General features: G+C 45.2%; 8 protein-coding genes across 12 annotated transcripts; 3 read left to right on the plus strand and 5 right to left on the minus strand.

The window, feature by feature from the left end:
• Positions 1 to 2,705: 2,705 nt before the first annotated feature.
• On the minus strand, positions 2,706 to 21,198 carry SETD7 (SET domain containing 7, histone lysine methyltransferase). Its single transcript, XM_054392366.1, has 8 exons — positions 21,159 to 21,198; positions 15,672 to 15,801; positions 10,014 to 10,215; positions 7,812 to 8,001; positions 5,840 to 5,921; positions 4,596 to 4,713; positions 4,150 to 4,307; positions 2,706 to 2,886 (listed from the first exon to the last, which is right to left on the minus strand). The coding sequence occupies exons 1-8, from the start codon at positions 21,196 to 21,198 to the stop codon at positions 2,706 to 2,708; spliced, it is 1,101 nt and encodes a 366-aa protein (XP_054248341.1).
• Positions 21,199 to 54,596: 33,398 nt separating this feature from the next.
• On the plus strand, positions 54,597 to 70,553 carry MGST2 (microsomal glutathione S-transferase 2). Its single transcript, XM_054392235.1, has 5 exons — positions 54,597 to 54,654; positions 61,460 to 61,559; positions 63,594 to 63,664; positions 66,187 to 66,268; positions 70,421 to 70,553. The coding sequence occupies exons 1-5, from the start codon at positions 54,597 to 54,599 to the stop codon at positions 70,551 to 70,553; spliced, it is 444 nt and encodes a 147-aa protein (XP_054248210.1).
• Positions 70,554 to 78,549: 7,996 nt separating this feature from the next.
• Positions 78,550 to 349,542, minus strand: MAML3 (mastermind like transcriptional coactivator 3). The gene is made up of 5 exons (XM_054392413.1): positions 349,105 to 349,542; positions 178,572 to 180,056; positions 86,083 to 86,319; positions 83,950 to 84,040; positions 78,550 to 79,541 (listed from the first exon to the last, which is right to left on the minus strand). Exons 1-5 carry the CDS (start codon positions 349,540 to 349,542, stop codon positions 78,550 to 78,552), a joined length of 3,243 nt encoding a protein of 1,080 aa, XP_054248388.1.
• A 62,708-nt stretch (positions 349,543 to 412,250) lies between these two features.
• SCOC (short coiled-coil protein) lies at positions 412,251 to 421,868 on the plus strand. 2 transcript variants are annotated; one of them, XM_054392295.1, is made up of 4 exons: positions 412,251 to 412,391; positions 418,827 to 418,904; positions 418,999 to 419,082; positions 419,629 to 421,868. In XM_054392295.1, the coding sequence occupies exons 1-4, from the start codon at positions 412,328 to 412,330 to the stop codon at positions 419,769 to 419,771; spliced, it is 369 nt and encodes a 122-aa protein (XP_054248270.1). In that variant the 5' UTR covers positions 412,251 to 412,327; the 3' UTR covers positions 419,772 to 421,868. The 2 variants fall into 2 exon arrangements, with proteins under 2 accessions (XP_054248270.1, XP_054248271.1); XM_054392296.1 differs by having other exon boundaries at positions 418,830 to 418,904.
• Positions 421,869 to 424,614: 2,746 nt separating this feature from the next.
• On the minus strand, positions 424,615 to 445,772 carry CLGN (calmegin). The gene is given in 16 exon segments (XM_054392268.1): positions 424,615 to 424,695; positions 426,105 to 426,214; positions 427,699 to 427,761; positions 427,823 to 427,845; positions 427,847 to 427,950; positions 428,138 to 428,257; positions 429,758 to 429,973; positions 430,471 to 430,627; positions 431,269 to 431,382; positions 431,815 to 432,004; positions 433,852 to 434,044; positions 435,423 to 435,504; positions 436,010 to 436,151; positions 437,930 to 437,988; positions 443,559 to 443,629; positions 445,602 to 445,772. Coding segments are annotated over 16 exon segments (1,887 nt in total). The 5' UTR covers positions 445,764 to 445,772.
• Positions 445,773 to 450,366: 4,594 nt separating this feature from the next.
• On the minus strand, positions 450,367 to 484,588 carry MGAT4D (MGAT4 family member D). The gene is made up of 15 exons (XM_054392339.1): positions 484,498 to 484,588; positions 473,598 to 473,759; positions 472,204 to 472,344; positions 469,610 to 469,743; positions 467,529 to 467,575; positions 466,213 to 466,326; positions 464,892 to 464,967; positions 459,380 to 459,491; positions 457,945 to 458,079; positions 457,041 to 457,144; positions 455,723 to 455,916; positions 452,585 to 452,663; positions 452,384 to 452,462; positions 450,986 to 451,098; positions 450,367 to 450,393 (listed from the first exon to the last, which is right to left on the minus strand). Exons 1-15 carry the CDS (start codon positions 484,586 to 484,588, stop codon positions 450,367 to 450,369), a joined length of 1,608 nt encoding a protein of 535 aa, XP_054248314.1.
• A 6,909-nt stretch (positions 484,589 to 491,497) lies between these two features.
• On the plus strand, positions 491,498 to 498,741 carry ELMOD2 (ELMO domain containing 2). The gene is made up of 8 exons (XM_054392388.1): positions 491,498 to 491,642; positions 492,425 to 492,453; positions 493,868 to 493,962; positions 495,044 to 495,173; positions 496,149 to 496,282; positions 496,769 to 496,837; positions 498,045 to 498,178; positions 498,571 to 498,741. The coding sequence occupies exons 1-8, from the start codon at positions 491,498 to 491,500 to the stop codon at positions 498,726 to 498,728; spliced, it is 894 nt and encodes a 297-aa protein (XP_054248363.1). The 3' UTR covers positions 498,729 to 498,741.
• Positions 498,742 to 508,032: 9,291 nt separating this feature from the next.
• On the minus strand, positions 508,033 to 560,337 carry TBC1D9 (TBC1 domain family member 9). 4 transcript variants are annotated; one of them, XM_054392416.1, is made up of 21 exons: positions 560,211 to 560,337; positions 543,556 to 543,666; positions 534,825 to 534,943; positions 534,156 to 534,384; positions 532,482 to 532,743; positions 530,865 to 531,072; positions 528,050 to 528,256; positions 527,315 to 527,485; positions 526,239 to 526,389; positions 524,422 to 524,636; positions 522,431 to 522,548; positions 520,963 to 521,248; positions 519,716 to 519,845; positions 516,854 to 516,952; positions 516,655 to 516,723; positions 514,849 to 515,089; positions 511,981 to 512,046; positions 511,005 to 511,091; positions 510,066 to 510,140; positions 509,821 to 509,921; positions 508,033 to 508,873 (listed from the first exon to the last, which is right to left on the minus strand). In XM_054392416.1, the coding sequence occupies exons 1-21, from the start codon at positions 560,335 to 560,337 to the stop codon at positions 508,148 to 508,150; spliced, it is 3,798 nt and encodes a 1,265-aa protein (XP_054248391.1). In that variant the 3' UTR covers positions 508,033 to 508,147. The 4 variants fall into 4 exon arrangements, with proteins under 4 accessions (XP_054248391.1, XP_054248392.1, XP_054248395.1 ...); XM_054392417.1 differs by having other exon boundaries at positions 509,821 to 509,913; positions 510,055 to 510,140; XM_054392420.1 differs by lacking the exon at positions 516,655 to 516,723 and having other exon boundaries at positions 509,821 to 509,913; positions 510,055 to 510,140.
• Positions 560,338 to 576,716: the final 16,379 nt, after the last annotated feature.

The raw sequence follows: 576,716 nt of genomic DNA on the forward strand, positions 1-576,716 counted from the left end.
TACAAGCCTAGGCAAGAGCAAGAGAATCTGCTTGACTGTCACCACATTATTGGCTTTTGAAGACACACAGAGGATACCTCAATGTCTTTTCCCCCCTAGAATTTCCCTATTTTAGGATGTAACCTTCAAGCCTGATGTGCACAGCCCAAACAGCACCCACCTCAAAAAAATCAGGCAATATGAAGACTGACAAAGCAATTCCACACGATGAGGTAAGAGCAGAGGAATTAGAGACTGGCAGGAATGAAGCTAAAGGAGCTCTAGAGATCAAAACATTTTAAGCACAGTTCTCTTGCAGGCACAGAGAGGCCAGCAGTTCAGAGCAGGTTAGCGATGCTATGGAAGGAGTTACCATCCAGTCACAGGAGCATTCAGTCACTTATCTTTCCTCTCCTCTTCCCTGCATTTAAACACAAGCCTCAACTCTGCAAACTTCACATCCTGGCAGAAAAATCCACAAGCTGCACACAAGAGCTTCCTACTGAAGAGGGCTCCTTTCTACAAATGGCTGAAACAGCAATGACCTGAAATTATGACCTGTGGACAGGCATGGGAAAATGAAGACAGGCATATTTCTTTTTGAGGTTCATTTGCTGAAGCCATGCTGCCAACTGGCCTTTGACAACTCTCCCTCACCTATGAGGCTCACTTCCACCTCTGCACACTCACTTGAGTCCCTGAGCTGTCACCTCTGCCAGCCACCTGCCTTGGACGAGATGTGGAGCTGTGGCCTGAGCCTCCAGCATGAGGAGATGGGTGGTGTCAAAGCTCACATTCAGATCACTGCTGAAGGAGTGTCAAAAAGCCCTGAGCCTACCTGCTTCCCCCTCACCTCAGCACATGCACAGGGTAGCTTTTGTGCAAGCTTAAATGCTGAGGTGCTGGAAAAGGTTTGTGATCGGTCACAGGGACTAAATGGAGCCCCGTTAGAGAGGTTGTGGTTACTAATTCCTGACTTTGCACAGGTACCAAAGCAAGGATCCTCAGACTCCACAGAACAGCAACCTCATCCTTCCACTTGCAGGTACCAACCCAACACACTCTCCACGTCTGGCTCCCCAGACAGCCAGACTCCCCTGACCGTTCAAGCAACCAACCAAAAGGTGTTGCAGTAGAAAGGTAGGTCTGATTTCCAAGTCATTTATGTTACATATATACAAACTTCTTTAAACTACAAACATTTAAAGAAAGTGTTGCAAATGCATCTGAGTTTTTCCTAAGCTGCTAAACCCAGAAGAGAGCATCAGAGTCCCAAAAGGGCTTCAGTATCCAGACCGAGACGGTAAATTATTTCTCTCTTATACAGCATTAGGCAAGACCAGTACAGTATCTAAAAAAAAAAAAAAAAAAAAATGCACAATTTCCCTACCCCTGAAAAACCCCAGAACACAGCCCTGCTGATGAATATTCACAAACCCCCACTGCTGGCTGCAACAAAGCTATGGATTGACTGCTGTTTGTAAATACGAGCAGTGAGTGATGCTTTTACATTCATCATTTGTCTTTCAAAAACAATCTTTTCATATATATATATATATATATATAATTGTTTTTTTTTATCTTATTTTGTAATCTCATACTACATTAATTTACTGTGTTTTAAACCAGTACTACTAAAAGACAGCTACAAGGCTATATTCTTTGTCAACTGAACACATACAAAAGGTACAGCTCTCCTTAACCCAAGTCCTACAGCCTGCCCTCAAATTCATTCCACCTCCTTGAAGTTCTCCTTGCTAGAACTTTTTGCCTCAAGAACTGGTCACTCTTTACCAGGTGAACTACACAAACCAACTCATGGACACTACTGCAAGTAACCTGTTTGCCTTCCAGAGCACGTCCTTCTGAAAGTCCTTAAAAAAAAAAAAAAACAAAAAAAACCCAAAACACCAAACAAAGCAAATCCATTTTCTCCTTTCAGAAAAATCTTCATGCAAAGAACAGCTTCATTGGCGTGTCATAACCATCAACTAAATAAAAGAAGCCAGCCATCAAGGCTAGATAAATATTAGGTGTGGACATGTTGCTATGCTATTTAGAGAGCCACAAAGACCAACACACAGCACTCTCACATACACACACAAGCCTTTCCACTAGTTAGAAAGGATTTTTCTCCTGCAAAAGAGGATTTGTAGAAAGAACAACGTTCAGACAAGAGGAAAGGGGAGTTAAAACCCAGCCTCCTAGATGCTAATAAATAAACTGCTCTATTGCAAGGTTCAGATCAAAGGTTTAAAAAGGCAAAATGATGCTACTATTAGAGAATATCAAAATATTACTGTTATCATCACAAGTGGCATATATGCAAAATGCAGTTGCACAATAATGCCTAGGCAGGTAAGAGAGCAACGCTAAGTCTGCCGACTAAAAGTGAACGCTATACCCACTTCAGTTGTCTCGCCTAAGTCTTTTGGCATCCTTGCCTATGGTGCAGAAGCAGAAGCTACCAAAGAATACCACACCTCGTATAGAATAGTAAATAATTTCTCCAGCTAAGACTGGTGCAACGCTAGCTAGTTTTGTTTTTTTAAATCTGCTATGAGTAACACAGTCAAACCTAGTTAGTATGCAAGAAACTTATCTCTTAACACAGAATGCAAAGTTATGAATGAACAATCCCTGGTTGGCCAGTTTGCAGTATAAAGGTAGTGCATAGATCCAAGTTTCTGTTTTCAGTTTGCTGAACCAAGAAGGAGCTCCCCTGTTCACTTTTGCTGGGCGGCCTGGAAAGCTTTCAGTTCCAGCTGGTACCACTCCGGCGCTTCCGGCCCGTTCTGCCCCACGGGGTTGTGGTCGTATCCGTAAGCCACTGTTAATTCTTCATCCTTCTCCACAGCCCTGATGGTGCGAATACACTTGATAGGCCCAAAGCGAGGGTGGACAAACCTAGGCAAAGAGTAAAACACATTTACTAGGCTCAGCTGTCAACTCACAGACCCGGTGTTCACCCCGTCCACAGTCTCAGAAGCCAGGCGCAGCTCAGAGTGGGATCAGGTGAGTAGATTGCTTTGAGTCCACCTTACAAAGGCTGCTTAGTCTTGAGAGGAGAAGGCTGAGAGGGGATTTTATTGATGTCTATAAATATCTGAGGGTGGGTGTCAAGAGGAAGGTGCCAGTCTCTTTTTGGTGGTGTCCAGTGAGAGGACAAGGAACAACAGGTACAAGCTGGAACACAGGAGGTTCTACCTCAACACGAGGAGACACTTTATGGTGAGGGTGACAGAGCACTGGAACAGGCTGCCCAGAAAGGTTGTGGAATTTCCTCCTCTGGAGACTTTCAAAACCTGCCTGGATGCCGTCCTGTGTGACCTGTCCTAAGTGTCCAGGGGGTTGGACTCAATCTCTGGAGATCCCTTCCAACCCTTAATATTCTATGAGTCTATAAATAAAGGCAAAAATATCAATGTAATGAAGCAGCTTTGTGTATCTCTGTTATTTGAAGGTTTTCAACAGCCCTACAACATTTTTTTTATTTGTAATAAATAAATAAAGCAAAATTAATCACTGCTACATGCCTTGGGTTTGCAGTGGTAAACAGAAAAGTACAGATTATGAGAGACTGAGGAACATGGAAAACTGCTTTTCTTCCTTCCCTCAGTGCAAGTCACCTACCAAACAATCCTAACACATTTCTGCACATCTTCTTCCAGGGTCCCACAGGAAAAGGAACTATCTTATTTCATGAAGGAAAACTACTTTTTACATATATATCTGCACAGGCCTGATTGTTTATACACTGGTATGAAAATATTTATACCTTGGAGTCTATGAATGCATCAAAAGTTTGCTAGTGCTCTGCAGCTGGTGCAGAGCAGCAAGATGCTGATGTTTTGAGCTTCAGAAATGACAGCACTTTTGGTGATGTTGGCCAAGCACCTGTAGCTGAGCAAATACAGTGAAGTCCTAGCCAAGCTAGAATTCAGAGAGCTGTGCTTATGCATTTTAGAATCAAGAGGCAGCTCCTAAAGTTCATGATAACACTAACACAGTTGCAAACTTCAAGGTACTCCGCGGTGTAAGTCCCAGGAGACTCAATGTCTCCGTCTGCTACACCTGCATCAGCAGAAGCTCCTCCAGTGCCTGGACCCTTTACTCCCAGCCCCACCCTGTGAGCCCAGACTGCTGGGCTGCAGCTTCCACTCTACTTACGGGTCATAGATGCAGTTAGGAGTGAAAGAATGGTTTGCCTTATGCCCCAGCGAGGCACAGTACTTGGCAGCGTGGTTGTAGGGCTCCGGCACGTCTATGACTGTCTCATCATCCAGGGATATGGTATTTCCATTGAGGGCCCAGTCTCTGCCATCTACCTAGTTTGCAAGGCAAAAAAATTCAGTGTGTGTGTGTATGTGTAGGAATCAATTTTGCCAGCAAGCTGAATGCAAACATTCAAATCTATGCAATTAAAGTTTTTCCTGCAAGTTATTAAAAAAATTAAGTAACACAACCACCACCCTTTTTTTTTTTTTTAACATGCACAGGTGAACATGCACTTTGTTTAAACTAGCATCTTAGAACAGGGTGAATGTAAAATTCTACTCTAAGAAGGTTTCAGCAGGAGCAATGAGAATTCAGAGTGACTTTCCTCTCTCCTTTACCTCCTGGTGTGTAATTCGTACTCCGTTGTAAAAGGACATAACTGTGCTGGCTTCTGCTGCTATTTTGGAAAATAATCCTTCTCCAGCACTGGAAATGAGAGAGACATCAACATACACCCTGCAAGGGGAAAGGGGCATGGAATTAGTGAGTAGCCACAGCTTTCATTTTCAGGAAGTACTATCACAACACTACTGGCATAAGGACTGATACTTCAATGCAGTAATAATAGCAGCAGTAATTCAAACCCTCCAAAAACAACTCCTTCTCCTTCCTCTCTCCCATATGTCCTCTCTGCTTTGTCACATAGGGATTTGGTGTACAGTGAGGGCTGACTTTATCTGTTAGCTTGAATTTTTATTGTTTTCAAGTGCCAGCCTGCTATTGCTCCTCAATGATGCTTTAAGCTCAGGAACACCCTCAACAACATACCAGAACTCAGAGATCTTAAGCTGAGGCTGCTGGTGTGTACATGCACAGATTACTCCTCCAGTGAGCAAGTTTTCAAGGTGAAGCCCTAGATCTTCAAGCACTTGATACAAATGAATGCCAGCATTTTACTAATTGCTTGTTTACATACTTCAGAGTATCAGAAGAGGACTTCAAACAAGACATCTACAGAGCATGGCCTCTTAGAAGTCTAGGTGAAATGTGTAGCTGTGGAATAGCCACAGAAGAGAGGACTATGATAAGGCAATTGCTGAGGAGCATGTTTTGACAGCACAGGGTTGCCCCAGGCAGTATTTCACTTTCCTCTAGCTTGACAATTTACCCTTGCCTTTTTTGCCTCATCTGTAGGGAGGGGAGAAAGCTTTGTCCAAGGCATGCCATCCACTGAGACACACCAAACAAACACAGCACACTGCAAACTGAAGCTAGAAAATAGAGAACAGTGTTGGGTTTTCCTGCTCAGAAAGTTGCAGACATGGGCTGCTAGTGGAGGCCAGGACTTGACTGAATGTGTCTTTGAAATGCTAAGAAATTATCCCAGTTTCATCTTTTAGAAAGCATCTCTGTTCTATCTGTCAGGGTGTAATCCTATCAGGCAAATCAGGAATAACTTCAATTGAGCCAAAGGCTCATGGATGTGCAACAATTAGTTCCATTCCACACACCCTTACAATACACACACCCCCTATCTCCTTTAAAATTTTAACATGAGGAAAGGGTTGCAAAATTGGGCCCTGAATATTTAACAGCAAAGAAACATGGACAGTATCAAAAGAGAGGAGAAAACCAAACCTACCTCTCTGACTCATAAGGATCAGGAAGCAGTGCATTTGTAGAAATGCAAGATGAAGTAGATTTGTCAAAACTGTATACTGGGCCTAAAACAAAACAAAACAAGAAAGGAAATAAGCTAATTAGCAGCACTGAAAGCAAAACAACCTTTAACTTAATCAAGACATTCAAAAATTAAATTTTAATGCCTGCTTCCAGAAAAGGATATTCAGAACTGCACCTGTATAAGGGCTTCAGTGAGCTACTGTTTCTGGATGGTTTTTTTTCCTCTTAATGTACAAGTGTACACTATTATTACCATTATGACTAAAAGAGGATATCTATGTGCTTCAAGCTACCAGCTTTTCAAGGACTTTCAAAACTGACCATCCCAGAGCTTCTGATTAAAATTAAGCAAAGAAAAAGCTAAAATATATTCAATAACATATTAAGTGTTAAAAAAAAAAATAATCTTGGGGCTATTTCAAATCTGAAATGTTTTCTAGTCCAAATCCTGAAGAGGCTTCAGGATGTTTAGTAACCACAAAGTACACTTGCTAGAGTCATTTATTTCCTGCCATTAACAAGGAACTCAGTGGTGCAGCTCTAATTAGATACTTACATCCTTTTGCAATCAGCTGCCAGAGGACTATCTGGGAGACAGGTTAAGATACAGCAGTGCAAAGTTTGATAGAAGGCCATTGGCCCCTGGCGTCTGAGATCTATTCTGGCTGAAGGCAGCTTCCTCCAGAGTGTAACTAACTCCTGTTCACAAAGCACAACTGTACTCTCTCAGAAGACATGTTTTATTTTTTTTGTTATCACAACTGAGCTATTTAAAAAAAAATAGATGTCAGATGCATCTGCTTCTTTCTGCCTGCTCACTGACTTTTGTGTTCTTATTTCACATCAAGTGAGCCAATCTTTGCTGGGAAAGCAGCAAACATGTTAACATAGTCCCTGTTTATCATGACCCTGCCTGCAGCTTAGAATCATAGAACTGTCAGGGTTGGAAGGGACCTCAAGGATCATTCCAGTTCCAACCCCCCTGCCATGAGCAGGGACACCTCACACTACATCAGGTTGCCCAGACCCACATCCAGCCTGGCTGTGAAAACCTCCAGGGATGAGGCTTCCACCACCTCCCTGGGCAACCTCTGCCAGTGTCTCACCACCCTCATGGGGAAGAATTTCTTCCTAACATCCAACCTGAACCTACCCATTTCTAGTTTTGTTCCATTCCCCCTAGTCCTATCATTACCTGACACCCTAAAAAGTCCCTCATCACCTTTTTTCAGCTTAACCCACTCTGCTCCAACACGTCACATACACCTTAGAGCAACAAAACCACAACAGAATGGTAGGAGCCAGACATAACTGCCTTGAAGAAGCAGCACTGCCTATGTGAGTCACAGGCACCACTGTGACCTTAACCATTTCATAGCTCTCCTCTAGCAGCAGGAACAGGCAGACTGAAGGGTGCTGGTGAACCACACTGTTACACAACAACTGAATCCACCGCACTAATTCCAGTCCCCGTGTCCTTTCAGCTCCCTAACAGAGATGCCACAAGGTTCACAGTGCTGACATTCACTTCCACAAACCCAGCTGCCAGAGCTACAACCAACCCATGGCCTCCCTCTCCACTTCTAGCTATGTTTACTAATGAAACAAAGCCTGTCCCTGTGCCAACACTGGCACAATTGGACAGGTTTTCATGCTGGCACAGATGGCCATGCTCTGTGTGTGTGTGCTGAGCAGGTCCTCACCCATGCAAGAAGGGTTATGAAATGCAGCCCAGCAGCACCACCACATGGGTCACTGCCCATCTCTTCCCAGAGCAAAGGGAGCACCCCACAAGCCTTTCTGGCTTCTCTCTAACAGACTCACCATCACATTGCAGCCAGCCTTTACTCTCTAACAGGGAACATCATAGAAATGTTTGCAGCCAAGAGCTGGTAGTAAGAATGCAAGTTTCCCTGTCAAGCTGAACTTACTGCCTGGTACAACTTCAAACTGAGGTTTCCCATCCTCTAGAGATGTCAGAGTTGCCAGTTTGGCTTCTATCATTTCTCCATCTATGAACCTTCCAGAATATGCAGTTTTGCCATCAGGGTACACATAGGCTATCTTCTCCCCAGTCATCTCCCCTTCTTCATTCACTTCTCCCACAAGGCTGCCTCCATCCTGAAAGCACAGGCAAACAAGAAAAGTTATATTTTTATATAGTTACATTTTACTATCTTCAGTAAATGAAAAAAAGATTTTTCCCCAACTTTTTACAGCAGTAAATCTAAAGTACAGTAAGTTCAGCTGTGAGATCATGAAAAGGAGTGAGAAGCTGGGTGAAGTCATTCCAGTCAGGATAAAACTGCTGCAAGAAAAGAATGGGGTTTTCAACATTGTCTGAAATAGGCAAAACCCAAGGGCCTTCCTTCTGTGTGACACAGAAGCTGAGCTCCAACTGGCAAAACAGTTTTCAAATCAAGGCTCCAAGCCACAAGCATGCATTGTCTGATTTTCTTAGTGCAAGGCTATGGTGGAGGCAAGAAACAAAGTTAATACATGGCCTTGTTCACTGATAATTCATGGTACATCAAAATAACTGATGCCTAAGAAAACAACTTGCTTCTCTGTCCCAACATCACCCCATGACATCAGGTGGTACTCAGTGAGAACAACTGTTTGCTGAAAGCCACTGTCAGCAACACCTTTCATTTCTAAAGTTCACACATTTTAGCCCTGGGCTGTGCCATCTGTGATTTGCCTGCAACTCAGGTTAGGTCTGTTTCCAGAACTGCAGAATGAGGTGCAGAGAGCAGCACAGGTCCAACAACTTTCAAGTGTTTAGTTCAAAAAGGACAAGGAAATGTCTTCAAATAATGCCCAGGAGCAAAACCAGCAGGTGTGATGTGGAAGCAGACTGATTTTAGATCAAGATCACTGCACACAGACTCTGTTTCATAGACTGGCACCATTTTGTTCAAGGATGAAAGAGCTTCAAACAGTGTAGTAAGAAACGGTGAACCTTAAGTTTGGGTAAAAAAAAAAATCACTGCACAGAACATCTCACACAGCACCATACATAAACAACTGCTTCCATGGCAAAGGCTGGGGTTGGTTTTTTTTGAAACACCTTGCATCCTTTAGTCTGGCATGGTGACAATGATTAACAAGCTCTACATATCCACATTTCCAGAAGGCCCAGCAAGACTTTATCAGCTGGAAGATTAAACAGGAGACGTACAACCCAAAGGGTCAGTTATGAGTATTTTACACACCAGTGTTGCAAAACTGCTGCTCTGTATTTGGCAGCATACACCAAGTGTTTGTGATTCCAACACATGCTTAATGGCAACAGTGAAAAACAGTAAATAAAATGAACTGCCAACGGTGAGCATTTGAAATGAATCTGCAACTGAAGTGTGTGGCATAGAAATAGATTGGGCTTGGACCGGCAGCTTAATTACATGCAAGATGTTTCCCCCTCCTCAGCTCAAGGGAAAGACTGAAAGGTTCAGCTCTGGAGTGCTGTGTATAAGGCTGGATGGGAATTAAAATGAAAAACCAATATTACATTAACCCCCCACTAAAACCCAGTACAAGCATTACTGTCCTAACTAGCAGGGCTATAACAGCACAGCAAAAATGCATCCAGTTTTCTGGAGGAATAGTTGAGTGGCTCCCAAGAATCAGAAAGAGAAAATTCTGGCTTGCTTAATGAGTAAAGCAGCTGTCCACACTTCAGTCAGAGGCACAGCTCTCACAGCAGTTCACAACAAACTCTGAAGGAATGGACTAGAACTTCCCCCTCCTGGTTAGAGAGGAGCAGCAGGCAGCAAGAGCTTGCACAGCTCCCATGCTCCTCACCTGCACTACAACAAAATCACCACCTCAGCATTCACAAGGAGATGCACTTGAAATGCACTTCCAGGGGGTTGGGCTCTCTAGAAGATTCAAATAGTGGAGGCATCTTACAGCCTTCCTGACTCCTGTCTCCAGGGCAGACGTTCAACACTAAAAAGCTTTAGCTGCACGTTGAGTTATCCGAAATCAGCACGCACGGATCTTCCACCCAGATCTTTGGGTGTTGCTTTCGGGATAGCTGGGTCATGGTGGGTGTTTGTTTCAGCTGGGGAGAGAAGACGGAGGCACAAAGGTGCCATTCTGCAGTGAAGAGGGCAGGTGGTCAGGCTTACCGGGTAATAGATCCAACAAACTCCATGTCGAATGTTGTCCTTATACTGCCCTTTGAATATCAGCCGCCCGTCACTGTCATACTCCTGGGCTGGTCCATTCAGCTCTCCATCCACATAGGTGCCATGAAGGACCACTCCATCCTCATAAGTGTAGATTCCCTGGCCTTGCAGTGCATCATCCACATAGTACCCTTCCAGGGTGCTGGGAAAGAGAAAGGAAACAACAGTGGAAGACTTCTCGCCCTTCTAAGAGGTGAAGACGCAACCCTGCTCCTCTGCTCTTCATTCTACACACCACAGGTACAGAGAGGCTGAGGGAAAACCTTCAAGAAACTCAGGTCTGAGTAGAAGGTGACTGTTACTGCCTGCCTTGCTACGGCTGGGTACCATACAGCCCTCCCACACACAGACACCACCACTGTGACAATCAGAGCTGTCCCTCATTTGCTCAGTGGCCTCTCCCCAGGAGCCCAGGCTGACGCAGGGCACAGCTATGTGCCACTGGACTGAGAAGTTTGATGAAAGGCTTGGGGGCAGCTGCCAGGGCTCCCTTGCTGGGACACCGCTTCCAGCGTCGCTCCTCTGTTCCCTGCCAGCCATCACTATGCCCCGTGGCTGAAACTCTGATGTGTTTGCCAGTTTCACCCAAATTTGAGTGGGACAAAGGGAAGGGGAGTGGGAAGGTAAACCTGACTTCTCTGGAAAGCCAAGATGAAAATCAGAAACCTTTTTCTACGGACCTTCCAAGGCAGAGAACAACCTAAGCTGTCCCTTCACCTGGGTGTGCTGCGTGGGCACAGCATCATTCACCTACATTGATGAGGGTGGTGAGACACCTTGGTTACCCAGGGAGGTGGTGGAAGCCTCATCTCTGGAGGTTTTTAAGGACAAGCTGGATGTGGCTCTGAGCAACCTGATGTAGTGTGAGGTGTCCCTGCCCATGGCAGGGGGTTGGAACTGGATGATCCTTGAGGTCCCTTCCCACCCTAACAATTCTATGATTCTATGAGCCCTTTTCATGGAAAAAAGAGGAAATTAGTACTCAAACAGGCTACTCTGACATCAGGATATTCCACCTCCTACATTTGGATCTTTACTGACATCTCTCTGGTGAGGTGAAATTACCATACAGTAGGATCACAAGAGGGCACAAACTACAACCTGCCACTGGTCCAGTGTTAGCTCCTTAGGGACGCTCTCAGCAACAATCTGTATCTGCTGCAAGCACTGCTATTTTTTTAGGTATTTACATTAAAATGGAACACAGCCTGTCAAACAGAACCAGTGCTGCACCTGGGTTTGAACAACTAAATGTTTCACTTCAGTTTTGTCTTACAAACCCTCTAGAAGGAGCACAGCAGTACCCTGCAACCTGCTTTGCTTCCTTTCTTAAAAAGCAGGCTGCTGAAACTACAACAAATGAGAGTACAACTGCAAAAAAACCCAAAAAGATCTACTGAGTTAATTCTCCCAGGTTAGAACCAGCACATTTAGCTTTTCCCACAGCACATTTAGCTTTTCCCCCAGCTAGCTGCAGCACAGATAGTGCCACTGCAGAATTCTGTTTCTGATGCAGACACATAAGGTATAAGCCCCAACAGCATCTGAGAGCACAAGACTCTATGTAGATCCATAGAATGGTTTGGGTTGGAAGGGACCTCAGAGATCATCTAGTTCCAACCCTCCTGCCATTGGCAGGGACACCTTCCACTAGCCCAAGTTGCTCAAGGCCCCATTCAACCTGACCCAGAACATCTCCAGGGAGGGGGCATCCACAACTTCCCTGGGCAAGCTGTTCCAGCATCTCACCACTCTCAGTGTAAAGAATTTCTTCCTAATCTCCAGTCTAAATCTCCTGTCCTCAAGCTTCAGTCCATTCTACAAACATTTGACAAAACCAGTTTTTCCAGAACTCTGGAAAGGAATTGTTTTCTCTGCATTAACTTCCTAGTTAAAAGCTCCCCTTCTCTGTTTTCACATAACTTTGGCAAGCTGGCTGAGTTTTCCATGGGAAAATACACTACAGCAAAAGCCTCTACAAACCAGATGCAGGACAGGAAGGCTGTGTTACTACTCTTCAGCCAAATTAATTTCTTGATCCAGGTTGCTACAGAGCTGCACAGTCAGTTTTGGCACCACAGCACAGGGAAGGTGCAGAGCAGATGAGGGAACAGCCAGAAATCTGTGCACGCACTTAAGGCTATAAATTACAGCATTTTCTCCTCCAGTTCACAGACCACCAGATTTGAATTTCCTTGTAGTTGGCACCACACAGAGTACACATGTAGGATTACTCTTTAAAAGAAGCAACCACCCCCAGTTTATGTAATGAAACAGACCAAAAAAAAAACCCTTCTTGTTACCTTTAATGCTATTAGCTAACAAGTTGCTAAATTATGACATTAATTCAGCACTGAGGGGAAAAAAAAAAATCCTAAATCTTTCCTTTTATTGCAACTCAATCTTTTCATTTTGTTTCTTTGTATTAAGCTTCAAACAATGTCCAAAAGATCCATTTGTTTTTACTCTCATATCACAGAATCATAGAATTGACAGGGCAGGAAGGGATCATTCAGTTCCAACCTCTCTGCCATGAGCAGGGACACCTCACACTACATCAGGTTGCTCAGAGCCACATCCAGCCTGGCCTTAACCTCCAGGGATGAAGCTTCCACTACTTCCCTGGGCAACCTGTTCCAGGGTCTCACCACCCTCATGGGGAAGAATTTCTTCCTAACATCCAATCTGAATCTACCCACTTCTAGTTTTGCTCCATTCCCCCTAGTCCTATCACTACACCTCCAAGTCTTTCAACTTTGCACAAAAGTTCAGGTTCTCAAACTTCTATACTTTTCAGGGGGTTTTGGAGTTATTTCCACCCCACTCCTCCTTTTTTCTCTTTTTAAGCTCTCGAAGTATGGTGTACCTGCAACTAAGACCTGACCAGCACAAAGAAGAATAAAGAGACTGTGTCCTGCATAAACAAAATCACACTAATACAAGTTTGTACTCCTCCAGTTTGCTTCCCAGATTATCATATTTGTGATAATGCAAAGCTTTACTCAAGTCAAGATTTATCAGGTGTACTCTTTTCCCATTAGCCACAGGCCTAGAGGGGCCCTAGGATATCCACTACCTATGAAATAAACCAACTAAGAGCTGGGTGGGAGTGGAATACTTGCTGCTGCAATATCCTTTTAGGTATTCAGTTCCATGGAGAGGCTCTGATCCCCCACCCTAATTCCTCCCTATATGGGAACATGGAAAACTTGTTCTCAAAACTACTGCCATTCTCTACTGTTCTCTGGGAGAGAAACAAGAGCCTCTAGCTAAGGAGAAGAGCAGCTGCAGCTCAGTGCCAAGCCCAACTCTCGTGCTCGGAGTTATTGCACAAAGTGTTTTGTGAAGTGCACTGCCACCAAGGAAAGCTCGAGTCCAGGATCCAAAACAGGGACTATGCCAGAGGTGAAACTTCTCTCTCTGGAAGAATATGTTGGGTTTTGTTGCATTTTTGAAGGAGGAGTCAAAAACAACTGGTATTTTGTTCCAGCTTTCCACTCCCTTAAATAATCAGCAGGAAGGGGGGCAGCTCTTCCAGTAAAGGGGAAAGTTTTCACTGAGGCAAACAAGGCAGTCAGGCAGACAATCCTGTTTCCCAACACTCAGAAAATGAAAATGCTTACACTGCTGTCAGTCCAGTGTCTGACATGACTCATCTGTTCCCAAACAGCAGACCTACAGCCATTCAGCTCTCAGCCTTTACCAGCAGCCCACCAGGGAAGCCAAGCCGGGAATGCCAAGACCAGCTCACCTACTGCACTGAGGCACACAATACTGAAAGGGGAGAAGAGCTTTCAGACATTCTGGGGATTTGTTTCTCTTCTCCATAAACATTCAGCCTTGCCCATGGCACAGCTAATGGAACAGCACGCCCCACATCCTGGTTCATGCTAGGTCATTCCTCCTGCAACACATCTCATGACACCTGCACCATCCACTTCAGAGAGCAGCTTGCTTGCTAGCTGGGCAGAACTAGGTAAACTGCAACAACTTTAGCAACCAGGGTCACTGCTTGGTTAAGGCTGCTTTGGCTAAATTAAAGCAACCTTAGGGCAGTTGATAAAAATATCCCATTTTCCCAAACCAAATTACAGACTATTTTTGTGTCTTTTCCATTCTGCTAGTTCCTGAAGTCAAACTAGAGCAAATAGCTCCGTTTTTTTTAAAGGTTACAAAATGAAATAAATAATAAAATTAAAAAAAAAAATTAAAAAAGAGAGAGAGGAGCTGGCAACACTGAAGTGGTACAGAAAAGGTTCAGCAGCAGCCTGAGCACTGCCTGTCCCCTGGATTACTTGGAGGAGCAGCCCCACAAACAAAATACTGGGTCAGTTTCTCTGACTGTACAATCAGCAACTGCTCTGCTGAGATCATCCACAAGCACAGAAGCATTATGTACATTTGTCCATAGAGATGTTGGCTGCCAGCTTTAAAACAAAACAAAACCAAGAAAAAAAAGGCTATTTTAGAGAGGTCAGCTGCTGGGCAGGACTGACTTTCAGTCACTCACACAGGATTTAACAAGCCCCACCACCACCAACAGTGGAGATTTTTCTTCATCCAAGCTCAGAGGCCCAGAGCAGTTTCTGCACAACTGAATAAATGTCTCTTTCTCCCCAATAAATAAATAAACCAATCAACCAACCACACAATCCCCAGTATGCAGGAACTGCAAAAGCACAACTGACTCAACTGAGACAGCACAATACCTCTGCTCCTGCTCAGAAGTTTGCTGAGCAGGAGGAGAGCGGAGCCGGCACGACTGCGGCTTTAAGGGCTGCTATTCATAGCGCCGCCGACAGCTGCAAGCCCGTGAAGAATCGTGGCATTTTATACATCTGCTGCTCCTTGGGAGGAAGCTCTGAGCAACTGCAGAGGGAAATGCTGCAGTTGGGGGAAGATGCACAACAAGGTGTTCGTAACGAAGACCCCAGGAAAAAAAAAAATCCCGTGCACAGGCACGGACTAGTCTGGTTTCACTGCCACGGCTCCCAGTGAAAAGAGGGGAAACCATAGGGCATTTTCTGGGGGGAAAAAAAAAAACCAAACATCAGGCCACAGGCAACTTGCAGAGGATTAGGCAGAGTTGGGAACAAAATTATAGCTAACTCAGTCCTTTCACCACTGGACGATTTCCAAGACCAAGCACAGGTGCCTCTGTCAAGGTACTATGTCTGCATATGAGGTCTGACAGGGGGAGCTCCCAGTCCAGCTGTGGTCTCTGTATAGTTCTAGAAGACAAACCAAGAATTTCACCTGCACTCATAGACTTGAACTCAGTAGCTCCAAGTAATTGTCAGCACAACTTCCAATAGCTCTGACCACCCCTCTGTTCTCCTGCTCTCATCAGTTTGTAACTTTACAGTGCTAGAAGAGCTCACACCACTGCATTCTCCCACCAGGAAACACCTTCAGGCATCACGTCACGTACAAAGCCCCCGAGCCTACAGCAGCAGGAGAGAAAAACCTTCCAGACACAGGTTTTTAATGAGAAAGTTTATCAAGAAACTCAGCAGCATACGATCAGTGTGGGTTAGTTTTGTATCACTGGAAGCAAGAGGCAGAATACAGCTGAAAAATGCAAGAGTCAGCGTCTACCTTCCATCAAAAAAGAAGAACTTGCCACGGCCATTCTTTTCTCCATGCACAAAGTTCCCCTCAAATCTGTCTGTGGATGAATAGGTGACGGTACAGAACCCATGTGGCAACCCATCATCATCTAGGTGCCCTGAAATAAAACACAAAGAGGAAAAAAATATAACACATTAAACACTGCACACAATTGCAAACCTGTTCTGATTATGTAGCTGCTGGGAATGCAGTGGCTCCCTAGAACAAAAGAGTAATCCACATCAAAACATTTCTGTCTGGAACAGTGTTTCGGCGCTGCTGAAGTCTGTACTTGCGTAACACACTTTGCTTGAAAGAAAAAACAGAAAGGGTCAAGAGAAAGGAGAACAAGCAAAAAGGTATCTTTCCAAAAGAAACAAGGTTCATACAGTCATACATAAAAAAAAAAAATCTAAAATATGTATTTCCTGGTGAGAAGAGAACAGATTTAGAAAGCAAAGGTTTGGGTTTTTCTCTCAAGCAATACAAGTTTCACAATAATGTGGACGTGTCACCTCATTAGCTATCTACACAGGCATTTCAAGAAATAAAAGCATGTCATGCCTGTAACACTATGCCCTTGCCATATGCCACTCCACACTCTTCTTTCAGACTTGAACTGCTGCTCTCCGATGCCTTTCTGACATGTGCAGATGCCAGCTCCCCATCCCGTCCCCTTCCAAGCCATATCAGCTTTCTCCCTTACAACTGCTGCATCCTGGGGAAGCAGAGGGATGACACCCTTGGAACCTCATCTGCATGGCTCTGTGTTTTACAGAATACAACTGGCCAACTCTGATTAAGTTAAAGCTCCTACTGCATCTCCACCTCCCTCTTCAAAGCCAAAAGGTAGAAGAGTGTTTTTAACAGCTGTTACTGGGCAGCTTACCTGTGGGAACTTGGGAGTCCTCAGCACCCTGCTAGCAGAATGCTGCTCTGACTGCACAATGAAGATGCTCAAGCTCAGCAGGGCTGCTTTCAGCCCAGCCTGGGTGTAGTGAGCTCCCATTGTGACATTTTAGCAGGTATAAATTTTGCATGGAAACTGAGGACTAAATAAGAGCTGTCATATATTTACATCATTCCAGGTTTCTAAATATAAACTGACCTCTGATCCCCTGAGACTCTAGGTGAGGCACACAAAGCCTTAAGAGATGAGAGACAGCTCATGCATCCACCTCTACAGACTCTGGGTCAAGCTTTTCCCCTCACCAAATTTACCCCAAACTGGAAAGCTTATACATATGGAAAAGAAGAAACAACCTCCGGTGTAAGGAGGCACAATTACAGTCCAGGCAACAAGAGGCACAAACATCACCAAACCCCAAGTCCTGTGCCCAGAGAGAGATACCAGGTTGGGCAGAGAGCAGTGGGAAAAGCCAGCCACCCATGTGGTTTCAGGAGTTCATCTGTTCATGCTCTGATTGCAACAGGTCCTTAGGGTTCTGTGGGAACAAGGGTACCCAGAGAGCACACACATGCCCATGTGTTTTTCTCACAGCATCATAACCTACTGCTTCCTTGGAATGCTTCAGGGCCCCTCAGGGACATCACAAACAGGGCATGGTAAGCCTGTGGGGCAGCATCTGCTTAAGTCCTCTCCCATGAGCTGCATGAACTGCCCTAGCCTTTTACACCAGAGTGATTGCCAGAAGAATACTATACAGCACAGGATTGTTTGTGAGGATATATCTCCAAACATTTGTCTACCTCAAAGTAAAATGTCATTTAAAAAAAAAAAAAAGAAGAGAGATAAAAAGACAAAGATAGAGGAAGGAAAAAAAAAGGAGCTAAGTAAATGTTCCTCAAAGTAAGCAAGTAAAGGCTGTGCAGGTCTACTACCCATATCCTGCACTTGCTACTTTGAGTAAGGAAATGCAGATGATGTACAGGATAAAATAATGGTGAGATACCTGAAACTCTTCCAAGAGCCAAGATTCCCTTCTTGACCCTTCCCATGTGTGCTGCCCAAAGTTTCCCTTGCACCTGCTCTGGCACCTGCCTAGCACCCTCTGCAAGCATTGCAAGTCAATAAGTGGGCAGAAAACTCTTCCCTTTAATGTTGGTTCAGAAAAAGCAAGGCTTTTCCCCCCACCCCATTCAGCTGGGATACCTCTTTTTGTAAAAGGGCAAAGTTCTAGCAGTTATGTCAATTTAACTAAAGGATCAGTGAAATTTCTCATGTGAACACCTCTTCTAGAACAAAACCATAAATGTTACCATAGTTGGTTTTAATTAAAGGCTTCAGTTTTGTCAATATGGGAAGAGTACAAAGGTGCAAGTTGGCAAACCCTAAACAAATGCAGTATCAGTTTTCCCCTCACCACAGGAGGCAAACTTTTACAAAACACTTCAATTTATATATATATATACACACACAGAGAGACAGATGGCTTCAGTACATTGTACTGCTAAAAACAACAACACCCAAACTTGCAACTTTGTGACTATTCAGTTTGGTCAAGATTTTGCTGGAATGCAAAGCCCAACACAAAAGCTGCTGTGCTCACACACAGCACACATGGCAGGACCTTTGCACAGTAGGATACAGGCTATCCCAGAGATTTGAAAGGTCAGCTGGAACAACAACAGAAAAAAAAAGGGGTCTTAATCTCAGCCATAATACAAAGAATCCAATTTTTCTAACATTTTCTCCTACTGAAAAAAAAAATATTTCTCACCCCAACAAAATGAGAGACACTCAGTCTCTCTTAGTCAATAGGGGAAAACAAATCAATTTCAAGTTTAATTACATAGATGAAACTTTTCCTATATGGCTGAAGCCTTTAGGCTCTAATCCTGCTCTGGATGAAGTCAATAGAAAATAAATCCTCATGACTTCAGCAGGAGCAAAGCAGAGTGCTCCACTTCCCTTTCTCACCTCTCTTCCCCAGTTGTGAAAATAAACCCCAAAGGTCTAAATATATTTTCTAATTATTGTAAAGCCTGACTTTTCTTACTTCAAGGGTCTCCAAATTCTCTTCTTAAGCTAAGATCATGAACTTCTCAAGGAAAGGACTGACACCAGTAGGAGTTAAGTCATGCCACAGCATGATGATGGGGCCACTTCCTGAAAGCACTGATGGATACAGACCAAAAATAAAAGCCCTTTGCTGTCATCATCATCATCATTACTGTTACTTGACAGAAGACATACAGTGTGCATCCCCAATGAAAGACTCTGCCTGCAAAGATGCCAGATGGATGTTTTGGGAATAACAACAATAAACCAACCCCTCCCCCTTACAAAAAAAAAAAACAAAAAAAAAAAAAAAAAAAAAAAACCAAACCACCAAACCTGCTAATTTCTATCAGCTTTCCAACTCCCTTTGGGTCAGTGCAACACCACCCAGCCATCCTACTCAGGCTCAAACAGCACCCTGCTGCTGTGTCACCCCAAACCCCACGTATTTTCATACACACTACTGAATAATGTAAGCTTTAAAAACTCCTTTCCTTAGCCCACAGAAACACAAAGCAAACCCCCGACACAGCAGACCGCTTTACCTGCGACACAGGGATCAAAGCTACAACTCTCTGCCCAAGACACAATTGGAAGCCATAGATTTGAGGAGCAGTGAGGAAAGGCAGGGGAAAAGACAGCTATTATGGCACGGGGCACACCCCATCCATAGCACCCTGCCTTTGATGAATCTCACTCTCTTTACAACCCTGTTTTACACAACAAAGCTCCTCTCGGGCTCTGTTACCACATACCTAGACAATAAAACCAGACCCTAGCAGCAGCTGTTTAGCTCACCTCTGACTAAGCCGCCGTGCTCAATGCCTTCTTCAGAGAAACGTGCTGCCAGGCCTAATCCTCCTGGCACAAGATGCCAACAGCCCACCGCCGAGCGATGCGAATTACCGGCATCGTCACAGGCAGCTCCCTGCTTCTTGTGCTTAATCCCAACAGCTGAAACCCCGGGAGCTCTGCTCCCACCCTGCGAGGAGCTCTTGGGCAGCAGGTGCTTCCCCGGACAGCTTTGCTGAAGAGCTGCAGGAGGCTCCTAAATGCCCCACGGGATGACAGCATTCTAGTGTGAGGTATCCCTGCCATTGGCAGGGGGGTTGGAACTAGGTGATCTTTGAGGTCCCTTCCAACCCTAACAACTCTATGTTTCTAACACGCTGCTGTTAACTCGCATCGCTTCGTGCCGCGGTTGCCATCGGGAATGCCTTCCAGAGGCTGCGCCCTCTGGTTTAAACTTTCCAAGGGTTAGTTCTCCACTCGCAAGAGGCTAGCAGAAGAGGGGTGTATATTGCTTATGAGATGGGTCTGCCTGCTCCCACACGGGAGCTTTGCTGCCCGTGAAAGCAACCACAGCTCTCTCCTCCAGTTGTTTTCTTTTCCCTTTTCCATTGGCACTAACAGGCTCCGAGAGTGGCTGCCCCTCACCTCCAGAGTATTAACCAAGAATGGGTACACCTGATATCTCAACCACTGCTGAGGGGGCTTGCTAAGCTCCAGGAAGAAGGATTCCTCCTTCACAAGCCTTGCTACCCTGCTCGCTGGCAGGACTGCTCAGTAATTACGTCTAAGCATATTGTTTGAAAGGTTTGTGACCTTTTTTTTGAAGCATTCTGTTTGTATCTTAAGGATATACAGACGTTATCCCTTGAATAAGTCACAAGAAGTAGTTTCAAGGAACAACTTCAGGAGGTTTCATGTGGAAACTTCTAAAAATCCTTATACCTTGCATTACGGTCGGGCTCGATGATCTCAAAGGTATTTTCCAACCCAATTGACTCTGGCTGTGATTCTAAATGACACAGCTTCCCGGACTACGCGGCCCGCAGTCCGGACGGCAGCTCCCGTGCCGGTAAGCGGCTCAGACCAGACGGGGCAGCCCAGCTCCGGTACAGTGCCACGGGCGGGGCGGCGGCTAACCCAAGCACGGAGAGAGGCACCGGCCCGCCGTGGAAACCGCTAAGGGCACCGGCTGCAACGGGCAGAGTGCCACCGCCTGTATCGGGGCACAGCAGCCACGGCAAAAATAATTTCAAAACCATTTTTTTTCTTTTAATTATTATTTTTTTCATACTGATAGCGTCACCAGCAGGCTCAGGGGCCGGAGCCTCACGTTTGGGCTGGCACTGCAGAGCCGGAGCGCTCCGCTGCAGGAGGCAGCCGAGCTACGCCACCGGCAAGAGGCTGCTACCGACTGCCCTAAGCCCGACCCGCCCGGCTCCGCCGCGGCGGCCCCGCACCGGCCCTACCGCCCGGTGCTGGCCCCTGCCCCGGCATCCCCTCTACCCCCGCCACCGGTCACACACCGCCACGTGCGCAGCGGCGGCCCGGCCGTTGCATAAGCCCGCTGATGTCATGCGCTGCCTCCGGCACCGGGCGCCCCTCTCCAGCCAACGCCGCCGGTCTGCGCGCCCCCCTATTCCTCCCGGGCGCCCGTGGGGCCGCCTCGCCCATCGCCCGCCGGTGCCGATGCCTGCCCCACTACCCCTTCCAGGGGCAGGTACCTTCCACGGTCTCCTCCAGCGTCTCCTCGTCGCTGTCCATGGCGGCGGCAGCAGCGGCGGGCGGGGCACAGCCGCGGTATCCCGGGTGGGCGCGCGCGCCGCCCCGCCTCCTACGCCTCGCGGGGAGGGGCCAATGCCGTGGCTCCGCCCCCCGGGCCCGGAGGGGCGGGGCTGGGGCGGGGTAAGGCCGCACGGCGGCAGCGAGGGGCGGCGTGGAGACCCCCAGTCCGCCGCAAAAGGGCGATCCCGGGTGGGTAGCAGCTGCCCGGTCACCTCCGAGCACTGTGGGCAGCGCCGACAGAGACCTACGCTGGGCGAAGCTCACGGTGCAGGAGCGAGCAAATGGTGCTGGACAATGTGCAGTGGACACAAACTGGAACACAGGAGGTTCCACCTAAACATGAGGGGGCAAAAAAAATCTTCCTTTCGAGGATGGCAGAGCGCTGGAACAGGTTTCTTGCCCAGAGAGGTCGTGGTATCTCTGTCTCTGGAGGCATTCCAAACCCACCTGGACGTGTTCCTGTGGGACTTACTCCAGGTGATCCTGCTCTGTCAAGGTGGTTGGACTGGATGATCGTCAGAGGTCCCTTCCGACCCCCACCAGTCTGTGAATGCATGAGGCAGTCCTTACATTGCTGCTAAGAATGTGCCCAACGTGGCACAAAGCAGCATGGGGGTTGGGAAAATCCCAGACCATCCAGTGCAGAGCTCCCAGGGCACTGTGTTTGCTACGGGGCTAGCACAGCACCCACGACCTGCTACTCCAAACCTGCATCTCTATAGCTCACTTCATAAAGCAGAACTCTTTATGGACCCCTAACAAGCACCATGACACCACTTTTCCCTCCTCATGCCAAGAACCACTCTCTGCTGCTCTTGACGTTGAGGGAGTTTTAATGGAGCAGGATAGATGTAGGCTGGACATAAGGAGAAAGCTCTTTACAGTGAGAGTGGTAAAATACTGGAACAGACTGGCCAGGAATGTGGTTGAGGCCACATCCTTGGAGACAGACAGGTTCAGACTGGAAGTGGCCCTGGGCAGCCTGATCTAGTTAGGAGGTGTCCAAGCTCAGTGCGGGGAGTTGGACAAGATGACTTTTGAGGGTCCCTTCCAACCCAATGCAATCTGTGAATCTGTGGATTTAACTGCCACAGCACACAGGCTCTTGGATTTCAGCTCTGCTGGAAGGCTGACAACCCCAAGCAGTGGGTGCAGATTTGTGAGCTTTTACTTAGGGGATGTGAGGAGGGTGCTCCATCACCACACACCTCAGTCTGCTGCAGGAGCTTCACTCTCCACCAGAGCTCAACAATACACAGGAACCACCTTAAAGGAAAGTGAGTGTTTCTAGGTCTTCCAGCCAGCTGCCTTGGGAGCAAAGGAGGTATCTCCTTCATCCTACTGGAGATGACCCAGACAGTCGGAGGCTGGAGCACATGCTCTGTGAGGTGAGACTGAAAGAACAAGGATTATTCAGCCTGGAGAGAAGACAGTTTGTGGGGGGGACCCTGCAGCAGACAATCAGCACTCAAAGCAGTGCTACCAAGAAAACAGGCTCTTCATAGTGGTGGGAGAACAAGAGGCCACAGGCATGGCTGAAAACAAAACAGGTTCAAACATGACATAAGCAGAGGCTTGCTCCCTGTGAGCAGTCAAGCAGGGTAGCAGGCTGCCCAAAGAGGTTGTGCAGTCTCCATCCTTGGGGCTGTTTAAAGACCAGCCAGTTAAAGCAGCCTGATCAGACCTCATAGCTGACCCTGCTGTCAGCAGCATGTTTGAGTTGAGACCTCCTGGGGGTCTCTTCCCACGTGAAGGATTAAGTGTGTTTATGCTGAGTCAGCCTTGTGCTGCCCAGGCAGTCTTGCTGAAGTCTGGGACAACATCACCCCAGGAAAACAGGACAGCTACAGCTTAATGAAACCAAATAATTAGATATGTCTGCTGAAAGAGAGTTTAGAAATCTTTAAACAGGAGAATAATGAGGTTAGTATTTGACCTAATTGACATGAGAACCTATAAAATATTAATCTCAAGAGCTTTGGAGAAGATTTGAGATGTACAGAAGGCTTGCACAGACCAGAAAGGATTGTTTCTGTAGCACAGGTAGTTATTTTAACTATAAGACAGTACTTTCTGCTGCTTAGAAGAGAGGATTTGTGGTTTAAAGCCCACATACCTGAAGCAGTTCCGATCTCAATGCACCAGAAAAGAAACTGAGGCGTGAAAACAAGGTATAGTAAATTTTTTCCCCTTAGATCTGCAGCTTTACTGTGTGCAAGCACAGTAATATTGTGCTTGAACACAACAGGAGTCACTATACTGTTGTCTGTTTTGTTTTGCTGTGACTCTCTGAAGACATAGCATTGGAGTTATCAAAGGTGATGTGCTTAAGCTGTTAACATACCTGGTGAGCAGAGCAGAGATGAAGCTGTGGGGCTGGAGCTGGAACACTTGGTAGGTACCCTTTTCACTAGGAGATAGCAAGTGGTCAGGAATCACAACATAAAGGGAGGGAACAGGCACTGCTGCAACCTACACACAAATAAAAAAGTGGAGCTCAGCAGGACCTTTAAACATGGCAGAAGCTCAGCAGCAGTCACACAGAAAGCATACCTCCTTCCCCTGCCTTTTGCCCCAAATCATAAGGTAAAAATCCTACAAGTCTTTCAGCTATAAGAAATACCTCTCCAGCTGCAAGGTGTACAGAAGCTCTTCTGCTGTTAACTACATCACCACATGCTCTGTCTCCAGAGGGCCTGTGCCCTGCTGTGTGATTGCAGAGCTGCCTTTTGCCCTGCTCCTTCCACACACAGCCTCAGCCTTTTCTTACTCTATTTACTACCCTCCACTACACACAAGGGTAATGCTGGTGAGAGCTTCTGTTCCTCTGTCTCCCTGCTACCCACCTTCCTCACATTTCAACTTCTTTCTGCAGCACAGTGATGCCACTAGGTATGTTATCATTTCTGTAGCAGGACTTGGGCTGAAACTACGGAAGTGTTTGGTAAATATCAAGTACCAGATTGTTGTCAGGAGTTCTTAGCACTACACAGCATCTCACATGTTCAAAGCAATTTCCATTAACTTCAAATACAGCTGTAAGAAGAGCATAGCAACACTGAGATGATGGTATAAGCACACTGGTCTAGCATTTCATGGTGGGTATTGAGAAGTGGGGGGGGAAATTCAATATTAGACCATTACCCACAGCCAGGCTGCTGCAGGAGCCATCTGCTGAGCTATTCCCAAGTGTCTCTTGTGGAGCAGAAAATATGTGGTGATCAGCTGCAAACAGTTTAGTTCAGCCAATGTGCCCACCACAGGAGCAAAGACTCAGTAGGCTGCAGGGGGTCTCATCAGTTCAGCTGCAGACCAGTTCTGGCAGTCTGCAGAGGCACCTCTAGGCTGGTGTTCAGCTTCCTTAATTGTCTAAACACACAAACAGAGGTGTTGGAACTCGCACTATGTTTTCACATCATGCAGCATTGTTCAAGTTTGTTCCAGCTGCCAGGAACTGGTTGCCTCTTTTATTTCCTTCTAAGCAGGGGTCTGATGCTGCCTTGCCCTCCTTAAATGTCAGCTCTGCATTCTATAATCTAATGTTATTATTGTTTATGCAATCCTTTGCTTTACCTATTATTTAATGCCAACCTCTGGGAGGAAAAAACCATAACCCAAAACGCCCTGCACTTACTCTGACTATGGTAAGGCTCCTTTGGAAACAAGCAAAACACACAGGATGATGTGTGAGGTTGGACAGGCAATCTCTGTCCCTTTACTTCCTTTGTGTTTCAGTTTGGAAGAGCAGTAACATTCTCTTTTAAGATAAGTTTGTAAGACTTCTAATTAAAACAACAAAAAGCATGACAGTGCCTCCCAGCTCTGCTCCTAATTAATGTAGGAGCTGGTAGCATGAGGACATTGACACCCATGGGGAGGAAGTGGTGGGGAGAGGGGGAGTGACCCTTCAAAGGGGCCTTGGAGCTGCTTGCTGAGAACCACAAGGATAGAGAGATTTGATCTCTCTAAGGAGATTTTGGAAGGAAGTGGATTTTGCTGATTCTTTTCAAGTCTGCCTTTTTGCTCCTTCCTCTTGCAGCTTCCCATCCCATTCTCTTCTGTTTCTTTTCCCTTCCCTCAGCACTGAGCCCTGCCTGCTCTTGCCCAGCCTGCCCCTGTGCCCTGCTCAGCTGCCCTTTTTGCCTCCTGCAGCCTAAGCAGAGCTCAGGTACAGCCTGCTACCTGGTACCAAATGACTTTTGTCACCTCTAAGTAGGACAAGCTTTATTAAGACAGAAAAGGGAACGATCACTTCCTAAAACTTCTTGAAATGCTAAAATAAGAACTAACTCCTCCAACACTCCAGGCTTTTGCTTGTTTAATCTGCAATGCTGTGTGTTTACAGGACACTCTGTTTTTTCAAGGACAGCACTTGAGGGCCAGATTGAGGCACTGAAGTGATTCCTGAACCATGGACAATGTTCCTCCATACAGAAATGGCTCCCCTAACACATGAAAACTTTTGCCTCTCTGTGACAAAGCAGCAATATCATTTATTAATCCAATTTACAGGCAAACCACTCTCATTTTATTCTTACTGCTGAAGTTGGTGATCATTGCTCCTTTGTCAGGTGAGACAAAGCAGCTGTGGTTGATATACCTGGCCAGGGCTGTAACAGCTTGGGTATCTGCTGCAGGGCTCTAGCATTAGGACTCTGCTCAAGCTGCAATGTCAGCACATGTAGAGGCAGCCATTTGTGTCCCAGTTATGTAGGAGGCTTCCAAAGTCAGAGCTTCTGTGGATGCTCAGGCCCTTGGAGCTGTGTGAGTATGAACACCTTGGGACAATGGCTTTTAATGGATGGCTGGACAAAAGGTTTCTCCAGTGCCTTTGCAGCAGGAAGGTCAGAGCTATCCCAAATAAGGCCACAAAAACTGGGCTTTTAAAACCCCGGGGGGCTGGATAGGTCAGGAAATATCCTACCAAGCCTAGAGAGACCCAGAGCTCCCACTGGGATGAAACCTGGGTTTGTTTTGTCCAGCCCAAGCCAGGCCACGCTGATGTAGGGAAGACTGAATGGTTCAAACTGCAAGCTGTGGCCTCTGCCCTGAGCCTATGGCTTCTACTACCAGTAACATGAATCTTTTCTCTATGATTTCTTGCTGCATGCATCAAATATTAAATTCATCTGAGCTGGCTGCTAAGGGTGTCAGTAGTTTTCTCTTCTGTATTTCTATTCTCTCTGTCCATGGAAGTAGTGAAGGAATAATGTAGATGAATGTCACCAAAGGAAAATATGAGTTACTCTTGAGATTCTTTCCTTTGGTTTCTTTCCAGCAAAAAGTGCCCACATCTTGCTATATCCCAGTCATTTGCCTGCCTGCACCAAACCCCTGAACTCAATATTGGAAACACAGAGAAGTGTTCACATTGAGTGAGGGAGTAAATGGTGAGGGAAGCTACCAGTGCAAAGCTGAGTTTGAACTTTCAATCCATCAAGTCTCATTGTGGCTCATCAGTAGAGGAAGTCTTGTGTAACAGATAAGGTTTCCTTGGTGTGTGAATTTCTTACTGTCCCCTTCCCTAACATTTGAAATTACCTCTCATGCCTGAGAGGTGAATTTGAAGAAGTTGATCATATTTCCCAGTCTTTCAAATAGAGACATTATCTAGAAGCTGTTCTGTTTCCCTAAATCAAATTCCATCCTAATTGAGTGGCTGAAGGGGCTCTGCATCCGCCAGATGATGCACACAAACCACAGCATGTTGTCAGTGATGACATCCAAACTACACTTGGTTAGCCTGGGAAACCTGCAACACTCTTTCACAGACCAGAAGACTTCAGCCCATATGGGAACAAAACAAGGAATAAGGTAGATGGAAGCCAGGAAAAAGCTACAGACACCAACTGGGGAAACCTGGACCCAAAGAGAGGGAAGGGATGTGTCTTTCTGTCTGTCTTCACAGCATCCCTGTACTAAGTTTCCCCATTGGCTTATGCATCTGATTTACACTGTAGCACCTTGTTCCACATCTAGAGAGGCAAAGCAAAAGGCAATAGGAGAGGACATGCACCTGAAGTGTTGGTAACAAGCTTACTCCATTCCAGTTTCCTCATCAGAAAAATAATTAGTGGCTGGCTCCACATAGTGGTTTCTCCTGTAATTCCACTGAGCAGGGGTTTGGGATTTGGTATTTTCTCTCCCAAAATAGCATTGTGTTGCTTTTCCAGACAGGTGCCATTTGCAAGCCTGATCAGTCTTGCAGCCTTTTGCCTCTGCAGAGCCTCTCAACAGCAGGACAGTGAAAGCTGGCAGGAGACCTTTTGGCTACTGCCAGTCCCATTTGTGGCTGAAGCTGATTAGGGATTGAAAGATGGTTGTGTGCCCATGCACATCCCTGACTGTGCCATCAGGTGTCTGCAGGGAGAGGGACAGCATATCAGTGGGGGAGTTTGCCCTCTATTACCTTACAGCTGCACTGAGATCCCTTTAAAAGCAACCCAGCAGAGAGCTAAATGTGTGGAAGTGCCATACCAGCCCAAGTCAGAGTCTGGCAGCTAAGAAATAACCTGCACATCCCATGCCCCTGCCTTGGAGGTCTTATGGCAGACAAGGTTTTGTCACATGGCTATGGCAAAGTACACTGCCAGCCACAACTCTTAACTTTATTTCTCTCTCTGAAGCCTCCTCCTAGGTAGGAAAAACCTCACAAAAGTTTAAAAAAACAAACAAACAAAAAACTCTTTTCTGCTGAAGCTGTCTTATTTTCCTCAGCTCTTTGGCAGTGTTCTGTGACATACAAACTTCAGTCCTAATAGCATGAGTCACTATATCAAGCTGCCCAGGGAGGTGGTGAAGTGTTTAAGAAAAGCCTGGATGAGGCACTTAGTGCCATGGTCTGGTTGATTAGATAAGGTTGGGTGATAGGTTGGACTTGATGATCTTGGAGGTCTCTTCCAACCTGGTTGATTCTGTGATTGTGTAAAGAGAGCATAGCTGCTGACAAGAAGTAGCCACTGCCTGACCTTTTAAGCTGCTCCAATGCCAGAGATACTCCTGTGAAACATCTTTCAGAGGCCAACCAACCTATTTCATCATTCAACTCAGCTTTTTTTTTTTTTTTTTTAAATGAGCCATTTTTAAAGCAGAGGACTAAAAGAAGAAGGAAAAGGGCATGTGCCCTTTTTATTCCCAGCTTCCAGCTTTGCAGGTGACCCTTTTCCTGCACAGCACCTGCCTGCTGCTCAGCCAAAGCCTGAGTTACTGGCAGGGCTGCAGCACAGCACCCTGTGCAGCTTCCTAGAGCTGAATCCCAGAGCTCCAGAAGAACCCTCTGGCAAAGGAAAAAGGCCAAAGGCACTTTCAGATCTTGCTTTGTCTATTTCTTTCTTTCTTTTTTCTGTTTCTCCAAAGCCCTTGCCAATATTTATTTGCCCATCTGAAAGTGAGGATTAATTTTCAGCAGAGAGTTATTTTTAAAGCTATGACATCTGGTAAAAGCATCTCATTGTGGAAGAAGTTGTGGTGAATGGGAGGTGGGCCCTTGCTTTTCACTGATTTTCAACAAGACCAGTCCAGCCAGAAGCTGGTCTGACTTGCTCTCAAAGGAGAAAGAAAGGCAGGGTTCAGTTTCAGCCCTCACACCCAAATTACATCCTTTCAGTTCATTAAAACAGAGACCCCACAAACCAAAACTAATTTCATCTAGATATTGCAAGAGGCATGGCTAGTGTTTAGAATGGTGTTGCCAGAAGCAGCTGAGAAACCTGTATTTAGCCTTTGGTCTACAAATCTACCTTAAATTGGGTAAGAAAGTCTGATCTACATCTAAGCACTGCAGTAAGTGGCTTGGCAAAATGCAGCCATGAAACCACACAGCCCTCAGCTGTGTATGCAGTGTCCATGTTCTGGAGCCCCTATTACAAGAAGGATCTGGAGGTGCTGGGATGTGTCCAGAGAAGGGCCATGAGGATGAGTAGAGGGCTGGAGCTCCTTTCCTATGAGGACAGACTGAGAGAGTTGAGGGTGTTCAGTCTGGAGAAGAGAAGGCTCCAAGGAGACCTTCTTGTGGCCTTCCAATATCTGAAGGGGGCTACAAGAAAGCTGGGGAAGGCTATTTTAGGGTGTCAGGTAGTGACAGCACTAGGGGGGGAAGGAACAAAAATAGAAATAGGTAGATTCAAATTGGATGTTAGGAAGAAATTCTTAACCATGAGGGTGGTGAAACACTGGCAGAGGTTGCCCAGGGAGATGGTGGAAGCCTCATGCCTGGAGGTTTTTGCAGCCAGGCTGGATGTGGCTGTGAGCAACCTGATGTAGTGTGAGGTGTCCCTGCCCATGGCAGGGGGGTTGGAACTGGATGATCCTTGAGGTCCCTTCCAACCCTGGCAATTCTCTGATTCTATGTGAAGAGCTGGATTTGCTGTAGTCACCAAGCAGGTCAGTCATGAGGGATAATGCCTTGTGGTAACTTAAACTCTTCCTGTTGTTGTTGAAAACCTGCCTCAGCAACACACAGCTTAGGTGGCATCCTATGTCAGTACGGACTGTACTGTCCTCCTGTTGCTGAAGCTCCAAGGCAGGCAAGGTCTTTGAGCCAACTACTTCCCACCAACCCATCTTGGACAGTCTTTTCCCTGGCACATTTTTTTCCCCCCTTCACTGTATATAAGCCTTCTTTTGAAATTCTCAGGGCTGTTGTGACTCTGTGCAAACCCACAGACAGTTAATGTTAGATCAGCTGTGCCTTGCAGTGGCAGAAAATTAAAGGCACTGCTGTAGAACAGCTGTGCACACGGCTTGCTTTCAAAGATTGCTGAGAGCCCTTGCTACTTTTCACTCAGTAGTGATGCTTCCAAGTGTGTGCTGCCAATGCAGTAGTGAATGTTTTAGCTCTGACAGAAGGGCTGCATTCAGATCAGTTTGCACAGGGAGCCCTGCAGTTCTGTCAGGAAAGCAATCAAAATAAGCCCTCTGTTCAGAGTGCCCATATTAGCAAGGACATCCAAGCATCCACCTGCAGAGAGACAGTGCTCCAAATAACTCAGAATTTGGGTTAAGTCTCAATTAAAAGTGTAGATGTTGAAGCTCTTGCTTCCTCTGAAATGCCAGGTTGGCAATATCACTGGACCTGAGGGCAGACAAAATGCTCCTTTGATGAAGGCTCTCTCCTTGGCTGCGTGACAGACCCTCTAGGGTGCCTGCTACAAGTCACTTCAGGCAACGCTTTCCATAACTTTTGGCTGTGTCTTGGCTCTACTCATTGTCTGCTCACTGTCACTGGCTTCCACTTGCACAGGAATAAACCACTTCTAGGTACTTCTGAAAAGCCTGCACTTAACCCTCCTTCAAGCCTGACTGGAGCTTGGAGTCTGACATGCTTCTGTAAAGCTGCTCCCCCTCTCTTTCTCTCTCCATACCACACACATGGCACAGATGTGAAGATGTAGGATCCCATCCCCATCCCTGTTTTGAATCAATGTTTGCAAAGCAGCAATGTCCTCTGTGATATAAATCTGAGGCATTATTAGTAGCTTGGAGCATCTTTAGCTGCAGACCTAGCAAAAGAGTGCAGAAAGATGGAGGTGGGTTGATGCACACTTAAGGAGATGCATACTCATGCTGAGTTTTCACCCACTGCCTCTTTTATCTTGGTCAGTCCTGTTCCATTAGTTGCCTGTTACTGAGAGCTAAGCACTGAAATACACCCTGCCATCCAGAAAGCTGAGGGTCAGCCTTGGTAATTCTGCTGGCCAGTGCTTCAGGGGAAACCTGAAGCCACATAACTCATGAAGTTTAATAAGGACAAGTGCAGGGTCCTGCATCTGGGGAGAAATAACAACAGGCACCAGGACAGGTTAGAGGCTGCCCTGCTGGAAAGCAGCTCCACAGAGATAGATCTTGCAGTGCTGGTGGACAGCAAGTTCTCCATGGAACAACAATGTGCCCTTGTGGCCAAGAGAGCCAATGGGATCCTGGGATGCATCAAGAAAGATGTGTCCAGCAGGGCTAGGGAAGTTCTACCTGTCTACTCTGTCCTGCTGAGACCACAGCTGCAATCCTGTGTCCAGTTTTGGGCTCCCCAGTTCAAGAGACAGAGACCTGCTGGAGAGAATCCAATGGAGAGCCACAAGGATGATTTGGGGACTTGAGCATCTCCCCTGGGAAGAGAGACTGAGAGCCCTGGGGCTGTTTAGTCTGGAGAAGACTGAGAGGGGATCTGATCAATGTGTATAAATATCTGAGGGGTGGGTGTCAAGTGGAGGGGGCCAGGCTCTTTTCAGTGGTGCACACTAATAGGACAAGGAACAACAGGTTCAAACTTGAACATAGAAGATTTCACCTCAGCGTGAGGAGAAACCTCTTTAGTGTGAGGGTGACAGAGCCCTGGAACAGGCTGCCTGGGGGGCTGTGGAGTCTCCTTCTCTGGAGACTTTCAAAACCCACCTGGATGCATTCCTGTGCAGACTACCCTAAGTGATCCTGCTCTGGCAGGGGGCTTGGACCTGATGATCTCTTGAGGTCCCTTCCAGCCTCTGATATACTGTGAGACTGTGAACTGAGTCATTCCCCATGGACTTCCTAGAAGGATTATAACCAATGGTAATTGCTTGTAATGAGCAGGCACCCTTCTTTTCCAAAAGATTAACTTCCACTGCATGGGGATGAGGTCATCTGCACAGGTTTATGTTATGCTCCTGCTTATGCCCAGCTCAATTTTAACATGGATCTCCTTTTTTTTTTGAGAAAGAGCTCATAAACTGCCTAGCTGTTGTCTTTATTTCTAAAGCCCCAGTGGCTTTGCTAAACAGATGCATGGCTACAGCAAATGGTTATTTCATGTGTACAATGGAAAGCAACAGGCTTGATAGCCCTCAGAGCAGGGAAAGGACTCTGTTGGCAAGGAAGGAAGTTGTTAGAGGGGACTGGAGGTAAGATTTCTGTGGCCACTGCATGAATATGGAAGGATTGCAAATGCTGACCGTGTGGGAGGGATAAAACAATGCACACCCTAGCTTGTTCTGGTCATCCTTCCTCCTCCCCTCATACACATAAGGATAAAAGTTCTTTGATGCCCACATATTCAGCAGGAGCCTCTGCTGACATAAACCAGGAAGGTTGTGGTAATTTCTGAAGCTCCTCGGGTGCTGAAAGCCAGCAGCCACCACATGCTCACATACTCACTGCCATCCCTTCTGCAGTGTCCCACAGAGCAGAGGCTGGAGCATAGCTCTTGGTGTACTTTTGGCATTCACATCTGGTTTGCTGCAGAGGAAAGGGCAGGAGCTAGAGGCAAAGCCGGGCAGCAGCTAGAGGCAAAGCCGGGCAGCAGCTAGAGGCAAAGCCGGGCAGCAGCTAGAGGCAAAGCCGGGCAGCAGCTAGAGGCAAAGCCGGGCAGGAGCTAGAGGCAAAGCCGGGCAGGAGCTAGAGGCAAAGCCGGGCAGGAGCTAGAGGCAAAGCCGGGCAGCAGCTAGAGGCAAAGCCGGGCAGGAGCTAGAGGCAAAGCCGGGCATGAGCTAGAGGCAAAGCCGGGCAGGAGCTAGAGGCAAAGCCGGGCAGGAGCTAGAGGCAAGCGGGGCAGCAGCTAGAGGCAAAGCCGGGCAGGAGCTAGAGGCAAGCGGGGCAGCAGCTAGAGGCAAAGCCGGGCAGGAGCTAGAGGCAAGCACGGAAGGAGCTAGAGGCAAAGCCGGGCAGGAGCTAGAGGCAAAGCCGGGCAGGAGCTAGAGGCAAGCACGGAAGGAGCTAGAGGCAAAGCCGGGCAGGAGCAAGAGGCAAGCGGGGCACGAGCAAGAGGCAAGCAGGGAAGGAGCTAGAGGCAAAGCCGGGCAGGAGCAAGAGGCAAGCAGGGAAGGAGCTAGAGGCAAAGCCGGGCAGGAGCTAGAGGCAAGCACGGAAGGAGCTAGAGGCAAAGCCGGGCAGGAGCAAGAGGCAAAGCCGGGCAGGAGCAAGAGGCAAGCAGGGAAGGAGCTAGAGGCAAAGCCGGGCAGGAGCAAGAGGCAAGCGGGGCACGAGCAAGAGGCAAGCAGGGAAGGAGCTAGAGGCAAAGCCGGGCAGCAGCTAGAGGCAAGCGGGGAAGGAGCAAAAGGCAAGCGGAGCTGGCTACAGGCACAAAGAGGCTGTAGATGTAATGCATGACTGTTTGGGGTGGCTGGAGGCAGTTACTAATGGCTGCAGATCTGCATGCCCAAGTAGCTTATCAAATTATACTTGGGCCTACATCCCCCCTCAGTAATCAAGGCTCTGCTGGCAGCTCCAATTACAAACTCTCTTTGTCACAGGTTAATAACTAAGCTGTAAGCACTCAGCTTACTGCAGTGCACTGTGGCACCAAAGTCTTGTCCCCTGGCTACCCTCTCGCTTCTGGCTGTTTTGTGCCTTCGTTCACATTCGCTCCTCTGGAAGCAGAGGACAGAAGTTGTGCACCAGCATATACAAGTGGCTGTGGTTATTTCATCAACCTGCTTCCCTAACCCTGCTTGGGGTTTTTCCACCCCAAGAGATTATGCATGGAAGGTGACACAAGGTCTTTCTGCAGCCATGCAGATGCACAAGCACGCACAAGTGTACTTCTCTGCAGTAAGGATCAGGACTAAAGTATTTAAAGGATCAACCTAATAAGCTTTGGAGATTCCCCTAAGTTCTGGCATCTCTAGAACATGCTTGTTTTCCCAGTCCTAGAAAGTGCTGCAGCAATTACAGAGAGAACTTTGTATTCAAAGCAGTGAACACAGACTTCAGTTTGAGCTAAACCTCAGCACTGGCCTAAAACATTTATTAGGAATAAAATACCAGCAGTGTTTTGCAGCTGGATTCGATACTAGCAGTGGTATCTAATTAATTCCCGTCACCAGAGGGCATTGGAGGACAAGCTGATTTTTAGCGAGAACAGGCCCTATCCCTTCAATTAAACCAGTGAATATTAATGAAGCCAGGGGGCCTGAGACCCCATGCAGAGCTGCAGGCTAAGAGGCACCTCCTACCTTGCCCCCCTGCAGCTATGCACATATCTGAGGACAGGCTTGAGCACGGCTCAGGAGCTTGAGTAAATGGTGCTGCAGATTGCCACACAGGCAGGTCACAAGTGTATTGGGATGGCTCTTGAGGTACCAACCACTCATGGACAAAATATGCTAATATTTGGCAGTCAGCCCCCTGGGTCCCCAGGTGCTGTGGGTTACTTGCAGAAGACAAAGAGAAGCAAACCGAGCTCCCAGTGACCTACCTCCTGCAGGGAGCTGAGCAAGGGGCTGGGGGGCAGGTTTGAACTCTCAGTCTGTGTCTCCTCAGCCAAAGCCAGCTGTCTTGGAAGACATCCACAGCACACATGGAGACTGCAAGGCTCTTCTAGAAGACTGCAAGGCTCTTCTAGGAGATTGTGAAGCACTTCTAGGAGACTGCGAGGCTCTTCTAGGACACTGCAAGGCTCCAGCATTTTTCTTCCACTTCCTAGTCTGATTAAGGAAATTCATTGCTATGTTAAACACAGGCTCAGGGGTTTACAGCAGGGGAAAATCTTCTTAGACTGCTCCTCTTGACTGAAGGGTACCTCTTCAGTTTAGCAAGGGAATCAAATCACTCTGAGCTTGGAAACAGCAGGGAAGGTACTGACTGTGTCTGGTGCCAAAATGGCAACTGCATTTCAGTTAGCAGCAAGAGGTACCTCCCACCAGCATCAAACAAGGCTTCCCATGCATTATCAGCACTTTACTTTTATATGGGAGAGAGCAGGCCAAGTGGCCCTGGTCTCTTACCACCATAAAATAGTGGTGCTCATTTATAAACTACAGCTGTGGCAAATTTATGCCCTGTGTCAAACCCCTCCCCAAGGCTATGAGATCATTGACATTAATTAGGGAGTGGATACTGCTGTGTAACAACTCGAAGGCAGAGGCTCTTGTGGTAAGCTCAACACCCTAATAATAATGTTCCAGGTAGTATCAGGACCATATTCTGGTGCCTTGTTTTGCCTTTAGACATGTATTTGTCTTTTAATTCCAGGTTTTGCTTCACTTTTGCAATATGCTAGGAGACTGCAACAGTCAAGTGATAGAGGGAAGGCAATGGGGTTGTATCAAGTCATTTGCTGGCTTCGCAATGTAAATACTACACCAGTTTTTTTTTTTTTTTTTTTAATATATAAACAGTAGAACAGAGTCCAAATTACAAAAAAGAAGGGAGGTTGGACCTGATGATCTCTTGAGGTCTCTTCCAACCCCTAATGTACTGTCTTGGGTACGTTAGATACTCCAGATACGAGTCTGGGGTACAAGTCTGCCTGGGGTTTGTGACAAATATGGAGAGCAGGAAGGAAATTTGCCATTGGCAGACTTTTGACTCTTACTTGCATCATCCTTTCTGTAACACACCTTGACAAACGCCGTGTGGTCACTCTGAAGTGGCCATGGTGCCTATGTCATGGGCAAGGACTGCATTGTTTAGAACACCATAAAGCAAAGGAGAGTAAGGACAGGAGCAGTTTGCACGTGGTATCGATCAGACAAACAAGAACCAGGCTGCTGAAGTCCAAGGAAGTGCTTGGCAACAGGCAGAGATGGGACATGTTGCATTTTCTGTCAATACAAGACATACTGTGGAGTTTCCCACAAGCTCCCCCTTCCTCCTCAGGAAAATAACTAATGGATCTTAGGAGCTGAGGGGGCTTTTTTCTGCCAGAGTGGGGCAAGAGTGAAGGAAATATGATTGCAACACACAGCAGGGAGAAGCACTACACACTCGTGTCAGAGGCCCTGGATCTCAATGGAAGATATTTATAACTCTGCCTCTGAAGAAGATGAAAGTAGTTCTTAGGCTGAGAAAGAGAACAAAAAAAAAAGAAAAAGCTACCTAAAAATAAACGTCCTGAGTCAATGCCACCTATTTCTACATTCCCTGTTTCAGGCCTGGCTAAGTGAACTATATTGAGCTACATTTGGGTTGTTCAAAGAGTAATAAGGCCATTCTGGAACTGGAATGGCTTTTACTCTCAAACTCTGCTAATTTATCAGCAGTTTGCTGTACCCTGTGATGCTGCCTCTCCCCGAGTTGAGAAAGGCAATTCTGCCAGCACAAGGATGTTAGCTGATCCAGACAGTGCCCAGGGTTAGGTGACCAATGAAAGTATCTATTAATTGCACTCCCACATTACTTAGTTTAACTCCTGCAAGCCTCTCTATCAGAGTTACCAAGTTGTGCTTTGAGCTGACACTTGGGTTTTCACCAGAAAGCCCAGAGGGGTTTGCTAGCTGAAGAAGACTGAAAATTACCCCCACTGGGCTAAGCACATTCCAGAACTGCAAAGCTCTCTCCAAGTGACTTTGTAGGGCTTCACAAACTCCTGGTTTGCAAGCTACTGCATCCACTCAGCAGTGGGAGGAGCTGGGAACCCCTCTTAGATCTCTCAGTCTGACTGTGGAGCAGCCTGGGCTTAGAAGGGCTGCAAAGTAAACCAAACACCCCCCCATCAGCAACATGCTCTCCTCCTGGTCACTGCAGAGTCAGGAAAATAGCTGAGGGTGGGTCATTACTGCAGATCACTTTTGTCCTGGAGGTTTAGGTTGGATATTGGGGAAAATTTCTTTATGGCAAGAGTGGTCAGGCATTGGAACAGGTTGCCCAGGGAGGTGGTGGAGTCACCATCCCTGGAGGTGTTCAAGAAACCTGTGGGCATGGCACTTGGGGACATGGTTTAATGACCATGGTGGTGTCAGGCTGACAGTTGGACTCAATGATCTTGGAGGTCTTTTCCAGATAAAACAGTTCTGTGATTCTCTGATTTCAGAGAACCCCCTGCTAAGCAACCAGCCCACCTAGGTAGGCTAAGTGAGCATGATTTGGAGCTTGTTCTCTAGGAACAGCTGGACCATAATTTCATCTTGCTTCTTTACTGGTGCAATCCCACCAGCATGCCAGCTGCCCCCTCCTTGCAGCTAAACCTCTCTGTGGCAGCACCTTACCACTAGACCTTCATTGCTACAATGGTCTTCATTCCAAGGTCTTTATGCTAAAAACCTCTTTCATAAAAGCTGTCCTTAATAAACTGCTGTTGAAAAATGGATTTTGAAATGGATTCAGTCCCCATACAAGAGCTTTTAGACTGAGACCTTAATTTGTCTCTACCCAGCACGAAGGGGTAGATGTAGAGCAGGCTGAGCTCAGAAACCATCTCTGCCAGCAGTTCCAACAGACCACAAATACACAAACAAAAGCAAAGGATACAATCTAAATAGTGTAGTGGCCAACTATCAAAGCAGCCCTGTAGCTACATCCACTCTAAAATCAGCTCAGCTGGTCAGTCAGAGGAGGAACTGAATGGGGAAAAATAATTTCAACCCCATCTTTTTAAACTCTGCTGTCCACTGGAGGTGGCTTTCTGCATCATGGGCCCTGGTGAGGTGGCAATTCCTCTTCTGAGTGAGCTCCTGTGCTGCTCACTGTGCTGATGCTGCACGACTATCACCTGGGGAACAAACCAACCTCTCTGCACACAGGCAGCCTTAGCTCCCAAAGAGGGGAGTTCTTAACAGAGAGGCTTCCACTCAGGAAATGCAAGGGGTTCCTCTGGCTGGGATAGCAGAGGGCACCCACCAGTAGTTCAGGCATGCCCCAGCAGAGGGCAATGGCAGTTGTACAACTGCTTCTGTCACTGCAAAGCATCCCCACGCTGCACAGCAAAGTTGTGCCCCCCCTGGCAGACTTTGCCACAAGGTAGGGAGTCCATCCATGCTCACAAATGGAACAAAACCCATGGAGAGCTGAGTCAAGGCCCTGCAGAAGGTCTGGCAGGGCTTAACTAGCCAGCAGCACAAAGAAAGCTTCCCAGCTCTGTCCTGAGTCACAAAAGCCTATCAAGCAAGGAAAGGTCTGGGCAGGGTTTTCATTGTAAGAGCAGAGAGAGCAGGAGGTTTGCTTTTCTTGCTGGGCTGGGTCAGACAGCACAGATAAGTGAAGATATATTTCTTCCTTGGCACATCTACAAATGCAAACTGGAAAGACTAAGCTGGAAGTGGTTAGTGTGGAGGAGGAAAGGGCAAACAGATAAGGTGGAGACTCGGACAGCAGGAAAAAAAGCTTTCAGCTTTATGGAAATGCTTTTGCTTTGGAATCTTAATGGTAGCCTTAATGTCCTCTTGAAAGGGGCAGAAAGAGCAGAATTTGTTGTGTACCTAGAGATGAGAGCCACAACCTGAGGCAGTTAAGCCAGGCTCCCTGACACTGGATGTTTTGCACTTCTGAGTACAAAACCTTGGACGCCTCAATTTGGGGCTGAAAAAATAGAAATGTCCAGAACCAGCAACCACAACAGGACTGTCTATCACGTGCCCTGAAATGCAGTGACCATTGATTCATTATGCAGAATTGCCACAAAAACATGTAAGGATATCTGTTTCAATCCAGAAAGGATGTGCAGAACCGTTTACAAATCCTTTCATGGCGCTAAACATAAACAACAAGTGAACAGCGACAGGAGCAACTGCAGCTGCAATATTGCTGTCATTTGTTGTGTGTGCATCAGCAGGCACTGGGAGGGGAAATGACTGTCAGAGGAGAGAGAAATATGTTGCCAAGCAACACAAGACCTGGGCCAAGAGACCCCCCTCCCCTGCCCAGGAGCAGACAAAGCTTCCAGGCCTCCCAGCTTTACCGCACAGCCACTCTGGAATTGAAGCTGGCATCCATCAAGGGAGAGCAGAGATGAGTGGAGTGAGTGAGCAGGAGAGGGGTTGAGAGCAGAGCCTCTCATTGGTGAGGAGGGGCTGTGGAGAGCAAGAGGAGCAATGGCAACCTCACTGGGGAGGGATGCAGAATGGAGCTGAAGGGACAGACAGAAGCCAAGCCAGGATGGAGTGACGGACCTGACAGTGTGGCTGATCTGACAGTGCTTGGATCAAACTCCTCTCCAGCATGGAAGGGTTGGACTTGACTGAAGCTGCCCAGGGAGGTGGTAGAAGCCTCATCCCTGGAGGTTTTTAAGGCCAGGCTGGATGTGGGTCTGAGCAACCTGATGTAGTGTGAGGTGTCCCTGCCCATGGCAGGGGGGTTGGAAACTAGATGATCCTTGAGGTCCCTTCCAACCATGACAACTCTATGATTCTATGGCTCTATTTCAATTAGCCAACTGCTTCAGCTGGAGGGATTCATTTCATCCCTACAGAAGGAAGTTTAATTTCATCTTTGTGGAAATAGTCTGCGCTTAGGAAGCAGGAGGTAAAAATAGAGGTGGAGGAGCATGGTAGAAGGAAGATACTCTGCAGGGTTTTTTCCTTTTCAAAGATGCCCAAGTAAATACAGCACTCAAAAGATCAGCTGCTTATATTATTTTTCTCCAGGGAGCAGGCACTAAGGTCCCTGTGTGCTCTGTGACCTGCCAGTCTGGAATTCAAAGGTACTCAGCCAGCTTCTCACTCTGGTTCCTGTCTCTGCCATTAATCTCCTCTGTTAGCACAGCCACATCCTGCAATGCTTCAAGTGAATCTCAGGGAGTTGGGCATCTCACCTGATAGCAATCTGGGAGCAACTGAATGTGTAACTATAGCAGGCACTTTGGAAATCTGTCAGGTTTTCAGTTGTGACAATGACAGGGGCTGCTGGATTCCCCTGGTAGCTGGAGTGAGGCAAGCATCCCTCTGACACCAAGTGCCAATATTTACCAATAGTGTCTCTGAAAGGTTGAAGATGCAGGCAGCAAATGACAGCTGTGACTGTAAGGCAAGCTGAGCTGAAGAGCTGGCCAGGCTGGAGGGGCTGGCTCACCAGATACCTGAGCAAATGCTCAGCTCTGCCTTATCACCTGAGGGCATCAGATAAGGCTGAACACGAGCCTAATTTACCTCCTGCTTCCTAAGCACAGACGATTTCCACAAAGATGAAATTAAACTTCCTCCTGTAGGGATGAAATGAATCCCTCTAGCTGAAGCAGTTTGCTAATTGAAATAGAACCACAGAACTGTCAGGGTTGGAAGGGACCTCAAGGATCATCCAGTTCCAATCCCCCTGCCATGGGAAGGGACACCTCACACACTACATCAGGTTGCTCAGAGCCACATCCAGCCTGGCTGCAAAAACCTCCAGGGGTGAGGCTTCCACCACCTCCCTGGGCAACCTGTGCCAGTGTCTCACCACCCTCATCGTAAAGAATCTCTTCCTGACATCCAATCTGAATCTACCCATTTCTAGTTTTGTTCCATTCCCCCTAGTCCTATCACTACCTGACACCCTAAAATGTCCCTCCCCAGCTTTCTTGTAGCCCCCTTCAGATACTGGAAGCCCACAAGAAGTTCTCCTCAGAGCCTTCTCTTCTCCAGACTGAACAATCCCAACTCTCTCAGTCTGTCCTCATAGGAGAGGAGCTCCAGCCTTCTGATCATCCTTGTGGCCCTTCTCTGGACACATTCCAGCACCTCCAGGTCTTTCCTGTAATAGAGGCTCCAGAACTGGATGCAGTACTGCAGGTGGGGTCTCACCAGAGCAGAGCAGAGGGGGAGAATCACCTCCCTCACCCTGCTGGCTATGCTTCTCTTGCTGCAGCCCAGGATATGATTGGCTTTCTGGGCTGCAAGTGCTCACTGCTGGCTCGTGTTCAGCTTCTCATCCACCAGCACACCCAGGTCCTTTTCTTCAGGGCTGCTCTCAAGCCAGCTCTCTATCCAAGCTTAGCAAGTGAAAAACCAGCAAGTGCTACGTGGTCACAGCCCTGCTGGGTGTTGTGAGGGGAGACAAGAGATGCACAGCCAACGCCTCTGCAGTTCTCCTGCCGAATCTCCACTAACCCCCTGCATTCCAGATATCAGAGCAGCCACGCCGGCCTGCGGATCTGCTTCCAGTTGGTCAATAGTGACAGGAAAATCTTTAAAGCTCCTTTTGATCCAGACATGAGTCGTGCAGGATCTGCATCTCCCAGGCCAGCCCTTGGTTCTCCCAAGACTCCCTGCTGCAAACCGGAGATAGGGAGGCAGCACCGGCGGGACTGCGCGGTGCAGGAAGCACTCTAACGCCTGGAAGCAGCCCTGCCTCCCAGCTCCCAGCACTTATTAATGAGTTGTTACTCGTTGCTGAAATGCTGCCAACCTGCATTAGCCAGGCAGGCAGGCAAGATGATCATGTTGGGCCACAGCACCTTTAGCCTGGGAGCCAGGCACGGAGTGTAAACCACACTGATTTCCACAGGGTGAAGAGTCTGGGAGGGCTGCTTCTAATCTCCAGGCATAATCACAGGAACTGACAAAAGAAACGGGGCTTCGCCTGAGTCTCTCCTCAGACATTATGTGACTGAGAGGCCCACCACATCCCTTCTTCAGGCTGGCAGCTTTTGCAGCACACAGCAAATCTCTCACAGGGAAAGCCAAAGGAAGGAATGGGAAATCATTTCGTGTGCTGCGTTTCCTCTTCTGCTGAATGGCAGAGGCAGGGTTGGCAGAATTCCCTTCTTGTCTTAGGCTGTGCCTCCTCCCTCGAAAGTCACCGCTTGTTCCAGAATCTTTCAGGTTAGGAGAAGGTCTGAGACGTGGGAAGTGAGGAATCTTGAGCCTCTGTGCCCCAGGTGTTCCCTGATCACCACAGGGCAGTGGAGGTGTGCTTGCCTGTGCACCATTTTCCTGATGGGGTTCGGACAACTGCTCCCAAGCCACTGCACTTCTGAGCAGCTCAGAGCTGAGAACAGGTGATGATATGGGGTTGTATGGGGTTGGTTTGTTGATAGGGGAGGGGTGAGGGGAGGGGGTTGGGGGGAGGGAGGGACGGAAGGGAAGGGGAAGGGAAGGGAAGGGGAGGGGGAAGGGAAGGGAAAGGGAAGGGGAAGGGAAGGGAAAGGAAGGGAAGGGGAAGGGAAGGGGAAGGGAGGGAAGGGGAAGGGAAAAGGAAGGGAAAGGGAAGGGGAAAGGGAAGGGAAAAGGAAAGGGAAGAAGGGAAGGGAAGGGACAGGGGAAGGGAAGGGAAGGAAAGGGAAGGGGAAAGGGAAGGGAAGGGAAGGGAAAGGGAAGGGGAAGGGAAGGGAAGGGAAGGGAAAGGGAAGGGAAGGGAAGGGAAGGAAGGGAAGGGAAAGGGAAGGGGAAAGGGAAGGAAGGGAAGGGAAGGGAAGGAAGGGAAGGGAAGGGAAGGGAAAGGGAAGGGAAGGAAGGGAAGGGAAGGGAAGGGAAGGAAGGGAAAGGAAGGGAAGGGAAGGGAAAGGGAAGGAAAGGGAAGGGAAGGGAAGGGAAGGAAGGGAAGGGAAGGGAAGGGGAAAGGAAGGGAAGGGAAGGGAAGGGAAGGGAAAGGGGGAAGGGAAGGGAAGGGAAGGGAAAGGGAAGGGAAGGGAAAGGGAAGGGAAAGGGAAGGGAAGGAAGGGAAGGGAAAGGGAAGGGAAGGGAAGGAAGGGAAGGGAAGGGAAAGGGAAGGGGAAGGGAAGGGAAGGGAAGGGAAAGGAAGGGAAGGGGAAGGAAGGGAAGGGAAGGGAAGGGAGGAAGGGAAGGGAAGGGGAAGGGAAGGGAAGGGAAGGGAAAGGGAAGGGAAAGGGAAGGGGAAGGGAAGGGAAGGGAAGGGGGAAGGAAGGGAAGGGAAAGGGAAGGGGAAGGGAAGGGAAGGGAAGGGAAAGGGAAGGGAAGGGAAGGGAAAGGGAAGGGAAGGGAAGGGGAAGGGAAGGGAAGGGAAGGGAAGGGAAAGGGAGGGAAAAGGTAAGGGAAGGGAAAGGAAGGGAAGGGAAGGGGAAGGGAAAGGAAGGAAGGGAAGGGAAGGGGAAGGGAAAGGGAAGGAAAGGAAGGGAAGGGGAAGGGAAGGAAGGGAAGGGAAGGGGAAGGGAAGGGAAGGGAAGGAAGGGAAGGGAAGGGGAAGGGAAGGGGAAGGGAAGGGAAAGGGAAGGGAAGGGGAAGGAAGGGAAAGGGAAGGGAAGGGAAGGGAAGGGAAGGGAAGGGAAGGGGAAGGGAAGGGAAGGAAGGGAAGGGAAGGGAAGGGAAGGGAAAGGAAGGGAAAGGGAAGGGAAAGGGAAGGAAGGAAGGGAAGGGAAGGGAAGGGGAAAGGGAAGGGAAGGGAAGGGAAAGGGGAAGGAAGGGAAGGGAAGGGAAGGGGAAGGGAAGGGAAGGGAAGGGAAGGGGAAAGGGAAGGGAAAGGGAAGGAAGGGAAGGGAAGGGAAGGAAGGGAAGGGAAGGAAGGGAAGGGAAGGGAAAGGAAGGGAAGGGAAGGGAAGGAAGGGAAGGGAAGGGAAGGAAGGGAAGGGAAGGGGAAAGGAAGGGAAGGGAAGGAGGAAGGGAAGGGAAGGAAGGGAAGGGAAGGGAAGGGGAAGGGAAGGGAAAGGGAAGGAGGAAAGGGAAGGGAAGGGAAGGGGAAGGGAAGAGGAAGGGAAGGAAGGAAAGGGAAGGGAAGGGAAGGGAAGGGAAGGGAAGGGAAGGGAAGGGAAGGGAAGGGAAGGGAAGGGAAGGGAAGGGAAGGGAAGGGAAGGAAGGGAAGGGAAGGAAGGGAAGGGAAGGAAGGGAAGGGAAGGAAGGGAAGGGAAAGGAAGGGAAGGGAAGGGAAAGGGAAGGGAAGGAAGGGAAGGAAGGGAAGGAAGGGAAAGGGAAGGGAAGGAGGAAAGGGAAGGGAAGGGAAGGAGGAAGGGAAGGAAGGGAAGGGAAGGAGGAAAGGGAAGGGAAGGAAGGGGAAGGGAAGGGAAGGGAAAGGGAAGGGAAGGAAGGGAAAGGGAAGGGAAGGGAAGGGAAGGGAAGGGAAGGAAGGGAAGGGGAAGGGAAGGGAAGGGAAGGGAAGGGAAGGGAAAGGAAGGGGAAGGGAAGGGAAGGGAAGGGAAGGGGAAGGGAAGGGAAGGGAAAGGAAGGGAAGGGAAGAGGAAGGGAAGGAAGGGAAGGAGGAAGGGAAGGGAAAGGAAGGGAAGGGGAAGGGAAGGGAAGGGAAGGGAAGGGAGGGAAGGGAAGGGAAGGAGGAAGGGAAGGGGAAGGGAAGGAAGGGAAAGGGAAGGGAAGGGAAGGGAAGGAAGGGAAGGGAAGGGAAGGAGGAAGGGAAAGGGAAGGGAAGGGAAGGGAAGGGGAAGGGAAGGGAAAGGGAAGGAAGGGAAGGGAAGGGAAGGGAAGGGAAGGGAAGGGAAGGGAAGGGAAGGGAAGGAAGGGAAGGGAAGGGAAGGAAGGGAAGGGAAAGGGAAGGAAGGGAAGGGAAGGGAAGGGAAGGGGAAGGGAAGGGAAGGGAAGGGAAGGGAAAGGGAAGGGAAGGGAAGGGAAGGGGAAGGGAAGGGAAGGGAAGGGAAGGGAAAGGAAGGGAAGGAAGGGGAAGGGAAGGGAAGGGAAGGAAGGGGAAGGGAAGGGAAGGGGAAGGAAGGGAAAGGGAAGGGGAAGGGAAGGAAAGGAAGGGAAGGGGAAGGGAAGGGAAGGGAAGGGAAGGGGAAGGGAAGGGAAGGGAAGGGGAAGGAAGGGAAGGGAAGGGAAGGGGAAGGGAAGGGAAGGGAAAGGGAAGGGAAGGGGAAGGGAAGGGAAGGGGAAGGGAAGGGAAGGGAAGGAGGAAGGGAAAGGGGAAGGAAGGGAAGGGAAGGGAAGGGGAAGGGAAGGGAAAGGAAGGAAGGGGAAGGAAGGGAAAGGGAAGGGAAGGGAAGGGAGGAAAGGGAAGGAGGGAAGGGAAGGGAAAGGGAAGGGAGGGAAGGAAGGAAGGGAAAGGGAAGGGAAGGGAAGGGAAGGGAAGGAAGGGAAGGGAAGGGAAGGGAAGGGGAAGGGAAGGAAGGGGAAGGGAAGGGAAGGGAAGGGAAGGAAGGGAAGGGAAGGGAAGGGAAGGGAAGGAAGGGAAGGGGAAGGGAAGGGAAGGGAAGGGAAGGAGGAAGGGGAAGGGAAGGAAGGGAAGGGAAGGGAAGGGGAAGGAAGGGAAGGGAAGGGGAAGGGAAGGGAAGGGGAAGGGAAGGGAAGGAAAGGGAAGGGAAGGGAAGGGAAGGGAAAGGAAGGGAAGGGAAGGGAAGGGAAGGGAAGGGAAGGGAAGGGAAGGAAGGGGAAGGAAGGGAAGGGAAAGGGAAGGGAAGGGAAGGGGAAGGGAAGGGAAGGGAAGGGAAGGAAGGGAAGGGAAGGAGGAAGGGAAGGGAAGGGGAAGGGAAGGGAAGGGAAGGGAAGGAGGAAGGGAGGAAGGGAAGGGAAGGGAAGGGAAAGGGAAGGGAAGGAAGGGAAGGGGAAGGAAGGGAAGGGAAGGGAAGGGGAAGGGAAAGGGAAGGAAGGGGAAGGGAAGGGAAGGGAAGGGAAGGGGAAGGAAGGGAAAGGAAGGGAAGGGAAGGAAGGGAAGGAAAGGGAAGGGGAAGGGAAGGGAAGGGAAGGGAAGGAGGGAAGGGAAGGGAAGGGAAGGGAAGGAGGAAGGAAGGGAAGGAGGGAAGGGAAGGGGAAGGGAAGGGAAAGGGAAGGGAAGGGAAGGGAGGAAGGGAAAGGAAGGGAAGGGAAGGAAGGGGAAGGGAAGGGGAAGGAAGGAAGGGAAGGGAAAGGGAAGGGAAGGAAGGGAAGGGAAGGGAAGGGAAGGGAAGGGAAGGGGAAGGAAAGGGAAGGGAAGGGAAGGGAAGGGAAGGAGGAAGGGAAGGGAAAGGAGGAAGGGAAGGGAAGGGGAAGGGAAGGAAGGGAAGGGGAAGGAAGGGAAGGGAAGGAAGGGAAGGGAAGGGGAAGGAGAAGGGAAGGAAGGGAAGGGAAGGGAAGGAAGAGGAAGGGAAGGGGAAGGGAAGGGAAGGAAGGGAAGGGAAAGGGAAGGAGGAAGGGAAAGGGAGGAAAGGGAAGGGAAGGGAAGGAAGGGAAGGGAAAGGAAGGAAGGGAAGGGAAGGGAAGGGAAAGGAAGGGAAGGGGAAGGGAAGGGAAGGGAAGGGAAGGGAAAGGGAAGGAAGGAAGGGAAGGGAAGGGAAGGAAGGGAAAGGGAAGGGAAGGGAAGGGAAAGGGAAGGGGAAGGGAAGGGAAAGGAAGGGAAGGGGAAAGGGAAGGGAAAGGGAAGGGAAAGGGAAAGGGAAGGAAGGGAAGGGAAAGGAAGGGAAGGGAAGGGGAAGGGAAGGGAAGGGAAGGGAAAGGGAAGGGAAGGGAAGGGAAGGGAAGGGGAGGGAAGGGAAGGGAAGGGAAGGGAAGGGAAGGGAAGGAAGGGAAGGGAAGGGAAGGGAAGGGAAGGGAAAGGGAAGGAAGGGAAGGAAGGGGAAGGAGGAAGGGAAAGGAAGGGAAGGGGAAGGGAAGGGAAAAGGGAAGGGGAAGGGAAGGGAAAGGAAGGGAAGGGGAAAGGGAAGGGAAAGGAAGGGAAGGGGAAGGGAAGGGAAAGGAAGGGGAAGGGAAGGGAAGGGAAGGGAAGGAGGAAGGGAAAGGGAAGGAAGGGAAGGGGAAGGGAAGGGAAGGAAGGGAAGGGAAAGGGAAGGGAAGGGAAGGGGAAGGAAGGGAAAGGAGGAAGGGAAGGGAAGGAAGGAAGGGAAGGGAAGGGAAGGGAAGGAGGGAAGGAAGGGAAAGGGAAGGGAAAGGAAGGGAAGGGGAAGGGAAGGGAAGGAAGGGAAGGGAAGGGAAGGGAAGGAAGGGAAGGGGAAGGAAGGGAAGGAAGGGAAGGGGAAAGGGAAGGGAAGGAAGGGAAGGGGAAGGGAAGGGAAGGGAAGGGAAGGAAAGGGAAGGGAAGGGAAGGAAGGGAAGGAAAGGAAGGGAAAGGGAAGGGAAAGGGAAGGGAAAGGGAAGGAGGGAAAGGGAAGGAAAGGGAAGGGGAAAGGGAAGGGAAGGGGAAGGGAAGGGAAAGGGAAGGGAAAGGGAAGGGAAGGAAAGGAAGGGAAGGGGAAGGGAAGGGAAAGGAAGGGAAGGGAAGGGAAAGGAAAGGGAAGGAAGGGAAGGGAAAGGAAGGGAAGGGAAGGGAAGGGAAGGGAAAGGGAAGGGAAGGGGAAGGGAAGGGAAGGAAGGGAAGGGAAGGGAAGGGAAAGGGAAGGGAAGGGAAGGGAAAGGGAAGGGAAAGGGAAGGAAGGGAAGGGAAGGGGAGGGGAAGGGAAGGGAAAGGGAAGGGAAAGGGAAGGGAGGGAAGGGAAGGGAAAGGGAAGGGAGGAAAGGGAAGGGAAGGGAAGGGGAAAGGAAGGGAAGGAAGGGAAGGGAAGGGAAGGGAAGGAAAGGGAGGGAAAGGAAGGGAAGAGGAAGGGAAAGGAAGGGAAGGGGAAGGGAAGGGGAAGGGAAGGGAAGGGAGGAAAGGGAAGGGAAGGGAGGGGAAAGGGAAGGGAAAGGGAGGGGAAGGGAAGGGAGGAAGGGAAGGGGAAGGGAAGGGAAGGAGGAGGGGAAGGGAAGGGAAGGGAAGGAAGGGGAGGGAAAGGGAAGGAAGAAGGGAAGGAAGGGAAGGGGAAGGGAAGGGAAAGGGAGGGGGAAGGGAAGGGAAGGAAGGGAAGGGAAGGGGAAGGGAGGGAAGGGAAGGGAAAGGAGGAAGGGAAAGGGAAGGGAAGGGAAGGGAAGGGGAAGGAAGGGAGGGAAGGGAAGGGAAGGGGAAGGGAAGGGAAAGGGGAAGGGGGAAGGGAAGGGAAGGAAGGGGAAGGGAAAGGGAGGGGAAGGGAAGGGAAGGGAAGGGAGGGAAGGAAGGGAAGGGGAAGGGAAGGGAAGGGAAGGGAAGGGAAGGGGAGGAGAGGGAAGGGAAGGGAAGGGGAAGGGGAAGGGAAGGGAAGGGGAAGGGAGGGGAAGGGAAGGGAAAGGGGGAGGGAAGGGAAGGGAAGGGGAAAGGGAAGGGAAGGGAAGGGGGGAAGGGAAGGGAAGGGAAGGGAAGGGAAAGGGGAAGGGGAAGGGAAGGGAAGGGAAGGGGAAGGGAAGGGGAAAGGGGAAGGGAGGGAAGGGAAGGGGAAGGGAAGGGGAAGGGGAAGGGAGGGAAGGAAAGGGGGAAGGGAAGGGAAGGGAAGGGGAGGGGAAGGGAAGGAAAGGGAAGGGAAGGGAAGGGGAAGGGAGGGAAGGGAAGGGAAGGAAGGGAAGGGAAAGGGGAAGGGAGGGGAAGGGGAAGGGAAGGAAGGGAAGGGGAAGGGAAGGGAAAGGGAAGGGAAGGGGAGGGGGAAGGGAAGGGAAAGGGAAGGGAAGGGGAGGGGAAGGGAGGGCAAGGGAGGGGAAGGGAAGGGAAGGGAAGGGGACAGGGAAGGGAAGGGGAAGGGCGGGAAGGGAAGGGACAGGGAAGGGAAGGGCAGGGGAAGGGAAGGGAAGGGGAAGGGAAGGGAAAGGGGAAGGGCAGGGAAGGGAACGGGGAAGGGACGGGACAGGGAAGGGAAGGGAAGGGAAGGGCAGGGAAGGGAAGGGCAGGGAAGGGAAGGGGAAGGGCAAGGGGGCAGGGAAGGGAAGGGAAGGGAAGGGAAGGGACAGGGGAGGGGGGAAGGGAAGGGAAGGGAAGGGAAGGGAAGGGAAGGGAAGGGACAGGGGAAGGGCGGGAAGGGAGGGGAAGGGACAGGGAAGGGAAGGGAAGGGGAAGGGGCAGGGAAGGGAAGGGAACGGGAGGGAAAGGGACGGGGGAAGGGAAGGGGAAGGGGAAGGGCGGGAAGGGACGGGGGAAGGGAAGGGAAGGAAGGGCAGGGAAAGGGGCGGGGAAGGGACGGGACGGACGGGCCGGGAAAGGGGAGGGGACAGGGACGTGACAGGCAGGGCCGTGGCACGGGCGGGTACGGCTGGCAGGCCGGGACGGGCACGGTGTCAGGGACAGGGCCGTTCCCTTTACTGTTCCCTTTCTTTCCTTTCCTTCCCTTCCCTTTCCTTTCCTTTCTTTCCTTTCCTTTCCCTTCCCTTTCCTTTCCTTTCTTTTTCCTTTCCTTTCCCCTTCCCTTTCCTTTCCCCTTTTCTTTTTCCTTTCCTTTCCCTTCCTTTCCCTTTCCTTTCCCCTTTTCTTTTTCCTTTCCTTTCCCCTTCCCTTTCCCCTTTTCTTTTTCCTTTCCTTTCCCCTTCCCTTTCCTTTTCCCTTTCCTTTCCCCTTTTCTTTTTCCTTTCCTTTCCCCTTCCCTTTCCTTTCCCCTTTCCTTTCCCCTTTTCTTTTTCCTTTCCTTTCCCCTTCCCTTTCCTTTCCCTTTCCTTTCCCTTTTCTTTTCCTTTCCTTTCCCCTTCCCTTTCCTTTTCCCTTTCCTTTCCCCTTTCCTTTCCTTTCCCCTTCCCTTTCCTTTCCCTTTCCTTTCCCCTTTTCTTTTCCTTTCCTTTCCCCTTCCCTTTCCTTTCCCCTTTTCTTTTTCCTTTCCTTTCCCCTTCCCTTTCCTTTCCCTTTTCTTTTCCTTTCCTTTCCCTTCCCTTTCCTTTCCCTTTTCTTTTCCTTTCCTTTCCCCTTCCCTTTCCTTTCCCCTTTTCTTTTTCCTTTCCTTTCCCCTTCCCTTTCCTTTCCCCTTTTCTCTTTCCTTTCCTTTCCCCTTCCCTTTCCTTTCCCCTTTTCTTTTTCCTTTCCTTTCCCCTTCCCTTTCCTTTCCTTTCCTTTCCCTTTCCTTTCCCCTTCCCTTTCCTTTCCCCTTTTCTTTTTCCTTTCCTTTCCCCTTCCCTTTCCTTTCCCCTTTTCTTTTTCCTTTCCTTTCCCCTTTTCTTTTTCCTTTCCTTTCCCCTTCCCTTTCCTTTTCCCTTTCCTTTCCCCTTTCTTTTTCCTTTCCTTTCCCCTTCCCTTTCCTTTCCCTTTTCCTTTCCCTTTCCTTTCCCCTTCCTTTCCCTTTCCCTTTTCCTTTTCCTTTCCTTTCCCCTTTCCTTTCCCTTTCCTTTCCCCTTTTCCTTTTCCTTTCCTTTCCCCTTCCCTTTCCTTTCCCTTTTCTTTTCCTTTCCTTTCCCCTTCCCTTTCCTTTCCCCTTTTCCTTTTCCTTTCCTTTCCCCTTTCCTTTCCTTTCCCTTTCCTTTCCCCTTCCCTTTCCTTTTCCCTTTCCTTTCCCCTTCCCTTTCCTTTTCCCTTTCCTTTCCCTTCCCTTTCCTTTTCCCTTTCCTTTCCCTTCCCTTTCCTTTTCCTTTCCTTTCCCCTTCCCTTTCCTTTCCCTTTCTTTCCTTCCTTTCCTTTTCCCTTTCCTTTCCCCTTCCCTTTCCTTTTCCCTTTCCTTTCCCCTTCCCTTTCCTTTTCCCTTTCCTTTCCCCTTCCCTTTCCTTTTCCCTTTCCTTTCCCCTTTCCTTTTCCCTTTCCTTTCCCCTTCCCTTTCCTTTTCCCTTTCCTTTCCCCTTCCCTTTCCTTTTCCCTTTCCTTTCCCCTTCCCTTTCCTTTTCCCTTTCCTTTCCCCTTCCCTTTCCTTTCCCCTTTCCTTTCCCCTTTTCTTTTTCCTTTCCTTTCCCCTTTCCTTTCCCCTTTTCTTTTTCCTTTCCTTTCCCCTTTCCTTTTCCCTTTCCTTTCCCCTTTTCCTTTTCCTTTCCTTTCCCCTTCCCTTTCCTTTCCCTTTCCTTTTTCCCTTTCCTTTCCCCTTCCCTTTCCTTTCCCTTTCCTTTTCCTTTCCTTTCCCCTTGTCCTTTTTCCTTTCCTTTCCCCTTCCCTTTCCTTTTCCCTTTCCTTTCCCCTTTTCCTTTTTCCTTTCCTTTCCCCTTCCCTTCCCTTTTCCCTTTCCTTTCCCCTTTTCTTTTTCCTTTCCTTTCCCCTTCCCTTTCCTTTTCCCTTTCCTTTCCCCTTTTCTTTTTCCTTTCCTTTCCCCTTCCCTTTCCTTTTCCCTTTCCTTTCCCCTTTTCTTTTTCCTTTCCTTTCCCCTTCCCTTTCCTTTTCCCTTTCCTTTTTCCTTTCCTTTCCCCTTCCCTTTCCTTTTTCCTTCCCTTTCCTTCATTCTTTTCACATAAAAGCACCAGTTTGACAAAACCCAACCCCACATTGTAATTACAGGCAGGTGCTTCTTGCCATAATCTCCAACTCCTCTTTTTGCTGGTTCTTTGAAAGCCTGCTAAGATTACAGAGAAATATTATGCAATGGTTTATGTTTTATCTACATATGTAAAAAATATGCTCTATCACAGAGCCTGAATTGCATCCCAGAAATGTTCTTGCAATATGCAAAGGGGGGGGGGGGGGAAGGGGAAAGAGGGGGGAGGGAAGTGTACTGATACCTGAAAGCCAGAAGGAAATCCAAGAGGCCTGTGGGCATGTGGGAATTTATGTGCATACAGCAACTCACGTTAACACTGATGGGAGTTTGAGCACATAAATCTTTTGTAGGCTCAGATGAGAACAGCATGAACCAATTCTTTCCTGACTTATATCCAATATTGATGGAGGTGATATAAAGCTGCAGATCAAGGAAGAATCTGAACCTCTGGCTCTGTTTAATTCATTGAAATCTGCTCTACCACCACGACAAAAATAATCTGATCTCACGCCACCAGTGTCCAGAGGATGAGGATGGGAAATGACGATCTGTTTTATCATTTGGTAGCACTGCCACAAAGCAGGGAACTCTGAACAACAGGCTTTAAAATGAGCTGGATAGAAATGGGTTGTTCATCCTTCCTCTGAGGCCCTATGCAAAGTACCACAGTTGGAAGGGACCTCAAGAGATCATCAGGTCCAACCCCCCTGCCAGAGCAGGATCACTTAGGGTAGTCCATGCCGGAACACATCCAGGTGGGTTTTGAATGTGTCCAGAGAAGGAGACTCCACAACCTCCCTGAGCAGCCTGTTCCAGGGCTCTGTCACCCTCACTGTAAAGGAGTTTCTCCTCATGTTGAGGTGAAATCTTCTGTGTTCTAGTCTGAACCCATTGTTCCTTGTCTTATCACTGGGAACCACCAAAAAGAGCCTGGCCCCCTCCACTTGACACCCACCCTTCAGATAGACATTGATGAGATATAGATGAAACAACAGCAGACAGCGGTTACAACTGGTATTTAGGAGGTAGAAGTAGAAGCATTTGAAGGAACAAACATATTTTCTTCCTCTTTCAGCTGTTTCATAGTTCTGGTAAGATTAAAGCCTGAGTATGAGCCAGTGCCACATAGGTCCAGGTTCTCTGTCATATATTGAATAAACTGCAGAGCTCACTACTGTTACTGCTGTAGCTAAAGTGCTTTTGATACATGAGCCAGCCTCACACATTCTAATAGCCTTGTTTTACCCTATGAATGTTCCCAGTGAAATATCTGAGAGTCCAGATATGTTTTCCCTCCCTGCCAGAGGACCCTCTCTGTTCTTCAGAGCCTGTCTTCTAGCAGGTGTTATAAAATGCAAGATGTTGCACTTCCACTTGTGGCTGGACACGAAGAATTTACACCCCAGCAGAGACTGAACACTGCCCTTTACAAAGCCCTTTTCAGCTCTTCCAGAGACAAGAACTGAGCAGCTCTGCCAGTGTAACTCCATTAAAAGAGCTTATTTGATCAATCTGGTTTCACACTTAGGGTCTCACTACCCCAACCATTTGCTCTCTCCTGACAGCAGTTCTGTCACCCTGCTGGGATTTGCCTTCACTGCTGCTGGTCAGTAGGAGCTTCTCTACAGACAGAGGAGCCAGCCTCCTTGGGAGGTCTGCTAGGGATGCACAGGTCAGGAAGAGGCAAGATCACTAATTTGCCTTCAGTCCTGGGGCTGTGCAGATGTCCAGCTCTGACACACAGCTGCTGCATAAACCCAGCAAGTCCTGTCCCTACCCTTCGTTTCCAGTGCTGTACATTAAGGTTAGAGAAACTTCTTTTCCCTGTAGAACACACACACAAAGTATGGTGCAGCAACAAAATACCAACATTTCCAAAAAGGAAAGATCCAAGTCTTCTAAGATACCAGCAGTACCTCTGGCTTCACCTCACATTTCACTGCTCAGAGCCTCTATCCTTGCTTTGGAGACAGCTGCAGAAAACACCTGCGTTGACATCAGCAGAGAGAAGCAAAGCACACATGGAATACCTGCAAGTGAAGGAAATGCAAAATGAAAATGCAATCTTCAGGAGCAAGCTGAAAAATAAGCCGCAGACAAGCTGTCAAAATGTCCTGACATAACTGGAGGAATCTCTTGGTTGGTCCTGGCATCTCTTTAAATATTGGGGCTTATACACATCATAAAACTGGGCATCTGAGGTACCACTGTACTTCTACAGTCATAAATAACCCCAACCTTGTTTGTAGATGGCTCAGCTTCCTATTCCTATCCTGTTCCTAATGCTGGCTGTGGACTACTTATGCCTAAAAGCATAAATCTATAGGCAATTGCAAACTCTCTGCTACCAGTGGAAAGTGAACAGAGTTTTAAGCAAAATCCTATCCTAATGGACATGTAACTCACAAGATTTCTGTGGATTTAAACCTCTGCCCTAAATTGTATCCCTGCCTACTTTGAAATCAATCTTTGCTGCCTTTTGCATGTCTATTCTCATTTGGAAGTTCACATCCTTTGAATAAAGTCAGAAAAAAATCCCCCCAAACCCAGAACTTCAATGTCAGCTGCCCTTAAAATGTTTAGCTCTTGTGGTTTTAACTTCTCAAATGACCAGCTGTGTCAGAGTTTTCCTTCACTTCTCTTTAGCAGCAGGGTGTCAATATTTTAAACACTTCTGAGCCAGCCCCTCCAAACAGAGAGACTGTGTGGGCAGAAGAAACAGCTCACACTACAACAGCAGCAGCAGTTAAAGCACAAGAATCAGCAATTAAAGAGTTACTAAGCACAAGTATATCTATCGCAGTATATTCTGTTCTTCCAAGCTTTAGAAAGAACAATATATTGAATTAATACCCAAGAATTAACCTTTTAAAATTTGGCAAGATAAAAAGAACAGATTCAAATTCTTTTTTTATTTTAGCCTTTGAAATTAGCAAATTTGACTAAAGTAAAAGAAAAAAAAATATATATATCCCACGTTGACACATCAGCTGGAGGCAAAGTGGGAAAGATAATCCTGGAGTCACAACAAACATTACACTGCTTTTGTTCCAGTGGTCTTATGGGATCATAAAAAGCTAATGACATGAAGCTTCCTGTTAGTCAGGGCTAGCTGATGAGAAAATGTTCCTTGAGAGAATCTCTCCCAGTTTTAGGACTAGGCATAAGCTATAGGAAGTGCAGTAAAATCAGGGGAGAAATGTCTGTCTTTCTCAGATGTTTTACCCTTTGAACCACGCTGAACGATTCCTTTCTGCAGTGCTGGCTACTTGTAAAGTGGCTGTCCTGTCACCCACGGGAGTCTCAGCTGCACAAGTTCAGCAAACCTCCTAAATCAAGTGTGGGCTTGGCACAAAGCTCCACTTTCCCCTTGGACCCTCTGCGCCTGCTGCTTTCCAGGGCTGCGCCCAGTGATGGACGCAGACCTCGCCACGCTGGACCCTCGACAAACACACAACAAAACATCTCCACCCCCCAGAGAGACTGCAACTGAAACGTAAGACATGAAAGAACAGCTGAATCCCCGGAGGCTGGTTTTGTTCCCTCTGTGCTTTCACACAGGCAAGAAGCAGGCAGGGCTGGCTGGCAGCGCTTGAGCTTTCCCCGGAATGAAAAACGGCCATCGTTTTTTGCACTCTTCCAAAGCACTGCCGTTTGCTTGCTGAGGCAGGCCTTTGTGGCAGTGCTGCAAAGCAAGGTAATTGTCCCACCTGTTGATTTTCCTTCTTGCCCTCCCCTCCTGCACACCCCCTGCTCACACACGGAAGCTGCCGGGAACATGGCTGGCGGTTCAGTTTTGCTCGCGGCTGTCTCCCTTCTCTCTGCCTTCCAGCAACGTAAGCTCTGGGCAGGGGGTTGTGTGGCTGGGGCTCGGGGAGGTTTCCACTGGTTGTGAAGCACTGAAATTGCCTTTTCTGATCAACTAGCTCTTCTGTAACTTCAGTTTCTGAGAACTCCTAAGATTTCTCTCACGGGATCCTTGTTTCCCCTCTCGGTAGTCTGAGAGGGAGTTGGTTCAGTGGGACAGATTACTTTCCCATGTGGGAGAAACCAACTTGTTCTCAAGTCTCTTTTGCTAGCTGACTTTTTTTGGCATCATACTGTTCTGACAGCTTGTACTGTTATCCCCAAAGCTGTGAAGTTTCCCCCAAAGTCACACTGTGTCTTGGTTTCAATTCTTATTTAGCTATTTCAGCTTGAATACCTCAAAAGTGAAAGTAAATTTGTAATGACAAATACAGCAGTGCTGGACTGAAAGCGCTGTAAAAACTGTTCCTGAAACAGAGAGGTGTGCTGGCAAAAACTGTTCCTGAAACAGAGAGGTGTGCTGGCAAAAACTGTTCCTGAAACAGAGAGGTGTGCTGGCAAAAACTGTTCCTGAAACAGAGAGAGGTGCAGGTAAAAACTGTTCCTGAAACAGAGATAGGTGCAGGTAAAAACTGTTCCTGAAACAGAGAGAGGTGCTGGTAAAAACTGTTCCTGAAACAGAGAGGTGTGCTGGCAAAAACTGTTCCTGAAACAGAGAGGTGTGCTGGCAAAAACTGTTCCTGAAACAGAGATAGGTGCTGGTAAAAACTGTTCCTGAAACAGAGATAGGTGCTGGTAAAAACTGTTCCTGAAACAGAGATAGGTGCTGGTAAAAACTATTCCTGAAACAGAGATAGGTGCTGGTAAAAACTGTTCCTGAAACAGAGAGATGTGCTGGTAAAAACTGTTCCTGAAACAGATAGTAACTGAGTAATGAAATGTATTGAAATGATACGTACTGAAATGAGAGAAGGAAGTAAACCTTCACTGCAGGCAGCAGTAATAGGAGATTGAATAATAGGAGTTCAATAGCAATAATAAGAGTTCAAGAGGGACAGGGATCTACTTGACAGAGTCCAAAGGAAAGCTACCAGGATGATTAAGAGACTGGAGCACTGCCCTGTGAGGGACCTGGGGCTGTTTAGTCTGGAGAAGACCGAGAGGGGATTTAATAAATGTTTATAAATACCTGAGGACTGGGTGTCAAGAGGGAGGGGACAGGCTCTGCTCAATTGCACCCTGTGATAGCACAAGGGGCAATGGATAGAAACTACAGCACAGGAGGTTCCACCTCAACATGAGGAGGAACTTCTTCACTGTGAGGGTTACAGAGCACTGGAAGAGGCTGCCCGGGGGGTTGTGGAGTCTCCTTCTCTGGAGACTTTCAAGCCCTGTCTGGATGTGTTCCTGTGCAACCTGTGCTGGATTCTGTGGCAGGGGGATTGGACTCAATGCTCTTTGGAGGTCCCTTCCAACCCCTGTCTCCTGTGATCCATATTATATCCTCACCATTACATTTCTTTAAGATCTAAGTGGATTTTTTTATTCTTTTCTCCCCATACCTTTGAGAATCAAGGACTAGGGGAAGCAGTAGGCAAGTCTGAGATGCTCTTTTTCCTAAGCAGCAGCCTACACCTGCAGAAGCATTTGTCATTATTTTCTTTGAAATATGTTGATTCATATATTTGTGTTCATGCCAGGAACCAAGATACATTTTGAAGGCATTTGTGCTATACTACTGTGAGATTAAGAGCAAGTTAAATATAATTACTCTGCCTTTTTCCTTTTTTTTTTTTCTTTTTTTTTTACTATAGTACTGCAAACTTATCTGTGTGGCTCAACTGTTCATTTGTTCTCAAAGCCTCCCCTACTGAAATAGCAGGGGGGGAGGGAAAAAAGCTTGAGAATGTGACCCTTTCAGGTTAAAAAAAGCTCAACACAACAGAAGGCAAATAAAAAGCATCTAAAATTCACATTCTCTTTTTCTGTCATCATCAGAGCAGCTACAGCACAGCCTTGAAACCTTCACAGAACATTCCTGTCTGGTGGCAATATTTACCATCCACTTCTGTGAAAGTTCAACTTGCCTGCCCTGATTTGTAACTTTAAAGTGTGAAGGATGCAAAACAAACAAACAAACCAGCATTAGCCAGAAAAGTACTGCAGTTTGAAAGCTCAAGGAACTGCACAGAAACTGAAACTGGAAAGGAAGGGGGGGAAATTGATGTGTTCTTCATAGAGTCATAGAATGGTCAGGCTTGGAAGGGACCTCAAGGATCATTCAGTTCCAACACCCCTGCCATGGGCAGGGACACCTCACACTACATCAGGTTGCTCACAGCCACATCCAGCCTGGCTGCAAAAACCTCCAGGGATGAGGCTTCCACCACCTCCCTGGGCAACCTCTGCCAGTGTCTCACCAGCCTCATGGGGAAGAATTTCTTCCTAACATCCAATCTGAATCTACCCATTTCTAGTTTAGTTGCATTCCCCCTAGTCCTATCAATACCTGACCCCCTAAAAAGTCCCTCATCACCTTTCTTCAGCTTAACCCCCTAAATATTTCCTTTTATTGCAACTCAATTTTTTCGTTTTGTTTCTTTGTATTAAGCTTCAAACAATGTCCAAAAGATCCATTTCTTTTTACTCTCATATCATAGAATTGATAGGGCAGGAAGGGGTCGTTTAGTTCCAACCTTTCTGTCGTGAGCAGGGACACCTCACACTACATCAGGTTGCTCAGAGCCACATCCAGCCTGGCCTTAACCTCCAGGAATGAGGTTTCCGCTGCTTCCCTGCGCAACCTGTTCCAGTGTCTCACCACCCTCATGATGAAGAAGTTCTTCCTAACATCCAATCTGAATCTACCCACTTCTAGTTTTGCTCCATTCCCCCCTACCTGACATCCCAGAAATGCCCAGCTGACCTGGGGTTTCATTTGCACTGGCAGGCTGACATCAAGCCCAAAGACAAACCCGGGTAAGACTCCGACCTGCTGATCTGATTTCAAGCATCGCAGCGTGTTTTGCTTTCTAGCGGGGGTAAACCACCACGGATTAATTTGATGGCAGCTCAGATGAATGTTGTGAAACCACAACCATTAGCATGCGTAACAACCAGTTCAGGTAAAGGGAGTGGAAGCCCAGCCCCTGAACAAAACCCACACTACGCTGGGGGCTCCCTTTGCTCTTCTGTTTATTCTGCCCAGCCTCTCCCTCTCGCGTTAAGAGGGTGATAATGGGCAATGAGAACTCCCCGAAGCAGTGCTGCAAGTCAGGTTTCACTCAGCAATCAGCAGAGGTGCAAGAGGTAGTGTCTCAGAGCCGTGGGCTGTTCGAAGAATCAGGTCAGCAGAAGATTAAGCTGTGCGAGAAATGCTCCAGGGTGGAAAGAGCGAGCAGCAGCAACGCAGGAACTGGCTTCCAGTCATGAATCCGGTTTTAAGCAGCTAAAGTTTGCTTGGGAGAGTTGTGTTTTGTAGACTGATGGGAAAAAGAAAGGAATCTAGTGAAAGGACAGAACGAATCGCAGTCACTGGTACAGGAGAGAACAGGGAGGACAGGAATCCCACTGATCCTCTAGCCCCTTCTGAAATGACTCTTAGTAAGTCTAAGGAGGCAGCAAGACCTTATCACAAAGCATTTGATTGTTGTGCACTTAACATGGACATTCACAGGCAAAGTCATCCACTGTGTCATACACAGGTGTTGGCTTCCCTACAGGCTTTTTAGCACATACAAAACATTGGAGAGCGATGTTCCTTGACAGCCTGCTCTGCCCCCATATTTTCAGAGTAGGGATAATAACTCAGTCATCAGAAATGCCACCTGAAGTTGATAGCAAAAGGGAAAAACCAAGCAAACAAAGGCAACCTCACAGCCACCTCAGTCATGCAATTTAGCCTGCTGGAGCTGAACAACTTGATGCTAGGGGAAGAAAATGCTATGGAAGTCTTTACTTACTCCTGCTGCAATGCTTCCTGGAGTCCTCATGACAGCACCTCAAGCAGGTGGGCCAGAAGAACTCTCCCATTGCTTCATTATTTGCTTTAGCCCTTGTTAAACCATAATCACAAACCTGGAATCTGGAGGTACAACAAAAAAACCTCAACAATTATTCCTCCCCTGAGCTCTTTTCAAGTTGGCACCTGTCTTGTTCTGCACACTGGGTTCACATTTTCTTTGAAGGTGACAGACGTGACTCTAGTTCTGCCATCATGAAGTGCCACAGCTTGACTTTCATTGCCACATAAAAGCCCACTTGCCCCTAAGTGCAGCAAAGCTGCCTTCAATCACAGTGGCAGCCACTAAAGAACTGGATTTAATGATGGTCAGCTGTGCTGTCATACCATCACAGCCTGTTTCTCTGGGGCACCAAAGTCTCTCTGCCCCCCAGACTCCAGCTTTGCTCACCAAGCAGTACCACATTCAGCTGAGGCCAGGGTTATACCACAGCCTTAATGATCTGCTTTGGTTAATTGGACTGAACAAACAAAGAATATTTGACCTCTACAGTGCCTTCTTCTTTCCCTCATTAAGTTTATTTTGATCAGCATTTTGTTGAAGGCTTTTGTTTCTTTGTTTGCTTGTTTTGTTTCTTTTTAGCTGATTTGGATGCCATAGTTCCCCAGTAGTAAAAAACCAAACCAATCCAAACCAAACCCCTTCAGGTCCCAGACTGGTTATAAGCATTGAACAGTGCAGTGTGGCTAGAAAATGAGGAATGCATTGCTGGCTGAACCCTCCAGAGCACAAACCACCATGGCTCACCTACCACTGTGGCTGGTGGACAAGGCAGGATTTGCCAGCATGTAGCTTTTGTCATAAGAAAGAGACCATTTGGAGGGTGACAGAAGTTTAAAAGCAACTTTTCAGTTAAGTTTTCTGGGGAAATATTTCTCAGAGGCAATTCTTCTGCTTCCATCAGTTTCAATCTCCCCGAAGCCTGCTCTGTAAAGCCTCCCTGTTACCATTCTTCCCTTCTGAAAGGCCTGTGAGGTGGCAAATAGATGACTCACCAGGCATAACTTGAGATGCATGGGTGGGAGTGGAGGAGGTCTTGCTGGTTGCAAATACAATGCAAGGTCTTGTAAACCTGCCTTACAGAGAGACAGCTGAGAGGCTCTGATTAGTCTCTGGAGAGAAAGGTTAAGAGGTCACTTGAATACAGCCCATAATTACTTACATGGGGAGAAGACAGATGGGAAAATGCCTTTTTTTTTTTTTAAGGCTGTGGCCACAATGCTGTGAGAAAAGGGAAGCACAGGGCAGCACCAGTATCACCTCTAGCTGTGTTTTAATGTCACTGCTCCCAGAAGGCAGGACAGAAGGCTTGCCCTTGGACAGGTCTTTGTAGTGAACTCAGGTGGGGGCCTGGTTTCTGGATCCAGGTAAGCTTTAGGTACAAGGTAGAGAGGGAGCTTCTCATACAGGATGGCTGCAACACATCCAAGAAAATAACTGCAGGCACCCAGAGAGTTTTGAAGTCAAAGAGGGTGATGCCCAATAGCTGTGCAGCATGCAGCACTGTGTTGCCTTTAGTCCTTGTGAGCCTCTGTTCAGCTTTAAAGAGGAGACTTCTGCAATGAGGACATCAGTAAGATGAGGTATACATATACACATCAGAAGTGGTCCTACATATACAGCTCAGAAGGGCAGAGAGAGTGTTTGGGTTGGATTTTGTTTGTAAGTACCTGATCTTTAGTCACTGTGCACTAAGTAATCTATTTTCTGGGGTTTTTTTTGGTTGTTTTTTTTTTTTCTGGCACTGCATCACTTCTATAAAATGCTTTTGACAAGACAAGTAATATCAGCTCCAATCAGTGGAGGTGGACAGAGTAGGTCCTCCAACAGATAGCTCTCAGAGCTCTCCAGTAGATGAAGTGGAGGGCAGGAAATAGGCTACAGCCTCCCCAGTTGCAGCTCTCTGCTTTTTCTGACATACTCAGTTTGGAGAGTCCAAGAGGGTACCAACAGATGGAGAACTGAAGGGAGGTGGTAGCCAGGTGGGGGTTGGTCTCTTCTCCCAGGCAACCAGTGACAGAACAAGAGGACACAGTCTCAAGCTGTGCCAGGGGAGGTTTAGCCTGGATGTTAAGGAGGAAATTCTTCACAGAAGGAGAGATTTGTCATTGGAATGTGCTGCCCAGAGAGGTGGTGGAGTCACCATCCCTGGAAGTGTTTAAAATCAAACTGGATGAGGCACTCAGTGCCATGGTTTAGTTGATTAGATGGTGTTGGGTGATAGGTTGGACTTGATGATCTTGTTGAAGGTCTTTTCCAACCTGGTGAATTCTGTGATCAGGTGCTGTAGAGGTAAATAACTCTTAAAAAAAAAAAAAAAAAAGTGGCTACCAGATTTTTGTCTCTGAAGTTTTGAACACTGCCCAGTGCTTCACCAGATCTTGGTGTCACTAAAGTAAACTGACCACATGCTCTTCAAACAGGCAGGGAAGTGACCTCTATCAGTGCAGTTTGGTTACTGAGGTACTGCTAGGGCACTGCATTGTGACCAGACAGCTCTTAGGCTGTGCAGCTACAGGATTCAGGTGAAGCAGAAGGATAGCTAAGTCATAGCTTGTGTAGCAAAGGCAACACAAGAGGAATTAATATATTTCTGAAGCAGCAATTTCCCCCTTCCTCATGGGTGCCACTCTTGAAGATAAGATCCAAATGTTTGTAGGAAAAAAAAACAAACCAAACCAAAAGAGTTTAGTGCTGCTGAACAAAATGAGAGAGCTGAAGAACAATGATCTCTGCTGAACAAATGCATGTGTTAGGGGTGCAGTTGAACTGAGGAACTGTGTAATTCATGAGCCTTTATTTTTGCCTGCAGTTCATTTTGCTTGGCTGGTGGGGAATTCAAGAAGGAAGCACAAGGTCATGCCCCCAGCTGTCACTGGAGCTCCAGAATTTGACAGAACATTTCGTGCACAGTAAGTCTGGAAGTCGTCAAGGTGGTGGCAGCAAATAACAATTCAGTCCAGAAGAGAAGCAAAAATATTATCTTAAAACATTACCTTCTCTTTGCATATTTTGCTTAGGAAAAAAAAAAAAGGGGGGGAGGGGGAAAGAAAAAAAAAAAACCCTAATGAGCAGATCACTTTTCCAATGATTCAGCTATGATTTTAATGATAACGGGGTAAATTCAGCTTATTTGAAACAGTCACTGCTCAAATTCTGACCAAACTAGGCAATCAGATCACCCAAACCTAAGGAGAGGTTGAGAACCCATTGATTGTCCCTGAGAGAATTCAGATGTTCTGGATCTGGCAAGCAGTGCTTGGACTGTGGCTGACACCAAATGGGTGGATGGCAAGAGGACAGCAAAACTCTTCAGTGTGGGCAGCAGTGAAGAGCCTGGCTAAGAAGCTAGAGTTTTCCTAAAGGGCTGCAGCTAGGGACTCTATGCAAAAGCATCTATTTAAAAGTATTTAAGCCTAAGGAGGGCAGATTGAGACTGGGTATTGGGAGGACATTCTTCACAGTGAGGGTGGTGAGACACTGGAACAGCTTGCCCAGGGAAGCTGTCGATGCTTCCTCCCTGGAGGTGTTCCAGGGCAGGATGGATGAGGCCTTGAGCAACCTGGGCTGGTGGGGGGTGTCTCTTGGGGGTGGGAACTAGGTCACCTTTAAGGTCTCTTCCAACCCAAACCATTCTATGAATCTATGAATGTTCATTTCAGACAATCCCATTTGCTGTAACTGTCGCTGTAGTGGGAACAGTAACGAGACCTGGAATACATCAGACAAGATATTAGATAACAGAATCATGGAATTGTCAGGGTTGGAAGGAACCTCAAGGATCATCCAGTTCCAACCCCCCTGCCATGGGCAGGGACACCTCACACTACAGCAGGTGGCCCAGACCCACATCCAGCCTGACTGCAAAAACCTCCAGGGATGAGGCTTCCACCACCTCCCTGGGCAACCTGTGCCAGTGTCTCACCACCCTCATGGGGAAAAATTTCTTCCTAACATCCAATCTGAATCTACCCACTTCTAATTTTGTTCCATTCCCCCCAGTCCTATCACTCCCTGACACCCTAAAAAGTCCCTCCTCAGCTTTCTTGTAGCCCCCTTCAGATACTGGAAGGCCACAAGAAGGTCACCTCAGAGCCTTCTCTTCTCCAGACTGAACAGCCCCAACTCTCTCAGTCTGTCCTCATAGGAGAGTAGCTCCAGCCCTCTGCTCATCCTCGTGGCCCTTCTCTGGACACATTCCAGCACCTCCAGGTCTTTGCTGTAACAGGGGCTCCAGAACTGGACACAGTGCTCCAGGTGGGGTCTCAGCAGAGCAGGGTAGAGGGGGGAGAATCACCTCCCTCACCCTGCTGGCTATGCTTCTCTTGCTGCAGCCCAGGATATGATTGGAATATGTAGGTACAGAAGGTTGTCTGATTTGTTCAAAAGAAAATCATTCAAAACAACCAAGAAAAAGCATTCCAACAAAATATTGGTGGGAAGACTGATCAAGGTGTTGCAGTCCTCAGCATCAGAAGCTCTATGGTGTGCTGTCTGTGCCTTGATAGCACTTCACAGAGGCAGCTGGCCTCAGCAGAGCAATCCAAGCAGCCTGTGCACAGCTCTCTGCTTCCTCTTGCAGTCCCAGGAATGCTGACCCACAAAACTTGCCTACCCAGTGTGGAGATAATTGGTTTACATCATCATAGCAAAATTCCTTCCTGCCTCTGCTGCACAGGCACTCAGGATAGGATTATTTGTCCTGTTCATTTCCATGCAGTTGGGGATCCAGATCCTTACCCAAGTTTAAACACCAGGAAAATATTTTCAATAGTTTGTACTCTAGATTACAAAGAAGAGGCTTCTGAGGAGTGCCTAGTGATTGGGCTCACACTGGATTCAACTTCAGTGGCAACAAAATGAGGCCAAAGCTGATTCTCCTTGACAATCCCACATGTAGCTCTTTTTCCTAGCCACACCAATCTTCTTTCCAATTTATTCTGCAGACAAAACTGTGTGGAGTTTTACCCAGTATTCCTGACTCTCCTCTGGACTGCAGGGTGGTTCTGTAATCAAGGTAAACATTTTTTTTGTTTTTATCTTCACTGAGAAGTTTTGCATAGCTTTTAGAAACCACTTACATTTGAGCAGGAGGTCAATGGCTATGGACATCTTTTTCCTTTCTTTTAATTGGGTTACCTTATCACTGGCTTCCTAGAAGAATGCACAGTGACACTAAACCCCCCACTTAGGGCACCTCACACAGCCCCACCAGCTTTCACTTCTCTCTGCAAACCAAGGGGCCACTATATAGCACATTTATCCTATAGTCAGGGGATTTTTCAGGGTGAATCATCCAGAAAAGCAGCTCCCAGATCCTTCCCACCAACAATTACTTGGACATGATGTGTAATTCTCACAGGACACCAAGCACAGCTATGATCCCTTGGAAGGAGGCAGCCTGAAAAGACTCAGGTCAGAGCCTTCATCCCTGTGGCTGGCCCCATGGCTGCTGGGGACAGAGTTCAGGCCAATAAATCTGGGGTTTTACAACACCTGGCTATGATTTGTTTGTTCTGGGACACAGCACTGAAGCTCAGTCATTAACAGCAGCATCTCCAGCCATAGATACTGTGCTTCAGCTACGCAGCAGGGACTCAGGAAAACCCCTTCTGATTTCTCAGGAGGGCATTTCTTTGGCCAGATGCTCTGAACTCAGACCCCACAGGGCTCTCATACCTCTCACTCTGGTGGGCTTTCAAGGGTCAGCCCATGATGTCTCCTAACAGTGACAGGGTGGACTCTTGTAGAGCTAAAATTTGTGACAAAGCCTAATTTTTACATTGTGCTTCATTAGCCCTTCCCCAGCTGATGTTTTAGAAGCACAAAGTCTGTGGGCTGGGGAATGGATAAGCAGCTCATGCCCCCTGCACCTCTCCTTCCTGAACAGTCAGCTTCCTTCTCTCCTTTCTGCATTTGCTCCAAAGCAGTCACTTTGCTTGGGGGCTCTCTCACACAGCCAGAGTCCCATCTCCACTGCAAATCCAAAGCAGCCCCACTGAAGTCAACAAACTGGATATGCAGTGTTAGATGTGCTCGTGGACAGGCACTTGAATTAAGGAAGGTCACAGCTGCTACCCAGCACCACAGATGTGTGCTGTCATGTGTGAGAGAAGAAGAACTATGTTCACCTCCCCCTCAGGTCGTTTTTCAGCTGATGTCTCCCAGAGGTATGTTTACAGGAGTTAATCCAGGGCACAGCAAGAGCTGTCCTCTGGAGCACTGCCTAGCCCTGGTTAATGCACTGCCCTCCAGCCCCTGCTCCATCTATCACAGGGAGGTGGCTTTATGCTCTTCCCTGGGGGAGGTCAGAAAGCTAACTTCACTCCAGCATTCCCTCCTGTCCTTGGATAAAAGCTGCTATATAAATGCAAAGCAGGTTGTTAACAACATCAGTAAGATCCTCTTGCCAAAACAAACCCTCCCCTTTCCCTTGAACTGCCATAACAACATGAACTGATGGTGCTGGGTCAAGCCACTGTGCCCCAGCCACTACCCTGTCTCTGGGATAACCACCACACTGGGGAGACTTCAGATTTCTGTCAGTTCCTGAGATTTCGTTTTCAGGGAGGCTGGAGAGCAGCCAGGCAGAGAGGGACCTGGGGGTACTGGTTGACAGAAGGCTGAACAGGAGCCAGCAGTGTGCCCAGGTGGCCAAGAGAGCCAATGGCATCCTGGCCTGCATCAGGCATAGTGTGACCAGCAGGAGCAGGGAAGTCATTCTGCCCTGTGCTCAGCACTGGTTAGGCCACACCTTGAGTACTTTGTCCAGTTCTGGGCCCCTCAATTTAAGAAGGACATTGAGACACTTGAACGTGTCCAGAGAAGGGCAACAAGGCTGGGGAGGGGTCTGGAGCACAGCCCTGTGAGGAGAGGCTGAGGGAGCTGGGACTGTTTAGCCTGGAGAAGAGGAGGCTCAGGGGAGACCTCATTGCTGTCTACAACTACCTGAAGGGAGGTTGTAGCCAGGAGAGGTTTGGTCTCTTCTCCCAGGCAACCAGCACCAGAACAAGAGGACACAGTCTCAAGCTGTGCCAGGGCAAGTTTAGGCTGGAGGTGAGGAGAAAGTTCTTCACAGAAAGAGTAATTTGCCATTGGAATGTGCTGCCCAGGGAGGTGGTGGAGTCACCATCCCTGGAGGTGTTCAAAAAAAGCTTGGATGTGGCACTTGGAGCCATGGGTTAGTTGTCAGGAGGTGTTAGGTATTAGGTAATAGGTTGGACTTGATGATCTCTGAGGTCTTTCCCAACCTGGTTGATTCTGTGATTCTGTGAATGCTTTTAGATATTTTTTTTAGACAGTTCTATGCTCACCCCTACTGTAAAGCCCTCTCAAGAGCCTCCTGCAGTGAGTGTTAAAGAATACAGAGAACTCTTTTGAGTGGTTTTTTCCCAAGGTAACTTTCCAGGGCGTGGATAGCTATGAGAATCCCCCAGAGTTCTACAACTAGAAAATGTACTAAAGCAGTTAACTGTCAACACTCCTCATTTTTTTAGTTTTCTGACTTTGTTTTTCCCCTTACCAATCTTTTCTTCTCAGAAGTAGCTTCCTTGCTGGGTGTGCTGTACGTGTTTACCCGCTACAAGTACTTCCATGGTTATGTCCAGTCTGTGAGTGGAAGGTAAGGAGTTACCTGCTGCAGGCAGGCTAAAAGCTCTGGGCTGTGGTCTGCAGCTGTGCAGAGAGCCAAAGCCTGGCAGTCACAAAAGTGACTGTAATTGAATGCAGCATGTGCAAAGCACCAGCATGAGGCCTGCAGCAGGAGCCCTCAAGGAAGAGAGGGCTGGCTGTCACAGGACTGGGATGTGCCATAGGACAGAAAAGGTTTGGTGCTCACCTCGTGGGTGCCTGCTTTGTCCTGAGCATACTGGCAGCCAGACTGAGAGAGGGCTGAAAGCAGAAGCAGAGGTTTGCAGCTGGGGACTGCTGCAGGGTGGGAGACTGCTCCGGCAAGGCTTTCAGCCTGCCTGCTATTTCCATCTTTCCTCAGTCTGTCACAAGAAGACCTTTAGTCCAGCCATACAAGCTGCACTGAAGGAAGCAAGCATGTCTGGCCTTGTAGGCTGATGAACTCTCACCAAACTGATAAGAGAACACAGCTTCAGATAAGCATCCATGGATGAATGTTAAGGGCACAGCATCTCCTAACATGAGTTCTGCTTCAGCAAGCATGCCCACTGCCAAAGCACCCCTCACTATAAACAGTTTATTTCTTGGTACACTGAAGCCCCTGCACTATTTCTGTCCTCTGACCTAAGGCTCCTCTTCCAGCACATCTGTCAGTCAGAAAGAGAAAGCAGCACAATATATGCTTGCCATAAAATGAAAAGATTTGTGATGTCTTTTTCTAGAGGAAGACACCAAACAGTCAGATTATTTGTAGTGAATGATCCTGCAGCAGCAAAAGACTCTCCTACAGGGCTGTTTCCAAAGGTGTTACCATTCTCCTTCCCTACACTCTCCACTAGTCCTTTACCCTCTTTGGCAGAGCTGTTGCTTAAGAGAAGGGGAAGGTGATGTTTTCCACACCCAATATATGGAGATAATTTTCTGTCTCCCAGTAGGAAATGCAATAATTCAAATGATGCAGTGAACACCAGCCAGAAGGCTACCAACTGTTCAGGAAATTTGAGGAGGAAAACTGTGTAGATAAATGACAAGCAGAGCATAATGGACTTTTCTTCAGTCAACAGACTAAAAAGTCTTTTGTTCAAGGAATCTTCCCCATGCTTTATTTCAATACTCTTAGAACAGTAGGTTCAGCCTCTCAAGGCATCCTAAGAGCAGTGGCTGGCCTCACTGGTGAGAGCTTTACACTCTGCTGGTTTCTCTGCATCTAAGAGAGGTGCTGTCAGTCAGCCTGGCAACCCTAGAAGCCAGCTTTGCTCACCAGGCCTGCCCCTGCAGCTCTGCCTGCTGCCAGCCTCCAGCAGCAGGGTACCACAAGGTCAGGCATGCAGAACCCAGCCCCAAAACATAGCCCAAGCCTCCAGCAGCAGGGTAGCACAAGGTCAGGCATGCAATACCCAGCCCCAAAACATACCCCAAGCCTCCAGCAGCAGGGTAGCACAAGTCAGGCATGCAATACCCAGCCCCAAAACATACCCCAAGCCTCCAGCAGCAGGGTAGCACAAGTCAGGCATGCAGAACCCAGCCCCAAAACATACCCCAAGCCTCCAGCAGCAGGGTAGCACAAGGTCAGGCATGCAGAACCCAGCCCCAAAACATACCCCAAGCCTCCAGCAGCAGGGTAGCACAAGGTCAGGCATGCAATACCCAGCCCCAAAACATACCCCAAGCCTCCAGCAGCAGGGTAGCACAAGGTCAGGCATGCAATACCCAGCCCCAAAACATACCCCAAGCCTCCAGCAGCAGGGTAGCACAAGTCAGGCATGCAGAACCCAGCCCCAAAACATACCCCAAGCCTCCAGCAGCAGGGTAGCACAAGTCAGGCATGCAGAACCCAGCCCCAAAACATACCCCAAGCCTCCAGCAGCAGGGTAGCACAAGTCAGACATGCAGAACCCAGCCCCAAAACATACCCCAAGCCTCCAGCAGCAGGGTAGCACAAGGTCAGGCATGCAGAACCCAGCCCCAAAACATAGCCCAAGCCTCCAGCAGCAGGGTAGCACAAGGTCAGGCATGCAGAACCCAGCCCCAAAACATACCCCAAGCCTCCAGCAGCAGGGTAGCACAAGTCAGGCATGCAATACCCAGCCCCAAAACATACCCCAAGCCTCCAGCAGCAGGGTAGCACAAGTCAGGCATGCAATACCCAGCCCCAAAACATAGCCCAAGCCTCCAGCAGCAGGGTAGCACAAGTCAGGCATGCAATACCCAGCCCCAAAACATCCCCAAGCCTCCAGCAGCAGGGTAGCACAAGTCAGGCATGCAATACCCAGCCCCAAAACATAGCCCAAGCCTCCAGCAGCAGGGTAGCACAAGGTCAGGCATGCAGAACCCAGCCCCAAAACATAGCCCAAGCCTCCAGCAGCAGGGTAGCACAAGTCAGACATGCAGAACCCAGCCCCAAAACATACCCCAAGCCTCCAGCAGCAGGGTAGCACAAGGTCAGGCATGCAGAACCCAGCCCCAAAACATACCCCAAGCCTCCAGCAGCAGGGTAGCACAAGGTCAGGCATGCAGAACCCAGCCCCAAAACATAGCCCAAGCCTCCAGCAGCAGGGTAGCACAAGTCAGACATGCAGAACCCAGCCCCAAAACATACCCCAAGCCTCCAGCAGCAGGGTAGCACAAGGTCAGGCATGCAGAACCCAGCCCCAAAACATAGCCCAAGCCTCCAGCAGCAGGGTAGCACAAGTCAGGCATGCAGAACCCAGCCCCAAAACATAGCCCAAGCCTCCAGCAGCCCCTGCAGAGAGCAGGTAGTTACTCTTCCCCCTGGTTCTCAGCTGTAATCACTGACTCCAACCCTGCTAGTTGTGAAGACAAACCTGGTGTGTGTGCTGCAAGAGCTGGGTACAACCTGTATTCCTGCACATAACTGCATGGACTGCAGGTCACATTTGCCATGGTTGGATTTGTGAAGGACACAACAGGAACCTGCACCTTCTGCTCAGTGTCTGTGCTGCAGAAGCCTTTACAAGTGAGCTGTATATCCTTTGACCTTCCCTCCAGCTGACTCTGACAGATCCTTATAGGGCTAAGCTAAAGACTTTTAAAAAGCTCTCTTGACACTCAGGAACTCTCATGCTTCACTACTTCCAAATCAGCCTCTTGGCATGCCATGCCCAGAAAAGGTTTCTTGTATCAGGTCGTTAGGCACCAGTGAGATTCTTGGGCTCTCCACACCCCCAGCAGTGCCTGAGCACCAAACCTCTTCAGCTTCCAGGAGCATGGGGACAGCCTGCCATGAATCCAAGGCTAACATGCTCCTCAGACCTCTTCAAATGCTAATGTGGAGGGATTCTCCAGGAAGACCTTCCCTTGCTTGCTTTGCTGGCAGAGGCCAGCCCAGCAACCACTCTCAAAATGTGGAGCAGAGTCTCCACCAAGGTAGCTGAGAACAGCCCCAGGAGAACATGCATGGAGGGCAGATGCCTGCTCCCATGGGCCCAAACAGCAAGCTCTGTGTTCCAGAGCTGAAGGGCTCTCCCAGCCTCTTCTTTCCATTTTGTAGAATGAAGTATCTGACCTCCCATCCCAAGTGTCCTAAGTGCTGATACTTTAGGATCAACACCACTCCTTTCCAGTTCAAAAATCCATCTCCAAGCCCAGGTGATAACCAGGAGCAGACCTCCCAGCTCAGTGAGGAGTACTTTACCAAGAGATGTGGATGTCAGAGACGTGCACACCTCTGCCTCAGCCCTGGAGGCTTCTCTCCCACACTCCCACACCTAGAGTTGGAGTGAGGTGCTCAAGCTTGTCCACGGCCTTACCTAGAATCATAGAATCAGTCAGGGTTGGAAGGGACCACAAGAATCATCTACTTCCAACCCCCCTGCCATGGGCAGGGACACCTCACGCTACCTGCAGGTCTTCATGTCATGGGGTGAGGTAGCTTCATCCTGAAGCAAGTTCCTAACTTCCACATGAATACTTAGAAACACTGGGGGAGAGTTTTCCCATAGAGAGGATATTAGGAATCTCTCTTCTCCCTAGCAAAAGTCAGGTGGAGGAATGGTTTGTAACCAGCACACCCCAAGGCAGCATGGCAGCAGTGATCCTTCCTGCTTCTACACACCCCTTGGACAAGCCTTTCCCTGCAAACACACCATAACAATATTTTTTTTTTCCTGTTTTCCACATGTAGGGTAACAGCTTTTTATCTGAACTTGATCATTCTGGTCTGCTTGTTAACCCTGGGCGTAGCTGGACTTGTTAACAGCTTTCTGCATGAATACCTGGATGTCAGCCTTGGGAAGAAACTACATAAACTGATCTGAAGACTGCTTTTTTTTTAAAATCCCAGATAAATAAATAATGGGGATGTTTTCCCTGAACAGCAACAAGATGAGAAGCTGCATGTGGATAAAGCCTCAGAGCTGGTTCCTAGCAGCCAGTTGCAATGTAAAAGGCATGCTTTTCCTGAGCTGTTTACACTTCCTCCCCCTTGAAAGAAAGAGGCAGTAAGACAGAATGTTGTGTCACATCTGCACCTGCCATTAAATGCTCTCTCCTCCTCCCCTGCAGCATTGTGAGCCCTGAACAAACTACACCCAACTAAACCCTTTAGTTCCCTCAGGAATTCATCTGCAGCTGGCACTGCAAGTGTCAGCCCATCTTAGCTGACCTCCTTCAGCCTTGCCAACAGCTCTGCTGTCTTGCTTTGCTCCCCTTCAGCTCCCCCAGCAGTGCTGCACAAACGCAGAGCCACGCTGCCCTCTGTGCTGCTGCGGGGTCCTGCCTGCCAGGTGCACCCAGTCCTACTGCAGGAGCACACGTGGGAATGCTGCTGGCCTCAGGAGCACTGGAACAGGCTGCCAGGGAGGTTGTGGAGTCTCCTTCTCTGGAGGCTTTCAACACCTATCTGGATGTGTTCCTGTGTGACCTGTGCTGGATTCTCTGGTCCTGCTCTGGCAGGGGGTTGGACTTGATGACCTTCAGAGGTCCCTTCCAACCTTTAACATGCTGTGATCACAGTCTCACAGTGTGCCAGAGATTGGAAGGGACCTCAAGAGATCATCAGGTCCAACCTCCCTGCCAAAGCAGGATCACTTAGGGTAGTCTGCACAGGAATGCATCCAGGTGGGTTTGGAAAGTCTCTAGAGAAGGAGACTACACAGCCCCCCTGGGCAGCCTGTTCTGGGGCTCTGTCACCCTCGCTGTAAAGAAGTTTCTCCTCATGTTGAGGTGAAATCTTCTATGTTCAACTTTGCACCCATTGTTCCTTGTCTTGTCACTGTGCACCACCAAAAAGAGCCTGGCCCCCTCCTCCTGACGCCCACCCCTCACATACTTGTCGACATTGATCAGATCCCCTCTCAGTCTTCTCTTCTCCAGACTAAACAGCCCCAAATCTTGTGATTTAAAGCTGCACCTGACCTTACATTTCTGTGAAGGCCCTTTTGATTTTCCAATCATGTTTGCAGCTCAGCACATGCCCAAACACTCTTCTCAGAGGAGCAGAGCCCTCCCATAGGCAGATCCCAGTCATCGCACAACGCCTCCGGGGGAGAGCCTGTGCCCATAGCACAGCACTTGTGAGAGGTAGAGCCCAGACAAAAAGCAGACACAGATGCTCACCTAACAATTGGGTCTACTGCATTGTCTCCCACCCAGGCACAGATGGCTGGGGTGTGAGAAAGACCAGCAGGAGCAGGGAAGTCATCCTGCCCTACACTCAACACTGCTTAGACCACACCTTGAGTACTTACTGTGTCCAGTTCTGGGCTCCTCAGTTTAAGAAGGACATTGAGATACTTGAATGTGTCCAGAGAAGGGCAATGAGGCTGGGGAGGGGTCAGGAGCACAGCCCTGTAAGGAGAGGCTGAGGGAGCTGGGGGTGTTTAGCCTGGAGAAGAGGAGGCTCAGGGGAGACCTCATTGCCGTCTACAACTACCTGAGAGGTGGCTGCAGCCAGGTGGGGGTTGGTCTCTTCTCCCAGGCAACAGAACAAAAGGACACAGTCTCAAGCTGTGCCAGGGCAAGTTTAGGCTTGATCTTAGAAAGAAGTTCTTCCCAGAAAGAGAGATTGGCCATTGGGATGGGCTGCCCAGGGAGGTGGTGGGGCTGACATCCTTGGAGGTGTTTAAGACAAGACTGAAGGAGGCACTTAGTGCCATGGTCTGGTTGATTAGTTAGGGTTGGGTGATCAGTTGGACTTGAGGTCTCTTCCAACCTGGTTGATTCTGTGATGGGGTTACTCTACAGAAGGCCAGAGAAGCAAGGCCATGCCTATTTTGGAAGCTCCCAATAATTCAAATTATTTAGGGCAATGCTGAAGAGGCTTCTGCTAGAGCCAGCAGGCAGAAATTTTCCTTGCCATGCCTCTGAGGATGTGACCTGGCCAAAAATACTGCATGGTTCTAGTGGTGTTAAGTCAGGTCTCTATAAGGAACATGCCTATGGTCTTTCTAAGAGTGTACTGAGGTTGATAACCTGAGCACAAAGAAACTGAGTGTTAGACCAGCTTGGTAATGACCTTTCATATGAAAATGGAGGACACTTGTGCAAAAGTTAGCTAAAAAGGCACAACTTAGTGTCTGCAGGTGGCAAAGGCTGAAATGGCATTTGAAAGAATGAAAGGAAACAAGTGCAAGACATGAGCCCAGTAAGGGCTGCCAAGCAGAAAAGGATAGTGCAGGTGAACAGGCTGGATCTGACACAGCTGTGAAAGGGCAACTCTCTGGGCAGAAAGTACAACAGGGCCAGATTTGACAGCCACAGAAATCACTGGGAATTCCCCACTATCTTTCCTTCCATGGGCTGAAAGACAGAAAATCCACCTCCCCACCTAGCAGTGATGCCTTTGGACAGCCATGGGCAGCAGGAAGTGCTGCTGCCAGAACCAAAACCCAGACAAAAGCCCAAACTGTGCAACAGCCTTGAAATGCACATTAGAGGAGGCCCAAAGATTGCTAATTGTGTCCAAATAAGTCTTTCCCTCTGAAATGATTCCATTGCAAGCTGATCTGTTGTTGTGGTCTGGAGTATTTACTGAGAGCCTCTCAGACCTCCTATTCTGTTAGATTCCATTCCACAGAAAGAAGTGAACTGCTGTCACACAGGGACAGTTTCACGTGCCAAAGAATGCAGGTGTGAAGCTGCAAAGCATCCTCCAGCAGCACAAAGCCAGAGCTCTAGAGGATAAACACAAACCTAACACCTCAGAAGCTGCAGTAGCTAAGTAGAGGGCAGGAGAAGGCCTGGAGCTGAGTATGCCACTTGTCTTCTGAGTCACTGCTTTTGCCCAGGAAGCCAGGACAGAATGGCTGTGATCAAAAAGTGTTAAGGACTGACTCATCTGTCATTAAAAACAAACAACAGAGGGGTGCTGTCAGTATTTAAACTCCAGTGAGAAAGAACCACACCATTTCCTGCCTGCTGATCAAGGAGTCAGCACCAGGGGCCACCTGCAGCACACACTGAGGTGTCACAAATGGCCACCTCTTGGTCACCATCAGCAATGATGGTGGCACCTGCTGCATCTTCAAAGCCAGTCACAGAATCACAGAATCAACCAGGTTGGAAGAGACCTCAACTGATCACCCAACCCTAACTAATCAACCAGGCCATGGCACTAAGTGCCTCATCCAGGCTTTTCTTAAACACCTCCAGGGATGCTGACTCCACCACCTCCCTGGGCAGCCCATCCCAATGGCCAATCTCTCTTTCTGGGCAGAACTTCTTTCTAAGATCAAGCCTAAACTTCCCCCTGCACAGCTTGAGACTGTGTCCTCTTGTTCTGGTGCTGGCTGCCTGGGAGAAGAGACCAACCCCCACCTGGCTGCAGCCACCTCTCAGGTAGTTGCAGATAGCAATGAGGTCTCCTCTGAGCCTCCTCTCCTCCAGGCTAAACACCCCCAGCTCCCTCAGGCTCTTCTCATGAGGCTTGTGCACACCTTGAGCTCACACTGCTAAGCCATGACTTTCCCCCCTTTTAGTAGAAAACTCTTTTCATAAGCCAGTTGCTTTTTGCTGTTGTTTCATGGTTCCCAGGGCTCTGGGCCATGCTGGGATGTTTGTCTGGTCTATCTCACACCCCAGCCATGAGACAATGCAGTAGATCAAGATGATCAAGTCCAACCCATCACCCATCCCTAACAAATCAACTAAACCAGTCAGTACCTAGGGGCCCCCTTGCTGAACACATCTTTTCTGAGCAAGCCCTCAGCCAGGCCATGCTGAGCACTAACTCTGGCAAGCAGCTGCTCTGATCTGGGCCAATCTCCCCATTACCCACATTTAGAATGGTAAAGCACTGACATTAAGGAGAGAAGCTGAACCTCACCTCAAAAGCTGCAGGTGGAGCCAAGTCACATTGACATCTCTGACAGCAAAGCTGTGCAAAAAGAGGTCCAGTGTCTGACCCTCGAGGACTCTCCAGCAGGCTGGAAACAAGCAGGAATTCCTCTTGAGCCCTGAAGGCTGCAGGCATGTTTATCTGGAACAGGGCAGGGAAGTTCAGCAAGTCCACAGGCACTTTACAAAAGGCTTCTGGCCACACAATTCTTATGCTGTAGGGAACTCTTCTGAGCAAGTGTCTTCACTCTTCCTCCAGTCTTCCCATCTCTTCCTTCCAACTTCTACATCCAACTCCACATCTTCCCACCCCACTTTGCCTCCCCAGATCCCAGCCACAGGCTCCTACATCCTGGGCTCTCCATCTTGTGTGTCCCCCCCCGGAAAGCACTTCCCTGCTTTTGCTCCCTACACAGAATAAATGCAACTGTTTGGAGCTGCTCCTTCTAATGGGCCCAATTATGGACCAACTGCCTGAGCAGAGACTTCACCCCACAGCATGTGCAGTTTTGAGAGCTCTCCTTGCTCTGAGGTAGGGGCACCATGACCCAGAGCAAGGCAGATACCTGATGAAGCACTGCAGCTCTGCAGGGTGTTGTGAGGCAGCCACACAGAAACCCCAGAGCCAAACCCAGCTTTGCTTGAAGCCAGCTTCCCTCCTTGCCCTGGAAAATCACCCACCCAGGTGCAGGATGGGGGAGAGAGATGATCCTATAAACCAGCCTGGTATAGGACTCAGATTAACCATCTTTTATTTTTGGTTGGTTTGTTTTTCTTTTTTTTTTTTTCTTCTTTTTGTTTGTTTTGTTTTTCTTTAAAAGTGGTGTGTTAACATCAGGTCTTTTTCTACATTTTTTTTTTCCCAGGGCTCTGTACAGGTGTTAAAAGGAAATAAGCAATGCTTAATGTACAAAGTAAAAACAGGGGAAAAAAACCCAAACAAACTAGAAAAATCTGAATAAAATGGAGCAAAATTGCTGTCAGGGATACAGTACAAATTAGTAGTTAGACATCATCTGAAGTGCAATACCCACTGCAGTAAGGATGAGTTAAGGAATGAAATAAAAATACTCTATTTTAAGCAAACAGTATATATATATATATATATATATTTTTATATGTATATATTTTACAGAGAGTAGACCCAGTGATATCTGTGGAATTGTAAAAACATATTTACAAATAACTTTTTTTAATTATTATTATTATTATTAATTTTTAACATGACATATACATCAGCACCATAGTAAGAAAGGAAAAAAAAAAAAAAAAAGAAAAGAAACAGAAGGGGAAAAAAAAACCCAAAACAACCAAACAAAACAACCCCAAATTTGGTAAAATCTACCTCTCTAGTACTTGGTCCCAGTAAGGAGTATTTGGAGGAAGCTTTGCAAAGACAACAGAGACTCAGCCTTCATCACCATTTATTCACCAAAGCCTGTACCTCCCTGGTGCACTTGGATCTGCACTTGGCTGCCACGTGCTGGGTGTGTTCCTCAAGCCAGCTGTGCACTGAGAGGTGACCCTTGGGCACTAGGACAAAGGGATGCTGTGATGTCCCCAGTGCTGTGCAAGCCTGCAGCTTCCCCAGCCCTCCCGGGGCATCTCTGTTGCACAAGGCAGGTATGTGCCAGCCCAGCCCCTGGCACCCGCATGCTGATGCAGACACACAGCATGATGCCCTCCACCCCTCAGGGTGCCATTTCTCTCTCTCTTTGCCCACCCCTTCCGTTCAGGCTAGTCCCACTCAGAGCCACTCACCCGCAGGATGAACTGAGAACTTTGGCTGGTGCTCCCTTTCACTGAGCTGGGGCCCAACCCAGCTCCTGGTGAAGCAGCTGCCAGGCAAACACCCATCCATCATCTTCAGCAGGAGCTGGAAGGGGCCCTTGAGCTGTATTTGAGACAGGGGGTAGCTAAGAGGTGGAACTAAAGCAGTTTTAAGAACTGTAGCAGTCAGGGCAGGCTGGGTTGACAGCTCACACCCATGTTAAAAACGCAGCTTCTCCTGCCTGCATCACAGCATTTCTAATAACCTTCACCTCCTCTAGGTAAGCCCTGTGAGGGGCTCCTGCACAAAAGAGAACCATAACGGGGTGCTGAGATGGTTCCAGACCCATTTGGCTCCCACTCCTTGTTGTGACGCCCAGCTGTGCTCCACGGGGAAAGGCAGGACGTGGAAACACGAAGTGCTGAGCACCTCAGCTCCTCTGGGTTTCAGCAGCTGAGAACCTGGCATCTTCAGGCTCTAGGAGAGCAGTGCACATGGAGGTAATTGGCAGCTTGTATTGGTAGTTGTACACTGGTTGGTACTGGTGGTTGTACCCTGGAGACCCTTCCAGTTCAGAGCATGTCTTATGGCCAGCATTAAGCCAGAGGCTCCCAGGATTTTTGGGTTGTGGATCATGTTAACATTTTTTTTATGCACCACTGCATGGCCTGAGAAGCAGCTCTCAGCTCAAAACACTCCAGAAGGTGGTGGGTTTTGGAGGGCAGCTTGCCTCAGACTGCAGCTCCTTTAGAGACTGGAATACTGTGCTTCCTTTAGAGGAACATTAGCTACTTTAGAGGCTCAGTACTGTGCAGGACCTGTCAGCACCACAGTGCTGCTCAGCACTGCCCCACGCAGTGGAGATTGTGATGTGTTGCCATTACCTACGAGCTGCTTTGGGCAGGCCCCACGTTTCTCACAGCTGCATCAATTATTTGACCCATTCAGGAATGATCTTTACCACAGTCCTCCACTGGTTCTCGTTCTTCCAACAGTGAATTTCAGCCCAGCCAACCAGAAGGGATTAGACCAAACCTCTCTTTAAAACTGAAGGGCAGGTTGCATATCACATCAGCTCGAGAGCCCAGACATCCCAGGGCAGTGCTACCTGCCACACTTGCACTTTTCCAGAGGAGAGGAGAAACCCAACCTGCTTGCCAGACCCTCCCTGTACATTTTCTCCTGCCTGTTCTCTCCCTGCTGCCTGCCCCTTTGCAGCAGCTGTTGCTCACCTGCATGGAAGTGCAGCCACTTTCACCTCGCTTTCCACTGAACGACTGGAAGGGAAGGAATTGAACTGAAAACATACTGGGAGGAAGAGGAGGGACCTGCCTAGGACCTGTGCTGATGTCTCTTGGTACCTCTTAGCCCTCCAGCACCTTAGGTAGGAATTGTTCTGCCCCCCAGGCAGCTAACACAGCCAAAGTGCTCAGCCAGGGAAGCACTGTTGCATGTCCCAAGAGGACTACCTAGCTCACTCAGTCAACCCATCCACTTCAGCTGTTTCCAGCAGCAGTCCCATAATCAAGCTCTCTTCTCTGCAGTGCCAAAAGCATGGTCTCCTACATTTTGATTGGATTCTTGTCACTCTGCAGTGAAACTGGTGACCTCCCTCTGACTGGTTAGGCTTGTCACATGTGTGCTGCACGTTCCCTTGTGACAGCCCAGAGCCAGCCCTGCGGGCCTGGCTGTGGCTCACCCAGATCTGCTCACCCCCAGGGTTCAGCTTGTTTCCGACCAGGGCCTGTGACAATCCCCCACAGACATCTTTAGGCTTTGCTCCTGGCTGTTTGCATCGGCTCCCCTGAAAGCTGCAGTGTTTACAGTTACCTCAGGTGGGAGACAGCAGGACCACCGCCTACCACTGTGCCACGAAGCCTCATTTCAGTGGGGGAAGATCACATTTTCCCCACCAGAGGCATCACCTGGCTCTTCCAGTTTCCCCATCCAGCCCCCACTCCACACACAGAGCAGGGTGCTGCCAGGCAACAGAGGTTGCTTGGTGGAAGTCTTGGGATGCTGACGTTTTCATCGTCCCCTGGATCTTCTGAGCTCAGTTTGCACGATTCAAAACAAAAGAGAACAAAATAACCCCAAACCAACTCAGACAAAAACCCAAGGACCCAAGGACATCCATCTTGCTTGCTTTTTTTTTTTTTTTTTCCCCCCAAACATAACAACCACAGCTCCAGACTATACAAACCCATTCACTGGGGGTTCCCAAACAACTCATCAAGTTCTTGTATCCACTCATCCCCTGGTCCGCTCTTAATGATGGAGTCCACGAGGTCTGCACCCTCTGCTAAGCCAGAGAATGCCCCCCCTGCTCCTTCATTACTGTAGTTGTAGGCTATGTCCTGAGTGGGATTCCTCTCATAGGCCTGGCCTTGGCTGCTCTGAGCAAAGTTACCACCTGGCATTTGCTGCGTTGGAGGCTGACCAAAGCCAGACATGGTGGGGACCCCTTGGCTTATTGCAGGCATCACCATCGGCCTGGCCTGGCTGGCTCCTTGCTGTCCAGGCAGTGGTTGCAGCAACTGTCTGCCCATTGCTGGGTTGAGGGCTCTTACTGTTCCACTGGAGTCCACAACTGTCTGATTCAGCCCCTGTGGGAAATGCTGCTTGGACAGCCGTGGCTGCCCAGTCTGCATGGGGTATGTTGTGCCGTTGTTGAAGGGCCCCATTTCACCGCTAGTCCTCCCAGGTATACCTTGTAAACCTCGCTGCTGCCAGTTTTGTGTTCCTTGAGGGACAGTCCCCATCAGGTTTTGAAGTCGTGGTGCTTGTGGCCTTGGTAAGACCTGGCCCACAGGTCCTTTCATCTGCTGCTGATGCTGTGTCAGGGCAGAGCTGACCAGCATGTTCTGCCCAAAGCTGCCCACCATACCCACCGCTTGTCCAGAGGCGGGCTGCCTCGTTCCCTGGCCTGCGTTATGTGCCATGTTCATGCCACTTTGGTTTGGGTGCTGCAACATTTGGCTCATCCCTGTGCTCATACTGTACATTCCTGGCTGGCTGGAAGAGGCATTGCTGTAAGGAGCCATGCCCATGTCTGACTGGCCCGCGGTGGTGGGCAGCGTGCTCGGGCTCTGCGAAGGACCCATTGCCATCATGCTGGCGTTCTGGGCCATCAGGCGAGATGTCCTCATGCTCTGCAGTGCTGCTTGGTTTCTCACAGCTGCTATATCCTGGGGAGAACCTACAAGGAAGAGAGAGGAAGGTAAGCTGCAACCCTGCGAATCTTCATTAATGTCTTAGCAGAAGAGGGAAGCATAGAATCATAGAATTGTCAGGGTTGGAAGGGACCTCAAGGATCATCCAGTTCCAACCCCCCTGCCATGGGCAGGGACACCTCACACTACATCAGAGTTCCTCAGAGCCACATCCAGCCTGGCCTTAAAAACCTCCAGGCATGGGGCTTCCACCACCTCCCTGCGCAACCTGCTCCAGTGTTTCACCACCCTCATGGGGAAGAATTTCTTCCTAACATCCAATCTGAATCTACCCATTTCTAGTTTTGTTCCATTCCCCCCAGTCCTGTCACTACCTGACACCCTAAAAAGTACTTCCCCAGCTTTCTGGTAGCCCCCTTCAGATACTGGAAGGCCACAAGAAGGTCTCCTCAGAGCCTTCTCTTCTCCTGACTGAACAGCCTCAACTCTTTCAGTCTGTTCTTATAGGAGAGTAGCTCCAGCCCTCTGCTCATCCTCATGGCCCTTCTCTGGACATGTTCCAGCACCTCCAGATCTTTGCTGTAATAGGGGCTCCAGAACTGGAAGCAGTGCTCCAGGTGGGGTGTCACCAGAGTGGAGTAGAGGGAGAGAATCTGCATCACAGGATCTCAGATTCCTGTGCTTTCTGGGTTGAGTGAATCATTGTTTCATGTGAAGTTTAGCAGAGATCTAAAAGGTTACCCATCCTTGGGAGATGTGTTTGTTGCCTAATAGTTGCATTTCAGAGCAAGGTTCTCCTCTTCACTGTGGTTGCAGCCTCTGTCCTGACCTGCCAAGTCCCCTCCCCTTGAAGGTGAGAGTCAACACAGCTCAAGTGCTACCCTAAGCAGGAACCACTGCCCACATTATGCATTCAGTTTGTGAAGCAGGACACTTGCTCAGCAGAGAATGCCATCGATGCAGACAAGCAGCCTCATTTCCCTAAAGACCTAAAATGAGGCTGGGAAGGTCAAAAGGCCAATGATTTACTAAGTAATTCTCAATTATGACAATTTTGGGATGTGTACCCAAAGGGATTTGTGGCTTCAGATTCTTGAAGAATTGAGACAGCATGTTTGCATGAGTGATGCATGATCACAGCCATGGTTGCTTCCCTGGATAATAACCTACTCAGAAGCCTAAGCCAGACATCCAGATGAGCTGCAGGGCTACAACAGGCCTTTGCCTACTTCACTAGGACCAGAGATTAAATTTCTAAGTGACCTGGCAGTCAAAGTTCCCCCCTTCAGAAGCAAATGGGAGTCCTTTTTGTGTGTGTGGTTTTTTCCACCAGGACCAGAGACAACATGAATCCTCCTGCATGAAAAAAAGTTAGTCCCTACCATGCCAAAGCTGCGTATGCACTGTGATTCAGTAGCCCTTATGTTCTTCAAGTAAGCCTAAGTCAGCTCCTAAGCAAGCAAGTGAGAAAGCTTCCACTGGTCTCCTTCAGTGGCAGCAAAGCAGCTGAGCTTCAGCTTACCATTTGAAGCCCTCTTTAAAATATCTCCATTGTCTTTCAAAAGTAAGCCTTGAAAATGGAAATGTCAGGCTTAGAAGGCCAATCAATTTTTTAACAGCTCAGGAGGCATAAATGAATGGATTTTCTATATCACTGTTACTGATTAAGTCTATGGAAAGAAGAAAAATTGTTTTTTGTGGACAGTCAGAGCAGGGAGAGTGTATTAGTGAATCAATATTCTAAGCACATTTTATTCCACCTTAGGCCAGTGATGGGAAACCAGAAAATCCTAACCTTGTTAAATTCCACACCGTGGCAGATAACTGAACCATGCTTGTGTCTGCCTTTCCTGGTGGAGGGGGGAGCTATTGATTTCTGAGAAGCCAATATGCTCCTGTGTTTACTATCTTTATTTAAAAACAATTATCAGAGCTCTGATTGTGTCATGGGTTCACTGTGGTCTGAGTCACTACCGTACTGCAACTCTGCAGGTGAAGCTCTGAGAGTATGAGGCACACAATTAACCCTGGCTCCAATGCTAGTGAATAGAAGATGTAAATATAAGACTTCAGATATAAGGAGAGGCTGAGAGCTCTGGGGCTTTGTAGTCTGGAGAAGAGAAGACTGAGAGGGGATTTCATAAATGTTTATAAGTAACTGAGGGCTGGGGATCAAGAGGGAGGGGACAGGCTCTGCTCACCTGCACCCTGGCATAGGACAAGGGGCAATGGATATAAACTCCAGCACAGGAGGTTCCACCTCAACATGAGGAGGAACTTCCTCACTGTGAGAGTCACAGAGCACTGGAACAGGCTGCCCAGAGAGGTTGTGGAGTCTCCTCTGGAGTCTTTCAAGCCCTGTCTGGATGTGTTCCTGTGTGACCTGTGCTGGATTCTATGGTCCTGCTCTGGCAGGGGGGTTGGACTCAATGATCTGTGGAGGTCCCTTCCAACCCCTAGCATCCTGTGATCCTGTGTCTATAAGTTGGTCACTAAGAGGCACAACGAAATCTGCATGTCCTTAAATCAGCCTCTACCTGTTCTCCCTCAGTGGCAGGCAACACACCTGAACATCCCAGAAGAACAGGGAATACTGGGCCCTGCTATTGGCACTGGCTTGCTTTCAATGAGAAATAGGTTTGAATAAAAGAAGTGTTTTGCACATAACACAGAGGCTGGCTACATCTCCTTTTTGCTACAGCAGGATTAACTTCTGGAGAATGCTTTTAGCTGCAACAGACAGATAAATGAAACATTTTGTAGCATGAAGAGAGACCATCTGGACCTCACTTGACAAGGGCAGATGTAGTGGCAGCTTTCACTTCATCCATGCCATCAAACATTTTCTTAATGATTGTCATTGGGTCCCCTGGATTTTTCTTAACTTAGGTCACCTCCTCCTTCCTGAATCCTTTTTACAGTGACTCCAGCAAGTGCTTAAGATACAGAGAAGGTTAAAAACTTAATTAATGCATCTTTAGCTATTTTTCCTTAAATCAGAAAATGGCATTTGGAAAACCTCCAAACGAGTCACTACCATAAAGTGTTACTTTTGTTAACTACCATACATGCCATAAGAGGCAGGAGATCAGGCAAGGAGTAGGTAAAGGAGAGATGCAACAGATTTTGGGCCACCTTCTGGTCTTATTTACACATAACCTACTGCACTGGATTGCATTTTTGTGACTAAACAGAAAAAAAAAAAAAAGCAGTGAAATGTTTACACTTAAATTAGTTCATTTATGAAAATGAATTCCTTGCTCTGTCAAGCTAAGCCTAAACTCTCTCCTCTGCTGCTTTTAAATACTACACAGTAATGCAGGAAGACTTTACACATGCATCTCAATGTATGGCACTGCACACACATTTTGATTTTGCAAATGAATTACTGAGGGTGGAGGGGGGGAAAAATCATTTCATACAGAATTTATGCTGCCAAAGATAAAAAATGAGAAGGTGATTAGAAGGAGCCACGCTGATCTAAACCAGCAGACCAGGCTGCCTGCTCACTTCCTGGGTGTGAGAACTGCAACAGCCTCGCCTCCGCTTGTTTTCTGTTGCAGCTACATGGCACTGTCGTGAATATGCAATGCCAGTGCATGTTCATTTCATGTCTGTGTAGAAACCATGGTTAGTGCAGACATGCAGCTGATGCTTTGCAGCTCAGCAGCTCGGAATTAAGTTCTTTTCCTACGCCAAAGGGATTGCATTTGCAGTCTTCAGCTACCTGCGAGCGTACTGAAATGATACCTGCTGGTTTTGAGATCATCAAAAAAAAAAAAAAATCTCCATATGCATCTTGGCTGCCTCACTGTTTCCCACACCTGGCATCTATCAGTCACTCCTCCAGGTAAGAATGACCTCTCTGCAATTCTCTGCTCATCAAACAAGGCAAAGAGGAGAAAGAATAAGGGGGAATAACCAAGGTACAGGAGAGGCACAAGATGAAAAACCTCAGAGTAACAAAAGTGGAGGCAAACAAGATGGCAGAAACACAGAATTCACCAGGTTGGAAAAGACCTTCAAGATCACCAAGTCTAACCTATCACCCAACACCATCTAATCAACTAAAGCATGGCACTGAGTGCCTCATCCAGTCTGATTTTAAACACTTCCAGGGACGGTGACTCTACCACCTCCCTGGGAAATCCATAAGATAAATCCATAGAACCCAGATGTCAAAGAGGCAAAACAAACGTCAAACAAAAAACTGCAGCTCCTGCTGAGGGGAGCAGAAAAGAAATTAGAAGTTTAGCTAAATACACAAACCTGGCCATTTCCCTTGAGAAAAACATGTGGCATGTGCAAGTGTGCAACAGCCTCTCTTCTGGCAGGCTGCTTAAACGCTGCTCTTCACAAAACACATCAACTTCCACCTGCCCTCAGCAGGGACAGGCATTGACTCCAATAGAGGAAAAAGCATTTGACTTTTACCTTGGAACTGATTGACCTGTTGCACGGGATACGGGCTCCGCTGCTGCTGCTGCAGGTGCTGCCGAGGCAAATGTGACTGCTGCTGCAACTGCTGGAAACAAATGAGGGAAGCAGGAGAGAAAAAGATGATCAGTTAATTAGGGAGCTGAGAAAGGGGCTGGTGGCAGCAGCACTGCAGCAGAGCTGCAGTGTTTCTTATCTAACAAGCTGTTCTGGAGAGACAAGCGGAGTCTTTTGAAGAGTTCTCCTGACAGCACTTGGGCTGCTCAGCACATGGACTCCTTTTGGTTCAAAAAGGAATAAACAGAGCCTAACATCAACTCTCCTCTCTTACAGCCACTTCATCTTGACCTCTACAATGCAAACTTAACTGTCTTTGGGCTGAGAGGGAAGGATATGAAATGGCTTTGCTCACCTAGGTCTAAGGGCAACTGCATGCTCACTCCCTTTCCTTCCCCAGCCCTGCCAAGGTCTAGAGATTTCTGTTCCCTGTAAAAGACTCTCCCCCACTTCTCCACTCCAAACAGGAGTACTGCATCCTGACCTGGGCCCTGAATCATTCCTGTGCCAGAACAGAAACAGCTACAAAGGTGCATTTCCTCTTGTGATTCAGTGAATGGTATTTAGGGAGCAGGTGCCTGCTAAACACCTCCCTCCCTTGACCCAGCCCACTCTGCTCCTCTGTGGTAATTCCCTAGGAATAAACAGAACCAAGGGCTGATTACAGAATCAGAGAGTGTGTTTGCCAGAGCTTTCAAAGCCTAGGGTATCTTGACTAAACACTTACTAAAAGGACAGGTCTCGGTGCTTCATCTGCAGCTGTACAAACACTGTGTCCAAGACCAAGGATGTGTGAGGAAGGTAAAAGAATGGCAAGGATGGGGAAGAAGCAAGTGCTAATCCCTGTGTTCAGAAGTATGTGTTATGAACTAGCATAGAACCTTGTTAGGCACAAACCTCCCAAAAGGTTTGTGAGGAATGTGACTTTGTCACTTTCTGCTCAGGCCAACACACCTGGCAGCCTCAGCCTGTAGTTTCAACACTTGGAGGCTTGCCTTCAGCAGCCAAGTCAGGGACTGCCTCCTGGGTTTATGCATTTGAATTGGCCTAATCCACAATGGGGGAACGTTACTGTACCCTCACTCTTCTGCACTTGTTCACCCCTGAACCAATTCATGCCTCTTTATCCTGAATATTTCTAGGAGCATCCTCCCTGTTCCTTGGGGGTGAGTTTTACCATTTCCCAGAAGAGCCAAGTGAAGGGAAGAAGGCTGTCAGTATTTCTGTGGCCATACAACATGCACCACTTCTAACTCCAATTAAAGTATGCCCCAGATCTTAAACTGTGTTTCCCCAGCAAGAGAGGTGAAGCCAAGCTTAAAGCAATTCCTGACCTATCAGAACATTATCTAGGAAACATGAGAGGACTGCAAGTTAAACTGTGGTAGGAGCTTATAGGAACTGAACAGTGTGACTTTCTGATGGGTTGCTTTCAAATTGCAGTCAAGTTAAATGTGCACAAGACATCACCAATCAGGCAGGGTCATTTGCAATATGAATATACTGCAAAGCCCAAGAGCTCCAGAAGCCAGGAGCTCCAGTGCAGCAATTCCACACTGCCACTGTGAAAGGTGGTTTGCCTGTGGCTCCTCCCTTGATGCTGCCTCTCCTTTGTGCTGACTTAATTGCTCAGACCAGTATGTGATAAGACAGATTAAAGAATTGATCTGGGTAAATATTTTTTTTTCTCTGCTAGGTTACTGCTAACCCAGATCTATTCCTTGTCCCAGATCACTGTGTGGCTATACATAGCTTTTACCAGGGCAAGACCATAGTCAGAGGGAGGGGAGAGCACCAGCAACTGTAGCTGGGTCTGCTTCTGCCAGAGCAAAGGCACTGTAAGATGCCAGGTTAAGAATCAGCTTTCCCAGTGGAAGCTGGGCAATATCTGCCAAGCTAATAGTAAGGCAGAGGCAGATGCCTCTTCTTTGATAACCATTGCTGAAGTACCATGACAGGAGCCAGAGAGACAATTACCAAACACAGAAAGCAGAGCTGGTGTTGCCCAGTCTCTAGTGCTCCTGCTCTCGTGCTTGCATGCACTGAAGTGCCTGAGACAAAGGGATACTGTACCTGCTCTGCCAGGATCTGCTGCTGCCTCTGCTCTCTTAGAAACTGTTGTTTCTGCTGCTCTATCACATGGAGCTGGGCTCTCTGCTCAATCAGCATCTGCTTCATGATGGCTGCCTGAGGTTGGTTTCCCAGGAAGGGACCCCCAGAGCTTGTGCCTGTGACCACGCTGCTGGAGCCCGGTGGGACAGAAGGCTGCATAGGCCCTGTGGTCCGAGACAATCCCACCTGATGCTGCTCCTGTGCAGAGAGAGAGAGAGAGAGAGAGAGAGAGAGAAGGCCTCATTAATCCCATGGGCAGGGGAAATTCTGGCTCATTAACAACAAGTGCTGAGTCTTTGAGTGAAGACTGGAGCTTGAAGAAAGTAAGAGTCTTTGGAAAGATGCTTGTGACCAAGCCACAGGCTGTTCCCTGCAGGGAGCAGGTGGCTGGTTCCTCCATTCTCCTGGAGTTCAAAGCCACCACAGATAAAACAAGAGCACTTTACAATTCATTAATAATCAAGCAATAAAGTTGTGTGCGAGGTTTAGTTTCATTCCGGATACAGAACTTCAAGGTCATGTTTTCTCAACCTTTTTCTCCCTCATCATGAAGACAAGAAATGTATTTTCTCTCCACTTCCCTTTCTCCATAATGTCAGTTTCACAGTCCCTTAGACTGAGAAGCAAGGTTTTAGGTGCACATGACAAAGAGCAGGAACTGGCAGCATTAATTTCCCATGTATTGCACCAGAATCTCAGCATTTTACCACATAACGTGTTTAAGATTTCCATCCCACAGCAAAGGACCAAGAGTTCCTTCTCCTACAACCACCCTGCTTCCTCTTTATGTTTCAGTCTTCATTTAGCCACTTATTCTATCGTCAAATGACACACACCTGGATGGAAAGGGGAGTAAGGAAAAGGAAAGGAGATCTGTGGGTTGGAATGGGAACAGGTTTAATAAAACAATAATTAACTCCCCTAATATTAACACTAATAAAAAGTACACAAGGCTGTACTCAGCCCATGCTGTGGCTGTGGGCTGCACATTCCCAGCAGTGAGTGCTGGATGTGAGGCACTGGGAGCACCACAGCTCCAGTGCAAAGGTGACAGCCACAGCAAACAGGGGAACTGGCTTCAGAGCAGAACGATGTGTGAGACCCTCCGAGGATGGGAGCCGTCAGGAGAAGAAACCATCCCAGGGAAACTTTCCAGTTTATGGTGAGAGTGACATTTATGGGATGGAACACTTGGGCCAGCTGCCCTGGGTTTCTTCCTCTTGGCTTTAGGACCTGGCTGACTCAGAACTGCTGAGGACTTTGATCACTACAGAGACCCACACGCCATGGCTGGCCACCAACAGTAACAAAGTGCCTTAGGAGCTGTTCTTACTGAACCCGCGGCTTTCCTCCACGCAAAGCTGGTTCTGTAGCTATACCTCGCGAACCCAGGGCATTTTCTAACGCAGACGGCTGCCGTGCAGCTCTGAAGCTTTTAGCCGCACACCTCTTCCCTCCACCGGCCCTGCGTTTACAACACCCACCCCCGTCCAGCCGCCGCGCCCGGCGGGGCTGCAGACACCGGTGCCGCCGGTAGGTGTCGCTGCCCGCCCGCGGCCCGGCGGGACCGGGAGAGAGAGCGGCGGCACCGGCTCCTGCCCGGCAGTACGGAGCGAGAGGAGCGGGACCGACCCCAGCCCAGCGTAAACCGAAGCGGGGGACCGGGGAAGGGGCGGTAGGGATCACTTTTTATCCAGCGCTGGGAAAGCCACCCGCACATCCCGACTGGCGGTGGTGGTACCGGGGCTCTTCAGCTCTGCTGGGCTAAAGCCTGGAGCGTCTGAGCTGGAAAGCAAACGAGTCCACAGGGGTCTTCTGGGCTACAGTCCCCCACTCATAGGTGCTCATGAGACCTCTCTTATGGGTGTCATCCCAGGTAACCCAGACCATCTCTTTTTTTGGGGTCCAGTTGCTACATCTGCTCCTGGGTAGCTCCAGCTTCCTCAGAGGCAGAGACTGCTTGGTAGGAGCAGCTCATTAGAACCTTTTTTAGCTGTCCTACGAAAATGAGGATTCATTCCGAAACACTCACTTGCTGGAAAGGACCTCTGTCACTTAGAACACAATCGACCAGGCTGGAAAAGCCCTCAGAGATCATCAAGTCCGACCTATTACCCTACTACCTAACACCTCCTGACAACTAAACCATGGCTCCAAGGGCCACATCCCACATCCAATCTTTTTTTGAACACCTCCAGGGATGGTGACTCCACCACCTCCCTGAGCAGCACATTCCAATGGTCAATTACTCTTTCTGTGAAGAACTTTCTCCTCACCATCCTCCATGCAACTGAGGTGAGGGTTAGATTCCTCTTTGTTGACAGTTCAATTAGTGTGTGATTGGGAATATATAAAGAAGTAACTCTATGGCACCCACCCCAAGTCGGTAAATGAAAGGGTTAAAATCTATGCCAGAGTGCAGCTCAGGAAATTAGGATCAGCCTTTCTGCATGAAGGTCAGCTTTTCAAGGACCCTTCCGAGGAAATAACAAGAAAACACCATTTGTCCACATCTCTACTTTGCACAGATATTCCCTGAAGGGCTCTCTGCTGAAAGGCAGCTCTCTGGTATTTAGGTTCCTTCTCTTATTTTAACATCTGCCCTGGTTTGAAAGTTCCCTCCCTGCTCCTCTTTCCATTTCTCCCCCAGTCTTGTCTCATGTTGCACTTGACAACCCAGTCAAGCACCATGAGTGAGGGCAGCTGCTGGGCTTCCCCAAGCTGGGTCAGGAAAATGCACCCACTAAGGATCCCTGATTCCCTCAGCTGCTCTTGCATCCAGCCCCTTCACCCAGCCCTGCTGCTGAGCTCCTGTTTCCTTTGCTCTGGGGAACACACAGAGCCATCAGCTGTCTCCAGCAGAGTTGATGGTAAAGGCTTTTTCCTACCACCCCCTGGCCCTCCCCCGACTTCTGATGAAGTCATCAAGCTACAGATTGCATAACTGATGCACAGAACTATCTTGTGTTATACTGGGAGATGGGCCAACTGCTTCCATTTATAGACAAAAGCAATGCCAGGCTGCCAAATCATGGAGCCTCTGCTGCAGCCACTACAAGGAAAAAGAAAAGGGGGAGGAAAAACCCAGGAGCCAAAGGGCATGCTGTGAAGTGACATCACTCGGAGCTTCCTCTGCCCGAGCCTCGGCACACAGCTGCCTTGGGGGCTGCGGCCCAATGCCTCACCAAATGGCTTCACAACAGTCTTGGTACAGAGCTGCTGCTGCCATGGCACAGCTGAGGGACGTGCTTGTGCCCCAGTAAGGCTGCAGCTGGCACTCTGTTCTGTGCTGTGCTGCCTCACGAGTGAGTTCAGAGTGTACACAGGAGCCCTGCCAGCTGACACGAGCCCTGCGCGCTCTGCGGCAGCAGGGGAAATGCAAAGAGTAGCGCAAAGGTTTTTGCTCCCAGTGTTGTGCCTTTAGTTGTTTAGAGGTACCAGAACCTAGCTACTCACAGTAAAAACTTCCTGCTTCCAGTTTTAATGCCAGGTTTAAAGCCAGGCCTCCTTCATCAAGCCAGAACACCGTGCTCCCACCTGGAATATTTCTTCTTCTTTTCCACTTTTTTTGGCCAAAGCTCTTCCCAGCCCATGATGAAAGGCCCTGCTGACATCACCAGGAGCAGCCCTGGGTTGTGAGTCCCCAAAACAGGAGCACAGGCCAGGCAAAAGGGCTCTGCAAGCAGGAAAATGTTCCCTAGCACCTAGCAGAGCTCTTAACCAAGACCATCTTTGCAGCCTGGCAGTGCTGCTATCAATCTCTGTGCATCTCTTGCCCAGTCCTGGCACCAGCTTGGGGCCAACATGGGCTGGCAGGTTTCTTCAGCTACCCAGCCATAGGTGTGCACACCCTTCCTCCTCCCACTGTTCTCTCTGGAGGACCAGCATGGAGATGAAACCTGGAAGTGGGCTGAGCAGTACATGAACATGACTATGAACTGTTGGTGAAAGAAGCAATGCTGGGCTCTGCGGGGCTGCCTCTCACAAACCATGCCTGCTCCAGGCCCAGACACAGTCTCACCAGAAAAGCCTAGCACCCAGTTAAGAAACTTAGGTGAAGTGCAGCACTCACACAGTTACAGAGCTTCAAAATCAAACTAATCCAAGCTTCACTGACAATGTTCTTTGCTCTTGCACTGTCCTGCAGCTCTCTCATCCTCCTATTGCACCCTGAGCCTTCTTTCTCTTCATTCCCTGCTGTCCTTTTCTCCCCCTTACACCTCTGCAGTTCCCTTCCTCCACCAAAGGGCACTGCTGCCTCTCCAGACACCCTCATCAACACCCCAGCTACCCAGCCCCTGGCTGCAGATCCCATCAGCAGCTGACAACACTGATACCCAGCAGCCCATGCCACAGCCTGACTCACCCTGGGACTCAGGCTGCCACTGCTCTTCAGAAATCCCCCGAGGATCTGCACCAGCAAGGGGACAACCCAGCTCCTTCCCCCAGGGCCCTGTGCTCCTGTGCATGTGGGCACAATGACAGAGGAGTGCCCTGAATGGGTGTAGGCATACAGTCCCTGAAAAGATGTCCTGGAATGGGAAACACACTGTGTTGTCACTCAGCCTGTCTCTCATAGAATCATAGAATTGTTAGGGTTGGAAGGGACCTCAAGGATCATCCAGTTCCAATCCCCCTGCCATGGGCAGGGACACCTCACACTGCATCAGGTTGCCCAGACCCACATCCAGCCTGGCTGCGAAAACCTCCAGGGATGAGGCTTCTATCACCTCCCTGGGCAACCTGTTCCAGTGTCTCACCACCCTCATGGGGAAGAATTTCTTCCTAACATCCAATCTGAATCTACCCATTTCTAGTTTTGTTCCATTCCCCCCAGTCCTGACACCCTAAAAAGTCCCTCCCCAGCTTTCTTGTAGCCCCCTTCAGATATTGGAAGGCCACAAGAAGGTCTCCTCAGAGCCTTCTCCTCTCCAGACTGAACAATCCCAATTCTCTCAGTCTGTCTCCATAGGAGAGGAGCTCCAGCCCTCTGATCATCCTTGTGGCCCTTCTCTGGACACACTCCAGCACCTTCAGATCCTTCCTATAATAGAGGCTCCAGAACTGGATGCAGTACTGCAGGTGGGGTCTCACCAGAGCAGAGCAGAGGGGGAGAATCACCTCCCTCACCCTGCTGGCTATGCTTCTCTTGATGCAGCCCAGGCTCTGGTTGGCTATCTGGGCTGCAAGTGCTCACTGCTGGCTCATGTTGAGCTTTTCATCCACCAGCACCCCCAAGTCCTTTTCTCCAGGGCTGCTCAACCTATATTGGTGCTTAGGATTGCCCCAACCCAGCCTATTACAGCTGGGAAGAGGGCACAGTGTGACTTTGGATTGCTCACTCTGGCTGTTTTCAACAACACTCAAAGCCACTGTGTGCTATTGGCAGGCTGCAAGCAGCTTTCTCCTGGTAACAGTGGCTACTCCAGCCAGGACCAGGGAAGCTGTAGATCTGCTCTGAGGTCCTCACTCAGGGGCAGGTGAAGCTGAGAGGCCAGTATAACAAGGAGGGTGACAGTGCTAAGGCTTCTCCCCCTCACAGAGCAAGTTCAAACACACACTGGCCCTCACCAAGCCTCCCAGGGACCCTGTTGGGACCTCTCCTGTCCCTGCATTCTTAGCCACTTGTTTTTTTTAAAACAGCCCAGGGACAGAATGGAGTACTCAGTCCTCAGGAGAAAAAACAGGTACTGAAAGAGCCAAGCTGCCCTTCACAGAGCCACCATTTCCAAATGATCACCATAACACATCTGGGCAGGTTTATGTAGCTGCAAAGCACTCAGTAAGATGAATTTTTGCAGGGATCTGGCTGCTTAGTTAACACCTACACGGGAGCTGCCCTCAGTTGACAATCTGATCCTTAGTTAAGCAACAGGAGCATAAATCCTGTGTCCTTGCAGTGTATTTCCAGGGATCTCCTGGAGTGAGAGGATCCTTCACGGGAGTTCAGGGATGATGTATATGTACAGCTATGCACAGTGAACAGAAGAGACTTTCAAAAGAGAACAAAGGGGACTGGAAAAGGTATTTGCTTCTTTCTCAAATCTTAGATGCCTCTGTCTCAAATCTCAGAGCCTCTTCCTGATCAAGCAGTGATTTATTCCTTCTGCATGTCGTTCATCTCCCAGCTACAGCTAAAAGCAATCACACAATTTTCTTCCAGAACAAGCAGAACCACCACCAGCTGATGCCCCAGGAGCTGGGCAGCTGGGTGTGGGTAAGCACAGGCAGGGACCAGCCAAGCCTGCTCACCAGCCCTCCCTGCACAGCCTGACAATCAGAGCCCTTGGATGTGGTGAGCTGACTCTGCTCCTGCTGAAGGCCATCAGGGCAGAGCAGGACCACAGGGACAAGGTGGATGTTCCAGGCAATTGCTGGCAGAATTCAACAGAGGGTGAATGTTCCACACTTGGGAAGAAAGTGTTTCCCAAAGAGCTGAGGGGAATGGAGACTTGAAAGCAGGTCTTAGTGTGCAAGATGGACAATGGGACGTGAGCTCACTGTGCTGTTCTGAGGTATGTGCACTAAGGCAACCCCTGAGTATACAAAGAGTGGAAGAGCAAACAGAAGCCAGGAGGTGGCTTATCCTGCATACTGCATTAGAACAGCACTAGGAAAGTGTATATAATCAGACCTCTACATTTTAGAGGCAGGGCAGGAAAAGAAGACACAAAAATGATATGAGGCAGAAAGTGTCTGCCAGCAAGTGACTTAAAGAGCTCAATCCATTTAGCTTACCACAAAGAAAAATGAAAGGTGTTTTGACCGTGGTGTATAAAAATACCTTCATGGGAGAAGAAATCCTTTAAAGAGTTCTTTCATCCAGTGAAGAAGGCAAACCAGAGACATGGGCTGGAAGCTGGAGACAGATTCAAATCAGAAAGAAGAATGAAGTTTTTGCGCTGTGATTTCATTACCCATCAGACATGGCAGATCTCCACGTTTTGATGTCTTCAAGGCTGACAGCCTTTGGGATAAACACAGGGTGGTGGTGTGACTGAATGGCCTGTGATGGATGAGCTAGCACAGCCCTTCTGCCCTCACCTCTGAGCTGCTGCTCCCTGGCACCCACTGGCACCAGGCTGGTGCTAGGCTGGCAGGCACTACTCCTACGAGGGGCTCGTAGGTACTCTGTGTGTGCACATAGGGTAAAAAAGAGGGTCTCCAACCTACCACTGAGATGAAAAACATGACTCCATGTCCATCTCCCATGTCACAGTAACACATCTTCTCTTCCCAGTGTTTTCAGAGCAGCCTGAAAGCACGTTCCCATACTCCCCCAGAAATATTGCTGTTAAATTCCTTGTAATGTTGTTACTTATTGTCCTCTGGCAGCGATCTTAATCCCTCTCTCTAAATCAGGCTGCCCAGAGCAAAGCCACCTTTCTCAGAATGGTACCACCTGAGAGACTAAGGGAATTACAAATCCATTCATTTCAGGCTCCTTTTCTTTTTCCCTTGAAAGAGCCAGCATGCAGGAGGAAGGGACAGAATGTGCCACTTTCCAGCTCCGCGGCGTGGATGGCTTCACCTATTTCCTCTGTCATCCAGCCTCAGGGAGGGGCTGCAAACCTCTCCCCAGGCCCCTGGTTGCCATGGTCTTTCATGCAATATCTGAGCCAACAAGATCCCTCTGACGTTTGACACCAGACCTCTGCATGCAGCCAATTTGTTTTCCTTTCACCTCCCTCCACCTGCATCTCTCCTGCCCCTGTTTTCAATACAGTTTATTCTTTCCACGGAACAAACAGGATCTGTCAGCCCATTGCTTCTGTGTGGTTGTGTTTGTTCATTAGAGGGACTAATTTCTTCATTTCTGGTGACAAAGTAGGTAACAAAGGGTTCTAAAATGAGCAGCTCTTTTCCTAACGCCATTTAACAGCTAAAGACCATCAGAAATTAGTCTCGAGGACTGGGAGGCAGAAGGGGTTGTTGTTTTACTGGGTGGCACCAGAAGCCCTGCCACCCCACATGCTCCCTTCTGCCTCAGCACAGTGGTTTGACTCCACAAATCCTGAGCAGAGCTGGTGGGATTCAGAATTCCACCAGAATGCTGTCAAACTTTAACCAGCATAACTAAACCCAGGCTCGCTGTCTCTTTTACAAAGAACAACTCTGGTGTTTTCTCCCCTCCCCACAAACAAAACCTTTGCAGGTGAAATCACTCCTGCTTTTCAGTCTCAGAACCATAGAATTGTCAGGGTTGGAAGGAACCTCAAGGATCATCCAGTTCCAACCCCCCTGCCATGGGGAGGGACGCCTCACACTACATCAGGTTGTTCAGAGCCACATCCAGCCTGGCCTTCAAAATCTCCAGGAATGAGGCTTCTACCTGGGCAACCTGATCCAGTGTCTCCTAGTGAAGAATTTCTTCCTAACATCCAATCTGAATCTACCCACTTCTAGTTTTATTCCATTCCCCCTAGTCCTATCACTACCTGACACTCTAAAAGGTCCCTCACCAGCTTCCTTGTAGCCCCCTTCAGATATTGGAAGGCCACCATAAGGTTTCCTCAGAGTCTTCTCTTCATCCTCACTTCTCTTTATGCTCAGTTTCAGCAGCTAGTTCCCAGGTAGGGAGCTTAATGATATAATGCCTGGGGAAGAACTGTTCCTTTAGCTCAAATAACTAGTTTCCCTGTGATTGCAATTTTTAATTGGTCATTATTTTTAGGGGGGGGGGGAAGCATCAGCCCAAATTAAATCTGAAATAGCCTCTTTACATGCATCTCAAAAAGAAAAAAAAAGAGAGAGAGACAAATAAAGATACAAATATAAAAAAAAAACCACTTGTGAGGTGTAAAATTAAGATGAGCTCTTCTTATTTAACGAGTCACAGCCTCCTGCAAGGCTGTGGTTATAACCTACCACCTACTCAGTCACTGTAATGGAAAGTGAACCTTGAGGTGCTGGCTAAGTCCCCACAGAGATGCCACATACATGCTGTGCATGGCAGGGACCAGTGCCTGTGCTACCAGCCAGCCCAGAGGAGCTGGGACCTGAGTTCTTGTGACTGGCAGGTCTGTGAGGCAGCCAGAGCAGCTTCTGATGCTCCTACCCAGCCCTGCAATGGGAATGAATCCTCTTGCCCTGCAAATCTCACCTGCTCTTGAGCAGTCTGCATCAGTGAGGAGTAGTCAAGTGAAACCATATTTCACCTGATTTTCACAGGATGATAGAAAGGCACTGGGATGGAAGGGACTTTAAAGGTCATCTAGTCCAAACTCCCTGCAGGGGGCAGGGACATCTACGACTAGATCAGCTTGCTCAGAGCCCCATCAAGCCTGACCTTGAATGTCACGGGGGATGGAGCCTCTACCACCGTCCTGGGCCACCTGTTCCAGTGTTCCACCACCCTCATAGTAAAGAGCTTCTTGCTAAGGTGCACATTTTCTTGCAGGAGTGAACTGGTGGTGTTAATCGAGGCACTCCTTTGACCTGCAGGGGAAGGCTGCTCAGCCAAGTTTCTGGGAGGCGAGCCTGGGTGTGGTTTTACAGCACATCGGTTACTCAGAGGTTACTCCCACCCCACAGGAGCACAGAGCATCCCTCCTTTCCCTGAAGAGCAGCTGCCTGGCATTAGTGGTGCAGGGCAAGGTGTGAGGTGACTGCCAGTGTGCCACAAAGCCAGCCCCTAGCTGGCTGCTTGGCACCACCTCTGGAGCCCTGCTCCCCAGTGCCTGCCCACAACCACTGCCCCTGTTTCTAAGCTGCAGGGCTGGCAGCAGGGAGAAAGGAGGGTGAGGGTTTGAAGAAACACCCAAGTGCCCAACCTCATATTTGCTGTCTATTGCAAAGGCTGTCATTACTCCTCTCAAAAGTCTGCTGTGTGCCATCGCAGCACTCACCGCCTGCCCTACCACTCTGGAAGCATGCAGCAGCCTTCCTGGAGCAACAGGCAGGAGGAGAGACTTTAAAAGCCAGCCCACACAAGAGCTTTTCCACACCCTGTCCTCACTGCCTTCTACCACAGGCATGGCTTGAGGACTTCCAAAGGCACAAATCAGGCTGCTCCAGAAGAGCTGTGACTGCCCTTGCCAGGTGCCAGCTTGGCCCTGTCAAATTTCCCAGGGCTTCAGAAGCTGGTCAGGGAGCAAAGTGGAGCAAGAACTGAGTACACAGAGGTGGCTGGACCCCAAAGCTGGTGCCTGTTAGAAATTCTCCTGCTAAAGGTTTTAGCTTTAATCAATGTCCCATTCGAGCCCATCCTGGCGCAGGAGAGAGGAAGTGCAAGGCTAATCACAGCTAGAGAGCCCCAGGGAAGGGGGGGGAGGAGAAGAAAAATGGAAGATGAAAGCAGGCAAATGGTTTAAACAAACAGTCACACAGGGCCAATGAAAAGGGGGAACAGAGGGAAAATGACACAATAAAAATAAATGCTATAAGAGAAAGGAAAGCTTCCAGCACAGAGAGAGGAAAAAACATGAGGCCTGGCAAAAGCAGAAGCAGGAGGAAAAGATGCTGTAATGGAGCTCTCTAGCAGCAAACACTAAGCCATGACCAGGCAGCCCCTTCCCTTCTGATGGCCCGAGCCTGTACCACATTATCACCTTGTACCCCATGGAGTTCACTGGCTGTTGAGGTATTTCACACAGCCTGGCTCTAGCTCATGCCTGGCAGAAGCTGCCTGAAGTCTCCTGCAGCCGATTGCAGGGATTTGTTTTTTGCTCCAGGTGAAATTTTGTTAAATTCCCCCTTAGTTGCTTTGTTTGAGCATAAACAAAAGGTATTTTTTTCCACACTTAAGGGCATTTTTCAGATCCTTTTCCTCTGTGCTGTGATAAATGAAATCCCTTTCATTTTTAGAAATTCAAACTTGGCACTTGTGTGGCTCCTCAGCAAGCAGCCTGTAATTTGCCAAGCCTGAAAGAATCCTGGCTGGGAAATAAACACAGTGGGCCATATGCTCTCCTTCCCATATGCACAAGGCACCTTACCTCAAAAATTGGGAAGAGGCTGCAATCACCCTGCGGTGCTGCTTCTGCCAAGGTAAAAGACCCCCAAAACAACAACAAAACCAAACCAAAACACCCCCAAAAACCCACAGAAAAACTTTGAGCAAAGGTTTGGGGCTGTCACAAAGTAGCCCTCTTTCTGCATGCCTCCTGGGACTACCCTGGCACTGCCACTGACTTGGCTTCTGGTCTGGCAGAAGTGTGGTGAGGGGTCAGGGAGCGCATATGCCACGTCCCTGGTGCTCACAGTAAAGCTGCAGTATCTTTATTGGTATTGCCTGGCACTGCTTGCTTTGCAAGGGAACAATCTGCAGAGCACAACTGTTCCTCTCATACCACTCTTGCCTAGCTCGTTCACACCGTGCCCTGGTGGGAGGAAGATCACACACCAGAAGGACAGGGGTGAAGTGAAGACTTCTCTCTGCTCCAAGCTCCTCAGAAACACAGAGGGAGAGTGTGCCACATACACACAGTGCCTCCAGTCTCTGGGGTGCCCTGGCAGACCAGCAGTGTGACTGATGGGAACACCAAAGCAGGCGCATTGGTGTCTTGGAATGGTCCAGCAGTACAAATCCATGCAGAAATTCCATGACCTTCCCCTGCCTGACGCCTGCTTCCAAGAGCTGGCATGACTCCCTTGTCTTTGGTTGCAGGTGCTGGCCCATGCAGCCTCTCTGCAGGTGGTATTTCAGTCTGAATTCAAGAGCCAAACGTTTCCAAAAGGTAGCCAGCAAGCCCAAGGGAAGTGGTCTTCCTCTGCAGCTGCCCAGGAAGGCCACATTAGCTTTGATGTGGTTTCCAGTAACTAGCTGCTGCTAAGCTGAGGTGGCTGGGGTGGCAACACCAGGTCTGTAATTTCACAAGCCAGTTCTTTTTTATGTCCTTGAACCCATGCTACCCAGATCACCTAGCTCCAGTACTTGAAACTCGATTTTTCTTCCACCTTGGACAAGGTCTTTATGCTTCCATTAGCCTCCGGCCTTTGTTTTGCCATCCAGTCTTGTCAGCCCCAGTGAAAACTGGGACAAGGGAGCCTGATTTGGGCTTGCTTAGCTTGCCACCAACTCTGACATGCTCCTCACTGCATGGTCCCTCCCTTCTCTCTGAGGTTTCCTTTCTATGGCTAAGGAGAACTCCACTACCGAGCTAATTTCTTTTGCAAGGCCTAACTCAGCTCAGCTTTTGGCAGTACTGACTTTAATCCTAGGCTTCCAGGTCTCTAAGGTATGGCTTCCTTTGCTGATCAAGTCCTTATTCACACCACCTGAGGCTTTCTGGATATCCTTGATATCTCTTCTGAGACAACTGCTTATCTCCCAAGCTTTAAGCTTCCTTTCTGAATGCTTTTTTTGCCTCCTCCTATCCTGCCATCTTCCTAATGCACATTCATGTTCACCAGCTTAACTGGCTCTCACAGCTCCAATCCCTGCTGTCTTTTTGCAGCCTTTGACTCACTCCTCCAGCCCTGCCTTCTTCCACCTTCACTGGAGACAGGTCTCTGCACAGGATTGTGTTGATCTCTCCCGTGAGAGATTTAATAAAGCAAGACACAGTCTCCCTCCCTCTTCCCCTGATTACTTTCCTTCATGTCTTGCCTGGCTCTCCCCTCCTGGCTACAGAGGTGGTAGCTTCACCAGTGGTCCCCAGCACTTCTGCTTGTTCTGGTGACCTCACTGCACTTCGGTTTCTCATCAGTCTTGCCCTCATCCATCTCCTTCCTCTTTATATCTCACTTTCCTCTTGCTCCTTCCCCTCACAGCACAAGCATGCTTTATCTTCCTGCTTTTTAAAGGAAAAAAAAACCCCACAATAAATCCAAACCACCCCTGACTCCAAGTGTCTCTCCAGCTCTCACCCCATCTCTCTTCTCACTGTCATCTCTAAGCTTATCAAGTGTGCAGCCTATGACTGAGACTGAATTTAGTCTCCATCTCTAACACAGATTCTCTTCCAAACAGGCTTTCACTTCTCACCTGCCACAGCAAGCAGTACCACAGAGCCTCTAACATCCTTTGTCTGGCTGCAGCTCTGCACTACCACATCAGGCTTGCTGCCACAGCCTGTCAGCTCCTTCCAACCACACTGCACTGGAAATCCAGTCCTCCTTTCCCAGTGCTCCTGCTTCACTCCAACACCTTCAGCTGCTTGCTCAGTGTTACTCAGACTAGTTCATCACTAATCACCCTCCCACATGGCACCACTCTGTGGGGCTGTGTGCTCATCCCTCCTCTCCCTCATACTCCTGTCTCTGAGCAAGCTCACTCTCTATACACATTCAAGGACCTTCTCTGCACCAGCAACTCTCAGACCTACCTCTGTCCCCAGCCAGTCCCCGTCTGCTCCAACTAAATTCATGTGCTGCCTTTGGGATCATCTCGTGGATAACTGTCAGCTCGAGCTCAAAGCAGGCTCTTGTCCTACTGCCTCGGTCTCCTCTCCTTCCTGTTTCTTTGCTCCCCGTGGAAAACACCATCACTTTCCTGTCACTCAGCCCACAGCCTGGTTGTCATCCTTGCCTCAAACCTCCCTGCAGAGTCCCACCGCCAGGCTCTCATCACCTCACACCCTGACGGCTGCAATCTTACCCTGCTTGCAGACAGCCAGAGCGCTGCTGCCCAGGTCATTTTCTTTGCCTGTCATCTTGACTGTGCCATCTCTCCCTTTGCAGCCCTCCCCTGGCTTCCTCTTCTTTTGGATTTCAGCCCTCTCCTTTGCTCTCAAATCCAGCTGCAGCATACGCCACCTCACACATCATCTCTTGTTCACTGCTGAGACTTTCCATCAGCCCATCGTGACCTGCTCTTTTCCATGTTACACTTCAGCTAGCAGTTCCTTCACGCTTTCCCTCCTGCTGGATTTCATTTCTGTGAGCAGATTTCCAAAATCATACAAATCTGACCCTGAACTCTGCCCCCAGTAGAGTTACATTGGTAGAAATTCCTGGCTCTGTGATGTCCAGCAGTCTCTTCTGTTTCCTTGTACTCCCTGGTGTGTTAGTCTCTCTGTGTTATCTCTTATCTCACACTTGGGTTGGAAGTATTTGGGGGGGAGGAAATCTATTTACATCCTCCATCTGCAGGGGACAGAGCATGATGGAACTCCTAAACTGTGACTACGACTCAGAGGCACTACCCACCACGGCACAACAAGTTACAAACACAACTTCAATCTGCCCACAGCTGAATATGCTATTTTATATTCTCTGGATGCAACAGCACCAAGATTTCAATGTGCCCTTGCTCCACTTCTTCTGTTACAGCAGGCAGCAGCAGGATGAGACACCGTGTGCTGAGCCAGTCAGGAAATGCTAAGTTACAGTTCCCACGGCAATTGTAACTCAGCCTCACATGGTGAGGCACAAAGGTTATCACCAGGGACAATGACAGGGGGTGCTGAACACATGCAGAGTGACCAAATTACTGTGGTGGCAGACAAGCAGGTCTTTGAACTCCTATGCAGCCAAAATCTCAGACGTTTACCGGGCTCTTAGCGTTTAATTCCAGAAAGGGGAAGTCAAACACCCCGTAAATAAAAGTCAAAATGCTGTTGAATAGCAAGCAACTGGTCCCAGCAGTAGCTTGTAGCCCTCCTTGCAGAAACACAGCTAATGGCAACAAGAAATATTTCCCTTGCTTTATGAGCTCTGGTAGCTGTCAACTGAGAGAGGGATCTGCCGATCAGAGAAATCTGGGAAGACATCAGCATGTCAGAACAAGTGAAAAGACTTGACACAGAGGGCACATTTTTGTTGAGCAATTTGCATTAGCACTTCTGGACAAATTCTACATTTCACATGCAATTCACAACCCAACAGCAGCACTGCTAATTGGTGCAGTTGCCACTCAACTGCAGTGTCTTGTTTGAGCTATCACTGATGTGAATGAAGACTACAGACTTCTCTGGAAAAAGGAAAAAAAAAAAAACCAGCAATTATTTTGCAGGCTTTGAGTTGGGTTCTCCCTGCCCCCCCCCCTTTCATCCTTATAATTTCATTTCATTACTCTGCCCTGGTGAGGCCACATCTGGAGTATTGTGTCCAGTTCTGGGCCCCTCAGTTCAAGAAGGACCTCAGGGAACTGCTTGAAAGAGTCCAGTGCAGAGCCACAAAAATGATGCAGGGAGTGGAACATCTTCCTTATGAGGAGAGACTGAAGGAGCTGGGGCTCTTTAGAAGAGGAGACTTAGGGGTGACCTCATTAATGTTTATAAATATGTGAAGGGTGAGGAGGATGGAGTCAGGCTCTGTTCATGGATGCCCAATGACAGGACAAGGGGCAATGAGTGGAAGTTGGGGCATAGGAAGTTCCATGGAAACAGGAGAAAGAATTATTTCACTGTGAGGGTGACAGAACACCAGAACAGGCTGCCCAGGGGGGTTGTGGACTCTCCTTCTCTGGAGATACTCAAGACCCACCTGGAAGAGTTCCTGTGTGACCTGGTATAGGTGATCCTGCTCTGGCAGGGGGGTTGGACTGGATGATCTCTCGAGGTCCCTTCCAGCCTCTAACACTCTGTGATTCTGTGATTATCTTAATAACTTTTAAAAGAATCTGAGAGAGAAAAATGCAAAGCTCAGAAAAGTCCTATTGAAGCTATTCAGGGGAAAAAACAAACAATACATGTCCTGTTTGCAAAGAGTGATGCCCTTCATTAATACAACCATTAGCCCTACCATCATCCTGAATCTGACCATGTCCAGGGTGCTGAGGCACAGCCATGTGTTGACCTGAGCAAATAACCCCCAGGTGGCAGAGGGCTGGTGACTGAAAAATCCCAGCCACCAAACCAGGGCTGTGCTGGTGGGATGACAGAATCCCTCTGCTTCCTCTCAGGTGGCGTTAGAAGGTATTTAAGTGAAAGCAGGGCAGATCTCTCATCCATCACTCTTTGTAGAGCCCAGCCTCTGGAGCAAAGGGAAGAGCTTCCACACCGCAGCTTTCTATTGCCGCGGCTCGGAGTGCTGCGGCAGCTGCGGTGTGCCTGAAGGAAGGTTTGCCTGACTCCTTTTCATAATTTGGACAGCTATTTTTAGGCCACGTTTCCTTTAGGCCCCTACAGTGCAAAATCCAAAGGAGCTAATGGGATTGGCAGGTGCATAGATTATTGGTGACCTCCTCTAGCCCAGCGTTCACGTTTCCTTACTGCATTTGGTATTTTTTTTTTTTTTCCCCATAATGAGCAGTGAAAAAGGGAACAACCTACAATTAAAGATCCTCCTAGCCAGCCTGGGTACCTTTTACATTCAAATGCTCAATCAATGGCTAAAGATGGAACAGCACAAAAAAACCCCCCTATATAGATGAACCTAGAGCTAAATAAATCTAAATCTGCAGAACTTCATTTTTAATGGAGCATTTGTGGCAGGTTTAGGCTATGCCTTTAAAAACTTTCACAGATCTTGAACAGAAAGGAGTAAAATGTAAATAAATCACTACTGGGTGTAAAAAGGAAAATAAAAATAATTCTAAACAATCCCATTGGAGAGATATCTACCATGAGATTTGTTTCCCAAAACAATCTCTCTCTCTTCTCCCTTCCTCAGGCTGGGAGATGCTAACTGGCTTCTGCTTGACCTTGGCTGCATTGGTTTGACTGGAATTAACTTCTCTGCTTCTGTCTCTTGTCCCTTGTCTACAGGGGTGGAGAAGCTGTTGCAGTTCCCCTGGTCTTTAACCAGGGGGGTCCTTGTGCTGTTTATTAATTATAAATACCTGTAAATATCATCTATTTTGTACATATTCATTGCATTCCGTTGTAGAGTGTAGTTTTGCTTGTAAATACAGCTTTCATTTGCTGCCAGCTAAGCTGATCTGACAAATTTATTGTTGGGGGAATTTTCAACCCACCACAGTATTTTGGGTGCATCTCTACAGACAAATACATACCTGTAATGTACTTTCATTCTGACCCTGATCTTTCTGCAGCTGCAAGAATCCTGTCTCCTTGCTTGCTTCCCTTGCTATCTCCCTAGCTCCATCCTACTAAGGGTCCAGCCTCACTGTTGTAGGAGTCCCTAGCAGAAGCCACATCTTATCTGTGCTCCCAGCTGTGCTCTGCTTGGAAAGAACATGTCAAACTACAGCTAAGCCAGTGTCACTCCCAATCCTGATCATGAGTGGGCTTAAATCCTGGATTTGGGTGTTATTTCATTTTCTGCAGCAAAGCCCAAACCAGACTGTTGGGCAAACTCCTGTAATACATCCTCGTGGTGTAAATAACTCAGCTTGGGCTTTCTTCTGCCACACCCTGGGTTATAGGCACAGCCACCACATTTCAGAGACAAATCTTAATTTGCAGGCCAAATTACTCTGAGTACAATTGCACAGCCTTCTTACAAATTGGTGCCACATACGTGTGTCCCCACTCCCTAGGCTGATTCTGTGGTGTTCAGGGCTGGCTAGGAGCTGTGTGCCTTGTCCTGAATGTGGGACACCCAGCACTGCTTCTGCAGGGCTGCTCCAGAGAGCACTTCACCTACTGGGGCTTTCTGAGCATCCCTCCAGTATTCACCTGGGGAGGCGTGAAAACAGAAATCTCCAGGGATATGGGATGCCTCCTTCTTTCCAGCTACCTTATCCTCTGTCTGTATTAAAAAAAAAAACAACAACAACAACCAAAAACCACAAGAGAGAGCTGATACCTCCAACCTTTCACAAAGAGGAACAAATGGTGCCTCTGTGAAACCACAGGCTGTACTTTCCAACAGTGGTGCAGGGCTCCAATTTACCAACACATGGCATGGCCATCAGCTGGGACTACAAAACCTGCAGAAGATATCCATGGAACTCTTAATATCCTATTTCTGACATATGGAGGGACTGGAGAGTTTGCAGCTTCCCACCTGCTTAAGTATAATTCACTACAAAACATCAAACAGAGGCATCCAGCCCTTTGTAGACATATCATTACCTTATGTGTTCATGTAAGGCACATCTGTAGCACATTGGCAGTACACCTAGTTAATGTGTGGGAGACTCCTAGGTTCAAAGCCTCCAGTGCTTCTTTTGTTCTCTAATGAATCCTTCTTTTGTTTAGCTCCCCCTCCCCTAAGGTTGCAGCTGTAACTCTCTCATTAGCATCTTATAAAAAAATCTTATCCTCCAAAACTACCTACAGCCCTGCAAGAAGCTGGGAACATACTAGGAAGCACCTAAATGAATCACAATTCTTACTTAAGACAGGTTTAACAGGTCTGGGTCACTGTTTTCAGCAGCTCTCTTGCTTAGTTGGCAAAGTCAGTAATCAAATATTCTCATAAAACCAGGTGAAGTGAGGTTCTTGTGCTGCATTCCAGCTGGCAAGCAAGCTCCGTGATGTTTCAAATAAAAGATCCATCCATGGCTACAAGGAGTGTCCCAAGTTTTGTGACTCTCTGCAGACCCACAGCTGCTTTTCACTGCCCCCAAAATGCAGGCATCTTCATGGCAGCCCACCAAAAAAAAAAAAAAAAAAAAAGCTCAGCTGCATCTTTTCTGTGTGGAAATATTTTTGTTGAATTTTCACTGGACTTCAACCTAGTGACCCCAAATCTGATTTTCTAGACATTATGCATGAAAAAGAGGCAAGTAAAACAGAGAGATCATCTGCAAAACAGACTGGTAGCTGTGGTGTCCACCAGATTCATTATCCCTCCCAGCACTGGCACCTTCCTGGGCTTCACCAAAAGGGATTTAGCTACCACTGAGTAGGAGATGCTGCTAAAGAAATGTTATCACAGATAGACATAGAGAGAAAGACTTTACTCATGGTTCTGACAGCCATTTGTCTGTGAGGGAAATGTGGAAGGGAGGTAGAAAAACACCAAGCTGATGCTCACTGAGTTACTGCGCATTCAGTGGGCTGGCTCCAGTTCCAAAGTTGCCAAAGCTCTCCCCTAAGGGCACCTAGGGACTGTTAGAGGTCAGGCTGTGATCTGGGGAATTTCCCCTCTGTGAGAAGCCCAGGAGTAAGGCAGTAAGGCCACATCACTGGCAGAGAGCAGCAGGACTGCCAAGGACTGTGCTGCTTCACTCCTCATCGACATCTCCAGCAACTTCAGTGCTCACACTTCCATGCACCGTTCCCTGAGCAACTCTGCCCCCAACAGAACACTTCAGCTTCTTAACAAGGTTTGTGATCCTTAGCCAGGATGGTGACATGTGCCTAGCTTTGCCTGACAACTCCAAATTGTAACAGCATCACCAGATTGCAGCACACAATTTGTCACTGCAACAAAAACTAATAAATCAGCTCCTTAAACAAGCACAGCACATTAGCAATGTGTATTGTTGTCCTGTGCTCATCAATTAGCATTATTATCTTTATTTAACAGTAAGTGGCATGTTTTCTTTGCTGGCTTCCTTCCAAAAATCATCTGTTACTCTTTGCTGAGGTGCTACTGTATGTTCTCACTGCTCATGATGAGACATTTCTCTCTTAAAATACATAAACACGCCATCACCTGAGGAATGGTACAGTGACAATGCCCAGGAAAAAGACAACCACAAGTCAAATCCAACCCTCCCCTCAGGCTTGGCTGATTACACCTGAAGGCTGTGTGGTCATTCAGCCAGACCTGGACAGACTGAGAGCTGGGCAAAGAGGAACCTAATGATGTTCAACAAGGATAAGTGCAGAGTCCTGCATCTGGGAAAGAATAATAAAACTACATCAGTATACGTTAGGAGGTGATCTGCTGGGGAGCAGCCCTGTGGAGAAGGATCTGGGTATCCTGGTGGACAACAAGTTCTGCATGGGTCAGCAATGTGGCCTTGGGGCCAAGAAGGCCAAAGGAATCCTGGGGTGCATTAAGAGGAGTGTGTCCAGCAGATCAAGGGAGGTTCTCCTTCCCCTCTACTCTGCCCTGGTGAGACCTCACCTGGAATACTACATCCAGTTTTGGGCTCCCCAGTTCAAGAGGGACAGGGATCTACTCAAGAGAGTCCAACAGAGAGCTACCAGGATGATGAAGGGACTGCGACATGTGCCCTATGAGGAGAGGCTGAGAGCTCAGGGGCTTTTTAGTCTGCAGAAGACTGAGAGGGGATTTAATAAATGTTTATAAATATCTGAGGACTGGGGGTCAAGAGGGAGGGGACAAGCTCGTCTCAGTTGCACCTTGTGATAGGACAAGGGGCAATGGATAGAAACTACAGCACAGGAGAGTCCACCTCAACACGGGGAGGAATTTCTTCACTGTGAGGGTCACAGAGCACTGGAACAGGATGCCCAGGGAGGTTGTGGAGTCTCCTTCTCTGGAGACTTTCAAGTCCCATCTGGATGTGTTCCTATGTGACCTGTGCTGGATTCTATGGTCCTGCCCCTGGCAGGAGGGTTGGACTTGATGATCTTTGGAGATCCTTTCCAACCCCTAACATCCTGTGATCATCTCACTGACTTTTCAGAAATAATCTTGCAGCAAACTTCTACTCCTTTGCCTAGCCACTAAAGCCAGCAAAGATACAAGCCAAGGTGGAGCCCTAGGCCTTCAAAAGCTCCTGGGGGAAGTGTTAGAGGGAACTCCTGTGGTGTGGTGGTGAAGAATGCCCCTGCCCCACTCCTCCTCACAGCAGAGTGGGAATCTCTGGCCCGTAGCTCCCTGCAGTGGCTCTAAGTGCAGCAACAGCCTTAGTCAAAGTTCATCTGGTACCAAGCTCCCTTCTGAAAACCAAGCAGCACTCTGCTCACACCGATCAGCAGCTGATGGCAGCTGCAGATGAGGAAGACCTGCTGCACCTCCAGCAGGTGCTGGGCACTGTCACAGCTGCCAGCAGGAGGAAATGGCCAAGCATTTACAACAGCGAAACCAAGGTCTATACAACCTGAAAGAATAATCAGCCTGCTCCCTTCCCCTCAGAACATCTTCTTACAAGCTAAAAATACATCCTACATCCCATGAAGAGGAGTGCATTGACTGCTAAAAGCCACAACACAACAAAGTTCAGGAAATTCCTGTCCCCAGGCTTGTACTCGGAAGGATCACTCCAAGTGTGTAACACCAGTCTGGCACCGCAGCAAGGAACAGAAACAAGCCAGGGCTGTGTTCTCATTTATGGATTTTCTGCTTTAAATTTCATTTTCTGTTCTTTGTCAAAGGCTGTGGCTGTGCCAACTCGTGCAAGTGAAAAGCTACAACATTTTTCTGAAGCCAGAGTCGGGATGAAATCCTTCATCTCCCCCAGGCTTGGTAGTCAGAGCTGAGTGCAGCGCTGCAATTTGGGTCATGCAGTCTTTCCTACAGGAATACAAACAAGATTAGCACAGAAAGAGGTCCAAAGATTATTTAAATGCCAAAACAAACTTAATTGCCTAATTAATTGAGCGAGGCTCCACCTCCTCCAGAATAAACTTGACCGGTTCAGCACTGGAAAAAACTCATGTTGACACTGCCCCTGTTTGTTTGGCAGCCTGTCAGCCCAAGAGGGTATATTTAGCTTTAGCACACTTGCAGGATTGCATCTTGCAGCTCAACAGGAAATCTCTGGAGTCAAAGCTAAAGATACCGCTGCGCACTCAGAAACTTACAGCCAGCTGTAAAAGCGGAGCTGTGGTGGTCAGAGTGCTCAACAGCCTTCTTTTAAATGAGCAAGGAGGCTGAATTAAACACTTCACTGTACTGAAGTTCGTGGCAGGCAGGGTGCACCCACTGGGCTAAAAATAGCCCTCCAGGAGGCTCTTTCTCTTGTGGGCTAACACCGACACATGGCATTCCCATTCCTCAGCTTGTGCTCACGAGTAGGTGGGAAGGGGAGAGATCTGAGCAGGGAGAGCTGGGGACTGCATGCAGGTGAAGGGTTGCTGTAGGAGCACTGAGAGCTCCTCCTCCTCTAGAAGCTTTCAGAAATTCTAACAGCCGCTGAACCCGTTTCAAAAAGAGATAAATCATAAAAGAGAACACCCACACAACCAACACAGGTTTTCTTTTCCATTGAAAAGCATCTAGACAGGAGCTGTGGCACCAGTTCCAAGGCAAGGGAACACAGAGAGAATCCTTTTCTTATTGTCTTGCCTGCCCTTAATATTTTTAAGTGCCATTTTGCCTGATGCTGTCATGACTCCTGCACTGGCCATGGCAAGCAGGGGCACCTCAGCTGCAGCTGCCTCAGTCTCTGTGAAACATGTTATTCAAGGAAAGAATCATAGAATTGTTGGGCTTGGAAGGGACCTCAAGGATCATCCAGTTCCAACCCCCCTGCCATGGGCAGGGACACCTCACACTACAGCAGGTTGCTCACAGCCACATCCAGCCTGGCTGCAAAAACCTCCAGGGATGAGGCTTCCACCACCTCCCTGGGCAACCTGGCAGCCTCAAGGTGAAGAACTTCTTCCTAACACCCAATCTGCATCTACCCATTTCTATTTTTGTTCCATTCCCCCTAGTCCTATCAATGTCCTGGGTATGGAAACTCACACCTCTAGGGTCTCCCTCAGGAAGCCAGAGGTGACATCCTTGTGGATGCCCCACAGCATCAGCACAGCAGGCAAGGACCTGTGGCACTGTGAGACGACGCCAGACCTGTGCCCAAACTAGTCATGCTGCCTTGCCTGGTTACCCAGCAGGTGTAAAAAAAGCACCCACCACCACAGAAGCCCAGGGAAGACAAGGCTTTAGAGCAAATTGTGACCCACAAGGAGCTGTCCTGCAGCCTCTCATTTGTGTGACCTGACTGCGTGAGCTTCCTATGGCACCTTGTACAGCACTGGCCTGGGTCACCCAGTGAAGCTCTGAAGGATCAGGCCCTTCCACTTCACCACAGGACCCAGGACCATTCTCTGCTGAGGTGATGAAAAGGCAGGCTGTAAAAACAGCTCTTGTTTTCTGCTAATGAGTGCTGATCTGATCTGCCTGATGGTTTTCTCTGGAGTGATGGCCAGCTGACTGCTTGCATTTCATCTCAGCTTTGGGAATGCTTTGTAAGGTCCAAGTAATCCCAGTAAGCCAGAGCACACCTCTCTCTGCTCAGAGACAGGACAGCTATAGCTGTTGATGAAGCAGAATCAAAAAGGAGTGAGTGTAAACAAGCTGTCCCTCTTTGAAGAGCTCCTCAGGATACAAACTCTTCTGTCAATAGCTCTGTAAGGAAGCCTTAGGGTCTTGCATGCCACTGATACCAAACCACCACCCCACCACCCCCGACTTGGTTCATCTAAAAAAGATTAATTTGTTGTCTTCCAAGCAAGAAGCCACTGCTGCCACCCTGCCTACAGCTGACTGGTCTCACAAGAACAGACTCCTTTGCCTCCACACAGGTCACTGACTGGTGGAGAGAGGGTAGGTAGGTAGCCTGAGGAAGTGTGCAGCATTTGGTTTTATCAGACTTGCACAGGAGGAGGCTAGCTGTAAGGCTGGGGTTTGACAGCCTGGTGCATTTGCAACCCAGACTTTGGACAAATCACTCCCCTGGCTCATACCTCAGCATCCCCACTTTTGCAGCCAGCATGACAGTTCTGCTTTCACCAGACTGTCCTGACACCAGCAAGACAGCCAGGATCCAGGGAGCTACGCTGCCAGCATGCTCTATGCCTCAGGGACCACATTTTCTCCAAAAAAAGAGTCCAGAACTGTACATTTTGTCTGCAAGGCCCTGAACAAACCAACAGGCAAAAAAATCTTACTCAGAACATAAAGAAATTTACCTGTTCTATTCATCTCAACTCCTGCTTCCCATGAAAATGGTACATAAAGGAGCAGACTGAAGGAGAGCAGGCTTCTTGGCTACAGCCAGGGGATTTGCTGTGGCCCAGCCAGCACAAGCTTTTGTGGATCCTGAGACGAGCCTCTCCTTACTTCCAGAGCTGGGTGAGATGGAGCTGCAGAGCCCCACACATCTGTCATGGCTGTTGGGAGGTGACAGCTGTGCACTCCCCTCAGCAACGCTGCTGCTTCTTTGTCAGGTGTAATTTGGGTGCTATACACCATCAGGCACATGTCTGGCCCCACATCGTGGGTGCCTCTGTGGTGGCAGAGCAAGGCTGGGTGGCTGTCAGAGCATTTAAGGGATGATGCTCAGACTGGGGCTGAGGCTGCTTTTAGCTGCTCCCATGGCAGCAGTGCTTGCTCCTGGGCTGTGCCAGTGTGTTTCACTACCAGCTGCATCCACCAAAGGAAGCAAAGTTCCTATGAAGACAGACTGAGAGAGTTAGGGCTATTCAGTCTGAAGATGAGAAGGCTCCCAGGAGACCTTATTGTGGCCTTCCAGTATCTGAAGGGGGCTACAAAAAAGCTGGGATTTTTTAGGGTGCCAGGGAGTGATAGGACTGGGAAGAATGGAACAAAAATGGAAATGGGTAGATTCAGATTGAATGTTAGGAAGAAATTCTTCCCCATGAGGGTGGTGAGACACTGGAACAGGTTGCCCAGGGAGGTGGTGGAAGCCTCATCCCTGGAGGGTTTTGAAGGCCAGGCTGGATGTGGGTCTGGGCAACCTGCTGTAGTGTGAGGTGTCCCTGCCCATGGCATGGGGGTTGGAACTGGATGATCCTTGAGGTCCCTTCCAAGCCTAACAATTCTATGATTCTATGATTGAGTGGTGAGCAGGTGACCCCTCAGCAGGGAGGAACCCTGCACACTTCCCATGAGCAGCAGAACTTGAGAGTGCAGAGCCCTCCCACAGCGGGGCACTGGCCCGGCAGCCTCAGGGCACTGCAGGCTACAAGGCTGCTCAGCTGCCTGCCCTCCTGGGGCCACTCTTCAGGCTGGTGACAGCTCTGCAGAGCCACAAGCCACACTCCCAGGAACTTGCTGCGCCAAGTCACGACCTGATTGGCAGATGATGGGAGTCAAGCCACAGTCCCCTGAGTACGCACCAGATGCTTAGCCTGCAAAAGTGCTGCTTTGCTTAAGCTGTCTACATGTTCTATTATGTGATGTACTTTGAGCTAAAAAGGCTCTCCTTGGATAATCCTGGCGTTTGAGAGCTTTACTGCCAGGAGAGCTCTCTAAGGGCACTGTTTAGAGAAGTGTCAGGTACAAAGGAGAGGCTCACAGGAGGCAGAGATGGAGAAGATCACCTAGCCCAGCTCTCAGCCTGTACAGGGCTGCTCCCATGAGGACCTTTTAGTCCAGCCTGCAGGAATTACTGTAACGAGAGAACCTCACAGCACATCAATGCTCCTTAACGAACAAGGGGAAGCCTGGGAAGAGGAGGTGATCAAGAACTTTCTGATATATGCCCCTTAGCAGACAGGTCCTTCTAGGGACGGCCTGGAGACTGTTCTTGTTAAAAGCCAATTGGATGAGTGGCAATAAAACAACAAAAAAAGATACATGTGTCACTTTTCACCAGCTTCCCCCTGGCTCAGTTCAGACAATTACAGCTTAACTACCAGGGTTAGGCTGAAGGCTTGCAGTGCCAGAATTTAAGGTGGGGGGTGTGTGTGTGTGTACAGCTTCTTCAGGTAATGAAATATCATTTCTGAGAAGGGAAAGCATTCTCCATCAGCCTTTTCTTTCACCTCTGAAAGAATTAAGCCAAAGTAATTACAAAGGAAATATGTTCTGGGTGTTTATCACAGCAGCCTTTACCTGTGGTCTTTTCCTATGGATGCTGTAAGAGAAACCTACTCAGCAGCTCTCTGGGGTAAAACCATTTTGCTATTTGACAAAAGGGGAATGGTGCCTTTCCTTCAAGCCTCCTCCTGATGAGCTCAGAAGTTTCCCAGCAAGTTTCCAGCAGAGCCATCACCATGTCACCCACAAGCCTGCTGGCTCCATGCCTATGGACCACACATGTCCATGGGCACAGGCTGAACTGGCAGTGTTGCCACCCTTGAAATCACATCCCTGCATCTGCAGTGAGGTGCTGCTTTGCCATCCTGCCCAGATGTGCTCCCTGGAAGCTGCCACTTGGCACAAAGAGAGGAGAACTGTGAGCTAACCTTTAACCATAAGTGTCTACTCAAAGGCACGAGATGCCTCTGAGTTTGATTCAGCTCTGAAGTGCTGTTCAGATGTGGCAAACACCACTCACCAGGAAGGTGAAAGATAGGAGAGAAAGTGGTCTGAAAGCTTCTGCAGCCTGGGAGTGAAATGCCCTTCTCACAATATTGCAAGAAAGTAATCAGGCTTCTAACCTGTAATGTACTAACCAACACCAAGCTGTAGGCACCACTCAAGATAATGGCACTGGGGTGTCACTGCTTCTGCAAGAAACTCTTGAAAGGACAGGATGCTCCTGGTTCTGGAGTGCTGCAAACCTCAGTGCTGCACCTCTCTCCTTCCAAAACTGGGAGCTGGTCTCTCCTTCCTCCCCCAGACAGTTCAGGAGATAAAACAATACATCTGCAGCTGGTTCTGCTCCAGACTTAAAACTTTACGTCTCTGAAGTACAGAAATTTGCTTTAAAAATATGAGAGCTGAGGTGAGACATTCAATCACCTGACTCCAAGTCAGTCTTGGGACAAAAATGAATGGCTAAAATCCCAAGGTGTGACAACATTATTCCTCTGCTCCTACATGGCCAGGTTCAGCAAAGGATAAACAGAAGAGACAACATACTCCCTGGAGAAGACTGAAAAGGCAGAAACTTAAAGCCAAGTGCTGCAGAAAGTTATTCAATTTCTACTGTTGCCAACATAAGACATTAGGATGGCATTTGGATATGTTTAGAAAGAAGAGAGAAGTTTTGCTGTTTAATACCATTTCTTCAGGCTTTTTTTCCCCCCCTCCAATGTTTAAGTAATTATCTGGAGCACTAAAAATCAAGAAATCCAAGATGCAGCCTTTTGTTTGCCCAGAATCCCCTATCAGATCCTGAGCAGTTCCATACAATGGGGATAGCATTTCCAGCATGCTGAGACACATGTGCAAAGCCACATTACTTCCTCCACATACATTTCATCACGGTCAAAGCAAGATTTGTTCTTGGATGCCTGCACAAAGACCATGCCAAAAGCAATGGACATGCACGTACACTTTCAAAACCCAGGCTCTGGCTTCCTGAAGGGAAAGTTTTTGTTGTTGTTTGATTTTCAGCAAAGGCCTCTTTCCAAGGGCACAGGGAACCACCCTTCTGCAAAACAACAAATTACAAGTGTTTCCCTCAACCACACAGGGCTCTGTGGAAAATTAAGAGGATTCACTTGGGAAAGCAGGGAGGGACTGCACCAAGCTCTGGGAGGAAGGGTTTATTTCTTTTTCTCATGTTTCTTATTGTTTCCTGACCTGCCTCCCCTCTAGGCCATGGCACACAGAGCAGAGCTTTAGCTTTAATCGTTGTCCATATGCATCTCTGCTTGTGAGGTTCACTTGGCCACTTCATTTCATCAAGCACACCCCACACTTCTCCAGGCTGCTGTGGGACCTGAGGGGATGTGTCTTTAAGCAGTAACCCTCCATGCAGAAGTGGTGCTTATGAGGAATTTTACTGCTGTGTCCATCCAAGGCAAAGAAAAGGAAGGAGCAGCTGGCTGAAGCAAGAGGGAAGGACAAATTTATACCTTCTGGGACAGCAAAGCCACAGTAATCTTCTGTTTCCAAGTCTTCTACAAGATGCTTCTTTATGCTGACTACTTTCCACCCACTCTCAACAGCTCCCTGTTTTAAGGCATGGCCCATCCTTGCCCTCTCCTGCTTTCCAAAATTAGCCTGCAGCAGTGCAGAAAGCACTCCAGGATTCCCAGCTGCAACACGTTCCTCTTTCTTTCCTTTTTACAGAAACATCTGTTTTCAGGGACCTACCATGCAGGCATGCACATGGCCCTCTCCTTCACACCAGCTCTGCACTGGCATCTCATCCACTGACTCCATGAAATGTGTACTGTACAAACCAGTCTGGCCAAAAGTTGGCTATTTTAGACACCAGAGATCTCAAGCAGAGTGACAGGGGCAAATGACCAAACAACACAGAACCACTACCCTCACCAAGAACTCTTGACTTTCACCACAGATGCCTCTCAGCAGATCTCTACTCATGCCATTTGGGTACAGTGTGAAAATTGCTGAAATAAGTTTCCTGTGCTCAGCACTTTTAAATCTTCTACACCAACAACTAACCTCTCTTTCAGTAGAAAATGTGGTTTCCCAGAAGGGGTCATTGCAGAACTTGGGGTGCTGGGACAGCTAGGACAGCTCAAAGCCCTGCTGCAGTCCTGAAGCCATCTCTGACCTGCCCATTTGGAAATAAAAGTCTCACTCATCATTCATGTTTGCAGACATCCTTAATCACTGGGTAGAGTGTCAAGGCCTTTAAATAAGCACACTTGTCAGAGCACTGTGGCCAGGTTGAGGTTACTGAAAGGTTCAGCAGCCAGGGAAACAAGCACCACCATTTATCTACAGATCCACATCTCTCCACTGGGTTGATTTTATTTTTGGCCACAGTAGGATCTTCCATCTATACAGCCTTTGAAAGATGAATCTCTAAGTTTAGTTTGGGGGAGAGCCTTCAGAATAATTTGTTACCAAATGTCATGCTCTCGAGCTGATTTCAACTACTGCTCCTTCACTGTGCTAAAATAATGTAGAATAAATAATGGTGGCAGCTGCAGAGAGACATCCAAACCCAATCCATACTACAGAAGGAAACAAGTCATCCCTATTCCTCTCCTTTTCCTTTAATTTCTTCTCCTATTTTTTACCCTGAAGTCTGCTGTCATTACTGCTCACTTCATCTTTTCCTTCCTCTACTTCTTCCTACCAAGGAGTGTGAATGTCTCCAGGAGGGGCAGAGGACTGCACAACATCACACCCCACTTACTTTAGGTAGTGACTGTTACTGGAAGAGATGATTAAATCCTAAAAGCTAGCCAAGAAGGTGGTGTCCCTACCAGCCTCTGCTCTTATTTTTTCTATAGATCTTATGCCTTCTGGGCCCACGCTGGATAGGGAAGATAAATGTCTACTCAGATAAATGTTAGTCAGCATACCTACCCCACTGGACATCAGTTTAGTTTATTATTCTTCCCTCAATCACCTCAGACTCTGCTGAACTGGAAAGCACAAGTAAAACAGTGCCTGAAGGATGAACACACACAGGGTGCCATCGGATTCCTCCTCCCATGAGCACTGGGTCTGCTCTCCCAAAGTGCCTGGGCTGCTGACAAGTCTCTTTTCCTTGGCTAGTTACACAGGAAACCACCAAGGTTGCACTGTGGTCTCTTCTGGCTGACTTATCCCTCACACCACGGTAGGACCAAATGTCTCCTACCAAGTTAATAAAAACCGCTGTGTACATGCATGTTGGAGCTCTGAGAGAGAACTGCAGCCTGTGGAGGCAAGACAAAATACTTAACAGGGCTGAAAACACTGCTGGAAGAGCAAAGTAAATAGGAGGAAAGAGGGACCTGTCTGTGATCAGAGGCTGCTCCAGCCCTGAAAAACAGCCATCTATCTGCTGGACCCCTCTCCAAATCTGACTTAAAAAGCGAGGTTTAAGTCAACAGCTCAGCAGGGGGTTTTAGTGCCTAAAAAGCTAAGTCTGTGACTTTCACAGAAGATGCAGGAACACTCCTGTGGGATCTGTATGCCAGGCTGATTACCAGATCTCTCTTCCCTAGGACAGCCATGTTAAGGAGTGCTACAAAGCTCACCTCTTGGAGGCAAATGGATGATTCACTCCGACCACCTCTGACCACTAAATGAACTCCACTGGTGGCACTACAAAGGCAATGCACAGTCTTGCTGGCTGGGAAAACAGTGGCAGGATTTCTAACCCATGGCCTCACAAAGTCCTTTCACAGATGGGCAGAACTTGAACACGCACACACACACACACTTACTTGTGCTTAAATACTGCGACTGGGTAAAAACTTTCTTATGAGGCTTCTTTTCCCTGGAAAATTACCATTCAGACTGCATAACATTCATCACAACAGGTTCCTGTTTTCAGAGGAAAAAACTAGTAAGTTTTGCCAAATACTGGAGGGGGTGAAAAAAGGTGCTTAAAACCCAGAACACTTCAGACAGCTCTTCCAATTTTCAGCAAAAGGCTTTCACATTTTTCAAGAAGAGTTACTAGTCTTTACAGAAGAGACACACACACACAAATATCTACCTTCTATCCAGCAGTACTCAGTGCCAGGTTTTGACCAGCTTCTGAGCAGAGCCAGCTGGACAGCTTGGCTGATGGCTCAGCAGTTAACTTCTCAGATCACTGTATACAAAACCAATCAAACAAAGCATCCCTGCGCAAACCAAGCGCTACGTGCTGACCGCTTCTAGAGGCTACAACTTCTTGGCAGCAGCTGATTCATTTTGTGACAGAAGTGCATCTGTTCTGTAACAATTTATGAATGCTGTAAGTTGACTTAGCTATTGTAGTGCTTAACATATAAGTGTACTTTCATTTCATTAAAGGCTATCAAAAAGAAAAAGCCAACCAGGAAGGAAATGAGTAGTCCTGATAAGCCATCCGTTGGTAATCATGGGTCTGCTGAGAGACAAAACTTGCACTACTAGCACTGAAGATCCTGCCTCTAGCCAGCTAACAAATGGGTTGGAAAGGTATCACACAAATCAGGTGAGAAGAAGGAGAAAAAACTGAGGCAGCTCAGAAAGACACAACACAAAAGAGAAATGGACTTGCTGGGGAAGGGAGGCTGGGAAGGACATCTGCTGAGATGTGCTGAAAAGTCTACCTAAGGCAGTATCTGCAGTGCACCACTGATTTAAAATACATTTTCTCCATCGGGCTTTCTCTTTGCCACTGGCCATGTGGTCCTACAAGCAAGAACCACATTTGTCCAAACTCAGTCCAGTCCCATTGACAAGATAGTGCATAAGCTACGGCCCAGTGTAGGAGTAGGAAGGTGTCAGACATGAGTCTTGGGAAATATAAAAGCTTGTTGCTCAAGCCTTGCAAGACAGACTTGGGAGAGTCCAAGAAAGGAGCAGAGGACTTACTAGGTAGCAGAGGACTTACTAGGTGTGTCTCTGTGCCAAGTCTCACTTAAGATTCAGAAATTTCCAAGAGCTGAGTTTCATGACCACCTTCTACTTAATAAACCTACAAAATTAGTCAAAGCACGTGGATGAAGGGAGACACTGGCCACCTCCTGAGGCACACAAGGGAACCAGAATCCAACTTTTACCATTGCGAGTAGCTTTCTTTGCACGTTAGGAAGACTCACAGGGGAGGTTCCTTCACAATGCACTATTTGTGAAGTGAATGTTTTACAGTGACAGTGTCTGGAATCGAGTCATGGTGCTGATAACTTCTCTTGTTATCCAAGCAGCACAGACACAATGAGCACACGTGAGGCTGCCCTTTGCTCCCCTACAAGCGCTTTTATCTATAGACACCCAGGCGTGCGCAAAAACAAAGCGACAGAAGCGACCCTGAACGGGTGTGTGCTAACCACCGAGCTGGGGGACTCGTCCAAGAGCAGCACGTTTATCAGATTCAGATTCCTGAGAGGAAAATGCTGTAGCTGTTTGGGGGGAGAGGGAGAGGGAGAGGGAGAGGGAGAGGGAGAGGGAGAGGGAGAGGGAGAGGGAGAGGGAGAGGGAGAGGGAGAGGGAGAGGGAGAGGGAGAGGGAGAGGGAGAGGGAGAGGGAGAGGGAGAGGGAGAGGGAGAGGGAGAGGGAGAGGGAGAGGGAGAGGGAGAGGGGAAGAGGGGGAAGAGGGGGAAGAGGGGGAAGAGGGGGAAGAGGGGGAAGAGGGGGAAGAGGGGGAAGAGGGAAAGGAAAATAGTAATATTCTTCTGCAGTAGAGATTACAGACAGTCCCTCAGAGCAGACAGTGAGAGACCTGGCAGTTCTGTCTGGCTGTGTAGCTCAGTGTGACTAACACAACCAAATGTCAACACATGCTCCCTAAACCCTGGGCTGGACTAATCTAGCAGTAAGTGTCCCCGGTGATGGGGAGTTTCTTCAATCAAAGCTCCAAGCAGCAACTTGAAGGATGTGCCGCTGCGAGCGGCATGGAGCGGAGCAGCGCAGGGCGAGCTGATAAACAGCCGCGTGGTGCTGAGCAGATCTCCCCACCCTCTGCTCTCAGGACGGTGTCGCATTCAAGGTTCACAGCCCGGGAAGATGCTGCAGAGCCTAAGCCTGCGCTGGCTGCCTCCTGCCTGCAGCAAAAGGCTGTAAAAATCACTTTGCCTCCTCATTTGCAGTCAGGCTCTGCTTTCCGCTGCCAAACACCTACATCCCTGCCTCCTGCCTTTCCAGGGCGGGACGGCCGAATTGACAGGCGTCTCTGCAAGTGGCACAGAGGGGAGCAGCTCTCAGCTGCCACTAGCTACAATTGCCAGGGAGTGTTTGTCAGGGTGGCTGGTGGCAGACTTCTGTACAACTGGACGTGAATGGGGCTTCTGTGCGCCTTTCATGCCATTGTGTACAACTGGAGCGCAGGACAATAAGAATGGAAACATTTTGCCTGTGGTTGACATCTAACTGCCTCCTGGAGGATACAGTCTCCACCAGACAGATGGCTAATTTCTTTACCCTAACCTCCTCCTCCAGCACTCCAGTGTTAGTATGATGTTCTGCCCCTGGAGTGAAGCCCTAATTGCTGTCAAACGTTCAGAGACAAAAGTGGTGTCTACATATCATTCATGTGAGTGTTGTTACCAGGGTGTGAATTAAACAGCAGAAGCCACTCGTCAATTGACTCCAACGTGAGCCGCTTTGCTCAGACGCCAGCTCTCGTTTTAAGGGATCAAGGTTGGCAATTTTTATTTCAGCACAGGCGAGGCCCACATGCACCAGAAAACGCAGCACCTTTCCCTGAAGGACCCTCAGCCGCACTGCCTCCATGAGGCTTACAAAGGACTCAGGGTGCTCTTTCCCCCAGTCATTCAGAAATCCTCCCACGGAAGAGAAATGTTCGTTTCCCTTTGTCCTTGCCAGCTAAAGCCAAGTGGCTGTTCAGCACGAAACAGGCACTGAGCACAAAGCCAAGACACAGAGTTCCTCATTTGTCTCATTCATGCATCAGACGTATTTTGGGAGTGAGGAACTACTTCTTGCTTCCCAGGGACGTGGCTGCCATTGAACAGCCAGGTAATACTAATGGCCAGCCGGTGACAGCCAGCTAGTGGTAGGCTGATTGGATGCACATTCATCTTCAAATTATGTTGTGTGACAGCACAGGCTGCTGAACACCGCTTTAACATGCAGAGTAACTCCTCAGGAGGCTCTTCATTATGCATTCAGGGGGCTATTTTCAGACTAAACAGCATGTCAGTGGCTGTGTTTATCCCTTTCTACCTGGGCAGAGGAAACAGTTCAATGTCCCTCCGGGGAATTAATAGATATTACAACCCACACGTCGATTCTCCTCAACAGACAAGAAATAGCCAGGCATATTACATGTTTCCAGAAAATATTGAAGTCCTGACAATGAGGGATGGCAAGGGGGGGAAAAAAAAAACGCCACCAAACAAAAAAAACAACAAACATGGTTGAGCAGAGATCTTCAGTTAAAAGGAAGCCAAATTCCCTGGGATCAACATGAACCGCTGCCCACTCCCACTGCGCAGGCAGGCGTGCAGGCAGGACACACACGCAGACACAGAGCCTCACACAGACACAGAGCCTCTCACACAGACAGACACAGAGCCTCTCACACAGCTGCTTCTGACAACACACAGAGCAGGGCATGCTTCTCCTGTGCCCACAACGGTGTCTGGAGCCATGGCACACGGATGCCCTGCAGCCCAGTCAGCTGCCCCAGAGGAACACGTCAGGATGCTGCTGGCCGCTCCCAGCCTAAGCAGGCAGCATCTGCAATTGAGGCTCAGGGGGCCCTTCTCTCTCTTTCTGTCTCTTTCCCAGCATGATTTACCTCCACCTGCTGCAAATACTTCATCTCACGCCCTTTAACAAATTCTGCTGGTGGCTTCCTGGGAACGGATTCATGCCCATGCCTGTGACTCCACAGCAGTGACTGAAGAATGTATAAATGTGTATTCTGCCTCTGCTTTTTCTTGCCTTAGCCCACACAGCTTTGACAAAAAATGGCACCTGCAAGGAGCTGCTCTCTCCAAGCCTTGGGTAACACCTGGGGCTTTTCCTAAACCTAGTAAGACCAGCAAAAAGCAATCCAAACATGATGAGAACACCTGTGTTTTTCTTGCCAACAGAGTAGCAGTGGAGGAACCTGGCTGGAGACAGTGATGGTGAGGGCCATTAGTGCCAGAGAGAAGGGTGGGAGGTGGGCAGTGAGGCCTTGTGGCAAGAGAGCACTACTGGGCACAGGGCTCTTCTGTTGAGAGCTCATGTTCCAGCACAGACCTGGAACTGCAGAGAGGTGCCTGAGCCCTGAAGACAACACCCCAGGTCTCAGCCCACCTGAGTCCCACAATGTCAGGCTCCTAGCAGGGCCTGAAGCCAAGATGCCAACTCCGCCATTTACTTACTACCTACTACAAGTGGTTGTGCTACAGTACTGAGTCTTATCAAGTTTGCCACAGTCTGGGTTCAGAGCAGAGTGTGACCCAGACAGACTCCCTGCTACTTAAACTCCTCCAATTCAGCACAGAGGCACAACCAACACTTCTGGAAGTCCCTGAGCCACATACTGCTGAAACCTCAGAGAGTCTCTCTCTCAGGGGAAAGCTCCACAACCCTCTAACTACTCTCATGCTGTCCCTGAGGCATCAGCTCACACCCACTGTCCCAGATAGGACACCAGGTCCCTAGACTCAGGCTCATTGCTGTCATGTCCTTAATCATGGAATCAATCAGGGTTGGAAGGGACCACAAGGATCATCTAGTTCCTATCCCCCCTGCCATAGGCAGGGACACCTCACACTAGATCAGGCTGGCCAGAGCCTCAACCAGCCTGGCCTTAAATAACTCCAGGGGTGGGGCCTCAACCACCTCCCTGGGCAACCCATTCCATTGTCCCCAACCCATTTCCAGCATGACAAATTGGAGGGTGGCAAGGGAGGAAGTTACAGGTGTTCAGTGAGGGACATGGGAGATCACAAGGTCAGCAGCCCACCCCTCCATTGCTAAAACCCAAACCCAATTTGAAACAAAAGGCTCTTTATTAAAATTGACATTTCTATGGTGCCTGCCCAGCTGATTAGAAGTAACAGCTGTGAAGCCAGCAGTGAGGAGGCCTGATAGCCCAGAAGCTGCAGAAGCACTTTATATCCTGCTTCATTACTGATTTAACAGCCACAGGAAAAGATTCAGAGCCAAGTTTCTGCAGCCTGTAAGAGCTGTCTTGCTCTGTGCAACCACCTGCAGTGCCAGCTGCCTGCCCAAGGGGACCTTTGTCACTGCTGTCATGGGCTGGGGCAGACATACACCTCAGAATCACAGAATGTTAGGGGCTGGAAGGGACCTCGAGAGATCATCCAGTCCAACCCCCTGCCAGAGCAGGATCACCTATACCAGGTCACACAGGAACTCTTCCAGGTGGGTCTTGAATATCTCCAGAGAAGGAGAGTCCACAACCCCCCTGGGCAGCCTGTTCCCGCGTTCCATCACCCTCACAGTGAAATAATTCTTCCTCCTGTTCCCATGGAACTTCCTATGCCTCAGCTTCCACCATTGCCTGTTGTCCTGTCATTGGGCATCCACCAACAGAGCCTGACTTCATCCTCCTGGCACTCACCCTTCACATATTTATAAACATTAAAAGAGGTCACCTCTCAGTCTTCTCTTCTTCAAGCTAAAGAGCCCCAGCTCCCCTCAGTCTCTCCTTGTAAGGAAGATGTTCCACTCCCCTAATCATTTTTGTAGCTCTGCACTGGACTCTCTCAAGCAGTTCCCTGAGGTCCTTCTTGAACTGAGGGGCCCAGAACTGGACACAATACTCCAGATGTGGCCTCACCAGGGCAGAGTAGAAAGGGAGGAGAACCTCTCTGGACCTACTGACCACAGCCCTTCTAATACAACCCAGGATACCATTGGCCTTCTTGGCCACAAGAGCACATTGCTGGCTTATGGTCAACCTTTCACTCACTAGGACTCCCAGGTCCTTTTCCCCTTCACTGCTCTCAGGACATGGTTGAGTGGTTTGGGGTTAATGGTTGACCTGGAAGATCATAAAGGTCTTTTCCAACCAAAACTCATGGGGTCTGTGGGCAGCTGCAGAAGGTGGAGGCAAGCAGAAATATTTTGTGTTTTCCTTCCTGAGAAGCTGCCAAGGAAGTATGGTCTTCATCCTTGATGGACTCAAAGTAGGAGTCACAGACATGGAACTGAAACTTCATGAAGGGGTAACTCAGCTGTTTTGCATTGCACTTGCCACACACTGCTTGCCCACATCTTCTGTAGTGGTGCTGTCTCACAGAATGGTAGGGGTTGGAAGAGACCTCCAGAGATCATCGAGTCCAAAGCAAGATCACCTAGAGCAAGCTGCACAGGAACACATCCAGGCAGGTTTTGAAAGTCTCCAGAGAAGGAGACTCCACAACCTCTCTGGGCAGCCTGTCCCAGTGCTTTGTCATCCTCACAGTAAAGCAGTTTCTCCTCATGTTGAGGTGGAACCTCCTGTGTTCTAGCTTGCACCCACTGTTCCTTGTCTTATTACTGGGTTTCACTGAAAAGAGCCTGCCATCTTCATCTTGACAGCTACACCTCAGATATTTACAGACATGGAGAAGATCACCTCTCAGCCTCCTCCAAACAGACTCACGTCTCTCAGTCTTTCCTCACAGGAGTGGTGTTCAAGTCCCTTAATCATCCTTGTGGTTCTCCATTGGACTCTCTCCAGCAGATCCCTGTCTCTCTTGAACTGGGGAGCCCAAACCTGGACACAGTAGCCCAGGTATGGTCTCACCAGGGCAGAGTAGAGTGGGAGGAGAACCTCCCTAGACCTACTGGACACGCTTTTCTTATTGCGCCCCAGGATGCCATTGGCCCTTTTGGCCACAAGGGCACATTGCTGTCCCATGAATAACTTGCTGTCCCACAAGGACTCCAAGGTCTTCCTCCATGGAGCTGCTTTCCAGCAGGATGACTCCCAGTCTATACTGGTACCTGCTGTTATTCCTCCCCAGATGTAGGACTCTGCACTCATCCTTACTGAACTTCCTGAGGTTCTCAACCCCCAGCGACTTTGTGTACCACATTTGCTTTATATTCCAGAAGGAAAATTGTTCACCCTTCTGACAGGAATCACTTTTCAAGGCATTGAGGAGCCTCAATATCATGAGGAGCTGATAATCAGTGTTCCAAACAGCAATTCCCCCACCAGCTGAACAAGACACTAGAAGGGCCTGTCAGCTGTTGCGTTGCTCCTCACAGTGATGGTAAAGCACATTCAGGAAGGCTTTCTGTGGCAGAGCAATATTGAATTCATTATACTGCAGGGAAAAACTGGGAGGTTAAACTAAAATGGCAGCAGGTGCATCTAATAAGATTACAAGGTCCCCCCTGGGATGTACTGGGAGAGCAGCCTCACCGTGTGTTTTAAACCAGACTACACTGTTGAAATCAACAGGATTTCAGTTGCAAAAGGCAAGCTAATTGGGAATTCAGTTCATGATTATTCAGGTATAAGGCATAACACAGCCAGAGATGTGCTCAAATAAAACCTGCTTGATCTAAGCTAAGGGAGAACAAAGTGGATGTTCCTCATGAGTACAAACACATGAGACCTGAGGTATGGAGATACAGGTGGAAGTACATCTTACAGAGATTTCTCTACTGGCATTAAAAAGACATTCCAGTGAAAACAGAATGAAATATACTGTGCTAAACCCCCACCTAGATTCTCAGGCTGTTTTAATACCTCAGGCTCAGAGGAGGGGCTGGAAGTGCCAGTAGATCACCCTGACCTAACCAAGCTGTCCTCAGATCCATAGCTTACAGGTGACCTTACACACCGAAGCGAAACAAACCTTAAACTTCATTGTCATCCATCTGTACAAAAATTAGAGGCAAACTGCAATTCTGCCCTGTTGCATCTAAACAGCACCTGTACAGCCACCTTTCAGACGTGCTCATAAGGCAGAACTGACAAGCTGAACAGAGGAGATGCTCCAAAGAACCCACACGACCCTTCAAATAAATCTCTGGATTCCTCTTTGAGCCAATCAATCTGGCGCTCCACGTGTCAGCTGGTAACACACACATCTGTCAGCAGCCAAGTGCTGCAGACACAGGGTAAGCTGTGTTCACAGCTGGAAACTTAGCTCAGCAATTGCTTACATTTCAGGAAAAGCTAACCCTGGATTATGCATTTCACACAGCAGAGGTTAAAACCGAGACTGGGGTTTGGGTTAATGCCAGTACAATGTTTCTGTCTGACCCCGAGCACGTATAAGGTTGCCTTTAGTAACATCTCCTCTCAGTTCCATCTTCTGTGCTGCCCAGGAAAAACAAGGGAGGTCCCCCACTGCAACTGGGACTCACCTGCACAGCTTGTAGATTCCAAAGGAGCCAGCCTTTATTATCAAAAATCCCATCCTGCTCTCTGTGGGCAGCTTCCAGCTCTGGCCTGGGAGCATACACTTGCTCACCTTTATGTGAATCCACATTGACAACTGCTATTAATGTCTACAGAGATATCTACACACCCTAGGAGATACTACCAACCCTTGTGAGTCTTTACCTCCAGGGCTCAGGTTTAGAAAACATCTCAATAAGTTTCAGCTGAAAAGATGGCAGCACCACAGACATTTCAGCTAGTGAGGCAGAAGTAAATGGGTTTCCCAAACAAGCTCCATCTGGGCCATCCAGAAAGGCCAGCCACATCCAGAGCTGACTGGTAACAGACCTCTCAGTGGCTAATGGATATGGAAGTCTATTCTCAACCTGATGAAGACTCAACTTCCCAGGGGGTTTAAGAGATGTGCCCATTTCTCAGCTGGCCTGAAAGATGGGCAAGGAGCTGCTGAAATGTAACTGGCACTGCTTACTTCGGAGAGCAGGGCATGCATCCTGCCCTCTCTGCTGGCATTCAGGCACCTTCCTCCAAATCCAGCTCCTCTGGCTGACCCCTACATGGTCCTAATGCTTCTTCCATTGTCATCTAATAAGAAATGACAACTCACTCCAATCACCTAGTGCAGAAACTTGCCTGAGTACTTTCTACTCCACTGCAGTCCAAATAAAAAGGGTTAAGTAGTACAAACAGCAAATCTCTCCTAACCTGCTCCCTTTAGCTGAAGCAGGTGAGGGGCTGTTCACCAGAGCAGCAAAGCTGGCACACCTGAGGAGAGGAGCAATGAACTCTTCTAATAACTGCAGCACAGTCACTGGCAGCCAGAGCTCCTACCTGCACCCTTCCCCAGTGTGCCAGGATTCAGCTAGACCAAACCCTCTGGATGTGTCGCGTCAGAAAGAGAGCTTAGCTCAAGTTTAGATCTTAGGTAGAGGAAGAGAAGTTGAAATGAGAGAAATGTGCATAGTTCTAATAGTTTGGATTATATTTGCCACAAAAACTACCACCACCTTCTTTGGGAGTTTTTTCTTCCTCAAGCAAGAGCAGCAGCACTTGTAAGCCTGTGAGTCTAGCCCTTGACTACACCTGATTAATCCCTGCTCCTGCTTCCCAAAAGTAACAAAAGCAGAAGAGGAATTATTTCTGGTGCCTCAGAAATGTCACTGCTCACACAAGACTATCCATTACAACTGACATGTGTACAGCATTGCATTAACCCCTTCACTGCCACCCATCTATCACATCTACAACACTGCTGTTATCAATTCATAGCTTGTTGGAATTTCTCTGCCCATGCATTTCCTGTGCTTCCCTCACACAAGTGTCTGTGCAAACTAGGAAATTCTACTGGAAAGTACAGAAACCAGGTTAGTTTAAAATCAAGCAGTTAAGGAAACAACTTTCTTAGCACTTCAAAAGGCCACAATGAAGCAGTTAAGAGAAAGATGACCACACATCTGACTGCAAAATAAAACATGATGCAGATTCTTCTCTACTTTCAAGGGTTTCCAGAGCTGCACTTTCAATGTTTTACTCATTTAGTTCTCTGGGAGATAGCAGGAATACTGACTTCAGCAACCTGGGTCTCACAAGGAAATCAAGTCCAACTTTCTGGACAGCCATCCTATGAAGCAGCATTCCTGCACTCAGCATGTGTAATAAATTAAAAAAGAAGCATCCAGCAGCTGGCCCTGGGCTTGCTGTTTGGCACTGCCAGGAGGGACATAGAATCAGATGGCTCAGAGCCACATCCAGCCTGGCCTTAAAAGCCTCCAGGGATGAGGCTTCTACCACTTCCTCTGGGCAACCTGTGCCAGTGTCTCACCACCCTCATGGGGAAGAATTTCTTCCTAACATCCAATCAGAATCTACCCATTTCTATTTTTGTTCCATTCCCCCCAGTCCTATCACTCTCTGACACCCTAAAACATCCCACCCCAGCTTTCTTGTAGCCCCCTTCAGATACTGGAAGGCCATAGTAAGTTCCCCTCGGAGCCTTCTCTTCTCCAGACTGAATAGCCTCAACTCTCTCAGTCTGGTGCTCTCAATGCCACTGTCCATGTTGCAAACAAAGCTGGGTCCTTTCCTTTCTCCAGGCCAACTTCCTTCCCCCTCCAGCTGGTCCCTCACTCTTCAGGCAAAATCAGAACCACTCTCCTGCTGTCAGTCAGAGCTGGTGAGGGATACCAGTGGCTAGACGACACCCTCTGGCAGCACTCAGTGAGGCTGAGGGGCTGTGTGTGGGAGCAGGGACAACTTGCCTTCACCTTCCTGCGTGGGTGCTGCTCGCCCATGCCAGCCCAGAAGATCAATGAACCACTTTGCAGTGTGGGAGTGCAGCTCTCGAGGTGATGGTCCTCACTGAATGACACAAGGGCTTCGTCACCTCCTCTGGCAAGTGCTTCAGTGCAGGAAAGCATCCCTCCCCTACCATTCCACATGGGAACTGCCATTTTTTACCACCAACTCAGCAGCTTCCTTAGAACTGAGACCTGTCATGAAACAGGGTGTGGATGCAGATATTTGAATTCCATTCTATGGTTCTTAACATCTTCACCTCAAAGGCAAGGTGCTTTTTATCTCTGGTTCATTTTTAAACAGCAGGAAATGTAGCTTAATATGTTCTTCAACATAGAACAGAACAGAACAGAAAGGGGAAAATATAGGCAAGTGGGAGAATGGAATGGAACAGGAAACTGGATGTTGGATCTGCAAAACAGTAAGTGCTTTTCCCACAGAGCTGATTAGCATGAAAAGGTTCAAGAAAGCAAGAAGCATGGTAGAAGAGAGAGGAGGATGACACTGATAACACAGAGGTCTTTATGCTTAGCACTTCATGTTCCTTCTTCACCCTTGGCCTTTTAGGTCTCTCTGTCTCAGTTTTCCTAAAAGGGAAATCACAACTGCCTAACTCCTAATGATTAGGAGGACAGCCCCCCTGTCACAGACCAGCACTGCCACTGACCACAGTGGGGGATCTGGGCCAGGAGGGCTCCCCCAGCTGGGCCCTGCCATGGAGGAAGCACAGCAGAATCCTTGCTCTCCCCTGCAGCAAGCAAACTCCCTCCTCTGCAGTCTGACAGCTCTCAGGCACTGATGGATGAAGCTGGGGCTGTGTCCATCCCACTGCCCTGCCACAGCAGGCGACTTTGCTGCTGGAAAAGCCTCTCTGGCAGGGCTGCAGTCCATTAAGGCAAACTGCAGTCCGTGCCAGTTCACCTTAATGTGCTGGGCTGTGAGCTATGGCAGCTCAGGAGCTGATTCAAAAATGATTAAGCTGCTCCTGCTGCAAAGGGAGCTACTTCAGGACCAGGGGCTGGCAGCAGCTGGATGCAGCAGCCTCCTCCCCTGCTGCACATTAACTCACAAACACCTGCAGGCCAAGCCTTGAGGAGGAAGGAGAGTCACTGAGGGACTCCATGTGTCACAGTCTGCTTCGATGCAGCCCCTGCCAGGGACACACGTGTGTGTGGCATGTACATGTGTACATCTGTGTGCCACAGAATCATGGAATCATAGAACTGTCAGGGTTGGAAGGGACCTCAAGGATCACCCAGTTCCAACCCCCCTGCCATGGGCAGGGACACCTCACACTACATCAGGTTGCTCACAGCCACATCCGGCCTGCCTGCAGAAACTTCCAGGCATGAGGCTTCCACCACCTCCCTGGGCAACCTGTGCCAGTGTCTCACCACCCTCATGGGGAAGAATTTCTTCCTAACATCCAATCTGAATCTACCCATTTCTTGTTTTGTTCTGTTCCCCCCAGTCCTATCACTACCTGCCACCCTAAAAAGTCCCTCCCCAGCTTTCTTGTAGCCCCCCTCAGATACTGGAAGGCCACAATAAGGTTTCCTGGGAGCCTTGTCTTCTCCAGACTGAATACTCCATCTCTTTGTGGCATTGCTGCCACACACCTCATCCCATTCCCACCCACAGACAGGGCTTGAAACACAAGGACTATTTTTTCTTCACTGTTGCAAATGCTTGTGTGTTCACTGCAACTTCATAGAGAAGGGGAGGAGTGCCTGTAGAGCATGGAGTAAGCAATCCAAAGAGGGAAGAAGGATGCCGCTGGCGCTGACTGCCACGGCCAGAGCTCAGCACTTTGGCACCTGGGAGCCAGCAGCAGGAGACTACATGGTGGGCACACACTCTCTTTTCTCTCAGCTCAGAGACTGCTGGAAACAGTGCAAGCAACTTGTCAGTGAGACTCCAGCTGCCATTCAGCCACAGTGGCTGCACTCCTTTGTTTCTCAGTCTTTCTCTTCGGGCTCTGCACAGAGGGAGGCTGAAGTGTGTGCTCAGCAGCTGGGCTCCATGCCCACAAAGAAAGGAGGGAAGGAGATGTCTGAAATACTGGCAGAGCAGCTTGCTTGCAGCAAGGAAAAGAGGCCAAGTCAGCTATGGTGCTGCACTGGAAATGGAAGTGGGATTCCCCAGTGGAGAACAGCAAAATAAGTGGGTGCTGCAGAATGAAATGGTGCAGGTTGCATTTCAACACTAACAAGTATCACTACTGAACAGCCCTTATAGCAGCACATGACTTGCCAGCAAGACAGCAGGCACAGGCTCATGCAGAGCCAGCCTGTGAGATGGTGTGAGCTGGCACGTTGCTGAGTCCCAGAGCAGCAGCTCTCATGCCACAACACAGCTCTGGTACCCAGCTCACACATCCCCCACACATAACCCAGGTTGTAGAGGCTGCTCTGGCCAGGCTCTGAGGGATGGTGGGCTCAGGAGAGAGAAGCCCACCATGGCTGAGCAGGAACACAAGCCAGACCTCCAAGCTCCTGCTCTGGTCCTTCGTGCTCCTGGCCTTTAGCCCCCCTTGTTCATGAGGACTGCACTACATATATTATTCACATATTTATTCTTAGCTGTAGCTATGCCCCCAAAACTACTCAGACCACTGCCGTTCGAGGAACTGTTACGAAGAGATCATTTTGATAGCAGCAGTTACAGACCTGTATTAAGCATGCTAACAACTACACCACCCCACTGCTTCTGCTGTGAGAGTGCAGGGGTGAACTATGAAGTGGCCTCTGCGTTTGGCTTGTGGCTGATGGCTGCTCCTGCTTTGGAGTCCTGTTATTTCATTATCACCATCGTTATGACTGCCCAGGGAAAGAGCAATCGCAGCTCTGCGGCTTCCCGGAGCAGCTGTCCTCCTGCACTGGCTGCAGCCGGCAAGCTGACACCAGACCCCGGCACTCTCTGCTTTTCGTGGCCACTCTACTTCCAACAGGAGCGACCCAAGGAGCATGCCGAGTCATGCAGCAACCCAAGGAGATATTAGCTAATTGAAACTGTGCCGCCAGTGCACTAAATGCTAGTCGCTTAAAATCAATCTCTTGCTTCTTCCTCTCACCTCCATTTCATCTTCTCCACCTCCCCAGCGCCCCTATCCTTCCCTCCCCCTCTCCTCCTTCTCAGCTCCACCCCTTTCCCAAAATCCCCCGTCTGACTCCTAATCCCTCCAGGGCGATCGAGACCAACAACAAAGGGAAGGCGACAGGAAACCCTATTATTTATCCTCTGCAGCACATTCCTCCCTTTGGGCTTGCAGCACCCACCCCTGCTGCAGGTAGGGAGCTGCCCCCCAGGCGCAGCGGCAGATGGTTCTTGCCAGCTGGGGTACCTGGGGTGCTGTGCCACTGGAGTGGGCACCTTCCCCCCCTCCCTGCACCTAAAAGGCACTCGTCTTTCTCTGAGCAATTACCACAAATGATTTATGTGGCCAGTCAAGAGGGCCTGCCAGGGTTCTTATTTCATCTCTGAAAAAAAGGAACTCTGCTGGAATTTTATCAGGGAGCTTGGATTAAAGTGACAGCTGCCTTTTGTTTTGTTTTTTAAAGACCTTCCCTTCGGAGCACAGCGTTCTGCCTGCATCTGAGGGGGCCGGAAATCCAACACCACGCAAAGGGTACAAACCCCTCCTGTAAGAGAACAATCCATTTTCTTCTCTCTGTGTACATCCTAAGTGAGGCCATTTTTAAGGAGCTGACATCCGAGAACGATCCCCACTCCCACCGACTCAAACCAGCGTTTGATTTCACTTCACTGAGGCCACCAAGGCAACAGCTTTTCCTCCCCGGTACGAGTCTGACAGGCTGACAGAGGGAAGGGATGGAGTCTCCATCTCAGCAGAAGCACAGCCACCACACTCGGTTTAAAGCACCGCCAGCCCCACCACGCACCCAGTCCCCGCACACCGTCCCACGGGCAGGCACACCGACGCACTGGGAACGATGCATGCGGGTGCGCTGGGATGCACACATCCTGACAGCCAGCACCGCGCAGGGAGGGTGCGCTGGGATGCACACATCCTGACAGCCAGCACCGCGCAGGGAGGCTGCACTGGGATGCACACATCCTGACAGCCAGCACCGCGCAGGGAGGCTGCACTGGGATGCACACATCCTGACAGCCAGCACCGCGCAGGGAGGCTGCACTGGGATGCACACATCCTGACAGCCAGCACCACGCACTGGGAGGCTGCACTGGGATGCACACATCCTGACAGCCAGCACCGCGCAGGGAGGCTGCACTGGGATGCACACATCCTGACAGCCAGCACCACGCACTGGGAGGCTGCACTGGGATGCACACATCCTGACAGCCAGCACCACGCACTGGGAGGCTGCACTGGGATGCACACATCCTGACAGCCAGCACCGTGCAGGGAGGCTGCACTGGGATGCACACATCCTGACAGCCAGCACCGCGCAGGGAGGCTGCACTGGGATGCACACATCCTGACAGCCAGCACCGCGCAGGGAGGCTGCACTGGGATGCACACATCCTGACAGCCAGCACCGCGCAGGGAGGCTGCACTGGGATGCACACATCCTGACAGCCAGCACCACGCACTGGGAGGCTGCACTGGGATGCACACATCCTGACAGCCAGCACCGTGCAGGGAGGCTGCACTGGGATGCACACATCCTGACAGCCAGCACCGTGCAGGGAGGCTGCACTGGGATGCACACATCCTGACAGCCAGCACCGTGCAGGGAGGCTGCACTGGGATGCACACATCCTGACAGCCAGCACCGTGCAGGGGAGCAGACACCAGCACGTCGGCTGCCTCGGAGGGGCAGGGACTGACATGCTGGGACATAAGGTGCTGGGACACCTTAGCGTGGAGCTAGGCAGGGAGACACACGGCGAGGTGCAAGAGCGAGAGATGCCAACAGGCAGGAGCTACAGACAAAACCACTACTCACACAAACGTGCCGACAAAGGCAGAAGGCAGAGACAGACACACAGACAGAGCTGATTAAAACTCCAGGCTCTGCCAACAGCGAGAGCTTTTCACAAGTATTTAACGAAGTCAGCTGCCTCCTGCCTGCTTTTGCTTCGTGGCTGGGTCTTACACACCCTTCGAACATGTTTGAAAGCATTTGTTCCCTAGATAACACAATTTGGGCATTGTATGTATAAATTTGTGAGGCAAAGTCTAACACGAGGACACAAAGTTATGGAAGGTGCCAGCAGAGATTACAGCATCAAAGCTGAGAGGTCTAGAGTCGTGTGTGTTGCTTTAGAAAAACAATTCTGGGGGCTGATACAAAGCAGCAGCCTTTCTCTGTACTGCAGGGTGGGAGGGGGGGAGGAGAGGAGTATGTTAATCTTGTATTAAAAAGAAAAAAAAAAAAAGGAAGAAAGATTACAAAGTAGAGATGAGCAGTCCAATAACAACAGTAAAGAGGTGACAGAAAGAGGATGCAGGGCGGTATAGTTCACACAAAGGAGAGGCGTGTCTCACTGCAAAGGACTCTGTCAACCTGAAATCCAGGCATTTCCCAGGCACAGGTTTTATCTCTTTCCAACTAATTCACCTACCCAGATGCCTGCTCTAGCTTCTGTGACATTTCCATACTTTCAGATGATGCCCTGCCTGCCCTCGCTTCATGGAGAAGCTAAATGTGCGTTTTGGGGATCAAACCCACACCACCTACACACGTGTGCTGCTGAGCACCCCAACAACTAGATAGGAGGGAAAAAAAAAATTAGTCTTTCCCTCATATTTTCTCCTCTTGATACCTCAAGTTTTGCATCATCAATAGTAACCCTAATTCCGATGGTCAGGCATTGGAATGTGCTGCCCAGGGAGGTGGTTGAGTCACCAAGCCTGGATGTATTTAAAGGTGGTTTGGATGTGGTGCTTGGGGACATGGTCTAGGGGTGAACCTTGTAGAGTAGGATTCTGGGTTGGACTTGGTGATCCTGAAGGTCTTTTCCAACCTGAATGTTTCTGTGATTCTATGATTCTAATTTATATCAGAAGAAAAGATATTTTAAAGCCTGTTGGCATCTCCTTTGAGATGCAAAGCCTTTCAGATACATTTGTTTCTTGCCACTCTGCCCACCCAAACTGCTGCACATCCTCTGGGCAGAGGACACCAGAAGCATGGCTCAGATGGGTAAGGCCAGATTGATCCAAGACCATACTCTCTTTCATGGACCTTTTTAGCTCATCACCTTCTATCAGAGATCACCACAGCTATAGCCACTCACACTGCAATACAAACTGTCTTGCTGTGTCTGGGCACCTGCCTGTTTAGGGATACTCAGGCCAAACTAAATTTGTATTTTCATGCTCATACAGCAAAGCACATGAAAACTCCCACAAATGCTCCTCAGTGCAAAGGAAGTGGCCAAGGATCAGAGATTCTCCACAGGATGAATCACAGCATTCAATGCTGAATCAAAACCACTGCACTTGGCCAAGCACTACACTTCATGTTCCGGTGAGACCCCACCTGGAGCACTGCATCCAGTTCTGGAGCCCCTATTACAAGAAGGATCTGGGCATGCTGGAATGTGCCCAGGGAAGGGCCACAAGGAAGAACAGAGGGCTGGAGCACCTCTCTTATGGAGACAGACTGAAAGAGTTGGGGTTCTTCAGTCTGCAGAAGAGAAGGCTCCCAGGTATTGTGGCCTTCCAGTATCTGAAAGGGGCTTACAAGAAAGCTGGGGAGGGACATTTTAGGGTGGCAGGTAGTGACATAGGACTAGGGGGAATGGAACAAAACTAGAAATGGGTAGATTCAGATTGGATGTTAGGAAGAAATTCTTCCCCATGAGGGTAGTGAGACACTGGAACAGGTTGCCCAGAGAGGTGGTAGAAGCCTCATCCCTGGAGGTTTTTGCAGCCAGGCTGGATGTGGCTGTGAGCAACCTGATGTAGCATGAGGTGTCCCTCCCCATGGCAGGGGGGTTGGAACTAGATGATCCTTGAGGTTCCTTCCAACCCTGAGAATTCTATGATCCTATGTATTGCAAACCAGCCACATTTTCTTACTTGCTTTTTCCTGCTTCCCATCACTACTTTTTCCCTATGTGGGCACATTTATAGAAGCTTAGGAGGTCCCAGCTCCTGAGCCCTGGCTTCACTCTCCCAGCTCTCCTCAGGCAAACCTGGCACTGGAGGAGCCGTAGAGAAAAAGGGCCCAGGAAGCAAGACACACACAGCCTCTCTGCAAAGTGGCAACATGCCTCTGAGTCAAGTCCCTGACTCAGCTGTGGAGGTTTCTCCAGCTTCCCAACAGGGCAGCGGTGAATGGCACAGCTACAGCTGCACCACACACTGGGTGACACACAGAGCCATCCTCTTTGGCTGTTGCTGGGAGGAAATAAAGGCTGACACAGGCAGGGTGTTCTTTACACTTATAGAGGGAAAAGGAAAATGAAATCAGTAAGAAGATGGTGGAAGTGGACTGCTGAAGCTCTGTCCCTCATTGTGTTCTCAGTAAAGAGGTTTGCCACACCAGGTCCTTTAGTCAGCCATGCTGGGAGCACCATTATCCTGGTCAAAGCCAAGCACTCAGCAGTGGAGTCTGGATCTGAGCCCTGCTCTCAGAGCTGTCACAGGAGAAGTCATATCTTACAGCCTGTAATTAAGCACCTGTGGAAAAGTGGTGGATTTTTCCAAGTTCTTAGCATCTTTGACTGATAAAGACATTGCTGCTCCCAGGACTCACAGTCCTGACAAATCAGGCTGCTTACATAGAGACAGCAATGTGGGAGACTGGTGTTTGAAAACATGAGTATCCATCATCTGCTGCACAACAATTGCCACCCAAGAGTGCAGCTGGCAGGCACACTCTGTTCTCTTGAATTTGGGGTGAACACTTTGGCATTTAAAGACCAAGCTACCATGTTCACCACAAATCTCTTACAGATCTCACCAAGACCAGTCACTTCTCTGTGCCTCTGGTAAGATCTCTTGGACAAAGGAGGAGAGCTGGATACTCTCTGCTAAACAAAGAGGGTTATGTTAATTTTATGCTAATTAGGTGCATCCATACAGCCATGCTGTAAAATTACTCCCCTCTGCCCAGGCCTTCTCTCCATGACACAGGAAGGATGACAGGGAGAGGTGACAAGGGGAGTACAGTGAGGATGATGAGTGTAATGCAGGCAGTTCAGCATCACTGAGAGAAAGAACAAACCCCTGTTACCTCCAGTAGCTTTGCTCTGTTTGTGGCTCAGTCCCCTCCCAGTGCAACCCTTTGCAAGGCTGCCAAGCTCTCAGCCCCAGAAATAGCATGTCAGGCAGCAGAAAAACCAGAGGGGCGGGGGAGATGCAGATAAAAATAGAGAGAAACGTTGATTGCATTGTTACTGCTTCAATTAAGCTCCGACACTTCAGCCTGATGAGTCAACAGCAATGACAAGAGGGCACCGAAAACAAGAGCAGAAGCGACGCACAACCAGTGTGCCAGTCCCGTGCCTGTGGAAGGCACCAAATTCCCCAACCACTCATTTTGATAGGGAAAGGAGGAACAGCTCTGACATTGTCCCCTCTGTGCAAGCCTGACAGTGGCAGCAGAAACAACAAAAAGGCAGAGAGTTAACAATGCCCAAGAGCAGGAGCTGCTGCCTCTGTGGCAGCGGCCCTGGGCAGCCTGGCCAGCACAGGAGGGCAGCCAGAGCCGGGCATGAGAGGCCAGCTCGGCTGGTTCAGATGAAGCCATTGTATTCTCCAGGGGCTTAAATCACACTTGTGATGCTTTGTGTGCTTCTTCCCTGGCGGAAGAGACAGGGAAGTAACAGATGGGGATAATTACAGGGACCAAGGCACAGCTCCCTCTCGGCTGCCCCATGCGATGCACATTTTCTCTACAGGAACAGGCTGCCCTGCACGTCTCAGGGGTAGGGGTGGATCCTACCCCTCTCCCTACCCTGCAGCATCAGTGCCCCTGGGAGCTGACAGAGCAGGGATTTTGGTCAAGGCAACATGTGCTGAGTGAGGGGGAGGACCAGCAGTACTACAGGAGGAGAGAAGACCTTATTGTGGCCTTCCAGTATCGGAAGGGGGCTTGCCAGAAAGCTAGGGAGGGACTTTTTAGGGTGGCATGTAGTGATATAGGACTAGGGGGAAATAGAAATAGGTAAATTCAGACTGGATGTTAGGAAGAAGTTCTTCACCATAAGGGTGGTGAGACACTGGAACAGGTTGCCCAGGAAGATAGTAGAAGCCTCATCCCTGGAAGTTTTTGCAGCCAGGCTGGACGTGGCTCTGAGCAACCTGATGTAGTGTGAGGTGTCCCTGCCCATGGAATGGAGGTTGGAACTGGATGATCCTTGAGGTCCCTTCCAACCCTAAGAATTCTATGATTCTATGAGAGGACCCTGTGGCTGGGTGGGAGCAACCACCAGCTGCCCCCACCGGTCCCTCTCCGAGTGGCAGAGGATGGGCATGGGGCTGACGCTGAAAGGTGGAAGATGGGCAAAATCTCACAAATAGTCTTTGGACTAAGAAATTCCTGTTGTGGTTGTCTGTGTCGCCCACTAAAAAAGTTGTCTCAGAAAAAGAAAGGAAGAGAAGCAGTTGGTCACAACTTCAAACAGTCTGTCCCTCAGCCTTGCCACACCACACCCCAGGGAACATTCACCTCTCTCTGTGAAGTGGTTTACAACACTTATAACATCAGCATTTACTGCACTGTCTGCCAGCACGCCTCCTTAGACTGTCCCCATCAAAGGGATACTGAGGAAGTCATGTATGGAACTGCTTATGCCCAGCAGCACTTCCAGAAAGCTCTGCTCTGCAGCTCAGGCTGCCCAGGTTATCCCATCACGTCCTGAGCATAGGCATTCACCCCACCCTTGTCCTGCTGGCATGAAGTAATGGTCTTACACAGAAAGGTTTCCTTAGCCCTGTATCCTGTCTCTGTGACAGTAGCCAGCCACAAATGCTTAGGGAAAGTGTAGAAGGAAGAAGGGTGAATATACAGTGAGCCTTCCCCTGGGATCCCTCCCAGCTTCCAGCAATCAAAGGATTAAGAGCATCCTGTGCTGGAGACTGCGCTGATCTAGCACACTCTCATTCTCCACTGCAAACCTCTCCTTCATGCACTTATCCAGTTCCTTTTACATGCAGTCTTTGCAACAGCATCCAGCAGGGAATTCTGCACATTAAGTAGATGTTGTGCAGAAAACAAAACAAAACATCCTTTTGCTTTAGGCCTGCTGCCCACTCCTGTGCTGCTGGAGCGCTCCAGAGACACCACAGATCTCATGCTCTTTTTAACTTGACAATGGGGAAACCTCATGTTCAGAGCAGTTCTCTTGCCTGCCTCCTGAAGTTCCCCCTGTGGCTCCTCTGCTGAGTGGCTCTTCAAGTGATTCTCACCTGTCTGTAGGTGACTAGCTAGCCATCAATCATAGCAAGGATATTTTTAAGATGATGCTATGCTTAGGTTAAAAAGGTCTCTCTTGAGCTTCGAGGCCCATTAGTTGGTGTGCTCCAGGCTCGCTGTGCCCTCCTGGTGTTTGAGAAAGCAAAGCGCCAAGCAGCACCTCCAACTGCCTTTGGCTTCTTCACCCAGGGCAGAAGGTGCCCAGCCAACGTTAGGCTGACATTTGGCAGGAGACTGGAAAGGGCATGACACAGCCTGTCTACCACCAAACACCCCAAAGGCCATGTACAGCACACCAAACTTTGAGCCAAAATGCTGGCAGTTTAACACCAGACTCAGCTGAGCTGGGCTAGAGGCTAGTGCAGGAGCAGTGAAATGCTAACCTACTGCAAGCCTACTCCACAAGTGCACCTGGGAATTGAACTTCAGCTTCTCACTGGGGCAGCCTCTGAGTGAAAGGAGAATGAAAGGAGAATGAGTACCCCTGGAAGCACGCAATAGCACCTCGGGTGAAAACCCTTCCACCCCACTGCAGTTATCTGCTTCTGAGACATGAATCTGCCAGAGAGGAAAAGGGCTGGCATGGGATTAGAGCAAGCTGCTTTTGAAAGTCCTTAGATCCTGTGTTTGCACATGCACAGGGCCAGATCCAAGGTTCACAGCCTCTCTGGTAGCTATTCATCAAAACATTTGCATTGCCAATTTGGACGACGCTTGTTAAAAATCCATGTTTAGTTTGCAAGGCTCATGCCAGACTGTCCAAATAACTGACCCACCGAATTAATCTCTTTTCCTAATGTTATCTCCTGATATTTAGGATGACTTCACGCCAGATACCCTGCTAAAGAGAGAGCTGGGCTGGGGGAGGAGTGGAATGGGGACTGCTCAGGGGAAGATCCCAGCCGATATTCATTCCGTTTCACTCCCCTGTGAGTCCCTTTCCATCACACTACTGAGCACAAGACAATTAGTGCAAAGGGCCCATTTTTCCTCCAGGAGTCAAGGTCCCAAAAAGGTACAGCTTCAACATCATTAGCAGTTCATCTTCTTAAACCTCCAGGCAGCCCCTAGGCAGATCCCCTCATGCAAACCCCACACCCCTCCCCCTTTTTTGGTGTCTGCTTATCAAACTAATGAAGCACATCTCCACTGAAAGGTCTTGGGGTAGAAGACAGCAGCTTAACCATGATTCAGTACATGTCCTTTCCCCTCCTCCTCTTTATCAAATAAAGCAAGTAGAATTTCCTACACTTAAATGGAAGGGAGGAGGAAGGAAGGAGGGTAAGGGGAGGGAGACGTTTGTAATTCCCTGCAGAAGGAGATGTCTGTTTACTTTCTTTGACTGAGCACTTGCATATTAAGAAGGCTCAGCTCCTTGGCGGACAGCATTTATCAGTGCCACATTTTCTACTTGATAGGGCAGAGCTGGTGATGCCTGCTCCAGGTAGCCAGAGAATAAAACAACTTCTCGTGACCTTCCCCTTGCCCTTCTCTGAGTCCACCCTGCTCGGGGAGCCAGCAGAAGGTGCAAAGGGAGCTGAAAGGCCAGAGCTGTGTGGCAGGGAAGGATACTTTGCGTGCCACAGCCCTAAAACAAGAACACCACTGCAAAAGCACTGAAAGCACAACAAGGTTCCATTAGCTTTTTCCATTCAGTGATATCCGGAAAGGCAATTTCCAGCTTTAGGTAAAAACACATAAACATCTTTCATCATGTCACTGACCTAAATATAGATGATTACTTCAAGGCAAGTGAAAGAAAAAAAAAAAAAATAAAGAAAGGAAGAAAAAAAAAAAAAAAAAGCCCTATTCTTATACCTTCAAAGCTATGAAGCCCCACAAGCAGACTGCAGCAAAAGAGGAGCAATAGATAACCAGTCAGATGTGAAGAAGGAGACAGAGAAATGCATGTTCTCGAATGATTGTCCTGATGGACCATTATCCTGTGCCCAGCACTCACCCACCCTGCTGACACAGGCCTGCTCTGTGCCTGCCCTTGCTCAGCTGGTTCCTGGGCTGCCTCCTCCTGGCACCCGCACCCTTCGCCCGCTGCCAGCACAGCACAGCAAGCAGGACCTTTGCTTTGGCATAAAGCCTCCAGAGTTCAGATTCACATTAACCCCATCTTAGCCAGGCCACTCCACTGCCCTAAAGGGTCAGGCCATGTTTTTCAAAGCAACATAAAGCTGCCCTCAGACCTAGGGGCACATTCTTAAACATGTCAAAGCTACACAGGAGCCCAACTCATGCCCAGCCTTCAGCACCAACCTAAGAGCACTTCAGCGTTTTTTCTTCTGGGTCACCTTCAAACTGAAGTAAAGTTGCACTCCTCTTGTCAAGGGTAAATGGTTTTGCTCACAGTCCCTGTGCTGGTTCACGGCGGCAGTGCCAGGGACCCTACCACTAACTAACAAGCTAGAGGGTCCCAGCATACAAAGACAAACCTGCCAACCTGGCAGGCAAGCTCTGCCCACTAACGCAGCCCAAATAATATCAGTGACAAGTCATGATAAAACACCTCCTAGCATTCAGAAGCATGACTTCATGACCCTCCCAGGTACATGCTGGGGACAGAATTAGGTACTTCATTGCCTCCTGCCTCAGCTTACCCCTGTACAGAAATGGTGCACCAGCAAAGTATACAGCAAAACTACCACCTTGGGATGGTGTGAACTAAGTCCTAAGGAGTTGCAGGCATCTGTGCATGCTGGTGATAACCTGCTGCTCATTTTAAATCAAGTAACACTGAAATACTATGTGCTATGAGTCAGCTGTTGTCACAGCTTCAACTCCAGTCTTCATTCTGCTGGGTCAGCAGGACCTTTGCATGAGAAAGGACTGTGGGAGCAAGGAAGCTATTGTCTACACAGTGAAAAATTTTCTTGTCAAATAAACTGGATATTCTCTTAAAACCAGTTTAGTAAGGATACCTCATTGCCATAAGCACTTGCTGCTGCATAGTACCTTCCCAAGTGTTGGGCAATTGCCTGCTGCCGAGGAACTGACAAGCTATTTTGAGTTGAGGCTGCCAGAAACTTCCTTCCTTTAGACCCAAACAGAAACTGCTTGCTCCCTAACAGTAGGCCATCCTGCATTTGCAGCACTACACTCAGTTCTTCTGATACAAGGCAAAGGAAAAGCTCAATCGATCTACTGTACCTACTTGGAAATCTTACTGTATTGGAAATACTTTGCGAACCCTGAGTTTGTCTCTTGAGAGGCAGAAACCAGATGAAACCAGCCAAAAATACCCTGCACTATCAACCTTATCACAGACCAACCATACAGACTACAATGTGGACTGGAACCCAAGGATCCTTTTCTTAAACAAGTTAAAAAAGCCTAACAAATAACATATTTTTCTTAACTTGCTCCCATGGGTTGAGTCATTTCCATCAATGCAGGCGAGATCAACATGTAGATTTTGGTGTCAAAAGGAGGAAAGCAACAAGCAAAGGAGGAAAGCAACAAGCAAAGGAGGAAAGCAACAAGCAAAGGAGGAAAGCAACAAGCAAAGGAGGAAAGCAACAAGCAAAGGAGGAAAGCAACAAGCAAAGGAGGAAAGCAACAAGCAAAGGAGGAAAGCAACAAGCAAAGGAGGAAAGCAACAAGCAAAGGAGGAAAGCAACAAGCAAAGGAGGAAAGCAACAAGCAAAGGAGGAAAGCAACAAGCAAAGGAGGAAAGCAACAAGCAAAGGAGGAAAGCAACAAGCAAAGGAGGAAAGCAACAAGCAAAGGAGGAAAGCAACAAGCAAAGGAGGAAAGCAACAAGCAAAGGAGGAAAGCAACAAGCAAAGGAGGAAAGCAACAAGCAAAGGAGGAAAGCAACAAGCAAAGGAGGAAAGCAACAAGCAAAGGAGGAAAGCAACAAGCAAAGGAGGAAAGCAACAAGCAAAGGAGGAAAGCAACAAGCAAAAGAAGTTGGAAGTGGATGACTGAGGTAAGTAGCCCTTAGTGGACATAAGATTTCAGGGAACCAGCACTGACAGCACTTAATGGAAATCTGCCTGCAGACGTCAGTAGCTGTGCTGGAGAGTGGCACTTGCACACTCAAGCCTGTTTGCAGGCCAGTTGGTTTAGTGAGGTCACAGGCTGGGGCTGCACTCTCATGCCTTCCTCTCTTGGCTGTCCATTTGCTACACAGAAATAAGCAGTGACCAAAAATAGCAGCACAACAAAACCCAGTGTGGCCTCAGCAGGCAGCAAGTCATCCATGGGAGCTGCACTAATCTTTCTCAAGGGACTGGTTCAAACGTGGGTTGTGCCACAAGTGAAACTGAAGCCAATGGCTTATTCTGGTCTTGCTTTGTCCAAAACACTCCAGAATTAGTCCTGGCTGGAACTGGCACCCTTCTGAGGGCCTCATGCCAAATGCAGACAAAGGTGTCTCCTGCTGGGCCCCCACAGTTTGTTGGGATCTCAGAGCTGGAGATAAGAGCAAGCGCTGGCAGAATGGAAACATATTTACACTACAAATGATTAAATACACTGCACTGGAAGTGCTGGGAAGTCCTGGGAATCACTGGGCCTCTTCCCATGTGTTGTAAAGAGACTCTCAGCTACCATTTCTCTCTTTCTGATGCTGTTTTCAACCATCATTTCAATTGAGAGATGAAGGTTACAGTGTCGAAACCCCATATTCTTTATCTCACAGAATAACGACTGCTTAAACTGTTAGAAGGAATGAAAAGCCACACTCTCAACTTCCTAACAAAACTTGCTTTACTTTTTTTTCTTTTCCTTGGAAAAGCACAGATATTCTTGCAGTGCAGGCTACTTTTCACATTCCATAATGTGGGCCTTTGACACAGAGGAATCCATGCAGTACCATGCTTTGCTGTCAGAAGACTTCTCCAACAGTGCCAATCCTGTGCACACACCAGGCTGACCTGAATGCAAAGGCTGCTAAAAAGCTCTGCTGCTTTCCATGATGGGTGCTTACAGGGTTGATAGGTTCTGTGCTTCCTGACCTTCAATCCACCATGGGAGATGTTCAGTGCATGTGTCCACACAAGTGACAAGAGCTTTACAAGCATGTGCTAGGGCAGAGAAACTCATGGCGTGAAGGATTTGCTTCTGAGGGCTGGCACCAACTGGATCACTCTTTCTCCCTCATGTTTCACTGTGACTCTTCCTTCTAAGTATAGTGAAGCTGCAGACCAAACCCAAACACCTGGGTCCTTTGACATCTTTAAACAACCACTCTGTGGGCTGAAGAGATGCTCTGAAGACAGCACCAAGCCAACACCCTGTCCACAGCATTAAACACTGCAGAAAATTACTGAGAGTTACAAACCTGTTTTCTGAGGTTTAACATATCCAGCATATTGACACCCTGCTCTCCACTGCCCTGCTGCTTAGCCTCCTGGTCATTTAGCTCAAAGGAAAAAAAAAAAAAATCTTACTCCTCCCTACAGAAGAGCTCTGCTTCTTACCATCATTATTTAACATAGTCTTACCATTTTTAACACTCAGAGGACATACAATTTGAAGGTAAGCTTGCTGGGTCAAAATCAGGGGAACTATTGGGAACCTTGTCATCAAACACTGCCCTAGGGAAGCAATGCAGCTCTTGAGGAAGTTTGTGTGAAAATAAAACCATGAAAGCACACAGTCATACAAACACATGCACAGAGGGACTGCATACACAATTTGACTATGAGTGCCCCCACACACAAACTTGTTTGTGCAACGAAAACACCCAGAGGCACCAAGAACACAGCACATCTTGTCTGTAAATGTCCTCCCTGTTCATGGCCACCATTAGGTTTCTGCCAGTAGTGGCTGATGCCTGGTGGTGGTGTTCTGCTCCTCCATGACCTGGCTGAGCTGTGAGCGGAGCAAAATTCAGCACTGGAGGCCAAGAGCCATCCTGCCCCAGAAGCTACTTTTGGTCTCACCCGTGGTGTGAAGCACTGGCAGGAACCCTCACAGCAGGAGCAGCTAAATCAGCACAGCTGGAAAGCTGCAGGTGGTAAGATGTGCAGGCTTCAGGAGCTACATGGAAGGAATGGAAAACCAGCACGGATATATAGCCTGAAAAAACGTCTCAAGAACGTTAAGGGGGAAAGAAATTCCATGAATTAGAGGGTTATCCATTTCTGTAGCCAACAGAGACAAGCTTGCTGTACAAAATGAAGATCTAGAAGATAGGTGGCTACATTCTGACCCTTTTAAGTTTGGATTGCAGTTCCTAGCTGAGCCAGACAGGCAGCTTTCTGAGAGCACTGCATTTGTTGATAGCTTGTGTGCATTATCACATTGTAATCAGTTCAATAAGCCCATCTCTTATCTAAAATGTAAATACTAATTTGAGGGCTCAGGGAGAACAGCTATTTTATTTTCATAAAAAAAAAAAAAGGAGAAAAAAAAAGAGAGGAGGAGGCTTGGCATCATAACAGTAATTTATGATTTTACTGGTGTATTATCATCGGGTAATAAGAGCAACTTGAAACTGCCAATTATCTCATAAGAGGGGTATCACCTTTTCTATTTTGAATGACTCCATCGATAAATGCAGGTTCTGCTTGCTAACACTCCCTCACATAATCAGTGGCCTTACAGCAGGGGAGAGGAGCGCATGAGAAAGGGAGAAAAACAAACCGGCAAACACACAAACACTTGATGTGAGCTAAGCCCTTGGCTCAGCAACAGAGAGAGGGGAGGGGGCTGGGAGGAATCGCCCGGAGCAGTCGGCAGGTCACACACACAGAGTGTGCAACAGCAAACTCAGTTTACAAAGAGACATCTGTTCCATTACTTCGATGCATTGTGGCTAATTACATCCTGGCCCGTCTGTGAAATGACAGCCACTTATTCTCCAGTGAACCGTAAAATCTGTACATGTTCCATGTGGGCAGTGGGGAGTACCAGGAGTGCTGGGGAGGGGGGATGGAGAGGGGAGAGCTGTGCAGGCGGAGAAGCGCCGGGCGAACACCGCAGCTCGGCTCCCGCTTTGGCGTGGGGTGTCGGGAAGGGACAAGAGAGAAGAAGCTGCTGGGGAAGAGAGGCCCCTAACAAAGCACTGCCATTTTGATGCAAGGCTGCAGCGCCTGCTCCGACCCGAAGCTCCTCACTCCCCATCTCTGCCTTCACAGGGGGAGCCGGGAGGTGCCAGCAGCAGCAATGACACCAGAGCAGCAGCTGTGTGCTTCGCCTGCAGATTCCTACAGTGCTGCTGCCATTGCTCTGGCATCTTCCTTACCTGCTGGTCAGTTTTGTCAGAGGCTTACCTTACCTGCTGCAGTTTTGTCAGAGGCTACTCACCTACACACCAATTTAATTTCAGACTGAGGTGACTTAAAACCAAGGAGTTCTCATCTCCCACCACCTCCCAACAGATTCTTCGAAATCTGAAGGAAGCTGCAAGAAGATCCGTCTTGCCACAACTTTTCTACATCACAAAATGGGCCTTACATTCAAGCATGACTGCCAGCCACTGAGCCAGGTGACACAAGGCCATATTGCCAGACCTAGAGAATATATATAGAGAGAATATATAGAGGCCAGACCTAGAGAATATAAGCCAAGGTACAGCGCTCAGCACTGCACCAGCTAACAAGAGTTAGATTCTGATCCAAGCAGGTCCATCAAGAAAACAGCAAACTTCATTAAAGCTGAGTTAAACATCAAATGAGCCAAAAGCTGCAAGGGATTGAAAGTAACTTTTGTTAGAGGAACAGTGGCTTTGCTTGATGCTAGGGCACAGCTCTCATGGCAGGAGCTCTACCAGCAGCTATCAGCTGGTGAGTTCTGCTGCCATGTCCAGTCACAAGCACTGCTGCACAGATTTCAAAATATCATGGTTTGGTGGCTCTGGAGAACAGAGCACTGGGTTGGTGTAAGTGGCTGGTCAAACTGCTAAGGTGGCAAACAAATAGCTCTGTGGTGAAGACAGTGGCCACAGACTAAAACCAAAGACTGGCTGCTCAATGCCCACTGGCCAGCTCTGTAACTGGAGCCACTGCTTTTGTTCCAAGATTTCTGGTGGAAAGCATCACTTCTCCATGAATGCAATCACAGATCGTGGACTTGGACAGAATCTGCTCGGTGTGATGAGCTGCTCACTTGCAAGATATAAGCCAAAGAGTATGAGAAAGGAGGGTAAGCAGGATTGCTCAGACAGTCTATGAGACAAAGCTGTAGAAACCTGATGAGGTTTAAAACCATCATTGCAACAGCCAAACTAAAGAAACCAAAGATGTTTTGGGATGAGATTTCTTCTTGCACTTAGCTATGGGCTAAAGGGACTGGAACTCTCAACACAGAAAGGACATAGACCTGATGGAGGGGGTCCAGAGGAGAGACACAAGAGTGATCAGGGGGCTGGGACACCTCCTCTACGAGGACAGGCTGAGGGAGCTATAGCTGCTCAGCCTGGAGAAGAAAGGGCTCCAGGGAGACCTAACAACAACCTCCCAGTACCTGAAGGGGGCTACAAGGAGGCTGCAGAGGGACTTCACAAAGGCCTGTAGGGATAGGATGAGGAACAACGGTTTGAAATTAGAAGAGCAGACTTAGACTGGATATTAGGAACAAGTTCTTTACCATGAGGGTAGTGGAACACTGGAACAGGTTGCCCAGGGAGGTAGTTGAGGCCCCATTTCTGGAGATATTCGAGGTCAGGCTTGACAAGGTGCTGAGCACCCTGATCTGGTGGAGGATGTCCCTGCCCACTGCAGAGGGGTTGGACTAGATAACCTTTGGAGGTCCCTTTCACCCCGAACCATTCTATGATTAATCTATCTGAATCCTTGCCTGTACCATATCCTGCAGGTGTTATGGCCATTCAAGATGGTCAGGACTAGAGAGGAAGAAAAATACAATTAATCTACGTTCACCTACATGATTCACAAACAGATGAAGAAAAAGGGAAGCACTGTAGGCAGCTGGTTTGTGTTCAGAGCTTAAACCAAAACCACCTGAGGCTGAAGCATCAGGAAAAGGAGGGAGAGTGATGTTTTTGCTCCAGCTTTACAAGTGGCCTCTGTAGCTGTTGGCAAGCCAGTATGACAGAGAGAAGAGGATCAGGACCTGCCAGGATGGGAGCAAAAGTAACTAGAAAATTGAATGGATTTTTCATTAAGATATTCATTGCTTTCTCCAACTTTAGGCATGCATTCTGTGGTTCTGTTTTAATCAGCCTTTCCTGACAAAAGGCTTCAACACTTCCTAAGCCCAGAATGAGTGTTTACAGCCACCTTGCTTGTAAAATGCAAGTCACAGACTCTCTGGCAGTCACCTTTGCATAAAGCTTGGAATATCTGGGTGTGGGCAAGCAGGGATCCTCCAGCACAGCCTTGCAGAGAGCCTGGTGCTCCGTTTTGGGCATCTCCAGCTGCGGGCCTTCTGCTGGGACATGGGGATGCTGGAAGAGCAGTGTCTCCAGGCCAGTCTCTCTCTCCTGCATGAAGGCTACACCTTAACTGTGTGTGGAAAAGAGGTGTCTTCATAACAAACAGGGTGACTGGCCAGGGTTTGAAGGGTGTCTCTGTGGGTAGAGGCAGAAATCCCTACAGCTTGAATCTCTGCTAGTGGTTGGCAAGACTCAAAGGTAAAGCACAGCTCTTTCAAAGCACCTGCTTTGACTGACAGATATAAAGCACAGGGCTCAGTCTCACTGTGCTTGACAAAACCTGAAAAGCTATTGAAAGGCATCTGGGCAAGTGAACAGTGTCAGTGGAACTCAGAATGGATGATACATCCATTTTACCAATTTCACTGCACAACAGGCAATCGGAGGAGGCAAACCAAGAGGAAGGAGAGGGCTGAGTGAGCTGAATTCAATCTTGCAGTGGTTCCTCTGCTGGAAAAGCTGGCGCTTAGTCCATGGATAAATACAGGATTTCATTTTCCGTGGACATCAGGCTGCCTTTCCTCACCAGCACAAAACTCAGCCTTGCAAAAGAAAAGATTAACAGAAAAAAGCAGCTCACAGTGTGTAACTCTACAAAGAGCTTACAGGAAGGATTTGTAGTAAATTAATATGACCAGAACCTTATAGTTCACAGAGGCTCACCACCTTTTGGTGTAAACTGGGATTTAGTTGGCTAACACGTGAGGTGTAAGATCCAGCAACCTCAATTACGCTCTTCATTCCCTGCCCATGCAGAGGGACCTCCCCCCCACGCTGCCTTAATGATGAACTTAGCCTGAGCCATGTTTTTGTTGCACATATTGACCTGTCACTTCTGATCATGCATCTGGGCCTGACGGTCTGCACAGCGACTTACCCTGCTCCTGTGTCTGAAGCCTAAATGTTTTACAGTAGGTTATCACAAGTTCAACTTAATGAGAATCAAGAAAGCCTTATCAGGTGCAGGCCCAATGCTGATCCTGAATTCGCTCTGATCTGAGAAGATTAAAAGATATTCCCCCTCCTCTATTTTATTTTCCACTTGCCTTTCACATAGTGTATGGGCACCCAAGGTGAGTTTCTCCTCTCTTCTCCAGCAAAAGCTACGACAACTGGAGAAGAGCAAATGGGTGACATCACAGGAGTCAAAAGTGGAAACTGGAGCAATGGGGGAAGGCAGGGTTTTTAATCATCTCATTTAAAATGCTGCTTCCCCCTGAGTTTGTGTGGCTTGAATTCTTGCTCATATCTATTTCAACAAGGAATGAAAAATTTGTAACAAAGGACATCTGTTCTGTAAACGCAAAGCTTCCAGCTCTTCAATAAAGATGAAAAACACGTCTTTGAGACTTTCAGGAGTTTCTCTGGCAGAAAGCAGAGATATCCTTGAGGCCTATATGGCAAAGTGAAACCTGCCTGCTCTCTTTCAGAATCCCTCCCTTCTTCCCCTACTGCTGCCTGATGTGAAAGACTTTTTAAACCATTTTCCACCCCTGCAAAATAAAGGTGACCAGCTCAGGCTTTCAAAGATAACAGCTCCATGCTTCCTCTTAGGTAAATTCTTCAAAGGAGGTATGACTTTGCAAAAGCTGAAAGCATTTGTAGCCAGCAGCTGGAAAGAGCAAAGTGCTTAAATTCCTCCCCTGAGAACTTTGCCTGTTCACAGAGAGATGTCACTCTCAGGAGCCTTCCTGGTTATACCCTCCCAGATTTCCTGAGCTGATGATGCTCATCCCTAAAGTAGGGCAGATGTGTGCACTGATTTTCCTTAGGGGAGACCCAGCAAGCCAACTGCTACTTATTCTCCCATTACCTGGTTACAGTCTTGCTACCAAGGTGATTAGACAGCAGTGCATTAAGAAAGCAGACGAAAAGAAGGAACCAATCATTTTGCCTTAACAGAAGGGACTGGAGGGAGATATTTGTCTCTACATTTGAAAGTTGACAGAAGCAGAATTTGAATCAGTTTGAAAATGTTAGTCCCTCACCTATCAGAGTTATACTGGTAAAGAACTGGTTAGCTTGGGCCTCTAAAAGCTGAGGATAAAAGGGATAGAGAAGAAAAGAAAGCTTTGGGAATATCTACTAATTAACAAGCCAACAGGGGAAGAGTTTTTAGTAAATGAATGCCATACTAACCAGAGAAAACAAAACCTGGAAGAGGCATTAAGAACAAGAGTGCACACATACACACAAAACACACAGGGCTGCTACACGTACAACTGCTTGGACCTCTGCAATCAGATGCCAGGTTTTCTGTGCACACATGCTACCTGTGAGTTCATCTGCAGAGTAACTGCTTTGGAAAATGTAGAGCAAGGCAAGTGACACGTACTTTACAGGCACATGCAAAAGTGACAAGTTCCAGATGCTTCAGAAAAGCTATCCCGGGGAACAAACAAAATGCAGACACAAGCCACAGCAGAAACACCACTTGGCAGGTGAGCCTTCATGTCCTGAGGGGGGAGGAGGGAAGCAGAGGGGCCGTGTTTTGACAGAGGACAAGCATAGGGTGCTTTTCATAAGTACCCATGAAACTAAACTCCAAATCAAGATCACAGGATGCTAGAGGTTGGAAGGGACCTTGGAAGATCATCGAGTCCAACCCCCCTGCCAGAGCAGGACCATAGCACAGGTCACACAGGAACACATGCAGATGGGGCTTGAAAGTCTCCAGAGGAGACTCCACAACCTCTCTGGGCAGCCTGTTCCAGTGCTCTGTGACCCTCACAGTGAAGAAGTTCCTCCTCATGTTCTGGTGGAACCTCCTGTGCTGTAGTTTATATCCATTGCACATTGTCCTATCACAGGATGGAGGTGAGCAGAGCCTGTCCCCTCTCTCTTGACACCCAGCCCTCAGATATTTATAAACATTTATGAAATCCCCTCTCAGTCTTCTCTTCTCCAGACTAAAATGCCCCAGGTGTCTCAGCCTCCCCTCATAAGGCAGTGCTCCTCACTAATCATCCTGGTAGCCCTCTGTTGAATTCTCTCGTCCCTCTTGAACTGGGGAGCCCAAAACCGGATGCAATATTCCAGGTGTGGCCTCAGCAGGGCAGAGCAGAACCTCAGTGAGCACTCAGTGCAAATGTGACACTCAGCTCCGACTTGTGCCTGCAACCACACGGCACTGAGTGATGCCACAGAGACTTATTTGGCCGGCGGCAGGGTAGAGCAAGGCTGTTAAGTGGGGTCTGATGGGAAGAGCTTACCCATTGGCAAGGCCAAGCCTTGTAAAGCAGGTCTCAAGGAATTCAGTGTTTCCTGTTATTCTGAAAAACCCAGCGCGGAGCAAAGGGCCCTGTTTATTTCTGATGTGCACACCGGGAAGCAGGGGCAGAGTTGGGCTCCCAGGATGCCTGAGGAAGCACAGGGAAGAGAAGGAGGGAGCTCCACCTCCCAGTCCTTGGCCGCTGACCTTGGAGCTTAGGCTTCCAGAGCGTAACACTCAATTACTGAAACCATCACTGGCAGAATAAAAAATCATGAGTTGGAGTCCTTCCTTGAGGCTGGTTTAAAGCAGCTGCAAGTGGTGCTTCCTGGAGACGAAGCAAACAGCTCCAGGGCTGCCCCTTGCCTTGCTGGGCAAGCACATCAGTGCCACTACACCAGCCTTCCTGGCTGGTCACAATTGGTGGTGCTTGCTGGCAAGAGACACTACTCATTAGCTGGCACAGAAAGTTAATCACCTGTCCACCATTACAAAAGGGATGGTCCCTTCAGGAGAAAGGTCTGTGGCTGGGACCACTCAAGGGACAATGTCTGTCCTCTAAACAGTGCCCTCCAAATAAATCAACGTCCAAATCCCAGGGCTTCTAAACCTCTACAAGCACAAACACTCTGAAAGTATACACAGTAAAAAAATGATTCAGAATAAAAAGGTCTCCCCCTGAGCCCCAGCCTTCCTATCTTAACCCCTACCTGCCCAGGCTATCCTCCCTGCCTCACAGAGTGTGTTTTGTTGTTCCCATAGTACATTATTTGTTGAAATAAATATGGAAATAAGGCTGAGCAAGACAGCCAAGACAGCCAGACTGAAATAAATTCATCACTCACAGGCTCTCAAGGGAAGAGAACCACACATTTTTTTCTAAATGATTATTTCTGAAGCACTGAAGGAATGGCTATATCACTAATGAGGCCAGTGCTCCATGACTGCTGATTATAAATGACCTAAAAAGAGACAAGGGGATGGTGTATGTGTGCACAGGGGGATGGGCAAAAGGATGACTTGTTCTTCCTTAGGATCTGGAATTGTCTCCCCAGGCTCCTCAAAAGTCTGAGAGCATTTGTGGTTCACCACAAAGGCAGGGCTGGCATATTTACAGCCACAAGAGGAACTTTGGGCTGCAGCGTTGGGCTGTTCTAACAAGTAGGCATGCAATTGCTCTGCTCCCTCGATAGGTCACCATCTATTCACTGCAATAATCATTAAAAAGGAAAATGAGCTCTCTCAGTTGCCCCCAGGTCTAAATTATAGATCCTGCAGGTTGATGCAGCCCTACTCAAGGCAAAAGGAGGCTAAAGCGAGGAGTAAGATTCACTTAAGTCATCCTCACTTGCTAATTCCCATGGAAACAAGCAACTCATGACAAATGACTCCAAAACGCTTGCAAAAAATCTTACTCATATGTTTTGCTGGCTACCTCCCCCCACACCTTCAGCTTGAATGATTACAGATACATTACACATGTAGAAACCCTGGAGCAGGGCTGGTTGTGGAACCAGACAGGACAGCCACATGCAAAGGCAGGCAGGATGTGAGCCAGGAGCAGCAATAGCAGCAGTGTGAATGCAGAGAATAATACAGCAATTTGGCCATAAAAAGCTGCAGCTTTCAGATTCCTAGCAGTATTATTTATAGCACAAGAGACCTAGAAGTGACAGCATCCAGAGGTAAAAGAAAATCTAAGGGACAGCCCCAATACATAACGTGACCTATTACCCAAATCTGAGGGTATTGAGAAGATGAGATTTACTTATTTATTTAATGGCTTGGTTTATACACAGAATTACCCAGGACACCTTGAACAGCAGAGATCTGAAAATGAGCTCCTGCAGAAGCTCAGACAAAGGAGCCCTGACAGATATTAGATGGATTATAGTCATGCACCACTGCCAGAGGTTTCTGAACACTTTCTGAAGACTGTCCCTGTTTGCAGGCAGCAATGTCCTCTTGCAAAAGCTGACAGGGTTTGGGAGATGAAGCTTTGCTTCCATCAAAACCATTCCAATTTGTGTGTGGGCTTACAGTGGAACACGCCCTCAGCACAGAGGCTCAGGCCAGGGCTCCTACCATCACCTACAGACTGTTTCAGCTGCCTGGGGTGGCTCATCACATAAGAATTACTGCAGTCTCAGTGGGGGAGTCCAGAAGATTTCCACCCCCTCATGGGAGATGCCCTTTCCTTGGAGCCTGGGGTCACTCACTGATGCCCTCACAAGCACCCATCTTTACAAAGACTGAGGGCACACCTAGACTTGGCACAGCTGCTAGCCCCAGACTTGGCACAGCTGCTAAACTAGGGGTGGGGGTGGGGCAGAGAAGTTTAACTAAGTTTCCTTCCTTCTCCCGGGTCATTTGTCACAACCCTTTATAGCTAATAACCTCTCTGTAAAATTTATAAGCCAAGTTAGAGAATTACAGAGCAGGGAAATAATTCACTAATAGCCTATATGAGGTGGTTTAGAAATCTTGTAGGAAAGAACTCCAATGTATTACATGCCACAGGTTTCAGAATTAAGTGCTGTAGTTGCCACCCTTTTTAACCCTATCAAGTCCAGCAGGCCTAACTCTACAGAAGACCTACTTGAGCCTAGCCACCATTGCAGCTCTTCACTCGGAAATGTCACTGCTGGGAGCTGGGGCCACTGGCCAGCCACACACAACCCATGCTGGAGCCTGTTTCCTCCTCCTTCCTCAGGCTACAGGCAAGGTTCCCTTCCCTCTCCTCCTCCTGTAAGCACACCTACAGACAAATGGAGTACTTCGTCACAAAAAGTAAACCTGACAGGCACATGCAGAGTGTCCACTGAGTTTCAGTAACCATTGGGTTACTTTCTCCCTCTTGCTTGGAGCAGGGAGCATAGAAGAAATCAGGCCAGAAGCCGCATGGGTATCGCTTCTGAAGTTCTCTAATGAACCCGAGCCCAGGCTGAAGCTTTAAAAGCGCCCAGTGGCGTGTCAACGTAAACAGCTGAAGCTAGTGTCATGTCAAGTGGCAACAAGGCCACTGCTGTTTTTACAAGCACAGTGCACTTAGCAGATAAAAATGAGCATCCTATCAAAGCCTGCCACAAGTCGCCCTTATCGCCGGCGAGGAGGAACAATGGCCCTGCGCGATCGCTGCTCCTCGCTGCTGCTGAGAGCAAGTCCAATTTCTTACCGGCTGTCCATTAGTATGATGAAGAGACTAATAACCACCAGGCACGGGGGTTTTATCTCCTCTTTCTCTCATTGTTGGTCCACTGGCAACTGGCTAATAGCTTTCTGGGGCTCCTTCAAATAAACAGAACTAATTACTGGGCGCAATGACACCATGGCTTACAGAGGACTAATTATGTCGCGGAGGGGGCTCCCGACCATGCACGTCTACTCGAGGAGGGCCACGTCTAACCTGAAGCAAATTTATTCAGCCTTTATGCTATCAGCTGGTACCAAAATAACAGTGAACACACAGCAGATCCAGATTGCAGAACTTGAACAGGAGAAGCTCTCCCAGGAGGCTGAAAACCACCACATGGAGCAGGCATATTACAGAACACGTGCAGCCGCCGCGCCGCTTAGCCTCCTGCATGCCACACGGAGTGCGTGGCACAGACTGAAACTGTTGTGTAAATACAGCTCTGCTTTCCTCCCCTCCCATTTGCTATATGTTGAACAGGCAATCACCACTTGCTATGTGCCTTATGCCCTGACTACACGCCTTGCTGGAGGAATAATGGAAATCCTTGTCCAAAACAAAATAAAAAGCACAGCACTGAACAGATGGGCAGCATAAAAGACAAGATACACTGGGAAACTGTTCTACCAGCAAGAGGAGAAGAAAAGAGAGAAGTGACTCACTGTGTGTCATGTGGTCAGCTGTGGTAGAGGCTGGAAACAAACTCAGGGTTTCCTGACACCCCCCTCCCTTTTTACAAAGGAGATAGCACCAAATTAAAACTGATTTTCTCTTTTTTTTTTTCCCTTCCCTTCAAATAGACTTTGCAGACAGCCATCTGACTGACAAGATGGGATCATACCAAATCATTCAAAGAGGATGGGACCAAATGCCTTTTTGAGCTCCTGCAAATCTAAAAGGACTTTGTTCTTTAAAGCAAGGTGCTGGGTGAGAGAATTTTTTTTTTCCAAGGTGTGCAGCCCCCCTCCTCTTCTCCCCCTGCATGAAAAGCAATTGAAAGCATTTGATTTGCAAGCATTTCTAGACAGCCATGTCATAGAAACAGTAACTCCTTCTCCTCAGAGACAATGCCCTGAAAGGATGCAGCAAGGACATCTCTCCACACACACTCATAATGATCCTTAGCATTAACAAGAGTTACATGCATAAAAAGCAGCATATATCTTGCTTAGCATGTCTGAGTGGCAGATGAACTGATACAAGAGGGCAGAGTATCTTATTTGGAGCTATTAGCTGACTGTCTGGTCAAAATACCTGTGCCAAATGTATGCCCAATTATAAACGTATTCCAACTCTCATTCACATACCAAGACCACCTACACCTCTACAAAGAACAGAGTCCTTCACTCGCTGTTTAAAGCATTGGAGTCAAAGGGTTTCTTAAGAAAATGGTTGATTCTACAAAACAGCATAGAAAATCTCATTTGAGATGTGGGCCACTGTTTTCTGCAATTCTCTGAGGGTCTACCTTCCCTCTCTAAACGAGAGGGTCTTTTTTGTAGAGAGCAGACTGAAGTACAGATTGCAAGCTGACTGCAAAACCACAGCAGAAACAGAAGGCAGCTTTCTCAGAGACCAGGCTGACCTTGAGGAGCAAAGCAATGTTAAGATAAAAGCTCCAGCACTTGGTTTCCCGCTATGATTTTGCAGAGGTGGGTCACTGCAGCTACATCCCTCCCTGCAGAAACAGCCCTAGCAAAGATGACACTCTCAGAGGGCTCCCTTCTTTACAAAGGGAAGCATTAGAAGATGACAAGGTATGCACAGAAAGCTCTGACAGGGAAGTCAAGGAGGGGGGAAAATGGTATGAACAAGACAGAGACTAAAAGTGCACCACGACCCTTGGTCCCTCAGGGTGCCCCTGCAGCACAGTGCTGCCTTTGGAGCAATGGCAGAGCACTGCTGCAGCAGGTCTTGTATTGATTCACTAGGCAGAAGGTGGCCAGGCAAACCTGTTGAGAATCATCTTATGTTAAGCATACGGAGGTCATGTAAGGTCCTCATTAAGGGTATCATTACCCACCACCACCCCCCCGTGCTGCCCAACTTTGGGCTAGTGCCAAGTGGCAACAAAAAAGTCAGAGAATTAGGACAAAGAGTTCACTTCCCTTAAGACTGGTCAACCAACTTGATTAAAGGAAGGAAATACAGATCCATATCCATCCTGAAAAAAAGCTTCTGCTCAGAACCATCTCCTCTTCCTTTATGCCTCTGATTTCCAGCTTGGTTTAAAGGAAGCTCTATGAACCTCCACAGCAAGCACAGACCCATGACCTAGTTACCATTTCCCATGGGAAACCCCAAGGTCTTTTATAGCATTTTTCTTACTCTGGTGCTAGGGAGACAGAAGATCATCACAGAGCAGCCAACCCTGAACGTTTAAACATCAGGAAGCAAATCCCTAAAATCATGTCTCTGGTCTTCATATTTCCTCTTAGTATCATTAAGTTTGGTGGTTTGCTCCATTTGCCCATTGTTGCAGTACCAGGTTCAAGCCTTCCCTTCCTAGATGATGCTTTTTTCTCGAAACACAAGAACTGAGATTCTTGCATAAGCTGGGGTCCTGGGATATGAAGACATCAGATATCAATTCCATGCTAAAATATGAACTGGAATACATGAATTGTGCCCTGTAGATCAAAGCTCACTCATTCACCCTTCTGAGCCTCATGAATAGGCAGAAGCCATATATGGGTTGTGCACTTAGGTCTCTTGAAACCACCCTGCCTGAGCTCCCAAGGCCAGTGGCCACGCAGAGTTAAAACCAGAGTGTGTGAAATTACTAATGCCCCTCTAGCATTATACTCCTGCTCTTAATATTACTGTTAGTAGCAGATAGATGCACACCTCTCCTAGCCTTTCTTGGTAAGGTTACCTGAGTAGCAATTCACCTACACATTGATTTTGAGTTATCTTAAGCAAATGAATGCATTTTTCCCCTCCAAGAATAAAGATACAAGGGGCACAGCAAGACACAGGAATGGAAAACCTCTGCTTTCTGCTATTACAGGCTGAAGCATGTTGTGGGCTGACAGGAGGACTGGCATTTGGTGCCTCCACACTTGCAGGTGCACCTGAGTGGGTGCAGAGATCCACACTCTGGTCACAAGGCAGCACTGAGGATGTTAAAATTGCAGAAGAGCCTCATGCCTGCTGGCAAGCAGTGAGTTCCCTCTGCCTTTAAAACTTGCTATCTTCAAGTTTATCACTCTAACAGGAGTCTGAAGATGGGGAACACACTAACACCTCCCCCTCCAGGAGGAGGAAAACATTTGTTCCAATAGCCTGACTGGGTCAGGTCATCTTCCTGTGTGCAGCTGCAGCAGGGAAACCAAATTCCCCACAGGATGCAGTTCCACATGGGTGATTGACATGTGTGGTAACTACTGACAGGCAGCCTGAAACTTTGGTATTTGTTCCACAAACTTCAGTACTGTGGGATTCAGATCTTGAAGGCTGAGAGTTCTGGGGACAGCATATGATTTACAGGGGGGCTCTCCTCTTCATTTTTTTCCCCCTCTCATCCTTCTCTTTGGGATATCTATTTAAGTATTTCTAATACTTTTCTTTCTTTCTTTTTCTTTTTATTGCGCTCCCCACTCCCCACCCCTAGACTGTATGCAATTGATATAGGAGAAAGTAGAGGTCACAGGAAGAGTAAAGACACATAATCTAATTTTCATTTTATCCATTAATCATGCACAATTTCATCCAGTCATTTAACAAGGTGGAACTCTAAAGCAATCTCTCCACTGATGGGGGAAAATTCACTCTAATTCACTTGCTGCTCCACTCTGCTGTTCAGGCTGCACAGAGCAGCCTCTCCTCCTGACCCAGAAAAACAGAATCCACATGTCCAGGAACATGTACGCTGTGTCCTGGATGTTTTCTCAAAAGCTTTTTACTCAATCTAAAAGCATCCAGCTGAAGATATTGGTGCTTTGTTAGTGGGTGGCTGGTTTTGGGGGGGCTGTAGATCAATGTAAGCTAAATAGGAAGCTCTGTATTGTAGTATTTGGATATGAAGGTGTCAATAACGCCACACATGATCCTAGCTCACAAATAAGCTTAGAAGAAGTTCCCTGTGTCTGTACCCCTCATATGCTGTCTGCTGTTTGCCAGTCTCCCATCTTTCCTAGGGGAAGATGATTCTGGAAATGCAAAAGATGTGTGGCCATCATAGGTAGAGTAGGAAAAGTAATTTTCTTTCTCAGCTGGGATTTGATGAGTACTGCAATATTCACCACTTGGGAGATGATGGCTGGTCCTCAGCTCACTGATGAGTTTTATCTTTGTTTAATTCTTTGCAAGAATTACCTAGTGTGGGGAGGGGAAGAAATCTCTTTATGGTTTAAAAAAGGTCCTTAGCAGCTGTATTGGGAGTGAGGGCTGAGGAGCTCAAGAGGAAACACAGCAAGGCACACTTCTCAGTAATGCTCTACCTACTCGACAAGAGGGGATCTGACTTGCACTCAGGGTGAGGACTGTGGAGAACGTTCAGTCTCCCTCCATTCACTGTGTTACAGTCAGAGGAACAGAGCAAAGGCTTATCATGGGCTGAGAGGCAAGCAGCTCAAGGACATTCCTATCTAGCAGGGAACAAAAGGGCCTTCCAAACCAAAATGATGATATGCCCGAGAAATGTTGTGTCTTTCCCTCCCTCACGGGACACTCAAGGGCATCATTCAGCAGAAAATAACAGTTAGCAGTGGATTCCTTCACCTTTCAAGGTTCCAAAAAAACAGTGAGATGTCTAAAGAAAGAGAAGTGCAGATGCACAAAAGTAGGATAAGATTTGGGTAAATCAAAGACTGCATTGCTGACAAACACTTGACCTATTTCAGAAGGATGCTGAGCAGTTCTGTCCCATGACAGACAACACATTTGCCAAGGTAACATCGCCACTAGGAGCCTTCTTGCTCTGCTCTAATGACCACAAAGTGCTTGTGTGTTCTAGGGACAAACTCTGTGTTCTGCAGCTGGCTGCCCATTTTTCTCTGCAAATGACATCCTCACTTCCAGGAGTATCTGTGATCCTGCTACATTCATTTTCAGCACTCCTAAGTAGAAGTACCATAAAGCTCTTCTTTGACAGGCTGAGGGAGCTGGGGTTGTTCAGCCTGGAGAAGAAAAGGCTCCAGGGAGACCTAATTGCCACCTTCCAGTACCTGAAGAGGGCCTGCAGGAAGGCTGAAGAGAGACTGCTTACAAAGGCCTGGAGAGATAGGACAAGGAGCAATGGCTTGAAATTAGAGAAGAACAGATTAGATTGGATGTTAGGAACAAGTTCTTTACAATGAGGGTGGTTGAGCACTGCAATAGGTTGCCCAGAGAGGTGGTTGAGGCCCCACCCCTAGAGATAATCAAAGTGATGCTCGACAGGGCTCTGGGTGACCTGATCTAGTGGAGGATGTCCCTGCCCACTGCAGCAGGGTTGAACTAGATGACCTTTGGAGGTCCCTTCCAACCCAGGTAATTCTATGATCCTATGACATGTACAAACAATTACAATAACTAAAAGAGCTTTCACAGTGCCACTGTGGAGCAAGCCATTTGTATTACAAACAACTTCACCTGGTGCTGAGCCCAAGCATGTTTCACAAGGCAAAAACCTGATCAGAGACCACAGCTGCAAGGCGAGTGTTATGCAGTTTTCTTGTTCTGAAAGTAGCAGCAGAGAGCTAAAATCTTGGCTGGCTGTCTGGTGGGGGTTTTGTTGGTTGGGGTTTTTTCTGTTTGTTTTGTTTTGTCTTTTTTTTTTGGCTATGTGTGTGTTTAGTAAATTACATATTGCAAGCAACTCCTGGGTGTGCAATCCCACCTCCCTATGCTGACAGGGATGCTCAACAGCATGAAATAATCCTCTCCCACTTACAAAAGAAGTTCCCAGTTTCTGAGTATTAAAACTATTAGGGATCTATCACTTGCAACAAAACACAATGTAGCTACTCTCTTAACAGACTGGATTTTAAATATTCACAGTGGCTCTTTGCCTGCATGTGCAGAAATGACTCTGTGCTCCAGCTTCCAGGGACAGCATCAAAAACAAGAGGGGATTGTAGAAGTGGATTATTTCCTGGTTAAGTATTTTAATGAGTTTCATCTTTTCCCCCATCATGCATTATTCTAAGCAAAAGAACATAACTCTTACTTGCAGGGAGTGGGGGGAAAAAAAAGCAGCAGATGATGTGACAAGAATGCAGATACAGATATGTACAGAGACCAATTAAAAAAACAAACAAAACTATTATTTTTTTAAATAACACCATCATTTGAATGCAAAATGCAGAGAGAAACAACAATAAGTACCCAAGCTTGCTACTGAAGGAAGGAATGAAGCCCAACATTCCTTCAAATAGCTCCCATTAAACAGATAAAGCAATTCAACTTTGGAGTGACTGACACACTTCAACATTGTCCTACTCTTCATTTTTACTTGGATTGAGACACTCTGATGATGAGGTCAAGGTCATTAGGAATGATTTGATATGAAACAGGGGGTGGGGGGTGAAAGGACAAAAATGAACCAGTACAAAGCATGTGCAGATGCTTTGAAGAACAGCAAATCCTTAAAATCCTTGTCTACCTTCTGCAGCTGAGCCAAGAGATTGCCTTCCAAAACAAGCCTGGAAACACTTCTGTTTTAAAATCATTGAATCATAGAATGGTCCAGGGCAGAAGGGACCTCTAAAGCTCATCCAGTCCAACCTCCCTGCAGTCAGCAGGGACATCCCCAGCTAGATCAGGCTGCCCAGGGCTGCATCGAGCCTCACCTTGAATATCTCCAGGGAAGGGGCCTCAAGCACCTCCCTGGGCAACTTGTTCCAGTGTTCCACTACCCTCATAGTAAGAACTTGTTCCTGATACCCAATCTAAACCTGCTCTTCTCTAGTTTGAAGCCATTGCCTCTCATCCTGTCCCTGCAGGCCTTTGTAAACAGTCTCTCCCCATCCTTCTTGCAGACCCCCTTCAGGTACTGGCAGGCTGCTACTAGGTCTCCCTGGAGCCTCCTCATCTCCAGGCTGAACACCCCCAGCTCCCTCAGCCTGTCCTCAGGGCAGAGCTGCTCCAACCCCTTGACCACTTTCGTGGCTCTCCTCTGGACCCTCTCCATCAGGTCCATGTCCTTCCTAAAATCATCTACTGCTTTCAGACCAAGACTTGTGCTTTTCTCCTGTACCCAAATTCTCTCTTTGTGGAAAACCAGAAGCAAATATAAAAAAGAAAAATGCTGAGAATGATCAAAACATCTGAGTGCTGATTATCCAACTTGGATGACATTGGTTGTACCAGAGATCATTTTGCCTTTTTCAAAATCAAGTGAATGCTGCTCTGACATCCAAACCTGCACCCAAATATTGATGGCCCTGCCCTATTAATTTCTGTTTTCCAAGAACTGCTATCCATACCATGTATGGGAAGACATGACCTTCTTCCTTACAGAAAATATCCATAAAGAAGATCTCATTGCTAAGTATATTTAAAACCAGAAGAAAGAGGAGAAAAATCACAAATGATAGGACTGGAATAGGTAGGTTCAGGTGAGACAGAGGCAATTTGCTAGAGAACACAAAAAATGCTTGGTTCTCCTTAGTGTCTGACCACAACTTCTTTTTTTTTTTCCCCAACAAGTGCACAGCATTTAGGTAGCAAGGGATTTGCTCCTTCCATGCCAAGCCATGCCTGTGTACCACTGGAGAGTGAAATAACAACATCAGAATCACAGAATAAACCAGGTTGGTGTACTCCCTTTTCTCCCTGGAAGGAAAATGTGCCTCTGTGTGCTGCTTGCCCACCTGAATCAGCCCCACAAAGCTCCTCAGTGGGGTCATGCTCACACAAGTGCTCTGCTGGCCACAGGATCACCTGTACTGGGACTCAGGAAATTCAGCTCCACTAAAAAGTGTTGGGACACAGGTGGGTCATTAAAGGAGATTAAATTCCTGCCTGTGGAGGTGGCCTCAGGCTTAGTTTGCTGTAGAAGTTACTTTCTCCAGTCCCCATGTGAAAACATCCCTTGGGTAGCATCTGCTGCAAACTTTGCCCTACTCACTTACTGTGCTCTGCTCTCAGCACCAGCACTTATTCCCCAGCTTCACACAGCTTTTAAGCAGCATATGACCATAGAATCATAGCATCATTTTGGTTGGAAAAGTCCTTTAAGATCATGAAGTCCAAGCCTTAATCCAGAACCACCAGGTCACCACTAAGCCACATCCCTCAGCACCACGTCTACACATCTTTAAATACCTCCAGGGATGGTGACCTCACCACTGCCCTGGGCAGCCTGTTCCAAACCTTTGCAACCCTTTCAGTGAGGAAGTTTTTCTTAATATCCAACTTAATCTTCCTCTGGTGAAACTTGAAGTCAGTTCCACTTGTTTTTTTTGAAGAACAGACTAACCCTCACCTCACTACAACCTCCTTTCAGGTAGTTGTAGAGAGCAACAAGGTCTCCCCCCTCAGCTTCCTTTTCTCAAGGATAAAAATTCCCCAGCTACTCTTCATACCCTTGTCCTCTAGGCTCTTCTTTGGACATCCTCCAGCACCTTAATGTCAGTCTTGTAGTCAGGGCCCAAAAAACTGAACCCAGAATTCAAGGTGCAGCCTCACCAGTGCTGAGCACAGAGGTACAATCACTCCCCTGGTCCTGCTGGTCACACTACTTTCAATACAAGTGATATAGGCTGGGCAGCAACTGGCTTGAGAGCAGCCCTGAAGAAAAGGACTTGGGGGTGCTGGTGGATGAGAAGCTCAACATGAGCCAGCAGTGAGCACTTGCAGCCCAGATAGCCAACTAGAGCCTGGGCTGCAGCAAGAGAAGCCCAGGGAGGTTGAGGGAGGTGATTCTCCCCTTCTACTCTGCTCTGGTGAGACCCCACCTGCAGTACTGTGTCCAGTTCTGGTGCCCCTATTACAGGAAAGATCTGGAAGTACTGGAATGTGTCCAGAGAAGGGCCACAAGGATGATCAGAGGGCTGGAGCTCCTCTCCTATGAAGACAAACTCAGAGAGTTGGGGTTGTTCAGTCTGGAGAAGAGAAGGCTCCCAGGAGACCTTCTTGTGGCCTTCCAATGTCTGAAGGGAGCCTACAAGAAAGCTGGGGAGGGACATTTTAGGGTGGCAGGTAGTGATAGGACTGGGGGGAATGGAATAAAAATAGAAATGGGTAGATTGAGACTGAATGTTAGGAAGAGGATGGTGAGACACTGGAACAGGTTGCACAGGGAGGTGGTGGAAGCCTCATCCCTGGAGGGTTTTAAGGCCAGGCTGGATGTGGCTCAGAGCAACCTGATGCAGTGTGAGGTGTCCCTGCCCATGGCAGGGGGGTTGGAACTGGATGATCCTGAGGTCCCTTTCCAACCCTAACAATTCTGATTCTATGACTCTATGCTGTTGGCCTTCTTGGCCACCATTTCTGCAGCAAGAGACATCAACTTTGAATTATGAGAGAGTATGAACCTTCTCCATGAGCCATCTGAGCACTGAAGCTTCACTGAACACACTCTGTTCCCTGGTCAAACTACACCAGTCTGCTTTTCCTGCCCAGGATGAGGTAGGATCTTGCTGTTACCAAGGCTGCAAACCCCAAATGCAACATGACTAAGGATTGAACTGCCCTGTGTGCAGAGCTAACACAAGCTCCACATGCTAATTCTTTGCTAAGCCAAAGCATGGGGCTTTGATTTCCTAACCTCAGGATGTTATCTGGCTCCAGTATAGGATTACCATTAGCTGTGTCCGTCTGTCCTTACAGCAGGGTCACTGTCATGCCATATGCTGCTTGGGCAATCTTGATTCTTTCTAGATTTCTTTTTTTTTTTTTTTCTTTTTTTTTTTAATCACAGTGTTCATCTGAAAGAGCCTGCATTCCCTTGGCTTTCAAAAGCTGCTTTGCATTGCTAATGCATGGGGCTGTAGGCAAAGTTGCATCAGAGAGACAGAGAAAGACAGAGAGAGAGATGCTAAAAACCTGTTAAGATACAAAATGTCTTCAGGGTGCTCTTCTCTTAAATACTAACAAAACCCAGAGAAGATTTACTCAATCTCCATTTACCAAACAAAAGATCCTTTCTAAAATGGCTTTTGCATAACTTCATTAACTTCAGTGAATGTTCCTGGCTTGCACCAGTGTCAACTAGAGAGGGTCCAACCTAGAGAAAGCAGGTCAGGCTCCTGCTACGTGGAAGCCACAGCAGGGTGGGGAGTCACAGCATCAGTACACACCAGGTATCCTGATCATTTGCTACAGCAAGAGAAACCTCCTGCAAAATTCATGGACAATTAATTCTCCCTCTCCCCCCTCTGGTACTGTGGTAAGAGAAAGGGTCATCAGTCTCCAGACTGTCACTCTCTCAGCAGAGCCACAAAAGAAAGAAATCAGGGAATCTGGAGGGAGAATTGAAATGGCTGTTCCAAGATTGATGGCAGCCTTCTGGGACACTAAGAGGATTTTCTACTCGTATAGTACCTATCATCCCAAAGGAACTCAAACACCTTTCTAAATGATATACTGATCTCAAGTGAGGACTACATCCACTGAAAAGCAAGCAGAGAAAACCACTTCCACACAGGTGACAGTGAGGGGCAGCCACAGTGCTGCAAGGAGCACCCACAAGAGACTCAGGTCTCTCTCCTAGGGGTTTAACAAGCCTGGGCTTGACTGTACAACCACAGCCTTGTGACTCCTAGAAGAGAGATGTGATGTCTTCTCTGTTCACAAGGGACTGCTGAAGCAGTCTGTGAGGACTCCTAAGCATCCTCCCCACACCTGGACAAGCAGGTGAAGGCAAGCAGCTCAGCAGAGGCTGCTTGACCCCCATGTAGACAGCACAGCACTAGAACCTGAAGCAGAACAGGACCTGCAGTGCTCTGTAACACTCCTCCCTGTGTTCCCATTTCCCTTTTCAGTCAATCTAATGCTGAGAGAGCTTACTATGCTTAATAGGGAGAGGTGAGCAGAGAGTCTTTTGGGCTGACAAAAGGGAAGGAAAGAAGGGTGAAGGCATGAGTGAAAAGGAAAATGGACAAAGATTGCAGAGGGGCTCAGGGAAGGAGGAGATGACCAAAAGATAGGGAAGCCACCAGACAAGGAAAGAGAGAAGACAGTTATGGCTTGCTTCAGTGAGGAAGAACATCAAGGGAGGTGGCTGAGGGCCCTTCCTCTGGGGAAGTCAGACCATGTACACAAGAAGCAAATGGAAATAGTCCACAGCCATTCAGGTACATAAGCAAAACTGCAGATACATAAGCTGCAAGAGAGATCCAGGCCACGTTCCAGTTGTAGGTGAAGACTTTTTCTACCACTTTCAGAATGAGCAAGTCACAAGAGAATTTGGACTCAAGAGAATGACAACAAAAAAAAAAAAAAAAGAAGAGCCTGTCTCTCACTGGAAACTGTCATGGTTCCCTGCCCCTTTCCCACACCTTCTACTGCTTTCCACTGAAAAAAAGTTCATCATGGGCTGCAGAGAAAAGAGCAGCACCAGCTGCGTCCCTTCCAGGGTATCCAGTGGAATAAAGGTGCTCCTGCAGCCTTGATCAAACCAGTGAGCTAAAAAGTGTCATTGGAGAGCTTGTGCAAACACTGTCCAAGCACATTCAGCTACAACCAGAGGCAAAGATACAGCAAGAAAAATCTGGTGTTGGTCCACCTAGGGTAAATCTCCACCTAGAGGAAATCTTCACCTAGGCATCAGCTGCTTAAAACATATCTTAACAGCCTGTATTCCTCTATTTCCTCATCTTTAATCCACTCTAGGCCATCCAGTTATGGCAGTGATCTTGTCCATGCTGGGATGGAGAGATACAAATGACAGAGGAAGAGACTACAGGTTGACCTCATTGTCAGATAAAATCCATTATGCATGATTAAAACTTAACAAAATGCAATCACATTAAAAATGACTATCATGAAGTGCACCATGATTTACTGACTAAATGAATGAGAAATTTATCTGAATAAAATAGTCCTAGCCCTACTGCATTGGCAATGCATGATAAATTGCTGATTGTGAGGAGATCATTGCTTGCTGTTGGATGACATACATCCATTGATTTTTTTTTTTCTTTTCCTAACAACACTAATTAGCATAATAGCATCTTCACATACATGACAAAGTTTCCTCTCAGCAAGCAAAAATGATTTCAAGCTTTCAGGTCCCAAACTGCAAAGAATAAAGAGGGAAAGAAAGGATTTACAAACTGCCTCCATGTGCTTTATTATGCAGATCAAAGGTCCAACCCTCTGGATCTTAATCCTGAAGAGATGAGGACAACACTCAAGAAAGTGCAGGCACTGTGCAATGAAGCTGTGATCACAGTGGGTTGGTTTTTGCACAGTGGTGATCTAATCTTGTGAGGCCAAAATAAGCCTTTGAGGAAGAAGAATCTAATTCTAAAGAGCTAATGGACACACACACACATATTCCTCCAGTTTCCCTAGGATGCACTGGGGGCAGGCTGCGCAATCCCTTGGGAAGTGCTCCCATTGACTCAGGCTGTATAGGTGAGGAAGCACTCACTAAGCTCAAAAGGCAAAGCACAGCCTATTGATAGGAAAATAAAACTGGTGGAATAGGCAACAAGAACAGAGGAGAGACCACATGATCCTCAATCAATTGAAAATCAATGACAATAACCCTATTTTATTTATTTTTTTTTCCTTTGCAAAATCTGAGAGGCGACAAAAGGCCTCCTTAAAAAGAAAACAGTGCCCTTCCATTCAGCATCCTCTGCAGTACATTGATTTCAGACTTATCCATGAGGATTTTTCAAAATCCATGCTTTTTTTTTTTTTTTTTTTCCAGAGGAGTGTACTTTCCAGGGGCACAATAAAACCTCCTCATGTACTTATATTAACGTCCTGGGGGAGGGAGGGCACACAGAGAGAGGACCTGAGCAGAAGCAGCAGAGGCAGGCAGACAGCTAAGCTGCACTGGTGAAAGCACCCAGGGGAGCACCCAGGCAGCACTGGCCACTCCACAGCTGCTGTTGACTGCAGCAGTCACAGTGCTGGGAGCTCTGCTGAGGTTATAGCCCTGCCATGGCCACTCTGCTGGGCAAAGGGCTGCAGTGGTACCCTTGGTTTTACCCCTCCTGCCCCCCAGTCATTGCCACTGCTGTACTGGTGACTAACTGGAGCTTTTTCCTCTGCTTGGTTAGCACAAAAATCATGTGCTGGCAGTGCACCTGGTGTGCTGGCCAAGCCCTAGCCAAAACAGCCTCCCCTCAAGCTGTGAGTGCATCTGCAGGTGACACCTGTGTCCCTTTCAGCAGGGCTCTTGGAATCCAGCCCACCCTTTATGTAACCAGAGGCAAGGATTATGTTTTTGGTAGCAGTCTGCACTCTTATCTGTGGCCTGGGAAGGACTGAGGGTGTAATCCCCTGTGCTGTCTGCAAACCAGGTGCAGGGACTGGGCAAGTGCAAAGGGAAACTTCACGGTGTGAAATCTTTGTCATCTCCACCTGCAACATAAGACCTTCATCTGTTTCTGGTGCACAAGCCTTTGGTACTCTCCTCACCATGCTCTCTTGTACTGCACAGAGTAAGGTTGGTGGCCACGAGCAGGCACTTGGTGCAGCCATTGGTACCTCTCAGAAACACTGAAATGTTTCTTCTTAATCCTAGACTAGTAAGCTCCATGTGTTCAGATGAGGTTCATGCTGCCTCAGAGTAACCACGTATATTAAATTTTACTACACAAGTGTGTTGTGTAGTTTGTGATATACATAGTGACTATTCCAGAAATACCTTTAAAAGCTGTAAATATTTATGCTCTGTGCAGATGTCTTCACAGAATCAACCAGGTTGGAAGAGAGCTCCAAGATGAAGTCCAGCCAATCACTCAACCCTAACTTATCAACCAGGCCATGGCACTAAGTGCCTCATCCAGGCTTTTCTAAAACACCTTCAGGGATGGTGACTCCACCACCTCCCTGGGCAGCCCATTCCAATGGCCAATCTCTCTTTCTGGGCAGAACTTCTTTCTAAGATCAAGCCTAAACTTCCCCCTGCACAGCTTGAGACTGTGTCCTCTGGTTGCTTGGGAGAAGAGACCAACCCCCACCTGGCTACAACCTCCCTTCAGGTAGTTGTAAAGAGCAATGAGGTCTCCCCTGAGCCTCCTCTTCCCCAGGCTAAACACCCCCAGCTCCCTCAGCCTCTCCTCACAGGGCTGTGCTCCAGACCCCTCCCCAGCTTTGTTGCCCTTCTCTGGACACATTCAAGCAACTCAACATCTTTCTTGAACTGAGGGGCCCAGAACTGGACACAGGTGTGGTCTAACCAGTGCTGAGTAGAGAGGCAGATGCTGAGACCAGTTTCACACAACAATGAAGGACAAGAGAAGGCATCATTAATACAGCTTAAAACTCACCCCCAAAGAAAAATCACTTAGAATTGCTTTTCCATCTGTAAGAATGCAAGGGCTTGTAAGACCTAATTTATTGCCTTCTAGTGCCAGAGACAAATCCTCAAGGTGTGGGAAACCACAGGTCACCACTGGCAATTTAAGAACAGAAAATTCCTACTTTTTTTTTTTTTTTTTTTTTAGTTTTGTTTTAGCCACCTGTGATCAGGACACAGTACAAACAATCCTGACCCAGTGAAACTGCTCCATAGTTTGGGAAGTAAAGTCCTGGTTGAGATGGATTAGTGGGCAGAGTGAAGGTCAAATCACACTGATGGTGCTACCACATTAGTGAGACTATAGCCAAGATCCCCAGGCCTTCATCTGTCCCACAACTGGTTAAAAAAAAATAAATTAGTATGACAACAAATATTTCATACTGTTTCCATCTGCCAGAGGTGTACACAAAAAGCCACAGTGTCTGCACTGATTTCCTGCACACCCTGACAACACCAAACACCAGTCCTGTGCTATTAAATGGGTAAGAAGGGGAGACAAATAAAAGATGGATGAGGGAACCAGAGGATAAACTTGAGCAGGGAGCTTAGAGAAAGAAAAATGACTCATGGAGTAGCAAGGGAGAGAAAAGGAACAGACAAATACCAGTGGACATGTATAGAAAAATACACACCCCACCCCCCAGCTGACTGGACTCAGAGGGAAAGGAGTACACCTGGAAAAATAATTCCCTGGAAAGTGCCTGTTGGGCAGTCTCAGGAACTTTGCTTTCTCTAGGCAATACCATGTACAAAAAAATAATTTTCAATGCAGATTCTTTCAAGGATGTTAACTCTTAAGCCTACAAGGAACATTGTGCCAAAAAAAGGAGAAGTCATCTTCTCAGGCCAGACCTCAAACTGTTTCTAAACTGACCCTTTCAAATTACTTCTCTTGGTATTTTTTTTTAAGGCATTGCCTTTCCCTTAGTGTCTCCAAACAGCATCAGGGAACAAAAGGCAGCTTACAGGCCTACCTCTGTTTCTCAACAATGAGATTTTAGCTAGCAGCAAGGAACCTGGCAGAACAGATTTTACAGAAGGATGCTCACATCAGCAGCCAAAGACTGAGCTGCTGGAGTGAGGAACAGGCTTTAGTATTGCACCTGTGTGAAACAGAAGCGAAAAAGAGACAGAGAAAACATTAAAACATGATTTTGTGACAATGCTGCTGGACTTGAGCTTGCTCTCTTATGAGATACTTGACCCTGTCTAGACAGCTCCCACACTTGCTGTAGAGGAAGAACTACTAACAAGCTCCCACTGGGTTGTAAATGAGGAAGCCACCTGTTTGGAAGATGTGTTGACACAGAATGTGTGCTTTCCTCCCAGTGTGTAAGGTAAGCTTGCAGGCTAATGCATGCAAAACATTCCTCACACAGAGGACAAGGAGCTAAAGAAGAGCAGGATGAGTCAGGAACACTTGCACACATGCACTGCATGGGGGTGAAGAACTGAGGTACAAACAGACTGCCTTGGCTGCCTCAGTCTTAAGCTGGTGAACAACAACATAAAAAGGGCAAGTTTCCCACTGCTCATGAGGAACGAAATCTTTGCTGAGAGAGCAGAAGCCACATTCTTTAGCAAATTAGATGCATCAGCTGGGATTTGGCAGAACCTCCTGAATGCAGGACTTCAAATCTGCACTTAACCACTTACTGGGACAGTCTCTTAAGAGGAATTAAGTGTTCCTACTCTGGGCACATCCACATCACAGACACAAGGAAATCTTTCTGGAGGGAACACACGTCCCGACAGCGCAACGCTGCTGGGTAGCACCGGCCTCAAAGACCCAGAAACGGCTGTGGAAAGCCCCAGAGCAAGGATCCATGGAGATAAAGACAAAAGAGGAATTCAGAGATGCAAGGCACACCTCTCTGTTGAGCTGGAACATCACAGCCAGCTGGGCAGCACAGGCTGCTCAAAGAGCAGTGCTTCACACAGACACAGATTAGGCAGAGAGAGGGAGAGCAGAAGTTGAGCTCCAGGCTCTGAACCGACACCGGGCACCGCATCCTGGTGCTGCCCTGGGATCAGGTGGCCAAGCCCTCCCTTGATGGAGCAGGAGCAGGATGAAAGTCACACTGCTTTAGAGAGGGGATGAAAAAGCTCCTGGTAATATACATCCAAAAAGGTATGTGAGCCACAAAGGAGTATGTACAGGCACATTTACAAAGAGCTGTTGGGTTCCACACATAACTCCACAGAACAGTGACATTATGTGCCAGAACCTCTGAGCACTCCCACTACAAGCCATGAACTGCAGCAAACAAAGATGAGTGGAAATGAGCCACTGAAGATGGGAATATTACTTCCCTTGGGATAAACAAGCAGCCTCTTTCAGTGCCACTGAAGAGCTACTGAGGGAGGAAGTCGTTTAAGGAACATGGGGATTACAGAGCAAGGGATTTTCTCTTCCTGGCAGTGCTCAGCCTCCCATGAGAAGTTTGCATGCTTTAGTTTCTCCACCTGTGTCCTTCTTCCTTCTTCTGGCCATTTCTTGCACCTTGCAGAGTAGCACAGATAGTTGTGGACACCTTCAACTGGGGCAATCCCTGATTTTTTTGGAGCACTTCACAGTGCTACTCAAAATGAAGCTGTCACTGTGGGCAATCTTTAATTAGCTGTAAGCCCTCTGAGGTGGGCACTACCTCGTCTGACATGTGGCTCCCACACCTGGCACAAAAGCTCAGACTGAGCACCACCACAGCAGAAGTGTTAAGATTTTCTTCCCTTCCAATTTCTTTTTGTTTGGTTTTGGGGTTTTTGTTTTGGTTTGGTTTTCTGTCAGCTTGACCTCACAGACTTGCCTGCTTTCAGGAGCAGCTGGAGAGGACTGCCACTTATTCCCCCACCTCCTCTCCTCTCCTGCATGCCAAGGAAGCCATTTTCCCATTACACTGCTAATTCTGGTGATGGGTACAGTGGGACAGGAACCCAGTGGTTTGCCCTGCTGCACAACCTGGCTGGCTACGTGCACCAAAGCTCAGCCTCAGAAACACAGCAGCCCTTCTGGCCTGGCCCTTCCAAAATCCGTTGTCTTTTCCAGGCAGGGAAGAGGAGCTGGTGCTGGAGACAGCAAAGGAGGATGCACACAGCATGGGGTGCAAACATCCCTCCAAGAGAAGGCAGGCCTCATGCTGAATTTCCATGATTTACCCTCCTGTTTACTTGGGTACACAGCTAGGGGCAGGGAAGGACTCATTTATGTTATATGGGGGGAAAAATAGATTGAGGAGGGGAAAAAAAAAGAAGAGCTAGAGGATGGAGCTTGCTTTTAAAATCACCACAAGATTCTTCTAATCATTCAAAACAGGCATTTAAAATGTTTAATCATGAGATACCCTATAACCTTTACCCCTCACAGACTGATTATTTGACAAAGAGTTTTGCCTGCTGCAAGCTCCCCAGCAGACAGCAGAGCAGAGGGAGAATGAAGGGAAAGGAAAGGAGGTCCTTGGCAGAGCAGGATGGGTGATCACCTAAGGCAGAAACTGCAGGAATTGTACTTAACTCAGTTAAACAGCAGAGTCATTCCATCCCTCCTGCAGTAAAGGGAACACAGGGGAAGCTACTGCTTATATTCAAGAGTAATTCTTGTTGCAAGCATATTTCTGGATGTAAAATGAACCCTTTTTTTTTTTTTCAAATACTAATGAGAAAGTTGGCGAGTTTGTTTGGAATTAACTGAAAAGAGAGGGGCAAGATAGACTCTAAATGTGTAAACTCCAGAAAAAGGGGAAGGAAAGTCATGCTCCCAGAGAAATTACACAAGGACAAATTTAAAACTCAAAAACGTTACCTAAGTGCAATCTGGGATCAAATCTGTGTCCTGGCTGGGCCATGCAAGATCTCAGACTGGAGAGAAAGGGATCAGACCAAGTCACACCAAAACCCTGTGAGCTCTGGCAGCCACCTGTGAGGCACTAAAATAAAGATACAAAGTGCACTGCCAAGGATGGAAACTTACCCTTAGTCTTTGGATTAAGTCTTCTCTCAAAATAAAAAGACAGTAAGAGAACACAGCTCATGAGCTGAACCCATTGTTTACATCAAAACACAACAGGCACCATCTGGCAATAAACACTTTTCTGGATCCACACAGAATAAGGGCATCAGGGGTAACTGGGTTTACCCCATAGTTCTTTCACAGTCTATATGCTCATTCTTGAAGGTGAGTGCCCAAAAGCAAGAAGCAAGACAGAGAGGAAAGCTTTTTGTTTTCCAGAGAACTCTTGGCGTAGCACTGTTAAAGGAAGAAAAGGCTATGTGGATCTTTCAGTCACCATCTAGCCCTGAAAGCATTCATCTTTTAACGCTGAATTAGTTACACTGATGCTCAGGGGGCAGCAAATTAGCTTGTGGAAGAGTAGAGTACCAGGGAGAGCATGGTGTGCTCTTCTCAGTTGCACCCTGTGAGAAGACAAGGGGCAATGGATAGTAACTACAACATGGGAGGTTCCACCTCAATATGAGGAGGAACTTCTTCACTGTGAGGGCCACAGAGCACTGGAACAGGCTGCCCAGAGAAGTCTCACAGTATATCAAAGGGTGGAAAGGACCTCAAGAGATCATCAGGTCCAACCCCCCTGCCAGAGCAGGATCACTTGGGGTAGTCTGCACAGGAATGCATCCAGGTAGGTTTTGAAAGTCTCTAGAGAAGGAGACTCCACAACCCCCTGGGCAGCCTGTTCCAGGGAAGTTGTGGAGTCTCCTTCTCTGGAGACTTTCAAGACCCATCTGGATGCATTCCTGTGTGACCTGTGCTAGGTTCTATGGTCCTGCTCTGGTTGGACTCGATGATCTTTGGAGGTCACTTTCAACCTCTGACATCCTATGATCCCATAATGTTCAAGTGGTGCTGTCACCAGCTTAATACAGATCCAGCTATAAAAGTGGGTGGAAAGAACACAGTTTTACACCACCTGTATATTAACATTAAGAGCATCCACCATAGACAAGAAGAGTTAGAGAGGCTCAAGCTCAGTAAGAAATGGATTATGGACAGTACTGCTTACAGCAGGTAGAATGGATCACGAGACTGAGAGACAAAAATTGATGGTGATGACTTGCACTTCAAGGAGAAAATGGCCAAACAAAACAACCCAGGAAAGAGCAGCACTTTATGTAAAAACATGCTGCTGCTGGCTATAGACATTGCAAAATCACAGCACTTCACAACTGCAGTTGTAACTAACGAAAGTCAAGGAGAGCTGGATGGCACAGGTTATATCATCAGACTAACACGAGGACAAACTGCTCTTTACACAGCAATCTAGATCATGTAGGGAGAAAAAGTGTGCTATCACAGTGACTTTAAAACAGGGGATATTTAATACACTTTGTGCAGTCAGGAACACAAATTTTCTGCTTCTGAAAGCGTTGCAGTTTGAAGGGGGAACTTTAGCCTAGTCCCTGACTGCAAATAAAATTATTACCACTGGATACAAAAGAAAAATAGTGATAATGTCTATATAATTCCTTGGCTTGCTAATGGGGATATAGAGAAGAGGCATAAACAATTTTTTCCCTCTTTTCTTTTTCCTGTCTCCTCTTCTTGCAATCTCTCTCTCTTCCATGGCCTTGCCAGGGTAGCTCTGTTTTGACTACTGTGTGAGGTAATGGGAAGGAGGGAGGGAGCAGGGAAGAAGGTAAACAGATCCCCTGGGTCCATCCGGGGGGGGGGGGTTTGAGGAGTTTCTGTGTTGTTAATAAATTGTAAATGCATCTATATTGTACATATATTGTCTATTTTGTACATATTCATTGCATTTCATATTTCTAGATTTTAGTTTGCTTGGAAATAGAGCTCCATTTGCTTCCATCCCAAACTGAGCTAGTCTGAGAGATTTTGTTTTGGGGGCTAGTTCTCCAAATTAGTTGGGGGGTAATTTCAACCTACCACACAAAGTGCTGTAGGACATTTTCTTTTCAGGTGAGAACAATTCACACTATGAGTCTTCAACTGATGAGAAGCAAATGGCACCACAGCATATTTTAACCAATCTTGGTCAAGTGGAAAGCTGCTAAGAACCAAAGATTTTGCCTCCACAACTGTGGTATTTATAAAGAAGAAATCACCTGTTATTCTGACACACTCTCCAGCAAAATGATGGGACAAGTGGTTTCAGTTCTCTACCAGTGATGGCTCAAGAGCATAACCCAAGCATACTGATTCTGCATGGTTTCAGAGAAGCAGGTTTCACCCAAACACACCTATGGTTTTCTTAGGAAGGGACCTCAAAAGCTCATCCAAGTCCAACCCCCCCTGCCAGAGCAGGATCACCTAGAACAGATCACACAGGAATGCATCCAGGTAGGGTTTGAATAGCTTCAGAGAGGGAGACTCCACAACCCCCCTGGGCAGCCTCTTCCAGTGTTCCATCACCCTCACAGTGAAAAGATTTTTCCTCCTGTTTCCATGGAACTTCCTATGCCTCAACTTCTACCCATTGTCCTTTGTCCTGTCACTGGGTATCACCAAGCAGAGCCTGGCTACATCCTCCTGGCACTCACCCTTTAAGTATTTACAAACATAATGAGGTCATCTCTCAGTCTCCTTTTCTCCAAGCTGAAGAGCCTCAGCTCCCTCAGTCTCTCCTTGTAAGGAAGATGTTCCACTCCCTTCATCATTTTTGTGGCTCTGCACTGGACTGACTCTTTCAAGCAGTTCCCTGAGGTCCTTCTTGAACTGAGGGGCCCAGAACTGGACACAATACTCCAGATGCAGCCTCAGCAGGGCAGAGTAGAGGGGGAAGAGAACCTGTCTGGACCTACTAACCACACTCCTTGTGATACACCCCAGAATGGCATTGGCCTTCTTAGCCACAACAGCACAGTGTTTCCATTCCAGGTTGTGTGCCCTAAAATCTGGTAAGCCAGTTGTGTTTCTGTCACACTGTCATGCAGCAAACACAAATCTGTAAGCTTTCTCCTCTGTTTCCAGCTAAGCTTTTAATATGGCCAAATACCAGAACATCTACAATCTTTTTTTTTCCCCTCACTATCCCAAAGATAACCTTCAAACCAGAATGAAACCTCTTTTACAATTCCAAGTGAGAAACACACCTTTTTCACTGGCAAAGGACAAAGCTGATTGTGTTCTGGAAACGTTCTCTGGACACACATCTCCCTTTATCCTTCACATGCAAAACCAGACTGAGCAGATGATGCATCTTGAATTTATCAGATTAAAACAAAAGACAGAGAATGTGAAGATATTCTTCCAGTGTGGTGCCACTTCTCCTCCTCATTCACATCCCTCCAATTTCAAACAACATAACTACTGGTTTCAATAGGAACTATAATTGCAGAATCCTCACAGTCCCATGCAGGCAAAGAGCTGCAGTCTAGTTTTATTTTTTCTTACACCCACGGAGAATTCTGTTTTGTTTCAACCTCTCATTACTCTCCCTCCCTCACTTGGCTCCAAACATCAAATTCTGTCTCAGCCATTCACCATCTATTCCATTGGGCTGCTTTTTTTTCTCTTACCATTAAACATCCTTATTGAACAGCTGGAAATAAGAAAAGGCATAATGATCCTGAAATTTCCCAAAGAAAGTGTTTCCACTTCTCCCAAATTTGAAATTAGATTTTTGGTAGAAAAGCAAAGGAGAAGGGAGGAGAAGGGAGGAGAAGGGAGGAGAAGGGAGGAGAAGGGAGGAGAAGGGAGGAGAAGGGAGGAGAAGGGAGGAGAAGGGAGGAGAAGGGAGGAGAAGGGAGGAGAAGGGAGGAGAAGGGAGGAGAAGGGAGGAGAAGGGAGGAGAAGGGAGGAGAAGGGAGGAGAAGGGAGGAGAAGGGAGGAGAAGGGAGGAGACGGGAGGAGACGGGAGGAGACGGGAGGAGACGGGAGGAGACGGGAGGAGACGGGAGGAGACGGGAGGAGACGGGAGGAGACGGGAGGAGACGGGAGGAGACGGGAGGAGACGGGAGGAGACGGGAGGAGACGGGAAGGGAGTGCCTCTCATAGAACCTTAATTCACATCTCTCAAAAGCTAAATGGAACATTTTAGGTTAAAGAAAGTTCTAATTTTTGAGAGAAGGATGGTTTAGGCTTGCTTGCTTTTATTCTTTAGGACACACTAAAAGCCTAAACAAAGCCCATGTTGCACCTTGGTGTGAAATTAGTTTCTTTTATTTTAATATATGGGAACCGAAATAGCAGAGGACCTCTAGCCCTCAAATATCTAACAGGTTATCAGCCCCAGTGAAAACCTTTACTTGCTGTTTCAGCCTATAGCTGCAGAAAAGCAAGAATGAAAGAATGACCCAGGAAAAGCAGGAGGCTAAAGGGCAACACCTGCCACACACCCACAAACCAACACCTGGGTTTAGGGCAGATCAGGGTAGTTGGGACAAGGCAAATAGCAGGGATTTCCATGTACAAGCCTGACCAAGTGGAGAACAATCAGGACCATGGAACACTATGGTTTAGGTGTGGTAGGTAGTAGGACAGCACCTTGCTGAAGGTAGCTGGGTCAGGATCTGACCATGGTTTTAGCAGTCAGTTCCTCAAAAAGTGGTCTGAATTGCCTTCAAGTCAACCCCAGAAAAACCCTGACTCAAAAATCTAAACGAGTTTCTGCTTTGTGGAAAACCAGACAAATACCCATCCAGTGCTCCTTTGAAAAGAACAAGCTGCAGCATAACCCAGAGGATATCATAGAAGCATAGAATTGTGAGGATTGGAAGGGACCTCAAGGACCATCCAGTTCCAATCCCCCTGCCATGAGCAGGGACACCTCACACTACATCAGGTTGCTCACAGCCACATCCAGCCTGGCTGCAAAAACCTCCAGGGATGAGGCTTCTACCACCTCCCTGGGCAACCTGTGCCAGTGTCTCACCACCCTCATGTTATATAACAAGTATGACTTTGTCTTAAGTTTCTTCTTTATATGACACAGAGATGACTTAATATCTGGGTTTGGTTTTGGAAGGCTGTGCAGTTGTATCTAGTTTTTCCTACATTAAAAAAAAAAAAAAAGAAGGAACTGAGATTAGATATATGAAACCCTGGCTTCCTGTTCCCACTGGAGAAGTGCAGTGAGGTATTAACATGAATTTCTCAGCTTATCAAATGGAGGACATAGCATTAACTTTCTCATAGGCAGTGCATCTTTGCTGTTGGATGGGTCTGAAGAGTTCAACAGATTTAACAAAATCAAAGCAATGAAGCACTGGACAGCATGACCAAACACCTTCTGCCTCTCAGTTATGACCTGGCAGACCTGTAACTCGGATTGCAGCCTGAGTTTTATGTCATTATCATGTCATTTCTTCCCCAAAAGAAGAGGCTTTAGACCACCTAGTTCTAGTTCTAATGCAGAACGAAAATAAAGAGGTGAACAGCTGAGCTGCCACCATACAACCTGCATGAAAACCAGGAGGCAGATGAACATTTCGTTATGGTTTGCAATTAATTTTAGATAATATGTGATGGGCTCTGACCCAGTAAAGCTCCTGCTCCTCCTGTTGGTAGATGCCCAAACTCCACAAGCTGAAGAAGTGACAAATTTTGCTGTATTTCTGCATGCATTAGAGTGTGAGTCATGGTTAAACCACGCTTAGAAGGAAGCACTCCTCGTAGGTGGTGTGGAAACAGCTGGTTTGGTAAAAAGCTGTTACGCTGAAACTATCACCCAACAACTCTATCACTATTATATCACAACCCCTGAAGTGTTTTGGAGGCACACAACTTCTCTGAAGGCATCACCTACTTTGCGAAGGGATTATTAACTTCAGTTCTCTTAAAAACCTTTAAAACAACATCCAGAAAATGTATTCTTGAGCCTTTCCACGACACTAGTGTGCAGATCTTTACAGGAGCATACCCAGGAGGCAACTGGTTATTCATTAATTCCAAACTGTTCCCTAGGACTGGCAGCTGACACTCCAGGGGTTAAGCAATGCCAAGTCACTCAAGCCAACATGGATGCTGGAAAACTCTAGAGATTCACAACAATAAAATACTTTAGGTTGAAAGGCTCAGAAGAAACCATCTCGTTCCACACACGGTTCCAGCAACACTAAAAGCATTTGGTTGTGCTTCCATCTTCCAGAGGAAACCAAACACACTCAGCACCCAGAACGTCCTTCCTTTGTTCCTTGAGCCACAATGCCAAACATGCTGTTTAAAGTTGGTTCAATGCCTGCACCAAAAAGAAGGGGCTAACCACTCTCTCCTTTTGTTACAATGCAAACTACACCATGGAAGCTTAGCCATTTCAGGAGCTGAAACCATGAAGTCTTGCATACGAAAACAAAAGGAAACAAACCATCCAAAAAGGAGTGACTTCCGACCCCCAACTTGCTCCTATCCCTAAGCACTCTTCGGCAGAAGCACAGGGAATGAGCACTAGGTTCAGAGAAACTGTGGCTTAACCACACTTCTAAAGCCTAACATGACATCATTTCAGGCATTTCTTAAAATCACAGAATCAACCAGGTTGGAAGAGATCTCCAAGATCATCAAGTCCAATTGACCACCCAATCCTAACTACTCAACCAGACCATGGCACTAAGTGCCTCATCCAGGCTTTTCTTGAACACCTCCAGAGATGTTGACTCCACTACCTCCCTGGGCAGCCCATTCCAATGGCCAATCTCTCTTTCTGGGAAGAACTTCTTTCTAAGATCAAGCCTAAACTTCTCCCTGCACAGCTTGAGACTCTGTCCTCTCGTTCTGTTCCTGGTTACTGACCAAGTTCCAATACCACATGAAAGGTCCAAGGAGAGTCTGCAATAACTTTCCAGGATAAAAAGAGAGAATCATGGAATTGTCAGGGTTGGAAGGAACCTCAAGGATCATTCAGTTCCAACCCCCCTGCCATGGGCAGGGACACCTCACACTACATCAGGTTGCTCACAGCCACATCCAGCCTGGCTGCAAAAACCTCCAGGCATGAGGCTTCCACCACCTCCCTGGACATCCTGTTCCAGTTGTCTCACCATCCTCAAGGTGAAAAACTTCTTCCTAACATCCAATCTGAATCTACCTATTTCTATTTCTGCTCCACTCCCCCTAGTCCTATCACTACATGACATCCTAAAGAGTCCCTCCTCAGCTTTCCTATAGCCCCCTTCAGATACTGGAAGGCCACAAGAAGGTCTCCTCATAGCCTTCTCTTCTCCAGACTGAACAGCCCCAACTCTCTCAGTCTGTCCTTGTTGGAGAAGTGGTGAAAAACTTCTTCCTAACATCCAATCCGAATCTACCCGTTTCTACTTTTTTTTCCACTGAAGGAAGACCTTGCAAGTTCCAATACCACATGAAAGGTCCAAAGAGAGTCTGCAATGCCATTCCATACTTTCCAGGAGAAAAAGAGAGGAGGAGACCTTGCAAAGAGACACCAAGCCCTTGTCTCAGCCTCCTCTCGGCTGCCCACCCCTCGCGCACCGGGCTTACCTGAGCGAGGGAAGGGATCGGTGCGTACGCCATGGGCTGGTTCATCATCCCCTTCTGCTTCATGAGGAGCATGCGCTTCTGCTCCTCGCTCAGGTGTGCCATCTGAGCCTGCATCTGCGGCTGCTGGGGCGGCTGCTGCTGCTGGATGTAGGGCATCATGGGGTTCTTGCCGGGATTTGCCATCGGCGGCGTCATCCTCTGACTCAGCTCGGCGTTGAAGTGGGTCAGGGGTTTGGTGTTGCCGTAGGAAAGCATGTTGGGCTGTTTGCTCAGGGAGTTTGTGCCCAGGTTATTTGGCTGCTGACTGATCATACTCAGGTGGTTTTGAGGGAGGTAGTTATTCATCGTGGTCTTCTGCGGATTGTTTGCCATAGGAGGCACTATTGGGTTTTGGTTGTTAAAGGCTTGGGGATACATCATTGGACTATTTGGTTTGTCTGCGCTGAAGGGTCCGCCGTACGGACTAGATGGAGGGCCCACCGGTGACCAGCTTGAGGGTTGATTTGGATGCTGCTGCTGCTGCTTCTGCTGCATGAGCTTGGCTCTTTGCTGCTGCTGGGCTGCCATCTGCTTCAGCTGTTCAGCTGGAGACAAGTCAGCGCTCGGCATGCTCACGGGCCCAGGCCCCGACCCCGCCACCGGTGCTGCCGCTGGGTTCATGAGATAGCCATTTCCAGAGCGTGCCTGCGTCTGGCCCGGGGTGTGGGCCTGGCTGGGAGTCTGGGGGGACTGAACCACACAGTTTGCTGGTGAGCCGGCCGGGATGGGGGCTGGTGGGGCGCTGGACGCAGAAGCTATGCTGGAGGCGGTGGAGACGTTTGAAAACGGAGGACCAGAAGAAGATGGCCTCACCTGGGGAGACCCTAGTGGGACATGAGCAAAGGGAGAATGAGATGGATCGCTCTTCACACTTGCACTCTCTTGAGCCTCTGTGGAAGGCCTGGGATACTCTGGCTCCTTCTTCTCCTCGAAGTCTTCGTTGAACAAATCTTGTATATCATCTTCTGGAACGGTGTTTGCCAGTTCATCTATTAGCTCCTGCCACTCTTGATCGTTCAGGTTAATGTCTGAAAAGAGCTTATTCTGATTTGAAAGAGATGTTTCGGAAGTGTCTATGCAGCTAGGGTCATCCAAAGGCTCTTGCTTTAGCTCCTTGTTCTGCAGGATGTTAAAACTATCCTCTAGCTCGTTGCAACCATTAACAGGGAGCTTTATCTCTGAAACTCCACCATTTTTACCCAAGTCTTCTAGACCAGTACTGTGAGTCCCACTGTTCTGCAGGGGCAGGGGAGCTTTCATGTCAAGCTGGTGAAGAGGAGAAACAGCAGGCAAAGGCAAATTATTGGGCAAGCTGTTGATGGCCTCGACATCCTTCCGTATCCTCTTGCTGGTCGGAGAAAAGCTCCCATCACAAACTCCATTCTGCTGTTCTCCATTGAGAGGTGAGCGGGCACCTTCCAACTTCCTTTTGACTGTCTCTTGAAGCTTAAAGGGAAACAAGAAAAGAAAAACCCAAATTAACTAGATGCAGAAACAAACAACAAATGCTGATGAGCCTTGTGATAAATACCCCTCATGAGTATCTGTCACAAGACAACTAATGACAAGACTTAAAAACTAATTAAGAAGTTTCTTGGGTTTCATTCTTGTGCCTTGACCTGAGAAGACAGGCTAAAAGAAACAAAAACCCTAAACAAAACAACCAAAAACACCCCAACCAAACCAAACTAAAGAATAAAAACCACCAACAAACCTGCCCCTGCAGAAGAGAGCAGAGCTGCAAAACAAATCTGCTCTCCAAGCTACCAGAATTTTATGGAGCAAGTTGACTAATTCAATTTTTGGACCTAACTCAGGAAAGAGTCTCAAACGTTGTTAAGACATTATGAGAAGTCTTAAATTGACAGGCTGGAGAGGTGAGCCCAAGCCAGCCTCATAAAGTTCAACAAGACCAAGTGCAGGGTCCTGCATCTGGGTCAGGGCAATCCCAAGCACTGATATAGACTGGGCAGGGACTGGCTTGAGAGCAGCCCTGAAGAAAAGGACTCAGGGAGAAGCTCAATATGAGTCACCCAGCCCAGAAATGACAATGACAGCCCAGAAAGCCAACAGTATCCTGGGCTGCATTAAGAGAAGCATAGCCAGCAGGTTGACGGAGGTGATTCTCCCCCTGTACTCCACTCTGGTGAGACTCCACCTGGAGTACTGTGTCCGGTTCTGGAGCCCCTATTACAGGAAAAATATGGACGTGCTGGAAGGTGTCCAGAGAAGGGCCAAGAGGGCTGGAGCACCAATCCCATGAGGACAAACTGAAAGAGTTGGAGTTGTTCAGTCTGCAAAGGAGAAGGCTCTGAGGAGACCTTATTGTGGCTTCCAGTATCTGAAGGGGGCTACAAGAAAGCTGAAGAGGGACTTTTTATGGTGTTAGGTAGTGATAGGACTAGGGAAATGGAAAAAAAAAAAAAAAAAAAACTAGAAGTGGGTAGATTTAGATTGGATATTAGGAAGTTCTTCACCATAAGTGTGGTGAGACACTGGAACAGGTTGCCCAGGGAGGTGGTGGAAGCCTCATCCCTGAAGGTTTTTACCCAGGCTGGATGTGGCTCTGAGCAACCTGATATAGCGTGAGGTGACCCTGCCCATGGCAGGGGGGTTGGAATTGAATGATCCTTGAGGTCCCTTCCAACCCTGACAATTCTATGATTCTAAATTGGACCCAAAATTTAAACATGCTAAACACACACTAAAATTAACTATTTACTCTGATTTGTTATTGGAAGTTTCTAGAAGCTTCTTGAAGCACACCTGCAATACAACTGATTGACTACTTGATTTGAAATGTGTTGTTGATGCTGAGGTTTGGTTTGGTTTTTTTTGGTGAAAATTCATTAACATGGTTTCATTTCATTAGCCCTCTGTTCATGGCTTCAAAACACAGTGAGAATCAGTTTTAAGTGAGGATAAAAAAAAAAAAACACCACCCTAAAAAAAAGTAGAAGGCATTTTGCATGATGTTAACTCAATCAAAGAAGAAAAAGGAAATAACCTGTGTGCTAGGAGCTCACATGAAAAAAAAACAAGCAACTAACAAATGACAGCAAGACAAACCTCCTAGAAAGCAATGAAATGATAATGTAAGAATGTTATAAAAGAAATAGTGTATTAATATAAGCTTTAATTCAGATTAAAAGAAGCATAGCAAAGCACTGTAACAACCCTACACCAAACATTAAGCCCTCTGCTTATGTACCAGGCTAAAAAAAGCATCCCTCTTTGGGTAAGGCAAAAAACAATAGTGGGGAGGGGAGGAAGCAAAGAGGTCACAGCTCTAGCAAACGCCTTCAGGACACACTTGCATCCTTGATACTAGAACAATAGAAGACAAAATACTGAAAGATTTTATCAATTTTAAATGTATTTTTACTGGTATTAAAGTCCCAGACATGCAGCTCCCACCCCTTCCCTAACCTAGAGGTCCTCAACCTTCTTTCTTCGCACAATCTAGATCCCATTTATTTCTCCCATCCCAGAGGGCTAGCTCTCTTTTCATCCCATGTGTAAGACGGGCAAGCAAATCCATATCTCATCCCCTTTTCAGAGGGAGTGGTGCTGAGAAGGCTGCACCCTTCTCTTGCCCTTCAGGCTTGCATGGCCTCTTCAGCTCACAATGCTAAAGGATGTGGCTGAGGTGATGCACTGCTGCAGTCCCAGCTGAACACCCATGGGACAGTAAGCTATGTGCTGGTCCTCTGCAGAGATGTGATCTTTATAACAAAGCAGAAAGGCAACTCCATGAGTCCTCCTTGATTTGCACTGGAGCAGAAGAGGTTTTTATATGAGGCAAAAGGACTAAGAGGCTGTCACCAGTGGGTCCCTGTTGGCAGACCTGCTAGAGACTTGGCTGCTTGTTCCCCCTGCACAGAAAGTGTCCCACGGGCTGAAATTCCTTCTCTTCTTGGCTTCTGTGGTGCCATGCAGAGACCAGCTGCTCTGTGGCCACAGTCTCTGTCACCCCTGCTCAGCTGGGCTCCTCCCTTGGCAGGAGATGCCTGTGCAGCTCCACAGGAGCTGTCCTTACCCCGAGTCCTTCCCCACCCCTGGTTTCTAGGGGCCAGGGAACAGCAAAGGCCAGTGGTTTCCTCTCCTTGTGCCACAGACCGTGAAGGGGAACCCAGCTGTGGCAAGGCAGGGTCAGGAGGGCTGTAAGCATGTTTTGAGCCTCCTCACTGCCTCCTCTCCCTTCACCTCACCGCAGCAGCTCCTGAGCCTATAAGCTCTGCAGGTGCCCAGGGAAGGGGTCCTGTGCACGATGACAGATGCTGGGAGAAGCCTCTCAATGAAAGCCCAGAACAGTCAGGTGCATCAGCCATGGTCTCTAGGAACACACCAGGCTGCAGAGCAGGAATCCTCACCCCAAAGGCATCACCTTTTCATCTCTCCAGGCCATGGCAGCAGCAAGCAATAGCAAGAGGCCAGGGGTGGTAGTTGTCTCATTTGTTAACAGTGGTGTGGAAGGCAAGTCAAGCACCCAGGACTAGTGTGAAGGACTAAAAGCAGATCCCACAAGTAGGCCTGTGTTGTAGCTCTCACCTCTGCTTCTTCCCTCCCCTAAAACTCTGTGTTAAGCTGAATACCACTGCACAGCACTCCAGCTCCCTGCTGCTTTTTGACTGGTGTCACTGGTGACTGGCAGAAGACCACAGCCAAGCCATTTCACTGATCTATAGTTCAGACCCTGGAAACAAGGGAAGGATGGTAGGGATGTGGTAACTGCACCACTTCACAAGTGCAGCAGCACAGTCACTTCCAAGTTCCCTTTCTTAGGAGCAAGAAGAGAAAAGAGCAGTTTGACCTCAAGCACAGGTGATCAATAACACAGTTGATATAATGGCTTAAACCAGCATATTTAAATGTTGTCCCTAATGAGCTACTCACACAATTTACAGCTGAAATCACCCATTCCAGACATCTCCTAAGCCATCTCACTACAAAGTCACAATCCCTCTTTGCCTTCCAGCTCAGAAAAAAGAGTCACCCAAGTGACAAGCATCAAGAGCAAGTTCAGTGGGCATGCACACACAAGAACAGCATTCAAAGAAACATCCAAAACTATTTGCCAGGTTTGCACTGGCCAAATGCTGCTGTAAAGGAAGGACAATCATACCAAAAGATCCACTGACAGGCTTCTAGTTACAAAGACATTTCATACAAAGAAATAATGAAAAAAAAATTGTCTTCATGTAAATCAAAGATTAGTGAGAGAAATAATCCCCTGGAAAACACAAGAGAACTAACTCCATCCATTTCACAAGAGATTGAAGGTGTCCCTTGCAGAATATCAGTAAGAGTGATCCACTTTCACATTATTTCACATTCTCAAAGCTTCAGGTTTGAGAGATTTGCAAATTTTATGCCAGATATCTTTGTATTGTGGAAAGACTCCTATCTCCTCTCAGATAAAGTATGCTGGGCACCTCTTTTCCATCCTTTGTCTGGTAAAACTACATAGTCTGTCCTCTCCTGATCCATCTGTACTGAAAACCGAAACAGTCCAAGAGGAACAGGGAATTACTGGAGAGAAAGGCCACAAAGATTACATGGGGATTGGAGCATCTCTTTCATAAGGAGAGGCTGAGAGACCTGAGGCTCTTTAGCCTGGAAAACAGTAGACTGAAAGGGGACCTTATAAATGCATATGAATATCTGAAGAATGGAAGTCATGAGGATGGGGCTGAGCTCTTCTCAGATGGGGCCAGTGATAGGACAAGGAGCAGTGGGTGCAAACTAGAACACAGAAGGCTTCACCTGAACTTAAGGAGAACCATCTTTCCTGTAAGGATGCTGGAGCACTGGAACAGGCTGCCCAGAGAAGTTGTGGAGTCTCCTCTGGAAATTTCAAACCCCGCCTGGATGTGTTCCTGTGCAACCCGCTCCGGGTGAACCTGTGTTAGCAGCAGGGTTAGGAGGGACCTCCAGAGATCACTGACTCCAACACAAATGCCAAAGCAGGATCAGGCAGGGCAGGCTGCACAGGAAGGCATCCAGGCAGGTTTTGAAACTCTCCAGAGAAGGAGACTCCACAACCTCTCTGGGCAGCCTGTTCCAGTGCTCCGTCACCCTCACCATAAACAAGCATCTCAAATCACAGGATTTTTGTCTAGGAGAAGAAGACTCTTGATGCATAACATAAAAACAAAAGGAAAACAGTATTATGTTAAAATAAACCAAACCCCTTGCCAGATTAATCAGCCCATAGCTTTGCTCACACAAACCAGCTGGCTGCTGGATCTGCATTTCACAGCAGGCTTCTACCCCACAGCAGAAGAGAGTGAAGCAGGACTTGGTGTTCTTTATATGCCTTTGGAGAAATTCTAGTTGTAGAGCAAGAAGAGGTCAGACTTTGTCAGACTGGCTTTTTAACTGAATCTTTAGTGGGGAATGGATGGCAGGGGACAGAGGCTGTGCACACAGACACACCTGGAGCTGAGGAGCCTCATACAACCCATCTGGATGTGCTCCTGTGTGACCTGTGCTAGATTCCATGGTCCTGCTCTGGCAGGGGGATTGGACTTGATCTTCACAGGTCAATCCAACCCCTACCATCCTGTGATCCCATGAAATTTGGAGCAGAGCTGCTCGGCCATCGCCGTGCCAGACCCAATACATAAACAAGAGAGCATCGATGCTGTCAGCAGGGCTTTCATCTGTGGGGAGAAGCTGCTCTGCTTTGTCCCACCAGCAGCAATTCATTTGTCAAAGGAAATGAGAGCAAGGTGCTGTTGTTATAGCAACAGCTGAGCCACTCACCAGCCCATCCTCCACCACCACGCTGCCTTTGGTGGGTGGCTGCTCCAGCCATCCACAGCGAGTGACCAGGGCTGTGGCTCTGCCTCAGTCTTTTCAGTGCTCTTTCTAAAACATGTGAAACAACACAAGCCACAGCCAACAAACAGACCAGGGAGGAGGGGAAAAGCCAAGAGGCTAAACTGCCTTTTTGCCTGTAGAGACTGAGCATGATTCTAACACAGGTCAGCTTCCACTCGGTGGCCAGATGATCTGTGAGCTCACAGATAAGGAAGCTGGGGTCACTTTCACAGATGCTTTCCTGCATCAGCTACAGAGCAGAGAGGTGGATGATCAGAAAGCTGGAACACCTCTCCTATGAGAACAGACTGGAAGAGTTGGGGCTGTTCAGTCTGGAGAAGAGAAAGCTCCAAGGAGACCTTATTGTGGGGCCTTCCAGTATCTGAAGGGGGCCTACAAGAAAGCTGAGGAGGGACTTTTTAGGGTGGCAGATAGCGATAGGACTAGGAAGAATGGTAAAAAAATAGAAATGGCTAGATTCAGATTGGATGTTAGGAAGAAATTCTTCCCCATGAGGAAGAAGACACTGGTGAGACACTGGCACAGGTTGCCCAGGGAGGTGGTGGAAGCCTCATCCCTAAAGGTTTTTGCAGCCAGGCTGGATGTGGCTGTGAGCAACCTGATGTAGTGTGAGGTGTCAGAACTAGATGACCCTTGAGATCCCTTCCAACCATAACAATTCTATGAATCTATGTTGCTGTTGACTTTCCTCTTGTTAAGGCAGCTGCAGCCAATTCAATACAAGGCAAAAGAAACAACTAGGAGAGGTCTGGGGTGCTCGTTTCCCCAGCTGTGGTGGGACACACACCTTGCCCTGTGCATCTTTGCTCCCTGTGGGAAAGCAGAGAAACCAACCAAATCCCGAAGTCCATCCTCTGCAGAGAGGATGCACATTTACACAAACCAAGGGGCATTATATTCACACTGCTTTTCTGTGGCTCTTGCTGTTAAAAGTAAAAATTGATCTTTTCCATTCCTCACATCCAACCATGGTCTGGCCCACCAACCATCCTTGCTCAAATGGGCTTCTGTTCCCTTCCAAGGCAGCAACTTTGTCTTGGCCCTTCCTGCAGGACTTCTACTTTCCCCTGCCTCAGCCTGATTTAGCACCTCTTTTCCAGGTGTTCCTGACCTTGCTCTACCATTCCTCTTCCCTTCTTCTCCTGAGCTTCTCTGGACAGATTTTGACTGCCTCACCTCTGATAGGGAGCACTCACCATGAGCTTTGCCAAACACCACCCCAATTCAGCCAACTTCCAGCCTGCATGAAAATCCTATCAACAACTTAGCAAGTGTCCCAAGGGTTGCTGTGAAGTGACATTAAGCAGCTGGATATGACAGGACAGCTCTTTTAAGCAAAGATGTAATGGCCATAACCACCTCATCTGAGATCAATCTAGAATAATCAGTATTGTCATTTGCATGCCAGCAATTCAGCTTCAACATCTGAAAGGACTCCTCCTTTCCTGCACATCCTTCCCTGCTGTAATGCTTCTAAGACTGTCATTAAAAAGTCAGCAGTGCCAAAGCATGCCACTGCCTGAGGTACAACCACATCTTGTGACCAGTGTCTGGAGTCCACCAGCTCCACGGTGGCCTCTTAATGACACTTGCCCGAGGTGTCACACAGGGATGGTGGGGAGCGCAGGACAGCTTTTCAAAAGCCAAGCAATAGCTGAAGTCAGCCAAGTAGCCAAGCAAAGCAGAGGTGGGTTTCAGACTGCTGCCTCCAATAAATGAGAGTGTTTCATGCATTAAACCACTCCCCAACTACTTGAACTTCCTCCGAGTGCTGACAGCGCAGCGCCGATGCCTGCTAACTCCCGGGATGGAGCCTGACGTAGCGAATTGATTTTGGATGGCAGTTGCTCACTTGAAGCACACACACGCTGTGCTCCTCCATGCTGGGCCTTCCTGCCCAGCTCTCCTTGGCCAGGGCAGTGTTTCAAAATACGCAGGAAATGCACGTTGTGAAATCTGTTTCAAGCTGGTAAGAAGCTCAATCTGCCAACCTATCCAGCAACCTGTTCAGCTCTGCAGGCTCACCCAGTAACCTCTGCCTCAGGAAGGAGGTCAGACCTCTCTGCCTGTTACCCGAGCTGCTGAGGACTCTTGTCATCGCCCTTGTTCTTACAAACAGCCATCAGAAGCAACAAACCAACCAATGATAAGTAGTAAAAGATGCTCATGGCACCAAGTAACCTGAGGGAGCTGCCAGTAAGGAAAGCGATCGCTTTCCTGGCATGTTAGCTGGGCTGGTCAGACAGGAAGGGTTGCCCTCCCCAGCAGCATGAGCAGGGAGTACCAGTAGAAAGCACTGGCTGGCTGCATGCAAAGCAGGCAGTGCAGGGGAGTCAGGGCCCTCACAGCTGTCAGAATCCCAGCCACCACTGGGTACTGGATCATGCTGGGAGGTCAAGTAGAGGACAGGGAGGAAGGGTAACAAAAAAGGCACAGGATGAGAGCCAAGCGGCGACAGCAGTGGCAAAATCAAACCAGGCAAACACTGTGGCTGCCTGCCCTCAGTCAGCTAGGCAAGGATGCTGATGTGTGCTAAAACATCTCCAGAACAGCAAGAACTGGCATGAACTCCCATCAGAGGGATGAACAAGAGACGGGAAGACGGCACATTTCTGTAGAGACAGAGGGAGAGAGACCTTTACCCATGGCTTGACTCTTCCTGATCACATCTATTTTCCTCACAGCCTGAAGAAGTTTTGTACTTCCATTGCTTAGGTTGTGTGATAAGAGGACTTCCAGCTCTGTGTCTATTAATTTCATCAAAAAAAAAAAAGCACATCTATCTTTACTGATGTTTACACTGCAGTCTTTTAAACTACCCCATTGCATTGCTGCCAGAAAGATTTCCTGCTGTAGAAATGAACACTGTGGAGAATGCCTGGCTAGGGAAGGATGCAGAAGTGAAGAAATCTGCACAAAAATTAGAGGAGAAATATACACCAATTAAAAAAAAAAAAAACAAAAACTGTGCTGCTCAAATTGTATGTCTAGAACTAGCTAGGGGGGAGACTTTCAAGACCCATCTGAATGTGTTCCTGTGCAACCTGTGCCAGGTTCTATGGTCCTGCTCTGGCAGGGGGGTTGGACTTGATGATCTTTGGAGGTCCCTTCCAACCACCCCTAACATCCTGGGATCCTTTGAAAAAGTGTGATCCTTCTGAAGCCTCAGTGCATGGCTCATCTACCAATTCCAGGGTGCTTTGAAAAAAGATTTTTCTCTCCCTCTACACAACTCCAATTTGAACGCAAAGACATTAAGTGGCATGAGTCTGAGGAGATTTGGTATGCAGGATCCCTGGGGGAGTTGTTGAGTAAAACACAGGCAATGGAGGCAATTAATTTTCTCAATACAAAATTACTGGTGAGGTGAACTGGACTTCAGAGCACAAATTATTTCATGGATGAAATGCTGTCCTCATTGTTAAATAGCCTTCCTGCCCATGTTTATGATCTATGTGGCTCCCTCCTCTTCAGGTCCATCCAATTTAATCCTGCTTTAGCCCAACAAGGTAAACCCTGGTGAAGCAGTAACCTCATCACTAGGGGAGTGCCCAGCGTTCCTCTGTTTGTGCAACAGTCTTAATGACGGTGCTAAGAGTCTGAGAGAGCTCAGCTGCCTGGCTGGCTTTGCCTCCTCCTGTCTCTCACACCCCTCAGCTGAGCTACACTCCCCCTGCAACCGTCCTCGCAGGCGGCAGGAGCTACATTTTCACAGCGCATTATGAGGATTTAGTCAGGCAGCCTCTAATTGACTTGTCTGAGAGCTGTGCTGGTAAACCTTCACCCTTTGAAAACATTCCCAATCTGCTTTGTATCTGGACAGGAGAGAAGCTCATGACAAAAAGCAGACACTGCAGATTGTCAAAGCTGGAGCTTCTGAAGAACTCCTGCAAATCGGGGGTAGAAAACAAACGCAGGAACCTCTTGGGCTTCAAACTAAGCAGCAAAGCAACATAGCCAGTGGTGTTGCACATGCATCATGGTTACTCATTCACTACTCAGTTGCCCTGTAAACTCCATATGTGATACTAGAAACGGTCTTCTGGGGAAAATCTTGCCCTGATTCACCCTTGGATGGGCACAAGTCGTAGCAAGCCAGTGAAGTATTCCAGTGGCACCCTTGCCTGTCTGGTGAAGGGGCTTTTGGGACAAGAAAGCATTTTTGTGCTCTGGAAAGCTCTCTGAAACAGCCTCCGCTTTCCTTCATCGTTCAGGTACTGGTAAGATACGAACTCTGTGACTTCACAACCAAGAGACTAAAATCTTGACTAACTGCTGTAAGGGAAAAGCCCTTCCTATGCTTAGAGCAACTTGCAGTTGCATGCCAAGTGCTGCCATGGTGCAATCTATGTGCACAATATAATATTCCAGAATATTGCTGGAGAAACTCCAGAGGAGGAGCTGGAAGAGACAATGGATGGTGCAGGCATGACAGTACTCCCCTGATGACACTATCATCACTACCTGAAACCTGACTGCAACTACCTGAAGGGAGGTGGCAGCCAGGTAGGGGTTGGTCTCTTCTCCCAGGCAACCAGTGACAGAAGAAGAGGACACAGTCTCAAGCTGTGCCAGGAGAGGTTTAGGCTGGATGTGAGGAAGAAATTCTTCACAGAAAGAGAGATTTGCCATTGGAATGGACTGCCCAGGGAGGTGGTGGAGGCACCGTCCCTGGAAGCGTTTAAGATCAGACTGGATGAGGTACTCAGTGCCATGGTTTAGTTGATTAGATGGTGTGGGGTGATAGGTTGGACTTGATCTAAAAGGTCTTTTCCAACCTGGTGAATTCTGTGATTCTATTTCAGTCATCCTCCTGAGGTAACTTCATCACAACTGAAATTTTCTATTTGAAAATAAAGATCAGAACTAACAGACTCCCACAACTAACATAAAAAAAAAAAAAAAGAAAAAAGAAACCCCTTGTGAATCAACAAGAGAACAAGTTACACCATGCTGCATACAAAATGGTGGATTTATCCTAAAGCTTGTCTCCATAACCCTGCCTCCTCTTCCACAGCTGTCCCCTGTGCCTGACTGTGCACATCCTGCAGATGTCTTTGCCAGGACTAACACTTTAGAGGAGTGCAGGTTAAACAATTAACAGTGCAGTAGGCATTGCAAAGGAGACTCAAGTATGGGGGGAAAAGGGGAGGGAAATTAATCTTCTGCATGCTAATGAATGGTCATTTTTTTTTTTTTCAAAGTTCTAATTCTTATTATGCTCCTGAGCCATGTCTTTTGGGGGAAAGAAAAACAAAAAGCCAACCATGGGACAGATGAGTTTGGAAGCAGAATGGTGCTAGGCTACAGACCACCAAAAAAAACCCCAAACCCCAAACAACTAACCACAAATTCTGAAGTAGCAAAGATGTCAGGAACGTGTGAAACAGACCTGGCTTTTTTTTGTTCATACAAACAGTTCCTTGATTAGCACAATCAGCTTGACCCATCCCTAAGAAAGAGCAGCAATGCTGGAGCTGCTTGTTTGCTTTGCTTTTGCATATCTATTTAAAAGAAGGCAGGCAGCAGCAGCTTTGTGAGACTCCTTTACAAAACCCATAGCCTGGTCCTGAGAGATGCTTAAGCCTTCAAGCTGCCATGAAGCTGACTAAGAGTTAGGGTCCATTGATAAATTCACCTCTTCTCACCAAAATTTCTTCAGAGATGAGCACTAAATCTGATGGAACAACTCTTTACATGCCTTTTTGCTTTCAGCTCAGCTTATATCCAGCACTGTAAAAAAAAAAATGCAGGGTCACCAAAGATCTGCAAAGACTCAGGGAGCTGAAGGATTGTGCAGGATGTCCCAGACGTGTTCTGAATTATTCTGAGCACAGTTTGAGAGCTATTTGCCATGGGCTAAAGGCCAGACAGCACTGAATAGCAGTTTTCCCCTAAACATGGCCAAGCAAACCATACAAAATCTACTTCTTTGTTGCCTCAGTACCTTCACCTCAAGCTGACCTTGGGTACCACAAAGGCATGCAACAGCTACTAATGGAAAAGTATCTGTCTGGTCTCCCAGATCCCAGCAATTATCAGAGCCACAGAGTCCCAAGGCTGGGCCTGCTGTGAACTGCAAATGTACTATTTAAGGCTGCTGATGAAGTGTAAAGAAGAAAAAAAAAAAAAGATTTTAGGCAAATCAAGGCTCTAACTCAGCACAGCATGTATAAGTGCATGCTTCACCTTGAGTGCCCCAAGCAACCCCAAGCACAACAAATGGTTTATGCAGCAAACAACACCTGACCTTTGCTCAGGCCTTACCTTCCTTATTTAACCTACAGCTGCTGTTTCCAGTCTAGGATAAACTTCTGCCTCTCCCCCATCACTAGCCTGAGTGCACACACACACAGTGCAGATGATTTGCAGATGTGCACTGGCTTCATGCTCTCCTGAAGGTCCTGAGAAGGTTGCACTTTGTCTGGTGAATCCCTTTGCTCCCTGCACACACCCCTGGAGCACCGAGGAAAGACACTGGCCATGGGAAACCCACCCGGGCAGTTCATACTGTTTGGTCCTGGCTTTCCTGTCCTTCCAGTGAGCAGTGTGGGCCATTTCTCCCAGTGCCTCCAGCATCTTCCTCAGCAGGGTGAAGCCACATTTTCTTGTGACATGATAATGATGCCCAGTGTGGGCACGGGCATGGTACGTGTGTCCAGTGCTGGGGAATGGGCCACAAGGCACCTAAAGAAGATGGGTGCCAGGAGCAAATAGCAGCAGTAACAGTAAAATCATCTGCTTAGAGCCTTCCTTCTGTTGATGTCTGTGACATCAAGAACTAAAAGAGCCCATGCTCAATCCAAAGGAAGCACACTGACAGGCAGGGAAGGGCCCACTTCAGCAGTAACCAACCCTTTGAATGAAAATCCTGTGTACCTCCTCTGCCCTCCTTCTAAAGCTGTGAAGCTTGCAGATACTTTAGCACCAGAGAATCTTAGCATCAAACAGTTTTGGCAAAGCCTTAGGCAGTGTTAGGAGGGAACCACACCTCTTCCTTCTTAAGCTATCTGTCATGAAGGTGCTTGTTTTGACTCAGAGCTTGTCTAAAGCAACAGTGTCCCCAAGAACAGCAGCAGCAGTCTGTCTGCAGGTGAATTCCCCAAACCGTTGCAGGCTTAAACTCACCGGCAGGAAAAGTCTGCCAAAGTCCTAAAGGCACATAAGGCTGTGATGCCTCCATACAAACCAAGATGACCAGGAGAAAGGTGGTCAGTGCTCTGCAGGCTTAAACTCACTGTAGCAATGTCAGGAAAAGTCTGCCAAAATCCTAAAGGCACACTGTGCTGTCTCCATACAAACCAAGATGACCAGGAGAAAGGTGGTCAGTGCTCTGCTGAACAGGTCAAGTTCCCAGTTGGTTGTGGCCATACACCAGAATACCACTGGGCACTCTTATCTCTCTGTGTCTTTTGGAAACAGCCCTCTCCAAGGGAAGGAATTGCAATTCCTTATGCTACATGTGTCTGTATATGTTCAGAGTGCACAACACAGGGAATTTTTATTTTTCCCTTTTTGCTGGCAGAGAGAATTCCCTGCATTTTCCACATGCATGTGCACACATAGCTGCTGCCCATGATACTCACACAAGCTTTCTATGCATACTGAGCATACATTAGCAGCTCATCCAAATTAAATCCAGACTCCGAGTCCTATTCACCACAGAGTTCATTTGTGCCTTTAACAGTTCCAAATAAACACCAAAAAAGGGAAAAAAAAAAAGGCATTTGCTATTGTCAGATGCTGTAGGTAAGATCAATGCACTGAGAGCACTACAGCTCTTTGCTAACCCCCTCAGAGCTATGGAGCACAAGGCATTAGGGTTTGCTGTTAGATAAGCCACAGAAATGCACCATAAGCCAGCTGTGCATTCATATTATGGGCTTCCACTAATCTGATTTTCCTTCTTAAAAGGCTTCTCATTCCCACCTTTTTCTCTTGTTCTAGGAGTGATGTGCCACCTAGTATTAAGACACTTAATTTCTTAGTCTGAAGATAAAGTGCTCTTGGGCTACTACCAGAATCATGGGGATTTTGCTCTCCCAGAAAACCAGAGATGGGTTGAATCTAAAAAAAAAAAAAAAAACCAAAACCAAAACCCAACCCTATTTGTTTGGCAAAAGAACACCCCTGCAAACCATCACTTAGCAATTAAATGGTGTCTGTCATTCAGATGCAAACACACTAAACCTCTGCATTTCACTTAAGAAAACAGAGCAGAAGCTTGCCTAAAGCTGTATATGAAGTCAGCAGCAGGGTTAGAATTGGACTTGAATCTCCTAAATCCTCTGCACAGCCAATGGGAATATAAAACACCTTGTATCTTCTCAGATCAATAGGTGCTTTTGCTTCTTTTCTTATTCAGTAAAAAAAGAAGGGGAGAGAGGGAGCTATGAACAGGACAGAAAGAGGCTGGGAACTCCTGTAGGCACCATAAGAAAGTTGCAGGGAAGAACAAGTCGATTCCTTCCAGTCTTAAGGATGCAATTCATATCCCCTATGTCAGGCTGAGATAGGAATGAGACAAATCATCCTCTAGAAGCATCTTTTTCTTCTCACAGACCTTAAAGGCAGCCTTGGTAACTAGCTCAAAGAGAGGCATCCACAGTCTGGCCTGCATCTGGAGCCTCCCCAAGCCACCAACATTATTTGCCCAGTCACAATTAGGGCACTAATTACACGCCACTGCTATTGACATCTGCCTTGAGTAAAGATTTCTGTCTGCTGGGTCAGGGCCTTCCCTCAGTTTGACTTCCAAAGGCTACAGCTTTGTCCCGCTAAGCTCTTCAGAAAAAAAAAAAAAAAAAGGAAAGAAAAGAAAAAAGAAAGAAAAAAGCTTGAAATCCTCCTATAGTTTGGCCTATAATTATGATATTACATTTGCTCTTGGAAAGAGTCTTAACTTTCTTGTAGTGCCAAGGTTGGGCAGCTTCAGGCTTTTGCTTAGTTACTCCTACCCTTAATCGCTTCTGGAGTATTTAAAAGAGGCAAGGATAAGGGGAGAGGGAGCAGGAGGGGCTGTGAGTTTAAATTCTGGATAAATAGTAGTGTTATAACAATGACAGCCTAAGCAAAATCTGTAGAGAAGTAAAAGTATTTTGAATTAAATGCACAGATAGTGAAATACAGAGAAGCCTTGGAGTAAAAGCAAGCACTTCTTCCTTCTTAAGTTGTAGTAACCTTACCAACCACTTCAACAATGGGCAAGCATGCTTAAGAAATGATGGAAAAAGCCTGTAGGTATGGGCCATATAGGACTGTGTGCAAATCTGCTGTCTGATAAAGCTTCCCCACAGCATGAAAGTTTGTTTTGAAAGGAAATTACATGGGCAGCAGGTTGAGCTTTTTCCTAGGGCTATTTACAATACTCTTTTTCCTTCTCTCTTCTAAGCTTTTCAAAACTGGCAGATGAAAACAAAAGCCTGGCAATTAGCATATTTCAGAATTACATTAAGGGCCCAGCTTGAAAATGCACAGCTGCCCAAGACTGACTTTCTTTTCAATGCCAGGTGGAAGACACGAGGCCAAGAGCCAGCCTTGAATATTGTGGGTCCTGGTGACTGCAGGATTTGCAGGAGATTGTGGTCTCAGTATATCTGGGGACATCACTCATTACTGTTCCCTTTTTTTTTTTTATGGTTTTGTTTTTAGTTTTTCCAAACCCAAAGCTCTCTGGTATTGCCAGACTCCAAATTCAGACCCACAGTAATCATCTCAGAAGCATTTGACACTGCAAACAGATGATTTTCCTGACTCATCAGTAAAGTAGTGCCAGCCTTCTCCTCCCCCTGCTAATGAGAAAAGACTGCAACGCCTGAAACTAGAGCAGATACTTTCCCCCTCAAGTGTTCCCTGTGTCTTTGTACAACAGCATAAACCACCCAAGGGTGCTGCCTCCACGCAGGGCCTGGAAATGTTGCCAGCCAGGGAGCTACTGAGTGCAAGGCTCCCTGAGGAGCTGTGGGGGGAACACAGCAGGGCAGAGCGTCCTTCTTGGGAGCTCCGTCTCTCCATGCAGCCACTGTCTAGCAGAGCTTCAAACCACAAGGATTCAAACTAAACCACAAACCCATCCAGATTTGCCTCTTGGTGGCTGCAGACAGCCTGCATGCTCTGGTGTTCCCAGCTTACGCTCCAATGTCTGTTACTGAAGGCATGCAGGCAGGAGTCCCTGTGGATAAAGCTGCTTTCATGCTGTTGTCCTGTGAGGGGCTAAGAGCTACAGCTGGTTCCTGCCTCTCCTGCTCTCCCATAGCTCTGCCAGACCCTTGGGACTCTCATCTGTGTGGTAGCAATCAACAGAGGAGGTTATGGAAAACATGTGGCAAGGTAGCAATAGTGGCAGCAGCTCTCTGTGATGATGGAAGGCTTCAGGGAGCTGGGGATGAAATGTGCTTGGGGCACAATGGGGAACCTTTGCTTCCCACTTGCACAGTCCTGTCTTTTTTCCTCTCTTGTCAGTTTCCCAGCTGAGATCTCACAGTCCTGCCCATAACTTATGTGGCTGCAGAAGGCAAAGTGGCTCTAGACCATTAACCTTCCTCCTGACAGTTACAAGGCCTCTTCTCACTCCTCCCCTCAGTGCATACTCCTATTCTGCAATCAGCCTCTCCTATCTGACTGCTTTCTTCCCAGCTCTGCTTTGAAAGAGCCATGAGAAAAATCTCACCTCTTCAGTACTTCCCTCAAAAAGTCTGTTGGAGCTCAGCATTCATCTCCTCCACCAATTCTCAAACTTATATAAAAAAAAAAAAAAAGAAAGGAAACGATGCCCAGAGTTGCTCCAGGAATTCCAGCTACTGCAGATGAGAGGAAATCTCATGACTTGCCCTCATCTACAGTACAAGCAACAAGTTTCTGCTGCATGAACAAGAAGAAACTTTCATATGCAGGGGGCTGTAAAAGCAAACTGCTTACAGGTGGGGTCAGCAAATGGTTCTTACACATGAGACAGCTGGAAGAGAGGAAGACATGCCAGGGAAGGCTGACTCTGTGCCTGCTCTGCTTACTGACTTCTGTAGAGAAGACAGTGCTGAGCTAAATACATCTTTGAGATGACCCAGACAGTGCCTGCAGAAGAAAAGCTACTTGGAAGCTTTTTACTAAAATAAAACAAACAGAACCCTACTTAGAAGCTTGTTACTGAAATAAAACCAACAGAACCCTCCCTCTACCAGTTTGGGAATGTTCTAGTTCTGAAACATTTCTTTTATAATAATACATGAGTTTATAAAGCCATAGCTATACAATGCTAAGTGGTACAAACTCATTTCCAGTGATCCAAAGAGAGGATTTAGGTGCAGGAATAACAACATTAAGCACTTGCTTAGCTGCTTTTTGAACATGCACTGAACACCAGCCTGTGGTCACCCTATTAAAAGGTAAACTCTCCTCTTCCCCTGTCATCCCACACCTCCTCCCAACCCCAACATAAGTGACCTACCTATCTGCTTTTGGGTTCCTAAAGACTGTCATTGCAGTTCAGTACCTAAAAGGCAGAACTGTGATAACCACCATCCCATCAAACATGAGGAGGCCTAAGTAAGTGATTTGAGTTGCTAATTTTTCCTAGAGGATCTCAGCATCCTTTACAAGGAGGACTCTTCTTGCTAATATCCAGGGGCATACAACATATATGAAAGACAACATTTCATACACAGGGTGAGTATCACTCTGAAAGGTCATGAAAAGTGAAAGGCACCAGTGGGAGCAGCACAAAGGGAGCCTTGAGGCTGAAATCTTCAGCCTGCTCAGGCCCCTGGTAGGAATGAGAGCACCATGTACAAAATGTAGGCTTTGCCAGAGAACACAGCAGCCATGTCAGAGATCAAGAGTCACAGCACTGACAGAGCCACTTAAAGAACTTTGAATTATCATGGTACTCCCAGATGTATTTCTCTCTGCCTCATATGCATTATGGGATCCTCTTAGAAAATGTAATCTAAATTTAATTGATTTAAACAATCAACTTGTTAAATTCTTGATGATCTAGAAGATCATCCTAGATATGCAAAGAAACTAATCCTAGGTTTGCAAAGCTCCTAGATATGCAAAGAAACTAATTCTCCTCCCCAGCTTTCCTTTCCACAGATGATGCTGTGACTCTAACTCTACATACATTCTGGATATAAAAAGATCACAAAATTAGGTTTTCCTTAACAGGGAAGGCAAAAAGTCAACCTCCCTGACAGAACCTGAACTCCACTCCTCAGAATGATTAGTTTGGCCACTGGAGGGCTCCAATATTGTTCCATAAAAGTGAAAGAAAGTTTGCTGGGATGGATAAACACCTAACAAATAGCCTGGGCAATAAAAGTTCAAACACAATGTGCAGTCTGAACTAAGATCTAGGGGCTTGCAAGCATTTCATTGGAGTCAGAGCTAAGTTAACCATTGCTTTTGGTTTTGCAGCACAAAAGGAGTTGAAGAAGAATGATTTTCTTACTCTCTGGCTACAAAACATCTCCTCAAACACAGCACCTACTAAAATGGATTTTTCTATGCAATAGCAGAATGCCTAGGTCCCTGCAGAAAAGCAAACCCCCCCAGGTTTCACTGGTCCATGTCAGTAAAACACTTCTGCACTGAAGTCCAGTGCTGCAGAGCACCACAGAAGTACACTCTCTGTCCCTCTTATGCCTCCAGTCTACTCAACAAAAAAATTGCCTAGATAAATCATTCAGCTCAGCAACCCGGAGCACTGGGAGCAGACTCTGCTGTGGAAAGTCCTAGACTGTTTGTTCTTTTTTGGATAAACCCTTTTTGGGAGTAGCCTTTTCAGAGGATTTATGTGTTCAGGTATAGAAAGTCAAGGAATAACTGTCCCTAAAACTAATGGGTATTTTCCCAGGAACATGGCAGGCAAGATTTTATCAGAAAAAATGTATGTGGTCCTGCAGAAGCCAGCAAGGGCACCGATGTCAGCTGATAAGCTAATGACTATAGCTTATCAGCTGATAAGCTAATGACTGCAATGCTCCAGAGTTAAGGATAAAACAAAAGGTATCTCAGTATAGAAGCATGAGAAAAAAAGTATTTCTGACAGCAGTCTATCTACAAACTTACAGAAGGCAGACAAACGTGGAAGTACCCCCTGCACTCCCCAATCCATCCGGCTGGGGGTGGAGGGAATTACTCCAGGGCTGCCTGTTGGAAGTTCCACACTGAGCCAAATTTTACAGCTGAGTTAAGCACTCCTGAAAATAAAGGAGGTTTATTAGAAACACTGAAAGATGCTAGTGGCTCCTATGATAAGGCCAAGTGAGCACTGCTCTTGTTTGATGAAGTGCACTGTGCTGGGCTGCTGCACAAATCATTGTGCTTTGCTGGCTCCCTGCCCTGCCTGCACTATTTTTTCCGCTTCTTCGATGTAAAGGAAAAAAAGAAGGGGGGGGGGGGGGGGGGAAGGGGGAGAGGGAAGAGTGAGGGGGGAAAAAAAAAAAAAGGAAGAAGCTTGCTTAAAATATCCCTGCTGCTCTCCTGTAGCCCCTTCCTCCAAGCACATCACACATTAATGCCAATCTGCTGGGAGACAGCAATTTGAACATAATGAGATATTAATGAGCTTTGCACATGTCCCCAGTCGCAAGTTCCCCCTCCCACCCCCCAGCTCATTTCTCACAAACCTACAGAGATGCTTAGCTTGTTTTCCTGACAGTGCATTTGTGCTCCCCCCACCCCCACCCCCCTCCCCATTCCGTCCCCCTCAAGCAAAGCCCTGCTGCACCAGCTCCCCTTAAGCTGCCAGCTCTAAAGAGCACCAAATGGGCTGGCACTGTCTTGTTTCCTGGCCTAATGGATGCTTGTTTAAACACTGGAGCTGTTTGCATTGCTGCGGCTCACTGCATGTTAAACACAGTCCTCTGAAACCCTACGCCAATCCAATAAAGGTATCAGCAGTTCAGCGTGGGGAGGCAATTACTATCAAGTCCCAAGCGTGCCTTCTAAGCTCAAGGAAGGAAAATTTGATCGAACAACTAAAAGCAAAATCTGATTCGGTTCGGCCTCACGTAGAGGACACAAGGTTTAACTGCAGCCAGGCCTGTGGAGGGCAGGAGGAAATCAATGGACGAGCTGGGGAGAGCAACTGCTCCTTGTTAAGAGGGCTTTAAGCTGGCCTGTTAGCAATGCTCTCTCCTGCCTTCACAGCCAACTCCCTCCCCCTTCATCTATCCACCAAGGTGTGCTCTCTTTCTTTCTTTCTTTCCTTTTTTTTTCCATTTCTTTTTTTTTTTTTTTTAATGATATGCTGCCAATTTCTTTTCACCCTTCATCAATTCTTGAAACAATTCCTCTTCTGCTAAAGGTCCTTCCCCTGTACAAAGTCATTGTCACATCAAAGGGGAAGTGTTACATGGGAACAGCTATGACAGAGGGTTGATGGTAACCCCAAAAAAAAAAAAAAAGAAAGATCTGTGCTTCATTGAGAGATGAAAAAAAAAAAAAATCCCAAACCTCAGACAAATGAGAGTCAATATTTCAATGGGCCAGCTTTTTACCTGGCTGAGGGCAGAAAATCAAGGGAAGAAGCAGCTTTATTTCAATTCATTTAATCTATAGAAACAAAGCTGCTTTAAAACGTTCTGCTTCCTTTACTTTTAAGTGAGAGATAAAGAGAGAATGTTTCCATTTTACACTCTTTTTCTTTTTTTCCTCCCTTATTTTAAACAGACTCTATTAAGATGGCCTCACTCTGAGGGCAGGTTTGCAAAAGAAGTATTAAGTTTTCCAAGCACTTGCTGTGGCCACAGTTACCCTCAGGAACCTAGAAAAAGGGGATTTGCCACACCAGACCAAAGCTGCAAGCCAGGAGGGTTGGCTCTGGGCCCCTGGCTCTGTCCCATGCCTCTGGCTGCTGGGGAAGCTAAAACCTGCCTCTCCTCTCAACACTGCAGGGAAGGCTGGGAAATCAGGAGAGACCTCTCTGAGGGAAACTGCCATCCTCAGAGTCGAGGCCCCAGTTCTGGGGGCCAGGTTTGTTCCTTGGAAGGATGTGGCTGGCAGTTTCCAACTAGCACCTGCCCAAGCCCTGAGCTATCCATCATCACCCCACCCAGGGCTGGCATGTTGCTAATGGGCTTAAGGATCAAGCTGTCCCTTCAGAGCAAAGTTCTCACAGGTCAGATATCCAGTGTGATCCTAAGAAGTGCAGGTTGAAAGGCAGAGAGCCCTGTGCCAATTAACTGATCACCCAAAGGACAAATGCCAATGGGCTGCCATCACTCCTGCCCAGAGATGCTGCTGCTCTGAAACAAGGAGGGCAGGGAGAGGAAGCTCTGTCTACTCTTAAAGCTATCTGCAGGGGGGAGACTGCTTCCTTATCTGTTTGGGGGTTTTATATTTTCAGCTTAAGAGAACAACTTGTGAGGAAAAGATGGAGTTAATCCCAGGATCTAGCCTTCCACACTCCAGAGTTACTCTGGGAGCTGCAAACCTGCCTGGCCTCAAGCCACTGGTGGCATCCTGTTGCCTGCACCGAGTTTTGAGTACAGCTAGTTAAAGAGTGACTACCTGAGAGGTGTTTTGAGAAGAATCAGGGGGTTTTGACCAAGAGGGAAGAACAAAAAAAAAAAAAAAAAAACCACAAAAAAAACCCAAAAACAAACCAAAACAAACCTGTTGGGAAACATCTGTTTTGTTTTAGTAAATAAATATTAAAAACCAACAAACCAAACCCACACACACACACAAAAACCCCAAAACCAAAAAAACCCCAACAAACACCACAGTAACTTCCCTATTTTCAAGTTTTATAGCAAAATGCAAACAAACAAACAGCATTTGTTTTTGCTGGCATTCCTCTCCAAGGCTGAGAGGTGGGGGAGGATGAGCTGGAGACATACTGTCTAGGTAAAGGGGGAATCCTTCCACACACTGCGCCCTTCAGATCGGGCTTTGGATCTGGAGATGTAATTTGCACACAAGGATGGCTGCTCTGAAGGCAGGGCAAAGAGCACCATCCTCGTGGGTGGAGCAGTGCAGCAGCCAGAGAGCTAACCAGCACCGAAACAAACAACCAGCAGGCTGTCTTGAAAGCATCAGACCCAGAGATCCCCGAGAGAGTCTTATCACATTACACTCCTTCCCTCTCCTGAAGCTGAGAATGTGTCTTCTGTGAGGGATTGAGAAACCCACTCAGCTCCTCAGCAGTGCAATGATTTCCTGATGAGGCTGGGGAAAGGATGTGGCTCTCAAACCCCTCAGCTTCTGCAGAATCTAGCCTTTAATTTGAACCAAACAGAACAACAACAACAAAATCCAGCCCTTGTGACTGCAGAGATAACTTCCCAAATATGACCCACTGCCATGCTGCATTTCTGAGTCTGCAAACAGGATCCTCCTGTTGTTCCCAAGAAGCTGCAGAGTGGAATCAATAAGACTCATTAATGGTAATCAGTACTCTATGGGCAGCAGCAAAACTGACAAGAACCCTGCCAATTTTGTCCTCCTGCTGTTACTTGAAGAACTCTGATTGACAGGAAAGGTAGATTTCCCACTTGCACTCACTCGTGAGAGGAAGCTGAAGGCAGAATCCTGTGGGAAGGTCCAGCCACAGTATCCCACAAGGAGCATCAGCTCCAGTCAGAGCAGGGCTTTGCGTGCTCACAATCACCTATACATGAGATGAGGCTCCTTTCTTCATGACACACTGCTCATCCCTCAACACCACCACAGGAGGCTTTCCTGCCTCCTGACCCCACCAAGCTGATGAGCTGATCAGGGAGCTACTATTACATGAAACAGAGACCAGACTGTTAGATAACTCAAGGTGTGCTAGATGCTATTTTCACTCTAGAGGATCTGCCACCCATTGTCTTCCCATCTGTTGGTGGCAAACCAATAAGGAAATATTTTGGGACCCAAGGAAGGGAACTCAATAGTTTCGTCTTCTTCAAGGTCTGCCTCCCCCTAGCTCTCTGCCCACTTCAGGGACTTCCACTTCTTGCTTGTTCCCTGCAGACCAGAATCTCCCTGGGCACTAAGGTAGCCCTGGACCCTGCAACATGTGGACCAGCACAAGTCACTGAAGATGAACTCCCATGGAGAGTATCTGAAGGGGGCTACAAGAAAGCTGGGGAGGGACTTTTTAGGGTGTCAGGTAATGATAGGACTAGAGGGAATGGAAAAAAAAATAGAAATGGCTAGATTCAGATTGGATATTCAGAAGAAATTCTTCCCCATGAGGGTGGTGAGACACTGGAACAGGTTGCCCAGGGAGGTGGTGGAAGCCTCATCCCTGGAGGTTTTTGCAGCCAGGCTGGATGTGGCTGTGAGCAACCTGCTGTAGTGTGAGGTGTCCCTGCCCATGGCAGGGAGGTCGGAACTGGCTGATCCTTGAGATCCCTTCCAAACCCTAACAATTCTATGAAATTATTACTAATTTTTAAGATTCTGTTACTTGAAGGCATGTATAGCACGCTTATTTGTTTAAAGCATTCCACAATTTGATTTAAAATAGAGCCCCTGAAGGGACTGATTGGTTTCCATCTTTGAGATCTGACTCAAGGAGATACTTTCAAAAAAACACAGTAAGGTTTAAAGCAGCAAGAATTCCCTCCTTCCCATGCCCTTTGAATAAAATGCACCCTGATAGCATAGCTATGCATTTATGGTTTGAGTGGATCATTCCTGAGAATAAAACAGCCTTTTCCAGAGCCCAGGCCTAAACAATGGAGATTACTTCCCCAATATTGATTAATAGGAAACTAAGTGTAATAAATTGATGTCTGTACATCCAGTGTCTGTAATTTGCTTAGATAAAAACCAAAACAAACAAACAAACAAAAAACCCCTGAATGTTCTTACAATTCACACCTCCAAGGGAAATAAATGGAGGGATTGACAGGACCTACATCTGTCAGGAGAAAAACCTAAGGGAGGATAAAAATCCTCTAAGTGTCTCTCAAGCACAGTATCATCCCATCAGCTGATGCACAGGGTGACACTGAGGTAAAGGAAATGGAGAAAATGCCATTTCCTGCTTCATTTCCTCCAGGGAGGATCTGGAGCAAGGTTTCATCAGATTAGAAATCCAAACAGCCACATGTAGACAAAACGTTTTGTTTGCAGTTCCAGGCCTCCAAGGGAAGTAGCCTGCTGCAAGCAGCAGTAGGTTAGCTCTGCCTCCATGCTGGAGCAGCAAAAAGTAGAAGGCAAGCAAAAGGAACTGGTGGCATGAAGAGTAAGGAGTGGAGTTGTCATCTCCAATCTTGGTTACTAGGCACTCAGTAGGGCAAGTACAGGCTCCACTACAGAGGACAAGGTTACTGGCCCTGGGGGGTGGAATTTCAGGCTGTCAGTTACAGAAACAGGAGAGAAAACCACAACACAAGACAACCACCCAGCTTTTCATCTCCTCACCAGTTCAAATGCAAAGGGTACCGCAAACGACACCCTACAAAGGAGTCAGGGTTTGAGAAGGGCCAAGTGTCAGACCTCTAAACATCAGACCTTTGCACATGGAGGTGCTGTCCTGAAAGGTCAAGCCCCCAGACATGCCCTAGCCCAGACAGTGGCTAAGCACCTGCAAATGTGCTTACCTGGACACTTCCTGGGGTCCAGATGGTCAAGGTAAACGTCTAGCAGGTGTGACTAACATTGCAAGCACCTGTGAGTGTGCAAACCTGGACACTTCCTGGGGTCCAGAGAAACAGGTACCAGGTGTGATTAACTTTGTAACACAGCTGTGAACTGTGTGTGCCCCTGGCCATGTTTGGATATGCCCCATCCTAGAGTTATCAGGGTCCTGTGTTACCAAAGGGCATTAAGTGTCTTGGGACAGTATTTAAACCAGCCCAGAAGTCAGGCAGCTTGCCTTGTGCTCACCCAGACAGCAACAAGAGCAAAATGCTGCCCAAGTAGCAGCCAAAGAATCTGCTCTAGCAGACCAACAACTTCACCCAGGCCTTGCACCTGGACCAAGGCAGAAAGGGGAAAAGCTCCAAGGGAACTGAATCCCCGAAGAGGCTACAGCCCAGCGGCTGGGCACAAGAGAGGTCCTTAGCCCTCTCTGAGCCAAGGACTGCTCAAGTCACAGCCACAGCACCTGGGAAGACACCAGACAGAGGAGCAAGTGGTGAGTCCCTGGCCAGCCTGCCATGGAACCCCATTTGTGGGAAACCCACAGATCACAGCCCCTGTATGTCCAACTTGAATTGCTGTACTGGAAAGGTTAGATCTGTGCTTCAATCATTTAACTGTCTTTAGATGTGGAGTGTAAAGCCCACAACTGAATCATTGAACCTGTGAATACTAATCTTGTAAATAAGTTGGGGTGGTGTTTGAAGATACCACTACCCGAGATAGTAATTATCAAATATATAAATTACAGGTACCCCAAAATTTAAAGACTTTTATGGAAGTGTTTTCCGTTCCTGCCAGTTCACACCAATAGTGACTGCCTTCAAATCAGCCATGGTAACTGGCTTTTACCATCACTAACCACACAAACCTACCAGGTGATGGCAAAACACTCAACTTCTTTGGAACAAAGTGCAGCTGCTATCTAATAAAACAATATTTTTATGTACCCAAACATTAATAAGCTAATAAACCAGGAGTTGCTGACCACATTTGTTTTCAGTTGGCATCTTTAAGAAGCCTGAAGAAGGGAGGCAAATGAGATGCTATTCATTTCAGAAAGCACTGTGTAGAACACCCTGACAGTGACCCAGAGAGCACAATCTGGAAAGCACACACAAGGGTTTGAGGGCACTGACACATAAAAGAGGGCAGTTTGGTGTAAAACAGCTGAAAACCTCCCCAGTGTTGGTGATTTGCTATGCCCCACACTGGAACCTTTTGTGCTGCACCTCAGCCATCCCCATGAGATCCCACAACTCATAGCACAGCATTTAAAGCACACTGAAAACTGTGCTAGATTTAGCTCAAAATGTCCCCCTGAAACCTTTCTGAAGCCAGTTCAGAGCCTGACAAGGCCACCAGGTGCCTCTGGGACAGCTCTGCCAGCACTTTCAAACCAAGACGCCTTCGCTGCTCTAGCACAGTCCTCAGCCTTCTTTCCACAATGGATTTTGGTACTTCCCCAGATAAAATGTGGGTGACAGAGCCAAAGCTTCCCTTGCAGTGAGTCTGAGGATGGCTGGTTTGGGGCATAAAGACTGGATCTGGCCTGCAAGGGCTTTTTTTTTTTCCCCTTGGTGTCCACATCAGCAGGGCAAACAAATTACATTTTTCATCATGATTCTATTGTCTTGAGCAGTGGTTTTGGATTGAAAAGAGGGACAGTTATGCAAAGGATTGTGGCTGATCAGGGCACCAGGCAGGTTTCTACCATCTAATGGAACAACTGCCCACTTTGGCCTGAGTCAACGTGTTATAGCAGCATACAATGCAGAGCTACCATCACAGAATCACCCAGGTTGGAAAAGACCTCAGAGATCATCAAGTCCAACCTATTACCTAATACCTCATACCTCCTGACAACTAAACCATGGCTCCAAGGGCCACATCCCATCTTTTTTTTTTTTTTTTTTTAACACCTCCAGGGACAGTGACTCCACTACCTCCTTGGGCAGCACGTTCCAACAGCACTCCTGTGAAGAACTTTCTCCTCACCTCGAGCCCAAACTTCCCCTGACACAGCTTGAGACTGTGTCCTCTTGTTCTGGTGCTGGTTGCCTGGGAGAAGAGACCAAACCCCACCTGGCTACAGCCTCCCTTCAGGTAGTTGTAGACAGCAATGAGGTCTCCCCTGAGCCTCCTCTTCTCCAGGCTAAACACCCCCAGCTCCCTCAGCCTCTCCTCATAGGGCTGTGCTCCAGACCCCTCCCCAGCCTTGTTGCCCTTCTCTGGACACATTCAAGTATCTCAATGTCCTTCTTAAACTGAGAAGCCCAAAACTGGACATAGTACTCCAGGTGTGGTGTAAGAAGTGCTGAATATAGGAGAAGAATAACTTCCCTGCTCCTGCTGGCCACACTATTCCTGATGCAGGCCAGGATGCCATTGGCCTTCTTGGCCAGCTGGGCACACTGCTGCCTTGTGTTCAGCCAGCTGTCACCCAGTACCCCCAGGTCCCTCTCTGCCTGGCAGCCAAAGTGCAGCACCCAGCACTTGGACTTGTTGAATGCCATCCTGTTGGACTCTGCCCATCTGTTCAGCCTGCCAAGGTCCCTCTGCAGAGCCCTCCTACCCTCCAACAGATCAACACCTGCTCCCAACTTGGTGTCATCTGCAAACTTACTAATGGTATCACAGTATCTCAGAGGTTGGAAGGGACCTCAAGAGATCATCAGGTCCAACCCCCCTGCCAGAGCAGGATCACTTAGGGTAGTCTGCACAGGAATGCATCCAGATGGGTTTTGAAAGTCTCCAGAGAAGGAGACTCCACAACACCCCTGGGGAACCTGTTTCAGTGCTCCACCACCCTCACTGTAAAGAAGTTTCTCATCATGTTGAGGTGGATTCTATCTCCTCACCCAGATCATCAATAAAGATATTTAACAGGATTGGGCCCAACACTGATCCCTGGGGGACACCACTAGTGACTGGCTGCCAGCTGGAAGTGGCACCATCACCTAGTGGCACACGATTTCTTTTTCTCTGTTGCACCTTTAGACCATGGGAGAAATGGTTACTAATGCTGAACATGGTCTCAACAGTGCTGACCTGCCCAGAGAGATGCAGTTTCAGTAACTGGCAACGGTGGGGATCAACACTCAGATGTCAACCTGGAATGTAGATCTCAAAGCCATTTCTCAGAGGCCATGCTGTTCCCAGACAGCTAAGGCTGATGCTCACAGGAAACCTCACCTAGCTGTGATACAGCTACCCCACCCTCTCCAAGTCACTCAGACCCCATGCTGGCCCACAGAACTCCAGCTTACACCTCCTTGGAGCTGCCAGGGTGCTCTTTTCACTCAGGAAACACCATCCCACAGCTCTGCTCCTAACAGCCTCCTCCCTCCATCTCAGTGCACAGTGCAGCATATGGATGTGTGAGAAACTTCACTACACACTTCAGATCTCTGCTCGTTATCCCATTTGCATCTGCTCAGTTGTACTTGCACCTTGCATTTGTTCTGCACAAGGAGGTGCTGTAGAAAGCTTTAAGAAAGGAAAGAAATCCAGACAAGCATAATGCTCCTCTTGGCACTTCTATATTAGTAGCCAGGTTGATAGCTCTGCCTATGGAAGTGACAAGTTCTGCAATGTGTGTACGTGTTGTGTTGTCTGCCATTCTCCTTTGCAGGCAAGCACACAGACTCTAGCAGCAGCAGTGCTGTACAGATTGAATGGAAGAGTATAAATCTGTTCAAGGTCTTCCCTTGAAGCCCTTCCAATAAAAGTTGAGGGATTATTTTTGTGCTGTTTGAACAAGTGATCGCTCAGAACCAGAACTCCCAGAATTGAAATATTCCTGTGCTGAATGTATTTCTAGATTCTGATGTACACTTCACATAAATCCCCTACCTGAGGAACAGCTGCAAATCAAAACCAATACAGACATCACAGGTAGGCCCAGCAAGATTTTGGCAATGAATTTCTACAGCAGTTCCTGCCTATCCCACTCCTCGGTGGCCAGAAAGACCTCAGGAAGTTGGCAGATTTTCCGAGTAACACACAACGGCAAAGACTGGGATCCACCAGGAATGGGCTGTCTTGTGGCAGCCATGACCACAACCCAGCTGTGAATGCCACAAAATTAAAGAAAACTTGAGCTGTACTTTGTGGGTAAGCCCCCCTGCCTCATTTTGATTACTTGGTCTTCCGGGACTTTATCTTCATTCTGGCTTACAAAGCATCCCTGCTGGTGAGCTGACACAAAGAGAGGCAGTAGCAAAGGAGCCTGCCATTGTCTTAGGCAGAAAAGTCTCCTCAGAAGAATTAAACGTTGGGAGGGAAGAAGAAGCCCCACGGAGCAAAACTACACAAAGACTGTGCTGGTGCTTCTAGCTCCAGTTGATGTTTGTTTCTCCAACGTGTCAGAAATAACAGAAACATCACCCAGTGCTGCTTTTAAGAAGGCAGAGAAAGGAGAAGGTCCTTTTCTTCTCTGCACTGTTTAGCCCAGGAGGCCAGCCCCCTGCCCAGCCTGGCTGCCTCCTTGCATGCTGGCTCTTCTGCAGCTGGGGCTCTGCCAAGGAGGCCATGCCCCCACAGATCAGAGGAGTGAATGCCCTGCACTGTTGTGCTTGCATTTGCTGGGCCTTTGGCCAGCTCTTGGTGGCTTACCCTGCCACACATCATATACTCCTGATGCTTACAGGCTGGGCAGCCTGTGTCTGCTCAGTATTTACCTGATCTGATTTGCTCAATCAAATTTGGGGGCTGATAAATATATTCCAGTAACAGGCAGTTCTTGACCTCTCTGCTTCCTGAGGTCCATCCTGGGTGTGTTGTGAAACCAGAGCCTTGCTCTCACAGGGTCTGGGGACAGAAGGCTATGGAAGTGACATCCAGCTGGGACACATCATGATTTTGGTCTCTAATGAAAAGACTTACACCCTAAGCAAGACTGAAGTTTCCAGCACTACCAACTCAGAGGAAGGAGGCAAACCAAACATTGTTCTCTCCAGTGCTTCCCTGCTTCTCCTTTCCACCCACCTACACATCTCCAGGGAGAAAAGGCAGCCTCAAGGTGCCTCTATTCCACTTGGCTATTCCTGCCAGATCAACCTTGGGGTGCCAGAAGAAGCCTTGCAATAAAGAAGAAATACATTGAGGAGACAATGACTAGCATTAATAAAACTCACCTTGATGCTGGGACTAGGAATAAGGAGATTTTTTTTTCTTCAGGAAAAAAATAAAATAGAGAATTCTCACTTAAAACTACCTCTTATAGAGATGCTACAGAAGCTTCAAAGACCAGAGATGGGATGGAGAGAGACCAACAGTAGGTAAAGGTGTTGTGTTTATGAAACCCTCTACCCAGCCTGCCTCAGTAAGCCACTACTGCTCAGCAGCAACCAGTCCAATTCATAGAGGAATTCCCTTCGTGCAAACAGAACTGTGGGTAGCAAAGAAGTTCTCTGCTTTGCTATCTACTTGAAGCCCTGGGCAAGGTATTAGTCAAAACATTTGTTCTATGAAGACAAAGTCAATCACAGTTCGTTCCTTTCCAGAAGCTTTGGTCTTCTGCAGAAGAACTCTCTGCAAAGTCCACAGAAAGACAAGACACTCAGTCTCCTTTTTTTCCCCAACCAAATATTCTGCTAATCCTTATGAGTTTATTATTTTGACCCATAACAACCACCAGATTGTTATGCAATTCTTAATCACAGCATGAATTGTCTGGAGACCAAAGCTCAGATCTCACTGACAGAAAGGGTTTTTCTTTAAACATAATCTAAGATGTTTTAAACATAGCACACCAAAGATGTTCTAGACAAAATACTCATTATACTTGCCCAGATGATGCCACTTGTTCTGGCACGCTGTCAATAAAGTGAAAATAGAATTATAAAGGCCTTGGCTCTGGTTTTACATTGCCTTAGAGTAGATAAGTGCAGAATCAGAACATGAATATTTGGCCCATAATTAATAAGTTCAAGCTCAACAAGTTCTTTTCTTCTCTTCCTTGAGCCAACAGTCCAAAATCCCAGGGAAAAAGCAGGGACAAGTGAGGTTTGACTCTCAGACAGCTCTAATACTCAAGCTAGTCTCTGGAAAGAGAGGGACCCACAGTGTTTCAGAAGAGGAGGGAGCTTTTCATCCTTTATCTCAAATATGGGCACCCTTCTCAGGAGAGGGCTGCCATGACACTGCCAAAGCCCAGAAACACAGCACAAAAGCAAAATGCCACCTCATCATCCTGAATTATTTTGCCCCCTCTCCCTCCCCCATCACTCCCCTAGCCCTCAGGGTTGTTTATTACCGCAGCAGTAATTTTTCTAGTAAGATGCAGGAACATCTTTGAGTGTGGTCCTGCCTAAATTAAAACCGCTTTCAATTATTGTTATTTCCAACCTGAGTCTCTGTCATCGGGGGCTTTACAAACACCACTTGTGTGGATTTCTGCTCCTCAGGTGAGCAGTCTCAACGCAATCCTTGCACCATGCTAAGAGGAGAAATCGGAGCCAGCCCCCCGGGGGTAGCAAAACTGTTTCTCTTAGGTGCGTGGCTTGATATTGTTACCTTATAAAAGCTTTGCAGGAAGGAGACCTTCTACCAGGTGTCAAGCTTCTCCGACTGCCTGATCGATCATCACAGCTCACAAACAGCTGGCCAATTATTTTATTTCCCTTTTAAAAACCAAGAGGGGGAAATAACAGCAAGTTTAACACGTGCCATTACTATTGGCAAAAGCGAAACTGATGATTCTCCCAGCCACGAAGGGTCATATTTGCTTTCTAGGGGAATGGGCTGGCAAATTAAATGTTTTACAGGAAACTTTGCCACTACCTTTCAATAAAAAAAAAAAAAACCAACAACAAAACAACCACCACCAAACAACTGGGTTTTTTCCTCACTTTATGACAGCTTAACAATAATTGAAGAGAAAGGAGAGAGGGGGGGGGAAAGGAAAGAAGGAAGAGGGGGGGGGGAAGGAAAGAAGGAAGAGGGGGGGGAAAGGAAAGAAGGAAGAGGGGGGGGGAAAGGAAAGAAGGAAGAGGGGGGGGGAAAAGGAAAGAAGGAAGAGGGGGGGGAAAAGGAAAGAAGGAAGAGGGGGGGGAAAAGGAAAGAAGGAAGAGGGGGGGGAAAAGGAAAGAAGGAAGAGGGGGGGGAAAAGGAAAGAAGGAAGAGGGGGGGGAAAAGGAAAGAAGGAAGAGGGGGGGGAAAAGGAAAGAAGGAAGAGGGGGGGGAAAAGGAAAGAAGGAAGAGGGGGGGGAAAAGGAAAAAAGGAAGAGGGGGGGGAAAGGAAAGAAGGAAGAGGGGGGGAAAAGGAAAGAAGGAAGAGGGGGGGGAAAAGGAAAGAAGGAAGAGGGGGGGGAAAAGGAAAGAAGGAAGAGGGGGGGGAAAAGGAAAGAAGGAAGAGGGGGGGAAAAGGAAAGAATGAAGAGGGGGGGGAAAAGGAAAGAAGGAAGAGGGGGGGAAAAGGAAAGAAGGAAGAGGGGGGGAAAAGGAAAGAAGGAAGAGGGGGGGAAAAGGAAAGAAGGAAGAGGGGGGGGAAAAGGAAAGAAGGAAGAGGGGGGGGGAAAAGGAAAGAAGGAAGAGGGGGGGGGAAAAGGAAAGAAGGAAGGGGGGGGGGAAAAGGAAAGAAGGAAGAGGGGGGGGAAAAGGAAAGAAGGAAGAGGGGGGGGAAAAGGAAAGAAGGAAGAGGGGGGGGAAAAGGAAAGAAGGAAGAGGGGGGGGAAAAGGAAAGAAGGAAGAGGGGGGGGAAAAGGAAAGAAGGAAGAGGGGGGGGAAAAGGAAAGAAGGAAGAGGGGGGGGAAAAGGAAAGAAGGAAGAGGGGGGGGAAAAGGAAAGAAGGAAGAGGGGGGGGAAAGGAAAGAAGGAAGAGGGGGGGAAAAGGAAAGAAGGAAGAGGGGGGGGAAAAGGAAAGAAGGAAGAGGGGGGGGAAAAGGAAAGAAGGAAGAGGGGGGGGAAAAGGAAAGAAGGAAGAGGGGGGGGAAAAGGAAAGAAGGAAGAGGGGGGGGAAAAGGAAAGAAGGAAGAGGGGGGGGAAAAGGAAAGAAGGAAGAGGGGGGGAAAAGGAAAGAAGGAAGAGGGGGGGGAAAAGGAAAGAAGGAAGAGGGGGGGGAAAAGGAAAGAAGGAAGAGGGGGGGGAAAGGAAAGAAGGAAGAGGGGGGGGAAAGGAAAGAAGGAAGAGGGGGGGGAAAGGAAAGAAGGAAGAGGGGGGGGAAAGGAAAGAAGGAAGAGGGGGGGAAAGGAAAGAAGGAAGAGGGGGGGGAAAAGGAAAGAAGGAAGAGGGGGGGGAAAAGGAAAGAAGGAAGAGGGGGGGGAAAAGGAAAGAAGGAAGAGGGGGGGGAAAAGGAAAGAAGGAAGAGGGGGGGGGAAAAGGAAAGAAGGAAGAGGGGGGGGAAAAGGAAAGAAGGAAGAGGGGGGGGAAAAGGAAAGAAGGAAGAGGGGGGGGAAAAGGAAAGAAGGAAGAGGGGGGGGAAAAGGAAAGAAGGAAGAGGGGGGGGGAAAAGGAAAGAAGGAAGAGGGGGGGGGAAAAGGAAAGAAGGAAGAGGGGGGGGAAAAGGAAAGAAGGAAGGGGGGGGGGAAAAGGAAAGAAGGAAGAGGGGGGGGAAAAGGAAAGAAGGAAGAGGGGGGGGAAAAGGAAAGAAGGAAGAGGGGGGGGAAAAGGAAAGAAGGAAGAGGGGGGGGAAAAGGAAAGAAGGAAGAGGGGGGGGAAAAGGAAAGAAGGAAGAGGGGGGGGGAAAGGAAAGAAGGAAGAGGGGGGGGAAAGGAAAGAAGGAAGAGGGGGGGGGAAAGGAAAGAAGGAAGAGGGGGGGGGGAAAGGAAAGAAGGAAGAGGGGGGGGGAAAGGAAAGAAGGAAGAGGGGGGGGAAAGGAAAGAAGGAAGAGGGGGGGGAAAGGAAAGAAGGAAGAGGGGGGGGAAAAGGAAAGAAGGAAGAGGGGGGGAAAAGGAAAGAAGGAAGAGGGGGGGAAAAGGAAAGAAGGAAGAGGGGGGGAAAAGGAAAGAAGGAAGAGGGGGGGGAAAAGGAAAGAAGGAAGAGGGGGGGAAAAGGAAAGAAGGAAGAGGGGGGGAAAAGGAAAGAAGGAAGAGGGGGGGAAAAGGAAAGAAGGAAGAGGGGGGGAAAAGGAAAGAAGGAAGAGGGGGGGAAAAGGAAAGAAGGAAGAGGGGGGGAAAATGAAAGAAGGAAGAGGGGGGGAAAAGGAAAGAAGGAAAAGGGGGGGAAAAGGAAAGAAGGAAGAGGGGGGAAAAGGAAAGAAGGAAGAGGGGGGAAAAGGAAAGAAGGAAGAGGGGGGAAAGGAAAGAAGGAAGAGGGGGGAAAAGGAAAGAAGGAAGAGGGGGGAAAAGGAAAGAAGGAAGAGGGGGGAAAAGGAAAGAAGGAAGAGGGGGGAAAAGGAAAGAAGGAAGAGGGGGGGAAAAGGAAAGAAGGAAGAGGGGGGAAAAGGAAAGAAGGAAGAGGGGGGGAAAAGGAAAGAAGGAAGAGGGGGGAAAAGGAAAGAAGGAAGAGGGGGGAAAAGGAAAGAAGGAAGAGGGGGGAAAAGGAAAGAAGGAAGAGGGGGGAAAAGGAAAGAAGGAAGAGGGGGGAAAAGGAAAGAAGGAAGAGGGGGGAAAGGAAAGAAGGAAGAGGGGGGAAAAGGAAAGAAGGAAGAGGGGGGAAAAGGAAAGAAGGAAGAGGGGGGGAAAAGGAAAGAAGGAAGAGGGGGGGAAAAGGAAAGAAGGAAGAGGGGGGGAAAAGGAAAGAAGGAAGAGGGGGGAAAAGGAAAGAAGGAAGAGGGGGGGAAAAGGAAAGAAGGAAGAGGGGGGGAAAAGGAAAGAAGGAAGAGGGGGGGGAAAGGAAAGAAGGAAGAGGGGGGGGAAAGGAAAGAAGGAAGGGGGGCAGAAAAGGAAAGAAGGAAAGGGGGGGAAAAGGAAAGAAGGAAGAGGGGGAAAAGGAAACAAAAAAGGAAACAAAGGGACAGCAATCAGCTATGTCTTCCTCCTGCCATTGATTCGTTTCAGCTGGTGAGAGGTTAGGAGCTGGGACCTGCACAACTACTATCAGTGGTTTTGTCAGAGTATCCTTCTCAAGTTTCATCGAACCCATTTCAGCTCCCGCTGCTGTTACAAAAGCCTCACAAAAATAGCAGCAAAACTGCGCTTTTTGAAGCGAGCAGTGCAGAAAAATATCCTTCACAAAAGCAAAGTTTGCAGCATGCTGTAATTAAGCTCACATCCTGACAGCGGGAGCACGAAGTTTGATTCTAAAGATAGCAGAAGCCTCTCCAACGTACAACCCCCTTTTTAATGCGAGATTTACAAAATTAGTCATTATGTGCCAGCACCCTCCTAGGAATTCTTTGAAAAATATTTGGGCTTTTAAGGCAGGGAAGCTTTACAGCAGGGATTGAGGGTAATCTCTAGTGTCATGAACCAAGTAATTTTGGTTTGTTTAGGTAGAGCCTGCGCGGCGCCTGGAGCGGGCACTGCGCTACGCGGGCAGGAAGACGCAGCCTCTGCCAGGGCCGCCAGCTCGAGCAGGCAGCAGCGCAGACAAGGGCAAGCAAATCCCTTGACTTTTCCCCTAATATCAATCTCTTCTCCCAGCTTTCAGCAGCTAGTTCTCCTGGTATTTCACCTTGAGCTGGGCAAAGCAGTAAAGACTCTATCAGCTTTTGGGTTGTTTTCGTTCAGGTCAGACTTAAGGAGAGATTTAAGCTGTCTTGGGCTAGCTGAAACTAAAATGCAGCTTGGCTGGCTGGTGTCAAGGAGACCAAGTTTAAAGTGAGTTTGGAAATCATGTTCTTAACCAGACACTCTCAGAATAGCTCAGGTTCAAACCCTGATCCTAACAGCATCAGCTTAGGGCAAAATAATTGATAATTTCCACGAAGAAACTGTTCTGTAACTCCAGAGAAATGAGATTCTGGCCTGTGTTTTATCTTCGTGTTTCTAGTTCAGCTTCATCTGCATCCTGCATCCCTTATGCAGTGGAAAGGGAAGAGGAAGGAAGCTCCTGCGTCACCCTCACAGCAGTGCATGTGTTGCAGGAGCTTCTTGGGGGTGTGTAAGTGTTCTGGTTCCTGGCAAGACCCTCTGGAGAGGGAACTTGGCTCAGAGGTAGCATGACACCAGGTAGGAAGAGCACCTCCAGCAAGGTGTGCACTACAACTGCTTCAGACAGCTGCAGTGTCTCCAAAGCAGCTGAGTCAACTCCTACCAAAATAGCAACAGGCTCCCAGCAAAACCCATTCTTGACTGAGTGCAGCCTACCCTCTCCCTGCATTCCATAGAGAGCCCAACTGCTGCTAACATGCAGCTCAAAGCTGGGCTCTGGGGCTTGTATCCAGTTCCACTGACAGGTGCAGCACCTGGGCAAGCTCAGTAGAAGCAGAATCCCACTCCTCAGCTCCATGCCTACTGGCTAACCAGGCCACATAGAACCCACAGAAAAGCAGCAGGAACATGGGGAGACCTGGTGACACCACCAAGCGTGCCAACACACGCAAGTACTTACAAGAGAAGCCTTGCTCCCTAGACTACACTGCCCCAGAGGAGCCCAGCACTGTACCTTCTCTTCTGCCCTCTCCTGCCCAGCATTTCATCAGTGTGACAAGCAAGCCAGCTGCAGCACAGTATAATAGTGAGCATGGCAACACCAGACTTCTAGGCCCACTTTGGTCCCGAGGCTCTCCCAGGGATGGCCAAATCATGGGATTCAAAACACAGGATCGTGCACACCTTCCACGCTGCTCTGCCTGGAAGCCTTAGTACTTCTCCTGTTGTGTATAGTGTGATGCACAACAAACCTCTCTCCTCCTGCACGCACCAAAACTCACATGGAAAAGCAAGCAATGTCACAGCCTGTATCAATTCCCTTTGAAAACAAAATTCCAAGCCCTGCATTTTGTAAGAGGCTCCAGACTGTGCCTGGAAGCTGCGAACACGGAACAGTGAGCAAATCCACCATTTACCCAAGGCTGTTTTCCTTGTGGCTTCTTCTTTTTTTTTTTTTTTTCTTTTTTTTCCTGAGCAGCATGCATGCATGCCTTCAGTGTTTACTGTCAGCAATTTCCAGTGTGCTGACACAGCTAAAAGTGACCACAAAGCCAAACGCGAAGCGGGCAGAGAGAAGAGACGAGTCGAAAATGTGAGGTGGTGCAGGCTCAGACTTTGCACTTCTGCAGCAACAACTGCCTAAGTAACCCTGGCTATCCTGGGCAGCAATGTGATTAGCACAACTTGGAGCAGCCTCACCTTTTTCCTTCTCTTTCCTTAGCCAACAGAGCTTTGTTCCCTGCATTGCTATTTTTGTGGCTGACGCATGCAAAGAGCGAAGGAGAGCAGCTTCACACTACAAGTGTTGTATTTCTTCCCCTGCTATTGGCTCCTTCGGGGTGGCTGGGTTGTTTTTCCAGCAGCTTCTTGGACTTCCCTGCAGTTTAAAACTCCAAAAGCAATTTTTTTGTTGTTGTTGTTGTTTGCTTGTATTTGCTTATTCCTGAGCAGCAGTGGAAAGCTGGATGAACAATGCAGTGTCTGAACACATCCTGGGAATGATTAGTAGAAACTCGACAAACATCGCCACAAAGTTTAGGTCTCCAGCTTGCCATGCTTTGAAGGTACAGGAATATAAAACTAATGTAAGCAGATTCTAAGTATCTATATCTGACTTTTAAAAGCCCTCTGTGCAAAAGCAAAACTGTTAATGAACCAGGACAGGCAGAAAAAAGCACCTTTTAACCTGAGATTATGCGATAACAACTTGCTCTCAGTTTGACAAGCCAAACTTGTCAAGCTCTCCTCTCTGGGTTGCCCTTCTGCAGCAGCTGGAACAAGCAGAACAAAGCCATGCAGGTCGTTGTTTCCTGTAAATCCCCAGCTGATGCTGAGCCATTTTACTGGGAAATGGAAAGAACCAAGTGAAGATTTTTCTTACCACTCCCCTGGAAAAAGCCCATCTCTGTGGAAAAGCTTTACTGTAGTAACTTGCAACAATACACATGAAAAGCTGCCCATGTAGCAGAAGTTTCCATTTCTCCTGAAGTTTAGCATTTCTCCTTTTTTTTTTTTTTTTTTTTTTTTTTTTTTTAAACAGAGGAGTGGTGAACTTTGGATGAGCAGAACCCAGGCAGCAAAGACAGGAGACACATGGTAAGACATACAGGTGACATGCTAAAATATCACAAATAACAGGGTGGGGTGGAATCAGATGACCTTTAAGGTCCTTTTCCAACCCAAAGCATTCTGTAATTCTACGATTCTATTAAAAAAAAAAAAAAAAAGTTGATTATACTTCAAAACCTTGCTCTGAATTAAACAAACTTCCTTGATTTTCCTTCTTTGGGTTGTATTTCCAATGCTAATAGGCATATATGCATGAGGACAGAAAGTCCTGGGGTCACTATACCCAAGATTGAAGTACACACCATGTAGGATCCACACAGCAAGCACTGAAAAAGCACTGGCACCTGAACATGCCTTTACAGCACTGCAACCAATTACAGATTTAATCTATAAATAATGGCAATGAATGCTCAAGTGTCAGCATTTTTGCAAGAGAGATCCAGCCCTTTGCAGAAGAAGAGAGAGTGAGGAAGAGGACAAGGGAAGCACATTCCTCTGCACACTGCTGCTTTCACGGAGAGCACTCAATCTCTCCCGAGGTTACTGCCTGGGTTCTGCTCATCCAAAGTTCATCACTCTGTGTGGCTCCCTGTGCAGAGCTGAGTAACACACCCAGCTATGATGAAGCATTTGGTGTCATGGAGCCACTGGATGCCTGTGTCATGATGGTCGGAACTTGCTCAAGCGAGGAAGGAGCACAAGAGTAGAGCTCACACCGCCTGCCTGCCCCATGAGGTTGTTTGTCTAGAATCAATCATTTCCCCTGCCAGGGTCTGATGTCCCAGCCCCCAGGATCAATCCACAGCCATGATTTGATAGTTCTGCTGCACTAACTCCCTGCAAATTCCAGCAGTGACTTCAGAGCTGTGCTAAGAGCAGAGCCATGATCTCTCCTGACTGGAGGCAAGATCTGAGTTTCCCTGGAGCAGCATTCAGCCCAAGCCTTTTCCTGGGCTGTGCACAACCACCACTGTCTGCTTACAAATGCCAGACTGGGAGTGCAACGAGGCAAGTGCAGCCACCCCCACGCAGAGAGGACTCAAGCAGCTGAGCTGTATAAAGCACTGCCCACACCCAGTCCAGTTTTGGGCTGGTTCTCAGCTGCCCTGGTGTCACATCCCTCTGCAGTGGCTGTATAGCTCCTTCCAGCTCTGGATCCGCTCCTGGCCTCCATGCAGCCACCAAGTGCTCAGCCTTGGGTGAAACAATGCAGACTAAACTCCAGCACAGAATAAAGACAAGGGGAGGCCTTTAAAAGATACCCAGGAGCTGATAAAATAGCCAGCAAGAAACTGCTTGGAAAGAGAAAACCCAAGGTTGTTGCATAGGCACTTTCCTCTGAGATCCCCATCACACACAAGATGAATTTCTGGTTTCTCAGGAATTTCTTTACATGTCCAGTTGAAAATACTAACAAGAGTCTTTTTTTGAGTCTGATGCAGATGGAATTCCCAGGACCTGATGGACACTAATTGGCCCTGACCAGCCCCATCTAGGCTCAGGACACCACATCAGCCCCTTGGGACCACCAGACCCTGCCCCAGCAGGACTGGTTTCCAGCTTCCCACGGCCCTGCCCAGCCACCCATAGGGTCCATGTCCCAGCTCAGCCTCGGCCCATGCCCATGGAGATGCCCAGTGCTACCCTGGAGCCCCCTGATGCCCCCAGCCCCAGGAAACCCTTGGCCAATGCAGCATCCTTACACAAAGTGCTGGAGGGTTATAAGCAAGCTTCCATTAATTAGCTGATTAAAGTATGGTTTTTGAGGTCAGTAAGTGTATGAAATGTGTCAAGCTTAGATTTTTTTCCCCCTCCCTCACAGCTGCTTTCAGTCCAAGCTACCAGAAAGACAGCCATAAAAGTAACTGACCCTGTCCATTATCCTTTGTCCGAATCCCAAGAACTGCATATTTGGACCAGCTTCAATGCAAGTACATATCACAGCTGAAAAATCATAATTTTTATTAATGCCCTCTATAATTATGGAAGGTAGGATTATTTATGTAGCAAAACGTGCCCACAAGCCGTAACAAAATACATTGGGAATCTTTGACTTGGATGAAAACTTTTTTTTTTTTTTTTAAGAGGAAGATGAGAAATCATGGCTTTGTGATAAGCTCCCAACACTACTTAACTTCAGTCACTAGTGCAGCAAGGTATCACAGCACATTAGAGGCTGGAAGGGACCTCAAGAGATCATCAGGTCCAACCCCCCTGCCAGAGCAGGATCACTTAGGGTAGTCTGCACAGGAATGCATCCAGGCAGGTTTGGAAAGTCTCCAGAGAAGGAGTATAATGAATATATAGCATAGGTGAATACATAGTATAGGTAAAGTGAACGTAGCTCCCTGAATAGCAGACAGGGATCGGTGAGCTCTTCAGAGTGCTATTTGGATCCTCCAACTTGGCTCCTGCTCCAAACATACCTCTGGAGCAACCTTTGACACCTCTGAGAGTGCAAAAATCTACCTTTCCTTACAGAATCTGGAATTTGCCTCTGCCCCACAGAAGAGGCTGATGATAGCTTCATGGAATCTGAGTTCACCCACCATGAAGATGAGCTTGCAAAGCTCCAGCACAGGAACAGGGACAACCTGACACTTGCTCAACAGACCTCCCAGCATCTGTCAGCACAGGCCAACGTGGCACAACTGAAGCACATCACATACCCTGCAGTCAGGGCGACTTTGTTGTCTAGTCTGTCAAAAGCAGCTCATCACACTAAACCTGAGCTCCTTTCACTAGAGATTGAGGCCTTTTCCTCTGCATGACTGCCAGTGGCAGATGTGAAGACAGCCAGGATCTACCTGGTTTTGACTGATCAGCACAGCTAGAAAGCTCTCAGGTTCTTTACAGCTGCCATTCCCATTTCCATTTCTAAAACTAACAGCACATCAAAATGCCACATCAGCTGCAGTGGTGAGACATTAGCTAACTAACTGTGGGTTGATTTGTTGTTCAGTCTCTTTCACATCCCTTCCCTAAACTGCAGCAGAAACATTCCCCCCAAAGTGAAGCCAGACAGGGCAACACAATTATGATAAGAGTTGTAAAATATAATCATTTGCATATCTGTGACTGACACAGAGGATCATTAATTAGGCATTCTGAGCATAAGTATATATGTATAAATTAGCATCTATTCATCATTTAAACTCTTAATAGTTTGGGTGTTGGGTTTTTCTATATATCTGAATATTAACTGCAGAGGAAAATTACTAAGTTTTCTATGGAAAGGGCATTCAACAAGAAATTTTACTAGCAAAAATAAAATGAGAATTAGAAAAATAAGCCAAACACTGAACAGTGAAGAAACTCACTTCAGTGGCACCTATCAGTGCTCTGCTCCACATCACTTGTTGCAAGCTACCTCTTCTCACCACCAGATGCACACAAAGCCCCCAACAGTTCTCTCTGGTAGGAGCATTTCAGGAGTGCTGTCTTTGAATTTAAAAGGCAGTGTAACAACCTTCAGGATTTCACACATCTGCTCTCCAAGCAATCCCTACACCTCATTAATATTAAAGATGACATAGACTGAGAGCAGAACTTTTAGCTACAAGTCTACCTAGCAGAGCTCCTGAAGACACAGGCTTTGCACTAATTCTTGCTGGGGAAAATAATTAGAAGGGAAAGGAGAGTTCTAGGGTTTTTAAAAAGCTGGGTGCAACCTCTTTGCCAGGAAGAAAAAGACACTTCAATGACTGTACTTTCACAAAGGAAAGAAATCTGGTGATTTTGGAAGTGTGAGATGACAACTTGGAAAATTACCACACCTGACAGCTCTTGAGAAGTAAACAAGACAGGAATGCTGGGAAAATGATAGGCAAGACAAACTAATGAAGCTATAATTGCCAGTAATGATATTAGCAAAGTTTGCTTGGAGCTAGAAAATGCACAAAGGGTAGATGTAAAAATAAAAGAGACAGTGAGGGGGGGTCCTCAGGTGGCATTAAGTGGAAGCAGCTGCTTTGCTATGCTGGTTTACACCCCTTTGAAGCATCTGGGCTGAACTTTTAAGAACACCATCACCTCCAGTCAACCAGTGAAACGGAAACCCAAGAGAAACAGCATCCTCCAAAGGGTGAGTATTTACCTAGTAGAGAACGGAGATGAACTTCATGACACAGAAGTTCTTAATGGGCTACTGATGTAACAGAACTAATAAGAGACAGCAAATGGAATGCACACTGTGGAAGACCAAACTAACCCCTCTGCTTTCTTCTGTATTTTTCCCCTTAAGAAACAGGGAACACTCTTCCCTTTCCATCTAAGTGGTGGCTTTTACGTGCAATGGTTTGGCAGTTGCTGTCCCAGCACCGTCTGCAATGCTGGAGATGGAAAGTCCACAACCACAGTATGTGATTTAGTTCTGTGTGATATCACTGAGAGTAGCACAGCTGTGTGACTGATACCTAAGTTATTTCAGTTGGACAATAAAACTGAGCAGCTGGGAAAGAAAAAAAAAAAAGAAAAGAAAAGAAATTTAAGGAAAATTTGATTTAAAGAGGGGGGGGAAGTGTGAGTTCCTTTGTGATTCAAGTTTCCTGAACTCATCTAAATTTAGATTCAGGGCCAGCAGGCACAAAGAATGTACTTTCACAATCCCTCCTCATTCCTCCCACTCTTTGGCTTCATCAATATGCCAGCCCACTGACCTTGCCCAGCATCTCTGCCTTACCCTATTATTACAATATCAGCTTATCCATATCTTTAAAATATCCATTTATAGAACCCACTACAAGACTGAAAACTCTTTGAAATGTGTACACAGACACATCTAAAAGAAGCAAAACTGGTACCAGAGTGTTTAGCAGCCTGGGCTTCTCCTCTTCGACTTCAATAAAAGGAGGAAGAAAACTCTGGCTTAATTTTCTGCCTTTCTGCAAATGTAAATCTGTCTGTCACACATCATCTCTGCATTTTGGGGTTGTTTTTAGGTCTGATCTAGAGTTGTAGAGCGCTGACAGCTCCCACAAAACACATGCACGAATGACTCCAGCTTTGCCAGAACTAAGCAGGGGGTGGCTACAACTTTCTAGAAGTCCTTCAGAGCAAACAGAAAGAACTTGCAGTTTTCTGCATGCCAGCTTTCGAGCTCATGCCTGCTGAGCATGATCCCTGAAGTTGCAAGGCTCAGGAGGGCAGGGAGAAGATGGATCGCACCTATGCCTTGGGGTCAAGCAAAGCTGCACTGAATGGTATGTGGATGAAGATAAAAGAGGATCATAGAGAAGCACAGGCCTGGAGATATTCAAGGTGAGGCTCGAGAGGGCTCTCTGGGCAACTTGATCTGTTTGAGGATGTCCCTGCTGACTGCAGAGGGGGTTGGACTAGATAACCTTTGGAGGTCCCTTCCAATCCAAACCATTCTATGATTCTCTTGGTGTCAGGGCAAGACTTACAACCACCAAAGCTAAAAGATCAACTCCAGTGACAAAGTCCTTAGTGCCAAGAACATCCATCCACCACTCCAGACTAATGCCTGCCATGCCACAAGCCATAGAAAGCACACAAAGAAAACAAGAAATTCAGATGACAGCTAAAGGAAAACTGAGGAGGCAAACAGGCAGAACTTGGTACAAGTAAGTCTTTCCAAATGTCATGCTTAACATGAGCAGGACAGGGAAGGGTAGTCTATGGGATGCAGTGCTCAAAGCAGCCTCACAAAAGTGCAAGATTTCCATTTCATCTGTTAATGAAAGAGCAAAGGCAAGTCCGGGTCATGGCCTTGTAGATTTTTATCACAAGGACCTGTTCTTCTGTGCCTAAGAAGCTGCTAATGATCTGGTTGAATGGGCGTGAATCCCTGAAGGAAGGATCCTTCAAAGATGGAACAGAAATCTTTGATTGAGGCTTTGAATTAAATAAAGTGGCTTCAGATAGTTTGGGACAAATTCAGCTCTCAAAGCTGAACATAATTCAAGCATTCATCCCAAGCTCTTGTGACATCCACTGGCTATAGAAAGGGACTGATTTCTTGAAAATGACTGCTCTGGCAAGAGGATGAGGGACAAAAGGGGGGGAAAAAAAGCAGCTCTGTCATTTACATAGAAGAAAAAGACCACCTTTGGTGTGCTAGACTGCAGCATTTCTGGGAGGACAATTAGACTGCCTTGCTGCTGCAGCAGAGACAGATGTTCCTCTGGGATGAAGCAGTTGTCCCAGTGGCACACCATAGCCCAAGCCTCACTCACACCTTATGCTGGGGGTGGATTGGGGGGGAATGGTTCTCAGTAGAAAACCCACAGTGCCTGGACTCAGCTGGAGGACATCATGAGGATGATTAGGGGACTTGAGCATCCCCCCTGTGAAGAGAGACTGAGATCCCTGGGGCTGTTTAGTCTTGAGAATAGAAGACTGAGAGGGGATCTCATCAATGTGTATAAATATTTGAGGGGTGGGTGTCAAGTGGAAGGAGCCAGGCTCTTTTCAGTGGTGTGCACTAATCAGACAAGACACAACAGGTTCAAGCTTGACCATAGAAAATTTCACCTCAACACGAGGAGAAACTTCTTTACAGTGAGGGTGACAGAGCACTGGAACAGGCTGCCCAAAGAGGTTGTGGAGTCTCCTTCTCTGGAGACTTTCAAAGCCCACCTGGATGTGTTCCTGTGTGGACTACCCTAAGTGATCCTGCTCTGGCAGGGGAGTTGGACCTGATGATCTCTTGAGATCCCTTCCAACCTCTAATGTAGATACTGTGGTCATCCTGGGGGGGGGGGGGGGGGGGGGGAGAAGAAACAAAAACAAAAGCAGAAAAACAAACACTAAACCAATACAACAACAACAAAAAAGCCAGACTGAAAGAAAAAGGGCACCACTTACAAGGGTTCAGTAGCATTTGAGGAGGAGAATGTTACTCAAAGTCTGAAAAACAGAAACAAAAAAAAGCCTCAAACCCAACCCAGCTATCACTTTGCTTGCTGGCTCCTGCCAAGGGGTACCCTTTGGAGAGCCTCAAAAAGCCCCTCGGAGTTTACCAGAATTCTAGAATTCTGCTCTAGCTAGAGCAACCCCAGTTAGACAACTTGATCTTAATTGAAATATTTGGTGCCTGCTGATATGTTCAAACAAATTCACCAGCTCTTGATTATGCGCTGGCAATTAAAGCCATTAAGTCAGTAGACAGACAGCAGGTTATTTCACTGCTCTTTGACAAAGCCAGCCGTCGTTCTTTTCCCCCTGTCTCTGTGACAGCACTGTAATTAGCAGTAATCAAATACTATTTGTGCTAGGTGGTGTGAGTTTGCTTCCTTAGCTAGCAAGGCACCTCTGCTAATTGCAGAACGCAGACATCTACCTCTGGTTAGACCTTACACGGGATACAAAGAGGAGCAGAAAACAATGCAGCGTGAGGAAGGAAGGAAGGAAGGATGATTGCTGATTTCAGGCTGGAGGGATTTGGTTTTTGAAAGCCAGGTTCAAAAGTAAGAATTCTTTTTTTCATTTTTTTTATTTTTTTACGTTTTCTTACTATTATTTCTGCAAATTATATATTAAAAGTTAAGCTAAATTACAAAAGCCTGATCAAGTGAGGTTGTGAAATACAATAATAATTAAGATTATATTTAGCATTTATGTATTCCCTGGTTGAGAAATGCATGCTACCTCCATTAGCATTAATGGGCGTTATGCATCAAGCAGAGGCTAGAGCCTAATAGTGCATTACATCTTCAAAGTGCTGTACAAACATTAACTAATTAATCCTCATAACCACCCTGCATGGTAGGTAAGTGATACGTGAGACGTGTGTCTGAGCAAGCCCAAGAGCAAGCCAGCACCACTCTGTGCCCTTCAACACAGACCAGAAATTCATCCCATTTATACTGCCACTGAATTTGGATGTGTTTTACAAGAGCAAGAGAGGGACCCATGGTGAGCTAAGTTCACTGAAGCCAGCCAGTCAAGAAGCAAATTACACCTCCCTCTCTCTTCCTTCCTCCCTGGGCTCTGGTGGGCTGTTCACATCTTGATGAGCAGGAAGTATTAATGACCACTGCTTCCCCTTTGGATTTCTACTGGGGAGAGAGAGCTCTTGAATCCTGGGAAGGAGAAAGGAAAAGATCCCTGGGAACTTCATCACTGCACACTTTCTCCTCTGTCAGTACCATCCCCTTTGATATCTTGATCTTCCCCCCTTTCTGCTACTATTCTTCCTGGCAGGTTACTGCCTTCAAAACCTTTTGAGAAAGTCTGCATATCAAAGTTGCAACAGGACCCCAGGAGGAGGAAGTCAGCCCAGGATTTGGGTATTCCAATTACAGCACCGCACCTGAGAGATTTATCTTTACATAGTAATCTAGCAATGAACATGTTTCATCTTTCCCTGATGAAAAGCTACTGCATTCTGAACACCCATTTTGCAACAGGCCATGGGCTGGAATTTCAACAGGATAACTTTATAAGCAGCCAACTATTTAAATACCATGCAGCAGGGGGCCCTGGGCATGTGTGCTCAGAGAGCATTTCACAGCATCAACCAGGTTGGAAAAGACCTCAGAGATCATCAAGTCCAGCCCATCACCTAACACCTCCTGACAAATAAACCATGGCTCCAAGTGCCACATCCAAGCTTTTTTTTTTGAACACTTCCAGGGGTGGTGACTCCATCACCTCCCTGGGCAGCACATTCCAATGGCAGATCACTGTTTCTGTGAAGAGCTTTCTCCTCACCTCGAGCCTAAACTTCCTCCTGCACAGCTTGAGACTGTGTCCTCTTGTTCTGTCACTGGTTGCCTGGGAGAAGAAACCAACCCCTCAACCTGTCTACAATCTCCTTTCAGGTAGTTGTAGAGAGCAGTAAGGTCTCCCCTGAGGCTCCCCTTCTCCAGGCTAAACACCCCCAGCTCCCTCTTATACAGCTTGTGCTCCAGACCTCTTTTAGAAAGACAAGAAGACAACACAGGGGTATATCATGAGAGAAGGGGAGAAACATTAAATCAGAAGGGAGAAGGAAAAAATCAGACCTCAGGTACCTAATGAGAACATTGCCCTGCCCCGTTTCCATCACTGCTCTGCCTTCCAGTGCTCACTTGAGCTCACTATTTGCCACAGGGAAATGGTGAGGCAGCAGGCGCTCTGCAAACTAACACAAAGATACTAAAGGTGTTTCAGGTCTCCCTTAAAGCCTCAGGAACTCAGTGTCAGAGCCGAGGCCACCGAGGACATATGTGACGCCTGGGGCTTTTTAGCCTGGTGAAGACTGAGAGAGCATTTAATAAATGTTTATAAATATCTGAGGGCTGGGGGTCAAGAGGGAGGGGACAGGCTCTGCTCACTTGCACCCTGTGACAGGACAAGGGGTAATGGATAGAAACTACAGCACAGGAGGGTCCACCTCAACATGAGGAGGAACTTCTTCACTGTGAGAGTCACAGAGCACTGGAACAGGCTCCCTAGAGGGGTTGTGGAGTCTGCCCTGCAGCCTTTCAAGACCCATCTGGATGTGTTCCTGTGCTGGATTCTATGGTCTTGCTCTGGCAGGGGGTTGGACTCGATGACCTTCAGAGTTTCCTTCCAACCCCTAACACCCTGTGATCTGTGGTCCTGTGATGTGGTCTCTGACAAGCTGGTCTTCTCCACGGAGAGAGGCCAAGCTCAACCTCTGCCTCTGCACATGTAGCCCCAATCTCCCCAGCAGCCACGGGCACTTCTCCACGGTTGCTACTCGCCTGTGAAGTGATGTGTGCCATTTACAACCCCCAAAGCAGATGGGTGTGCAGGGAGAAGCACAAGCATGAACAGAACCCCACGTTCAAGAGAGAAAGATGCTTTTACAAGAGTGCTTTGCTACCTTCTGGTGTCACACCAAACACAGGAACAGCCGGGAGGAAAGAAGAGAAACTTTCTTTGAAGCACGCTTAGAGTTTTGCATAGAAGTAGCCCCCACGACATAAATTATACTTCATATGCCAAAGCTTCAGCTGGAGGTGATGCTCCAAACTGGCTGACTACTTTAGCATGCAGAGTTCAAGGCTTGAATGGCAACAGGAGCTGTATAGATGGCTCAGCTCAGCTGGTGTGTTTGGTCTTTAAAGACAGAAACACATTTGAAACATTCTGTTTTCATTTGCCACAGGCTGCCTAGAAAGCTTACAGACACATATCCTAAATACATATGTACTTGCTTATATCAAGCCACAGTATCAATGAGTTTTCAACAAGGCTATGTATAAATCCCCTTGGAAAATGAACTTTGAGCTTCCTGGTTAGCATTTCAACAGAATGTATCTTGTTACAGAGAGGAAACAGTACTGACAACTGTGAAGCTCCTGATGCTTGGGGAGGAAAACAGAGCTGAATTCTGCCTAGAACAACTAAAAACTGAATTGAACTTTCTAGGTCCTGCATTCTGTTGGTAAAAACCAGGTTAAGACTTTCAAAACTGGGTGTCACAACTAGGGGCAACCAAGCCCAATAGGGGTTATGGTTCCCCTTCTCTTCATTTAATATGATTCAAAAAGTCTAGTGGTAGCAAATGAAGCCTTTGCCCCCAGTGGGTGCCCCTGCTCTGACCATTTTTATTCTCCCAACATGAGGCAAGCACATGTCTGCAGAGGGGAGCAACGCATTTTTTCTGCATTAGAACTAAGAACCTGGGTATCATTTTTAATCTGTTTTTTTTCCTGAGAAGAATAGTTCTCCCTAAAATCTTGTCTTGGTGAGAAACCGATCCATAAGCATGAGGAACGGAAGGCAGCCTCCTAACTCTGCAAGCCTTCTTGAATACCTGCTGTGAGCTCTGCCCTTCCAGGTCTCACAACTTCTGAGGCAAGTGTGTGCCACCAGCTCCCTCCACCTTGCCCAGCCCATCCCTGACCAAGCACCTGGATCCATCTTCCCTTCCCTGAGCTAATGGAAGCCCTGGAACAACCCCCACATACAACTCCTGCAACACCAACTTCACACTGCCCTGTCTTCCCAAAATGAAGCAAAGGAAATTTCTTTCATGCCTTCCCTAATCCTGTCACTTGATATGGAGAGAGGGAGAGAACAGCACAGAGAAATGAGATTGTGAGAAACTGGTCTCATTTCAAAGGAGCCCTCCCTCTCTGCTAGTAAATATTCAGCGAATGTTGTGACCATTTAATTTCTATCCTCTCTCTCAATAACTATATAATTTCCAGAGATGTTGAGGAAATATTCCCTGATCATCTGGAATTTAGTGTAGACAAATGCAAGGTAATGCACATAAAAAGAGGCAGCTTCCTCATATACTCAGATGGATGTTATCTTAACTCCGACTGCTCTGGAAAATTCCTCAGCATCAGTGTAGGCAGTCGAGTGAAAACACCTGCTCCATACAGAAGGATAAAGAAGTGGCAAAGAAACAAGACAACAGGGTGGGAGAATGTGTTAACACAAGGAAAGGAAAAAAAAAAAAAATCAAATGTAAAGCCATGCATAAAGCCTTCATGAACATTGAAGCTCCAGTACTTGCTATCTCATTTCAAAAAGGATACAGGAGAACAAAATTTATTACAGCCACGGAGAAGTCCTCACCTGAGGAAGGATTTAGAAGTTTATCAACTAATAAGTTCAGAGAGAACTCAGGTTAGGACTGACATAGAATCATAGAATGGTAGGGGTTGGAAGGGACTTGCAGAAGTAGAGTCCAATCCCCCTGCCAAAGAAGGAAACCTCGGGCAGGTCACACAGGAATGCATCCAGATGGGTGACCAGACATGATAAAAGGTATGCCAAAGAACACATGCTTTAGAGAAGGTCCCAGAAATGTGTCTATCTCCCTTTTTCTTTCTTTTTTTTTTTTTTAACAGAAGAAACTGAGGACCCGGTTATTTAATAGGAAATATACCTAAAGGGGCAGCGTGTTTAAAAATAATGCTCCATGCCTTCTTGACACAAAGGTCTCAAAGGTTTAAAAAAAAAATATTCTTAACCACAGAGGTTTATAGTTTTGATATGTAGTTTGTATGTGTTATCAGTCCTCCTGCTTCAGCCAGAAGATAACTGACAACCAGGTAAGGGGGGAAAAAAAAAATCCTCCTTGGAGACCTCACTATATCATCCCTCAGGACTTCCAGAGCACCTCTGCAAGCTGAGCACCCAGCTCCTACTGAAATCCATAGGAGTTATGAGCCCAGATCTCACCAGTGTGAGGAGGCTGACAACCCCCTCATCCCCCTACACAAACCTACATCTTCCAACACCTAAAGCTACGCCTAGGTGGGCCAAGAGGCCTGAGCCTGGGAGGACCAGACCAGCTCTGGACGTGGAAGAGCCCAGCTCTATGGACTGTGATGCTGGCAGGCAGGGTCTGTGGGGTCAGCACCTCCGTTCAGCAGGCTGGCAGGGCAGGAGGGACGAATCTCTGCCCCAAGCCACTGTAAAGCACAGACCTGGCTGGATCCCCTCTGCAAATCCCATGGTTCTGGCCACTGCTGGGGTGGCTGGAGAGCCAGGGGGCCCAGTCCAATGCCAAGGACAACCGCTGCCTGCAGTGTCACACAGCTAGTGATGTGGAGGATGAGTCAACACCAGCCACATCTCCCAGTTCACAAGCAGCACGCCAGGCTTTCAGTGAAAGCTGAGACTAAGTTGCATCAGATATGATCCTGGCTCGAGTTTCAAACAGGCCTCATTCTGCTCTGGCTTTGACTTTTTCACTGATGCAAATGAATTAACTCCAGCTATATGCTAATGCCGCTAAGAATTCAATTCAGAAATTACAGAAGGCTATTTTGGGGATTTCCTTTTATTCCCTGAAAGCCCCCTTAACTCTCCTAGTCTTTCAAAGTAAGCCAAAGCATTCAGATGTTGCTGATACAAACTGCATCATGCGAGAGGCAGACATAAAGAGCAAAACAAGTGCTATAATTTAACATTCAGGCAACTGCTGCAAAGCCCCCTACCTATTGTTGCAAAGGAACAAAAGTTTAGAACTGACTCCTCTTTCCAGAGCAGTAAAGGAACCCCCTGCTGGCTTTTTGTTTTGGTTTTGTTGTGCTGCCCCCGATTTTTTTTTTTTTTTTTTTAAATTACAGTCTCATGGTTTGTGCAGTTACAAGGAGAATGTATAAATGGAGCTGCTTGGCCTAAGGAATTTCTCATAGCACAAAGCAATCCAAAACACTATGACACTTGGTTGGTTGGTTGCTTTTCCTGTTACCAACCGCTTCCCACCACAAATCCTTCCCACCCTTTGCCCAGTTGATCGTTGCCACAGTTCACCAGGTCCTCTCTGCTGCACTTCAGCATTTTCAGGGCTGAGGTGATACAGAATCACAGAATGTTAGGGGGTAGAAGGGACCTTGAGATATCATCCAGTCCAACCCCCCCAGCACAAGAGCACAGAAAGGTCTGACCCCAAGCACCAGCAGAATCTGGGGTTCACAGTGACCATTCTCCAAAAGGCAGGCCTGCTGTGGCCAAGCTAAGTGCACTGCAGGCCTCTGCCCTCCTAGCTTGTGTTTTACAGTCACCCAAGACCCCTCCATTTCAAAAAGGATTCCAGAACACGGCAGTCAAAGCACAAATCTCTGTGGCAAGAAACCAACTCACCCGCCCTGTGGGCAGAAAGGCAACTAGCCCTGCAATGGGGAACCGACTTGGGCTCTCTGCTTTCAGTGCCCAAACACATACAAGGAAGGAAAACTCATCTCCTGTCCCTTTGTGTAACATTTGCCTCATCACCAGCACCCAAGCTGCCTGCAGCACAGCCCTCCCCATGCAGACTGAGGGGGGGTCAGAAGCAACCTTTTAACTGTGGTCCGAAGGGAGGTCTGAAAGGATCTGCGCAGCTTCTCTGCGGAGGGGTGATGCTGCTGACCAGAGCATCCCAAATTTTCTTTGGAACTCAAGGCTGTGCTGCAGAGAGAGAAGCTCCTGCTACTGTGGGCACAGGTGGTGGTGGCACAGAGCATTAGCTCCACTCCTCTAGCTGGACAACATTCTGCCCTGCGTGACTGCGGTCAGCCTTTTTCTCCCCTTTGTGCTGGGAGTGAGAGCAGAGCACAGAGCTCATTGTTCTCAGGGATTTACAAGCTGGAAAATCATGTGTGCCCTCTCTTTCCCTCCCTTCCTCCCTCCCGCCCATCATGTCTCTCTCTCTCTGTCTCACTTGCATGTGCACACCCCGAGCAGCCATCTCCTCCTCCTTTCCGTTCATCCCAGGCGGCTGCACCGAGCTCTGGGAGCACATCTGCACTGCCAGCCACACCTGCTCATTAAGCCAGACTCCAGTGGCACTCACAGCAAAAGAAAGTTACAGTTCAAGGGGTGAGAGGTGAAGAGATGCCTGGGAAAAAAAAAATAGAGAAAGAAAAAAAAAATCTGGCAAAGTCCTGGGATTTAACACCAGCACTACTCTGTAAATCACGGCAGTGCTGCGGGTGTCTCTTGGCCACTCACACCGGCTGAAAGCAATAAACCAAAGCATAAACAAGACCCCTCCCCCATCAAGACAGGAACTGACTGATGCTGGGGCTGTGTGGGGAATTGCATTACTTTAATGCAGAGTTGCAAAATTTTACTCATCCACTCAAGGCACATCATGCCCTGATGGACAAGCAAAAGAAATAGATTTTTCATTAGAAGTGTCCTACTAAAAGGCTGACAAATAAATCTTTCTGCAGTGGTATTACCTTCCCTGGTAGCTTTGGTGCTGTGAAGGCCAGGAATATACAACAGGTATTTAAATGCATTTGTTCATACTCATCTAAAACTGCCTTTTTTGTTTTGCTTTGTTTTGCATGACAGTAAAAGTCCAAGTTTTTTCTCTCACCCATGCTGGTGTAAATCCCAACTAAAATCTACTGATGTTTCCTATCTAGGAAGAACAAGCTTATTCCAAGGACATGTAAGGGGATAGTTATCAGTCAGCCCACTAACATTCCTTGGTACATCCTGATTTTATCTGCTCTTCTGCTGGAAATAAAATGAAAAAAAAAAAAAAAGAAGAAGAAAAAAGGGAACCACTATCAAAGAAAAACAAGAGGCTATACTCTTCTCTTGCTTCTCTGTTTTCTGGGTGCATTTGGAATGCACAGGGATCTTGGTAGTTCAAGAGGAACCTTAAAAGGTGAGTTTACAATTTACAGCAATGAATTTGTCATTTCGAGCAAAATCTGTCCTAATGATGGGACTTCTTTCCTGGTTATGCTGTAGAACATAAATATTTCTGAAAGGTTCCTCAGCTTTCTGTGCCTTCCTGTTTACAGACAGATAAAACTCTTTCAGAGCTGAAGCACAGTAAATTACTGCTTTGGAGACCTGTGACTTGCCTCTCTGCCCCTCATTATGCACATTAATAAGTGTAACTCAGGTGCAGTCAAATTCCAATGGCCTACATGCTTTTAGAATCTGAAATGCAGGTTTTAATTTAACAAAGAAAAATCCAGCTGTTCAGTTCAGGGATTTCTACACTCCTGTCATCCCAGTACCTAGCTGGCTACCTAAACAGAATTAGACACAATAAAAACCTGATTCAGTGATTAGCTACCATCAAAAGATTGATTTATCCAGTGTCTTCAGAGAACATGTGGATGTGCTGGAACATGTGCACAGAAGGGCCACAAGGATGATCAGAGGGCTGGAGCTCTTCTCCTATGAGGACAGACAGAGAAGTTGAGGCTGTTCAGTCTGGAGCAGAGAAGGCTCTGAGGAGACCTTCTTGTGGCCTTCCAGTATCTGAAGGGGGCTACAAGAAAGCTGGGGAGGGACTTTTAGGGTGTCAGGTAATGGTGTCCAGGGAGAGTAGAAAAAAAAACTAGAAATGGGTAGATTCAGATTGGATGTTAAGAAGAAGTTTTTCACCGTGAGGGTGGTGAGACACTGGCACAGGTTGCCCAGGGAGGTGGTAGAAGCCTCATCTCTGGAGGGTTTTAAAGCCAGGCTGGATGTGGCTGTGAGCAACCTGATGATATAGTGTGAGGTGTCCCTGCCCATGGCAGTAGGGTTGGAACTAGATGATCCTTGAGGTCCCTTCCAACCCTAACAATTCTATGATTCTGTGATATTCTCTCCATTGCTAGCGGCACAGAAAAGGCAAAGCAGACAGCAAAGCTATCACCTAAAGACAGCATGTAATAAATTCTCTATAAGCAGATCTGCACACTCACACTGAAGCATCTGCCAGCAGAATTAGCACAGGCACCAGCCAAGGACTATTTTAAAAGTGCAGCTTATGGAGCATTTCCTCAAACCAAGATGCAAACCCCGGAAAAGGACTTCCTGGCTGGCACAGCTACAAGCACGCTCCGGCTCACACAGCATCGCCCAGAGCCAGCACCTCAGCCCCAAGTGACCCTGGCCTGCTTCTCACCAAGGCTGCTGGTTCAGCTGGCCATGAACCTGCAGGTGACCCCCCTGTTAGGCACCCTGCTGCCACCTTCCACCCCAGCACTGCTCAGCTCCAGCCGCTGGGAAGTCCTCCACAACCCAGTTTCATCTGCAGCCAGCTCCCTCAGCCAAGTTTAACCTACTTTCATTGCATGCTTAGGGAGGAAAAAAAAAAAAAAAAAAAGAGGAGCAAAAATAAGACAGGATCATGCTGCCTCCATTTCAAGAACACAGTGTAAGGCACTGAACTTCAGAAAAATTCCCCTGGGATTGTTCAGACTAAGGGGAAAAATACTGTTTCCAGTGAACTGCCTTAACTCGATTGATTATCCCACTTTACTGCCAGTATAGACACATTTGAGCCCCTCTCACACAATACCAGCAGGCCAAGTAAATGTTATGGACTGACACACTGCTGCCAACATGGCTTTATTATGTGGGCCTTGAAGTGGCTCTGTTTTGTCACTAGACTCAAGCAGGAAGCTATTTGTAGGCACATACAGTGTGTTCAATGTCACTATTTATTGCTCATTTACATGGAGAGCACAAACATCCAGCCTCTTACCTGGGTGCTAAGATACAAATCTCAGTGCTGAACTGCATGCATGTTAAAAAACCTCTTCAAAAAACGTCCTTCTCTCTCCTGCCCCATCTTCTCCTGGTTTAACAAGAAGGTGGTGAATGCAAGGATCCAAACACATGCCATGAGACCACACTGGTTTACGTGCCAAGGTGCTCTACACAAAGCTCTGCATCCTTAACTGTAACTACTTTGGACAAAGTCAACCAACATCTTCTCTCCCTTTATTAAACTACTTTTTCTTGGGAAGTCCTTGGTTTATATGATAGACTCAGACACCTGACCACATACTTCAGAAAAAATAAAACATTTTAAAAATAAATCACCTATCAAAAACCCTGAGCTGGCATTAGTGCTGGGAAGGAGAACCTAAGTAAAATACAAATGTAAAAATGCTTTCAAGGCATTTTGACATGGCTGAAGAACACAGGCTGGTGGCAAGCCTCAGTGGTGCAGCCAGCCCAGTGAAGGCAGGCACACAACCCAAGCCACTGGAAGAAGAGGAGGCTCAGGGGACAGGAGAAGCCAGGGCATGCTGGAGGTGCTGAAGAGGGCTGCAGACGAGGGTGCCCTGTGGCCAAGAATATGCAAGGCTGTGGGAAGGCTGTCCAAGGGCCTGCCATCATTGCTACCACTAATGACAGGGCTCTGAGACTTGTCCCCAGCCAGCACTAGCTGCTGCCCTGAGAGAGAAGGAGCTGGTTCAGCAGATAAATGACCACTGAACTGCACCTCCAGCTCTCCTCCCCCCTCCTCCTGCACACAGGGCAATGCTGGCTGCACTGCTCCCTTTTGAGACAGGGTTCACACAGCCACACCATCGTAAGAAATGAAAACCCTCTGCACTTAAAGGTCCTCCCTGCACTGATTTGCTCTGTCCCTCTGATCTCTGCTCTTATGAAGATCACAGCTCCAATATAAAACATATGGTTTTCACCTGTTCCTCAGGATTATTCTGCCAAGGCTGACAGCAAATAAATTAAGAGGTTGAAAGAATGAAGAAAGACCTTTTTATCCTCAGAGCCTTACAGCTAAAGCAAAGGAAGAAAAACTACTTAAGGCTGCCTTCTTCTTCCTCTCTCCCAACATCTACCTTCCTTTCTCTACAGTTCACAAAAGGTGATGTTCACATTCCAGTAACAAAAGGTCACACACATGCCATCATGGCAAGCGTTGGCCCAGGGTCTGATATGGACTTGAGGGATATGCACCCACAACTTGTGGACTTCTGAGGGATGCCCTTGTGTCCTCATGAAAAATTCCAGCCAGCAAGCAAGCCAGCAGTGCTGGATCTGTGCTCACTGCACTGCCCCTGCTGCTGCAAACCCTAAAGCCAAGGCTGTGGCAGGATTATGCAGGGGCAGTTCCACCCAGAGGGAGTTAAGCTGCAATTGGCACTGATGCAGTGGTTCCCAGTAAAGTGCAGTAAGACAGAAGACCTAAAGAACTCTGGAGAAGTTACTCAGAAGTCTCTAAGACTGAGACAACTTCCATCAGGTGTCACGAACCATCCTGCAGGGCTCAATAGCCACATCAAGTCATTGACACTGGGCAAAAACTGAGATGTTGCAGTGGCTTGTGTCACCCAAAGAAGCTGCTAACTTGTATGAAGTTCAGAAAAGCAAGGAAAAAACCTGTAGGCTTCTATAAAAGTGTTCAAGACTTGAGAACATTCTGCATCTCTGTTATATCTTCCTGATAATATATGTATGCTTCTGCCTCTGAAATGCTTCAGAGACTTCACAGAAAGTTGCCTAGTATTGTTTGTTCAAGAAAAGGCTCAACTTTCTGCAGAAAACAGAAATGACTCATTAAAGTACTTCTGAAGTGGAGAACCTAATTGCTGATGGAAAGTTTGCTAAGACAACTGCGCTGCCTCTCGAGCATAAACACCCACAGGTCCTTACAGCCACACACTAGACCTGTTTCTCAGGTGAGGCTTACCTGGATGCTCCACCTGTGCTCTCCACTTTCTTGCCCATGTCAGCAGTAATGTTCATGTAGTTGCACAACAGACTGCACCAGAGGGCTCCCTGATTCCAGCTTCCTGTGCCCCCCCCCGAGAGAGTTTTCAGCTGCACTGTTCCTCAGGCAGCTCTTGTGAACACCACTACCAGCAGATGATACCTGAAGGGGGCTAGAAGGATGGGGAGAGTCTGTTTTGCAAGGGCCTGCAGGGACAGGATGAGGATCAATGGCTTTAAGCTGAAGAAGAGCAGATTTAGGTTGGATGTTAGGAACAAGTTCTTACTATGAGGGTAGTGGAACACTGGAACAGGTTTGCCCAGGACGGTGCTTGAGGCCCCTTCCCTGGAGATATTCAAGGTGAGGCTCGATGAGTCCTTGGGCAGCATGGTCTGGTTGGGGATGTCCCTGTTGACTGCAGGGAGGGCAGACTGGATGACATTTGAAGGTCCCTTCCAGCCTGGACCATTCTAGGATTCCATGATGGGCAGTGGGAATGTACAGCAAAGAGCAGGGGACATGTAGGAACAGTTTGTCTTATTTCACCAAAGCCTGACACTGGACATGAATGACTGGAACAACCTTGGCCTCAGGGTACTCTTTGCCCCAGTACTTGAAGTATTAACCACCACTCATTTCCAACATAAGCTTCATTTAGAAACCACACTGCTCATCCTCGTGGCCACCCTGAGCTGCGTGCTGTGGTATTATCTGAAGACAAAATGTACAAACTAGCAGCTCAGCTGCATGTCAAATGACAAAACTGGGTTTCTGAAACCTTTGTTGGTGGTGGTGATTTTTTTCCCCTTTTCCCCAGCAGATAGGCAGGAGGCAGCCGCAGAGCCTCCCTGGAGGCACTGAAACGTGTACAAGAGCCTCACCAGCCAGGGCCAGTTTCTTTCTTTGCTGTCTTTCCACAAACAGTCTCACTGGTGTCAGTGGAATTATTTGTTCAACTGCAGGGAACACACTCTGATAACAAATGTGTCCAGTGTCATAAAAAAACCCCAACAAACTGAAAAGCACGACCTGAAGAGCTGGTAGGGAATATTCTCTCTCTCCTCAAAGGCTCTGGCACACAGCAGACACACAGAGACTTGACATGAAGATGCCTGCCTCTGATTTGAGAGGCATTTTCCAAGGCTGACACTACCCCAGTTCCTGTGTGGATAAGGATCGTTCCTGACTGGGGTTCCAGTCCAGGAGCATCTGATGTGTTTCAGGTTCTTTCCTGTTCCAGAAAACAAATTCATCACACAGTTAAACAAGGCCCTGCACAGAGGCAAAAGACTGACTGGATCAGAGCAAAAGAGTTATTGTAGCCTCTCATCTTCAAGAAATGACCTTGGATCAAGGTCAAAAAATATTGGAAACAGAGAGGAAAAAAAAAAAAAAATGCACTGCCAATGCCCCTGTGGTGCCAATTCCATGAATAAAGGACTCCAGTGTTCACTGCTGTCATTTTGGTAGCTGTTGTGAATGCAGAAAACCCCAACTTCTAAATAAAAAGCCCCAAGATGCTATAACAAGGCCTCGAGTCTCCAAACAGTTCCAACTATTAAATACTACCCTAATTTTAAAGGTTGTAATTGGCAACTGGTTATTTAAAATGAATCTTTAAGCACTGCTCTAGCAAAAAGCTGCTTTTCCTGTGAGGGGAAAAAAAAAAATAAAAAAATCAAGAACTCTGTCCAAGTCAAACACTTCTTAAGAGATCTTGCCACCCTCCACTGCAGTGCTGGGGGAAAAAAAAAAAAAAAAAGCATTAGCAGAGATATAGGTTGGATTCCTCCCCCTTTTCTGCTCATTACCATCAGTTTTGAGAACTGATTAGCTGTGGTTGTTATTCATTAGTCTCATCTCTAAAATCTGAATTATAAACACCTCTGTGAGGTCTTATTCTAATCAACCTATTTTGAGTCTTGCAATTAATACCAACACCAGAAAAATAATTGAACAGCTTAGATTTAAAAGACCAGCCTTTCTTCCCACAAAAAAATCTAGGCTTAGATTTGCATGAGAAGGAAGACTAAAATAAGATCTACAACCTCTGCCATCCCCACTGCACATCTCCTTCTCCCATGTACACTGCAGCCAGTTCAGGTGGTTAATACAGGTGACATAATGGGCACACGGTAAATAGGAAGCAGCCATCAGTGATTTTCCTGATGGGGTCAGATGCTGCACAGCTGATAGATCTCAGGAAGAGAAGAACATAGAGGCATGACAGATGAAGTGACTGCCATTGGCTGTGTGCTCCCTCTGCATACTCAGCTATGGACAATAATCAATTACTCGGAGCTGCTAATGATACTGATCAAATGCGCTTAGCACTCGGCAGCTTGAGGGCTGCCATCCTCGCACCTGGCTAACAGACAAGCTCCCCATGGGGCATGATGATGGAAGAGGCTGGTAGCAGCAAAATCCTCAAAGTCAACAAGCAAAGCAACTTCCTTCTTTGCCCCTTCCCTCCTGAAATTCTATGTCAAACCAACCCCCATGATTAGGAGTAAGCCCAGTCTTTCCCGTAAGACAACACAGAGATGCTAAGGCCATCTGGGAAAGGCTGGGGCCAGCAGCTTGCACGGAGGGACCTCACCAGTGAAGAATGACTTGTTAGAGGAAAGGCAAAGTGTATTGTCACCACACATCTCTGCTTCCAGAGGTCTTTGTAACTGGCACCCTGACTTTGCTTCCCATTGCTGACCTATGATCCAGGGGGATTAGGTGTCCTTGTCATTATCATCAATGGAAGAGAAGACTGAGAGGGGATCTGATCAATGTCTCTAAATACCTGAGGGGTGGGTGTCAAGTGGAGAGGGACAAGCTCTTTTCAGTGCACACAAATAAGACAAGAAACAACAGGTTCAAACTTAAACATAGAAGATTTCACCTCAACATGAGGAGAAACTTCTTTGGTGTGAGGGTGACAGAGCCCTGGAACAGGCTGCCTGGGGGGTTGTGGAGTCTCCTTCTCTGGAGATTTTCAAAACTCACCTGGATGTGCAGACTCCCCTAAGTGACTCTGCTTTGGCAAGGGGGTTGGGCTTGATGATCTCTTGAGGTCCCTTCCAGCTCTAGTATACTGTGATCAGCTCAAGATATTGATCTCTTTTCCAGCTTTTACAAGCAATGTTTTACAAACAATCTTTGCCACTGCTTTCAGAGAGCACAAGATGAGGGCAAACATTTCTTAGTTTGTCTCAGGCATCCTGAACCACAACTCCCACTTTTAAGGGCTGGAAGAAGGGTGAACATTTGGGGGTTTGTTTGGTGGTTTTGATTGTTTGCTTGGTTTGTTGTTTAACAACTAAGGCCTCATTCATGCACAAAACAATCTGCTGCTTTAACTGTACATGTTATTTACTCCCTGTTCCTGGTCAGAAAAAGGATTCCTTGCACAGTGATACAAGGTGGTGTTATACACACCTGAGAGTATATCCTTAATTTTAGGGGATAATACCCTTCCTTTATGGGGTTAGGAAAAAAAAGCATCACTCTAAGTGACAGCAACTCAGTTCTTTAACAGGCAAGAAACACAAAGTTAGTCCAGACCTAATGTCCTGACTGGCTCTTTGCTCTCAGCTCCCAGAACTTGGATTCTGGGCATCTGAAACCAATGTTTTATCCCTTGGGAATCACTCTTCCTTTTTCTGTACAGCAGACAGTTCCATAGCAACACTTTGCCCACATGGATCAGTCAGCAAGATGGAACACACTCCAAAACACCTTCACAAGTGCACTGCATTCAATCACCACAAGAAAAATAAATTTTGAAGATATTACCAAGCAGAATTGTCTGAGGAGAACTTGCAACAGTTAGTCCAGCAGATAACTGTACATTCCCTGGCAGCCTTTTCTCTCCATGCAGGAAATGAACTGCAAAAAATGTCTTACGTTTCAAGTAATAATAAACCAGCAAATGAGCATAGTGCAGATCTGTACCAGCAAACTGGTTGTGCAAACCATGTGCCACGATGACTGCTCATCTCTTTCTGAGGTTAACTCCTCAGCAAGCATCAGCCTAGGCCATAAGGCAACGGACACCATCCTTGCCTTGAAGAGCAAAGGGGGAGTTTTGACAAGCAGAATGCAGTAACTGTTTGGATTTTTAGCTAAAATTCGCTCATTGTGTGGAATGAAAAGAAGCTTCCTCACCACAATGCACAGCGAGGATTCATTAAATTGTTAAGAAAGAAGCTTGTCCTAAGAGCCCTGCTTAGTTAGTAATTATTCATTACTGAAAGAGCTAGCTCTAAATACGCCAGCAATGATGGTTAATCCCTTCTTTCCCTCCCTTGTTCCTACAGACAGTGCCACAAGAATCCTTGGCAACTGCTAGGTTTCAAAAGCTCAGTTTTCGGGCTCAGGATGGCACAGGAGGGCAATAGCTTCTCCTCTCTCCAGATGTGCCAGCCTTCCAGTAAATGCTGACAAATGGCTGACAAGTTCATGACATAAAGCAAGGCTGCTGGGGGCAAACACAGCTTGGTCTGCACAAATGACCTTGTGCAGCATCGGGTCCAAGAGCTCCAACAAGGGTCCCTACAACTCAACCTCTTAGATTCTCCCTCCTCATTACTGCCCACAATGATGACAGAGAACTGGGTTTGGTAAGCCCTAAAAACACAGGGCAAACCCCCTCCTGCTTTCTTGGTATCTTCAATAAATGGAAGAGTGCAGCCAGTCTGTTAGCAGACCCCATAGTGCCAGTCAAACGCTGGGGCAGGCTGTCCAGAGAAACTTGGGAATACTGAAAGTGTAATCCTCAGCCAGCTGATGCAGCTGACTGTGCTTGGAGAGCAGGGCTTGGGCTGGGTGATCTCCAGAGCTTCAGCTACATTACCCTTGTTCTGCAATGCCAGTTTTAGGAGAAGGACCTACACAGCTGTAGGGATTTTTTTCTCACCTCCTGCTATTTAGCCCTTGGAGTACAGCAAAACAGAAGAGCACTAGAAGGTGAGGATGGAGGAACAGGCACTCTCATTACTGATATTCAATTAATTATTTCAGTTGGGAATACTGAAGGCAGAAGGGTATCTTTTTTTCTGCTCTATCTGTGCTGCCCAGGTGTGGTTACAGTGGATTCTGCTACATGGCTCGGGCTTACAAGCACTTCCACAACAAACATGAGCTTGTTGCCAGCCTGAAGGATGTCAGGTGCTTTCCACTAGTGTAGAATACACTCCAGCATATGCTGTCAAACACATACAGTCAAGAGAAAAACTAAACAATACAAAACAAAACACCCTCTGCTCGATTAAAACACATTAAAAGGCAGAAAACAGGGAGGCAAATCCTATCCTTCTTGTGAGCAGACATTAAACCAATGAGATTTGTATTCTGCAAGCTGGAATGATTTCCCTGCAAGCCTGCTGGTCACAAACTGCTGAGAGCACACCAGAGAGGTTGCAACTTCAATGCAACTTGTTAATGCCATGCCTTAAATTATTTTTCTTACTCTCTGTTCCACCTAAGGGCTGCTTTGAGGAAGCTACTAGTAACTTGTTGCTGTCCTACATTATACAACTCAACCACCATAAACTAACTCTTTCCTGTAATCCACACAATCTCCTGGCTATTCCACATACCCAGCTACAATATAGTATCAAAACCATCAGTATTTTCTCCACACCATCAGGCAGCAGATACCTAGGTGTGCATCTTAGGTATGCATCTTCAGTGATCAAAGAGATTATCCTTGATGGATTGTTATCTTGAGCAAATAATTCAGAAATAAAATAATTCCTATCATTTGAACTCCTCCAGAATACTTAATTCACCATGTCATTCCAATTCTCCCTTCCCTCGTTCATCTGAATGCTGCTCTCAGACATGTGCCTCTCTTCCCTTTCTCTGGGACTAGAAAACTAGTTTTGCATATTGAATCATTATTTCCTTCCATGGCTGTCTCTGGGTTCCTCTGACAGCTTTATCTTACTGATGAGGACAAATGTTCTTTCAGAAGCTGCTGCCAGACTGCCCCCATCCTCAGATGTCAAAGGATGCAGTCAAAAGAATCTGTCAAAAGTAACTCACATGGTCTGAGGGGGTCTGAAAACCACAACTGATAGTTTTTGAAAATACAATTGGTACGTGGCAGGCTTTGGGTAGGTTCACTTCAGCACTGGCACCCAACCCCTTCTTGCCTCTTCATTCCTCCTGGGTGCCATGGGAATTCTTCATTTGAAAACCAAATGAGACAGAAGCAGTGATATGACTTCAGTATTTCTGGGAATGAGATTGCCTTTTCTCTTCACATTCTGCAGGTACTCAGGTCTAGAGGCTTTTTAATGCATCAAGGAAACAAACTAAAGGATGACAATTTGAATCCTGTAACGAACTGGGGCTTCTATCATGACTTCTTTTGCTGACATTCAGATGGACTCTGGGAGCTGATGCTCATTTGTCAAAGCTAAATACAGGATGTGCTATCTGAGAAGGATTAGCAAAGGCAGCTAGACTGACCCCACAAGTGCATACAGGATCTCTAAGCCAGTGAGGGCACAGGCAGGAGAAAGCCAGCTCTTCTCCCCTACCCTTAACCCACCCCATGGAGAGCCAGTGATTGCCTTCAGGTGATGCCAGGCACAGGGGGCTCCTGTGCCACAGGGCCTCCCCATCTGTGGCAGTACCAATTAATTCACACATTCCCACTGCCACACAAGCAGTGCCAGGAAGCTGTCAGAGCAGCACCTCGGCTTGAGCCTTGCCTTCTCTGGGCTCCCAAATAGGACACAAGGGAGCAGGCTGGCTAACTGCTTCCAGACAGCGATGATGGCATCATGTTTTAACTTCAAAAGGGCTTTTTACAGGAAGGAAGATGGCTCTTCCCAACCCAGGTTACTACAAGTACCTGAGCAGAACAGCACAGCTGGGGAGTAAGCTCCCAAGAAATCAGTTCCTTCACTGCTCACACAGAATCACAGAAACATTCAGGTTGGGAAAGACCCTCAGGATCACCAAGTCCAACCCAGAACCCTGCTCTACAAGGTTCACCCCTAAACCATATCCCCAGGCACCACATCCAAACCACCTTTAAACACATCCAGGGTTGGTGACTCAACCACCTCCCTGGGCAGGACATTCCAATGCCTGACCACTCTTGCTAGGAAAAAAAATGTTTCCTAATGTCCAGACTAAACCTACAATTGTAGCAGTAGTGTTGTTCTCATAGGCTACATGTTATGGTGTTTCCAGGTGAAGACAAGATGAGAAGACTCTTATTGTGAAAGGCAAAAGCATTTATTGCCTAAGCAGCTAAGCAAAGTACGAAGCACAAGCAAAGCAAGAGCTTAAGCATAAACCTAAGCCTACTACTCTGTTACATAGTCAACTTACACACTTTTCTCATACAGAGCTGCCACATCCCAGCTGGCTATCCATTCACTGACATGGGTCCAAGCAAAGCATACCATAGGTCATACTGACAAACAAGCTTCTCAACATATCCAGTCAACTTCTGCCTAGTCTTCCTCTTCAGTTACAAGGTGTTTACATTCTTTCCAACTCAAAGACAAAACACAGCCTTCTCAAAAGTTGTTCAAAGGTTGCTTCCCACATAAACCTACACAGTGGTAGCTTCAGACCACTCCCTCCTGTGCTATCACTAATGACCTGTGAGAAGAGGCCAGCAGCAGCCTCTCCACAACATCCTTTCAGGTAGTTGTAGACAGCAAAGAGGTCTCCCCTCAGCCTCCTCTTTTCCAAACTAAACAGTCCCAGCTCCCTCAGTCATCTTCATCAGATTTATTCTCCAGGCCCTTCACAGCTTCCTTGCCCTCCCCTCCTCTGCACTGCCTCCAGCACCTCCACATCTCTCCTGTACTGAGGTGCCCAAAACTGGACACAATACTCAATAGTGATGCTGCAGACCTGAAGCACACTGACCTTCATGGTTTAGTGTCAGGCTTTCAGACAGGTAGCACAAGGTACTGGTGGCCAAGGAATGCAGTGGTGGGCAGTGTAGGTACTTGTGTGTGCTGCCCAGGTGAGCAGTGTCCACTAAGCCAATTTATCTAAAATGTTTATACCCAGACAAAAGAGTGATGAAGGCACTTGGGGCCAGAGTCCTAGAGATCAGTGTGAGCTGCTCAGCTCTTGCCAGCTAGCAAGCCCTGTGTGTATGCATGCACAGGCACACACCATGCAGCCTCCCTACAACATTTTATCATCTTCACAAGTGAGAAGATCAGGTGGCTACGGCACTTGAGAATTATCCAGTGCCTCCTTCCCAGGGAGGATAAATACAATGCTCATATCAAACCTGAGCCATTGTGAACTGCCTGCTGACTGACAGCAGCACACTGAGCCTGTGTGTTATCCCAAGGCACTGTCTCACCAACCTTTGTTTAAAAAAAGAATTAAACAAAATGAGTCAAAATATCTCCTCTTAGGCTTCCTCTTCCCCCCCTGGCTGAAGTGCACTAGATTATACTAGATCACAGATCCTCTGGGCCTGAGATCCTTCCTTGGACAGTACCCAGCAATAGGTGCTTGAAGACTGCAAGAAGCAAGGCAAATTAATACAGAGGATGCCTTCCCTTGTACAGCCTACCCAGCTTCCTACAGCCAGCCAGGGGCTCAGGAGCCCTTGGACCTGACAAAAATATCCATCACAGCTTGACATGGCCCTCCCAGGAATTTGCCCAGCTTCTCTTTTGATCCAGTTTAGACTTTTGCCCATTATTGAAGCCTCTGGGGAAGTTTCACAGCTCCACTGCCTGCTCTGCTTCTCCTGTTTGCCCTGACTGCCCAGGGTTCCTGTTGTCTCTGCACGCACTTTTTGCACCCATTTGCAGTGTCGGCACAACTCTCACACCTCTTCAGCTCACTCTTACCCAGGCTGAACAGGGCTCAGCTATCTGCAGTATTCCATCAATGGAAATCTTCAGGCAGCAGCATTTGTGTCTCTGAAAGCCCTTGTCTGACATTTTAATTGTGGTTTTGCTGTATATTTGTACAAAGAATAAAAGTGTTCCTGTGAACACTTTGTGACCTCTTGCTTGCAGTGTGCCTGCAGTTTTGGCATAATTTGGTGGCACTGCTGAAGATACTTCCTACTGAAGATATTTCCTACATTTCAAACATATAGCCTTTGCTGAAGCTCATCTCAAATGGAGTAGCATGGTACCTGCAGTGATGTAGCCCCTGCCAGAATACATAGCCAGCTCTCACTCCCAACAAGCAGAAACATCAAAGCAATCAAAAATTGCAATGAAGAAACTTCCATTGTGTAGCCAGCAGTGATTTGAAGCATGTTTTAGATGACACCAGCACTCCTGAACCCCACCTTGCTCTGCTCAGGCTGATCTCTAGTTGCTCCAAAACTCAGGACACCAACAGCTCAGGCACACAGTGGGGCAGTCCTGTGCTGCCTCAATCATAGAATCATAGAATTGTCAGGGTCGGAAGGGACCTCAAGGATCATCCAGTCCCAACCCCCCTGCCATGGGCAGGGACACCTCACACTACATCAGGTTGCTCATAGCCACATCCAGCCTGGCCTCCAAAACCTCCAGGGATGAGGCTTCCACCACCTCCCTGGGCAACCTGTTCCAGTGTCTCACCACCCTCATGGTATAAAACTTCTTCCTGACATCCAATCTGAATCTACCAATTTCTAGTTTTGCTCCATTCCCCCTAGTCCTATCACTACCTGACACCCTAAAAAGTCCCTCCCCAGCCCTCTTGTAGGCCCCCTTCAGATACTGGAAGGTCACAAAAAGGTCTCCTGAGAGCCTTCTCTTCTCCAGACTGAACAGCCCCACACACCTGTGCAGGTAGCCAAAACGCTCAGTTCATGGAGAAGTGTCTGCAGCGTCAGGATTGAGATGGGACCAGCCAAGATCCAAGCCATTTCCAGGCATGGTTCCTCTGAAGTGTTGCCCAAGCCACAGGTCTGACTGGATGCTTCATCCACCTGAGTGCAGTAGGTGTAGCTAAGAGAGTGCAGACAGCACCCAGATGTGCCTGTCTGCATTCCCCAAAGAACCTGCCAGGGAGATCCTGAGCTGCCCTTGCAAATGAGCAATTACTGCTTGCTAGCAGTGATACCTTGAGACCTCTCCGCCTGCAGCAGGTTACTTGGCATGACTGCAGCTCAGGAGGTATCTTTCAAGAGGCTGTTTTGGGATGCAGCCAGATCTTTACAAGGTCCTGTAATCTCAATAATGAAATTGAAGCCGGAATTTAGGACTTGTGAGACTGAAGGAAATGAAAGGTGGCTAAATAATGCTCTCTCCCATGTTTTTTCTTTATGACATCTCTCAATCTGCTAAATAACAATCCCACAACTCTTCATGATTGAGAATGCAAACCATAAAACCAGCTTCTTGAAAAGGCAGCAAGCATAAGGCTGGGAAGCTTAAAGGGATGTGGCTAAAGAGAGAATGTTGTAGAAAAGTTACCTGAATGCTCTTGTCCTTGGGTCTAGTTTCTGCTGTGCTTAGTGGACCTGGCCTGGTGCATTTAACAAGATAGAATCCGTAGGAAAATAAAATTCATTAAAAGAGTGAAAATTTAAATGCTGCCCAAATAGTAAACAGGAAAAAAATAAACAAACAAACCAACCAACCAACATTTTGGTCCTAGGCTGGAGAGAGATCTGGGAAGACACACTGGTTAGGACTTCACTTCCATTAAAAACAGGAAGAAGAAGGAAAAAAAAAAAAAAATTAAGAAGGCCCCTCTGGCCTTATGGGCCTTTGAAAAATCTTCCCTTGAACTACAAGCAAATACATTCAGTGGAGACCACACCTTGAAGTGGTCACCTTTTCATGCATGGGGTTCATATGGAGTGCAGACACCACGACAAGCCAGCTGCAAAGCCCTGAAAACCAAAGGCTCAGAGGAAATCAGAGCGCATCATCTGGAGCCACCTCAGGTTTGCCATCAACCATAGACCAAATGTTAATGCAAAGAGCCACAATTGTTTCTTAATTCCTATATTCCAACTAACAGGAATTTTAACTACCGATGTATAATCCCTCGTGTCCCTCCAATGAAAAGGAGTGAGGAATGAAAACCAAATCGGCAGCAGACCCTTCTGTAGGTAAAAACCAAACCCTGGAAATGGCTGCTGTGCAAACACAAATTATATTCCTAATGTGATCTGGCACTTTGACTTGAGTCCCATAGCTGCAGCTTAATCATCTCTTTGACACAGCTAAATTGCTAGGATACAACAGGACCTGCAGCTAATAACATTGCTTCAAAACCAAACAAACTCCTGTTTTGCTGAAGTGATTATGAGGAACTCCCATATATTTTACATGAACTGCATCTGCCCAACCATCCTGCTCTGAGGTGACACCACAAGTAACTGGCCTTGGCTTCTGTCATTATGGTGAGAGGGGATCAGGCAGTACTTTGCAGTAGATATTCTCACTGCTGCTTTCCAATGCTCTCTCTTGCTTTACACTGACATTTAGCACAGCAGCCATAGAGAGCGGGAAGATTTTGTTCTTACTTGTAACAAGAGAAAGCAAGATGGTGTAGATAGCAAAGAAAAAAAAAAAATCACAGCTGACAGTGAGGACACAGGGCAGATAAAAAGAAGTAGGTTTAACCTCTGTGCGTAGCAAAACAATGTGGTGCCATGGAAAATCTCAGCCTCAAACTTCACAACTCAGTCGTGGAAAATACTGCATCCAAGTGTGGCCAGGCTCAGCAAGCTACCAGCTGGCTGACAACCCCTCTGGCACCACCAGATCTGCACAGTACCCCTTGTTTGAGAGCTCCCTAACCCTTTCCAGCTAGAACTGCTTCTCCTTAGTAAACGCCAAACGCTTCCCTCTTAACTGCAGCCAGCAGATTTTTGGCTGAAGGGGATCAGGAAGCACTCAGACAAGCAGTGCCAGCACAGATTGGTAGGGGCACTCTCATCTCCTGCAAGAGTCAATGAGAGGTGCAGGTTAAGCTCTTTATAACTCATTACAACTCTCTGAAGATCCTACTCCTACCTCGAACTTGCACTTGCTGGCACAGCTCAGAGCACCTTGCATCTGCAGAGGCTGGAGGAAGAACCCACTCTGCCATCACATGGACTGGAAAAATGTTTGGGAAGGGGATCTCTTTCAGAAGGATGACATGAACAAGAAGCCAACCCTCTTCATCTGCACCAGCCAAATTTATGCTGGAGACATCCAGAATCATCTGTGTGACATAGAATCATAGAATCAGTCAGGGTTGGAAGGGACCTCAAGGATCATCCAGTTCCAACCCCCCTGCCATGGGCAGGGACACCTCACACTACAGCAGGTTGCTCACAGCCACATCCAGCCTGGCTGCAAAAACCTCCAGGGGTGAGGCTTCCACCACCTCCCTGGGCAACCTGTTCCAGGCTCTCACCTCCCTCACAGTGAAAAACTTCTTCCTAACATCCAATCTAAATCTACCCATTTCTATTTTTGTTCCATTCCCCCCCCCCCAGTCCTATCACTACACCTGCCACCCTAAGAAGTCCCTCCCCTGCTTTCTTGTAGGCCCCCTTAATACACTGAAAGGCCACAATGAAGGTCTCCTCAGAGCCTTCTCTTCTCCAGACTGAACAGCCCCTATGAAGTTTCCCTCTTCATCTTACTCACTTCTGACTAGTACACAGGTGAAAAGACCTTTTCTAACTACCCACCCTGCAAAATGATGCCAGAAACTGTGGATGAACTCCTGCCACTAATGACATCAAACCAGTCCCATTACTAACTTAGGTGTTGAGTTTTATCAGCTTCTTTCCTTCTTCCTTAAATTATGACCTGTACTAAAAGACTTATTAATGTCAAACTGTCATTTCTGTTGCATCTATTATAGGGACAATTTTTCTTAATTTCAGGGGACAGCTCTTTTCTGTTGGTGGATTTTTTAATTACAAATATATTTCCTTTATTAAAGGGAGTCAATCTGATCCAAGCAAGGTCAGTACAAGCCTGGAATCTCCTCCCCATTTTTAGTGCCTATTCAGACAGGCATCAGACTTCACACGTGCATCAAAAAGAGCTCATTTCAATGCATTTCAGACAACACAGGTACTTCACAATGGGTTTATGGTTGTGTTCTTTTCTTTATTAACCATAGCACGTAAAGTAAAAACACAAAGGCAGTTCTCAAAGAGGAAAAAAAAAAATCCCAGAATGCTCTGTGGGGGGAAAAGAAAATAAATCTAAACAACCATGCTGCTGTTCTCTAATGTGTTACTAAAGACACCACCATCCCTCATCCCTCCAGAAGTGTTCTTAATTAAATAAGAATCTATTAAAAAATACAGTGCCCCTCAGCATAAACTCCCACCCCCACCCTTCTCTTCCAATTTTAAGAATGATCTATCTTGCTTCTCCCTGCCTAGGAGCTCATTAGGAACAGCCCCTTCTGCACATATGCATCACCTCACAGATTTGGAAGGAAACAGACAGAAGAAAGGGAGAGAAAGAAAGGAGGAAGTGGATGGAAATTGTAGGCCTGCAAAACAAGAAAGCAACTGCAGACAAAGAGCACCCAGCACTGGCAAGGGAGCAAGGAAGGCTGAGAGGGGAATGCTGGCACCACGGGATTAAACCAAAAGCCATTGCTTAACTTTGCAGCAGTGTTGCCCTAGCTACATTGAATTATCAACAATAACCAAGGCAAATCAGACAGATCTATCAAAGCCTTGCTCTGGGTGGTAGAGAGTCACCACTAAATGTGTCTTGCACTTCGGAGGGAAGCTCCAGGCACAGCTCCCATCGCAGGCACGGCTGCGAGCTGCCCATTGCTATGTGGAGCCCAAAGGATCATTCCCCCTGCACCCACTTCCAAACAGTACCCAGCTCACCTGCTGTCTGAAAAGTCCAGGCTGGTCAGAGCAAAAAGAACAATGAGCACATTCCTCTCTGAGGGCTACAGAGATGACAAAAGCAGCAACCCAGGAGAGGCTGATTTTTTCCACCCGTTTTTTCTTGAACAGAGTTTTGCTTGAGGAAGTAAAATCCTAACAGTTCCCCTTCAAATCACTTTTCCATCCTGCAAGAACTTTTCCCACCTTGAGCCAGATACCCCAGGGAACAGTATGGCATTTGTTGATGGCAAGCAACTCCAAACAAGAAGTTCCCTTTGACCTTTACTCTATGGCAGGATAAATGATAAAGTAACAAGTATTTCCCTCAACCTCTCTGACACCAGGAAGGACAGGGAGGAGGCAACAGGCACCACAGGAGCCTTGCCATGAGACCAGTTCAAAATGCAGTTGGGTTTTGCCTGCCCTAATGCTAGGGGAAAGGCTGAATTCACACCTAACCTTCAGCCATTGATTAAAATACCTGCAAAGAACAATCTGAATTCCAGGCCTAAAAGAGATTTTTTTTTTTTTTTTTACAGAACTTCCCAGATACATCTGCCCAAAAGGTAGCTTTGCCCTCAAGACAGTCTCTACCTTTCCTGCACTGATCTCTGAACATAAACCTGTCCCTCCTGATCCTTGAGGTGTAAAATTACACGACCCACATGTCTCCAGTGGATTTTTTTGTTTTGTTTTTCTTTTCCTAATAAGTAGTTTCTGCAATGGATTTTAAGCAACCTCACACAGCAGCCTGGCAGTCCCTTCAGTACCACGCTGAGAAGATCCTTCCATCTCTGACCCTTGGAAAGCTGCGCTAGAAGGGACCGTGAAAGGGGATCCAAAATGGAGCCTCACAAATAAGGGTGGCTGCAGAGGGGTTTTGGAGTGTTTTAGTAGGTTTCCTCCTGCACGCATGACGACCCTGTCCTTCACCTAGACTGCAATGGAATTTGCTCCAGCCTCAAGTTTTCATTAAATAAGTACCAGGCATCCCTCTTCAAGACCAGCGCTTTGGGAAGATGATGTGGCGTTCCGTTTGGGGAGACTCCTAGGAATTTCTTCGCTTGTGCATGGAGAAACAAAGGGATGCAGCCTGACAAAATGCCTCACTGATCTGAAGAAAAGAGTATCCAGAAAAGTTTGTCTTCCACCCCCCAAAAAAAAAAAAGTTTGCTATCTGTTCACCTTGGCCTTTCTTCTGAAGTTGCAAAGTCATCCCCTCGCTGAAACTCCATTTTCATCTGATGGCTTTTTTCCACTATGCTCTCCTCTGACAGTTTTGTTCTTTATGATTGCTAAGCTCACATTTGTGAGAAAGGACAGATAGCAAAAGCTATAAACCAGACTGAGGTAACTGCAGTCACACTGAGTAGCAAGCTTGATTGGATTTTTAATAATGCCAACATATTAAGCAGAACTGTGACAAGAACAACAGGCTCCAAGAAGCCAAGGAGGTACCTACAACAGTTTTAATAAATCCTTTGCTGACCTGGGAAGCAGGAGGGTGAGAGAGCACTGATCTCAGCATGTAAAACTGAGGCAGCAGCTTAGAAATTAGACCTGGAATGTCACTGGACTACTGCTGGGAAGCCACATGGAAAGACATAGCCTCACATTTTACAATTCCAGTTGTCAGCTCTCAGTTTCTAATGTCTCTGCCTGAAAAGCATTTGAAAAAACAATAGTAAAAACTATTTACATCTCAGACAATTTTAACAAAGCAACCCCAGATCTGCATTTAGATCTACAGGATCTAAGACTATAGACCCTTAAGTTGTGCCACACACACAGTTATTTCAAAACGGAGATTGCAGACCAGAATTTTGCTTTCAGTCTTTCAGCCTCTGCCAGGCTGCACTCAGACCATGGCACTGCTGGCAGCTATCTGCTTACAAACCATCTGGGCAGATGCTGTGCCTGACTGCCAGGCTCAGCTGGGCATCTAAGGGAAGGGACAGCACTCCAGGTGCTCTCCTCCCTGTTGCCTGGCCCTGACTACCTCCTCCCTGTGTGGACTCCCTGCCCTGGCTTCCTGACACTTGAACAAAGAATATCAATAACATCAAATAATATCTTGCCTTGTGCTTCTGCTTGGTCTCTGCCCATGCTTTCCCCTGGCCCTGGGGAGTGGCCCATCTTTTGATTTCTCCAGTTCTTGATGTTGGCCCATACTGACTGCTTGCTTTTTGTTCTGTTCTGGGCTCAAACGGATCGAAGTGAAGCAAACTTCTTTGTGATTAACTAATGCAACCCTATGCCAAGCAGCTACAGAGCAAGTCTCCTTGCATCAGAAAAAAAATGCAAGATCAGAAAGTCTGTCAGTAAGGCAGAATGTTTTGTTCAGCCCTTAATAATGAGGAAGCAGAAGGAAAAGGATAGAAAAAAAAAATGTCAGTAAGAACTAAGAGTTGTTAAAAGCAAGCAATATGCACAAGTTTGCCAATGCCCACTTCCAGGTCACAGTTAAAATGCCATTTTATTTTATCAGTAGCTTAAAATGAAGGATATACTATTTCCAGTTTAAAAAAAAAAAACAAAAAAAAAACCAGGAAAAAGGCAGGAAAAAAAGGCCTTTAAAGACACATTTCTCTCTAACACGCAGACCTTCTACTGCATTGATGGAATTTTGAGCTGAACAACACTTGGATACAAATTGCATCAGGACCTTCAATGGATTCTCTAAGTGGCAATCTGAGTAAGAGATGTTGTTCATCCTGTCTTTCATGCCCATGAACCTTGTCTTTCATATGAAGAAAGGCATGGAACAGTTATTGGAGTAATTGTGATTCAATTACTGCCCCAGGACAGAACTGCTCCTTCTCAGAAATACATCTGGGTATTTGCATACATTTCAGAATGAAGATAACAGAAAGCATCTTGTCTATGTACAGAATAATCCTGCTTCTAGCCTACCTGGCTTGTTAATGAACAAGCAGTGATACCCTCCCCAGATATCCAAGGTGCAGGAAAGGGCAATACAGTGGCAGCACAGGGGCTACATGTACCCAGCCACCCAGCGAAGGAAAAGGAAGAACACTTAGGCACTAAGCTGAATATTAATGTGCATGATAGTTAGTGGAATCTTTACTATTTAAATTACTTGGGTTTATGTTGCAGTGAAGGCCAACTGGCAGAAATAAAGCATCTCTTCTCTTAGTACTCTCTACTTAAATGGCAGCAGTAAATATTTTTAAAGAGTAGTGTTGTCAAATCTCAAGTACAGGTTCATCCCTCCAGATTGTACATCATACAAGCTTGTTATCTACCATTTCATTATGAGCTTCCATAAATAAACTGGGAGCTACCTCTCTGCACAGCTAGCTATTTCCAGAGTTTGTTTCAGTAAAAACTCCTGCCCTTCTAATCTTCCCACACACCAAACAATTGCTTTATTTCTGCTGAAAGCAAACTACCTCTACATACCTGCCCTCCCTGCCTGCCAGCAATGGTGCAACGACTACAGAGATCCAACTTCCTTGCATTTCACAGCTTTAAAGAAAAGGTAAAAGCCTGTTTCTTACCCAATACAAGAGAAATGTGGCTCTTTCATAACTCACTTTTCCAGATCAACTCCTATTGCCTTTCTTCAAAAGAGAAATAGCAACCACGGTAGATCAAACCCACACATTTCTTAATTTCTTAATCAAAAGTGAAGGAAACCAAAGTGATTTCCAACCAAGCCAGAGAAAGGACAAAGAGCAGCAAGTGCAAAATCAGGCTGCCCCTGATGCACTCAGGCTCTGATTACTCAAGACAATTTCCCTTTCCAAACTCTCCACTCCTGTGAGTCACAACCAGCTTCAGTAGTGCTTTGCTGACAGTCTCCCATATGCTGGTTGTCTCAAAAACGTGCACAGCTTGTCCAGTGAAGTGCTAAACCTCAGCAGTTTGCAACCCCCCACTTTATCTAGCAATTACACTTGCTACCAAAAAAAAAAAAAAAAAAAAAAAGAGCTGCTGCTGTTTGCTGAAACACATTTATAATCATTTCAGCTATTTTTGAGCACACACAAGAACAGAACGCCCCAGCATATACAGTAACTAAAAGTGAGGGACAGCTCTATTTTGTGGTTGTTACATGTGCTGCTGACAAAGGAGCTGCTGGTTGGTAACTAAATATATCTAAGATGGATATTGGCCTTTTTCTTCTGCTTCCTGATTTAACTTTTGGTTCAGAACATGACTGCTTTGGCTTACAGTAAATCACAGCATGCACTTACTAACACAGAGGGAGTCTCCAGCCTTTCCCAGGCGCTCCAGTGGTGATTAGAAACTCCTCCTGTATCATAAACTGCAGGTCTGAACCTGAGGAGTGACACACAGGCTGCAGAAGGGAGGCAGCTGAGGGTGAGAAAGGGAACTGTTGCACAGAGCACAGGTAGATTTATTGTCTATTTAATTAGTTCTTGTGGTTTGCACTGGCAGAAGAGACTTTAACTGAAATTATTACAGGTTTTCAGCAGGCAGACTCCATAAACATGCAACTGTCCAGCAGTGACACAAACTCAAATCACAGTTGCAGACTGACTAGCTTGTGGAGTTTTCCATTAACTGTTGCCTGCTCATGGCACAAGGGTACAGAACTGCAGAGATGCTACCCTGGCAGTGCTGCAGAACAGTTCAGCCCTGTATCCCTCTGCTTCAGCAGCAACAGAGGACAAAAATAGACTCAAGTTTTACAACTTGCAAACCCAGCTCCTCATTCCTTTCCTCCAAACCTCTTCCTACACCTTTAGATCTTTCTAAGATGTTTACCCACCTCCCCCACCCCCAAGACCTTGCCTGCAGCAGAGCAGTGTATGAATTTGCCTGGCAACATGACATAAATATCCAACCAACCAGCAAATAAAGCCTGGCATGCTCTTAGCTACATGTTTCTGTGCACAGCCTTACAACAAATCAGAGCTGTCCACCAGACAAGGAATTAATTCATTTTCTTTAGCTCAATTTGCTACCTACAGTTGGAGGGGAGAGGTGGACGTTTGCCTGCTTTTATTTCACTTGGCTGTATACAAGGTTCAGAGCCCTGCTACAGACATCTCTCTCCCTCGTTGCTCAGAAAATACAAAGCACTGTATCTTCTCTGCTCATTTTAAACCAGCTAGGTAAGTCACTCCCCCAGGATGAGGTGAGGTGAAGTGAGGAAAGCTGGGGTGTGGACGAGCAGAGACACACTGCAAAGCATACAGAAATGAACTGTGTGTGACTGACAGCCTGGGCCCCTGCTGGCGACTGGCACCCAGGCTCTCTTTGCCAAAACCCACCACAAGACCCAAGCCATGCCCAGCACTGAGGAGTGGTGCCAAATGGGATCATCTCAGAAGCAGCACATCACAAAAGGGATTGGTGTGGGGCAGAAAATCTGTAGAACCTCCTTCAAGATTGTGGCTAACAGCAGTCTTGGTGGAGCCCTGAGCTGCCTCAGGAGAGAGGACTAGCTGCCCTGCATGGCTCCTTGTGTCCAGGCTAGTAGCCAGTGGCCTTTCACAGCAGTTCCAGCAGATAAGGGGAGCCAGCACTGCAGGTAAGAGCTGCCAGCTTCGTCCGTCCATTCTCTGGGGACATGCAACACACAAATGGGCATTTCAGAGGTCAGCATCTCCTCTGGACTTCAAGCACTGCACTCAGGATAAGTACATGGCAAGAAATCCCCATCTCATTCCTTTTAACTTATAAACATGGGGAAAATAGATGAGATCTGTATCCTCCATCAGCTCTGAGGAGAGCTGAAGGGAAAAGTGCAGCACTGATAGTTTCACTGTAATTGTTACATTCCATCCTGCTCCACAACACAGTAATTACTTGAGACTAGAAAACAAAACACAGGACCAAGTCAAGTCAGGAAGGAGGTTTCACTCCATCCTTATTTGCCACCAGCTTGCACAAAGGTCTGAGTCACTTGGAGCACACAGGAGTCCATCCCCCTGGTCCTGCCCTTTATAGGTGTGATAAAGAAGCCGAGTACACGATCTACTGTAACAGGAGCAGACAAGGAAGGCTGACGTGTGGTGCCAGGCTTTGACACATCATAGAAGTCTTTTTTACCCTTTGTTTGAAAGAAAGCATTGCTAATGCAAATACTTTTCCATAATAATGCAGTGTGAGAACACTGGTTTGTGTGGGATGGAGGCAAATTTAAATGACATGCCTCGTAAAAAAGAACAACTGGAGATTAGCAGCCGGCGGCTGTTCCACGCATGCTGCTCTGCGGAGGGGCCTGGCTGGAGGCAGAAAGGAACAGAAAGCCTCAGCCCCCAGCCTGCTGTTGTCTCCTCAGCTCACCTGCCAGCTGAACACTTATAGCAAGAGTGCACCTCAAGAGAGTAAGCTCAAGAGAGACAGGGACAGCTCAAAAGCTGGGGTTGCTTAGCCTGGAAAAGAGGAAGCTCAGGGGAGACCTTATTGCTGTCTACCTGAAGGGTGGTTATAACCAGGTGGGGGTTGGTCTCTTCTCCCAGGTAACCAGCAACAGAACAAGAGGACACAGACTCAAGCTGTGCAGGGGGAAGTTTAGGCTTGATCTTAGAAAGAAGTTCTTCCAGAGAGAGAGATTGGCCATTGGAGTGGGCTGCCCAGGGAGGTGGTGGGGTCGACATCCCGGGAGGTGTTTAAGAAAAGCCTGGATGAGGCACTTAGTGCCATGGTCTGGTTGATTAGTTAGGGTTGGGTGATTGGTTGGACTTGATGATCTTGGAGGTCTCTTTCAACCTGGTTGATTCTGTAAAGTATGTCTTGAGACCGGTGCAGACACTACAGACTTGGCAATCCACAGGACAAAGGTAGCTTCCCTCACTACTTATCTGCCACTTGCAGGGGCAGGCCCTTCCATTTGTGGCTGGAACCACCTAACACTTCTGTCTCCATCCCTGGAAAGGTGATGGAATAGCTCATTCTGGAGGTCACCTCTAAGCACAGGGAGGAAAAGGAGATTATCAGGAGTACTCAGCAGGGATTCACAAAGGGGAAAATCTGTGATTCTGTCTGGCTTAGCTGCTCCTGATCCTCACTACAGCATACCCTGCAGTAGGTGTAACACAAAAACCCTTCCAGCCCACAGGCTTTGCCTACCAACTCAGCTGGTATCAAGGCAAATGCTGCATCCTTTGTATTCTCACTTTGAACTGATATCTTCCACCACTGCCACAAGCGGGGCCCAGGCTTCACAGACAAGGAACAAGACATTTATCTTGCTCTTTCAAAGTCCCTGGGGTACTTGACATGGCTTGCTGGCTCATGCAGAAGACAGAACTAAGCCCACTAAGGTATCACCAACATCACTCTCCATCCTGCCCAGAGCAAAGGGCAACGGCAAGCAAAGGCTTTCTTCCCTTGGGCTTCCACTCAGCTACAACCTCACATGCACAGAGCATCACTTCCTTCCTTGATTTTTTGTTTTCCCATGTTAGTTTAACTTCCCAGAGCAAAATTGTCTCAATTCTGATCACTTCTCAAGCTAACTGACAGTACACTGCTTGGGTAAGTCTCTCAGATACTCAAGCTTTGCCTATCTGAAAAAAAAAAAAAAAAAAAAAAAAAGAAGAGCAAGCTTCTTGGCCACATCAAATACCTTCATGCTTTGTCTTTCCCCACAGGAAACAATGGGAGCTGAATCAGACTTCAGAAGGAGTTAGAGAAGAGTCAACAAAGTAGAGGTAGGCAAAAGCAGAGACTCACCCACCACCCCCATGTCTAGAGGCAGAGGAATATAAACAGACAACAATTTTTACAGTAAACCATCTTCCTCTGCCCTCAAAAGCTTCATTTTACACAGCATGGTGGTGTACACAACGTGACTTCTACTACTGGTGAAGGCACAAACCTCAGTCAGCATACCAAGGGACAACTTGGATTCTTATTTTCATAACCAAAGGAAAATAAAACTTTCCTTCCCGTTTTTATTTTACTTTCTAAAACAAAAGCTGACATTCAGAGAGATCCTGGAGCACTTGGGAAAGAGGCTGGTGACACAGAACATTCCTGAGGGACAAAAAGGGGGTTGTATTGTTTATTCTTCTGAGAAAAAGAGAGGGAGAGAGAGCTCATCCCAACTAACCCTGCTCATTCTGCCTTGTTGGTCAGGTATGGAGCAACCCCATGTCAAAGCACCCAGATCACCCCCAGCCTGTCTTCTGAAACCTGCCACACCAGCTAGTTGGTCTGAACAGGCTGGTTTACAGCCCCACTGGAGAAACTCAAGAAATGAATGCTTCAGGCAGCTACCTAACACAGATCATTTTGCCAAGACCCCCACAATTAAAATAATGCTGTGAAACTGGATAAAAAGGAGCCCTGTTTTGTTGATTAGAGCCCAAAGAAACACAGTGCCCAGAGGCAGCCTGCAGAGCCATGCGCTGTGCCCAAGCTCAGGGCTTTGCTTTATCCCTGCCCTCTCCTCTGAACCAAGGCAGAGCTAGGCTGTGCTGAGCACGGGCACCACAAGGCAAACAAGGTGTAACATCTCCCCTGAGGGGCTCAGTGGGAACACACAACAGCTAAAATGAGTGAAATCAAGGAGTTCTAACCCAGACCTCTCTGCAACTATTGCAAACTGTGCTTTAAACTATTCAGATAAAATTGAAATGCTCATTAACACCACAGCAAAGAGAAGCACATGGATTTCATTCTGCTTGTTGTGGTAACCCTCTCACCCTAAGAAAAGGTTCCTTGCTCCAAATACCTCAGGAATATGTTGGTTGAGTTATAGACAGTTTGTATTCTAGCAGGTGCTCACAGAATGGTGGGAAATGAAAAGGAACTCTGGAGATCATCTAAGCCCAACCACCCTGCTAGACCAGGATCACCTAGATCAGGATCAGGTTGCACAGAAACATGCCCGGGTGGGTTTTGAAAGTCTCCAGAGAAAGAGACTCCACAACCTCTCTGGGCAGCCTGCTCCAGTGCTCCAGCACCCTCAAAGCAAATGAGCATCTCCTTAAGGTCAAGTGAAGCCTCCTGTGTTCTAATTTGTACCCATTGCCCCTTGTCCATTGAAAGAACCCAGCCCCATTCTCATGATCTCACTAGCATTTTAATATTCATCAGCATTACCTCAGTTACTCCTGAAAGGATATATCTCTACAGGTTTTATGTATAGGGTTGATCTTTTTCCCCAGAGATAAGCAGAAGTTGCACATTTAAAGCATATGCATGAAACAGTACTTTTGAAGTGGCAACAGTGACAGTAGCAGCAGTGCTGGCAGCAGGTTAGCATTTGGCTAATTGAGCCATTCAGGTTAATGAGCTCCACAATTGTGAGGATCCACTGGAAAAAAAAATTCTTTAACATTGTAAGCACACTGAGAGCTTGCTCATGCAGGTTTCGAGAAGAATCTTAATTGTATCAGAGAGCAATGAGAAGGACGCAAATCAGGGACTGAGAAGAGCCTCTCCCACACCCCCACACTCCCCCAAAGAAAGCAGGACTCTCCCAGACACCACCTATTTGAGATGTCAAACTGGAACACCAAAACAAGACCCTTACTGATAGCAAATCTTGCAGACTCTCCAGCTCCTTCCTTCCAGAGGAATAATTAACAATGCTGGCAAGCACATTATCATCAACTTCAGCGTTCACACCCCCACTGCAAGGAACAAAGGCAGTTCACAGCCCTCCCTGAGCTCCTGCTGCAGACTGGGTGCTGCTTCTGACAAGTTGCTCTGTGCCAGTTTAGATTCCCTTTGCATTTGGAAGGTGATGCTCAAAGCCCCCAGCTAGAGAACACTTCTGACACCATGCTGGAGAGCACAGCAAACAGCTCCCTGAAAACCTGCAAGCCAGCCCAGGTCACCTCCTGATGACACTCTTCTTTTAGCTCCATTTATGCAGAACACATCATTTATAGGAATCATACATGGTGTCCTTTACCCCAAAGGATCCTGAAGTGCTGCTAGACTGAGGCCAGATCCTGCACATTTTTTAGCAGGCACTCTCTCCCCAGTGAGTCCTGCAAGCAGACAGATGCCTGCAAAAACAGGTCCTAAACACTTACAGGAAGGGTTGTTTGTTTGTTTGTTTGTTTTTCCCCACCTCTGATACACAACCAGGAGCTGACACAGGTCCTGGGAGGAGCAGCTGAGGGAGCTAGGACTGTTCAAGTTGGAGAAGAACAAGCTGAGGGGAGACCTCATCACTCTCTACAACTACCTGAAAGGAGATTATAGCAAAACGGAGTCTGGCCTCTTCTCCCGGGTTACAAGTGATGGGATGAGAGGAAATAGCCTCAAGTTGCAGCAGGGGAGGTTTTGATTGGATATTAGGAAACATTTCTTCACCAAAAAGGTCATCTGACACTGGAACAGGCTGCCCAGGGAAGCAGTGGAGTCACCATCCCTGGAAGACATTTGGATGAGGAGCTTAGGGACATGGTCTAACAGCTGTGCATAAGGAGATGTTAGCTTATGGTTGGACTCTTAAGGTCTCTTCCAGGCAGGCAATTCCATGATTCCTACATAAGCAACGTTTCAGCACTGGGCAAAACTTGAGTGCTGGTGACTGTGAGGTGTCTGATACCTACACTGCACTAGACAGAGGTGACTGGAGGATGAGGAGGGGTCAGGAGCACAGCCCTATGGGGAGAGGCTGAGGGAGCTGGGGAGCTCGGGGAGACCTCATTGCTGTCTGCAACTACCTGAAGGGAGGTTGCAGCCAGGTGGGGTTTGGTCTCTTCTCCCAGGCAACCAGCACCAGAACAAGAAGACACAGTCTCAAGCTGCACCAGGGGAAGGTTTAGACTGGATGTGAGGAAGAAATTCTTCCCAGGAAGGGAGATTAGCCATTGGAATGAGCTGCCCGGGGAGGTGCTGGAGTCACCATCCCTGGAAGTGCATGAGGATATCAGACTGCATGAGGCACTCAGTGCCATGATTTAGTTGATTAGATGGTGTTAGGTGATAGGTTGGACTTGATGATCTCAAAGGTCTTTTCCAACCTGGTGAATTCTGTGATTCTGTGACTAACTGCATGCAGCCTGTGTTAGCTGACCAACTGGAGCCTGCTCATCACTTCATTTGTTAGCAAGCTCTACAACTTGAAAATCTAGTGAGAATCTGAGGTGGTTTGGAGGCTTATTTCATCCTACAAGCAACAAGGAGAGTTTTCACCTCACGTCTGGTGGCTGTCCAGTTTTCATTTGGATACAACAGCATCGATACAATCCTCTCCAGGCTGTTTTGAGAGTAATGAAACACGCTGAGCAAGCTGTGTCCTACACTTCTGTCAAGGCTGCAGATGGTGTGAAGTGGTGATGCAGCTGAGAAAGGATCTGCAAGTGGAGGTTCTGGTATTTCTCATCTACAGTCCTCAGGTTATTACGCTTGCTTTACTTGATAAACTCCTACTGGTCTGAGAGCTACCCTAACACATGTTGCACACCTCAAACTTCTACTCCATGAAGGAGGTAGAGGCAAAATTTCTGTACAAGGCCTTGGTGGATGAGACTTGCTCATTTTTTTCTCTCACTGGTCTGCCCCCTGGCCAGGACAAAGTCTCTGGTTGTGAGGCTGGTGCTAGTTTCTTTGGGGATAGTTGGGCATGGAAGAGGGGAAAGCTGCTTTGTGTTTTTAACAGATTCTATCAAGCAAGCCTGGATTTGTAATGGAAAGGTAAGATACACACAGCCCCATGAGAAGTATTTGCTGTAACAAGCATGAAAAAATCCCCCAGCCAAGGTGCTTCACTGCAGACACTAAGTTCCTGTGTCTGTTAATTTATGCTGCAAAGTTCTCTCTCAAACAGCTGTCACAAACTCTACAAGTGTGACAACAGAAGCTGACATTTCTAGGAGGCAAGCAATGTCAAAGAGCAGCAACCTCATCTGGGAGGTAACGAAACAAAGAAGATTATCCTGCACTGGGAAAATTAGATGGCACATACAGAGACAACTGCACTGTAAAAATAAGCCAGACAAGCTTCCAACCAAAGCAAAGGAGACCATCCCCTTACCTCTTCTCCCCATTCCAAACAGCTCTGGTTGCCAGCCTCCAGAACGAAGCATGGCACCAGAGGTTCTCACTTTACCTGGTCATTAGCACACAGAGCCCCCTTCTCCCTGGCTTACACAAAGCCAGACCTCAAGAGTTTGGGAATCTCGTGTTTCTGCCTCTTTTCAGAACAAAACAGTCCCTCTCACAGAGAGCAGATCTGGTTTTCACCCGACCTTTGTCAGCTAAGGATGCTGCACTCCATTTGGACACGAGCAGTAACAATGGATACAGCCTGCCCTGTGTACTCAGTGTTAAGTATCAACAAGGTCTGTGCCACCTCAGCCACCACCACCTCTCACCAGGTGCTCCCTCCACTGTGGCACTGCACACTTGTCTCCGTGTGAAGCATCTGATCACCAGTCCTTGGTGTGCTGTGGAGATGCTTTACAGGCAAAGAACAGGGGATGCAGAGGGGCTGCACGTTTGCCATCACAGACAGCAGGTCAACAGCATGAAATGGGAACACATCACTGGATCTTAGGAAGAAATTCTTCACCTCAAGGGTGGCAAAACTCTGGAATGGATTGTCCAGAGAGGTTGTGGATGCCCCCTCTCCCTGGAGATGTTCAAGGCCAGGTTGGATGGGGCCTTGAGTAACCTGGGCTAGTTGAGAAGCATCCCTGCCCAGGGCAGGGAGGGTGGATTAGATGATCCCTAAGGTCTCTTCCAGCTTAAGCCATTCTAAGATATGATACAAGCACAGAGAGTGAATCCCTGGAACAGGGAAAAAAGGACAAAGGGGTTTGCATGATGCTTAGAACTGAGCAATAAAATAAAGGGGTGGGGAATAAAATAAATCCATGTCTGTAGAAAACTCATCTGTCAGTCACAGAAAGCTTATTTCCACCTTCAAGAAATACAGAAGATTTCACCTTTAGTGCAACTTCTGGGTTTCTCTCACAAATAAATAACTACTTCTCAGCAGCCAACAAAACAATGGGCCTCAGCCTCTAGTCTGTAGGGATTCATCTTTCCAGTTTCTTGGACACAGTGGAAATGTAAATTTTGTTATCTGCTGCTGTGGAGAGGGAAAGCCAGCAAAAGTTTATTGCAGCACATTCTCGGGATTCTAAACATACTGTATCACACACACTCTGTAATGAGTTTTATTTGAACTGCTTTTGGAGATTGCTTTAGTGGACACTGAAATTGAATAACCAGCTCAGCTATGAGGACAGGCTGAGGGAGCTGGGGTTGTTCAGCCTGGAGAAGAAGAGGCTCCAGGGAGACCTAATAGCATCCTGCCAGTACCTGAAGGGAGCCTACAAGAAGGATGGAAAGAGACTGTTTACAAAGGCCTGCAGTGACAGAACGAGGGGCAATGGCTTCAAACTAACTAGAGAAGGGCAGGTTTAGATGGGGTATCAGGAAGAAGTTCTTTACCATGAGGGTGGTGGAACAGGTTGCCCAGGGAGGTGCTTGAGGCCCCTTCCCTGGAGATATTCGAGGTGAGACTTGATGAGGCCCTGGGCAGCCTGATCTAGCTGGGGATATCCCTGCTGACTGCAGGGAGGTCAGACTGGATAAGCCTCAGAGGTCCCTTCTGCCCTGGACCATTCTGTGATTCTCACCCATGAGTACTTCGACAGGGGCATGCAAAGGCACCATGGTTACAAACCAGCAAGTCACAGAGCAGCACTACTGTGGCTTCCTCCCCAACAACACTACAATATCCTTATGGGCAGACATCTCTCCCTGGAATTTACATTCTCACTGCTCTGTTTTATCCTCCATTCCCATGCACAACCTCTCACTGATAATTTTGGTCTGGGGAACTGATGCATTAGGAAAACTCTTCAGCTTGCTCCGAAGCAATGAGAGAAGAGGAGATTCTGCACAGCTTGAGGAAAGTCAGGCATAGTCTCCACATTTACCCTGTCTCATTACTTGGATCTCAAATGCTGACCTGTCTCCCAGATTTATTTGTTCCATCCCCCATAAATGAACTATCTACCCATTAAGAAAATCTACAGTGACCTCTCCTTCCACCACCTCGTTTTTGGCTTTGCTTTCAGAAGGCCATTCAAGTTCCATCACACTTTCAGTGATGTCAATGGAAATTGTCTTTTGTCATTTACCTCAGTGAAAGCAAAAAGAGGTTGCATTAAAGGCCTGATCCTAGCTTGCCAATATACAGTTACTAAGCAATAAGGCTGAAGGTGAAACCAATCCAAAAAAGACATCACAGAGAACACCACAAATCCTATTGACTAAGTTTTTCTTAGCGATTCTGTAATTAAGAATAATAAATATTTTACAACTTCATTTTTTCCCTCCTAAGACCCTGCTACACCTGAAAAACTACTTCTGCTGACTGCCCTGAGCATGCCTTGTTCTCTGTTGTTAGTCCATGTTCAATATTTCACTAACACACCTCAAAGCCAGTGCTTGACATTGGCAGGTCCTCCAAGGGGTTACTAGCATTGCAGTTCAAAACAGAGCATCTAAGCAACTCCCAATATTTGCAAACAATCCCCCACCAATGACAAGCAGGAGCAAGAGTCACATCAACAAATGCTTTCAACATCAGAAATGAAAATTCACTGCTGTTATGCTGCTTGTACTTTGTCCCTACTTCTGAAGATTTTTCATCCTCCTTGCAGATGGAACAGGGGAAGCCACTGCTACCAACAGCACACTGCCACAAGTAGATTCCACCTGCAGCTATTTTACTACCAACAGAAGATGACAACTGCTGGTTTCCAGCTTGCTCAGCTTTGCTCTGCCCTTCAGTTTAGTATTTGGGTGCTTTTTACATTCATTCAGTCAAAAGAAAACAAAACAATCACACAACCACCACACAGCCCCTAGCCTGCCCATGCATAAGAAACAAAATGAAAGATCAGTATCAGGTTGGAAGAGGCCTCAAGGATCACCTTGCCTAAAGATGCCGAGGGAGATACTCTTTGTAGGATACAGACCACTAAGTGGCAACACACTCCTCCATCAGGATTTGACAAGAGCAAGAGAAGTTCTGTTTGGACAGAAGTCCCTAGAAATTCTTCAGGAATGTTTATGCAGTATTGATACTAGAGGTTAAAGCTCTTTGACTGCTGGCTACCACCTGACAGATGTTAAAAATAGCAGGAAGTTGGAAGCCAAGACCTTCCTTGATAGATCTTAGAGCATATAAAAAAAACCCCAACAAACATCAGCCACCCCCAAACCACACACTAACAAAATCTTCAGATGTTACAGGCCCAGACAGCCCTCCAGGCAATGCTGCAGACAGCCTGCAAAACAGTCCTTTCCAGCAGCTCCCCAGCCTGGATCATGCCTCCTGCCTTCAGCTGGTCTCATACACTCTTTAGTACATAGAGCTGGCAGGCCTGCATTTATCAACTCTCACTTTGCAAGTGCAAAACCTTGAGAACTTGAGCTTTCTGGAGAGATCTGAGTGCAGAACTTCTACATGGGAAGTCATCTGTTGGGTGAGGTTTGTTTGCAGGGGGAGTAAGGCGCTGCTGCACCTACAGCTTCTCGCTCATCTTTCTTCCCTGGACTTTGTTAGTACTTAAAATGACACCACTTCGCCTTTCATTCCTCACCTCTTGCACCATTTTTGTCACTACTCTCTTCACCATTTGATCCTGCTCTAGTAGGGAGCTGGAGTAAATGATTTTCAGAGGTCCCTTCCAACCCCTACCGTTCTGTGATCGAGATTCGCTACACTGCTTTTACTAACCCATGACACACACTGCGTTGCCTTCCTCAAGCCTCCTTCTTCCCCGGGAGTCTCACTTTTGTTTTTTCACCCTTCCTGCCAGCTGACCAACCAGTGAGGAGCCCCTCATCCAGCTGCACTTCCACCCACTCACCCACCCAGCAGGCAGCACACGTCCACACACGTCCTCCCCAGCCTGCGACAACTCCGTTTTGTTCGGTGCATCTGCTCCGCTTAGCCTCTACAAGCTCACAACACCCACCCAGCACCAAGCCACTGTGTTCCCAGGGCACATAACAGTGTGGCAGAGCATGGCCTGGCAATGCCCTTGGTCAGCAGCTAACTAACCAGGAGGAAAACAAAAATAAACAAAAAAAAATAAAAGGCTTCAGAAGCAAAAGTATGTAGGAAAGGGAAAAACTAGAAGAGGAAGAGAAGTGTTCATTATTACATTAGCAAACCTAAACTATTTATAAGCACTACATCTATCTATCTATCACTTCAATTACATGTTTCTAAATGAGGCTGAAGCAAGATATCCATAATTATTAGTGAAATGCCATTTTTACATTAGGCCAACAGTTGTGAGAGTTCCTCATAAAATGGAATAAGCAAACCACCAATTTATTATTTGCTGTAAATTACAGATAAATCAATCTAAACACCTCTTGCACAATAGATTTGCTTTTTAACCCAGAATTCCTGCTTCCTTTGAACAGCATGAGCTGCACAAAGCATCCATTTCCCTTTTATCTCCCCTTTTAGGGAGCTTTTTCCTCCCCCATCCTGTTTAGTCTAATGATGCTCAGAAGGAGAAGGGACATGAGAAAAGCTTGTTTAACTTGATCAGACTGTGTTATTCTTTACTCCTCTCCCCCCTTTCATTTGTCCTTTTGTGAAGCTCTTTCTTCCACCCCCTTAATGCTATCTGCTCACTCTCTGCTTTTCTGTCACATTGCCCTTTGCCTCCTTAGCTGTGAGATACTCTGGAGGTGATGTTTGCAGCCCAGGGATGTGCTTCCTTATTTAGGAAAAGGGCAAGAACAGAGGCTGGGCAGCCCCTGCACCTCACCAGCCCCAGAGCTGCACCTGGCCATGCCATGTATTTGCAGGTTCACCCCAAGTCAGTGTGTACTATGATTTGAGGACCATCCAAAATGGTCACATCCATATGGCCACCAAAAAAAAAAAAAAAAAAAAAAATCACAGAAACATTCAGGTTGGAAAAGACCCTCAGGATCACCAAGTCCAACCATTAACCCTGCTCTGCAAGGTTCACCCCTAAACCATATCCCCAAGCACCACATCCAAACCACCTTTAAACACATCCAGGGTTGGTGACTCAACCACTTCCCTGGGCAGCACATTCCAATGCCTGACCACTCTTGCTGGGAAAATGTCAGTGCTGGAGAACCTCTCCTAGAAGAAAGGCTGAAAGAGTCAGGAGGGTTGCTCAGCCTGGAGAACAGAAAGCTCTTATTGTAGCCTTTCAATATTTAAAGAAGGGCTATAAGAAAGATGGGGACAATCTTTTAAGTAGGGCCTGTAGGACAAAGGGTGATTGTATTAAACTAAAAGAAGGGAGATTTAAACTAGATAAAAGGATTTTTTTTTTTTTTTTTTTACAGTGAAGGAGGTGAAACAACTGGCCCAGGTTGCCCAGAGAGGTGGTAGATGCCCCATCCCTGGAAACGTTCCAAGTCATGTTGGACAGGACTAGGAGCAATCTGATCTAGTTGAAGATGTCTCTGCTCACCACAAGGAGGTTGAACTACATGACTTTTAAAGGTCCCTTCCAACCCAAACCATTCCATGATTCATATTGTACTCTTGTGCCCTACCTGTTCTCCAGTCAGCACATCCTTCATGCCCAGGTGTTGCTACCCTGCTCGTTCTGTCCCTCCCTTGCTGGTAAGACCAGCTTTTTTTCCAGGCTTCCTTTTCTATCTCATCACTACTAGAAACTTCTGTGCTTTTAAAAGGTCAAGCTGCATACAAAGTAGAATCTATTCTAGGACAAACTTTATTTATTTTCAAATTAAACTGTTACATCAACAGAAGCTGTTTGAAACGGTTGCACAGAAGCTTCCCCCCTTCCTCCCTCCCCAACAATTCTTGCTATCAAACACTTCTCTTCCATCACTCTCTGCACAAAGAGCAGCAACAAATCCCTATATCAGATGATTACTTTTTACCAAAAACTGTATTAAAACTAATTATAGAAGTTGATGAAATTTTAATCAGTCAAAATAAAGACTAAAATTCTGTATCTGAGTGACAACAGCTCTGCAATTCACTTGTCATTTCATAGACAGCACTGGCTGCAGTCAGAGAAGCTCAGAAAAATGTCTAACTACCCCGTGGTTAAGGCTACTGCAAGCTTTCACCACTGCCCACAGTGGTTACTGGTTACCACCAGTAACCTAGCAGCCTACAGCCCACTGCCTTACCCAGCCTTTGTGCTGGAGGTGCACTATCTGAAGACAAAACCCCCAAAGCCTTCAACCCAGATCCTCTCTCAGCTTACCACAGCCCTCTTGAAAGTCACAAGGCAGCAGCTCAAAGCACCCAGCCCCAGAGACTTCTAAATAAGCTCAGAGGAAATGTGCTGTCCCTCTCACAGCTGCTTCCCTTAGCCCCACCAGAGCCCTTCACAGTATGCTCAACCCCACACAGCACCAGCGAGCTTTGTCCTAGCCACCACCCAACCCTTTTGTCCTGCTTCAATGGATTAGGCACAGCAAAGTAGCAAAGAGAGAGGAGTCCCACACTGGTGGCATCCTCCTGCTCAGCTAGCCAGATGACTGGCAGGAGCCTGCTGCTCAAACACCCCTCTGGGGGAGGATGGGGGGATTTGAGGTGCAGTTAGCAACTACCAAACATCGTTTCCTTCTCAGCATCGCAGGATCCCAGGATGTTAGGGGTTGGAAGGGATCTTTGAAGATCATCAAGCCCAACCCCCCTGCCAGAGCAGGACCAGTGAATCCAGCACAGGCTGCACAGGAACACATCCAGATTCTCTTAGAGAATTAACCACTTCCTGATCCTGGGGTTCCTCTAGAATGTGGCTGTAGAAAATGTGCTGATGGCATGAGAAGGCAGCAGGAGCAAGTGTTCAGAAGGAAGAGCTCTGCTACTAGCAGTGCAGATTTGTACTGGAAAGAGTGAAACAGTGACTGCAGCCAAAAGCCCAAGGAGCTTGCCTTGGAGTTCACAACACACTAAGTTTATACTGAAGAACAGGACACCAAGCCTGACTGCAAATGTGAAGGGAAGATAATCTAATTTTTACCTAAATATTCTGAAAGAGAATTATTTTCAAGCCACTTTCAGTGCTGGTATGTTCTGGCTCTCAGCATACCTCCTTCTGCTGGGTCTTTTTTCACCTGACTTGACCAAGTAATTAAAGATGGTACCTGCCTGTTACGAGATTACTTGAAGATGTGAGCTGCACATCTCAAGGACAGACATTTTCATGTTATTCCAGGAAGGTTCAGTACATGGCATAGGTGATGAGAGCACAGAGCCTTATCCTATAGCATTGGCAGGTCCTGTATTTAATCACATCTAACACCAAGCCAACAACAAACTTGTTTTAAAATCCAAACTTGATGCAGTACAAGCTGGAAACAGCAAAAAAGGGTCTGAATGTCCCCAAGAGGACATCATCTGTTCCACTAATAGCAATTTTTAACCATTTATGACAGAAAATACATATAATGAACAGTCACAAGGTGCACACACAGAGTGGAAATTATTATATTCACATTAGGGCAAGCAGAGAGCATGTGGCAAGAAGGGACCCAGGTGCAGCAATCCCCCTCTGAATTCAGCCTCAGTAGCTGTCAGGCAGCAGCTCTTCATGCCTGGCAGGTGAGACATTTGCTGGGACACTGCAGGAGCAGCCTGGAGCCACTCCACAAGCCAGAGCTCCAGCTTCACACTGGGGCTGGAGAGACATGAAGGGAGCAGCACTCTGACATTTGGGCACCTGGCACTCTTAAGATTGATGTCATGAACCCTTGATTAATTCTTCACATGCAGCAGTGTTCTCTCAACATTGAAGGGCTACACATGCTAGAACCAAGGCAGGCAGGACAGGAACTTAAGAGTGAAACTTGGGCATTAATATTCCAAATACAGCAAAAGGTGGGATGGCTCAAGGCTGAGCAATGAGCAGCAGATGTTCACATGGAATAAAAGCCCCACTTTGGCTGGCTAACATGTGGAAAACAGCACTTTATTAACAGGTAAAAGAAGCAAATGGATACTTCTTTACTGACTGTAATTTCAGCCTTGGCCCAAACTATCCTCTCCCTTACCCAAGAGCGCAATCATTGCATCTTGGGTTGCATCTCTTAATAAAATATAGCTTTTAAGAGACAGATCATTTCTTTACCTTTAGGGAATGCCTGGGTAGTCTTTTCATTAAAATGCTAATAGAACAATAAAGTTTAACACTGAATTTCCCCCATTCGAGTTTGAAAGCAAATGCTTTGGTCTAATTCCAATCAGAACACTGTCTATTTTTTCATTAAAGTTTTATTCTGATGTATTTATTATTGAGGAGCCTATGAGGAGCTGCATTATATTCCAGAATGAACTGAAATGAACTTTGAAGCAGGAAACAAAGCCTGTCTATGCAAGGGAACGAACTGCATAAGGAATTAAGACATGGGGCTTACTGCATTTCTAAGTGGTTTGTCACTGTATTAGAGCAGCATTTTGTTGTTCTTGGGGCTACCAACTGCACTTACCCCTCTGGTCCACTTTATTTGGTGTATTCATTAAACAACAAAGCGTCAACACTTGGCACACAGGTTCGTGATGTTTCCTAGCCCGGCTCTCGATTAATCTCCATACTAATGCAAGAGGACACATTCTGCAATCCAAACAAGCCCTGTGTCACGTTGAGTTACATGTTCCCTGGCTTTCCCCACTGTGTGGGAGGCTGCAGACTCTCTACAAAGCTACTGCTACCCAAAAAAACCCAAACCAAAACAAAAAAAAAAAAAACAACAACAGGGCTAGAGTGCTTTCAGTGTCCTTGTCAGTCAATAACAACCAAGGATGAAAGAAATGCTTAGGCTTAAAAGTTGTCCTTCTCAAAATAGCTGTGGATCAGCAGTGCTCAGTGCTTTTAACTCCACTGTTGCAACAGCCCAAAGATGTTAATCTGAGGGCCAGCCATGCAGAGCCAGAGCACACAGAATCATAGAATTGTCAGGTCTGGAAAGGACCTCAAGGATCAGCCAGTTCCAACCCCCCTGCCATGGGCAGGGACACCTCACACTGCATCAGGTTGCTCAGAGCCACATCCAGCCTGGCTGCAAAAACCTCCAGGGGTGAGGCTTCTACCACCTCCCTGGGCAACCTGTGCCCACCACAGGTCTCACCACCTGTGTCTCACCACCCTCATGGGGAAAAACTTCTTCCTGACATCCAGTCTGAATCTACCCACTTCTAGTTTTGTTCCATTCCCCCCAGTCCTATCACTACCTGCACCCTAAAACATCCCTCCCCAGCTTTCTTGTAGGCCCTCTTCAGATACTGGAAGGCCACAAGAAGGTCTCCTCGGAGCCTTCTCCTCTCCAGACTGAACAACCCCAACTCTCTCAGTCTCTCCTCATAGGAGAGGAGCTCCAGCCTTCTGATCATCCTTGTGGCCCTTCTCTGGACACATTCCAGCACCTCCAGGTCTTTCCTGTAATAGAGGCTCCAGAACTGGATGCAGTACTGCAGGTGGGGTCTCACCAGAGCAGAGCAGAGGGGGAGAATCACCTCCCTCACCCTGCTGGCTATGCTTCTCTTGCTGCAGCCCAGGATATGATTGGCTTTCCAGGCTGCAAGTGCACACTGCTGGCTCATGTTGAGCTTCTCATGACAAGATTTAAAGAAGATTCAATGCTCCAACGTGATTTCCCCCAGCTCCACTCAGCCTTCCTGGAGTGCTCCTTAAGAGAGAGGGGTTAGACACTCTCAATAACTAAACACTTAAGAGAAACCACAATCCATGCACTTGTGTGCACACAGCCACGTGATACTCTCATGGTAACCCTCTCTGCTCCTCTGCCTTTTCTCCCATTCTGTCCATTCAGATTACAGACTTAGTTCAAAAGCAGGTTCAACCTAACCCATGATACTCACTATTAAACTGCTGTTAAACCAGCACAGTGGGAGAGAGCCTCTCTACCTGCTACCTCTGCCATCCCCACACTATGAAGAAGGGAAAAAAAAAAATCAGGGGGAAAAAAAAAGGCAATCCAGCATTCACATGCTTTTCATTCTGTATGTGAAAAAGAATCCTCATCCTCCTGTGTCACCTGCCCTTATTTGAGAAATTTCTTTTCTTCTGGTTCTCATTATAGTTTTAATGAAGCAAGGAAAGCTTATTTAAAATCATTCTGCTACAAATGAGCTGACTTTCTTTAAAAAAAAAAAAAAAAAAGGTAAAAAAAAGTAATGCATTACTGAAGGTGAGTTCCCCAAGTTTCCCAGCCAACTCTCTGTGTTCTTACAGAATCCATGGAGAGCAGGGTGCCAGAGAGGCAGATTTGTGCTTCCAGGAGACACCTGAACAGCAGAGATCCTGAGAGGACTACTTAGCTTCTACTGAGCTGGATGAAGAGGAAGGCAGCTCTCCATGAGAGCTGCAGGGCTGGGTGAACAGTGCTGAGGATGGAGAGAACAGTATGAGGAGAGCAGTCTGACACAGCTGCTCCTCCCAGAACTGTGGGAGCAACCTCACACCGAGGCATTGGCATCTTCTGTCTTGCTGATGGATTCCTATCACTCCTCATGTCCTCTTCAGACTTATTCATCAAAATTCCTCACAAAGTGGCCAAAATTCATGATGCACAGATGATGCATCCCTCCTTTCTTGTACCAGGTCAAGATACTGTCAGCAACACCAGGAGTCCCAGCCAAAGTGCTGTGCTGCTCCCAGCATGGCTCAGTCCACAGCAGGCTGGTGGCAGGGCCAGGCTGTGGGGGTTCATGGGATGGCAGCAGCACTGGTGGTGTGCCACAGACTCTGGGTGCCGAGGAGCACAAGCCAGACATGCTCCAGAACTCACTCTAGCTTCCTGGGCAGAGAGAAAAGGAATTTTAGCTCTGCCACCAAAGCTGGAAAAATAGCAAATGTTCCCCAAGTTCTGGGAACTAGGTCTGGGAGAGAACTGTACAACATGCTCTCCCTTTCTCCAGAAAACTGCCTTTTAATTTCAAGAAAAGATTTCAAAATTAAAGCACTAACTACAAAGAAAAAAAAACCCTAACCCTTTCCATCTCAATTACTGCACAAACATTCCTTCAAAACTGCTAGAGCTACATGAAAGGAAAATAAGCACAAGAAGAATTTGAATAATGCCTGTGTCTAAGGGTTACTATCTAAATAGCACATACCCCAGCACTTATGAATCACAAGGCTCATTCAAGGCAATAAATCTCTCCAGAATATTGTCTTTTAACACTACATGATGCCTCCATTTGTTTTTTAACCCTCCACACCCACTTAAGGTCATGTAATGTCAAAGCACTAACACCCCAACCCAGGATCAGTAGAGGGGTTGCCTGCCTTACAGAAGTTTCAGGCTCTGCTCAATTGCACCCTGTGACAGGACAAGGGGCAAGGGATATCAACTACAGCATAGGAGGTTCCACCTCAACATGAGGAGGAACTTCTTCACTGGGAGGGTCACAGAGCACTGGAACAGGCTGCCCAGAGGGGTTGTGGAGTTTCCTTCTCTGGAGACTTTCAAGCCCCATCTGGATGTGTTCCTGTGCAACCTGTGCTAGGTTTTATGGTCCTGCTCTGGCAGAGGGGTTGGACTTGATCTTCAAAGGTCCCTTCCAACCCCTGCCATCCTGTGACCTTCTGAATGGTGCTCTTACCCAAAAAAAAAAAAAAAAAAAAAAAAAAAAGAACCAACCCTAAAGCCATTTAATAGTTTAACAAAATCCCAGCTGGCACTGACTAGACATAATCTTATAAGGGTCTTTTGTCTCTGCCTGAACTCTTTGGGTATATAGCACTCTTTGCTGTGATAATTGGTTTGGCTGTCCATTCCACCCATCAGGTGATAGAAAACTATCAATCAGACTAAATGCAATGCAAGAGAAGTCTCTTTAGCCAATTAGTTGGTAATGAGAACATTAGCCACAGTATCTTCTGCAGAGGGCACCTTAGCAATTCCAGCCTAGCCCACAAAGATGACAGTTCTATCTGTGTGATTAATGGCCAGCCTATGACACTATAGGAATTCTACACAGTTGTGTAAAATCAGAGAGGAATGAGCCACTTTATGCTGTTAAATATTTTAAGAGCCACAGATGATTTTATATTACATTCTAATACATACACTTATTTTGTGTCTTGAAATTAACTCTCCTTCACCAAGAAGAGTTTTTAAAGCCTTTGGAGTTCTCCAGACAAGAGGAATTGTATAAATTCAAGGAACTGGGAGCAGCAGTTACAGAATGAAAGATTCATCTTTGTGCACTGTGGCTCTGAACACCAGGAGGGCAAAACTAAGTCTGTCCACTTTCACCTTAAGCACGTTCTCCTGATTGTAGAAAGGGGCTTAGCTTCCCATCTGGCACGTCAGAAACAACCACCTGTGTAACACACAAGGCAAGGGGAAGTCAATATTTGCTTTTCCAAAGAAGATTTTTTTGGGACAGAGAGTACCTTCCGTGTGAACGCGCGTGCAGAGCCACACTCAAACGTGCTCTGATCTCGATGGGGCCACACCCCAAAGTCCTCCACATCAGCCATAAGGCCACGGGAACTGTGCACCCTCAGCTGGACTGTGGCACCAGTGAGGAAGGAGGACCACCACACCCCAGCCTGTACAACCAGCCACAGGCACTGCTGGCCTCTGAGCTGCCTTTAAAACACCAGGAGGACGCTGCCGAACGCCAGCATCCTGAGCTGATAACACTCCGTGATCTGATGCCAAGTTTCAAACCTCACATCTCTCTTACTGGATTGCTCAACAGCTGATCTGTGCTTCAGAAAAGAAAAAGGAAAAAAAAAAAAAAAAACACCCCACCCAACACTACACCAGCACCTGGACTGACTGAATTAAACCAGTGGGGAAAAAAAAATTTCACTCAACTGGCATGCTGCAAGGCTATATTCCAGATCAGCCTAATTGGAGTTAATTACCAAACCAGCTTCAACAATTTGCATTTCCTGTTGTGCCAGGAGGGTGCTTGTAAGAGTAGTCAACAATGGGGCAGCTATTGATACATCAATTTATTTACACTGCAGACTTGACTAACATGAACAAAGCCTGGGAGAGCTATGTCAGGGCAGAAAAAGAGGGGAGAGGCAGAAGAGGTTAGTGAGCGGTGTAGTTATGGGAAGTGACAGGCAATCAATAAACTCCAGGTTCAGAGGGTAAATTGAACTGACAAAAGTCAGCCTTAACTTGCACACCCAAATTTCATTTGTATAAATCCTCTGTGGAGAAGGAAGGAGTCCACGTAACCACTAGGGTGATCTGAACCTATTTCTCCCTTCTCTAACTACTCTTCAAAACTGTTATTTCTTCCTTAGCTCTTCCTCTTATTGAAGCTTTTGTTAAGCTCGAAACACCGGGCAAATTTCAGATGGAATGTATTAAAAGGTGCTTAGATACCATGGTGATAGGCACATTGGGAACACCACACAACACAACAGCTGAGACAGACAAATGGGTTTGCACAAGGTGGATTTTGTACAAGAGAATTAAAACAAATCTGCAAAACTGGAGGGGGGGGTGTGGGGGGTGTGAAGAGAACCAAACAGTCTTCAGGGGAATTCTACAAAGGCAGCAAAACATAACAGGCCTCTTGTGCAAATTCACACCTCTGGAGAACAAGCCAAAGCAATCAGAAATATTCTCATGCACCACGCTATGGAGATCTCAACTCAATGCCAGCAAAAATAACCTTTCAGAAGCATCTAGGCTTTCCTTTGCAAGCCCTGCATATACAGCGATGGTTGTTACCCTGAGGCAGGGGAACAGAGAGGATGCTGGAGGCACAGCAGTGACCAAGCTTCACCCAGAAGAGCAATAGGTGCCAGATGCCTGCTCTGCACCAGCTTATCCAGCACCAGGACTGCCAAGGCAGCAAGCAATGGCCAGGAGCAGCCAGAGGAGCCTAGTGCTGGTGGCCTTGATGCCAAGCCACATGAAGGAATGAGACAATTAGAATCCCTTCATGGAACAAGGCTCCCCCAGCCTTGGCTGCAGGCTCTGCTACCTATTACACCCTTCACAACTTGTAAAGGCTTTGCAAGGGGAGGGGAGAAAAACACTTCTGAAAGGGGAGTCTGCAATGCAAATTTTTACCCCAAGTTATTTTGTTTGTTTTCTTGAAAGCTGAGGATCAGAACTATTTTTCACCAAGTATGCAGCCACGCTTTTATGCAAGTTATTTTTGAGGTAAGGACAGTGAATCTGAGAATATTGCAAAGGGAGTTGTTCCAAACTGGAAATTAAAAGCGCATTGACAATTGTGGATTGACAATGTGTCATCTGTTAATTAAAGGTAAGTGACAGCTGTAACATTGCATTTCATTGTACAATGCAAAAATCATCCACTGTGGCAAGCTCTTCCAAGTTTTATCACTCTTTTACAGTAGTCAGCAGGGTTAAAGAGGCAAGCACAGTATTAGTTCTGCAAAGCACTAAACAAATTTGCCAGGTACTTACTAACAGACTGTTTCTGTTGGCTTGGAAAGGCCAGTGTCATGTCCCTGCTCCATGGCACAGCAGCAGCTGTGACATGTCGAAGCAAAAGATGTAAGTGATTCACGTGGTACCTGACTGCAAGCACAGAGACTTGTGGTTTAAAGGAGAGCCCAGTGAAGCACTGCTGACCCTGTGTGAAACCACTGCATCAATGGATTCACTCCAAGTTCAGGCTTCTCTCCCTCAACAGACAGGAGAATGAGTCTTTGCCCCCCACATCCTTGCCTTGGCACTGACTTCCTCACCAAACACCACCCTGCCTTTGGCTTCCCACCACAGGCAGAGATGCTGAAGTAGAGACCCTCCAGCACCTCTCCACTCCAGCACCTCTCCCCTTCACTCCAATTTCCATGTTTTATTACATTGCCTACAAGCTGTAGAATCATAGAATCAAGAAAGCTGGAAGAGACCTCAAGGATCATCGAGTCCAACCTGTCACCCTACACCTCATGACTATCTAAACCATGGCACCAAGTGCCACGTCCAATCCCCTCTTGAACACCTCCAGGGATGGTGACTCCACCACCTCCCTGGGCAGCACATTCCAATGGCCAACCACTCTCTCTGTGAAGAACTTTCTCCTCACCTCCAGCCTAAACCTCCCCTGGCGCAGCTTGAGACTGTGTCCTCTTGTTCTGATGCTGGTTGCCTGGGAGAAGAGACCAAACCCCTCCTGGCTACAACCTCCCTTCAGGTAGTTGTAGACAGCAATGAGGTCTCCCCTGAGCCTCCTCTTCTCCAGGCTAAACAGTCCCAGCTCCCTCAGCCTCTCCTCATAGGGCTTGTGCTCAAGGCCTCTCACCAGCCTCGTTGCCCTTCTCTGGACATGCTCCAGCAATTCAACATCTTTCCTAAACTGAGGGGCCCAGAACTGGACACAGCACTCAAGGTGTGGCCTAACCAGTGCTGTGTACAGGGGTACAATGACCTCCCTGCTCCTGCTGGCCACACTGTCCCTGATGCAGGCCAGGATGCCATTGGCTCTCTTGGCCACCTGGGCACACTGCTGGCTCATGTTCAGCTGCTGTCAACCAGTACCCCCAGGTCCCTTTCCACCTGGCTGCTCTCCAGCCACTCTGTCCCCAGCCTGTAGCTCTGCATGGGGTTGTTGTGGTCAAAGTGCAGCCCCTGGCACTTGGACTTGTTGAATGCCATCCTGTTGGACTCTGTAGGTTACATTGTGCACTGGGACATACTGTGGACTTCACTGTTTGCTCATCCCCTGTCAGTGACAGCTGAAGGGAAGAGAGGTCTGTGCAGACCCTTTTAGATTATCAGGAAGCCCTTCACTGCTACTGCTCAGAGCCATCAGTAAGCTGCCTGTTAACAACCATGATATGGCTTAAGTGAGTCAGTTGTCATTCATAGGTAAAATCTTTCTTAAATATATAATAAATCTCATTAATGATATATTTGAGTTTTACAGCCTCACTCTGATCACCAGGTCCAACCAGCAGTTCTGAAGGGCGATTCACCCCACCCAGCCACTGTCCTTCCACAGATATCCTTTATCTCCCCACCACTTGTCTTGAGACACTGGGAAAACGTTGGTGACTGTGGCACCTAGACAAGAACTGCTGAAGATGCTCCTCTCATTTCCACTTAAGAAGGTTATGTAGGGCAGCCTGATCTGGTTGAGGATGCCCCTGCTTACTGCAGAGGGGGGGTTAGACTAGATGACCTTTGGAGGTCCCTTCCAACTCAGACCATTCTATGATTCTATGTCTTTTTCTTCCCAAACTAGCTGCAGTCATCCACACTACTGCTTGGAGGCAAGGCAGGTGCCATGTTCCCCAGGTAGAGCTGCACTCAGGACAAACACAGCTACTTTACACTGCTACTTTGTCACTGCCACCGATGGTTTACAGATAAACTTTACTTGCTTCTTCACTCTGCCTCGAAAGCTTTGATCAAGATGCAAGCATATTTAAACAGGGAGAACTTCAAATACAAGAAAAATAACCTACAAGAAGGCTTCCCAGCAGGTTAACACGGAACATTAAGCTCTCCGAGCACAGCTTTTAGCTTATCACTCGAATTGCAAAAATCCTGTGCTCCTTTTGTGAGAAGTGAGCCACAATCTATTTCTTTTTACAAAACATGACAAGGGGGTCAATTCCTGCAGCTACTGACCCTGTGGCTGATTGCTCATTGGGACTGCAACAATCACATCAGCGCCTGCAGTGTGCTGAGCAGCCTCCCCTTCCTCAAATACTTATGAAGGAGAGCAGGGAAACAATAGGTGTGAGGTGATCAATATGTCCTAATGAGCAAGGGGAAGGCTGAAGCCTGGTTTCTCTGATCGAGGGAAAGAGGAGACTCACAATATATTCTAGTAGCAGTGATTAGTAGAAGATTAACAGCTCTGAAGACCACAGCAAAATAACTTCACAGCATTAACTCGTTTCCTAATCACAGCTTGGGGCTCTCTGCACAAGGAAAAACATTTTTGCCTGTGTGTGCCTACAAAGGAGCATCATATTCTCTTTCTTTCCCCAGGTATTACTGTGTTTATCTCCAGAACATGAATGGCTATTATGAATTATCTCCACCATCCTCTGCTCTCCCTCTCCCCTCCCCACTTCCCTCGTGTAACAGGGGTGGGAGGAGAGCAAAGAAAAGACAGCACCGTTGGATTCCCTTTCTTCAGCTTTTACCAGCCTTCAGAGGTCAGGTTGCTATTGGCTCTGCTCTGTGTGTGAGCTGGAGCTGTTCACTTAGCAACAGAGAGCAGAAGCAGCTGACAGAACTCCAGCTACGTGTGTGTGTGCGCCTGTGTGAGAGAGGAGGCGAGAGAAAGAATGCTGTAGAGGATGTACTGCTGTACTGGGCTGCTGCATGCAGAGGGTCCCCACCACAGAAGGGCTCTGCACCTCCAGGGATGGCAGCAACAGGTGCTGGTGCTCTGCAGCCCACCGGTTCCCACCCCCAGAAAGCAGCTGGACTGCTCAACATGTTGCATTTTAAATGCAGGAGCTTAATTAGAGCCTACTACCAGCAACAACAGACATCCTCAATAAAGCCTGTGTTTAATGCAAGTCATAAAGAGCATCTTCTGTGCCCAAAACAACGAGGAGATAACATGTGATGTGGTAGAAAAAGAAAGATGAGAAAGGAATGAAGGTTACACAGAAAGGACAAATGAGCTGTTTACTGTCATCTACCTTTTCTCCCACCGTTTAAGGCAAAAAAAACCATTAATCAAAACTTAATGAACTTCAGAAAGATGCTGTCTGTAGTGTTATCCAACCTCCAGAAGGATGAGCTTGTATCCCAGCTACTTCTAAGCAACAGATTCTTACTGAGAAGGAAAAGAAACAGCAGAGGAAGGTGTAGACAAGAGGGGAAAAAAAAAAAAAACACAAACCACACCCCACAATATTTCTCAGCTCTTAGATCCTTTTATGAAACACAAGAGACTTGTGCTGAGAGATTACTGAGTCGAGAGATTATTTCAAGCTGCCATTCAGAGTGACATAAGAGATTTCATGCAGATCATTCCACACAGAACATACAGCCTGCAATCCTCCTATGCAACTGGCATCAGATACTTCCCTTCCCACCACTCTGGAAGAGCTCAGCACACAGCAGGGGAAGCACCATTTTCTTATACGTAAGGAATGTCTCCCTCCTCCCCACCCCACCCCCAAGTAAATTCATTATCACAGAAACATTCAGGTTGGAAAAGACCCTCAAGATCCCCCAAGTCCAACTGATAACCCTACTCTACGAAGTTCACCCCTACACCATATTCCCAAGCAGTGCATCCAAATGTCCTTGAAACACATCCAGGGCTGGTGACTCAACCACCTCCCTGGGCAGCACATTCCAATGCCTGATTATGGAGCTGACCATATTCTTTTCCCCCCCCAGGTGCTCTACATTTCTGTTCAACTTTAAATGCAGATTCCTTGGCACATGGATCCCTGCTAGTCCAACTCTGAACACCTCACATCTCAAATCAAACCCACTGTGCACCCTGCCAAAGGCCGACTGGCATGTGGTAGCTGAACAACTACTTCAGCTCTTCAAAAGCTCTAAACAGATGGGGTCAAAAGAACCAACCAGGACCCTCTTTGCTGTTTAGAATGGGGGGCTTAAAAGCAACCAAGTGTGTTGTTTTATCCTTTTCACCTCTTTTGTGTGACTATTCTATTACGCTTTCCTTATATTCAACAATACAATGGATATGTAATGAAGGAAAGGAAATGGTACTTCCCTAGATTCAGTGTATCCAAAATGTATATGGAATGGTGAAAGAGGAATATATATTTTTCAAGAAACAGAACCACAATGTGGGTTAAAGGCCTAGTTCTACTAATACTTCCTGCCTGGAAGGGTTTCACCTTGCCAATAAAACCTACAGCCTATGGGAACTGGGCAAAGGTGGAAAACATTGGCTAGTGAGAGTAGCCCATTGGTACTATGAGAAGAAGGGGTTTAAAACAACAAGGGGGGGGGAAAGAAAGAGAGAGAGAGGAGGGGAAAGAAAGAAAGAAAGAAAGAAAGAGGGGGGGAAAGAAAGAAAGAGAGAGAGAGGGGGGAAAAGAAAGAGAGAGAGAGGGGGGAAAAGAAAGAGAGAGAGAAAGAGGGGGGGAAAGAAAGAAAGAAAGAAGAGAGGGGGGGAAAAGAAAGAGAGAGAGAGGGGGGGAAAGAAAGAGAGAGAGAGGGGGGAAAGAAAGAGAGAGAGAGGGGGGAAAAGAAAGAGAGAGAGAGGGGGGAAAGAAAGAGAGAGAGAGGGGGGAAAGAAAGAAAGAAAGAAAGAAAGAGAGGGGGGAAAGAAAGAAAGAAAGAAAGAAGAGGGGGGGAAAGAAAGAAAGAAAGAAGAGGGGGGGAAAGAAAGAAAGAAAGAAAGAGGGGGGGAAAGAAAGAAAGAAAGAAAGAGGGGGGGAAAGAAAGAAAGAAAGAAAGAGGGGGGGAAAGAAAGAAAGAAAGAAAGAGGGGGGGAAAGAAAGAAAGAAAGAAAGAGGGGGGGAAAGAAAGAAAGAAAGAGGGGGGGAAAGAAAGAAAGAAAGAAAGAGGGGGGGAAAGAAAGAAAGAAAGAAAGAGGGGGGGAAAGAAAGAAAGAAAGAGGGGGGAAAGAAAGAAAGAAAGAGGGGGGAAAGAAAGAAAGAAAGAGGGGGGAAAGAAAGAAAGAAAGAGGGGGGAAAGAAAGAAAGAAAGAGGGGGGGAAGAAAGAAAGAAAGAGGGGGGAAAGAAAGAAAGAAAGAGGGGGGAAAGAAAGAAAGAAAGAGGGGGGAAAGGAGGAAAAGGGAAAAGTAACCAAGAAAGAAAAAAAATTAAAAAGAAAGATATTAAAAATAAATGCAATTGAGAAGTGGAAATTGCAGCTACACTGAAGTTTTGTGCCACACAGTTACAAAAGATGGGTAAAGGAGAAAGTCTTAGAGCTGGTCTCCAGTGAACATGAGTGTCTATGAACATTACCTGACACGTTTTCCTGAATGCCCACCTCAGTGATCATGAGGTACAGGCACTAAAGAGAATGTCTTCTTTGGGCCCCCCAAAGAGAGCTCTCAATGTAGGGCCTGACTGCTGTTCTCCACACCACAGAGTGGCAAATGTGGTGGGGCTGCAGCATTTCCTTCCTGCACCTCAGAAATGCAACTGAGCAGCAAAACAGTCAATTTTCAGGATACTCTGGCTAAAAAAGGAAGAAGCTGTCCCTGAGGTCGAGCCCCTGTTGGTGCTCACCAGGCTCAGGGTTCTTCTCACCCTGCTCTTCACTCCATAATGGTCTGAGCCATGCAACAAAGCTGTGTGGGAGGAAGCTGCTACCCTGCTGCACAACCCATTCCTGCACTGAGCAACCTCTGCAACCACAATCCAGTGTTTCATTTCTGTCAGTCTGGCCCAAAAGCAGAGTCAAGGACTGACTACAACCAGCAAAGCTCTGCCAGCCTCAGTCCTCATGGGCTTGGCTCTGCAAGCCTCACCCTACTCTGGCATCAGGGCAAGCAGGGACCCAGCTGACCCACTGGGTCACCTTGGCTCTCATCCATGGCTGTTCCACTTAGCTCCTTTGGCTTTACAGCATTCCCAGTGGGATTCACCAGCTGCTTGGGTTTTCTGTTTTCTTTGAAAATCTCTTCCTCTCTTCTTTCAATTCAGATATATTTTTGCTCACTACTTCTGCTTTATAGGAAAGTTTTCCTCATTCCTGCTATTCTTTCGATTTTCACTGCACCTTATTCTTGTGCTAATGATGGGTTCAACCTTTATTAGTTTTTGAATCATTGCTAATAGATACAAATAAATTAAAGGCACTATAGAAAGAGGTGTGAACATCTGTCCTGAAGATGCAAACATCATTGATCCTCTCACTTTGCTTCCTGTTGTTCCTAAAATTGATGCATTTGTTTACATTAGATCCATCTTTTTAACTGCTCTTTAAGATTCAAAGAGCCTAACAGAAGTGAGGTCCTGGCATAGTCACCCTTCCTGTGCCTCACTCCAACTCTTGACCAAATTCAGTGGGAATGTGAATGCTCCCTTGTTGAACATTGCTTAATTCATCTGGTTTTTGTAATTTGAAGGACAGAAAAAAACTAATCACCCTCACCACTAATACCAAAGGCATAATGTAAAAGTCAGTCCCATGGAGGCTAACCCTGGACACAGATGAAATACAGAAAAACATACAATACATTGTAAGTAGTCTGGATATTAACCAGAAGATGCTCTAAGGCATCTCAAATTTGTGTTCTGTTGGATCTGCCATCACACAGATTTGATCACCTGAATCCAAAAGGGATGCCAGAGGCATATTCCATTTTCTCAGAATCTTCAGGGACTTCAGTTCTGCAACACCCCCTACAACTGAGGCTGCAGCCTGCCATCATCTCACCAAACACAATTGCCAAAGGGGTTTTCCTGGCTTGCCCTCTGCAGAATTGCTCTGGGAATGCACAAATGTGTGGAACTGAGGACAAAGCTGCCAGGCTCTAGGGAAAGGAGCAGGGATTTGAGGACTGCAAAGAATCTGTCTGGGAGTTAGGACTTTTTCAAAGGTGCCTTTTGACAGGTTTTGCAAGGAGGTTACTTGAGGCATTTGAAGTCACAGTTGTCTTCCCCTAATGCCTAAAGAACTGCCTGAAAATCTAAACTTAGGTATTAGACAGCTTTGAGGATTCCCAATGGGATACATTGATAACTTTAAACGAAGTCATGGTCATTGTTATAATCTCTCCAATGTGAAATCTGCTTGCCATATCAATGCAGTGAGCTGAGATAAAAGCCCAGAGCCAATGCTACATTTAGGCTTCTGACATCCCATTTTCATCTGTCTGCACATAGTGCTTTGAGTGGAGAAGAAAACAAGCAGGGCTGTGACACTGGAGCTCCAAGCTTAGTGGCACTGGGACCCTCTGCCTGTCAATACGTCTGAGGCCTTTTCCTCATCCCTCTGCAGCAGCAAAGAGTTGGACGTCACTGCTTCTGCCAGAGAGCCACTGCCCAGCTCACGTGTAGCACTGAGGTCCCAGGAGCTGGGAGCCAACAGCAACAGCCCTGCAGAAGACAAGGACTCCCTTCTGCTGAAACTATCATCTATTTGTTGCTGAGCTCTGAACTCAGGAAGAGCTGGGAGCCAAAAGTAGTAACCTGCCTTGGCAGACACCATCTCCCGAGGCAGCCTCCCTCACAGTGCCTGCAGGAGTCACCGTGCTGAACGTATTTCAGACGGAGTGGGTCATTCACCCCCACTGGCCTCTAGCCTCCTCCTCATCCCCTGACAGCACTCCAGTCTTCAAAAGATAAGGTGGGTGGCCTAGTAGAACAGGGTGAATCACTGCATGCTGAGGTAATCATCTGCTTTCCATCTCCACTTGCTTTTCCCAGCACTGAGCCTTGTGCCCACAGGCCAAGCGATGCCAGAAGGACCAGACTGCAATGTTCATCTATCTTCCTCTCTGTGTGAGGAGTGGTTTCATTTGTGAGCAGCACAGAATCATAGAATTGTTAGGGTTTGGAAGGGACCTCAAGGATCATCCAGTTCCAACGCCCCTGACATGGGGACAGGGACACCTCACACTACATCAGGTTGCTCAGAGCCACATCCAGCCTGGCTACAAAACCTCCAGGGATGAGGCTTCCACCACCTCCCTGGGCAGCCTGTTCCAGTGTCTCACCACGACTCAAATCCTTCCTGTATTCCAACAACCCTGATCACACCACGATGATCCGGCTGAACAACCTCCAGGTTTTACCCCTTTTGAACTGACTGAAGTCACACAGCTGTGCCCAGAGGAGCACCAAGCCCAGAGGAGAAGCAGTGCCCATGTGCTGGACCTTGGGTCACCTAACATAGCCAGGCTGGTTGCAAGCAACAGCGCACCACAGGAAGCTGCAGAGATACCAACCATACCCCACAGTGCCTGCACGGGCTCAGGGTAGCCCCAGAATTTCCACATCACACACAAACGGTTTAAAAGCTGACACTTGGAGGATTGAGTTGTATGCCCAGATCTGAACTGACATGATCTGAGGAAGAGCTGTGTCTGCTAACAGCCCATCTTTTAATTTGTACTTTAAGTTACCAGAATAAGCAAGGGGGGAGGGAATCATTAAGTGATTTTTTTTTTTTATTTCTTTTAAGCAACCCAAACATCCCATTTCCTATATGCTTCAGCAACTCACTGTAAGAGACAAATAGTCTTCTCTTTGGAGTTAAAGATTCTTATTTGGTAAGGGAGAGTAGGGAATTTGCCTTAAAAACAATATACATGTCTTTAAGAGGAAAAAAAAGTCCTCTTCCTTTTGTCTAGTTTGGTTTTCTGATAAAAATGAAGCACACTAGAGAAAACGCTTGTTCTTTACCAAAAAAAAAATAATTCTACAACAAACTTACACCTTCCAGCACATGGAAGGAAGTATGCTCAGAACAAGAGAAAGCCTACAGGATAAAATCAATTTAGAAATGGCCTGGATTTCTCTCTCAAAACCCAGCTATCTTCTGTCCTTCCTGAGTGGCTGTGGAAGAACAGCTCAGGCCAACAGGACACCACAAAAAAAGCAACAACCAAAGTATGTGTCACGTCCTCACCCTCTTTCACAGAATCACAAAACTGTCAGGGCTGGAAGGCACCTCAAAGATCATCTAGTTCCAACCTCCTTGTCATGGGCAGGGACACCTCACACTACATCAGGTTGCTCATAGCCACATCCAGCCTGGCTGCAAAAACCTCCAGGGAGGGGGTTTCCACCACTCCCTGGGCAACCTGTGCCAGTGTCTCACCACCCTCATGGGGAAGAACTACCTGACACCTAATCTAGATCTCCCCTCCTCTAGATGGGATCTATTTCCCCTTGCCCTATCACTTACCCAACATCCTACAAAGTCCCTCACCAGATTTCCTGGAGGCCCTCTTCAGATATTATCCTGCTTTGGCAGGGGGGTTGGACCTGATGATCTCTTGAGGTCCCTTCCAACCTCTAAACTGTGATATTGGAAGGCCACAATGAGGTCTCCTCTTTGCATATGGTTCAGTTGTGGTTGTGTTTTGGAAGGGTTTTTGGAGGGTTGCAGTGGGGGTATCATTCTTCACCCAACCCCTAGTCCTGTTCATGCCTATACATGACAGCTAGCTTTAAGCTCCCACCTTTCCATGCCACTCATTTTAGCACAACTGGGCTTGTAAACTAAACGGGAAGGCTTATGTAAACATTTTCTTAGTGTAAATAATCCGGAATTCCTAACAGCCAAAGGAATTCCCCACTGCTTCTAAAAACTGAGCTTTACTTATATTGTATATAGAGTCTCTTTAAGCAACAGCTTGCTTTTAAAATGTCCATCCTGGGTTTGATAACAGAAATCAAGCCAATACACACAGGAGGATGGTGCTGTGCCATCAGGCAGACAGCTGGTAAGGAAAACACCAGGATGTGATCTTGCTAAGTGGCACACCCTATACAAAATCGCTGAGGACTTCTCAATAAACATCACCTGGCACTAAACCACTGGCTTTTTGCTTTTGTAATGGACTTTCTGGCTTCTTCATGGGGGGGCCTTTCCTCTGCCTCATTTTATCAGGGACACTTCAGTGGGGTTACATCCCTCCTTCCCAGGGTGGATCACCACAGTCCGAAGTACTTTGCTGTTTGGCCAACTCTCACAGCACATTTACAGCACGTCTGGGGCAGAGGATCTGGAGGAATGCTCCCTGTTCTCCTAGAGGTGACAACTGAGGCAGCTGACAGCTCTGTTAAATCAGACAACAAAGTGCACATTCCCATCCCTGGAAGTTTTTAAGGCCAGGCTGGATGTGGCTCTGAGCAACCTGCTGTAGTGTGAGGTGTCCCTGCCCATGGCAGGGGGGTTGGAACTGGATGATCCTTGAGGTCCCTTCCAACCCTGACAATTCTGTGAAACAGCAGCACTGCCACGAAAAGCTCAATTAGTCAACTCCTGCCCTTAAACTTATTCTGATTACATCATTAATTACCTCTTTAAAAAAAATTACCAAATCCTAATGAAAAGACATTTAGAAGCAGTTGTGAACCATTTTGTAGAACTGCTGCTTTCTGTCACTCGCATCACTGGCAACAGAACACCAGCTGAGAATCTCACTGCTGGTGTCAAGTGGTTCCACCAAAAAACAGACTTTTTTTTTCAAAGCCTCAGTGGAGTGATGGCTCTTATCATGGAAAGAGAATTTCACAAGGCAGAAGAATAATGGCAAAATGCTCTGTGACTGGCAGAGCGAAATCCAGTCCCACAGACAGTCAGGAAGGCAGCAGCAGTAGGTGGTTATCAAGAGAGTTTCATCAGACAGTCGAAGGCCATGCAAAGCTTTATAAATCAGTATGAGGAGTTTACAACTGACACACCACTGAACAGAGAAACACTAAAGACTTCTGTTCTGAAAAGCTGATTTTTGGCATCAGCCTTCCTGCAGCTTTTAAGATGTTGCTTACAAGAGTTAAAGAGTGGAAGCGGACAGAATCGAATAACCCAGTCTCAGAAAGCATGAATTAAAATCTGTCTCCATGACTGAGGGAAATTATCTGCTGCTGATAATATTCTTCAGATAATAAAAGTCAGGATGTGAAACAGCCTAAGTACTGCAGGGGAACCAAAACAATAAATCAGAGAGCTAGACAAGTGTGATGTCCTCTACTACCTGAAAGACAGTTATGCCTACCTGAGGCTGAACCTCACTGCCAAGGTCCTATCCCCTGGTGAGAAACCAAGGGGGAAGATCTGACTACAGATGCAGGTACCCCAGGCAGCCTTGCCTGGGATTCTGACACCCAAAGTGGCAGCATGCAGGTGAGAGGAATGCCCCTGAAGTCAGTTCCACATGGAGCAAAACAATACCTGCAAACAACTGCTAAAATATTTATAAGGAGACAAACATCCTCCTGCAAGCCCCAAATGTGATTCCAGTGACAACTACAACAAGTCAGTAGTTGACCTTTTAAAGTTTGGAAAGGCAAGCATTGACAAGGGCACCCAAAGAGCATTCACAATTACACATTTCACTAGTCTAACATCACTGAGCAGTCATTGAAACTGGAAAATCTAACTGATAGATGGCAAAACATGCAAGAATATTCTACACCACAAAAAAAATTTGAACGGAACTTTAATCACCTTGACCCCCAACTACCTGACAATTCCATAGTCACTGAAGAAGAAAACTTCCTCTCCACCATTTACTGTCAAATGGAGGTAGCAGAGGTACAAACAAGAAATCCACAGACACAAGGATGCAGGAACTAGAGATGGGCTCAAAGACCTCATTTATATATCACGAGCTGAAAACTATCCTAGGAATGAAGGGGGGAGGACTTCATTTTCCAGCAAAGACAAAGAAACAAGAGGAACAACCATCTGAGACAGCACTCATATCCTTTTAGCTGTACAGGCAAAAACTTGTTAATAAACCCCAAAGAGAAATTCACAGAATATTTTTTAACCTATAATTCAAAAGCTACTCCTCTACTCCAAACAATATGCCAGGTTTCTCATGCCCTGTGCAATTTTTTTTTTTCTAGGCAAAAGAGAGAGACAGAAGAAAAAGCTGAGAGACAGACAGTTCTCATTTTAATAACCTGATTCTTGGAAAGACTGACCCTCCAGAGAAGATAATTAGCAGCCAGGCCAGTAATTCTCTTTAGCCCCACAAGTGCAGCTGTTAACCCTTTCTGTGAAGCAAAGATAAAACACTGAGAGAAAGAATAACTATAACTGCAGTGTGGATCTTGTGTGTGAGATTCCAACAGCTTTGGAATGCCTTTGGTCATTCTGCATCAAGCAGATGATGTAGTGTAAGGGTTTAAGATGTCATCCATATGCAAGGAAATCCAAATGAAGAAAATAATGCAGTAATTAAGGGGGAGAGGGGGAGTAACATTTAAAAAAAAAAAAAAGAAAAGATAGAAGAAAGCTTGTAAAAAGTTGGAAAGAAGGAATTTAAAGAGGTTCCCTGTAAATTAAACCCAGTTTGGAAGCAAATCACACCAGAGAGCCACCTTAATGTGCTAATCACATTGATGCCAAGAAACAGAGATGTCACAGTAGCAAATCTATGAGCAAACCAGGAGAAGTCTGAAAGAAAACCTGAAATGAGACTGAGAGGGCCATAAATGGCCAAAATTAAAAGAGGATTTATGGTGTCACAAGAAGCAGTAATGCGTTCGAGAGAATTACTGTGAACTGACTGCCAGATGGAACAATTTAAAGAACAGAGAAGTGTTACTGTTGTACCTAAGAAGCAGAGATTTATGGGCAACCCAGACATCAGCTGGACTATGTTTTGGCCATTATAAATCACTATCTCTTCAGCATTTAAAAAGCATTCTAGATTTCACAGTGATCTGAAACGCTCTTAGGGCCAGAGGGAGCCACACTGATTTACATTTCTGGGGATAACAGCATAGGATGCTGACGAAGTGAGAGCACTTTATGCCAGCACAGGGCATGCTCCAGTGACTTTAGAGGGGCTCTGTTTGGTCTAGGCTGCCTGGGGGGCTCCTTTCCTTCTCCTCCTTTCCTATTTAGTTTGCAGGTTTGGACCTTAGGACTTCCCTAAACACTAAGCAGCTCAGTGTCCAGCAGCAAGCCATAGAGACTGACTGCTTACTGGGAAAAGAAAGTCAGACTCTTTTTCATATTCAGACTGATCCCCACACTCCCTTCTTGGGTCAGTCCTCATCAGGGTCCAAATTTTGTCCACTGAAATAAGAGCTTCTAGCAAGAAAAATAATTCTCATTAGACCTGAACGAAACAACTCATAAAACACACCAAGAAAAAGTAGCATCCACAGGATGAGATCTGCTCTTACCCAGTTCAACCCCAAGAACGGACGAGACGTGCTCCAGCGCTCACAGGGTATCCCCACCACCACTCCAAACATATCCAACACTGAGACTTTCCACCAGGAACAAACCTACTGACCCCCTGTAAGTTACTCAGGCACTACCAACATTTCAGTCCTGCCTTTGCTGACCTGTTCCTGCGTTATGCAGCAGCCCTCACTGATGACTGGACGGTGGCACCGTTTGTTACCAAGAGGTTACTTCAGACCCTGGCACTCGGTTACTTTGGCCAGTGACAATAATCTGAACCCACTCCACCCAGGGAGTTTTGTGGTTCACTAACAAACCTTTTTCTCTGATCCCCTTTAAGAGCTACATGCCCCTTCTAGCACTGCTTTGCTACCAAAGAGCTTCTTGCCTGAATTGCTGGATCAGATCCAGAAAAAAAAATGCATGGTAACTGAAAGCCATTACCATCTGGTGACTGTTCAGCATCCTCTATGGATGCTAGCTTGTGTCCAGCACTGGGTGAACAGGTGTCCACATAATACCAACCATCACAGTTGTCACTAGTGTGTAATCCCATTTGCAGACTTGACACTCGTGTGGAATACTGAACGCCAGGCATCCCTCAGCTGATCCTCCCTACCCCCCAGCATGCTTGTGAGGAAACTTCCCTACTGCCCTCCTCTGCCTCACGCCACTGAGGGGCTGCTGGTGAATCCTGTGCTGAATTTCATTTGCTAACATTCCCATTCTTGTTGGTCTGAAAAGAACAAGCAAACAGCAGTTACACAAAGAAATGCCCTTGGAAATCCAGCGTTGTGCAAACACACAGGGACTAAGACCTCTCTCTTCACACTTCAGAAAAACACATTTACTACCCACAAACTGGGACTCTCTCATGTAAGCAGTAGTGAAATCAGGCAGTAGAAAAAGCATTTGCTATCTGTAACTCCAGAGAAAAAGAAACCACCAACTCCTTCCCTGGGTTCAGTGAGTACCTGTGAAAAAGAATCATTTTCTTGGAAAACAGCTGACCCAAAACATAAAGTCTTCTCACTAACCTCAAAAATATCTATATCTGAGGCTGGCAGACAGATGTCAAATCAGTTAAAATACACCCAAAAAAACCTCCCCACAACCTAAAAGAAAAAAAAGGCACACACAATAAGGCAGGCTGTGGATTTCACTATGAGTTCACAGAAGTAGTCAGGTTTATGAGCATAACAAATTACCAGGACTCTGATGAGCTGCAGTAATTGTTTGTGCATTCCCAGATCATAGCAAATGCAAAGTAAAGGCTCATTAACTTACAACTTCCCCACCGAGGTATAAACTAACACACTGTACCTGGTATTTTCTCACCCATAGCCATTTCACTCTTCAGCTGAGGCCAGGAAGCCTGGGGAACCATGAATTTCCCCCTCAGGCACAGGACCCCTGAGCTTAGTGCTAATAACTAACCTCATGTTCACAGACTAAAGTGTCCTTCAAGTGGAAAATCCCTTACTGGTAGCCACCACTATGATAGCAGCCAGCACAGCTCTGTGCCAATCAACTTTGTTATGATCACTAGAATCTCCCTGTTCTGCCTAACAGAAGTACTCTGAACCTGTGACAGCCAGGTTGGGGCAGTCTGGAACAGAGACTGAGTTAACACTGGGGTGGGGTGAGGAGGAGGGGGAACATCCTTCAACAATTTGAGGTGAAGGTCCAGTTTCTAGCAGCTTTAGTTTGTTCCCATGTCCGTGCAGAAAAAGAGCAACAAAGAAACTACATTGCAAAACCTCTTTAGAACCAGCCAAATGAACTACAGGTAGTACAGTCTCCTGTGGACTTACATCATTAACCTGCTCCACAATTAGCAAATTAGGAACATCCCTGGCAAGCTGCCGAAGAGCCTCCTCTGAGCAAAGGGTGGACATCTCAGATTCATGTTCTTTTTGGCAACTGATCCATACTATCTAAATATTTGTCAGCTAACCATGCCAATAACTCCCTTGCTCAAGGCTAGCTGCTTTCCTTGTTCTAGAAACCTGACCATGTCCAGAGCAGCAAGGTACTCTATACCAATAATCAAAGCAAAGCTTTCTAATTAATAATAAAAAAAAAAAGGGGGGGGGGGGAAGGCACTACCAGGCTTGCTGAAAAAATAAAATATGGTTATTTTCTAAACACCAAGAGGCAACCAGCCTCAGAAACGCTTTGGCAAGGCCTAGAAAGTGAGATTCCTAAAGTGAATCTGGGATGACCACGCTTAGTAATTGCAGATTTTACCACAGAATGCACATTAAATACTCTTTGTGTGCAGATGGGGCTCTGCCTTGCTGTTGCTCCAGCCTTGTGAAAGAATTATTCCCTTTATATTATGAAAGTTAAATTACACCAACACCCAGCTAGAGAATCTGGATCATTTTGTCTTGTGCCCCTCTACATGTGTCTGTATGCACACATGCCCATGAACACTCCCATTACACTGAGCAAGAACACCAACAGAACAAGGAGAGGTTTGTCATCTTGAATCCAAGTCCTGTTCCATCTAACCTTGCAGCTTAAATATAAGTTTGAACCTGAATCTCTCACACGTATAAGCTTATTTATAGCTACAGCAATAGGGAGGCTGCTGAGAAAAGTAGAACAGCTTTGGAAAAAGTGGGTGGTGATAATGCAAACCAGAATCTGCTTTTCAGCTTCACTGGTATCTCTGGTCTATGAAAACTGTGAACTTGAATCTCCTTTCCCTGCCCAATGTAATTCTTTGAATCATCTAATGTAGCCCCACCTTCAGGATTTCTCATCTGCCCTATCCCTATGCACTTCAGGAGTTTGGTCACATTCTGGCCATCAGAAACTTGCAGGAGGAGGAATGTAAATGTACCCCTTCACACTTTGTGTTCTCATACAAGCAAAAGAGCAACACAAAGCAGGCAGTGCTGGGCATGAGGGTAAGCTAAATTCAAAGTTACCTTGCCCCACACTGAGTGAAGATCTCTGAACTTCACTACCACTGCTGGAAGTACTGGGACATCACCTCAGAGCTGAGGGTGCCTTGCAAAACACAGGGCTGCCCAGCCTCTCACTGTTTAAATATGTCTGGCACAACTTTTGCTCTCATTTCACAACTCAGAGGAAGGGAAGGGAACAAGTTCACTGTTGGGAAAGTTGGTCACTTGAAATATTTGTGACTCAAAGTTTTCTACTCACTGAGAGAGAAGGAACTGCTTGAAGACAGGCCATAGGCTGCGGGGCTGTACCCAGGAGCACTATGGTGTGTGTGGATCACAGAATCACAGAAACTTTCAGGTTGGAAAAGACCCTCAGGATCATCAAATCCAACTGATAACTCAACTCTACAAGGCTCACCCCTAAACCATATCCCCAAGCACCACATCCAAATGACCTTTAAACACATCCAGGCTTGGTGACTCAATCATCTCCCTGGGCAGCACATTCCAATCCCTGACCACTCTTTCAATGAAAAAATTTTTCCTAATGTACCAGCACAGCAGCATCACAGCACAGGACACAGTCTGTCTCCAATAAAGATACACTTGACTGAAATTGTGTCAAGCTTGATGGCAAAGGCACTGTGGTCTGTGGCTTATTCAGCTCCATCTTCATGCCTTTTATTCTTTTTTTTTTTTCCTCAAGCCTTTCATCTTTACTGGTCTTTGAGGAAAATTCCTTTGTTCTCCATCATAAGGTTTAGCAAACAGCAATCCAAGATGTTTGCTATACACAGTTGCAGAGTATCTAATGGCTGGTAACCCATCATAGATTGTGGTTTCATGTGTCTATCCTGGGTACTTTGCATATTGTATCATATTTCTACATGTAACTGCACAGACCATTTAGAGGCTCTTTTCCTGTTATTCCTCCCAGCTCACAGCAACTGCACAAAAAAAATTAATCTGCATCTGCCTCCTCACAACAAAGATGATGGGAAATGGGAAACAGTGGAGGGTCCAGGCCTCAGCTTGCTAAATGTTGCAGGTAAAACTGCATTTCACTGCAGTCACCACAAAGCCTGCCACCTCCTTCAGAATTTCACCTGTGTGCATGCTGTCCTGGCTTTATACAGGCACTTACATCATACCAGCCATGCCAGTTTTAACTGCAGCTTTAAAAATACTGCAAGCTGACTTCAACCCTTAACACTGCATTGGAAGGGCTCAGGGAACGTTAGGAACAGAGAACAGACCTCCTGCGCCTGCCCTGTGTAGGCAGAGGCTTTGTAAAGGCAGTGACTTTGTAAAGGTAGATTATACTTGGGTAGGCTGTGCAAACTGTTCAGCTGCTCAGACACTTTGCTGACCTCTTGTTTAAGTTAACTGCAGACTTAGAGGGAGATTTGTACACCACCACTGCTCCTAACATCTTCAGTTTATAATCAAGCCACTTGTTCACGGCTCACCCAAATTGGTCAGGCATGGAATGTTTTCTGTGGGTAAGGCAGATAAAACAGTTGTATTCACTCCTGTTCCCTGACCTTAGCTGGGCTGTTGGGATTTTGCATGTGGAGTCAGGCAGAGAGAGTGCTTGAAGAATGGGGTTAAAACTAAGTCAGCCTTTCTGTTCTGTTCTCAATGATTTTCGATCGATTCTAACCTCTGCTATTGTCAGCTCAGCACTGATCCACTGTGAAGTTTGCTTTCCCTGCCTCTTACATTCCAGCCACCACCAAGGACTTTTGTAGCGCTAGAACCATCACCTGACAATTTTGTTCAGGCAAAAGAGTCTCAACATTGCTGCACCACCAACACAGCAATGCTAATAGGGGTAAAAATCTTGGCTGAGTCATTTAAAATGAATAGTTATGACTTGCTGGATGTACCAGGAAAAGATCTGCTGAAACAGAGGGAGTCAGCCAGGTGGTTTCACCTTGGGAGCTGCCGTATTCCAGTCTGGAAAGCGTGCACGTTGGACTGAGGATCTGGTGTACTCATCTTCTGTGGGGCTTTGCGCACAGAAGAAGATCCTTAGAGGTGGCACAACAAAAGTTGGCTTCCAGCACAGCAAATGTGGGAGGAGGTGTTCCCCCATCCTCTGGAAGAAGTGGGAGGCCACACAGAAGCACGCCGTGGGGCTGGTGCAGCACGCAGACCACCAGCTGAAATGTTTCATCCCCAGTGGCAGACTGGCAGCATGACATATCATGTTATCATGACTGTGGTGATAAAAATATATCTGGGGGGATATATGAGTTATGTCCTACTGTCTGAAATCTCAGCAGGCCCAGTAACTAAGCAACCTCTAAACCTTTGCATTCCTCATTAGAGTAATGCAAGCCCATTAACTTCACTTGGACTGATAAGGGTCAGAATTTAACCCAATCTTACCAAGCAGGCTTTTTATCCAGTGCTGCTAAAAGTCACACGTGATTATCCCACAGGGTGCCAACAGCTAAGTGAACACTCAGAAGAACCAAACATTAAAAGAGACCCTGCTTTTCATGCCTCCCATCTATATCAGAACTGACATAGCTGGATCTTTACCTAGTATGTTAAAAAATAAGCCAAGAAATGCCCATTTTCACTCACACCTCTGCCATTCCCCTGTAGAATAGCCCTGTGTCCTTCACCTATCACAGGATCACAAGATGTTAGGGGTTGGAAAGGACCTCTGAAGGTCATTAAGTCCCACCTCCCTATCAGGGGCAGGACGACAGAATCTAGCACAGGTCACACAGGAACAAATCCAGATGGGTCTTGGAAGTCTCCAGAGAAGGAGACTCCACAACCCCTCTGGGGAACCTGTTCCAGTGCTCTGTGACCCTCACAGTGAAGAAGTTTCTCCTCATGTCGAGGTGGAACCTCCTGTGCTGTAGCTTATGCTCATTACTCCTTGTCCTATCACAGGGTGCAACTGAGCAGAGCCTGTCCCCTCCCTCTTGACACCCAGCCCTCAGATATTTATAAACATTTATCAAATCCCCCCTCAGTTTCCTCCAGACTGAACAGCCCCAGGTCTCTCAGCCTCTCCTCAGAGGGCAGTGCTCCAGTCCCCTAACCATCCTGGTAGCTCTCTGTTGGACTTTCTCCAGCAAATCCCTGTCCCTCTTGAAGCCATGTCACCCTTTCTCTTCCCCTCTCCTCCCTATGCCACTGGTGCTGTCTGCATGCCTCCCTCCAACCCACTAAACACCAAAAATGGGATCAGTTCAAACAAAGCAAAAGATGAAGTGAAATGGAAGCTGCAAAATGCCTGCCAAGCATCACCAGGTGTATCACTAATTCACTCCATACCTTGCCTGCAGTTTTTCCATCTCAGCCCCATTCAACAAAGCATCCTTAATAGGGTACAATCCAAACAAGTACTTCAATGCCTACCTTAATGCTGTCATTAATATAGATGGTTTAAATATTTCTCTGAATGAAATCCTTTAACTGTAAGCTGGTCAGGACAGAAAGAATGCTTTAGTTTGGGCTGACACAGAAGTGAAAATCAGATAGAGGAATGCTCTTCACGGCTGCATGGTACCTTGCTGACAGCACATATTCTTTAAAAAAAAAAGTTTTGGGGTTTTGTTTTGTTTTTTTTTTGCTTCCTCTCAACTTTGTGCTTTAGATGGTAAAGAAGGAGCAGGCAGCAGAAAACACAAATCTCTTCAGACAGGCCACTAAGCATATGCTCAGAGAAAATCCATGGAGCTGCCATTGCTGGAACAGAATTACAATCACTCAATGTCAGAGTCTTCACTTGTACAACAGGGAAAGTGCTGCTCAATCCATCTCAAAATACATTAATATGATTTGTTGCTTGACCAGTGCTTTGAGATAAAGAGCTCTCTTCACTGCAATACAAAAGTTCCAATACTATTTTTCCCCCGAGTCTGAGTGCTGTTCGTGGCCTCCTGCTGTGGATGGACCACCTCCTCCTGACAACAGCCCAGTGCAACTTCCACCCATGTCTGTGAGCAGCACTCCTACAGACAGCCAAGGGGCCACCACAACGCAAAAAGCAACCACAGATGACCCTGCAGTGCTACCAAGCATCACTGCCCTTCAGTGTGCTCAAGTCAGCTTTCTTTTGAGTTTGGAACTGCTTTTTCCCCTCCCTTTCCTTTCGATCATTTAATTAAACCTTTGGTAAAATAACAACAAACCAACCAAACACACCCCTCAGCCTCCCATCTACTCTTTCCAGGGCAGCAAGTACAGCCCAGGCTCCCTTCCCAGCTGTGAGCTGAGTGAACTGTGGTTCATGAATGCAGCAAGACCACGGAGAGTACGTGCAGGTTGGACACAGAGGACCAGGGCCCGTGGCAGCATGGTTTGTGTCACTGGAATGACGCACAGCCCTGCCAGCTTCCCCCCACCCTCCCCAAGCCTTATGTAGGAGGCGTAATTATGTAATAAAATTCCTGTTTCTGCAGCATTCACCCTGTACCAACACAGAAATGCTGGCTTTATTATTCCTCCCAGCTGGTAGGCACTGAATTACTAGTGTTTTAACCCTCCTTGCACTAAACCCTCACTTTGATTTCTGACTGGCAACAGCGGGAGCAACAGCCACTGATCATTTCTATTCTCTCCACTTTGTGAGGTTGATTCTTGGCCTTTGAGATCATTTTTATCAGCTCATAAAACACCTGCTTGTTACGGATCCAATCTATTTCCTGGGGAAACTTGCAGTCAGCTTGGTTGAGTTGCTTCCAGAACTGGTATGCCTCAGCCTGAGGACAGAACTGCTTGACCTGGTTTTACACTGTGACTGCTCCTGGGAGGGATGGCACGCACGCTGCAGAAGGGCAAAGGTACAGCTGAGCAGTACCTTCTGCTGCTCTGCTGAGAACAAGACCTCTATAAAGGCAAGACCCTGGCTATGTGATTGATCCTGAAAGGGGAACTTCCTTTGACATCTTGGTTTCATTCCCTGATAGAGCAGGGGCCAGTGCACTTGCACGACATCTTCCCTTGCAGCGAGGTGCCTGGTTGCTAGGCAGTCTGTGTGTCTGAAGAGCAGGGCATGGGTTTGCTATCAGAACCCTGCTTGCTGTTAATTCAGGGGTGCAGGCATTTTTAAAGAGCTGTAAAGCAAAACATGGACTGAAACTGAGGCATAGGAAGTTCCATGGAAACAGGAAGAATTATTTCACTGTGAGGGTGATCAGACACTAATAGGGGCTGCCCAAGGTGGGTGTGGAGTCTCCCTCTCTGGAGATATTCAAGACCTGCCTGGATGAGTTCCTGTGTGATCCTGCTCTGGCAGGGGAGTTGGACTGGACAATCTCTTGAAGTCCCTTCCAGCCCCTAGCATTCTGTGAAACTGACTGAGACTGAAAGTAGTGGCCAAGAGACATTAATGATCTCTTTTTGACCAAATGGAGCAGCCTTTAGAGCAGAGGGAGCATCCACACCCAGACAGCAACATGGTGATAACCCAGAAAGAGAAGGCCTCTTAAAGCCCCTGATTTATGCTCTTTCAGCCAAAACATTAAAGACTCTTTACAGTGAAGGTTATTGAGCCAGATCCTGCCAAGCTGATGTCTGAATGGGCAAGCATTTACAGTTAATTGCCAAATAACCCCTCTCGAGGTACTGGAAAGCAATCAGGTAGGTGGGAACATGCATGTACTGGAGTGGCCTCAAGTAAGAGATCATCTTGATGTTTCCTTCTAGCACTTAGCACCAGAGACCAAAGCACAGCCCAGGACAGCTGGGCAAGGAGGTGCAAAGGTGCTCACGTGGCTTCTCTCCCCATGCCACAGAGCAGAGCCTGTTCCAGCCCTGATAATGCTGTGCTGGAGCTCCAGTTCTTCCATGCCTGAAAGAGTGAATGGCCACCTGATCTGCAGTCCACCTGACTTCTAACTCTACTTCTAACTTTCTTCACAGCACAGCAACTCTCAGAACCTTCCCCTGCACCTTTCCTCATTGCAGGGATTCTACCAGGTCAGGTAGCAAGACACGACAGGATTTGGTCCCTCAATGAGGTACTTGCTAGAAAGCAAATTAGCCACCAGCAGGAGCACACAAAGGAGCAGAACCTGAGTTCTACAGGCTTCAGAGCAGAATTACACACAAGTGCACAGCACTGGGACATATCATTTCCACAACTCCAATTCATGGCAGCTTTCTCACTAGAGAACATGGCTGTCTCCACTTCAACAGTCCTCATTCATCAGCCCTGACTGACCTTCATTCACCATCTCCCCAAGCAAGTATTTCTTGCTCCCTGTCTGTGGCTGACTTGAAACACCCAGCAGCCTGATTCTGGGACACAGACACCTCTCCAACCATTTATTCCCATGGAGCTGTGAGCAGGATACATCATCTTCCCAATAATCTGCACTGAGCAAGGCTTGCTGAGTCACTATCTTCATTTTCCTGCAGGCATCAATTGTCACAGCCCACCATGAGCACAGTGCAAGCAGTTCCACAGCAGCACAGACCAAAAGAATAACCTCAACATGAAGGGAGGAGGAATGCTTTATCATCATGGCCTGAATGCCTGAAAGCCAAGAGAAGACAAACTTTTCCAATTCCACCCCCCTGCACTCTGACTAATCTGGTCACCCTTACTGCTCCACCAGCTCTTCTCCAGGAAGACTAATAGGGAAGATGATCCCCTGGTGGTTACAGGCATCTGGGGGAAATTCGTGCTGCTAGTGAATGGAGCTGTCATCTGCTTATCCTGGACCAAGTGTCATAAATACACTTTTGCTATCATCAGCTGCCTCAGTTAATAAAATTCCCCATAGCATGGAACTCCAAAGAGATTCTCCCTTCTTAAATTAAGTTAGAGAGGGTGGTAAACCTTCAGCTCACCTCTCCCTTGACGCTGTGTGACCGTTTGTTCTTGTTATGTAAAAATGTTTATTTGAGAGAGGAGGGAAAGAAAACATTTTTAAAAGTTAGGAAGACAAATTCTGCCCTTTCTCATTCCACAGCTTCCCCTGCACACACACACAAATCAGAGGTGGTTGGGGTTATTTTGTGAGGCACGCCATGAGAGACAATAATGTGAGACCAGTGAACACACAGCAGCAAAGATTTTCTGACCTTTGCCTATGAACAGCTTGGGAGGGATGGGGGGCAGCTCAAGAAGGTTTTTCCTCTTATGAAGCTTCAGGCAGCCACAGGAATGTATCTCTAGGAACAGGCTGGCTGCTAAACTGGCTAGAACAAGTTCAGAGCAGTGTTGCAGCTTGTTCTGACGCCATGGCAGAGGGGGTGAGGGAGAGCGAGGTTCAGCTGCAGAGGTGAGCAGCTGCTGGGGGCTGCCACTCAGCCACAGCACGGGGCAGAGGCTGGGGGGGCTGCTGCAGGAAGTTGGGGGGCAGCCCCAGAGAGAAGAGCAGGCTTCTGCGCTGGAGCTGCTGCACCTTGAATCACTGCACTGGAGCCGGGTTTGCTGCCAAGGCTTGGCTGCGGTCACGAAGAAGCTTGGGTAGGGCTGGGATCAGGCTGAGGCATGAAGCTGTGTCCCTCAATAAGCAGGTCTGGGATAGCAACATTTCCACTTTCTAATGATAAGTCTTCTGAACTTTGTATAACAGGAAGATCGGTGTGTGGGTGTATTTATGTCGAAATTAACTTCAGTTTAATCACATACAGCAAACAGTTGGTTTTCTGTCTACTTTAACAGTCTGCTTCCTCCAACAAGAGGACTTGCCTGAACTTGACTGTTAATTCAGGTAGGATGTGAAACTGAAGTACAAGGGTTGATCCTGAAGAACTGCAACTGTGGGTATCCCCCTGTGGAACAAGAATATCTTGATCTACTTTGGTTTAGTGTAGCTAAACTGGATGACAGTGTAAGTCACACTTCTGAGAAGTCCCTAAAACCATCAGTTCCTTGCATGAATAAATTCTTATTACCAGATGTAATTTCTATTATGTACCATTAATGAAGGAGGACTTTTTTTTTTTTTTTTTTTTTGAAGTGGTAAAGGGACAAAAAAGGCGATTTGACTGTTTTAACAATTCACTGTAGAAGTCCAGATTTACTTTGCTGGGCCTTTTTGTGTGTATGGCAGAGGTTGTTTGCAGCTGAAGAACTGCCCACACTTGCAAGTGCAGTTTGATGTGCTTAAAAGGGTACAGTTGGTGCTGAGTTTGGTCAGGGCTGAGATCACTGTGCAAGGACAGCAGCTGACATCCACGGCTCTGCTCTGGGGTGTCTAACCTCAGCACCTGCTGGCCAGGCCAAAGAGTGCCATTACTTGACCAGCTTCCACAGAGGTAACATTATTATAAACCAGAAACTGCAGGGTGAATCAAATCCAGCAGTTCTCAGATGGATCCCAGTGGAACAGTTTTTCCTCTCAGCAGTGCTGGAGAAACCCAGGAGCATCCCTGCACCACAGGCTCCTGCAGATATGGACTTACACTGGTACTAACAGCTTTCACCTTGGTCCAGATGTTTAAAACACCCTCCAGGGAGATAAATTTATATTCATAGAATCATAGAATCAGTCAGGGTTGGAAGGGACCACAAGGATCATCCAGTTCCAATCCCCGTGCCATGGGCAGGGACACCTCACACTGGATCAGGCTGGCCAGAGCCTCATCCAGCCTGGCCTTAAACACCTCCAGGGATGGGGCCTCAAGCACCTCCCTGGGCAACCCATTCCAGGGTCTCACCACTCTCATAGTGAAGAGCTTCTTCCTTACATCCAGCCTGAATCTACCCACCTCCAGCTTTGTTCCATTCCCCCTAGTCCTGTCACTACCTGATAGCCTAAAAAGTCCTTCCCCAGGTTTCTTATAGACCCTTCAGATACTGAAAGGCCACAAATAAAATCACCTCAGAGCCTTTTCCTCTCCAGACTGAACAGCCCCAACTCTCTCACAGTCTCTCCTCACAAGAGAGGTGTTCCAGCCCTTTGTATTCATACTACAGATCCCATTGACAATACAACCTGATGCACCAAGAACCCCAATGACATGGCCAAAACTATAAAAGCCACTCAAGGGAAAGTAAGGAATATTGAGTCTATTACAGGAGGCAAGAGAAGTTATCTGAACTCTCTATGCTGTCATTTCCATACCAAAAAAAGCCAGACCCCACCACCATAATATATTATTTTAGTTCTTCCTCACCTAGAAACAAAACCTGGTCATTCAAATTTCTTTTTTTCCTTTCAATTTACAAATGTTAAAGATCTGATCAAATAGTGTATATTGTAGCTGTAAGCAATGCTTAGCTTTTTCATTAAACAGGACTATGAGCAAAGTTGTTGCATTGTTAGTATATTTGTGTGCAAGCACGTTTCTCCTGCAACGGTGGAGCTGCAGGAAAGAAGAAAGGAAGATGTGCAGCTAGCACAAATGTAATTGGCACAAAACGATGGGAAGGGAAGACAAATGAAACTGCTTTAGAAAGGCTGCTGGCAAAGGTGTTCTAATTCAGACAGAGATTCCCCCTCCCCCCCATGCTTCCCCTTCCAGATTAGATTGCAATTTTCCCTCTCAGTAAGTTTAGAAAGCCTGGACCAAGTTCTTCCTCAGTGTAATTCCACTTGGATTGATTGCATCAGGATGAATTTAGCCCTAGTATGTCAAGATGATGCTTCATGTCTCTCAGGTAAATCTGAATATAAAATATCAAACTGAAGAATGAGATAGAGAAGAGCTAAGTAACTTCAAAAAACAGTGCATCTCATCTTTCTGGCTGTAATCAGGCCAAACTCCAGCACAAGTTGTACCTAATCAGAGGTGGGAGTTTTCTACCCTTTCTTCCCACACTGCAAGTTTCTTTGTTGTTGTTTTTTTTTTTCTTTCACGTTTTCTATTTCTACAAGTAACATTGATAACCACTATAATGAAAATACATTAGAAATTTTAAAAAATAAATCTATGAATCTTTTCCAGAATGCTGTCTGTGGCTTTTTTCTGGCTGTTTGTGAACTGCCAGCTTCTCTGTTGTACTACAGTCAGCTCCTCCTGTAACTGCGGACTCACTGCAGAGAGCAGGCAGCTGTAGCTCAGTGACACTGTGGTTACAAAACACTCACTGGCAGGCAGGTTTGGGCAAGTGCTGTCTCCAAAACAACTTTTAGTACTTATTACCTCTTTTTTTTTTTAATATAGTTCACAAGATTTCATGGCAACTAGGTCTTCTTAAAGACCATAACTGGTCTCTCTTCTCCTTCTGTCTGATTTATTTTCCATGCTCTGGCTTCACCTTTTCTCTAATAACCACTTCCATAGCTGGAGTTTACTATGTTACCAGAACTGCAAAAAACAAACAAACAAAAATTCAAAAAGGCTTTAAGCCACTACAACAGAGTTCTTTCCAGTTGTGTGAGGATATCCTACTGACAGCCATATGTTTAACAACAGCAACAAAAAAAAACCCAACAACCCCAAAACGATCAGACAAAAGCAAAACAACAAAACACAAAACCACTCATTAAAAGAAAATATTTACAGACTTCAAAAGAACTGCTCAACTGAGAATCAAAAGGTGCCCCCCCACCACTTTTAACCTTGTTTTCTTAAATTATAGATGATGTACAGCTAGATAATGAACTTGAAAGATCTAAAAATAGCCATTAAGTGTAAAGAACAATAATGAAATAAAAAGCACTTCTGAAAACTTTTTTCCCCCCAAGTCCCTGAAGTTTCTCATCAGTGTTATGCAATATTTTCCCCTTCCAAATTGACACAACCTACAAAAATCAGACCTGAAAAAGTGGTCTCTGTAAGAATCAAGATGAAAACTGAGACCACAGGAGGTGTGACAGCACCACAGAGAGCACAACACAGAAAGGGACTGGGCTAATGATTGCCCACTGCTACGATCCAAACAGCTGGCTCCTCACTCTGAGGCTGCATTTGGTTGTCTGGGCTGAAGTGGATAAAGCCACAGGCACAGACAGGCTTCTGCTGGTGCTGCTACAGACAGTGGTAGCAGGGAGGAACCAGCTCCACTCCAGTGTATGTGGTCTGGGAAAGGAAAGCCAAAGAGAGGCAGAGAAGAGGAGGGGGGTTAAGTCCATAACGCTTCTGCTTGGTAGAAGTACACACCAAGTTGTGACAGAGCAGATTTCATCACTGATCTAGTCAACAGGCCCTGTGTATTTGCCATTCCACCTAGGCAGAAGCCTAAAATACAGCAAGTGCATTCTGTAGCCCTAGAGACAGGGCTTGTGCCCTTCCCACCTTAATAAACAGGGCATAGCATCATCAAAGGCCCTTCTGGAATGGGGCTGAAGTTGTTTCAACTCTGGCTCCTTCTGGCAGATTTACATTTCCCCACACTAACCTTCACCTAGTTTATTGCCAGGTGCCTTTCTGCAAAACAGGAAGTTTTGCTTTGAAGGCCCACTCTAAGAAACCTAGAGGGGCAGTAAAGTTAAAGCAGAAGCCATGGCAACAAAGGGATAAACTGAAGTGTCTGCTCCCACAGGGAAAAAAAAAATAAAAAGAAAAGAAATAGCCTGAGAGTAGCTGTCCAATGAGGTTTGCTGTGTGAGCATAAGGAACAGGCTGGGAAGCTGCAGAACATAAAGAATTCCTGCTGTGTTTCCCCCAGTGTGTCTCCTTTATATTCAAGAGTCCTCACTAAAACAGTTTCTGAATGCATTAGCTTCTCACATCTGGAGACGTGGGTTCACTTGTGCACTGGCCTACACAGCTCCATTCCTTCCCCCCAAAAAAACCCCACGTATCCAGAGGCCAGCAGGCAGCCAGAGGAAGCCCACAACACCAGGCAGGGAAAACAATGCACCTGAAACTTCCAACCTGACAGAACCTTGCTACAGGCTCTCAGCATCTCTCCTGTTTTCTTGTGAGCTGCACACGAGCTGTAAAAAAAAATAATCTTCTGGTTTCTGGAACAAGCCTTTTGCATGTGAGAACACACAGCCTTAGAGATGCACAGATGAGGACTGAGGAGATTTCAAGTCACACTTGGGATGTGAAACCCCCTACCAGCTCATAGCTACTCAAAGAGCAGCTCCCACGTTCCTTTGCCATCTCCTGCCTCTCACTCACTCCTACCAGCCACAGCTCAAAGTTTACTCTGTCTTGCACTGATTGTTGTCAGATCTGCAAATGAGCCATTTGAACTAGTTCAAGGGTAGAAAGCTGGGGGAGCAGGCAGAGGAGTTACAAAGACTTTTTTCCAGAGGTTTAGGGAGTTTAGAGTAAAAAAAAAAAAAAAAAAAATAAACAACCAACGAACAACAACTAAAGTCTCCTGAGTTGGCCTAACAATTAACAAAAAATATGAGGAAATAAAGAAAAGAAGCTGGAAATGGTGGGAAAGAAACTCATACACAAAAAAAAATTTTTTTTTTTTGTTTAACCAGGTGTTTCAGCAAGCCATCCCCAAGTCTTTCAGAGGTCTGAAACCAACAGAAACAAGCTGCTTGCTGTGCAACTACAGAAAACTGGGAGTTTGGGGAACTCCCAACAAAACAAACAGTTTTGGGAGCAGACCAAAACTAGGAACAGGCTCAACCAGGGATTTAAACAAGTTCATAGACTGTAGATCATTCAATTGTTTCTAAACAAGAAGGCCTCTGGGTTGAGAAAAATCCATTGACCACTGATGATCAGAAACTGTAAGGATATAAGAAGGATCTCTGCCTCCTGGGACCTGCTGATGACCACTACCAAAAATCAGAAGGACAAATACAGCTTAGCACAAAAGCATCTCAGAAGAGGCTGATTGTAATGAGTTGTGTGTCCCCCCCAGAAAGGGCCAGCAGACCTGCATCAGCTAGCTGAAGCTGTTCCCAGAACAAGGCTCTTCTCCAAGCATGGAACAAAGCTAGACATAACTGCAGCTGATTTTTACCATGCAAAGGTGATTGAACCTCTTGAAAAGGCTTTCACACAACTGTGCCACAAATGCTTGAACATCATCAAATATTTATGATATGCCTGGTTTTGTTTTATCTTTGGGCACCACCATCAAAGCCCCTGCACTTCAGTGGATGTTTCTGCACAGAGGGTTCAAGCCAGAATAAGCTCTTTGGAAACTCCTCTTGGAAGGTTTCCCAGCTCCTCTATACAGCCTTGATTGACAAAGCCAATGTTGTATCTCTTTTAAGGGTTGGTAATCAGGCTGCTTAACCCCTCTTCCAGATCATGTAACCTCTCCCAGTACTGTTGTCATGCAGTGCAGTAGTATGACCCCCAAGGTGCTCTGCTCTTCACATTTTCCCAGCCTTTTCCCTGGTCAGAATAAAACAGTTTCTAAACCCATAGTATGGCTCACTCTGTGATTACCAGCTTTGCCTAACAGCCTCTTCTGAGAAACCAACAAAAACCTTCTAGGAGTGTAAATAAGTTTCAGGGCATCCAACGTTTCTCCCATTACTCACTATTTTAACTTTTCCACAGAATGCTAATATATTAGATGAAGTTTCCACTCACAGAAAGCTATCCTGGTTGGTGCCTGAGGTACTTTATAATGGCATCTGTAATGGCTTTCTCAACAATTTTCTTAGGTACTTAAATGAGGGTCATGAGTTTATAATTCCCTGGATCACCCTTATCATCTTTCCCACCTCCATGTGAAGAACACTGGCAATCTTCCAGATTCTCCTTATTATAGCTGTAAGGATAAATTAAATCACATTTATTTGGGGGTTGTTTTTTTCCTGAGAGGCAATTCAGCTAATACTGAAATAAATTAACTACTGACTTCATAGATTACCACAGTCTAAATACTAAAAATATTAATGCTCTCCACATTTACATACAGATGTCAGCCAATCTCAAGGTGCTTCAGAAACAAAACCAGCATCTTTTTATCTCCAATTTCAAGGAGAATGAAGCAGAGACTGAGGCATTATGGGGTAAAGCTACAAGCAGAGTCCAAGTCTCATACTTGTATCACTGAATTATGTGCTTTAATAGAGGGGTCTTAAAAACAATGAAACTATCTCTACTCCTGCCAGCTCCTCACCTTTACCAAAACTAATGCTAAGCTCAAGAGGTATCCCTCTTGTATGGAAGACCAATGTAAAGAGTATTTTACACTCTAATTTTCTCCTCTTAATTGTCCCTCGAGCCTCCAGAACTATTCAGGCTCATCAACTCTCCAGTGGATTTCTAATATAATTCTGGAAGAAATTACTTTAAAAAAAAAAAAATGCCCTTTTAACTTCCTTTCATCCATCTTGGTGTCTCACTTTTCTACAGAAGCATACAGTTAACTCTACTTGCATGACTGATGGTGAGTTTATTTCCCCCATCAACAAGCTCTTTTTCCAGCCTGCATAGTTGTTCTGCCAATTCAAGCAGATTTTTAAGCTTTCTCTCTCTTTGCTCCTTTGTCTCCCATGTCCCTATAAAGATAGATACCATCATACTTTGCATCACTTTCACCCATATAAACATCTAACCACATTCAGTAGTACCAAGCTGAAGGATGCAGATACTCCACGGAACTGATGCTGCAGGATAAGCAATTAGGGTCTCAAATTTATCTTTTTTTTTCTTGGCCCAGACCTCAAAATGGGCTAAACCTGAGCTGCTCAGTGCAGCCAAAAACCAAAAGAGAAGCTGGTCTTCCTCTTAAGCCAGTGGATTACTTCTTTCAGGCTCTTTTCAGTCAGTTTCCTCAGTCTTATATTCTGATATTCTTTCATTTATCCCTTTCCTGAAAAAGTCCTTCTTGACACTAGACACCAACATTAGTAACTCCAGGGTTTATAGCATCTTTTCTCTAGAAGGGTCCCAAAAGAGCTTTGGAAACTCTACAGAGTCACTGAAGTGATTCATCCATGGACAGGAGGAGGACGTACAGCTGTTGATCAGCACATGGGAACACAGTGCACAATAGGCTGGGACTTGCAAATTGGCAACAGAATGAGAAGTTAGGTGAACCAAATATAGTTATTGTACCTGGAATTGGGTTGGACATGACTGTTAACTCCCTCTTTCTAGGAAAAGTGTCATGGGAGAGCTGCTACTTGCAAGATTTTTTTCAGATTCTTGAGTAAATATTTAAACCAAAACACACAAGATGAATTCACAGAATCCAGGTTGGAAGGGATCCCAAGGAGCGTTTGATCCAACTTTTCTAGGTTATAGTAGAGTTGAAATGAAATGCCCCAGCACCCTGTCAAGGTGAGTCTTAAATCTCCCCAGTGTAGGGAAATCCACTGCTTCCCTCGAGAGGCAATTCCAGTGCCTCATTGTTCTCATGGTGAAATATTTTCTCCTGGAGTACAATTGGGATTTTCTCTGTAGTAACTTACAGCTCTCACCCCTTATCTTGCCAGCTCTTGCTCCCATGCTGGAGTATCAGGGGGAACAGAAAGAGAGGCTCTCCTTCATGAAAGCTCCCATGGTACAGCAACAGGAAGACCCAGCTCTACAACTCACTTTGTGTTTCTCTTCCTCCTCAGAGTTTTCAAGTGGTGATATAGAAAAAAACATCCCAAAAAATGGATTCCAATGGGCCCCTACTATGCAGAAGTGCAGACCTTCCAGTAGTGCTGTGGTCCTCTGGCCAATGGAAGGGATCCCCAGGCACACACTCACTCATGAGCAGGGGGTTTACCCAGGGCAGCTGCTCAAGTTACCCACTACAGGAATGGCTGTGCATCCTGACTTGTAATAATAACCACCCCAATTTTAGGTGGGCAGACACCAGACCCAGTACACCCAAACCATCAGGGCTGTAACCCAGATTCAAAAGCTATGGTGAGCAGCTCATACAGCAGAACTGCAGCAAACAGCCCCAGGTGATATCTTGGCTGGGGACCCTACTGCAAGTCATTTCTACTCATGTGTCAGACCACCAGGCTGTGTAAATAACCTTGAAGGTGCTTCAAGCTACAGATCAGCCCAAGATCAGGAACATGCAAGAGCAGTTTTATTCTGTCCCATCCCATACCTGTTTTAAAAGCAGGCATTCCACATAAGCTATTCTTTTCCTTTTTTACTTCATCATGAAGGCAACACTGAAACACCTGCACATGGACTCAGAGCATTTAAGCTGTAGGCACCTGACTGCTAAGCTTTGTAAGACTGTCATGTTTATCAGTAAAATTATCACTTTTCCCTCTCTACCCTACAATTAGTCATATTAGTGCCTCCCACCAAACAGTGACCTGCCCAGCCTAGCAATTTAAAGATGAGATGAGACAGCATTTCCCAGCACAGTGCAACCACATCCCCTTCTGAAGGGAGCTACTGGAAGACATAAAATCAGCCATTGAAACGAGCCAGCCATATTTACTTCTTGAATGAAATCTGGTGGAAAAATTCAAGAGAAAGGCTTTGCCTCTTGAACACTTCAGAAAACTACAGCCAGCCCCTTTCCCAAAGGTCACTGTTGAGAGTCCTGACAGATTCCTTACCCACTCCTACAAGCTCTGGCCCATACCATTTACAACCTGTTTACATTAGTAGGCAGATGGAGCCATTATTGCCCTTCTGGCTGATTCTGCTGGCTCCTTTAAACTCTTCTTGAGATGCTGCACTTGCTATCACTGCTTTGATCCAGAGACTGACAGCACACTACTTACTGCTGGAGCTTTTACTGGCTGTCCTGGAATTTTTATCCCTGCCATTTCTCTACTTTATAGTCCTTCACATTGAAACACCCCTGCAAGGGAGCTCCTGGAATCTTTTATGCAATGTGTTGCTTTTCTGTGGGTAAAACCCACCTGCATTTTCTATACAGCTTCTTATGTGCCAGTTATTACAATATTCATTGCCCACAGTGTCTCAGACAGTCCAGCCTGTTCTGTGATAGCAGCAGAGTCTTGGACTCTCCTCTACTCAGTCTTTAAAACACAGTAAAAAAAAAGGAAGTTTTGGCTGTCATTTATGATCATCATTTTCAGTCATTTATGCTGCAAGGCAGGATGGAAACACAGTGAGGGAGCCCAGTCAGAGTCCTCCACACTATAACTAGTGTTGAACCTCAAGATGCAAAAAATTATTTCCAAATTAAAGATAAATTATGCATACATTGAAAAACAAACTGCTCAGTAAATAAACATGTGTATCCAGTTATTTCTGCCAGAGTTTTTCTTCAGATGTGAAGGAAATCTCTCACTCCCTTCACTGGTCAGTGTGGAAGGCACATTTTTAATTTGCAAGCATTAAGATCAACAGCTTTCAGGAATAGGTTAACTCATTTCTATCTTGCAGCTAATACTACACCTACATTGCATTATTTCTCTCTTACCTTTAAAAAAAAAAAAAAAAGGCAAAAAAAAGAGGCAGCTAGTCAGTCTTAGGAGCCGACATGACAAATGACACATTTCAATAGGATTTAACAATAAACAGCCAGCTCAACAAAGAGCAGCCTCCCCCCACCTCCCCACTAAACCAGAATCAGACAAGAAGCTAAGTGAGACATGTTAACAGAGCAGCACTCCAATTAACGTGTTACAGCTCCTTTAAAGCAGAGACCAAAGGGGCTGCTGCTCAGGATGCTGGAGGATGCCGAGCAGTAATTGTCACTTAGGCACTTCCCTCCCAGCCTGGGTTATCTCTCGCCAATTACCGCTGCCATTTGCATTTCAATGTGGCCAGCGGCAGCCGGGGCACAGCCACCGGCACCACCGAGGGCTGCAAAGCCAACCGGTTCTTCAGGCAGGCTGATGCCTCACCATGGAATGTGGATACAAGACCTCCTGGCAGCAGGTTTTGCTCCAAGGTGGGCTCAGGGAGAAGGCAAAGTCACTGCTGCCATGCTCCCAGTTGGTGGCATGGCAGAGGATCAGAAGTACTCAGTGAGACCCAAGATCCCACAAGCAGCCCCGAAGGGTGGTTGCAGGAGGAGTTCACATGTGGAAGAGACACACCAGGTTCAAACCTGCAAGTCTTGTTTCTGGAGCATCTATTATGTTTGGGTTTGCAATTTCTAACTCAAAATTCATGCCTGCTGCAAAGTTGCAGGACAGGCAGGATGGGACTGCTTCACTGCTATCACTCTCCAAGACTTGTCCAAGCACTGGCTGGGCATTAAAGCCCATGGTGCTGGGTGCTGCATGGAAGCAGAAGAGCAGCAGCTTACATCATACACTCTACATGTAACAATGACACAGGAGGTACACAGGTCACAGTCAGATAGTTGGTTTTGCCACCGTGAAAGCTCTCTCTCAGAGGTTGGAGCTAAGAGATCCTCTCTTGAAAACGTAACAAGTGAGAAACACAGCCTGCAGCATGGGTCCAGTGGATGTAGGAGACAATCTAGGGAATACAAGGAGGGCAAAGCTGGGAAGGTCCTTGGTCATAAAAGCAGTAAATGAGTGCCTGCAAAGGGAACACCCAGTGAGGTTATTCAAACGACATGAGTCACAGTCAGAGAAACAGGACACAGACACATCCCTGCTGCCGCATTCTGTGTAAAAAAAAGGCAAAGGCAGGGAAAAGGATGTCACAGCAATTTAGCAGTGACATGATGAGATGCTCATCAAGAGCTTGTTGAGATGTCCAGAAACAAAACTAGTATCTTCATCAAGATGAAAGTGTATCAGCTCAGTTGTCTTAGAGAGGAAACCGCAGGCTGTGGATTAGAAATTTTTTTGCTGCACATGTGATTGCTCTGATATGATATACAGAAGGAGATAAAGGATACTCTTACAGAAAACTTGAGTGGAATGAAGAGGTTTCTCTAAAGCTCAAATTAAAAAAAAAAAAAAAAATTCAGAGAGAGGAAGAACAAGGAGTAGACAGAGTTAGGGGAATGGAAAGTGTACTTGAGTGGCTTGAGGTACTGAATCGGTCAAGGAGGAACAAGAACGGACAAGGGCTCTCAGCTTCCTGGCTGGAGAATGGGCATGAGACACATGGCTTGTGTGCCATTACTTGACTGCACAGAGCTGGGAGTGGATGTGAGAGGGGCTGGGATAAGACTGGTGAGGTTGGAAAACCAGAAGACAACTGCTGACTGCATCTTCAGTGGAGGAGATGAAAACACAACAGTTGCAGCTATTCACCTGTTGCTTTGCTTCCTAGATAGTGCAGCTTACTATCAGGCAAGTTCATCAATACTTAATGGATACCCTCCCTCAAAGGTTGAAGCCTGCCTATTTGCAAAGTATCACAACAGCAATTTACCACCCAGTTTTAGAGGGGTTTCAGCTCTTTAAACAATCCATGCACTTAATAGTATTTGGAGCTCAGGGATCAGTCTTCCCAGCTGACAGAAAAGTCAGCGCTGCCTCCATTTGTCAGCCTGCTCTGTGACATCTCATCACCACAGGAGGTGCAGCACATACCCCTGAGGAGAGAGAAGAACCACTCCAGCTAGATCTAATTCAGTGTGGCCTCTGTAACTAAAAAGGATTTCTTCTGATTTCTGCAGTCAAAAAGAATCAGATGTACAGCACCATCACTTTATTTGCTGACAAGATGCATTTCCATGGGCTTTCCCATGAGTCAGAGAATTAAACAAAAAAAAGAAAACATACCATGGGCAACTCACTGTCCACCCACTGCACAAATGGAGCGGGATACAAATAGCCAGCAAGTGCAGAACAAATGCTACCTCCCTACTTGAGAGCGTTAAGGAAAGGCTGTTTGTCACTGATGAGCTGCAATCACAGGGCTATAAACTATCCATAGTGTATCTGAGCAGCATTCTGCTCCATGCTAACCACAGAAAATCAGAGATTAAAAAAAAAAAAAAATCAAACCAAAAACAAAAATACACTGCCTGTCTTTTCTTAACTAGCTATCAGAAGAGCAAGGGAAGAGTAAGATTTGCTGTGACACCTAGATTGTGGCTCCCAATTAAGCAAAGCATGTGTGTGTAAAGCTCACATACGCAGAGCTTACGTTCCCCTGCCATCAAGACCTCTCTCTTTGGAGAAAAAGGAAAGGATGTTTGAATAAATAAGCCAAAGCAGCTTCTAAAAAATAAGTAGCCAGAGTGTGAACTATGGTTAATTGAAGGCCAACACAAAAGTAATTTGCCCTTTCTTTTGTTTCTTTTTAAGTGTTTTTTAAATGCCTTTTTTCTTGGCTGACTCTACATTTCAAACCCTCTGTATTAATAAGCTGATCAGTTACTGGCTCCCTATCTGCTGAACTGAGCCAACAAACTGCTCTTTTCTCTCTTGTCTCCAAGCCAAAAGAAACTTTTATGGGGAATAAGTTCTCCCCCTCCCCCTGGCACTGAGTCACAACACAATGGTGATTTGGAAACCTTGCATTTATCACCAGGAACAAAACTGCTAAGCCAGACAGCAAATAAGGGTTTGAAATGGGGTCTTTGGAACAAAACCTCCCACCACCACAGGCTGCACAACTCCTGACTCAGGCATTCTGCCTCTGAACACCACAGCTGCAGATAGTGCTGTCCTTCAGTCTCACTTCACATGGGTTTGGCTGACCCTGTGTTCTCCCACAATTACATATTATTCAAGTATGACTCTTTTTTTTCTTTTTTTTTTTCCTTCCCCTTTCCCCCCACCCCCCTGCTCCAAAATGTAATGCAGCCTTTTGTTTCTTGATTTACCAATCTGGCTCTGCCAAACTCCAAATCTGCATTTGCAAAGCATGCACTTTCCCTGTGCATTTTTTAAAAGAGGAGCAGTGGTCTGATCCAGGCATCAGATCTCTTCAGTGCAAAAGAAGTTCCACAGAGGGAATTTCTGCAGACAGGCTGATTGACAGCTGGGGAAGAAGAGTCTGCTGGAATCACCTGGGATGAATTCACTGACTGCCACTGCTTCTCAAAGTGACACCACAAGACAGTCTGGACAGCAGCTGACGACCATGGCTGGCTCCACATGGCTCTGCCCAAATGCTCCACTTCAAGCTCACCCTGTTGGCCCTACCTCTAGCAATGGGTCCAGCCAGCTCTCAGACACCTAAAACACCTTGGCCACAGGGGGCTCAGCTCTCCATCACCAGAGCAGCTGAATTAATGCACATTTCTGGGTAGCCTCTTATGGAGCTTTGACTAAAACCTGCTGCTGCTCTCCTTTCAGTGTCCCTACCATACAAACAGATGCATGGGCTCCCATCCTACTTCAGACATGACTGCTCCCTTAAGAGCACACAGTATCTACCTTGCATGTGCTATGGATGAAACACTTTGCACAAGCAGTGTTCTGGGAAGATGTTAGCTCTTCTACAAATCAGCCTGAGTCATTGTTTCAGTATCCATCACCACCATCTTCAGAGGCACAATCCCCCTTCACACTGAATTATGCTATCTAAACAGCAGACAGCCAGAACAACAGACAAAACAATAGCTTGACTGGTTATGACAGCTGTATGCTGGGTCCTCCCAACTGAGATGGACTATGGCCTTGGCTGAGGCGTAGCAATTATTTGAATGTTCAGCTATAAAAAGCAAGAAAAATTCCACTGAAATCCTGGGCCACTTTGAAGTAGAATGCACAATACAACCAGTTTCCTTTCTGCCTGCCCCACATCCCCAAACAAATACAGTGAGTCAGACAGTATGAAAAATCCAGCTCTCAGATGAACAGTGCATACATTCTTCTACAAGTCCATAGGAAGAAAAGCACAGGCAGAACCAAACCAAAACACAAAAGCACATATTTCTTTAACCCATACAGGACAAAACTGCTCTTTTGGGACTGTGATCAGTAGCAGAGCTCCTTCTCCTGTATGTTGTGAACGTACACATTTCAGTTCCCCTCCCACTGGTCAGTTAATTTAATTAACAGCAATCATTAATTACTATAGCAGGCCTAAGTAACCTAACTATAATTTAAATCTTGACAGTAACCAATCAGCCAGATTTCCAGAGGCAGACAGCATTCTCCCATCTTAGAACTGAAGTTCGGGTGCTTGGCACCTACTGGGTTATATTTCAATTTCAGACTTGGCCTGGCTTCCAGGATTACACACACACTCATCATTATTTTGTGGCTCATCAGCTTCTTTTGCTTGAAGTCCCCACCACAGCCATTTTCTAGTCTTCTACATCTATGGTTCATTTCTACCCTTTCAAGATCTACAGTTGAAACCCTCACAGCTTATCTTCAATGCTCAAGCTGTAACTAATACAGCCTGATAACATGATTGATGTAGGACTCTAGCCTGAGCCAGGTGTTGTGTTTAGCCAAACTATCTGGACCAAAGCCCACCAGATAGCATGTTACAAACATGTTAGAGAGATGATCTGGGTGTTCAGTGCTATTAAATGCTTCAACTGATGAATAATATTTCACAACATGGCACTGACAAGAACCAGGCCACCCTTGGAGCAGCCAGCAACTCAGTATGTAGGTACCTGTGATGGTTTGAAACTGTCTTTTTAATTTTTCCTTGCAAAGTTCAGAACAGGGAAAGTGAAAGAGTGTAAATAAGTCACTATTGGGTGTAAGAAAGCAAAATAACGATTGTTCTAAACACTTCCATTGGATAGATAGAAATGTTTAAGAACTATTACCCAAAACAAAGTAGGCACTCTGCACATTCTGCGTTCGGCAGTGGGGGCAGTTGCTGGGCTGTCTGGCTGCTGTTTCTTCTTCTCTTCTGGCTGAAGATCACACGTACTGACCTTGGCAGCTAAGTTAACAACTTTCTGCTTAACTAACTCTGCTTCTCTGTCCAGGGGGGTCTGAGGGGAAGCTCCTGGGAGAGAGAGGCCCCTCTGGGAGGGTCCCCTTGGGGGGAAGCAAAGGGAGATCGGTTGTGCTTTTTCTGTTGATTGTATATATTTGTGAATGTTGTGAATTTTGTATATTTGTACATATTCATTGCATTTCATCATAGATTTTAGACTCTGCTTGTAAATACAGCCTTCATTTGCTTCCAGACTGGGCTAGCCTGGTTATTGTTGGGGGGGGGGGGGGAGGGGAATTTCAGCTCACACCAACACAGTACCATGAGTTCCACTGCAGTGAAGAGCCAGTTTAAATACTGATCTATGCAATTAAACCCTTCTTTCACACATTCTTCCAGTTCTGCAGAAATAGAATCAGATGAAGGTGCAAGACATTGATGCTCATGGAGCACACAAAGGGTATACAGAGACAAAAGCGTCACTGAACACAAGTCTGTGCTACCTGCTTCAACTCCCTCCCAGCCAATGTGTTCGGTTCAAGCAGTATCTATAGCAGATGAAACTTCTCGTCGATCCCAATAGATAATGCATGCTCATAGATGAAAAAGAGATGCCTTAATAACTCCAAATCCCATAGGTAAAGAAGCACTACACTGTACACCTTATTAAAAGAAAATTAAGGATAAAGCAGCCAAACCCAGGGAAAGGCTCACTGTAATTTTTCGTCTGTCTGTACAACATTGGGCTACAGAATCTGTGAAGCAGCAAGTGCACCAAGGACACTTTTTAAAAGCTTCTCTCTTTTTTTTTTTTTTTTTTTTTTGTTTCCCCTAAATTCAGCAGAGACTGCTGCTACTTTTCATCATTTCATTCCCTGTTTCAAGGGGACACAGGAGAATTATTATTTCCTAGCAAACCAAAGTCCGTAAGAATTTCCAAATCCACCATATATGGTACACCAACTTGCCTTTATTACAAACAATCCCAGCACTGATATTCTACTATAAAATGCTTCTTTCAGTAATTTTCAAACCTGGGTGCCTGAAGTCAGGCTTCCAGAAGTTCCCAGAAGTGTACTTAAGCACTTAGAAAGTATTTGCCTGGAAAAAGTGTCCTGCACTGCTGGAGCAGGGAGAGGCAATGAAGTGCAGCATTCTTTTCTTCTGCTTTTTTCTTCAGTCCAGCCTCACTACCCCCATCCCAACTGCATTGTAAAGGGCTTGTATTAAGGTATGGGCTTTTTATTTTTTCACTGCATCACAGATCACCTTCACCCTTCTCAAGCACTCCCTTCTCTAGGAAGCTGCTTCTCTTCACATTCAAGGCTCTTCACAGCCTACCTCTTCCTCCCAAACCCCATTTAGACTTCCACCTCTTATCAGCCTATGGTAGACCCTCCTCCACTTGTTGAACTATCAAACAAATCTCTTCAAGCTCTTTCATGTTCCCTCCCTCATGCCTGTCAGAATTTCTCCATACACTTCCATAATTCCTCAAATTCCCCCAATGCTGGGATGGACAATGTAGTGAGACCACTGTTCAGTACCCTGTCCCTATCACTTTGTTTTCTGCCTGCTCTTTGCCTGTTGTCCCCTTTAATACCTGGAACACAAATGTCTTCTTGTACAGCACTTAGGGGAGCATTGGACTTTGGCTAAGCTCTTGATACTCTGGTAATACAATGAAGTTAAAAGCAGCAGTAACAGGGAAACTGCAGAAAGGTTTAACAGATTTGACCACTTACTCCACTAACCCCTGGGAGCACATACTAGTGCCATTACCTGGGCTGGCCTTCATCAGAAACAGTTGCACAAAAGCTTCAGAAATCATCACTGCCGTGATCATCACCTCTAGCACTTGGGCAGTGGCCTTTTTAACTTTCTTCCATTATTATATAGAAGGAAAAAAAAAAAAAATCTTCTGGTGCCAGAATTCTTTACTCTGCTCCCTGAAGACACGTGTGTGTGTTAGGAAGAAATTCTTCACCTTGAGGCTGGTAAGACACTGGAACAGGTTGCCCAGGGAGGTGGTAGAAGCCTCATCCCTGGAGGTTTTGAAGGCCAGGCTGGATGTGGCTCTGAGCAACCTGATCTAGTGTGAGGTGTCCCTGCCCATGGCAGGGGGGTTGGAACTGGATGATCCTTGAGGTCCCTTCCAAGCCTGACAATTCTATGATTCTTCAGAGCAAGGGTATTTTCCAAACAGACAGGAAGAGTTGCTCTCCCTAGTAGATGATAATCCAAAAGGAAACGGAAGACCCATCCAGCTGGCATGACAGTGATAGCCTACAGAAGCCCAAGCTTTGGTATGAGCTTCTGAAAAGAAGTGAAACTCTCACAGCCACAGAACATCTCAGGAACACAAGCCCTATGAAGAGAAGCTGAGGGAGCTGGGGTTGTTTAGCCTGGAGAAGAGGAGGCTCAGGGGTGACCTCATTGCTGTCTACAACTACCTGAAGGGAGGTTGTAGCCAGGTGGGGGTTGGTCTCTTCTCCCAGGCAACCAGCAACAGAATGAGAGGACACAGTCTCAAGTTGTGCCAGGGGAGGTATAGGCTGGATATTAGGAGGAAGTTCTTCAGAGTGATTGCCCATTGGAATGAGCTGCCCAGGGAGGTGGTGGAGTCACCATCCCTGAAGATGTTCAAGAGAAGCCTGGATGAGGCACTTAGTGCCATGGCCTAGTTGATTGGACAGGGCTGGGTGATAGGTTGGCCTGGCTGATCTTGGAGGTCTCTTCCAACCTGGTCGATTCTATGATTCTATAATCTGTTGGTCCTGGGCATGGGCTCCCATCTTCCTTGCAGTTTTTAGTCAGGATAAACCAAGCTAGCCTATACCTCAACTATACCTTCTTGCTAACATGGCTTTCCTCCTGCTGGATCAGGGCACTTGCTGACCAGTAGGATCATGCACGCATAATAAAAGCACATGTTCTGATCCCCTTTGTTTTGTGGCACAGCTGCACTCAAACCCACAGTGTTGTCAGTGTTGGCATCACTGGCAGAACAAAGGAGACAAAGGCTGACACAGGAGAAGGAGACTTTGTTGGGCTCCTGAAGCAGCAATGTTCAAAATATTAGAGAATAAATACATAAATAATACTTTAAGAAAGGCTGCACATGGACCAGGAGTGATTTCTTTTAAAAGGAAGAAGCTCTGCCCATTTGGCATCTGTGAAACTGAGGGCTCATCATTCATAAACCCCAAGGTTTCCTTAGAGCTTTGTGTGAGTAAGCATGGATTGGGTGGATGGAGACAGATCCAGTGGCTCATCTGCTGTGGCACTACAGCCCTAGCAGTGCCTGTGTTGCCTTATCTCTTTGTAAACAAGCTAAACCAGGCCGGGCTAAGTGCAGAGGAAAGTACACCAGCCGCGAGTGGATTTAAGGCTCTTGGCACCAGCCAGAGTCACTGGGTTTAAGGGGCACGTGTCTCAGTGCCACAGCTCAGGCTAAGCATCTGCAAATGGATGTGGCAGGCACACTATGCTCAGAGTTTAGTGCAGAGAACTGTTGTGTGCTCCACCACAGCAATGCACTCTGTGATCTCAGAGGCGAAAAATGCATCTTGAGAATCGAATCTCTGATCTTCTCCACCCTCTATCCCCAACTCAAGAGTGCCCAGAATGTCCTGCATGTAGGCTCACCTCCAAACATTCCCTCATCTGCACTTCTTTCCAGGACTATCTACCATGCAAGAGGCATTTTCAGGAAGACAAAAGGCTGGATCTCCATCCCAAGGACCTCACAAATTAAGGATACACAGAGGACCCATGTGCCACTTCAGTCTCTGCCTCTGCACAACACCAGAGCCACAACTTACCTCCACCCCCCCAGTTAAAAGAAGTACATTGCCGGTTTTCTTTGGGTGTTAGTACAGCAAGAGACATCAGCAGCTGCACTGAACCCCTGCGAGTGATTTTGCAAATGCCATTGTTCTTAGACATAGGATTTCACTACCGAAAGCCTGCCCACTGAGAACGGTGTTTGGGTGGGAGGGGGTGGAGGAGGACAGGAAGGAGAGGGAGGGAGGAAAGGGGAGGGAGGCTTTAAACAGAGGGGGAGGGAAAGGAACCCTCAGAGATCCAAAATAAATGATTGTCGATTCACAGGGAGGCAGGAAATACAGCTCACACCCAAACAGAGACACTCCTCCATGGCAGAGCAGCATCCTGACGGTTGTTGGCTTTGTTGTTCCAGCAGGAAACCCCCCGCCCCGCTCCACCCCCCCTCCGCAACCCGGGAACGTCCCAGGCAGCCGCCGGGATCCGTCCTTGCTGCTTCCCCCGCAGGGGCCATCGGCTCGAAGCTGCTGAAGAAATGCAGCAGCTTTCAACTCACTCCACAAATACCAGCCGGACAGTGAACAAGATATTACCCAAAAAAAACCCCACCAAACCAAACAAAAAACCCAAAGCGTTTCCTGTGGGTTAACAGAGAAAACAGTACAGCACAAACCTTACACAGCAGCCTATGGCTTCTGCATTCATACTAAAACAAGATGTACTGCTGTAACTGCTACAGCCACAGCTCCTTTGTGCTGGGATTGAAGTGGCTTCTAATTAATTGGTTTGGTCTAGCATTGTATCAAAAGACCCGAGGATGGAATAATAGCATTTTTGTTTAGTTCTCTTTTTTTGAACTTCAAATATGATTAGACTGGGGTTGTTTTTTGTTGTTGTTGTTTATTTGGTTGGGATTTTTTTTGAGAGCTAGGAGTCCCGTGTTTTAGAAAAGCTAGGGTGTGAAAACACTGCTCACTTTCAAAACAGAAAGCACTGGGTTGGCAACCTAATAAAATAGCTCCTAAAAGGCATGGGTTCCTACCAAAGCAATAGCTGCAGTCACTACTCTGTGCTGACCACAGGAGACAGAACCAGAGAGATGTGTCCAGCTGCAAGAACCTGCCAACTCAATCAGGATCCATACCAGTTTGAAATATGTAATCTGTATTGTCCACTGCCCTCCTCCCCTCTGCCTGTGCACAGATGGTCAGAACCTTACAACTAACCCTCAGCAATGGATAATGAGGTAATAACTCTGCCCAGCCTACAGCCTCTGTGGTTGCTTCCAAATTAACATCCAAACTGCATTATCAGATTCACAACACCAGAAACAAGAGTCTGCTTCACCAGCCAGACCGTCTTGTTAGTCAGGAAATGGTTACAGCCAGCCACATTGCTGCACCTATTTCTGCTCTTTAAAGTTGTGTACTGCTACTGTAAACATATACATCAGACCATCTCTGTGTTCCAGCTTCAACAGAAAAAGAACAACAACAAAAAAAAACACTGGAAAAGAAAAATCAACAAAAACAACCCCCTCCTACCCAGACTTTTCCTGAATACTAATGCTAAAACTATTACAAATGCTAATCTGGTACCAACAACCTATGATTAAAAAAACAATGAGGCACCTCAAGCACATGAATTAAGACATCATCTTAAAACAGGCTCTTTTCATCTTAAGATAGAAAACCCCTTCGATATACACAACACATCTGGACCTTTTTTGCTCTCAATCTCAAAACTATATTAAAGATGCAAGTCTTCATGGAAGATAACCCACTGCATTTTGGGTCTGAATGAAAGCTGAAGACACCATAAGTACTTTTGAAGAGAGCCACGGATGAAGCCAACATCTCCATTTTTCTATCCATAAACACAAGCGGAAAACAATGCCATGGATTACTGGGATGCCTACTGAGTTCAAGTGCCATCAGCTAACATTCAGCATTGAAAGAACATCACTGCTTTACATGTGCTTTCAGCCTGTAAAGCCCTTAAAAGCAGAGGTGAGGATGCACTTGCAGAACACTTCCCAGGCAAGGACCTCAAAGTTTTAGTAACTCTAATTCATCTTTTTGAGTTCTTCAGTTATCTCTGTTTGGAAGTATAGGAAGTCAAAGCTCAAAGGGCTGTGGTTTTATTCCCCCTGCTGCACTGCACACCAGCAGCAAAGCTTGAGGCACAAACTTTAGCACTCAATTCTTTTTTTTTGTACATTCAAAACATCAGACACTACTCCTTTGATATCATCTCAAATCTTTTTATTCCAACCTTGTATTTGTGCACAAAGTTTAACTGAGCTAATGTCTTGCATCAACAGAGTGAAAATGTAGGCAAAACTCCCCAAATTCTTGCAAACATACTGGCCATTAGAGAGAGGTACCAACAGATTACTTACCCAGAGCCAACTGTTGAACTCCCTCCCTTTCCCACCCCATCCTTCACTTCTTAAAACACTGATGTGTAGAACAGAGGTCAAGACATAACCTTGGTCAAGTGCATGGCAAAGAATCAGGCATCCAAAAATGAAAGAACCCAGAAGGTCCTCCACTGTTGCCCAGGTCAGAGCTTCCATTTATACAATGTCTCTTTCCAGATCTGGCCTTCATTTTTACAATTTCATTATAAGTATTAGATAAATCCCTACATCCCTTGATAAATTCCTAAGTCACTATTGGATTCTGGTTACAATCTCCAAAGGGACCTTTGGTGAAAAGTAAAAGCTCCTTCTACTATCAATAACAATATTTGTATCACCTAAAAATCCAGAGGTAGATCAAACCAGAACACACTATGCTGGTTCTGGAGTGTGGAGAAGCTAAAAACTAGGTCAGAAAGCACTAATCCAGGAAGTTGAGAAAGAATTTCATTTGTTTTTCCATTTGAAGATTGTAGCCACAACAAACTGGCCAAACTCTTCAACTGATAAAACATTTACATTGTGTGGCTGATGTTGGCCAATTCACAGTTCCATGCAACTAACAAATCCAAGCAATTTCAGCCTCACTGCTGACTGCTAGGCTTACCCTAAACCCTGTTCTTAGTTGTGCTTCATTTTCAGTGCTTTTCTGTCTATGATCTTGCAAAAGGCACCGTGATTCCAAAGGTGATGATACAAATCCAACCAGCCAAGTGCAAGATTAGAAGCACTCTTTCAAATGCCTGCCTTACTTTCAGCTCTATTTTCCCCTAGCAGTTTCAGCCTTCAATATTCACAGTATTAGAGAGGCTTGGGTTGTTTCCCCCCCCCCCCTCCTTCATAAATGCTTCCTATGCCTGCCTCTGCATTTGAAATAGTGAGATCTACCTTGCTGAGGCAGGAGGAGTAGATGAGAGTGAGGCTTGTCAAGTGTTGGCTGCCCCTGTGAGATGAAGGGACTTTCACTGTGTTACCAGTTACTGACTAGCAGTCCAACAGAGCAAATGAAATGTAGGATATCAAGTTGGAAACCAAACTATTCTGTGTGCACTCTGAGGCAACATTGATTTTTCCATGTACAGTTTAGCAAAAAAAAAAAAAAAAAAAAAAAAAAGAGTACAGGGGACATTCATTTCTGCTTTGGACAGACCACTGTTGGCATGTCCAAAATAATAAATAGCTTATTTCAACAAGCAATGGAAAGAGGAAGGTAAATCTTCCATAGGATCTCCCATAACTAGACAAAGTGCTATTTCTACTTCAGGTAAGTGCAAGCTATCATAGCCAGAATCACCCCAAAACTACCCAATTAAGTTCTCATGGGCAAAGCAAACCAGGAATCAAATACTTTACATTTGACTGGATTAAAAGTTGGGAACTTGTGCAATTCTGTGATTTTTTTTTTTTTTTTTTTACCATCACTTTCATCTCCATTAGCAAATGAAGGTAGGTCAATAGCCAGTACAAAGCAGTGATACTTAGCAGAATTACACAGATTCACTAATATTAGTTTCAGTGACTACTGTAAACCTCAGCAGCCTGAAAGGTGCTGTCAGCTGGAAAGAGAAGGGGATAAGAGGCAGAACCTCCTTGGAACTTTGTGGAATACAGACTACAAACCCATTAGGAAAGATGACTCCTCTGAAAAAGAAGTGACTTCGTAGCCAAGTCTAGCAGATATTTTCTATAAGGCACTGACTTAAAGATCCTGATTCAGAGTTTTAAGTTTTGATATCCCTTTAGGATCTCTACACCTGGTCAGCTTTCTATTAGCAATTACATCCTGAGACACAGTAGTGAATTTATCCTATTTTCCTTAGTTAATACTGAGGTGATAAGAGTTTGCTCTAGTTGTCAGCTAGAAGTATTTGCCTGCCTTCCCATTTCTTTTCCATCTCAGCCTAACACCATCATCACCTTGACTTTGAGAAAGCAGCAAAGGCATAATAAAAACATGTATTTGTATATATATTCCCCCCCCCTTTAAAACTGTTTTTGCTCATATGAAGGCATAAATGCTCTAAAGAACCATCCCCAAGCCATCTAGAGCTTTCACAAAAAGCTGCTTTTATAGCTGTCTAGCTCTCTTCCACCTGATCCTATAAACACTGCTGGCAATTTTTCCCCCATGCCTCTAACATATTTTCACTTAGCACCAGTTTGATGTATAAGATCTGACAGCCAGGCAGTTATAGGCCACCTGCATCACTGTCGCCATGACAACAGTGAAAGACAATCCATGATCCCATGCCCTGGTCACACGTTTCAATACAGCTTATCTGTCCAAAGCCACTGAGTCTAATGGAAGAGAGTAATTACAATCTTCCACTCATTGTCAAAATTCACACCATATAATGCTCTTCAAAATTATTTTATTCCTTTCACATGGCTGCTTAAAAAAACAAAACAAAACAAAAAAACACCAAAGGAAAAAAAGAAAAAAAAAAGGAAACAAACCTCAAGTGGGTTTGGGAGGGAGAGAAAGAGAGAAAAGCAAGGTTGTGACTGATACAAAAACACATCAGTGTGAGCATACTGTCTCTTTTCAGTGTTAAAGGACTAATCAGGAGCAGAGGAATGTACCACCAACCACTAAGAGGGATAAATGACAATTTCTCTTCTATTTGTAGAGCATCACTTGAGATCCTTTCAGCTTTGTGCTGAAGGTGAAGAGCGGATATCAGCCACCCTCTTTTCCCCTCCCCTTCCTGGAAAACTTCTTGCTAGCAAAACGAGCAAGCACCATGCTGCACTGTGTGGCAGCAACAGCTTCACTGAGCAGCACGGCTCTTCAGATGATCGTGCCACTATAAACAAGGAGAGACCCCTGTGTCCCAACCAGCTGCCTAGCAGCTCCTCCTCTCCATTTCACCCTCTTTCACAAGCTTCCAGCCTACCCCTTCATTTTTCCTTTCTAAAGCAGAGGTGCAGGGAACAGCCAAAGAATGATCTCCTTTCTGACACCGTCCCTAAAGGAGCACTGTGTTCCCTCCATTTCCCACAGAAAATGCCAAAGCCTCATTCCTTTGTCTATGGCCACAGCCGTAATTAGGATAGACTGATTGAGCATGTTGCCCCAGCACAGGAGGTCAGGGGAAAATTAAGACTCAGCTTGCATCTGTAAAACAGGGACACGACTTCCCTGCCTTGCAGGCAACTGAGAGGATAGCCACACCAAAGAGCAGGATACAGCAGTGACAAAGACCAGCAGCACCTACTTTGAACTACAGCAAATGCTGAGCAGCAAGTCCCCTTGGACCCTCATCCTGCGGTAGACAAGTCCAATGCTTTCTGGCACAGCATTTAGTACTGGAAGATCAGGTTACAGCTATAATCAATGATAGAAGGTTCAATTTCTTCTTGGTATTCCCTGTCCCAACCCTTCCTTCCCCTCCAAGCACCTTAAAGCAAGGCAGTCAGGACATCAAAGCTCCAATTCACTGGGCACGGAATCTCTCTTGAATTAGCAAAATATGATAAATACCCAGACAAAAAAGATACAGCAGTAATTGATTAGAATGTTTCACCCACCCATGTCCAAACCACACCAGCAAATAAAACTGTCAGCTGACTGCCCATTTTAGAGACATATTTTTAGTTGGATGCTTTAGGCCACAGTGGCAGCAGCAGGAGCTGAATGCTTCATTCACAGCACATCCCTGGCGTTTGCCATCCTCCCTTACCATGGATCAGCTGACACACACAGTGTCTCGACTGTATGCTTGGGCCCCAGTGTCCTAACTCTCAGCTCCCAAACCACAAAGTAAATAAAAGGTCAGCCTTTTTTTTTTTTTTTTTTTTTTTTTTGTACTTACAGGAACACAAATAGGTCTGAGGACCACCCCCCAGCCCTAGTGTAGTTCAAGCACACATCTGAACGCTTGCATCACCCTCCAGCACTCGTGGCAAAATTAAAGAGAAGCAATGCAGTGATTTAGTGAGGATCTTTTGAACACCTTAGCCAAATAAAACGTTGCAACCAGTGAAGGAAAAGGTATCTTTAAGATTCTGTAGAGCTGCACCTCCCTCCCAAGGTAGGCTATAAGCTCAGTGCCTGCACACACAACGCTGCCCACCACAGAAATGCAGCCATCTCCATGGCCGAGCACCACTGACAGCCAAGGCTGCCTCCAGAAGCTGGTTTTAGAGGGGCATGATCTGGCATTGGGCTCAGCCTAAGCAGCAGGTCCCACAGAGCATGAGTTGTGGAATCCCTACTGATAAGTAGGCAAAGCTCCTCTTTCAGCTGGCGCTTTCAAGACTGAAGGAGAAATTTTTCGGCTGGCATAGGTCAGGCCCCTCAGCAGACCTGAGTGGATTTCCACCAGGAAGCACCTGGCCCAGGGCCTCTCTTTACTGAGTGCCCCCTGCCCCTCCTTCTGGCACTGGTTCAGCACCATCTCAAAGGGAAGGGTGCCACCTACAGCACTGCGAACAACGCTTCCTCCAGCACCATGGCTTTCCTTGGATGTCTCCCAGTGAAGAATTAATCAGGTCCAGCCACCTTAAATGGAAGCTTGGCGAGTCTTCCATGAGAGAGGCAGACAACACCCTCAAACTGGGGTGGTTTATTTTTGCCCTGGGAATGCAGAGGTGCAGTCTCTCAGATAAGACTCCTCACCTTTATTTCCTTGTTGTCTTACTGTCGCAGTGCCGTTCCTCTTCTACTGCACTTGTATGTCAAAACCCCTGTGCTGTCTTAAAAACATAGAAGCTACCTTAGGGCATCAAACATGCTTTACTTCAGAAATTCTTCAAAGAAGATTTGGTCCCTGCCCCTCATATTTATGTCCTTAATTCCTTTTTTTCTCTGCCTTCCATGAGAAGGATCAATTCAAACAACGTTTCCACTCTTGTATGAGCCACATCTTATGGAGTTCCTGCCTGTGCAACATCTGACCCCTGAAAAGGTGTTAGAAGCGAGGTGCCACTTCCTGTTTTCAGCCTTACTAAGCCACTATTAATTCATGCAGGAGATGCATAGCTAATAGGTAGCTTCTGAAAACCAATTCTCGCTCTCACGGAAGCATGCCAGCTCTATCCATCAATGCTAATCTCAGACAAATATCCCTGTGCAGGATACGTGACACACGCTGTCCAGAAGGAAGACAAAGAACTTGAATTAGTCTGACAGAACCCACCTGCCATCCTTGATGAAATGAGGGCTAAATGAATCAGAATCCACAGCCAAAAAAAAAAAAAAAAAAATCTAAAAAGCATAACCCAATAAACCAGAACAACACTCCAGCTAAATGTGAGGATTAGGTTCTCCTCTTTCCTTCAAGCTCTGCTTTTTTTTTTTTTTTGTTATGCAAGAATGTTTCTAATTATTACAAATTTGCAATGAAAAGCAAGCTCTGGTCACGGTGTTGAGACTCTACAAAGTCAGAACACAGGAAGAAAAAAAAAACAGAATTAATCACTGTTTAATAGCTCTAAAGGACAGAGCGTTTCATTTATAATTGCCTGAGTGTTCTCCCTGCTCGAGGTGACTTTAGGAATGACCATTGAGCCAAGGGCCACAACAGCATGCTCCACTGGAGCTTGATGTGGTCACAAAGCATCTTGTCTAGCAAATTCTGGATACCAGGAGGGGAAATCTGCTGCTGATGCACCGGGCAGAGCTTCTCCATGTTTAGAGGCCTATGCTCAGGGACCGGCTGGAGAGCCATAGACCATCAGCACACAGGATCTTTGCTAGCAGTGTGTGAAACTGGTCTGGAGTGAATAAATCACACCTGAAACAGGCTAGGTAAAGGTCACAAATCTACCTTTGCACTAATGCAGCCGTTCTGGCTGTGCGTCTGCTGCAGTTCAGCTACCAGGAAGAACAGCAGCACGGAAAGCTCCTTCTCCAGCTTCCCTGTCTTCCACATACCCACTGTCCAAAGTGGGCTTCTACATGGTGATGTGCCTTTTGCTCCCCCAAGCCTTGCTCACACCTACAGCTGCTGCAAACATCTGACTCCTTATGGTGTGACACGGGATGGGGGAGCAGGACAGCAGGACACCTGGTGTGTGCTGGGATCTCATGCATGCACAGATCACCGAAGGCTTCACACTGCAGTTTATTGGCAACAAGCCAGTTGGAAAGGACCAGATGGAGAAGCAAGTCTGGTGGCCTGACAGCAGAAACTCAGGGCAGAAAAACAAATGCTCAATACCAGAACTCTGCTGTTCTACTCCTCTCACACTCCCAGGCATGCAGTCTGTTAATACTCTTACTCCTGTGGCTAAGAGCCATCACAGACTTTAAACCTACATGGAAGCCAGTGTGACCCAGAGCCTTCAGAAGAGCAAAACCCTACCACTGAACATGACACAGGACAGAAGAATTTTGATAAGGTCTCACCTATCTGGATTTTTATATATCTATGGCTGTGAATAAAACAAGGACTACTGGAAGCCAAAATGTCATGAGCATAGCAGGCAGGAGAAAAAAAAACAAAACAAAACAAAAAGCACTCAGAAGCGAGGGGAAACGTGAGAGAAACACCAAAGACAGTGACCAGAGAGTCACCTGCTCCACATCTACACACACAGCTGTCTTCAGCAGGCAGTTCAAAGCAGCTGAAGCTGCAGGCCAGTGCTCTAGCAGGCAGCACACTGAAGAGGAGAGGTACAATACTTGGTATTTGCTTTGCCAAATGAGGTGTTTCCAGACAGACACCGCAGATATGGATGTATCTGCAAGCATTTGCATACAGCAACTGCTTCTTAGTGAGCCACCAAGCTCACAAACAAGTCATATGTTCAGCTGGACATTCATGTTCAACTGGACATGTCAGTTAGACACCTCCAGCTTCACTGTCACCACGAGTGTTAATAAGTCTCCAGTGCATTTTCATTCTGGGATTTATTTATCCTCTCAGGACTAGTTTATTCAGATTTGGAGATTTGGGTTTGTACAGGTGCAGGATTCTGTCCTCATAACACCTGTCTGCTAGGCTTTACATCAACCCAAAGATATGCTGAACTTCTGTTGTCTAAAAAGATCCTAACCAGGTTTAAACTCTTAACCTGCAGGTTGCTGTGCGCTCACCTGAAGTCCAGGGGTTGTGTGGCCTTGCAGTATGTAGAACAGACACCTTACAGCAGCTGGGATTAATCCCACCAATACTTTCCTAAGTCTCTTTCACAAGGAGCATGTGCTGTTCACAGCACTGACCTCCTGCTTGAAAAAAAAGGGACTTGGCTACTTCAAGAACTGTTGTAATATGGCTCAATTTAGTAGATAAGAACTTAGAGGAGTGAGATTCCCTTTCACTACTTTTTTCTCCAGTGTGTAAGGAGGATGGGTTTACCAATAGTATGAAGGAAGAGAAGCAAAAGTTAATAAAAGTGTTTTCATTAAACAGCTGTACTTGTACACAGTCTGGTGAGCATCCAAGCCACATAACTTTGAATCAGTGTTCAGTCTTTCCTCAGGAATAAACACAAGAAATCCCCTAACAGATCTTTACCTTCCTGAAAGGCAAGCCAGAGCATTCCTTCCCTGGCAGTATTTCCCTATCTTCCTGCAGCAGACATCAGACTAATCCTAAAGAATATATGCAGCAGAGAAGGATTAATGAAAAACATTTACTTTTCTACGATATAACAACAGATTTGCCAGACGAAAACAGAAGCTATGGCACGATCAAAAATTCTCAGCCGTGTGTGTGTCAACAAGTAAACTAATAGCAGTTGTAAAGAAAGCCACAAATCACAACCAACTGCATCTTCTAAAGTGAAGCCTGACTAAAGGGAAACACCTACAACATGAACCTGGATGCCTTTGCTAATGAGTAATGGGAGGTATTAAATTACAGGCTGCCACTGACACCTCCCCGGAAAGAAACCCCCAACTCTTAGAGGAGGTAAAGACAAAGACTTACACAACAAACTACCCCACCATGGAGAAACCAACAGAACATTCCCCACTGCTCAGCAATACTTCAAGACTCATCCAGAAATATGTGCTCTATTTTTATTCTTAGCGAGCCACAATTTGTAAAGCCATGACCATAAATTTTCATAAATAAATCTGTTTAATTTCTCATTCCACCCTGTCCTAATGAACAGTCAGACGCTATTGACATCAGAGCTGTTACCACTTTCTTCTCCTTCTCCTCTCATAAGAGACTGCCCTCTCAGTGGCTTTTCATATTCCTCATTAACATTTATTATATTAAACCCTAAACTCACCTACAGGCTGAGAGTACTGGGTCCAATCTCTGTTTGTCATGCACTGAGCTATCTGTACAGTCTGTTCCAGGCCCTTGCTGGATCAGGTCCTCAGACCAGATTATTTGGGAGTTACTGTGCCTACCAGTAATGTTACATCCAAACTGCAGGAAAAATGTTTTCTAGCAGAAACTGCAATCATTTCTCACCAAGGAAGGGGGTGGGGAGGAAGGGAGGTTGTTCTTTTTCCAGTACTCTCTCAGTTAGAGCAATTAAGGAAAAATAATTAAGATTAGAATATAGATTACTTATGCCAGGATAACTGGGGGGGTAGAAGGGGAGAGGTGTAGAAATTCAGTCTGAATTTCACAGATCTTTGAACCAATTGTGAATGCCAGTCACATTTGGGCTGAGCATTCCAGATATCATTAAATACAGAATTAAATCCATCGGCATTTATTTATTAACAACTGTGATGCATGGCAGACCACTTCTACTCTTGTGCTACTCCATTAGGCATCCATTGTTATCCCTACAGAATAACCAATGAAGACTCATTTTTCAAAACTTCATTGCAGAAAGAAGTTTTGTGCTGTGTGGCTCTGCAAAGAAATGGCTTGGATGTATCTGTCTCTGGATATATCTGTACCTGATCTAGTGTGAGGTGTCCCTGCCTGTGGCAGGGGGGTTGGAACTGGATGATCCTTGAGGTCCCTTCCAACCCTAACAATTCTATGATTCTAAGTCTCCATTCTGACACAAACGTGTCAGGGAGTGAGGGAAAGAGAGGGAAAAATGGAAAAGACACAAATGTTTCTACATTCATCCCTTGCATGTCATCCTTTTCCCATTTTTTCCCACAGGCCAATTTTAGAAAGTCTATTTTTAGTCTATCAGAATTTGATCTTTTTCCATGGTCAGAAAGGAAAGGTTGGTCACAGCTGAGATTTGCTAATGTTTTTCTAATCACTGAATCTGGAGGGTGGGGGGGAAGTATGCACATATATTTTCACAGTATATCAAAGGGTAGAAGGGACCTCAAGAGATCATCAGGTCCAACCCCCCTGCCAGAGCAGGATCACTTAGGGTAGTCTGCACAGGAATGCATCCAGGTGGGTTTTGAAAGTCTCCAGAGAAGGAAACTCCACAGTCCCCTTGAGCAGCCTGTTCCAGGGCTCTGACACCCTCACTGTAAAGAAGTTCCTCCTTATGTTGAGGTGAAATCTTCTATGTTCAAGTTTGCACCCATTGTTCCTTGTCTTGTCACTGTGCACCACCAAAAAGAGCCTGGCCCCCTCCTCCTGACGCCCACCCCTCACATACTTGTTGACATTGATCAGATCCCCTCTCAGTCTTCTTCTCTCAAGACTAAACAGCCCCAGGGATCTCAGTCTCTCTTCATAGGGGAGATGCTAACTCCAAAGAGCAGAAGAAAAAATAATTCACCCTCACATATGGATCAGCAAATTAAAAATTCTGATGATATTCCAGCAGTTTCCAGCTAAGCACTTTCCAATATGGTCCACCAGGTTACAGAGTTAGCAAACTACACTTAAAACTACTCCCAAGATACAGAGGTCGTTTTTCTCTGCAGAAAAGCAGCAGCATTTACTACTGCATTTGCCAGCAGCTCTCTATGGGCTGCTGAACTGACAACAGCATCAGTTACATTTTCAGTAGGCAAACACAGATTCACATTAGCATTTCTGGCAAACCTGCATCTCATGCTCTGTATTATTCTATAATCTTTAACTGTTCATTTCAGCAGCTGCTAGTAAACACTACCTCAAAGGGTGCTTCTTGCCTCTGAGCATCTCCATCCACTGCCATGAAGCATATTTCTCAGTCAAACCCACAGGGAGCAATGCTGCTTAGTCACTCTGATCAATGCTGCATCCCAGGTGTGCAAGGTACTTCCCATAGTCACAGACTCCTTGTTCCAGGAGCTACTGGGAAAGGTTAAAACCCCAGAACTTCCCCTTTGTTTTCTACTGCAGCAAGATCTGTAAAATCAGGCAAGTAAAGCATCTGCCAAATAATCTTTCTTTTAATCCACACATATACCCATTTCCTCAAGGAATTTTGCCATCAGCCACCCTTGTACTTCCCCACTCACAGGCTTCTAAGGATAAAGAGCCATCAGAATCAGGTCTCCCACAAATCCAACACAGATAAAGCTCACTGGTGATGGAAACATGTCTCAATCTGCACTGATTTTATAGCCACCTATACAACTAAGTGTTTATAAATATGTAAAGGGTGTTGGAAGTCAGAGGCAGGCTCTTCTCAGTGATGTCCAATGATAGGACAAGGGGCAATTGGGTGCAAGCTGGAGCAGAGGAGGTTCCATGTAAACATAAGGTAAAACTTATTTACTGTCAGGGTGACAGAGCCCTGGAACAGGCTGCCCACAGGTCATGGAGTCTCCTTCTCTGCAGACATTCAAAACCTGCCTGGATGCATTCCTGTGTGACCTACTCCAGGTGATCCTGCTCTGGCAGGAGGGTTGGACTCCATCTTTCAGTGTCCCTTCCAAACCCTAACATTCTGTGATGGAGACAGAAAGATGCATTCCAACCAGGCTATCAGACACTCAATAACAGCTGAACAATATAACCTGGAAGCTTGAACTTGCCTCTACTTTCACTTCAAAATTTCCTGATCACATTTGATTTTTTTTTTTTTCCTTTTAAGAACATTGAAACTAGCCATTGAACAGTCCAGGCACTGAAGCTAGGACTCTGGAGATGATACCAGCATTTCACAACTAATTAACACTAAATATCGTGGAATTAAATTCAAGAGCAGTGCCTTGGATTTCAGCACAAGTATTCCTTTTGTCACAATATCTGCACATTAGCTATTCAACATGGGAGGGAAACACCTTTCAGAATCCTCCACCAAAGCAACTTTGCATTTCTAACACCTACTAGGATAGTAAACCACCAGTTTACAAATCAACACAATTCTGCAAAAGCAACTGTTGTGTTTTACTTGAATGTTGAGTCTGTCTTCATTGTTTTGGACACCGAAAACAAAAAACAACTCCAAAATTGCAAGTAAGAAACCTTCCCATTATGAACTCTCTCAAACCACAGTTAACTTAGGTAAATAAAAGCAATCAATTTGCCCCAGCTCACAGAACTGTGCCTTCATTAGGGCTATTTGCTCTGAAGACCACAGCATGCACCTTCATCTGGCAGCTGAGCATGGACAAAGCTCACCTGATCTGGAGAACAGAGTGGGAAAAGCACCATTTTTTTTCTGGAATGAAAAAGGGACAGAGAAATCCAGAGCTTGCTGTCCTTAGCCAAGAAAATACTCTCATTGAGGTCTCACTGAGTATTAACCCAGTAAAAATTGAAAGAACACAGTTAAAAACTTCAAAGACATGAACTGTATATAACCAAGTTTGCTTACAATACAAAATATTTACTGGTTGTGAACACCTGTGGAAATTCCACACTTGTGCTGCATTATTACCTAAATGATACTGTTCAGCTACTCAACCTCTCCCTTATACATGGTTTGTGTTTAAAAAAAAAAAAAAAAATCACAAAGGAAGACATTTGAGCTGAGAGCAGAGCAAAGGAAGTGCAGATAAGGTAGAGAGAAGCTGTGTAAATTACTTAAAACAGGAGGGTGGAATAAACAATGCTAAACAGAAGAGGGTCTAAAGCCCCAGCCTGCTTCCACTTAAGTTTGAAGATAGAATGGCTGATATAAATCAAAGTGATGCAAATTGCTGATTTTAATTAGGATTTAAATTATCAGACAGGGAAGGCTGAGCAGAATAAATCAGTTTTGAGACCTTTCTGTTTTGTTTTTTTTTTTTTTTCTAGGGAAGGGTCAATTCTTACTGGTTGGTAACTGTTAAAACATGTTACTTGGCAACTCCATATGCCTTTAGCATTAAATCTGATATTGTGTCTTGCAAGAAATACAGCCTTGGTACATCATATAGGCTTTCCACTATCCTGCAGTGACAGGACAAGGAGCAATGGCTTTAAGCTAAAGAAGAGCAGATTTAGATTGGATGCTGGGAACAAGTTCTTTATTATGAGGGTGGTGGAGCACTGGACAGGTTGCCCAGGGAGGTGGTTGAGGTCCCTTCCCTGGAGATATTCAAGGTGAGGCTCAACGAGGCCCTGGGCAGCCTTTCCCACAGATCAGCCCATGCCAAAACAGGAAAAAAAAAAAAAAAAACACCAAATGCAGAAACACTGTATTAAGTTTGCCTTAAAGCTCCTGTCAAACCTTTCATCCCACTGCACACAGCAAGCGAGACAAGACTGCACAAAGTGCATTGAACAAACCACTGCAGAAAACTATTAGATGAAAAAAAAAAAAAGAAATGAAATCAGAACATGCCAGATGGACTATAGAAGGGACACACTTTCTGTACAGCATCTTTTTCAAAGCATTTGCTCCTCTACCACAAAACACTTCCCTGCACAGTTGCATTTTAGGCCCAGAAGGAAATACTAGTGCTTTGGCCATTACTTTGATTTAATAAATGGCATTTTAGCACCTGGAGCAGATCTCAGCTGGTTGGTCACCAGCATGGTCAACAGCATGTTTTATTTTACAAAATTTTATTTATTTTTATATGTATGTATATTTTTCTTTAAAGGAGACATTTCAAACATTTACCCCCAGTTAAAAAAAAAGTTAGGCATCACCAACCATCTCAGAAAGGCCTCTACAGAATCATGCAGAAGTGAGGCAATTTGAATTAAAATCATCACATTCTTAGCAGCTTCACAGGACTCCCCACAAGCTGGAAGGGAACCAAGAGGACCTCTTCTTGGCTATTCTGTTTCCTTCAGCTTGCAGAGAAGTTTGTGCTCTTTCTCCTTTGACTCAGTGGGTAAAGACTAAATAAATATCCAAGCTAAAGAACAAAACAAAAAGTAATATAAAAACTTTCCTTCAAACTACAATCGCTTCCTTTTACACAAAACTCATCTCTTGCTTGTGAGCTGCTGACCAGCACATCCAGCAAGGAATAACGACGACTGCCCATCTCCTCCTGTCTCCTAAGCCTCCTCTCAGCCCTGCCAGAGCCTGCCCAGCTGGCTATTTTTATGTCCAGGATGGCATGTGAGCTCAGGGCTTATTGCCAAGGTTTTCCCCTGCGCACAGCAGTAATGCCAAGGATTGGTTTGTTTTATTTTATAATTGTGGGAATGGGCTCCAGGTGTTACACACCTACAACATCTTACACCGTGAGAGATTTAAGCAGTTTCTTTATTTTCCTGAAGTTACACTTGAAGAATAGACTTAATTTCAGTGTTTATAAATCTGAATTCTTTAGTTCATTCTTTAAAGTACCTAATGAATTGCTCTTAGGAATGTATTGAACTAGTGAGTGCTTTTAATAGTAAACATGGAAGAAAATGGCTTTTTATTTTTATGCTTTCATTTATCCTCCAGGGGGGAAAAAAAAATTAAATAAAAAAGGGGGGGGAAAAACCCCAAAACACAAAAGCCTGAAACCACCAGTGAGTGAATTAACCTAGAGCTCAGCACATGCTGATGTGCAGTGAGATTCTGCCCTTCCACATGATTCTTCTCCAGCTCGACCTGCAAACTGGGTTGCTTGGATGGATCTGAAAGGAAACTGGGCACAAGCTAGCAGTGCAGCTTTCTGATTCCTTTTTACCTCATGCTGCTGGGGGCAGGAGGGGCAGATCAATGCCCTTTCCCCAGTGCTTCCTCATTTGCTAGACTAACACAGCCAGGTGTTACTGCTTAAACCCCACAGAGCTGGCCTCACCTTGAGGACAGGCAGTCAAACGAAAACACCTGCTCGTTTTGCCCACTGGAGTCTCCACACCATGACAGGCTGCCCAGAATTAGCCCTCCCAAGCCAGCAGCTCTTTGCTACTAAAATTTTGAGACATATTTCTTCAGTTGTGTGTGTCCCGTCCCCCCCCCAAAAAAAAACCCAAAACAACAACAAAACAAAAAACACACAAACAAAAAAAACCACAAAACTCCCCACCAAACAACAACAAGCCCTGTAGCCTTCACTACTCTCTGGGTCAGAATATATTTCTCCCAACACTGCACCAAATAAAAATAGCTTCACATACCGCCAGTGGGAAAGAGCTTGCCACTTCCCACGCATTCTGCTCAACGAGAGGACTAGATGTCAATCCAGTTTTCACAAAAGCAATGGTCTACCTCCCAGAAGTTTCAGCCAGAAAGAACAGAGTCAACATTAAACAAATGTTTAACTATAGCCTAGTTCTGAAAATCCGTCACCCCTAATGTGAGCTACTATTGAGACAAACCCACGTGCCAGTAAAAAGGGGAGTCCAAAATGAAGCAGCCAGCAAAACCCTGTTGTAGAAACAGAGAGAGTTGTGTTGAGGGCTTTCCCCCCGCCACACACACCACTTCCTTTGGAGGAATTAAACTAACTTTGCAGTGCCAGGATGAAAGCCCTTTGCAGGAAAAAAAAATGATTTTAGAGGAAATGAAGACGTTTTCCAATCACATAATTTTCTTCAAGTGTCAGAACCCTTCCAATTCTTCAAGCTTCCACCTTACAAACGGAAATTAAAAGCATAGTCCCAGTTGTCAAAACACACATTTACCATAAATAAATCCATTAGTCGCTCTGAGGTTCTCTCTCTAGGAGTTATTCTGTATTCTGAGCAATTTTGGTGTGAGGCTACTGCACTGAGGACTACCTGTATGTTTCTATCCTTACTTAAAACACTACAGCAGCATCCTCTACTACAAAGAATGGTAGCATTAGAGCAATGTGGTGCACTTATTATTAAAACTTTTTAAATTATTATTACAAATTTATTATTAAAAATAGTGAAAATATGGTGTGGGGTTTTTTTTGCTAGTAAAAACTGAAACCAGCAGTGGACATCATCTTATGCTGAACAAAACCAACCAGGTGGTGAATGCACAGAAATCTATACACACATGAAATGTACACACAGGAATTAGAAATGCAATATTTAGGTGGGGGTTTCACCTTCAGTTGTACCACCCAGACAAATACCATACACACACAAACACTTAGAATTCTCAAGATTTGGGTCTCTTCCCCTTGAAGAGCAACCACAGGCCCTTGCCACTGGCAGTGAAAGAAGCATTCAGGTTTGCACTTAAAAATCCTGTGTCCTCTTTCTTCCAGCAAGAGCCCAGCCCATACACCTCAACAATCATTTGAATCTCATCTCTCCTGAACTTGCAATAATAGCTTGCATTTGACATGTGGCTGTATTAGTTTTTAATAGCCTGCAGTTTGTGGATCCTTAGCTTTCAGAGAGGCAGCAGGGGCTTCCCAGCAGAGGTGCAGATGACTTTTGGAGATTCCCCATACACAAAGTGCTTTTCTTGACTGCCATTCACCGAGTATTGCAGACTCTATGAGAAATTACAGCTCAGGGTTTCTGAATTCTAGAGTTTGGAAACAAAAACTATGCATAGGGAGTATTGGGAAACAGAGCCATGAAGTGTTGACATCTGACAGAAAGAAAGTCATCAATAAAACCATCTTTGTAAACAGCTCAAATATAACAAATGAAGCTGCTTGGGGGTTTTGTGTGTGTGTGCAGCTTGCCAAAACTCAATTTATTACCAGAATTAGCACAGTTCTTTATGCAAGTATTGGGTTCTGCCTGCCAGTAGTAACTTCCTAGGTACCCCCCCAAATTTGCTCTAAACAATACCACAAAGCTCCCACTTCTGTCTCTGTGGATATCTTTTACTTTGCTTCCTCTCTTACATGCTCTGTATCAAGGATGAACTAAATGAAGTCAAATGACCCCTTCAATACCACATTATGCAAACAATGTCCTCAAAAGGTAACAATGAAGAAGAAATTGATTTGTACTGATATTTAGAGTACAACAAAAGGAGCAGAAGCACTACATAAAAACACACCTGTCAATAAGAAGAGAGGAAAAACAAGCACACTATTACTTCATATTACCAAAATTCATGAGACTTTCTACATAGCTCTAGGAGAAAGAGGGAAAAAATGAGATGAAGACCTTTGGCTAAACTCTTATTTGAGATTATTCATAGGGGAGGTGCTCAATAGAGACTGAGAAACCTGGGGTTGGCTTAGTCTTGAGAAGATATCTAACGGGTGAGTGTCAAGTGGAGGGGGCCAAGCATTTGAAATAAGACAAGAAACAATAGGTACAAGCTTGAACATAGAAAATTTCACCTCAATGTGAAGAGAAACTTCTCTACAGTGAGAGTGCTGGAGCCTGGGAACAGGCTGCCCAGAGAGGTTGTGGAGTCCTCCCTCCCTGGACACATTCAAAACCTGTCTGGACACATTCCTTTGTGGACTACCCTGGGTGATCCTGCTTTGGCAGGGGGGTTGGACCTGATAATCTCTGGAGGTCCCTTCCAACCTCTGATGTACTGTGACACTGTGATTTGAGATGACCAGCACAGTTTGCCCTTTCCATTACCTTTATGGCTAAGCTAGCCAGGCCAAATCTGTTCTGATAAACTCTTTATGTGGCTTCACAAACATATGTTCACCATGTGTTCACTATCCACAACAGATAAAGTCCCAGGCTTGGGAAGTAAATAGTTTTGAAACCAGAAGCAATGTCTTCTCAAGAAGCCACTAGCGAAACGTCGACATATGGAACACGCAGCATTAGAAGTACCAATGCTGCTAACACTCTTGTTTACCTGCTGTGCTAGCAAGTGAGCTAATGCTGAAACACAACATCTGAGGAAGGAGGACAAACAAACACACCCCCCCAATGAACCTCCCATCACTAACTTCTTTACAAATTAACTCAAGCACCTACACTAATCAGAATTCAAAGGACCATTTCATGAAAAATCCATTCAGAGCGTTACAATTTGCATAATCTTTACTAATTCTCATATTACAAAGCAAGGGTGGCAGAAGTTGCTCCATCTGCGATTTTTTTTTTCCCCCTGGACTATTTGAATAAAAATTATTATCATATTCCTTTAGATAGAAGGAAAATAAAAACATGCAAGTGTCAACCTTGGACACAGCAGCTCACTTAAGTATTATCTCAAGTCCTGTATGTAAGTCAAGGCATCACAGTCCATCAATGCTGATACTTTTCACCATTCTTTTACCTAGCTTATTATTCTCCATGGAACTAAAATGAGCACAAACACATCTGAGTAGCCTGGGGTTGGGAAAAAAGTGCAATTACCATACTGCCAAATTATATTTTTCCTTGTTTTATCAGAGAGACATAAACAAAGTTTATCAGTTTTCAGAAGAAAAAAAGTTAGCAGAGGAAATATGAATACAAGCACTTTCTGTTCCTCACAGCAAAAGCAGAGGTCACCTACCTGATAATAGTCCACACTGTGGCCAGCATGATGTCTTCTTTGCAGTAGTTTGGGGTCAAAAGATACTATCCTCAGCCTTCTTCACGCTCTGGATCATCATCACTTCATCCTAACAAGTAACCACTTCAGTATTCCCAAAGCCGCTTCCGTCTGGTGTTCCACAAACTGTTTAAGTCTTTCACTCCCAAAGTCACTACAGCAATGCACAACTACCAGGCCTTCAGCTGGCCAAAGAACTGGAGAAGAACAAGGGCACAGTCACAGGGGACAGGCAGAGCTTATTTCATAGCCTTGCTGACATGGAACCTTCTGCCTTCCCTTTATTCCCTCTTCCTCAGCACCATACTAGGCAGTCTCACCTTCCACCAAAAAATAAACACCATTTTTCTCCTAGACAGGTAATTTTCCCACTAGTTTAGGACTACAGATGGGCTCAGCAGGCCAGCACTAGCACAGGTACACAACTGCAGCAGGTAGGGAAGAGGAGGAGACCACCCCATTTAATGGCAGCAAGCTGTTAACTTGCTTCAGCTGCCTCATCTAACTAACCCTAAGGCAGTAACAGGTGAAGAGACCATTAAAAGGTTAACTAGGGAGGTTTTCCAGAGACTGCAATGTTTTCAGTCCCTGCAGTTCTGGCATTGTATGCAGCATGCTATGAGAACCCAGAGATTTCATGTGGGTAAACTACTTAAAAGAGAGGTGAACACAGTGTGTTCTTACCACTGGCTTTAAGTAGCATGCCATTTTAGAGGAAAAAAAGAAAAAGACAAGCTTGCTATTCCTGAGGGATTCATTACTTTTTCAGGATACCTGTGTCCTGGTTGCAGCTGGGATAGAGTTAATTTTCTTTCTAGCAGCTGGTACAGTGCTATGCTTTGAATGTAGTAGGAGACTAAATGTTGCTAACACACTGATGGTTTAGTCATTGCTAAGTAGTGTGGATACCAAGTCAAGGACTTCTCATGTCCTGGCAGCACGGAGGAGCACATGTAGCTGGGAGAGTTGACCATCCAAAGGGATGTACCATACTAGAGGATGCCATGCCCAGTATATAAACCAGGGGGAATTAGTCAGGAGGGACTGGCTGGGCATGGGTCAGTGGGTAATCAGAAACATCACTGTGCATCACTTGTCTTTTCCTAGGTTTTTAGCTCTCTCTTTGTTATCTTCCTTTTCATTACTGCTATTATTATATTTGGGGGTTATTTCAGTTATTAAAACTGTTCTTATCTCAACCTACAAGTTTTACTTGTTTGCATTTCTCTTCCCCAGTCCACCAAGGTGGGGGAAGAGGAGAGAGTGGCTGCCTGGTGCTTAGTTGCTGGCTGGGGTTAAACCACAACAACTTGGTATTTTGACACAAAATATAAAACACAAAATACTGTGTTTCTTGTATTCAAATATCCATAGCAACTATAAAGATGGTCTGTGCCAACTTCCCAGAACCCCTCTCTGTCTGTAACTAGACTGCTATACACTTTGTCACAGTAATAGGTGAGGAAGAGGTGAAGATTTTAATACCACTAGTCAAAATCAGTTTTGGTTTTGCTATTCTACATTCAGAAATCTCCATTATCCCTACCTGCTGCTGGCATTTCCCTCAACAAAAACATTACTGAGAAGGGCAGTAAACCCTAGCATGAGAATAAAGTTTTTTTTTGTTGTTTGGTTTGCTGTAAAAGAAACAGGAGAGAGAAAATAAATGGATTTTTGGGGGGGTTGTTTTGCATGAAGTAGAATACACATTAAAAAAATGGGTTAGAAAAAGCAGCCTTAGGGTGGAAAAAATGTACAACCCAATTCTCTCAGGTGAATTTTTGAAACTGCAGCAATCCAGCCCTTCAGTAATCTTTCAGTCTACAAACCAGCCAGCACAAATTAGAGGGGGGGGGGGGGGGGGCAGGGAAAGAGAGAGAAAGAGAGCACTGCAACCTCAGCATGGTATCTCCTCTTTTACTGGAATGCAAAAACTGCAAGCTCAGCCCAGAAATATGCTGTAATAGAAGAACCTACAGATTATTTTGAACCATTACTTCATATCCATCCATGGATTACATGCCAGAATGCTCCAGCCAATTTGGACCTCAAACAACATAGCCACCGTTCAGTTACAGAAGCCTACAGTCTTCTGTATGAGTCAACTGAAGTCTTCAAAGCTACATTACCTGCTGCAATGACAACTAATAATATGCATAATAAATAGAGATACTGCTTGCCAAAAACATCATTAAAAATCGTTTCTTTAATGTCAGCAGCAGTTCTCCCTGTGCTGCCTCAGTTATGCACTGGAATGCAATCCAGAGAAATCAGAACAACAGCTACTAGCTTCAGAGGCAAAAATGAACAGCAGCAAAAAAAAAAAATCACAGCTGAAATGCAACAAGCTTTTTAGCAGTCTAAAGACAACTACTTCTAGCTGAGGCAGTCCTGTTTTAAATTCATTTTCTCAAACCACAATATTCTGTATAAGCAGAAGTGGTAGGAAATGCTACAATTTCTCTTCTGGCTAAGTGCTGGTCTATCCTCCTTAATGTAAGGAAATATCTTAAACGATTAACAAAAAAAAAAAAAAAAAGCTTTAGTACTTTCCAGAACTCTTCCAGCATCTCATCTGCCATAACCACGTCCTCTCCTCCTTTAGATTAAACACAGTGAAGTGCCAAAACATCACAGTGGATTAGGTATGACCCAGATGAAAGAGAAAGAGGCTGAAAATATAGACAAAAGAGTGCACATCAGTGATTGTTAAACTTCTCTGAGTAGTACATCTCTGCTCACCACTAAAACTGATCACTGATCATAAATCCTTTCCCTTTGTCTTGTCATGCAATTTAAAAACCAGTATGTATGTAGGTGTAGTGGTTTATATAAACACACACACACAGAGGAGCATTGGCTTCGTGTTGTGATAACGCCCAGGGTCAGGGTAAGGTTAAGGACCGGTTCTCTGCTCTTTACCTAGGTACACAAATCTGAAGGCTTTCTGAACAAGCCTGAGATTTTTCACAAGCAGCACAAAGATGATGCAAAAAAAGCTACACCTTCTTCACTGCAGCACTTCACAGCTGTTCCTCTGAATCTAAAGACCAGAGGAAAATGAAGTTGAATTGTTTTACTAAACCTGAAATGCTCCTGCATGGCACATAGTTAAAACATGGCAGGGTGGAGACTGAAGTGTGAAGAAGGGAGGAGGGGGAAGAGGCACATTCTAAGAGCTCCACCTTCAATTAGTTGAAATGCAAATCCACCACCAAGCTTAAGTTGTTAAGAACATTATAGAGCAGAATCACAGAATGTTAGGGGCTGGAAGGGACCTCGAAAGATCATCCAGTCCAACCCCCCTCCCAGAGCAAGATCACCTATACCAGGTCACCGGCATCCAGGCAGGTTTTGAGTATCTCCAGAGAGGGAGACTCCACAACCCCCCTGGGCAGCCTGTTCCACTATACATATATGGAAGCCTTCCAGAAAGTGGCCTCGATAAAAAACAAATATGGAAAAGAACATCCTTGAGCTGTTGGTCTGTTTATTAGTTTGGTTATTCTGAAAGTCATAAATTCAAACTGCTTTTCTACTCCATGTATGCTGTGGCTGTGCAGGACTGACAGCAGGCAAACAGCAATAGATCACCTCTGCTACCAACAGCACTGCAGCATTAGGCTGAGCAGTTACCCTAACGTACAGAAAATGCAAAGTTCCTATGGGTGGATTCACTTCTCTCTCCTCTCAGGTCAATTAAAGATTAAAGAATTCTTATCTCCTTGCCAATTTTAACTGCATGTGGCTGCCAAACAAAATCAATAAGAGGGAAGTCTTGAAAGAAAGCAGCTCAACCCCTTCCTGCAAGCACATTTCAGCAGCTGCTATCTTATTAACTACTGCAAGTTTAAAAAGACATTTTCTCTTAATCCCTAAGAACCCAGAGTTTAAGTATTCAAAAAGCAAAGAGGAGCAGTCTGTGATGACTTTTGAGCTACAGATATTGCGAAACCGAAGTGTGTGAGGGGGAAGCAAAGGAGTAATCAAAGTTATATGATTTTGTGATTCACCATCTTGGACAAACTAAGAAAATAAATACCTCAAGTTTCTAAAACTCCCAAATTCCCACTGAATGTACAAGTACATTGCTTATCTGAACTGCCTGAGAGATCCCAGACTGGAAAAACTGATTACAGGGTCATAACTTCAGTCAGAGGCTGCACCTCACATTTCAATTCTCAAAACAATACACTTGAAGGATTCCAGTCAGCAGTTCCTGACTGTCAGACCTGTCCTTAAACCTCTGCTAATCCAAGCACATCTCTCACATGAATTATACATATTGGAGTAATATACAACCAAATGTCATATACATGCAAGGATTTAGGTAAAAACGAACTGACTCCTCTGCTACTTACAGCCTTTCCTGTTTCAGCCTCTGCAGCCAGGAACAGAACCATGTGCACAGGCACCAGGTGTTACTTAGCTCAGGTAAAGTGCGTGCTGCCAGGTGAGCATGTTTTAACTAATAGGTCCCAGGTGTTTATCCTGGGATAAGGGTGAAATTTCACAAGAGGATTAAGCTGCCCATGGGAGGGACAGTCAAACAAGTCATAGATCAGATCCAGCTGAAAACTAACCCAGAAGGAAAGGAAGAAACGTGTCTGTCCTCTCTCCCTCCCTGCTGGGTGAAGTGGCTGACAGTGGAGGTACACGAGCAAGGGTTAGCATCAGCATTACCAAAGGGCAGCAGCAAGAAAACGTGGGCATTGACAACGTGAAAGATGAGATTTCCTCAGTGGTGGCAGCTCAGGTTTACACTAGCTTCAGCCACATCTGAAGCCTTAAGCTTCAGGTCAAGTTGCTGTAAATTCCAGTTAATCTAAGTGCAACCAATTGTCCTAACACAATCAGACATTAATGGCTTTGGCTCTGCATTGGCAAAAGGAATTTTGGACATGTTCAAGCCAAAGTTGTTCTTTCTGACCTTGACAATGCCTAGAACTGCACTGCAAGACTTTCAACACGTGCTGTGTGGTCAGTCTGGTGCTTAGATTTCACCATGACCTGCTACATGTCAAAACACAACTTGCTCTACTCCAGCTATGGCTCATAAGAACCCAACTCACTATCTTTTAAAGGGACACACTTTCTATCAGAGAATATAAAGGTCATCAGAGGCAAGCAGTGCTTCAAGTGAAGAGTCTCTCCATTCCTTTCAGTTTGCTAAACTGAAACCTATTCTGCTGACTAGCTGCAAAAGGAGGTCATCACAAAAACTCCTTGTCCTAGAGGACAGTAATCACACAGGAGCAGCAAGCGTGAGTTGGTTTGAAAAGGAGAAGAAAAATGGGAGAGGCTGTGGAATAAGAAAGACACAGATCCACCCTTATAGGAAGAGCAAAATAAAAAGGGTTGCATGATGACTCCTCCTATGATGCATATGAAAGAGAAGGAGCACTGCCGGCCTGGGATTTAATTCTGGTATCATCCTAGTTTCACATTTACTACTGACTTTACCCCAGCGTGAGCAAGATCAGACATAGCTTATTAACTGAAGAGATGCTTAATCCTACTTAGTCATCAGGCATGAGTAAGGGCTACAGTATTTGACCTCTTGTGGAAAATAAAAAGAAACATCTGAAAAATCATCTTTGCTGTAGTGTAACTGAGGAACTCCTGAGCACCTGCCGAGTAAGCAATACTGCACCAGAAGGAAGGCAAGAAATGTGCACAGGATCATGAACATACACACAGGTTATGTATTCAATACCTCAGGTGTAAGCCTTACAAAACTGCTCACAAGACTGACAGCATTCTTCAGCACTCCATCTCATTAACAGCATTAACCATGAATCACTAAGACAAATCAAGAAGTTACACTTTTCGCTCTAGATAATTTTTTTTTTCCTTTCCCAACAAAAAGGAGAGACCGGAGTGAGGGAACTACTTTTCTGTGGTGGAATATCTGCCAACAAGGAAGAGATGTAACCAGCTTTCTGTAATTCTGCACATGTCATCCTGGCCCTACACAAAGTGAGCTGAAAGGATTGGCCTGCCCATTTCCCTTCCCTCAGGTAGAAGGGCTGTGTGACCATCAACTTCCATGAGGCAGAAACTTAGCCCAGGATGGGTAAAAAGCAGTACTGGAAAATGCTGTATTTGCCAGCATGTGTTTTCTCTAACTTTAAACTAATTCTGCACTGGCACAGCATGCTTTGGCGGGGGAACAGAAAAGATGATCTAATAGGTCATTTGACTTCCGTCACTGATTTCTGTGATCTAAACAACATTTTATGTTTATGGTGTTTAAAACTCAATTTCCTAAGGCTCAGTTTTAGGGTTGGAAATGGTCAAGTATGGCAGGAGTTAGCATCAAACCCATGATGCTAACTAAGAAAAGTTCTGAAGAGCTTTTAGAAAAGGGAAAAGTAGCTCCAGCCCCTTTATACTTCACAGTAGAGTTCAGATGAAAAGAAATGTGCATCAAAAGGTCACTGTGGTAATTAAAGGTGTATCACCGGAAAAAAAAACAGACAAAAACTCACAGTAAAAACAGGGGTGTCAGGGGTAAAAAACAGAGATGATATAACTTGCAATTTTATTATAGGTTTGGCTATTTATTGTATACTTGGCTGTTTATTACAAACTGAACATACATTATTTAGCATTTACTTCAGATATTTTCTGTGTGTACACATAAAAGACACCGTATCTCTGAGCCACACACAATAACATGGATGCAGAGCCAGAAGACTTTTGAGCTGCAAGGAGGAAGCAAGAAGGCAGATTAGCTCACAAAGAACCAAAGAACTGAAATAATGTGTTGATATTTCCTGGAACCAGTCCGAAGATCAGCAGCAGAGTTTTGGATGGGCTGCAAATTTTCCCAATGCTTCCTTTGAAAGGCAAGCTGGTACAGCATTCTAATAATCCAGCTCAAAGGCATGGAAAACAACTTTGCCAGGTTGAACTGGAGGGGGGAAGAAAAAGGTCCTGACAATTTTAATTTTCACACCAGCCCCAGTCAATGCCTGTATGGAAGCAAACTTGTTCTGAAACCTGCTGTTCCCCTCTAGTAGAAGAGAGTGGAATAGCTATAAACCCAGATATTTCAAAACTGAGCAAGGGCAAACTTGGTCAGCAACAAGACGCAAATTAAGAGTAGATCAGCAATTAATGAAACACAGCCAAGCCTTTGCTCCTACATCCCTTCTTTGAAAAAAAGGCTCCCATTGATAACTGCTTGTCAGTTGACACAGAGTCCTAAACAGTGGAAACTGCATAATCCCTTTCATGAACTCATGGAGTGAGGGTGTAAACTGTGGGGGTGGTGACAAGGAGCATTGTACAGACTGCAGAGTTCCTACTCCATCAAATGAAGAAAATTAGCCTGCCTGTCTTTAAATCATCTCCTGAAGATGTTTTGGTTTTTTTTTTTCAGCCAGCTTGCTGAAGGACACCTCAACACATGTCAGCACCAGCTTCTAGGAGGGTTTGTGGGTGACTGCTGCACCAACCCAGCACACATCTCCCCACCCCTCCCAGTGTCTCTCAGTTTGGAGAGGGACACACACACTGATAATACTTTCTTTTGATCTGCCTTGATAACAAAGAAAATTGAAACAGCATTTCTGTATATCCTCATTGTATTTGCTGTCATTTAATCCCGACTACTTCATTTCCAAATTGTGTGCTTTAATAATCTGAGGGAAGGATTTAATAAATGATCTTAGAAGAGTAAAGCAGAAGCAGATCCATATGACTGTTTGACTGCAAACCTCTCAGCTGGAGTTTACTACAGAATAAAGAAGGGGAGAAAACTCCAACATGCTAAAGTTTAGTGTTTTCTCATGCCAAAAGAAAATGTTAAATTAAAGCTGAACTCTTTTAGGAAATAAAAATCATGATGTACATAAACAGTGAAACTTACCAAAGTGTTGTGACTGCTAGAAATTAAGACTCTCTGTTTTGTTATGTTTGCTTGCTTGTATGGGTTGGGTTTTTTGGTTTTGTTTGGGTTGGTTGTGGGGTTTTTTTTTAGTACTATAAAAGGCATAAATGTCTCAAAAAAAATACTTGTCAGTTGCTTTCAAAGCAGCAAATAACTTCTCAGGTTTTAAGTATTGCTTTCATGCAGCCATGAATATTCCCTAACGCTCTTGACACTGGATAAAAACCACAATTAACACTCTCCAAGTGAAACAAAGCAGATAATGTTTCTAAAGTTTTGGCAACATATGTGTACAGTTTCCTAAAAGAAAGTGTTGATGCAAATAGGTCTTTTAAAGAAAGTATTAGAATGCCTCTTTTTAAAGACAAAAAGTATAGTACACATGAAGTGCATTTAAACAGAATGAAAACTGCAGCACAAAAAATGCAGGCTGATGAATTTCACAGCAAACTGCCCATTAATAAAGACCCCCTCTTAGATCTTCAAGTGTCCCAACATGGAATAAATTAGCAGTGAGAGCTGAAACTGTGTTTCCTCCTTTTGTTACTTGTTTCCCCAACTTTCACATTATAGCATGGCTTGGTGTATCTCTTCTAGACTTTCAAGGTAAGATCAACAAATGAGCAACTGAACAATAAATCCTGGCCTTTAACGCCTTAGGTTTGGGAAGAATGGGACAAACCATCACTAGAAGGGCCTAGAAGCACTGTGGCTGTTCTGCATCTGGATGTATACACAAGGCGCCACGATGCTTCCCTGGAGAGAAGGAATTCTGAGGTCTCCTGATCCTCCAGCTCCTTTCCTGCATCTTCTGGAAATGCCATGAGATGTGAAAAGGGACTTGAGGACAGTTTGGCTCACAACAGATAGTCCCTGCTCATTGAGTTTGATTAGTGACTCAGATCCTGCCCCAGGAGTAGCTGCAAGCTAAGGCAAAACACCGCGTTGGGAGGAGTGTGCATTTAAACCCCTCGGTCCAGCGGAAAGGCGAGAGAAGGAAGAGAAATATGGTTGTGCCTTGCTGGCAACATCACGAAAGCAACGAGATGTCAGTGAGGTTTTGCTGCTTCCTGTTTGCGAAGCATCACCCCCGGCACACGCGCACACAGACACCCCCCGCCGCTTTGTGTGGCTGCCGTTGGCGCTTCCCACCCCGATCTCTGTTCCCGCTCCCCTCTCGGCCTCGCCGGGTCTGGGAGAAAGCAAAGGGGGAGAGGGCAAGGGGAGAGAAGGCAGGAAGACGGCAGCGGCGGTCCGCTCGTCGGCCGCAGGGCGGGAGGCAGGGGACTGCGCTCGGCGCACAGCTTTTGTCTGCCACCGGCGAAGCGATCCCCGCCTCCTCGCCCTCCGTGACGAAGCCGGGGCCGGGGGGCAGACAAAAGCGCCTGGTGGGACGGCGGCGAGGGGCAAGGTGCTGCCCGCGGGAGTTCGCGGCAGCGCGGCCAGGGGAGGACACGCTCGGCGCGTCCCGAGAGAAACACAGTGCATACCGCGGTGGGGGAGGACACACGGCGGGGAAGAGCCACCGCCTCCCCGCCGCTTTGTCACGGAGATCCGACCCCCCCCCCCCCCCGCCCCACACTCCGAGGCGGGGGCCGGTGGCAGCTGCCGCCCCGCAAGACTCTCCCGCACGGCCGCGCCTCCCCGCGCAGCAGGGGAGGGCGAGAGGGAGGGACGTGCGAGGCTTGTAAACCACACGCTGCCATCGCACCTCCCCTCCCTCCTTCCCTCCTCCTCGCCGTTCTCCGCCGCCCATTGTGCGCCGGGCAGACGGCGAAGCCCCGGCTGCCCTGCGCCCGCCCCCGAGCACCGGGTACTCCCGCCCCGGCGCGGCGGGACACGTCAGGACACACACGCCTTCCCCCCGCGGCCGGGTCGCTCCGGCTTGCCGAGACGAAGGCGCCGGCGGCCCCCCCACCAGAAGGCCGGGCAGCCGCGACCTGCTATAAATAAGGCTCAGACAGAGCGCGGGGCCCGGCTCCCCCCCGCACCTCCCTCCGTTTATTATTCATCATCGGTGCAGCCTAGGAGTGGGAAACTCCGCTTCCTACTTGCCGCTGCGCTGCTGCCGGCTCAGCCCCCGCCCCCTTCTCCCCCCTCCGCTCCTCGCTAAGCTTCTTAAAACCCCAGGAAACTTTGGGAAGCGGTTCAGCTCGCGTGGGGAGCCGGGCTGCAGCACGCCGAGACAACCGGGGCCAGAAGCCTGCCCGGCTTCTCACTCATCCCGCCACCCCTAGCCCGCGGGGCCGGCCTCCCCCAGCGGCGGGAGGCATTCCAAACGGCCCCCGCACGGAAAAGCTGTGGCCAAACACGCACACAAACCCCTCCTCTGGCTTTCGGCAGCCCACGGCGCACGCCCGGCACCGCTCTTCCCTCTTCCCCCAGGGCAGCTCTTTCCTTCTGAAAGAGACCGGGGAAAGGGGGGTGGGGGGTGAGGAAAAGTTTGTTCGTTCCCCCCGCCCCTGCCCCTGAGAAGTTGTGCAGCCACGCACACTGCCCCCGGCCACTTCCCCAGCCTGCCCGCGGCCTTGCCACTACAGAAGTTGAGCCGAGCCACGGCTCCCTCCGGAAAACAGCCGGGGGGCGATCTCAGCCTCATCCCGGCCAGAGACTGGGAATGGACAGCGCACCCCACCCCCGGCCCGCATCCCCTTACCATGATCAGCGTGTGGTTCCTCTGTTCCGCCGTGGCAGGCTCGGCATCTTGCTGCTGTTTGCTCTGATGCTGCTGCTTGCTGCCGCCGGTGCCGGTGCCCATTTTCTTGGCCCTCTGCTCCAGGGTCCGCTGGTAGAGGCTCACCGTGTCCCTGCGCTCCAGCTCCAGCTGCTCCGCCTGGGCTTGCTGGTACCTGCTCTCGCAGTTGACATGGTGCCGGCGGCAGCCCTCGATGCGCTGCCTCAGCCGCTCCACCACCGTGCTGTGCTTGGGAATGCCGCCGCTGTTCGCGTTATTGTTACCGGCAGCGGCGGCGGGAGGACCGTGGGGAGTGCTGTTAACCCCGATACCGGCCCCGCCGAGGCTGCTGTTCAGGTTATTGTTGATGCAGATACTGCTGCCATTCGCGGCGGCAGCGGGGGCTGCAAAATCCCCCATCCTCTTCCCCGTGCACACTATTTTGGAAGAACTTTTTTATCCTACCCTTCACACACACACAGTCTCCTGCGGGGTCCTGATGGGATACTTTTTAGAGAACCGGGGGGGTGGGGGGGAGGGGGCACCACCATGTAGCAGGCAAACAGCGATCCCAAGCAAATGTTTCTCTTTCCCTCTAGCCAATCCCTCTCGAGAGGCTCCAAAACATTAAAAAGAAAGAGGAGGAGGGAGGGAAATAAAGAGAGAAGGTGCTAAAAGGTTATCACCGGCAACACAACCAACGAACACCAAGGAAAAAAAAAAAAGGGAGAAGAAAAAAAAGAAAAGAAGCAGCACAACAAACTAAGCAGCAGCGATTCGGGATGCAAACTCCAGGAGCTATCAGACCAGTTCCTTTCCTCCTTTTTCTTTCTTATAATCCATTATTTCAAAATAGATTCCATGAGATTTCCGGCGGTTTTGCCAAAAGCCTTCTCTCCCCATGGATAAAGAGAAACACACGCGTCCCTCCACATGCACACACACACCCCCCGCTCGTACACACACATCCAAGCACACGCCGGGCACACTCACTCGCACTCCCCGGCATCAAAAGACAGGCACAGCCGCTTTCGGATTGTATTTTCCTTCTAGAAAAAAAGTTTTGGTGTTTATGCCGCACCGTGTTCGCAAAGTACTTTGGCTGCTCAGTTGCATTTCAACAGGAACCTAAATAGCAAATCCTCGGGCTGGGGGAAGTAAACACATGAACAATCCGGGACGAGCTGGAAGGCAAAAAAAAAAAAAAAAAAAAAAAAAAAAAAAAAAGAAAGAAAAAGTAGAGCTCTGAAGTCTTTGCACAACGCCGAGCTGCTAGAGCCTAACGCTTTGCTCTGCTCTGCTGGCTGCTGCTCCTCCTGCCACCATCACAATGATCAAACGCTCTCCTCCTCCACCTCCTCCTCCTCCATGCCAGCGGAGTGATACCAGGACAGGAGCGCTCGGCAAACACCGCGGCACCGGCAGCAGCGGCGGCGGCTCCTCCAGGCCGAGAGGCAGACCCGGGGACAAGGTGCAAAACCCGGCACGGACGTCGCCCAGCAGGAGCGGACATGGCGCTTCCCCCCCCACCCCTCCCGCCTCCTCCGGCGCCTGCCGCTGCGCTCCCGCCCGGCAGCGCTGCGGGGCCGCCCGCGGGCACGGCGGAGTAGAGGGGAGGAGGGAAACGGAGCGGGGGCCGACACCTGCCGCCCCCAGGGCTCCCCGTGCCGCCATAGCGGGCCGGCAGCCGGGCCCTCTGGCAGCGGCGGCTGGTGCGCGGCTCCACTGGAGCTCGGCGCTACGGCGGGGCACGGTGAGAGGGGGGGTGGGCACCGCCTGTCCTGGGCCCCGGTGGTCGGGAGGAGTAGGGGCCAGGACCGGCGAAGGGAGCAGGGGGAGGCGGCGCTGGGCGCAGCCCCGGGGGTAGGGGGAGCCCGGGGCCCGCGGCAGAGCGGCGTGTGCCGTGTCCCCTCCGGTGTCAACTGTTGCATAATGAAGGGACGGGCAGCTCGGAGCCCCGCGCCTCCCGGCACCGGCTGAACTTTCTATTTTAGACAGCGGCAGAAACATGACACGTTGGGCAGGAACATTTTTCCAAGCTGAACGGTGGCTGCCTCCATATACAGCGCGGGTGATTAATGGATCAGGAATACCATCCCAGGAAGCCAGCTCTAGAGCAGGCAGAGCTGCTGCACGCACCAATTTAATGGATTGTTATTGTCTAACCAGCACCATGAGCTATGCACTCCCCCCTGGGGTTGTTGGTTGTGGTTTTGTTTTGATTTTTTCTTTTTTTTTTAAATGTACCTGTATAAACCAGGATTAGCTCAGAGACACCCTTGTTCTCCAACGTGCAGAAAATTGGGAACTCATACATTAGTCATGAGATCTGATTTAAACCATCTTCATTTCTGCCGCTGGAGATTAGCATAGGATACTATTTCTAAGCTACTGACAGAGGGAAAGAACTGTCTTTGTCTTCTGTAAGTGCTCAGCAAGAGGAAATTGGGTTAATTTCATTGCTATTGCAAGAATTCCTGACTGTGCCCAGATGGAAAACAACAGTGGACAAATAAAATCAGTAATTAGTACCCTCTCTCTGTTGAGACTAACAAGCATACCTCTGTCCCCCACCTGCTCTCAATCCCCAAAACCCAAAACAAACTAACCCCAAAACAAACCAACACCAAAAAAAACTCCAGCTTTTCTTTAGTATCAATCTGAGAACTTAAGTTACCTTACTATTCTTCATTATCACCTATCACGACTTTATCACAAAACAGGGGGAAAACTCTGCTCAGAAGCAGCCTAAAAGCGAGGGGAAATTCCAAGTCCTGCCTCCTTTACAAGATCCAGTCCCTCTGCTAATTTGAAGCCAAGGGAAAGTGGTGTAAGAACTTCAGTAACTCCCTCTCTGACTCCACAACAATTTGCTTGTACAAAAAATATCTATGAAAAGACTGAGTGTAAGAACTGGGGGGGGGGGGAAGGAGGAGAGGCCTTTCTTCTTTGTTGTTGTTTGGTTTAAATTCTTCTCATAGATTCTTTGCTTTTTTAACTGAGATGGAGAGTGTCAGCAGGCCAGAAGGGGAGACAGCTGGGAATGAGGTGTAACTTTGGAGAAGTACTTTTTGGATTCCTCCGCAGTGCCCCCTGCAGCCTGCTGCCTGCCCGCTCCAAGGACTGACTCACCCTGCACTGGAGCCTGCTAAAAGAAACGTTTTTATACCCACAGAGTCAGAAAGGCCTGTCCAAGCTGAGGTTTTGGAGTTCGTTTTGTTCTTACAGACTGCCTTTTGGTAATTTTACATCAGTTCTCTTCCCACGACCAGGATAAATACTATTTTTCAGGAGGCACACAAACTTACCTTAACTATTGATGTATCACTCTGGCAGCAAACGTATTTTTCAAGTGGATTGTTGTAGAATTAAATTCCAGCCTGTTTAAAATGTAGGAATTTTTCATCTCCCAGCTGCAGACCCTGGTTCTGCTGGGCTGTACTGCCCAGGGGTGATGATTTGAGCAACAAAGTTTTGTAATAACCTGTGCTTAGTGTTAGAATTTGGCAAATAGATCAATCACCAGCTTGGGGGGAGGGGGGGTAAGAAAAAAGAAAATCTGAATACATTCTGAAAACGGTTGATCCTGATCAAAAGATACTTTTTAACTGGCTGAGGTTAAAACAAAGCCGGGCATATCTGTATCCATCTAGTTCCCCACCCATTTGAACAGCAACAGTGGTGATAGTTGCATTCTTCTACAGTAAAACCTCTTATAAGATCAAGCACTGTCCCTTAAAACCAAACAGGAGAACCAGCATTTCACAGACAATGTTATTTTACAACTCTCATCCAGCACCTAAGAGCTAACAAAAAAATTTTCATCCAGCAGAAGAGTTTTGGGTTTTAAAGCCAAGTACTGAATGGCAATTGTAAAACAACATAACAGAGCTGAGATTTCACAGGTTGCTTTTGCATCACTTTTATTTAAAGCTACTGACACAACCAATTAACCAGCTTCTGAAAAACTGAGGCCAGAATGAGCTATTTAGGGAACTATTTAAATTCAGGTTTTGTGAAGGACAACATTTCTGCTAAGCAGCTGAGTCTGAAAAAAAAAAAAAACGGGAAAACCCGCTCAGATTATAGCTTGGGCAAAGCAAGAAACGGAGACATCTCAGCACTGCTCTACTACTGATTATTGTCATTAAAAGAGATGTTTTTCACCACCTTGACCAAACAAATGTGTTCTATGATCAGACACAGGCACATGGTCACTCATGGTAGTGAGCTACATTTATGCCCATGGACTCAGGCACACTCACCTTTTGGTGTATATTAGCCCCCTATCTTTTCTTCCTCCCTACACAACAGCTTTAGAAAATTTTCTTCATAACTGGAATTTCAGAAGAATCAAACCTATCAGAATTCTAAGTGATGTAGGATGAACCTGCTGATGCCAGCAGTTGAACACTAATGCCTACCGATATCAGCTGACAGGACACTAATTACTGGTTACAGGAGCTGATTGCTTGGTACAGGATCTATTCAGTGAGTTCTGAATTTGAAAAATTATAAAGCAGAGGCCTGATCTGTGAAAAGATACACAGTATGAAAATACAGCATACGTTCTCAAGATGATTATCATGACAGAGATCTGTCTAATTAGGAAGAATCTATTTTAATGCTAAGATATGAAAGAGCCCAGCTGGGAGAGGAATTTAGAGGAAGACACAGAAACATGACTGTTAAGCTGACAGCAAGTGCAGCCTAAGCATGTTCCAGTGACAGCTTCTAAAAAAAAAATTCATCTCAGCATTTAATCAATAGTGGTTTCAGAACAAGCACAGCCTTACAGATAATCTAGCTTGTTGTATTAGTGGGAGGAGCTGCAGAAATAACACAGAAAATATGCCTTTGCAGAGCAACATATTGGAACCACTTTCCTTTTGCCAGCTGAGCTGGGGGTTCTCCAGTGGATGGGCAATATGAAAAATCTCACCGTGAGGATAAATGTGAATCCCACTCTGTTAGGAACCAAGCTTTAGTTCCTGGTGCTGCCAGTCAGGTTGGAAAGTTCAGTCGCTGTGGCAGCAAGATTTAAATCATCTTGGGCAACAGCTTAACCTTCAGAGTAGCCACCTGGGTAGAAACCTTTCTGAAAGCTCCTACTATAATTAAATGGTTTATGTCTAAATTGATGGATGACTTGGTGCTGGAAGGCGAACCTAGAGTCAGCCATGAAGTGTGTTCACTGAATACAACTTTGAAAACCAGCTAACAGACACTTTTGGGGTCTGCAAGAAGCAGGAAAAGGGTTTCAGAGGATTTCTATTGAAGGTTCTCCTGGATTCTGTGCTAATTAGATGTACCTCAGCTACTACCACAAGCCATTTAAGTGCATGTTGCCTAACATATCTGTAGTCCAAAAAAAAAAGAAAAAAAAAAAAAAAGGAAGAATGTCATCAGGAGACTAGTTAAAGGAAAGCCATCTAGCTGAGGATTGACTGAAAACTAAAAACCCCACAACCTCCATGAATGTATCTATGAAATCCAACTACTATAGATACAGAATGTATCTATGAAACCCCACAACCTCCATGAATGTATCTATGAAATCCAACTACAGAAATTCTCATGACAGCTGGGGTGGCTGTCAGAACGTCCAGAGCTGTAGGAATTTTTCCAAGGGTGAACTGTGTGTGGAGCAAAGAAAATTGCTTTAAATAGTTAAAGTTATTGAGGCTGCAAAGGAACAGAAGAAGAAAACAGTGAAGGTAGAGAGGGGAAGCAACAAAGAAAATCAGGATGTGAATTGAAATTGCCAAAGTCAAGCTTTAAGGCATTGCAGGAAGTGGAGTGATCACTATGTGTAAAAACAACTCCAAAACACACTTCAAAGCACGCATTCTCAGCCTGTGTATTTTGAGTTGTAGAACCTGGGGAATCCAAGTCAGGATTTTCACAAAATCTTCCCAGTTGTGAACAGTGAAGGCTACAATTAGCAGGGCAGCACATGGGTTGAGACAGACAGACAGACTCCAAGCACTCTGCGGCATTGGGAAGGAATGCAAAAGGTGCTCTCTCCTGTCCTGATTACAGATTGCTTACAACAAGGGCATAAAAGAAAAAGTGATTGCCATGACTTGGCACTGTTACCCAGGCACTACCCTGTCAGATTAGTGTTACTGAAATACATCCTAGTTAGGAAGCAGAATGACGGTAATTAGTCCAAATACACCACAGTATGTCTTTCTGTAATTCTGACAATCTGGTTCTGGAGCTAACAGCTGTAGGAGATGTCCACAGAGAGCTAACAGAGAGCTTGAAGGGGGAAAAGGAAAACCATTGCTCAGGCACAGGTCCCATCTAAGCCTTTGATCTGTCACATTGATCTCAAGAGAATAAGGAGGCTGGAATGGAGGAGCCAGGGGGTGGGAGGAGGAGAGAGAGAGAGAAGAAAGTATGCTAGGAAAAATCCCAGAGAAATGCTTCTGGAGGTTCCTTGCAGCTTAGACTAGAAATACACATGAAGGAACTTACATTCCTTTAGCCATTCTTACACTGAGTAGCCCACTGCTTCTCAGTGAAGCCTGCCCTGTTTCCATCTAGCCTGAATTAACAGGGCAACAAACAAAAAAATCCTCATCAATAACACCAAGTGCCAACTTCGGGGATGTGGAAGCAACTAGGGGATTTTTTTCTTTTCCTCCCCAAGGCAATTGCTGTTTAGATGTCAGCCATTTATCAGAGTTTCAGAGTGAACAAGTTCACTTGGAATTTTCTGAGCCAGAAGAGAGACTGATCCTAGTGAAAACTGTTGTTCGTCCTTCGTCATATGGGAGACTGATCTGCGATCCTTGGCATAACCAAGTTCAAACAAGAATGTTTTTGAAAGGTCTTAACTAACAGGGAAACAGAAATAAGGGGCAATTTTCCACAGTGATAATTTTTTATAAGATACATTTAAGTTCAGTCTCCAAGACAGAGTCTTTTCTGCCCTGTGCCAATGTGCTGCTGACACCACCACTATTTCATTGCAACTGCTGTACTTTACCATCTCCAGACAGACCTGTACAGAGCATCCATTTAAGAGCCTATATGAAAAGTACATTGCTGAGGTTGTGGTCTTGCAGTCAATGAGTGTAAAACCACCAAAAAAATCAAAGCATTTGCGCAATCTTCAACTTGGCTTCCTTGCACAATCCCCAGTGTGATGAAGTCTTCAAGCACAGCCTTACACACTTTTTCCACAGGATGTTTGCTTGCTGCTGTACACAGACTTGTCAGTGCTCACCAGAGAACAGCACTTCGATGCAGCTTTTTCCTTTTGTTCCACGTATCACCTCATGTCTCTATGCTAATTCAAACCCTGCACTCAGATATTCATCTCTCCTCAGGACGGCCACCACCACTGCTCCCAAGTGTTTCACATGTACCAATAAACTGATGTTCACTGTTCACTGCCAAGTGAGAGGACACTGCACTTACTCGTAAGGCTGGAGCTCCTCTCCTATGAAGACAGGCTGAGAGAGTTGGGGTTGTTCAGTCTGGAGAAGAGAAGGCTCAGAGGAGACCTTATTGTGGCCCTCCAGTATCTGAAGTGGCCTACAAGAAAGCTGGGGAGGGAATTTTTAGGGTGTCAGGTAGTGACAGGACCAGAGGGAATGAATCAAAGCTAGAGGAGGAGAGATTTAGATTACACATCAGGAAGAAGTTCTTCACCATAAGGGTGGTGAGAAACTGGAATAGGTTGCCCAGGGAGGTGGTAGAAGCCCCATCCCTTAAAGTTTTTAAGGCCAGGCTGGATGAGGCTCTGGCCAGCCTGATCTAGCGGAGGGTGTCCCTGCCCATGGCAGGGGGGTTGGAACTGGATGATCCTTGAGGTCCCTTCCAACCCTGACAATTCTGTAATTCTGTGATTCTATGTTGGAGACTGGAAACTCAAACAAAGAAATGAAGCTTAACATGTTTTGCTAAAATGCCTCATCTGAGCTGACTTTTTGAAAGGCTCAACTAACTTACAGTGTTTTGTAAGAGCAGCCCACATCAAATTCAGCTGAACCTGTAGGTGTACAGCATTGCTGCTTAGCAGAACTCCCTTCTCAAGGTATCTGGAAAATGAAGAATACAATTAGTGATCATCTGCAAGAAGCAAAGTTTATGTAAACTTCGTAGCACCACTTAAGACAGCTCAAACATTTAATCTCAAAGATATATAGTTCAGTAAACTACAAGCAAAGCCAGAAATCAGACCTTATAGAAAAGGAAAGAAAATATTACAGTCTGGCTTTCAGTAATGTCTGAAAAGAAATCTTTTTGCCCCACTTTTTCTGTAGACACAGCTTTCAAATAGCCTTGGCTGAGAGAAAGTCAAAACAGTCTGGGTTTAGAAAGTACTGCTCACAGAAAGTTTACCTGAAGGCAAGAAATGCTGAAGAGATAAGACATTAAAATGACATGAAAATCCCTAAAATGGCACAGAAAAGATCTCAGTTTGTGCTTCCTCATACTAACTAAAACACAAAGCCCAGTAACTACCAGCCACATTCAAAACCAAGCCTGCATTCAGACTATTTCCAGAGTCACTAAAGTTACTGGACAACATTCATGGGAAGTCTAGGACGCCTCCCCTCTTAGCTCAGGCTTGCAGTTAACCAGTGGTTTACAGCAAGCAACAGCTGATTAGATTCCAGTTAGACAGGAAAAGAAAAATAAATCCTTTTCATAGTATGAATAGTGAGACTTTAAATAGATTACTTATGGAAGCTGCTGAGACTCCATCATTGAAAGTTTTAGGAACAGGTTAAACAAATTTGTCAGTGGGGACACAAATATAATTGATTTTGCTACAGAACAGGGCAGTGGATTAGGTGACTTTTAAGTTTCCCTCTGGTCTTAACTTTTAATAACACTACAAACATTTAGGAAGATTTAAAGTTATAAATATATTTAAGCTGTTAATGCCTTCATTTATTTAATTCTGATCTTGCTGTCTAATGAGAAGGTTACATATGAACTTATGTGTGGTTCAGACCACAGGTCCCTCTAGCACCAGGCTTTAGCTCCTACAGTAAATGGGAGTAGACACTCAGGAAAAATAAGAACAAGGTAAGCACATAGTGCCTGCCAGCCTTCAAGCATTTTGAAGTTAGATTGCATGATTTACCTAGTTAGAAGATTCTACAGCATCTCTTCCAAGGTTTTTTCCAGTCTCTTCTTACATCTCTGTAAACTACTTGATTCAGAAAGTCATTTGGAGAGGAGCACCACAAGTCGGCATAGGTTGTCTGACGAACTGGTTCCTCTGGTTTGTTCTGAATGAAGCTCTTAGTAACTATTTCTGATATCCCTCATGCTTGTATTAGAGACAGAAAGCTGCTTCTCCCCAGACCTCTCAGTTCTTCAGACTCTTACATTCCCCCCTATGTCATGATTTTTTATCCAAAGGAAGATTCTTGCCTATTCAGTGCAGTTCCTTGCATGGTGTAATGGAAGTCACAGTATAGCTCTGGCCATCCTCACCACCTCTGAATACCTTTCAGTTCTAGTATGTCCTATCCAAGGTAAAGGGACCAGAACTGCATGTAGCACTCAGGTATGTAAACCTTGGACTTCTATAGCAGCACATGGACTTGAACAGTAAGCATATTGGTTCTTTCAGTTTTGTTCTTAATCATTCCTAACCTACTATTTATTTTTTTCTTCAACTATTACTAAGCGATATTGTCATGGAACTGTCTATCATAACCCAAAGGTCTTGTTTCTGAACACCTTTGAGCCAGTTTAGATAAATGATCCAAGATGTGAATTTTTCTTTCCCAAGTGTATCACTTCTCAGTTATCTGCACTGACCTGCAGTGAGTCTGCAAGCTGTGCAGTCTCTCTTGTCCTTACTACCTTGCATAAACTCTTTTCCATCAGCAAAGCTTTGTCACCTCACTGGTCATTTCCCTTCTCCAGCTCGTTTAAGAATATGGAACAGTACAGGTCCCAAGGCATTCACCATCTGGAATTTCACTAGTGATCTCCCTCCTGTGCAAGAACTGACCATTTACTTCCATCTAATGATGGTCTGCCCTCTGTTCATATCTTCTAAGTCACATTATCATTCAGTCCAGCACTCTCCTTCTTACGCCAGCATCATTCTTGCATTACTTGGTTTTCCTAAAACACTTGGATAAAAAGTTCTCTCAGAAGTCTTCTGGAAGTCCAAGTTGACTGTATCAGTCAGATGATTATCTGCATATCACTGACCCCTTCAAAGAACTCTTGAGAGCTTTGTTAACTTGCACTTATTCAAGTAGATACTAATTCTCTCTCTTATTACGATATCTACTGATTCACCTGGAACAGATGCCAATTCTTTTTTGGCTACCCTTGGAACCTTCTTAATGACAAACATCATTTGACACCTTCTGATTTTCATGTACTGAAGAATATTGAAGTGATAGATCACATGCTGCTGTTAGTAGATATTTCATCCCTGAGTTCTCTTAGAATTCTTGGGTGAATCCTTCAGATACTGGAGAGTCATCTGTATTCATCAGCCTTTTGTACCCTTCCCTCTTCCAGATACTTCAGTTTCAGGGCCATTCTCTGTCAATTCCCTGAATGCCCCAAAAGGGATTTCCACCTTTCTTCCATAGTGAACAAGAGTGCAAATGGTCAGCTTCTGTCCAGTGATTTTGGATCCCTTGAGAGTTAATTTTAGACTCTTGTCATATTCAGACTCATTGAGAGTGTTTTTTTCCCTCCTGATGCATTGATTCTTTAAGTTAGTTAAGTCACAGACTCATCTTTCATCTCCCTAACAATAATTTTAACAGTATATCTGTCAGCTTTTACGCTACTTTGGATGTGCCTTTAGCTTTTGGAAGGACACCTCTTCTTAACAGCTTCTCTTTGCTGTTTGGCCATGACTGTTTCTCTTCACCTTCTCAGGCAGTGTCCAGTGAACAGAGTGCACTGGGACTGTGCTTCCTCTTTGGTGTCCCTCTGCAGTCTTCATGCCCCTTTTACAGATGTCTTGGGGGCTACTCTGTTTATTCTTGGCACACTTTCTCATGTTGGTCAGTATTCTATATTAGTCTGTACTGATCTAGGGTCTCCACCATTTTCCCAAAGTTCTAGGACATTACACTTTCCACAGTTTAATTTTGAGAGTAGAGTTCCTTGCTTCAGTAGCCCACCAATTTGTCTTGTCAAGGCCTGCAAATAATAGAACATGGGAAGGCAGCACCTTTTCATGACAGGATGGTGGGGCTTTTTGGCATCTACATTTTCTTCCTAGAAAAGGAAACACATGCTGCCTCAGCTAGTATGGCACCAGAAGCTTGGTGGGTTTTTCTTCTCTGAATTAATTGCTCTCATCCATTAATTGTTAATTATCAGTTAAAGCAGGGTCACAGACTTTACTTCCATGGAGAAGAAAAAGCTGAGCTGTACACTACCCAGTGGGTAATATTTATCATCCTTTTCAGTGCTCTCACACACTAGACGTAATTTTATTTAGCAATGCTTTGATGTTAAGTCAAGTTCTGTGTCACAGATCATCTCAAGCTGGAATACCCAGAAGTTACTCCCCTTTAACCCCATCTTCCCAGTTTTGTCCCAAGTGTAGCTATGCATGTTGCCAGCAGCAAAAAGAAAATGCTTTCTTTGATGGGGTTTCTTTGATGCTTGATAGCATGCTGCTTCTCCAGTTCCTATGTCAGTGTCACACCATTCAGTTGTTGTACTGATTACAGGACGTTAGGGCTGGAAGGGACCTCCAAAGATCAAGTCAAGGCACCTATACGGAATCATTAGGCATCTATAGGTGCATGAGGGCACCTCATCATCCATGAAAATTAATAAAGATGACTTTTGGATTGATGAAAGCATCTAACTTTACAGATAGTGAAAAAAACCCAATTGTCAGAGTTAATTATTCTTCACCTGTCCACACCATTTTGCTGCTAAATGAAGAGTCCCTTAGAGTGTATCTTAGCTCTATAGATTTATTTCTTTGTACTTGGTTGGTTGATACAATTTTATACTAGTGACCCTAAAGAACCAAAACCTGGATACGGTTTCTCCGCTTTTCCGTCTTGTGACTCAGGAAGAATACATCCACAGCACATTGCCTGGTACTGTAACTTAGCTGGGATTTCATCTCAAAGAGTAACAACAGAAGTTTGGTGCTCTACCAATATTTAAAATTCCCTTACAGCCATTGCTAATTTCCTGATTCTTAGCTCTGCTGAATCAGCATCACTGAAAGCAATGTCTCCCCTCAATCACTGACAGAAAGCAAGAGCAGAGTCAACAAAGAACAGGATTAGGGTAAACTGACAGTAGCTGTACCAATACCTATACAGTAGTTCTGAAATTATCTAAAATCACTAACCTTTCACTTCTGGAGCATGAGGTTCAATCCTGTGTTTAGCCATGCATGAAAATGAGTTCAGCAATTGTGGTTTAACTCTCACAAGATCATTCACGTAATTTGCTATGTGGATTTTTGCTGTGGAGAAAGATTGAGCATGAATTAGGCAATAATAGTGAGGTTGTGTCAGATTGAAAAATCAAACATCAATATATCTTAATGTCAGAATCACAGAGAGCTAATTCAGGTCTGAAAGCTTGGACCTTTGTGCAACTCTCACATGGGCAGAGCAAAAAATGGAACAGAAGGCAGGTAAGCACAATTCAGCAGTCGTCATGGCACCAGTGGAGCAGTCACTGACACAGCACTGAGCAGCACGGTTGCACACCAATGGACTGCTCCTGAACTCTGCTCCTCAAAATGCCTGGTGTCTTCCTATCCACAGGAGGTGCTCTCAGCACTGCCCACTCCAGTAGAGCAGGCAGCTTTGTCTCAAACACCTCCTAAACTTTGTGAAGGACAACAGCCCTGCTTCACCTCTGTGGTAGTTTCAGGCTGTACCTTTAAAATTTCCCACAGATCTTGAACAGAGAGTGGTAGAATGTAAATAAAGCACTATTGGGTGTGAAAAGGAAAATAATGATAAGTTCTAAACAAATCCCATTAGACAGCTATCTACCATTAGAATTAGTCTGGTAAACAATCGGTCTCTCTTTTGGCTTTCTCACTCTGGGAGATACTAACTTGCTCCTGCTTGACCTTGGCTGTGTTCTTTGTTTTGGCTAAGTACTAAAAAACAATTTTCTGCTCTTTCTCTTGTCCCTTTGTGTCCAGCAGGGAAAGGAGGGGGGCAGGGAGTAGAAAGCTATTGGCAGCTCACCTGTTTTTTGGCCAGGGGAGTTGATGTGCTGTTCATAAATTGTAAACACCCGTAAATATTGTAAATGTTGTCTATTTTGTACACATTCATTGCATTTCATTATAAATTGTAGTTTTGCTTGTAAATACAGCTTCATTTGCTCCCAACTGGACTGGGCTGGCAATTCAGTATTGGGAGGAATGTTCAACCCACCACAACCTCTCACCACGAATTCCAGGGTGTTGCTTGGGATCAAAAAGTTAACAGTCTGGTTTTAGACAGTGAGGAAGACTGTGAGCCCCTCTTTTACACCAAGAAGCACTTCCTGAACAATAATTAAAACCCTGTAACACGTGAAAGAGAAGAAGAAAAAAAAATAGAAAAGGATAAAAGTAAGAGTGACAGAGAAGTGAAGACTGGCAACCCTTCATCTGTCATAATGCTCTTCTCACTTGCTTTAAGTGAGTAACTCTTAGATCCAAACCCAAGGCTCCCATATGAAATGAACCCAGGTGGCAATCACTGAACTACCTCAGTAAGGAGTCTTGAGAGTCAGACTGTACTCACAGCTGCACTCTGATTAACTGTTTCTCCTTATGTATGGGTTTTTTTTTCCTTCAGCAAATGCTAAACTTTGCATAGTTAGAAATCTTTGGATGTGACCATACAATGATGCACTGCCATTGCAAAGTTTAAATTGAACTGAAAAAAGGATGGTATCTTTTCTTGTGACCCAAATCAAGACACATTTAGAGCCTGATTTAGGGGACTCTTTATCACCTACACTTCCAAGAAGGAAAAACGTCCTTACATTTGTTTACACAAGTGCCTCAAAAGGATATGGATTCTGACTGCATTCCTGTAGTATAGATTCTATAAAATGCACCTATACTCATTGCCCTGCCTCAAAAAAAGAGCCAAGGTGCAAAATTGGTTTACTTTAACACAACCAGTAACAGCAGACCAGGAACAGACACTGACCAAGGGATGTCCAAAGCACCCATCACCTCTACAGCACTTCAGATTATACCTAGCATTCCACAGTCATCCTATTACATGGGGAACATAGCAAACAGAACTCTAGCAAATTGACCCATCCTTGTTACAGAATCACAGAAACATTCAGGTTGGAAAAGACCCTCAGGACCACCAAGTCCAACCCAGAACCCTACTCTAAAAGTTCACCCCTAAACCATAACCCCAAGCACCACATCCAAATCACCTTTAAACACATCCAGGGTTGGTGACTCAACCACCTCCCTGGGCAGCACATTCCAATGCCTGACCACTCTTGCTGGGAAAATTTTTTTCCTAATGTCGAGTCTAAACCTACCCAGTGGCAGCTTGAAGCCATTCCCTCTTGTTCTATCACTAATTACCTGAGAGAAGAGGCCAGCAGCAGCCTCTCCACAACATCCTTTCAGGTAGCTGTAGACAGCAATGAGGTCTCCCCTCAGCTTCCTCTTTTCCAAACTAACCATCCCCAGCTCCTTCATCAGATTTATTCTCCAGGCCCTTCACAGCTTCCTTGCCCTCCTCTGCACTGGCTCCAGAGCCTTCACATCTCTCCTGTATTGAGCTGCCCCAAACTGGACACAACACTCAAGGTGTGGCCTCACCACAGCTGAGTACAAGGGGACAATCACCTCCCTACTCCTGCTGGACACAGCATTTCTGATACAAGCCAGGACTCAGCAAGGAAACTGTTTCTATTTCCATCCAGACCCCCTCATGAAATCCTGTCAGCTTCACAGCATAATTCAACCTGTTGTATACCTACTTCAGTGTGCAACTTTCTACCTTGCACAATGGTAATCTGTATTTAAGCCTCTAATAAAGACATTCTGAGCTGGGATATGTTGGAGAAAATTGTTCAGTTGTACAAATTTTTAAATTATTCTTTTCTCTCCACTTGGATGTGCCTTCTGCATCCATGACTGTAGAGTTAGGCTGGTCTCAGCCTATTTTTTCCTCTCTGGGTTCTCTGACAACGTGCTCTGCATTTGGGAAGAGACAGTGCCACTACTACTACTAGTGAAATGCCCTGACATACTCCATGTTGTAAGATGAAGACAGCCTTTTAGCCCACCTCTCATTTCTCAATCCTACTTTAAGAACTGTCATTTAACAACGAAAAATAAACAAAGCAAAAGCATGCCAGCACAACCTAATTTAACCACCCTTTGGCTAAATCCACCAGGCACATTAGAACCTAATCCACCATAGTTTTATTTAAAAATGGGTGGCTGAAAGGTGCTGGAGGATTTATAAAAGGAAAACAGATTGTCTCAGAGGCTGATGCCAAATAACTCATTGCCTGAGTTATCACTCTTCAATCAAAAAGTATATGAAGAAGCTACATAAGTCATTCAGACAGCAATCACCACGGAGTTAGGCTGGCCCCTCATGTCAGTGATGAAACAGCCAAATTCCCTGCCACTGGTGAGTTATTCCTTTTATCACTGGCAGAGCTGCCAAAAGAATCATCAAGGCTACAGGCACGGAAAACACAAGGCCTCTCCAAATTCAATTGATAAAAATACAATGTGTTTTATTGCTTTACTTTAATCTTTATAATTTAAGTTCTGAGGAAAAAAAAAAAAGAAAAGAAAAAAAAAAGTCACATCAGCCATAGTTAGGCAACAAAGTAAAGTCAGCATTTCATTCCTGTGAGGAAGTTTTCTTCCAGGTCATGATCTTGAGGATTCTCTTCCCACACCTCTCTGCCCCCAGTTTCTCTCATAACTAAACATAGCTAGAGGAGAGTACATTTAGATCAGATGTTAGGAAGAAATTCTGCACCATGAGGGTGGTGAGACACTGGAACAGGTTGCCCAGGGAGGTGGTGGAAGCCTCAATCCCTGGAAGTTTTTAAGTCTAGGCTGGATATGGCTCTGAGCAACCTGATCTAGTGTGAGGTGTCCCTGCCCATGGCAGAGGGTTTGGAACTAGATGATCCTTGAGGTCCCTTCCAATCCCGACAATTCTGTGATATTTCAGACCTCACCAAGCTAGTAAAAAATATTGGGTGTTTTATGAGAAATAGCAGTTCAGTCACTTTGGAGGTGGATTTTCTTTCTCTAGTTATAGTAATGACTTACTGTAGGAAGTTGATCATTTTTTTGTTGCACTTTAACATTATTAGAGTGAGTAAAGGTGTTTAGAAATATTTCTCTGCCTGGCCTGCATTGCCTTTAGAAACCCTAAGAAAAGTAAAAAATACATTTATTCTCTTGCATAAGTTTTAAATACTTGTTTCAAAAACCTGGCATATGCTGAAGAAAAGCAACTTTTTGTGGGCCTGATTTCAATTTGAGCAGAAACTCAGTTAATAATGTTGCACACATAAACCCTCTTTTAACAGTCCATAATATTCAACTGAAGACAGGTTTGCTAAAGAACTCTTGTTATTTTTTCTCCCTCTTAAGTCAGTATTACACTCTTGCAGCAGATGTCTTTAATAGACATTGTTGTTTTAAAAAGTATTACATAAAACACACTCAGACCATTTCTGCAGCATGACTTACTCCTCCCATCATTAAGAGCAGAGTTTCTCCCCCATCTTCAAATGATGACATTCATACCTGGTGCAAACAAACAAAATCTCTTCTCCAGCCACTAGAAAGCTCTGTCAGCAACCCTCTCTTTAAAAACTGTCACTGCTTCCACTTACAGTCACCTTCTATTTTCACAGGTTTAAAAGTTGGCCTTAAGAAAAAGTTTCTTTCATAAGCAATTTTTTTCCTGAAGTTGGGAATAACATTCATTTTCTTTTCAAGGGTTTGGGTGCCAAAGAGGTTTTAGAGTGTCAGGTATTTTTCTGAGCTTTCATAACTCAAAAATAATTCACAGATGGACAGATTGCATTGGGTTGGGAAGGACCCTCAAAGGTCATCTTGTCCAACCCCCCTGCAGCAAGCAGGGACACCTCCAACTAGATCAGGCTGCCCAGGGCCACACCAATTCTGATCTTGAAAGTCTCCAGGGACAGGGCCTTGACCACCTCCCTGGGAAATCTGTTCCAATATTTTACCACTCTCATTGTAAAGAACTTCTTATGTCCAACCTAAATCTACCATGCTCCAGATTAAAACCATTACCCCTTGACCTATTGCTACAAGACCTTCCAAACAGTCCTTCCCCAACCTCCCTCCAAGTCCCTTTCAGATATTGAAATGTAGCTCTAAGGTCTCCCTGGAGCCTTCTCTTCTCCAGGCTGAATTCATTCAGCCTGTCTTTACCACAGAGGTGCTCCAGCCCTCTGCTTATCTTGATGGCCCTGCTCTGGACCCGCTCCAGCAGGTTTGTGTTTCTCTTGTGCTGGAGGCCCCAGAGCTGGACACAGTGCTCCAGGTGAGGTCTCACCAGAGCAGAGTGTCTCTCGACCTGCTGGCCATGCTTCCTTTGATGCAGACCAGTTTTCAGTTAATTTCTTGTAACATAGCAGCTAACAGTAGGTACCTTTGCATTTTTGCTGTTGGGGAAATGTTAGTAAGTATAACTATGGTTTGTTTCATGGCAAAAATCCCCACCACAGGTGATGTCTCCATCAAACTGTCCATAGTATGACATGCCTAAGTAGTTGAAGTCACATTTGTGCTCCTGCCATAAAGTAAGCCTTGTTGCTCTGATGTGAGCATACAGTCCTTTATCTCTAACAATTAGGTGACTTATTCACCCAGGTAAACACAGATTTATGAGCTACAGATCTCCCCTCTTTACCTCCATCTGCACAGATAGCCTGTCTATGTATAATTTGGGAGATGTCCAAGTACTCCTGAGCTCCTAAGGCTTGGTCAAATCTTGTTTCATACAGATATCAACCTTCTCCCTCTCCAGCCTGATCTCCATAGAAACCTAATGCATGATCAGATGAGAACAGCAGCAAGTTCTTGATCTGGGTAAGTAGGAGACAGGGTCTAGGACAATATTAAGAAACATCTGAAAACACAGTGGGCTCTGGAGTTAGGATTCTCTGCAGTAATTCTACTGAAAGCAGTGAATATATTCTTAGATATTTTTAATGTACCTATAAAAACATGTATTTTTAAAGTGGATAAATTGAAGTAGATGTTAGTTCATCGGCAGTACATAATACTTTTTCTTCCAGATTTATTGTGTGAGAGAAAGAAACAAACAATGGCATAAGAGGCATTATGGTTAAATCCACCTCCTCATCACAGACCCCTAAATGCTCAACTCATAACTCTCCACTTGTCTTAGCAAGAGACCTCTAAAGCTAAATGCATTAAACACCATGAGGCATGCAATGACTTTGATCTAGAAATACCACTGCTGCATAGTTTTATGCATTTCTTTGATGCTGGAATACCAAAAGAGGCCTGAAAGCACATCCAGAAATGCTTAGTACTTTGCCTTAAAGGTTTGAAGACCTCTTCTCTACCTTTGAAGAGCATCATGGCTCTATCAATCTGAAGCACTGTGTGAACTGCTGATGGAACTGTTTGCTGTGGAACTTAACAGAGATGTTCACTATCCCTTTAGTGTCAGCACCTCTTTTCCAGCAGCAGGCAGTTGGACTAGATAATTGTTGTAGGCCTTTTCCAACTTAAATATTCTATTCTATGAAGTAAACTCAGTCACTTCAGTTCAATCCCACAACCCTTAAACTGTTCCTTTGAATGGCTTTTGAATGTCTCTTCCCCATGCTGAACAATCCCATGGTGGTAGATGATGCTGAATGAAGAAACTTTTAAACAGGAAAGTGCATCTGAGAAGCTTGTCCAAAGCATCTTAGCTTTAATATCCTTTGGTAGTAAAGCTGCCATTATAACCTTGAGTTGTCCCCAAGATTCCAGTCAGCTGTAGCTGCACATATAGCACTACAATAGAGGTAGGGAGAACAGAAATTGTTTGAAAGAACTGCTGATGTGATTAGGCAATACCTGAGTTCATCCAATACTTCATGACAGAAGAATAACTCATCTGGATGGCCCCAAGAACAGTCTTACATCTACACAGTAAAAGAGGGGAAAAATCCAACACACCCAAGTGACAGTTCTGCTGCACCCCCAAATAATCATCCAGTGCAGGAGATAGTGTTGTCCACCTCCACATCTTTTCTCTACCATGTACCTTGGCTGCTTCATCTGCTATAGATACAAATCATGGTTGCTTGGAAGGGTTAAAATTTGGAAGGATGCAACCACAGACCAGGGAGCTGATGACTGACTCTGACACCTAAGAGCTCTGAGTAAGCTGCTGGTTTTCTCACAAGAACGGGACCACTTGCTGCCCCTCTAGATATACACATTTCATAGCACCATGTTCTGCTGTTGTTTAGGATTCACTGGCCACTTCCATTACAAATATTTGGGGGTTTTTCCTGAGATTTATGACCAGAGACTTTGTAACAATGTTCAGTGCCAGACAAAACTTGCCTGATTTGGGGTTTCACTACACAACCAGCACTATAACCACCTTCACAGGAATTCCTGCAGTTCTTTTGGTGAGCTTGAGATAATTACTAAGAGATGTTAGAAAAACACATAGCTTAAGGTCAAGAGTCAGAAAAAAACCCTCTTCAACTCCAAACTGATTTTGCTGTTTAAAAATCAAAACTAAGGAATCCTCTGCAATCAAAGCATAATCATCGAGTGAAGGGCTGAATCCAATGATTGAAACCAAAGAAAGTGTTTGTGTGAACCCCACTGACAATCAAAAAAGCTGCATGTTGCACTGCTCTATTTATAACTCCACAATTTTATATGGTAAGACCAAAAATAGGCATTGCAACATGTCAATTCAATGTAATTTTTCTTTCCAAGAGACATAAATCAGTTTTTTTTTTTTTTTTTTGAGGGGTAGAAAGTAGTAAAATAAATAATAAATAGTTTTCCAGATAGTTGTAGAGGGGATTTTGCTCCTAAAGCTTTAGTCCTTTGTGGCAGGAGTTCCTGGCAAGTGAACATGGCCTTTCCCTCATCTGACTTCATTTAGGATGCACATCTATCAAGGGACTTCCAGAAATATGTAATGATTTAACAAGGCAGCTAGTTCAAGTGGGGGATAATTAGGCTTTTACCCTCCCCTTCACTCTGTGCCACTGCTTTTACTCTCTCCATTTCCATTGTATCCTTAAAAGCAGCCCGTCTACAGCCAAGCCTTGCATGCTCCCCACAGCCAGGACTTCCTCTGAAGCTGCAGTGGATAATCACAACCAGCTGCTAAGGGCTGCCAGAGCAGGGCAAGCTACACCTTCCTGCCCAGATGCTAACCCCTAGGCTTTGCTGTGTGGACACTCCCAAGCAGGATTTCACACTCCTGTAGAAAAAGTTAAGAGAAAGCAACAATTCTCCCCCTTCCCCTGTACCTCAAGGGATACTAAAAGGACTGGGTATTTCAGCTTCCCCCCTCCCTTCTCTCCTTCCCCTAAATCCATTTGTTTAAAGGGGAAAATGCAGGATTTTCTCTTTTTAAAAAGCAGAGTCCTTCCTGTCAGCCAACACAGTTTATGGCAAACTGAAAGACTGTGTAAGACTGAGGGACATCAGGTAGATACAGATGGTGCCAATTGCCAAACACTGCTTTGCAGTTAGGGAGCACTGAGCTCATGGAACACTTTAGGTGCTGATAAACTCCCTCTCTTCGTACCTAAAGAAAGCAATATCAGATGCATTGAACAGTTTGCTTAACGCAACAGAAAACTCTGTGATGGAGCTGGGGACAACAAAACTTGTGTTCCTACCTTTAGATCTTGTTGGGGCGGTGGAATTACAGCATGCAGGTAGCAACACTGTTACACACAGAACTGTATACTCAACCTGTATAGACAGGTAGACACAGCTCCTGTGAAAAGAATCCATGCCCAAACAAAATCACCCTGGATTTTCCCCTCACAGAACGCTGAGCTTCACAGGGTTATGGGAGGGAGCTCTCACAAGGCTTCACAAACAAATTTCTGCAAAAGGAGTAGAATACAAACTGCCTCCTAAATCCATGGCATATACAATCAGAGCTCTCGAGCAGAGCATCGTATTGGCTGCGTCCACATGCGACGGCTAACAACAGTAAAGAAAGGCTCAGAAGGACCCAAGTGATTTAGGAGCACAGCATGCATTATCAGAATGGATTTCACACCCTGGGAATATAACAAGTTGATAATAGAGCTTGGTGTCTCTCTCTCTCTCTGCAGTCAGAACTGCTAATGAAACTGTCACTCCAAAGTCACGATGGCTTTTTATACTGTGTGGGAATCCTGTCAGGTTCACTGCTTGTACTTTCCCCATGGGCGTAAAGATGCCTCAAACCAGCTTTCACACTGTACTTCCCCTTCCCCCCTTTTTCTGCACTAGCACTGCCTGTACAGAACAGAGATTGGCCTTTCTCTGCCTCTTACTGCACCACCAGGGAGGGTTTGCACCCTCCCCACTTCTCAGGCTGTAGCTTTGCAGTATATTTGCTTTGGCACTAAAACAGGCTTAAGAAATTGCCCTCCACTGTTTGCCTTGCCCACTCTGTTTATCTTCATTCATTTCGCTGATCTCATTCCAGCTGATCCCATTAACACTGGCAAAAGAGGGAAGCAAAGGGTGTTAAATTGTGGTAAAAAAAAGGGATGAACGAGCAACAAGCAGATGGATAGAGAAGGTCTAGTGGAAAGTCTCCCTGCCCATCACAGGGGGCTTGGAACTAAATGATCTTTTAGGTCCTTTCCAACATAAACCATTCTATGACTCTATTGCAGTGGTAAACATAAAACCGACTCTGCTGTTGGAGAAGGCACAAGTTAAAAATACTCTCAGAGAGCCTGGTTATTGCTAAATCAACTTTACTCCTTTGAATGCTCTTTCCTATTACACTCATTGCACTTTGCATGATGTCAACCAGAGCGCCTGGAGTAGGATCTCCGAGCCTTAGACAGACTCCGTGTTTCACTTCGAAAAAAGGAAAATGGGAGAGGAAAGAAGAATGGAGGCATGAAAGTTGCACACCACAGCAGAGCAAAAGGATAGGAAGGGGACATAAACATTCTATAGCAATGGGAGAAAAAAGAAAAACAACACAAACCCAAGTGCTTGAGGTATATGAAGCTGTACACACAGAAACACGTTTGGAAGAGAACTGCAGGGTGATGTGCTCTGCCCAACTCAAGAGCCCAGTTCTGAGTGCTGTAACTCATGAAAGGCACAGAGGTAGCAGAGAAGAAAATACACATGTGAACAGTGCTACTTTGGGAACATTTTGCCCTCATTGTGACCTGCTGTCAGCAATGAGAAAGCAAAGTAGAGAAACAGCAAGAGAGGCCATATAGGCACAAACATCCCCAGCTAGAGTGCCTACTTTTTGTTTTGCCTCTCCAATATCTGATAGCCTTCTGAAACATAATTCCTTATTAGCCTTTTTTAAGATTCATCCACATTTCCATTTTTCCACCATCATGGGCAGGCTCACACACCTGAAATAAAACTCTGATCTTGACCATTCACTCTGAACATCTTCTTGAGCAAGAGCAAGCTCAGCTGACCTACTCATTTTGGGTCATTTGCAGCTCCCAGTGCCTTAGCTAAAGGACTTGCTAAAGGAAAATGTTTAGGCTTCTAGCTATGAACAGGCTTCATGTATGAATCTCTCCTACACCTAACATTGTACAGCACTAACAGTTGAGTGTGCAAACTCAGAGGATACTGTCTGTTGGTGCCAGACCAATACTTTTCCAATCTAATCACAGAACCTGCAGATTATCTACACCAAGACCCCTGCTCCAAGCCAGTGGCTCAGAGGTGTGTTCTGCAGGGCAACTTGTGCCAGTGCTTGGTCATCTTCACAGTAAAAAAGCCTTTTTTAATGTTGCAGTGGATTTTTTTGTGTGTTTCAGTTTGAGTCCATTGCCTCCTGTCCTGTCACTGACAACAATTTGGCTTCTTTACATCCTCCCACCAGATGTTTAGATAAAATTCATGGTGTAGGAAAAGGTCTACAAACGCAAACCTTGAACATGAAAGGTCTTCAGTCTTGACACATAAAAATATGCCCTGCTCCCATTTTGTTATCAACATAATTAAAGTTGCAGTTTCCTTATCTAGCTGTTTCAGAGAGGATTGTGTTTATCTGCTTTGTTTGTATTCCCCTGCCTGCTCAGTAATCACTGGGATTGGTAGCAACTAAGTTGTTTTATATTTACAAACACACCAACTCTGCATCAGTTAAAAAACTTCTGAGTGAAACAAGAGTCCAACCTTTCGTGCCTGACTAAAGGCAAGCTGCAAAATCCTGACCAGTCAGCAAACTATCTTTTGAGCACTTGGTGAAAGCAACAAAATCCTTTCATCTTTTTCTTTTTTTTTCCCAAGTGTGATATAAACCAGGGAGTTTCTCTTTTTTTTTTCACAAAGGAACAAAAGGTAAATTTCTATCACAATTTATACACGTACCAGCAAGCCTTTCCAGAGAGTACAAAACACTGTCAACAGTGTTGTCAGTATCTTATTTTAACAAATATGATTTGATCACTAAATCCAGCCTTCATGAAAGAGAAATGCAGTTGCAGGTTTGGGGCCCTCTTACCCTTTCCCCAAGAAAACCTGACAGTTAAAAGCTTGCAAAAGCTGATGAACTTTGAAAACCAAGAGTTTACATATTCCAAACAACCTCTCATCTCCACACTTCCTTCCCTGAAGTGATTTCTGAGGAAAATGTCCCAGTGGTAATCATGGTAAGGATTTCTGCTTGAAAGCATGATTCTGTTGCACGCAAATTCTGCAGAAGTGTTCACCCCACATTCACTGAAAATTTGGTCTCCACTAACCATTTTTCTCTGTTACATTTTGCTCTTAGCAAACTAAAACAACTATTGCAGTTTTGGCACAGCAGAGTAAAAATTTTGTTTTAAAAAAAATTTTTTTTACACTCCTTCTGCATCATGAGAAGTTACTAACTTTCCTTGAAATCAGAATGTATTTGTGTGGTATGGCAGTCAGTTCCTGACTAAATTTGCAGGCCTGGTAATTAGAGATAATCTTTTATTTCTATCTGAACATCTTTGAAAGATAATAACCATAGTGGCCAATGACAGCATTTTTACAGTTTTCTTTCAGAGGAAAACTGCCATTTCAGGCATGGTAATCACGGAAAAAAGTCAGTGTCATAAAAGTCACTCTCAAGAAAATGAACATGAAATGGAAGTGCAATGAATACAACAAAACTCCTTATTAGCGTGTGGGCTGAAACAGAGGTGGTAGAAGAAAGCAAAGACAGGCTAGGCATGGATAGCTGTTCTGATTAAGGGACAAAGCATAAAGAAAGAACACAGCTTGTTAGAGATGTCAGTATCAAAGAGTGACTGGAATTACTTAGAATGGTTCGGGGTAATAAATCTTCAGCAAATGGAATGTACTTAAAGGAGAAATTTAGGTCAAATCTCAGGAAAAGATTTCTAATGGTGAAGTACAGAAGGTTATGGAATACTTGCCTGAAGGAAAAGACACAAGGCATATCCCTGGAGACTTTTAAATCTACACTGGAAAAAAACACTCAAGGATCTGGTACACAATAATCCTACACCAGGAAGGAAAAAGGTTAGATGATCTAACTGGGCTTTTCCACCTCTGCTTTCTGTGATTCAGTGATAATTCCACAGGACAGTTCTAGTTTCAAATACCAAAAAATCCAACATCAACTCTAAGCATCCCCTGGTGAATGCAAATGCTGTAGAATAACTTACCTCCTCACCCCAGCACAGAATGCAAATGCTCTTCAGAAATGGAAACAGATCCCATGATTTAAGTTACTTTTCATGTGAATATGTCTACATTATGAGGAGAATAAAACACTAAAAAATGTGAACACTCATTGTTTGTACTTACAGCAGGGATCAGATATGCTCAACACGAGTACTCATATTGAAATTTCCTAATTTTGAATGGAAATTGTACAGGTACTGTTCAATTGAGGTAGATTCTGTAGGCACTGTTATAATGTTCTCAGCATGAGGAACACTAATAGAATGAGGATCTGTGAACTTTCAAAGGCAGGCCTAACACTTTTTTTACCTTCTGTGGGGTTTTTTTTTCAGCTAATGCTTTAGGAATAAAGAAAAAAAAAAAAAAGACAGATGGTATATTTTACACCAAGTCCTCTGAAAATCTTACTCTTTTCACTTAAAATAACCACTACCTGGTCTTGATCTCAGGTTTGGAAAGAGCTGTAGTTATCTACTCTTCTGAAATCCAGAGACACATGCTGTTCTTCGAAAGCTCTTTCTATCAGACTTGATCACAGGTGAATAGCAAGGACTGAGCCAGAAGTCCGTCTAAACGTCATGGAATAGGACTGGATGAAGATACATTAACAAAACCCACTCACAGAGTGCATTGGCATTATCATTTCAGTTTGTACAAGTGTGCTTTCGAAGATTTCTCCTCAATGCTTCACCCTGGCTGCTTCATGTCATGGAGCAGTTTGAAGCTGGATTACTTTCATATGAAGCTAAAAACTGGAAGATGTGCTCCAGCCATTACCAGTCCACTCTGGACCACAGCTAGAACAAAGCAAAGCATTCTGAAAGGCATATAGCATGATAGTCAGTACCAGCTAGATTCACTGTGCAGATCTGCTCCCACTGAATCATGCTACTTGCTAATGCAGATAGAGCTATGACCTCTCTCTGATAGCCCCCTTCCCAAAAGTGGTGGTCTGACTAGCAAGCCCATCAGGAAATTCATGGAGAACCTGGAACACCACCACATGCTGAAGTCTAACTCTTCAGTGTCTACTGTCAGCAGGGGCAGCTGGAGCTGCACACCCTGCCCACTGCCCAACCACCGCCGAGGAAACCACCAACGCCGTGCCAAAGGGCTGTGGTACCGCCAAGCGCAGACCCCCCATATAAAACCTGAGCACACCCCCGCTCGCCAACAGCTGCATCCAACCTGCAGATGGATCCCGGCACAGTGGCTGAGCGCCCAGCTGCGAGCCCGGTCACCATTCAGTCTGACAAACACACAAACAAGCACCGGCCCATGGCTGGGGGTGCTTCTAAGAGGGAGAGGTGCCCGTAAAGGTGTCTGCATTTCACATCCCCGCTTTGAAAACCTGCGAGCTTGCCCTCGTATCAGTCCACTCCAGTGTACCCACAGCCACGCCCGCGGTACGCTCTGGGTGGAAACTTGAAGCGAGCTTTTGGGAAAGCCACCAGCGCACTACAGGCACGGCTCCCCGGGCAGGAAGCAACGCACTGGGCAAGCTCGGGGTCACAGACCCTGTTTTCTGTGCAGAGCAGGACCAGGTCTGGGAGCTCAAGATCTGGACAATCACCACATAAAGTTTAACTGTAGCTTCAGCCCGCAAGAGTCACTGCGCTAACGCAGCGGTCTGTATGGGAGCTGCAAGACGTTCTCCACTTGCAATGCCTGTCCTCAGACGCAGGAAGCAGAAGCTCTCCCCCTCCGCTCCTAATGGACCCCAGCCCTGCTTCTCGCACTCCAGCGCCGGCCGCAAACAGCCCCACTCGCCCCTTCCTTCCCCCCAACTCAGCGCTGCCCGCTGCCTCCCAGCAGCAGCAGGAGGAGCGCGGCGAGCATCCCCTGCCAGGCCGGAGCTCTCCCGGCAGGAGAGGGACTGCGCCCGAGCCTGCGCGCACACGGCTGGCCGACAGCCGCCGCCCCTCTCCCCGCCTGCTCTCTCTCTTCCCCGGGCTCCCTCAGTAGCGCAGGACCCGAGCAGCGGGGCAAGCGCAGGGCAGCCGGGCTCCGCCTCCCTACCGCCGAAGCCTACGGCAGGTCCCCACCTACGGGCCGGGCCCCGGCAGTGCACGGAGCCTGCCCGGGAAGGCTCCTTCTCCGGAGGAGCTGGTGAGGAGTATGACGGGGAGCGGCGGGAGCGGAGCCCCGGCAGGCAAAGGGGGAGCTGGCAAAGGCAGGGCACTTCTGGTGGCAGCCACTGTAACACAGCGGTGCCCTGAAAGCGGCGTGGCAAGGCGGGAGGTAATACACCATACAACGGGACACGGTTTAATGGCCACAGTGGTCTCACATTGATGGTTAGACTCGATTTAGAGGCCTTTTCCAGCCAGAATAATTCTATGATTCTATATATTGGAAAAGGATTCAAATCATAGAATCCTAGGTTTAAAGGAACCTCAAACATCAGCTGGCCATAGAACCATACAGTCATTAAGGTTGGAAAAGACCTTTGAGATTGAGTCCAACTGTAACCAAACTACCATGACCACTAAACTCCATCCTGAAGCACCACACCTACATGCTTCTTGAACACCAACCTTTCTTGGGAAAAGCACAGTCTAGACAAGGTGGCCCAGCAGAATCCTAGGTGTCCAATGTTGGGACTCCACCACTGATTGTCCTTGTGAACAGTTTTCCTCTTGTGTATCATCAGAATCTCTCCAGGAGTAGCTTGTAGCCATTAGCTTTCATTTAAATAAAACTTCACTAAAAATGTTTTAAAGAGAACAAAATTGGGTAAAAATGCAACACCTGCGTATCACCCACCAGATGCTACAGATTGTCCTTTTCTCTTGTTTGCAGTTACTCCAGACCAGGACAATAGAAGTCAAACATGCAGTGGTGCCAGAGATGACCCCCACAATCACAACATTTGTCACATGAAAGGATACTAAAGGTCTTATCTTACAGGACCTAGCAAAGGAGAGGACAGGGCAGGGCTGCTCTATGCACAGGGATCAACACCACAGAGAACATTCTGCTATGAGAACAAGTGAATGCTGTTGAACTGGACATTTGAGCAAATATTTGAACCACTCTCAGGTGATAAGTGAGGTCCCAGAATGATGGTCCAACACCATAGTGTAGACAAAGATTAACTGACATTTGCAGAATTTATAGAAGTAGTTCCTTCATGTGCTGTCTGCAGTCATAATGGCTCAGAAGGCCCCTGACTTTTACATTCCTGTTACCTCTGTATCTAGCCTAGAAAGGATGAGACAGTCCAATTCTACCAGCAAACCGAATGTCTTTTGGGCACACTCCTCTGATGGAGAGGCACAATGCAAACATCAGAAGGGGAGAGCCCTTGCTCACACACAGGACAAGCGTAAGGTAGGCACACAGAGACCAGGCTGGGTGCAAGTGGTGAGGTAGCCTTTCTGCAGAGAAAGAGGCCTCCAGCACAGCACAGGCAGTATGAATCAGCAGTGTGATTCTGTGGGGGAAAAAAGGCAAATATCAGATGTGGGGTGCAACAGGAAACTGCTCTGTGAGATGAGTGAAGTAATCCTGCTTTGTTCTGTACTATTAAGCCTCAGCCTCAAGTGCAGCACCTTGGTTTTGGCACCACATTCCAAGAGTGATGTCCATAACTGGAGAGAGCAGCAGAGAGCAATGAGAACGATCAGAGGGTTAGAAAACACGACCTGCAATGAAAGATCAAAAGAACTGCAACTGTTTAATCTCCAGGCGGGAAGACTGAGGAGGAGGATGGCTGCTTTGAAAAAAATCAAAGGAAAGAAGTAATTTGTTCTCCATGCCTATCATGAACGAGAAGTAATAGATTTAAACTGCAGCAAACTTTTTTTTTTAGTGATAAGCACAGCAAGATGTTGAAACATACTGCCTGGAGAGGCTGCAGTATATTTGTCACTGGAGAACAAGTTAAACAAACATATTTCAAGACTGACATAAACAGAGTGGAACTCTTAGTGAGGATGAACTTTGTGACTGCCAGCAATCCCTTCATTTTTTCAGCTATTATTTTATGAAAGAAAAAAATGCTCTTCTGCTTCAAATATAATTAGGATTTTAAAAAAAAAAGGGGGGGGGGATACTTTTTTTTTTTTTAACTGGCTTCCTGCAGGAATTGAGAAACAACAGATATTTCTGTATCTCAGCTCCCCAGCAATAAAGTGGAGGTAGTAACACACAATTTATGAGGATCCTGTGAGCCTGTGATGCATTATTGTAGCACTGTGGATGCTGGGAAAGGAGGTGGTATACAAATGTAAAATATTTTCAGATCCTCAGTTTCTTTTTCATACTTGCAGTGCTTTAAAGGCTGTAATTTGTTTCCCTTTCTTCCCAAAGAGTTTATAGGCTAAGTACACTGTGTCTCTATTGGTAACAGAAGAACAGCTCTTCCCAAAGAGGAACAAAATGGAGTTCATGTAGTTTAACAGTACACTGAAGTTGAGAAATGCTTGGAGGTTAAAAACCCCACAAACCCTACCATTACATTTCATACAGGCTTCTTTTATCATGGAAATGTCACCAGAAGAATGCCTAATCTAGACACAGTGATCCTTTTTCCCTCACTTAGGCATGTTGAAAGGTCTCCTGGAAAAAAACCAACCTACCTCCCCAAAACAATTAGTGAACCCATACAGCCAACACTAGCAGTTAATGCTTAGGCTTGTCCAACTAAAGCAGAGCTGAAGTACTTCATTATTAGTTCCCTTACAAAGTGCAACACTAGAACTTCAAGACATTCTTTGTTGTTAATAAGGTTTGCATTTAAAGAAGAACAATTCAGGTAAATGTGGCATCATGTGCAATCCAGAGAGATAACTGCAGTTCAGATCCACCAAAAAAAGTCGATTCCAAATGAAAATCGTTTGTAAAAGCCTTATTCAGACACTTCTTTCTCTAATCATCTTAATTACAAACACTTCCTTTCTGTAGACTTCTGCAACAATAGCCACAATGAACCCTGCCCCTTCCTGCCATGCCAGTGCCCGGCTCTCCTGCCAGCTTGGCAGCCATTCCTTTCCATAATCAACAGACTCACAGAGCCATTCCTCTCTGGTACCAGCATGGGGAAGGCACGAGAGAGAGTGCTGGAGATGGAAATAGGTCTGTGGTGCACATCATGGTAAGGCCTATCAACCACCTCCTTGGCCAAGGAAAGCCTTCCTTTACCCTCAGCAGGAACTTAATCCTCACCTCTGCTGTTTGACCTATCAGACAGCATTTTCAAGCTCAGTTCTGAACTTCAGCTCATCCTTCCTGAGCACACCTATCTATGTGCCCCTTACTGAAGTGACTGGGTTTATTTACACCTACCTTGTTCCTCACCTGTGCATCTACACCTAAGTGTTTAAGAACACAACTCTGGAAAAGTAATTTGAAAAATAATTTCCTTTTAACATACCAGCTGCTGAGATGATTAAGTCACTAATACTTTGTAAGTTCTCCAGCTCTCAAGAGACCTCTTGCATTGGGTATTATTTGCAGAAGTGCAAAAATCTCTAATTCCTATCTAGCTTTAGACAAAACCCATCGCAATCAACTCACTCTCTTAAAAAACCTCAATGATTATTACAAAGACATCACATCAGAACTGCTGCTACATTTCAGTGCTCTTTTTTTACAGTGCTGCTTTTAAACTGATTACTTCTCGTTTATTAAAACTGAAGGCAAGTATGACAAACTACGTTTGAAAGCCTATTTGCATTATCTTAACAACCAGAGCTCTCCACAGGAGCTGGGTTACTTTGCTCTACACCCATGTGCTTGAAGATGCAGGGAGAATTCTTGTGAAGATTTGATCAGCTTATACCACACAGGAAGTCCAGCAAAGTCAGACACTTGGCCCTTGTGCTTATCAAAAGCTTCCTCTGCAAGTTGTATCATACATGACTTTTGCCATTAAAATACAAATAAAATCACCATGATGAGCAGAAGCTGAGGAGAGAGAGATGAGCAAACATATTGTTAACAAGGCTGCTCAATATGTTATGCTACAGATTATTTGCAACCCATATTTTCTGCATCTAAGATTTCAAGTGGTAGCACTATCTCTGCCCTCTCTCATCCATACCTGAGGAAGTGCTTCAACCTGCTTCAAAAACTTTTCAGCAGGAGTATTTGTGACAGCCAGTTCTTCTTGACTTCTGTCAACTTACTGTTCAAGAATATTCTTCTGGTGTGCAAAGCCACTCACATTGACAATTCTGCACTGCTCACAGAGACTGTGACACTTTCTGGCTAGCCGACACCACATAACAGTACAAATTCACTGATAAAGCAAAGTTTAAGTTCTACCACAACTTGTATGTAGTATTCAATCAAAGTCCTCACATCACAAACTGGAGTTGGAGAATTGTTTCTTTGATTGACTACAGAGAGGTCAAGAGTAAGGCAAGAACAACTGCAGCTGGGGAATAGAGTCAGTCTGAAAACTGGAGCAGGAAAAGAAACAGAAATGAATTATCCTGACAAGTAGTGTAGGAGTGTGAATCAAGGAAGGAAGTTAAAGATGAGCAAGGAACTGATTCACGAAGGTAACTGCAGGAGATGAGCAACAGTGGACCTGCAAAGCAGAGGACAGAGTTGAGTTTAGGCATGGTGAGATGTGAGACTTTCTATGAGAGTTAGTCGGATGTACTAAAACCAAAAACCAATGGGAAGGACCAAAATTGTGCAAAATGTCTAAAGAAAGAAGATGGCATCCAAGGACAGCAGGTATTAGGAAGTGGGCATGGAGTGAGTGAAGGTTTAATCACTGCAAAAAAGGCCAGAGAGGTGAGGAAGAAGATGGGAACTAGCACTGATTGGTCAAGGACTGGAAGAGGGAGCCTGAAGGGATTACATAAGACAGACAAACTGAGCAGGTGAAGAGAAGCAGCACAGAAAAAGAGCAGAGAAGAAAAGGAGGGCTAGGAGAAGGGCAGGCTGGAGAAGACAGGGCATAAAGGGTCATAATTGTCCCTTTGACAGAACAAACAGGCAAAACATTTTAACTCCCCAAGCAGCAATCTCAGTAAGTCTTTACTGTGAAAGGAGCATGTGGCTGTATCACAAATAAGCACTTCCATAACCCTGCTGGGTAGGTTAAACAGCCATGGAAATGTGGCAGAGGGTTCAGTGCCAGACCGTGAGGCTGGGCACACATTTAGGTCATGCTACACCAGGACTGGCACCCTTACACCACTGTCAGTGTTAACTGTAGCTTCCAGGTTACAGACTTGGACTTTGATGCACAGATTTATTTCCATTTCACACTGTCCATGCTAGACACCAAGACAGATCAATAGGGAAAAAACCCTCCAAAACAGCAGACCCCAGAGATATTCCAACTCTCTGCCAGAATGGAAAACACAAAAAGGAGAACATAAGTAGGTCAGTTATAAGGTGTTATGACACTCCTTAATTTTCAGCACTTGATGTTGCAGCCATAATAGTGTTATTCCAAAATAGCTGTGTGTGGCTAGAGTATGGACAGATACATGCACACAATTATTGTCATAGATGAGCATCATTGAGTATGCTCAGTGCAGTGATTTTAAACAGGATTTTGAAGCATTAAATGAATTTATTTAATTAGTGTCCTTACATCTTTATATTTTTATGATGAAAAAGTATTTTTATTTTGAAGAACTTTATTAATGCTAACTATTTACTAAATATTCATCATTCTCAAAGCTGAAAATTATTCCAAAGTAACTGATTGTCTTATTTGTCAGCTACACATATTAGAGCAACAAGAGCCTCCTCAAAACAGGTTCTTAATCCTCATTAAGTTGAAGAGCTGTCAATAAATACCATGAGAAAGACAAAGCTACTGATAACAGAGTATGTAACAGAGGTTCAAATCCTTTTGTCCCAAACTTCGTCACAAGAGAAGATTCCATCCAATTAGTGAAAGAAGATGATGTCTGGAAGCATGAGGATGTAATGAGACAAGCACACTTGAACACAGAGCCCACATTTTAAGTGAGATTGTGGGATTTCAGCCAAGATACACCTGGATCAATCCTGATTCAACTGAATCTTATGAAAAGCAACTGAAGGAGCTGGGACTGTTTAGTTTGAAGAAGAGGAGGCTGAGGGGAGACCTCACTGCTGTCTACAACTATCTGAAAGAACATTGTGGAGAGGTTGGTGCTGGTCTCTTCTCACAGGTAATCAGTGATAGAACAAGAGGGAATGGCCTCAAGCTGCAACTGAGTAGGTTTAGACTGGACATTAGGGAATTTTTTTCATGGAAAGAGTGGTCAGGCATTGGAATGCTGAGGGAGGTGGTTGAGTCACCAACCCTGGATGTGTTTAAAGGTGGTTTGGATGTGGTGCCTGGGGATATGGTTTAGGGGTGAACCTTGTAGAGTAGGGTTCTGAGTTGGACTTGGTGGTCCTGAGGGTCTTTTCCAACCTGAATGTTTCGGTGAATCTGTGAATTCCTCTTTTAGAAATGCTGTCTGTGCTCACGATGCTACAAACATTCAGCTCCAACAAAGTTAAAGAGAACTGCTGGCAGCTACAGGACATCTACTGAACTATCAGAAGCTGTTGTTCTCATAGAGCAAGGTATCATCATTAACACTGTCTTTTCATCTCCTTGCTGTAATTCCAACGGTAGTATAAACGATACTATTTATAGCATGCTATGAATAGCTTCTTTTCCAAGTGTGGACACAGGCTTTCTGATGAAATACATTAGAAGAATGACAAGGAAGCTAACAAAAAGTCCATACAGCAAAGCATACCAGAAGTCCATGCTGTATCTCCAACAGCAACCAGCAGAGTATGCTCAGGAAGACTAACACTACATACTTGCCATGTCCGTAAACTGTTTGTAGCTCAGGGACTTCCTTCAGCCAAAATTAGAGGCTTAGCAGGTTTCGGTCTCTTGTGCTTTGAAAATGCATCCTGTCACTTCTATGTGAACACCAGCCTTCCTGTCATGCTTTCTGAAGAACAGAGCATGATAATGCAAAAGAAATTGTGCACAGTTTCATGCCAAGTTTCAAGATTAGCGGTGATGCAGAACAGATGAACTTTTGAGGCAGGATTAGATAAGCTGCTTAATTAAGTGAGTTTGGATTCCTTAGGAAAGCTACTGGGGTTGTTTAAAACAGAGTCAAGAATTCTGCAGTAGTGGAAGCAGACATGCAGAGTATCAAGTCAATGCTAGAATTAGAATGAAAGATGAAGAAGAATTTCTCTCCTATCGTAACAGGAAAATCCATCCAGAATTAGTAAATTATGATTAAATTCAGAAAATGACAGAAAGGTCAATAACTTTGGATAGAAAGCAGATTAAAAAAAAAAAAATGCAATATCAGCTCTCTCACTTGGGTGGAAGCTAAAGGCATGCAATGTAAATAGCAGTGCTGTAATCCCTGCTGCCCACTCCAAGACAAATTACTGGGTTTAGACAAGACAAAGACATTTTCAGGTTGCATGATTCTCTAATGTCTGTGCAAAACCAGAAAGGAGAACCTACAGTTCCTTTTTAATACTTCAGGGCTCTTGCCTACATTATGTAGTAGCACAGACTGATAGGGACATGCTTGGAAAATGAAAGATTCGGCACCAAGCAGCTGACAGCTACCTTCTATGCATTTCAGAGCAATTTCACCTTGGAGTAGCTGTGTTGGGAGCTTTTTGGAAAGCATTATATTCAAGGAGTCAATGATCTTGGGCCAGCCGTATCTCCTCTTTTGGACTTTGTCCTTCAGGCTTGAGAAGCCTGTATGTTAGCATGAGTAGCCTCAGCAGTGATGGGATGCCCCATGCCAGCCTGTGCTCCGTGCTGGTGGGTGTTATAACAGAGATCACGTTTCAGCCTGCCAGGAGAAGAGGGATGATTCTGCTTGGTCCACACTATACAAGGCACCATGGCATGGACGAGATGAGGAACCTCTTGACAGACAGAATCAAGCAATGTGTCATGAGAAAAATCCATCCAGGGTCCTTCCAGATGCAAAGATTCTGGGTTCCCAGCATCTGAAAGGACATGAGATTTACTCACTCTCTATATTCTTCTTTTCATTCAGCTTACTAAACCAGCTGTTTTATTAAGCCACTTACTTCTTACTGAGATCAAGAAAGGATCCTGCACCATCTCTGTCTCTCCTTGGCCTGTGGTACTAGTGCCCAACTGATTTAATTCTGTCCAAGAAGAAGGCAGTTAGCACTCAGAGCAATCCATGATTTGAACAAAAATCACAGCAAGAGGGGGTGATCATTCGTTCATGACCTGACCCACACAAATGTGAATGCAATACTAAGTCAAGACTAGCAAGCAGACCATCAGTGGTTTATGCACAAGTGCCATGGACTAAGTTCTGAGGAAGAAATGGAAACCAGGATAGAGAAGAGGAATGAAAGGGAAAAGGGGCTTAATTTTTTGAAGGACCTATCAAGATTGTTATATAGCTGATGAGAAAACCCTGAAGGGAGATAAATGTCTGATAAATAAGAAGTAGAAAGTGACTTTCTCAGAGAACACCCGGTGTGTGTGGGACAAATTGAAACTCACACCAATATATAATCAGACCTATGTGCAGCTTCCCTGGAAACTTATCTCCTCAACATTCTCCAAGTAACTTTCTCCAGAGAAGTTAGCTCACGAAATTTGTGCTGCTGAAAATTTTGAGCATGAGATACTATTCTCTTGAAGATGAAATAATTCTGGAGGAATCTTATTGTTGCTGAATCCAAATTTTCATTTGGATTTTAGATTAAGTCAAAGGCATTAGAAGTAAAGGATCATAGAATGGTCCAGGCTGGAAGGGACCTCCAAAGGTCATCTAGTCCAACATCCCTGCAATCAGACCAGGCTGCTCAGGACCTCGTTGAGCCTCACCTTGAATATCTCCAGGGAAGGGGCCTCAACCACCACCCTGGGCAACCTGTTCCAGTGTTCCACCACCCATTGTTCTGAGTTAACAGACCTCATGTACACCATCCAGACACCTCAAGCTCTACTGCTGCATGTAAGGTTTGGCCTGATGAGGCAAATGCCACTGGCTCCAAAGAATGAATGCTTTTCAACTGGGAGACACATACAAGTTTTATTATTCAGTTAACTGAGCCCCATGCATAGACTTGGCTGTCTTCAAACAGCAGTGTGCTGCCAGAGCCAGGGCTCTGAACTGTTGGTATTAAAAGTAAAAAGGGCTATCTGTTACTTAATTACATAATCTATGATGTAAGTTTAAAGACTGGACCATATAGGGGAGTTCAACAGCTGCCTGTAGTATAATATATTCAAAGCAGGAGTCACTCTGATTATAGTACTGTTTCTAGTAAATCTCTAAAGTTACTTTCCTGATGTGCCCAGAAGGAATCTTTAGAAAAGAAGTGTGTGGCCACAGGTAGATCTGGAAGCAAGAATGAACAGGGAAGATGATAAAAACAGTGGAATCTTTCAGACCAGATTAAAGCTTTTTTTTTTTTTTTTGGCAAAAACTCCTTGGTAAGCAGCTGTAAGCCATCATGTAAGACAATGAAATTGAAGGCAAAGAAAGACTGATAACTCCAAAAAGATGAAGCTCACTTCAGGTAACTAAATTTATGGACATGTAGTGAGGCAGAACAGCAACGAAAGCCACAGGCTGCAGTGAGTTGTCAGGGGGAGTCTTTGCAAAAAAGTCTTCTGTGATTTAATTCGATAAATAAAATGTGAGAGGTAAGGGAAGAAATTGCACATGAAGGAAATCTAAAATGCCTGAGAGGTAGGAACAGGTATTGAGCTGTTAACAAGAACAACAAAACATTTAGAGGACTGTCAGTAAAATAATTTCCATCCACTCGATCATAACCCAAATGTTTTCTTCCTTAATCTTTTCATAGTCTTGAAAGAAATGTGAGAAAGCTCCAGGTAAGACAGAAGTGGAATAATCAACAATTAGGAAGTTGTTTTCATATACACAGCATTGCTTAATACATGAAGGGTAATAAAACTGTGAAATAGATTTATTTTTTTTTTAAGCTCAAGAAACCCTGGGAAAGGTGATGTAAGAAGAATTTATGAACCTGTTTTTGAAAGGTGATGTCCTATCTGGTTTTGACTTTCCATCTTGATCAAGCAGTTAAGTGGCTGGAAAATGGACAGTGAGCAGGAAATTCTTCATTATATAATAAATAGCTAACATGGGCTTCAGTTCCTTGTGAAGAGTGAATCATCTGGGGAGACCTCCTTTTCACCCAAGAATTTTACAGGTTGCCTTAAAGTAAACTGCTGCAGAGACAGGAAAGAAATCAGAAGGAGCAGCCTGACTTCATTGATTGAATCTTTTAGCAATCATGGGATAAATCCTGAAAACACTCACTCTCCAAGCTTATACCAGGTTGCACTTGTTAAGTGATGGCATTAGTAAAACAAATTCAAGATTACTGCAAATACAGAAAGATAAATCAGAGGAAGCTGGCTGCTTAATCACACTGCTGCCCCTTTATCCTGGGCTAAACCACAATGCAGTGCTTCACAGGGCCACTGCAAGAGCAACATTACAAGGTGAGTATTTGTTTGGCAAGATAGATTTCTCTGCAACAAATACATGCATATGTAAAACTGTGATTCTCTGAATGTATTAGGCACAGAGAGCAGTGGTTCAGAAATTCTAGTCTGCCACTTAATCAGCCCTGTGCTCTAATGAGCTGTCTCTCTTGCCTCTCAAATAACCCACACTTCATTGGTTCTCTCACTTGCTGCTTCTGAAATACAGTCACTGACATCTCCAGCTCAGTGCCTCAGAACTGACATCAGCAATCAGCAACAGGGAAATCTCTCATCCCCTGTGTTGGCTTTTCCACAGTTCTGCACCACCAGGACCATGCTACCACAGGTAACAGCTTCCAGTGTTTCACTTCTCTTACTGCTATTGGACATGCAGAACATGGTTTGCATGCCAAATAATTTCACTGGTGACTGGCTGGGATATTAGACACTCCCCAGATGGGTTCTAAATATCAGTTCTGAGAGTGACTTAGCCCATCGAGGGAAAAAAAAACCAAAACAAAAAAACAACAAACCAACAAACCCCAACAACTAAGCAATTCAGCAACTGACTTAATGAATAATTTACCTAGATATTATCAGAACATTTTCAAGACAAAACTCCAAATTGATTTCCATCTTGTCGAAGTCACTCTAGAGCTTTGGTTTTTAATTCTCTCTGAAGTTTCTAGTTCATCCCTGATGTGGAGCAGCCAGCCTAGACTATTAACATTTTATTCTAATTCATTACTAGGCACTAAAATTGCAAATCATACATTATTCTAGTATCATGGAAGCCTTTAACTGCACTACAGATTAATTCTGGTCTCTGTGTTCCTCCTTCCAGGAGACTAGGATATTTCTACTCCTGACAAGCAAGAAGGAAAACCGACAACCATGCTTTTATCAGCAGCCCCATTTTTCACTGAACAGCCACTTCCCTGCTCTCCTGCATGGAAAGATAACAAACCACCCACAAAACTGTCTGCAGACATCAGCAGCATGGGTTTGCTTATGCCTAGACTTAAGCACAGCAGCAGCAACACAATACTAATTCTTCCAGCCAAGGCCAGCAAATCCTGAGAATCCTGAATCCAAAGTGCTCATCGCAGTGATGCACTTCATCTCCTGCCTACAAACTTTCTTCCACACACCTACTGGTAGGAAAGGTCTGTAGGTATAATCACTGCTGTAAATTTCAGGCAGTGCAAGTCATTTCTCCCTGCAGAGTTTAGATCTTTCCTGTAGCAAGCCAGCAACATCATTTGTGTCCTGTGTCAGCTGGTAAGTTCTGGGAGCAGAGTCCAACATCAAAACTCTGAAACATGGGTGAGTGGAAAGAGCCAGAAACTCCCTTTTCAGTTCTGAAAGATGTTAAATCATGCTGTTGACTCCTGGAATGGTTTCCCTTTTTCATCCAGCCAATGCAGTGGGTTTGAAATATGGGTAAGCTTACAGACAGGCCTTCTGGTACTGGAATGAAGCCCTTTAAAAATCTGCAGACCTGTGAGTTTTGGGGGAGTTAGGCAGTTCTGCAGAATTTCCCTGACCCCTCAACCCCCACCCCAACCAAATCCTCATCTCGCTGGTTATGCCTGTGGTAGTTTCTCTCACAGAATGACTGCAATTTCCTTTGCTTTAATTACACCACCAGTAGCCTTTGGGTTATTCTAAAACATGTGTGTGAGAACTGATTCCTTTTCAGAGGTGTGGGAAGCACTAAGGCATCTTCTACGTATAAAAAGACTCATTCTGAGCCTCTACAAAGCTTTGAAGCATGTCCCAAGCTAAAAACCAAAACCCATTCACATTGCCATGGGCCATATCCTGCTGTGCAAGAATCCATTTCTTCATCTTTTAAAATGATTTCATTTTCAAATGGTCCACAGAGAATCTAATGCTGATAATTTTTCCCAAGTATGTGCAAGACCCAAGAAATGGCCAGCAGTGCAGACAGATAATTCTGACAGATTTCCCCAGTGATCCCCAAAGCTTCTGCCCTCTTTGAAAGTGCTTAATTAGCCAGGCCTTATCCCACACACCCATTTTGTGCAGGACCAATAGAACAGAACTAGTGTCTTTGCTATGCTGGGGAAAAACCATGCCAATTCTCAAGCAGAAGGTCTCAGACCACTCTGTTCCACCTCATTTGAACACAGATCTTAGTGCAGAAATACACCAACCACAACCTTGGCTACCCCCTGATAAGCATTGCTCTATCTTTTCTGAGCTGGTGCTAGCTCTGCTAGGTCACGCTTTGTGAAGTCAACCAGCACAGTTATTTCATAGAATCACAGAATCCTATCTCTTGCAGGGCAGGAATATTCAGCAACTGAACATGATCACGTTGTTGTTGAGCCCCACACAAGCTTCAGCAAGTACAATCCCTTCAGGATTTCTCTTGGAAAATAAATCTTCCGCTGTGAAGTTGTTGTCGTTCTGAGCTTTGAGCTTTCATCTATCAGATCAGGTAAAAGCCTCCCACCCCAGCACTCCCAACATCTCCCATGAGCAACCCTATGTATTTAAGAATTCTCCTTCTCCCTTCCTTTCCTCCATCTTCCAATTATCAACAATTTTTCCTGCTTCACTGCATTTTTTCACCTTATATCACAATTTCACGTTTTAAAGAAGAAATTTCCCTATCTGCACGATTTTCAAAACTGCCATGAATGAGATTAAAACCTGCCTCCATCTTTCCCTGCAACTGTACTTACAGGGGTTACAGCAATACAATTTCATCTCCCTTGGCACCAGCTCCTGTTTCCATTGGTTCCAGTCCGTGGTGAACTTGCCAGCTGCTCTGGTGTGGCATGGCCACTCTGTCACTGACCAAGGACAGCTCAAGCACTACAATCTTCAAGCTGTGATCAGCAAACAACACTTTTTAACTCCCACTCCCCTAAGTATGAGAATCAGAAGTTATAGAGAATTGTTTTGGTTGGAAAGACCTCTAAGATCATCAAGTCCAACCATTGATCCAACATCATCATGGCAATAAAAAACGTCCTGAAGTTCCATGTCTACACATTATTTTAACACCTCCAAGAATGGTGACTTCACCATCTCCCTGGGCAGCCTGTTCCAATGCCTGACCACTCTTTCAGGAAACAAATGTTTCCTAATATCTATTCTAAACCTCCTCTGGTGAAATTTGAGGCCTTTTCTTCTTCTTCTATCCCTTGATGCTAGCGAGAAGAGACCAACACCCAGCTTGCTACAGCCTTTCAGGGACTTGTAGAGAGCAATAAGGTCTCCCCTCAGCTTCCTCTTCTCCAGGCTGCACAATCTCAGTTCCCTCAGCTGCTCCTCATAAGGCTTTTTGTCCAGACCCTTCACCAGCTTTGTTGCCCTTCTCTGGATGTGCTCCAGCATGTTCATGTCCCTCCTGTAATGAGTGACACAGTACTCAAGGTGCAACCTCACCAGTGCTGAGTACAGGAGCACAACCACTGCCCTGGTCCTGCTGGCCACATTATTCCTGATAGAGGCCAGGATGCTGAGCACCCTACTGCCTCATCTTCAGCTGGCTGTCAACCAGCACCCCCCTGATGCTTTCCTGCCAGGCAGTTTCCAGCCACTCTGCCCCAAGCCTGTACTGTTCGTGGGGTTGTTGTGGCTCAAGTGCAGGACCCAGCACTTGGCCTTGTTGAACTTCCTACAACTGTCCTTGGCCCATCAATCCAGCCAATCCAGATCCCTCTGCACACCCTTCCTACCTTCAGGCAGATGAACACTCCCACCCAATTTGCTGTCATCCACAAACCTGCTGAGGCAGCACTCAATCCCCTCATCCTCATCACTGATGAAGATATTAAAGAAGACTGACCCCAGTACTGAGCCCTGGGAAACACTGCTTGTGACTGGCCACCAACTGGACTTAACTCCATTCACCACCACTCTTTGGGCCCAACCATCAGCCAGTTTTTCACCCAGTAAGGTGTCCACCCAGCCAAACCATGAACAGTCAGTTTCTCCAGGGGGATGCTGCAGAAGACCGTGTCAAAGGCTTTACTAAAGTCCAGATAAGCAACATCCACAACCTTTCCCTTATCCACTAAGGGAGTCACCTTGTCCTAGAGAGAGGTCAAGTTTGTCAAGCAGGACCTGAAGGAAGAGGAGAAGAAGGTATACATCTTCAGGCCAGATTCCAGGGGCAGAGCTGACCATATAAATACTTAGAGCATTGTTAAATTGGCTCCAGAGCAGTAAAACATTTCACTCCATGTGCATTTTCATACACAAACACATACTTGTACTTCTCTGCCCTTTGAGAGGTTTCTCTAATATTTAAATACAGCTTCCCTTAATTTAAGGATAAAGATATTGAGGATCCTACTTCTGGCTTTAGAGAGGGTAGCAAACATTTTTTTTTTTCAAGTTTAAAGAACTATGCTGTTTAGTAAATGTAGCTCTTCATATTCCCAAATTACAAGGATAAGTGAAGTTATGTCATGTGAATTATGAAGTGATAATGTCTTTAGTTCTGCCCCCAATCAGAAGTGTAACTGTTTAAGGCTTGTAATAATCATGTTCAAACATATTCAGATTATAATTACTTTTCTTCTGATAATGATAGCCCGTCTGATTGGATGATTACCTATTTGACTTTGATAAGTCTCGAAGGTCAAAGAAGATAATTACAGACATCTGTTTTCTAAGAAAAATAAACTCTTGGAAAATAATATTTAAAGTGACATCTGCAAATAAGCATTTTAGAACCATGCTGCTCGTGTGGAAGTCACAGGCAGGCAAATAAAACGACAAAAGCAAATTATAAAGTTACCAAGTGATCACATTTCATTTGTAAATGTGCAGGTTTTCTTTTGTTCCCTACATAAGCATAAATAACTTGGGTCTGATCAGAATATATTCCAGTTAGATGTGAGGAATAAAAATCACTGAAAGCCAAGTAATGCATGTTCCATACATTTTTAAGCCATAATTTGTTTGAAAAATAAAACTAATTGTTCAATCAAAGGGTAGCAGATTGTGTACCCCACCTGTTGTTATTTCCAAGGGAAGAGGAGGAATATTATTCAGAGAGAAGAAGCCAAAGCATTTCAGTGCCCTAGAACACAGAATGAACTCACTGCTTTGATTTGAGCTGTCATGCTCTCCAGTGGCCAAAGGTGCACTGCTAGAGTCATACCAAGGTTATGGACTACTGGAGCATTAATAACTGGGAAACAAACAAATCTAGAGTAAAAGTCATATGCATTTGTCTCCAAAAGAAAAGGAGGAAGTGAAAGAGCCAGAGGACATAAGATAAATTTTCTAAAAGCAAATGTTCTTCACTCAGATGCTCTTCCTTTGTTTAGTACCCTCTCTACACCAGTTTTTTTTTCAGGCAAGTGAGCATAAAAATACTGTCAAACCAAAATGCTCTGCTCAAACCAACAACTTCTTCATTCCCAGCCTTCACCCATTTCTTCTGCATCAGCACAATCCTGTAGTTTAAAGAGCATTTGTCCTCAGCAGGCTCTCAAACAGACACTGTAACAGATAATTCTGCACTGCTCTACTTGCTCACCTGCTATACAGAACAGATATTTTAATTACTTAAAAACAACAACAACAAAAAAAAAAAAAAGGTAAGCAATAATACTTCAGAACTTTCTGGATGCTCCCCAGTGACAAAGACCTAATTTACGTTGTTCAACAAAAACCAGAAGTCGTGAACAGCTGACAAGAGACACATTATCCTCCTGTTCTTTGTAATACCAAGTCATAATAAGATCAGCTTCAACATAATCACTTTAAATATTCTGTTAGATTGGTACACACAATCATCCACTTAGGTTTGTCTGTAAACTTCCCAGTCTCATGAAACTTCACCTAAATTCTTCTGCTCAGAACGTGGCTAGAGAAAAGAAATCAAGATCCCAAACTAGCCTGCAGAAGTAGGCCAAAAATCAAGTTTCACTCACTGCATCTGGAACAACACTGCTGTAGTTGGGTAGCACGATTGCAAGATTAAGATCTTGTAAAAGACAGAAACATCCACTCTAAAAGATAGCAAACTGAGAAAAGAAGAAAGACTATGGTAGCAGAATGAGGAGGAAAGGGAGTTCTTGGATGGGGAAAACACACTGCTGAGCCTTGTGTCCTATGCAGGAGGGAATGTAGAAGATAATCAGGAAAGTCATAGGTACATCAGATGCAGGATACAGGCAGCTGGCCCTTGTCTTTGGAAAAGCAGCTAGCTGGGTGTATGTTTTGTACTTTGAAATAGATTTCAAAAGCTTGTGGGCCTGAAAATTTACAACCTACCCCCCCACCAAAATAAGCACACAGTTCAATTTAAAGCACCAAGAAAAGGTCATAATCTAAAGATAAGTGAACGAAAAATATGGGCAAGTGGGTGACTTTTTCTGCATTTCTTGAAAATCAAGAAGATGTAAAAACCCTGAGAGTCACACGAGAATGGATGGATCCTTTTCAGGTAAAGTCTGACTCACAGTATTATGGTATAGCACTGGAAATTGCCGTGGACACTTGCCTTTCAAAATCTGTTACCTATGGTCAAGGACATGATATGCTGGGGAAAAACATGCTCAAACTTTTTAATATGTGCTAATCAAAACATAGGTATTCTCTGGAAAATGTAAAGAGCTTTTTAAAGAGAACTAATGCAAGTGAGTATTTGGGAATGAGGAGAAGCAAGCAGATGTTAAATGGTGTGGTAGTTCTAGACTATGCCTTTAAAATTTTTCACAGATCTTGAACAGAAAGTAGTAAAATATAAGTAAATCACTATTGGGTGTAAAAAAAAAGGAAAATAATGATTATTCTAAACAATTCCATTGGAGAGATAGCTACCATAAGTATTTGGTTCCCAAAACAATTTCTCTGTTTTCTTGCTTCAGGCTGGGAGATACTAACTGTGTGCTTCTGCTGGCTTCTGCTTGACCTTGGCTGCTTTGCTTTTATTTTGGCTAAGTCTAATATCTCTGCTTCTCTCTCTGGTCCCTTTTGTACAGGAGGGAAGGGGGAGGCAGAAGTTGTTGCAGCTCCCCTGGTCTTTGACCAGGGAGGTCCTTGTCCTGTTTGTTAACTGTAAATACCTCTAATATTGTAAGCCTGTATATTTTGTATATATGCATTGCATTTCATTGTAGACTGTAGTTTTGCCTTTCATTTGCTTCCACTAAGCTAGTCTGGCAAATTAATGTTGGAGGGGAAGGAATTTTCAACCCACCACAAATGGGAACTGAGATGAGTCGTGGAATAGATTAACCCCAACTAAAGTTGTTATTGCACAGTTCTCCAGAGAAGGACTGTGGTAGTTTCAGGCTGTAGTTTCATTGCATTTCATATTTTAGATTGTAGTTGTGCTTGTAAATGCAGTTTCATTTGCTTTCAACTGAGCTGGTCTGGCGATTTTACGTTGGGGGGCAATTTTCAACCCACCACAAGGACTAGCAGTTGAAACAGATGAGCCAGAGAGGTGAGAGGAGAAAAGATATTCCCAAGTTAGAGAAAAGGAAAGGAGCACAAGATCCCTTAAGGTCCTTGGCCAAACTCAGACTAGACATTTTAATCAGTGATGCAGTCTGAGTTTTTGTTTCCTGATTTCCTAGTCTCTCATTCTCCAGGAAACTCTCCTCTTTTCCTGCTTCCACAGTAGCACAGATGACAAGAAAAGCAGCAAACCCACTTGTCACCATGACTAACATACTAAGTGTTTTAGCTGGCAAAGACCCAACACATATCTACAATGCAGGTGTAGGAAGGTTTGGGATTTCTTTAGGTAAAAGAGGAATAGCTCTCTGGGATGGAGTACCAAATGGCAAATCTGCTGCAGCAACTTCACAAAGGGGAAGCTGTAATTCCAGTACATTTGTAATTGCTATTCCTATTGAAATTTTTATTGAAATATGAGAGTCAGGTATAAAATAACCCCAAGATAAGACCTGAATGTTATTCAAGCCTCTCAAGAGCTGTTTGAACTATGGATGCAATTAATGTGCTATTCCAGAAGCAATGGATTATATTAACCAACCAAACATCATTTCACCTGATGAAAGTTGTTTTTTTTTCCTCATTCTTTCATAAACTACCTAGGCACAGTATAGGATAGAACCACAGATTCTGAGATTATTGAAGATAATTCAGAACAGGATATTCTTCTGCTGTGACACAACTGACAGCAAAGGAAATTTAATTCCTCTAACGACTGAAGACCACCTTGTCTGCCTCCTTGGATTGTGAAATTTTAACCTGACAGTGTTTGAGAGAAAAGAAGTATCAGGTCATCTCTATCCTTGCATGGCAAGTTAGATGATTTTTGAGCATCCTAAAGAGAGACAAAGTTACAAACCTTTGAGCAGGACACCACATTATTACAGCATACATGAATTTTGAAAGCCAAGAAGGATTCTGCAGACAGTGACTGAGTAGTCCCTTCCAGGGCAGAGTCTTTCCTCACCTGAAATCATGTGGGATATGGCTATTCCTGACTGCCATGAACAACAGAAAAATTAACATGATGCAAAAACCTGTCTGTCCCCACAGCAGTAGGAACAAGAGAATCAAACACCATTATTTTAATCCTTTTAGTCAGCCTGGGTGACTCTGATCTCCTTTGAAGACTACCCACCTACATCTGGGGAGCAGTGTTCATGTACAGGGCTCCTCACAAAGGCAGCAGACAGCAAAAAAAAAAAAAAAATAAAATCTAAGTTTCAGAAAGCAGTCCCTGGCACTTAGTTTTCAAGACCTGCACACTTTAGTTCCCTGAGCTAATTTGTTTTAGTAACAGATGCTAGAAGTGATAATAGCCAGAAAAACTGAACATGTCCTAGGATAACTGGAAATTTCTAATCACAGAAACATTCAGGTTGGAAAAGACCCTCAGGATCACCAAGTCCAACTCATAACCCTACTCTACAAGATTCACCCCTAAACCATATCCCCAAGCACCACAATCAAATGACCTTTAAACACACCCAGGGTTGGTGACTCAACCACCTCCCTGGGCAGCCCATTCCAATGCCTGACCACTGTTTCCATGATTTTTTTTTTCCTAATGTCCAGTCGCAGCTTGAGGCCATTCCCTTTTGTTCCATCACTAATAAAAGGACACAGGACTATTATTCTCATTGGCAGGTTCAGTTGCCAAACCATTTCCTGCAAAAAGGATTGCAAGATGCCAGAAATGATGCCACAGAACTTGGAAGTAACAGCAGGTATCTCACTGTTAGGCAAACCTTCTAGCTGAAAGGCTGAAGTGAAGAGACTGACCCAGACAGAAATAACTCACAGCAGAACACTACTGACATTGCTGTTTTCCACTCCTATCTCCTTCATGTCTCACCATGCAGCTCTCTGTGCATTTCCCCTGCCCTAGTACTCTTCAGGAACAGAAGCAGCCACACATTTCTTCAGAACCAGAAGTCTTGCCTCCCTGTGTAACAAGCCTGCCACCTTTTTGCTTGGTTGGTTGTTTTCAAATAGCTGTCACTCTACCCAAAAGGTTCCTAGGTCTCAGCATTGTTCTCTTCTTTACCTAAAACCTCACAAAGTGCAGCTGCAACTTTTCTGCATTAAAGGCTTATTTTCAGCACCCAGCCAAGTACAAGGAATGGCTATCAAAACACTGTCTTGTGTGAAGCAGCCAGCATCCTTCCTTTACATTAACTCTCAGCAAGACTTCATGGGGAGGTATTCCATGAAGGTTCTCTGAGCTACAAGCCAGCTTTCATGTGAACTGGTGCTTTGTTACATAGAAAAGATTGTTTGGGGAACATTTGAGAATGAGTCATTACCACATTCTGCTACCCAGATTCTGCTAGGATTTCATTTTTTAAGCTGTGAAGTATAATACCAAGCCAGAATTATGTAGCTTTTCAATCACAGACATTAATTTATAATAAAGCTTTATTCCAGGGGCTGAACATCAGACGAAGAAAATGTCCAATTATCACCCTCAGAACTTCCAGAGGGCAGCAAATTCTGTGGCCACTTGTTTGCCAGACCCTGTGTGTAGTCTTAACTCTAACGAACAAACTGGTTTACTTATACATGAACTGGGAGGAAACTATGAAGTTGTTGTTTCAGCCACTGGCATCTTCCAGTGAACACTTAAAGACCCAAATGTTGTTATCAAGTAAAGGCAGGAGAATCAAGCCAGACTTGACTAGTAAGTGGTTGCTGTCAGTGCAACACGGGGCTGGTGAAAGGCCATAAATCAGTAAACAGGGCTTGGTTAATAATTTAAGCTAAGTCAGCTGCTCTGCTGGCAGCTGTTTGAGGCAGAGGTGTATTCATTCAGTCCTGCTGGCCCTTATGTTTCAGTTTAGCTTGCTAGAACCATCACTTGTAAGGGTGGACACAATTCTTATACAAAGCTACAGTGCCAAGGCTGCTGCTTTGAGAAGCAGTGAAACAGTGAAGAGAAAGAGCAACTCTGACCTTACTACAGTCAGATTTATGCAGACTCTGCCTGCAGTATGCTGCCATATGAAAGCAGCGCTCAGGAAAAACCTTGTTACAGTTTACTGTTTACCTCTTTCACCTCCCTCTCTTCACCCTTCCTCCCACTCTCAAATGAACAGTTTGATAACTGCTTTAATAAACTCCTGCTTGAGACAGATGACCTCCACTTTCCATTACGAGTTAATTTGTTCAGCACCAGCAGACTACCTGCATCTCTTGTACATTCTTGCTGTACAGCATATCTAAAGCCATGCCTTTTCTTATCCATCCACACAGCTGAAACTCTCATTCTCCTATTGATTACCACAACATCCTTCTCTTTGGCCTTGACAGATGCAATCTTGTCTGTCTTATTTCATTCAAAACACTCCTGCAAAGATGATTTCTCTTAGCTCACCCTTTTGGCCTGGCCCATCTCTTTCCTTCCAGTTTTCAAACAGCAGCTGCTTCTCTACTACAAACTCAGCTCACTCATTTTGATTCCTAAGGCTTCCCAGTTCTCCTCCTCCCTCGTGCCTGACCATGAAGCTCCATTCTGATCACACTGTGATGCAAGCTTGCATGCCTAATCCTTACATTCCTGAGCTCTCTGCCACGTTGCCCCTGGTGACTAGTAGATTCCCTAAGGATAGCTGCAATATACGGGCAATATTGCCCTGTTATCTTTCTCCACAATTCCCTTCAGAAGCCTCTTTCCCTTAAAAAAATGAGTGTTGACAACAGTCAGACTGTCAGTGTGCTGAAAATACTGCCTGGCACATCGCCAACATTATCCCACTGTTTCCCTCCTCTTTTTAGTTTGTCTTAATTGCAGCCTCTTTGGAGCGCTGATCTTTTTGTTCCGTATTTGTGCGGCATCAAACGCAGTGAAATCCTCACCTGCAGCTAGGGATCAGGTACACAACACAAATACAAACAGCAATGAAACTAGAGGGGGTCACAGTTTCTTTGAGGAAATACTGCAGGGCAGAGCTGCCAGCAAACTCGAGGCATGTTTGCAAAGAGGACTACGTTTATGTAAATGGTGCTGGCACGCTTTCTCATTTGTAAAGGACGTTGTAGTATTTCTAGGTAGCATTTCTGGGGGAAGGGGGGGAACAAAAACAAACAAACAAAAAAATCCCCCAAACTCCTCTTTTAAAAATGTATTTTGGCAGGAAAAATGTAACAGCTTAGAGTTAAAACAAAGATAAATAAATTTAAAAATAAAATAAATAAATAAAAAGGGAGAAGCAGTTTGTCAGGGCTGCTGGCACAGTTATAAGCAAGAACCTCAGAAATTACTGCAGGCTAGATTAAACCCAGAGGTAAGTTTTACTCTGCAAGCAAACTCAGCATTACAAACCCTCTTTCCCCCTGCCCTGTGTCTTATGAGTTCAAGTATTTGAGGCAGGCATCTCACCTGTCCATCTGCAGAGCTTTTCCTTATTCTTTGTTCCACATGAATGAGTTTAATACAGCCAGTTACACAACCCAGTCCGGCCCTTCCCAAAAGCACATCTCCTATAATTTTACCCAGGATGTTTCATAATGGATTTAGTACTGACTAGGCCACAGGAAACTCATGGTCAGTTCCTAGTTCTGCTGCCAGAATTCAACCTGAAGATGCATTCTCTAAATCCCTTCCTGTTTAGTGGTGATCACAGGATCAGCTTGTTCTGGGAGGCACCTCTTACAAAATGATGAAATCTGAATAAAGTCAGCAGAGTTTGAGGGATGGGAGATGATCAGTGTTAGCAGTACAGCTGCTCTGCTTTGTGATTTTTAACTATCTAGTTTAGAAGAATATCAAGATAAAAGATACAGATAAAACATCCTAACTTGGTTTTAAACACTCATACTGCATTTGATTCTGGTTGTTCAGACAATTCCATTCAAAAGCCCACTTTGGAGAGAGCTCTACTGTACAAAGAAAATTAATGATTGTCTCTTGATGATACTCAAGATGCTGAATGACTGCCCCTTCTTGCACGTTTCCAACGTTCTTTAAAGTTTATGCAACTTTTTAATACTGCTAATGTTCCCTATTCATTAGTTTTATCTTTTGCTACAGGAAGAAACCAGCCAGCTATTAAGCACAGCCTTTTGCCCACTCTATGATCTTAAAGGTCTCTTCCAACCAAAATGTTCCAGTGGTTCTATGATTCTTTCTATGATTCACATCTTATCTACTAAGATGTATTAGTTCAAGAATCAATTCAAAGTCAACTGAAACATTTCTCAATAAGCTTTGGAAGACCTACAAATAAAATGTCTCCTATCACAAAAATTGTTCCAATGTTCTGTAAATCCACATGAGTTCTTTTCAAAGCCCTTTCTAACTTCAGCATCCTTTTACTGTGTGACTTCTCAAGACCCAGGGTGACTCTTCTCCCCACCTCTCACAGGTCTTACCTTGCCATTGCCTATTCTCACGCAACAGAGAACAAGCAGAAGCCTGCAGCATCCTGCAGCTTGCCTTTCTCTTACTGAGCTCCTGTGCCGAGTTAGAGAGGGCACCTCTCTAACAGTCAGGTTACTGAGCTCTGCTCTAAATAGTCTTAGCAGGTATAATATTAACTTCCATAGAATCATAGAATCACAGAATGGTAGGGATTGGAAGAGACCTCCAGAGTTCAACCCCCCTGCCAAAACAGGATCACCTAGGGCAGGTCACAGGAACTCATCCAGACCAGTCTTGAAAGTCTATAAAAGAGACTCCACAACCTCTCTGGGCAGCCTGTTCCAGTGCTCTGTCAGCTTTACAGTAAAGAAGTTTTTCCTCGTGTTGAGGTGGAACTTCTTGTGTTCCAGTTTGTATCCACTGCTCCTTGTCCTATCACAGGACACTACTGAAAAGAGACTGGCCCCTTCTTCTTGATATCCACCTCTCAGTTATTTATAAACATTAATAAGATCTCCTCTCTTCATTTCCAAAAAAGGAAGAAAACGGCAAGATGTAACCTTTTAATTATTCTGTCCAAAATTACTTAACATGACTCCAAATATCCCTAAAATGATTTCTAAAGGCCAAGTCCTCTTGCCACGACATGTGATACCTTGCTGGTGAATCACCCACTAGTATTAACAGTCAGCAGATAGAGAAGAAACTGCACATCCTCCTGGAACAGGTCACAGGAAAATGATGTTAAAATCATGGCACTGAAGAGATCTGCGTATTATTTATCCCCATTTTTAACAAATGGCCACATGCTTGAGCTACTGGAAAACGATTGCCTCAAGCCTGCACCACAGTAAGAGTCCTACACATAGTGTTCTGGTACAACCAGTGGTGACCTGTGTTGCAGCTGTGGCTTGCCATGAGCATGGCTGTAATGACAATGAGTTGTTGGATGCCAAATGTTTTGCCTCAGCATACCCAGAGACAGAAAGAGGGAGAAAGCAAGTGTGTGTATCTCCACTGATGTCTCTCTTGTGACTAATCCATGCTCTCCACGTGACTCAGTGACATCAGTGCACTACAGTGAGTACATGGTCACAGAAATTCACAGAATTTACACAGAAATTCAGCTTTTTATGTCCAACCATCATTAGGGTAACACCTTCTTAGTTGCTATGCTTATTGCTTAGCCACATGAAGAGCTTGAATTCTGTAATTTCTTCTGTCCCAAGGCCTAACTCTTCAAATCTGTGTGCACAGATGACGATCGCATTGCCTACTCGAGTCTCCTCACAGGAAACTGGTTTAAATTAGAGCTGTGTGCTGTGGATATTAGGTTCACAGCATAAAAGTGCTAAAATTAGGGGTGAACAAGACCAAAAAAAGCAGAACTAGAAATGCTGAGGTCTGACTTCCTCTGTCTGTGTGAATTCATTGGCGAGTTTTATTACCCTGGCACTCCTAGAGCTGAGCAAACTTTCCCTCCAAGGGCAGGAGCTCTTCTACATTTGTCTAGCCCCACTTTCTACTCAAAAATATGTTCTGTAAAAAAAAAAAAAAAAACCCAAACAAAACCCCATCACATAAATTTTAATAACACTTACAACTTTACATGAATATTAGGCATATTTAGCAGAAGGAAATGCAGCCAAACTACCTTTAGACTCTCCAAACCAGCCTGTAGTAACTGATGATAGATGCATTCCTAGTATGCCATAACTATGCTGCAGAATGTGTTAGCTTCTCTCACCTTTGTGAACTGCTCTGCGAGCACATGAAAATACTCATTGCTTCATCCATAATTTAAAATCAATGACACTATATCAGGACAATGACTTAGTAAAATGTATTTCTCCATTAGCTGCTGGTAATTGGAAGCTGACCATGCTCTCTGCTGACCCAAGCAACAACTGTCACAGCAACTTCAATTAAAAAAAAAAAAAAAAAAGAAAAGAAAAAAAGTTGAAAGCCTCTCAGTCAGATCTCCCCTTTCAAACACAGGGAAAGAAATGCTTCCCTTTAAAAAAGAAGAAAACACTGCCCTCCTTTGGATCAGACACCAAGGTTCTGCAGTCTACAATACAGAAGGAGAATCTCTTCTGGAGGAGAAGAGTCTGGTATCCTTTATTCCTCATACCTTATTTTGGTATTCCTTTAGCAAATTCCTCTGTAAGGTCCATCTTGTAAGAGACCTTGCAACCCATGGGCCACACTTAGTTCTAAAATAGTTCCAGCTGTACTGCAGCTTACAGCAAGAAGTGAGAGAGCTTGCTGGCTTGCTTTGGGGACAGACTGAGAAGCAATTCAATAATTTTTACTACAGTTGTAGACATGCCTGAAGAGAAAAGCCAGTGGCACAGCAAGGCAGAATTTGTGCCTGCTATTTCTAGATGTAAATCACTACAGCTTATGTAAGGTCATTAAAAATCAGGGGAGAGATGGAAGCTAGTTAAACTGTAATTAACTGAATTAGAAATCAGAGCAACTATCAGTACTCAATATGTAATAAAAAATATATATATATATAATTGTGGTTTAAGATCTTAGCTAAAAGACAGCACCCTCAAAAGCCACACACCTCATGACACGTTGGCCCTGGAGATGAGAAAATATTCAATTGATTCAATTATTAAATTTTACACTTTATGCAGGAGTCCCTGGAAGCAGCCCCAGCCTGAAGGACACTGAGCACACTTCTAGACGCTTATTTAGGGACACTACAAAGTGGCTTGGCAATGTTTTCCCTACTTCCAGTAGGGAGGATAGTTTGCATACAAAGCAATGGATTTTAGGAAACTTGGAGGTAGCACTCTCAGCTAATCAAACAAAATCACTGTAGAGATCTGGTTTCCATACACATGCAAAGGATACAACACACAGAGCACGAATAATCAGCATTAATGAATGTCAAACTCATCACTGCAGACTGGCTGGTGAATCAGAACACTGCTGGAGTGTGGAACTACCGCTCCAGTGGGAACTAATACAAGGAAAGGGACTCAAGCCTACTGGGAAAGTCAAAGATGAAGGGAACCTTCTGAGACATTGAGTATTAAGGAAAAAAAACATTCCTTTTTCCCCTGGTAATGCAGATAAACCCTCTGACAATTTGATCTGGCTAATGAGAAAAGTACTGCTAAGAGTCACATCCTGAGAGTTGCTTACATGGGGTTTTCTTGTTTGGTTGGGTTTTTTTTTCTGGGTTATGTGTGTGTGTGGTTGTTTTTTTTAAACAACAATCCCTCCTCTGAGTTTGTCAAAGGAAAAACTGAGTACACATCTTAGGATCTGGCTCTTCGTTGCAGTAGCTGGATGTAAAGAACTAATCAGCCTTCCTTACAAAGGATCTGTGGAGCTTAGGAAAGCTGTTTATCCATTAATTCCTTACACAGGCAGACTCAATCTTCACTTTCTGTCTGAAATTGTTCCACTGGATGCCACCTCTGAAGCTTCTGCATTTCACTCTCAGAGGACAACCCTCCTGATATTAGAATTAAAAAGCAGTTCTTCATTTTCCACTCTGAAGGCATCATTTCATGTTAAATTGTTTAGTATCATTTTCCTATGAGGCCAGTTTTCCCACCCATCCCTCTCCCCCAGATCAGGTTCTAGACTCCTGCCTTATATTTATGATCAGGGACTAGGGTACTGTGAACCACAGCACAGAGGTGAGCTACTATCCATCAAATAACAGTAATAATTTCCTCCTGTGGGAAGCAGTTCACTATACTGGGCCTGCCAGAACTCTGCAGGAGTCAGAACTTATGACAGAAGCAGGGTCAAACAAAGAGGGCTGAGAAAGCAAAAAAAAAGTAAAGGTACAGAAAGAGGGGCGGAGAAGGGTTGGGGAGGAAGTGTGATGTTGGGATACTGAGGTGGAAAGGTGCAGCAGAATGAGGTTAGGAGGGGACAAAAAGACAGATGTCACAGCCTTGCTTTAGTCTACAGAAATATTCTTCCCTAAGACACATAAATCTAGAGGTGTTCTGTGATCAATCCTGCAAAACTGCATTCAAGGTTCAAACTCCCCTCAGTGGCTAAAACTGCATCTCCTGAAGTGAAACAGAAGAGACCACAGGATGTGTTGCCTGCCACCACCCCTGACTCTCTACTCCAACAGAGCAGCTTTCAGGTCCATTTTTTTTTGCCCATGCCAGATAATGCCATCACTAGGCTTGCAACACCTGAAAGCAGCGTTTCTGTTTCTTGGCTTTTGGTGAATTCTTTGCTAGCAGACATTCCCATACAGCATATACTGTTCCTGCGGCATGGGCCTTGCAGCTGCTTCTCACTAACCCAGGCATTGTTGCAACTCTTGCAGCTTTCTCCTGGACTGTGCTAACACAACGCTGCATTTCTTCCCCTCTCAATTCCTGGGCTGATACACTTACACAGGTAACATCTTAGCTTTGATGCTCTAGAAAAAAAGAAGGTTTGCTGGGGACTGAACAGTGTTAGAAGCATTAATGCTCATGGCTAAAGAGCACAAAGAATCCCAGTATTTACTATTTTTTGAGGCTGAACCATTTGCAGAGTAGCATTTTTGAATCTCTCTGTTTGGCATCACTGCCACAGCTTCATTCTTTCCTTCTTAAACAGTTTACTTGGCTTGGAAATGGAGCTTGTGCACTACACACTTCCTGTTTTCTCTTTTTCCCTTCTACTTTCAGCTTTCCCAAACCAAAACTAGAAACCTTCACTCCAGTGTGACGGAATTCCCATCCAGGAAAGCTGGCAAAGGAGCCACACAAACACAAATGTAAAAGATACTACCTTGTAACAACCACTTCCACAGTCTCAAACCCCTCCCCAACAACAAAAAAAAACCCACCACCCCACTTGAAACTCCTAAATAAAAGAATCCACCTTGGTAAAACACTCCATGAAGTGAGACAGAGGGGAAAAAAAGTACATGTCCACCATTTAAGTGTTGTGACTCAAGGAATTAAAGGAACAGATTTTTGCCTTAATACTTTCAGATACTTCACATTTGTGTTCAGCTTCTGCCAGGCTTCACAGGTGTTCTTTTAATACTTTTAAACTTCCTTAGCACAAGTCTTGCATTCCAAAAATTAAAAAAAAAAAAAGAAGAAGAAAGAAAAAAAGAAAAAGATTCTTATGTAATTTCAAATAATATTTTCAAAGAAATACTAACTACTGTAAGACTCATGATAATAAAAATCTGGGCACAATTCTATTAAATTTATTAGGGAAAAAAAAGTCCATTTTATAGGAGCAAAAAACGTGCCCAAAGATCTCTTTTTCCTCCAGAAATTGTTGTTGCTTTTTTTTTTAAATATACGTGAGGTCTCTCTCAACTAAGATTTCTCTTCTATTGTATTATTATAAGCATTATTGATCAAGTCCATTAAAAGCATTAGCCACCTTAAATAATTCATCTCTCTAGACTAGCTTTGGCCATGGATGCCATCAGCAATAACCTTCCAGCAGACCTGTACTAAAGAAAAGCCAGCAGAGCTGCAGCTTAAGAAGACAATGTCCAAGAATAAGCAAGACACAAATGACTGAGGAAACATGCCACACCATTACATTCCACTGGGATTTCTCAGAGCTCTAGAAAGCAGGTATGTGACAGCAGGAAACACAAAATCCTCCAATGTGGCAACCACATGCAAACATCGATATTCTTTGTTAAAAATATAGGGCTTTGAAAAGAAAAAAAAAATATATATGGATAGACTGTCTTTGTCATTTGTGATGGTTTGAAACTGTCTTTTTAATTTTTCCTTGCAAAGTTCAGAACAGGGAAAGTGAAAGAATGTAAATAAGTCACTATTGGGTGTAAGAAAGCAAAATAACGATTGTTCTAAACACTTCCATTGGATAGATAGAAATGTTTAAGAACTATTACCCAAAACAAAGTAGGCACTCTGCACATTCTGCGTTCGGCAGTGGGGGCAGTTGCTGGGCTGTCTGGCTGCTGTTTCTTCTTCTCTTCTGGCTGAAGATAACACACTGACCTTGGCAGCTAAGTTAACAACTTTCTGCTTAACTAACTCTGCTTTCTGTCCAAGGGGGGTTCAGGGGGGAAGCTCCTGGGAGAGGGAGGCCTCTTTGGGAAGGGTTCCCTTTGGGGGGAAGCAAAGGGAGATCGGTTGTGCTTTTCTGTTGATTGTATATATTTGTAAGTGTTGTGAATTTTGTATATTTGTACATATTCATTGCATTTCATCATAGATTGTAGATTCTGCTTTGTAAATACAGCTTTCATTTGCTTCCAGACTGGGCTAGCCTGGTTATTGACGGTGGGGGGGGAATTTCAGCTCACACTGACACATCATTGTCAGCCTTTTGGTATCTGACTGCTGAGTGACACCTTGTTCTGCAGAGCACTGCTCTGCCTGCTCAGCAGCTGAAGTGCAGAGGCCTGCTTAGGCACTGTGGTGAGCACTTCAGACAGCGACAGCCCTGGGCAGGCAGCAGCAGAGAAAGTGACCCATGCCAAAACTGTTTTAGCTAATGAATTGTTGGGGTTTGGAATTCTGCCTCGTATTCTGGGCCCAGTCCACTTCACCAGTTACACATTACAGAGCTACAAACAAGCCAAGATACCCTGTGTGAAAGAAAAATCTCTCTTGGTGCACAAAGTACACAGGAACAGCAATGCAGTTCCCTCTCTGCAGGAATCCCAGTCAGAGCGTGTACAGCGAAGCTGATCGAGCCCGAGGCAGGCAGAATTTCAAGCCATGAAAAGATCCCATCTGACTTTTCAAAAAGGGTTTGAAATGAGAAAATAAAATATCTCCCCTATTTTTTTCCCCCCTGTTAAATGCTCAGATTCAGAGAGAAGACACAGGAGAGCTGGTGGGCTGACACACTGTTGGACTGTGTACCAGCATCCACCTTGCCACCGCTGCTCAGGGCTCATGAAAGCCAACTTACTGTGCTCCAGAAACTAGCAGTAGTTCTGAAAAATCTATGCTGCTTCAGCAAGAAAATCTACATTGCTGAAGTACTCAAACTAGCCATGTCAGCACCTGAATTGTCCTGCAGGAAGCGTCTCTGGCTGAATTGATGTTTTTGCAACCCTCTTGCAAAGTAAAAATCTATTAGTATTGTATGAATTTAATTGTAGGGTAATCAACAAACTTTGATTAGATTAAATCTTCCCCATTCATTTACCAGTGACAGTTCTAATGACTGTACAGTTAAAATCTGAAGTGTTTTGCATTTGACTGCACTGCAGAAGAAAAGAAACAGACAGGTTGGGTGGCTACAGACCCGAAGGGCTCTAAGAAGGACCAAGAAGAAGGGAAAGTTCCTATGTTCTGACAGGTCACATCCACTTTAGAAGGATGCTAGTGGCCAGACACTGTCAAAAGCATAAGGACAGATACCCTGGGACAGGGTATAAAGAGGTGGAAGAAACATTTATTATGCCAATAGAGTGATTAAAAAAACCAAGTGTCTCATCAGTTTCTACTAGAGAATCCCAGTGAGCTAACAAATAATTTCCCAGTGTCTTTAATGAACACAATGGAAAATTACTAGAGGTGTGGAAATGGCTTGAGCCAATACTGTTCCTGAATTACTGCCATTGCTAGAATCAGAGCTCAGTGGATTGAAGCAGAAGGGGCTTTCATTCCAAGGGAAAAGCAGATTGATCACTCCAAAATCGAGTGAAGGAAGAGTCCTGTTCTGCTGCACAGTGCACATGCAGAGTCACCTAGTTATGCACGATGAGAAGATGCATCAGATGAACATCTCTCCTAGGAAGAAAGATTGACAGACCTGGGGCTGTTTAGTCTTGAGAGGAAAAGGCTGAGAGGGGATCTTACTCATGTCTACAAATATCTGAGGGGTGGATGTCAAGATGAAGGTGATGGTCTCTTTTTGGTGGTGTCCAGTGACAGGACAAGGATCAATAGGTATAAATTGGAAATCAGGAGGTTCCACCTCAACATGAAGAGAAGCTTCTTCACTGTGAGGGTGAACAGGCTACCCAGAGAGGTTGTGGAGTCTCCTTCTCTGGAGACTCTCAAAACCCACCTGGATGCATTCCTGTGTGACCTGCCCTAGGTGATCCTGCTTTGACAGGGGAATTGGACTCAATGATCTCTGGAGGTCCCTTCCAACCCCTAACATTCTGTGATTCTGTGAAAGACAAAGGAGCAAGAATTGGAAGAGGACACACTATTTGAAATAGATAGGCTCACCCATTGCCCAGTCACTCTCTGGTTTTACAGGAATCATAACAGAAATAAACTTTAAAGAGTATTTAAAGTAGTTTGAAGCAGCAATTGTTATTTTTTTAATTTTTGATGTAGTGGGCAAATGTTCTCCAAGCAGAGACAGCCACATGACAGGAAATCTGAGAGCAGAATGGACAAGTGTGAAGGAAAGTGAGTCTATTTTAAGACAGACATACCAGATGTTATCAACAAGTCACTCATCTTCAGACAGCAAAGGATCAGATCCAAATTAAAAAAAAAAAAAAATTCCTTCAGCAAAGAACAAGACCCACACATTCATCAAAATTCCATGTAATGAGTGGGTGTGAAAGCAAGTGGGCAGTGGTTGTGGATGCTTTCCAGGTAGCTGATTTTGGATGCAGCTTCAGAAGCAGCATTTGCAAATGTCCATTTGCAAGACATGGCCCCAAAGTGTATCTCAAGAGTTGCAAGACTATCTCAGCCACAACGTGGCTTGCAAGTGCCTCAAACTGACAAGTGGTGAGTGAGGAGGGACACTGTGGGGGGAGGGAAGAGAATATACACCTAGGGGACTTGCTGACAAGTATAAATATACCTTGGTTTACCAGTTAAAGCTGCGAACGACACATTTAATGCACTTCTGTCAGCACCTTAGTAAGCTGTTGCTCTGGCAGTAGGTTACTGTCACACAGTGTCAGTCAGGCTAGCTTTGAACATGCTGTGAATTTACTGGTACCATTACTGCTTTATTAGCATGCACTAAACACGTGCCACAGCTCCTTTCTGTCAAAGTTCATTAAAACAGAAAGGCGCTGGCAGCTGCCACTTCCTAACGAGACACAGATTTTGTAAATGCTCTGGATGATAGAAGGCACAAAACTGATACACTGGATGCATTTTTATCATGTTTTCTGTAAGGAAAAAAAAAATAATGCCAAACACTTCGTTGTGTCCTGGCAAACTTACACAAATATGTATTACCCAGCTGTATACTCAGAGCTGGATTTGGCTCTTCACTCAGAGCTTATTAACTGTTTTAATCACATCAAAAGCGGTATCTTTATTTGTTTTAACTGTTTTAACACGTCAAAAGCAGTATTTTGGGGGTTGGTTTTGAATGTGCTGTCTAAAAGCAGAAGAATACAGTAAATCCCAAGGATGCAAACCAGTGTTTTCCTGTTTCAGAATCTTTTAGTGCCTTCCTTAAAATACTGTTTGCTTCCATCATGTACATCCACATTTGCAAAGCTTCTCCTCAGACTGGTCTCATGCTCAACCCACTGTATAACACCAGCAGATGAATGCATTAAGGTTGTACAGTGCAACCAGATGGAAGATCAGCCATTATCCCTACCCAGAGCCCTCTGCCTGCCCCAGCATTCTCTGAAATAAGCAGAAACCTTCTTTTACTTGAGTGTTTTCCTGACTTAAAACAAAATAAACATATTTTCTGGTATTGATACTCAGTATCAGAGCCACGAGCAGGCATCTTCGGACACTTTACACCTTTGGAACAAGGAGTCAGTGAGGTTTTGCTGAGTGGTGCAGACACCAAAAAGTCTCTCAACTGACTAATAACCTCCTGCCTGTGATCTATCTCTTCCCTTCTTCCTTTCCACGTCAGAAAAACATTTGAAACCGAGCCACTGAAAAGTGTTTCCAAAAGGCACTGCAGCTGTGGATTCCCAGAGATAACAAATTAGCAGTGTGACAGGGAACAAGGGAAGCAGGTGAAAAGGGCTGTTGAGGGTTTTGATGGTGTAGCTCAGCTGATACATGCAAGGCTGAACCCTACAAAGAAGCAGTGGCATTGAAGCCTGCCCCAACCACGCTGTGAGCACTGTTAGTATAAATAGGAGTCACAGCATACGCTGTGGTTTAGCTAAAACCTTCCATTCTTCTGTACTTAACTCTGAGCCAACTTCCTTTTCAGGTCACTATTAAATCATTTTAATTAGGAAACAGTTACATTGTACTTACAGTAATAAAAATGAGAGCCTACTAGCAGGCAGGTTTAGCCACCGTGTTCTAAATCTAAGGACCTAAACCCTCCTTTTAATTGTGCACTTGACACGAAGTTGCTTGACCAATCGCAAAATCCTGGGCTTGGAGAACTGCTTCTGTCCCAAAGCTTAAGACATTTTTGGGTATTTATCCACTGTTTTCACAACCATCATATGAAGCCAGTGATGTGCTGATGTGCATGGTGTCAACACCTAGCAAAACCCCTAGCATGGGGCTGCATCAACCCTGAAGTCAAAGAAAAGGCTGGCAAGAGTTGCTGTAGGAGAGGCTGTCCCCATACTTCCTCTACCCTCAACCTTCTCTGACAGTTCATGTCACCTGTTCTAAAAGGCAGTCAGAGAGCCCCTAGGTACTCCACAACCTCTGTCCAACTTAGTAATGAAACTCAGAAAGATGAACTGATATTTTATAACCAAATTAACTTTTACATTAGTGTCCATTACTTCAGTGAAAATAATTCACACATGGAGATAGCTAAACTCATTCTGCTCTGACAGTTAATTCCATTACACAGCTTTCATTGAAGCTGGTCAGAGTTCCTTTGCTGCAGCTCCTTTCTGTTCTTCCTTATACAACAAACAGGATGATGGCAAGAAATGGGTACTTGTACTTTATATTTACATGGCATCTCTTACCCAGAGCCCTTATTTCACTAAGAAAATATCAGGCCGCCAAAGGGAATGTTTCTCACCACAGCACTCACAAAAATCAAACAAGCTACAGCTAAAATTCTGCAGTACCTTTCAAATTATAGAGCACAGGTGCATGTTTAAACATGAGAAAATTTTGGAGCAAGAAAGAAACAAGATCATGCCTGTAAGAGTCCTCTTAGTTAAACCTCATCCCTCTCTGTTGGTAAAAGTGTGTCCATTTCCATGAACAAGCTGTGTAGGTCTCCCACAAACCTAACTAGTCTCCAGGTCTCCATGAAAAACAAAGATTTTCTGTAAATCAGTGCAGCTCCAGAGTCCCCACCTTGGTCTTTGTTTACACACACATGCATACAGCTGGGGATGTGCACCCAAATATCCACACTCTGCTCCCCAGTTCAGAGGTGGAGGCACTGACTGAGGAGACTAAGTAAGCAATATTCCTTCAAAGGGAGCTGTAATGAGCTCTGAAACGTTTGCAGAGCAGCCTGATTTTTGAGCCCTAGAGCCTTAACTCTGTAGGGCTGGAAGAATAACCCCTTGGGCTCCTTGGTGCCACACAGAGTGGAGTGCAGGTGGCACAAAGGCAAGAGCCTGACTCCATATGTGGTGGGGATCCATACATCTCCCAGGAGGCAGCCAAACTCCTCCCTGAATCACATTCTGCTTCACCCTCAGGAGTCTTTCTTACTGGCTCTTATTAAAACACAGCTTTTACTCTGCATCACTGTTACTAATGGCTTTGATCTAGACATGAATAATGACTCACAACATCCATATTCACTAGGCTACTGCAAGAGTCTCTCTAAAACCAGCTAATAATTCACAGGGAAATTGTATCTGCCAGAGGGAGCCCATATGGCCAATATAACAGGACAATATTGACACAGGCAAGAAAAGGTAATTAAACCTTTTAGAGGAGGGCTACCCAGTTCAGACAAGACAAACCCCTTAGTTCCACAGGTGTGTGATTTTACAAAATTCAGAGGCAACAGATTATATAACTGCAGATGTTTGTGGGATCTGCTCTTCTAAACTGAGTTGTGGAAATGCTTCTGCTGTACTTACCATGTCTGAGAACGAGAAAAGATACAGTAAAGAGAGAAGATCAAAATATTTTCTAGCTTTGCTGTTATCAACATGAGAGCTTTAAAGCATGCTGCTGCATCCCTGAAAAGAGGAAAAAAAATAACAAAATCAACCCAACTGATCCAGACTCCTTGTGATACTCAACCTCCTAAACTTACAGCCTGAATACAAATTGAAAGAGTAAAAGACAGGCTGACTCTGAGCATGCAGCCCCCTGCAAATCAAGTGGTTCCACTATTGCCTTTAGTCAAGATCAGGGCCATTTATATTTTCAAATTAATTGCAAGGAAAAATTCTATTCCAGGAGTCCAAAAGTTCTAAACAGGTAAGTAGTTTGAAATGAATTTCTAGCTTTCATCCTCAAGCTATGTTTAATTTTCTTTCAGAAGCAAACCAAGACTACTAAAGTGGGGTTTTCTTTGAACTTGACTTCTCTTCCTTCCTCCCTCCTGCCTGCTATCACAGAAGGCTGCATGCTCACTTATATAACTTGTTCACATTGCCTGGTTAGTTACAACTGTTCAAGTAAGTACAGTTACTCACATCCCTCAGCATCCCAAGATTACTCCACGGCAGGGGGGGTTGGAAATAGATGATCCTTGTAGTCCCTTCCAACCCTGACTGATTCTATGATTCTATGATTACACTCACGCTGCTCTCAAATCTGTCCATTGCATTTGCTTAGACTCTAAGTAACATTTTTTGACCCCTTGAAGTTACTTTCTCTCTTTCCTCTATCAAAGGCCATCCCCCCCCATACACAGCCCTAGAGAAAAATCAAGAACAAGCCCTAGAGAAAAATCAAGAACAGCAAGTTCAAGCAGGCAGCTGGGGCTGAAGGCACAGTTCTTCCCCAGAAGGAGCCTGCAGAGTGTTTGCTCAGCACACATCTGACGGAGCAGTTAGAACTCAGACACCTTCTGGCTTCACAATTTCCGGACAAGAGCTCAAGGTTCAGCTATCCCAGGCAGAGCTCAGCGTGTGGAGCTGCCGACAGGACAGGGTAACACCTGCGCCCCGGCCTCATGAAAGATTCAACCGCAGGAGCCAGGCACACACCGAGAGACGGCTGACAGCTGCCACGCGTAACGCACAGCTCAGAAACTCTGGGAAGAAGGAAGCAAAATGGAGTTACCTTTGGATGAGGAGGATGGAACTTTTACCAACATTTCTTTGGCAGATGATCCAGGTAAGAAGCTACAGTAACCTACTGATACCATACAGACTCTGGGCTGAATAACAGCTCTGGGTGAGCACACCACGCTGCAGATCCTAATTACCAGGGACAAAGTATTTTTAACAAATCCCCTCCAGTAAACTTTGCTAGTAGTGTAGTTGAATAAGCCTTGTGATTAGTTCAGAGTCGAGATCTTGGGGGGTGTGGAGACTACCACACTTTTCACATAATAGCATATGCAAACATACATTTGTCATCTGAGCAGACACAGCCTTTAGACAGAAACAGAGGAAGGTTGACTCTGTAGTTGCTACTATCAAAGAAAACAGAGGTAATGCTGGCCTTTCCTATTCAATATGGAACAATAATTATTTAACACACCCTAGTGAGGGCTCACAAGAAGTGATGTAAATAATTGGTAATGGAAATAGGCTGATCAATGTAAATCTTTTCTATTAAGCATTTAATTGTTTTAAAAGAAACTACAAAAGCAAAGACTGCCTGTTCCTTCCACCCCCCACAACCCACCCCCTCCACCTTTAGCTTATGGAATAGAAATGATTTGGAATAAGAAGTAGGATAGTTCTACATACTGGAAAAAACAAGAGAGTTAATATAAATTGATCATAAATTATTTAGAAAGGTGTGGCCAGAGGATCAACTTGATCCTGTCAGCATGGCTGCCACAGAGCTGTGCTAATCTACACCAGGAATCTGGATTACTTATTAATGAATAATACAAGTATTTCCTCCTCCCTTCCCCCTTTTCTTTTCAAGGCTAAGAATGTTTTGGCACATGCTGTCTTTACCTCCTATATAAAAAAAGAACATGGAGCTGTTCTTATTTTTAGAACATAGTTTTCTAGCTATGAGTGTAGCAGTGCTGAACTGGCTATTTGAATGAGCTTTGTTTATACAGCCTAAAGACATCAAGTTGTGGTCCAGCAAACTGCACAAGCAGATAAATTGACAAAGCTTGGTCCAAGTTATGCAGTAATGGAAGCTTTCCCTGAGAGTAAATTTCACTCTCTGTAGCAAGGTGTAGAACAGGTAGGAAAAGGTATCCTGTGACACTGCTTCATGAAGTGCTGCACAGCTGGTTAACAGGAGAAGAACAGCTGAAGGGTAGCACAGAGTGGCAAAGACTGTCTAGTCTGCAAAGCACCCAGAAGTGGCTGAGTTAGGGATGACTCCACAATACTGGGTGGATTGGCATCTGCCCTATCTCACAGGTGGATGGCTCTGCCATATCGCTTGCTTAGGCTTTCAGAAGATGGCAAGTCACTTTCTTTAGAAGGCAAATACCCACTAGCCTCCTCTGCTGCTCTAACCTCAGCACCCCTGCAGCTTGGGAAAAGTTAACAGACACCAGAAAAGAGGCACAAAGTTAAAAACTCTCTCATTCAAGCACCGACACTGGATGCCCGAGTCAATACAGGCATGCAGGTCTTGCTACTCACCAATGCATGAGAGATGTCACTGCTATAAAAGTAACTACTCAGGAACTGTGCAAATAAAATTCTGCGGCACCTCAGGAACTGAGTGCTTCAAATCTTGACCACAGTAACACACCCAAAGTTACAACTCAAGTTCACAACACAAAGACAACCATAAACAAGGCTTTGTTATGCAAAACCCACTACCTATATGAGAAGGATATTTCCTTTAGGAGTGAAGAAATGGAGACAGTCACTGAAAAGCAGAGAGAGAAATTAAAAGCAACTGAAAATAAGTGACATTTTCAGGCAAGCTTCTAGCTTGAAGGCATAAAGGGAGAATACTGCAAGATTCCTCATGAACATGATAACCCTTGTCCCTTTCTTCTGCCAGAGGGCAGCAGCTGGAGGCTAGAAAGAAAGGCATAAAAAAATTCCTAACCTGTAACAGGAAAAGGCTATCATGTATTTTGGAAGAAACAGTCTTACCTCCCTCAGTTCAAGTGAAGACCAATTACAGCAACTGGAGTACAGAAACTAAACAACAGAATAGGCCTTACAGCTGCAACTGTAAGGTTCGGGAGGATAAAAGAAAAGTTTTACATGGTGAGAGAGAAAAGACTCCTCAGGATGGACAATAGCAAGGAATAAGGAGACTAGACTTGTAGTATGAAGATTATAAGTGAATTCTGCTGAGGATGACCTGGTGTTTTAGAAGCAAGTGTTCCATAACTACATTTTAAGCAGTATCACAGAGATGCCCTGGTTCTAATGACCTCTGGTGTGTTTGTAATTGCATGAGACTTTCCCCTCAGTTCTTAAGATGTGCTGGAAAAGGTACTAAACAGACAAATAGAACAATGTGCTACGTATCTGTAGTCTGAAGTATAATCTGAACACATCTCCAAGTTTCCTTAGTGGAGTGAAAAGCCATTGTGGCAAAGCAACAAGGGTTACTGAGCCTAATTAACTGACTGCAATGCAGGAATATTTAAAGGCTACTGCTCTTTCAAAACGAAGCATTTCTCTATTTGTTAAATACATAGGCATTAAAAATAAATCACTGCCATGTAAATCAAGGTGAACACAAAATAGCAGCAAGAAAGAAACTTCTCAATAAGTATTTTAATATCAAAAGTTTGTGAAATGAAGGAAAGCACTCATCAACAGCATTTGTGAAAATATTGTCACCTTGTGGTAGTTACCCATCACACACCTTTAATGAAAGGAAGATCTTTTCATTTAGAAACCCATAGCACTTGACAAAGTTGCCACACAAAATTATCTACTCAAACACAAACACAGAGGAAACTGCACCAAAATAAAAACAAAGCATAGAACAATTCCCAACAGCTGCAAAAATTCCTGTGCTCTTCTTCTGATCAAGGCTCTCTTAAGCAAATCAAGGCTCTCTTCACTGCAAAGAGCCTAGAAATCCTCTTTACTCTTTCTTCAAATAGGCTTTCCAGAAAGCCAACAGTAATGACCACATTTCTCATGCAAAACTTCTCATTTTAAAAAGCAGATACAACCTCCAAAATGTTTAGGCCTAACTTACAGAAAGGAAAGTCACTTTTTCATCTCCTAGAGTTACCAGTAAAGCTTTACAGAACTTTGCTAAAAGTCCTGCCACAAAATCTAGGGGCAAACCTGTAAGTGATGATGATAAGGAGGATCAAGCTGTTAACAGGCCAACGTGTTGATATTCACTGCCTAAAGCTGCAAAGAGATGAGTTGCTCAGTCTATGTTAAATTGCCTTTTTGTGGAGTCAGAGTAGAAATGAAAACATTTGCACTCATGCTCAATCTTGCACGAGATAATTACGTTAGAAGTCAGGCCTCTCCAGGGGTACAGAGAAAAGAGGACTCTCTAAGGTTTTCTTCTTGCAGACTTTCTAAAGAGACTGCATTTGTTTTTCCCCAATAGTGTGCTCACAGGTTACACCAGCTGATGAGGTGCCAGTCTCACTCAGAACCTAAGGTGCTACCAAAACACGCACGACAAATAAGGTCACAGCCAGTAGTTAGACCAGTGTAAGCCCAACTAGTCCTTTTGTGAGATTTAGGTTGGCTGGGAAAAGTGCAAACTACTCAAATGCTGCATGTTGACAGCAGTTTGCAATTGTAAATTTGCAGAAGGATGTGCACAACGCTACAAAAGACTTTTGAGGGTACTGGGAAAGAGTAACAAGGGTTGCAAAGAAGTCTGGTGTAAAGCAACATTGCTTAATGCTTTTCAGAGTCTGAGACTGAGAAACAAAATGAAGATTTGATGTCAAGGGTCTTGCAGGTTGCTATTGCAAGGAAAAAGAACTCACAGATTCATACAGTGGTTTGGGTTGGAAGGGACCTTAAAGATCATCCAGTTCCAACCCTCCTGCAATTCAGCTGTTCGTATTCCTTTGTATCTTTTTCTTTGGGGCAATAATTAGTTAAAGGTGAAAGCAGTAGAGTTCAAATAGAAAGTCATCTCAGGAACATGGACACCAGCTTCTTCTGTTATGAAAGGGAGAATACATTTCTATTCTAGTGGTGAACAGTGAAGCCTCTGTCATCAGTCAGCTTACGCAGGCGTCTGTAACGTTGCCAAAAGGAAGTGAAAGGCTTGTTGGCGTGCACTGCATGCAGGGGGAAAAAAAACAGGGTGTACACCAGGGCTTGAGAAAGGAAACATCTGTAAACATCAGCAGCAGTGGCTTTGAAACTGACTCCAGAACAACAAATTCTCTCCTGTAGGTCTCTAACTGTAAGACATAGATGCGTTCAGGTAAACTATATCCTATGCTTTATATCCTAGGAAGATTAATGCTATTTTGAGGAAAAAAGGAAGTCTTTCACTAAAATGATAAATTAATTCCTTTTGCCAGCAATATCAGCTAGGTTTAGGAAAGCTTAATTGGAGCTCAGGGTATAAGTAACTATGGATAACTGCGTTTATCAAGTGAAACTTGCTATTCCTATGATTTTAATACAGGTAACAATATTACAGAATCACAGAATAGATCTGTGGTTGGAGAGAGACCTCAAAGATCATCCAGCCCAACCCTTGACACAGCACTGAAGGGTCAACACTAAATCATGTCCTTAAGTGCCAGATCCACATGCTGCTTGAACAGCCCCAGGGATGGTGACTCCCCCACTGCCCTGGGCAGACCATTCCAGCGTTTGAGAACCTTTTCAGTGAAGAAATATTTCCTAATATCCAGCCTGAACATCCCCTGGCACAGCTTGAAACCATTTCCTCTAGTCCTGTTGCTTGTCATCAAGAAGTCAGCCCCCTCCTCACTCCAACCTCCCTTCAGGTAGTTGTAGAGAGTGATGAGGTCTCCCCTCAGCCTCCTCTTCTCCAGACTGAACAACCCCAGCTCCCTCAGCTGCTCCTTGCAGGTTGTGTGCTCCAGGTCCTTCTCCAGCCTCATTGTCCTTCTCTGGACACACTCCAGCCCCTCAATGTCCTTCCTATAGTGAGGGGCTCAGAACTGAACACAATACATGAGGTGTAGCCTCAGCAGTGCTGAGCACAGGGGGATGATCACCTCCCTGTTCCTGCTGGCCACAGTGTTTCCAATCCAAGCCAGGATGCCATTGGCTTTCTTGGCCACCTGGGCTCACTGCTGACTCACATTCATCAACCAGTACCCCCAGGCTCCCTCTCCAAGTTGCAGCTTTCCAACCACACACCCCCAAGTCTGTAACTTACCATGGGGTTGTTGTGACCCAGGTGCAGGACCTGGCACGTGGCCTTGTTGAACTTCATTCAGTTAGCCTTGGCCCATTGGTCCAACCTGTCTAGATCCTGCTGTGAATCTTCCCTACCCTGTGGCAGATGGCCACGGCCACTCAGTTTGGTGTCATCTCCAAACTTACTAAGGGTGCACTCGATACCCTCAGCCAGATCATTAATAAAGAGAGCAAGCCTCAATACTGAATCCTCAGGGCCACCATTAGTGACTGGGCACCAGCCAGGTTGAACTCCATTCACCACCACTCTTTGGGTCCAGCCATCAGCCAGTTTTTCACCCCGTGCAGAGAGCACGTATCCAGAGCGCACTCCCCCGCTGTAACCGAATACCTTAAACAAGATAAGCTGAATTAGTAAGGAAGGAAGGGATTCGCTAAGTGCCAGCCCAGCCCTGCAGCACGTCCCCAGCTGCTACACCCTCCGAACACCTCCCGGTGGCCGTCGCCCGCCCGCTCCTCCAGCCCGCCCTCGCCGCGGCCATTGGCTGAGGGCGGGCCGGCCCGGCGCCCGCGCAGGGAGGCTGTGGGAGCGCGGCGCAGGCGCAGTGGCGAGGCGCAGAGCGGCGGCCGGGCCGGGGCGCGGGGCGCATCCCGCAGGGAGGCAGGTGAGGAGGCGGGACGGGGCGGCCGGGTGTGTGTGTGTGTGGCGGGGGGCAATGCGCCCGGCCGCGGGGCTGGCCCGGGTGTCAGGGGGAGCTTTGCGCCGGCAGGGCCGCAGAGCTGCCGGCGGCTCCCGGAGGGTCCTGCTGGGCAGCCCGCTGCAGTGCTGCTGCTCCCCCGGCAGCGGGACCGGCGCGCTGGCGCTGCTGTTAACCGTTCCTGTTCCGTTCGACAGCCAGGGGTAGGGATGCAGAGGTGAGCGGCGGGGGACGCGCTGTGAGGTGCTGGGGACCCAAAGGAAGCAGGCCTGATGTCCGTGACGGGCTTGGCCGTGATAACGGCGGAGCAATGCGGACAATGCAGGGGCCCTTCTGCTTGTGTATTTCTGTAACAGCCCCTTCCAGAAAGATCGGTGCGGAGAACTGCAACTGAAACGCAGGGGTAATGTTGTGCGGCAGAGACTAACCTGGAGCAGTCGTGGCTGTCAGTCGTGTTTACCTACCCCACGAGGCTCTAGGAAGGATAATTAAATCACGTTTTAAAACGTTCTTCTGACCCAGGCTCCAGTGCTGGCTTTTCAACACCAATTGCAAAAAAAGCACGTAAAAGCCACCTTTGAAGGTAGTTACACCAACAGCTGCCTCAGTCTTCTCTCTCTTTTTTGTTTAAGCAGAACATTATTCAAGAAGAATACTTTCTTCAGAAGTGGAAAGAGCCCAGTCCACAATGATGAATGCCGACATGGATGGTATAAGTTGTTAATTTTCATCCTTGTTTTTTCTACTTGATACGATTTCCAGCTGTTACAGAGGTTGCATTAAAACTCGTATGATTTATTGCAGCGGTTGAGGCTGAGAATCAGGTGGAATTAGAAGAGAAAACACGGCTTATTAATCAAGTTTTGGAACTGCAGCACACACTTGAAGGTTAGCAGTTTGACAAGCCAGATTTTTCACAAGCACACAGTAATAAGCAAAAGAAGAGAACCGTACTGTCCTGCCCCAGAAGTGACATCAAATGTCTAAGTGTCCAGAAGTCCGTCACAGTCTCAAAACTACTTGCTTTTCCCCTCTTTATGCAAGGTGTTTGCTAAACACTCCTACTACACAGCTAGCAGAAGGAGCAATAGGGTTCACGTTCAGGCACATTAGTTCACATGCATCTTTGAGTCAGCTCATCACTGAGTTTTGTCTTCCCATTGTTTAGTTTGAAATAGCTTAATTTAAAACTTCAAGCAAAGGGTAAAGATAACAGACTAGCAGTAAATCTGTTACAAGGTTGTCAAGATATTGTACAAACTAACACAGGAGAAATGGGCTGTAGATAAAACTCGTGAGTAGCACAATGTTTGGTAAGAGAACACTTTATGGCAGTGTTTCCCCACAATAAAAGTATGATGTAGGCACACAGAACATACTCATTATGGTATGCAACCCTGTCTAATAATCTTTCTTACAATATCACCTTCACAGATCTCTCAGCAAGAGTAGATGCTGTTAAGGAAGAAAACTTGAAACTGAAATCAGAAAACCAAGTTCTTGGACAATATATAGAGAATCTGATGTCAGCATCTAGTGTTTTCCAAACAACTGACACAAAAAGCAAAAGGAAGTGATGGGTGACTGACAGATGATGCCATTGTATTGCTGCTGTCTTTTTTTTTTGTTTGTTTAATTGGCATAGGCTACATGAGCTAAAATACTTTTAGTTTGTGGCTTTACTGGATACCTGGATTATAAACTTCAGTGATAAAACAGAATTAAGAACATTATCATGAACAGGAGACGTAAGTTTATGTATTGTTAAGATTAAGCAATGTGCAAATGTAGTGTAGAGACTTACTAAACTTTAATATTTGTTTTTAAAAATCAGCATATCTTGTAAAAAAACGGGTTCAGTTTGCAGGTTAAACAGAAGTTGGCACTCTCTGAGCTCGTAAGAGTAGTGTTCTTGATTAATAACACTTAAAATACTGTGTTGAAACCTCATTTGATAAAAATAGTCAAAGTCTAATAGCATCACCTTTTCCACCTCACATTTAATTACTGTATAGTACTGTCCATAGCTCTGCAAAGCAATTTTAAACAGAATCTTGTAAACCACTTAATTTCTATCAAGTAATAACAGTATGGCATTATTTGCAGGGCTTGTGTACAGAAAAACACTTAAGTTTTTTTGGGAAGGGGGAGGGTAAGGGAAAAGGCACAAGGAAAAGCAGCTTACATCAGGGAAATGCCAAACTGATGCAGTATCAGGGTGTTTGTACTTCACAAGATGTATGCTTCAAACCATTTTCACTTTCCTGTTTCCTCAAGGAATGATCAGGCACAGCATCATGATGCATGAGCTTCAAGTTTTTGAGTTGGGTGATGAAGAGTTAAATAAAAAACCTGAGTAATAAGCTTTACAGAAGCAGGTCAGTAAATGTTCCTCATGCTCATTGTGAACAGTCTGCAGTAAGGAGCTGAGAATAAGCCTTTTGTTTTCCTCCTGAAGTGCCAAACTTGTCTTTGCTTCAGGCCTTACAGCAGCTGTTCTCCTGCCCCAGGGCCTGAGCTTGTGAAGTACCTCGAGGCACTGCACAAAAACCTTCTAAGGCAGTTGCAGTGGAGGAGTGGTGGCTTTTGCCTTTCAAACCCGTGCTGCTCTGAGCAATGCCTGGTGTGCAGGTGCACTGTTCTTCACAGGCTTGGCTGTTTGGTAGCAGGTCTTGCAAAGGAGCTCAGCCCAGATTATGATTTAAGCACTTCCCACGGAGGCAGCAGATCTAGCATAATCAGTATTAAGGGGGAGCAGAAGCTGAAAAGCAAATAGTACTTGGTTGCATCTGTTTCATCTGGCCTTAGAGCAACAGTGCAGAATTATTTATGGATGTTACCTAGAAGTGAGGTTTCTGTCTCTTCAGTAATGAAGCTGTTGAACAAATGGTAACCACTAGTGCAAGGATCTCTCTCAACCTTGCTGTGATGACTTCTATAAAATGAAGTGAAAGGGTGGATGAAATAGTGCAGTAAATTCCTCACAAACCCCAAGTTTCTTGGCAGCTAAGCACTGCTCTGTCTCAAGTGTAAGCTGACATTGGGAGGTTCCTCCCTCCCAAAGAAGTTTCCCATTTCTCCCCATTGAAGAAGACTGCACAATGCTCCCTGCAGCAGCACCAAGGTCAGATGACACTAATAGTTTGATCAAGGGCTGTTTACAAGTCTGAGCTGAGAAAACTGATGACAAAGTTTGACCCACCAAGGCACAAATGCCTGATAGCCTCTGTGCCATGGGGTCCTGTAAACATCCAAAATTATTTCACCCTGTGTGGACTACACTCTCCCATGACTGCCTGTCTGGAACTCTAAACTCACCCAAGAATTGCTAGTAGGTAGAATAGATCACACAGTTAGCCCAGGCTTTGAGCATTAGAAGAACAAACCACACCAAGCACTTGACTTCTAAGACTGCATTGCAGCCATCCTAGCTTTAAAGCCATGTCACTGCACATCTCCATCTGCACTGTAGCATGCGCTTGTTAAGACTTCAGCAATTTCCCAACATCAAGTAATCCTAGACCCATGGGTTTGTATTGTATGACTGGATAGTGATACTTTCTCCATCAGTGTGTATATAGTAGTCATTTCATCTATATCCATTTTACATCCCACTACTGTGGCCTTCATTTAATTTATGAACATTTTAAAGATGTTGTATTTATGACTTTACACTAAATAAAAACTTTGGATTTGTCTCAGTTTGGTTTAACATTTGTAAACCCTAAAACTTCTCCTAACTCTCTGCAAGCAAGGGTTGGATTTGCCTTCATCTTCATTGTTTCTACACAGCTGAGCAAGTATCTACACACAATTAGCAAGTATTAAGATTAAACCTGTGTAACAGGCTTAAAACCATCACAACCTGGGTCAATTAATCCATTTTCAGCAAGATTCCAGTTTGTCACTCACTTGCTATTTTCACCCAAGAATCCTAGATTCAAGTTTACTTTCCTCTTGTGGCTAAAGGAAAACGATTGGTAGACTGCATCCAGTGTTGTCAAAGCTAAAACCTGCACCTCTCCACAGGGGAAAACTTTTAAGATAAATTAGAAGAGATTTTTCCTTTTCCTACAGAGTTAATGAGCTCTACATTAGACAGAAACCAGAATTACTCATCATACCTTCACGAAGGTGGAAGCTAACTGAGGAGTAGCTTCATTTGTACTGAAATCAAAAGGCTTCAGTCCTACTTGGTCTTCCCTGAACATAGGAAATTCTCAGTCTGGGATCTGGCATCCTCAGCGTGACCTTTTCCACTAAGCTATAATGTAGGTGGTAGGAGCACAGGCTGCAAGATCTGATACTCAGGAAGTTCCAAAGATGAGTGACAGTTTTAATAGCAAGGTGTCCTGGGACTGGGTTATTGCTACATAGTTCAGTTCAAAGCACTTCCAAGCAGCCATGACAGCAAGATCCCAAGTATTTTTTCCTGAACTCCCTGCTCAGAAACAAAAGGCCTATGCACAGAACTGCAGGTGGAATCTCAATGCCTGACTTCCTAGATCCAGAGCCTCTGATCCCCAAAGCTCTGATGTTTATCCCCCAATTACTAGTATTTAACTAGACCCTTGTAAGCTGATGGGAAGAAGTTTGTCTTCTACCTGCAGGTGGCAGGTAATCAAAGTCATAACATCAGTATTAAGGTGCAACAGGCCTCACTGTCACTGCAAACAGCACCCCTAAGTAATGGCCTCACAACCATTTTACCCATAATAGCTACTCGAGCTACAAGCAAAGATGGTGAAGGGGCATTAAACAAAACTTAATGGGAATCCTAAATTCAAAACTCTAGAAGGAAGACTAGTACCTCTTGGGGAGTGACCAATCCTTAATGTAAATATATCACGTCAAACAACAACAACAACAAAAGCCCCAACAAACCAAACAAAACCTTCAAACCACACCCAAATGCTGTAACAATTCCAAAGGCTTTTCACAAGGCTCAGACAAGATTCATTCCAGGATACCACACTGGTAACACCTGCTGAAAAGTCACAGGAGCTTCTTACCTGCTGCATGTAGACCCTAAATAGTGAGGGAACTTGCACTTTTAAAAACCCCAACCAAAACCCCAGGCCTTTCTGAGTAGTACACACAAAAAGTTGTATTGTAGTCCCAATGCACTTAACTTTTGAACACTTCAACACAAGCACTTGAAGACAGCTGGTTTGTATTTTTTTCATTAGGGTTAATTAAGTGTTCATTTGTTAAGAGACTTCCATGGAAGCTTTGACTCCATCGGCTGTAAGAATACTTCTTAAGTGAACTAACTCTTGCCAGCACAAGGAATTATGTTCCTTATGAATTAATGTGTTTTCCCTTGGTTTTAATGTTTGACTGCTTTTGCTAGCATTTTACATCCTCTTAATACAGATAGCTGCCAAGCAGGAAGGTTTCTGCAGTTTTATTGTTTTCATATACAGCTGAACTTTAACAAAGATGCTTTTACAATATGCAGTTTATTTAAACTATCAGAATGCCAAGTTACTCACATCTGTAAAAAAAAACTTAATCCATCAAAAATTCTTATCTATATTAATAAATTTCATGTTAAGTAAGAATTATTAAATATTTTTAGGAGGCAATGTACACTTAGCAAATAGTCTATAAACAGGAGGTTATACCACTCTGGATTGGAACATGAAAACTATATAAAAGTTTGAAAAAAAAAAAGCACTGTGTATCACTTCTGCAGATCTGAGATACCTGCATATAAAACAAATCACAGCAGTTACCACTTCTGTGAATATTCTTATTGTAAAATATCTCTTCAAAATAAATTACTGTAACCAATGTCTAAACTGAACAGGAAAACACCCATGGAACAAGATCAACCAAAATAAATAATTTACAATAAAAATTGTTGCTAGCACTAAATTATCATACAAAAAAACCCCCCAACAATTATTGCATTTAGCTCTGCACAGAAAAAAAAACCCAAAAATACCTTACATAGCAATGTGAACTGCTGTAGATGCTACATCTGACCTACCATCCTCTTTCAGCTGCAGAGTGTAAACAGCTAATTTTGTGCTAGAGCTGCAAAAATATTCTAATTTACCCATATTTTCCCCAAAAATATTTAGAGTAAGTTTCTCTCCAGCTAATATTAATTACTAGGAATCTTCAAATCTTAAGAATCTTCTCCTTACAGTCAACTGGCCAGCTTGAAACATCACTTTTATTTGGAATTCAAAGTGTCGCCTAACACCTCACGGATAGTATTTCTACTTAAAAAAGGGAATTGAGGAAGTCTGGGAAGGTTAAAAGAAATTGGGTCATTGGGAGAAGAGGTTAAGTAGCTAAGAGTCCCCTGTTTAGCCTTGAAATCTCAGGAGGCTGCACGCTGTCACCCCTCTGAGATGGCATAGCAGAAGTTACTATTACCCTGACCTACAAATACTAGCTGGAAGTAACTCAGTCCTTCCGTACTCGTCGTTTGCGCACTGATTTCAGTGAGCCATCGCCAGACCCTGTGCTGTCATCAGCTTCCTTCATCTGGAAAACAAACAAACAGACAAAGTGAAATGAAATTTCAGCATTCAAATCGAAACCCAATTTTCATTTAATTGTTGAAACTGGCATTTTATTCTACTCCTTCTCCAGACCCCTCCAATCAGATTATCACTAAATACAACACTTTAAGGACAGGACACTTTTTCCACAATGCTAACCTCCTCTGGTAAGACCTCACCCGCAGTACTTCATCCAAACAGTCCCTCCCCAGCCTTTCTGTAGGTCCCCCTCACATATTGAAATGTAGCTGTAAGGTATCCCTGGAGTCTTCTCTTCTCCAGCATCACCTAATGGGAGCACCTCATTCAGAAGGGAAACAGCTCAAAGAGCATGACACAACCGGAGCGAGGACATGGTGTGCACAACATCTCCCAAGTAGGTCACTCGTGACAGAAACTTCTACACTCTGAAAATAGCCAGAGCAGAGCAAGCCATAACCTCACTGTGACACTGCATAATGGCATCCACACCTTCAGAGCTTGTTATTACTTTTATAGAGTCACATCCATCTCGGTAGCCCTCATCCAATATTCTATTCCTAGGAAAACGCAGAAGGGAAATAATTTCTGACAGGAACAAGAGAAAGCACTGAAGAGAGACTAACTCATGATGAATTTCAGTGATGAAACAATGCAGCCTCATGCAAGGTAGAGTCTCCCAGAGAATTAACACTAAACAACTCCCCTAATCTGGAATGGGATTCATTCAGGGAGTGACAAGCACAAGAAGGCCAAGAGAACTCCAGGGGGTGGATCTAAAGTGTTTCAGGCATACCAGAGTTTCCCAATGCCAGGATAATGAGTGGCTGATGAGCAAACAAAGCACACACAAACTCCATTCTACAATGTTAGTTCTGATACACATGTCAGAGATGATCTGGTGACTGGATTCATCGACACAAAAAAATGAAGCTGCAGGTGTTGAATTCAAAACCAGTATGGTCACTTGGCTTAAAATTTTGATCTTTTTAAAATCTCTGAGTGAAATGTTGCATTTCTCTAGGTCTTACTGAAAGGCTGTTAGAAGCACATAGTCCACCAATTACTATCATCACAATAAAGAGACTGCAGCATCTACATTTTCAAGACTTACATTTCACATATTAAGCTGTTCAAAATTATACTCCTGTAAAAAAGGTTTCATGTTTAGAGGCCTGCATGATCACTTTTATGCTGTACCTGCAATCTAACCATACCACCTCGTCACCAAAATTCCATAGGATGAGACATGTTTCACAGACCTCTAGTGTTTGAGGTGTCTCAGTTGAAACCACATCCCTACCTCATGATTTGTTCTACAGCTCAACAGAAGAAAAACTCATTGTAGGCAGCTGGGCAGAGTTAGAAGTGCAATGCCGGGCAAGAGGAAGGAGAAAATACCCCCAAACTCACCTCATCTTCTGAGCCAGACTTATTTGACTTATAACCTTCTTCTTGACTTCCCTCTGCAACTTCATTTTCTTCATAATCAAAAATATCTTCACCACCTTCACCCTCCTCTTCTGCAGAAGAAATTAATTTTACTTGGGGAACAGAACTGTATTAAAAATACACTATATCCTGACACACTGGTAAGGAAAAGAAGCCAATTCCCATCTGAGAATGAACTCCTTGCTTACAATAACCTATAAAATATCTCTGTGATGCAGAGAGGAATGCTCACTAATTAGTAAAAATTGATCACTGTCAGATTTGATAACCACTGTTAACACCTTCAGCCTCACCTCTTTTCACAAATCAGTAAAAACTCTTCAGAACTTTTCTGACTAAAACGAAGAACTTAAGTTGGATTCCTTTAGGTAAGTCCTTAAATCCAAGATTTATATTAAACAGTTTTGACACTACAGTTAAAAACAGGACAGCTGAGGCATCCCAACCTGACTAAAATCTGACTTAGCCAAGTACAGTGTTGCAGTTATCAGTTATCCACCACAGGAGACACCTACGTGCCAAAGGGAACTCTGCTTTTCAGCAGGGAATTCTCTTGGCATACTGTTTTGGTTGAGGGATAAGCAGCTGTGTGCTTACCACCCCCTTTTTATGCATTATTGCAATGCAGCAACTAATCAGCAAAGCACTGTACTCCCCTCAGCTCACTTGAGGTATGGCCAGCATGCACTGCTAGGATAAAGCTACTCACAAGCACTGTGAGAGCTTTCCACCTGACCTGGTGTCACAGTTACACCTTGGAACTGACAGGGACTGGAAAGCAACAAAAAAACCAACCAACCAACCAACCAACCAAAACCCAAGCAACAGAACAAGAAATAAAAATAATAAAACAACCACCAAAAAACACAACAACAAACAAAAGCCAAACACAAACCCAACCAGATTTCCCTGCAAGAGCAGAGCATACACCAAATCCTGTGATTTCTAGGCTGCTCCTCTGCTCAGCACATAGGATGCCTTTCTGTGGTAACCAGCTCTCTATATTCTGCATATTATGTGAAGGGGGCCAGGCACCCAACTGGTTTCATTTCCATTCTGGCTTTCAATATTAACAAGCTGGCACTCCCATGCCTTTATTTTAGCTACCCATGCTCATTTTAAGAACTAAACCTCAGCAACCACAGCATGGTAATAATTAAAAAACAAACAAACAAACAAAAAAAAAAAACCAAGCAGGGTTTTACAAGTCTCCTCCTTTACTTCAAACTGAGGTCTTGAAGTGGGAATGTCTCAAAAATTAATATCCTCTGCAATACTTTCTATCAAGAGTAAACAAGAAATCATAGCTAAATCTGATAGAAAGGATGCCAGATGGTATTTTTACAACACAAGATGTAACTTTCTTGCTTCTTGGTGACTGAAATCTAGGAAATACTAATTTATTAAAATATTTGAGACTGTAGGAGTACCAAAAGCTTTGCCTACAGTATAGCTGTAAGTTGAGACAAACAATTCATATCAATTAGTGAGACTCTAAAAAATTAGATTTCGCATTTTGAGGTCCTAGCTCAAATTACTTCCCTTTCCCCAGTACCTGAAGAAGGAACCTCCACTCCCATCTTCTTTGTATCCCTTGTTTCCTCCATTTCTTCTCTCTCTGTAAGAAAACACAATCACTATCAAGAGGCAGAAACCTCAAGCTGGCTTGCTCAGTTTACCATCTTCAGCTGTATCTTTGTTTTTCTTCTTCTAATTCTATTTCATTAGCAAACTCACCTCTCTCTTGATTTAGTCCTCCCTTTGTAATTGCCTTGGGTTTTTTGAAGTCAATATCTTCATCTGTTTTCTACAACAAATTAAAAAGCAACTAACATTTCAATTCAAACTAAGAATTCAACACAACATCAGCTATAAGCGAAGAACTATCAATGACACATTAAAAGTGCATCCTGTTGCACAGATGGCTAAAGGTTTTCAAATAACAATAACAATTAAAAATAATTATTAAAAAAATTAAATTAAATGTCTCTAACCTTTGCTGGCCAGCAGAACAACACACCTAGACCAACAGGGAGGGCTAAAGTCAGGATGTAAAGAACCCAGAGCCATGGGTGGTCTTCTGCAGCAGTCACCAGTTGACTAAACATACCAGGCTGTATTAAAAACAACGACAGAAACAAAGAATTTTGCATTTAGAGCTCTCTCAACACTTCAGTGAGTTTGTAAAATGAACTATATGTATTTTGAGTATTATGTTGCCCCAAGAAAACCCTTCTTCTCCTTTGCTTTTTTAATAAAAATATTGGATTTCAATATTAGTGAAGTAACAACTGAACAAATATCAAATAAATAGCAGGTGCTGGAACAAAGCTGGTTCTCCAAACACAGCAGGCTGGCCACTTCTCAATTTTGTGAAGTGACATTTGGAGTCTTGGCAACCTCACACTTTACAGCCTTTCCAGCTACTTTATTTTTTGCCCCACGCTGTGCTAGCTCAGCTGAAAGCTCCCAAAGCACAAAGCAGCTCAGAGCTGTGGCCAGTTCTTCTGAGGAGCAAAGTCTTGCTGCATCTGTACTACCCCTTCTCTCCTTTGCCAGCCAGCTATTCAAGGAGTAAAATATCCTCCCAGCCCAGATCTGATTTACTCAGCAGAGGGAGGTAGGCAAGAGCCCAGTCCAGTGAGGCCTCTGGAAAAGGCTCATCAACAACAGAGGCAGGAAGCTTGAGAGGCACAGTGGAGTGAGGGGACTCAAGGGAGTACTCACTGCAGTTGTGTGTACAGATACAGCTCCAGACAGACAACTAAGCATTTGAGAAAAGGGCAAGGTTGTGTGAGGAGCTGGCTTTGCTCTTGCACGGGCAGATGTGCTGGTGCTATTTGTTCATCCTGTGACAAACAGCAGCTCTCAGGACCTGGCCACATGATCCAAAACCCTATGGTTTCTTTCCTACAACCGCAGGCCTGCTCCTGCCACTCAATGAATGAAAATCTGAGTTAGAAAGAACCTGCAGTCAGTAAAGGCAGACACTAGAGGGACTCCCAGTCCCGTAGGTCAGGACAAGTTCAGCCTACAGCACGGAGAAAAAAAAAAAAAAAGAGATCCAAGAAAAGAAAGTGGCAGCCAGCCAGGTGCAGTAGAGAAGCAAAACGTGGATGCAGACAAACAGAAAAGATGCATCTCTATAAATATATCTGCACTATATTCAGAGCTGCATAATACACACCTAAGCAGCCAAGGACCTAGACCATCCTCATGGGAGGGAAATATCAGAACATATGTAATGGAGAGCCACAAGTGAAGAGACAAAAAGAGGCAAACAAAACAAACAACAACGACAAAAAAAAGACCCACAACAAACCCCCAAACCACAAACAACCAAAAGTTCTTTGAGTGTAAATAACCTCAGCTCCCATTTGCTGCCAAGTGCTGAATTTCCAGTGTGATCATGAACAGCAAAAGACTCATTAACTATAATGAAGCCAAGGTGTTGAAGTAAAATGTTGTACTCCTAATTCCAAGAGGATCTTGATCTAGGAAAGGCAAAAAGGCAAACTATGACCCAAAATGTCAGCATTAACTGACAGAAAATTCTCCCAACAGCACATCTTCCTCACTGCTTTTAGCTACCAAGAACACAGAAAAGTTCATACCTCATTAGCACTTGCTACTAATTTCTTCAAGCCCCAGCCACCTGCTGCCCAACGATCTGCTACTTCTTTTTCTGAGCATATAATGAAGTTATCAAAGTAGATATCAGATGTCATAGACCAGAGTTCTAAACCAATAGCACTGACAGTGGTCATCTTGAAGGGGTGAAGATCTTCAAAATAGTCTGGGTTAGGTATTTTCCGAGGGCTCCAGATTCCCTTTTAAGGAAAAGGGGGAAAAAAAAACAAAACAACAATAATCACATCACCTAGATCTTACTAAAAACACCCTGTGAAACAGTTTTTAAAATAATTTTAACTTCTTGGCTATTTTCAGTGCATTCTTTAAAAAGAAAAGCAGTGGAGTTTAATCGACACAAAACCAGACAGGATTCTGCAGATGGGACTCAATTTTCTGGTTTAAGGCAGACCTCTTAAAACTTATTTTTGCTCCATATGGAAACAGAGGAATAACTGACAGTGCAAATCATTGCAAAAGCAACTTTTAAAATAAATTGGTTTAACACAGGAACACTTCTATTGTTTAGGACACTTACAGAAAAAAAAAAAAAAAACAAACACCTAAATAAACAAACTGCTTAGTGAGGGTACTGAGACTCATTCTACAATAGAAATATATTGTAAAATAGCCTAGGTAAATATAGTCCTTTGCCTTGCCTGTACCTTTTATCAACAACCCACAACACTGATATTACCTGATAGTTAGGATTGTCTATCATAGGTGCCTTCCATTTCCCTTTGTATTTTGGGTTATTCTTCATGGGACGCACCCAAAGCCCACAACCAGGTGCAGTCTTACACTTTGGATTAGGGATCTGAGGAGCTTCCCAGTCCCCATCCATTTCTTCATCCCTATTGAAAAATAAAAAAAAAAAAAACAAAACCATCAACCAACCAACCAAAAAAAAAAACCAACACTGATTGGAGATGGGACTGGTGTGAACAGCAGCAGCAGACACCATACACATTTTGCTCTAACAACTTCAGAATTTTGCCTAGCTCACAGAATTTAACCCAAGTATACAAACATTTTAAATGACTGCTAACCCTCTCCCCCTTTTTTTTTTTTTCCAGTAAAGGCCACATGCTCATTACTATCACAGCAGGGTAGAATGCAATCATGGTTATCCATCTGCAGATAGCTGGAAACACTTTTCCAGAAGATGCTTAGAGATCTCTTTGAGACCCTTAGGTGATAGTTTTGAGCTATCAACTTAATTGTTTCATGGTTTAACACTGTAGCAAGTTCTTTTAAAGAGGTCCTCCCTATTCTGTTTCAGTTGATCTATCTTCAGAAACCAAAAGGCTTTTGTAAAAGCAGCCCCTCAAACCACAATTATTTTACCATCCCTTAACACATTCCAACTTGCTACCTCAATACACAATGAGATTTGGATCCACTCCTGATTCACAACTCCAATTTTCTGCCCAGAATAGATGGACTGATCTGCAAGACATGTTAACAACCTGCACTTATTAAATCAAGTTCTTACCAGTCCTTTGGCTTTTTTGCATTAGGGTCTGGAACATACTCTGGTTCATCATCAAGCCATCCCTCAGGCTTAACAGCATCAAGATCTTCTATTTTGGAAGGCTCATCTTCATCCCTTCAATTACAGACTTAGGTTAGAAAATACAGCAGCCCGACTCTGAGCCAGTATTCTGTTCAGAGGACTGCAACTGGTCTGAAAGGGATGATTTCCAAAGTTACAACAGAATTAGGCACACTGATCATGAGAATTAGACATCCAATTATGTTTGTAAACATCTGCATTATACTAATTATATTCACATTGTTTCAAAGTACTACTTAGTCCAGAAATTACTACCATCAACTGGAAGGTGTCAGTCAGGTCCTCCCATTTAGTTTTTCCCTCCTCTTCCTGAGTTGCCATATGAAGAGTAGCTGTTTAGTGCTTTTTACTAGTGCAACATATCCCAATTATCATTAACAAAACACAAAATACACCCAAGCAAACCTTTCAGCTGCATAAACTGCAGGTAGAAGCTATTGCACAAGTTAAAAATGTTCTCCTTACCAATCATCTGGCTTGACAGCATTTGGATCAGGTATTTTTGGTCTCTCATCCCAATCATCAGGTTTCTTATCACTAGGATCCTCTATTTCTTTGGGAGGGTTCACTGGAGGAACCACATCCTCAAGAAGACTTCCTTTACTGACAACTGATTGGTCGATCAGTATTTCAAATGTATCATCTGGTTGCAGCACTAAATTGAAGAAATTTGTATTAAAATAAATAAGGAAAGCATTCATTTTATAAATATCATTCACCAAAACCTATGCAAGCACAGACTTAGACAAGTAACAGCAGACAAGATCCTCACTAGTTCAGGAGGCAGACTTCTTATTCAGGCACTGGATCTGGACACAAAACATGAGTTACCTCTGTGGGGATGCACGACCAGCATCAGGTCTACAAAAAATGAAGCCCCTAGTAAATTCAACTGCTGAAACACATCCAAGCACAACTACTGCTTTAAAAACAGTGACAATGAATGACAAACCTCTGCCCCAAAAAGCACCTCTGCTACTAAATCACAATTTCACACCACAAGAACTGCATCAGCAACACAGCTGAAGGGTCACCAAAGCAGTATTTTCTTTCAGAGTCAAATCTCTCACAACCACTTCCCTCAAGTGCCAGGCTGCAAAACCACAAAATTCTCTTCAGATGTTTAACAAGTGTGAGTAACTGAGAAGGCAGGGTCACAGAACTGAGCAGTGTCAGACTCAGTAAGAGATGTTGTATCCAGATCCAATTCTGAACCAGTCAGCACACTTGTAAGTGCTTAGCAAGCATATTCCAATGTCCATTCAACACAAAGATTATTAATTCCAAATAAATACTATTCCACTTTTATGGCAGTTTCATAAAGATGAATTATGAAGACCAGAGTAACAGTCTCCTAATGACAGTTTGATAGTAACTAATGAAGCTCTTGCAGCCTAAAAAGTTTTCAATGGTATCAAAATGCCCATAAATGCAAAAACTAACCCCCATATCACTTCAGATACAACACAAAGAATTGATTTTTAAACTTCTGTTATCATATATAGATTCACAGAATGGTTTGGGTTGGAAGGGACCTTGAAGACTGCCTAGTTCCAACCCCTCTGCAATGGGCAGGGACACCTTCCACTAAGACCACATTGCTCAAGGCCTCATCCTACCTGGCCTTGCTACATTCACATAATTCATTAGAATCACATGGCTCCATGGAATCTATTTGAATAGTTACAACAGAATAAATGAAAACTGAGCTTAAGTATCTTTAGTCATCATTTCTACTGAAGAGCTCAAATACAGGAGCAAATGTAATTCTGTATCACAGGAACAGTGATGGTTTCACTCATTCCTGTTATCTAAAAGTGAAAATTTGCCCTGGCACGCTGCAGTAATTGAGTTTAATAACCAGCAAGATTTCCCATGGCACAGCACCTGAACTTGCCTTCCATTACTATTCAGTGGAAGTTTAAAAGTACAGTCAGTGCTGCTGGATTTGCAGAATGCCACAGATTAGCCCATTCTTTGACTACAAAATTAAGCTTTCATCTCTGTTATCCTGTTCATTGGCACAGAAAGAAATATCACATGAATTAAAACCAGGTCATATTAATTCATCCTCAGAGATTGCAGCAGCATTATCTCTTCATGCACCCTGCAGATGAAGGCATGAAGGACAGAAATGTGCAGCCCACTGCAGACAACTCCTTTGAACTGTTCCTAGACAATTATGTACCTTTTAATATGCTTCTTACCAAAAAAATTTTTATTAAAGTAACTACTGAAGGCATTAATCAATTCTTCACACTAGAGGCTGGCCAGGGCTGTTATGTTCCTTCCTGTAATTGAATATTAATTTGAAAGCCACTTTTATGACCTGCAGTTAAGCTCAGTCATTAAATCATTTAAACCCAGCCATAAAAACATTTAAGCACAAATCATTAAGCAATTACTCCTCAGAATTAACTATTACAAACAAAAAAAAAGACAAAGCTTCAGTAGAAACAAGCTTTTCATCCCTCCTTTCCCATTCAAAGGATCAAGCAATACCAAGAGTATACAGATGTGTCTTCTTGTCCAAATAGAACTTTTTTAGGTCTACATCAGGACGTTTTGCGTGTTTTTCATCATACTCTCCAGTTTTAGGGTTCTTATGTCTGAAGATGAAGTGCAGTTTGTAATCTTCTCCACACTTATCTGGTCCAAACATAATAGTATAAGGTGTTCTGTCAAAAAAGTATTCCTGTAGAAGGCAAGAAAGCTGAGCATGTGTTACACTGCACGTTTTAACAAGTCATTTTGGGTGCTTCTTTTCATTGTGTGGGGCAAACAGCACTGTGACCTTTTTAGGAATGGTAACTGAAATCTGATAGAGTAAACCATAGACTTGAACAGTTGCAGGGTGCTCACTGTTCTCAAGGAATGGACTAACCATAGAGATCGCAAATCAAAACACCCAGATAATCTGTATCCTTCTACAAACATTGCACTAGAAGATGGAAGGGAACTAGTGACTGAATTCATAACCATTTTACTTTTCAGTAAGCATACTTTTCAACAAAGATAAACCCCAGGACAGTATTATCCACATTTAATTACAACAACAACAACAAGCATAACAATGAACAACCCTGCAAATATCAGATATAGCTATTCTCCTTCCAAGTATGTTGCATGAAGTTGTTTACAGATGTCAGTAGTTATCAACTATTTGTATGATTTTTGTGCTTGCAACACCCAGTAGCATGCTGCCTTAGATTCTTCAGCAAATTGCCTGAAGGAAGGACCTTCAGGTCAGAAGAAATCAAGGACCTCTTGACTTCTGGAAGTTTTCTTCTTGAAAAATACATTCTGACATAAATGTATTGTTTGAAAGGAGTCTGTATTCTTTAGTTTTTTTGAATGAGAAGAAGAACATTTTTATTTTATGCCCTACAGAAGTGAATTAAGTCCTTTACAACATTCAAGAGTCTCCAGAAAATTGTTAACTCTTACCAGTGACACAATTACCTAACTCTTCTAATAAGCACACACACAGCAGTGAGACATTCTGAAATTCACATTTTGAGATGTGTGAATATAGATCTTGGGAACAGTGATTCTCCATCCCTTTCAGTTTCTAAATGCAAGCCATGGCCCTTTCTCATATGTCAGGTTTGGTCCACACAGTTGGCATTCTAAGGGCTTCTATTACTACAGAAAGCCAGAGTGAACAAATACAGAAGTCCTTTATCCTGGATAAAAGAGATCACTTGTGCAGAACTAAGTATGTTAATCACAGCAAACTCTTCATCCTAACCTTCTGAAATATATACCTTGAGAGATTTGTGTGAATATTGATTTTAAGAGTTCACCTTAAGTTTCATGAAAATAAATGGAAAGTATATGAAGAATAGTGTTATCAAATATTTGACCACTAAAACGTGCACAGCTCCAAAGGTTTTGTGCATACATAATCAATTATATGCATACCATTTTGTCCAATCTTCTGCTTAAACATTTGGGAAGCTTTCAAGCATTTAGGATGCATTCAGAATTAATTTGTTATTGGCATTTCACAAGAACAATCACACATTCCTCAGATGAACAGCCGATAGCAAATGTTAAGGAAGAGGACATACCAGATTCAAATCATCACTGCTGGAGATAAGTTTAATATATGCACCACCACAGTCAATGCCTTCTTGGAAATTCACTTCATATCTGGCCAAAGAGCAAGTTAAAAAACCATAAATTCCAAGTACCAGACAAATACAAAATTAATTTCAAGCTGCAGTTGTAAGTATGAAAACTTTAAGGCTGTGTATTAGTCCCTACTGTCAAAATACGACCAAAAATTTTTAATTGCCACACAAGCCAGAGAGCCACACAGAAGTATTCTCCAAGTGGGAAAACACTGTACTCCAACTACATGTGATTTAAACCTTTTCAAAGTAGATTGAAAACTAATTAGCTTCTTCAAGCTTGTAAAATATTAGGTTTCTCTCCAAAAATACTTCAAAAGACTTTAAGCAGAATTAACTTCTTAACACTTGTACTACAACCTTGATTCTTAAATCATTCATACTTAGAGTTCTGATAGCTCTGGGTACAGCAGACCAATGCTATCAGAAGTCAGCATTTTTCTACAGGGATTCACATGACTTTCTTGTCTTAAGGATTTTAGTAATAATACATCTTAAGTAAAAAAATCTGAGGGATTACTTACTGAACAATCAAAGGCTTATCATCAAAAATAAATGCTTTTGTCAGCATAGATGATATTGCATGATGCTTTGCCACTGATTTTAACACTAATCCTCTGTCTCCAGGCATTGAGTTCTCTTTCAGCTCTTCCACTTCCCATCTTCCTAGAACACACACATACAGAGCCTTTAAACAAAAATGTAAGTTGAAGTACAAAAATCACAAAAAAATTAACAGCAAATAAAGACTAGTTGCCAAAGTAAGGAAGAAATCATCACATTTAATGTCTGTGGATATAAAGCATTGCTTTCCCAGTCCACAGCACTCAAGTACAAAAAAGCTTCCCAGAATATTCATGGTATATCAATCTGCTGTTCACATCTACTGAAGCAGTGACAGAACATTTGAACCAGCACTTTTGCAGGATCAGAAACCACAAAAATTCCAGCCTCCAGAGTTAGATGACAAACTAAAAAACTGTGTCATGCCAAAGACCCATCCAACCCAATGTGCTGGCACAGACAGCAAAGAGGAAAGGAAGCTTGAGGGAAAAGAGTGCAAGTAGATGTAACAAGAAGTGACAAGGTTTTTCTTTGCTCAAGTAGCTGCTTTGATGGAAGCTGGGGGAAAAAAATGAATCAGTTTCAAAACTGTTATAGACAAAAGAAAGAAAATTAATCAAACTCCCAGTTTTGTGTGTAAAACAAAAAAAACCCTGGTTTGTTCTAGCCTGCTAAACTGGAGGGAGGAAAATTCCCTCCCCTTCAATAGCATTCCCTACTGGAAAAACTAAGACCAAACAGTAATGGCAGGGAAATGATAAAAAAAAATAGAAATAAATTGGGAAAGAGCTCAGAAAGACCTTTTCACCACAGACTGCTGCTGTTGAATTGTCTGTCTGAGTTCAAGCAAATGAGACTGCTCTGACATTAGAGATGATTTCTATCCAATTAGAAGCCAAGTGATCAGAGATATGTCAGTTCTTATAAGCCTCTCACCTGCAGGGCTATCTGTACCCCTGCATGGATACCTGTACCTGTGTGGGTATCTCCCCTGCAGCTTCTTTATTTGTACCAGTTATTTCTGGTAACTGCTGAACCTGAAAACATCTGTTCTCTACTGGTTTGTAGACCAAAGCCCTCCAAGTTACATTTCCTTATCCCTTTCTGTTAACATTGATGGATTTTATTGGACTTAAGAGCAGTAGCAAATACTTTTACAGCAGAAACTTTGTTCTCCACACTTTCTCTTGAATTAAACTCAGATTGTAAAAGCATTGCCACAGATGACACATCTGCCAAATAGTTCAAGAGTACATTCAAGCAGGCAATTCTAGCCTAGGAGTTTAAGTCAAGTAAAAATCCCAATGATAAAACCATCAAGGCTTGCCAAATTTGTTTTAGACAAGTCTAAGAATAAACTGTACAAGAGCCACTGGAGAACCTAAGCACAAGAGAACCTGAAACACTTGTTTTAAAATGACAACATTCTTCATGTTAACTTTTCTGGGTTTTTTTTCAGAGGCTAGACTGGGAGACCAACCCATGTACAGCTAAAGACAGACGCAGCAACACGGAACATGCTGCTTTAGACAGGTGTTTAACAACTGAAACTGAAGTGGTAAATCTCTCTGACATGATTTCAGAGAACGTAGTTCTCAAAAGCTCTGTTCATAAACAGAGAATATTGAATATTCAGATGCCAGAGGGTATTCCACTATCATTCATTGCAACAGGTTGTTGGGATGACAAAAAAGATTATCTTCATGCTAAGTAAACCAATGAGCAACGTTTCACACCTCAGTTCCAGGATAACAGTCATTATAAACTAACTTTTGACCTATGCTATCTAGATTTTCAAAGTTCAGTTCAGTGCAAGGGGTAGTTATTGCTCAAAAAACATCAGAAGCTGTCTAATGAAAATGGACACCAAAACCACTTACCATCATATTTGGAGATGTCATCATCTGTGTCTTCTTTCTTGGTTTTAGACAACACCCACCTAAAATAAAAAGTGCATCAGCCATTGAGCTATCTGTGCAAATCTATCATTTAACAAGCACAGGAAAACCTGCTTTCACTTTCTAGGCTGTGAACCTGTGCCAATGATTTTGACAGTCAGCATCATGGAACTTGGTGTCGTTCAAAGAACATGAACAGAAAAATTCAAATAGACTCATCCAATATAGAATTTCAAAGTGCTTCCTAAGAATGCAAACAAATATACAACTACACTTCTAAAGTAATCCAACTGTTCTGAATAAACTTCATTTTTATACACAAGCAGAGTTTGACAGAATGTAAGAACACTGTCTGTGAAATTATATAATGTCAACAAATGCATGGGAAAGTTTCAACTGCAAAATCTTCAGTATAAAGAAAAAAACTCAAAACACTCAAAGAAACCTCAACACTATCTGACAGTAACAATACACACACACAACAGAGGACAAAAGGAAGAGGTAAAAACGTCCAAATGACAAATGTAATCATGCACTGAACAGATTCCAAATGCATTGCACAGAGGGGACCCCAGCAAGGTGTGGTAATTTTAGGCTATTTTCCACAGATCTTGAACAGAAAGTAGTAGAATGTAAATAAAACACTATTGGGTGGTAAAAGGAAAATAATGTGACAGAATTCTAAACAATTCTATTAGTGAGGTAACTGACTGAAGCTAGTAATGTAAACAATCTTTCTTTTCACTTCTTCAGCTCTGGCTGATGCTTCTCCTGGCTTTACTGACCTTGACTGCATTGCTTTTGTTGTGACTGGTATTAATAAAAACTTCTCTGCTCTTTCTCTTGTCCCTTTTTGTGTCCAAGGGGGGTAAAGGAAGGGAGTAAACAAACTCGTGATCTCCTTATTCTCCTATGAACAAGGCAAACTCAGCTAATCAAAGTGAGGTTACCACAAATATATACATGGAAGATGGGGAAAAAAAAAAGGGAGAAAAAAAAAAAGGGAGAAAAAAAAAAGGGAGAAAAAAAAAAGGGAGAAAAAAAAATGGGGGAAAAAAAAAGGGATAAAAAAAAAGGGAGAAAAAAAAAAAGGGAGAAAAAAAAAAGGGAGAAAAAAAAAAGGGAGAAAAAAAAGGGAGAAAAAAAAAAGGGAGAAAAAAAAAAGGGAGAAAAAAAAAAAGGGAGAAAAAAAAAGGGAGAAAAAAAAAGGGAGAAAAAAAAAGGGAGAAAAAAAAAGGGAGAAAAAAAAAGGGAGAAAAAAAAAGGGAGAAAAAAAAAGGGAGAAAAAAAAAGGGAGAAAAAAAAAAGGGAGAAAAAAAAGGAGAAAAAAAAGGGAGAAAAAAAAGGGAGAAAAAAAAGGGAGAAAAAAAAGGGAGAAAAAAAAGGGAGAAAAAAAAGGGAGAAAAAAAAGGGAGAAAAAAAAGGGAGAAAAAAAAAGGGAGAAAAAAAAAGGGAGAAAAAAAAGGGAGAAAAAAAAGGGAGGAAAAAAGGGAGAAAAAAAAGGGAGAAAAAAAAAGGGAGAAAAAAAAAGGGAGAAAAAAAAGGGAGAAAAAAAGGGAGGAAAAAAAAGGGAGAAAAAAAAGGGAGAAAAAAAAGGGAGAAAAAAAAGGGAGAAAAAAAAAGGGAGAAAAAAAAGGGAGAAAAAAAGGGAGAAAAAAAGGGAGAAAAAAAAGGGAGAAAAAAAAGGGAGAAAAAAAAAGGGAGAAAAAAAAGGGAGAAAAAAAGGGAGAAAAAAAAGGGAGAAAAAAAAGGGAGAAAAAAAGGGAGAAAAAAAGGGAGAAAAAAAGGGAGAAAAAAAAGGGAGGAAAAAAAGGGAGGAAAAAAAGGGAGGAAAAAAAGGGAGGAAAAAAAGGGAGGAAAAAAAGGGAGGAAAAAAAGGGAGGAAAAAAAGGGAGGAAAAAAAGGGAGGAAAAAAAGGGAGGAAAAAAAGGGAGGAAAAAAAGGGAGGAAAAAAAGGGAGGAAAAAAAGGGAGGAAAAAAAGGGAGGAAAAAAAGGGAGAAAAAAAGGGAGAAAAAAAAGGGAGAAAAAAAAGGGAGAAAAAAAAGGGAGAAAAAAAAGGGAGAAAAAAAAGGGAGAAAAAAAAGGGAGAAAAAAAAGGGAGAAAAAAAAGGGAGAAAAAAAGGGAGAAAAAAAAGGGAGAAAAAAAAGGGAGAAAAAAAGGGAGAAAAAAAAGGGAGAAAAAAAAGGGAGAAAAAAAGGGAGAAAAAAAAGGGAGAAAAAAAGGGAGAAAAAAAAGGGAGAAAAAAAGGGAGAAAAAAAGGGAGAAAAAAAAGGGAGAAAAAAAAGGGAGAAAAAAAAGGGAGAAAAAAAGGGAGAAAAAAAGGGAGAAAAAAAGGGAGAAAAAAAGGGAGAAAAAAAGGGAGAAAAAAAAGGGAGGAAAAAAAGGGAGGAAAAAAAGGGAGAAAAAAAAGGGAGAAAAAAAAAGGGAAAAAAAAAGGGAGAAAAAAAAGGGAGAAAAAAAAGGGAGAAAAAAAAGGGAGAAAAAAAAGGGAGGAAAAAAAAAGGGAGAAAAAAAAGGGAGAAAAAAAAAGGGAGAAAAAAAAAAGGGAGAAAAAAAAGGGAGAAAAAAAAGGGAGAAAAAAAAGGGAGGAAAAAAAAGGGAGGAAAAAAAAGGGAAAAAAAAGGAGAAAAAAAGGGAGAAAAAAAAGGAGAAAAAAAAAGGGAGAAAAAAAAGGGAGAAAAAAAAGGAGAAAAAAAAGGGAGAAAAAAAAGGGAGAGAAAAAAAAGGGAGGAAAAAAAAGGGAGAAAAAAAAAGGGAGAAAAAAAAAGGGAGAAAAAAAAAGGGAGAAAAAAAAAGGGAGAAAAAAAAGGGAGAAAAAAAAAGGGAGAAAAAAAAAGGGAGAAAAAAAAAGGGAGAAAAAAAAGGGAGAAAAAAAAAAGGGAGAAAAAAAAAGGGAGAAAAAAAAAAGGGAGAAAAAAAAAGGGAGAAAAAAAAAAGGGAGAAAAAAAAAAGGGAGAAAAAAAAAAGGGAGAAAAAAAAAAGGGAGAAAAAAAAAGGGAGAAAAAAAAGGGAGAAAAAAAAGGGAGGAAAAAAAAGGGAGAAAAAAAAAGGGAGAAAAAAAAGGGAGAAAAAAAAAGGGAGAAAAAAAAGGGAGAAAAAAAGGGAGGAAAAAAAGGGAGAAAAAAAAGGGAGAAAAAAAAGGGAGAAAAAAAGGGAGAAAAAAAAAAGGGAGAAAAAAAAAAGGGAGAAAAAAAAAGGGAGAAAAAAAAAGGGAGAAAAAAAAGGGAGAAAAAAAGGGAGAAAAAAAAAAGGGAGAAAAAAAAAGGGAGAAAAAAAAAGGGAGAAAAAAAAGGGAGAAAAAAAAAAGGGAGAAAAAAAAAAGGGAGAAAAAAAAAGGGATAAAAAAAAAAGGGAGAATAAAAAAGGGAGAATAAAAAAGGGAGAATAAAAAAGGGAGAATAAAAAAGGGAGAAAAAAAAAGGGAGAAAAAAAAGGGAGAAAAAAAAAGGGAGAAAAAAAAAGGGAGAAAAAAAAGGGAGAAAAAAAAGGGAGAAAAAAAAAGGGAGAAAAAAAGGGAGAAAAAAAAGGGAGAAAAAAAGGGAGGAAAAAAAGGGAGGAAAAAAAAGGGAGGAAAAAAAAGGGAGGAAAAAAAAGGGAGGAAAAAAAAGGGAGAAAAAAAAGGGAGAAAAAAAAGGGAGAAAAAAAAGGGAGAAAAAAAAGGGAGAAAAAAAAGGGAGGAAAAAAAGGGAGGAAAAAAAGGGAGGAAAAAAAGGGAGGAAAAAAAGGGAGGAAAAAAAGGGAGGAAAAAAAGGGAGGAAAAAAAGGGAGAAAAAAAAGGGAGAAAAAAAAGGGAGAAAAAAAAGGGAGAAAAAAAAGGGAGAAAAAAAAGGGAGAAAAAAAAGGGAGAAAAAAAAGGGAGAAAAAAAAGGGAGAAAAAAAGGGAGAAAAAAAAGGGAGAAAAAAAAGGGAGAAAAAAAAGGGAGAAAAAAAAGGGAGAATAAAAAAGGGAGAAAAAAAAGGGAGAAAAAAAAAGGGAGAAAAAAAAAGGGAGAAAAAAAAAGGGAGAAAAAAAGGGAGAAAAAAAGGGAGAAAAAAAGGGAGAAAAAAAAGGGAGAAAAAAAAGGGAGAATAAAAAAGGGAGAAAAAAAAGGGAGAAAAAAAAGGGAGAAAAAAAAGGGAGAAAAAAAAAGGGAGAAAAAAAAAGGGAGAAAAAAAAGGGAGAAAAAAAGGGAGAAAAAAAAGGGAGAAAAAAAGGGAGGAAAAAAAGGGAGGAAAAAAAAGGGAGGAAAAAAAAGGGAGGAAAAAAAAGGGAGGAAAAAAAAGGGAGGAAAAAAAAGGGAGAAAAAAAAGGGAGAAAAAAAAGGGAGAAAAAAAAGGGAGAAAAAAAAGGGAGAAAAAAAAGGGAGAAAAAAAAGGGAGAAAAAAAAGGGAGGAAAAAAAGGGAGGAAAAAAAGGGAGGAAAAAAAGGGAGGAAAAAAAGGGAGGAAAAAAAGGGAGGAAAAAAAGGGAGGAAAAAAAGGGAGGAAAAAAAGGGAGGAAAAAAAGGGAGGAAAAAAAGGGAGGAAAAAAAGGGAGAAAAAAAAGGGAGAAAAAAAAGGGAGAAAAAAAGGGAGAAAAAAAAGGGAGAAAAAAAAGGGAGAAAAAAAAGGGAGAAAAAAAGGGAGAAAAAAAGGGAGAAAAAAAGGGAGAAAAAAAAGGGAGAAAAAAAGGGAGAAAAAAAAGGGAGAAAAAAAAGGGAGAAAAAAAAGGGAGAAAAAAAAGGGAGAAAAAAAAGGGAGAAAAAAAGGGAGAAAAAAAGGGAGAAAAAAAAGGGAGGAAAAAAAAGGGAGGAAAAAAAAGGGAGGAAAAAAAGGGAGAAAAAAAAGGGAGAAAAAAAAGGGAGAAAAAAAAAGGGAGAAAAAAAGGGAGAAAAAAAAAGGGAGGAAAAAAAAGGGAGAAAAAAAAAGGGAGAAAAAAAAAGGGAGGAAAAAAAAAGGGAGGAAAAAAAAAGGGAGAAAAAAAAAATATGGTAGCAACTGTGTATAGTTCATGACACACAACTTTTCACTGAGCAACACAAGTCACCCACTACCAGTTACACCTTACCCTGCCATGCTGTTGGAGGAAAACTTCTAAGATACAGACAAGACAAACGTTTCTGGCTTAAGAATTGTAGACATATGCCTAAAAAGTTTTCTAAAAGTTTCCTGCTTAGGAACACTTCTTCCTGCTTAGTAACCTCATAAATATCTAATTCTTATAGAGTATAGGAAACAAAACAATAAATTAATTAAAAACCTGCTAATATAAATCTTCCCTAATAGAAGTTTTATCAATAATGCTGAAGAGGCTGCCTTCTTACACATACCTAACTGCATGTGAAGGGGAAGAGTTTGCTACTGCAGTGTAATGGCTACACACTTCATCTTGCAGCTAGTTACCTCAACTGGCTAAATCTTTAGTAAACCCAGACTTTAGCTTCCTTAAACCACAAAAAATAACAACATACTTGAAATGTTAACTGCCCAGCTAATGTTATCATATACTTAGAGTAAGTTCTTCCATTTCTAACCCCAGTAAAAATTACTTTATGGAAAGATATCAACAGAAAAACAAATGCAAAATAAATCTCTCCACTATAAACTAAACTGATGAAAGTAGAAGTTTGTAACTTTAAGGCATAAACTTACCCAGTCAATGCCTCATCAAAGGTTTCTGTAAAATACACTTCCCCAGTTGGCTTTGGAGTCTGGTACACAACCTAAAAAACATGGACAGATACATGCTCTAACATGTGTTAAGAGTTTTTCAGTTGAAATCCACAAGTAGCCCAGACACACCACCAGATTTTAGAATCATAGAATCATAGAATAGAATCATAGAATCAGTCAGGGTTGGAAGGGACCACAAGGATCATCCAGTTCCAACCCCCTGCCATGGACAGGGACACCTCACACTAGATCAGGCTGGCCAGAGCCTCATCCAGCCTGGCCTTAAACACCTCCAGGGATGGGGCCTCAACCACCTCCCTGGGCAACCCATTCCAGGCTCTCACCACTCTCATGGGAAAGAACTTCTTCCTCACATCCAGCCTGAATCTCCCCACTTCCAGCTTTATTCCATTCCCCCCAGTCCTGTCACTCCCTGATACCCTAAAAAGTCCCTCCCCAGCTTTGTTGTAGCCCCCTTCAGATACTGGAAGGTCACAAGAAGGTCACCTCAGAGCCTTTTCTTCTCCAGACTGAACAGCACCAACTCTTTCAGTCTGTCCTCATAGGAGAGGAGCTCCAGCCCTCTGCTCATCCTGGTGGCCCTCCTCTGGACACCTTCCAGCATGTCCATATCCCTCTTGTAATAGGGGCTCCAGAACTGGATGCAGTACTCCAGGTGGGGTCTCAGCAGAGCAGAGCAGAGGGGGAGAATCACCTCCCTGGCCCTGCTGGCCACACTTCTGATTCAGCCCAGGATCTGGTTGGCTTTCTGGGCTGCAAGTGCACACTGACAGCTCCTGTTGAGCTTCTTCTCCACCAGCACCCCCAAGTCCCTCTCCTCAGGGCTGCTTTCCAGCCAGTCCCTGCCCAGCCTGGATTTGTGCTTGGGATTGCCTCGACCCAGCTGCAGGACCCTGCACTTGGTCTTGTTGAACCTCATGAGGTTGGCTTGTGCTCACCTCTCCAGCCTGCCCAGGTCCCTCTGGATGGATCCCTTCCCTCCAGCCTGTCTGCTGCACCACACAGCTTGGTGTCATCAGCAAACCTGCTGAGGGTGCACTCAATGCCTCTGTCCATGTCACCAACAAAGATGTTGAACAAGACTGGTCCCAGGGCTGAGCTCTGAGGGACTCTGCTTGTCCCTGGCTTCCACTGGGACATGGAGCCAGTGACAGCCACTCTTGGGGTGTGGCCATCAAGCCAGTTCTGTATCCATCTCGTGGTCCAGCCATCAAACCCATGTCATCAGTTTGGAGACCAGGAGGTGGTGTGGGACAGTGTGGAAGGCTTTGCTCATTAGCAGCATAAAACAGACATCTTTCCCTGCCCCACCATGCCCCTCTGAGTGCATCCCTCTAACTGAGCCATTCCACATCTATGAAAAGCTGCTTGTTGTGTTCAAAGTACTGTTAGATATTAGCACATATCTAATGTGTAACAAAACTCCAAAAAAAAAAAAAAATCACTGAACTCGCATCAGTTCTCTGCTTCCCTCCTATTTCTATCCAAACTAAGTGGCACACTACAGCTGGTCTAGGCAGCATAAAGTTGAAAAAAATAGTTTGTACTACTACCCACATCTATTATGAAGTGAAACACAACACATGCAGAAAGGTTTGATGGGAATGAAAATGCTGTCAATAGGCAGCTGTGAGTAATGAAAGCAAGAACCTAGTCTTAAGCCAAAATTCCAGTAAGGCCAGGATGCCTTCTGCTTTCTTCTCTGGAAATGGCATGTTAGGACTTAAAACAAAAGGTTCTGTGCCTAGATTGCACCACAGACTTGCAAAACCTTCTTCATGACTATGTACAACGGGCAGGAGACCTGATTTTACACTTTGGCACAGCAGAACCATTAAGCTTGTTCTCCATATCACAGGCACCAACTGAAAAACTCCATTTTTCTGACTGCATGTTGACTTGCTCTTTTTCAAAATGCACTTATCCACCAATTTATCTCCTTGTTATAGCTACACATCTTATAACAAAACAAGTTTTGACTAAAGCCTTCTGTAATCTTACCTCTAAGGAAGATTTCTCCCTGTCAACATCAGCTTCCTCAGGCTGCTTGTCAAAATCCTCTACTTCAACATCGGCATCCAGCATTTCATCATTTTCCATTTCTGCAGCCACTGAGCTAATGATCAGGACACCCAAGCACAGCCAGTCCCACTGGAAGTGCATCCTGGTTACCTGAAGAACTGAAAGTTTTAAATAGTAAATCCCACTGCAAGGATATTATCAATACTAGTGCAATTTTTACCCCAGACTTGATTCATAAGACAAACAAAAAAAAAAAAAACACCCACACATTAAGATAATAATAAAAATCACAAAGTACTGTCACTATAGTGTAAAGTGTTATATCTCAAGCTGAAAACTGAATTTTTGCATAGCTTGGCCCATCTTTACTAAGGGAACACCAGTAACTACAGCACATCTACCCATCAGAACAGACTTTTGAGCCAGCAGTATTGCTGCAAAGCATGCTCTCGGGACCAGCAACTGTGCTGCAACATCAGCATTAGATTGCACTTGAAGTAACTAAAGCCACTGTTTCTGAGACAAATACTAGGGAAGACAACAGGCATAAACTGACAAGACTATTCTGAGTGCATCTTGGACACTTGTTTCCATGACAAGCAATGGTACAAGCTGCCTAGTGTCAGTCCTTCAGGTTTTCCAAGACCCACTGGATAAAGCTCTGAGCAACCTCAACCAGCCTCCAACTGGACCCTACTGTGAACAGCAGGTTTGAGCAGAGACCAGCTGGGGTGCCTTTCTACCTGAATGATTTGCTTTCTACAGATGGTGGCAAATGCAAGTGTGTCAGTGTTTAGATCTCTTTAGCCTATTCTACACACTCCATTTAATGAATGGCATTGTTGTTCCATTTGCTGCACAACTAAAGCTTTATCAGGATCTCTGAGGGAACCTTATAGCTGTCTCCTAACACCTGAAGGGATCCTCCAGGAAGGCTGGAGAGGGACTTTTCATAAGAGTGTCTAGCAATAGAACAAAGGGGAACGGTTTTAAGCTGAGAGAGAGTAGGTTTAGACTGGATCTTAGGAAGTTCTTCAGTACGAGGGTGGTGAAACTCTGGAATGGGTTGCCCAGGGAGACTGTGGATGCCTCCTCCCTGAAGGTGTTCAAGGCCAGGTTAGATGAGGCCTTGATCAACGTGGTCTGGTTGAGAGGCATCCTTGCCCATAGCAGAGGGGTTGGAGTAGCTAGCTCTGAGGCCCCTTCCAACCTAAGCCATGATTCTATGAGTACTAACTTGTTTGGGGACTTTGAAGAGGGTAACGCCTTTTTCATGAAGATCTCAGAGTTCTGAATTCTCAAGCAGAAAGGAACCAAGACTGTATTAAGAGCCTTTCTTAAGAGGTCTCAAGCTCCTGCATTCAGTACCAACACACAGGCTTCTCCTAGGGCCAAACATCATTTCCACCCTGGACAACAGGGTGTGTTTTTCTTCCATTCATAACCATGTGCTGCCTTATCCCATCAACATCAATCTGACCAAAGACAGCATCCAGCTCTATGAAAAGCTCCCAAGAGTTCTTCCACAACTTCACACCCCTTCCCCCCAGCTTCATGTGACAATTACACTTTATCTTCTACTGAAGTGTAAAAGTGTCAGACTGGAACGACAGCCAGGTGTGTAACTGAGCAATTACTGAAGGCACAACACTGTGCCCACTGAATCACAGGAAAGCAGCGGTTGAAAGGCACCTTTGGAGATCATCTAATCCAATCCCCTTGCTAATGCGGGTTCGCCTAGAGCAGGTCACGCAGGAACACATCCAAGGGAGTCTCCAGACAAGGAGACTCCACAAGCCCTCTAGGCAGCCTGCTCCGGCACACTTACAGTAAAGGAGTTTCTCTTTAAGCTCAAGTGGGCAGGAGGTCTCCTAGTTTGTACTCACTTCCCCTAATCCTGTCAGTGGGCACCACTGAGAAGAGCCCAGACAGTTCTTGCAGGTGCCTTTTCAACCCCTTTTGCTGCTACGCTTCACTAAGTAACCGCCCCAGGAAGGGGCTATTTTTCAATTAAGAAGCCTGAGCCCAGCAGCCCCTCGGGCAGGGCCCTAGGCGAGCCCGCCATTCGGAAGGCCGCCAAGGGAGGCAGCACCGACCCCGGCCGCCCCTTCGCACAGCCGCCCGCAGCCGCGGGGGCCCCGCTCCTCCTGCGAGGAGGTTCTTGCCAGGCGGGGGGCCGGGCTCCGCATCCCACCCCCCGCGGCTGCTGCCTCCGTGCCGCGTCCCCGTCGCCGGCTGAGAGAGGCACAGGCGCCACAGCCCAGGTTCGGGCTTCCCGCCCTCCCGCCGTCCGCAGCCAGTAACGGCCGGGGAACGGCGACGAACCTCCCCAGGAGAAGAGCGTGGGGCAGAAGATTCGGTTTCCCCTCCCCGCTACACACAGAGACCCGCCCAGCACCTGAGGGGCGGCGGAGAGCGAACGAGCGCCCCAAGGGACCGACACGCACCTTCCCGCCGCCACAGACAGGCTTGGGAGCCACCACTGCCCCCACCCCAGCTGCCAAACAGTGCGACGCAGGCCACGGCCGCAGAACACTGGACACCCTCTCCCCGCGACGGGCGGATTTACCGGCAGCGAGATCCCCTCCGCGCCCCGCGGTCCCCAGCGCATCCCCGGCCGCGCATGCGCAGCGCCTCACCACCGCTCGCGGAGATACGGCCGCCGAGGAGCAAGTGCAGGCGCTCCGCACAAGCCAATCAAAGCGCGGCAGGCGCGGCCCTGCCCAATACCCGCGCGAACCGCGACCCCAGCGAGCAGCAGCGTGTGTGGGCGGGGACAGCGGATAGACAGCCGCGCCAATCCAGGGCGCCCTCCGTGCGACGTCCGCCAATGGCAGCGCGGAGCGCGTATGCTGGCCTCCGTGCACGTGGTGCCCCAGCCAATCCCGGGTAGCCGCTTCCCAGGCTGCCCTTCGGCGTCGCCTGGGCGACGCCATTCAGCGTCTGTAGCTGGTGAGGTTCTGGTGTCATCATTCCAGCATCTGCATCTGCCTCTGCCTTACCTTACCTTGAGAAAAGGCGGCAGGTTAGGTTTAGAAGAACCTTGGTGTGTGCCCAAGTATGGTTTCTTTCGGTAGATTTTACCATCTTGTCCACAGCCAATGGGACTTAGGTCGCTGTGTGGGGGTAGTGTTGTGCCCCATGCACCTGTGGTTGGGGAGCAGGCCAGAAAAGGACTTTTTCTCCAGCCCCAATTGTTGCAATTTAGCTCAAATTAATCCAAACCCATCATTAGAACCAGAGCCTCAGCATGGTGCTCCAATCTGCAGTAGAGCAATCATGAAATGGAACAGTTAATTGTATTAATCCCTGGCTGATGCATCTGAAGGCCTCACCCTGGTCTGCAGAACATGTCAGGTCCAGATCCACCACTCAAGGGCTGTGTCACTGCAGTATCACCCATTCCTACAAATGCAGGCAGATTTCACTGCCCAAGAAATATTGTTATTGCCTGTGAAACTGTGGGGTGGTGAAGAAGGAAATATCAAAAATGTCCATAGCAGTAGGAAAAAAAGGAACTTCTTTCTTTAAGGCCTCTTTCAGCCACTGCTCAGCCACAGGAATCTGCTTTACATTATTTACAGCACCACAGTACATAATAGTGTGAATTACCCAAACAGTATCAAGTCTTCAAAAACACCCTTCTGAATTGTTTTAACGCGAGAAAATAAACTTCATCTTATTCTAAATAAAAATACTCTTGCACTCAGAACACAACTCTACACGAGTTTTAACCCATTTAATGCAGATCTGTGCTGAAGAGGCCAGTGTAGTTCTCTTTCTGCCTGCTGTTAGGATGCAGAGCACGTGCAGCAGAATGAGGACATGTGCTCAAGTGCTAAGGAAGCACTCCCAAGAGTCCTGTACACTAACAGGCAGATGTCCAAAACATTTCACATGAAACTACTGTGGTTCACCTTTTATTTTCAGATTTATATTGAGATTTTCATACCTCATAACTAGGATTTAAGTATCAGTACATAACAATTATCAAATTAGAAAACCCAACATTTTATTTAAATAGATTTTTTTCTTCCTAGAAAAAACAGAATTTACACATAATACCCTTATTACTTCCTGCAGTTAATTCAATGCACAATTCACTGGTAGGCTTTACAATCCTCTGAGGAATACCTGTGTTTCAGTTTCAGGTTATTCAAAAATGGTGACTTATAGGCACTTCCCATTTTAAAGCTACACTGAGGCTGAAACACACTTCTGTGAAGTCTGAGACCCATTTTCATATTGTAAAGTTGTTCCTGTTTCTCCGGACTCCTCCAAATACTTGTGATGAATATTATTGACAACCTCTCCTTTGCTTCTAACTTTCCTTCCCAAACTGACCAATGGTCTCAGTGGTGTTGAAAACAGTGTCCTTAATATTTTTACAAGCATCCAGATTTTTAGTTCTGGTGAAACTTAACATCCTTTTTATGCTTTAGTCCCTGAGACAGTCTGTAATGCTTGCTTATAATAACGTATGTTGAATGTTGCCAAGCTAAGGTGACATATGACACCTTACTCCAAGAACATAGCATAGACATTACTAACATAATCAAGTTCTTTATAGGTTTTCATAGCCCTTATATAAATATTTAATAGTTATCTCAACTCTGTCTTAATACACAGTATTAAAAATTAAATGGCTTTGTTCTTTTTACCCAGCCGGTCCTTTGGTTGCTGTTAGCTTCATTTTCAAATACTCTGTAACAAGCTACATGTCCAAAATGTATTTTTTTTCTTTTTAGTTTTCAGATGTCTTGATAAGTACCTGGGAAAAAAACAAAATACATAATTTTCTAAAACTCTGCCGAAGCATTGCCCGTGCCATTAGCTTTTCTCTCCTTCTAACCATGGCTACAATTTAAGGCTGTAGTAATTCTCTTCAGTGACTTCTGCTGAATATTTTCTCCTCACACTTGGGAGAAACTTGAAGAATGGAAAAACTGATCACAAATTAATCTGAAAATTTTTGCTTATTATAATCAATATCCAAGATGGTGACTCATATAAGCTAGAAAAGCCCCCCTGTCTCCTTTGGTTGGTTGGTTTATCATGACCCTAATTCTAGAAGCTGTATTTACAGCACTGCAGAATCACAGAATGGTAGGGGGTTGGGAAGGGACCCCTAAAGATCAGCTAGTCCAACCCCCCTGCCACAGCAGCACTGCAGAATCAGCCCATGTGAGCATTCCCATGAAGCAGATTTAACTTCTCCCCTGAATAATTAATATAATTCTCCACTTGTGTCGAGTTTTTCCACACAAAATGCCATTCAAAATTAAACACAAATTATCATCAATACTATGTGGAAGAAAGAACTCAAACTCCTTTAATTAAAATGCTTTAATTGCCGTGCTTACCTCACTAAGTATTGCCCATACAGGAGAATCAGAATGAACTGATAAGCGAATAGCCTCTATTTTCCCTATGGACTGATTGACTCTGCCTGCTGCAATTCCATCTGCAAAAGCTCCTAAACAAAAAAATAAAGCAAGGCCCATACAAATATACATTAGAATGAAACACACTTCCAGGTGAGCTTATGCAGAAGCTTTAAATTATAAAATATCTCTAGGGATATAACATCAGAGAGAAGCTCAAACAGTAACAACCAAAAGATAAAGCTGTAAACCAGAAGAAGGATTCACTCCTTCAGTTACAGCAACTCAGAGCAGGAGAAGAATGAAACAATATAAAGAACTATAGCTACAAATGTTTAAAAAACACATCTAAATATCACAGAATGTTAGGGGTTGGAAGAGACCTTGAAAGATCATCTAGTCCAACCCCCCTGCCAGAGCAGGATCACCTGGAGTAGATCACAGAGGAACACATCCAGGCAGGTGGCCATATGTATATGGCATGCATGGTTGGTGTTAAATCTGAAAGTGCCTGAGAAGTATAATAATTCTTTTAAAAGATATAGTAGAACTCATGGACCAGTTTTGACACATTTATTCACTATTTCAATGCTTTTTTAACTTAAGCTCATTACACAGGCATGAAATCACTGCAGGCAAACAAAACCTCATGTCCCAGGTCTTGACACTCATTTCCTATCAACACATATAACTCTGAGCTGAGAGCGTTTTGGTTTGGATCTCTAATTAGAACAAAACAGCCACAAGGAGGTGGGAGAGAGGTGCAAATCAAAGCAAACAAGCAGCATAGGTGAGGTGGAAGTGGTTCATGAGAAGACGAGCAACTGTAGTAGAAGAGACAGAAGGAAGTAGCAAGCAAAAGCATATTTTCCATAGTCCATTTTTGCTCACACAGTGGTGTTTTAGTTCAGGTGATAGAAAAACCAGGCCTTGGCAAGCATGTGGAGAACCTACAGTTCATTCAAAACAAGTCACATACCACCCTGAGGAAGGGAGAGAGGGAAGCAGGGGCAAAAAGGAGGAAGGTGCATTGCCTCATGATTCATCTTCATTTCACCCTGGAGCACAAGTTAATGCTGTCAGAATCATAAGAAATCCTTGTCTTCAGCTAAAGCTGCAAAATCCAAACCAGATTCAGTCATCCTACTAAGAGCTTGCAGAGACTGCAATTCTTTTTCCTTCTAATGAGATGCCTAAGGCTTCTTCATTGTTAAAACAAAACAGGACAGTTGGTTAAACATCACATACATATGCAGTGGCACAAGGAGTTCCTTCAGCTTGAAATATTGTGTTTATTACAGTTACTGAAATTCCCAAATGCAGAAACATTTCATCCATAAGAACAAAATTTCTGGGTTTGAAATGTCAGTAATTTACCTATTTTTAAATATCCATCTCTAGTTGCTGGGTAGTTAAATTTACTTCCATTGTCAACCAGTTCTTTTCTTAGCATTTCCTGTTTAAAAAAGAAAAAAAAAAAGTCTTCAGAAATCTTTTCTGAGGTGTGACATTTTATGCTGAACATCATTCTTAAAATGAAACAGCTCTGTGTATTTCAGTTGGAAATGAGACACTTACATCAGCAGGCAGCACTTCCACAGTAGTGTTAAACAGCTTATCACCAGGGTGCTCCATATTTCCACTTCTGAAGATGTACCTGATGATACAAGTGGATTATTTCCAGTTACTTTATACTTTAGGGAGGTGATTCTTTCCAGTTTTAAAGGAAAGTTTCAAATATCTCTTCTTCATTTAGTTGTGGGCTACAGAGAACAGAAATAGGTATCAAAACCTTTCAGTGTGTGATCAAACCATACTAGAGGCTCTTCATTTTAAGAAGAGCAAGCATTAAACCCATCTTTGGAATCATGAATGTGAATGCTCCCCCTTTTCAGTGCTCAAGGTCCAAATAAATTAACTTTCCAGGTTTAAATGGTCAAGGAAGATTAGATCTCTGCTGTCTTCCTGTCATCATAAAGCCAAGGCAAGGTGAGCTTCTGCAATGCAATGGCATCAAAAAAATCTCTCTTTCTACTGGACCATAGAACCTCCCTTTTGATCAGTACTGATCAATTCAAGTGCTTCTAAATAATCTCCTTTACTGTCAAAATTAAGAATCCAAGCAAGAACACCAATGACTTTAAAAATATTAATAAATCTCCATTAAGTTTCAAATTTTGGACATCAGACAGGTTTTTAAATTAAAAAAAAAAAAAAAAAAGAATTGAGAAAATGTAAAGCATCAACCTCCCTCCTCTGGTATCAAACAGAATCACAGAATGTTAGGGGTTGGAAGCGACCTCTGGAGATCATCCAGTCCAACCCCCATGCCAAGGCAAGGTCATCTAGAGAAGATCACACAGGAATGCATTCAGGTGGGTTTTGAATGACTCCAGAGATGGAGACTACAACCTCCCTGGGACAGCCTGGTCCAGTGCTCCATCACCCTTAAATTAAAGAAGATCCTCCTCATGGAGGACCTAAGACGACCTCCAAATACTACATTTTCCCATGTTAGCAGTGGCATGGGGCTGGGACCAGCAAGAGGCAATACTATAGGTAAGTTGGCTTCATCCAGTACAGCAACAAAGAAATGCTTTCCAAAAGTTATCCAAGCTTCCCAAAGCATAAAGCAGTTAATTAAGTGCTGATCCCATAGCACCATTTAGTGCAGCTCACTAGAGGGAGATACAGCCTTGCTCTCTCAGAATGCTTTGTTGTTTTTTCTTTTTTTTTTTTTATAAATGAGAAATTTGCAGTCTTTGCAGAAATGGAAATCTCTTCAACTGCAAGCAGTTTGGGGAGGAAGTGTAACAACCAACAGTGAAGCAGTTTTCTCTCTGAATATCATTACAGAGACATGGTAACGATGGGAATTTGTGTCAGAGACACTTTCCTGGAACTCTATTTCTTGCTGGGTTAGCTTGAACTCAGATCTGTTGTCCTGTCTGACAGAGAGAAGAAACTTTGCTGAACCAGGCAGGAGTCTGTCTTTTGGTGCAAACCTCAATTTGCATTGTCCATAGAGGAAGATCTGAAAAAAACCAGTTCTCTATTTTATGCTGCAAGTGTCTCTTCCTTTCAAAGTTTTATTTTTCAAAATAAGAAAAAAACCAAGGAGGGAGATTCAAAAATGAAGTTAGAAGCGTTCAAGCTCTTATTACAGGTAATGGAGAGATAGTCAATGCAGTCAATGAAATTTAGTGACTGATTCAGGCGACCAGAGAGAGATGAACAGCTGTCCAGCTGCCACTGACTCTACTCTATCAAGTAGATCTCTGTCATCTGTAGAAGGAGCTTACACACCTACCTTATGTAGACATCTCTGCTGTAAACATCTATGTTCAAGTCTCTGAATCTTCAACTGAATCTCACCTTTATTAACCATGCTTCAGTATTTCCCCACAAGAGTGATATTTTCTCTCTGCCTTCACCTACACTGGTAAGTGTCTGGTCTGGGACCTTTGACCTGACAACATGGGTGTCAAAATCATAGAATCAGTCAGGGTTGGAAGGGACCACAAGGATCAGCCAGTTCCAAGCCCCCTGCCATGGCCAGGGACACCTCACACTACATCAGGCTGGCCACAGCCTCATCCAGCCTGACCTTAAACACCTCCAGGGATGGGGCCTCAACCACCTCCCTGGGCAACCCATTCCAGGCTCTCACCACTCTCATGGGGAAGAACTTCTTCCTCACGTCCAGCCTGAATCTCCCCACTTCCAGCTTTGTTCCATTCCCCCCAGTCCTGTCACTACCTGATAGCCTAAAAAGTCCCTCCCCAGCTTTCTTGTTGCCCCATTCAGATACTGGAAGGCCACAAGAAAGTCTTCTCAAAGCCTTCTCTTCTCCAGACTGAACAGCCCCAACTCTCTCAGTCTCTCCTCGTAAGAGTGGTGCTCCAGCCCCCGGCTCATCCTCATGGCCCTTCTCTGGACACCTTCCAGCACCTCCAGATCCCTCTTGTAATAGAGGCTCCAGAACTGGACGCAGTGCTCCAGGTGGGGTCTCACCAGAGCGGAGTAGAGAGGGAGAATCACCTCCCTCAACCTGCTGGCCACACTTCTCCTGATGCAGCAGGTGGAAATGAAGGTGCCAGTCTCTTTTCGGTGGTGCCCTGTGACAGGACAAGGAACAAAGGGTACAAGCTGGAACACAGGAGGTTCCAGCTCAACATGAGGAGACACTTTACAGTGAGGGTGACAGCACTGGAACAGGCTTCCCAGAGAGGTTGGGGAGTCTCCTTCTCTGGAGACTTTCAGAACCTGCTTGGATTTATTCCTGTACAGCCTGCTCTAGTTGATCCAGCTCTGGCAGAGGGATTGGACTCAGCCTCTGGAGGTCCTTTCCAACCCCTGACATGGTGTGATTCTGTTGACACCTACAGAAATAAAGCTTTCACTGACTTCATTGATGAAATTCATTAATTAAAAAGCAAATTCCCTAGAGAATTATCAGAAGAGAACATCAAGTATTTAACTGAAGAATTAAACGGGGGAAAAAAAAAACAAACCCACAACCCTTAAGGAGCTCTCTAATTACCAAGGAATTTGTTTCAGGAGAGGATTTCACGGAGGAAAGCAGATAAATAGCAAATCATGGACTTTTTTTCATGGTTTATGTGAACAGTTGAGCACTGGTGATTTTGAAAGGACTCAATCACTTCCAGACTGGATCTGTGTAGGTTTCTATATTCCATATCATGCAGTACTTACTTTTCCACTTTTACTGGATTTAGAAAGGTGAAGTGGATGTAGTCACCTGCCACTGGAGCTGAAGCCCAGAAACAGTCTTTTCCTTTATAAACTTTTTCCAAGGTATATTGCTGGTATATTTTCATGCTTGTATTCACTATTGCAGGTGGATTATTATGTGCTTTATGTAGCACATTTACCCCAAAATCTTTATCCTGTTGGATATAAAGAAAAGTTTTGGTTTTGGTTTGTTTTTTTTTCATTGTATGAGCGAAAATAAAGTGCTCCAATATCTTGAGTTGCCTCAGGAAGCTATTCTAGAAAATAAATGCCAGTGTATCAAAGCATATGCCATCTACTTCTAATAAAATATTAATTTCAGTATCATCACTAAGACTCAAAGTTCCAGTTAGCAAACAGAGCTGTAAGCTCAGAGCTGATTGTAAAGGCCTTTTCCAGCCTAAAAAAAAAAATGTTGTGATCGTTTCTCATTGGCTTAGATCTAAAACTAAACCTCTCCACAGTAGGATATTTCATAGCTGTCCATTATGCCTTCTGCCAGAACACCTGATACTGGTCTCTGCTAAAGCTACACAAGCCTCCAGTCTGATCCAATACAGCAACTCAAACGATCTCCTGTCTCCATTGAGACATTCCTGAAGTCTGCTGCTTCCTTGCTCTTGTCCTTATCAGGTAAGTGGTAGATCCAGTTTGTCCTTCAAATTTCCCCTAAAAATCTATGGCCATCATGATAGCCATGCCCTTGGCCTACCAGTATGCCTGCTTCTTAATAGTGCCTTGTATTGAGGTTGTGAACTACTCACCCAAACCAAACTGTCACTGCTGTCAGCGTTTGTACAGCACAGAACACAGAGATTCAAAGATGGAGTGAGTCAAACCCTTTCTTCCCCAGCTGCCAAAATCCAATGACATTCATAGAATGGCTTGGGTTGGAAGGGACCTGAAAGATCATCTAGTTCCAACCCCTCTGCCATGTGCAGGGACACCTTTCACTAGACCAGGTTGCTCAAAGGCCTCATCCAACATGGCCTTGAACACCCCCACAGAAGGGGCATCCACAACCTCCCTGGGCAACCTGTTCCAGTGGCTCATCACCCTCACTGGAACAAAATCTTGTGCTGGAAGGAGGGTTCCTACACACCATGAAATGCTACTGCAACTGGTACAAGTGTTCAGGCTAGAGATTCAAAGATGCTTGTGCAGCAGCCGTGTGGCCCATCTGCAGTTTAGACACCAGTTTCTTCCTCAGAACTTTAAGCCACTGTTCTTGGACATGGAATTGCCATCTAATGCCAAAGATGCAATTTCTTATCCTTACTTTCAAATTCTGTATCTTCCCAGGCAAGGATGAATGAATCCCCACATGTTGAAAGAGAGAGGGTTTAGCACGGATCCGTAACTTTGCCTTCTCCTTTTCACAGTCTTTCTGGAAAGAAAGTAAAAGACAGAGAAGTTTTATCTAAAACAAGAGAGAGGCAGGCTAAGTTCCAAAGGCAGTTTTGTTATGTAGTTGAGGGTGTGGGTCCATCCTGAAATGAGTAATCTTTAGATCAGCCACCTGATTTCAAAACTACTGTTTCTAGATATAAATTTGTAATTCCATTCATGGTGCTGTGTAGATCTGAAGGCTCAATCACCACTAAGTTAGGGATTTCTGCACTGTATACCATCAATCACACCTCCAAGCAACAAAAATGGACCTTAAAGCTAAAATGCCTTGATTTAACTGCTTCTGGGAAATTTAATTTCAAGTTCTTGGTCTTGATGCATCACTCCAACACTAAAGTTTTGCTTCCTGCAGGGCAGGCATTGGTATGCAAAATTTGGAACAACTGTGACCGTAGAATTGGGTCTGCTTTACTGACTTGCACATTAGAAAGCCAGCAGAAGGTTATGAGAAGTGATAGTCCACAGAGGTTTACATATTCAAAATTTCTTTGGTGCTACAGGGCTGCCTACATGACCAGCTGCAGGTAGATGTGAGCTTGTGCTGTCCATGTTCTGAGCTGATGGAGGCAGAACAGCTCTGGTGTGGAAATCTGCATTTCCGAGTCAGGCCTAACAGCCTTAAACACAGTGCCACCATGGAGTTCTGCAGCAGAGCTTTTCCCACCAAAGTCAGTCAGATAGGAGAGATGTCTAGTCCATTTTTTTCCAACAGAAAGAATTGTGTCACCAAGACTGTCTGGGTATTCATTATTTTCATAAATTCACAGGCATACTTACTGCATCCTTTTCTGGATTGCACACTTTAACCCAGAGAATATGGTCTATAAGCCAGTCTACGGGCTTATCTTTATAGAACATGAGAAAAAACTCCACTATGAGTGGCAAGTCTTCTGATTTGAACAATTTTCCTGCAAGCAAGAAAAGAAATTGCATATTCAGATATTTCTGTTGCTGTGCAAAAATCACCAGCTTCAGGTTTACTCCAGCCTTAAACACATGGACGTAATTCTGATAGTTAGTGACAATTTCATGCAGACTTCAGCTCTGGAGGGTTGCCCAGCCCTCAGCTTGTTGGGATTTTGAAGAGATGCCCATCCCATGCCTGGAGTTGACTAATAAAGCCTGCTGTTATATCCTATTCCAAACACAATCTGCCAGTCACCTCTATCAGTGTGTCAGATGAAACAAAGTCTGAGCAATTCCTCACAACGCAGTACTACACTGGGTTAACTTTAAATTAAGACCTAGATAGGAAAATTCATAGAATGGGCTAGGTTGGAAGGGACCTCAGAGATCATCTGCTCCAACCTCCCCATCATGGGTAGAGACTCCTCTCAACTAGACTCAGCTGTTCAAGGCCTTGTACAGCTTGGTCTTGAACACTCCCAGAGAGAAGGCATCCACAACCTCCCTGGGCAGCCTATTCCAGAGTCTCACTACCCTCTTACTGAAGAACTTCTTCCTAAGATCCAGTCTAAACCTACTCTCCCCTCAGCTTCAAACCACTCCCACTTGTCCTGTCACCAGACACCCTTATGGAAAGTCCCTCTGCAGCCTTCCTGTAGGATCCTTTCAGGTACTAGAAGGCAGCTGTAAGGTCCCCCCCTGGAGTCTTCTCTTCTCTAGCCTGAACAACCCCAGCTCCCTCAGGCTATCCTCATAGCAGAGGTGCTCCAGCCCTTGCTTTTCAAGCACTATCACTGGTCATTTAGTTCTCTTCCTGCTTGTATTAGCAGATTTCTTTTTCTGACTGAACACCTAGAAGGTGTTACCACAATTAAATTGTATTAAACCCAGAAAAAAAAAATAAAGAAACTCAGTACTGAAACTAAGGAAAACCCTTCCTTAAGCTACAGGGTGTTTGATCAGCTCCACAAAGAAGAGGAAGCAGATTTTTTTAAAATAGATTGTTAAGTTCCATTCTTGAAATGAAGTCTACATGCTGCATGGGGCACATAGTGCTCTGAGGTGGAACAGTTTGCTTCTTATGGGAACCCAAGTACTAGGTCCTGTGCTGAGGAGACTGCATTGAAAAGACAGTTTTAAAGAGCACAAAAAGTAAAACACTTTCAGTAGGAGCTTTCTTGAAGAACCAAGGACATTTCAATATGTGAGTCCTTCCCTGCTTTGAAATGTAACTCTGAGTGAGATCTTCTTGACTTAAACAGCTTCAAATCCACCTGACCTTGCTGAGGCCTTAACACTTACCAATAAATCCAAGTTGGGAGAACTCAAGAATCATCCACTCTTGGGACTGTTCAGAAGCAAAGGCTTTTATACTTTGAATGTAATCACGTTTGGCTACAATATCATCTTCCAGCTGGGGAAAAGAGAAAAGCAACCAAAAAAAAAAAAAAAAAGAAGACAAGTGGTGGTTTTATTGCTTGCAAAGGGGGTACTGATGTTGCCACATCTAATTCATAGCTGCATTGTGTTTGACTGGGAGCTGGGGTTGGTCAGCCTGGAGAAGAGAAGCCTCTGGGGAGACCTAACAGTGGTCTTCCAGTACCTGGCTTACAAGAAGGCTGCAGAGGGACTTCTTACAAAGGCCTGTGGTGATTGGATGAGGGACAATGGTTTGAAATTAGAGAAGAACAGATTTAGGTTGGATGTTAGGAACAAGTTCTTTACCATGAGGGTGGTGGAACACTGGAACAGGTTGCCCCATCCTTAGAGATACTCAAGGTCAGGCTCGACAGGGCTCTGGGCAACCTGATCTAGTGGAGGGTGGCCCTGCTCACTGCAGGGGAATGGGACTAGATGACCTTTGGAGGTCCCTTCCAATCCAAACCATTCTATGATGTTATTCCAAACTTGAATAGATTGCTATTTAGCTTCTACATTATATCTGTTTCAGTATCATTCATTATTTATTTGCAGGAGTGACAATAACCATCAGTGCTTCTCACTTCTGAGAAAGGAGGACTCCCTGCTTTAAAGAGATCTCACTCTTTAAAAAGCAAACATGAAGTACAAAGACAGAGCTTAAGGAATAAGAGAGTAAGCAGTTTGTACTGAAGTTGTATAAGCACTGATAGGCAGCAGGAGCAAATAATCTGAAAAGAGAAGCACTGAAAGCAGATGTTTAGTTAAAACCTCTGAAGAGTAGCCTGGGCAGACTCTGTCATATCTAAAATATGACAGAGAGGAAGTGTGGTTGGTTACTGAGACACTAACAGAAAGCACCTTGTTTCAGGAATACCAGTCATGAAAGAAGGAAGGTGCTGTCAGTCACACTGATGGACATTGATACACAGAGCTTTCAAGGGGGTGTAAAGGCTGACACTGAATACAGCAGCAGAGACAGAGAAAAGATACTCAGCAGAGGAGACTGACATCCATTAAGGAAATGGGAAGGGCCTTGGTTGCGTTTTTGTAAGGCTTTCAGAGAAGAATGGGGGCTCTGAAAAGCCAGAAGCTGTTCAAGTTCCTAAAGCTGAGGATAATAAGCCCAAACAAGTTTAGAGGTAATGACACAATGGAAATAAAGAAACTCAAAGTAACTAATTAAGGAGTAATTCAGGGTGGGAATTCAGTATGGGTGTGACAAACACAGGAGGAGGCTCTAAGCCTTCAGGAGAATGGTGTTGGGGTGCAGTGCAATGATACAGTTAATTTGATCCAACTGCTGGACTTCATTGGCTTTCATGCCCATCTGGTGGTGCTGCAATCAGGTTCAGAAAGTGAAAATAGGTGGAAAATTAATGCTATGAGAGAAAAAACCAAACATTTCCTGCTGGTTTTGCATTCTCAGCTGAACCAGTGCAGAGTCAGCAGCAAGAGTGTGAGAGAGAACACCCATAGATTTTAGCTGAATTTGGCCATCACTGCAAGTGTAAGGCTGACAGGGGAGAAGTGCTTTGTCAGCAGTGAACCCAGGAGGAAGTCGAATGACGTTTGAAAGACAAGATTAAAAGATCTGGTTTGACCCTGTCAGCTTTTGCTGATGGTAAGGTAATAAACAATAGATAGACAGAGACAAGCTGATAAAGATGAATGCTTATGAACAGACTCTGAAACCTGGGGATCGAGTTGAGGTGACAGAAGCAAGCAAGAAAAAAATCCACCTCAGAACACCGATTTACAAGGAATCTTACATAAATTTAAATAAGCTAAGAAGATTATCCAGTACCAGGTGGAAAGGGACCTGGGGGTACTGCTTGACAGGTGCCTGAACATGAGCCAGCAGTGTGCCCAGGTGGCCAAGAGAGCCAATGGCATCCTGGCCTGCATCAGGCATAGTGTGACCAGCAGGAGCAGGGAGGTCATTGTACCCCTGTACACAGCACTGGTTAGGCCACACCTTGAGTCCTGTGTCCAGTTCTGGGCCCCTCAGTTTAGGAAAGATGTTGAATTGCTGGAGCATGTCCAGAGAAGGGCAACGAGGCTGGTGAGAGGCCTTGAGCACAAGCCCTATGAGGAGAGGCTGAGGGAGCTGGGACTGTTTAGTCTGGAGAAGGGGAGGCTCAGGGGAGACCTCATTGCTGTCTACAACTACCTGAAGGGAGGTTGTAGCCAGGTGGGGGTTGGGCTCTTCTCCCAGGCAACCAGCACCAGAACAAGAGGACACAGTCTCCAGCTGCACCAGGGGAGGTTTAGGCTGGAGGTGAGGAGAAAGTTCTTCACAGAGAGAGTGGTTGGCCATTGGAATGTGCTGCCCAGGAAGGTGGTGGAGTCACCATCCCTGGAGGTGTTCAAGAGGGGATTGGACGTGGCACTTGGTGCCATGGTTTAGATAGTCATGAGGTGTAGGGTGACAGGTTGGACTTGATCCTTGAGGTCTCTTCCAACCTTCTTGATTCTATTCTACCTAGATGCAATGGCAGAAGAGAATTTGAGTTCAGATAACATTGGGTTGGAAGGAACCCTTGAAGGTCATTGTTGCCCAACAACCCTGCAGAGAGCAGGGACACCTCCAGCAAGATTAGGCTGCCCAGGGCCACATCTTTGATTTTGAACATATCCAGGGCTGGGGCCTCCACCATCTCCCTGGGCAACCTGTTCCAGTATTTCACCCCTCTCACTGTAAAAAACTTCTTCCTTATGTAAAAAACTTCTTCCTTATGTCCAACCTAAATCTGCCCTGCTCCAGTTTCAAACCACTGTCCCTCGTGCTATCACTACAAGTCCTTCCCCAGCCTACCTGTAGATCCTCTTCAGATATTAAAATGTAGTTAAAAGGTCTCCCTGAAGCCTTCTCTTCTCTAGGTTAAACAACCCAAATTCTTTCAGCCTGTCTTTGTAGAAGAGGTGCTCCAGCCCTCTGATCATGTTTGAGGCCCTCCTCTGGACCCCTATCTCAAAGATGCTTTCAAATTTGAAATGTTCCATCACTTCAGTATGAACTCTATGGACACAAAGAACAAAGGCATCTCCTCACTGCTAGGCTGGGATACCAATGCCTGCTTTTATGGCTGTGTTAAGATCCCATTACCTTGTCTCTGACATTATTACAAGTTTTTCAAGGAGTTCTGGTGGATTCCAGGCAGTGAAAGTGGAAACAAGTATTAAGTATTCTTAGTTTTATGTTGATTAAGAAAACTTCACCAAAAAAAAGGTCTGAAAGAAGTACTAGCTGGTTCAGGAACAACAAGAACAAGACAAAAATACCAAAGCAAAAATTAAAAAAGGACAGGCAAAGTAGAAGAGGTGCTTCAAGTAAAAGAGGTGAGATGACTGCTGGGATTTATTGTCTTTCTTCAAAGGTTATAATTTACCAGGAAGCAAGGTTCATCCACAGTGTAACCTCACTAGCTTCAGTGGACTTCACAAAGTTATTTGCTTAAGTCCTGATTCAGCAGTATCTTGGCATGAGTGTTTATGTGTTTATTCAGCAAAAGTCTTGCCTGACTCAGGACATCAACTGTTCTGCACACATCAAGACTAATTACATGTTTATCTTCTTTCAAAATTCAGAAGTTAATATCAGATCACCCAAATGACACTAATCCTGACAAAACAGTAAATAAAATCTAAGCTAGGTCAAGTTTTCCTGAAGTCTACTCCAGGAAATCTGAGAAAAGGGACTTTTAGATTATTTGCTTTCTGTTAATACAAGACTTTCAAATGGAGATTATAACTAACTCTGTGACATCATTTCTTTTCCCCTGTCCTCTACAGAGTACTTTCTGGGCAGTCTGGCATCTGTGCTGCAGAAGCAGCTGCAGGCTGGTCACACAGTGGATATACTGGGTAACAGTATGAGGCAAGCATTCATTTCTTTCAAAGAAAATTCTGAATGCAGACATAGCTACCCACCAGACAACCAGAATCCAGGCTTTGCTCTGAATCACAGAGTTCAGTCCTTATGCAATATCCTAGATCAGAAAACAATTATTCTCAAGTTTCTTTAAAAGTACAAAAAGCTAAATAATTCCCACGCAAATATCAATGCTTGGAAGACTTTATAATAGAAATGGACATGAAGTGTCTGGCAGAGCGCTTAACATTTTCTTTCAAGATGTTTCCCAAGCCCTAATGCTCTAGTGCACTTACTAAACTTGGCTGCTGTTCTTAGAAATACATGAAAGTCACAGGGAAAAACTTCCTTTTCAGTAAACCTCAACTGTTCAATAGACAACACCCTCCTTCCTTGCTCATTTCTCTCCTGAGCATCCATGCCAAATTTGAGAATGGAGCACAGACTCTTCAGCAGCCCAGCTCAAATGCATTTGTATTAGATGCTGTACAAGATGCCTGTTCTTGCAGGCTCCTCTTCAGCTGCTGGGAATCTTGTAGTCTACTTGTATGATACAGACTGAGGCCTATTTGAGCAGGAGAAGACCCAGGGAAGCTAACAACTGAACAAAATGCTGTTCTGAGCTTTTTAAAAAACTGTTGACACCCACAAACTACTTGACTTTATGGATCTGTTCTGGTTTTGCACAGTTATGATAAATTTGGAATCTCTGGTGGTGGTTGTCACAGAATCATAGAATGGCTTAGGCTGGAAGGGACCCTAGAGATCATCCACTCCAGCCTCCCCACCACAGGCCCCTAGGGATGCTTCTCAACTAGGCTCAGCTGCTCAAGGCCTTATCCAATCTGGCCTTGAACACCCCAGGGAGGAGGCATTCACAGCCTCCCTGGGCAGCTTTGTACAAAACCTCACCACCGAAGAACTTCTTCCTAAGATGCAGTCTAAGCCTAAGTCTCTTGCCCCTTGTCCTGTCGCTAGACACCCTTATGGAAAGTCCTTTTCCAGCCTTTATGGAGCACAAATTAGCAGAAACTCAAGCCTGAACGGATGATCTTCTTAAAGTCTTCTGGAGAATTCAGGATCTGTACCAACCTGCACTTTAACCTTGTGTGCAGTATGATTATCCTGGTGTGTCTCCTGCTCTGTAAGGGCTTTTCGTTCATTGTGAACTGGACTATCACCTGGATCTACCATGGCTGTTCTGTCTTGCTGTACCAAGTGAAAACACATTAAACCCTGACTTCCTTAACCTAATCAAATAAGGGCTTCATGCTTCAGTGACCTTGTTATTCTACCCCACAAACGACAGGATGGTACAGATGGACTTCATCAAGTAGTACCTGGCAGCAAGATGTACTTAAGGCACAGAAACACGTGGATGCTTGTGAAAAAAAAACACACAGAAAATTATGCCAGGCTGCTGCTGTTTTTATCAAGGCCTTTGAAAGAAATTAAAATTGTCAAAGCTAATAATAACCAGTACAGATGTATTGCAGCTACTTAATGATAATACGAACATACCTGTAAATAAAATGTTCCCTTAGGTTGGGCATATAGCATTAAAAAGCTATAATCCAAATTCTGTTTAGTTCTCCACCTAAACATAAGAAGTAAATTCTGATAAGCTTTTCAGGGGTATTGCAAGAGTTCTTTCTATAATAAAAGCAGTTTGTATGCTCTGCAAGGGTTTTTTTTTCTACAGTAAAATAGAAAGGTTGAGTGTTCTAAGTCATTGTTAAATGAATAAAAATGCCTCTGTAATCAGTGTAAGCACTTATAAATATTTTGACTTTCCTATAAACATTAACTAAGCAAAAAAACCAAACAAACCAACAAACCTGTCTGCATCAGTGCAGCCTGAAACAAAAATGCCTACAATTATATTAATCTCAAATGACTTAAAGATTCTACTCATGTTATGAACAGCAGAGATCAACCCCAAATAATTAAAGATCAACTGACAAACAGCACAGAAAACAAACTGATGAATTTCATTTTCAGGTTGAAATGTAAACAGATTTTTCTCCACAACGTACAGTCTCTCATTTTACCAGAGGATGAAGCTAATGTTTGATAATCAATGCTGTAAGACTAGAAAGGAATTTATCATTACTTAATTAACAGAAAAGTGTATTTAATTCACATCTAACCATATCTGAAACTTAGGTATAAGTATGTAAATATGTTTTGAAAAATAATAAAGCTTATCTATAACCCAAATATTCATGCATAAACACTCTTGCTCTCAATCTCCATCCCTCTTGGTGCATTGCTGGGGTAGCTTCTGATAAATTAGTTATTGTTGATGGTAAGAAAATTACTTTTCTCCAATAAATCAGTTTTGTTAGGTTGTAGTTTCTGTCTCAGTGAGCAGGGGGCACATAAGCCAATGAAATGACCAGCTAGGATATGTTATTAACAGTAGTATAGAAAATCCCTGATCACCAGAAGTTAGGTCATTAGTTAAACCTACAGTAGTGGTTATTAGTTGGCTAAGAGGCCACATGGGGTTTCCCTTGTTTGTTCACTGAGCCTCTCCCTCCTTTGTCACATAAAATATTTTCCTATTTCCCTTTATGATCAGATCATCTCTTGCCCATCTGGTTTAAAACCAGTTGGATGTCTCAAGACCCAAAGGAGAAGCCTTGTCTCTCTCCCTGAAGCTGGTGTGCAGCAGAGCTTTTCCCAAGATCCCCTTGTGTAATAGGGTAGGGTTTTTTTTTAAGTATACTTGATGTCCATTAGTTCTGAAACACAAAACCATTATCATCTCAGTCTTGGCTTTTGCAGAATTCTCAACTTGTAGTAATAAAAGTTCTTAGGTTTTGTACAGCTGTCTTACCGTACTCTGTCCTCTGAATCCCCAAATGTTTTCTTCAGGTTGGAAAGATCTGGATAGTAAGAAGCAGGAGGAGAAATAACTTCTAGGATCCCAGACTGGACTTCTTTAGGGAAGCTGTGAAAAGAAGTTTAGTGAGACCCCATTTTTAAAAAAAGCCTTTGGAGGGTAACCACAGCAGCAGCTCACCAGAGTTAGGTCTGCTCCTCCAGAAGTGTAATTCACAACTCTAGCAAAGAAAACTAAGTGACACAGACTGTAAATTAGGAAGCAAGAAGGGGTCTTTGACAACCATCAGAAAAGGCTGGATTGTAATTCAAAGTTTCAGAAAACACTGAGAAGTGTGTCTCAAATCCTGCCCCTCATAATTACTCATAATCTTGAGATGCTTGCCAGAATGCAGCAATTCACAACCAGTATGGTTGGACTCAATGATTTTAAGGGTCTTTTCCAATCTAAGTGATTCTATAATTCTGATACAACATTGATACAAAACTTGAGAGCTCTCCTGTAGTCATTTTAAAGAAGGAGAAAGGCTGTTTCACTTCAGATACTGGCCAAAGAGTTCTGAGTAACTAATTCACCAATGAGTACTGCAGCACAAGGCAGATCTCATCTCTTGCTTCTTTCAGCCAGCTGTGCGTTAGGGCCTCTGGCCTTATCTGTTTTGTGACTCTTGGCTACATCTTATCATTGCTTAGAAAGCAATCTACCAGTGGGTGTTTTTCCCAGTTTAATTTAGTAGCTGTCCCTCCCGAGCTGCTATAAGGTTTTTATTGTGCACATGATGCTGTAAAAATCTGTATGAAAGAATTGTAAGAGCAAGCAAAACTGCATTTGGAACCAAGCCTTCAATTTATAGCTCTTACACAAGCAAAGAACACTCATCTCATGTTACCCATATAAGAGTATTTAACATTATAAATACAGTCCCATTGCTGTCCAAAGTCTGTTGCCTTGATGAAAAAGAGGCAAATGAGGAAACAAAGACACCTGAATGCAGAATACATTGCAGGCTGTGAAGTCAGTGGGGACCCAATACAAATATCCTCAGGTACCCTGAACTGCATCATTAATTTCATGGGGAAAAGGCTTAGGTTCAAGTAAATATTTATCTGAGGCTTAAGCTGAGAGTTTGCCTGATGAGTTAAAGCAGATTTATGAAATAGGGAGATAAATTGATAGACTTCTTTCTGTTCTGAAGCAGTTCCAGTTCAGTATGATAGAGCTGTCATTTCTTGTTGAAACACTCTAATTCCTTCCATAAAAGCTCAAAATGTGTTCACTGTCTGCTGGGTGTTTCAGTCCAGTGGACTTACCTGCTTTTAACACTTTCTGCAACACTGTTAACATATTCTGCATTCACCTAAAGAAAAAATGGGGAATTTCATTCCAAGTCACTTATTTTTGTATTAAGAAACATTTTGTAGGGAGCATTTACAAGCAATCACTTTGTTTTTGTTCTGCAGTTCTCTCCAAACAAAATCAGAACATTATAGCAGCATATAGCATATGCAGCATATAACAGTACAGGGTTTTCAAGCCAACTGAACTTTCAATGTAGTTGAAAGCAGAATTGAACTAGCTCCAGCTATGATTTCTAAGTTTTGGGTTTTCACTGCCTCTGCAGGAGTTCAAGCCACTTTCTGCACAAAATTCTGCTCTACAGCTTTCAGCTATGCCAGAAAGTGAAACCATTGTCAGTAAAAAGGGCTGTTTCAGGTTAATCATCCAAAAATCACAGAAGAGACCTCAGGCTACTGTGAAAAGTCAGCTATGCAAAAATTTCTAAAGCTAGTGATACTTCAAATTTTTGTTTAAGAGTTTCTTCCTAATGTAACAAACTTATAGCTTTTAGTCTGGAAATTTTGGGGACATACTTATTCATTGCTGCCGTTTCATAGAAGGAACAGTATCAGTATGCAAAATGCAGCTGTTAACTACATGAAGTTGAGTGCTAACTTTTATGGATGTGATTTCCAAAGCAATCCAATGCCCTTTTCAGAAGTTCAGAGTTTTTTAATACACAAATAATAGTTACCAGCTACATATTAAATTTGTAGTAAGTAAAAACAACGTGAAGTGGTTAAGTAAAGAACTGTGACAAGAAAAAACACACCAACAACTCTGCAATTCACTTTCAGTCCATAAACGACTTAATCCACGATGCAAACACTTAAGTTGATCTTCTGAAATTTTATGGGGGAAAAAGCAGGGTGTGGAATCATGATCAGTAAACACACCTGCCCTCCTTCTCATAATTAAATGTTCTTATCACCCCTCCTATCAGCACAATCAACCTGCTTGGCTGAAAAATGGAAGCTGCAAGAATGTGACCCTGGACACGGGAGAAAGAGGGAGAGACTGATCCTTACAAGGGCAGCTTCATCTTAAATTGGTTGAAAAGGGACTATTGCCACAATCAAAGCCACTGCTTGGTATAAGTCCCATGTTAGGACTGTCCACAGGAAGAAACAGGCACTCAGAAGTTATTCTCTGAAGGCTTGAAATAGTTTATCTGAACAGCAGCTAGGCAAAGCCAGGGCTCTTCATTGGGAAGAGCAACTGTCAAGTTCAGCTCCTGAAAATCATGCTGAAAAGGAACTACAGCCAGTAAAATTTGGCTTATCTACTTATTGTTGTGATCCAAACAGAAAAGTGGAAGTCCTGATGTTTTGTCTGACTGTGTTACAGCTGCAAAGGCTGCTCTAAGTGATGACTTAACTGGGGAAAAAGCAAGCTGTAACTGTGAATCAATGCATGTATGAAACAGTGTTGTTTATGGAAGGATAAAGAATCAGTATGAAGTCTGAATATCTGCAGCCTTCTTACCTGCAAGTAACTATCATTAGCTAACTCCCTTCCTGCAGCTTTTTTCCCCCCAATGAATGAGGAAAAAAAAAAAGTACCTTTAATATTTTACCTTGAGCACTGTTTACTTTCCCAAACATGGAACCCTTCGAGTCTCTGAACAGTTTTCTTTTTCACAAGCAATGCCAATACACATGCAGAAGACAAAGCCCCAGCATGTCAAGGTACTTTGCAAGATACATGACACCAAAACAGCAGAAAACTTTTGTTAGACTAAGTTTACTTTTCTCAGGTTCCATGGAACTTTTCTGTGGAGGATTTACCTTTCATTCTTCTAGTAGAATACTTTCAGAGATAAATAATAGGTTCATATGTTTCTGTTTGAAAATGTAACAGGACTTTTTACCCTTCAACCACCTGAGTACCAGGGTTTGTCCCACAAACGAATACTGAAGCACTAACTCCTCACAATCTCCTCCAGCCCTGAAGAAATCTCTCCCAAAGGCATAGCTGACAGTATTTTCTAGCCTCTCATAAAACTCCAGATTGCCTTTTTATCAGCATGCTGCACCTTAACAGGCAAACTTACCTCTGCTACAAGGATGATTATCAAGCAGTCATTCTGTTGCTCTTCAGAAAGGTCATACAGAAGTGAATGCAGGGTGTTAATCAAGTAATCTTGTTTCTGCCTTTTCACAGTAGGAATACCCATCACCAGTGAGACTGCAAAGAAAGTCCATGAGCCAGGTCATTCTAAGTCAACTACAAGGAAACTGAAATCGCATTTTTATTCTGATTTGATGAGACCATGAGATTTGGTGACAGTCAATAGCCCTACAGTACTGTGACAGCATTTGCTTTACTACCTGTAAGAAGAGATACCTGCAGTTAAGTTCAAGTTAGTGACACCTCTGTCTATGCTACAAAGCACCAGGTCTACATAGAATCATAGAATTGTCAGGGTTGGAAGGGACCTCAAGGATCTTCCAGTTCCAAGCCCCCTGCCATGGGCAGGGACACCTCACACTACATCAGGTTGCTCAGAGCCACATCCAGCCTGGCCTTCAAAACCCTCCAGGGATGAGGCTTCCACCACCTCCCTGGGCAACCTGTGCCAGTGTCTCACCACCCTCGTGGGGAAGAACTTCTTTCTAACATCCCATCTAAACCTATCCATTTCTATTTTTGTTCCATTTCCCCCAGTCCTATCATTACCTGACACCCTAAGAAGTCCCTCCCCAGCTTTCTTGTAGCCCCCTTCAGATACTGGAAGGCCACAAGAAGGTCACCTCAGAGCCTTCTCTTCTCCAGACCTAACAGCCCCAACTCTCTCAGTCTCTCCTCATAGGAGAGGAGCTCCAGCCCTCTGATCATCCTCATGGCCCTTCTCTGGACTCCTTCCAGCACCTCCAGATCCTTCTTGTAACAGGGGCTCCAGAACAGGACACAGTACTCCAGGTGTACCTGAGTACACTGTGTAGACTGCCAGCATTTGAGAACTTGGAGATACCACTGCCTCTGGCAAACACATCGGTATCTGTTACTGACTTCCAAAAGTGGGTAGTGTAAAATAAGTGCTTGCACTTGGTATGAAGCTGGAGATCTGAGTAGTAAGAGTTAAACCAACCCTGCTTTAGTGAGCAGGTTCCCACAGCTCTGTGTATCTCCAAAAGAAGTCCAACTCAAAAAAAAAAAAAAAAATCTTTCTCAGCGGTTTAACTGATATGAATTAATGGCTTTGATGTAATGAGTTACAGGAATAAAGGAACTTGGATGTTACTAAGAAGAAAGGAACTGAAACTATCTCTGGCCAAGACTCAACTAGTAGCAAATTTGTGCTGCCTTGTATCATTAGATTACAAGCAGGACATTTCCTTTTTCATTGGTGTGGGCACTACCTACAGCAGTGACCTACCACAGCTCAGTAAACCTGTGGAATTTTAGTCCTTGCAGATGATTCCTATTCACCAAAACCTTGTGAGGCAGGTAAGGAAGCAGCAGATTTTGAAGGAAAGGAGTAGGAGTCATTAGTGACTTGCCCCAGGATGTGCTAGGGTCAGTTGATAAAAGCCAAAGCTGCAGTGTTCCTTCCCAGCACACAACCTGCTAAAGCATTGGGGGTTTGTTTGGTTTTACATGCTGAAGGTCAACCTGTACTTGTGAAAGTGCACTCTTGCTATTGTGATTTTCATGTGCAGAGAAAGGAAAATTAAACATGGAGCGTTCTTTTATTACCTAATCCTTTATTTCCTTTGTTTGGTTTGGGATTTTGCTTTGTTGTGGGCTTTTTTTTTCTTCTTGATAGTGAATGTATCTGGTTTTCTGAGGGGTTTTTGGCTGTCATTTGGCCTCCAGTCTCTGGCCTTTTGCTAACTGACATTGATCTATGACTGACACTGATCTAGGGGCACTCCACTAAGCAACTACAGCACCAAATCACATTGCTACAACTACACCAAATACCGAGAAAACTGTAGAGAGTTGCCCATTATCATGGGTTTCTTCAGTGAAAAGTGCTGCCAATGCTTCTTTATATATTAAAGCACTCTCAAGAGAAGTCAAAACTTCAAACCCAGCAAAATGGTTGCCTGGTTACTTGTGTGCTTTCAGCTTTTGAATGTTTGTTTTACCTAGCACATGACAGGAAATGAATTAACTTTTATCATTTGTACTACAGTTCACTGGAATTCATTATGATTTGTGCAAGTGTCAGCTGATTTCTCATATGGATGAAAAAGTTACATTGAAGATTTATTAATATCCTTTAAATGATCACATCACCTTTCCATTTGCTTCAAGCCAGCAAACTGAGTGCATTACAAATTCTCTTTGGCCTCCTCATTCATACTAATTTTGTGGGGGAAAACGTCAGCTAATGCATCTTAACCATAGAAATATAAGACTAAACCCCCCAAAATATTGGGTTTCATTTATGACTGTTTTTTGTTGATACTTGAAAAGCTTCATCAGAATACTTTGGGGTAAAGGCTTTAAACTGAGATGGGTGTGGAAAAATGCTTTGCCATCCCCATTAGAATTTATTCTGTGTGACAACATTATAAAGATTAGGGAGAAAACCCACTCCAGCCTGGTGAGTATGTTTCACTGCTAGAGCTTCCCATAAAATGTAAACATACTTAACATAAAATCTACAGAAAACATGAGACAAATTTTCTTTCCTACCTCCAGATCTCTGTTGCCCCAAAATAACATTTGGGAAAATGCCATCCTCATATTTTTGAAGGTGAGGTAGATAGTAGTGCATGTTTGTAAGACGCACAGGGAGTTTTCCAGTGAGGTTTAACTCTTTCCACTTCAGGTCATCTTAAAGAAACAACAAACCCAAACAGACACATACATGAAAAAGGCAGCAGTGAAACCTATTATTGCAGCTGTTTTCCTCAACTGGACAGTAGCAGTTTACCACACACAACTTAACTCAATCAGAACTATTCCTCAGGAGTGATTTTATGTCATATATATTACCTTCCTGTGGTAATAAGCTGAGAAACACTCAGTACAACACCTCCACCCAGGCAGTGGTGCAGAGCTCCCAGCCTGAGTGTCCTGGGAACTCCACCTGCATTTCCCTGTGCCTAAACAGCTGCAGGACTGAGCCATCTTATAACACAACAAGCAGTTTATTTTAAAAGCTGCAGGGGAAAAAAATGGTTTGGATTTTTGTACAGTTGGCAAGAAACTTGCAATTAAAAAAAACACACTGACTAATAACTTTCTTAATTACTTAAATTTAACACAAGGTGGTTTTCAAACATAAGTTCTCAGGTTATACAAAACCCTGTGGCAAAAAGGACAAGCAGATCCAGGCTTTTAGAAACTGAGAAACAAAAAACTGTAGTAGTTAAAAGTAGGCAATATTCATTACTTACTAAAGAAGAAAATAATTACAATTACTAATGTTGAAATAACTCAAGTGTGACCTTATAAAAATAATCTTTTGGGGTTTTCTTTTTTTAAATAAGCCCCATAGAAACAAATTACCATTCACTTACTAATTTATCTTCCTTCATATAAACATTCCTGAATATTCCACCGGTGGCAAAAATTCTTTACAATAAATTTAATAAAAACTTAAACAACTTGGTTCTAAAATCATTCTAAAATCAATTAAAAGCTTGTGCTTAATGCAAGATACCCATGGGGGGCAGAGGTGATCTGCACTGTGTGATTTTCAAGAAGGTATTTGAATGGATTTAAAGAGAGACTCTCTGAAGAACAGCAAATGGACTTTCTAGTATTTAAGAAAATTCTTCAAACAAAACTGAAGATGAGTCCAGGTTTTATTTACCATTTGTCTACACACTTAAATCTTTCTCTCCTGACACAGGCAGCATCTGGGTCTCATACTAGAACTCTCTCTGTCATTCAGTCACTGAATTTTTCTATACTCTACTAGCTACCTACAATGTGTATGTCCTCTGCCCTGAAGAAAAATAAAGATCCTTTAAGTGTGTCTAAAGTAATTCATGCTTCAGTGGGTGCCTCCTCCACACGTGTTATCAGGTGTCAGGGCTTACTCTGAACTGTCAGCACAGAACATTTTTATACATACAAACCTGTCTGATTTATTGTCAACTGCATTCTTTTTGCAAGTATCCATTTAATTCCATCTAGGGCATCACTCAGTTCATGTGATCTCTTTTTATATTCCTTTTCAACATACAAGAGTCTTTGCTGAACTTCCAGAAATTTGCTTTGGTACATGTCAAAGTAATTTCCTGCAATGAGAACATAATTTCTTTTCAAACAGGTGAATTATATGATGGAATAAAGAGAAGGCTTAAGAATAGGAGACATTCTGGAAAAAGAGGTGACCAGAAGAGTATAAATAATAGTAAGAGTGGCTGCTCAAAGTTTAATCTTGGAATGAAGAAGTCTGGAAGTGTGTTAAAAGAAGAATTTAGGGAACAGAGCTGAGATAAAGGCTTGCAATTGAAAACAAAAGCAAGAATATCACATCCATAATAAGGAAAAAGTCAGTGCTAGACTAGAAGCTGGAGAGGAAGGTGCTAGCCAAGAGAGCCAGAAACATTGTTCACTAAGTGGCAAATCTCAATGACCCCTGTCACACCAAGGAGTGTCGTTTTGTAATGACTTATCTTTTGTATAAAACACTCCTGACATTAAAATACAGCTATTAAGGTAGTTCCTCTCCATCTGTGAGTTAAAAAAGTGCCTGAACAATATTAAGAATTATTACTAAATATGGTTATTGGAACTCCTGGATATATTTGATTAGGTAACAACTGAACCTCCACCCTGGATTGAAGGTTACCTTCATAACACATAGTCCACCCTTTGATAAAATACTCAACAATCATACTGATACAAGAAACCCTGACCTCTGACACCTCTCCTGTTCCATAAAGCATGCTCAGATAATGTCAAGGTGATGCTCACAGAAGCTCCATCATGAGCCATCAGGCTACAGTGCTAGAACCCCCAAACAAGCTGAATTGTTGGAACCCCTCAGGAAGATCCCTCTTATAACTACTACCTAGGAATACCCTTTCTTGTTTTATGCTTTTCTTTCACATCTGTGTTCCCAATGCTATACTCCAGCCTCCAGCTTTTTGCTTTACAATGTACACAAATGAAATGGAAACAGAAAGTTTAAGCTGATTTAGGTGACTGACAGACATTAATAATATCATTTTCAAAGCAAGAAAGTGAGCCCAAATAGAGGAATGATGCACATAAATACAGTGAAGATTTATCCTGCAATTCTAAGACAAACTCAGAGGTATGAGGTAAAAGCACAGTAATAGAAGTGCATTTATCTTTAAATTCTAATTGCTTTTACTGGGAGTTAGATAGCATTGAGCACCAGGAAAAAGGGGAGGTTTAAGCTGCAGTAGTTCCGTGTGCTCCTGGGAAAATGCAGACAATGAAGAGCAAGCCCACAACCTTAGGACAATCACACATTATCACAGGATGCAACTTAATGCTTCTGGAAAGGGAATCAAGCATTATGCAATGGAGGTACTTCAGAATTAAACCTTGGAAACTGTTGTTCCACTGACATTTCCAGTGCTGCAATTCTATAAGATTTTGCTAAACCAAACTCAAACTTCCCTCAGTACAACTGAGGATTACAGGAGTATTATAGGAGGATTCAGTAAAGAAATTACAGATGAATAATAACATTGTACTCCCTCTCTTCACAATTCTTTTCAGCTATCCAGTGTCAGAGTGACTCAAAGCTACTGGTGTCACCACCAGGTCACTATTTTGGCAAGCATCCAGTAATTGTAAGATTGTTTGCTTACTTAGAGGTGAACCTACCAAAATATTATCCATGCAAATGAAAGGTCAAGACTCAGCTATCTCTGAGTGTGCCCAAAAAAGCTGGCATTTGGACTCAGCCTTATCTATTTCTTCAAGCCAGAGGAGGGAAATAACATTTTTGAGTGGTTAATAAGCAATTACTAAATAAAAGAGAGCTCCATGGAGACCTTATAGCAGCCTTCCAGTACCTGAAAGGGGGCTACAAGAAAGCTGGGAAGGGATTTTTGACAAGGGCTCATAGTGATAGGATGAGAAGGAATGGATTGAAGCTTGAGGATGGGAGATTTAGACTAGAGATTACAAAGAAACTCTCTATGGTGAGGGTGGTGAGACACTGGAACAGGTTGTCCAGGGAGGCTGAGGATGCCTCCTTGGAGGTGTTCAAAGCCAGGTTGGATGAGACCTTCAGCAACCTGGTCTAGTGGAAGGTGTCCCTGCCCATGGCAGGGGGACTGGAACTAGATGATCTTTCAGGTCCTTTCCACCCCAAAACATTCTATGAATCTATGAATGTCATTTGATTTTGGCAGCTGGGGAAGAAAAGGGTTTGACAAAAGGACTGGAGCACTCACTCATAAGGAAAAACGAATTTGTTATTGTAAAGATATCTAGCTCGAAATAGAACACAAAATGTTCTTAGTGGTATTGGAGGCTATATAAGTGAGCAATATCATCTATCAGCAAACTTTTGGCAAAAAAAATAGCATTTTGAAAAGCAATACTGAACTTTGTGTATGGTGTTGTGCAGTAAGGTTCTGTCACAAGCAGTATTTGTTACTGATAAAATTGTAGCAAGCAAAGAAGATAAAATTAGAAGCATGACGAAACTAAATAAATATTTAAATAGTCATTACGTTTAAATGGGTTTGTGGGGGGGTGTGTGGGAAGTGTTGCTCTAAGTATCTAAGCATCTACACAGAACTAAACAGTTGCTGGCTTGGAGAGAAGCAGGCAGGGCATTTTCACAAACACAGCTCAGGCTGGCAAGGAGGGAGAGGAGAAGGGAGTTTTGGCTGGACCATGACACGCTTCCCAGCAAAAGCTTGGCTGTTTACTACACATTGTCATATATACTTGTGGCTACTGTAATTCTAAGATGGCAATACTTGAATGGTTTTAAATGCAATCTTGTGTTATCTTCTAGCAGATACATCTACATTACTTTCTGTGCTGGAAACTGAAAGCACTTAGAAACGACACCGACCTCTAAAGCAAATACTCTAAAAGCCAACCAATTCTTTCTCGTAGCACCACACACACTTCCCATTACCATAAATGCTTCCAGTTTTATTAATGGTTGATTTCTGGCAGTGTCTGAGAGCTGTGAAACAAGTCCTCACTATCTCCTCCTGGAATTCAAAGAAAAAGGAAATAAAACTGGGAGTCACAGAAAAAAGGGAAGAAAACACCCCATAGCCTAGCAGTGACTTTTGTTCCTATTTCTTGATAGCAAGCTACACTGCATATTGCACCTAAAGACACTTGCTTTCAGAAACTGATATTGAGTTAATGCCCTCTTTAAGAGAAAACTGAGCACACTAACTGCAAGAGATCTTGTCATACTCCACACTTAGAACCACTGCTGTCTGTTCAGGTTAATGAAGCATATTAAACCACCGAGGCATGCTTTGCACTAACAACTATGGCTGTTTGTTATCCTCCTGTAACTGACCTACAATACAGAGACTCTTCTAAGTCTTATTACACACTTTGCAAGCTTGGGTTTTGTTTCCTCAGAGTAGGAAGGGGGAAAAAAAAAATCCCCCCAACAATGCCTCTGCTTAGTTCAGAACAGTCAGTTCTTAGGCAAACAAATTCAATGCAATGCTCAACTCTAAGTATACTTAAGCACCCTTCCAGGTAAGGATGCCTTCCTGGATTTCTGCAGGATGATAGCATCATGACACAGAACTATTTCTATCTCCCAACACGTTAGAGACAGCCAAAAATACTACCATAAAGCCAGAAGCCCCTTCACCTGCACTGGGTACATTCACCCATCATGCTTAATATTCATCAGAACTGAGGCAGCTTTGATTGCAGAGCTTTAAGCACAGGACACAGAGTGTCTTGATGCATACCTTCAGGAGCCTCTGAAGCCAGTGCTGAGGCTGGTTTATTTCACTCAGTTGAAAAGATAAGGGTAAGTGAGCAGGTGAAGAAGCTTCTAGAATTGCTCCCACTCATGTGTCCTGTCCATTCTCTGATGGCAGCTGGGCTGCAGGGGCTATTGCTGTGGTGGATGGCGGAAGCTACAAGTAGGAGGAGAAAGATTTGATTTCATCCACGCAAAATTCTCTGCCTGGTGGCAGAAACCTTGGCCTGGCTGTGGCATAGCAATACAAAGCATGCAGGCTTGATAAGCCAAAGCACAGAGTTTAACAAGCAGCAAGGACTCCCTCCCACCATGGTTTCTGAGTTCTCTGAAAGCATCTAAGCTAGCAGAGGAACCAGGCAGCAGTACTTCCTGCCTGCGTGTCAGCTTGTCTTTGACAGTATCCACATCAAGAGCTCCCAGGCAGTGGAGAGACCTTGCATTAACATAGTGACATCAAAGAAAATGGTGTAGTGGTGGGATTGTGAGCTTTAGGTGAGTGGTTGGACTTGATGTTCCTCAAAGGTCTCTTCTAACCCCAGCAGTTCTATGGTAAAAGCAGCATGCCAGCAATTTAGGGGAGAAGTTGGGGTTCCTCTGTGCCCATACAGAGAATATACTAGGAGAAGAATCAGAGTCATTTTCCAGCACTAAAATGGAGAAACACCTCACAAAGTTAAAGTCAGAATAAAGTTAATCATTGAATTCTAAACAGCATCCTGCTGTACATTAAAGAAACTGTGTCCAGCAGGACTAGGGAGGTTCCCCTTACATCCCAACTCTGCCCTGGTTGAGACCACACCTGAAATACTGTATCCAGCTTTGGGTTCCCAAATTCAAGAGAGACAGGGATCTGCTAAAGAGAGTCTAACGTAGGCTACGAGGATGATCGTGGGACTTGAACATCTCTCCTACAAAGACAGACTGAAAGACCTAGGGATGTTTAGTCTGGGGAAGAGAAGGCTGAGAGGGAATCTCATTAATGTCTATAAATATCTGAGGGGTGGGTGTCAAGAGGAAGGTGATGGTCTCTTTTCAGTGGTGCCCAGTGACAGGACAAGGAACAACAGGTACAAGCTAGAACACAGGAAGTTCTACCTCATCATGAGGAGAAACTTCTTTACAGTGAGGCTGACAGAGCACTGGAACCTCTCCACTGCCCAGAGAGGCTGTGGAGTCTCCTTCTCTGGTGACTTTCAAAACCCACCTGGTTGCATTCCTACGTGGCCTGCCCTAGATGATCCTGCTGACAGGGGGTTGGACTCTGATCACTGGAGGTCCAACCCCTACCATTCTGTGACTGTATGATTTTATAATGACCATGGACTCACTATTGTGCTTGGCAAAGAATACTTTTTACTGAACCATTTCCACGCTGTATATACCTAAAAGAGATGAGCAAACTTGTTTCAAAAAGAATACAATTTAAATGCTAATATTTTCTTAAATGTTGACAAACAATCCTCATTTTAATCCCAAGTCTCCTCCTGTAGCAGACTGCAATGAAAAGTGATCTTGGAACATTCAGTCAGAACGTCACTACATAGGAAAGTCATAATATTAAAATAAGTGGAAAATCTATGTAAACTGAATGGATATTGCATGGTGTTTGCCCATAACTGCTACACTTTAGTTCTACCATAGTAGTGTTAGTAACAAGGCACAGGTTCTTAAGAGCAGTGGAAAATTCTGATTTGAATCTGGCCTTTATCAGGTAAATAAAAAGCACCCATTCACTTCAAGCAAGGGTTATTGCTTCATTCTGCAATATTTTTACTGTTCTGCCTGATGTAACAACACTCACTCATTTATACACAAGTTTAATTAAGTGCCTAGCCACTAACTAAAGTATTTCTGGCTAAAATTGTGTTCTATGAGACTCAGTGTACAACATCAGGAAAGTGTGAAGGTCATATGTTTACACTTGTTTAAGCACAGGTTGTGATGAGACATTGCCCAGCAAACTAAGAGAGGTCTGAAATGTTCCCTATCCCTTCCTCTACAAAAGCCAACAGTAATGAGTCTCATTTTGTACCTGAATCTTTACAGAATTTATGACTCAGTTCCTCTACTTTTGAGGACAAGGCAGCCACTATTCTGCCTGAAGTAACTGCAAGAAGCAGCAGACTCTTAGTTCACTAAATTACATATTAGAAGCCTGTAAAACTACAGAGCTTTTGTAAGTCTTGGATATGAATTCTGATATAAAAGCTAGGATCAGCTTTAAGTACCATCTGAGGTTATTGTGCGTTGGTTTTAACACCTAAATGCAGAACTACGCACAGAAACTGAGTAAGCAATCAGTTGCCTGGAGAAACTCTTCCCTCACTACACTGCATTTTGGCCACATCCTGACTGCACACTGAGGCAAAATCTGGGTGTGCAGGAACACCTCTGCACGCTCTCAGGTCCACTGGAAGGAAGCATACACATGAAGGCAATGAGGGCAGACGTAGCCTGCCAGCCAGCTGGGACAGCTGGGGATAATGGTGGTGAAAGACAGCCAAAATAGGTTCTGCAAAGTTCATAAATCTAGACAGGCTGTATTGGCTGGAATGAGAATGGTGTAATTCAAGACTCCTTATCAAATCTGTCAAATTGCCACAACCTAATTGAAGCTTTGAGCCAGAGCGTGCCAGCTGGGTCTGGAAAGGAAACCTGCAAAGAACTCCACCACAAATGATTGCATCTCCTGGAGAGCTGCGGTTGGGTGCACAGCAGGAGCAGGGGTTAGCCAGCCCAAGCAAAGCAACACATCATAAGCAGAGGATTATTGGAAATAAAAGAAGCATGTAAACAGCTGTTTGGGCAAAAGAAATTTCCTTCCTCAGAAATACCTTTGTAACACTTCGTGCCCCCTCTCCTGGTGAGAAGTTTTGTGAAATGATGCAATATGTTATTTTGATTAAGTATACTTCAGTGAATACAATTGAGTATGAAGAGTTTCTCTTCTTCACTCCAAAGGAATAACTAAAGAATCCAGATTTCACAGTATTTGAACATACACAGATATATATATATATATTTACATGCTTATGTCCTTGTGACATCATATTTTAGCATCATTTTAGCATCACTTTCTCTTAGCTGCCAGACAAAACTTAAGTTTTAATTTACTTGGATAAAGTATTCCACAAATTGAGGTGAAGAGGGCAGCAACATGTAACAAATAACAAAGATTCACAGAATGGGTTGGGTTGGAAGGGACCTGAAACAGCATCTAGTTCCAGCCCCGCCACTGTGGGCAGGGACACATTCCACTAGTCCAGCTTGGTCAAGGTCTCATCCAACCTGGCCTTGAACACATCCAGGGAGGAGCATCCACAACCTCCCTGAGCAACCTGTCCCTATTCTTGTAACCCTTACAAGCAACATGAAGAAATGCTGCTGTGTGAGATGATCTGATTTACCTCATTGTTGTGACTTAAAAACTGTTACTCAACCCAGATGCCAAAGTTTCATTTTATTGAGAAACAGTCCTTCCTCTGAAGAAACTTCATGGAAGTTTGTGATGAGTTCATAATGCACTCTTGCCTTCTCCTTTACTATTTTTCAAGTGGGGGAAAAAAGCAAAATAAATTTGCTACCTACCTAATGTTTTCATATACCTGTCATATTTCTTGTTGACAAGGAAAAGAGTAGCTAAAACTGTGTGAGAAAACCACTACATCCGTTGTAAGATGTATACTACTTTCCATAACTACAAATCTATGTGAGGAGTATTTCTATGAGAGCACGTATTTTTTGATCAAGTGAATTAACAAGTGGACTGTACCTCAGTTTCCTAACAGTAGGAACATCTGCATCATCCTGACAACAGCCTTTCCCTTCCTTAGGTGCAAACTGTTTGCTTCAGACAGGTTTTGCTTGGGGCCTGGGGAGGGACCACAAAGCTCACAGCAAAACCACGCAGGAGGTGGAACAGGTATTGCTACAGCAGTCCACCTAATTACTTACTAATAGCAACCTGTGCTCACAGGCTCCCTAGAGGAAGCCTAAGGAATCACCACCCAAGTTTAGACACTATCAGGTTTTGCTGAAGCTCTGGCAATTACCAATTGTTCCCATAATTACTTTTTTTTTTTTTTTGGTACCCACAAAAACATCAGCCTAACTAAAATGAAAACCTCTGCTTGCATATATGGCAAAAGTGACTGTGGAAATATTTTTGTAAGGACAGTTAAAATGTACATAATATCATCCACAAGAGCTGTTTGGTGGAGTCTGAACTTTCATTTTTCAGTGCATGAGTGATGCAGCAGCATCTTCCCTGCCATGCCAGTTCCAATTACATGTGGTCAAGTCAACATTGACACTGCACCAACCCAACCAGCTCATTATTTACTGCTGTCTCTCACAACAAATACCTCAACTCAACCTCCCAAACTAACTAGCCCCTTAGCATAAGGCTGGCTTAAGCTTTTATTTGCACAGAAATCTGGACAATACCCTATTTTACACTTCGAGCTAATGAGAGCTGAAAGGTTCCCAAAAGTGAAGACAAACTGAACAGTATTTTAAAGGGTTTTTCACAGTATGAAAGCACTTAAGACAACTAGGCTTCAGCTAGGATGCCCTGTCCTTGTACAACAAACAAGATTATTTGCTATCCCAGCATCACTACAATCCAAGAAACAAGAACTAGATGGAAACCAGAGGGAACACTGACTACAGCATATCACAGTAAGCAGCAGCACTCTGTAAAGAGCAAGAGGTGCCTAATGTTTTAATGGGCAAGGTAGTGAAGGAAACTGAAGACCTAATAAATGTATGGAAGAAAGTGAGCCAGAGAACATCTGACAAATGAGTGAAAGAGATGGGAATGGACAAGTTTAAACAGTAAAGAGCATTAAAAAAGAAAAATATTGCAGTTTGAGACGGGAGAGAAGTGGGAAATCCTCTAGTGCTCTAGGCATGTCAGTGGCAAGGCAAGTTCAGCAGTGGGGACAGAAAGAAGAGAGGTTTAACAATACATAAGCAGAGATACCTGTTTTCAGATATAAAGATTAATTTCAAACCACCTTCTTAAATAGGACTCTCTGACAACAACAGAGCATTAGCTGGTTTGCTCCCAATGCTTCTCTCTCAGGAGAATTCTGTGGAAAAAGTAATAACATAGGGCTCTTCCTGGCTTTTTTTTTTTTTTTTTGATAGCTAGAAGGCTTCTGTCTTGTATTCAGGAGCAAAGACTATCTTTACAGTGAAAAAAAAACCTTCATAGAAAGCCATTCACCAGTGCTGTTACCTCCTTTCGTTACTAGTATCAACTCTTATTTACACATTTGTGAGATTTATCAAGCTTAAGAGAGAAGGGGTCTCTGAACACTACATACTTGCATTTCTAAAGGTTAAAAGATTATTATTATTATTATTATTATTATTATTAGCACCTGTTTTCTTAACCATTAGGAAAGTAATACCATCTGAGAGGACTTCGCTACTCTACTGTGGAAGAGGAGACAACCGGGGAAATGGAAAAGTTAAAACTCATCCACATACACACCACAACAGATGTTACCTCTCCTCCTTCCCAGAAACAACCCAAAAAACCCAAGAGCAAGACAGCCCAGCACAGAACAGCCAGAAAGCAAGCAGAACAAAAATGGAATTTCAGCAACAAGGAGTCACAAGATAACATGGTGGTAGGGGTGGTAATTGCAGATGGGACAAACACTATCATCTCTTGGATCTTAGTTTCTTAGACACACCCTGCTTTTACTTCTGTTTCTCCTTCCCCACTCCTAGCAGGACTGCCACTGAGAAAAGTGTCAAAGGTTTTTAAGATAAGTAACCATATGGTGGATGAGAAATGGTATAGGCAGGCAGATCCGCACTTGACTCTATCCAGTATTCCTCTGTGGAACCAAGATCTCTACTGCCACTTCTATCTGTTACAGGCACAGTTAATATAAATAATTAACAGCTATTCTAAGTTCTGTGTTCATCCCAGAAATTACTACGTGGCTTATTGTAAGTCTTCTGCACCTATGAATCCATATAGTTTGTAAAAGTTAATATACGAAGCACTTAAACCACCTCTCTCTCACACACCAAACAGCCACACAAAAACCACTTCTGCAAAACTCAAAGGTACTATTTGCTGATACCTGCTGATTTATTTTTGGAAAAGAGCAATTTTATCTTTCCTACGTAGGCTCAAACAATCTTAGACACGTCTTTCTGCAGATCTATCCAACATGTGCCACCTACATGAAGGATTACAAAGCTATTATGCAATTTTGAGGTTTATAAATAAAAATATAAACACTCAGCTATTTTTTTCTGCACGGAACGTTGCACCTCTGGTACTGGAAGCATGCACGTGGAAAGGCGACTGTATTGGAGGCACCAGTACAACCGTGCAACAGATAATGCGACTCTGTCCTCCCTAAGCAATACTCTTAAAAGACACTTCACATGGGACAGCCACGCTGATCATCTTTAGCCTTGTTCTTACCATCCTATAGCAGGAAGCTCATTAGTAACTTGTATTAACATTTCCTGAAATTTGGGGTCCCTTTCAACAGGACAGCTCTGACGGCTCCAACCCCGCACGCTGTTAATGAGCCTGCAGCTGGGTGCGCACAAGCCCCGGCGCCGGGGAACAGGCGAGATCCGCACTCTCAAACTCGCTCCCGACCGAGCATTCCCCGCCACACCCGGTTCCTTCTCTCCCCAACACGCCCGCTGGCATGAGAGCAGAGCCGGGGGCTCCTGTGGGGCAGCTCCGGGGCAGGCTAAGGTCCCGACGCGGGAGGATGAGTCGCGGAGAGCGGGCACCGGTTCTGCGCCCCAAGCCGGCAGCGCAGCGTTACCGGCGCTTCTTCCGCGGGGACTCGCAGGTCCGGCAGGGGACGGGGCGCCACACTGCCTCCCCTCTTACCACCGCCGCTCCCCGCCGTGACGGCCCCGCTCCCCCGGCCCTTAGGCGGCCGTTCCAGGCAGGCAGACCCCGGCTGCGGGGCACGGCCGTGCCCCCGACGGCCCGGCGAGAGGGAGGTGGCAGGTGCCCGTCCTTCGCGCCCCGGCAGCCCTCGCCTCGTCTGGCTACCGCGGCCGGTGCCCGCTCTCACCCTGGCTCCCCGGCCACGCCGCGTACCACAGCAGGGGGAAGACGGCGCCGAGGCACAGCGCCGTCAGCAGCTGCCCGGCGCGCAGCCGCATCTCCCGACGGGGCGCTCAGCCTTACGCCCGCCGCCTCCTCCGGGCTCTGCCGCCCGGCCACTGCCACGCCCGGGCAAGTGCCGGCCGGGCGTGTCCGCGCCGAGCGAAGCTTGCCCGCCCCCCCGAGGGGCCGAGGCACTGGCAGGACACAGCCCGGGGCCTCGCTCCCCACCGGGGCAGAGCCGCCGTCGGGGCTCCTGTGGGGTGTAACGATGGCACCCGCGAGTTCAGTAACGAGTGCCCATGCCCGTTCCCGTAGCAGAGTCCTCCCAGGACAGTGGCACTCGCCAACCACAGAATGGTGAGAGTTGGAAGGGAACTCTGAAGATCATCTAAGTCTAATCCCCCAGCTAGAGCAGGCTCACCTAGAGTAAATCACACAGGAACACATCCAGGTGGGTTTGAAATGCCTTCAGGGATGAAGACTCCACAATCTCTCTGAGAAGCCTGTTCCAGTGCTCTGCCAACCTCACAGGGAAGATTTTTTCTCCTTATTCAGGTAAAGCCTCCTGTGTTACAGTTTCTGTCCATTGCTACTTGTCTTGTCACTGGACACCACTGAGAAGAGCCTGGCTCCATTCTCCTGACACTTGCCCTTCAGATATCGATAAACACTAATGAGATCCCTCCTCAGTCTCCAGGCTAAACACAACCCCAGGTCCCTCCACCTTTCCTCATAAGGCAGATGCTTCAGTCCCCTCAGCATCTTAGCTCTCTGCTGGACCTTCTCCAGCAGTTCCTAGTCCTTCTTGAACTAGGGAACCTAGAACTGGGCACACTACTCCAGGTAAGGCCTTACCAGTTTGCCAGGAGCCAAACTGAAACCTCTCGACTGCAGCACATAAAGGCTTTATTTTTGCAACCAAAATTGTCCCAGCTCAGCACTTAGGCAAGTACTATTTAGCCCAAGTCATAACATCATTATAGTTAGCAGTATTTTATTCAAAGCAAATGGTGCATTTGCTTGCATATTGCTTATAAATCAGGAAGCCAGGCTATAGTGTACAACTAATACATGCCTTTAGCACACTCAGATAAAGAAACAAAGCTATTCATCAGGTCATCTGCAAAGAAAAAGCAGGGAAAGCAGATGCAAAATCTAACCTGATGATGCTCTGATGGACACTGGCAAAGGTACATCATCATGCCAATCGTGGTACATCACTGGCCAATCATCATGCCCTGCTTTGCACACAGGTACCTTCCTGTCACGGTAGTCACACCTTTCTTCCTCTTTAGGTCCTCAGCAACCTATAAGCAAACAAAACCATCTGTCACTGTTCAGAATACATCTTCTGTAGCACAGTTTATAAAGGGAAGGGCTATCATACTTACCAAGCTTCCCAGAGTCTGATACAGCTTTAATAGAACCACCTTCTGTTTCAGAAGAAAAAAGGTACTCCTTTTCATACCAAATCAACAGGTGGCTTTCGCTTTGACATGTTCTCCGCTTGATTACAAATCTAGCCACCAGTTCCACACAGGATCACAGGATGACCTGTGATAAAAAACCAAACCAAACCAAACCAACCCAGTTTCCCATTCTGTGTTTCAAAGATCTAGAGGCCTGGAGCACTCCTCCTGCAAAGACAGGCTGAGGGAGTTGGGGTTGAGCCTGGAGAAGAGAAGACGTTATTGCAGCCTTCCAGTACTTAAAGAGGATAGCTGGAGAGGGGCTCTTTATAAGTGTTAGTAGTGTTAGAAAAAGGGATAACAGCTTTAAACCAAAAGGGGCTAGATTTAGATTAAATATTAGGAAGAAAATCTTTACTGTGGAAGTGGTGACACACTGGAACAGGTTGCCCAGAGTTGTGGATGCCCCGTCCCTGGAAGTGCTCAAGATCAGGCTGTACAGGGCTTTGAGCAAACTGATCTATTGGAAGGTGTCCTTGCATGTGGTAAGGGGGGTTTGAACTCGATGATTTTTAAGATCCCTTCTAGGCCAAACCATTCCATGATCTAAAGAACAACTTCAGAAATCATACTGGATTTGGTCAGCTGATAAAAGCCTGTTTGCTGTTACCTACTTTCTTCTTATTACCATATATAAATTATTACCTTATATTATTTTATACAATCTGATTTATAAAAATATGCTTTTATTATTAATACAACATCTCTTCCCCCCCTTTTCTCTATTGTTTACTTAACACCTGCATCTCATCTTATACCAAAACCCCAAATCACTTGGAATAGTGTTGCACAAAGCAAACCAAAACCCTACAACACTGGTGCCCAGACCCACACACTGCTGGAGTTCTCCTGTGCCTGCTGCCCTCATGTGCTACTCTTCACACATTTCCAGAAACTTAACAACAAACCTTCATACTGTCCAGGGAACATCTGTGGATGCATTACATGTTATTTATTAAGGCTGACTTCTACAGCAGATGCAGTTACTCAGCCATGATGAATTGTAGTGATCCTTTACTTAATGCTGACTTCTTAGACTATCACACTAAGTTACCTTGAGGTAGTTGCATTAATTGTTCCTCAAAATAAAAATAAAAAATTCAAAATCCCTCATCACTGAAAACATCATGAACATTTTAAGGCCAGTGTCGCCATGCCTTGGGACATATGCTTTCCCAATGTCTCCCTCCTAGGGCTCTCTTCAGACATTATTTCATATGCTTCAGCACTAAGTACACCTGGAATAAGATGTGCAAGGGTTTTGGGAGGAGGTTAAATGTTTCAGACCAGTTTTACATCCCAGTAGCAGACCTTCTGCATTTTTGTCAGACTGTTCACCTTTAAAAACTCTGTAAGGAACATGTTGCTGTGTAACCTCTAATACTTACACTAAGCAAGTTGCTCACTGGATTAGTTCCATCACAGCAGCTTTTCCTCATGCTCCATAACTGAATTTCTTGCTAAGATGATTATCTCATTTTCCATACTGGTTTCACACATCTGTGTGTAAGCAAGAGTGGAGATAAGATTAAAATAAACATTTGACAAAAATATAAGCTCATGAGTGAAACAAGCGCCCGATTATTTTGCATGTGGGTTGCAGCTGTGTCCTTCATCTACAAGGGCAGAAAATCAAAGAATGACTACCAGTAACAACAGGTAATAATCACCACCATGGAAAATTTCCTGTCTGATATTGCTGGCTAAAGTCCCCTTTTATTTGCCCTGCTGTCACCTGTGTTAAACAGTAGGTCATTATCTTTCCTTCCACCAAGGTCTCTGGGAAGGTAATACTGGAAGGCAACTACTGAACACACACAGAAATGAAGCTAGAACTTTCTTTTTTTAAGCTACTGCATTATATTTTGACTATCCTAAGATAATTTATGGATTAACTGAACATAATGATACAGTACCTAAATCCTGCAAGATGCTTTTAACATTTGTGTAAAATCAAAAATGCTCACTGCTGGAACACTCGATTCATCCATAAAGAATTCAATGAAGCTTTAAACTGAGTGTCTTGACTTGCTTGTTATATGTTTAAAATGATGATCCAGTTTGGAACCTAAAGATAAATGAATGCACTTGAAATTACCAAGTTTCATATAATTATTTCCTGCCTTATTTACAGTAGATAAACTGTGTCTTTTTACTCATGTGCTATAAAAAGTGAAAAACCTGTCAAAAATGCATATTTTCATATTTTTTTAATAAATAAGTGCAATTGGTTGCATGTCTTACTTTAAGAAAACGATGTAGAAGAAAAAAATCAGCTGGATTAAAACTTGCACCTTTTAAACTCTCACATTTCAGAAGTGCTTATAGACCTCAAAAATGTTCAATTTTACCTCAACAAGTCTAATTATAACGTAGAGAAGTATGGTGCAATGTATTTACAACACCTGATACTCTACACATCAGACTGAGCAGAGATCATCTACTGTATTTATTGTCATGGTAACCTCATGGGAGGGTCATAAACCAAAACAGGGAGCAGAACAAATCCCAAAAATTGTAGTAGAAGTTTCTTTGTTTCTTAACAATCCATACAGAAAGGAATTTATCTTTAAATTACAGGGGGGAAAATCAACAACCTATTCATATTAATATATTTAACCCATCCAAAGACACAACAGAAACTCCTGAAGACGTAGAAATGTTTAACTTTGGTATAAATGAACAAAAGTCTCACTGGCTACAAGTGCCTCGGTGTTGTTTGCATAGACTCCCACCTTAGGGATGTACCTGCTGGACATTCTTAGTGATTCTGACAGCTCATGCTCATGAGAACTATCTCACAGCCATCATACAAGGGCATAAAGACTGACAGCAAAGACCAACCGCTCTCCCATGTTGTTAACAACTCTGCCTTGCCAACATCCAACTGCAACAACACCCTGCTGCTTCTGAAGTCATGATTCTCCTGACAAGAGTTCAGCCTGATTGTGTTTAAATACCACAACCACAGTGCTCTGCCAAATCTTCAAGTGGGAGATATAGTGCAATGTTTTTTTCCTGGTCTGGATTATTTGCTCACAGTTGCTGGGTGGCAGCTGCAGCTTACCCAGGATCTGCCACACATACACATTTCTTTCTTCCAGTTTATCAGTTCTTACATACTGGATCTTTGATATTTTTCAAGATGTTTTTTGGCTACCTTGGACCAACATACATGTAGGTACTGTGATAGAACCATCATCCCTCCCTGTCATCAAGTAAGAATACTTTTTAATAGAGTTCAGAAATATTCTTTAGTTTATTTTCATCCAGTAGCACTCCAATGTTTTTACAGTCAGATTGTTCACTTAAAAAGGTTACACTGAAAAAATTGACCACCTGCTGCCTCTTACTATGCACCATCTCTCAAAGTTTAAGAGTAGGAATCAGATCTGCAAACAATTGAAGTTCACAGATCAGTGATTACCCTGCATGAAACTCTGCACCCCTACAAGTATAAAAATCCAAAGGGAGGATGCCAAATATATTGGCCAACCCTCTGAAATCCCATGGGCCACAGGCCACCAGACCTGCTGCGTGGCTTCTGATTCTGTGTAAAATGTACTTCAATTTCCTCACATTAAAAAACGTGTCACAACGTGGTCAACCAAGTCTGTCAGCTCCCTTCCAACCCTCCAAATTTTGCATACAATTTAAAGGAACAGATATTCCTTCTGCTGTCCTCACAGGAACCGCTGGTGTTTACTGAAATAACGACTAATTACAACACAATGGAAGTACTGACTAGAACTAAACGACCCTCCTAGGCTGAACCTCCATTTGGCAACAGCAAGGTAGAGTCCCTGGCAAAGCACCCCTCCTTAACATCTAACCCTGATCCTTCTGATTAGTGTTGCCTTCAGCTATACCCAAAGCAAGCAACAAGTCTTTGAGCAGAGTTTTGTAAACACTTAAAACAAGCAAAAGTGACCCCCAACTGTATTTCCTAAGGCATCCCAAATGAGTTCAAGGTGTTAACTAGCAAGACAGCACACTGACTTTTGGCTCTGGTGGAAGCTGGGCTGCCTGTGCCTATTTCCCGGTTAGCAATGGGGTCAGTCCTGAAGCAAGGATGTCCCCCGACTGGTAGGCTTCATGCTGGTTTGCATTGCAGACCATTAAAAGGTTACTTAAGGGTGGTTTAGACATAATCAAGAACCTGATAATGTAAATATGTGGTCTGAAAACCAGCCAGTATATTGCCAGTGTAAATGGAAAGCAGGCATGTCATCGTAACAGGTCAGTTTTCTGCTTCATTTAACCTTGAGGAAAACATTAGCAGAGAAAAAGAGTTCTATGAGCCACTACCACAGAGAAGTTGGGAAGAAAGCCTGAGATTTTCCTTGGAAATATGGGGCTGAAGAACACAGTGTAGCAAAATCCATATCCCTAAACTATTTCTTTGTGCCATCTCATCACCCCCTAACAGCACTACTTTTAAGAGCATGAGCACAGAGACAGCAACAGCATAGGGAAAACTTCACTGCACCTGCTGGCAGCTTTTTGTCTTCACCCAGCAGCAGCTAGTCACTGTAATGAAGAAAAAAACCTAAGGATACCATTCTTTTCCCCATTGTCCCTGCCTGGATCCAACAGGACCAACCTCGGGTCAACACCATTCATTCTCCTCAGAAAAATGAACACCTTGTATTTCCAAAGTGACAAACTGGGGTACTCTGAGAGGCTAAGGTGCCGGTGAGGACCTCTGGGCCACTACCTAGGGAGGAACGGCAGTCACCTCGGCCTGCGCCTCGCAGCTCCTGGGGCTGGAGCTGCCTCAGCGCAGCCAGGCCGCCCCAACACGGCACAAGCAGCACTGCGCTGCCTGCTCTCCGATCGCCCTTTGCCCGCGGCCAACGCGCTCGGGAAGGAGAGGCTTTTGCCGAGGGAGGGCAGCTACACCCGGTACCGGCTGCTTTATCCAGGGCTCCCTCAGGCAGCCTCAGGAGAGGGAGCGCTCCTCCAGCCCGGAGCGGGCTGCGCCGGCGGGCCCGCAGCCTCAGCCGCCGAGGCGGGGCTGCGGGCGGGCAGCCGCCACCGGGTGAGGGAGAGGAACCGGCACTTCTTATGCTTCTACGGCCCCCCGAGGAGCAGCGGCACAGCCGGTGATAGCCGCGGGACGGGAAAGAAGCCTCACAAGCCGCACTTCCGCCCAGCGATCGCTTCCAGGTCGGGAGAGGCGGCAGGCGGCTTCCGGCGGGAGGATGCAGGGGGCGGCCCGGCGCCGATAGCTCGCGGCCACGGTGTGCCCCGCGCTGGGCGCTGCCGGGGCAGGTGTCCGCCCCCCTCGCCGCGGGGAACGACGCACGGCCCGCCTGCAGCCCGGCCTCGCAGGGCGCTCACCGTTAGGCTCATCAGGGCCCGGGGGTGGGCGGTGCCGGTGAGGGGCGGCGCGGGGAGCCGGAGATGGCAGCGGCGGGGCGGAAAGGCTGGGCAGGGAGGGGGCTGCCGCCGCCGTGCCCCTCCGGCTGACGCGGGGCTTTCCTCTCGCAGAAGATGTTGCTGTACTTCTGGGGGTTCCTGTACAGCAACTATCTCCGCTTCTGGCTGAAGTGGATCGTGAGGCTGCTGACGCGCAAATGCGAACTGCAGCGGCTCCTGGACGGCTCCGCGGCAGGGGCCCGGCGGACGCTGAGCGTAGGTAATACGGGGAGGCAGACCGGGAGCTGGTGTTGGGTCTTCGGAAATGCCATGAGAGCACCAGTTGGAAACCATTACCTGTCCCGAGCGCATGCCCTGATCGTGTTCCCGCCGTTCCCTTCTTCCCGGCTGTCCCGGGAGACGGGGAATCAGTACGGCAGGGCTGGCTCCTTGTCCGCTTGATAAGGCAAATCCGATTAGCTTCATCAACTGGAATCCTTGTTCTATCCCGAGTCTCCCGTCACTTTATACATTTTAACCTTCCTGTTACTAAAAAAGCTTCACAAAACAGAAAGGAATATTTTTTTTTTTGTGGGAGGGAGGAAGGTTATTAAATGCCCAGTTTTGCATGATGCAGAATTCTCATCTAAAATAGTTATTTTAGAAGCTACTTGCAATTTCTGCCGTTTTAGCAGTTGCTCGAGGAAATGACTTTGCTTCCTAATTCTTTAGTAATAAACACAAAAACATTTCCAAGAATGGGAAAATTACCAAAAGACATATTTTTGCCCTGACAGTTTCAGATTTGTCTGCTTTTGTGCTGATGTTTTAAAAAGGGACTCCCAAGTCTCTTTCTAGCATTGTAGTAGAAGATTATTTAAAGATACATATATTTAAATTAAGATTTTTCAGTTACCTGATACCTGTTGATTTAAAGATTGAGTAATTTTTGGTTAGTTTCATGTACAAAAAAGGTTTTCTAATACTTACATACCATAAGATCATGGACTGTCAATTATTAAAAACTTCCATTGTGACATTTACTACTTTTTTGTATTGCAGAACATTCACTGGAATCATCAAAGAATAAGGTAAAAGATACTAAACTGTAATAAAACCTTTCAGAGACAGCTCTCAGAAAAGAACACATTTACTTTTGGAGGGTGAAAGAGAGTACAGGAATGTAAGGCAGAGGAGGAGGGAACAGCATTTTGGGCTTGGTGTGCTAGGTTTAGTGAAAAATAGCCCCATGTCCTGTCAGAGGTTAGTTTTCATCTCTCAGAAGACTACCAGCTCTTTAGCAGCAACTCAGACAAGTCCTTATACTAAGATTCTGTTGTTGGAGAGGGTCAGTTCTCCCTGTCACAACAATCTCTTGCTGTTTTTGTAGAAACCACAAGACACAGGTAGGTGATAAGGTGACAAGTGCAGTGTATACAGTAGTGCCTTGAATTGCTGAAGATCAAGTAATGCAAGTTTGCAGGTAGACATTTAACTGACAAGCTTGTTCCAGTTATTCTACATTAGAATCATAGAATGGTCTGGGTTGTAAGGAACCTCTGAAGGTCATCAAGTCCAACCCCCTCTGCAGTAAGCAACTAGATGAGGCTGCCCAGAGCCCTGTCAAGCTCTACTTTGAACATCTCCAGGGAGATAAGTTAGACTTAAGCTAACACTTGAAACCTACAGATGTGTGTATCTCAAACAAAACTCTTCCTCTGTAGACATTGATGTGACTGTGCTCCCTATTTCTGGCTGATGCAGTGACTGCAACGTGATATGGAGAGAGTTAGTAGCTGCCACAAGCATCTTTGTTGCAGCAGAGCAGAGTATGGCTACATCTTTTAGCATCTCTTAAGTAAATTATTATATTCAATTTTAAAAGAGTTAACCTTTTGCTTTGCTGAAATGAAGCTGCTTTGGTGCTGGCCCGAATTATATTAAAGAATGCATTGTGACCATAAAAAGTTTAGAAGGTGAAGTCATTAATATTTTAGGTGGGCAATGTATAATTTGCCCTGTACTCTAGAAGGCTGCAGAACAGCAGTGTCTTACATAAAGTTCTTTTGTTTCACCCCAGCATTGAAACTTCAGCTTTGTTAGTTCATGGTCTAACTCTGAAACACTGTTCCCTGACTGAAGTTTTATCACTTCTGCTCCTCAGGAGCTCCATTCAATTTCAATTGGATTAGGAAAAGAAAACGTTTCAACCATTTGAAAGCAAATGAGAACCTAGACCAAGCAACTCTCCAGCTTTTTATTGTTATTTATAGGACTCCTGTACAAATGTTGTTGTTTACAAACTTGACAGTTACAAATCATGCTTTTGTGTAATTATTGCAGAGCTTGTGTGTGCAGTTTGAGACCATTTATTGTAAGCATTGGCAATAAATTGACTATTCTCCTTTTACAGCAAGGAATGGCAGGTATTTCTGAGAAATAAGCAGAAGGCAGTGACACATTTCTGCATCCCTCATGAAGTCTTTCACTGTGTTGACTTCCTAGGTTTTAAGGAATGCTGTACATGCTGAGGAAGCTGATGTGGAGAAGTGTGTCAAAGATGTAATGCAAGAAAAGAAAATTGAACAGAAGGACACAGGGTATGTTGGGAACCTGAACACAAGTTCTTCATGGCAGACAATTCTGACTCCTTTGCACATTCTTGCAGTTGCTTCATCTGATAAAATATTTTGGCTGTTCAGCACAAATCTTTAGAGTGGAATTAGAAAGTTATGTCCTCTCAATTCTGGAAAACAAATTGCAGTTTTAATTGACATGGGTTTGGTATAACTGCACCTCTATCTTTCAAGTCCCTTCTCTTACTCCTTATTTCTCAGTATGATAATTACTGCATAGATCATTACATGAACTATGTAATTGGCTTAGAGATATTTAAGAGAGCAATGTCTGATTGTGTTTGCATTCATCTGCGTGAGTAATTATGAATTATTGAGAAGAAAACTGAACAGTCAAAACGTTCAAGAGATGCTTCTGACAAGTTATTTCTGACACAGTATCCCTTTAAGATGTGCAAGTTTTGGGTATAGATCAAGCTACAGGGGTCAGGATGATTAATGGAGTTTTCTTCTGCCTTCACAGATTTTATCCAAGTTATTTTTTAATTCTATAATTCAAGTGAATAGGGCCTGACTATACAGCACTGAATTGACTAGAGGGTTTTTTTGGTAGAAATAAAATCCATGTAGCTGTATACTCCTCAGTTCAAGAAGGACAGGGAACTCCTTAAAAGAGTCCAGTGTAAAGCCACAAAGATGATTAAGGGAGTGGAACATGTCCTTTATGAGGAAAGGCTGAGGGAGCTGGGGCTCTTTTCACTGGGAGGGTGACAGAACACTGGAACAGGCTGCCCGGAGAGGGTGTAGAGTCTCCTTCACTGGAGATGTTCAAAGCCTGCCTGAATGCTTTCCTGTGGGACCTGTTCTAGGTGGCCCTGCTCTAGCAGTGGTGTTGGACTAGATGATCTCTCAAGGTCCCTTCCAACCCCTGACATTCTGTGATTAACCAACATGCTGTAGCCTGAAAGATAAACATAAAGCACTTCTTTATTCTAGACTTTACACTGCACTAACATAAAAACAGTCTTATCTGGGAGCTCCAGCAAGAATTTACGGCTAACTACACCTCTGTAATAGCTTCTGTGGTGTTTTGTTACTCTTTCAGGTTTAAGACAAATCTGCATATATCCTTACTGCAGATATCAGGGTACAAAAAACTTTATTTGAATGTGGAAAATCTGAGGAAGGTCCCCTACGATTCAGAGAACAAAGAACATGAGGAGCAGTTAATTCAGGTGAAAATAATCTTTTCAGTGCAAAAGCTGTGGGGTTTTTTGTTTTGGTGGGGTTTTAGTGGGTGGGTTGTTTATTTTTAACCCTTCCAATTCTGACAGCATAAATGAACTGAATTTATTGGTAATATTCTTAACCAGCTGGCCTGTTTAAAGCTCTTTTCTCCTTATGAGCTGCTGAGCCATTATAGAAGTGATGCATTAAAGTACAACATCAAAGCAAAACAAATTAGAGAATCAGAGTTACTTAAACTGGAATTATTTTGTGTGAAATCAGACATAATGACATGTAAAGAGCAAAGTAATTTGTAGCAGGGGAGTGAAGGATCCTCTCTGATAAGATATTTAACCTTATGCATGTCTAACTTTGTAAAGCAGGCATTACTAAATAAGTAAACATTGACTGGGATGCAGTAATGAGAAGAACACCAATGTCAGAGAGGAGAGTCTAATGCTGGAAGATAAAAACTGTCAGTAATGTAATTCTGGTAACAAAAAAATAATAGCAAGCCAATAAGATTATACTGCTTGAGGCTTTTTCAGATGGCTTCTACTGTGCAAATCTATTAGCATGTAATTTTCTTAGCATTTCATGATTAGCTCAGCTTGCTAAATCCCAACGTTGGCACAGTAAGTAAGCACTCACTGAGAATTTGTTTCAGTTTGTAGCTCTGCTATCAGAAAATGATGCATAAATGAAAGTGAAACAAGTCTTTGTTTCTTTAGTGTGGATACAGTGGGGTGGCTTTGCCTGTAAAGGGAAGCTATCATACTTAATGTTTAATTGTAATCGTTTTCATAATTGCTGAAGTGAGCCATTGTGGTAGGACTCCAGCTTGCTGCTAACAGAAAGAAAACCATGCAGATTGTCTCCTCTTCCATGGGGAATGGTTTCCAGTGTGCAGCAGCAAGTGTTCTGATGTGTGTGACTTGGAATACTTTAGCAGCTGTGCCTAACCTGGAAGCATGTTTGTGCAGCTTTGGAATTTGCTGATGCCTCACGAGAATCTGAAGGCCAGAATCTCCAAGCAGTGGTGTGACATTGGCTTCCAAGGTGATGATCCCAAAACAGACTTCAGAGGAATGGGCCTGCTGGGATTAGTGAATCTAGTGTAAGTGAAAAGAAGCATTTGGTGGCTGTTGTAACTAATTTCCAGTGCCTGTGTGTTTTCCCTGGGTGGTGCTACCTCTGATGAAGACTGAATAGAAGTATATAGAGATTCAGCACAGCGGCAGCAGCATTTTCTAAACAAGTCAACACTTGTAGCAGCTGCACACCTGTAAACATGTGGTTAGGTAGAGACCAACAAAAGCAAAGGGAAGAACAGGAAGTTGCCCAAGACATCTCATTTGTTTGCTGTCATGTGATAGATTTGATAGGTCATAACATAAAGTGACTTGTCAAAAGCTTTTCAAATTCCTGAATTAATGACTGTAACGAAAAATAAACCAAGGCTACATAACTTGCCTAAATTAATTTGTGGACTTGGGTGTCTGCAGAAGAGCTTTAAAGCTGCACATTTTGATGCTGAATACATTCATGTTTCCTGATGGGAGCTTAAAAACCACTCATGGAAGATCCTGTTTTACACTGGCAGGTATTTCAGTAAGCATTACACCGACGAAGCTCGCCAGATCCTTTCCCGTTCAAATCACCCAAAGCTGGGGTAAGTCACTCTGTGACAGTCTCTTTCTTGTTGTGTGTAAGAGCTCTTGTGAAGATTGTTAACTATGTGTCCTGGAAATAAAGAAGAAAAATACAGATTGGGTTTCTTTTAATCCATTCAAGGATGAAAAAAAGGGCCTTAGTAGAAAGGTGGGGATAAAAAACCACAGAAATCAGTTTGGGGGTGGGATCTATGTGCAAGCTTTTTTATTTCCAGAATATTTGTTAGGATAAAAATGTTGCAAAATACTGGCTTTGGTTAACACAGTGAACACCTTGATCATCACAGTTAGCTTTAGAGCTAGAGTTACAGTTAGAGTTAGATTAGATTTAGAAACAGTAATTTATTTTTTTGCCTTCTTACTGATCCTGTGCTGGGATGGGATCAGTTATCTCTTAAGGTCCCCATGCCTGCTAGGTTTCTGTTCTGTAGTAAGTACAAATAGATGTTTGGTTGTCATTCAGCTTTAATTTCATTTTAAAAAACTTTACCTATTAAAACACTGAGCTCATTTTGCAGGGAAATAGGCTCTAAACCTAGTCAGATACAGAGGAAAGTTGGTCAACCTGTGCATGGCACCTGATCTATCTAGCCTCCACTTAACTAATCACCTGCCAAGCATGGGAGGCTTTCATGACTTCAGTTGTAAATAAGATAACCTTGTGCAGGTAGGTCTAGAATAGGTTCCCTGAGATTTTTAAATCAATTAAATACTTACATCATTGATAAAAAAATAATCACTTATTTGCTCCCTTCCTCCAGAAGCACTCATTTTAAAAGTCCTGTAAGAAATTCTACTGTGGTGCTTCCTATACCATACAACAGGAAACCAGATTTTTTTCAGTTGCAGGATGCTGCTAAGGTAGCCATTCCATTTATATTGTAGCAATGTTTTTGATGTCCAGTTTGTAATATATCAGCAGATTTAATGATTTATGAGGAAATTGAAGTCAATGGCCTAACGATTTCATTGCTGCCTAGCAGAGGTATTACCCACACCATTGTTTAGGAAACCAGTGCTTTTAAAGAACTTCTACATGGTTGGATGCATCAAGGATTGGAAGTAGTGGTCTGTAGGCTGGAGCCAGCTTGTCAACAAGCTGGGTAGGAAAAAATGACTCTTAAAACTACCCTAAAGCAGAGTTTCAGGGAATTTTTAAGTTCCTCAGTCCATAAGGTAAAACATGACCTACATTTGCTGTTGCAGATATTCTTATGCAATAGTTGGGATCAATCTAACAGAAATGGCCTACAGCTTACTTAAGAATGGTGCTTTGAAGTCTCATCTGTACAACATGGTCTCTGGATTGCCACAGATGGAGCACTTCCATCAATTTTACTGTAAGTATCTGTAGTTTCTTTAGTACAGGCTGCCAGGGGAGGTGTAGGGTAACAACCTAGAGTTTAGGGGTTTTGGAGTGTTTCCACTCTGTTCTCATTAGCCAGAGCAAGCTGTTTATCTTCTGGAGCAGATCTTGGAAACGCAGCTGATGTTTAAACATTGTGCTGCAGAAACGTGTGTTTAAGGGATACATTTGTGTGGCTTTCTGTATATTAGAGACTGATGTCTGAAAACTCAGTACTTGCAACTTTGTTTAACGGTCCAAGAGCTTGCTGCTGGCCAGGATGGGACAGTCCCTATTTTAAGGGACTGTAGTTCTAGGTCTAGCTAGATGAAGGCAGAAAATTGTGGAGGTAATTTTTTGCAGATCAGTATTTTGTTTTCTTCACAGGTTACCTGGTTTATGAGTTTGACAAGTTCTGGTTTGAAGAAGAACCAGAAAGCATTATGCACTTCAACCACTACAGGGAGAAATTCCATGAGAAAATTAAGAGCCTTCTGCTGGATTATAATGTGGTACTAACCTTACAGAACACAAAGAAACCTTAACTACTCTGCAGCCTCCGAGGTTCTGCATCAGAAAAAAAAGGAATTATTCATTTAGGTGAAAGTTTTGCAGGTTTCACCAAAAACTGGTTAAAAAGAGAACTTTTTTTTTCCCCCTTTTTTAATTTTTTACATTAAAAAAAGAATCAAAAATCAGTTATGAAAGCTTGGACAATCAACCTCTGTTTACAGGTTTTTATATGCTATTCTCCAAAGGACAGCTTTTGATTTTTTTATTAAAAAAAAAAGAAGATAAAAACCAACCAACAAACCAACATAAAAACCAACCCATGAATCTTAAGAGCCTCTGGATCACTTAGCTCTCATGATTTCCTTTATACCTCTCAGTGCAGAAACATGAAGCAGGTATTTATGCCTCCATGTTTTCCATTAATATGTTTGACTGTTAATTGTCTTTTATAACACTACTCAGTTGAAATTTCTGTGGTTTTTGACTCTGTGTTCTGTACATGTAGTTGATTGTTCACTCAGTGTGAAATGTCTCTGTAAAGCAGAGGTGTGTGTGAAGAGGTTGTGTTAGTTGCTTGTGATTTTGGAGAAGAGGCTTAATCCATCCCCATACTGACATAGTTACTAGAAATTACTTCTGGGTAAGGAAGGTTTTTTTTTTTTTCAATCTGTGCTTTTTTACCAGCAAATTCTTATGTCTAGGAGAAGCTTAGTTTGCAAACAAAGTACCAGAAATCATCAGTGCCGGGATCAGATCCTCAGCCTGAAACTCCTTCTGAAAATATTCCTGCTGTAAAAAGTTGAAATTCTTTCTAGTCTGACTTCAGCTGCTTGGGCTGCTTGACTTTGTTGTCAGCCCTTTCTTTCAGCAGCTAATGGTGTATTCTCAGTGGGAAGGACAAGAGTTAGTTTAGCCCTTTTATGAAGTTGACTCATTAAAAATTTCTATTCCAGCTGCAGTCCCTATTTTGTGAAAATAAATCCACACCTGAGTACAAGCCTCAGAGAGGTATTTTCCATGGAAGGGATGCAACTGTGACACGTTCCTTAATCTTGGCATCCTCAGACAATCCAGTCAGTATGACTTCCTTTCTATATTGTGACTAATTATTGCTGAAAGCATCTTTAAACAGATTTGGTATGACTATCACTTCATTTTCTAAAGCCTACAATTAAAGAAGTGCCTTCTGCTTTGTTCAATCAATGGTTTATTTTGTTTCTGTAACCAGATCATAGCCTTAGAGGCTTGATTTTTTTGGGACAGACTCTTTCAGTAAGTACCTATGTAGCACACAATTTGTGGCACAAAATTTCTATGCCAGTAGAAGCTTTCATGCCTTTGTTGAATTTTTTCCTCTCAGGTAAATTAGTTAACTTCTAGTCAGTGACTAAGCATTAAGAGATTCCTGAAGAATACAAACGCAAGAACAACTGACAAACCCCTTTTGGTCATGATATTACACTACATAAATATTAAATGCATTCTTACATGTAACACTACTCCATCTCCTTGGAGAGAAGCAAACCCCATATGGTCCTAAGGAGGTGACCCTGCCTGGGGCAGGGGTTTGGGCAGGGTGGTCTCCACAGGTGCTTCCCCACCTCAGTGGTTCTGTGTCTGTATTGTGTAACTAGTGACTCCTTGCACTTGCATCCACCCAGTTGCTCTTGATCCCTTAAATATGGGTGAGCTGTTAGTTGTGGGAAGGCTCCTGACCAGGGTAGACAGTGTCTGTGTAGGAGGTAACACAGTTCTGATTTCTTTTTATGATAGCTTAGGTGTAGAGGAGAGTGAAACAGTTCTCAAGTTTAACACTTGCAGGATGGAGAAGGTTCATCTCATCTGTGTCAGGGGTGGCACTGTCCTACTAGAAAAAAAAGGAATGTGAAGATGCTTTTAGGGAAAGTATGGTTACACCATGGCTTCTAAACTGACTCAACTAGACACAAGACTGACCACAGGAAGCCAAGTGCTTTGGCTGCTCCCAGGTACTTGGGTCCTGCAATTCTCACCACTGAAAAAGCTGAGATGCTGTGGAGAGCATTTTGGGATTCAGGTCCTGTGGTAAAGCTCTGTTTCTCTGGCCCTCATAGATACTGAGCATGCCCCAAAAGCTGAGGAAAGCAGTGCAAAGCAGACTCTTTCCAGTGCTGAGAGGTTAGTTGTCTGTTACTTTCTGGGCCCGGCTTCTGCCATGTTTGTCCTGTTAATTTTGCTGTTGTAGCTCTCCTGTGCAAAGCAACACGGGGCTCAATTTGGAACGTCAGAAGTGACCTCAATACATTTAGCAGCACAAAGGAAGGAGATCCCATTGTTTATTTTCATCTACTGCTTGCCAACAAGGAACAAAATTGCTTGAGCCATCTCTCTAAACACTGCTCTGGGCTAGAGTCTGCAGCTTTGGGGGAGGTTTTGACAGCAGCTGCAGAAATAATCTACAGGTTCTTTTTTTCTGGCCTTGAAACTTTCACTTGGCTCCTTGTTCACTAAGAGACTGACATTTAACTTCTGTTGAGGCTTTTAAAGCCCAGCCATGAAGTTGCAGATTTCCTATCACACACCTAAGACATTTCAGTGTAGAACATAGAGTGAGTCTGAAGCCAGATGCATCTTCTTTAGGGTTTTTTTGTTTGTTTGTTTTTTGTTGCTGTTTAAAAATCCAAGTGTGAGCTGGGAGTAAACTGTGACAGAGCAAAGGAAACCCTACCACCATCAGATGCTATGTGACAACTACATGAGAGTGCATTAGGTTGCATGTAGTAATTAAGGTGAATGTGTGTTAGGTTCCAGTACACCTTCCCAGTAAGCAGTTAGAATTTGCATGTGCTTTTGTATGCTCCAGTAGCCCAGTCCTGCTGTCTGGGAGTCACTCACTATATGTAGACTAGTACTGGGTGCCCCCCATTTGGCACCAGTGGTAGGCTAAGTGTATTATGTTGGTAGCTAAATAGATGGAAAAAGGTAGAGTTGTGTTTAGGGAAGAGCCAATGTTTTACTAGTCAGTGGTACTTTATACTAACTGTTGTAGGATGACAGTTCTGGAAGATTCAAAGTGGGGGTAGGCCACCTTGCTGCAAGTTGATATAATCAGTTTGGTTTAATATCAGAATTTAGTGCTCAGTGTTTATTCTGAGAGTTTTAAAACCTTGGTAAATTCTCTTTGTTATTTATTAACTGTCATGTCTTAAAGTATGTCTTAACTAGAATCTGCAGGTACTGTTTGTTTTCTAACTTGCTGCCTCTTCAAAGCATTCACAGTGTGAAAGCTTTTATGCAATAGTCATTTTAAGTAAAAAAAAAAAAAAAAACAAAACCTAAAACTGAGTCAAGGTGGTTCTCTAAATTTGTGGCGTTGTTTGTGTAGCAACTGTTTAACAAACTACCTCCACCTTTGTTGTTCAGTGTGTGCTTGAAGCATGGAGCCACTCGATGAACAAAATGAACTGCAGTAGAAATTTAACATGCAAGGAAAGTTTAGTCCTTCCATAAATAAGGGATAAGTAAACCTCGACAGGCTGAGGGAGCTGGGGTTGGCCAGCCTGGAGAAGGCTCCAAGGAGACCTTACAGCAGCCTTCCAGTACCTGAAAGGAGCCTGTGAGAAGGCTGTAGAGGGACTATTTACAAAGGCCTGCAGCGATGAGGGGCAATTGGCTTGAAATTAAGAGTAGATTGAGATTGGATGTTAGGAATGAGTTCTTCACCAGGAGGGTGGTGGAACACTGGAACAGGTTGCCCAGGGAGGTAGTTGAGGTTCCATCCCTGGAGATACTCAAGGTGAGGCTCAACAAGGCTCTGAGCAACCTGATCTAGTGGAGGATGTCCCTGCTGATTGCAGGGGGATTGGGCTAGATGACCTTTGGAGGTCCCTTCCTACCCTACTTATTCTGTGATTCTAAACACACTGCTTCACAAGTCACCAGCCTGATTGGAAAGTGATTTGAAGAGAATGCTGCTTGGGAAGAAAGAAACTGAGAATGTTTTTCAAGTGGTTGTGCTTCTGTCAGCTGATACAGCCAGGTGAAGAACAGGGCATTGTGTCCTGAAGGGGCCAACTGAAGCACTTCAGATAAAGAGTTTGGGATTTTTCACTCCTTGAAAAAACAAACAATTAAAAAAGCCCCAAACATTCATTTTCAGGATTTTCCTTGCTAGTTTAAATAACACACTACAAAAAAAAAATATTGGTTAGCCTTGTTTTAAGAACCTGTTGTGATGGAAATGTTTGTGTTTAGTTAGGTGGGAGCTGAGCTGTCAGTATTCTTTGGCAATACTGCTAGTGAATGCCTGGCAAAATGTAACCTGCTGTCTCTTTCTGTCATACTTGATTTGTGTTGCTGTAGTACAGTGGTGATCAATCTTTGGGCTGATGGTTCTTGTGCCAGTCTCTATATTGTCTTTCTCTAGGGAAGAAGAAAAAAAACTCACCCAGCAGAGCTTGGTGGGCAGTTTCTTCTTATCACACTGTGCTTAGATAGCTGCATACTAATAGATGCTTCTGTTTACCACAATAGAAAAGCAATAATGTAAAGTGTGCTGTCTGTGTAATAGAAAGGGATGTTTACATTGGTAGCAAATAAAAAGGAGGAGTTATTCCAAAACGCTGTCTGCAGTAGTCGTGTTACAACCTGCTACAAACTGCCACAATTTTCCAGTGAGCCAGACCAAAATCCTTCTGTGCTCTCAGCTCCTGCCCGGTGCTACAAGAGCAAGCTCTACCCTGTCATCCTTTTTGGATTTGCTTGGGGCTGGTTTTCATACATCAGCTCTATTTTTTTTTTTTTTTGGTGGCTCTAAGTACCCAGATGGAATTCAAATTCTCTGGCACACCTACTGCTGAGAGACCTAGTCACCACAGTTTCAAAACGCTGCTGCAAGATTAAAGATGAGTAATGAAGACCCTGTGACAGGAGAGATCCAGAAGCTGGGAATGCACCCAGCTGAGGAACCAGACCCAGCTGCACAGCTTTCCAAGCACAAGCACCATCACTTTGCTATAAAGCTATTATTGCCTTTAGCCCCCTTGGATAGCACACCAGCCTCTCCCATCTTCATGAGCAGCACAACACCTGACATAGGACATCTACTGTAACAGAAGTTCCAGCATCACTGTGAGAACCCCCAAGGTGCATTTTACAACAGCTCTGCTGTCAGGTTTTCAGTATCTTTTAACAGCTCACATAATGAGCTTTCTGCCTGCTTGCCTAAGACTTGGGTAACACAAACCTTCACAAGGTTCAAACACAACCACCAGCTCTAATGCTGAGAATTCAGGAGCTGTGAGAGGCTACTCCAAAGGCAGCCAGTGCCACTGAACTTTCATATGCTAGCAGCACCTGATGAAGTTGAAAGACAGTTGAAAGATTGGAAGGACACATGAGAAGAATGTTTCTCTGTGGCTTTGGTTTTTTTAAATGGAGAAAGCTCCATAGAGCAACCTCCCACATCTCCATCATCTGCTGTCTCCCTGTTGCCATCAGGCTCCTAGCAAGCTACAAAACCAGCACAGATCAGTGTCCAGTCACAAATTCCATCTCTGAAGTGGAAAAACATAGAACTGAGATTGGAAGAAACCTTTGAGATCATCAAATCCAACAACTCATCTACTGCTAAGCCACTGCTACTAAACAACATCCTCAGCACCACAGCCATGTGGTTTTTAAGTGCCTCCAGGGATGGGGACTCCACCACCTCCCTGGGCAGCCCTTTCCAGTGCCTGAGAACACTTTGTGGGAAGAATTTTTTCCTGACATCCAACCTGAACCTTTGTTCCCTAGCTGTGAGACCAAACTCCACAGTTCACAGATTAAAGGCAAATCTCAAAGCACAGGACACAGGCACTTCTAAAGCCCTACCAACTTGTGCTGCACAGCTACACAAACAAGAAAGAATTTAAAAGTACTCACCTTTTCTCCAAGGTTTCACATTGCTGCATGCTGCTCAGCTGAAGTCCTCTGCAGCTTCCTTCTCACCAGCTCCCATCTGCCTACTAAAAAAGCAGGGCATAGCAGATCTTGTCATCAAATAGGCAACTGCCAGGTGGCCCTAATCCCAGTGAGTAGCCTCACCTTAAAAATGTGGAGAAAAATCAGCTCACCTGGCTGCTACCCATAGCACAGCCATTCTTAGATGTGGCTTACACTGAGAAGCTTCCTTGGTATGATTAGGAAGGGAAGGAAGGATACAAAACATTGCCTTGTGAAATGGTTTCTCTTAGACTAGAGCCCCACATGTGGGTACCTCTTCTTACAAGGATTGTAACAGCAAAGTAAGTTGCTACATAACACTGTAGCCCTTTTGCCCTGGGGGTGGGGTGTGGAGCAAAGCAGGCAAACCCTTTTGAAGATAGATAAATGATTTTCAGCTGTGGCCTCTGTGTTTCTAAGGGTGCGTGTAAGACTGCTGAGAGGCTTAAATTCCCTTTACCATGACAACCTAGAAGAGAAATATTTTAGGGATCTGCAGTCTTTGAAAGGCCAATAGTCCACTGAATGATGTTAAACCTCAGTGCTGAAGACTTCTGTAATAACCAGTTCATCTGGCAGGCATGCCCATAAAGCACCCTGCTCTGGCCCTGGCATCTAAAGTTCAAGTCCTAGTGATTATGGCTTCAAATGACCATCATTATTATGATAGATTATTAGATACACCTGTAATTATTAGATACACCTGTAAACCACTCCACCTACTCTCACCTGCAGAAGGCTGCATTGCTTCTTCATACTGTTAGCTGCAGCCTACATCTGGCTAGATTATAAAGGAGAGAACTGCCAACCAAAGAAGAAAATGGAAATCCACAGTAACCTGAGTGAGACCAGGGCTATATGAACAGTTGTGCTTTACAAATTACCCTTCTACACACCCAAACAGATGGTCAGTTTCAAATATAATATTTACTAAGGAGAGCACACCTAGGGCTGATCTGTCACTGCCATGCTTTAGAGGCTGACAGCTTAGCAGTACTCTGTTAAACAAACATTCTAACATTTAAAGCCTTAAAAGCATGACCAGGGAGCCGCAGCAAGGCAGAGATGGGTCATAAAGTATCTCAGAGGGGGGGTCTTAAAAAGCAGTAACATCACTGAACTTGAGCATAGCAGCAAAAACTGTTTAATTAAAGTAGGGTGAGAGAAGCTTGCATGTGTTGCTTGTTGCAGATGGAATTAAACACTACTCTACCCTCGTGAGGCCATACCTGGAATACTGCATCCAGTTCTGGGCTCTCCAGTTCAAGAGGGACAGGGATCTACTTGAGAGACCTGGGGCTGTTTAGTCTGGAAAGGAGAATACTGAAAGGGGATCTGTTCAATGTCTATAGATGAGGGCTGGGTGGCAGGAAGGAAGGGACAGGCTCTGCTCACCTGCATCCTGTGATAGGACAAGGGGCAATGGATATAAACTCCAGCACAGGAGGTTCCACCTCAACATGAGGAAGAACTTCCTTACTGTAAGGGTCACAGAGCACTGGAACAGGCTGCCCAGAGAGGTTGTGGAGTTTCCTTCTCTGGAAACTTTCAAGACCCATCTGGATGTGTTCCTGTGTGACCTGTGCTGGATTCTGTGGTCCTGCTCTGGCAGGGGGGTTGGACTTGATGATCTCCAGAGGTCCCTTCTGACCCCTAACATCCTGGCAACCAGTGAAGTATTAAAACAATACCAGGCAGAGAAACAAATGCTTTTGTTCTGAAACCTGGTACTGAGGATCCATGTCTGGAATAAAACAATCATCATCTTTTCCCTCTAGCATGACTTTAATAGTTAAAAAAGCCAATCTGTGCAGAGTGTACTTTATTTGTTCACATTACCTAGTTGTGGTTAAAAACCACTTCATCTGACAGTTTAAAAGCATTCTTTTAAAATAAAAGAATTGAAACAAAGCTTTTGCTGGAAAAACCAAAAAAATCTGCAAGTTACACAGATGCAAGAAACAGGAGTATATAAAAATAATAATAAAATAAATCAACAAGATTCTACAGAAAATATTCTCCAAGCAAAGAGCAAATCAAGATTAGGCAGGTTAGGCACAATCCTGAAGCAAACAAGTATGGATTAAAAACCCCAGCTAACAAAAGCTGAAAAACCAAAATGCTGCCTTATCTGTATAAAAGAAGCAAGGATTCAAAGTGCAGGTGCTCCAGTTCTCAAAAGTTTAACACATTGCTCAGTATGTTGATACAGGATGCTAATCATTCGATGGAGAGTGTTCTCAGTTAAGACTTAAAACATTCACTTACATTATTATCTTGCAGAGCTTTTTCATGACTGCTACTTTACACTGTTGTAAATGAAGACTTATATAATACATTTTTTTTTTCTTAAATCTAACAAGGATATAATAGGTTGGTGGTAAAGGTTAATTGTAAGAGCTAAGCTATAGGTGCTGTAGATCCAGCCTTAGAAGTATATAGAGATTTGATTGTTTTGTCTTTTTTTAACTTTTAAAAACAGCTTTCAATTAAAAAAAAAAAAAAAAAAAAAAAAAGGAGACACCTGCCACCCGTTCTGGACCTGCAAATGCTGTCTTTGGAGCACACTAGAAAAGCTTCTGAGCCCACTGGTTAGAAACAGAGTTCCAGGCAGGGTGATGCTGGAGGTCATTGCTTGGTGGCTGCAGGTGGGAAAGGGCTTTCTCTGGGCTGGGTTTGGGGGAGCCAGAGGCTGCTGAAACCCAGGGAAAGGCAAATGGGCTCTGCTTTCTGTTGGAGCAGCAGTGACACACTGTGTCAGCTTGGGAGGGGCTTCTCGCTTCCATGTGAGCATTCCAGCCTCAAGCAGAGGCAGTCAGCAGCCAGGCAAGTATCACTGAAGTCATCTTTCACATACTCAAAAACAATAAAAATGAGGCATAGGTTAAACCCTGTTACCTTCTGTGAAGAAGCAGTTCTATGGGATACAAATGTCATTCAGGGATGCTGCCTGGAACTTAATTTCACCCAAGGTCCTATGCAGGTTGCCTGTGTCCCTTTAAATTTTAGGTACTTCCTGTTTTGTTCATTTCCCCCCTCCCTGCCAAGAATCAGATCACTATATATGACTATTTTAAAAATGCACATAAATATTGGCATTAAGTTTACATTGAGAAATGAAGAACTAATCTTTACCATCTTATATGGACAGCAAGGTTAATAATATACACACTTCACTGACAACTGTTATTTGTTTTTTTGTTCTTTTTTTTCTGTCCTCTATATTTTTGAATAAAATTTGCATTTGTGTAACATTTCCCACAGAGAGAGCGACTCTACTTCAAGATAGTTGAGTTTTGCACCCCAACATTTTCACAGTAGTGAAAACAAACAAACAAAAAAAAAAAAAAAAATCAATGTTTTGAAACATACCAGGGCCTGTCTGCCAGGTACCAATAAATACAGGATTGAAGAATGCCAGGTACCAATAAATACAGGATTGAAGCAGAAAAAAAACCCAACAATAAATACAAACCTGACCCGCCTGCTATCCCGACATAGTAGAGATTTCATAGTCACTGGCCGAGGTTATTGGTTTACCCATCAGCCTCACGTTTTTAGCATTAGTGATCCTAGCCATCATGGACACAGGCTTGTCAAAGTACCTAACCAGTGCTGGCTCAGTCAAAAGGGAGGCTAAAAATTGTTCAAAGGTAATGGCCCAGTCTCTGTCAATGCTGGTGCTTCTCCGCAGAGAAGTGCCGTGGCTGCTCCGCACCAGAACGGTGTCCTCGCCGATGTCCTCGCAGTGCAGCTTCTCCTCCTCGTGGGAGCCTGCGCTCAGTACTGAGTAGGAGGACATGGAACTGTCATCTTTTGTGTCATCATCAGAAATGAGCATGGAGGAACAGGCTCCGTTGTCCCTGGGAGAAGAGTCGTCCAGCTTGATGTCTTCCATCTGCATGCCCAGGGCGCCGTCGGCGCAAACGGCCTCCTCCTCGTTGGTCACCAGGCTGCTTTGGAAGGGTTTGTGCTGCTCGAGGGGGTACTGCTGGTGCTCCTTCTTCTGAAACAGCTCACTCTGGATAGCTTTGCTGCAATGGTTGCTGCTGCTGTCAGTCTCCTTCGTGGGCTGCACGCTGAAGAGCTTACCAACCTCACCAATCTCCAAGAGCAAGCTGGTCACGGCAGCAGTAGCGTGGTACAGATCCTGTTCGTTGGGGTCCTCACTGAACATATTGTACATCGTCTTGCACAGTTCAATGAACTGTCCCTGAGCACAGAGGGAGGGAACAGTAATGAGAGAGCAAGAAACAAATCAGGCTAAGAGCTACTAAAAATCAGTTTGGAAGTCTGGCACAGAGGTATGCCACAACTTTTAGTGATTAAACTGAACTGGAAGATGTCTGGGTGCTGTCTAGGAAGCCTCCTCTCTGCCTGGGCAGCCAGGGGTGCTGCCTCTCTCTAAGCTGTTTAAGAAGAAACTGTTCCGTGTTTGCTTTCAACAGATGACAAATTCCCTTCTCTGCAGCCACAGGAGGGCAACAGAGGGTGGGTAGTGAGAGGCAGCACTGATTTTGATGGAGTTTCTTGTAGGAGTGATGCTCAGTGTAACTTGGGGTCTGAGAAAGCTAATGAGAAGTAATAAAAAATAAAATAAGAGACCTGCAGCACTCTTTTAATTGACAGTGGTAACTGAGATGAATGTGAGCCTTTTGGAATTCAAAACTCGTCAATTAAATGGGAAGGAGATTAGCTTAGGGCTACCTTTAGCAAGAAGCATTGCTCTACAGGGAATAAACCTTCTGTATTTGCTCTGGAGGAAGCAGCTGTCCCAGTGGGTGTCCTCCTCCTCCTCAGCTATAGATCTAAGGGCAATGAGACTGACAGTATGAACTGCAAACCACAAAAAGCTTCCTTCAGGTACTGTGTATCAGACATCTGAGTTAGCTGGTGATACTCAGTTCATATCAGCCTCTGTCTAGAGACCAGAACAACACAGCATCATTCCTCTGTGTGTGCATCTCACTTTTATTGTGTTTTGGGAGCTGAATGCCAGTCTTGGTATGTTGAAAACAACTCACTTCTGTAACCAGCTGACTGCTGCTCAGGGGAAAAAGTATCTGCCTCAGAACTTTTATTCTATGTGAAGGCATTGAATTTCCACTTGTATGTGAAGCAAGTTTCAAGTTAATGAAAAGGCAGTGTCAGCAGAAGTACCTGATTCAGTTTGGGCAAGTCCTTTGCGTTTTTGGCTTTGGATTTATTCTCTTGGCTCCACATTCTCAGGTAATTTCGATTCTCTTGTGAGCTCTTCTTGCCTGTTGTCAACAGGTCACCCAGAAATGCAAAGAAAATCCATCAAGAAACCTTAAAATTAATACCTTTCTTTTTTTTTCATTGTCTTTTTTTTTTTCATTTACAAGAAATGAAAGATGTCCTTCAAATGGAGACACCATGCATACCTTTGTCTGTTTTCAGGCTCACTGTCACAAACCCATCATCTACTCCTTGTTTGTTCCTGCTGTCTAGGCCAACAACTAGGAAGTGGAAGGGTGGGGGAGAGAGAGAGATCAGTGTGGGTTTGCATACATACAAACTTCACACAAGTGCACAGTAAAGGAAATGTTTATACTGCAGAAAATGCTCAGTAAAACCATCAAGATTTCTGCTTATTCTTAAATCTGCTGACAGATTCCATAAAATTAATAAGTACTAAGACAAGGCCTATCTTAGGGGTTTTTTGCATAGTAATATGATGAGCCTTTGTTCCTGCAACACAGCTTTCCAGCATGACACAAGTTTGATGGTTGTATTAGTGCACCTTCTTTTGTCTATCAGGACTTAAAATTGCCATCTCTAATCTATTAATTCTTGCCTGTATTTTCAAACAGCCTTCCCTCCCCAACAGTCATCCGAAGGATGGGCAGTGTTTTCCTGGAATCAGAGAGAAACTTAACATCAATATCTCAGGAAATGCCACCTTAGACAATAGCAATGAGACTCAGGTTCTCATTAGGGCACAGAAAGATTTCCAACTGCTGAGCTACATTTTGATGTATCTTTTGGCTTCAGCTTTTTTAAACTATGTTAAATTCTGATCCAAATATATCTTGGAGGCAAATATATTTATTTATTCTCCTTCTCCATCAAGGCACATATGCTGCACTTATCATAACAGTCCTTCTACTGCAACAGACTGATGATGTTATTCTGAGAGTACTCCTGCAATGCACAATCCAGGGCACTTCTTAGGGCACACAAACCCTGCAACTCTAAAGGTACCCAAATAGATACAAAGAGCACATAATTCTTACAGAGAATACTTCACTCACAATGTTTAATCCTAAAGAAGACATGTTGTTCAAAACAGCTTTTCATGCTGGAGACAAAAAGATGCCTACCATGGGTGCATTCTGGTGTGATGTCCTCAAAAAAGTACTGAGTGGCCTCAAAAGCAGAGTCTGGCTCTTCTTGCTCAGGGGATGGATCTAAGTAATATAATGAAGTCCTTGCATTAAAAATTCCACCCTTTCATTAAAAACTAGAACATGCTTCTGTGGATGCATTTAGAGTATCAGTTTCTAGAAGTAAAAGCACGAGGATGTGACAGGCTAGGAATCATCTTTTCTGAGCTCAGAGGAGAAGAACTGGACCTGTTCTGTCTCTTCCCTGACACCCCATACTGTCTAACACAGCACTTCAGAGGCTTGTTTGCCCATCAGCCCATGTCTCCTTCCATTCTGTGCAGCACCTAAGAAGGTTATGAACCCTTGCCTAGCTGGAAAGAGTCTGCCATGACTTAGTGTGAGCTTACCAATCCCTGAATACCAGAAGCTACATTTTAAAAAATGGATCTCCTCTGTTATAGTTCAGTGATTTCCCCCCCGCCCCTAGTTAAATTAGTGAAGACTCAAGACTAACTCTAGCAAAGCCAGCTGGGAGCAATCACAGACATGTTTGAAGAACATAGAATCATAGAGTGGTTTGGGTTGGAAGGGACCTCCAAAGGTCATCCACTCCAACCCCCCTGCAGTCAGAAGGGACATCCTCCACTAGATCAGATTGCTCAGAGCCTTGTCAAACCTGGCCTTGAACATCTCCAGGGAAGGTGCAACCTCTGCCAGTGTTCCACCACCCTCATGGTAAAGAATTTGTTCCTACCAGCCAACCTCAATCTGCTCTTCTCTAATTTTCTAATTTCAAACCATTGGCCCTTGTCCTATCACTGCAGGCCTTTGGAAACAGTCCCTCTGCAGCCTTCTTGTAGGCCCCCTTCAGTTACTGGAGATATCCTCCCAAAGCTTTTAAGTGAAAGCCATTAACAACTCTGCCCCAAATTTCTGTTCTCAAGAAGACAACAGCTACCTGAACACTTACCAGGCAAAACATGCATTTTGTACAGCAGCTTCAGCTTCTCTGTGAGGTCTCCATGGCATGCTGCACCTGAAAGAATTACATACAGCATGTTAACACTCACCACTCCCTGCCATCCTTATTAGCAGTACAATATTGTGGGTTGGAAGCTGCTACCTTCACTCTGGGAAGCACTGTACTCCCAGCTGAGGTGATAAGGCAGTGGCTTGACCTCTAAGATCATAGAGTCTGCAGTAGAAATAACAAGGAAACACAGACCACCTTGCCTTGACTTCTGTACTTTAACCATGGGTCCTTCCTCAAATGCCTATTTTACACTAATGCTTAAAAATAACCTCTGATCATCATATTACCACTCAGAAAGGCCTCTGGCTGAAAGTCAATGAGACCCTTTTTTGTGTGGGCTTCTAACTTCCTGACCTGAGGCTCCAATAATAACATCACATGATTTAGAATGATGAGATATTTGCCAAACAAAAGAGAAAGGAATTCAAGTAAACAGCATTTATGCTGTTCAGGCAACACTTCCCAGTGATTTATCCACCCCAACCTTTCTGATCTACACTGCAATTAGCAGTATGAAATCCAAGAGGTATATAGTAGTCCCTCCTTCCAATTAATTAAACGGATATTAGATAATTTTTAAGTACTGAAATGAGCAGTAATCAGTCTTCTTGGTAAATCTTTCTTATGACACGTAATTAACAAACAAATTAATTAACCTTCATTAATTAGGTTACACAAAGATTTATTTTTACCTTCCAGACTACTGTGTCAAACTACAAAGCGTGGTTTGACAAACACAACCAACCATCACTGCCTGTAAAGCTTAAGGCCACAATAAATCCAGATGTTAGGGCCAAGGAACTGAGTACATCTGCATTAGACATTTGGCTTTCATCTTGGGGATTTTTAAGCTCCTTATGTTGCTGTCTGGTGTACCACAGAGTGCAGGTAATGTTCTCTCTTCTGCTCAAACTATGTCCTAGGTTATGCACCTGTGAGAGTGCAAAGTCACAGCATCATACATGCATAGATTCACAGACAGTTTGGGTTGGAAGGGACCTTAAAGACCTAGTTCCAACCCCCCTGGCATTGGCAGGGACACCTTCCACTAGACCAGATTGATCAAGGGCTCATCCAACCTAGTCTTCAGCATCTGCACAAGCCAGAAGACATCATTTCCTCTCAAGCCACTGAGGACAGCCAGAGGACAAAGATGACTTAGGCAGTAAGCCACCCTTTACCCTACAGCTGGGAGCAGCACTCATGTGCACTACATCTCACAATCCTCTTGAGCTGAAACCGTGCATGAGGCTCTGGTTAAACCACCATGCAGGGTACAAACTGGACTGTCTGAGGCAGGGACAAAAAGCTGTCCTGATGTGTCCAGCAGATCAAGGGGAGGTTCTCCTCCCCCTCTACTCTGCCCTGGTGAGACCTCATCTTGAGTACTGCATTCAGTTTTGGGATCCCCAGTTTAGGAGTGACAGGGACCTGCTGGAGAAGATCCAGCAGAGGGCTATGAGGATGACTGGGGGAGTGGGGCACTGCCTGATGAGGAGAGGCTGAGGGACTTGGGGCTTTTTAGTCTGGAAAAGAGAAGACTGAGAGAGGATTTAATAAATGTTTATAGATATCTGAGGGCTAGGTGTTGGGAGGGAGGGGACAGGCTCTGCTCAGTTGCTCCCTGTGATAGGACAAGGAGTAGTGGATGTAAGCTGCAGCACAGGAGGCTCCACCTCCAACTTAAGGGGGAACTTCTTTACTGTAAGGCTCACAGAGCACTGCAACAGGCTCCCCAGAAAGGTTGTGGAGTCTTCTTCTCTGGAGACTTTCAAGGCCTGTCTGGATGAGTTCCTCTGTGATCTGAGCTAGATTGTATGGTCCTGCTCCAGCAGGGGGGTTTGGACTTGATGATCTCTTTGGGTCCCTGCCAACCCCTGACATCCTGTGATGGAGACAGGCAGTTGCAGCAAAGTCACACAAAGGTGACTGTGGAATCTGTGTTGCCATAGAATTTTCTCTCAGACGAACTTCTTTGCTGCCACAGAGGCTTGTCCCACACAGACTGCTTCTCTGCTTCCCTTTCTTTGTGTTCAAGCAGCCGTGACAGCCTGTTCCTGGAACAGGACCCAGGGGTTCAGACACTGCTCGGGTGCTCGCACCTGTGCCAACTCAAGGTAGCTGCAGTAACCTTCACAACTGAGCCTGTGCAAACCAAGGTGAAGCAGCAGTCAGCTGGAATGTTGGGAGGTGCTCACTGTTCTCTGACCACCACAAGGCCATGTGTAGGCTCCCCAAGAATGCCTCAGCTAAACTGGGGTCCCAACGTGCCTAAGCCATCACAGGAATGGCACCTGACCCAGCCTGCTATGGGACCACCTCTACCAACCACCCCTAGGTGGGGAATGAAGGGGAATTCGGGAATAAAAGGCACACCAGAACTGTGGGGGTGCACCCACCACCAAGAAGGCACTGACCATGTGAAATGCCACTGGAACTCAGAATGGTGATAGCTTTCTCCTCTTACCTCTGGTCTTATCTCATTTCTCTCTCCACTCTTTGCTCTCTGGCATGTACTAGCTAGTAACCTCACTTGCTTCGAGAGCCACTGCATGATCCAAGTGATCTGCAGGAACATGCAATTATCAGCCTGTAATCATTCCAGCCATTTCAGTGTCACTTTGCCTCACCTCACTCCTTAGGTATCCCTAAAGAGCCTCCTGCGACCCCTTCCTCTGAGGGTGGGTCCTGACAGTGGCATGCACAAATTGGCAGCCAGTATGACATCTCTGTTTCTGTAGGACAGGATCCCCTTCAGAAACAAGCTGGACTGGTCAGGTCAGCATGAGAGTGAATTGTCCTTACTTAGCCCAGAGACGAATTCCCGGAAGTTGATGAGCAAGTCTCCATTCTCATCCAGAAGCCTGAACAAACGTGCAGCTAATACATCTGAGTGGGTTCCACAGGCCCAAGGGAAGAGGAGAGCAAACATCCCCTTGAACTGCTCAAAGTCGATCCTGTACTGCTCCAGATAAGGCAGGCTGGGATCGTGCCGGTCAATAGCGTTGCTGTTTCCTCCCCAGTAGCAGCTAGTCAGGTGTTCTGCCTGCACAGAAGGCAAGTGCTGTGAGATCACCTCTCTGAACACCTCACACTTACCAAGGATAAAAACCCAACCCAACAACTCATGCACACAGTCTTAAAACAAGATATATTACATTACTTAAACAAGATGTATTACTTGGAACAAGCTGATGCATTTCCATTTCCTAGTCCTTGCACTTCTGCAAGAGATTTCTCTTCTTACAGCACAAAAAGACATCCCTTTGCAAAATAGATTCATAGAATTGTCAGGGTTGGAAGGGACCTCAAGGATCATCCAGTTCCAATTCTCCTGCCATGGGCAGGGACACCTCACACTACAGCAGGTTGTTCAGAGCCACATCCAGCCTGGCTGCAAAAAATCCCCAGGGATGAGGCTTCCACCACCTCCCTGGGCAACCTGTTCCAGTGTCTCACCACCCTCATGGTGAAGAATTTCTTCCTAACATCCACTAAGAGAAAGCAAAACCTTTTCTTCCTCCCAGGCAGGTGAAACATGAAACAGCTGTTTTGCAAAGCACAGTAAGCAGCTGTGACTTGCACATACACACAGGCTGCTTGTGCTTAGTCACCCTTCTTCTGCCTCACCACATAGTAAATGCAGAAAGGGGACTCAGGAAATCTTTAATGCATATGTAAATAGCTGTTTATTTGAAATATTTTGCTGCACTGTAGAGTCTCAAAACCGCTGTATAAAGTCCTACACTTCCAGTCTTACTGAAGTCAGTGAAAGTTCTTTAGCTGATTTTGGTGGAATCCAATTCAAAACGATGCTGAAGGTAAGAGAAAGAGATCTTAGCACTACACAATGACCAGCTGGGAGCGGGGGACTGTTTGACTTGGTCTCACTGATTCCACAGAAGACTGAAAGAAGGCACTGCAGGAGCCTGTATGATGTGACATTAGCAGGTGGAAAATGAAAAGGAGTGAAATTCCTCATGGTACACCAACAAAATCTGTTATAATGAAACAGAGGAAGAGAGCATCTTGGTTTAAGGCACTGTACATGAAAAGTGAAGCTAAGGCCTTTTAACTGCTCACCTTTAAATTTGTGAATCTAATGGCATTGTTGTAACAGCAAAGACACAATTACAACTTCCAATTGTGACACAATTTCGTTGTAAACAGAGCATACATTGAAGCATTAACAGTGGCAAAACCCAGCTGTTGGAATATGGAAGTATTAACTGTCCAAGGCAAGAGAGTAAAGGTATTTCTGTGCTCAATTCCAAAATTTGGGTCAGGTAGCAATATATATGTATTTAAGATCCTAAAGATTAATCAAAACCCTCTATTTACTTACTTATTGTAACAATTTTCTTCAGTACATTCATTTCTCCATGGACAAATCACTTAGTGAATGACTTATTTCCTAAGCTTCTCAAAACTGGTTGGGGATTTTGTGTCTGTTCAATAACACAGCAGCTAATTCCAGTTTGTATTAAGACGCCTGATAGTAAGCAACTCCCAAACTCAACCTGGCCTTTAGAAATAGACACACAGTACCATATCAGAAAGAAGAACCTGCATTTCCTGCAGGCAGATGATCTTATCTCCACTTAGCTTTACCTTGAAAAGAGCATAGAGTTCCTCCAGTTCATCGATAGTAAAAGAAGTCTCTGTCACGATCGTTCGCACCTTTGGAAACAGAACATCAACAGATTTCAATCCATTACAGATTTAAATCCACCTCTTCTCCAGAAGCTAATCTAAATTTCAGAACCTGACCGACCTTCATCTTTGCCAAGAACATCGTTTCAGTACTCACCACGTTGCGCTTGGTCGTGTCTTCAAGGGTTTGGATAACTTTCAGCCTCTGTTTGAATCTCATTTGTTCAATTAAATCTGCTCGGATACTCCCAAATTTCTTAGAAGACCAAAAAAAAAAGCACAGGACAGTCTGGGCATTAATATTTGGTATTCTTAGCATGCCTTTAATATATCTGAGAAATTAATTTAGTTGTGAGATATACCACTGATTCTGTATTTTAAAAAAAATGCTCTTAAGGTATATTTTTAACACAGTGCAAAGTTAGGAAGACTTTAGGAATAGACCCCTAGGTTTTATTTTTCCCAGTAACTGACCTGCATTTAACTTGAAAGGCCTTTATTAAGTTGTAAATTTCAGTTTATTAAGTTGAAAGGTCTTTATTAAGTTGTAAATTTCAGTTTATTAAGCTGCAAATCCTCCTATTTTCAGCGATAACCTCAGCAGTTCACAATCTCTTGCTTGGCAATTTTCTATGAATAGACTGTTTCATAACTCCTGCAGTTTTATTTCAGCTTGTCCTGGAATATCTTTTAATTGCTCCAGAGAGAGAAGATCTTGACCAACTGGTTCTCTAACAGCTGAGACAGTGTAGCAGCCCTTATGTTCATGAAGACCTGAGACCAAGTGTTCCTTTCTGTTATTTACCACCTCAGCCAGCACTGTCGACACATCCAGTTCCCTCCTAAGTGCTTAATAGCACTTAATGTACACTTTGCTTATGTTACAGCAGCAAAAACAGACTTAAAATACACCTGAGGTCTGAGGTCCATTATTACAAGCAGATTTTTGAATAGGTTCTCATATTGGCATGTCATGTTTGAAGTGTTACTCTCAAATCTGGTAAATGACAGCTCAGGTGGTACTGGACGCAGCAGACAGACAGGCCAGGCTTGGGAAAGACACAGCAAGTTTATGAAGAGACAGACCTCTTTCTTTTCCTCTCTTGATCTAATCACTCAAAATATTCCCTGTTTGTTCAGAAGCTTGCAGGCAACTTTACATGAACAGAGGCTGGTTGAAGAGCCAGGTGACAAAGATGGCAAGGTAATTACTTCCTGCATTGCTACAAGGACTGCTCTGGCAGGTGGGTTGGACTGGATGATCTCTGAAGGTCTCTTCCAACCCCTAACACACTGTGATCAAGAATTCAGCTTCCATTAGGAAGAAGATTCTCTAAAGTGCCCAAATCTTAATTTCCAAAGTTTTTCTCACAATGCACAGAGTCTCAGTGACCTCCAGCACAGACAACAAAAACCTCCTAGGGGAAAACCTACTAGGAATAATAAATATTTCATGGTTCTGTGTGTGGAGAAATGCCCTCTAAGATTTATTTTTGTCAATTGCAAGTAGAAGGTTTTTGCCATCAAGGGAAGCTTGTAACATACTTTAAAATGCACAGAAAACCAGCAGCAACAATAATGCCAGACATCAAGCATGCCACCTGTAAAGCTAAAAAGGGAGGGCAAGACACACCTTCACCCAGGATGGGTTTGTGTGGCCAGTACAAGTGCAGGTAATAATTTGCTAGCACATTATTGTGTGATCAGATCAATGCTAAAGCAGTGTTAAAGCTGTGCACCTTTATACCTCAGGAATAAAAAGCTGGTTCATATACTTGGAGCATTTTGCAAATAAATGAAAAAAATGTAATCTAGATAAGCATCTATGAATATCAAGCAACACAGAGGTCACAAAAACCCTGAAAAGAGAGATCTTTTGTGACTCAGAGGCCATATCTGTTCCAGCAGTCAGAGCTTATTCTCTCTGGTCTGGAGGCCAAATAAGATGATTTGATCCCATCCAGACAACTAAAACTCACATGGCCTACAGAAAAGGAAGGCTGCATGAAACCCATGGCAACTTTCAAAGTATACAAAGAATTGTTGAAAGCCTGTCAACTGTTCAAGGCCACAAGTGCACTGACCCATTCAGCAGCACAGACCTTTAAGTGCCAGCTGCTGAGGTGAAAAGGCCAAGATCTAGATACTACTACAGATTTACCTTAAGGCCTATTTTTTCCCCCAAACCAACTTCCACACAAATCAAGGGAGTTAAGCACATAACAACTCTGAAGATCTGAGTCCCCACTCCATTGACATCTACTGAGCTAGGCACAGACTTTTGAAGCTGTAGAGATTCTGCATTAATTCAGTCGCTTCTGTTGTAACCAGGCTCTATAGCTTCTGAATTTATTGCTACATGGAATGAACAGTAAGAAATTTATTAATTTTAAAATTGAAGGACAGTGAAACTGGTTTGCAACTGTTAGGGCTCTTGCAGGCTTGGTTCTGTGCTTTACAGGTATTAGTTAACACCAGCTCCTTTCACTTGGAAGAAGTTAGTGGAAGCTCATGGCCCATGATCATAATCAGCATTTGCTGAAAACCAAAACAAAACGAAACAAAAGAAACCCAAACAAAAAACCCAAACCAATCCCAAAACCCAAAGGAAAAAAACCAAAGGCAAACCAAATAAAGCCCCACTGATAACAAAAAGGTCTTCTGAAACTAAAATCAATTTTGCCATTATTTCAATTTGGAAAAACATGAAAACGCTTAGAGGAGAAATAACCTTTTTTGAATTACAAGTTCAGTCATCTGTTTTGTAAATCACTTTTTGGTGGTGGGCTGCTCTCTTTTGATGCTGCAGGCTTCTACACAAACCACTCCAATTAGAAGTTGTGCTCAAAAGAAAAAGACCAACCCCTCTTGCTTGCCTCATTTCACACTTCTGAGATCAGTCTCTATTTCTTTTATCTTCTTTCAGTTCCAAATAAAGCCAAACTATAGCCTATCAAATTCCTCTGCAGAGCAGAACTAGTGTGGGTTGGCAAATTCCTGTTAAGGAATCCTACCCTACCTCATAAGATGACCTGATTAGTCTGAAGATATCCACCTCAGGGTAAGGCTCTACATCGTCACTGAGCAGCGAGTGAAGGTGAGGAATGGGTGGAAGAGTGCTGTCCTTATTAGTTACACTGTCCAAATATCTGGGGGAAAAAGAATAAAATAAAATAAAAAATTAGAACTCAAGATTCAGGTGTACCCCCTCCCTTCAGAGGGTTAACAGAATAAGGGTTACATATAGAATATTAAATGTAAAAATGACAAGCCACTCTCTACTAATGAACTACATGATTTTGGGCAACAGGAATTTGACAAATCCCAGCACTGCTTTTCCTCAAAGACAACTAAGTTAACCCTATTATCCTTATCAAGAAGTAGTTCAAATACAGGTAGTCACAAACAAGTGGCCTACTGAGCAAGTTTGTTGCTTTTAGCTGTTTAAATCTGCTTGTGACACCATGGGAACAAAGGTCAGTGTGCTTTCAGTCTATATACCCCACTGGCCTACCACAACCCAACCAAGGGGCTTTATGTTCCTTCTACTTCAGATCACCTGTCTTCTACCCTGTAGCTGCAGGACACTTAAATTCTCAGCAAGCACTAGGGCTTACTTTGGAGAAAATGTAGCCATAGTCATCTTTAATCCCAAAGAAATCAAACCCAGATTTCACTAAGGTTATTCTAATTAAACCTACTTGGGGGTGTGGGGGTTGAAAATAGTTCCAAGATTTCAGCAGCATCTTGAAAACAAAGCACTACTACCAAACACAAGGAAATCAGAGGTTACACTTAGTGCTATTAGTTTGTATTCAATATCTCAATCCAGCCTATTTAGCACCCTCCTGAAATCTATTAATTCAAGAGCCTACCTGATTCTTCTGAGTTCTGTTTAGTCCACTCTCAAAGCAATTTCCCTCGAGATCAAAGCTTTATCTTAGGAGCATTTAAAAGGCAGCAGGTAAAAGGTGAAGTAACAAAACCCATGTAATCAACTAAATCAACCAAAAGGAGTTTCTATAACCAGGTTTGGGAAGTTTATTTGAATGTCTTGAAAGAAGGATTTTATATCTTGTTGGTCACCTAACATTATTTTGTGATATAAAGAGTATCTCATATGGGTGAAGGGGGACTGTGTCTAAAAGACTTACACACATTGTACCTTTTAAATTGAGCAGAGGAACACAAGCCAGAAAAGTAAGCAAAAAAAAAAAAAAAAAAAGAACAATAAAATGAAGAGACTTTATTTTCTGTAATAAATACCTTCCCAAGACTGTCATGGCTTCTCCATCATCTTTACAGTTAAGCAGCTTGTCTACATTAGCATCGAGGACAGCAAGCGCTAATTGAAATATCACCTTTATTCCTTCACAGAAGAAACAATCCACAACCACCACTGCGCTTTCAAAGGGCATGACACTGAGGAAAAGAGTGAGGAACCAGGACAGGGAGATGGTGGATATTACACCCAAGTCCTGCATGCAGTCATAAAGCTGTGGAACATAGTCACGAGCCAGCTCTTCAAAGACACCCTGATCCACCAGTGCTCCTGTTGGAAAGATACAACATTGGATGCCCATTAAAGTGGGAGCCACTGACCACATCACCATTTAGAGGAGAAAAATACATGTTCTAGAGGTCTTAGGCTTTGTGTTGACATATACATTCTACATATCTATCTATCTATCTATCTATCTATCTATCTATCTATGTCAACACAAAGCCGAAGAATATTCTACACCATGCTTACAACACATTTTCTCACTTAAAGGTAAGTCACAGATTCTATTCTACTTCTGTGCTGTACATACAAATTGAACTGTAGTAAACCTCCTCCGCCAGGGGAGGTTAAGGCTGGAGGTGAGGAGAAAGTTCTTCACAGAGAGAGTGGTTGGCCATTGGAATGTGCTGCCCAGGGAGGTGGTGGAGTCACCATCCCTGGAGGTGTTCAAGAGGGGACTGGACGTGGCACTTGGTGCCATGGTTTAGATAGTCATAAGGTTTAGGGTGACAGGTTGGACTCGATGATCTTTGAGGTCTCTTCCAACCTTCTTGATTCTTGATTGTTTTGTTTCAGTTTGTACACTTAAGAGCTAACAAAGCGTCAGCTTGGTCTAGCACCTACAGAAGTTATATGATGGCTTAGTACTTACTAATATGAATAAGACTTATCATCACTTGTGACTGTCTGTGAGGCTTTGGATTTGTTTCAAGACATACCTATGTCTTAAGCAGGCCAGGGAGAAGCATTTCTAAGGCTGGATGAGTAGCTCAAGCATTTGTGAGCTACAGCAAAAGCAGGTTCCATCATACACTGAAGAGTCATTCACCTCCACACACACAACGGACTGTCATCTGACAACAGCTTTCAGGTAGCTGTGCTCTTTCCAATGAGACAAACAAGCACAAAGACTTCTACTGCAAATTGCCACAGCTCCTGTTTCTAACCTTACCTTAATTAGATAACTGGATCCTCTAAAATTCAGATTTTAGCCTCCCATGTCACATCTACTTGGTTTAAACCCACTTGAGAATGACATCTAATCCTCAGTGAAAAAGTATCACAATATCTGTTCAGGGAATTGTTCCTGAGCAAGCTGTCCTGCCACTAGCACTCGGTTGCAACCATGCCACACAAACATCTACACATAATCCTGTTTCAATGCAAACAATAACAATTCATTTGGTCACATTTTGCACTGTCAGTTTAGAAGATTTTCCCCATGCATACCAACAACTCTTGTGTTGTAATAGTCAGGCAGCATACGTTCACACAGAGCTACCAGCAGCCAGAAAGCTTCTTCCTCTTTGGCATAAAGGAGGAGTACTGAAGTGACAATATTCATTGCCTAAAAGAAAGAGAAATGTAAATTGTTAGCCCCATTTATTCAGTATCTAACCAGTCACAGGTAAGTGGTTACTATGGTTAGGAATTCAGCTGCATCTCCTTCTGTACACAGCAAACTGATCAAGTCTTTTCCTGTTTTCCCAGTGCTAAAAGAGACACTTAAGAAAACCTCAAATAAACCACACATACACACACAAAGAGGTTAGGGCTTGTTCTGTTGGGTTTTTTTAAACAAAAAAAAGTAAATCAAGACTTCTTTTCATAATCAAGGGCCTACTCAGGTTTGCAAGCATCTCTGCTATGGATATTCTGCCAACAGGTGCTCTTGGGGAACCTGGCTCTGATGCAGATAAAATGCCTCCTACGGCAGTAATGATGGCCACTGCTGTAGTGCTCCTTGCAAAAGCAGTCTGCACAGCTCATGCTTTCTGCCTCTAGGACAAGGTCAAGGCACTGCATCTGTGAGCTGTCACAGTGCCAGTCACGAACACTCAGAGCACAGTGAAACAGAAGTCTCTTGCTGTTGCTTACTCTCCGTGTTTGACTGTGTACATGACAGGTTTTTTATGGCCTGTTTCACTCCATTTCATGTATCACAGCATTCCCAGTGACCTCTGGTTGTTTGCTTACAGCCTAGACCTCTGTTAGTCTGAAGAAATGAAGCATTTTGGTATCATTTCCTTCTCACTTTGCCTCCTAAGGATCCCGTAACATTTTAAGACTCCAGCTTGATTATGACCTGTTTGAAACAGCAACTAAGGTTTCAACTGAAACTCAGAACATTGCAACTCTGTCAAAGTCTTTGCTGTTACTTTTTGACTTGTGTATTATGTATGAAATACTTCAATGCCTGAATTCTCCCTGTAAATGTGAATCAGTATCCTGAATGCCATGGACCATGTCCCAAGGCTATTAACAATTACTGTGATGGTTTTAGGAAGCAGAATCAGTGTTTTTCTACTGTTCATCTCTTCACTTTTGCAGAAAGTTACTGCAGTTATTACTGAGCATTATATTTTTAAATAGTTTATGATGCTATCTGTTGGAATGGCTTGCACTTTCACTTACTCATGCTGTACCTACAAGTCTTAACAGTTAGACATTAATTAGGCTTCTTAGCACTCATGAATTCAAGTTTCATTTTTGCAAAAACAGGCAGGAAGGGAAAAGCAGGCCCAGCTGATAAGTCTGACTTACACAGCAGGAATGAATGATTTGGGACAGAAACTAAAGTGATTATGAACTCCAAAACCATGCACTGGTCAGCAATGACTCTACGAATACATGGTTGAGATGCATGGGAGGAAAATACCTTCCAGGGTGCTTTATTTTTTAGTTGGTGGTTTTTTGTTTTTTTTTTTTTTTTAGTTTGTGTTGAATGATTGAATGGCATCATTGAAAAAAAAAAAGAAAAAAGAAAGAGGGTTCTGGGGAGTTATTACAACTAACACACTGAATAAGTAGGTAAAAATTTAATGCTGAATAATTAAGAGTTTGGTATTTTTCCTGCTTGAAAGAAAATAACCTTTCTTAAGGTTCCATTTGTCATTTTCTCTAGAGGCACTTCAGGATAACTCTGTGGTTATCCTCTGTCCAGTCTCTAAATTTATGGGCAGAAGATAGACTTGCAAAAAAACTCTGCACATCTCTCAGCATGTGCTGCTAATACTTCTTTCAAAGCAGGTCCTTGTCTCAAATGCCTCTGACCTCAGCATTACTGTACTTCTGCAGCAGTGAAGCTTTACCTCCCAGCATTACACAAGTCTTGGTGTACTTTACACAGCCAAATAGTCATGCACTTGACTGAAGGAATAGAGTATAAGGAAAGAACTGGAATTCCAGAAACTGAAGGAATGCCAAGGTATCTCAATTACCTGACAATATCCTATGTTTGGATTTCTAAAAGCATAAGCTGTCAAGACTCTCCTTAGAGCAGCAATACCCATCTCGTTCTGGAAGGCAGGGTGCTCTGGAAGGGAGCGGTGCAGGTCCCTCTCTATCTCTTCTGTAGCCAGATTATACTTCCCCATTGATTTCTCCACAAGGTCCTCATAATAGCCAGGATGAGTGGCCATTTCATTAATTGCTCCTGGGAGTGGGAGAACAGTGTTAAAATCAGAAGCAAAAAGCAAGGGTTAGCAGATACAGCACCCCAACACAGTAATCTTCTGCTACCATTTCATCTTGAACGTCACCAACAGGCACTTTGAAAGCAAACTCAAAATGGTATTGTCATAGAGGAGATGAAAAAAGAAAAAAGATGTCATTAGGTGATTTGAGATATTACCCCTTGTCTTCTCCTCTAGAGGCATTTTTATAATGAGGTTTAAAAAAATGGAATAAGATAAAGCCTCTTTCTCTTTCTGCCAAAAAGAAACAAGAGGCATGAAGAACAAACCAGCTGTGCAGTCACATGGCATCATGAGCTCTCTCTTTAGCTGGCTGTGGGTTTGATTATCCTAAATAACACAAAACATTCCTCTGAGAAAGCTACTTGCCCTAGGGAGGGAGGAGATTAGTGTTTGGTTGCAGAAAGTATGATATCTCAGCCAAAAGCAAGAGGCAGGATCTCCTGAGGTCTATCCCTACTTCTGAAAATGTCTGTCATCTTGGGCAGGGCACTTAGCCTGTCCTAGGGACAGCTCACAAGTTCACAGAGCTGCTGTGAGATTTCACTGCAAACTTCTCTGGAAATGAAAATCTCAGCAGAAGATCTCAGCAAAAGAACATCAAGTGTCAGTAGCACAAAGCGATGCACATAGAAAATGCTAATACCACATACAGCACGAACATTGGTCTAAACTGGCTGTTCATCAGAGGACAGAATCTGTGTACTCCTGTCTATGTTTTCTGAAAACATTTACTTGTTTAATGTCCAGCAGCGAAGAAAAGATGTGCAAGATAAAGCACTATTAGGGAACAAATAGAAGACAAACCAGACAGCATTGTTAGGTCGTGACATAGAGCCCACGGTGTGCTCATATCCTAAATAGTGTAGGCAGCCTCCTTGGTGCCCTCCTTGGGGAGGGGCAGAGCTAGAGAAGGCATACAGTAAGTGAAAGGTTAAGAAGAAAGCCTGAGGCATGGACTGATTTCCATAACTAACAATAAAATTAATAAAATTCTTCAACTTTGGAGGGAAAAAAAAAGCCTAAGGGGACAGAGATCAAGAGAATCCTTGATGGCACAGAAGAAGGACAGAAATATTTTCTCACCACTTTTCATATCAGGTGCCTCTAGTGACTTCTTTAGTATTGCTTACCAAACAAAAAAAAAAAAAGGACAAGAAAATGGATAGTTGTTCCATGCAACATGCTTCCACTTGGAAATTCCTTGCAACAACAAGCTGTGAAGGCCAAAAGCTTAATTGGATTCAGAAAGGATTAAGCAAATGGGCAGTAGGCCTGGTTGTGGTTGTTGAACATCTACAAGCTGCTAGACTGCTGGCTTCTGGTGACAAAGTGTGTGTTCTGCTTTTTTATGTTCTTCCCTAATTATTTGAGCCTGTTTGACAAAGTACATTTACTAGTCTAAACAGAACTCTCCTCTCAACCAGTCTGGCACCTGCTAACAATCACAGCTTTACTTGCTCCAAATATTTTCTTATCTGAACCCTTAAATATCTTTGAAATGTTTTCTTCCCTCATACTTTCTCTTAGAGCCCACAGTCACTTTCAAATGAAAAACCTACCTGAAAACAGTAGCCAAAGCTCCCCTCTCATGCTCTCTGGAATGCCCTTCAGCACCAGGTCTCTGGTTTTCTCTGTACGATACATACAGACCCCTTGGCCATATTCAGCAAAGTGAATCTTCCAGGCCTGTTCCTTCAGAAACTCTTTAGCCTAAAAGCAAAGACAGGCAGGCATAAAAGTGCAGCTCCTCTTTCTTACACTGCCCCACTGAAATGCTAAGTGATACAAAGCCTGCAACATCCTGACTTTCTAAGTGAGCAAGGAATATTTTGGCTACGGTCCAATTCTCTTCTTAATGGGCTGCCTCCTCCCATGTCTTAGCTTCTGTCCCAGCAGAGACCTTGCTGTTACAACAATATTGTTGAAGCAGTGGTACTTAAGAGCAGGCATACAACCTCCCTTTGATTTACATTGAACTCTGCTTTTTGTGTAGTGAAGTTGTGTTGGTACAGCAGAGTGTTCAACACTCGATTCCTGTGAAAAACACTGCCTCTTAACTGTCTGGGGCTGAACAAAACTCTTCTGGGGTCAGAAACATGGTTGGAAAAGAAAATATAAATTTGGCAACTTTTTCAGTCAGCTACAGCACAGAGATGGGGAGGTGGTGGAGCAAGTACAGAGTAGGGCAATGAAGCTGGTGAAGGGAGAATAAATCTTGTGAGGAGTGACTGAGGGAGCTGGGGATGGTTAATTTGGAAAAGAAGAGGCTGAGGGGAGACCTCATTGCTCTCTAACACTACCTGAAAGGATATTGTAGAGGGGCTGGTGCTGGTCTCTTCTCACAAGTAATTAGTGATAGAACAAGAGGGAATGGCCTCAAGCTGCAACTGGGTAGGTTTAGACTAGACATTAGAAAAGATGTTTCCCAGCAAGAGTGGTCAGGCATTGGAATGTGCTGCCCAGGGAGGTGGTTCAGTCACCAAGCCTGGACGTGTTTGAAGGTCATTTGGATGTGGTGCTTGGGGATAGGGTTTAGAGGTGAACCTTGTAGAGCAGGGTTAATGGTTGGAGTGGGTGATCCTGAGGGTCTTTCCCAATTGGAATGTTCCTGTGATTCTGGGAAGGTGTGTTTTACCAGCTTAGGGTTGAACTCCTCAGGTGACCGCCGCCGATACATTGTCATCAAAGCCTGAGTTGCTGTTGGAATGCCATTGTCGTTCAGATTGAACTGGCGCTCTCCCTCTGACTCAGAGCTCAGGCTTTTATGGGGGCTGGCAGAAATTAAACTACTTGATCTTGTGAACACCTGTAGAAAGCAGTCACAAGCAATACAGACATGGGGCTGAGCCAGAGTCGGGACTTTTTACTTCATGCTACTTCAAAGTAGTTAATAGATGCTGAGCAAATCAAATCGACCAAGTACAGTCACAGGCTGAGCATGTAACAGCAGAGGTTAAACCAGAACAGAATAATGAAATGGTTTCCAGTTTCTCCATAGCTCCTTCCCTCCAAGTAATCAAATCCTATACCCAGAAAGGCTATGGTAATGTTAACTTCAAGTAGCTCCCTTGGTCTCCTGACAACATCATAGGACTGTTGACTCCCCAGGTGGCTCCTTGACTGTCCAGAATGTGCTCAGCACTGGTGAGGCCACATCCTGAGTATTGTGTTCACTTCTGGACCCCTCGCTATAGGAAGGGCATTGAGGTGCTGCAGCATGTCCAGAGAAGGGCAGGTGAAGGGCCTGGAGCACATTTCTGTGTACAAAGGTTTTGCTTTACAAAAACCTAAAGTCTTTCCCTGGCTTCTCTCTCCCCACACCAGTTAACGTCCCCTTCTTCTAGTAAACAGCTCATGTTCCCCCACATACCTCATCATCTGAGCTGATATAGCTTCCAGAAATATTTTTTTCCAAGTATATTCTTGAAGTGGTTTGTTGCAGAAAGTCTGAGATCCTCTGTACAAGAAAGTCTCTGTCTTTCAAGTTGGCAAAGAGGAAAGTCATTCTGTTTTTTGTGCTGATTGATAAAGGGCTGGGCAACACACTGGAGCTGTCTGCCTTTTCCACTATTGTCACCTAGGGAGAAACAGTAGCTACAGCTTTAGTTCTTCAAGTTGCTTGGTGTGGGAAACCATCTTAAGACAATAACCCCATGCCCCTTCCCCCTTAGATCAAATCACCATGGACATCTCTTCTGTGGGAAAACAGGATTTGGATACAAAGACTTAACAAATCTGAAAAATCAAGATCTTATCCCTCAAAGAACTGCCTTCAGCACACTCTCCAGCAAAATTTCTTTGCACCACTTCAGTTTGGTTTTCCCAGGCGTTACTTTAAAAGAATGAGCAACAAAAATTTCTTCTGTGGGATGCAAATCTGTGGGCTTTTTATAGGATCCCCAAATCCCTCTCCTGCTTCCCAGCAGCAATACAGGCTGAATTGACAGACTTTTGCTTACCTTTTATTGCAAACACCTGAGAGTAAGTCAGTTTTGGGATAACACTCCTGTTCCACTATATGATAGTTGCATATTGTGCTAACAACTGTTATTGCAGCTGCACATCCATGGTGTACAGAAACCTGCAGCAAGTGGAAACTAACCCCATGCCTTCCCTCACAAAACACCTGACCCTGTGAGGTGGAGCTTTCTGTTTCACCTTCAGTGGTTAGTGAAATGCTCACTAACCTAACTGACCTCCAGCACAGACTAGTGAGTACAGGGCAGCAGTTCCCTCAGCTTGGAGTAATGCATGCTCAAGGAACCCAGGGCTAAGTCACACATTCTGGATGCATTATATAAAAGCTGGGTGTTTGAAACACTGCCAACTATTAGCCTTAAAAAGAAACCAAATCAAGCTCATGCAGTTCATACACTGAACAAAATACAATGAACCATTGAAAGTACTTTTAACCAACTTTATGACTTTAAACAGTTTCCTAGGTAATGAAAACTGTCTCCCTGCCTCCAGCACAAGAGAGGGCATATTTCAGTTTACTAGGACCTTTACTTTTACTCTATTTTTTTAACCCTTTTAAAAACAGAGATCCATGGTAGGATACCAGTGCTAGATCTTAGCTTAATATCTCTAACTAAAAGGACAGGATAACCATTTTTCACACAACATTTTCTTGGGAGATGTATTTAAAGAAAACAATGCACAGCTCAGGGGCCAAATCACTTCTCTATCCTCCCAACTTCCTTTCATTTTTCTGCTAGCTCCAAATGTATTAGTTATTCATTAACTTAAAGGACCTTCACTTCACTAATTACATATGAAAATTAGCTAAAAGCATTCCTGTGTCATTTTTCTGTTTCAATGAAAAACTGTTTGGGCATCATCAGCACAAAAAAGGGACAAGTTCTAGAGGCACAGGACAGACATCATAACAAGCCTGCTCAGCTATAAAGAGTGCTGATAGTCCTCTATTTGCTGTTCAAGTAGAGACATACACATATTTGAAGTGCTGATCTTGGAGACTGCACCCACTGGGTGTAGTGAGCATTGCAGTCAGACACTGAAAATCATCTTTTCTGCTCCTCATTTCTGAATCACTGCTTTGCTATTGTCTCATCTGTCAAAATATCTCAGGACATCACAGAATACTGGAATTATTTTAGGGTCTGACCCAAAGCTTTAATTAAACAGAAAGCTTTCCTTTAATTATTGAGGGTACTGATAGTTGTTCTGAGGACTGGCACTACTCAGTGTGTTACTGTTCTCCTTGCTGGTGCTGAGACTCAAACAGTTCACAGAAAAGTACTTATTCCTTATTTCTTCCTCTAAAAGCTTTAGAGCTGCTTTGTGTCCCCTGTGGCTGTGGTTACCACAAGCAGCTGCTGAATATGGAGCCAAGAAAAGAGGTCCAGGAAAAGAGGTTAAATGCAGACTTTGTCCTTTGTACCATTTGTTTTAACCCATAAAGATCTGGGGAGGGGGGAAACAGTGCCTTGAAATACTCAATAATACTTCAAGACAAGCCAAACTCCTTGGTTACATCAGCTTTGCTACCATTTCCAAGACTTCCTTTAGACAGCTTTCCATTATACTATAAATCCAGTTAATCACAAAAAGCCTCCCCAGCATATTTTCTTTTTTATTACATCAAACTTAAAATCTTTTTCCTTAACATCTGCTTCAAGCAACCAGATTTAAAGAGGGAAGCACAGCAATTTGCAAAATGCTGACCAACATTTTCCATGTACAGGAGTGATTCCAAGTCTGTAGGAAGTGATAATTCAAATCCTTAGCGTGGTTAATCTTTTTACATCTGACAAAGGCAAATCTTATCTGACAGATTCTTTAACAGGAGCTTCACTCATCAATCTATGAAGTTTTATCATCCATCTCTCCCTATGAGGCACAAAAAACTGCCATGAGGCTGTAAATTAAAACATAAATTATGGGAGGTGAAGGACTCACAGGGGTTGTACAAACTGACAGAGAAAACTCCCTGTGAATCGTAGTAGCAGGAACTTCAAACCAGGACACACAGCCATTAAATATTACTTAGAACACATCAGAATAAAATGCTCACAAGAGATTATAGGGATGAAAAGAGGTTTTTCTCCAATAATGAAAAAAAAAAAAACCAACAAAACCACCAAACCCAAAGCTAGGATGCAATTTCCAACAGGATATTGCTTTATTATTTGCCCTGGACATTTACAGATACAAATATTTACCTCTCGAAGAGGGATAATGAGGCTGCACAAGTTCTCTTCTTTACTAGTAAAGCAAATGTAGTTTGTAGAAACAAACATCTGACCCAAAATATGCATTTTGTTGAATGGAGTCCAGAGAGTACAGTCTGTGTGTCCATCTAATTTCTCATCCTTGGGAAGTCGGAACAATGCACGGTATCTCTCACTCTTTGCTCTGGCATCGAGATCCCTGGGGAAAAATAACACAAAACAACCCACAGAAAGCTTTTCTTGTGTTATGAAACACAGAAGACATTTGAAGAGGTATTTTATACAAATCATGACAAGTTACCTGCGGCATACAACTCAGGTTAAGCACTGAGCCTAGAGCGAAACAGTGGAAATAGTTTGCATGCAGGGGATGTACAAGCTTTAGGAAGAAGTTCTGCACCATGAGGGTGGTGAGACACTGGAACAGGTTGCCCAGGGAGGTGATGGAAGCTTCATCCCTGGAGGTTTTTAAGGCCAGGCTGGATGTGGCTCTGAGCAACCTGATGTAGTGTGAGGTGTCCCTGCCCATGGCAGGGAGGTTGGAACTGGAAGATCCTTGAGGTCCCTTCCAACCCTGACAATTCTGTGATTCTATCTCTGCTGCTAGAAGATTCTAAAACTACATGGAAAAATAATTATGCCATGAATGACTCCAATATATTGACCCTGACTTCTCAGCAGGGGCAGCCTGGGTGGTATTTTTCCATCCAGCCCTGCTTTCAAAGAACATATACAGCGAATCCATTTATCATCAAATAACACAAGGAACAGATAGTTAAATAACACATTTTGGTGATATTACACCAAAAATGCTTCTTTGTGGCTTATTTATTAACATGGTGGAATCCTTAGGGCTACAGTTTGTTAACAATTTCAAGACTTCAAGTCTTAACAATGCATTCAGTGCACGGCACCAAACTGAAAGTCAAACCTCAGTGACATAATGCTTGCCAGATATCTTGAAGGAATGAGAAATATAAACCAGATTATAATTCTGTATGGTTCACTAACAGGATCAACATACACAATAAAGAAGAAATTTACAAGATACTATCAAATTACAGGATGAGAGCTATAAAAGAAGCAGAAATATTTTCCAGATGATTTCTCATATCTATTTTTTTTTTTTTTAATCTGTTACCTAAAATAAATTCTGGACAGACTTTGTCATCCAGAGTAATTCTTCCATTCTAGTTTTAGGATCAAGTATGAATGTTGGGGACATTTCTTAATAACACTTAAATTGCTTTATGATCTTCCTCTGGTAGCATAAAAGAGCCTTACATCAGACACTTAACTCAGTGTCAGGAGACACATTAAAGAGCTTCTCAACAAATGAGAATTTGGCTCAAGCGTACTTTATTTTTGCAACATGTTCATATTCAAATGCTGCTTCCTACCTATTTCAACAGGAAACCAAGTAATTACATTTAAAGAATTCTCCACATTTTGCTACTGCTGGAACAAATCTTTCTCTTATTTGAGAAATACTCCAAATAACTCTTATTTGGAATAAATGGGCAGCAGCATTAGAAAAACTTCTGGGCAAAATTGGTGCAAGAAAAAGGACTGAGGAGAAACAAATGACTTGGAGCCAGTGCTACCTACCGTTTCAGTGCAGAGACTTTTTTGGGGGATTTCTTTTTCAGTTTGGGTAATGACCTGTCTTGTTCAAACCCTTCATTGTCCAAAAGCTGTCTCATAGCTATGTTGGCCAGCTGTTCCATGAGTTTAAATGTCTCACTGATGTTAAGGAATACTGAGAAGAAATGTTCACTTGACCTTGTGCTCACTTTGATCATATCAGGGAAGAGCAGCGTCGCATTCTTCTCGAGCTGAGTGATATCGACCCAGCGAATAACTAACTTGGCTGAACAGAAGCAAAGAAACAGACAAAAGAGTCAGTAAAAAATTAGCATATTGGGGGAAAAAAAAAAAAAAAGCATTTCTCTTCCTCTCCCTTTAAAATTTATGCAGCTGAACAAATTAACCCCATTAATGTTTATAAATACGTGAAGGGCAAAGGTTGGGAGGATGGAGCCAGGCTCTTCCCACCGATATCCAGTGATAGGACAAGGGCCAATGGGTGCAAGCTGGAGCAGAGGAGGTTCCATGTAAACATATGGGAAAAGTTTCACTGTGAGGGTGACAGAGCACTGGAACAGGCTTGCCCAGGGAGGTTTTGTAGTCTCCTCATCTGGAGACATTCAAAACCTGCCTGGATGAGTTCCTGTGTGACCTTATTCAGGTGCTCCTGCTCTGGCAGGGGGTTGGACTCAATGATCTTTTCAGGTCCCTTCCAAACCCTAACATTCTGTGATTCTGTGAAATTTTCTTGCATCTTGAAAAGCTAGGAGGACAGTATAAATAGACCCAGATTGTACAAACTATGACTACTTGACAAACAGCAGATAAGAGATTTTAAATATCATTTGCTTCTGTACAGAACACCCCACAAAAGCATTACAGAGCTAGATGGGCTAATGATTTATCACTGCTAGAGCTCAGACTCTGATGTCTTCTTTACCTATGGAAGCAAAGGAAAAGGTTCTAAACACATCAGAGAGGCTTGTGCTATTTTTATACATTAAAAAGTTTCCAATGTTACAGTAATGACAGATCCTTGGCTTTTCTTCCAGCACCACTACAGGTTAGGATATTCTCCTTAAAGCAGGGACTAAATCTACCTTTTGCTTTGTCAAAAACCCATAAATCCAGGCATTCACTAGGGTATGTCTACACAATTAAATAGAAAGATCTGGGACTGATCCATTGCCCATAACCAGGTAGGTGACTTGTTCACCTTCCCAGCTGCTTAGAATTAACTCTCTCTAGAGCAGACTATTTGCATCCACACTATGTAGTTCTTGATCCCAGCTATCCTCTGAATCTTTTGTGATACTCTGGTCTGTACAAGAGAAAGTGTGGCATTTGAACTTGCAAAGTCTGCCAGAGTAGTGCTGTAGGATCATACAGGAGCATAAGGAATCCAAAGCAGTGTGATCTCATCCCTATCCCCCTTTGGCCACTGTCCCTGAAGTGACCCATGCCTCTAAACCATGTCCAGGTATTGTTTTGCAAAGAACTACTTTGAGAAACACAAACCAAAGAGGGGAACAAATGCACAGGTAAGCAATGTGACAACCAGGGAATTGCTCTCTGCTCCCCTTCTCCTCAGAGGTGTCTTTATACCTGCAGCCATTCAGTGGGTGAACAGCAACCAACTACAGATTTCCTAACAGCTCTTAGAGGCACAGACCACCATCCCACTGCAGAACATACCTTCCCTGCCCATCAGGAAAGAGTAAAAGCAAAGGTGATTAATGCTGAGATACACCCAGCCCTGACGGGGAACCTTCCCCTTCCAGTAACTGCAGGAGTAGTAGTTCACTAATTTCTCTTCTTCTGGCATCCCGAAGAGCTTGTGGAATTTCACTATGGCTTCCTTAAATTTTTCTGTATCATCATCCTCCTTGATGCCATTGATTTTGTTGTACTCAGCAATGATGCCCTAGTAGGAAGTGAAAAGAAGGACACAGCATGTTAGTTACCATGGGGTATCAGACATCCTCACTGCCACATCGGCTGCCTGGGCCACAGCCACATCAGCTGCTGCAATGGCAAGCAAGTCTTTTGCTTATCTCTTATTCTTCAGCTCATTCTTTTCCTGTCATAGTTAATTTATTCAAGGCTGTCTTTCTGATGGCTTTGCTCCTTATTTTAATATATTTTTTAAGATTATTACTAAAAATATATATATATACACACACACACACATTTAATCACACTGCTGTGGTCACCTGTGCCAATCTCAGTTTTCCTAATTTTTTTTTACACAGTGGAACATCCATCCTGGGGACTGCCAGGTCAAATTTGGTTAGGATGGACAGCAGTCTTCCTTTCACAGTCACATTTCTCATTGACACCATTCATAATAATGTATTTAACTACCTGTATTTTTCCTCTGACGAACGTATTTATGTCATTCTCGTTTTCAAAGATTGAAAGAGTTTGCAACAAATTCTGTTCAAGCCATTCCCAGTGTTCAGTGATTTCTTTCCTTGAGCAACCTGCATACAAAAACAAAACCAAAGAAAAACAAACCACCCTAAAAGCCACAAAATAAATAATTCACCAATGTCAATGTCATCTTAATCATAACCAAAAGACTAATAAAATTTGCCAGTAATTGGGGATGCAATATTCCACCAGATGCTGTGTCCCTTGGGTATTCCAAATTTTTCTCCCATAGTCTTTAACATCATAGTAAACAGCCAGCAATTTTCAAAATGTCAGTACCATGAGCAACCTCTCCCCACCTCCCCCCCAGCATTTAGAATTGTAGCCACAATAACAACATTGAGCTGCCCACCCTCTCATGAAAACAGACTGAAAGAAGTGCTCAGCCTGGAGGGGAGAAAGCTCCAGGGAGGCCTTACAATCACATTTCAGCATCTGAAGGAGACCTAAAGGAAGGCTGGGGAAGGACTGTTTAGAAGGACTGTAGCAGTAGAATGAGGGGCAATGGTTTTCATCTGGAGCAGGGTAGATTTAGGTCAGACATAAGGAGGAAGCTCTTTACAATGAGAATGGTAAAATACTGGAACAGGCTGCCCAAGGATGAGCTCCCATTCCTGGAGACATTCAAGATTAGACTCAATGTAGCCCTGGGCAGCCTGATCTAGCTGGAGGTGTCCTTGCCAACTGCAGGGGGGTTGGACAAGATAACCTTTGAAGGTCCCTTCCAACCTGATGCAATCTGCGAATCTGTGAACCTCACATTAAAGAGTTAGCAAAGGCATTACCTGCATCTGTTAGGAACCCACAAAATCCCCCAACAGTTGTCTGCTCTACCATTGGTTCCTAACTCTTCACCATTACATACATCTATAAGCTATGAAACAGAGAGAACATTTCCAAAGGACAAGCTGCAAAGGATGATTTTCCTGACAAGTCTATTACAATGTCTCTTCCTCCACAGAAAAGTGCTGAAAGATCTCTAAGAAATCTGTTACCTTTTTAGAGAAAAAGGGTTGTCAGAGGTGGTTTACTTTTAATGATGAAAGAATAAACTACACTTTGATGGCCCTAGTCTGCTTAGAAGACCAAAAGAGGTCAAGGGAGGTTCTTAGATACTGAGGAATCAGCACACATGTAGCCTGTAAAGAAGTACAGAACAGGGATGGAAAAGCTTCTTGTATGAGCTAGAGTTTATCTGTGCTGTTACTTTGCTTCTGTTTTACTTGAGATGGATTGTAATATACACAGCTTTCATCTTGGCTTCATGCTCAAAATCTTGCAGAATAAAGTTGTTGGTGCCTTTCAGGACCTTTCTGTGCCCACCTTGAGGGAAGAAAAAAAAATACAAGCACTCACAACAAAATTATTCCTCCAAATAGGAAGTTGTGGGAATTGAAGTCAAAACCAGGACTTTTAAGTATTTCCAGCAAATAAGCCTTACATGTTCACATGGGAACATCTGTATCTGAAATCTGATTAAAAGTATCACAATCCAGGTAGGAATCAGCATCAGCACCACTTGGGTTGTAGAAGAACTCGATGAAAGCATCTTGGATACATACCAAACAATCATTTTCCTTGTTGTTCAGCAACAAACGATGAAGGAAAACCTTCTTGCTACACTCTACAATCAGAGCTTTACACAGCTCCAGAAAAAGCAACAGAACACAACACTCTGTGCAACTTCCAGTGGAATTCCACAACTCTGGGTGCAGTATGGAGACACAAATCATGTTGCAGAAGGGAGACATAAATCACTTTGCAGAATGGCCTGCACATGGAACCGATGTTTCAAGAACCACACATGATTACCCCTGCTGCTTCTCCTTCAAATTACTGGATGCAACCAGACCTTTCTGGAACTCAGAAGGTGGTCTGAAGACTAATTTGGCTTTTACACTGCTGTTAAAAGCAATGATGAAATACAAGACTAGACTGCCATAAGAAAAATTGCTCCTCTAGAAGAACAGTGACAAGCAGTGCAAACAACACTATCACAAGGAACTGTTTCTTAAATCTATTTCTTGTTTGCTGTTCATGAATTATCTTTCATTGCTTCTTATGAAACAGCTCTGTTTGATTATTCTCAGCCTGTAACAACCCATCTCATTGTTTCCATTGCTTTTTGTCTCCACTGTCTCACTGTTTACTCCCCCAGACTCATCTACAGCAGATCGAGCAATCAGGCCAAAACCCACACCCCAGTTCTCATCAATCTGTCATGACAGCCTAGATCTTTCTCTTTGCTTGATTCACTCAGGATTAAAGAAAACAAACCCACACACTTTTGCTACTATGTTTTAAGGCACAGGTCTGTTTTAACTCTGCTACTGGCAAGTTTTTGCCTATCTGAGCATATCAGAAGCATTCAGCATTTTGCCATCATTGACCGTTTAGATAAAACTCCCAAGGGAGGGGAAAAAAAAAAAAAAAGAAGAAATTAGTTAAACCACTGCAGTTTGGGAAAAAAAAACCCTCAAGACTGGCAGGAAATAAAAGGGAAAAAGACTACAATGCATGGAGAAGGCTACTAATCACTCCTTCCCTTTCTCTAGATGATATGCTCAGCTTATGCTGTGCTCCATGGCTGAAATGGTATAATGCTGGCCAGCAGTGCTGGTGGACTGAGATATTCTCCTCAAACTTCAGGAAAAAAAAAAAACAAAATCAAGTTAAGCAGAAGCTGGAGAGCTAAGGGTGAGCTAGACCAGAAGAGCTGGATTCAGGAAGGATGCATGGTGCTGGAGAGAAGATGAGAAAGGGCAGTGGCCTGGCAGGTGGGGTGCAGTAACAGCATGGGAACACCTCTGGGTGTCAGGAAATCTGCATCTGCATTGGTTTGTCAAAGCTAAGAGGTGAAGATACAGAGGGAATGTGATTGAGTTGGCATAATTATATGACATAATTCAAGGGCATAATTATGTGGCTTGTTAATTTTTTTTCAAACAGGCTCACAAGCACAATCTCAGAATTTTTTCACTTGGTGACTGAGGAATAGGAATGGTTTGAGATAGCTGACGAGGCTGTCATGCCCCTTCTTCTCTTCTAAGTAGACACTTCACTGAGATGCTTATTAGTCAACCTGAACTGTTATCAACAGAATGCACTGCAAGAGAGCCTGTAACACTTCAGGGAGCCTAAAATTCTCTTGCCAGTAATGGCAGGTTCAGGAGCAGACTGGCAAAATCTCTATTTGCATAGAGGGAAGAGAAAATAGTTATGGGTGGTAAATTCAATAGGACTCTAAATAGTAGCTTTGTTACCCTAAGCACATGGGCTTTTCTGAAAATATTTTCCAAGGCACAAAATAAAATGTCAATGTTTGTGCTTTAATATAATCCATAATTCATTTTTCTCCCATGTGGGCAGTGACTGGCTTGAGAGCAGCCCTGAAGAAAAGGACTTGGGGGTACTGGTGGATGAGAAGCTCAACATGAGCCAGCAGTGAGCACTTGCAGCCCAGAAAGCCAACCAGAGCCTGGGCTGCATCAAAAGAAGTGTGGCCAGCAGGGTGAGGGAGGTGCTTCTCCCCTTCCACTCCACTCTGGTGAGGCCCCACCTAGAGTACTGTGTCCAGTTCTGCAGCCCCTGTTACAGGAAAGATCTGGACATGATGGAACGAGTCCAGAGAAGAGTGACAAGGAAGATCAGAGGGCTGGAGCTCCTCTCCTATGGAGACAGACTGAGAGAGTTGGGGTTGTTCAGTCTGGAGAGGAGAAAGATCTGAGGAGACCCTGCTGTGGCCTTCCAGTATCTGAAGGGGACTACAAGAAAGCTGGGGAGGGACTTTTTAGGGTGTCAGGCAGTGATAGGACTGGGGGGAATGGAACAAAGCTGGAAGTGGGGAGATTCAGGCTGGGTGTCAGGAAGAAGTTCTTCACTATGAGAGTGGTGAGACACTGGAACAGGTTGCCCAGAGAGGTTGTGGAAGCCTCATCCCCAGAGGTTTTTGCAGCCAGGCTGGATGTGGCTGTGAGCAACCTGATGTAGTGTGAGGTGTCCCTGCCCATGGCAGGGGGGTTGGAACTGGCTGATCCTTGAGGTCCCTTCCAACCCTGACAATTGTATGAAATACAGATGTAGAAACTTGTGTGAAAACGCACATAGTGCAGATATAGCAATGCATGTCATTAATTACCACAAAACCTGACAGCAATAGTTCTGTACCTGAGAACCAGAAAAAGGCATGGAAAGAATGACTGATTTTATAGGTGGAAAAGGACCTAACCAAGTTGTTCATTTTCCAGCAGAGTTTACACATATCATCATTTTTAACTCACTAAACTGAGCACTAGCAGACTCGGGAGGGACACTGACAGAGGACACAGAAGGGATATTACAGTAAACAAGGCTGATCACACATATCACTGTGGATTACTGGATCATTACAATATTAATATGCTTTAAATTGTTCTTGAAATGCTACCAGTAACATCTTTCCAGTTATAGTTCCCCTGGCATCTTCAAGACAACAGTGCACAGTTCACCAGCCTCCTTTAACAGAGCTATAAAGCCTCGGACCTACCAGCAAGCATCCTCACACAGCCTAGGTCAGTACAGTTAATACCCCCAAAATTCACATCCAAAGTGACTCATAAACAAATCTGAGGTCTAAGCATAACTTAAAAAGTTATTTCAGAGCAAACAAAAGCCCTCTGATTATTTTTTACCCTCCAAGTAGCCTTATACAGAACAAGGCCAAATGTCATGGAGCATGACTGAACCAGGACACTGTCACTCTGTACAGTCACTTACTGAAGAGAGAGATTGTTATTATTTTATGGAAAGCAGAGGAGAATTAGACAAATATCTGTAAAAAAAAAAAAGAAAGATTACAAGTACCAAATAACCAGCAGTCTGGGGCTAGGGAATGGGGAGGGACAGCTGCACAATGCAGGACAAATCAGAGCTGCAGAGCTAAATGCAGCCAAACCCCTTAGTAACCTGTATAATGGTAACAGCCCTTGATCCATTCAGAAGGAATTGCCTTAGTTGCAAATTCATAAAATAACCACAGTGCAGAGCCTTAGGCAACACAGGGCTGCTCACCTTCAAGGTCGCATAGATAAATAATTTGCTCTCTGTAAAATCTTAGCTCCCTACAGGGAGAGCCAGGCTATTCCCCTCAGGTGATGAGACCAAGCTAATGCAGTCTTGTAATTTAACAAAAATTGTTAAGCCAATCAACCAAATATAGATGAGGAGACTGAACACTAAGAATAAAATCACCCCATAAAATGGAAGCACAAATACATACATTAAGTACTTTGGCAATTTCAATCAGGGTAAGATTCATAATTGAAGAGCATGTTCATTAAAACCAGCTTAAATGCAAAACAGAGTCCTGTATTTCTACATAAACCCTTCAGGACCTGTCACAGGAAAGAAACAAATCTCCCAGTTCAGCAGCACCTTTATACATGTGTGATATATATGGAGACAGACTGAGAGTTGGAGATGTTCAGTCTGGAGAAGAGAAGGGTCTGAGGAGACCTTATTATGGCCTTCCAGTATCTGAAGGGGGCCTACAAGAAAGCTGGGGAGGGACTTTTTAGGGTGTTGGGTACTGATAGGACTAGGGGAAATGGAACAAAAATAAAAGTGGGTAGATTCAGATTGGATGTTAGGAAGAACTTCTTCATCATGAGGGTGGTGAGACACTGGAACAGGCTGCCCAGGGAGGTGGTGGAAGCCTCATCCCTGAAGGGTTTTAAGGCCAGGCTGGATGTGGCTCTGAGCAACCTGATGTAGTGTGAGGTGTCCCTGCCCATGGCAGGGAGGTTGGAACTGGATGATCCTTGAGGTCCCTTCCAACCCTGAAAATTCTATGATGATTCTATGATTTGTTTATTCTGGGGCCATAACTCATCTGCCTTCAGTTTTGTGACCCTGAGTTGTCCACAGACACACATTGTAGGTACAAAATTGTAGTAATTATCCTTAGCTGTCATGCAAAAAAAAAACTGAAAATGCACTCAAAGAGACAAGTGGCCTATTTTCAAAGTCTTAAAAATTCATTTCTGAATATGTTTGAAGTCTGAATGTCTTGGAAGAAACACTACTTTGTTGAGAAGACATGGCATTTGGGAAGTGATTTGATAGCCCTGGTGGTGTTAGGTTGATGGTTGGACTCAATGATTTCAGAGGGCTTTTCCAACCCAAATGATTCTATGATATGTTATTTTCTTTGGAAGGGAGTCTGCAAACAGCCAGGAAAATCTGTACCCTCAATTGCTCCCTTTCAAGTTTAGGGAAAAGAGAGGGGTTACTAATTGCTGTGCCGTGACACTTGGATGAAAGAAAGAGGGGACTGTAGTGCACCTGCAACTACCTCTGCTTATGAATAAATAGTGTAAATATGCATCCTGGCAACCACTTTTGCCCTTCTTTCTCATGCCTGAGATCCATGGAAAGCTGCCATGTGAGGTCCCTTTACCCACAGTCACAGCAGAGTAGCTGACCGTACAAAGCAAGCAGTTCAATGAGGATTTGGAAACAACCGTTGTAATATTAACAAATTCATTAATATTTGTCACTACTATTAGCTGTCACTAAGGGCAAATTATGTTATCAGAATTTTACAATATTCAGTGAGTTGGTACTAATAAGTGCAGAGGGAAAAAAAGGTCTGTTTAAATCACTGCCTTCTTTCAGGTCCAACGCCATCAAAAGTAACCAGAAATACTCCTGCTAAGATGAGCTGTTAAAAAACTTCCTCTTGCAATTCAGAAGATGGTACAGCTTTGATATCACCTTTGTCAAACACAAATCATGTGCTTCCAACCCCTGCCATTCCAGGAGTCTATGAATAGAGCCAAATTTGAACTGCTAAAATTATCAGATCTATGGCAAACCTTCATCCGTTCCTCTTCTCTTCCCCAGAAGAGGATTTGTCAGGAGGCAAAGTCATCTGAAATCTGACAAGTTTTCTTGGGAGAATGGGCACAGGTGACAGGGCACTGTTAGGTCAGCAGTCTACAGCTTCATGAAGCAGTATTTTAATGCCAGGCAGCACTGGGGGTGCTGGGAGTTAGCAGTCTGTTAAGGAGCTTAATGGCATGCATGCTCTTCTCATTTGTCCTCTTTCTCAATTTTCTTTCAAAAGAAGAGAATTCTGGCTGCTGCCTAAAAACCTCTTTGAAAAACAACTTCAGAACTATGGAAACTGCATTCACAAGTTTCCACTTGCTAAGGCTGAAAAACAATGTTATCAAGCTCAGGATCTGACCTTGCAAGCATGGCCAGTCAAGGCTAAAGATCCCAAACCTTCCACATTCAGCTTTAGAAACTATTTTCAGAGCCAGCAAACAGAACCAAAGGCTACTAACTACATGCTTGTCCCTGTGATCAGCAAAAACCAGTATTTACTATTTACAGGATCTGATGCATGCAAAAAATCTTACTTCATGCACCAAAACATCAGCTTCATTGATTTCACCAGCTATTACAATGGCAGAAGAAACAGTCTTGCAGTTAGACCTGTCAAAGCTTGAGCCCTGAAGGCCAAAACTTATGCAAGAACACACATTGCTGTGTTTAACCTAGCTACATTTTTGCTGAATTCCCAAGTACATCATATTTAGAAGGACAACACACTGTCTGAAATAGATGTCCAGAAGGTGGGCACCACTGGCATAGAATCACAGAATCAGTCAGGGTTGGAAGGGACCACAAGGATCAGCCAGTTCCAACCCCCCTGCCATGGGCAGGGACACCTCACACTAGATCAGGCTGGCCAGAGCCTCATCCAGCCTGGCCTTAAACACCTCCAGGGATGGAGCCTCAACCACCTCCCTGGACAACCCATTCCAGGCTCTCACCACTCTCATGGGGAAGAACTTCTTCCTCACGTCCAGCCTGAATCTCCCCACTTCCAGCTTTATTCTATTCCCCCCAGTCCTGTAACTACCTGATAGCCTAAAAAGTCCCTCCCCAGCTTTCTTGTAGCCCCTTTCAGACATTGAAAGGCCACAATAAGGTCACCTCGGAGCCTTCTCTTCTCCAGACTGAACAGCCTCAACTCTTTCAGTCTCTCCTCATAGGAGAGGTGCTCCAGCCCTCTGATCATCCTGGTGGCCTTTCTCTGGACACGTTCCAGAGAATCTACATGGTACTTATCCTAGAGGAGGCTGAGCTCACTATCCAGGAAATGCCATACCCATATTCAGTACTCAGGAGAAAGCTGGGATTGCAATCTCCCCAGTTTTCATTCCAAGGGAAGCCAGGTGTCCCATCTGGGGATTTTGGGGGCTATGATCCAGGTACTCCTCCCACCATACTCTTCAGAGATACCAATCATCCAAGAATGCTGCACTTTGGAAGCAGCGTAGCACTGAGCTGTGGGCATGAAGAACAAGCAAAGAGGAGGGATGGATACCAGCCTGTTTATCTAGGGACACCTTTGGGAGGCTTCTGTCCCTGCTCCATGGCCATTTCTGCTTTTACTCCTTGTGCCTAATGCACACAAACACACATGCTGGCATTCAAGGTGTGAATATCAGAAGCTCTGAAGCTTTTTAGCTTAACCATTAGAGCAGGTTTGCATCCTGACCCATTTATTTGTCCTGAAATGACTGTGCTCAGCAGGCAGGCTGCTCTATCAGTTATGCAGCACAGTATCCAGGAAGAATAAAAATCCCCACGTCAGTATGTTTGTCCTTACCACAGGCAATAGTCCAATAGACCAAGGAGTCTGGTGCTTGATAGAGGATTCGGTACGGTGCCACTCTGGCACTGGAGTCCAACACCACATCAAGAGTACCCACAAGGAGACCTATGGGACAGGAAATTCTGATGAATACACAGTAATGGCTCACCCAAAATCCCACAGCAGGGGGCTCTGCAGCCCCTTCCCTCCCATTTCACCCTCCCCAGCAAAACCCAGACCTAGGTATTCATCCCCACACTTGCTGCCTCATGCTGTAGAGATGTAAAGTGCCTCAACAGAGGAAATTTCCTTCGGTTTCCACAAGGCTTCAACTCCCAAAGAGACATCAATTCTAGCATGAAGGCAGATGAGTCAAAGCAAAGCAGAAGGTAGCTGGTTTATAATCCCACATCTGAAAGTTACTTGGTTCTCTCCTGTGTTTCACTTACCTTTGGAGCCCAGGAAACACACACAACACCAATAAAAAACTCCAGACAATACATGCTAAAAAGGTTCAAAACTCAAATGTCAGCTAGGAAAAGCTAATACTTCCAGGAAAAATAATTATGCTACTTAAAGGTCTGTCTCCTTAGTGTAGGAAGGATCAAAATACCTCACAGGATACTGAGGAAAGACAAAGCCATACTGTTCTGAAGCAGCTTGGAAAATTCCTTGCTGCTGAGGGGGCCATCAACAGCTGCATACCAAATGCCACCAATAATTCCTGACTGGATTTCCACAAAATCTAGCTTCTATTTTTACAAGAAATGGCACACACCACAAAACTCTGACCCCCACCCCCCAAATTCTCTCCCAGGAGAAATCCTTTTTATTTTTAAAAGGCTTCTCCCTTTTCACCTCCACAAAGAACTTTCATCTCCTCTGCAGAGATGTGAGATTTAAATTCTCAAAAACTGAGAAGAGATGAACTTTCCAAGACCTCTTCTGCAAACATTTACTGGGGTAGAAACTGTTTTTTTTTTTTTTTTAAAGAGCTGAAATAAACTGTATGCATCAAAACATACATTTTAAAACACTCCGCTTAAAAATCTTCTTCTTTCAAGTGGTTGCTTTCATCTTTTACTGTCATAGTTTTATTACCCATTCTGCACTGGTAGAAAAAACTTCTTCCATTGCTATTCTTCTTTCAGATTTGCTTTATACATCACAGATATAAAAGTGCTACCCATTTTCTGCCTTAGTAGATCCCTTAAATCTGAACTGAAACTGACACTTGGAAATACCCCACTTCTCAGTGATTTCCCCTATAATGTGTTTGCTATTTATATTTTATTTTATACAGCTCTTCACAGGCCAGATCAAAGGGACTCTTTCTGCCTGACATTTTAATATCCACCACTTTTTTAATCTAATGATTGTGAAATACATGAGCAACAAATCTGAACACAGCACCAGGACATTAGTAAGCATTGTTAGAGAGCAGATAACTGGGTATGAACATGAAGTATGAATGTAAAATATCCCAATGTTCATTAGCCTTAGTTGTTCTTACTGACTTCTTAAGCCCTCATTTCATCTACTACTGGTGTACACTTACAAGCTGCCTCTGATCAGTCCTCCACCAACCCTCCCAGATACATACAGCTTGACCCCTTTCAAACTCAGGAGACTGAAGTAGGTTATAATGATCCTTTAAATCCCTTTTTTCTGTTAAATACACTCTCCATTCTAGCTTCACAAAAGCAGTATGGCCCTGGTCCAGAAAGCACACATGCTTCACACATGGGCAAAGCTCCTCACCTGCTTAAAGCTGCTAGTGAGCCCAGGAGAAGTGCTCAGCTAGGGTGCACACCAAGGCAGATACTATGCAGCATTCATCATCATTCAGCATCCATTGTGGCATTGAGTGCACCCTCAGCAGGTTTGCTGATGACACCAAGCTGTGTGGTGCAGCAGCCAGGCTGGAGGGAAGGGATCCATCCAGAGGGACCTGGGCAGGCTGGAGAGGTGAGCACAAGCCAACCTCAGGAGGTTCAACAAGACCAAGTGCAGGGTCCTGCAGCTGGGTCGAGGCAATCCCAAGCACAAATCCAGGCTGGGCAAGGACTGGCTGGAAAGCAGCCCTGAGGAGAGGGACTTGGGGGTGCTGGAGGATGAGAAGCTCAACATGAGCTGTCAATGTGCACTTGCAGCCCAGAAAGCCAACCAGAGCCTGGGCTGCAGCAAGAGAAGTGTGGCCAGCAGGTCAAGGGAGGTGATTCTCCCCCTCTGCTCAGCTCTGGTGAGACCCCACCTGGAGTACTGCATCCAGTTCTGGAGCCCTTATTACAAGAGGGATATGGACATGCTGGAAGGTGTCCAGAGGAGGGCCACCAGGATGAGCAGAGGGCTGGAGCTCCTCTCCTATGAGGACAGACAGAGAGTTGGTGCTGTTCAGTCTGGAGAAGAGAAGGCTCCAAGGTGACCTTCTTGTGGCCTTCCAGTATCTGAAGGGGGCTACAAGAAAGCTGGGGAGGGACTTTTTAGGCTATCAGGGAGTGACAGAACTGGGGGGAATGGAACAAAGCTGGAAGTGGGGAGATTCAGGCTGGGTGTGAGGAAGAAGTTCTTCCCCATGAGAGTGGTGAAAGCCTGGAATGGGTTGTCCAGGGAGGTGGTTGAGGCCCCATCCCTGGAGGTGTTTAAGGTCAGGCTGGATGAGGCTCTGGCCAGCCTGATCTAGTGTGAGGTGTCCCTGCCCATGGCAGGGGGTTGGAACTGGCTGATCCTTGTGGTCCCTTCCAACCCTGACTGATTCTATGATCTGGGTTTGCTGCAAACATGTAGCAGGGCTTACACCAAAGCTTTTGTCACGCTTTGCAGCTTCACTTGCCTACTGACAGTACTGAATGTGCAATAGGCCTGATGTAATAGCTCAATAAAGTTGTATGCTGGTCAAATGCAATCTTCTCTGAGGTACAGATACACTGTTAAGTCCCTGTAATCTTTTAAAATCTGCTTGTTTCTTTCCTCCTGCTGTCTTTCCAAATCTGCTGGCGTGTGGGTGGCCCTGCCAACCAATTCTGCCACTAGTTCTAGGAGGGTGCTGCAGCTATCAAAACTGGGATACACAGACAGGGTCAAAGAGAACAAACCTACTGACTTGTGCAGCAACATCAAGCTAAGAGGAGCTTCCTGTCCTACTTCTTTCTCCCAAACACATGAGAGAATCATAAAATGGTTTGGGTTGGAAGGGACCTTAAAGATCATCTAGTTCTAATCCCCCTGTCATGGGCAGGGACCCCTTCCACTGGATCAGGTCACTCAAGGCCTCATCCAACCGGCCTTGAACACCCCCTGGGAGGGAGTATCCACAGCCCTCCTGGGCAGCTCATTCAGTGTCTCATCAACCTCACTGTAAAGAATTTCTTTCTAATTCCTCTGCCCAAGGAGTCTGGTTGAACTCAGTTCAGTATTTTCAGGTCACAGAAATCATGAGTAAGCTTCACCCACAGAGAGGGGAGGAATATCCCCAGTGCCACCAAACAGAAGCAATGGAAGATAGAGAAGTGTATTCCAGAAATGTGGACAGAACCAAACCAAACCAAACCAAACCAAGACTAGCCAGCACTGAAACAGCAGGCTGGAGATAGGTAAGAAAAAGAAAAGAAAGAAATCTTTTCACTGCTGCAGAAAGTAGGAGCTGCCCAATGCCTTTTCAGCAATGGAAGCAGGCTGCAGAAATGTCCATGCAGAGAGGTCAAAGGGAGAAAATTCACAACACTCCAGAAGACCCCACAGAAATTCAAAGTCTAGTGACCAGGATAACTGCAATGGACAGTCTATCAGTCAAATTTTACTGTATCATGAAAGAGCTGTTTTGATAGGGGACATGTGATAGTGCAAAACCAATTAATGTCTTCTTACATACATTGAAGCAAATTAATATTGCTGGGATCAAAAGTAGCTAGTGCCTTCACAAAGGAAGAATTGTCTAAGAGGGAGTGGGAGGAGAAAGGGAGGAACCAGACAGTTCACCTTATCTATGTGTATGTAAATCACAAAAGGGCCTCTGCTAAGTACCTTACCTTGGACCTTGTCAAAAATCAGTAGGGGTCTGCCTGAAGATAGCAGACACTGAACACAGCCTGAACTTCTGAGCTTTTAGGACAGAGCCCAGACTTAACAGAGCACTGAATATTAACTTCTCCACCCAGAGAAGTGAAGAACCTAATTTCACTGAACATACAATGTATGATGCAGGGGGGTTGCATGTGAAGGGGGACATGTAGTAGGCGTTTTGGGAAAGACTGTAAATCCTGAGTGCCTTAGCCAATGGGGAAAGGGAAAGGAAACTCTGCATCTGGGAATTTAGGATAAAAGGGAAGCTGTGCCTCCCAGCAATTTGAGAGACCCCAGAGGGAATTGTCCTGTGGCCTCTCCCTTTATTCGAATAAAGTTTTACAAGCCTCCCCTGTCTCTGTCGTGAACAGGAACTTCCAAATGGGAAGAATTTTTCCTTACAAGATTTACTTTTGCAATCATGTAACTACCCTGACTGCTGGCTCTCAGGTACTGTCCCATTTTGCACTGCAGGTCAGTGTTGGTCTTTTTTGGTTGTTTGGGATTTTTTTCAGTAATTCAAACGCGTGATGCAACTAGAATGAAACCACAGCAGCTCAAACTGATTATCTTTGAGGAATTTCTACATGGCCATAATCAAAGTTTTAAAAAGAATTTTCACAAAGCCATTTATTTTAATACTGTTCACTAATTCTTCATATAGCAAGTACCTTCTCAAATTAAATAAAAAAAATAACTAAAAGTTTCTATAGAAACAGAGCAGGCATCAAAGAATCACAAGACTTTGGGCAAGAGCCAGGCATCAAATCATGTGACTATACTGATTGCAATTTTTTTCCCCATTATTTCATCAGGTTTCTGACTACACAGTGGGGGGAAAAGAAAGGAAAAAAAAAAAAAAAGGAAAAAAAAAGAAAGGAAGGAATTCCCAAGGTAAGAATGCTAAATCTGCAAGCCCTTGTTCAAGTGAGCAGCTTTCATGAGCAAAGGTCTAAAGCACATTAAAGTCTGTGGGATTAGCAGCTGGTTAACTGCTGAGAGCCCTGATCCTGAAGGCACTCAAGCACAATATTGAGGAACAGTCCCATCAGACACAGGTCAGACACCTAGAGCAAAGGGAGGATAATGCCTCCACTCTGTCTGATACAGCTTTTTGAATAAAGTCAGCTTCCTCTTCTGCAAACATAAATTCGACAGCAAAGGAGCAGAAAATGGTTCAATATTTTCTTCCTTTTCTGTAATAGCAGAGGAAAGGAAGCAAAATGGAGTATCTGAAACCAAGGAATACAAAGCCCCAGGCTAGGGGAGCTGGGTAATTGCTCTTCAATCATGTTACTGGAAGGACACACAATGCACTAGAGGGTGTTACTGGAAAGAAAGGGGTTCAGTTACTTGATGCAGCTGATGCTGAAGGAAGAAATCACACTACAGTTTACACACCTGACCACTGTGCCTCATTTAGTTGCAAGCTGGAGGGGGAGCCTACAACCACAAAATATGTTCAGACTGGCAGTCTGAATTCATGCATCAAGTTATGAAGCACTGTACTAGTATCCTTATACTAGCAACCAATTTTCAAGCTGTTTTCTGCTAGAAGTGAGTATGACCACGTGAAGCCTGATGTCCCACATAACACACACCCCCCTTTAAGCCAAATGATTTCTGTCTGAGCAAAGGGTATTTTCCAGAAAGGCAGGTAGGTCATCTTGACCTGAAAACTAAGCCAAGTGATTCAGCCAGAGTCTTTCAAGCACCACTACACCCTGCTCTTTGAAGAACAGCATTCCAGATAGCTTATCATAGAATGGTTGGGGTTAAAAGGGACCTTCAATATCCTCCAGTTCCAGCTCACAAATGGTAATGAAATCAAGGAATGACCTACAGTAGAATCAATTTAGCACTCTCTAAGTTACCACCACTGAACAGATACACACTTTAAGAGTGCATGGACTCAAATACCTATAGTAAGTCACAACATTTGCAGCTATTTGGATACCTGTGGCACAGATCTTTGCCACAGGAATATTTCCCTTTCTTTTTTTTTTTCCCGAAACATAACTAGTGATTACTTTTTGTCTTTCACGAGAATTTGCAAGTTTCTTTGCAAACCACTAATTACTGGTGTTTTTAAAAGGCAAAGTAAGTTTCTGTACCTTACACATGAAAGATCTTTTTTAGGGGGGTTGGACTAGATGATCTTTTGAGGTCCCTTCCAGTCCCTAACTTTCCGTGATTCTGTAACACAATGGGGTTTTCTTACTGGCAAACAGTAAGCCTCTTTTACAAAAATTCATGCTTTATTTAAGTAAAACACACACAAAAATCAAACATTTATCCTCTCTCTACAGCCCCCCTGACAGCAATTTTATGATTATGTTTGTGAGCCTGTGGTGTTTTCACCTGCTAAAATAGACAGGGTTCTCAAACTAAATTGGATTAGATAGTCAGGAGTGAAGACCTGGATTATACATTATCACTGGCATACCTTACTAAAACACCACAGCAAATTTATTTACTGTTTATGAATGATAATAAGCAATGGCACATCAGACACTTAAAAAATGCCAGCATCCATGGCTTTGCTGCACAGCAAACACTATCAAAAACAGGAGGACAGCATCAGTGACACTTCCCAGTCAGCTTTAACCATGCAGTCCTCAGACTCGAGATGCTTTCAGCACATACCAGTGACCTGTGATACATCCATTTTTCAGTGTCACAGGCAACTTGCATCAAACCTTGCCTGGAGCTGGAAGGAGGACACTGCAGCTGGTGCCACTGTTGTGCCTCATCCTGCCACCCAGGGTCACTCTCCAGATAACAAATATTTATTGTTAATCACCTGGGTGCTAAGAGCCCTGCAACGTTCTTCTCCCAGCTCTGTGCTAACATAACCTACACAGCCTGACAGTCTCTCAAGACACCTTCTGTCAGGAGACTTTTATCTCTAAAATGCCTAAACAAACAATACACATCTTTATAGCACATAGAGCAAATACAGAAGTATACCCTCCAAGAGCCAAGATGAAATACAGGTCAGACTGTGAGCCTTGGAGCCATGCTCATGAGCTATCACTCAACTAGTCCCATGGATTGCCAGCAGCCTACCTGTGTAGGAGCTCAATGCCACAGCTAGGAAAACCTGCCATGTCACATGTGACATCAGTCAGATTTTTTCCAAACAGGCACTGTAACATTCCAGCACTGAATGAAACACACACTGCTCAGAGTTCCCCATGAAGTGTGCTAATGACTCCTTCTCTCTCTACTGAAGTAAGATGGACACATAATGAGTTCCAGTCACAAACCTGACACATCCAAAGGACCTGATTGTAGATGTCAGCTGCCTCCTGAGAAAGCACCCTGTGATTTGCTCTCTCATTTGTTATTACAGGATGAGGTTGTCCAACTACCTGTCAAAACTCAACCTGGAGCAACACTCCGAATTCCATGGGTAATGCTATGGGCAAATCCTTTTAAAGGATTTGATTTCACGGGAGCCTAAATGAATAGTAAATACTATACAACACTCAAAAACAATTACAGCATTAAACTTAAAATCCTTCTTTACAGTGAGGGTGACAGAGCCCTGGAACAGGCTGCCCAGGGGGGTTGTGGAGTCTCCTTCTCTGGAGACTTTCAAAACCCACCTGGATGCATTCCTGTGTGGACTCCCCTAAGTGATCCTGCTCTGGCAGGGGGGTTGGACCTGATGATCTCTTGAGGTCCCTTCCAGCCTCTGATATACTGTGAGACTGTGAATAGTAACTACAGAAAGATGAAAGTAACCTCCTCATTGTGAACACATCATCTTTGGAACTTTATGAAGGGTTATACAGTTTGGGTTTTATATGCTGTTTGTTCATACCAACAAAAGCAAAACGACCTCTAAATACTTACTTGATAATTCTCTTCCCATGTGGGTTACATGGCATTGGCTTCCATGGATATGCAATGTGCTATCAAGAAAAACAAACTCTTCCCCTGAAATTAAGGCCTAGGGTTTCAGTCTTTCCCAACACCTGCCTTTATGGCTCTCTCTTTCTCCCAGTGCAGTTCTACAGAGCACTGATTTGCCCAGCTGCAGTTTCCTTTGCACGGGAGTTTTCAAACACGTTAAGCGAAACTGACTCTGAGGAAGCACTGCCACTCCACTGCCACTGAGCAAGACAAGCAGCAAAAAACAGTCCTTGCATTTTCTGTCCTCAGGCTGATGAATACAAATGAGGGAACACTGGAAATCTAATCACTCATCTTCAAAAAAAGAAAAAAAGCTCAGGAAAGGCCCCTGTGATTATCTAGTTTGGCTACTGCCTGATAAAGCAGTAACAAAGAACGCAGCTATCACCTGCCCTTCAAGTTCAACATTTGTGATTTAATTAGATTATCTGCCAAATATCTTAATTTAAAAGTGATTAGCAATTGAGCAGTCTACCACAGTACTTGTCAAGGGATCCAAACAATTCAATGGCCATCTCTGCAAAAATCTGTATCTCAACCCAAAAGCTGACTAGGTTTAGACTTTCAGCTTTTAGACCTTTCTGTAACTTCTAATCTGGAGCGCCCTAACCACTGTAACCACATCGGTCAATGTTATCTACTAAGCAACATTTCAAATATTTTAGAGTTGTAAAACTTTGCTGTTTCTTCTCTTCCACAGAGAGGAAACCAGAATGCACATTACAATCTCTATCACTACCTATAGATACGCACACACAGAGCAGAGGAACAGTCAGTTTGCAGGTGATCATAGAATCAGCCAGGTTGGAGGAGACCTCCAAGGTCATCCAGTCCAACCTATCACCCAGCCCTATCCAATCAACTAGACCATGGCACTAAGTGCCTCATCCAGTTTTCTCTTGAACATTTCCACCACCTCGCTGGGCAGCCCATTCCAATGAGCAATCTCCCTCTCTGTGAAGAACTTCCTCCTAATATCCAGCCAGGTGATGAAATATCCAGGTACAGAAATGCACACAACAATACATGTAAGCAATAAGTTCCCAGAAACAAACCCACTAGATTTGACCTGAAATAAAAGCCTAGCAAAAGCAGGAAAGACTAAGAGATGCACACCAAGAAGACATGCTACGCAGTTACAAGTATGTGAAGGCTTTACAACACATAGGAAATTGCCATTTGCACAGACCCCCAAACTAATAATCTCACACACCTGAAGAAAACACATTTTATGTTACATGTCAATCACACCAGATTGTATGAAATGATTGAGAAACAGGAAGAGGAATAGAGATGGAGTCAACAAATTCCTTCAAGGTATTTTAGGGTGTCAGGTAGCCATAGGACTAGGGGGAATGGAGCAAAACTAGAAGTGGATACATTTAGATTGGATGTTAGGAAGAAATTCTTCCCCATGAGAGTGGTGAGACACTGGAACAGGTTGCCCAGGGAGGTGGTGGAAGCCTCATCCCCAGAGGTTTTTAAGGCCAGGCTGGATGTGGTTCTGAGCAACCTGATCTAGTGTGAGGTGTCCCTGCTTATGTCAGGGTGGTTGAACTAGATGATCCTTGAGGCCCCTTCCAACCCTGACAATTCTATGATATGAAAATTTGCTTGTAAGTTTGTAAAAAAGCCAAAATGAACCAAACAACACAAAACAAAACCATTTAGGAAAGGCATGGTCAGGTCTCACTGACCAAAAGAGCAGGGAAGTAACTGAATTTCACTCAAAACTAGTTCTTTTTAAGTATCTCATTCTCTCAGAGTAGGTTAAGCAAATGAAACGGATTGCATCCAGGAGCAACACTGAGATCAACTACATCTGCACCAACATCAGATTCAGATAGACTATGTAAAATTAAAAGAGCAAACTAAGTGAGTATGTGCAACTGAAAAACAAAACAAAAGCTAACAACCAACACTGCTAAACTAAGACAGACAACTGTAAACTGAACCTAGCCAACAAAATCAGTGGTAAAATCGAGAACTGAAGGGTGCCCAGAAAATTCAGCTTAAACTAAGGAACAGTCCTGAAACACAGCAAAGTTAAATCTGAAGAGAAACAATAGTTTCAGGAAAGAAAATAAATATTCTAACTCTACCTCTTCTGACTGAATACCTGCTGATAGTTTATTGAAGTCTGATCTATCAGAAGAGGCATTTTACCAGGGAAAGGAATGATGCTGAACAGAAAATCCCAATAAAATACTGGAAAACACAGAGGGGAAGCACAAAGCAGGACTGTGAAAAAAGAACCAAAAGTACATTAAGAACTCAGTAGCTGAACTGAAGACTGCTGCTGATGTAGGAACTCATGCACCCCTGCATGGAATCTTCAGGAAAAAGAACAATCAGCAATCAGGTCTAGACAATACTTATTTGCTTTGAGAAGAAATGAAATGGAAAGATTTTGAAGAAGTCCTCCAGAACCTAAGCAACAGATTCCATGGCAAGATGCCATAGTGAATATCAACACTGATCAGACATCAGAAGCTTGATTGGTGATCACAGAGCAAAAGTGAAACCAGATTTCAGTCAAATGCTCACAGCCTTTTATAGGCTTAGCAAAGTGAGTGGCAGCAACAAGTCTTGTCTGTTACAGGGAAAAGCCACACACAGTGTGATACTATGGAGGATAAATAAAGCAGAGGTCACAAACCTTAGGGAGGAACAGAAAACTGAATGGATTCTGCCTATAGCAAATATTTACAAGCATAATCATGTGAAAATACAAATGTTTTCATTAACTTTCAAAAGCATTTGAGAACATGTAGCAGCACATCTTGTAGAACTTTGTTTATCTCATCTGAAACTGCCAAGGGGCCAAAGCTCTGTGAAATACACATCCTTACAAGAATATAACTGAACAGTGGAGTGATGGAAACTGAGGTGAAGTTCCACCTTCTGTATGCCTGCAGTGTGGGACCATAACAACAACACTGTAAGCAGTACAAACTCTGGGAGATAATGCAGCAAATTACTAAAAGGCCTAGACATCTATTGCTTACTATATTGTGAGCCTGTGTGACTTTTTCAACAGGATTTTCTGCAAACAGGTGTCAGGAGAAACAGAAGGGCATCCCTGAACTCCATGTGTCAAGCAACAGAATTATGTCAGAAGGCAAACATAGCAGGTGACAGCTCAGGAGCCTCGGTAGGTCACATTACTCAAAGTGTAAAAGACAAAGTAATGTCTTTGACCAAGAAGCATTATAACACAGAAACCAGAGCTACACCAAGCAACCTCTCAGGCACTGTATCTGTGCAAACTGCATCGCCTGTGTGAACCAGGGATCAAGAGAAGCACAGAATATATCCAGTTGGAAGAGATCCCAACAATCATCCAGTCCAACCCTTGACCCAGCACTGAAGGGTCAGCACTAAACCATGCCCCTAAGCACCAGATCCACACACTACTTAAACACCTCCAGGGACAGTGACTCCACCACTGCCCTGGGCAGACCATTCCAATGTTGGATAACCCTTTAAATGAAGAAGTATTTCCTAACATCCAGCCTAAACCTCCCCTGGTGCAGCTTGAAACCGTTTGCTCTAGCCCTGTCACTAAGGAAGGAAATGAGACACCTTCCTGTTCAGCACCCATGAAGTCATCTGGGAATTCAATAGAAAGATTGGCAAGTCAGTTTGGAGAACCAAAGAGCAGTTCAACCCTGGACACCCATCTCCTCTTGAAATGGAAACTTACTACAGGCTTGTAGTGGACCTTTCTCAATCTTGCACTGTCCCTGCAGTAAGCATAAATACTCTATCTGCAAAATACATCACTCCTAAAAACAGTTCTTGCAAATTAAGAATTTATTTACCTTGGGGTTCAAAACTACTTGGAATCTCATCTCCACTTCCCATACAAACCTACACACACGGAAGCAGCACGGCAGTCACACGGTGATCTACCACACCCTCCACCTCTTCCTGTAAGCTTGCAGTGAATACACCACTCTGCCCTCAACGATTAGCTGTGCTAATTCCTTGCAATGTTGTTTCCAAATCAGAGTTTGGCAAGAGTTTCCACGGTACAGCAGAAAGCAGTCAGAGACATTTTTTAACCTATTTGTTGCATCAGGATACGAGATAGACTGAGTAAGACAAATCCATGAGCGTTTCAGTCATTTATAAACTGTATGACATGTTCAAGGTCCTTAAATGCATTGCACTACAGTGCACAGCAGCCAAATCACAGAATCATAGAACTGTCAGGGTTGGAAGGGACCTCAAGGATCATCCAGTTCCAATTCCCCTGCCATGGGCAGGGACACCTCACACTAGATCAGGTTGCTCAGACCCACATCCAGCCTGGCTGCAAAAACCTCCAGGGATGAGGTTTCTACAACCTCCCTGGGCAACCTGTTCCAGTGTCTCACCACCTTCAGGGTGAAGAACTTCTTCCTGACATCCAATCTGAATATACCCACTTCTAGTTTTGCTTCATTCCTCCTAGCCCTGTCCTGTTCTCTCAAAATGCCTCTGCTTCAGCTGATGGAGGCTTCCATGGAACACACTGAATACCTCTGGAGAAGAAGCATTTCATACAAGCCAAACCACCAGGCTGCCCAGGGAAAGGAGCTGATGTGGAAGAAGCAGAATCAGTATGAAAGAGAGAGGGTTAAATACACCCAGCACCTCTGAGAGAGGAAAGAAAAAAAGACTTTTCCCCCCTGTTTGTGAGCAAAAGGAAGATGAAACTCCAGAGTGAGGGTCACATAGAAGCAAAATACAGGCATAGCATTATGTGCAAGGCATGAAACAATTTCATTATGGGGAAAGCTCACCAATCATCAAATACTTTTAAAGCAGAAAAGTACATTTTTTTGGTCTTGTCCTGGAAGATTAATGCAGTGATGCAAGATAATGCCAGTTTGCAGAACAGCTAGGAAAAAAAAAAAAATCAAACTCAAAATCCAATTTCCAAGTCTTTCCCATTTTCTTTTTGTTAAAAAGAAAAACAAGTCCCCAACAACTGTTCAATTAAGGAAGCAGCATTGAGGTGACTGGTAGTAACACAGATATAATCATTTAAGAGAGTTCATGCCTTTATTCAGTATAAACATGGATCCACACTGCTTAGCTGGAAAGCTGCATCTCTTAAGTAAACTATTAAATCAGACACATTCTGTTAGCAGGGATGATTTCTAGGGACTCCCTAATTAGGCACTGCCCTCACACATAGCATGAAGTTCACCAAGCTTCTAGCTGGTTACAATTCGGTATTGAAACAAGTGCACAAAATGTCTCCCATGACCAAACAAGCCTTTAAAGAAGTGGGCTTTCTCTGCTCAACCAAGTTAGATAAATCCAGGCTGAGAGGAGAGAATCAGTGCAAAAGGGCTGATTTTTCACCCTTTCCCCAGTGACTGACACTCCTTTTCCTGCAACAGGTTGCTGCACAGAGAACAGGTAACAGGAGCACTGCTCTTCTGCTTCAACAAAGCCACCAAGAATTACTTCCACTCACCTCCAAGGCTCTATGAACTACTGGTTTTTAAAGACTGAGATATGTTGAAAGACATAAAAGATCCAGCCTTCTGCTCTGGTGATGGTAACCTCTGTCCACAGGACAGGTAACAGAGACCCTGGCAGCCACCTTGAGGGTGATTATCAGCCTTCATCCACGTTTTCACAGTCACAGCATCCAGTCATAGTACTGCCTGAAGAGGTCTGTCCCCAGTCTTCCCCCCTCATTCCCATTCACCCATGGGCAAGTACTGGATCTCTTCCTTCAGCCTTGCCCTCACAACTACATTACAGTGTGGCCCCAACTAAGGTTGTTTGCAGATGGACAGAAGGACATAATACTTAACCCTGATCAGTTTGCTCACAGCAAACTTATATTTGAGGTCAGTGCCAGAGAATCAATGCTCCTTGTTGCCCAGCCATTGCTTAAGTTACATTGTGAAGTCACCTCATAACATCAAACCCACAGTCCCATCAATTTGAAAGTCAATTATCATTTTACAGTTTAAGACAAATGACTCCAAGAGTCAATAATGAGGGAGTACAAGTCAGCAGAATTAGATCTCAAAAAAAAAAAAAAGTGACAGCTGTATTTACATCCTCCCTTGCACAAATAAATTCAGACCACTCCCATCACAGTGAAAAATCTTGCACACAATGTTTCTAGCCAACATCAAGGACACAGAATCTGGTTTCCCACAGAGTAACCAGGCCATATTTTATACCACATCCACAAGTGGGTAAGGTTTTAGATAATATTTGAGCAAATTCCAGCACCATGTCACTACAGAAAGAGAAATTAAAGGAAAAAATAAAAAACACAAACAAACCAAAAAACCCCAACCCAAAACCCCTCCCAATGAAAAGAACAACAAACACAAAAGGTTCCTTTTTTTCTGTTTATTTGCTTTCAACCAGATAATGATACAGCTCCCATGCCAGAGGTGGAGGTTACCATCCACAGAACTTCCACCAGGTCACCCTACATGCTATCATTATTGCAAGTGAGGACCCTGTTGACCATTCAGATGAATTTATTCTAAGCCTTCAGGATCAAGCTAGATCCTTCAACACCTTACTTCTAACCAGTCTTAACTATGAAGAATAATCCATTGGCTTCCTTCACCTACCTTCCCTCAATGAACAGACCACAGCTGTTAGAATAACCAGTGTCAATTTCCAGTATTTGAATGAAAAAACCAAATAATCACAAGTCCCACTTATTACTATGCCTACCAAGCTGTGAGTGGCCTGGACACTCTATCCCTTTTTTTCTCCCACTGTTTGGTAACTGCTGTGTCAAAACCTTATGTGTTAAAATATGGCAAGTAATTCCAGAACTAACTTTCTGCCTGCTAGCAATGGGTGTTTGCTTTGTTATGGTTCTGGCAACATACTGGAAAAAAGGTACAACTTTTTTTCCAGCCCTTCCCCATACAAACAAACAAAGCTCCTAAACATTATTCAAGCTTACTTCTAGCTACTACCTCAATGCAGGTGCAATTCCAGGCAAAGCACGGACACTTATAAAAGCTACATGGAAAGCAGTTTTCAAAATACACACAGAAATTTTGCACTTCAAATCACATTCACTATGCAGACTGCATTCACGTACTGGATAATAGACATGGTGCACGAAAACATAAATTCCAAGGGGGAACAAAAATGCAGAAATGAAGACAGAACTATTTCTGTATTCTGAACTAAGTGCTGCTGGTTTATCTGACCTTCACAAAATTAAAAAAAAAAAAAAGAGTGTACATTTATGAATCCTTCTCTCAGTCAAGGACTAGATCTTCAGAAGTGATCTCTCGCTCTGTACAGCTGTATCATCAGCCTGTGATACATGCAAGAAGGTTTAGACATGCATGCATTCTGTAAACGAGTTGAAGAGAAACACCCACATTTTCAAAATGTCTCCCTAATAACCCAGAAATGTTTGGATTTGACTATCTCAAACAATCTCTAATTCAAAGATAACAAAGTCAGAAAAGTACAAGAATGGCTGGTAGACCACCTCAGGTAAGGTAGAAGAAGAAATCCTTAAGAAGTCAGGGAGGTAAACCATCAAAGGATAGTCTGTAACAGATTTTTCAGTAAATACAGCAGGGGAGAGCTTTTGAGGCCAAATCAAGCTTTTTATAGATTTGCTGCACTGTCCATAACCCAAAAGATAGACCAAAAATTATTATTTTTTAAACCTACAGCCAGTGTGGAGTGGCTGCTGGTCACTTCCCATGCAAGAATGAGGTGGTTTATCAGTACACAACACTGAAGACGACTCAAGATCTCAAGAGCCTACATCAAAACACACTTTACACTGGTGTGTTAGTTTAGATTATAAAATGTTTATAAGTCCATAGGGCAATCAAAAGCTGAAGAAACACTTATCTCTTGGTAAATACACACAGGACCTTGAACCAAACATGTAGTCCAAATGTTTATTTTGATTAGCCTGAAGAGCTAGTGGCAATTCAAGGGGGTAAGGAAGAAACCACAGCTTTTCAGAGCATGATTTGGACTATTTTTTGCCAATTCAGGAAGGCCCAGTGGTAACATCATCGGGCTCTGTACCCCAAATTTCACAGAAGTGCATATATGTTGCCTAAGCACAATGAAAGGTCTTAACAAATCTGTATGCACAATAACATAGAGACCAAGATGCCTATGACCCAAACATCTATGAAAGGCTCTCCAGTTACCAGTAGATGAAAACAAAGCATTCAGGGAACATACTTAACAAGGACATCCTGAGGAATACAGAGAATCCAAAGCAAATATGCTCTCACAGTACGCGTTTGTGAATTGCAACTTATTTTACACATGTGCTCCATCTCCAAGGTAATCCTCCGTGGACACGGGCAAGTCACACCCTTCACACCCTGATGCATGAAGGCATCGCACACCCATGGCCACCCGCAGAAAGCCTCACGGTGCGTAAATCCTCGGGGAAAGCTCGGCGTGTTCCACACAGCCCAGCACCTGGCTGCCAACCAGGCGCCCAGGGCCCCGCCGCTGTCGCACCACACCGAGCGAGGCATCAGCCGCCGCCCTCGGCCCGCCAGGGACACCGTGCTGCCCCCCTGCACGGGCCCCGACGCCGTTATCTCGCCGGGCCAACAGGGACCCACCGCCACCCCGGGGAACCGCTGAGGGGACGCTGTGAAGCGCGGCCCCGCCCTGTCCTCCCCGGGACCCCCGCCGCCGCCCCTTACCGGCCAGTCCCCCGCCGCCGCCATCGCCTCCGTGCCCCTTCCTCCTCTGGAGGATGAAGTAGGGGTTGGCCCGCTCCGTCACCCACAGAGCGTTCGCCAGCAGCACCTCCTCGGGGTTCACCCACATGCTCCCGGCGCAGACAAAGGCCGGCCCGACCGGCTGCCTGCCTGCGGGGCGCGGTGACTCACGCACGCACCGTCCGCATCAGACGCCACCATGCCCGGCCGCCGCGGCGGACGGCGCAGCCCCGCGGGCACCGGCGGGCGCAGGACAGAGGGGCAGCAGCCTCATACTCCCCGCGGTTCCCGCCGCCGGCCCGCCCACTGCCGGGCGCGGAGGGGCGGCCCCGGCAGCACCCGCTGCAGCGCCGAGGGCAGCAGTGACATCAGCGCCCGGCCCGGTCCCGCCGCCCGCTGGCGGTAGAGCCCCGAAGTCCCCCGCGTTCTCGCCGCCCCTCACAAAAGCCGGCGGGAGCCGCCACGCACCCCCGCCCCGTGCGCGCCACCGCTGGCGCTGCCGGCCGGGGGTGGTGGGTGCGCGCTCCGCGCTCCCCGCACCTGCGCGCGCGGTGGGGCGGAACCGCCGCGCTCCGGCATGGGAGGCGGAGCTGCGGCGTGCGCGGCGCGGCCGCCGTTCCCTCAGTGCCGCCGGTTACCCCACACCGACCGCCGTTCCCTCAGCGCCACCCCTTCCCTCAGTGCTGGTGGTTACCGCAGGGCTGCCGTTGAAACAGCCGGTCCTGCCTGCGGGTTTCGGGAACAAGCAGCCCCACGCCGCCGTTTTTCCCTCAGCAGCCGTAGCTGGCTGGGCAGTCCGTGTCTGGCGTTAATCTGCAGGGTCAGCGAGGAGGAGATGGCTCTGTCCTCTTTTTAACCACCTGCTTTGAAAGACTTGGGACAAAAGGAGAGATGGGACAGGAGGAAACAGCCTCACGTTGCGCCAAGGGAGGTTTAGGTTGGATATTGGGGAAAAATTCATCACAGAAAGTGTCGTCAAGCCCTGGAGCAGGCTGCCCAGGGAAGTGGTGTTCAGGGATGTGTAGTCTGGGACATGGTTTAGTGGTGGACATGGCAGTGTTAGGTTTATGGTTGGACTCAATGATCTTAAAGATCTTTTCCATCCTCAACTATTCTGTAATTCAAAGATTCTATCTGATCTTTTCATCCCATGGCTCAGAGAAGACTCTGAAATTGGGTGTTGAAAGGAGGGCTTTGGCTTTGAAGGAATCCATCCACCAGAGGTGGAACTGCACTCATGCCACTGCCCTTTTTGATGTACTTCTTTCCTGCTGTGCCCAACGCCACACTTGAAGTTCACCACTGCTGCTGAAGGTCACACTGAGCCAGCTGCTTAATAGCTGGGGGAATTTTTGAGTGCCTGGAGAAGCCCCCAAAAGATTATTTGGCAGGTATGCCAAGAACACTCAAAGGATAGAGTAGTAGATAGCTCTGAACACCCCAGGTCATCAGGAAAAGACTGGTCTCACTGACTGGCTCCTTAGAGAACTGTCACTATCTGATCAGATATCAGATCTTTAGTTTATGAAAGATGTTGAAAAGGGTAAATTAAACCCCAAAGAAAATATTCAATCTGTGTATCACGCACAAAGTTTCCATAAGCAGACTGTAGCTTTACAGCAGAGCCTCACCTTTCACCAACTGGTGCTAGTGTGGAGCTGGTACCCAGTACCCATTGCTCATCAGGGGGAGATGGACACACAGTCAGGGCAGAAATGACTCTTCAGACGAGGTAATGGTCATGTGGCTGTTACTGTGTCAGTAACAGGTTCAGGAGAGGGAAGTGGCAGTCCCTGATGAACTCTTACAAACTGACAGGACAGCTCCCAGTACCACTTGCACCACAGGGAATATTTGTCATTGCCACTAGGGTGGGTGACTGCAATCTGAATGGGAATGCAGAACCACCTCTTCACCCTTTCCAAATTTATCATAATCAGACTATTTTCAATGTGAGTATTGCTGAAATGACCTTACCTCTTTGTTGGGAAGGGATTTAGGGGTAGTATTTTTAAAGAAAAATGCTGAACAAGCAAGTTTCTTACAGCTTTGAGAAGAAATTTCAGGGTGGGTTTTGGTTTGCTGGGTTCTTTTGTGTGTGTGTGTGTTTTGTGGTTCTGTTGTTGTTTTGCTTAAACCATCTGTAGTTAAAACCTTCATGTCACGTAGACTGAAAGTTAAATTCCAGCCTGGCTAAAACACAGTGTCAGAAATTCCTGGCAGCTTCCTTCAGGAAAGGCACACAAGGCTCCTCAATGCTCCTGTTGTCACAGGAGTACTGAAGGCGTTACACACAGGTGATGTCATCACTGCCACCAACCTGCAGCAAAGCTACTAAAGCCACAGTGATATTTTAGAGAAGAATAACCAGATGATTCCCTACTGCAGTCCATGCCAGTGATGAAGTTATTTCCTTTTGTGAACAGTGCAGCTGACCTCAAGATGAAAAGGGTGTGCCTAGTAGATTGAAAGAGGTTCTCCTTCCCCTCTCCTCTGCTCTGGTGAGGCTGCATCTGGAGTATCGTGTCCAGTTCAGGAAGGACCTCAGGGAATTGCTTGAGAGAGTCCAGTGCAGAACCACAAAAATTATTAGGGGAGTGGAACATCTTCCTTATGAGGAGAGACTGGGAGAGCTGGGGCTCTTTAGCCTGGAGAAAAGGAGACTAAGAGGTGACCTCATTAATGTTGATAAAGATGTAAAGGGTGAGTGCCAAGAGGATGGAGTCAGGCTTTTCTCAGTGATGCCCAATGACAGGACAAGGGGCAATGGGTGGAAGTTGAGGCATAGGAAGTTCCATGGAAACATAAGGAAAAATTTTTTTCAGTGTGAGGGTGATGAAACACTGGAACAGGCTGCCCAGGTTGTGGAGTCTCCTTCTCTGGAGATATTAAAAACCCACCTGGATGAGTTCCTGTGTGACCTGGTATAGGTGATCCTGCTCTGGCAGGGGGGTTGGACTGGATGATCTCTCGAGGTCCCTTCCAGCCCCTAACAATCTGTGATTCTGTGAAAAAGAGCATTTTTGAGAGGCTGGAAACTCCTCTTGCTTCCCAATTCCTCCCTTGCTTTTGAACAGCAGGCACAGACAGTTATGCAAGCGAAAGTGTAAGCACTGAAAACAGCTGCCATGCCTTATTAGTGCCAATTAGCCAGTTTTAGATCCAAGTAGAGGGACATACGTTGCTGGCATAAAGGACACCAAAAGCATAATTTTTAACATCCTTCCCATTTATTTTCCCTTAAGCATTCTAGAACATTTGAATAAAACTGGGAAGAAACAAAATGTCATTGCTCAAGTAAATGGCATTTCAAATGGGGTCATTTTGTGTCTTTTTGCTGCTGTGCTGTAGACAATATCATGGCATTTTAAAATGGAAAACTGCTCTGCTTTCACAGTAATGAAAAATGGGTGGTGTGCAATCACAGCTGACCTTTTGGGTGAAGACAATGCAAATATTTTCTCTTGCATGCCCATAATATTTTTATCCCTCATGTAAAATGTTCATCCAGGTGCTCTTTTCCAGATCGCAATGCTCCATAGCAAAATTTCAGAAGTTGCTTTTTCATCCTGTATTTTGGGAACAAAACACAGAACTTCAGTGAATTATAATAGGAATTAAAAAAAAAAAAAAAAGCAAACAAACAAACAAACAAACAAAAAAAACCACCAAAACATCAAACTACAAAATTGAAATAAATAAATACCTTACCCAGCTTGTTTTGTAATAGTCTATTGAAAACCACTGTATCAGGTTGGAACCTCAGTGTGGTTTTAACACTGAATGGGATGTTTAAAGATTGAATCATAGCATCATGGAATTGTTTTGGTTGGGAAAAAAAACATTAAGATCATCAAGTCCAACCATTCTCTAGTTCTACCAAGTCTGGTACTAAACCATGTTCCTCAGCACCACATCTGTGTCTTTTAAATACCTCCAGGGACTGGGATTCAACCACCTCCTGATCTCTACGCCATCAGATTGAGAACTTCAATGTACCATTCAATACTGAAATCAGCAGATATCAATACAGACTAAGGAGTTATTTCTTATAATGCTACAAATTGAAAATGAATTAAAGAAGCAATTTTGAGAGGAAACATGGAAGGCCTTGCCCTGATTCCTCTCGAAACAAACAACAAAGCACCCCTTTGACTTGCTTGAAGTTCAGTCCTACCCCCATCCCCATTCAGTGACCAGATTTAACCTACCTCCCTTTAAGGTGGGAGCTGAGGCAAATAATTTGAAATATACCTGGTCTCAGGCATGTTACTTCATCAAGGTAGCACCAGTGGCTGGCTGTTGGGCTGTCTGGAGTTGCAGAGGTCATGACAGGGAGCCTTTACCATGCTTTGGTGAATGTGAGGGAGGAGACCTAGCCACCACTCACCCCTCAGCCTTTTTGTTTGATCTGGTCACGCTCACCTCTGTAGTCCCAGAGCTGTACACCCAGCCTGTAAAATTTGGTATTTCTTTATTAGGATCCTCCTTACTTCCTCCAACCACTTCTTCTCCCTATAGCCAGAAGAGAGTGGCAGTTTATTTCGGTATTACCACACACCCATAATAAGCAGCTCAAAAAGGGTGTCTGCCCAAATGAATACAGAACCCAACACATTTGATGCAGTTTCTCTACAGCTCCCTGCTGGCCATGGAACACTTTCCCAGCATGTATGTTTTATTGTGCAAGTGCTGGAAAAATACAGAAGTTGATTATTTGAAAATAAAAATGCAAAACTAGTGGTGTATTGCAGAATCCAACAACTCACAGCCCCCATCCCTGCTGGAAGAAATTGCTCTGTTGTGCTGGGTACATGATTATGTCCTGTGCTAACGGCTCCTGTGGAAGGAGCTGCTCTGTGTTCCCTGTGCTGATGGAGCTGTATGGGAAGAATTTGGAGTGAGGGAATAAGGGACCAGCAGCTGCTGCTAAGAATAAGCTGCCCCTCAGGAGTACTTAAAAATGATGCTTCAGACATTTATAACAATTTCCCTTCCATCCATGCCTAGGAAAAACTATCTACAATAAATCCAAAGTTGTAGCTGACTACGTGCACTGGCAGCAGCTATGTGTAGAAAAGTAGAGTTTGGATCATTTCATATTCCCAGTTGTGCAGACCTCAACAACCAAGAAGTGAAATTTCTTCAAACTTTCCTCTTTCATCTGAAAACAGCCACTGAGAGCTGTCAGGGAAATTTCAGCTCTAAAAGAAATCTGTTGATGGAGTCACACATCTGACAAGCCATAAACATGCAGAGCTGTGGCAGTTGCATTACAGCCTGAACTGCATCATGGACCATACCAAGAGCTTGCAGAACAATTAATATTTTATGTTGCTGTTCATTTGGTTTGCAGTTCACATGGACTGTTATGTTCAAGATGCTTTTGGCAACAGCATCTGTAGTGATTTGTGCAGCTTTGTTAAGTGTCAGAATTACCACAGGACATCTTTTCACTCTTCTCAAGGCCAGGCTTGATGGGACTCTGAGCAGCCTGATCTAGTTGGGGTTGGACTGGATGACCTGTAGAGGTTCCTTCCAACAGAGTGAATTCTGTGATTCTCTGCTCAGCTTAATGTAGCAAAAAAAGATCTATAAAAGTTGATCTGTATCAGAAACCAATCTGTTAAGTGAGTCAGAAGGCTTAAAACTGGTTTTGTCTTAAAATACCAGAACATTTTTACTATAGTTTAGAGAGCAATGTACCAGAGATGTTAGAAGTCAATAGTCAGGAAGAAGTATAGCTACATGCAAAGCTTTGTTTCTAACTTTATTGGGCTGAACATTTATCAGAGAAGGCCTTTAAGGACATCACAGAGATTAAATCTACTGTAGCAGAGAGGATCATGCCTCTGCTTTCTGCCACACGTAACCAAATCTGTTCTTAACCCTTTCAGAATTCTCTGTTTGTGCCAAGGATTTTGAGCTCATGGAAACTGTAGTAAATTTGCAAAGTTCACACTGAAATATTGTGAACATTTGTAAATATACAGACATTTGATTAGTTTATATCTGATAAACATGGGATGCAGAGGATGCATTTGCCAACAACCAAAGGTGACAGCCAATATCTAGTGAAGGATTTTCTACTTTTATAGGAATTCATTACTACACATCTTATGGTCACCTTCCCATGACAGAACTCCCAACGGTCCTAAATTGCAACACTTTGGAGAAACTTGCAGTTGTAGATGTCTCAGCAAAACTGAGACAAACAGGAAGGTCAAAGTTCAGATGTAAGAAAGAAAGAAAGAATTGGGGGGCTTCTGAGCTATGCATGCTACTGCTGGAACTGAAGGATCTCCAAGGTAAAAATGAAAGCTCTCATTTTAAGATAATATCCAGTTAAAAAAGCTACTATCTGATATTCTGTTCTTCTTACAAGCAGCACAGCTTTAATCTTTGCTACCCTGCTGCCCCTGCCAGCTCCCACCATTGTTTCTGATGGTGGAGAAGGCCTGCTGCTGCAGCCCTGCTGCTACAGGGAGCTTGTCTTCATTTGGGTTCCTTTGTTAATTAAGCCACAGTAAGTCACACGATTTTAGCAGTGCAGACAAAAGCAGCACTTTGGCAGACTCCTGGCTGCCGTTTTCTGTCCACCCCACTCCCCTTGGCTGCCCACCAAGCAGCTGCTGAGGATCTGGAGTCAGGGTTTGTGTCTCCACACAAAATGCCTACTTTGACTGGCTGCAGTGCCAGCCTGGGCACTCAGCCAGCTTCTCCAGCAGTCTCCTTCCTATCCCACAGCCAGCCCCTGGTACAAGTGCTCTGAGCTACAGCTAGCCCAGCCTAAGTGCTTGTGAGCTGCATAGGCTCCAGGTGAATTCAGCTCACTACTTGCCCAACTTCCACTTCTTCCCACAGCAGCTGCCTGTTAGCAAGGTCAGGCTCACTCCACATGCAGGGTAAAAAAACCCAAAACAACAACAAAACAAACAAACAAACCACCAAAACCAACCAAACAAAAAACCACAACAACAAATAAAAAAAAAACCAAACCAGAACCCCCCAAACAGCTTCTGATGAGAGATCAATGCACATGGAGAAAGCCTTATCCCCATTAATCCTGCAGTTTAGTATCAGCCCCATTTGAGCAGCGTAATCCTTTGCCCATTGCAGAGAAAGCAATGAGAGACATGATACTGGCTAAGGGAAAAGGCAAATCAATCCACCAAGAACAGTAAAACAATGTCATCTGGAGAGCATACATAATTCAGAGGGTGAAGGAAGAGACATGTGGTTGAAGTGAGAAAGAAAAATAGATTGGATGAGGGCTTGAGTGTGACTGAATGTGGTGATGAGGCACCAGAAGAAGAAAGAATTAAAGGAACCAGTGCAGAAAGAGTTTCATATCAGGAGGGACAAAAGCATTGCTGGAGAGATACTGATGAAAGAAGGGAATAAAATCAGCCAGTACCTTAGATTGATAGGGGAAGAATTTACTTAACAGACTCATGGAGAAAAGTCATTTTCTCACAGGTAGTAAGAATATCAATGTGCACACCAGAGCTGTCTTTCTGAAGTGAATTGTTCTTGAATCTCTATCATGTCATGTGAAGGGAAAGAGGAAAAAAAAAAAAGGAAAAGAAAAGAAGAGGGATGTATTAAATGAATTTTTCAAAAGAATTTGGAAAGAAATACATATTTAAAGCAGTATTGTATTAAATTATATTCATATATAATGCTTCATTAAAACATGAAAAAAGGCTGCTCCTCTGCTGTTGCTTTTACCTTGCAGCATCCTGGAAGCGGAGTTTTTAGTGGCACATAACCACAACAGGAAGCCACTTTCACCACTTTCATTAATTTTTCTAGATATGACTAAGTATGAAATGGTTTCACCACAGGTAGAGCACCCAAAGCATTTCTCAGTTTTCAGCTGTGCTAAGCACATTTTTTAACATTTTTTTTTTAACATTATCCCATAAATCAGCTCTGAATTATACAGAGCAGTCCATAAACATAGAAAGACAAACAGAAAGAGAAAACTCCTTTTATAATTAACTCTTAACCTATCCTAACCCAATTCCAAAGGTGAAACACGTTGAAATTTTCTATTAACAACAGCCCACAGGCTTTTGACAAGTGAAGGTTTTTACCAGTTAGGAACTCTGAAATAACTCTCTGTATGAAGTTCCCCACTGATAAACCCAATTAGTTTCTCTGTAGAATTAATTTAGTGTGCATTATTATGTAAATTGTATGCATATGCACGATTAACACCTTTGTAAACCCTTGCTAATGACTTTGGTATTGTCCCCTTCCAGAAGCTGCCAAAAGCCAGAGAAATACCTGGTGTCCTGTGGGTCGTTTCTCCCCCCTCACAGAAATTAAGCAATCCTTTAGCTAAAAGTGATGGATAACCTGGAGGAGCTCCTGTCCCCATCTTCTACACACTGGGAATGAAAGAGCAGATGGTGTCACCAGGAGGACAGCACACACACGATCCCTGGAGCTCATGGGGGTGCTGGGAAGCCACAGTATCCTGCCCTTTGCATAGTGGATTGTAGGGATGAAGGGTGGTCTCTGCACCCCCAATTACTGAGGCTTGTGTGGCTGGCTCAGTCTTTTCCCTAGTGGTAAAAAAAAGAAGGCATTACTCAGATGCATGTTTTAAAATAAAAAAACAAAAGATGATAATTAAAATCAAAACCAAACATAAATATTTCTAATGCATGAGCCCTACGTTCAGTTTTGTTTCTCAAGCTTCTTTACCTTGTCTGTGACTCTGATCCTCAGAATCACAGAATTCACCAGGTTGGAAAAGACCTTTGAGATCATCAAGTCCAACCTATCACCTAACACCATCTAATCAACTAAACTATGGCACCCAGCACCTCATCCAGTTTGATTTTAAACACTTTCAGGGATGGTGACTCCACCACCTCCCTGGGCAGACCATTCCAATGGCAAATCTCTCCTTCTGTGAAGAATTCTTCCTGACATCCAGCCTAAACCTCCCCTGGCACAGCTTGAGATTGTGTCCTCTTGTTCTGTCACTGGTTGCCTGAGAAAAGAAACCAGCCCCCACCTGGCTACAACCTCCCTTCAGGTAGTTGTAGAGAGCAATAAGGGCTCCCCTGAGACTCCTCTTTACCAGGCTGAAGACCCCCAGCTCCCTCAGCCTCTCCTCACAGGGCTGTGCTCCAGACCCCTCCCCAGCTTTGTTGCCCTTCTCTGGACATGTTCAAGCAACTCAACATCTTTCTTAAACTGAGGGGCCCAGAACTGGACACAGTACTCAAGGTGTGGTCTAACCAGTGCTGAACACAGGGCAGAGATGATGGTGGTGCTGCTTAAATCCCAGTCTGTGGAATGACCCTGGTGTTTGTGGGCAGGGAAGTGGGCACCACCACTCTTACCCATTCAGAAGCATCCCAAAAGTCCACAGCTCTTTACAAATCAGCAACTGCAGGCAACAGAAAATTAGAGTTGAGAAAAACAAACATAAAATGTTATACTTTTGTTTGCTTGCTTCTTCCTATGGAAGCACAGGTGGCTTACATAGAAAGGTCAAAGTGTGTGCATTGCATAGATCAGTTTTGTGGTGTGGGATGGAGGCTTGGGCATTCAATCTCCAAAATTTTCCAAGTAATTTAGGAGAAAAAAAAATAAAATCCCACAACACTATTCTGTATCTCAGAACTCAGTTTTTCTGACAGTTTATCTATGCACAGAAGTGAGATTTCTGTAGCCATGAAAACCACTCGTAGGAAATCGAGGAAGTTAGCCAGACAGCTTTGGGTTGAAAAGTGTTGAAGGCAATACAGCACAACAGCTTCAGAAAAGAACCTAGACTGATTCGTTTTTACATAAAACAATCATTGAAGTAGTTACAGTCCTAACATATTTCAAAATGCATGTGTATATTGAATGGAAAAACCTCAGAAGTGAATTTGCTGAAATCTGAGAGACAAGCAGCCAGGAATACTTTTCATTCTTTGTACAGCTCTGTGGCTTATTTCATTTGTGGTTTGCTCTGAAAAGATGAAGGGTAATTGCTCTCCAGGCAAGAGCTGACACAGAGCTTTTCACAGACTGGAAATTCATGTGTGTCTTGATCAGACTGATTTTTTTTTTTTTTCATCTTCTCCCTTGAAAAAACAAGGGGAAAAAAAGAAATTAAAAAAAAAAAACAGCAAACTCTTGAGACAAAAGGAAATTGCTGTAGAAGATGGAGACAGGCTCACACAAACACATGCACAGATGAATTTTGGGTACCTGAAGGTTGTCACATGCCTGTCTCAAAGCAGTCACAGGCTTCCGTGCCCATCTACATTTTTATATTTTTACTCTCATTCTGATGGTTTTGGTAAAACCTCATGCAGTTGAAAATGCCTCCTGGAGCCAATGCTGCAAGTTTCAACAGCTGAGGTGTCTGTAACACCAAAGGCACTATCTGCTGAACATAGCTTTGCCTCTTGTTTTAGATCTCAGCCCTCTGACTGTGCCTGCAGAAGCACCTGACACCCTTGGTTCAAATCTGAGAGAGCATTAAGTGTCCCCCAGAATATGAAGGGAGCTTCTCACATCTTCAGACATCAGACAAAAACCGGGGTGAGAACAACACTGAAGGGGTCCATGAGTCACCACCACTCTTGTTGGTGATTCCATTAACAGGGGAAATTCTGTTTACACTTGGAGTTATCTCTGGCTTGGCTTAGAAGATGTAGAAATGTGTCTTCCTAATGCAGAAGGACCTCAGGAGTGCTCTGCTGTGGAGGCTGAGGGAGAGGCTGAGGGAGAGGCTGAGGGAGTTGGAGTTGTTTAGCCTGGAGAAGAGGAGGCTCAGGGGGGACCTCATTGCTGTCTACAACTACCTGAAGGGAGGTTGTAGCTGGGTGGGGGTTGGCCTCTTCTCCCAGGCAACCAGCACCAGAACAAGAGGACACTGTCTCAAACTATGCCAGGGGAGGTATAGGCTGGATGTTAGGAGGAAGTTCTTCACAGAGAGAGTGGTTGGCCATTGGAATGGGCTGCCCAGGGAGGTGGTGGAGTCACCATCCCTGGAGGTGTTCAAGAGAAGCCTGGATGAGGCACTTAGTGCCATGGTCTGTAGTTGATCAGATAGAGCTGGGTGATAGGTTGGACTGGATGATCTTGAAGGTCTCTTCCAACCTGGCTGACTCTATGATTTTTCATCAGGATAACAAGAGGGTTACATAGTTAGCCCATGACATATATACAAGGAATAGGAGATCCAGTTGTTGGTGGAGCTCAGGAGGAACAACAGGAGGAGTTACACACCTATTTCCTCTACCCTTTCTGTAGGGAAAAAAGAAACACCAACAAACCAAAACACCAACATCAAACCCATCTGTAGAGAGGATTTACCTCAGATAGTCTTGATAATAAAACATCAGTACTAATTTCACAAAGTAGGAGAAGAACAGTGATAAGGAAAAACTGTTCTGACCTGGTGAGGTTTCATGGGCTGGCTGCCAGCTGTAACTCATTCTCAGCATTTCCTCTGTGCTCTTCAGTATCAAAGTAATTGGAGAAGGAGAAAAATAGGTGAGGGAAAGAAGGAATAAAGTCAGTGGAATGTGGGTAATCTCTTTAAGGAATGACGCTCCAATGCAAGGAATAAATTGTGTAATCACCCCAAAAGAGCTCCACGTTCAGACACATTCATTTAACCATAATTTTGCTTTCACCAAGCATAAATCTGAAAGTGGATTCTGCTGATCTGGATCAAAGGACTCCTATTTCTCCCCAGAACAAGATGATGCTCCAAGGAACCATCCAGATATGAATGTCACAGTATAAATGCACAGCCTCCCATACTCTACCTTCATTTTCATGTGCAGACCTGTGCTTTGCAGAAGGACAAAGCTAAAAATGATTGCAGTCACAAATGCAGGCACATGACACATCAGTGGCTGCATCTTAGTTAATGACCATGGTGTGAGGGAGAACTTGGTAGCCCCAGGGATTTTCCACAGATTGCAAATCACCACTTAGTTCAACTCAGCCCAGAGTGAAACTGCAGTGACACCATGGGGAAGAGGACAGCAGCTTTCACCAGCTTCAAATCAACACATCAATGGGCTGGTGCTGATGTACTTCAGGTGTCTCTGGACTATTGGGATCTATATTGAACCACCTGATATTCTGTTTCCATGCATCCCAACTTGCCCAGTATCCCTTTATGCTGATGGCCTGGGTAGCCAGGGGTGCCCACGTGTTTGTGTCCAGATGTTCACCTTCGTGTTCAGCTGGAAGGTGGTTTGGTAACAGCCAGAACAGAGGCCCATCATGGAGATTTTCTTTCCCTCTGCCTCACTCTATTATCTGTGCCCTTGAAATATTTCTTTGATAAAGCTGCACTGCCTGCTTAACCAATAACATCTTTCAAACTTATTTATGAGGGCTGACAGATGGGGTTGCAGTGCAGGGGAAGGCTGAGAGATGCTGAGAGCATACTACCACACCAAGGTGGCATGAAAAATTATTGATTATTGAGAAGGAAGAGGCCTCTCCTAGCATAGATAAACATACCCTGTTGTCTGCTGCAACTCTATTGTCCTCAGTGCAAGAGGAAGGACTGCCGAATCAGGGAAACATTATTGCTAATTTGCATTCATTCAGCTGATAAAAATGCTTCTACTGAAGCTCAGAGGTCATGGAAGGGACTTATTTACAAGTCCTTTGGCAGAAATATTTTCTATTTCATAGAATCACAGAAACACTCAGGTTGGAAAAGACCCTCAGGATCACCAAGTCCAACCCAGAACCCTGCTCTACAAGGTTCACCCCTAGACCGTATCCCCAGGCACCACATCCAAACCACCTTTAAACATATCCAGGCTTGGTGACTCAACCACCTCCCTGGGCAGCACATTCCAATGCCTGACCACTCTCTCTGTGAAAAAAAAAAAATCCCAATGTCCAGTCTAAACCTACCCAGTTGCAGCTTGAGGCCATTCCCTCTTGTTCTATCATTAATTACTTGGAAAAAGAATCCAGCAGCAGCCTCTCTACAATGTCCTTTCAGGTAGTTGTAGACAGCAATGAGGTCTCCCCTCAGCCTCCTCTGTTTCAAATTAACAATCCCCAGCTCCTTAAGTTGCTCTTCATCAGATTTATTCTCCAGGCCCTTCACAGCTTTGTTTCCCTCCTCTGCACTGGCTCCAGCACCTCCACATCTCTCTTGTACTGAGGTGCCCCAAACTGGACACAATACTCAAGGCATGGCCTCACCAGAGCTGAGTACAAGGCACACATTTAAGTGGTAAGCAGCATCAGGGAAAGATTTAAATGTTTCATATCCCTTTGAACATTTAAACCTCTTTCTAATAATTCTGTTGAATTTATGGTTTAACCCCAGCCAGCGTCTAAGCACCAGGCAGCTGCTCACTCCTCTCACCATACCCAGTGGGATGAGGAGGAGAACTGGATAAAAGTAAAACTCAGGGGCTGTGTTTTGAACAGTTTAATAGCTGGAATAAAAATTTAAATATAACAATAATAGCAATAGTTATCATCATGAAAATGCAGGTAACAAACAGAGAGTGAAATAAAACCCAAGAAAAGAGAAGTGATGCCCAATGCAACCTTGGCCTTGGAGGCAGTGCTGTTTGTCCACAAGGCTCAGCCAGGTGACAAGAAGGTAGCTCCTCCACGTGTCAGGGACCTTAAATGCAGAAGGAGCAAGGGAGTGAGCTCAGGGGGAACAATAAGCTCCCGTGGTGGCAGCAGAGGCTATCTCTGCAGAGCCATAAGCTCAAAGGAGGGGCAGGCATTTGCAGCCCAGCCGTTGTGGCAGTGTCAGGACACCTCTGCAGCACCATGGGGCTCCCACCCCAGTGGGGCAGCCCAGCCCTCCCTCCCAAGGGCTCAGACAGGCGGTGCCATGGGCCTGTCTTTAAAGGGTGAGCGCTGGGAGTGATGTCAGGGATGTCACCAGCACCTGCTTGGCTGGGTGCAGAGGCATGTTCACACCATGGAAGCACCAGGGCCTCTCACAGGGTGACCCCACTCCAGCACTGTTTCTTTGAAGCTGTTTCACCCCCATGTGCCCATCAGAGCTGTGATGTGCAGGGGGAAGGTGATGATTTCTGAGGTGGAAAGCTATTTGTGGCGTGTTCCTGCCGAGAGCATCCTGCTGGGCTGTATCAAGCGTGATGAGGGCTGGCAGGGAGGTGCATGCAGCTCCTTCCTCCTTGGAAGGAAAGCTCCTCAGAAGTATCAGCTCCAACGCTTCCCCTCGCCCTCCCTTGCCATGAATACCAATTTGGTTCAGCTATTCACCCTAGGCAGATATATTTTCTCATAATTTAATGTACTCACTGCCTGAAAAGAAGCTGTAGGAAAGCACATTCACTTGACTGGATGACTTAAGGACTGTACACAGGGGCAGAGGGTCCATTCATGCTTCTGTTGTTATGGTTCTGCTGACTCCCATTATAACTGGTTTGGGCACTGTACTGGTGGTGAGTTCACAAGGGGATGTGATGAGACTGCCAAAGTTAAACAAGTGTCTCTGGCACACAAAGCAGATTGGTGCCTGGACAGTGTCAGCACCACCACCCTTGTCCTTGCTGTTTCCAACAGCTTTAGTTATGTCTGAGCAGCCCTCCTCTTCTGCCTTTGATGATGCAGGCAGCAGCCTTTGGTTGAGCCTGTATGGAAGACCTCTGCACCCAGGAGCAGAGACTTTTCCAGCACTAAAACAGGAGCAGGTACCTCAGCCAGCAGAGGGTTCACTGTCTGGCAACAGCTGTCAGGCACCAGTGCCCAACCTGCTCACTGGTGATTCACTCCTGTGTTTCTCCAGATGAGGTATTTCAGCTCCATTCCCCAGGGCCTCTGTCTGTACCATGCTTGGACTGTGATCCATTCAGTCTGGCCCAAGGGACACGTGGCTGTCACAAGGTGCTGCTGCACTGGCATTGGGTGAGCTTTCAGAGCTATTAGCTTCATCTTATTTATTCTCCAAGGCTCTTGAAGGAGCTGTGGCCAGATATCCTTTCTGATATGCTCTCAGCCACTGCAGCAGACAGACATTTTGGGTGCTGGGGTGTTCTCTCCTGCCTCCATCAGCACCTCTGGCCAAGTTGCTGTGTCTAACCCCAGCTTGGGGAACAGCTGTTTGCCAGCTGGCACCACAACAATGCTGCACAGCAGTGCTGGATGGATACTTGAGCTGGATCTGTCTTTGTGAAGCAGAGCTGTCCCCTGGGGTAAGCCCTGTTCCTCCCACCCACCTGTGCCCGACCACCTCCTAGGGCTGGAGACAGGCACCAGGGCTGCTCCTGCACCACATCCCAGAGCCTCTGGTTGTCCCCATGCCATCTCAGACCACTTCCTACTCCCACTGTGGACTGTGGCCCCAGTACTGCATTGCCTCCAAGCACCAGAGATTTGCTTCCCCTTTGTTCCTGTCCACTTCTCAATTTCTTTCTCATTGTTGCTGTGAGGGACATGCTGCACTTCCAGCCAGCCAGCCAGCTCCCTACCCTTTGCTACCTAATCCCTGTGATAAATCACACACCTTCCTGGTGAGGACCAGGGAAAGCTGCTCCTGCAGTCCCTCTAACGTGTTTGTTTTTTTCTTTTTTGTGATTTTTTTGTGTGTTTTTTTTTTTTGTGGGTTTTTTTACTTTATATTTAAAGTCCCTAGCCATATTGTTTTTTTTTTTAATTTATATTGTTTTTTTAAAAGCTCAGCTATATAGTTGAGATCAGGAGCTCACCTGCAGGTAGCTGGGATTGTGGAACTTCATTGTTAACCAGCCAATGACTTTGGCTGGGCTGACATTTTCCTGGCTATTTTTAGAGCATGACTCAGACACTGCACTACAGAGCCTGCAAAGTCCCTGTGGGCTGATGCTGGAGCCTCATTCAAAGCTGTGCTGAAGCACCACACGGGAGGGAAAGGGAGTTAAAGCAGGCAAAGGCTTTTGTTCACCTGCTGTCAGGGTTCTCCTTAGGAAAGCCAGTGAACATGGGAACAAGGTGTTACAGCAATGAAGCAGGACAGCAGGAACTGGAAGGGAAATTCTCTTACCTGGCTCTCACAGGAATATTTCCATCACATGTTACTGGGCTGCTAGAAAGGAACTCGAGCCTCACCAGTGCCCACACTCCTAACTGAGCAAGTGAAAGGGAAATTCTGAGGGCTTTTATCACAGCCAGGTCTATGGGCAGATGAAGCCCCTGCTTCCCCACCTGTGTGAAAGTCCATTGCTCTCACCTGGTCTCCCTAGGAGTTGTTATCATGAAGAAAATACCCACAGGCCCAATCAGTGACTCTGCTTGGTTGGTATTAACAAGGTCTTAAAATAAAGAACACCACTTTAAACTGCAGCTCTGTAACACATCAGAATTAAAAGTCATCATTTACTTAGCACCAGGGTCCGAGCGATTACCCTCTGTCCCCTGTACAAGCCCAGGCAGCTGCTAAGCCATTGCAGCCATCCTGCTGCATTGGAGGGTAGGGGCATGGGCAGGAGAGGGGCTGGTAAAATGCTGTTCCTCCTGCTG

This window comes from Indicator indicator, chromosome 25 (genome assembly GCF_027791375.1).
Source record: "Indicator indicator isolate 239-I01 chromosome 25, UM_Iind_1.1, whole genome shotgun sequence".
In the NCBI taxonomy this organism is placed as follows: Eukaryota; Metazoa; Chordata; class Aves; order Piciformes; family Indicatoridae; genus Indicator; species Indicator indicator.

Excerpts from the sequence above, each read along its gene's own strand:
- MGAT4D (XM_054392339.1), bottom strand. The coding sequence starts at position 484,588 with ATGCGGCTGCGCGCCGGGCAGCTGCTGACGGCGCTGTGCCTCGGCGCC. Across the intron at positions 459,492-464,891 it reads AGGGAACATTTTATTTACAG|CTGGAAGATGATATTGTAGC; the intron begins GTATGTTCGTAT and ends TCTTTTCCCCAG. Across the intron at positions 450,394-450,985 it reads TATGGGCAATACTTAGTGAG|GTACTTATCAAGACATCTGA; the intron begins GTAAGCACGGCA and ends TTTTTTTCCCAG.
- SETD7 (XM_054392366.1), bottom strand. The coding sequence starts at position 21,198 with ATGGACAGCGACGAGGAGACGCTGGAGGAGACCGTGGAAG. Across the intron at positions 10,216-15,671 it reads TTCTTCTTTTTTGATGGAAG|CACCCTGGAAGGGTACTATG; the intron begins GTAGACGCTGAC and ends TCTCTTTCCCAG. Across the intron at positions 2,887-4,149 it reads CCTAACTGCATCTATGACCC|GTTTGTCCACCCTCGCTTTG; the intron begins GTAAGTAGAGTG and ends CTCTTTGCCTAG.
- MAML3 (XM_054392413.1), bottom strand. The coding sequence starts at position 349,542 with ATGGGGGATTTTGCAGCCCCCGCTGCCGCCGCGAATGGCAGCAGTATC. Across the intron at positions 180,057-349,104 it reads GGAACCACACGCTGATCATG|CTTCAAGAGACAGTCAAAAG; the intron begins GTAAGGGGATGC and ends TTTCCCTTTAAG. Across the intron at positions 84,041-86,082 it reads AGCAGATCCTGGCAGAGCAG|CAGTTGCAGCAGCAGTCACA; the intron begins GTACAGTATCCC and ends ATTTGTTTCCAG.
- MGST2 (XM_054392235.1), top strand. The coding sequence starts at position 54,597 with ATGGCTGGCGGTTCAGTTTTGCTCGCGGCTGTCTCCCTTCTCTCTGCC. Across the intron at positions 54,655-61,459 it reads TCTCTCTGCCTTCCAGCAAC|TTCATTTTGCTTGGCTGGTG; the intron begins GTAAGCTCTGGG and ends TTTTGCCTGCAG. Across the intron at positions 63,665-66,186 it reads AGGGTGGTTCTGTAATCAAG|AAGTAGCTTCCTTGCTGGGT; the intron begins GTAAACATTTTT and ends TTTTCTTCTCAG.
- ELMOD2 (XM_054392388.1), top strand. The coding sequence starts at position 491,498 with ATGTTGCTGTACTTCTGGGGGTTCCTGTACAGCAACTATCTCCGCTTC. Across the intron at positions 492,454-493,867 it reads TGGAATCATCAAAGAATAAG|GTTTTAAGGAATGCTGTACA; the intron begins GTAAAAGATACT and ends TTGACTTCCTAG. Across the intron at positions 498,179-498,570 it reads GCACTTCCATCAATTTTACT|GTTACCTGGTTTATGAGTTT; the intron begins GTAAGTATCTGT and ends TTTTCTTCACAG.
- TBC1D9 (XM_054392417.1), bottom strand. The coding sequence starts at position 560,337 with ATGTGGGTGAACCCCGAGGAGGTGCTGCTGGCGAACGCTCTGTGGGTG. Across the intron at positions 534,385-534,824 it reads TCGTCAGAGGAAAAATACAG|GGCATCATTGCTGAGTACAA; the intron begins GTAGTTAAATAC and ends ACTTCCTACTAG. Across the intron at positions 510,141-511,004 it reads CACACCAGAATGCACCCATG|TTGTTGGCCTAGACAGCAGG; the intron begins GTAGGCATCTTT and ends TCCACTTCCTAG.
- SCOC (XM_054392295.1), top strand. The coding sequence starts at position 412,328 with ATGGAGTTACCTTTGGATGAGGAGGATGGAACTTTTACCAACATTTCT. Across the intron at positions 412,392-418,826 it reads TTCTTTGGCAGATGATCCAG|CAGAACATTATTCAAGAAGA; the intron begins GTAAGAAGCTAC and ends TTTTTGTTTAAG. Across the intron at positions 419,083-419,628 it reads ACTGCAGCACACACTTGAAG|ATCTCTCAGCAAGAGTAGAT; the intron begins GTTAGCAGTTTG and ends TCACCTTCACAG.